This window comes from Castor canadensis, chromosome 3 (genome assembly GCF_047511655.1).
Source record: "Castor canadensis chromosome 3, mCasCan1.hap1v2, whole genome shotgun sequence".
Classification (NCBI taxonomy): Eukaryota; Metazoa; Chordata; class Mammalia; order Rodentia; family Castoridae; genus Castor; species Castor canadensis.
This window is the reverse complement of record NC_133388.1, coordinates 9705511-10279421: the sequence shown is the minus strand read 5'-3', so window position 1 is coordinate 10279421 and position 573911 is coordinate 9705511. Positions and strand designations below refer to the sequence as shown.

Genomic DNA, 573911 nt, shown 5'->3' with positions numbered 1-573911 from the left:
AAATAAGTCATTTGGAGGCCACATGTCTCAAAAATGTTAACTCTTCAGAAGTGTTTTCTTTTTTATCAGAAGAATAGAAACCATGAATTATCTACTTCCAAGAAATAAAGCCTTTATTCAGTAAATGCAAACTATGTTAAATAGGTTATGAGTTTAAATGATGGATTGTCAGGGAAAGGGGAAGGAGAGGTAAGAGTGTGAGTGCTAGAGAAAGGCAAGAAAACACTTCTTGGGTCTTTGCACTGACATTGGTCCCTCAACTGATCCTTGGCAGCACTTGCAAAATGGGCTACCCACTCGTCTGTGAGAAATGGAACCTCAGAGTCTCTGCCTCCCCGGGCATCCTGGGGGCTGCTTAGACAAAAATCAGCATCCATTCAAGGGGAAGCAGGATACAGGAGAGGATGTGAATGGTCCTGTCTGTCCTCCCCCAGCCCTTGGAGTCCTCTGATGAACAAGCATCAGATGCAGGAAGAGACCTCTCCAGGAGTCTGAAGAGCTAACCTCATGACCTCCCTGAAGGATGGTGGGCCAATCACTTTCCCTTTGTCAGCCCTGCCACCCTCCTTATTTACAGAAGGATTTACAGTTTCAGGAAAGACTGATAGAGGGTGTGTGCCCCTTACCTTGGATGCTAGTATTTCACAGCAAATCCACCATCCACCTAAGAGCCCTCTTCCAGTCATAGGATGGTTACAACTTGTTAGACTCCAGGGCAGCAGGGAAAATGCCTGCTCTGGCGGTCAGAGTGGGTCACATGCTGAAAAAGCATATTATTAAGCCTGTCTGGAAAAAAGAGGCCTATTTTCCAGGGTCATTGCATAGGTCTTCGATATGCACTAACCAAGAATAACCCCTAGGATCTCTCCAGGTGACCCAAGGCTTGTCCATATTGGTAAATTTTAGGATGCAACAAGGCATCTCTTCTGTAGCGAAGAGACCAATCCTGATCCTAGGAAGAGAAGGACAAATGAGGTTAGGAGGGTTATAGCCTCCTAACCTGCTAACAGGGGCTGCTAACAGGACTGTAGGATATGAAGACACACTTTAAGTTTGAGAACTCTTACATACAGTTCAGGCTTCAAGCTCAAATACTGTAAGAAAAGTGGAGTTGGGACAATCAATCACTAAAGAACTCTGACAGCCGACGGCACAGTGAAGAAGGCCCTTAAGGAGACAGGGAGGGGGATAAGCACATAGAGGCTCAATGGGAACCTGCTAAAATGATGTTCAACTCCAGAAAACCATGTAAATCACAGTTTCTTCACAGATTGAGAAGAAATAAAATAGCCACCCTTCACTACTCTCTTACTGTATGTCAGCTAGTGACAAACCCTGTATATGCTCTTATTTAGACGGTATTTTATTTTAAATAGATTGCTTTTATTTGACGTTACTATGGTGGAGGAGAAAAGGCGGCGTTAGTGTCAATACTGAGAAAGCATAACCAACTACATTTACTTATATGTGTGGAGTGACACTCCGGAGAGTTTGGGGTTTCTAGCCAGCAATGAGGAAGGATCACTAACCTTTAGGAAGCATGGGATTTAAAAACTAAAGAAAACCTGGACAGCTCATGTGATGCTGTGTGTTATTAAATTTTTCACAGGCTCTGGTTTTGGCTTGCCAAATGGGGGCTCCAACTGAGCTGGAAAGGTCCTTCAGATGTCCATATGGCCCCTAGGTTGCGACCCCATTCACGCTTAGGCTCCTTATTAAAAGAGTAAGCTGTCCGTGTGACTTAGATGTTGGGCAGGTGCAGGGGAGGGAAGAAGTGGTGGGAATCCTCTGGGCCACACAAGCCAACCTTGGGGCTCAGTGAAATGCATCCGAAGTGCGGGTGTGCAGCGCTGCGCTCCCCCTCTTACCCCCTCTAGCCCCGCCCCCTGAGTCAGGTTCTTGGTCCCCTATGCTTGCCCTTCCTTCAAGGTGCCAATCCTCTCTGTTGGCTCCGCCCCTTACCGCGCCCCTCCCTCAGAACTCCACCCCTAACTCTTCTCCTTTTAGGTTACGCCCTTGGGTCACGCCCACTACGCAGCCCCACAACACTCGTACTTTTCTCTCCTGGGTCCTCCCCGTCCCTCTGGACGCCCGTGGGTCACGCCCACTGCCCCGCCCCTCAAGGCCCCGTCCCGTTCACTTTCCCTCAACGCTCGGCCCCGCCCTCCGAGGCCCCGCCCCTCGCAGCCTCGGGCTCCGCCCCCTCAGAGGCGCGGACCGTGGAACCCCGCGCCTTTTGTGTGGAGCTTCTCGCCGCGCGCTCTCATTCACCTCCGCGGCAGCGGGCGTGCGCGTGCGCGCTCGCGCAGCTCCTTCGGCGGGCGGAGGAGCGCTCAGCTAAGCGCACACCTTCCATCTCTGTTCGTCGGCTCGGACTTCGCCCGCGCGTGCATCCCGCGGCCGCCGCCCCGAGTCTCAGGCAGAGTCGCGCGCGTTCCCGCCGGCCGGACCCCGCAAGCTCGTCCCCCCTCCCCCACCCCCGACTTCCCGGCCCGTCGGCGGGCTCCCCGGGCACGCGCACGCGCTCGCCCGGGCACGCGCGCCCGCCAAGATGGCAGAGGCCGGGGCCCAGCTGTCAGTCGCCGTTGCCGCAGCCCTTCCCCGCAGCTAGCGGCCCGGACGCTCGCCCAAGAAGATGAACCCCCGCCGCTACCCCCAGCCCAGCCAGACGCGGAGCCGCCGCGCCCGGGGCCGGCTCCCTCGTTAGCGCCCGCGCCCCGCGCCCGCCGCCGCGCCGGGTCGCCCCCCGGCCCCGCGCCCGCCCTGGCAGCGACAATGAGGTGAGACGGCGCGGTGAGGCGGAGCGCGCGGGCCCGGGAGTGTGTGTCGGGGGGGGGTCCAGGGCGGGAGCGGGCGCCCCGCTGAGATTGGGGGGTTCTGGGAGCACGGGAGTGGCCTTGGGGACCGTGGCGGCGTCTGGAAGGCGGGCAGGGTCTTGGGGTGCCGGGTGGGCGGCGTAGCGGCGGGGCGGGCGGGGCGCCTTGGCAGCCGGGGATGTGTGGGGGGGCGCTCAGATGTCCCGGCCGGTGGTGTCCACAGCCATGCCGGCTCGCTTTTAAGTGTGAGGCTCCCCTCGACCCGGAGCTGGTTACCCCCCTTCTTCCCATTCTCTTCCCATCTCCTTTCTTCTTGCACGCCTGCAAAGTGAAAAATCCCAGAACGTGCCACTCATTGATTTGTCACCCAGCCCGGTGGTGATCAGGTTTAGAAATAACACTGCCAGCCCCTGAAGCCCAGGTGCCCTCTACACCCATCCTTCCTCTCCAGAGGTAACCATGCCCTAGCCTTTTGGGGACAAGTACTTGTGGGGTTTTTTTGGTTTTTTGTTTTTTTCTGTGCAACTTTGCCTTCTAAACACCTATTGCATATAAACTCCAGATTAATTTTGCCTGGTTTGTGAACTTTATATAAATGAGATGATACCATATATGATATTTTGGGTCTGGCTTCTTTAATTTAACATATTTTTGAGAGTCATCCATTCTGTTTGTTGATTTTCATTGATCTGCTGTACTTCGTAGGATAAATACATCACAACAAGTTATACTGTTGGTAGACATTTGAGTTGTAGTTTTGGGCTATTATGCTGTTATGAATATGTGTGTCTCCTGGAACATTTCTAGCAGTAGAATTTTTAGGTCAAAATATATATGCTATGCATATCTTCAACTTTTTTTTAATGAAGGTATTGGGGGTTTGAACTCAGGGCCTCATGCTTGCTAGGCAGGTGCTCTACCACTTGAGCCACGCTGCAGCCCTATCTTCAGCTTTAAAAGTGATTGTGCCAGGTTACACTCCCACCAACAAGTATGTAGGGTTCTTATTGCTGCACATCCTTGACTACGCTCCATGTTGTCTGTCTTAAATTTTAGTCATTCTGGTGCATGGCAAGTGGTTTTTAATTTACAGTTTCCTGTTGGCTAATAAAGCAAATCTTCTTTTCATGTTAATTTGGTATCCTCTTTTATAAAGTGCCCAGTTTTCCTTTGGGGTTTGTTGTCTTTTTCTTATTAATTTGTAGGGCTTCTGTGGCAAAATAAAAAAGTTTCATATAACATCTTCTGGAAACCTTCTTGTTTTGTCTTTCACATTAAGATATATAGTCCACCTGGAATTCATTTTTGTGTGATAATTGACAAGGGATTCAATTTTGTTTCTCTCCAGCACCATTTATTCAGCACTATTTATCAGAAAGATCTTTTCCCTAGAGCTCTGCAGTGCCACTTTTGTCATCTTCCAGTCTTCCATTTGGGGTCATTTTCTTTTCTGTTGGAAAAATACCCTTTTGTTCTTTTTAGTACAGGTTCTGTTGGCAACAAATGCTTAGTGTTTGTTTGAAAATGTCATTTATCCTTCATTTTCTCTGTTTTGCAAACAGTCTTGAGATATAATTAACATGCCATAAAATTTATTCATTTAAAGGCTGGGGGCTTAGCTCAAGTAGCAGAGCACTTGCAAGCAAGAGGCCTGGGGTTCAATCCCCAGTACTGAGTACTGCCAAAAAAAAAAAAAGAAAAGGATTTTGACTATTCACAGAATTGTGCAACCATTGGCACAATCTAATCTTGTCACTCTGTTGTTCCTTTGAAAGTAGTGGGTTTTTTTTTCCCCTCTAGCTGCTTTTAAGATATTCTTTTCAATAATTTTCCTATGCTATCTTGTATGGATTTCTTTTTATTGTAATCAGAGTTCTTAGGCCTTCTTGAATCTGTGGCTTCATGTCTTTCATTAATTGTAGACATCATCTGCCATTAGCACTTCAACTATTGCTTCTTCAGCATTTTCCCTTCCCTTTCCTTTTGGGACTATAATTATATCTTAGACTACTTTATGTAACTTCTGTGTCTCTTAACCCTTAGTGTTTTCTGTGTTTATTGCTCTCTTCTTCATTTTGGAGATCGTCTCATTTATCTTTCTTCTACTGTACATAATTGACTGTTAAAACTATCTATTGAATTTAAAAATTCAGTTTTTTAATTTTTACTTTCCATTTGGCTTTCTTTTATACTTCTTAGTTATCTGTCAAAATTATCAATCTTATCTTTTATTACCTTGAACATGCACAATTATCTTAAAGTCTGTTTGATTATGGCAATATCTGAGACATTTCCATGGTCTGTTTCTGTTGATTTTCATTCATACTGTCTTGTCTTATGTGCCTAGTGGTTTTTCTTTTTTCGATATGTGCTAGCCAGCAAATTTGCAAAACTCTTTGTAGAAATAATTTGAGGCATAAGATGCTGTTTTTCTCTTCCACGGATAATTAACATTTGCTTTTGTCAGGCAAGTGGAGGCACTTAAAATCTGGGATCCCTTCAGTCCACTTTGAGGGATTCAGATGTTTCTAAGCTGAGCTTCAGTCTTTGTGAGACCAAGCCTGTTCTGCTCAGCCTTTTTCCTAGTGCTTACCTTTTCAGCAGCACTTCTACTCCCCCTACTAACACCAAGTAGTAGCACTCCCTTCAGAATGCAGAAAGCTCTTAGGGAAGTTACCTTCCCAGCCTTGGACATCCCCCGCCCCCATACCGTCAAGCAAATATTCATTATCTCTTGTCTCTAGCTTTTCTAGTTCTCTTTAGCTAGAGGATTCTTCTGCTTTGCTTAGGTCCACAGTTACTGTAAATAAAAGTCTCTGAGTTTCAGGGGCTGTTTGAATCAGTAGTCAGTTCTGGAGATTTATGCTACCAGGTTATGGAAGCTATGGAGAATAATAACATCTGTTTGCTTGTGTTATGTCCTAACTATATTAGATTGTCAGTTTCTTAAATGCTCTTGGATAATTTTAGGACTAAATCTTTGACTCTTCCTAATATATAATTAATTGAAAAAAATGGTTGTCAGATGAGGTAACTTATAAAGCTAAGTTTGTTTTTTTTTTTTTCCGGTGGCAGGTGTAGAGGGGTAGATGCTTTTTTCTCTTCTTCTGTTCTTCATTTATTTCTCCTGTCTTGATTTCCTTAATTGTTTGTTTGATAAACCCTTTTGCCTGGTGAGGTAGCTCACATTTGTAATCCCAGCTGCTCAGGAGGCAGAGATCGGGAGGATCTCATTTTGAGGCTAGTCCAGGCAAAAAGTTGGCAAGACCCCCATCTCAGAAAACAAAAACAAAAAAACTGAGCTGGTAGCACATACCTGTTATCCCAGCTATTTGTGGAGGCTTAAATAGGAGGATCTTGGTTCAGGCTGGCCCTGGGAGGGGAAAAACCTCTACTTGTGGGGTAACTAAAGCAAAAAGGGCTGCAGAAGTGGCTCAAGCAGTAGAGCTCCTGCCTGGCAAACTGTAGGCCCTGAGTTTAAACCCTAGTAGTCCTAGAAAAAAAAAATCACCCTTTATCTGATCCTCTTGAAAAGAACAGTTTCTTTTTGACCAACAATAACATAATAGCATTCCCAGATCTTGTTCTTTTGGATCAGATAAAAAGGCATCAATGTAGAAATGAAAGTTCTTACTTAAATGATTATTTCAGTATGAGTCGTTCATTTTACTTTTTCCCCTTTGTAAGTCACTTATTTTTACACAAATTTTTAAAAACACTGTTAACAGTCTCACTTGGTTTTTTGTTGAGACTGCTTATAGTTAAGGATCTATACATATATATTGTACCTGGAGTGTTTGGCTTTTGCAAATGGTAAATGATTCCAGTAGATGTTGTTTCTGTTGTCAGCTATTGACTTGATTTGGTTATTTGCAATTATGGGAAAACATAATTGCAGATTAGGAAAACATTTTCCTAATCTGCCTTTTATCTTTTCTCTGGTCTCACACCACAATAATCAACACAAAAGAACGAACTGCAGTGGTGCACCTCTGTAGTCTTAGCTATTGGGGAGGCTGAGGCAGGAGGATTGCTTGAGCCCAGGAGTTTGAAGACAGCCTGGGCAACACAGCAAGACTCTATCTCTAAAACAAAACAAAAGAAACACAGAATCCGGGCACAGATGGCTCCCGGGTATCTGTAATCCTAGCTACTCAGGAGGCAGAGATCTGGAGGATCACAGTTTGAAGTCAAAATAGTTCATGAGACCCATCACAAAAAAGGGCTGGTGGAGGCTCAAGCAATAAGAGCACCTGCCTTGCAAGTGTGAGGCCCTGAGTTCAAACCCCAGTACTGCCAAAAAAAAAAAAAAAATCCACAGAAGACTTCTGTGACCTCAAAAGTTATGGGATTTCTCTCCACCAGCAAGTAATGAGTTCTGTGGGAATGGCCACCAGCTGAGTATTCTGATACTATTTATGTCATATTCCATAGGTTAAGGGCTCAGTCCCCAAGACTGTTTCCTGCCCCCTCCAAATAGTCTCCAAACCTAAAAGATTTATAGAAATTTACTAGGTCCACTTCTGTACCTACTTAAAAGACCACCCACACATGTCCAATATGCAATATATTCCTCTGCTTATATAGTTTAGTCATTTATCTTATGGGAACAATCTCTTCTGTGAACATTTTCCTAATCTGCCTTTTATCTTTTAAAGATACATAAAAGTTTAATTTTTTTATGTTATTAAATTCTGTCTTTGTTTTTCACCACTTCTTACATTTAGGATTGCATAGATTTAGAAATTTGCTTATTTTTTTTCTGTTCTGTAATATAAGAATCTTTAAAAATCTGTTTTTCAAGTTGTCCAGAATATGAAGTGAAGACTAAAATTATGTTTTTCTTCAAAATTGATGGTCAGCTAATGTAATAATGGAAATCTTAATAACACCAGGGTGGTTAGCTCTAAAAGAAGGTTCCTTTCCCTCCCTCAACCACAATGTGAGAGCAGGAGCATGCCAAAAAAAAAAAAAAAATTGATGGTCAGATACTTGATGGTGTCAGTAATTTCTATGGCAGAGATATCAGCAACGTTTTCTAGATTGGATGGTAGTGCAAACATCTCCCAAAATCCAGAGGGGCGTGATTGCAACAGGTAATGGCTGAATGAGCAAGGATCACCTCTAATCCTCAGAAAGTTTACCTGCCCCTGCCCTGGCCAGCCTTGCATGTGTAAGGGATGATCAGACTAGCGTATCGGCAGGTCTGGTTATGTGCTACAAAACCATCTCATCTGGACCAAAGGTCTTTTATCGGTCTCAGAATTACACAGAATACAGTGTGAGATTCACAGGCACAAGTGGTCCACATTTACCACCCTTAGCCTCCCCTGCCTACCTACCACTCTTGTCTCCAAGTATGATTCTGAGCCTACTACTGTAGATCAGGGTAGAAGTGCATTTCTAGATGTCTTTGGAAGTCACATTAAGGCTGGTAGAGTTGCTCAAGTGGCAGAGTGACTGCCTAAAAACCTTAGGCCCTTAGTTCAAAACCCCAGTACTGCCAAAAAAAAAAAAAAAAAGACTTGTGGGTGTGTGTGTATCTTTCTAGGTTCTCTTCTGCTCTGTCTGCCTGTTTTGGGACTGGTGCCATGTATATTACCTTGGGGACTATGATTTTAATTTGAGTAACATCATTCTTTTATTGAGCTAATATCACTGTCTGGGCATGTATCTCAGTGGTAAAGTGCTGACATAGCATGGGAGAGGCCCTAGGTTCCATCCCCAGCCACTGCAATAAATGAATAAATAACCAACCAACCAAATCAGAGACTCACAAAATCACTTTGAATTTTGCTAGTTTGGTGTTTTGTTTGAATTTAATCTCTAAATTTTTTTTGTTTATCTAGTTATATAAACATAAGACATTTAAATTTAGTTTTGTAATACATATATATATATATATATATACATATATGTATATAAAAGCTCATGAAAATCAATTGAATCATTATTAAGGATTTCTTTCCCTGTAAAGGGAATCTGTCTATGCCACAAGTTTGAGAAACCTTGCAGTAGACCATATGCTTGATGAACAGCCTGAGTTGTTAAATGAATAATGAATAATAAGTGTTATAGGAAGAACATGGTAACTTAGAACAGAGCACTTCAGCCAGTGATGTCGGGGTCTTGGGGTCCCCTCCTCAAACAAAGGAATTTCTCCTTTCCTAGCATAAAAGGAGAAGCTGTCTATGAAAGCCATTTTCTGGTGATATTTTTTTTCCTACCTTTAATTAAAAAAATAACATTTTTTCCTGATTTAAATGTAGCATATGTTAAATGTGGGGAATTTGGAAACAGAGGACATAAAGAAGACAACAAAAATCAGCACTGAACCTGTTGTTTACAGATAATCTTGTTAAACATGTGGTATAGTTTCTTTATCTTTTTCATGTGTAAATAACATTTTTACAGAATTGATATAGTGAACCATATATGTGTGTTGGGCATTTTACATATATTTTACATGTAACATGTATTTCCCCTTTGTTGAATATTCTTTGGAAACTTTTGAAATAGCTATATCATAGCTATATCGTTTGATATACCAAAATGTATTTACCAATACCCCAGTTTTAAGGCAGCTTGTTTTTATTTTTTTCATCATTGTAAGTAACACTGATAAATATGTGTGTGTATCTTTGATTATTTCCTTAAGATAAATTAGCAAATGGTATTACTGGGACCAGAGGATATAAACAGTTTAAAGGCTATCTTAACATATTACCAGAATGTTAATTTTAGACAAAGAAGAGAGAAAGAGATAATGAAAGGAAGTTTAGTATGGAAGTTTAACTTGGAGGTTCACCTCCTAAAAAGCAAAGGGAGAACTAGGAAAGAAATTGGGAGAAGTCAGTGGAGTAAGAGAGGAAAGAAGAGAAAAGCAGTTCTGTGCTTGGAATGTTGTAGTTCTATCTGTTCACCATTGGAGGGAACCTGGTTTCCAGTTCCCCGATAGCTGTTGTCTATGAAGATGGACTGTCTTTGTCTTTAGGTTTGTGTGAGATTTTTTTTTTTTGGTAGCACTGGGGTTTGAACTCAGAGCCTTGTACTTATACTCAGAGTACTAGGCAGGCACTCTACCACTTGAGCCAGGGCAGTTATGTATGTATGTGAGTGGATTTAAAATTTTTTTTGTTTAGATTTTTAAATTTTGAGTTTAATTTACTCCCTGCATTCTAAGAAGCCTGGATTTAAAGTCAGACAGACGTGGATTTTGCCCTTGAGCTGCCCAGCTCACTGAGTGGAGCAAATTATTTAACTTTTATGATCTTCCATTTTTCTGAAATACAAATGAGGACAATCCTACTTCCATTCCAGGGTTTTTGTGAGATCAAATGAGAATACATGAAAAGTTCTTAGCTTATGATGTTTAATAAAAGTTAGTTATTTATCTGTACCACCATCCTAATTTGTTCTGTCTGGGAGGAAGACAAACCCTGGGAAATTTGAGATAATTCTGATTTCAAATGTTCTGTCCTTATGTCAGTTCACTATATAACTTTTTTCCATATATGGTAAGTTTTTTTGTTGTTTAGAAACCACAGTTGCTATTGATGCTTCAACTTCTAAAAAAGGTTAAGGAACATTATCTACAAAAGTCAGAAAATAGAACTATTAAAATAAAGCAGGAGACATTTTATTTTCGGTAAAGATAATTGTTCCAGAAACTTAGGTGAAGAAGTAGTTACTGTAGTTTAGCACATTTAGCTGTGAAACTCACAGAAGCCATGGCCAGAAGGGAAACATGAGCCAGTTGTGTGCCTCTTGTTATGGAGTAAAACAGAAACATGCTTTTTTGTAGCTCTGAACAACTTTTCTATGGATCTTTAAGAGTCAATGAACAACTGACCTTACAAGAGCTTGATTTTGACAGCGTCTTACACACCAGTCCTTTGCTTTGTGATATAGATATCTGCCCTGGGCCTCATGTTTAAAAGTTCAGCCATCCTTAAACAAACTGGGTCCTGCCAGCCACACTGCATCTTCTGTGGAGCTGTGTTCATTGCTCTGATCATATCTTCTGTGTTCTCTCTCAAAGAATCCATAAGCAAAAAGATCTGGGGAGCTAAGTCACACAGTTGGTCAAAGTCTAGCCAACTTCCTTTTCTTTTTCATCTTGCTTACTTCTTAGCCTTCACATCTTAGTTTAAATGTCTTTTGCCCTATTGCTTAGCTGAGAGCCCTGCCCTGTTAATTGCCTCTGTTTCCTCTTCAGTAACTGTTTCTAATTACTTAAGTTTTTTGTCCCATAGTATGAGTTCATAAAGGCGGGAATTATCTCTTTTTTGATCTCTGTTGGATCCCTAGAGACTACCACTATGCCTGGCACTTGTTAGATGCTTAATAAACATTGATGCTGACATCTGTCACTTAAGTGGATAGTTTACTATGGCATTTACTCTAGCATGGCATGGGTCCTTCTACACATGGCATTCTAGAAAGTTATCCTCAACTGATACCCAAGATGAACAGCTTCAGTGTACTTAGTGAATTAATGCATTGCTGGGGTCACAGCACCTTGTTTCCATGTTGCTGCTATGAACATGATTTATTTGATGATGTGTGGGTGGAAGTTTTTTTGTTATTTCTTTATAGGGATATTGTCCTTTGTAAGGACTGTAATCCTCACCATCCCTGATGCTCCTCAAACTTTAATGTGTGGGAAAATTGCTGGGAGCAGGGGTATGTGTGTGCATGTCCTTACGATGTGGAGATCCCAGGCCCTATCCCAAGGGAGGGAAGAAGAGATGGATACCCTTCCCCTCTCTTTCTTACTCAACAGACTGTATCTTAAAACTATTTTAGATTTGAAGAAAAATTAGGCATATAAGACAGAGAGTTCCCATATACTCCCCCAATCACAGTTTCCACTATTGTTAACATCTTATATTAGTAAGATACATTACCAGTTTCCTTTGTTTTTACCTGATGTCCTTTTTCTGTTCCAGGGTGTCCCTCCCAACACCAAATTGCTTTAGTTGTCATATTTCCTTGGGCTCCTCTTGACAGCCAGAGTTTCTTTGACTTTCCTTATTTTTGATGACTTATATTGACCTTGATCACCTGGCTGAGGTAGTGTTTGTTAAGGTTCTTTACTGATAAGTGACTTTTCTTCCCTTTCATACTGTACTCTGTTGAAGGAAGTCATTATACATGTAAGGAATAGGGAGTTGTACTAGCCTGATAAATGTTTTTTAAATGCTAATAATTACGTATTTATTTTCATGTACCTTAGAGAAAATCAGCTCATCAGGTCCAGCTGTGTTTCCTAGAAGGCTATGTCTGAGACTGAGGCTTACGTGAAGGTTTTTGGATGGAAGTGCTACTGCTGGAAGCAGGAATGAGGAAAGAGGAGGGAGTTAGGGAAAGAGAAGGGTTAGTACTAGTATTTTTTATGGACTAGGTCAACCCTGTAAGCCAACCAGTTACCCTGTTCCACAGGCCTTGACATCTGGGAGAAAGGAAGAAGCAAACATGTACATTAATTCATGTTCTGTTTGTCAAAGAGAGGTCCCACAGGGTATTGACTATTTGAACCTAGTGGTATTTATTAGTGGGTAACAAGAGGACTGCTATGGCATCTCACTGGGGCAGCAGCAGATAACCCATGAGTAGATTCTTGTAAGTATTTGCTTATTGTTACTAAGTAAAGAGTATACATATCACATTGCTTTTAGGTCTTTCATTCATTGCTTCTCAGTTTTCAATCATAGCCAGAAAGTTTTATTCCACTCCTGGATTGAGGTCAGCCATTTTTAAAATGTTTTTTTCTTTTTTCAAACATTTAAATTTCTGGTCCATTTAGAATTCTATACAGGATTTGAGAGATGTATTCAGTTTTACTCTTTCTTATCTGATTACTCCATTATCTCAGTACCACATCTTAAAAAGTCCATTTGTACCACTGTTTCAAGATGCTGTCGTTGTCACATATAATTATTGGATTGATTTCTGAATTTTCTATTCTGTTATATTGATCTGTGTTTATTTCATGTAATACCTCACTTTTAAATAAAGAGGCTTTCTAATTTATTTTAATATTTGTTAGGGTTAGAATTTCTCATTGCGCCAGTGAACTGTTTTCAAAGAAAAAAGATTAAGTGAATAATAGCACTGATGTTAAACAGACATGACAAAAAATCATGAATGAACCAAAGTTTGGGAAACAGTGTTTTAACACTGTGAAACAAAACCAGAATAATGGGTGATTCAGGTAATCCTGTAATCCTAGTATTTATCTGTAATCCTAGCACTTGATAGGCAGAGGCAGGAAAATCAAGAATTTGGGCCCAGGTTGGGCTACATAGTGAGTTCCAGGCCAGCCTGAGCTACATAGCAAGATCCTGTCTTAAAAAAAAAAATTAGAAAAGATCATTTCTTATCTCAACTTGTGTTGTCCTATTTTGTGAAATCTATCCCAACTCCTACTCAATACTGGAAAAATACATGGTAATGAGCCTTAGACTTTTAGAAAGATAATTGGACTATGTTGAAATCACAATCTGTGTTCTATTCATTCTACCGTGGAATGGGACAAGAGAAGGAGGCAAAGGAGCATAAAACTAAATACCACACTCTGATCCTAGGAGTTTATAGTTATTCTCATTCATATTCTCTCCTTTCCTCTCTTCTTTTTTTTTTAATTTTTATTTTTTTATTAATCATATGTGCATACAATGCTTGGGTCATTTCTCCCCCTTGCTCCCACCCCCACCCTTACCACCCACACCGCCCCCTCTCTCTCCCCCCCACCCCACCGATACTCAGCAGAAACTATTTTGCCCTTATCTCTAATTTTGTTGAAGAGAGAGTATAAGCAATAATAGGAAGGAACAAGGGTTTTTGCTAGTTGAGATAAGGATAGCTGTAACAGGGAGTTGACTCACATTGATTTCCTGTGCATGTGTGTTACCTTCTAGGTTAATTCTTTTTGATCTAACCTTTTCTCTAGTTTCTTGGCCCCTTCTCCTATTGGCCTCAGTTGCTTTTATGGTATCTGCTTTATTTTCTTTGCGTTGAGGGCAACAAATGCTAGCTAATTTTTTAGGTGTCTTATCTATCCTCATATCTCCCTTGTGTGCACTCGCTTTTATCTTGTGATCAAAGTTCAATCCCCTTGTTGTGTTTGCCCTTGATCTAATGTCCACATATGAGGGAGAACATACAATTTTTGGTCTTTTGGGCCAGGCTAACCTCGCTCAGGATGATGTTCTCCAATTCCATCCATTTACCAGCGAAATGATAACATTTCGTTCTTCTTCATGGCTGCATAAAATTCCATTGTGTATAGATACAACATTTTTTTGATCCATTCATCAGTAGTGGGGCATCTTGGCAGTTTCCATAACTTGGCTATTGTGAATAGTGCTGCAATAAACATGGGTGTGCAAGTGCCTTCTCTGGAGTAACCTGTGTCACAGTCTTTTGGTATATCCCCAAGAGTGGTATTGCTGGATCAAATGGTAGATCAATGTTTAGCTTTTTAAGTAGCCTCCAAATTTTTTTCCAAGGTGGTTGTACTAGTTTACATTCCCACCAACAGTGAAAGAGGGTTCCTTTTTCCCCCGCATCCTCACCAACACCTGTTGGTGGTGTTGCTAATGATGGCTATTCTAACAGGGGTGAGGTGGAATCAGAGTGTGGTTTTAATTTGCATTTCCTTTATTGCTAGAGATGGTGAGCATTTTTCATGTGTTTTTTGGCCATTTGAATTTCTTCTTTTGAGAAAGTTCTGTTTAGTTCACTTGCCCATTTCTTTATTGGTTCATTAGTTTTGGGAGAATTTAGTTTTTTAAGTTCCCTATATATTCTGGTTATCAGTCCTTTGTCTGATGTATAGGTGGCAGATATTTTCTCCCACTCTGTGGGTGTTCTCTTCAGTTTAGAGACCATTTCTTTCGATGAGCAGAAGCTTTTTAGTTTTATGAAGTCCCATTTATCTATGCTATCTCTTAGTTGCTGTGCTGCTGGGGTTCCATTGAGAAAGTTCTTACCTATACCTACTAACTCCAGAGTATTTCCTACTCTTTCCTGTATCAACTTTAGAGTTTGTGGTCTGATATTAAGATCCTTGATCCATTTTGAGTTAATGTTGGTATAGGGTGATATACCTGGATCTAGTTTCAGTTTTTTGCAGACTACTAACCGTTTTCCTAGCAGTTTTTGTTGAAGAGGCTTTTTCTCCATCGTATATTTTTAGCGCCTTTGTCAAAGACAAGTTGGTTATAGTTTTGTGGCTTCATATCTGGGTCCTCTGTTCTGTTCCACTGGTCTCCATGTCTGTTTTTGTGCCAGTACCATGCTGTTTTTATTGTTATTGCTTTGTAATATAGTTTGAAGTCAGGTATTGTGATACCTCCTGCATTGTTCTTTTGACTGAGTATTGCCTTGGCTATTTGTGGCCTCTTGTGTTTCCATATAAATTTAATGGTAGATTTTTCGATCTCTTTAATGAATGTCATTGGACTTTTGATGGGAATTGCATTAAACATGTAGATTACTTTTGGGAGTATAGACATTTTTACTATGTTGATTCTATCAATCCTATCAATCCATGATCATGGGAGATCTTTCCACTTTCTATAGTCTTTCTCAGTCTCTTTCTTCAGAAGTTTATAGTTTTCCTTGTAGAGGTCATTACATCTTTTGTTAGGTTTACACCTAGGTATTTGATTTTTTTTGAGGCTATTGTAATGGAATTGTTTTCATATATTCTTTTTCAGTTTGTTCATTATTAGTGTAGAAATGCTAATGATTTTTCTATGTTGATTTTGTATCCTGCTACCTTGCTGTAGCTATTGATGGTGTCTAGGAGCTTCTGAGTAGAGTTTTTTGGGTCTTTAAGGTATAGCATCATGTCGTCTGCAAATAGGGATATTTTGACAGTTTCTTTACCTATTTGTATTCCTTTTATTCCTTCTTCTTGCCTAATTGCTCTGGCTAGGAATTCCAGTACTATGTTGAATAGGAGTGGAGATAGTGGGCATCCTTGTCTGGCTCCTGATTTTAGAGGGAATGGTTTCAGTTTTTCTCTGTTAAGTATAATGCTGGCTGTAGGTCTGTCATATATAGCTTTTATAATGTTGAGGTACTTTCCTTCTATTCCTAGTTTTCTTAGAGCTTTTATCATGAAATGGTGTTGGATCTTATCAAAGGCGTTTTCTTCATGTATTGAGATGATCAAGTGGTGTTTGTCTTTGTTTCTGTTAATGTGGTTTATTATGTTTATTGATTTTTCGTACGTTGAATCACCCCTGCATTCCTGGGATGAAGCCTACTTGGTCGTGGTGAATGATCTTTTTGATGTGTTGTTGAATTTGGTTTGCCATTATTTTATTGAGGATTTTTGCATCAATGTTCATTAAGGAGATTGGCCTATAGTACTCCTTTTTGGAGGTGTCTTTGCCTGGTTTTGGGATAAGTGTAATATTGGCTTCATAAAATGTGTTAGGCAGTTTTCCTTCTCTTTCTATTTCGCGGAACAGTTTAAGGAGGGTTGGTATCAGTTCTTCTTTAAAGGTCTGATAGAATTCAGCAGAGAATCCATCAGGTCCTGGACTTTTCTTTTTTGGGGAGACCCTTGATTGCTGCTTCAATTTCATTTTGTGTTATAGATCCATTCAGGTGATTAATGTCCTCTTGGTTCAGTTTTGAATGATCATATGAATCTAGAAATCTGTCCATTTCTTTAAGATTTTCAAATTTCTTTGAATGTAGGTTCTCAAAGTAGTCTCTGATGGTTTCCTGGACTTCCATGGTGTTTATTGTTATCGCCCCTTTTGCATTCCTGATTCTACTAATTTGGGTTTTTTTCTCTCCTCATTTTAGTCAGGTTTGCCAGGGGTCTGTCGATCTTGTTTATTTTTTCAAAGAACCAACTTTTGTTTCATTAATTCCTTGTATGGTTTTTTTGGTTTCTATTTTGAGGACCTTTCTTTTCCTGAGCATGGAACTGCTGAAGTCTGTTAGCAATTTAGATTCTCACTAGGCATAGTGATACCTGTCTGTAAGCCCAGTTCTTAGGAGGCTGAGGCAGGAAAATTGTGAATTCAAGGCCAGCCTGGGCTACATATGGAGTTCAAGACCAGCTTGGGCTATATAGTGAGATCCTCTCTCCAAAAAAAATAAAATCAAAGCAAATAAACAAATATTCATGCAACTTAGATTCTCTAACTTTGTCTTAAACACAGGAAGATGTTGAGCTTGGCACGAAAGAAACCCTGTATTTAAAACAGAAACACCATACTTTGGAGCCTGTATACCCATAGATCAAAAACAAATGTATCCACTGGCACTGCTTCCTGTACCAGCTGAGATTTCTAACTGAGCAGCTTCAGGGGCCTGTTTGTAAATACTTCCTTTCCTGGTAGGGAGGAAATTGCTCTCCTTGGTTTGTTTCACCAAACAAGATAGAACTGTAAGCAACAGATTGATCAGATAGAGTCCCAAATAGAGGAGCAATACTAGAGAGAGACCAGCTGGTTCCTTCACAAGATTAGAGAGTGATGTGCTTCTGCGTATGAAGTCTGTGGGTGATGAGGCAGCCTGACTGTGAATTACACAAATGGTCTTGACTCATCTGATATTTATTGAGTTCACTGGGTTGATTCCTGGGCCGGGAGTAGAGGATATCCTCTATACATGTAGCTCAGTCCCAAGGAGATAGAGCACAGGTACCTCAAATTCAGTATGTCTAAAACTGGACCCACTACATTTATAAGCAATTGGTTTTCAACAAGGGTGCCAAGACAATTCAATGAGAAAACAAGCTTTTCAATAAATATTGGGACAACGGAATATACACATACAAAAGAATGAAGTTGGACCCCTTACCTCAAACCATACACAAAAATGAACGCAAAGTAGATTATAAACTTAAATGTAACAGCGAGAACTTTAGAACTCTTACAGAAGAAAATTTTTGAGTAAATTTTTGTGACTTTGGGTTATATAATAGTTTGTTAGAAATGATACCAAAAGCACCAAGTAAAAAAAACTAGGACTGAGGGATATAGCTCAATGGTAGAGCATCTTGCCTAGCATACATGAAGCCTTGAGTTGGATCCCCAATACTGAAAAAAAAAAGATAACTTGAGTTTCATCCGTATTAAAAAATTATGCTGTAAATGATATCAAGAAAATGATAAAGATAATAATGGGAGAAGATATTTGTAAATCATATATCTGATAAGGGATTTATCTCTAAAATCTATAAAGAACTCTTACTACTTGCTGTGGTCTGGAAAGTCTTTGGCATCCCAAATTCATATGTTGAAATCCTAAGCCACAAGGTGATGTTTTGAGTGGGTGGGGCCTTTGGGATGTAATTAGGTCCGGAGGGTAGACCTCTCATGTATGGGATTAGTGGCTCTACAGAAGATGTCTGAGGGAATTTGCACAGAATTTGTGTATCATGTGAGGACACAAAAAAGAGACTCCAACTATTAGGAGCAGGCCCTCACCAGATATTAAATTTGCCTGTGCCTTGAGCCTGGACTTCCTGCCTCCAGAACTGTGAGAAATAAATGCCATCAGTTTATGGAGTTTTTTTATAGCATACCAACTGGACTAAGATACAACTCAATAATAAAAAGACAACCCACTATTAAAATTAGCAAATAAGCTGGGCACTGGTGGCTCATGCCTGTAATTCTAGCTACTCAGGAGGCAGAGATCAGGAGAATTGTGGTTCAAAACCAATCCAGACAAATACTTTGAGAGACCCTATCTCTAAAAAACCCATCACAAAAAAGGGTTGGCAGAGTGACTCAAGCAAGCATCTGCCTACCGAGCATGAGGCTGAGTTCAAACCCCAGTGCTGCCAAAAAAAAAAAAAAAAAAAATTAGCAAATAATTTGAATAGATGTAGATAACCTTTATACCTCAGGTATGCAGTTAGGTGGATAAATGTCACAGGTTCAAACCCTCATACATTACTGGGAGAGTATAAGATGGTGTAGCCACTTTGGAAAACAGCTTGGCAGTTCTTCAGAATGTTAGACATAGAGTTATCACATGACCTAGCACTTCCAATCCTGGGCATATACCCAATAAAAACTAAAACATGCATTCCCATAAAATTTACATATGAATGTTCAGAACATTTTTCTTAATAGCCTAAAAGTAGAAGCATCCTGAATGTCTGTGAGCTCATGAACAGATAAATATAATATGGTAATATCCATACAGTGAAATAAGAAAGGAGTGACATACCAAATACTAATATAATACAAATGAACCTTAAAAACATGCTAAATGAAAGATGACAGTCACAGAAGACCACATATTGTATGATTCCACTTACAAAATAGGCAAATCCATAGAGACCGATAGTAATGAGTGGTTGCTTTGAGCCAGGAATTGGGGGTGTTGGTGTAAGGATAGGGAGTGATTGCTAATAAGTATGGGGTTTCTCTTGGGTATGGCAAAAGAATTCTAGGGTTAAATTGTGGTAATGACTGTGCATATGCTAAAATCATTGTATACCTTAAGTGAATGAACTTAGTGGAGTAAAAAAATAAAGATTAAAAAAAATAATAAATTCCTGCTTTCCTTCCTTGGCTTTTCTTTTTCCAGAATCCCCATTTTCAGAGGCATGAACTTTGTGATCCAAAATAGAAACCTAGAGGTTTGATGAAGTTACTCAGTTCCCTCCCACCACATTCATGTGGACATATCATTTTTATTTCTTTCTCCTTAAAGTCTCTTCTGTCTGTCCCTGTCTTTCTAGCACCATGAAACTGACCTAAGTCAGGCCTTCATCATTATTAATATGCCATAACTATGACCAACTTTTGTTGTTCTTTTTTTTTTTTTGGTGGTGGAACTAGGGTTTGGTTACAGTTGCAATTTTTTTTGTGGTCCTGGGGCTTGAACTCAAGTCCTCGAAGTTGCTAGGCAGGCACTCTATCGCTTGAGCCACTCTGCCAGCCCAGGACTGGGGGGTTTGAACTCAGGGCTTCATGCTTGCAAAGCAGGTGCTCTACCGCTTGAGCCATCCCCCCAACCCCTATTCTTCTTAAAATGTCTCCACTAAGCATTCTTAAATTACTAATACTCAAATTTGAGTTAACAATTTCTTCCTAAATTTTTTCAGGATATTTCTTTGTTTTTCCAGATAACAATGACTCCTTAACATAGAATGTAAACTTGCATGAGCTGGCCTCTCAGCCTCTAGAGATTAACCTCTGTTTTCATTGTCATTAGGAACCCATCCTCACATGTTATTTATAAATCTTTTACTTTGTGTATGATATTCCTCTTAATTTTAGTGAGACATGTTAAGTGATCAACAGTCACATGTGGCTGGTAGCTACCATGTAGGATGGCTCAGGTTGTAGAACATTTCCATCATTACTGAAAGTTATTTTGGACAATGCTGGTCTAGATTAGCACTTGCATAGTAAGCACTCAGTAAATATTTGTTGACTGACTGAATATAATTATAGGTATTATCTATGACAGGCATCACCTAACTTCTGCTTTTATACTTTCAGAGTAAAGTGTTCCATGGACTATGAGGCAATTTATTGAATTATTAAACCAGCTCAAGTTATCTCCTTCTTCTGTTTATACTTGGTTGGTATTGGCTTCTCTGAAATTTCTACTGAGACAATCCGTTTTACATAATCCAAAATAGCACCCAAGAATTAGAATATGACAGTCATTTCCCCCAAGTTGATTCTGCCCTAAGCTAAACACTTTGCTCACATGGGCCTCATGCAACATGGTCAACAAGCTCCAATTTGTTGCTGGTTCTTACAAATTGTTAAATCCAGGTATGATATGACCAAGTGCAGAATACAGAGTTATATCACCTCTGTTTCTGATACCTACATTTCAGTTTGTGCATTCCCAATTATTAAAAGAGTTAGTATCCATGCCATCCAAGGCCCACCCTAGGTCGACCCCCAAAAAGTGAGATCCTATCCAAAACGTAACTAAAACAAAGAAGGGCCAAGGATGTGACTCAGGTGGTAGAAGGCTTCCACAGCAAGAGCAAAACCCTCAGTTCAAACTTTTTGGAGATACCCTCCAAAAAGCATCTAGCACAAAGTTCAACAACTAGCACTACATGCACAAAAATTATTCATTGAATATATATTGATAAACTTAAATCTTTTAAACTTTTTTTGGTAGAGAGTATCTTCTGTCATTGAGTTTGTGATCAAGTAAATCCTAATCATTCTTAATTGAGATTATTTCTGGCTTCCCTACTGTTAAGGCACCTTTTTTCTCCCCATATATCTTAAAGTATAAAAAATACTTGATCATTGTACAAAATTTAAAGAATAAGGATCAGCAAGAATAAGAGAAGTACTCACGATCACAGCATCTAGAGAAAGTTATTGTTAACTTTGTACTGTGTTTTTTTCATTTCCTGTGGTCACATGCAAAAATTGTATAGCATGGATTGGTACTATGCATACAGTTTTGTAACCTTTTTATTTACCAATGCATCATGTTTAATGGTATGTTGTGTCATTTGCCTTAATTTTAAGCATTTTACTATGAAAACTTTAAATTCAGAAAGATTCGATGAATTACCCAATAAACAACTATACGTTCACCACCATTTAACCATAGTGACTGTTACTTCTCTGTATCTCTATCCTTTTATCTACCTACCTATTGATCATATTTCTTTTTATAAAAGTTTAATTTTTAACAACTATAGTACTTCACTATTGCAGGTACATGGATCACTCAGCCAAACTTCATCTTTGGATATTTACTTTCCATCTGTATCATGGTGGTTTGTTTTCTTATTGTTGAGTTTTGAGATTTCATTACATATTTTGGATGCAGGGCCTATCAGATATATGATTTGCAATGTTTTCTCATAGTATGTAGCTTGCCTTTTCACTTTCTGAATGGGGTCTTGAAGATTATATTTGTACTTTTGGTTGGGTTTGTGTGTGTGTGTGACAGGGTCTTGCTCTGTAATCCACACTGGCCTCAAACCTGTGATTCTCCTGCCTCAGCCTCCCAAGCACTGGAATTACAGGAATATACTGCCATCCCCAGCTTGTTTTGTAGTTTGGTGAAGTCCAGTTTGCCAATATTTTCTTCTGTGGAGCATGCTTTGCTTAATCCCTGATCAGGAAGATTTTCTTATGTTTTCTTCCGAAAGGTTTATAGTTTCAACTCTTAGTCTCTGATTCATTTTGAATAATTCTTGTATATGATGTGAGGTAAAGGTCTCAAGTTCTTGTTTTTTTTTTTTGGTAAGGGATTTCCAATGATTTCAGCACCATTTGATGAAAAGACTATCCTTTCCCCTGTTGAACTATCTTGGCATTCTGTTGAAAATCATTTGACCAATCCATTTGTTTGTTTTTTGCTACAGCATAGGCTAAATCTCTCATTTTTATTTTATTCTGTTTTGCCTCTGTTCCTGATAGCTTCACTTATAGTAAGCATTTTAAAAGAAGTCTACTTCTTGTGGTGGATCAATTCTTAATTGTTGATGGTAAATGACATAATATAAGAGAGTGTAAAGAATCAGGAAAATACAGGTAGGAGGGAACCTTGTTTCTCTTCCATTGTTCCAGCAGAGGTTGGTTATTTGCCTAGGAAAATAAATGACAACTATATGTATTTAATCAGTGAAACTTTCACAAGAACAGTTGAATAAATACTTTAAGTGTGAAAGAAACATCCCTGATATATACTTGGATATCAACAAAGCTCAGAAAATTTACTTAAGACTAAATGTTTTTCTAGTGTTTTCTCACTCTTGCTCTTTTTGACAGTACTAGAGTTTAAACTCAGCGCCTTTCTTCATTGTGCACTCTTAGTTCCCTTGTATCACTTCATGATGTACTCAAGGGTTTTCTGGATTTTATGTTCTGTTCCACTGGTCTGTATGTCTGTTTTTATTCAGTACCACACCCTCTTGATTATTGTTGCTTTGTACTGTTTTTAAATCAGAAAGTATGGACCTCCAACTTTTTCTTTTTCATCGTTGTTTTGGCTGTTCAGAGTCCCTTGAGATTCCATATAAATTTTGGATTGTTTTTCTATTTCTCTAAAAAAAAAGAAAAATGCCGTGGAGATTTTGTTTTGTTTTGGAGGTAATGGAGTTTGAACTGAGGTCCTTGAGCTTTTCAGGCAGGGTGCTTTGCCACTTGAGCCACACTCCAGCCTTTTCTGCTTTGGTTATTTTTCTAATATGGTCTTTGCATTTATGCTCAGGCCAGTCTGGAGTTGGTTCTCCTATTTATTTCCCTCTTGGCTGAAATGACAGGTGTGCTCCACTATGTCCAGTTATTGGCTGAGATGCGGTTTCACTAACTTTTTGCTCAGGTTGACCTTAAACTGTGATCTTCCTAATCTCTGCCTTCCAAGTGGCTGGGAGTACAGATGTGAGCTGCTGCCACCTGGCTTTTGTTTTGTTTTGAGATGGTGTCTCTTTGTATTGCCCAGGCTGTCTCAAACTTGGGCTCAGGTGATCCTCCTGCCTCAACCTCCTGAGTTGCAGGGAGTACAGGCATGTGTCATCGTACCTGCACCATTGGGATTTTGATAGGGTTTGCATTAAACTTGTACATTATTTTGCGTATATAGACAGATTAACAATAGTAAATCTTATAATCCACAAACAGATGTCTTTCCATTTATTTGTACCTTCTTTGATTTCTTTTAGCAGTCCTTTGTTATTTTCATTATACAACAAATTTAACTTCCTTGGTTAAATTTATTTCTAAAATTTTATCCTTTGTGATGCTATAGTAATGAGATTACTTAATTTCTTAATTTCCTTTTTGGTCATTGTTAGTATATAGAAATGGAACTGATTTTGTGTGTTTTTATATCTTATAGCTTTGCTAATATAGTTTATTAGTTTTATTAAGTTTTTATTTTTTGGTAGATTCTTTAGGGTTACCTATATATAGGATCCTGCAGTATGCAAATAGATATAGTTTTACATCTTCTTTTGCAATTTGAATTCCTAATTTTCTTTCCTAACTATTCTGACCAGCACTTTAATTACTATGTGGAATATAAGAGTTAATGTCATAAACCAGCTGGCTGGGGTCTTTCTGTTCTGTCCAGATAGAAATTGTGGGGAAGCAAGGAGAAGTTCCTTCAGTTATTCCTAGTCCTTAGCAAGCAATAGGAGTGAATGACAGCAGTTAGCAGTGGTCGGTCCTGGGCCTTTGACAGTTAGAGTGGTAGTACTGGGTTCCAGCTAGGGCAGCAGCAGAGGGCCTTGGGGATCAGCTGGAAGCCTGAAGTGTTAGATCTTTTACTCCTCCAGCCAGGACCTACAGCATGAGGTGTCTCTCTGCTGAGGATCCTGTTCAACCATGTCAATTTTCACTTTCAGTTGCCACTGCTTGCCCTAATCTGCTGTCTGCCCTTTGCTGCTTTCTCCTCCATTGCCAAGGCCTAATTAGCTTCTGAGGCAAGCCCCTGCTCCTGCTGCTGTGGGCAGTTGCTGATGTTTCTGCCACCATGTGAGGCCCTTGCTCCATCTCTTGCTGGGATGTCTCTGGCTGCCCTACCAGTGTCCTCACCTCTGCTACAGGCCCTGATGTCATTCCTGTGATGGCTTCCATGGGAACCACTTCTTGACATTGTTGCTACTCTGCTTGTGCTGCTGCTGCTGCTGTTCTTGTCTTCTTTGTGTTACCAGCTCAGCCACTGTACTAATGATGAGAATCAAAAGTAGGCAAGGCAGACCATTCAATACAAGTCTTTATTGGACCTGCTATTGCAACACCAGGGGGAAGCATAGTAGGGTTTCTTCTGGCTTGTTCACAAAATAAGCTGAGTAGCCTGTTTATATAGACAGAAGGGGTTGTGATAAGGATGTTTGCACCAATCATAGCATAGTCCCTGTCATCAGTCATGACAGTCTTTTATGCAAATGAAAGACTATTTGCACAAGTCACAGGTCTTTCCCTGAGCCACCAGAGGACAGAAGTACTTGGTCCTCATTGGCCTGGGTGGAAATGGCTTCAGGTTCATCTATAATTCACTGATGCTTGTGTGGTAGCAAAAGTTTGGTGCAGGCTACTTGCTGGGGCAGGCTTTCAGGAGCTGGAGTCATGCTTTGGGTTCAGAACTGACAGTGCTGGCATGAGGACAGTCCAGCTGCCTGGCTAGTAGTCTTTTCAGTCAAGTCAGCTAGGTCCCAGGGGAAGGGGATAACAGGTGTCAATTAAGAAGTCAGCCTTCCCCAGGCTCTAACATCTCAGCATATTTAAAAGAAAAATAAACTTTCAAAAGGGTGCTTATAACAAAGGCTTATCAGTGATGTGCTTAAATGTGTTTAACAGTGCTCTAACAATGCATAACTCCTGCCTCGGTGCTAGGTGCTATGCCTGAGGAAGAGGTGAGACCCTACCTTCTGTTTCAGTGAGAGTGGGTCTAGTTCTTGACCTTAAGGGGAAAGCTTTTAGTCTTTCACCATGGTGGATGATGTTAGCTATCGCTTTTCGTATATTGCTTTTACTACATTGATATAGTTTCCTCTATTTCTAGTTTATTGAGTATTGCTAATCATGAAAGTTATTGAATTTTGTCATGTGCTTTCTTTTTTTTTTAACCAACTGAGATGATCATGTAGCTTTTTATCCTCCATTCTATGAATGTGGTATATTATATTCATTAATTTTTGAATGTTGAACCATCCTTACATTCTAAATGTACATTTATTCTTATGATATAAGTCGTAATTTTTAAATCAGTCTGCTGGTATTCTGTTGAGTTCTTTTTCATCAGTAATCACCATAGGTATTGGTTTGTTTTCTTGTGTTTTTGTCTGGTTTGGGTATTAGAATAATACTGGCCTCATAGAATGAATTCGGGAATGTTCCGTAATCTTTAGTTCTTTTGAAGAGTTTGGGAGTGTTATTAATGCTACATTGTTGTTGTCACTACAGTTCTCCAGTGAAGCCATTTGTTCTGGGCTTTTGTTTGTTGGGAAGTTTTTTATTACTGCTTTAATCTCCTTATTAATTATGGATCTTGTTCAAATTTTTAGTTTTTTCATGAGTTAGCTTGGTAGATTATATGTTTCTAGGAATTTATCTGTTCCCTCTAGGTTATCCAACTTTTTAGTCTATTATCGTTCATAGTATTCTCTATTTCTGTGATCAGTTACAATATCCCCTTTAATTTATAATTGTAGTTATTTGAATCTTTTTTTATTCTCACTAAGAGTTTGTCAATTTTGAACTTAAAAAAAAAACAACCCAAATTCTTGGTTTCATTGATTTTGTTTTGTTTAGTTCTTTGAGATAAGATCTTGCTGCATATCCCAGATTGTCTTTGAAGACCCTCCTGCTCCCCGCCCCCAAGTACAGGGATTATAGATGTGCACCCCCACACCTGGCTGGTTTCATTGATTTTTTTTTAAAGATTGTTCTCTGTTTCATTTATCTCTGCTCTAATCTTACATTCATCTACTAACTCTTGTTTTAGTTTGATCTTTTTCTGGCGTCAAAGTGCAAAGTTCTTTGCACCTTTGAGGTACAAGGTTAGATTATTGATTTGAGATTTTTTTTTTCTTTTTGCAATACTGTGGTTTGAACTCAGGGTTTCATGTTTTCTAGGCCAAGGCCCCAGCCTTTTTTTTTTTCTTTGCTTTAGATATTTTTCAGATAGGGTCTTCTGTTTTTACCCATGGCTGACCTTAGACTACAGTCCATCCACTTATACCTCCCTCATAGCTGGGACCACAGGTCTGTATCACCATGTCCAGCTTGTTTGTTAAGTTGGGGTCTCAATAACTTTTTGCTCTAGTTTGCCTCAATCACTTTTTGCTCTAGTTTGCCTCAATCCACAATCCTCCCAGTCTCTGTCTCCCGAGTAACTGGGATTACAGTCATATACTGCCATACCTGGTGATATATTCTTTTTAATATAAGCATATTGCTATAAACTTCCTTCTTAAGACTGAATTTTCAGCATCTCACAAATTTTGGTATATTGAATTGTAATTTTCACTTGTCTTCAGATATTTTCTCACTTCCGTTATGATTTCTTTTTTGGCTGAATCATTTAAGAGTTGTTTAATGTCCACATATATGTGGATTTTACTGTTTTCTTTCTGCTGTTGATTTCTAATTTCATTCCGTTATGTTGGGAGGAGATATTTTGTACGATTTTAGTGTTCTTAAAACTTTTTTTTTTTATGTCCTAACATGTGGTCTATCTTGGGGAATGTTGTGTGTAATTTGTCATGTAAGACAGGTTCACTTGTACTTGTTTACCAACTTGTCTGAGTCCACTTCATTAGACTTAGACATACACACACATTACACGAACCAGGTTTATCGGCAGCAAAGGACAGCAGAAGCTTAGGATTCATTGAGAACCAATGTCTCGGGCTGAGAAAAGCTGCCTGAGGCAGATGGAATTTTGTCTTTGTGTGCTCCACTTGCACTGAAGTTGAGGACCCAGAAAGCAGCATACCTTGGGTTTTATAGCCTAGGGTTTTAGGACACATCAGACTAAGCATTGATAAACATCTTGTTGTAGGGGTAGACTAACAGTGCCCAAGCTCTCCTAGCCAGTTCCTCCCTTACTGCAAGATGGTGCATTCCCAGTACACTGTACAGTTATCCTTGAGAACTACAGGTAAGAACAGGAAGACAACTAGGTTAGTCCAAGGCTACTTGGAGAATTGTCCAACTTGCTGTTCTTTGATAGAGTGTTCCATATATATGTCTGTTAGGTCCAGTTGGTCTATAGTATTGTTCAATTTCTCTCTTTCCTTATTGGTCTTCTTTATGGTTAGTTTATGGTACCAAAAGTGGAATCAAAATATTGAGGTCTCCAATCAGTTCTGTTGTTCTGTTAGTGTTTGCTTCATATATTTGGGATCTAATGTTAGGTATATTTATATTTATAATTATTCTGTATTCCTAGTGAATTCATATACTTATCATTACGTAATGCCCTTCTTATGATAGTTTTGACGTATAGTCTGTTTTCTCTGATGTAATTATGGCCACTGTTGCTCTCTTTAGCTTTTTTTCTTTTTTTGTGGGACTGGAGTTTGAACTCAGGACTTCACACTTGCAAAGCAGGCACTATACCTCTTGAGCCACATTTCCTCTTTAGGTTCTTGTTTGTGTGGAATATCTTTTTTTATTATTTCACTTTCAGCCTAAGAATGACTTTAGATCTAAAATGAGTGTTTTGTAGATAGCAGATAGTTGGATCCTTTTTTTTTTAACCCACTCAGCTTTATCTTTTAAATGGAGAATTCAATCCACTTACATTTAAAATAATTACTGATTGGGAAAGATTTACTTACTGTTGGCATTTGGTTAATTGCTTTCTGTGAGTCTTACAACTTTTTTTTTGTCCCTCCTTTCCTCTCTTGCTGCCTTCTTTTGTGTTTTGCTGATTTTTTTTTTGTAGTGACATGTTTTGATTTCTTTCTCATTTCTTTTTATGTATTATCTATAAGTATTTCCTTTGTGGCTACCATTATAAATTCATAAATAAATCTTTAAGTTAAAACAATGTACTTTAAACTGATAACAACTTCAGTTGCATATGAAAACTTCACTCCTTTACATCTCTGTCACCCCCTTTGTATTATTTATGTAACAGATTACCTCTTTTTATTGCCTATCCATTAAAACAGATTTATAGCTACTTTTTATGTTTTGTTTAATTTTGTTTATTGTTATTATTTTGTGGTGATACTGGGAATTGAACTCAGGGCCTCATGCTTGCTAGGCAGTTCTCTACCACTTGAGCCATGTGCCCAGCTGAAGGTGTAGCTTAATCTTAGAGCACCTGTCTAACAAGCACAAGGCTCTGAATTAAAACCCCAGTGCTCCCCTCACCAAAAAAAGAGCATGTATCACCCATTTTGGTTTTTTTCTTTTATATAGGTTCTCATGTTTATCCCCAGGCCAGCCTGGACCATGATCTTCCTATTTATTCTTTCTGTGTAGTTGGGATGACAGCACACACCACCACATTTAGCTATTAGTTGAACTAACTTTTTGCCCAGGCTTATCTTGAATAACTATCCTTCCAATCTGTACCTCCGGAGTAACTGGGATTATAGACGTGAGCTACCAGAGCCTAGCCTATGTATTGGTTTTTAAATTCTATACCATATTTAAAAATATGTATGCATCTACATTACAATACTACAGAATTCTTTGTCTAATTTTCCTTGGGAGTTTTATATATTCATTTGGTTTTATGTTGCCATTTAGTGTCCTTTTCTTTCAACTTGAAGGACTTTGCTTTGCATTTCTTGTACAGCAGGTTTAATGTCATATTTTGTTTATCGGGGAAAGTCTAATTTCCTCTTCACTGAAGAATAGTTTCACTGCATGTAGTATTTTTGGTTAGTAAGGGTTTTTTCCTTTCATCACTTTGAATATGTCATCCTACTTTTTATGCTTTGGTTATTTTGTTGTTTATTATTATTATTATTCTTTTGTTGTGGTGGTGGTACTGGGTACTGGGAGTTGAACTCAGGGCCTCATGCCTGGTAGGCAGGTTTTCTACCACTTGAGCCATCTGCCCAGCTTGAATATGTCATCCTACTCCCTTCTACCCTGCCATGTTATGTTGCAAAATCCTTTGATAATCTTATAGGTGCTTGATTTTATATGATGAGCCTCTTCTTTTGCTGTTTTCAAGATTCTTTGTGACTTTTGACAGTTTGGTTATTATGTGTCTTAATGAGGACTCTTTGGACTTATTCCGGTTGAAGTGTGTTGAGTTTCTTGAATTCGTGTATCAGTTGCTCTCCTCAGATTTGTTAGTTTTATTTCTTCAAATAGACTTCCCCCTTTCCTGTTTCTTCTCTTCATTTTTCTTCATTCTGTTTTCTTTTTTGCCAATCTCCTCTGTCCCCCCACCAACCTGCATTTCCCCCCCTCCCCCTGTTGCCTTTTGCACCAGGGTCTCTCTTTGTAGCCCAGGCTGACTTCTAACTTGTGATCTTGCTGCCTCAGTTTCTGAAGTGCTGGACATGCATCACCATGCCCAGCTTCTTTTCTGCCCTCTGACTCAATAATTTTAAACGTCTTGACATCAAGTTCTTCTGCTTAGTTAAATCTGCTTTTGAATCCCTCGAGTGAATTTTTCAGTTGGTTCTTCTTCATAGTTTTTCTTTGTTGATATTCTCATTTTGTTCACACAGTTTTCCCGATTTCTTTTAGTTGTCTATCTGTATTCTCGTAGTCCATTGAGCATCCATGTGGTGGCTATTTGGAATCCTTTGTTTAGTAATTCATGTATCTGTTTCTGTAAGGTTGACTTCTGGAAATTCAGTCTGTTCCTTTGATTGGGTCATGTTTTCCTGTTTCTTTTTCTTTTTTAAAATTTTTTTGGTGGTATGGGGTGTTGAACTCAGGACCTCACATTTGCTAGACAGAAGCTCTGCCACTTGAGCTTTACCCCGCACCCCTTTTTGCTTTGGTTATTTTTCAGATAGGGTCTCACTTTATGAGTGATCTCTAGGCTTGCCTGGACCACATCCTTCCTATTCACACTTCCTGCATAGCTGGGATGAAGGTGTGTACCACCACACCCAGCTTTTATTGGTTGAGATGGGGTCTCACAATCTTTTTGCCCAGATTGGCCTCAAACTGCTATCCTCTTGATCTTCACCTCCTGATCTCTGCTTCTTGAATAGCTAGGATTACAGGATTGGGACACACTACACCTGGCCTCCTGTTTCTTTTTATGCCTATTATCTTTGTTGGGACTTGGCCATTTGAAAAAAAAAAATGGCCTCTTTTCCCTGTCTGTATAATCTGATTTTGTACAGGGAGAGGCCTTTCCCAGTCATCCTTGCTAGTGATTCTGGAGACCTCTCAAGTATTTTCTGGGGATAGGTCTTTTCTGGGATTGTATGTGTAATCTCCTAGTTAAGGCTTGCCTGTTTCTACTCAGGACCCCCTTCCCTGCTACCCTGCCTGATTGCAGCACTACTGCCTCTCTGATGCTGTGGCAAGCCTTGGTATAGGAGTGGAGTGCCACCTTGTGTCTTTCTGTGGTACTGCATGTTCTCTTGTGCCAGAGCCTGAAGCAGTGAACTTTGTTCTCAGTGGCCCCTGTCCTGGCACTGGTTCCTGTCAGAGTTTAGATTTGAGAACACTTAATGTATGTTTTGCTTTTATTTTTTCCTCTCTAGGAGAAACTGAGATTTGGAAATAATCTCCTCAGATCTCTGGCTGTACTATGGGTGGGGCCATGGCAAGTAAATGTCATGAATTTTTTTGCCAGGCTTCAGTGAAGTTCTTGGCTTTCCCAGGCTGCCTAAATTTCTTGACTATTTTCTGGGTTTCTTTCATAGCAATTAGCCCCTCTGTTATTGTTAACTAGTCCCCATGGCAAAACAGAGTCTGGGGTTTTCTGTTCCACCATCACTCTGACCATAAATTCTCCAGTGCTCTCTGGTGAAGTAAGCTTTCTCTGGGAAATAACTTACTATCTTTCTGTAGTTTGTGAAAAAGTGATAAACTCAGAGCTCAAAAGTGCAGCTTCATAAGAAAACCTGAACTCTATTTCTCTATTAATGTAAATAATACAAACTCATATTTGGTGTACTTTTACATGCTAGACTCTATTCCAACTACTTAGTGTTCATCATATCATTTAATCTTTGCAGTAACCCCAGAGGTAGGTGGCATTATTGCTTTGTTTTTTTATGGGAAGAACCTGAGACACAGAGAGAGATAAAGCAGTTTGCCCATTTGGCTGGAAAATGTGGCTTTAACAGATCCCACATTTGAGAGTCACTGGACTGGAATGCTTAAAATTTCACAGCACAGAAATGACAGATACTTTATTTAATATGCCTAATAGATCTTCTGGATATTCTCCATCTTTGTTATCACATTTGTCTTTTAAAATTGCTTCCAAACCTAACCATCTAAGATTAACTCTTTTGGCATTTCTTGTATGGCTGATATAGATATATGACCACCCATTGAGTATTTCAAGCTTTGAGGGCATTAAGAAGCTGGAAGCAAAGGATAATGTAAATGTTTCATCATCTCAGTTCAGTTCCTTCTGTTCAGCTGTTCTTATGTGAAAGTCAAGGTGGTGGCCAAATGCAGGCTTATCCTTTATGTAGTCATGGTCAAGAGATTGAGGTGTATTTGTTGTTTGTTTGTTTGTGGTACTGGGCTTTGAACTCAGGGCCTTGCATTTGCTAGGCAGGTACTCTACCACTTGAGCCACTCTACCAGCCCTGGTAATTTATGCCAAATGGGCATAAGGTTTATGCTCAGGGACCATTGACCAGAATGAATGATTTTGATTCTGGGAGAGGAATGGATTAGAACAAAGAGGATATGGGGAAGAGGAAGAAGGATAGAGTTGTTAACCAAATGGAGATAGGTTTGAAGTCAGTGTTTTGGGGAACGGGGTGAAGAGAGCATGAGGCTTGGATTCTGGGGAGCTAGATTCTAGCCCTAGTTTTGTGTGACTTCTCTGGTGAATCATTTTCTCTCTTTGAACTTTGTTGTTACTATTTATTTAACAACAAGCTGAGGACGGAACAAGCAGAGAACTGAACTGAACTAAATGATGCCTGTTCAATTTGATGTTCTTTGTTCTATGGATCTAAATCAGGAGGAAAGACCTATATAGGGTGCTGGACAGAACTTAGTGAGACAGTAAATATAAGTATCTCCTTTTCTTGGTTGGTTGTTTTAGGGAGTAGTGATTCTAATGTAAGTAAACTCCACTCTCATTTTCTGGTATCAGCCTCTAGCTCTACTCTTGATTAAGTAAGGCTAAAGTGCAGTTTTTCTCTCCCCTACCTCAGTTTGCCTAAAGAGAAGTACAATATTCAGTCCCTTTCTGTCATCAAGCATGATTGGAAATTCAAGATTTGACTTTGATCAAGTCATTTAACCTCTTGGATCCATAGCTTCCCATCTATAAAATAGGCATTCTAATCCCTGCCTTGCCTACTTTAGTAGGTGGTTTTTTAGTCATAGGAAACACTGTATGAGAAATGCCATCAAAGAATGTTACAAATTTTACATATTGTGTGGAGGGAACCTGGACATGCTGTTTATATAAGGATTTCAACGGATGGTGCCTCAGATAAGTTAGTACTTCCTCTTAAACAGCTGAAGGAAGGGAGGATTGCTATCTTGATCATCAGAACAAAACCAAAGTCACAGCCACCCAGCACTTGTGCCAGCTAGTTTATTTAGTGCCAGGTAGTCAGAACAATGAGCTAACTTGGACTGGGGTTTTTGGGAGGCAAATAATTCCAATCAAATCAAGGCAGGCTTTATTTTTAGGTATATAAAGATCAGACTATACTGGGGAAACCTCATAAAGTTCAGCCAGTCATTACTAATTAATAAAATCTCATGTTTATTAGATTTTAAAGAGTGCCTAAGTTTAGTTTATTAGATCCAAGAGGCTACAAAGTAAACTGACATAAACCCCTGCAATAATCATAGTAAGTCTTCTTTGTTCTGTTACTACACTATGTTTATAATATACAAAGAGCTTTTACATAGTTATCACAGTATCCAGGAAGTAGATAAATATTCTTATTCTATAGATGGGAAAACGGAGACTCAGAGAACACCTTGTCCAATGTAACATACTTTGTTATTGGCAAACCTAGGACTTGGAAGAGAAGAAGAACTAGATTTTATTGAACTTTTTTAGGGGGGAGGTTGGAGGTACAGCACTTGCTAGGCAGAGGCTCTACCACTTGAGCCACTCCACCAGCCCAGATCTTATTGAACTTTTGCTAAATGCAAATTGCTTCAATGTTGACTGTCTCCTCTAGTCCAAGTAATAGTTTTATGAATTGTTCTTATCCATTTTATATTAGACAACTGAGGATCAGATGGGTTAAAAGTAAAGTATTCAGGATTAACATCCAGGAAGTAATGGAGCTGACATTTATATCCTGCTGTGTTTGGTTCTAAAACTCAATACTGCTATACTGTATGGCCTGTCAATTTATTTGTTCCTTCATTTCTTCAAAAAATTTATTACATGCCTGACAATGTTCTAGGTCTAGAATTTTATTCTTAACTTCCTGCTTTTACTTCTTATGGATCTATAATTTGAGATACTGCTTATCGCTTTACTTTAATGCTGTTGGAATAGAGGAATGTGTTCAGTTTATAAGTGTTCTTGTTTATGTGCTGGGAGAAAGTGCACACATATGTATACTTGTATTTACTTATTGAAGTGTTACTGGAACCATACTTGTTCATTGTACAAATTTAGCAATAATAAAAGTATAAAAAATAAAGAACAGTCACCTGACATGTTTTAGAGATAAGTCATCATTAACATTCTGTTAGCTAATATGCTTTCAAACATCTTCTTTTATACAGATATATATACCTAAAAGCATAATACTGAATAGCTGTTTTTACTCATTACTATGTACTTGCTCTGCACTGAGCAGTTTCATGTGCATTTATATGATTTGGTTCTCACAAAAACCCTTGTGAATTACATAACATTGATTAGAAGGAAACTGATATTTAATACATGAAGTAATTTGCCCAAGGTGAAGTAGTGGCAAGGTCTCTGAGTATAAAAATCATGCTTATAACTGTTATGCTTTGTTGCCTAGAATATATATGATATTGCATAAATGAGAATATGTTGGATATGTTTTTCTATAGCTTTTTTGTTTGATTTGTGAGATGCTTATTTTACAAGTCATAGTTATAATCCTCTATGATGTTTTTTACTCAACAATAGTAATGTGTTGTATGTAATGTGCTGTAGTTAATTATAACGTCTGGAACTCTGTTGTATATGTTTCGCTTTTTGCTATTTGAAGTCAGACATGAATGGACGTTTTTGCATCCCTTTGATCTCAACTTACTCTGCAGCAGTTCAGAGTATAGACCCTGTGAGGCAGCCTAAGATTGAGTGGGATTGGCTCTGCCACTTTTCAGCTATGTGATCCTGGGCAAATTTCTTTATCTACCTTAGTTTCTCTCTTGTAAAATGGGAAAAACTTTTTGCTAACTTTTTGCTGCTCCCCCAGAATTAAATCAGCTGATACTTGCGAAGTATGTGGAGAAGTATCTGGAGCATAATAATTGTAGAATAAATGTTAGCCTTTATCTATTGAAAGTGGTGTGTGATAGGGATTCTTCACCAACAGAAGACCTGATAAACATAGTGCTGGGTGCTGTCCTTTGAAGTTCCAGTTCTCTAAGTCTGGAGAGGGGTCTGAGAATATTTACCCTTAACAGACTCCCAGGTGACACTGATAGTAGAGGACCCACTTTTTTATTTATTTTGTTTTATATTGCGGATTGAACCCAGGACCTTGCATATGCAAGACAAGCATTCTATCACTTGAGCTACACTCCCAGCCCTCTTGTTTTTGAGACAGGGTCTCTGTACTACTTTTGTCCATGCTGGCCTTAAACTCACAATTCTCCTGCCTCAGACTCCTGAGCACCTGGGATTAGTGGCCCCCATTTTTAAAAAAATTATTACTGTATTATTAATTGTATGACATTTCCTTGCATGCATATAATATACTTTGATCATATTCATCCCCTGTATTACTCTTCCTTATCCCCTGTCCTCTTACCCCTTTTCCATTCCCCTTCCAACTCCCCAGTATGGACCCCACTTTTGAGAGCCACTGGTGTCAAGGAAAAGCACTTAAGTTAGAAACCAGAGAAATTAGAGATGCTTTCATCTCTGACAGCAGTTGTATGACACTAGGCAAGATGTTGTGTTTTTTTCTTTCCTTGGCTAAAGTGGAGATCAGACTGATGTTTTTCTTAGGTCACTTCCCACATTAATGAAATCTATGAAGCCCTACAAAGTTTATGGTTTTCAAGGTCTGATTCATTCAGTTCTTGCTCAGGCATGTGAAGGCATGCATTCCTTTATTCTCCTTTTCCTTTCTTTGATTTAATCAGTACTTGCTTTGGGGCCTAATGATGAGTTGAAAAGTTTGAGAACGAGGCATAGAAAATAATCACATATTCAGTTTTCTTCACATTCATGAGAATATATCTTTTGAAAAAAACTTCAGTTCCAAATATAGTCAGCCACCTAACAAATCCCAGAGTGGTCTTAATCAAATCGTCCTTAATCCCTGTTAATTTAAACACCATGGTAATAGGTTGGGTGTTGGGATTTTTTTGTAAAAAGGAATGTAAACAACACTACAAGACTGGAGGAGAAGAAATGCAAATAGAACTCTTTGGAAACTAAGAAGCAGTGCTGTTTTGGATGAGGAAAAACACTACCTTGTATGTTTTAGTAGGAAATCAGAAACAGAGAAGGTCTGATTATCAGAAATGAAATGTGAGAAAGAAAAACTAGCTTACTGAGGGAATGAAACATTTATCTAGTGCAGAACTTGTCAAATTACAACTCTGGCATATATTCACGCAATTTCATTATCATGGTATCTGCCTTCCTTTGTTTAACTCCAGCAGTCAGAACATGCTTTAAGTGAAGGTTGTCCTTTTAGTGCTTGTAAATAGGTAGTAAACTTAAGTATTACTACTTTTCTTTTCTTCTTTTTCTTTTTTTTTTTTTTTTAAGACAGGGGTCTCACTATGTAGCACAAGCTGGCTTTGAACTTTGTTTGCATAGCCCAGGTTGGCCTCAAACTGGTCGTCCTCTTACCTCTGCCTCCTGAGTGCACACCCAGCAGACCTTACGTATTCAGAACTTAGGAATTATTACTGTCTTCAGTGGCACTCTAGGTGCCTCAGATCTGTGTGGTCTGATTGTAAGTGTACATATTTATATCTCTCCTTGACTTCTTTACCTTCAAAATAAAAATATCTTGCCTAGTATAGTGGCATGTGCCTGCAGTCCCAGCTACTGGGAAGGCTGAGGTAGGATGATCACTTGAGCCCACAAATTTGAGACCGGGGGCAACATAGTGAGACGCCCCCCCAACTCATCCAAACAAATAAACAAACAAAAATATCTTCATCCTTGCCTTGCTAGTATATACTTGAAATTGTCATCATGTTCTTTCATTTGGTCTCCATTTGTTTTTGTGGGGGTGTGGGGGGAGAGGAGGGGTTTCAACTCAGGGCCTTGTTCCTGGTAGGCAGGTACTATATCACTTGAACCATACCCCTAGCCCTTTTTGCTTTAGTTATTTTTTTAAGTAAGGTTCTCTTGCTTATACTCTAGCTGGCCTGGACCGTGATCTTCCTATTTATGCTTCCTACATAGCTGGGATGAGAGGGGCTTTCCACCATGGCCCGCTTTTATTTGTTGAGAAGGGGTACATACTTTTTGCCCAGATTGGCCTTGAACTGAGATCCTTCCAATCTCTTCCTCCCAAGTTGATAGGATTTACAGGTGTGAGCCACCATGCCCAGCCTGGTCTCCATTTCTAAAGACTCTCACTGGCCTGGTCCCAGAATTTCTGTTCCTTACTTGGTTTCTTAAAAGGCACTTAACCATGCCACAGCCTTTGGAATCCATTTGTTTGTTTATTCATTCATTGTAATTCCATAGGATTTTCACAAGTAAAAGATATGAATGAGGCAGAAGCAAAAATGGGTCAGATGGGAAAGAACTCCTTAGTAACAAGTTCATTGGAATGGATAATAAACCATGATTAGCTATTTTAAATATACTTTAGAAAAGTTACCCAAAAGTTGCAGAAAGGCAAAAAAAAAAAAATTATTGTGTGCCCTTTCAGTATCACTGGAGCATTGTCTCTCACCAAAAGGACATAAACATTCTCAGAGAACGTAATAACTATTTGGCTTACTTTTGATTAGCTTTAGGCTCTATAAAGTTGGATGTTGGGTTGTAGAAGACTGACAAGTTAAAAGTGATTTTTGCCCACATAGAGGTCTAAATTATTTCTCTTTAGTAGAAAAAATAAACCCCAAGGTTACGGTTTTTTTGCTCTTAGGATATTAACCAGTTTTGTATCCAACTTTGCAAGATTATCACAGCATTTCTTTTTCCAATGATGATCTATATATTTCTTGTGTTACCCTTGAAGCAGCTTTACTTTCTTTATGGTTCCTTCATTAATAAGTTAAATTAATCTTTTAGCACATGCATATTGTATTTTTGTGAGTTATTAGACTTTTTCACAGAAATTTATATATATTGGGCATGTTGACTGAGACTATTGCCCTAGAGCTGGTGTTCAGCTTAACTGACTTTGAATCCTTTTGGCTCCACATTCCTGTAGTTCTGGCCAGTTATCTAAATTCTCTTGGTCACTTGGATAGTAAGTCACATTTATGGATCATATAATGATATATGACCTAGATGAAGACATAAAACACCTACCTTATCAAGATCTGGAAGACACAAGATGAAAAGGAATGATTTCTTTTGTTTTTAGTAATAATGCTGTTTTTGACTTGTATAGCACTTAAAGTTTACAAAAACTGGCATACCCATTATTGTATTCAAGCCTCATGATTTCTATGTGAGGGAACAAGGATACACTGACATGCTGAGTGACTTGCTTAAGGGTATTTAGCTGGTAAAGAATGAATCAGGGATCACAGCTCAGCTATTCCCACTCCAAGATAATTCAGAAACTGAATTATAGAACTAAGGTGCAAAAAGATACTGAGAATTGGGATGTAGCTCAGTGGTATATCCCTGCCTAGTGTATGTGATGCCCTGAGTTCCAGCCTGCACTGCCAACAAACAAACAAAACAGAACTTCGAGTCGAAGCAGAAAAAAACAAAAACAAAAACCAACATAATTAGTAAATAGAAAATCCTGTGCCACAGCTTTAGATACCTGGCATCATGATTTGTCATTGTTATCATTTTAGTTTTTTTGATACATGCAGTATGTTACATTTGCATTGCTGTGACAAAACATGTGAGAGAATCAACTTACAAGGCTCACAGTTTCAGACCATGTTCACTTGACGCTATTGCCTGTGGGTCTGTGGGGAGACAAAACATCATGATGTGGAGTGCTTGATGGAGAATGCTGCTTATTACTTCATGGAGGCTGGGAAATGAGAGAGAAGGGGAGGGAGGAAGGGACTGGGGTACCAATATTCCCCTCAAGGGTATGCCCTCATGACCTAACTTCCTTCCACTAGACTCTCACTTCTTGAAGGTTCTATCAACAACTAATAGCACCACAGACCATGACCAAGCCTTCAACGTATGGCCTTTGGGGACAGCTCTGATCTAAACCATGATGTTCTGCCCCTAACCCCAGAGGCTTATGTTCATTTCATTATGCAAATTGCATTTAATCTGTCCAAGAGTTCCCAATATCATAACAGGTCCAACTTTGCTCAAAAGTTCAAAGTCCAGGGTGTCTCTGAGGTTCAAGACAAATTTTTAGCTATGAGTCACTCTAAAAATGAAAAGAACACTACTGCAGGAATGTAAGGGAGGCCACAAGTTCTGTTTCAAAGCAGCTTTGAGCCTGCTAAGTTGGCACCATGAGTAAAGCATACCCTCCTGAGCTAATAAAATTTATGGACAAGAAGTTATCACTGAAATTCAATGGTGGCAGACATGTCCAAGGAATATTGCGGGGATGTGATCCCTTCATGAATCTTGCAATAGATGAATGTGTGGAGACGGTAGCTAGTGGGCAACAGAGCAATACTGGAATGGTGGTAATGTGAGGAAATAGTACCATCATGTTAGAAGCCTTGGAACAAGTTTAAATTATGACTGTTCAGCAGAGAAATCCACATTCCCTCTCCAAAGGGCCTGTTTCACTATGAAGTAAAAATTGGGTCATGTACATTTTCATACTAAACTTTTGTTAAATAAATGTTTGTAATAGTCAAAAAAATCAAAAGAACAAGTTAGGTACTTCTAAGATACAGTGACACAAGGTAAACATTCCCATTTCCAAAGGGAGAAATAGGTACAGAAAGGTGGGATTAGATCTAAGCAAGACTGAAATCCAGCAGGGAAAGCAGTAAATACTGTAGCTTCATATCTAACATCTGGGAAACATGGTAGTGGAATGTGACTTCCAAAGGCTTGGGCAGTGCCACCCCTATGGCCTTGCTGGCTGTAGCCCACATGGTCTCTCTCTTTGGCTGCCTCTGAGATGTTCCACATTGGTGGCATCTCCAACATCCTGAGGTCTCCACTATAGCTCCAGCTTTGCACATTGCCCTGTCAGGGGTTGTCTGTGGGGACTCTCCTTCTTACGAATTGCCTGGCTTTTTTGGCTTTCTTTTGAAATCTGGGTGGAAGCCTCCATAACTCCTGAATTCTTCCACATCTGCAAAACCTGCATCAAATGGGAAATAGTAGAGTCTGCCATCAGCCTGAGCTATACCTGGGCCCACCAAAACCATGTTTGCTGCATTCTATAGGTGCCCAGACTGCTAACACAGAGAAACAAATCTGTTGTCCTGGTGTGAAGTATTTGTGATACTAAGGATCAAACCTATGGCTTTTTTTTTTTTTTTTTGAGAGAGAGAGTCTCATCACTACATAGTCCAGGCAAAGTCCTTCTGCCTTTGCCTCCCAAGTACTGAGATCGCAAACATACGCTACCATGCCTGGTTCATGGCTTCTTTTTTAATGGCACTAATCTTTTTAACAACCACACCCTCCTTGGTTGCAACTTTAAATGCACTCCTTTTCAAGCTAAAGTACAAGTTTTTCAAATCTTTCCACTCTGTTTTCTGCTCCTGATTCTCACTATAAAACAGTCAGCAATTCCCTGAATTCTGTGCTGCCTTGAAATATCCTCTGCCAGCTTAATTTTTCCATCCACTTTAAACACAGCCTCCCACAGAGTCTCAGGGCATAGACAGAATGTAGACAAGTTCTTTGCCAGAATGTTATACAAATGACCTCTAGTCCAATTCCCAAAGTCCTTATTTCCTTTTGAAACCTCATCAGCACAGCATTTGCTGTCCACATTCCTATCCTGATCTGGCGTTCTGAACTCCTACCAGAATTGACAATTAAGTTCTGATTATAGAGTCTTAGGCTTTCTCTAATCTGTTTCTCTAAACTTTTCCATGTTACTCCTGCAAACTAATTCCAAAAGCTTCTGAATCATATCATCAGGTATAGTTACAATAGTGATTCCTCTTCTGGTACCAGTTTTCTTTGTCACCTTTCCATCACTGTGACAGAAGTGCCTGAGATAATCAACTTATAAGGAGGAAGGATTTATTTTGGCTCACAGTTTCAGAGGTTTCAGTCCATGGTTAAGTGGCTAACTGGCTTTGGGCTAGATGCAGCACAGTACATCATGGTAGAAGCACATGACTGCTCATATCATGGATGCTAGGAAGAAAAGAAAAAAAAGAGGAGGGGGAAGCAGGCCAGTGCCCTTTAAGAGCACATCCCAGAGTGACCTGACTTCTTTCCAGCAGGCTCCACCTCCTAAAGGTGCCACCACTTCCTAATATCACCATGGGCTGGTGACCAGCCTTAAGTATATGCACCTTTGGGATGCACTTAAGACCCAGACCATAACATGGGCTCTGTTCCTAACTGTTGGAAAGACCTGAATCATGTCTTTAGCTTCTTTGACTTCCTTCCCCTCTCAGGAATAGAGCAGCAGTACTAGCCTCATAGCAGGTGTCAAGTAAATGTTTCCTGATTGGTTATATATATCATGTAGAGCAGATTGTGTGTGTGAGTGTGAGTGTGATTTTATCTTCTTGATTCTCCCTCTGTTCCTAGAAGGATTTTATTACGTCATGGTGACACTGGAGCATCTATAATTGGTCACTTAAAAGGATAATCCTTCTTATTATTTTATGCTTGCACTAAAAAGAGGACTGTTGACTTAATCCAGTTTCATCTTCTTATGAAATCTCTTAAGTCTACAAACCTCTGATTAACTCACCAGATGAATAATGCTGTGTGCCAGGCCATGGGACAGAATGATAAAGATGAGACATGGTCCTTCCTTTCTTGGGGCTTATACTTCCTTTGGCTTATGGTGCTAGTGGTATTCTTAGTTTTTCTAGGAATATTTAGAAATATCTCCAGTCTTCATTAGTAATCTAAGAACCACTTGAAACAATTGAATTATGAGAAAGAATATCTCTAGCATATGTCTGAAATTAAGCTTCTGTCTTCTCTGCTACTGGGAACTGAGTCTAGACTCTATTATCTCTTATCTGAACTTCTGCACTAGCTTATAACTGGGCTCCCTGCTTCCATTTTCCTTTTAAAAAAGAAAATCAGATCACATCCACTCCCCCACTTCATATACACACACTTCCCATTGGTTTCCATGGCTGGGAAAGCCCTATATACTTTGCTGTATTCTTGGCCACTCTCCTCCTTACCTTGTCTATTGCACACATATCATGTGAGCATGCCAAGCTCTTCCCTTCCTCTCATGATCTTTTCCCCTCTGTTTGCACAACTGGACCCTTGTCATTCAAACCTCAGCCTGAATGTCAGTTCCTATTCTAAATTTGCTATCCTCCACTCACTCTTGTACATTGCCTATTTTATAATCTTTTTTCTTATTCATTTATCACCCGACTTCCTCACTAGAACATAACCACTGAAGCTGGGGATGGTGGCACATGTGTATGATCTCAGCACTTGGGAGGCTAAGACAGGGGATCCTGAGTTTGAGGCCAGCGCACGCTGTGTGGTGAGTCCCTGACTCAAAAAAAGAAAGAAAGAAAAAAGAATGTAATAATTGAAACTGTACACTTGAGTTTGTTCACTGATTTCTCTGTAGTACCTAGAATACTGTCCAGAACAAAGTAGACCTTTGTGTGTTTGTTGAGTGAATAAAGGATAATTTTAAATAAGTCTATAAGAGTATTTATTTGATGGAAGAGATCGTTGTAGACTGAAATGCAGAAATTATTACCAATAAACTCCTATTTTTGAACAGTGGTAAATTTAAAAATATATTCTACTTGTGTGTATTTATAGTAAAATGGTTCTTTTTGGTAATTTAAACAGATTTCTCAAAATAGAGATAGGAGATGATTTTATTTAAAACTTTATCACTGTAGAAGTTCAGTTGAACTATATTATTTGGGGAAAGATAGTTTAGTGTGAAGAAGTCACACATTTCTGATCAATTCAAGGGTTTAAAAAATTTTTTTCGAATGGTTAATTCAACTGGAATCCAAGGACGTTCAATGAATTCAAAACATTTTACACCAAAGACCTCCTATATATGTTTAGGAATGTTCTATGCCCCTGAAAGCTCAGATAGGACTAAAAACAAGGGTTAGTCGCTATTTCAAAATAGGAGAATTTTGGGCCCAAATTTATAATGTATTTCTCTTGAAGGTATATTCACATAGCAAGCATGCTGTTTTTTCTTGGATTGGGTGTATATTTCTGGGGATGAAGACTGATGTGTGATGGGGGTTATGGAAAGCTAAACTACTCAGGCTTCCCCTTCCATCTCCTCCATTCCTGTACCCAGTGGCTCCCATCCAGTCAGAAACCTGAGACATATATTGGACCACATTATCAGCATAAGACAATATGTGAGGTCTTTTTAAAATAGTGATTTCATAATAATTCCAGAGTTCTGGAGACCAGTATAGGCTGGTTTTGGTCAAGAGGAGAACTCAGTGGGACTTGGAATCATATCTATTAGCTACCATTGATTGTGGCACTGTGTGCCAGGCATTTCATCTCTGCAGCATCCTCACAAAATATGTGTTGTCTCCTCCCTTTAGTATGAAGAGACTGAGGCTTAGTCTGGTAAGAATTTGCTCCTGACTTCTCAAGTGGCTAGCAGTAGATCTGGAGTCAGAACACTTTCTTTCCATAACCAGTTAGGGAGGGAAGGCAGAAAGCATTGGGATTGGGGGATAAAGGAGAGCCGGAAGTGAATTTACATGGATTAGGGGCTAGCTCAGTGAGGAGATCACCTGACCACACTAGAGGGTACAGGTTGGTAAATGTGGAAGGTGGAGAGCACAGGATAGTCAGATTGTGGAGGAACTCAATGCTTAGCTAGAGAGGTGAGATTTTATTTTATAGACAGTGGAAAGGAACTATTGGGTTTTGAACTGGGTTGGTAACTGTGCACAGGCAGGGAGTGAGAAAGACAGGGAAGTGAGTAGGGTCTTAATTGGGGTGGCAGAAGTGAGACTAGCAAGAAGCCGGCTTCTGAGGATACTAGCAAGTACTTCTCATTACCACTCAGTCCCTTAGTCACAAGAAATACTTGGTTAGGCCATGAGAAGAGAATAGTATTTTTAGTCTTGACCATTACTGATTTCCATTTATGTCTCCTATTTCATCTCTACACAGCTCAGTAGTGAATGTGCATATCCATAAATGTCAGAATCACATTCTTCTTATACTTGATTGGCACACCAGACTGTGTTCATATGCTCAGTTCTTATTTTGTGGTATGTACATCATGGCTGTGTGCCTACAATCTAAGGAAATAGTTGCCAGGTCAAACCACAGGATATCAGAATCTGAAACTGTCCAAAGAAACTGTAATGAAATTGAGTACTAACAAATCAGAAATTCACTTTCTTGGAAAATTGCTACTTCATGTGAGAAGACATGTTGTTTGCAAAACTAAAGGGCATGTTATACCAAGGACACTTGTTTAAAATGTTCTCATTTAGCTTTTGCAAATTGTCAGGGACCCAGTGACATTTCCTATTAATGATTGTGTTTGTATCTAGCATTTTATATTTCTTCCTCTAGAGAAACTCTGGTAGCTTGTATGTCCCATGGCTGCAGAAGAATTTTCTGCCTTGACAACAGGGACTGCTCAGAAGCTTTTAGTCTTAAGAATGAGACTAGTAAGAGGAAAGGAATCCAGATTAACTAAGGCTGTGGGGGTTAGGGGAGGTTTGATAATTTGTAGCACAGAAAGCACCACAGAAAATCAGCTCTGACAGGGACTGCCAGAGCCATGTAGGCCAGGGGTCTTCAAGGCTGAGCCTAGGCCTGTCCCTCAGGAAAAAGGGGAAGCCTCACAGCAGGGACTATAGGACTCTTACCCCTTCTTCAGCCAGAACCTTTCTACTTTTATCAGGTTTTATATTAGGGCTGCAATGGAAGTGTTATTTTAAAAACAAACTGCTAAAAAATTAATAGCTGCCTCTTCTGGTACAAAGTGGGAAAAAAAGTCCCAGAGTAGGAACTTGCATTGTCTGAGCCTTGGGTCCTTGGTAGATGACCTGGAATGACTTTTAAATTTTTTTTCTGGCACTGGGCATCATGCTTACTAGACAGGCACTCTTACTTCTTGAGCCAATCCACCAACACCTCCTTCCCTTTTTTCTTTAACATCGTGTAGTCACAGAAGTGCCCTTTTAGGCTCTATTCTGGAGAAGATTGGAGCTATTAGAACTCTTGGACCTCACTTTGGTTTCCTATTTCTGACACTTTGGTGTGAGTAATAATCCAGGATCTACCTAGCCATTAAGGATACTCCTCTTCCCATTTGGGTCCCAATGCCATATCAACTTAGGTTTCTACCCCTTACTTCCTGTGCATTTAAGACAATTTTTTAGCCTTTAGAAACAAATTGCCTGGCCATAAACTCTGGGAATTAACCAGGCCAGCTGGATAAAATAGTCCAAATGTATGGCAGTATCCCAGCCCTTGGTGCTGACAGTTCAGTCAATAAGTCTTCTACTGAAGGCATCCTGAGCCAGTTGAATCAGTGGTGTTGGGACGAACAGTAGGACATGTTGGAGTTTGACCAACCAACATCTAAATCATTGTTCCTCCACTTACACCTATTCAGTGTTGGACAAGTTAGTTGACCACATTGTCCCTTGTTTCTTTATTAGTTAATTAGGGAATCTTACAAAATTATATCTAAAATAAACTTGGTCTCGTTATTGGCTTAAGACGATAATTTTGAGTCACTGGCAGAAAACAGGTGCAGGATCCAGAGGTCCTCCATCCCACTAAGCTTCTGCCACAAGTGCACACATTTTTTTCCTTGTCATTATTTTCTAAATAATACAATATAACAAGTATTTACATAGCATTTACATTGTTATTACATAATGTTGGGTATTAATAGATAAACTTATGGAAGATAAAGTACATGGGAAAGTGTGTGTGGATATATGTAAACAGTATGCTATTTTTTATAAGTGACTTGAGCATCTGCAGATTTTGGCATCCATGGGGGGACCCAATCTCCCACAGATACAGAGGGACAATATTTATATGAGAATCACAGGGTGGAAATATTTGCCCCTTCCCCCTAAATTAAATGAACAGACAGATCACTTCTGAAAAGAGGTAGCCTCTCCATGAAGAAGAGCCATGGAATAGTCAGAGTTGTCCAGTGAGAGACTGTCCTGTGGGATGATAAAGATGACAAAGAATGTTTATTTAATTTTGTATGCTTTATAAGAACTTTGACGTTCCTGCCTTACTGGCTCCTTACAGCAATCCCAGGAGAGATGCATAGGCAGTATCCATATTACTGCAGCTTTACCTGTGGGGACAGTAAGGCTCAGAGAATTTAAGTAGCTTGTCAGCAATCAAAGAGTTAGTTAGTGGTAGATCTGGGATTTAAAACCAGGTTTTTTAATGATTCAGAATATCCTGTGTTTTTTGTTATAACTTGATTCTGTCAAGAAGCCACCATTACCAAAGGGTCTCAGGCAAAGACTTGTGAGAAATATTGTGGAAGGCATTCCTGATTAGCTTAGTTGATGGCTATATGGTTTGAGGGCCCAGGGGATTCCCCCAAATCTCTCTCACTTGTCAGTCTGCCCCATTTGGCCTTTATCACTGCATTTCTCTTAGTCAACCTCTGGACTCTCACTTCTCTGTGAGACAGAGATAATCACATGAAGATCATCGCCTTCATCGCAGACACCTTCATGATACCTATTCTAGATTGCTTTCTCTATATACAAAGCAGAGGCAAAAGGAAGTTCTTTCAGCAAACCCTTTTTGAATAATTCCTTTTAGTCAAGCTCTGTGCCAGGCACTGGCAATACAAAATGAATTTCATGTGAACACCACACTCTTAGGAACACCCAGGTGTATAGGAGAGGCAGGCAGAATACCATAATGCCAGGCAGTCCACAGCAGAGGAGAGAGCCAGTAACTGAGCTGGGATCAATAGTCCAGGCTCCTGGAGAGGCAGCAGCTGAGGCAACTGCATGGCAGCATATGTAGGGAGCAATAAAAACCTAGCCTATGTGCACCATGGACCCCACAAAGGAGGTTCTACCACAGTTAGGGAGCTATGAATGTCTGGCTGAATTTGGGGCTTTCTGAAGAGTTTTAATTGAAGAAGGAATTGGAGAAATAAGATGTTTTATGCCAGGCTGAGGTGTTTTTACTTAGCCTTGTGGACACCGAGGAACTAGTTTAGGGTTAAAACGGGGACATCAAAATCAGATTTGGAAAATTTGCTTTGGCAGATTTTGAAGGAAGAAAGGGATAAGGAAGTTCAGTTACTGACCCAAAAGTCTGGAAATGCTGAAGGCAAGAACTAAGTAGTGCCTGAAGGGAGGAGGGTCTGCCTCAAGGGACCTTTCACAAGTAGAATCACAATTAAACAACTGATTATATTTGCAAAAAAGTCGAGTGACTCATGTTTTTATTTGAGATTGTTCTCCCTAATTTTATAAAGATTTGCCACCCACATGCTGAAGATCCTCCTTCAAGGCAGGTATCAGAAAACAGACTCAGTTTACTGGCCAGATCTTGTCAGACTAGATTTACACACTGGTAAACATTTCCCTTTTTTGGCTGACATTTCATTTCCTTTTTCTTAACTTTTGTTCTGAAATTATTACTGTATTTTTGTACTTTAAGGAATTGATGAAAGGCTGGTGCATGCTGTGCACTTAATAAATGAATAATGAAATAAATTAGGTCACTAATCACAGTGGAGCTACAAGGTCATATTAGCCATGGCAAAATGGTGAACATAAATTGTGACTACGATTCTGGGGTAGCTTATATAGCCATACTAAAACAGTATGTGGTAGTGGATGGTACAATATTGGTTCAGAAGAATTTTTCAGTAATCTGGCTGGTGTGAAACGTAGCCTGGTTATCACTATACGCTGTGTTCATTTACAACATGGGTCATGCCTGATTTGTAGCAGCAAAAGCCACAGGAAGATGAGGTAATTAGCAGATCACATTGGAACAGGTTGCATTCTTATTCCTTTAAACCTTCTCCTCCCACCCCCAACCTATGCTATTCTAGTGGAGGACGGGATGTGTTACGTGATTTACCCAGGATCCCAGGCATGCCTTGGGTTCGACTTATTTCTCTAGACTAATCCAGCTTCCAGCCTAGAGCCTAAACACACACTGCATTAATCAGACTTGCTGGAATGATCACATGGTTTTCTAGCTGCCTCCTCTGTTAGCTGCCGCTTGTCAGCAGCTGGCGGAGCTGGAGGCTGCAGGCCCCTGTCTGCAGAAAGCCTTTTACTTCAGAATATTGGGGGGTGTGGAAACCCCGCCTCTTTTTTCTGCACTTTGCACCATCTGACTGACTAAATGATTGTCCTCGGTACCAAAAAGGCTACCATACAATCTAAGGAAATTGTCTCTGACTAGGTCATGTTTGCATTTGAAGAATTCAGGTATGTTCAGATTTTCTGTATCAGTCTGCTGCTGGGTTTTTGTTCTCGCTAGGTTTTTGCTGTGTAATGACAGCTTAGGTTCTGGCTGATTCTCACACATAAAAAAAGCGTTCTTGGCTACATTTGGTGAGGTTTATCCCAGTCACGGGGGATGGAAGTGCAGAGGTGGTGCGGGTCAGGGGTGTTTACTGCATGCAAAAGTGAAGCATGGATAATTGGTTTGATCATGTATGAATTTGTTGAGGACCCCACCTTGTGCCTTATTTGAGCTGCTCCTGCTGGTGTGGAGTTATGAATACAGAATAGCAACTGTTTTTGCAGAATGAGTCTCTTGCTATCTTTTGTTTTGCTTCCTTTGTCAAACTCATACATTTTGTTGCTCTTTTTAAAAATGTGAATTGTACTGATGGAAGTGAAAATTTCTGCAAGTCTATCTGCAGAGTTAAGATTTGATTTGGCTCTGCTTTTTCTCACTATTGTTAATGGTAATCAGTGTCTGGGCTGCTTTCTGAGAAGTGCCCAAAAAATGTTTTGTTAACAGGGTCCTTCTTAGCTTTCGTAAGCTTTGCAGCTGGTGTAATTATTAATGCTCCAAATTAGATCTTTTGTGAATCTTATTCCTTCTGCTTCCTCCATCTCTTCTCCTGGAAGCTGTCCCTCTGTTGGAAGGGACGTTCCAACAGAGATAGTTTCTAAGAAATGAAAATAAAGGAGGTGGAATGGGAAGGCAGTAAGATCATTCTTGTGCCTATTTCCACCACTTTGGAGAATATGGACGAGAGTAAATATGTCTGAGTCTGTTTCTGACCTCTTAGAGCTTCTCTTTTTTCAACTGCAATTTCTGTGTATTTTAGAACCGAGCATAAATACTATATTGATAGGCAAAGAGAGTGATTGTGTGGACCTCGCTCTGCCTTGAAAGTCCTTTTTTGTTCCCTCCAAATGTTACTGTAACAGACTTTGAAATAATCAAAGAGGGACCATCTTTTATTATTTGTAAGAGAAAACTAGAGACCTCTGAGCCAATCAAGAGATTACATGGAGAGGATCATTAGATTTCCATGAAGAAAAGTAAAGCTATAAAGCTTGTCCCCGCCCTTTTCTGTAAACTTGATGCTTTGGATTCAGGAAGTTATTCTTTGTTTCAGTGCATGTCTCCAAATTATTTCTATTAGAATAAGCTTGTGAAAAGGCACTTCCTTCCATGTGTCGCCATGCCCTGGTGACATGGGGCCTGTGCCCTTACAGAGTGACCAAACTCACTGTTTTAGGATAGCTCCATTAGATAACTAACAAGAACCCATGCCCTTAGGGAATGAATCAGGAGTCCTGGGTTCTAGGCTGGGTTTCAAAAGTAGCTTTTGGTATCCTTGTAAGTGTTCTAGGAGAGTCCTATAAATTGTACAGAGGAGCACAGTTGTGATGCTCATATTTTATTGTTAGCATTTACCCACTTATTGTTAGCCTTAGCTTTCCCCTTGAACAGAGCTTGGAGTCCTTTATTATATTTCACAGTTAGGGAAGAAGGATATGTATTAACAAACCCATTTCCATTGTGGTAGACTTTTGGCCTAAAAGTCAAGAGCTGAGTCTGATGGGGTTGAGTTAAAGGCCATTTCATTGATTAACTGAGAAAATGGGGACATTATTATGGAAAGTAGACCAGAAATGGGAGGTCTGTTATCTCTTATTTCTATACCCCCTGCCCAAACTGGCCTAAAGAATTTTGCTGGATAAGATTGCATTTTGTAATTGTTACATGGTACCAGACAAATGGGTTTGTGTATATGGGAGCCAGGTGATTATTGTGGGCACGTTAGGTGTCATAAAGGAGTGTAGCTTTTCAACTTAGTTCTGGATGGTTCTCAAGTTTAGCATGTAGCTACTGTCTGGAGAGTTTATTAAACTCAGATTGCAGGGCCCCACTCCCAGAGTTTCTGATGTGATAGATTTGCAGTGGAGGTAGAGAATCTAAGTTTCTAATAAGCTCCCAGGCAATTTTGTTGCTACAGGTCTGGGTGCTAGACTTTGAGAACCATTGGCGTAGGAAAAGCAGAGATTGACTGTCATGAAGATGAGTTCAAGGCAAAGGCAGGGTGCAGATACAGGTATAAAAGAAATCAGGAGCAGAATAAGCAGCAAAAGTGCAGTGATCCCTTGGCATCTGCAGGTGCTTAGTTCTAGGAACCCACTGAGGATACCAAAATCTGCAGCTGTTCAAATTCCTTATAAAAAATGATGTAGTATTTGTATGTAACCTATGCATATCCTATGTATATCTTTAGATGATTTATAGTGCCTAATATAGTGTAAATGCTACATAGGTAGTTGTTATACTTTATTGTTTAGAGAATGGTGATAAGGAAAAAAGCGGATGTATGCAGTTTTTTTTTTCCCCCTGTGTCTTTTTGAGGTTGGTTGAACCTATGAATAACCAATAATACAAGTAGGTGGATCAGAACCTGGCATGAAGGAGGAGGTTAAACTATGGCCTACTCAGACACATAGCTCTTCTTCCTGGGGAGATCTTGCAGAGAATCAGAGAACTTGGTTTATAATCTTGGTGCTGCCTTGTATTACCTTTGTGGGCTTGGTAAGTCCCTTGATCTTTCTTAATGTCCATTTTCTCAACTGAAAAATAGGGATAATGATATTTTCCAAGGCAATCTATAACACTGCTAGAATTAAATGGGATAACCTAAATTTTATAAATTACAGAAATCCTTTCTATAGGAACATAAAGGAGAAGAGGACTGTCTGGGGGAAATTCCATCAGGTTGTCCACACAAGCCTCATGTGCACACACATTCTTCCATGTACACTCCAACATTGAGGGCACAAGGGCCACACTCATTTTAAAAAAGAAGCCTTATACCAACACACAATGTTCATATGCCATTATTCCTTATTAAATGATGAATTCCTTGAGAGCTTTTGTGGATCCTGTCTGCTTTAACTTCATTTCCTTAGTGCTTAAAAACTCCTTAAGTAATTTGCCTAAAGTCACCTAGGAGTTAGGAGAGGTCTGATCAATTTCAGTTCAGTCCATTTTTCTCAGACACTGTGTGCCTAAGGTCCTAGCAGTCAGCACAACTTTTCAGAGTCTCTCCTGGGAGCCCCAGAGCCTGTCACAGTGCCTGACATATGCTCTGTGGTTGTAGGATGGGAAGAGAACAGAGGAGGTGCTGAGGATCCTCTAGGGTAGTGCAGACTGACCCTCCTCTTACATCCCATGTCCAAGCGGTGCTTGAGACAGTGTGATGGACAGTTGATGCCTGTCCACTGTGATTGCATTCTGTAGATCTTACTGAAGTAGGAGCTCTTGGAGATCAGGGGTTATCTGATCACCTTTTCTCACCACCTACTGATAGCATGGTGTCAGCTCTAGGAGGTAGTATTGAATGTCTGCTAACTAACAGAATTTGAATCAAACAAGTCACAGTCCCTAAATGTGAGGAACTTATAATCTCTCTCTCTCTATGAACCCCCAGAACCTTAGAATTTACAACCACAGGGAGATTTAAGAGGCAACAATAGAAACATCTGATTGGAGGAAATAGGCAGAGTGGGGAGATTAGAGAGAGAAAAAGAGCAAGGAACAGAGAAGGACAAACTTCATTGACTTGACAGTTTTATTAGTGTCTGTTTGACTAACCATAAGCAAAATGCTATTTTCAGAAACAATTTAGCTGTTAAGATGGCAAAGCAGAAACTATCAGTAGCCTCCATTATTAAATATGTGTTACAGTTATTGGTAAGTTTTACATAAAGAGAAGCAATGTTGTGCATCTGAAGTCCAAAGACTTAGCTTCAACTCTTATAGTGGAGACATGAAAACCGTGACCATGGATAAATTATTTCTCTCAGCCTTAGTTAACTGTATTACCAAAAAAGAGAGAATATTTTGAGGCTAATATACGTGAAAGACGTGTATAAAACAAAAACACTGCTATGTTTGCGTTTTGTATTTTGGGATCAGGGGAAACCTAATCCATTAATGTTTAGCTGTTACAGGTAATGTTATAAAACAGGCCTTGGTACCATCTCCCCCTTCCCTTTGCATAGTGTAATAGTATTCTTTTCTGTTACAAACAAAATAAAACTAAGAACAAAGAACATAATTGGATTCATTATCTAAAGGAATGAAGTCTGAGTTCCAGAACATTCTAGAATACAACCTGGGGTCAGTATGATTCTTTCTAATGACTTAGGTTAGTTCCAGAAGTATCTCCAACTGTGTAGGTTCTGAAAATTCTGGGTCTAACTTTATGGAGGTGGGAAGGTGGGAGGACCTTTTTGCTATTAGGATAGCCATTCATTCAACAAACATTTCCTGAACAGCTACTGAATATAATGCATGGTCGAAAATGCAAATACAACCAGCCCTCAGGAACTTATTGTCCTCAAGAGCTGCTGAACAAACAGATCAAAAGTATGGGGTGGGGAAGCCAAAGGCAAGTCTACCACCAGGGAGATCGGGGGAGAGCAGTATGTGAAGTACTGGACTGGAGATGTTAGGATGTTAAGGAGATGTTCAGGAGGAGGTTCTCCTGATAAAAACTGAGAACAGATTTTTCTCATCCTTCTCAGGGCGTGACACTAGTCCATGTTGTCTTTTCCTGTGGCAAGTGACTTCTCTCTGCCCTGACGTTCACTGCTTTGCAGAGGCAAACAGTTTTACCATTAGAGCATAAGTAGTAGTCATCAGAAATACTGCTAGATTTTTTTAATGCTAGCACCTTTACTTTTCCACTATTCTTGTTGTCTTGAATAAGTTATTTAAGTTAGTTGTGCTTTAGTTTACCTATTAGTGAAATGAGGGTATAACTACTTTGAGAGTTATTGTGCTTAAATGAGATTACTTACATAAAGCATTTAGTAAAGGGCCTGGAATTTAGTAAATACTCAATAAATTAATTTCTTTAATTTACCAAAAGCAGCAGAGCATTTCCTTAGACCCTTGTCCTGTGTTAGAAATTTATAAGATCCGCAAGCCAGGTGCTAATGGCTCATGCCTGTAATCCCAACTACTGAGGAAGCACAGTGATCAGGAGAATGGAGATCTGAAGCCAACACAGAGCCAGGAAAAAGGCTGACACATTATAAGGTTAGAGCATTTCTAATCTCCCCATTTCCCTTAGTGTTCAGATTCAGAATGCTAGAAATCAGTTCTTGGAAGATAATCATGTTTGCTACTGAAATGTTTATGACACAGCGAACCAAACATAGTGTGACTAATCAGAGAGTTTGGATCATGGCTTGGTTGGGATGCAGATTCACTGATCTACAAGATTAATTAAGTTGCTTGCAGCTAACAAATGGATTATAGCACTTTCTGGTCATGATAATGAGCCCATCACCAAGTGTTGAGATTCTCCCCAGTCCCCTCAAAAGGTCTGAATCTGCAGTAGGCCCTGCAAACTCATGCTATGGACTCATACTTAGTCTACAACCCGTCCTTTGTGTCATCTCTCATTCTCTCCAGAACCTGGCATAATGAGTAAATATCCATTGAACTAATTTGGGCTGCACTGTACAGGTGTGATATATGAGATCTCTTCTTTTGGAGTGAGAGGAAAGTTAATTACAGTGAGAAGTCAGTGATGTAAACCCTTCCAACAAGAAGAAACTGTTAAAAGCCAGGCACTCATGGTTAATGTCTACAATGCTAGCTACGTGATAGGCTAAGATCCTGAGGATCCTGTCAAGGTCAACTTGGGCAGGGAATTTGCCAGACCCCATCTCCACCCACCAAGAGCTGTTCACAGTGGCATACACCCATCATCCCAAGCTACACAGGAGGCTAATTTTGGGAGGATCATGATTCCAGACCAGCCTGGCAAAAAACTTTGCAAGACCCTGTCTCAACAGAAAAGAAGGAAAAAAATAAAATAAAAAAAGCTAGGTGTAGTGGTGCTTCTCTGTCATCCCAGCTGTGGTAGGAAGCTTAAAAAATAGGATCAGAGTTCAGGCAAGCCTGGGCAAAAAGCAAGACCCTATTTCCAAAATAGCCAGAGCAAAAAGGGCTGGAGGTGTGACTCAGGTGGTAGAGTGCCTGCCTCGTAAGCACAAAGCTCTAAGTTCAAACCCTAGTACTGCCAAAATAATAAATAACAAGAGCTATTGTGGCAGTGATGGGATACTTTATGTGGTGCTTCTCTTAGACAGCAGAAAGAGCTAATAAAGGACTTTCAAGAGTGATCTTCAACTTTGAATCCTGTGTAGTGGTTCTTAACTGAGAGGGCCTATAGAAATCTAAATGCAGATGCCCCTCAAAACCTCCTGGGTCCAGACATATAAGGTGGAATCCAGGCATGCGTACTTTTAAAGCCTCCATTGATGATTCTGTTGTACTCCTTTAGTTAGAAGTTATGAGAAATACCAAAGTTTGGGAACCTAGAAGCCCTAGGTTCTGATGATACTATGTTACTTTACACAAATCATTTAACTGGACTTAGTTTTGAAAAATAGAAATATTTTACTTGCAGAGATGTGGCTCAGAGAGTAGAGTGGCATGTATAAGCTTTGTAAAGTCAAGAGCACCGGAAAATGAAAGGCTGTATTACATGCTTTTGAATTCAACTGCACCTCCTAAGGCACATTGAACCCAGGTTGTGTTAAATGTATGGCCTGTACAGACTACAGGATTGGGTCTAGAACTCATGATGATTCCTGATCTTGGACTTAGTGATTGTATCACCTATCATTTAGATCTCAGAAATTCATTTGGTACTCATTTACAAAGCAAGAAGAGTTGCTTTCACTCTAGTCTGCCTGTTTCGAGCCTGACATGAATGCCAAGGCATTCCATGTGCTTTCTTTGAGATTAGCTTACCCTCCGTCTCATCAGCACAAATACTGAAAGAGAGAAAAGAGCACTACTCTCACTTGTTATGGAAGCCCTGGAGAAAAATATGAAAACTTGGAGCTCTTTCACCTTTAAGGCCTCTTGGCCGTGCATGCACAGACTGCAGGCCAGGGACACCAGGAAAAAGAACCAGGAGCAGGAAGGAGCAGGAACCCTCTTGGAGGGCTCCCCTGCCTGATTTTTCAGAAGTTGAGGCTCTGTTGACTCATTTTTTTTTCTGTATTCAGGAAATCAGATAGCTGTGTATTAACTCGAGATGAGACCCTCTTGAGGGAGATGAGGAGGTGGATAAAAGTATCTGATAAAGATGCATTTTTATGAGCAGGACAAGAAAACTTTAAACTACGATTTAAAGAAGAATTTTTACTCGGTGGTGAAATTCCTTTTCTTGGAAAGAAGATTTATTCATAGTCAAAGACACCTTGAAGCACTTCCAATCCATGGAATAAAGACTGTGTACTTTATTATTCTCTAGCTTATTGAAGAGTGAGGCAAGTAGTGATTCTTAAGGAAAAAGAAAGTAGACACGTTTCCTGGACTTCTTGGTTGAGGCATTCATTGTTATCAGATCCCTGGTTATCAGCTTCAAAGAAAGGTGAGAAAGAGAGGAATAGATGCTGGTACTTTGGGGTTACCTGTCTCAAGTTGTAATACAGAATTCTGTGCATTGCCAGTATACACCTTTCATTTTCTGGCTACCCTTGAAGCTTAGCTGTCAGGAAGTTTAGCTTTTTCTGGTTCCCAAAACTGCTTAAAAGCCAGGCATTGGTAGTGTGTCTCTAATCCCAGCATTCAGGAGACTGAGGCAGGAGGATCCCAAGTTCAAGGCTAGCCTGGGCTACAGAGTGAGACCCTATCTCAAAAAACAAACAAAACAAAACAAAACAAACCCTCAAAAGTGCTTTAGTCATGAATCTGCACATGCTGCTTTGCTCTGTCTCTAAATCTTTTTTTTTTTTTTCTTTTTCTGATTTTGAAGTCCTCCAAAATTCAGCCCTGTGTGTGCACTTTTCCTTCAGGAGACATTTTCCAGCCTCTGTACATGTATATTTTGCCTTTTTTCTGAATTCCCATACAACACTTGGGATATAGAACATATTAAATCTAATATTTGTTTCTATCTTATTTTCTTAACCAGATTGAAAGGTCCTTGAAGGCAAGAACAGCATTTGATACATTTGCATTCCATGCCACAGTTGGACAGAACCGGATATATCTTGGCTTCACAGCGCTTTTTATTTACTCACTTTTATTCCTTTCTCTTTTTTTTTTAACCTCCATGTGCCAGTCTTTGTTATAGAAGGAGAGATGGTAGGAAAGGCAACAGTTGATGCCTTTTCCATGTTTGTTCATTTCTAAGCAAGAAGGCCTTTAGAATTTTGATGGAGATACTGAATTTAGTGAGCAAGACCTGTTTGTGGATGGGCAGAATCTGTCCAGTGAGATCAGCAGGAACATGTACACAAGCTGCATGATAGATTTTCAGAGCTGTAGGTTTCAGTTGTCTATGGGGAGGTGGGAGAGGAAAAGAGAATGATAGTGGATAATACTGAAACACAATCTGTGTTTGAAGATAGTAAAATGTAAAGCACTGTTAAGCTGTTGAATAATAGGGGTGCAGGGCAATAGAGAAAGAATAAGTAATAGTGGGAATTAATCTGATTAAAGTATGATATATATGTGTGTGAAATACCAAGGCAAAACCCCTTGAACAATCGGTATACACAGAAGAAAATGAAGGACAGGAAAGTAAAATGGTCCTGTCTGGGGAGTGGGTACCAGTGGGTGTGGGAAGGGTAAATAGAAAGGTGAAGGAGGGTGAATATGGTGTATGTGCTTTGTATAGGTGTATGAAATTCTGTTGAAATTCTTCTAAGGGGGTGGGGAATAAGGATAAGGGGGGATGATAGAGTGAATCCAATTAAGATGTATTTTAAGCACATGCATAAATGTCACAGTGAATCCCCCCGTACAACTATTATATGCTGGTAAAAAAAAGAATTGAGTTGTGAAAATGCATGTGACATATAAAAGTCCTTACATATTTAAATGTAGTTTCTGATTCTTCTATATTCACATTCAAATAAGATGGCATGTGCAGATATATCCACTGTATTCCTGAGACTTATGTTATTACATCTAATTTTTACAATGATCCCATGAATGATGCTCAAAAGCACCAATTCCAGGTACCTAAAGTTCAGAAAGCTCAAATCACTGCTTAAGTGGCAAAGGTGGACTTTGGATCTGTCTTCTAACTTAAAAAAAAAAAAAGGAAAATCTATTAGGTGTTATAACAGTCTTTGTTTTGTTAAATAAATGAATCTTTCGCATTTATTGAACCTTGTCTGTGATCAGTTATTAGGCCTTTTGTATATATAAACATGTACTTTGTCCTCCTAAGAACCTTGTGAAGTAGCTGCTCTTAGTGTCATATCTACTTCCTAGATGAAGAATCCAGGCATATGCTGGTTGAGTTGGTGTTCGAACCCAGACCATCTTGGCTCTGGAACCTGTGCTTTGGACTACAGTCATAGCCCTTTCCAGGAGGCTTCAGGGGAAAAAAGTTATATGGTCAGTTTGAGAAAAATTGTAAGCCCTACTCCACTCAAAAAAGAGTAGCATGAAGGCTGTCAGAAGTCTTGCAGAAGGTAGGATTTTGCTTCCTGGATTTCCCACATATGTTTCATGAAAGAACTTTTTGTTCTTAACACTTAATTTTGAGTTTATGCTCTGGAGAGCACGGCTAAAGTGAAAGGAAGATGTGGGCCTGGGAATCAGAAAAGTGCCTAAATGGAAGTCTCATTTGGATGTGAGTTCAGGTGCCAACAATAGGTTATGTAATTCGGGGTAAATCACTTGTTCTTTTTTTTTTTTTTGGCAGTACTGAGATTTGAACTCAGCTCCATGCTTGCTAGGCAGGTGCTCTCCCATTTGAGCCACTCCTCCAGTCCCACTTGTTCTTTTATTAGGGGTTATAAATCATTTTATTCTTGTCTTATCTGTAATATAGGGTTGTTGTGAGGCAAAGTATGATTATATATTCAAGACTGCTTTGTAAACAGAAAAGCTCAAAGTTTTTTTTTTTTTAATTGCTATTTACCGATTATTTCTGTCCTATTATCTAGCATAGCATCTACCAGCTATTAAGGACTGGAGACATGGCCCAGCACTTGCCAGCATGTGTGAGGCCCTGGCTTCCATCTCCAGCACTGCAAAAAAACAACCACCACCAACAAAAAAAGGACAATTTAGAAGTTGGATGAATTAATGAATTTTGACTTCTGTTTCTCTAGTTTTATGGAACATTTTTTAAATGAGACTTTGTTGGTTACGTTTTCTTTCTAGATTATGTTTTGCTGGTTTTTATATTTTTGGAGTTTATAGTAAAGTCACTCAATTAGAAAATCAGAAATCATGGTTTTCTCATTCACTTTATTGTACCCCACTTTGGATTGCTAAACCAGTTTATTTTGTGGTTTTTTTGTTTTTTTGACATAAACCTGGCAGAAAGAATGTTTTTTTTTTTTTGCATCATTCTAAAATGCTAAATTTCATTCAATAGTGTTAGTATTGGGGTGTTTTTTTTTTTTTCATTTGGTTTTTACTTGGTTTGTTTGATTTGGTTTTCTGCTTTTTAAAAAGAAATTTCTAATGTATCACCTGATTGACATAATACTCTAGACATTTCCATGAAAAAGTCTAGCTCTTATTAAGAACTGTCAGGAAATTTGTTGCTGTTGTGCCTACCAGTGCAATTCTTGCAGATAGGGAAAGTGCTAAGATTTCTAAGTACATTATATACCTTTGTTAATTAAGTCATTTGCTTTTTATCTCATGGCCAAAGAGACGGATGTGAGTTTGAGATTTTTCCAATAGGTAAGGTATTACACAAGGAAGAAATTTTTATAAAAAGACTTTCAAATAGTATTTTAGCATACCCATTTGTCTGCTGGAATAAAATTGTTGTTTCTGGAAAGATACTGGGCTTTGCTAACAGCACTTCGGAGAGGAGGAGCTGGGTAGAGGGGCACTGGCATTCTCCATTGTATAGTAATCCAACATTGTCTTGTGGCTCATGAGAACCTAACTTCTCATCCCCACTTCAGGGGTGGCACATGACCCAGGCCTGGCCAGGCCAAAATTCAATCCCTTGACTATGGTGACTGGTTGAGGAACAGGTTTGTCATCTAAGAATCCTTTCTGGGACTTTGACTAGAGCTATTAGGAAAGATGCTCTTTTTTTTCTGAGCTCAAGAACTGTCAGGATCATGAAAGCCTCAAGTCATCGATAGCACTCTTTCCTGCCATGTAGGGATGACGAACCCAATACAAAAAGAAAGCAGAGTTCAGTTATGGCCAGAGAGTTCTCATGGCAACCAGGCAGTTAGCCTCACATAAACCAGACTTAATCTGTAAACTTTTTTTTCCATTATATCAAGTAATAATATCAAGTAATAAATTGCATTTTTTTCCTCATTAGTATCTGTCACTTACAATGTAGAGAATGAAAAACTGTGAGGGAAGTAAAAAGCAAACTAAAACTTGCACCATTTTTACCTCTAGAGGAGGTAACCATCGTAGTCATCTTCAAAGTGTTCATTCTGTCTAGATGCTTAACAGAGGCCTCTGGTACTCTGAGGCACTGGTATGGACTGAATTACGTCCCAACCCCCAGTTCATAGATTGAAGCCCTGATCCTCAGTGTGACTATGCTTAGAGAAAGGGCCTTTAAGGAGATCACTGAGGTTAAGCAAGTTTGTAAGGATGTGGCTCTATTCCAACAGGAGGAGAAAAAGAAAAAAAAGATACCAGGATGCTTGTGCACAGAGAAAAGGCTGTGTGAGGGTGCAAAGAAGATAATCATTTTCCTCCCAGGGAAAGAGGCACCCTGAGAAACTGTCACGTCATGATGTGAGACCACCCTCATGTCATGTCTACAAAGTATAGCATCAATATAGAAAGCTACAGATGTGAATTTTCCACCCTTTTCAAGGAAAATCTTTCTAACAGTGACTTTTCCCTCAGTGTCCAAGTAGAGTTGATCTTCCTTCTCTCACACTAGAAATAACATACATCTACCTCTGTTTCTACACACACCCTTTGGCTACTATCTTTGTCAGCCCCCAAAGCAAGATGATGAGCTACCAGAAGGAGCTTGTTTCAGTAATTCTAGGCTTGGCTGGTGCCCAGCATGTGTGCCAAGTCCTCAGTGTGTTTTGAAAGTAAGTATACAAATAAGATAAAGAACATTAGAACAGCAGCAACAACAACAAAACCAAACTCTTTAGTTTGGATATCTCTTGGCTCAGATCTCTGTGAATCACATTTTAGGACACAGTATTTACTTTTCCCTTCCCTGAAGCAGATGTGTCAAGTCCCCTGAGGTACTTCAAATGGGTAAGAAGAAAGAGAAGTAATATTTACTGTGTCCTTGACTGGATGTACAGTATATGAATGTACTTCCTTTATTCAGAGCTGGACATTAGGACTACAGGTGGGTATAGCTTCTGTTTATTTAGGCAAGATCTGTATTTACAGAATATAATTAATTAATACTACACTTAGCTAGTTAGAAATTAATTGCAGTTGTGGAAACAAATCTGAAAGGCTTTAGAACTTGGTCGTGGTCAGCAGACTAGCACAGAGCCAGGACTAGAACTCTAGTCTTCCAGTTCCTATTCTGTGGCTTTTCTTCCCTTACCCCATAATGGAGAGAAAGTGCAGACAATGGGAAGACCCATTCAGGGGAAGATGCCATGGATATAGAGCTGGAGGCAGCAGGAGGATGTGGCAGTGACCAGCTCTGTCAGTTTAATAGAGCCCCCCCTGGCCATACCCTATAGGATTAAAAGAAAAAGAAGAAATTAAAATTTGGGAAGTTGAGGTAAGTGGAGAGAATTACTAAGCATGAAAAAAGCTCATGTCCTTGTCTGAGCAGACTTCCTAACTCTATTGGGCTATTATAAATGCCCTGACCAGCTTATCAAAGAGCAGGAGCCATGTTTAATGCTACAGGCAAGGTGGACTCTCGCCTCATCTTGTTTTTTTTGTTTTCAGTGCTGGGAACCGAACTCAGGGCTTTGCACTTGCTAGGCAAGCTCTCTGCCACTGAACTAAATCCTCAGCCCCTCATCTTTTTCTTAATGTCCCTGGAGTCTGGACCACCAAGGTTCTTAGTCCCAAATCAGGCAGGGCTGAGCCCTGCTTACATTGCACTTGTCCCTTAAACTTTTTTCTTTTTAATAAACTAGTTTCATTAATTGGAGAATTATAAACTTTTCATAATCAAAAGCTCAAGTAGAATAATGCTGAAACTTCATAGATCCTTAAACTCTTAGCAGACACCATAGCTTGGGTGAGAAACTGCCTGTGATGGTCTCAGGTACAACTTAAGACCCTGTGTACCCTGAGTTTTACCGTGTGTGTGTTGCTCTAAAGAGAAAATATAGCTATGACTACCCTCAAGAATTAGAAATTAAGTGGCAAGTTTGGATTATTGGTTACCTTATGACTTCTGTTGGGTCTTATTAAGTATTTCCTACCTCTCCCAAAGTAGATGCATTCCTCAAGGAAGGACTATTTTCCTCTAGTTATGCCCTTTGGGCACAGGACTGGCTACCTGCAGAGAAGAGTGGCCATAGAGTCAGGGACCCTATAGATGACAAACATTTTTAAAACATGGTTCCTCATTGTCATTATTTTCTTCATGGTTTTCTTTTAAGTATTGGAGCAGAGAGAAGGTAGAGTGTGGCTACTAATCTGCTGCTTAGAAAATTGTCATCATGACAGAACAAAACAACCTGAACGCAATTTACCCCCCCCTCCAACACACACACATAAATCTTTTTTAGGTCTTCCAGTTCTTTCACTTTTACATTTCCTTGGTCTGTACCAAAGGAATTACATATTAAGTAGTCAAACACCTTCCCTGGGCTGCTAGAGAGAGCAAGAGGAAAGGTTTCTCAATTGTACTTCTCTGTTTAGCACTGTATTACCTTCAAGGCATATGTTTTCAATTTGTTTGGTCCCTAGTAGCTCATGAAAGTCATTCAACTATTCTATGCTTCAGTTTCTTCTTTCAAATGAGAATGATACTGTAGGCATAGAAGAACAAATGAAATAGTGGACTGTAGTAATACATAAAATATAACACCATAAATTCATGCTGTTGCTATTGCATTAGTATATTAATACACAGTATGCAGAAATATGTGTTCAAAAACAGTTACATTGTTGTTGGTACAATATGACTATTGTTAATGGTAAAAGGTCCCTTGTTCTTTACTCCCAGCCTAGGAAAATAATCAGTTTTGAAAGGATAGATCTCGGTTTGTAGATTGGAGAGGCTGTTTTAAAAGATACTTTTTTGTTTGTTTGAGACAGGGTCTCCCTATATAGTCCAGGCCAGCAGAACAGTCTCAAGCAAAGTGTGGCCTGGTTGATCATTGTCTCAGTCCTGGCTTTGTGATGAGTTCCAGAGAAGTTATCACTGTCATCACTTGAGGGGAGCAGTCTGAGTAGTCTGGTTCCCACGAGATGATTACTCCCGCTCCAAGGTGCAGCCTCATCATTTTAGGTAATTGTCTTCATTTGGGTGGTAGTTTGTCCTGCAAGGCTCTGCTGTTCTTTCCTTGGGGGTAGTTTCAGTCTCATGTCATAGTGATATTATCCATCAGTCCTGTCTTTCCTGGAGCCCAAGTTGATTGCAGGAGAGACTCAGAGTAAGGGACGCAGAGGAAAAATGGAGGCAGGGATGCAAGTTTTAGTTAACGTTTGGACATTTGCAGGCCCAAGTGAAGAATCAGTGCTTTTTAGCAAAAGCAACTTCAGAGTACCTGTTTCGTTTCCACATTTTAAGTGCTCAGTAGTTACATGTGTCTTGAGGCTGCAGAATTGAAGGGCTCTAGACCATGAACTGAGAAATAGAAAGTAACTAAGACAGAGACTCTGGTACATTGTTACATTCAGTATAGGGATTTAAAAGCTGGGCCAAACAGAATTTTTGGATTTATATGGTATTCCTTGCTGTGTATTAGATTGGTATTGATATTAGCAGTCTCAGCTGTGAGTTGCTTCTGTCTGGAGCACAGGAGATGGTCCTTTTTCTAGCTCCTTCCTGTGTGGGTTCTAGGACCTCCGTCCAGGCTGAGCAGACCATGGCAGTGCTGCAGTAGCAGTCATGGGGCTCAGTCATGTTCATATTGTCTTTTTGTTGGGAAGGACTCTTTGGAGGTCAGGTGCTACTTACTACTGCAATCCCCTGAAAAAGTAGAACATGCTTAAGCTACAACACCACTTAAAATTTTGAGGCTTTTTGGATCATGAAGCCCATCTGAGTAAGAAGCCCTTGTTCTGTAACAGTATAACACAGTATGTTAGTGAGAAAAGGGACTTAGGGACTCACAGTACTCATGTATGTGCACAGAATAGTTGTGAAAGAAGGGAAGTGACAGTAGTTGCCTCAAAGAAACTAGGATAAAAAGGAGATATTTCATTCTCTTTTTAAATATTTACATTTTCATGGCATGCAACATTTGTTAAGGCAGAGGTTTTGGCTTCACAATAACACCAACAATAAAACCTGCTCCAGAATTACATGTTAAAACTGTCCATAAAACTTCAACCAAAGACTGTAGGAAAACAAACACAGATTGGACTCTGTGTGGATACTGGGGAAAGGCAGATGAGTAAGACTTGGTGCTTGGCCTCTGAGAGCCCACAGCATAAAGACAGACCCAGAGAAAAAAATGGTAGTACTAAATGTGATCTGGACATTTCCACAGACATACTTGGTATGCTGGTAGGTAGTGCCCAAGCCCAGATTTCCTACAGAAGACCAAATCCAAATTGAGTCCTCACACCTCAGTAGGAGTTAGTCAAGATAGGGATGACCTTGCTGCCTGAGTGGACAGAGAGAGACAGCATGGAGTATGCTAGGTGATGTCCTGTCAGTGAGACTTAGGTGTAAGGATTGAGGCGGGTCTGCAGGATGGGTGTGTGTGTGTGGCATGGGCATCTTTACACCACTTTCAACCTGGGGACAGCTCAAGAGTTGCATATGGGTAAGAGACATTGCCAGATTTGCATATTATCTGGATTATTCTTAGAACTTTGGAGATGAATTCGAAGGAGATACAATGAGAGGTTAGGAAACTGTGAAATTAGTTCAGCTGAGAGCTGCTAAGATCTGCCCTGGGTTTGTACGTGGCAATTAATTGGATGTAGACCATGAAGGATCAGGAAGATATTTCCAGATGCCTGTTAAGTAAGTTGTGGTAACATTACTTAAAACAAAAAAATACTGGAGGAAAATCTAGGCATAGTGACAAAAGAGGAAGTAGATAAATAAGGCCAGTGAGTTGAGTGCTGTCACAGGGGTGGTGAGTCTCTGTTTAGTCCAAGGTGCCTGTGAATTCTGCCTAACAACAGATATAGCTAACCAGCATGGGGAAGGGCAGTCCAAAGTGGGAGACCACAGACATGGGCTAAGTTTGGTCAACCTGGAGGCAGGACTCAGCCCAAGTAGGCTTTGGGGTTGTCTGAGCAGCAGCTCTTTTCCCTATTTACAGGGACACAGGCCCAGAGACCTCATTTGTCAGAGGCCCCTAGAAGACTAATGGGAGAGGCTGTTACCCAAGTCTCATGATTCCAAGGTCAGTGTCTTTCCTTTGGGCCACAAAATGAATGTCTTCTAAGCTTGAGATTGTTACTGGAAAAATGATCCTGAAAATTACCGTGGTTCTTGCATTCGGCAAGACACAAAGATTTAGTAAAAGTAACAGTAAAATTTATTAGGAGAGGAACAGTGGTGAGAAAAGAGAGAGAAGCATTTCCTGTTTCCCATGCAGGAAATGGGAGCAGAGACTCAAAATGGTGGCCCTCCGACTCCTGGTTTTATACTGGAGAGCTGGGGGGAAATACACATGGTCAAAGATAATGGGTCTGGGTGGCTGGTGACAAAACAAGGAGGGGTTACCCTCCCAAATCACACCCAGTCATACCTACAACCCACCCAAGTCAGAGAGATAAAAGGTGTGCTTTAGAACTTCCCTTTCCTAGATGATTGTTTCTCCACCATCCAAGGATCCTTGCAGCTCCTTAACATCTCAAAGAGGAAAGCAGAAGCAGGTAGCTCCTCTTTGTCTCTCTGTTCCTGTAACTTTAGCATCTTAAAAATGGGAGAGGGCTAGCTGTTTTGGCTGTCCTTGTTCCAGTGTCAGAGTTTGGTCCTTTAACTATTTATTAAACTAGTATGATTTCCCTATCTCCTCTTGTGGGCACTGCAACCTATCAAGATTTTAAGGAAAATGCTAACTTGAGCCATACCCCAGCCCTTTTTTTGCTTTAGTTAGTTTTAAATATGGTCCTACTTTTTTGTCCAGGCCAGCCTGGACTATGATCCTAGTTACATCTGCTATGTAGCTGGGATGACAGGTATGTATCACCATGACTAGTTTAATGGTTGAAATTACTCAACCTAGCTGACTTTCCCCGGGCTGTCCTTGAACTGAGATGTTCCTAATCTCCATACCTGAGTGGCTAGAATTACAGCTGTGAACCACCTTGCTTGCCCCTGCACTAAAGTTTTAATTGATAGTTACCATCCCACCTGTCAGGTATTGAAAATCTTTTGTTAAATAAAAATAGCCCTTCCATTCTCCCTTTATAGTAAACTGTGGCTACTAGGTCTGTTATCTCCTTGTCAGTCCTATGACAGAAAAAGGACAGATGAGCCAGGAGCAGTGGTTCATGCCTCTAATCCTACTTATTTGGGAGGTGGTGATCGGGCAATCAGGAAGATAAAAGCTGGGCATGGTGGTGTGTGCCTGTATGTGAAGCATAAATAGGAGGATTACAGTCCAAGCCAGCCTGCGCATAAACTCAATAGCCTGTTGAAAAAAATACCTAACACCATGTTGTCAGGGGTTGGGGAGAGGGAGGGATGAATAGGCAGAGCACAGAGGCTTTTTTAAAAAAGTAATTTTATTATCTTTAGAGTAATTTTAGGTTCATGCAAACTTGAGAGGCAGGTAAAATTTCCCATATCCCCCTCCACAGCTTTCCCCATTTCTAACACCCCCCCACCAGAATGTACAGTTGTTACAATCAATGAGCCTACACGGATTCCATTATTTACTCTTGAAGTTGTACACCTAAGTGTCTATTAGTTTGGGTAAATATGTACTGACATACTTGTATTGATCATCATAGCATGGGATAGGCTGTGTATGTTGGGGGAGTAGGAGTATGTTAGAAATTAGTACCTCCATCTCAATTTTACTATGAACCTAGAACTGCTTTTAAAAAAAAAAGTTCTTTTTAAAAGAGAGAGAAACTAAAATTGGGTGGAAAGAGAGGTTAGGTAATACCAGCACAAATTTCTAGAGCTAAATGCCATGTAAGAGCTAGAATTTATGAACTCTTGATCTGGCAAATTCAGAAGCTGAATCTAGACACTGTCTAATAGGTGACCTCTGAAGGTGACTTCTCTGAAGTGCCAGGCAGAGAAGGCAAAGCTCAGTGGGTTTACATGTCTGCTGTTAGTGTAGAATGCTTTGAGTGACGTGTCAAAAACAAATACACAAATTCATAGATTCTAGGCCAAGATGATAGGATTATAAAACAAACAAACAAAAAAAACCCCTTTTTTTAAAACCATGCAGTCTACTATTAGCTGGATCCAGACTAATTACATTGTAATCAATGTAATCAGTGGAAGTTGAAAGCTTCCCCCAAATGAGGAAATAACTATCGGGTGGTAGTAGTTGCTTATAGGATGCACACACACGTTTGTGTGGAATATAATTCCACCTCACCGCTAAAAGAGCCTCAGTATATATTCAAGTGAGAATGAGGTTATGAGGATAACTTTGACTGACTTTTGATGGAGAAAAGTGTAACTCTTGGAAAGGTTTATACTTAAACACCATGTTCTTTCTCTACAGTTGCTTCTGACACCAGTGAGTTCTTTGGCTGAGAAATGCATATCTCTGTGCCCAAGGAAATTGGCATTAATGTAAATGGCTGCTAGCATTATTAATAAACTCCTTTCACAAGCATCTCTGACAAGTGAAATGTTCTATTTTTCAGGACTCTTCCCCATTCATTGTTTTCTTTAATCTTCATAACTGAGTAGGAACAAAAAAAAGATGACTCAGGCAGTGGAGGCAGTCCCCTTGTTGAAATTGATGATCCTGGTCAAAAGATTTCGGTCTTTGTGCTCTGGTGAGGAAGAATCCAAGCAGAAAATGTGAATGTAGTGAGGAAAATAACAGAGTTTTTATTATAGGAAAGAGGGAATGGGATTGCAGGTATGGCCTCTGCCGGGTGGAATGGATGTGCCCTGTGCAAGAAAAAAAGAGAGAATTTTATTTTTGGTCATTTTTGTATCATCCTTAACTTGGAGGTGGGGAGAAAACCTGCATCTCTCCTGTCTCAAGTGGCCTTCAGGCCAGGAGGATCTGGGCGGACTCATGCATACACCTATGCTAATTCTCAGGTACCCTAAGTCCATGCAGGAGGAAATTCCCACTCTCTCTAACTTATCAACAGATTTGCTATTGAAGTGGAGCTCTGGGGGCTCAGAGGGGGTAGGAGAGAGTAGGAGTGACTGAAGTGCTCTAAATCAGGCTGTACAGTTTTTAAAAGTCCTGACTATCTCTAACTCCTAGTCTGCCTAACTCCTAGACTGCCTCACCCTTGTTTCCAAGATGAGGAAAGTCAGGCCCAGAAAGGCAAGCAGTTTACCTGTGGTCCTACAACAGGTTTAAATTGTACCCTGATTCCAACTGCCACATCCATTTGTGATGGCTGCCACTGCCCATGGCCACCTCAGCACATGTCAGTGCACACTTCATGAAAGTTAATGGAACTACTGACTAACAAATTTCATTAAAATAGCAAATTTGGACAGATTTTTAAAAGAATTCAGTTTTTTTAACATTAATTCATTAACACAGTCAGTATATTTCCTCACAACTCAGACCAAAAAACTAAACTATCCAGCTGTCTTTCTAGTAACAGATTTTGTTGGCTACACTTGAAAGCAGTATCATTGGCTTTGGAAAAAAAAGAGCATTTTAAAATATAACAGTCTCTGTTTTTAGAGTAGGTAGTACTCTTAAACTGATCTTATGGTCCTGTCACTGTCAGGTGGGATAGAGATGCCAAAGAGGCCAGGTGACTAGCCTGAAGTTACACACCTGATCATGCAAACATGGGAAAACATGAGCCATGTCCAGGCATGCTTTCCAAACCTTCCCTCCCTCCTATACCTCATTTCGTGGAACCTTTTGAGTCTGCACCCTGCCTCTAGTTCATCTGGCATCTCCTGAGTGCACAACAAAGCCCTTTCAGAGGGACTGCTGTTCTGGGCTGTAGGGACTCAAGGTGGGGTGCAGGACTGGTGAAGGGCCCTGTACCCCAGAGAGAAAATTTGCCCTGGAGTCCTGCCCTTCGTAGTACAGCCCTGAGACCGTAGCTAACCATTCTGCTTTTCTACACTTCAGAAATTTAGTACACTTACCTTTGCCCACCCCCCCCCCCACTGGCATGACTGTGGTATGATGCAATTAGACAAAGTGTGTCAAAACAGCTTCTTTAAATGCAGGTCATTATTACAGTGTTAAAGGGTGTTGCATCCTAAGAGTCAGAAATACACTGACAGCCTGCTTCTTTCTTTGCCTCCTCAGTCCTTCCCTCACACTCATTGTTCTAAACCAGGGTGGATTTGAGGATGTCCTGAAGCCTCACTCAGCCCCCTGCCCCAGCTCTTCAGCCTCCTGCACTTTCATTACTTGTCTAGGTGTAGATCCACAGAGATTATAACCTGAAATCTAGCTGAAGTGCTAAGTCACAGACCTACCACTAATTTGCTTTGCTTTGGGGATGGTTGCTTCTATTCTGTGGACATCAGTTTCCTTTACAGTTGGCTTTCTCCACCTCAGCATAGTTGCCATTTGGAGTCTTGTAATTCTTTGTTGTAAGGATCATCCTGTCTGTTGTGGAATGTTTAGCAGCTTCTCTGGCCTTTACCCACTAGATGCCAATAGCAGCCCCCTCCTCTGTTGAGAGATTAAGAATCAGTAACAAAACAGTTAAGGTAGGGAAGGGTTCAGTCAGTAGCTGAGAGAGTCACATGATAAAACAAGGGAAAAAGTCAGTCAGAATGTTTCTCACTCATGTTTCACCATAAAGCAAGTGTTCCAGAACAGAATGACAAGAGGCCGACATATACAGAAGGAGAGGCAAAGGGCTGGAGGAAAAGCAGTTTGAGGACTATTCCCAGAGTTTGAGAACCAACCCCTGCTCAGCCCCATGATTCACTCAGGGCATGGCCATAAAAGGAGCCAATAGAACCTGCATTAGTTCAATACCTGGTTAGCATATGAAATTGGGTAACACCTTACTCCACTGAATAAAAATCCCTGGACCCAGCAAAGTCACTGGCAACCCACTCGGGACCCCTTCCTTCCTACGGAGCTTTCTTTCTTTCACTTAATAAACTTTCCTATTTCTAGGCTCACAACATTCTTCGGCTTGGTGAGACAAGAACCCCAAATGCAAACCCTCCCTCTTACTAAAACACTTAAGCCAGTAAGGTTGAGTAAAAGCTTTGGGTCCTACCCCAATCTCCTGTTTCACTGTTGTGACAAGGAGAAATGCCTTCAGACATCCTGGAAGACAAAATCACCTCCCTTACCCTCCTGAGTCAGAACAACTGACTTATAGGCAATAGGAGTGATAATAAAAATAGTGTCTGCTTTGTGAGATTTTGTTGAGGATTAAATAAGTTATGGAGTGTGCAGTATTTCTAGAAGCCAGTACATAACTCCTACTGCTGCCTTAATCTTCTCTTCTGCTTCATCACTTACTGTCCACACTAATGGAAGGCCCCTCTTTGTGCTCTCACATCACCCTGTCCTTGCTTCCTCATTGTCTTTGCCACACTGTTACATACTTGATTGTCTTCCTAAGGGATAAGATTGCATTTTTACTTCTCTTTATATCCATGATGTTTAGCTTGGAACTTATTATTATTATTAATTATTATGGTACTGGGACTTGAACTCAGGGCCTTCACCTTGAACCACTCTACCAACCCTTTTTGTGATGGGTATTTTCAAGATAGGGTCTCACAAAGTATTTCCCTGGCTGGCTTCAAACCATGATCTTCCCGATCTCTGCCTCCTGAGTAGCTAGGACTACAGGCGGGAGCCACCAGCACCCAGCTGAAACATTATTTAATAAGAACCCAACATAAGTTTATTAGATGAAGAAATCTCTCATATAGGTAGCAGCACTTCTCAGTTTGCAAAGCACTTTTCATATCCATTGTCTCATTTGACTCTCACCAGAACTCTGTCAGGTAGAAAGGACTTGTATTATTCTTCCATTTGATAAGTGAACATGAAGCAGGGTCGATAGATGAGATGACAAGGAAATTAAAAATAATAAATATTAAAAAGGGCTAGACTCAGAAATTAAAACAGAACCAAGAAGTAAAAACTGAAAAATCGGAGCAGAAGTTCTCCCATTACTTTTTCCTTTTAGATGTTAAATTAAAGAATACAGTTAAGAAGTTGCAAACTCTTTCAGTAGGTAGCAAGAAAATTAACAGGCATGCCTGAAAAATGGGAGTCCTAAAACTCATACCTATTGTCCCTGTGTTTTGTTTTGGGTAAACCTAGGCCACTTTGAATAACAACAAGACCCATCCTGGCCATGTTTTGGGTGATAAACCCATCCTAACCACTGTCTGTAATAATTAGGGGTTGCTAGTGTTGCCCCAGCTCAGCACATACAAAACCCTCAGCAAAACCACCATGTTTGAATTTCTCTGCTCCCACCCCTGCATTTCTTTTCCTTTTTCTATCTCCTACTTTATCCAGATTCACTAAAATAAATCCTTGCGAACTTTCACCTTGTGAGACTCTTCATTTGGTGAGACCTCTTGAAGTGCTTTTTATCATGAATCCCAAGTTCTTATAAATTGCATGGAAATTGGGAAGCTTAGAGAACCCCTGTCCCTTCCCTCCTGGTTTTTTTTTTTTTTTTTTTAAACCTTTGGGTTTTCAGTCTTTCAGGCCTGCCATCTCAAGAGGTCTTTACAAAGCAGGGAATCCTCCAATTCAAAGTTTCAACACCTTTGCAATGACAAAATGGAAAAAAAAAAAAAATCAAACAGGTCTCTCCTGAAGAGTTTATTTCTGTTCTGAGCTGCTTTGGGTGATGACCTACTGCTCTAATTAGGCTGGAAATAAGCCTGGCTTCATGAGATCCAGGATGTGGCTGGAAGAAAAAGTTGTCAAGACCACTTAAGATCATCAAGGCCCACAGCAGCCTCAGAGCATTCCAAGAATTCATTGATTCGTTCCACAACTCATTCCACTGATTAACCACAAACACAGACACCCAGGAGAACAGACATTACTGGCTGATTTACTAATCTTCCCAGAGCAAGATAGATCAGAAAAATAAAAACACTGCAGTTTACTGATAGATCCTCTCATGGGCAGTGTGGCCCAGCGGAAAGCTAGCAGACCTGATCTAGTTCCAGCTCTCCCTTTCTCAACATGTGTTTGTTACTAAAGGAGGGAAGGGACATGGGGTCCCTCAACTTCCCAATTTCCACACAATTTAGAGGAACTTGAGATCCACAATGAAAAAGTATTTTAAGGGGGTCTCACAAAAAGGAGAGTCTCACAAGGTGGAAATTTGCAAGGATTTATTTTAGTGAATCAGGATGAAGTAGGAGATAGAATAAAAAAAGGAAAAGAAATGGAGGGGTAGGATCAGAGAAGCTCAAATTTGTTGATTTTGCCAAGGATTTTACATGTCCTGAGCTGAGGCAATCCTGACAACTTCAGCTTTTTGTGAGATGGGGGGGTCTCACTAACTTTTTGCCTGGGCTGGACTCCAACCACAATACTACCGATCTCTGCCTCTCGAGTAACTGGGACTACAGGAATGAACCACTGTGCCTGGCCTATGTTTCTTCTTATCAAGTATATTTGGCATTCTGTCAACTGTTTAGATTGAGCTCTTACATTGTACTTGAATTCTGCAAAATCTTCTGTCATTATTTCTCCATATATTTTATCTCTTTTTTCTTTCCTTCAGAAATGCCTTTTACACAGAAACTAATACTTCTGCCTCTGCCTCCCTATGTCTTTTTTCCCTTCCTGATGTGTCTGGGTCAGTTCTTTCACCAGATTGTATGTTTTTTTTTTTTTTTAAACCTCTGCCCATTCTGCCTGTCTTTGAACTCTTTATTTCAGCAATCATAATTTTTTACTCACAAAAAAAATTACTTGGTTCTTCATTAAGAATTCTTCTTAATTCTTTAAGTACCTTCCCGTATCTCTCCAAAGGCAGTTATTGCACCTATTGGAATTTAAAAATCTATTCCTGTGGTAGCGGTTGTTTCATTGTTATCTGTCTTTTAAAGCTTTCTTTTGTGGTCTTTGCGCTCCTCAGAGAGATTGTGCCTTTCCCTTGAGAGTTCATCATTATTTCCTTGGACTGCTCAGTGGCCTTGGCCATGAGTATTACCTGCTCATGCTGCAGATGAGTTTGGCCAGGAATTTTCAGGAGGGAAGTACCTGAGGCAGGCTGCCCCGGTATTGCAGGCTAGGCTCAACTACTGGAATTTGGAAAAACACAAAAATATAGCCAATCTGTCCCCTCTCTGTACAGCTGGTGATTTGTGTGCTTCTTGAGTCCCAATCCTTTCATCAGAGCAGCTTAACAAACATTCTGAACACATATATCAAGAATTGTACCAGAGCAATTAATTATAAAAAGATGACTTTAAACATGATAGTTCCAATCTAGAAGGCCATGAATTCACAGAACTAAATTGGTAATATCGCAAAATATAGAAGTAGCATACAACAGGAGTAATGTTCTGTATCTTATTTGGTCAATACTTCACTGCAAAGTGATGTATAAATTGGGTCTTGGAGGGCAAACCTGAGTTTGACTGCAGATGGGGTGAAAAGTTATTGCAGGGGGTGAGCTCAACAGTGAGTATGCATCAGGGTGTGTGCAAGAAAACAAATCCATTCCTTTCTTCTCTTATATGATGATGATGATGTATCTGAAGAAAGATTATAGCAGTGTCCTCACAAACACTGAGTCCATGGAAGTCTCAGGTCACAGATATCAGTGAAGAGACATATTGAATTTCTTCTAAGCGCTTGCTCAGGTGACATCAGGATATCTTTATGTGGCCATTTATACTTTTCAGGTTCTGCAACTCAAAGAAGACAGTCTATCATGAGGACAAGTCTCAGACTACAAACAGATGGTCTGGAGTTTGGTTCTTTTAACTGGGTTTGTTGCTCTTCATGTCTTGCCTCTGGGGTAACCAATATATTGAACTTCACAGAACAGACGGACTTAGTCCGGGCCTAGCAGCAAGAGCAGGAACAGAGTTGTGTGAGTGAACAGAGGATAGGTGGTTTTAGCATGTTGTGGCTGACTGTGCTGTTTTACTATAAACCTTATAAGAAATGCCTCCAAGATAAAGTCATTGAAAATACAAGAATCTCCAGCGATTCAACTCCTTTTTTGATTTTTGAAGCTGTAGTTGAGGTTCTAAGTAAGTAATGACAGCATAAATAAAATATCAAACCGAAAAGGACTAGTATAGAATTGCTAATATGATTTCATAATATGTCAGTGATGGTAGCCAATTCCATGTGACCATTTCTCTGTCCCCTTTTCTATACTCCCAGGACATAGGAGCCTTCTACTCAGAATACCCTGCCTTCTTTTTAACATAAATTCTCATTAAATGCTAATTTCATATAAGCAAATTTATTTCCGTATTTCTTAGTCAGACCTTTTTTGTGCTTGCTATGGCTTATATGAGTGTCTCCCAAAGGTCCATGTATTAAAGGCTTGGTCCCCAGAGTGGTGCTATTGGGGAAGTGGTGGAACCTTTCAGAGTGGGGCCTAGTGGGATGTTGTTGGGTCATTGTAGGCATGTCCTTGGGTCATTGTGGGCATGTCCTTCAAGGAGATTGTCAAGTCTCTCATTCTCTCTCTGCTTTCTATCTTGAGATGTAAGTGTTTTGTTCTGCCATGTGCTTCTGCCATGATGTGTCGCCCTCACCAGCGGCCCAAAGCATGGGCTGCCCAATCTTAGGCTGGAACCTCCAGAATCATGAGCTAAATCACCAGAACCAGATCTCTTCAATAGTAACCTGATTCAGTTATTTCATTATAGTGATACAAAACTGACTAATTAATGCTCCAACACCCCATTGAGCAAGGTTAAAAAAAAAAGAGAGAGATTAGTCTGTTTACAGAAAAATAATTTTAAGATCTACAAAAGTAAGATGATTTCCCTAATTCACACAACCAGTCTTTTAACTAGATCTCCTAAGAGTCTTTTAGTATAACTCCCTGGTTTGTTGTTAGTGTACTCCTCTTTCTGTAGAAGTCAAAGCACAAGGAAAGTACCTCTTTAATTCGAGTCAATATTGTTGTTTTTTATTGAGTATTTACTATTTTGAAGAGCCAGAGCCAAATGCCTTAAGATTTAATCTCTTGTATAACATCTTGCTGCCTTTCTTCTTCATTCATTCATTCATTCATTCATGTATTCACTGATGCATGTTCATTTATACAATCACCACTTTCTCTATACCTATTTACGTCCTAAGTAGTGTACTGGTATTGAGCTCAGTTCATGTTATTATAAGGTCCTTCCTTAAATAGGACACATTTATTCCTCACTAAATTGTTTCTTAAGTGCCAACAGCTCCTATCCTATTTTCCCAACATTTTCTGTACCTTGACATGATTGATTGGGGACCCATCAGTCATGGTTCTTATTAAGGCCATTCCTTTCAGTAAACAGATGAGAAAGCCACGGTTGAGAGTGGGAAACAATGCCCAAGGACCTACAGCATAAAGCATGGGCTAGCATCCACACCTCATGGTACTCTGATTAGAAGTCTTTCCAGTTTTTTGATTCTTCTTATAATTCTACTTAAGTGCATTATTGAAGCTAGATGCTCTAGTGAAAAGAATACCTCCCAAAGGGTTCACTCTACTACCTGCTTAGTGAAACCAGTAAAAGTCAGTAGTAACATGTGAAAAACCAAGGAAGTGAGGGATGAAACTGAAAGGCACTTTCACACAGTGAAGATGTTTACACTTAGACCAACATCTTCATGAAATGGGGAAAAAATATCATTTGGTATTTAAATAACCATAAATGACTTCTGCTTCTGACCATGACAGAGTAGTGGTAATGATTACTCTCTTGACAAAAACAGTTTTGAAAATGAACCGAGCATGTGAAAGCAACTAAATATATGAAGGGTACTGAAACTCATACTTGCCATTTTTAGGTATTTTTAAGAGAAGAAAAACCACGATAAGACCCACCATAGTCCAGGCTTTTGCCTATGTTCACTTTCTGGTCAGCACAGAGTGGTATTGCTTAAGCTGAAAGATGATCTTAATGAGCTCAGGAAGCAGATATTAGAATTACAGGCTACTGAAATAATTGGACTTTGCAAAGAACCAGAGAAGAGGAAGCTCTGTGGTAGGGCCAAAGACAGCAGAATTCTATATAAGGATTCATTTGGAGTTGCTAAGGCCTAGCTATGCATGTATAGGGCAAGATTCTCCAAAAGGTCTAGCAGAGATTGCCCACTGTAGGGCTAAGTGCTGAATGCTGGATGCCACAGGTCATGCAGTGTTGCAAGATGTTAGAGATCCAGCTCGATCTGAATGAAGAGACCTCATGGAGCACCAGCTAGTTGCAGTTGATACCCCAGAGCAGCCACACTTAAGATTAGGACTGTGCCTAGGGTGAGGGGACCACATCCTAGGGCTAAGTTCAAAATGGAACTCGAATTGAAGAAAGATTTAGATACTGGGGATGTAGCTCAATGGTAGAGTGCTTGCTTAGCATGTGCAAGGCCCTAGGTCTCATCCCTAACACCACAAAAATAAGGAAGGGAGGGAGAGTAAAAGAGGGGAGAGGAGCAGAAGGTTGGGAGAGGAGGGGAAGGAAGGAAAGAGGGGAAAGGGAAGGGGGGAGGGAAGGAAGGAAAGGAGGGAGGGAGGGATGAAGGAAGGAAGAGAGGAAGGAAGGATTGGTTTAAGCCAAGCTTTAATAGCACCAAAAGGATCTGCCAATAATCTGCTTGCCTGAACAAACTTAATATCTTTAAAGTATACAACTTAATTATCTGCAATGTATCGTAACAGTGTCCACCATTATTATAAGTTAATAGATATATAAACAACCAGAAATGCTCAAGGGGAAACCTGGGATGACCCTGAAGTTAGAGTGAGCAGGCAAGTATTTCAAAGTAGCTGTAATAAATATGGTCAAGTACTTCATGGAAAAGATGGATAAAATAAGTAAACAAGTAGGAAATTTCAACAGAGAAGTGGGAATAACAGTTATCACATTAGATTATATGATGAGTTGGAGACTTGGAAACAGATCGATAGAAATCATCTAATCTGAGAAATGGGAAAATATCAATGACTGGTCACATAATACCAAGAAATCTACATGTGTGTAACTGGAGTGCCAAAGGGAGAGAAGAAAAAGAATGAGACAGAAGAAAAATATTTGAATGACAGAATTGTTATTTGATGCCAACCCAGGTAAAAATTAGTGAGACCCTGTCTCAACAAATGGCTGGGCCCAATGGAGTGCACATGTCATTCCAGCTACATAGAGAAGCACAAATAGGAGGATCGTGGTCCAGGCTGGCCTGAGCATAAATCAAGATCCTATCTCAAAAATAAAACCTGAGATACCAAAGTGAAACTCCTTTGGAATATCAGTATACACAAAAATTAAAGGACAGAGGGTAAGACAGGTGTTTTCTGGGGGTGCATAATGAAAGGGTTAATGAATATGAATATGGTGGATATATTTCATACTCGTGTATGAAAACAGAAGATTGAAATTGTTCTAAGAAAGGGAGAAGGAGGAAAGAGGGGAATGATGGAGGGGGATAAATCTAAGATATATTGTAGGTACATTATGTAAATATCACAGTGTATCCCCCTGCACAACTATTATATGCTAATAAAAAAGTGGAGAAAAAAAGAAATAATGACAAAATATTCTAAATTTGGTTAAAGAGAAAAAAAAAACAAAAAACCTCAACTTACATAGCCAAGAATCTCAGTGATCCCCTAGCAAGAAGAATACAGGGAAGACGATACCTAAGCCCATTAGTCACACTACTGAAAACCAAAGAAAAAGAAAATATTTAAAACAGCCAAAGGAGAAAAGCTGTATTACATACATTATATATAAGTGATGGCTGGCTTCTCATCAGGCGCAGAGGCCAGAAGACAATGAAGTATATTTAAAGTACTGAAAGAAATCTCAGTTCTCTATGTAGAAAAGTACCTTCAGGCATGAAAAAAAAATATTTTTTTCAAATAAAAGAAAACTAAATTTATTTCCATCATACTTGCTATATAAGAAATGCTAAAGGAAATTCCTCAGGTTAAACAAAAATGATACCAGGAAATTCAGATGATCAGGAAGGATGAAGAGTACCAGAAAAGAGAAATGTATGGGTGTATATAAAGGACATTTATTTATTTATTTATTTATTTGGAAGTACTGGGATTTAAACTCAAGGCCTTGCACTTGCTAGGCAGGCACTCTTCCACTTGAGCCATCCCACAGATTCCAAAGGACATTCCTCCTTAAGAATATTTATAGTATGTTTATATTATAATATTAATATACATTTATTACATATTAATATATATTTATCATATATATCCATCTGAAACAAAAGTATGTAACATTGTATTTGAGTATGTAATACTAATGGTGGCTATAGTATAAAACGTGAGTAGAGAATGAAATTAATGTAGTTTTAAAGTTCTTACATTTATGTGAAGTGGTTAAGATATAAAATTAAGGATGTATATTGTAATCCCTAGAAAGACCTCCAGAAAATAGAGGTATAGTTTAAAAGTCAATAGATAAATTCAAATGGAATTCTAAAAAGTATTTAGTTTACCTAAAAGAATGCAAGAAGGGTGGAACAGGGGAATCAAAAACAGATGAGGCAAAGAGAAAAATAGCACAAAGTAGACCTATATCAAAATATGTCAATATATTACATATAAATGGGCTAAATACTATAATTAAGAAATAGAAGGGCTGAGAGCCTGGTCAAGTGGTATAGCGCCTGACTAGCATGCAGGAGGCCCTGAGTTCAAATCCCAGTACCAAAAAAAAGAAAGAAATAGAGATTGTCTGACTGGAAGAAAATGCAAAATTAATCATATTCTGTCTATACTATATACTTTTTAAATACAAAGATACAGGTAGATGGAAAGAAAAAGATGTGTAGTAGACAGACTAATGCAACACCCTTCCCTAGTCCTCAGAACCTGCGAATACATTAACTCATTGGACCAAAAGGATCTTGAGAAGGGGCAGTTATCCTGGATTATCTAGTGGGCCCAGTATAATCCCTTGAGTCCTTTAAAAATGGAGAATTTGTCCAGGTTATGGTCAGAAGGAAAGGTTACTTACGAAAGAAGGGTCAGATTGATGCACTGGATGCTTTGCAAATGGAAGAGCCACAGACCTAGGAATGCAGGTAGTATGTAGGAGCTGGAAAAGGAGAGGAAATGATTCTTCTCTAGAGTCTCCAGAAGGAAGGACAGCACTTCCCACCATTTTATTTTATTTTTTTTAGTTTTTATTTTTTTATTATTCACATGTACATACAATGCTTGGGTCATTTCTCCCCCCTGCCCCCACCCCCTCCCTTACCACCCGCTCCACCCCCTCCCTCTCCCACCCACCCCTCAGTATCCAGCAGAAACTATTTTGCCCTTATCTCTAATTTGGTTGAAGAGAGAGTATAAGCAATAACAGGAAGGAACAAGGGTTTTTGCTGGTTGAGATAAGGATAGCTATACAGGGAGTTGACTCACATTAATTTCCTGTGCATGTGTATTACCTTCTAGATTAATTCTTTTTGATCTAACCTCTTCTCTAGTTCCTGGTCCCCTTCTCCTATTGGCCTCGGTTGCTTTTAAGGAATCTGCTTTAGATTCTCTGCGTTGAGGGCAACAAATGCTAGCTAATTTTTTAGGTGTCTTACCTATCCTCATATCTCACACAAGGGAGATATGAGGATAGGTAAGACACCTAAAAAAAGTGTGATCACTTTTATCCTGTGACAAAGTCCAATCCCATTGTTGTGTTTGCTCTTGATCTAATGTCCGCATATGAGGGAGAACATACAATTTTTGGTCTTTTGGGCCAGGCTAACCTCACTCAGAATGATGTTCTCCAATTCCATCCATTTACCAGCAAATGATAACATTTTGTTCTTCTTCATGGCTGCATAAAATTCCATTGTGTATAGACACCACATTTTCTTGATCCATTCATCAGTAGTGGGGCATCTTGGTTGTTTCCATAACTTGGCTATTGTGAATAGTGCTGCAATAAACATGGGTGTGCAGGTGCCTCTGGAGTAACCTGTGTCACAGTCTTTTGGGTATATCCCCAAGAGTGGTATTGCTGGATCAAATGGTAGATCAATGTTTAACTTTTTAAGTAGCCTCCAAATTTTTTTCCAGAGTAGTTGTACTAGTCTACATTCCCACCAGCAGTGTAAGAGGGTTCATTTTTCCCCGCATCCTCGCCAACACCTGTTGTTGTTGGTGTTGCTAATGATGGCTATTCTAACAGGGGTGAGGTAGAATCTTAGTGTGGTTTTAATTTGCATTTCCTTTATTGCTAGAGATGGTGAGCATTTTTTCATGTGTTTTTTGGCCATTTGAATTTCTTCTTTTGAGAAAGTTCTGTTTAGTTCCCTTGCCCATTTCTTTATTGGTTCATTAGTTTTGGGAGAATTTAGTTTTTTAAGTTCCCTATATATTCTGGTTATCAGTCCTTTGTCTGATGTATAGGTGGCAGATATTTTCTCCCACTCTGTGGGTGTTCTCTTCAGTTTAGAGACCATTTCTTTCGATGAGCAGAAGCTTTTTAGTTTTATGAAGTCCCATTTATCTATGCTATCTCTTAGTTGCTGTGCTGCTGGGGTTCCATTGAGAAAGTTCTTACCTATACCTACTAACTCCAGAGTATTTCCTACTCTTTCCTGTATCAACTTTAGAGTTTGTGGTCTGATATTAAGATCCTTGATCCATTTTGAGTTAATGTTGGTATAGGGTGATATACCTGGATCTAGTTTCAGTTTTTTGCAGACTACTAACCGTTTTCCTAGCAGTTTTTGTTGAAGAGGCTTTTTCTCCATCGTATATTTTTAGCGCCTTTGTCAAAGACAAGTTGGTTATAGTTTTGTGGCTTCATATCTGGGTCCTCTGTTCTGTTCCACTGGTCTCCATGTCTGTTTTTGTGCCAGTACCATGCTGTTTTTATTGTTATTGCTTTGTAATATAGTTTGAAGTCAGGTATTGTGATACCTCCTGCATTGTTCTTTTGACTGAGTATTGCCTTGGCTATTTGTGGCCTCTTGTGTTTCCATATAAATTTAATGGTAGATTTTTCGATCTCTTTAATGAATGTCATTGGACTTTTGATGGGAATTGCATTAAACATGTAGATTACTTTTGGGAGTATAGACATTTTTACTATGTTGATTCTATCAATCCTATCAATCCATGATCATGGGAGATCTTTCCACTTTCTATAGTCTTTCTCAGTCTCTTTCTTCAGAAGTTTATAGTTTTCCTTGTAGAGGTCATTACATCTTTTGTTAGGTTTACACCTAGGTATTTGATTTTTTTTGAGGCTATTGTAATGGAATTGTTTTCATATATTCTTTTTCAGTTTGTTCATTATTAGTGTAGAAATGCTAATGATTTTTCTATGTTGATTTTGTATCCTGCTACCTTGCTGTAGCTATTGATGGTGTCTAGGAGCTTCTGAGTAGAGTTTTTTGGGTCTTTAAGGTATAGCATCATGTCGTCTGCAAATAGGGATATTTTGACAGTTTCTTTACCTATTTGTATTCCTTTTATTCCTTCTTCTTGCCTAATTGCTCTGGCTAGGAATTCCAGTACTATGTTGAATAGGAGTGGAGATAGTGGGCATCCTTGTCTGGCTCCTGATTTTAGAGGGAATGGTTTCAGTTTTTCTCTGTTAAGTATAATGCTGGCTGTAGGTCTGTCATATATAGCTTTTATAATGTTGAGGTACTTTCCTTCTATTCCTAGTTTTCTTAGAGCTTTTATCATGAAATGGTGTTGGATCTTATCAAAGGCTTTTTCTGCATCTATTGAGATGATCAAGTGGTTTTTGTCTTTGCTTCTGTTAATGTGGTTTATTATGTTTATTGATTTTCGTATGTTGAACCACCCCTGCATCCCTGGGATGAAGCCTACTTGGTCGTGGTGAATGATCTTTTTGATGTGTTGTTGAATTCGCTTTGCCATTATTTTATTGAGGATTTTTGCATCAATGTTCATTAAGGAGATTGGACTATAGTTCTCCTTTTTGGAGGTGTCTTTGCCTGGTTTTGGGATAAGTGTAATACTTGCTTCATAAAATGTGTTAGGCAGTTTTCCTTCCCTTTCTATTTCACGGAACAGTTTAAGGAGGGTTGGTGTCCGTTCTTCTTTAAAGGTCTGATAGAATTCAGCAGAGAATCCATCAGGTCCTGGACTTTTCTTTTTGGGGAGACTCTTAATTGCTGCTTCAATTTCATTTTGTGTTATAGATCTATTCAGGTGATTAATATCCTCTTGGTTCAGTTTTGGATGATCATATGTATCTAGAAATCTGTCCATTTCTTTAAGATTTTCAAATTTATTTGAATATAGGTTCTCAAAGTAGTCTCTGATGATTTCCTGGACTTCCATGGTGTTTGTTGTTATCTCCCCTTTTGCATTCCTGATTCTACTAATTTGGGTTTTTTTCTCTCCTCATTTTAGTCAGGTTTGCCAGGGGTCTGTCGATCTTGTTTATTTTTTCAAAGAACCAACTTTTTGTGTCATTAATTCTTTGTATTTTTTTTTTGGTTCCTATTTCATTGATTTCAGCTCTTATTTTTATTATTTCTCTCCTTCTCTTTGTTTTGGGATTTGCTTGTTCTTGTTTTTCTAGAAGTTTGAGATGTATCATTAGGTCATTGATTTGGGATCTTTCAGTCTTTTTATTATATGCACTCATAGCTATAAACTTTCCTCTCAGGACTGCCTTTGCTGTGTCCCATAGTTTCCGGTAGATTGCGTTTTCATTTTCATTGACTTCCAGGAACTTTTTAATTTCCTCTTTTATTTCATTAATGACCCATTGTTCATTAAGTAATGAGTTATTCAGTTTCCAGCTGTTTGCATGTTTTTTACTTCCCACCATTTTAATTTACCCCAATGAGACCCTGGGAGATTTCTGAACTATTTTTGTCTTACAAAATTGTAAGATAATAAAAATATATTATTATATAGAAGTTCATTTGTGGTAATTTGTTATAGTAGTATTCAAAAAAATATAGAATGGAAAATTTATCAGATAAGAGCTTCAAAATTTATGAAATAAAAGTTAAATCACCATCATAGTTGCTGATTTTAAGACTTTTCTCTCAGCAGATGATAGGACAATTAGACAAAAACAATAAAAATAGCATGGACACAGAAGTTCTACACAATACTATTAATCTTCATCTAATTGATATTTTTAGAATACTGCACACTCAGTTTCAGAATATACATTCTAGACCGGTGGTGTGGCTCAAGTTGTAGTGCATGTCCTCTGCAAGCCTAAAGCTCTGAGTAATACCCCAGTTATACCCAAAAAAAAAAAAAAAATCCTCAGAATACTCATTCTTTCCTTGTGATCATGGTACAATTCAACAAGGTAGAGTACATGCTAAGCTGTAGAACAAGTCTCTGTAAGTGTAAAAGGATGGCATTCAGACCAGGAAACACACAAGGAGTTATACTCAATATGTGCTCTGACCACAGTAGAATTAAATGAGAAATAGTAACAGAGTAGGGAAACACCAAATATTTTGAAATTAAACAAAATTAAATAACAAAACTTCTAAGTAATCCATGGATAAAAGGATAAAAAATCACAAGGGAAAATACCAAATACTTTGAGAAGCAAAAAATAAAAAACAACAGGATGTCAAAATTATGGTTTAGCTGACAATGCTTAACAGGAAATGTATATCATTAAAAGCCTTTTGAAATGCATTTTTCATATTCAAGGCACATTCGCCTCTCCAGTTAGAATGGATCTTTCTTTTGTACTGTACTTTGCACAGCTATTTCTCACTATTTCAATAATAACATCTGTTCAATAATTAGCATCTATTTGCTAACATATCGTGTCTCTCTCTCTCTCTCTCTCTCTCTCCCTCTGACTCCCTGTCTCTATTCAGGGACTCACCATGTAGCCCATGCTAGCTTTCAACTTGGAATCTCCTGCCTCCATCTCCTGAATGCTGGGATTACAAGTGTGCATCACCATGCCCAATCAGTCTCTCCCTTACTAAGCTGTAAAAGCTCTTTAAGGACAATTCTTGCCACCTTTTCAATTTTTTGTCTCTGATTTCTAGTACAGTACATGACTTTTAGTGGGTTTTCAATAAATTTTGAAGGAAGGATTAGGGATGGATCTTAACTTCATGAGAATAGACAGAATTATTAACCCCATTTTACAGTTGAGGAAATAGACACTGGGCTATTTCCTCGACAGCCAAGTCCCTTGTGTTCCTTAAATATTTCCTTCAAGCTCTAAATACCTACTGAAATATCACCATTAGAGAGTGGTGTCTGCCCAGTAGAAACACAGATTTTACTCCAGAGTCAAATATTCAGCCTTTACCAGTTATTAGAACATATGGTCCTATATTCTCTGGAAGATCAGCCAGGACTCTGGTTTGTTCTCACAGCCTTCTCATGGGAGCCTATAGGAAGTCATCTGTGCTGACCCTGCACTTTCTGTACCAAATTAAAACCTAGGCCAGACCCCTTAGATGGCTTTGACCTAGACAAGACAGTAGAGCTGCTAATCACTGGTGGAGCAGCACCTCAGCCTTTCCCTACCTCCAGCCCTCATCCGCCCTTCCAGGAAGCTCTTAGAAGCTTGAGGTTGCTACTCTTGGGGGTTTCAGAACTGTTCCTGGCTCTTAGCCACCCACACTAGTGGGGCCCTGCCCTGTTAGCTTCTTATTTCTCTATTTTCTACCTAGGTTTCAGTTTTTAACTTGGGTTTGTTTCCCCTTTGTCTCTGGTTCAGCTTCCTTTTCCTGTTTGGTTTTAAGTAGAGTCTAAAAATCAAGTTGGGGCCTTCAGAGGGTCTGTGGAACTCTGATCTTCGCAGCGTGGTGAGAGCACAGGACTCAGGGTTCTCTGTGCTGAAGCCTTTCAGCCATGGCCCCAGGGTGAGTACTGGGACCCATAAGGGAACAATGAGATGTCTGGAGGAAACCTAGATATTAATGGTGAAGGGGACATAGCAATCATCCCAGGTCCCCTTGTAATACCAGTCAGTGATTGGGAAATTCAGGACCAGAGGGCAAGGGACTTACCCATGGTCACACAGAAAGTTAGTGACCTCACTCTCCATCTTCTGGTCTTTCCATTCTCAGGCCTCTGTCTCTTGATGCCTATGACCTTGAATGGCTTCTGAGCTGAAAGTACATATTTAGAAGTTGATCACCTGCCTTGAGGGTTAGGGAGGGGGTTCTGAACTCTCCAGGGGGACTGCTGTTTGACTCAGAGGTGTGGTTGGTGAGTCCTGGTTCTTCTCTTGGGAATGGTCTAAGACAGTTTTTTTCCTCTGAGTATGGGCAAGGGGGTGGGGGGAGAACTGAAGTTCCTCTTACCGTAGAGACTCCTGTGAGCCCTAACAGCAAGAATCCTGCCTTGTGTGAGAGATTTGCGACCTTAGTCCATCGGTCCTATAGACCCTGCACCAGCTGGTATGCAAACTGTTTTGTGTGCTCTTTCTAAAGGTGAGTCCCCTGCCCTGTGACTCTGTGAAACATTATAAGTGACAGCACAGAGTTGTATCCTCTGGGCTTTGGGACTTTTAGTCAATTAACTCATTACAACTGTGTCTTAGCATAAAATAATAATCTCTAGCTTTAAAAATTATTTGTTTGCAAAGTTCTGTTTTCCAATATTCTTTGAGTCTTACCCCTCTTGGGTGACTGAGGAAGGTATCTTATGGTTGAGGTTGCTTAGGCTCTGAAAAACTGTTGGGCTTGCCCAAGGCCACCTACCTGGTTGAAGAGGGACTAGAAGTGGAACTCAGCCAGAGCACTTCCTTTCCCAGGACACCACCCAGGCTCTTTAGGCACATTTTGCATTGAGTTACTGAATTTGACATGACAGCAAGTAAAACCTGCCCAGCAGTCCTGGGCAGCAAGACAAGCATAGGTATCGCCTCCTAGTGCAGTCTCTGCCAAACTGCTGAAATCACTGCCCCCGGGCCCAGAGTCCATCCAGGGAAAAACGCCAGTTTTGTTGTTTTGGTTTTTGGTGGCTGTATTCCTGTTTCTTTGCAGCCAGTTTTCTGTCATTCTAGCAATTTTCTTTTAGCTTGAGATTTGTTGGTGGAGCTGTGGAAAAACAATGCTATTTCAAAGGCATGTTATTTTCAGTGGTAAATTACATCAGGAAAAGTTTAGGCAGGGGCTGAAGATTTAATTCAAATGGTAGAGCACTTGCCTAGCGTGCAAGGTCCTGGGTTCAGTCTGTAGCACCACAAAGTTTAGGCAGCTTACTGTCAGTTACTAAGGGCAGAATACAGTATCGGAAGTAAATGAGGATGAAACACAGCAATTTTTTAAAGGTCTTTTAAAATTTAGAAATCTGAGAAGTCTGCATCTGGAAAGGACGTTGGAGACCAGCTATACTTTGTCATCCAGGTTAGAGCTTCAAGTCTCTTACCTACTGCTTTAGCCAGAATAACTCTGCTTTGCCTTTTTATGTATTCCCTTGTATTTTATTAAGGAAAAAGACCTTTGTATTGTTGAGGGTGATGATGATTTTGAAGTCTTAAGAGGTGGAACACAACTTGTCCATGGTAAGTGGGTTAGTGGCTGAACTAAGACAAAAGCCTGGGTTCCTGGTGCCTCCCTTCTACATAGGCTGTTTGCACTTGTCCATGCAAAAAGCCCATGACCTGACACCATGGTGAATGTCCCAGGGGAACATTGTCCACAGAGCTGTAGCACAGCAGCCTCAGGAGCAGCACACTTTCTGTGTTGGGAATATATTGATGTCTGAATTCCCAAGTGACTGTGGTACCCACTGTGTGGCTACAGAGGGCTTCCTCTCATGGAAATGCATCTTATCAGCCCTGGCTTGGGCCAGCCATCAATAAGCACCTAATCAAGGATTGAGAGCTAGAATTCTGTTGAGCATATGGCAGTACACAGAATGCTGTCACTGACACTGTTTCATTTCATCCCACAGTAGTCCTGAAAGGAGCAAATGTAGGTGGGAAGGGAGCTTCCCGTCACCCTCCACAGTTTTGGTAACTGAGCCTCTGAAATAAACTGATAGTAGACCGATTAGCAGAAGAAAATGAGAGAAAGATTTATTATCATGTACAGGGGTACACTGCCCAGGGGAACTTAAAGGTTTCTATGTCATCTTCCTAAGGAAGAGGGATATGTAGGCAACCTAGGGAGAATAAATGATTCCAGAAAGAATGGGTGCCAGCCTGCCTGGACAAGTGTGAGAGTCCATTGTCACCTTCTTGTGGTGTTTTGAATGCCCCTGATGGGAATTCAGGCAGGGTTGTCAATGACAGTTGGATTCTATGGAAAGGATCCACTTTTAATGGACAATGGAGAGTCAGGGAGAACCCCTCTTATGTATCTGTTTCCCTACAGTTGCAAGTCACCTACATACCAGTGTGTCATGTTGAGGGATGATATTGCTTAGACTTCTTCCCAAATATTGTTCACAAGGTATTTCTGTTTTATAGAGGAATAAACCAAGACAAAGAAGGAGAAAGGAACTTGGCAAGAAGTGTAGCCATTGAGTGATAGATCTGGCCTTGTGATTGCAGATCCTGTGCTTTCTCAGAGTAAGAGCTGGCCTTTGTCCTCAGGCCTGCAGAACTGGGGAGACAGCACTCAGAAAAGAGAGAAGACACCCAGGGTGAGAACTGTGCAACACAGACAGCAAGAAGTATAGGCAGGAAGAGCAGTGAGAGCTGAGAAGTCTATGGCTATCAGGAAAGATTTCAAGGAGGTAGTGTGCTCTCAGGTGAATTTTGATGGACAGGGAGGATTTTTTTTCAAAAGCAACTGAGCAGGGGTCTTAGTCAGCCAAGGGCTGCTCTCAGTGTAAGGGATACAGAAGTGAGCCAGATGGGCAGTCTTGTCCTCAGAGCATGCTGGGGGGTGAGGGGGGTAAGGGGAAGGAGGGGCACAAAGTTAAGACATCATAAACTAGCTACAGAAAGATCAAATAGAGCACTGGGTCAGAGAATGACTGCCACTGCCTTAGCTGTCCCTTAGTGGGAACATTCTCTTTGAGACCCCAGTGGTGACATGAGGCAGCTATGTAAACTCTGGAGATGAAAACATTGGGGGAGCAAAAAGAGGTGGCTTGTGTACTGAGATGGAAGTGATTTGATGAGCTCAAGGGTCAGAGAAAGAATATGAAGGGTGATGCAACATGAGTACGGGAAAAGTGGAAAGAGATAAGGGCCTTATCAAATAAAGCCCCAGCCATGCTGAGAAATTTGGATTTTATTCATAGAATTATGGGACGCCTCAGAGGATGCTAAGCAAAGGAGAAGACAACTGAGAGAAGCCCTAGAAGGATCACTCTGGCCACTGTGTGGGTAATGGTCAGCAGTGTGACAAGAATGGAGGCAGGAAGACTTTTGGGAGGCTGCCCCAACCAGACAAGTTGGAGGTAGTAGTGGGCAGACCTGCAGTGGAGTAGTGGTGAGGTGGAGAGAGGTAGCCAGATGCAGGAAGGACTTATGAGGGAGCCTGCAGAACTTCCTGATGGATGCAGTGTGGCTGTGAGGAAAGCACATGAGTCTGATGTGACTCAGGTGAGTGGTGTTTCCTTTTGCCACTAGGAGCAAGACTTGATTTGGGCAGCTGGAGAGCTGACTGGAGGAACCCAGGGGGTTTTTGGCCCTGTACAGACCAGGTCCCCAGTAAATGTCAACTGCACAAGACTGACTTAAGCAGGAACTAGATAATATCACAGTGTAGCCACAGAAGACAGAATACGAATGAATAGATTGACTTGCCAGCCTCTCCAGGGATGAGCCAGTTAATTTCAACCCCTTCCCTAGTCTCCCTACTGCCTTTTGTGCTTTGGGCTTTTTTCTGAAGCACTTGTCACCTTCTAACATAATATATAACTTACTTATCTGTTATTTATGTTTGTTAATTATTTGTTAACAGTCTCCACTTCTCTAGAATTTAAGTTCTAGAAGGCAGGGACTTTTGTCTGTTTGGTTCATTGGTGCATCACCAAAGCCTAAGACATTAATGCAAATACACATTAGTGCCTTGCTGAATATAGTTAATTCTTTTGGTATGTGGTTCTGGAGCTGCTGGACTACCACACTTGGTACTCACTGGAGCTTCTGATATCCCATGTTAGAGAAGAGGCCAGAGAACCAGACATGTCGCTTGCTCTTGGGTGGTGACAGAACCACAACTCCCTGTGCAGTCAATAGTTGACTCCAGGGCACAGTCATCTCCACTGTTTCCACCAGCCTGCAGATCTTGCAGATGTGAAGATGTAAGAAATAGCACAGTCTGGATCACTCACAGTCTGAGTCCCTGGTGTTTTCTTTGAGGTGTGGTCTGTCTCAGAAGCTTGTGACTGAACAAGCCCTCAGATCACAGTTCCCTAGAACTGTTCTCACTTGAAGAGCTTCTGAAACTCTGCCTTCCTCCATCCCAAAGGATCTGATGAGCCCCTCATTAAGAAATACTCCAACACTGCTATAAAGATCTGGGTCATTATCACAAGAGTGTTAGGTTCCTTGGGTGCCAGGCAGAAAACAGTTGAGAACTAGCCAAGCCCAGTGGCTCGCCTTGGTGACTGGTTTCACAGAGGAGAAAAGTACAACAGCTACCCTTTTGTAAATGCAAAAGGGTACATGTTGTATGTACTCTTTATCCTCTGAGGTGTTGAATTTTGTTTCCCTTCTCCCCCCAGCAGCAGGCAGCAAGTTAAGGTTCTTGCTGCAGGTCACACCAGTATCATTTGGCAGAGCTGGGATTTAAGTCAGGCCTCTCTTGTTTTCAGAATCTGTCCTCTCAGCTGTAGCTTTTCAAAGGAACTTGCCTGAAATTGCAGTCAGTATTAGAATCGGGGTCCTCTATTCTCTCTTTACAGCTTTGCATTCCATGCTGTTACTACCTAAGAGACAAGAGACCTCCTGCTCTTTTGTAGGTAGCACCTTTTGCAATCCCTCTCAACGGTCTGTTTATTCCAGACTTCCCCTACCAGCCTAGAGTTCTTCGAGAACAGAACACTTGTGTTACTCATTTCTGTCTGTCCATGCGTCACAGTATGCAGTTACTCCAATGTTCATTGATTTGAGTCAAGTGGCTGCACTGAGAATCAGGTATGTTAGCCAGCGTGGAGCCAGGCTGTCATTTACAGGCTATTAATTTACCCTTGGAACTGAGCATACTGCCCCAGTCCTTGGCCCACTTATCTCAAGGATATGCAGAAACCTATTCCACTTCCACACGTGATCAAAGTCGCAGGCTCTAGAGACACAGAGTTCAAGACACAGGCACATATCAGAATTTATTAATGTTTCTGAGGTATGAGAAGCCATGAGAGAATGTGGGAAGTGGGTGTGAGACAGATTCAATCTAAGAATTTTAGACTGTCAACAGTTAGGGGGTGGGGGCAGGGGGGAGAAATGACCCAAGACTTGTATGCACATATGAATAATAAAATAAAATAGACTGTCAACAGTTGATGGAGAAGTGGAGACAGTGCCTGTAGGACAGTGGTCTCATAGGAGAAAAGGCAAACATCTTGATTGCCCATGACATGGCAGTCTGATCCTCGAGCTGCTTGAATGGAAGAAAAGATGTCTGGGCTTACCATGGAATTTAGACTTCATTTGCCCAAAGCCTTTCTTTATTTCTAACACTCACAAAAATGAGACTCAGTCAATGTTTTAAGTTTCTGCATCTTACTATATGCAGATCTAATTCACTGTCTTCGTTGCTATTGTATAGCAGTTCTCTAAATTTGGTCAGGAGATTGACCTTTTTAGGATTCTGAGTCAAAATTGTATGATGATACTAAGATATTTTTTGCCTTTTTCACTCTTGTATCATAAGTGCACAGTGGAACTTTCCACACTACATGACATGCATTAACACTGTTACTGTGACAGCTAATGAAATGTATACTTGTGTAGTCTTATGTTTTAAAAAACTATTTTAATTTCAAATATGGCTTATTAACCAACTTCATATTACTACAAAAATGCTTTTAAAGACAAGTATCTTATAAATAAAAGGTTCATTTAGTTCACAGTTATGGAGGTTCCTGTCCAAGATAGAGCAGCCCCATTACTCTGGGCATCTGGCAAAGGTGGCACATCATGGTGTGAGGGCAAGGTGGAGCAAATCTTTCACAGCCTGAGCTAGGAATCAAAAAAAGACTTAAAGAGGAAGAGATTGGGATCCCAAAATCCCTTGAGGGCAGGCCCCAAATGACCTGTGGATCTCCCACTAGGCTCTACCTCTCAGGTTCTTCCACCTCCCAGTAGTGCCACCCTAGGAGACCAAGCCTTTAACGTTTGGGCCTTTGAAGGACACTCATCTAAACCAAAGCAATGATAAATATATACTTAATCTACATAAGCAGAAGCTTTTGGGCATCCTCATTAATTTTTATGAATTATAGAGGCATTGTGAGATCAAAACTGTTTGAGAACCTCATCATAAAATAATTGTGTAGCTATACTATGAATAGCATGTAAAATTTGTAAATACTATATTCCGGATGGTGGTTCCCACTGGCAAGGAAGAGGGACACTGAGACCTAGAAAGGGGGTGTAGGACTTCCCTTCAACTGAACAGCTTTATGATATGACTTCACATTTCCTAGACTGAGTGGTAGAATTGCAGGAACCTACTTCTCATAGGCTAAAGGAGTATTTCAGAATAAACATTTTAAGTCTAGTATATAACATGAAACTTGCTTCAAACCTGTTCCCATTAAGAAAAAATGTCACGCTATAGATGATTTACAAATTACCAAGGGCAAAGTGTGCCTTTCTGTGAGAGATCCGGTGACCACCCACTTGACCAACCCAATCAAAAATAGTCTAACCAGATGCTGGTGGCTCATACCTGTAATCCTAGGAGGCAGATCTCAGGAGGCAGAGATCAGGAGGATCATAATTCAAAGCCAGACTGGGCAAATAGTCTGTGAGATCCTATCTCAAAAAAAAAAAAAAATCATAAAAACGGGCTGGTGGAGTGGCTCAAGGTGTAGGCCCTGAGTTCAAGCCCTGGTACCACAAAAAACAAAACAAAACAAAACAACCAGCCTAATGTTATGTGGCACTCAATGTGATGGAATAGGCACTCACCATCACCAGTGTAGTGTTTTTTCTGAATCTAATCACATGGAAACAACCCAGAATAGGGATGGCCTGTAAGATGAGGCCTGAATTCTTCACCATACCACCCAATATCAGTGAAAAACAAAAAACTAGCCTAACATTCCAGCTTTAAAAAGATATAAGCAGATAGCACAACTGCATGAACGGCATGAATAGATGCTGGGTCCAAAAATACCAAAAACATTTTTGGGAAAAACAACTAGTATAGACTCTATTAAACTTATTAGGAAATTATTGATTCTCTTTGGTGAAATAATGGTGCTTAAAGTTATAAATTGAAGTGTATTTTATTTTATTTTGCTTTGTGTTGGGGATCAAATCCAGGGGCTCACACATATTAGGCAAGCACTATACCACTGAGTCACATCCCCAACTGGAATGTCCTGTTTTTAAGGAAATGCACGTTCAAGAACCTGGGGCTGAAGTATCATATCTCCAGCTTACTTTCAAATAACTCAGGAAAAAAAGACCCAAAAAATGGCATAATGTTAATTATGGACAAATTTAGATGAAAGAGACAAGTGTGTACATTGTACATTTCTGATTTGAAAGTTTTCAAACTGAAAGATTAGAAGGAAAGCAGCTTCAAAATAACAAGAAAGCATTGAAGTTGGGGATTTTCTGCATTATTAAGTAGAGCAGGAAAGCCCATTGTGCCCCAGAATGTAGGTCTGTGGTCACACCTAAGCACTTCCACATGTCAGCCAGGGGTGGAGGTTGGCAAGACACTGTCCTTCCCAAGGTCTATCTCCACTATCTAAAACAGGTTGCTTCAAGATATTTGTCAGTTCTGACACTGCTGTGATTCCAGGTGTGTTTCTTAGTAACTCAATTGGGACATGCTGTGGATTTTCTAGCTCCCTGGTAGAAAGTGATGAGGCCCTGGGATGGTAACTGAGGCAGAGCCACCCCACAACACCTCCAGCCTCCATGCTATACCAACACTCTTCTTTGTGCCTCAAGTGGTTCATTTCCTCATCTTGAAAAGCCTTGCTTCTCTGTCATGGCAGCCTCCCTGGGATCTCTTGGGCAGAATTAAGTTTGCCCTCCTCTCACCCAGGTGGCACCTTGCACAAGAATACAGCACTTATAGCCATGTGGACTCTGCATGCACACATGTCCTCCATTTGGGGACAGAGATCATCCAGAAGATGGCTGATTGCCTTTTAAGTACAAAGCATGGGAATATATTTGGTACATAGTCAGTAAACAAACATCAGGATGTTTGTTTGCTGGGGTTTTTTGTTTTGTTTTTTTATTGTCAGGTGTTTTCTTTGGTTTTTATTTGTTTTGTGGTTCTGGAGACTGAACCCAGCAAACTTAAAAGTAAACATTTATTCAGATACTTACTAAGCAATCACTAGGTCTCGGTGACTGGGGCTGCAGAGATGAACAAAACATTTTAAAAACAAGCAAAAGCCTGTCTTGTGGAGCTTATACTCTGTTTGGGGAGAGAGAAACAGTGCTTCAAGACAGTAGCAAGTATGGCCAGAGTAATGAAGAGAAGTTAAGCTACATGGGGGTAGCATGAGGGCCTACATGGGTGTCAGCATGCTGTTTAGTGGGCGACAGTGCAAGGTGGGGCTCAGGATCCAGCATAGAGATTCCCCACATTGAGGCTTGGAGTTATCTACCATCCCTGCAGTGGACCTCCACAACACGCCCAGTGAACCTGGGATGTTACACAAAGACAGTACCCAACAGCCAGAGGCCCTATTGAGGAACTCCCTTGTTTTTCTCATTGGAGTTGAAAGAACAAGAGGTAATGATGCCTGCACATGTGCACACAGAAGGTTGCTTTACCCTGACTCTACCTGAAGGCTCACAAATTGCAGATTTGCCATTTATTTGAGCCAACCTTTTCCTTTTTAAGGTGGCATTAATCATGTATGTAATCGACTCTCCCATTTATTTTCTCAGTCTTATTTGATCTCTATCAAATTTAAAAGATAGTTTTCAAAGCTCATTATCTTACAAAGCTTTGACCTCACTCCCTGAGGTGGCGTGGTTATGTACTCTCTTAACTTCCCTCCACTGTCTCTGTGTGTGACAGCATTATAAATTAACTGTGTCTAGGCCTTGCCTTCTGATACCAGCCAATAAAACTAATGTTTTCTTGGCTCCTCTCCTTGGAAAAGAGAGTGGTCAGAATAGGATCATTCTGGAGAGGAGCCGAACTAGTGCTGTGCTGCAGGAGCCTACAGAAAAGTTGGAAACAGGATGCTGGGAGGAAGAGAAAGAGGACAAGTCCGAGACCTTGGAGGAGGCAGCAGGTGGGAGCAAAACAGTTGGAACATGTGAGGGTGGACGCTGAGGGGGCTGGAAGGAGAGGCCACCAGAAGGGGTCCTGGTCAGTGCTCTTTCTCTCCAAGTGTGATTTAATGTGAAGTAGTAGTAAATGTAATAATGACCTCATGGTGATCGTTTTGATCACCCACAAAATCATACAGGCTTGACCTGCAAGGGTTCTACAGAACTAGCCAATGATGTGCTTCCAAGTGAGACTAGAATTCAGCAAAGGGTTCTGGTGGCTCGTGACTGTAATCCAAGCTATTTGGGAGGCTGAGATCAGAAGAATCACGGTTTAAGGTCAGCCTGGGCAAGTAGTTTGTGAGACCTTTATCTCCAAAATAACCAGAGCAAAGTGGACTGGAACTGTGGACCAAGCAGCAGAGCTCCTGCTTTGCAAGTGTGAAGCCCTGAGTTCAAACCTCTATCTCATCAAAAAAAAAAAAAAGGAAAGACTCCTGTTTCCTTTCTCGGTGACTCCTTGTCTTGAGGTTTGTCAAGTGAACAGCAGCTCAGCTCTGACCTAGAGCTGCCCAGATAGGCTGCTATGAGCCCCTATATTCTCAGTGGAAGCTGCCTTGCTCCTAGCAAAGGAGCTTCCTTACTGATAGGCTCAGCCACTTTTAGAGTTCACTTAAATGGCTTATATGTTAAAAATAAACAAGTCACACAGCCTCAGAGTCTGAGTCTGTTTCCACTTGGTTGAAAATACTTATCTCCAGGTGCCTGTTCTCTACTTACTAATTGCTCTGCCAGATCCTGGGCTCAGCCTGCTAAATCCAAGGCTTCAGACTATATCCAGAGGATAAGGGGAGGTCTGATGACTCACATGTGGCCTGCCCTCAAGACACTCATAACCTTTAGGAGACAGAGATGCTCTAAATAGCTTTCATGAAAACTCAAAAGTGATCAGAAACACACAGAACCTTGGATGGCTCTGGGGCAGAGATACACCTGCTGAACACAGGGACGGGACTGCTTCACATGCAGTGACTCAAGACATGCATTGTGTTAATCGCTATAGAAAATATACTCACATTCTTAATTAGTTGTGATTTATAGATGAGAACTCCTCCCACAGGACCTGGTATTTTCCTTCCTCTAGAACTCTCCTGTACCCGTTTTGCAATTGTCTTTGGGGCAAACACGCCCTCATTTTAGTAGTTGTTAAATGAATAGGAGTGAATGCACAGGTGAATTCTTTTTTTTTATTCATTTATTCACATGTGCATACATTGTTTGTGTCATTTCTCCCCCTTGTCCCCCACCCCTACCTATCCCTCCGTCCCGCCTTCACTTCCAGGCAGAACCTGTTCTGCCTTTATCTCTAATTTTGTTGAAGAGAAGACATAAGCATAATAAGAAAGACAAAGCATTTTTGCTAGTTAAGGATAGCTATACAGAGAGATTCCTAGCATTGCTTCCACGTACAAATGTTTACAACCCAAGTTGCTTCATCTCTAACTGATCTTTATACTGGTGCCTGATCCCCTTCTCGTGTTGCCCTCTGTCGCTTTAAGGTTTCTGTATTAGTTCCTCTGGAGTGGGGACATCAAACGCTTTCATGTTTTGGGTTTACTACCTATCCACATACCTCCCATATGTGCTCTCCCGTTGTCATGTGACCCAAGTCCAACAACATTGCTGTGTTTGCCCTAGATCTAAAGTCCGCATATGAGGGAGAACATACAATTTTTGGTCTTCTGAGCCTGGCTAACCTCACTCAGAATGATGTTTTCCAGTTCCATCCATTTACTTGCAAATGATAAGATTTCATTCTTCTTCATGGCTGAATAAAATTCCATTGTGTTTAAATACCACATTTTCTTGATCCATTTGTCAGTATTGGGGCATCTTGGTTGTTTCCATAACTTGGCTATTGTGAATAGCGCTGCAATAAACATGGGTGTGCAGGTGCCCTTGGAGTAACCTGTGTTGCATTCCTTGGGTATATCCCCAGAAGTGGGATTTCTGGATCATATGGCAGATCTGTGTTTAGATTTTTAAGAAGCCTCCAAATTTTTTTCCAGAGTGGTTGCACTTGCTTGCATTCCCACCAGCAGTGTAAGAGGGTTCCTTTTTCTCCACATCCTCGCCAACACCTGTTGTTGTTGGTGTTGCTAATGATGGCTATTCTAACAAGGGTGAGGTAGAATCTTAGTGTGGTTTTAATTTGCATTTCCTTTATGGCTAGAGATGGTGAGCATTTTTTCATGTGTTTTTTGGCCATTTGAATTTCTTCTTTTGAGAAAGTTCTGTTTAGTTCAGTTGCCCATATCTTTATTGGTTCATTGATTTTGGGAGAGTTTAGTTTCTTAAGTTCCCTATATATTCTGGTTATCAGTCCTTTGTCTGATGTATAGCTGGCAAATATTTTCTCCTACTCTGTGGGTAGTCTCTTCAGTTTAGAGACCATTTCTTTTGTTGTGCAGAAGCTTTTTAATTTTATGAAGTCCCATTTGTCCATTCTTTCTCTTAGTTGCTGGGCTGCTGGGGTTCTATTGAGGAAGTCCTTGCCTATACCTATTGCTTCCAGAGTGTTTCCTGCTCCTTCCTGTACTAACTTCAGAGTTTTGGATCTGATAGTAAGGTCCTTGATCCATTTTGAGTTGATACTAGTACAAGGTGATAGACATGGATCTAGTTTCAGTTTCTTGCAGATGAATAACCACTTTTCCCAGCAACATTTGTTGAAGAGGCTGTCTTTTTCTCCATCGTATATTTTTGGCACCTTTGTCAAAAATAAGGTGAGTATAGTTGTGTGGTTTCATTTCCGGGTCCTCTATTCTGTTCCACTGGTCTTCATATCTGTTTTTGTGCCAGTACCATGCTGTTTTTGTTGCTATTGCTTTGTAATATAGTTTGAAGTCGGGTATTGTGATACCTCCAGCATTGCTCTTTTTGCTGAGTATTGGCTATTTGCTTTCTCTTTGTGTTTCTAAATAAACTTTAGGGTAGATTTCCAATCTCTGTGATGAAAGTCATTGGAATTTTGATGGGAATTGCATTAAACATGTAGATTGCTTTTGGTAGTATAGCCATTTTTACTATGTTGATTCTACCAATCCATGAGCATGGGAGATCTTTCCATCTTCTGTAGTCTTCCTCGATCTCTTTCTTCAGGGATTTGTAGTTCTCCTTGTAGAGGTCATTCACATCCTTTGTTAAGTTTACGCCTAGGTATTTGATTTTTTTGAGGCTATCGTGAATGGAATTGTTTCCATATATTCCTTCTCAGTTTGTTCGTTGTTGGTGTACAGAAAAGCTAATGATTTCTGTAAGTTGATTTTGTATCCTGCCACCTTGCTATAGCTCTTTATGGTGTCTAGGAATTTTGGGGTAGAGTTTTTTGGGTCTTTAAGGTATAGGATCATATCGTCTGCAAATAGGGATATTTTGACAGTTTCTTTACCTATTTGTATTCCTTTTATTTCTTCTTCTTGCCTCATTGCTCTGGCTTGCACATGTGTTTTCTGAAGGCAATGATGCTTTACCTGAGCTTTAAGAAAAGGTAAGATTCAAAACTCTGAATGTAATAAGGAGAAAGCATCTGACAAAATAACTTTCTTCCTGAATAATACCAGCAAAGGCATTTTAATTGCCATGAATTTCAGGGGGATGCTTTTGCTGCCAGTCCCAGCTTTACTACTTACTAGCTGTGGTTGAACTCACTTTCCTCACTGAAATGTACCAGGTAGGGTGTGGGCCACATCAGTTCATTGAAAACAAGGAAGGAAGTTCTCAGGACCTGCCTAGGGGTCTGCCCTGTTGTTGGGGACCTCCAAAGATAAATGTGTGGCAAGGGAACTATACCTGAAATCCTTTTGATCAATATATTGGGGAGCCTATCTGGAGGAAATAGCATTTGTCAATTATCAGAGGGACCTAAAGTAAGACAGCTGTGGCAATATTGTTTAGGAAGGGCTGTTAGGGTGGTCAGCACAGAATATGGTAATTGGTCACAGGGGAGGACCATCTAGCTCAGCCTAGGGTTTCAAGGAAGGTTTTCTAAAAGAGATAACATACATCTGAATTACTTATGGGTTAGTAGGAATTACTGACCCATTTTAGCAGAAGAACAGCATGAGCTAGAGCAGAGAGGTTGTGGAGACCAGGATCTGTAGGAGTCATGAGTATTTCCACAAGACTAAGTTCAGGATGTGGGTCAGCTGTGGGCAGGTAGGCAAGGCCAGAATGTGAAGACTTCTAAGGACCTTCCCAGGAACTGACTAGTGCCTGCATTATTCAGGCTATGCTTTCATGCCGATGTGTAGTAAGTCTTAACTCTCCAAACAATCTTTGGAGAAGGTAAGAAAATAAAAAGGAGAGGTATGACAGATAAAGGAAAGATGAGATACAGATAAGGAGATGATGAGGAACAGAGAAGTTAGGTAACTTGTCTGAGATCATAATAGCTAGTAAGTGGCAGAATTCCCAGTGGGAGAAGAGGCACAGTCAGCTTTGATGAAGGACTCTCCTGTGATCTTGTGAAAGGTGTATTGATGGTCATGAGACTTGAATTCAGAAGCAAGAGGAGCAGCCAGAAGGCTATTGTGGTGATCTAGATGATAAATAACATAGGGTAGGATTCTGGTGACAAGAAAGGAGAGAAAATAACAAACCCAAAAGATACTTAAGAAGTCTAACAACTGGCCTGTTGGCCATAGAGCTCTAGGTACAAAGAAGTATCTAAAGTGACTTTCAGGGCTGTGGGAGGGCTCAAGCAGTGGAGCACCTGCCTAGCAAGCATGAGGCCCTGAGTTCAAATCTCAGTACCACCAAAAAAAAAAAGAATAAATTAAATAAAAGAAACTTTCAGGTTTCAGATACAGCCTTGGAGAGATGCTCTTGCCATTCCCTGAAATACAGAACATGAAAAGAAGACTTTCTGTTTGAGAATGTTGAATTTTGAGGTAGCTAAGGTACATCCAGTAGTTGGAAAGTGTGGTTCAATAGCTTAGATGGAAGGTCAGGATCAGATTCATCTAATTCGGTGTCAACATCAAATAGGTTTGTCAACACATTGGTGATCATGTATAAAAGTAGCCCATGAAGAGATTTGAAAATCAGTGATCCTCAAAGTTTACTTCATGAACTGTTTGCATTAGAATCAGCAAAAGTATGTGTTATAAAGAGACCCAGGCCCCACCTGAGACTCACACTGAATCAGACTCTCCTTCCTAAAGGATCTGAGAGTTTATATTGTAATTAACACTTTACCTTATTCTTAAAGTGCACACAGTTTTGAGAAAAGGAAGGGAAATGCTAAGCAGTTCACATGTGAGAAACACCAATTTTTAAGGTGACTTTAAAATTGGTTTTGGAGCAGGGAGCCATTTGAGAACACAGTAAATGCCTATCTGTAGAAGATTACACATATGCCTTTACAAATGATTTCAGAGAATTCTTAGCCTCTTCAAGCCTTTCCTTGATCCCAGCTTAAAAACCCTATCCTAAGAGGTAAATAGAAAAAACTATAAAGGAGGCTGAAAAGGAATCATCTGACAGATAAATGGAGAGCCAGAAAAGTATAAAGTCTGGGAGTCAGTTAGGAGAGAGAATGTCATCAGCAGTGTTTGATTCACCATCAGGGCCAAGTAACTGGAGTTGGTTCAGTGTATCATTAGGGACAGAAGCCAGGTCCAGAAGGGGCTTGCAACTACCTTCCCCTGTGTGCCTGAGACTATACCAGTTTCAGTGCAGAATGCCCTATCTCTCTGGAAGCTACCCATTCATGGGCAAATGCTAGTTTTCCCAGTCCTGTTGGAGAGATGAATTGAGCCCCCAAGATAGAGTGGGATGAGCTGCTCTATCTGAAGCAAATCCCCAAGTCAGGGCATTGAAGCTGAGCAGGAACACTGTCAGTATGGGAGAGAGGTAGACATTGATCCTGTTCTTTCCAGTAAAAGATCCAAGCAGCAAAGAATGTGGCTCTAGGCAGACCCTCCAGGGGAGCAGAGGGTAGCCTGTATTCTCCCAGCGGCCTCAGGATTTAGTATGGTCAGCCTCCTCGGAGAGGAGTGGGTCTGTACCCCTGGGCTTGGGCAGAGCCAAGATGCACCTTTAAAGGCAACAGACTGCCTCAGTAGCCTCCCTTTGTACAATAGGTCACCCTCAGAGATGGGGTTTCCTGACTCTCCCGATCCAGCCACTGGTGAGATGAGAACACCAATGGTAATCTGTGACAGATGCTGTTAGTTGGCAGCTGCTGTCTCTGTGAGAATAAGTGGAGTAGGATTGTATTGAATAAGTGGAGTTGGCACACAATTTTTTTTATTGTTATTCATATGTGCATACAAGGCTTGGGTCATTTCTCCCCCTTGCCCCCACCCCCTCCCTTACCACCCACTCCGGCCCCTCCCTCTCCCCCCCACCCCCTCGATACCCAGCAGAAACTATTTTGCCCTTATCTCTAATTTTGTTGAAGAGAGAGTATAAGCAATAATAGGAAGGAACAAGGGTTTTTGCTGGTTGAGATAAGGATAGCTATACAGGGCATTGACTCACATTGATTTCCTGTGCGTGTGTGTTACCTTCTAGGTTAATTCTTCTTGATCTCACCTTTTCTCTAGTTCCTGGTCCCCTTTTCCTATTGGCCTCAGTTGCTTTTAAGGTATCTGTTGGCACACAATTATAAATATACTTTTCTCCCCCACGGTCCTAGAGTCATTTGTTCAACAGTTACCAGTATTTATAACATCATATAGAATTTAAGCATAAGTTTACCACAGGGAAAACAACAAAGTCTGTACCTTCAAAGAGCTCACAGTCTAGAGGGGCAGATCCTGAGCAGTAGGACAAATTGAGAAGTGCTGTGGTAGAGCACAAGTGGGCATGTGTGGCAGGAACTAGGCTCTTCTAAGAAGAACCGAGTCCTTCATGTTTCTTAAGCTTAGCCATGAACTCACATTTCCAGTGAGCCTTATAGTCAGCCCGCCTCCATTTACCCTTACTTTATGAATTTACTCTCTTCAAGCTTTTGTAGCACATGCCTTGGAAAGCCTGAAAGATGTCCATAGGCAGGAAGGGATGCTATATCAGTTGTGCACAGGAAAAAACAGGATGCAATGGAGTATCGGGTGAGTCCATGAGAAATTTGAAAACCTTGTTCTTGGTCATACATAAGTGATGGAGTGAGAGTTGGACAACTGGTGAAGCATGAAGCCTGTACTTTTTCAGAAGGATCAGCCAGCAAGAGATCAAGCCTGGCTTTAGGCTGCCATCACCATGGGGTGTACGCTGTGGGAATTTTCCCCTGTATATTAATTTTTATCTCCAAATGCATCAGTGAATTCTTTGTTGAAACCACAAAGATCCATGATCAGTTTTCACAGTCATGTGCAGGAAGTGTGCGGTGTGCTTTATTACCTTTGAGAGCTATTTCAACAGATATTCAAAAGTGGTCTATGGTACATGGTCCAAAAAAGTTAACTGCCCAACTGACAATAAGACAGAGAACTTGCCTTCTCTCTTCTTCCCTACCACACGTGGGCTGGTGCTAGGCAGGAGGAAGAGTTAGTGAGTACTCACCACTTACCTGAGAGACCTCTGAGGTCAGAGGAGGTTCCTGAAGTACAGATGAGGTACACCAGAGTCACATGGCATTTCTCCTCTAACCTAACAAAAGTGCAGTCTGAAGCCTTCTTTAGAGTTTGTGTCTCAAAACCCCTTGTAGAGAAATTAGAGGCTCAAATATTTTTATAGGATTACAAATATTTTACAGAAGGCCAAGATGACAGTAGAACTTTGCTGATTATTTTAAAAGATCCTTCTCCCAACTCTAGTTGTCCCTGCTGCTCAGAACAACCTATAAGTTCCCAGGTAAAAAAGCCTGTTTGACCCGTAGTTTAGCACCATGCACAACAAATCAAACCATGTATTTTGACCGATACCCTCGCCCCAACACACATATAACACACACATCTATTGATTATTACAATCACATTTTTAAAAGCCTGTAAGAGATCAAGACTTCATAAGAATCAGCCTTACCTTTTTCTCTAGCTTCAGGATGAGGTTTCTCTTGGTTTTATTTTGTTACATTGCCATAGAGGGACCTTGTGCATGCTAGGCAAGTGCTCTGCCACTGAACTGCATCCCTAGCCCATGTGGATGGTTTTCATCAGATGCTATGGGAGGCAGTGGGAGCTCTGAGGCCATGTCCACACAGGCCTAAATTTCAATAGGCCCTGTTGGGAAGGAAGTAGAAATAGTCTCTTTTATTTAGTAAAGAAAATCTTGTATGAATGTGTTTTAAAAGTAGCCCATATTTCCATTTATTCAGCAAATAATATTTTAAAAAAGAATCTATCAAATTATATTTCCTCAAAGGATAGCTGACTTGGACACAATGAGTTTATGATCCAGTGGAGTGTGTGTATAGTACAGAATTTGAGCATTCATCCAAGTGAAGATGTTGAGAAGACAGTTGAACAGGTAGAGTTCAGAGGTGGTGACAACTAGATAGTGGTTGAGATTTTATTAAAACAAAAAAAAGTTCCAAAAGAATAATAAGCCTAAGTTAACAAGGCTAATCATAAGTAGAATAAATGTGTATTTTCTTACATTTAGGTTTTGTAAATGGCAGTAAAATAAGCAGAAACATACAAGTACTATTCAAGTAGGGGGCAGGGAAAACTCAGGGTTTTTGGTTAACCATAAGTTTAATTTTAACCTAGTGTTAAAAACAACAGCAAATAATAATAATAATAACAACAATAATAATAATAAAAAGGAACCTGTGGCTATAATTGCAATAACAACAACAAAAAAAAGCCATTGGTGTTGAAGCATCTGGTAGGTGGCAATCCAGAACAAAGTGCTTTATTTATATCATCTCTGTTGACATGCATGATACCCCCAAGTATACTGAACCCCCACTGGGGTTCAGCTTCCTGTGTACCATGTGATTCTTACCTCTGCCTCTGTCTGAGCTGCCTATCTCCTGCACCTCAAATCCCACATCTACTTCCTGAATTCATCTAGTGGTTGAATACCTTCATTTTTAACTCCCCATCTTCAGAAAGTCTCCCCTGGCTTCCCTGGGAAGGTAAGGTTTGTAATTACTTGCCTGACTCCCTGACTAGCTATAAGCTCCCTGTAGGTAGGGATTGGCCTCCTTGTCTCTGTTTCTTGATTAAATGGTTTTTTTCTTTTTTTTTTTTTTAGTACTTTATTTTTTTTTTCATTTTTCTTTTATTATTCATATGTGCATACAAGGCTCGGTTCATTTCTCCCCCCTGCCCCCACCCCCTCCCTTACCACACACTCCGCCCCCTCCCACTCCCCCCCCTCAATACCCAGCAGAAACTATTTTGCCCTTATCTCTAATTTTGTTGTAGAAAGAGTATAAGCAATAATAGGAAGGAACAAGGGGTTTTGCTGGTTGAGATAACAGCAAGGGGTTTTGTTTGTTTGTTTTGAATGGGTTTTTTGTTTGTTTGGGGTTTTTTTTGGCAGTGCTGGGGTTTAAACTCAGGGCCCCATGCTTGCTACTACTTGAGCCATGCCTCCAGCCCTTTTCTGCTTTTAGTTATTTTTCAAGTTGGGTCTTGTGTTTTTGCCTGAGTCCAGCCTCAGATCACAGTCATCCTACCTGTGGTCTCCTGTGGAGTTGGGGACACAAGCACAGGCAGCCATACTCATCTTACTGGTTGAAATGAGGTCTCACTAACTTTTTGCCCAGGTTAGCCTTGAGCTATGATCCTCCCAGTCTTTGCCTCTAAGTATCTGGGATTGTAGACCTGAGCCACTGTGCCCAGCCAGTTAAATGTTCCTTGACTCACTGGCATCAGTGTTTGTCAGACTAAGGCTAAGATATTGTGTCCAATTTTTCAGACACAAGGAGAGAATGTGACAAATTGGGGACTGGATAGAGGAGAGTTATGGGATGGCAAAGGGACTGGTAGCTTTGTCATAGAATAATGGATGGAAGCACCATGATGTGCCTTTGGTTGTCCAGTGGATAGTCACAAGCTGTCCAGAACATCCTCTGTGATTGGAGAAGAGTGAGTGGAATATCACTCAGAACATGGAGGCTTGTCTAAATGAAAGCCGTTTGACAACCAGCAGGATGCTTTGAAGAGTAATATGTTCAGTTCCCTGTTGTTCAAAAGCTCAATGTACAATTGTCAGGGCTGCTTTACTAGACTTAAGGCAGGATTAGATGAGATCATCCAGGGTTCTTTTCTGCTCTGAGAGTCTCTGTCAGCATCTGCTAGGTATCTGCTGTGTGCCAGATTCTAGAGCACAGCAGAGAATGGAACAAGTGTGTTCCTGTCCTTGTGGAAACTGTACTGTAGCAGTGCTTCATTTTGAGTCTTCCAAGAAGCAAACACCAAGACCATTCAGCGAATTAACATGTAAAAGATTTATTGGGAAATCTTGGTGGAAGGTGAAGGGAGTAGGAGGAGGCAGGGAGAATCTGAAGTCTCGATGCAGAGGACAAGGAGGAGGAGCAGAAGCATCTCACAGTGTAATGCAGCTCTGAGAAAGTCTGGGCCAGGCTACTGATAGTCCCTATGCCAAAACTTCCCCTAAGGAAGTTTTGCTTCCCATATTGGACAGGCATGGATTGGCACTGATACCCCTACCGTGTTCAGTCAGTGGCTGGGAGTGGCCTGGGAAACACACAGCCTCTGTGCACATGCTGGCCACTTTTGGTCTGCTCTGCTTCCATAATGGGCTCTCCTGAAGGAGGTTGAAGGTCACGCTTCCATAGCTGCCCATGGACTTTAGAAAGCATTGCCCTTGCCCTATCACATAGTGTCTTCCTGGACATGGTCCTCCCAGAATCATTACAAGGGCTTCATGTTCACATGCCAGTAAGTGATGGAGCTGGGATTCCAATTCAGATCCTTGTGATATAATAATATCTTGCTTTGCTTTGTTGACTGATATCATGCTGTCTCTGTCTCTGTCTCTCTCTCTCTCTCTCTCTCTCTCTCTCTCTCGTACTGGTGTTTGAACTCCAGACCTTACACTTGCTAGGCAGGTGTTTTATAACTTGAGCCATTCCAGGAATCCCTTACCATGCTGTATCTCAGTATTCCTCCAGCTCCTGAGAACTATCTGGAACACACATCAACTTGCCCATTGTCACAGTGAGCAACTGAGTATATCATTTAAGAGTAAACAACAAAACTTAACCCATAACTCAATTTATGATTAGTTTATATTGGGATGAGACTATGACTTGAACCAAGGCCTGACTGATTCTGTGCAGTTTACTCTGATTTCTACTAAAGTTCATGACAGACTTAGCCAGGGGAGGAGCAAGTCCTCCTAAGCTGCTTTCTTAAAAGATACAGTATTCTGGGCTCTGAAACACAGAAACCTACCTACTGTCCTTTAAGTGTCCATGCGATGAGTGACGTGCCATGCAGAAGAAAGATGCAGCACACTGCAAACCACAGCCCTTGCTTGCAGTTCGTTCCTAGTACGGCTTTAGCCATCCTGAGCCCTCAGCACCAGGCTTGGGAGGCTGGCTGATAACAGGCTGCCCTAGACGACTTAGCCCCAGGGCAAGAGCCAAGTGGGTCATGGCAAGATTGAGACCTAGCACTGGCACTTCACAGTCATAATTATGCATGGGAATTCCTCTCAAGTAAAAAGGGAAAGGCCCTCGTCAGGGTACTCTACCCAGCAGTACTGTTAGGATGGTAAGAGGCTACACACTGCATCATCCACGATATTCGCGCAACAGAGGAGGTCCTAAGGAAGCTCAGCCCTCTGCGGTGCTTAGGAACTAACTACATTGGCCAAGTTTAGGTCTCCAAATCACTGAGAACTAAGTTTATAAAAACCACTATTTCTTGCTGGGCGCCCGTGGCTCACACCTGTAATCCTAGCTACTCAGGAGGCAGAGATCAGGAGGATCACAGTTTGAAGCCAGCCTGGGCAAATAGTTTGTGAGAATCTATCTCGAAAAACCCTTCACAGAAAAGGGCAGGTGGAGTGACTCAAGGTGTAGGCCCTGAGTTCAAATTCTAGTACCGCAAAAAAAAAAAAACCCAAAACACTATTTCTGTCACCCAGGAGCCACAGAGCAGGGTATAGGGATCTAGGAATCTAATCCAAGTATTTTGGTTCCCTGCCATCTTTGTTTTGGTTTTTGTTTGTTTGTTTGTTTGTTTGTGGGACTAGGGTTTGAACTCCTGGCCTTGTGTTTGCCAGGCAAGTGGTCTACCACTTGAGCCAAACCCCCAGGCATTTTTGCTTTAGATATTTCTCAAATTGGATATCGTATTTATGTTCTGGCCACCCTGGACTGCTATTCTCCTATTTATGTTTCCCACATAGCTGGGATGATGGGCACGTGCCACTCCACCCAGCTTTCATTGATTGAGATGGGGTGTCAAGAACTTTTTTGCTCCAGCTGGGATTGAACTACAATCCTCACAATCTCCAAAATCTTCACAAGCTCCACCTCTAGAGTGATGGATCATGATCCACCCCACACCTGGAAATTCCCTGCCTTTTTAAATATGGTAACATGAACATAATGTGGTTTTTTCTTGACTGCTTGACTTCGTTATTATTATTATCTATTATTGTACATACTTAGCTTTTGTATTATTGCTCTCAAATAGTTGGGTTTTAATCTTGTTTGTAGCTCATCATTGTCTTTATACGGCCTCCCTTTATGATAACTGCTGCTCTCCATTCTTGTCTATGTGTCTACCTTTAATAACCACATCTGACCTTTTTCAATTTGGAAATCCTAATATACTAGAGACTGAGACTATGTTTAAAATTATTGGGTTTATATGTAAATGGAGAGCCAGCAGGCTCTGAAAGACAGCCTCTAAATATGATTGCAGGCCTTTTAGTGTATTAGTTTTAAGTGATGACATTTTGCCTCTCCAGGAGCTACTGCTTCCCTAATTTTCTGTTGTATTCTTAACAGAGGAGGTTGCTTTGCTAGGTAAATGTCTTTAACAAAGTGAAATGAAGCCATCTGTGTATTTTGATGTATTGCTGCTCTGTTCTTAGATCATCTAACCACTTCATTGTGTGCATAGCCTATCTGATGCTACCCTGTCGTGTATCATAATGCCATAAATTGAGCATTTTTGTTAAAAGCTGCAAAAAATATTCTTCATATGGTGTGCTCTAGAGTAGGACAGAACTGGTTGGAAACCCCAAATTTCATCACTGACTGCCTATGTGAACTTGTGTAAATCTTTGCCAGGTTCTAAGCCATTGTTTTCTCATTTATAAAATGGGGGTGACAAATTGTGCTTTAATGCACTGGTTTATTTACCACAGTACCTACAGTATTGTAGATAATTGTCAAATTATAATAATTCCTGTGTCATTCAAGTGTCTTTAGCAAAGCTGAGTGTCTTTTCTCATTTACTCACAGTTTTGGCACAGAACCTCCTCCCCACTCTTCATGGTTATTGGAGAATAAAATTCTTCACCTCACTGGGCAGCCCTACTATAGACAGTTGGAAGATTTGGTAGTTAGAGAACTTCTTTATGTCCAGCAGCCTGTTTTTTGGCCTATGATTTAGAGAAGGGTAGAGTCAGCTCCCATCCACCATAGCTGACACTGAAGTTTTTTTCTCTATATATAGCGAACAAAGTATCTGCCAAGCCCGGGCTTCCGTGATGGTCTACGATGACACCAGTAAGAAATGGGTACCAATCAAGCCTGGCCAGCAGGGATTCAGCCGAATCAACATCTACCACAACACTGCCAGCAACACCTTCAGAGTCGTTGGAGTCAAGCTACAGGATCAGCAGGTGAGTCACCGATCACATCCCTGTATTGTTCACCTCCCCACATGTGTTTGGGGAAAAGAAGAGGTCAATATTTGGAATCAGAGATCCGAATCCAGATTCTGACTCTGTTGCCTCATACTCCAAGGTATGAGACCATAAGTAAACTGTCTTTTCTGAACTTCAAGTTTTCACATTGATCATGTGGAGACAATAATCTAATCCTGCCTACTTCACTGTGTTATTGTCAGGTTATAACAAAATAAAAGATGTGAATATCTTTGAAAAATATAGTACACAGATGTTTTAGTCTTATTCCCCATTTACATATCCATAGATAAGATTGCTATTTAGATTTTTGGTTAGCCAGGTATGGTGGCACATGTCTGTAATCCTAACATTAGGATTGTGAGTTCAAAACCAGCCTTGGCTACTTGTATATATTTATTTATCAACCACCTAAATCTTACTTTGGAAAGACTTTCAAGATGATTTGAGAACTAGTTTTATTCCTCTTCCTTATAGTACATCATAGACAGATCAGATGAGGTAGTTAGTACACCTGACAAATACCTGTGCAGATTACAAGGTAGTAAACCTTGTCTGCCCATGTCACAAATGTCTACACACATAACTAAGGCAAAGTAGTCTGACATGACACAGACTAAAATTGAGACATGAAGAAACAGGCTGTCTGCTCAACCACAGTGACCTTAGTGAGTACCTCAGTGCTCTCCTCCGTGCTCTGAGGAGAAGTTAACGTATCTGAGGTTTCAGTGTTCATGGGGAAAAAAAAAAAGCTCCTTAAACCATGTCTTCTGGCAGCTCTGTGGTCAAGCTTTGGTAAAGATAAGCAGCAGGTTACCTGTTGTCTCTGAAAGCATGAGCTTGATAGCAGTTAGAAAAGAGAGAACAGAAACTGTGGGTTCTGTTTTTGTGTGTTGCCTATTAACTGGGTTTCTGCTTTGACCAAAATAGCCCTATTAAGTTTCACATTCCATGGCTAAAGTATCATCCCCATTTCAGAGCTCCTGATAAAAGACACTGTCTAACCCTGAACTCTTAATACCTCCAGAGCCATCCCTTTCCTTTATTGACGAGCCTTAATGGTCTGAGGTTTTTCTAGAAACTTTCTAAGCTGTTTTCCTGTTCTTCTGATTAACTGGATATAGATCTCCCTTTTACAGGCACACTTGTGCCACACATTGCAGGATATATAGTTTCCTTGACCCCAATTATGGTGACAACCAAAAACATCTCACAAAAACACCTCATGGGCAGTGGAGGTCGAGGTAGAATCAGCATGGTTGAGACCCTTTGACATAAGGTCCATTAACTAGTTCCATTCCTGAATTGTGCGTTTTCTGTAATTGATTGCTTCTACTGTGACAAATTTTCCATTCCCTCTTGGTTGCCCTTGAAACTCGAGAACTATAAGCTCAATAAACCTCTTTTCTTTACAAATCTATCTTGTGTCAGGAATTTTGTTATAGTAACGAAAAAGGACTAATAGCAGTGTGTTGCACTATGAGCCCATGAGGCTTGATGATAAGATTCTGAGAAGCACATTATCTATCATCAGGCATAAATTTGGATGAGATGATGCCTCAAAAGTTTTTACCAACATGTAGATTTCGTAGTTTTTAAGTCCAAGGAAATACATAGAGTCAGGAAGATAGTTCTCCACCATTAAGCTTCTTTTTTTTTTTTAAGTACCCTTGCATATTTTTACTCAGAGGCTCAAAAACAACTTAGGTGGTATCTGGAGTTGCAAGGGCTTCCTCTAAAAGCTAGGAAAGGCACTTCTATTTATTCCTACACTCCCCAAAATAAAACATGTGCAAACATTATGATTATGGGCTCCTATTCAAAAAGAACAACATTTTGAAATAAGCTTATCCTTCAAAGGTGTCCAGATTAAGACCTCATGTCTCAAAGGTAAGCTGTTTGACTCCAAAAGTATCAAGATCAGTACTGTCAAGTCTCAGAAAATAGTTTTTTTAAACCTGATTATAAGAGGTTAAAAGTAAAAGATTTTAAAAGAGATAAACCTTATAAACTCCAACCAAAAAGAAATGCATATGGCTACACCAATATCAGATAGGCAATGATGAAACTGCCATATCCAAAGGCGGACATGGAGTAATGCAGATGTCCGCTGTGTTCTCTGACTGGTTGTAAGCACGGGAAACAAAGGAAGAGAACTACTAGATAGGTGTTGAGATTTTTGCTTTCAGCCAGTGAGCTCCATCTGGCAGTTCATGAGTATTGTCACCTCATGCAGATAGTCAAGTGACAGCTAGTCATATGTCATCTGCACATGTATCCAAAACACACTTCATTGGACTTTCCATCTTTAGAAGGTGATTTAGAAATACCTTTTCAAGTAGTAAAAGCAAATTTTAAAATGGTCATGGCCATCTTGCAGTTGTGCTTATTTGAATATATCCTGTAGAAATATATCCTCACAAGGCTATTCCAGTGCAACATTATTTATATTATTATCTTCATTTTACAGATAAGAAAACTGATGTAACTTGTCCAAAGTTGCTCAGCCAAAAAAGCAATAAAACCAGGATTTTAGTCCAGAACTCTTTGATTCAAAACCTTCTGCTTATTCCTTATATTTAGTACCAAATACAGAATAGTTGTAGACTGTTTGTCGTGTGTGTAGGTAACAGGTGATGGCACTTGCTGGGCAGCCTTTGGACTCCAGGTGTAAATAGAACAGAAGTGGCAGGCCCAAGAGTATGCACACAGATACCCATGTAAGCAAAGAACCCAGGGAATTTACAGAATAGTGATGTGTCCTCTTGAGAGGTGCCACTGTACTCTCCAGTCTAATGTCCTAACACCTTTCTCAGGCAAAGTCAATCCATGAGACTTCAGAGGTTAGAGATAGGACTGGAGGGAATTTAGGGAAGAAGGATTTCAATTCATTCTACTGGCAGTAAGAAGCAGCACAGAATCCTATGCTGTAGACTTGGCCTCTAAATCCAGTTCTACCATTAATTTACTGTGTAATTTTGGACAAGTCACTCATTCTCTCTGGGTCCCAATTTTCCAGCTATAAAAAGAGAGGATTAAATTGGATAATCCCTAAGGTCCTTTTAAGTTCCCTTCAGTGATCCTGCTAGCCATACTTTTCATACTCTGGATAGGCACTAGCCTCCTCCCAATTCCCATCACCCCTCAAGCCCCCTCTAAGAATGTCATCAGCCAGAAAATTCTAACCCTCAGTTTCCCAAAACATTCCCTCAAATAACTGGAGACAGTAGTCTTGATACAGCAGTCTTCTTTTCTCTTGATTTGTTATCTCTCATCCATTCTTTTTATTTTTGAATTAGAATACATTCATAAATACAAGGGGGTTTCATTGTATAATTAATAATTCCATATACTCATACAGTATACTTTGAACAAGTTTACCCCCTCCATTGTGTTCCCATTGAAATATCTTTTCAAATGGTATTTGGTGAGTTTCATTATGCTGTCTTCATATGTATATATGCAGAGTACTTTGATCCTCCTCACTCCTCAGTATCCTTTCCCCCTCCCTCTCTCCCACTGATCCCCCCCTTTTAAATCTGCCCTTACACAGTCCCTCATTTACTTTCATGTCCCATTATTAACATCATCATCATCATTTTAGGTGTAGGTTTCACAAATAAGCAAGAACATCGAAGATTTGCCCTTTTGAGCTTGTTTTATCTCACCTCAGCATGACGATATCCAGTTCCATCCATTTTCCTGCAAATGACATAACTTCATTTTTCTTTATGGCTGAGTAATATTCCATGTATATATACCCTATTTTCTTTATCCATTCATCAGTCGTTAAGCACCTTGCCTGAGTTTACTTTTTGGCTCTTGTGAAGAGAGCTACAATAAATGTGGATATATGCAGGTATCTCTCTTGTATGTTGATTTACACTCCTTCATATACATGCCCAGAAATGGTATGGCAGAGTCATAAGGTCAGACTATTTCTGGGTTTTTGAGGAATCTTCATCCTCATTTCCATAGTTGTTGCACAAGTTTACATTCCAACCAACAGTATATGAGGGTTCCTTTATCCCCACATCACTGCTAGCATTTGTTGTTACTTGCTTTCTTGATGGTTGCCAATCTGACTGGGGTGAGATGGAATCTTAGTATAGTTTAGTGTGCATTTCCTTTATTGCTAAGGATGTTAAACGCTTCTTTGTGTGTTTATTAGCCATTTGTATTTCTTCTGAGAACTGTCTGTTCAATTCACTTGTCCATTTATTAATTGTATTATTTGTTCTTTTGCTCTAGGATTTTTTAAAGCTCTTTGAATTTTCTGAATATTAATCCCTTATCTGTTGAATAGCTGGCAAAGATTTTCTCATATTCTGTGGGATACCTCTTGATTCTGGTAATTTTTTTTTCTCTCAATGTATAGAAACATTTTAATTTGATGCAGTTCATTTGTCATTTCTTGCTCTTATTTCCTGGGTACTTGAAGTCCTATTCAGGAAGCCTGTGTATTCTAGAGTTTTCTCTATTCTTTTTTTCCTGAGTAGTTTCAGCTTTAGGTCTTCATGTGGCTACCTTTTATCTCAAATAAACATAAATGTCATATTGGTTTTTTTCTCTTTTCTCTTCTGCAAAATCAGAGAACAGGAGGCAGTCCTGTCTAAGGGGGAAGGTTGGCACCCATGGGAGGGGGAAGGTGGTGAGGAAAGGGGGAAGGAAGGTGAATATAGTGCAAAAAATGTACACACATGCATGTAATTGCAATAATGATACCACTTGTAACTATTCCATGAATTGGGGAGAGGGAGTTAAAAGGGAGCGGTGGAAGGGGTGAGTTCAAGTAAGATGTAGTTGATACATTGTAAGAACCTTTATAAATGCCACAATGTACCCCTACCCAGCATAACAGTAAAGGAAAAAAAAGATCTTTGACTCATCTTAAGAGTTGATTTTTGAACAGGGTGAGAGATAAGGATCTGGTTTCAGTCTTCTGCATATAGATAGCCAGTTTTCCCAGCACCATTTGTTAAAGAGGCTGTTTTCTCCTGTGTATGTTTTTTTGCTCCTTTGTCAAAGATCAGATGTCTGATGTCTGAAGATAGGTGGTTTTATTTCTAGGTCTTCTATTCTGTCCCATTGGTCTTCATGTCTTTTTTTGTGCCAGAACCATGCTGCTTTTGTTACTATGGCTCTGTAGTATAATTTGAAGTCTAGTATTGTGATATCTCCAGCATTGCTCTTTTTGGTCATGATTACTTATGCTGTTTGGGGTCTTTTATGCTTCCATATGAATTTTAGGATTGATTTTTCTATTTTTGTGAAAAATGACATTAGGGTTTTGGTGGGCATTATATTCAATCTGTAGATTGCTTTTGGTAGAATAGCCATTTTCATGATATTAATTCTGTCAGTCCATGAATATGGGAGGTCTTTCTGTCTTCTGGTGTCTTCTTCAGTATCTTTCTTCAAGGTTTTATAGTTTTCACTGTTGAGATCTTTCACCTCCTTGGCTATTGCGAATGGGATCATTTTCCTAATTTCTTTCTCAGCCTGTTCATTGTTGACATACAGAAAAGATTTTTTTTTGGGTTTTGGGTTTTGGGTTTTTTTGGTGATACTGGGGTTTGAAGTCGGGGCTTCATGCTTGTGAGGCAGACACTCTACTGCCTACGCCATGCCTCCAGCCCTACCAATTTCTGTGTGTTGATTTTATATCCTGCTGCTTTGTTGAAAGAATTTATCAGATCTAAGAGGTTTTTTGGTGGAATCTTTAGGGTCTTTTAAATATAGAATCATATCATCTAGAAATAATTTGACTTCTTCCTTCCCTATTTGAATCTCTTTTATTTCTTTCCCTTGCCATATTGCTCTGGATAGGAATTTCAGTATTATATTGAATAAGAATAGGGAGAGTGGACACCCTTGTCTTTCCTGACTTTAGAGACCATGATTTCAGTTTTTCCTCACTTAGTATGATATTAGCTGTAGGCTTCCCATATATAACGTTTATTATGCTGAGGCATATTCCTTCTACTCCTAGTTTCTTCAGAACTTTTATCATAAAAGGCTATTGAATTTTGTTGAAGGTTTTTTCTTCATCAATTGAGAGGATCATGTGAGTTTTGGCTTTGATTTTGTTTATTTCATCCATTCTTGATATAATGCGGTTTCCAGGCCATCTCCTATTGAAAACATTTCTTTTAGCATGCTCCAGTTTGTTAATTTCTACCAAAAGTACAGAAAATAAAAAGAAAAAAACAGAACACAGAACTTTTGACATGAACTTCCTAGGGCAGAATGGAACATGTTCTTATCTCCCTCATTCTGGTCACTATGGTACTATTAATGTGTCCTCTACTGTGTGTGTGTGTGTGTGTGTGTATGTGTGTATGGCACTGTGGTTTGAACTCAGGGCCTCCCATTTGCTAAGCACTTTCTACCACTTGAGCCATTCCACCAGCCCTTTTTTTCCAGTGGGTTTTTTTGAGATAGGGTCTTGAGAACTATTTTCCCTGAGGCTGGCTTCAAACCCCAGTCCTCCTGATCTCTGCTTCCTGAGTGGATAGGATTACAGGTGTGAGCCAGCAGTGCCCAGCATGTCCTGTAATCTTAAGAGCTGTTTTAACTACCTCACTTTTCAGGAGAAAAACTCTAGCCCTTTTTCTTATGACCTAACTAAACTTAATCATCCCCAGCTCAGTTCTTTTGGTTTAAGTAGTGTATGCATGTGAATCTGTATTCCTAGTGCAGAGTGAGCCAGGCAGGAACCTGTGAGTAGATGTGGACCAAAATAGCTGCCTGTCACAATGTAGCAATTCAGTTACAACAGACTGCATTTCTTTAGCTGATCTGGTGTGTATACACTGTGGCTAGGTCAGTTAAGGAAGACCCAACCCACATGGCATCTGACAACATGGAATAATGCTGTTCTGGAGTTGTCCACATTTGCTATCCTGTGGCTTTACCTTATCCAGCAGCACAGCAGAGAGCAGTATGCCAGACGCCTCGTCTTAGTGCCCAGCCAACTAGCAGGGTATCTTAGCCATGTCCCTATGAATCCAAGGGTCTCCTCCTGAGCTCACTTTGATGATGGAGGGACAGTAGAGAGAGTTCTCCCCAACCTCAGCACACAGAGTCCTGGCACCTCAAAGTCAAGCGAGAACTGAGAACATCTTACACCACCTTTTCCATCGTATCCTTCACAGCTGGCCACCCAGCCTCATTCAGACTCTACCTGCAATCTTCATCTTTAGGGACCTTAACACGTCCCACTTAACATTTCCTGATAACCTGCTCTGTGCCAGGACCTATGTGAGGTACTTCACAAAAATAATCTCAATGCTATGGTGTCACACCACAGCCATGTCATGTTCTTCCCACTTCACAGACAAGAAGAGCGTTAAGGAGTAGATTCCATGACGTTAGATCATGTGACTCTGAACTAGAGGGTTAGAAAAGCAGAATGGTGGCTCCAGCCCACATTCTTCTCCAGACCTCCACTGCCATCACTGAGCACCACTTACTAAATAGAGTTCTAAAGCACTTAAAATCATTCTCTTTCAAAGGTCTAAAATAGCAGAAGTTTAGAGACCACACAGACCTGCTGTTGACTATCTGCTGTGAGCCCCTGAATGTCTTGTCTTTCCCTGATGGACCTGGCATGCTCTTGGCAGTCAGTTGATGCTGACTGATTGATTAATTGATTGATTAATAAAGGTATTAATTATATAGTATGTTTGTATAGAACATTAACTTTTTCAAGTTATCCTTTTAACTAATAGCTCATTTATTAATGCATTCTAAATACTAGACACTGTGCAGAGAGCTATGGAGACAGAGACATGAATTACAAAGACTATTGCCTTTAAGGAGCTTTATATCTAAAAGCTATAAAGTGTAGGTAAGATATGTATCATGATATGATGCTAACAGGAACTCCATGAGGTTATTTGAGGCAGTATTTTTATCCCCATTTTATCATTGGAGAAACTGAGCCCCAGAGAAGTGCAGTGACCACCTTGAGGAGAAGCCTGAACCAGAACCCAGGAAACCTGACTCCCAGCTCAGGCTTCTCATCTGGTTGTGCCTACACAGCATTATTAGTTAAATGAAATAACAAGTTTTCATACTCCACTCTTCTACAGACTATGATCTGAAAATATGCCTGATCATGCCTTCCCCTTCTGCCTAGGGGATACAGTGTCCTTGCCCCATCACAGCTCCCTCCAGCTCACTTACATTTTATTTATTTACAAATGTTTCTCTCTTTTCTTCTCCAGGTTGTAATCAATTATTCAATTGTGAAAGGGCTGAAGTACAATCAGGCCACACCAACCTTCCACCAGTGGCGAGATGCCCGCCAGGTCTACGGCTTAAACTTTGCAAGTAAGGAAGAGGCGACCACGTTCTCCAATGCAATGCTGTTTGCCCTGAACATCATGAACTCCCAAGAAGGAGGTGAGCAGGCCTTTGCCTTGGCCTGATAACAAGACCCTCTTATCTTCTTCCTGTGCTTCTGGTTTCCTAGCACTGCCACTTCTCTGAGTAATGTTATATAGGTAACATTAATTACTATTAATTAATGTTAATTAAATTATTTACTAACTATAATGTGTTAGACAGACAGCAGGTTTAGTATCTCCAAACCTAGAGCTAAGTAACAGTGTGAAGGAAGGAGAAACAAGTGACTTTTTGCCATTTGTGAGATATAGGTCTGCACTGACACACTCCTAAAGCTGTATTTCCAGATCAGTTTTACGTTGGCCATCCTGCTTCCATGTCTAACACATGTTTGACAGAATTGAGGGAACAATCAACAATTTATTCTTAAATTCAATTATTCATGTTTAACAAACATTAACTAAATACTTAGCACAAAGAACTGGCTAGGCAAGATATATAAGAAGTGAATGCAGTTCTGCCCCTCAAGGCACTTTAGAATTTTGGAGCACACAGATTCATGACTAACTATAATGTGTTGCAATAAGTGTTCTAGTAAAGATATGTGTGAGGTACTTGAGGAACACAGGCAAGGAAACAGGTAATCCTGCCCATCTGCGTCACCAGGGAAGGCTTTGACAATAATGGTAGCATTTGAGGTGGAGGCCCTGTGGGGTGAGGACTGCATGAGGCAGAGGTACTAGTGGGCATCGCAGACAGAAGAGCTGCATTTGAAGAAGTGGATGCTGGGAAAGAGCAGCATGTCTGGGGCCTTGGGTGCAGGTCAAAAGGAAGCTGGAAATGAAACTAGAAGGACTGAATGACTGTTAGATGTGGAATGGGCCTGATGCTAGACAGTGGGAATAAGGCTAAAAAAATTTTTTTGAGCAGACAGTTAAAGCAAAAAAGCAAAACTGCCTCTGGCTTTTATTGAACATTTGTGACAATAGCTTTAGAGGAAGGACTAAGACTTTGCCATTGTGGGTGTCTTAACTGCCTCAGACAGTGCTGCAGTTGGCAAGGTCTTACTTTGGTAGAGTATGATGGCTACAGACCAGCCTTGGGAATGACACTGCTCAGTTTGAGTTCTGGTTCTGCCCCATTCTAGCTAAGGACCTCTCAGGCAACTTAGCCTTTCTATGCCTTGATATCTTTATCTATAAATGGGGATATATCAGATTGCTTTTGCATTTAAATGAGATAGAAGTCACAGTGTTTAGCAGGCTGCCTGGCACACTATCATCATTCAGTATTTATTGGTATTATTGCTGCCATTATTGCTGCTCCTGCTACTACCAGAACAGAGGAGGGAAGTGGGGACACACTGTGCTCAAGGGGCTGGAGGGAGGTGGTCCTTAAAAATCTATTGAGTATGACAGATTGCAGTGCTGGAGTCCAGCTTAAACCCTGGGAGAGTGCTAGTGAGCTGAAAAAGACCATGTTTTGAGTGAGCTCCCATAGAGAGGCAGTACTTGTAGAGTGCTTTCCTGTCATGACAAGGGCTCACATTGTGAAGATTTTCTGCCTAGAATTTCGGCTTCTCACCCACAGAAGTATTGGGTGATGTGTGCAAGGCCTAAAACATTCTAGGCACCCCAAAAATATTTATTGAAAATACTGTTTTCCATCCAAGAGTCGAGCTTCATGGGAAGTGAGCTAAGTTTCATGGTTCTGCTCTGATCTCACTGCCCCTGGGATGTGGGGGTTATTTTGTCTGTACAAAAAAGGTTTAGTCAGATATCTAACACTTTGTAAACAAGTACTTAAATAAAAACTTTGTTTCATTAAATTCACCTTCATCTCCTTAGTTAATCTAGCCCTGATTTTCAGGTAAGACAGCCATGGCCTATCATGAGGAAATAATTTACCAGTGTCAGATCATAAGTCAGATTCCCACCCTGGGCCTCCTACGTCCTCTATGTATTGAATGAATGTCTTTGTTGGGGTGGGATGGGAGTGGCCAGCTGTTTTGGATGTGTGAATACAACATGAGTGTGGCCTGATTTGAAACAATCTTTAGAAGCAGCAGTTGCCAATCCTGGTTTAGTTGGCAGTGACCTCCTTTCACAGATGGAAGATCCTGGGGCCACTGAGGACTAAACTGTTTTCTTCAGCTGAGATATAAACCTACCTGCAATACCACACACAAATCTAAGCATGCAGCTTAAAGTTTTTTACCTAAGTATATCCTCAGTACCCACCACCAGATCTGATTTCAAAAAACAAAACAAACAAACAAACAAAAATAGAAGGCTCAAGCAACCACAAAGTCCACTTCCATAAGCAGAGTTGTTTTGACAATTTTTGAACTTCATGTGATCATTCAGTGTGTAAGTTATGTAGATCATATAGTTGTTTGTAACATGGGATCTTGAGTCCCACTCTCTAAAGTTGTGGAGGATTCAGGGCCCAAGGTGTGCCTAGTACCTCATTAAACACTCACACTCACATACACATGCATGGGCCTGTTGACCCAGGACTCTTAATCTTATTCTACAGTAGAAATGGGTACAGTGAAATGGTGTTTTTGCTGCCCATGGAAGACATACTCAGGCATTTGGCACTTGAAAGATGATTTTCTGATATTTTTACGTGGTACCCACGTGTTCTGTCTTCTTGCAGCAGTAGGTTTGGATATTCACTCTTCAACATTAGTCCTAACCTGGGGAACCAGAAGTCAATTTAACAGATTAAAAATATAAATGAAGTTACAGTCATGGAGTCTGGTGGTTCCAATTCTCTGGGAGGAGGAAAGAGTATAAGAGCTATCTTAGGGTTTCTTGGGTTCCAGACAGGGTCCTGGGTCCATGAATTATGTCAGACATTTAATCTCTGGCTTACTGAGGCTTTTTTCTACAGAAGTTGATGTCTAGAGGTTGTGTAGGGCAGCAGGGGGCTATCTTTCTAATGCTGGGTTCTCTTCTGAGATGGAAAGCACTCCATGTGTGGGGTGGCTCGGGGTGGGGGGGACTCCATTGTGAAACAGAATGCTGCAGCCTAGCTGTGGGGAAGCTGTATGGGTCCACTGCTGATCTCTTTACAGTGTGCCCCATAGAGCATGTGTCCCAAGGATAATTGCATAGGCTCAGAAAGGAACTTCTGTGCCCTAGTGGATGTTAAAGATGGTTAGAGTAATAAGAATCTAGGCTTTCTCCTCCAGGCCTGGCCTTTTGCTTTTCACCAGGTTACTTCTCCATCTGTCCCTTCCCTGCTGTTCTTAAGGGACAGCTCCACCATCCAAGAAGCATAGTGAGGTGAGGGCCTAGCAGCCCCACAGCAGCACCTTATTGGACAAAGGAAATACTTCTTTAAACTCTAAAGTACTTAAAATTTAGCTTTCATTTCCAGTAGGCAAACAGGCCAGCTACTGTGACACATTTATTCAGATGTGGGCCTGGGGTCCAAAAAAGGAATATGTATGTCAGAATCTTCAGTGGATTTCAGACCCAAATTTAGAGCTTCTGGTTTGAAAGTCAGTGTTTTTTTTTTTTATAATTTCACACCTCCAAGGGTCAGGGGAAGATGGATAAGCCGTGAGCCCTGGCATCTTCTCACTTTGGGGATCAGGGCTTGGATGGGACAGTGAGCATGGTTCATGGCAGGGTTTCTGCATCTCACAGGAGAATGACCAAGGACACAGGCTTCAAGATCAGTGGTCTGCCTAGTTGTTGCCTCTTGTACTTGCTGATACCACCTCCAGAAAGCCCTTACTTAGATGCCGTCTGCCCACATTGTCAGTGGGAGCACTCCTTCATCTAGTCAAAGCCTGCTAGACGCTAGCAGCTGCTGTCCCACACCCAGCCCAGCTCAGTTTCCCTCCCCGCCTCCAATTTACTGTCTTAGCAGGTATCAGTTCATGGTTTAGGAACCTTATAAAGACTAGTCTTCTATACTTTAATATGATTTAGCCACTGATTCCCTCCCTTTCTATATGGCCTCTAACAGATCACTTCTCTGTGGCCCTTAGTTTCTCCATTCTTGAAAGAGTGGGTTTTGACTTGATCTAGATCTCTACAAGTCTTTCCTGCTTACGGTTTATAGTTTTAAGTACGTTATTTAGACTGGAGTGAATTTTAGTTAACTGCAAACATTGCCATTATCATCATTGCTAGGAGGAAACAAAATCCTGTGAAGAAACTAGAACAGCTTAAGGCCCTGCTTTATCTAGGGAAAAATACCTGAAATTCTGTAACCCAGAGCTAATTGTTACTAACGCTATCTTTCCAGATACTTTTGTGTTCATACATGAATGAGTGTTCCCCAAACATATTCTATATGTACCATCCTATAATCTACTGTGACATAAGAAATACATATCTGGGTCTGGCCTCTGCCCTGGTTCCTGACTCAGAGCTTCTAAAACCCCTGTAACTTCCTGAGTGATAGGAACTTCTTTTATTATAATACCTTATCTTTATCTTAGCTTCCACTTCCTATTAAAAGAGCTCCTAAGACCCTGAGAATTCTTGGAGCAGTAAGAGTGCCTTTTTAGGACTAGGGGTGTAACTGAGTGGTAGAGCCCATGCCTAGCATGTGTGAAGCCTGGGTTTAATCCTCAGGACCACAAAAAAAGAGGGTCTTTTGTAAGTTAGTGAGATGACTGGTGGCTGGAAACTCTAAATACCTGTAGAAATCAGCCCACACCCTGGCCTTGGGGAAGGAAGAGAGGCTGGGGATTGGGTCAATCACCAAGGGCCAGTATGTAATCATGCCTACCTTATGGAACCTTCTTAAGAACCTAAACAAAGGGGGTCAGAGAGTTTCTGAGTTAGGGGACACAGCCATGTGCCTGGAGAGTGATGCACCCCATTCTGCAGGGACAGAAGTCCTGCTCTGGAGGCCCTTCTATAACTTACCCTGTGACCTCCATCTGGCTGTTTGCCTGTCCTTTATAATAAGCATGGTTTCTGCCTGAGTTATGTGAATTATGGTGAATTGTCAAGTCTAAGAAGGAGTTGTGAGAGCCCCAATTTATAGCCAAGTCAGGAAGCATGAGTAACCTGGGGACCCATTGCTTGGGATTGCTTTCTTGGGGACAGGAGGGAGTCTTAAGAGACTGAACCCTTGACCTGCGGGTCTGCATAAACTCTGAGTAATTAGTGTCAAAATTGAGTTAAATTATAGGATATTCCAACGAACAGATACCTAAACAACGAAGGACAAGAATGAAAAACAGGTCACGCTAAGGGGAGGGCATTAACCGGAGGGAGGGTAAAAAAAAGGGAAGAACGGAGGGGGTGAATTTAGCTAAGGTATATTGTGAACACTTTTGCAAATGTCACAGTGTACCCTCAGCACAACAATAATATAATAAAAAAAAAAAGAAAAAAATTATGGGATACCCAGTTGGCATCCCCAGAAAATTGGAGAATTGCTTGGGCCCACATGCCATGTGTCAGAAGGTCCCGGCACTATAGTTTTCTTGTCTTTCCCTGTCAAGAAGTATGGGCCTGCCACCATTCATATGGCCAGAGTGCATCATGATATAGGCAACCTTCTGCTTTTTTTTTTTTTTTTTTTTTTTCTGAGATGGGATCTCACTATATTGCCTAGGCTGGCTTTGAACTCCGGGCTCAAGCAATTCTGCCTCAGTCTCTCAAGTAGCTGAGACTACAGGCATGTACCATACCACCCAGCTTAGCTTTCTACTTTTAAACATGTTGGTTGTTCCCATTTTTCACAATTACCTACTGTCTTAGAAAGCATTCTTGTATTTTTATTCATATGTATCTTTGTGTGTTTGTCTAGTAATTTCCTTCAGCATATTTCTGAATCAAACAATTACACTTTTGTTTTTTGAGACAGGGTCTTACTTTGTAGCACAGGCTGGCCTTGAACTTGAGATCCCCCTGCCTCAGCCTCCTAAGTGTTGTTACAGGCTACAGACATGTGCCACCATGCCCAGAATTATATACACTTTCAAATGTCTTGCCAAATACCTTCCACAATGAATATCCTAATTTATACTCTGTCCAGCACAAGTGACACCTGCCTTTATCAACAGCAGGAGTTTGTGCTCCCATTCATCTCCGTAAACACAAGAGAAGGAAAAACATATTTTAGTTTGATTTTTTTGTTTACTAATAAGGATGAAGTTTTTCATATAGTAATTGATAATTTCTTTTTTTTTTTTCATTGTTCTTAGCAATAGCTCTGATGGTGTGCAGCCAGTGTGGAGGAATGTAAACTCCTTGCACCTGTAGTCACATCGACACTATTTCTAACTCCCAAAGTTTGCACATCCTCTGATGGTAAAAGGACATTCTATTTCCTTTGGCAAATGAATGGAGGCAGTTGAGCATCACGTGTGTGTTCCACCCTATGACAGGGAGTAAAATACTTCCCTTACCAAGAGTGCTGTGAAATAGCACCTCCATGTCTCCATGGAAGGAGTTGTTGTTACCACCTGTGCTCATATGCACAACCATATAAGAAATTACTAGCTTCCATTCACTTTCAGGTCCTGGGTCTTTCCTCCCACTAGAGGAACTGCTTTCTCATGTAGTGTCCAGCATCATGTTGGCAGGCACAGAGTGATGCCTTGCTGCTCCTGCTCTGGCTTCTAAGAGAGATGTTATCTGGGATAAGGGAATCAGGGAGGCCTTCAAGTTAAAAGATCTGGCTTCTACTTGGAGCACCAGAGAGGAGATGGGGAGCCCCCACCTATTTCTCTCCTCTCCTCTGAGGGCATGTCTAGCCAGAGTGTTTCTCTACTGCCTGATGATCCTGACACCCACCCCACTACTGTTTCCTACTATAAAAAATGGACAAAAGCCAGAGAGGCAGAATTCCCTGGGGTTTGAGAGGTTGTCATTTTAAATTATCCTACAGATTTTTCTTTTAATGTGTTAGCATTTAATGAACCTCCCTCCCTGTGTGACTTCAAACCACCAGGACATAGTCATTTCCCCTCTCCCCCCTCCACACCTTTAGTCTTCTCAGCTCTTCTGCTAAAGAATTTGGCCTTTGTGATGATGGGCTGCTTAGGGACCTTTCCCTTTCCCAGAACTGTATAGTAGCCCAATCACACTGCATCAATAATGGGGGCCACTCCAGTCTTTTTGTTGGCGGCATTTATCAGTGTCTGCTCACTGACCAATGCTCACAATTTATCAGGGTTGACAGGTAGAAGCTCTGGTTCCTATTTAAATGGTAATGCCTCATTCCAACTTTCCCAAAGTAACCTAGATAATACTTGTCAAAGTTGATTCTCTGGTGATGTATGCCACCAGCATTACCCTAGCTTCCTGGGTGCTCCCAGAGCTTGCCGATGCAGCTGTGTCCATGGCTCACTTGGCCTGAAGTTTCCAGGTATTCCTCAATCTGAATGGCATGTCAGCAGCCAAGACAAAAAAGCTCCTAGAGATATTTTTGAAAAGAAAAAGGATACTTAACACTAAAGTATTAAGAAGGGCACAGAGAGAACTTTGTGTGTTTGTTTCTGAAGAATGTCCAGGTGATTAGATAAGAGCACATAGCCAAGGATAAGTCTAGAAAAGGCAGAGTCCCATATGAATTGGATGCTAAGCTTTCTTAGATCTTGTTCCCTCCCTGGAATGTATTCTGACCATCTCTGCTTATCACAATCCTCCCAGTCCTCCAGTTCCAGTTTGATGCTCTTCAACATGATGCTGTGCCTCATCACCCCAGCTTCTTTTGGTTTTTTGTTGTTGCTGTTGTTGTTTTGTGGGACTGGGGTTTGAACTCAGGGCTTCATGTTTGCAAAGCAAGCACTATACCACTTGAGCCACGTATCCAGTCCATCCCAGCTTCTTATCTCCTTTAGCCTCCTTTGACACATACATGGCTTCTGCCTCTTTATTCCCTTTGTCATTTTGCTTGCTTGTACTGTTAATTTTCCTCCCTCCCTGGGCACCACTTACTCTGGGAGGACTTCCACTCTGGTCAGGATGAGGTACCCCTTCTCTGTGCTCCCTGTGCTTCCCTGTCTCAATAACTACCTGGTAATGTTAAGGCCTGGCCAACCTGCTCACTGTTGGATGCCAGCACCCGTTCCAGTGCTTGACACACCTACAGTGCCCAAACAAATGTTGAGTATTGAGTATGTGAATATGTGCTCTTGAGAACAGGAGTACATGAAGTCCATCTTTGCATTCTTCAAAGGCTAGGGTCCAGTGCCCTGCACTCAGTAGATCAGTAGTGTGTGTGTGTACATATATGTGTGTATATTTGTGTACATGTGTGTATGTATGTACTTATTTTGACAAGTTACTTGAGTTCTCTGTACTCCAGTCTCCTGACCTGTAAGACAGGCATGTTAGCAATAGTAGCATGCTTCATAAGTTGTTCTGAGGATTAACTGTGACCATCCCAATACAGTGCTAAGATCATTCCTGCACACAGTAAGTACTCAATAAATACTATTTTGAAAACCCATCATGACCTTTCCAGTGGTAGGGGGCTGGGAACAAGAGCAGAGTTGTCCATTCTGCATTCTGTGACTGAGAGGACATTGCTTTTGGCTCCCCCTGTGTGTTATGGCTCTTGTTTAAATCTACTTCCTTTTCTTTCGAGTAATAAGCTATCCCTTTTCATTATGGATCAGATCCCTGGTTCTAGCCATTACTTAAAATCCTTTTTGACTAATTGGTTATTAACATGAAAAATACTGTTTGAAAGCATGAGTTATCTCATGGGCCATACATCCTAATTGGTGAAGTTGGCCTCTTGGTTTATTGGTGAACATCCTGAGGAATCTGGTCCTCTCTACACTGGCCTAAGGGCCTCAGTGCTGAAACATGCCCTGCTTCCCACAACCCCTCAGCCCACCCCTCTTGTCCTCACCCAAATTTTTCACATTTTTCATGGGTATCTTTTTAAACCTTGCAAAGTTCCCATCATGATGAGGATGAGGTAGTTAGAAATATAAACAACAGCAATAATAGTGATACTCATTTGACACTTTCAGAAGTCTGGCTGCCTGGCTGAGAAAGGGTTCCAGAATGAGTCCATCTAATAATATAAAGTCAGTTTCCCTCATTGAGCTGCACTGACAAATCAGTTCAAAGATGGACAGGATCCTAGACTATGTAATCATTTCTCACACACACACACATACACACACCCTTTTCTTTGACCTTTGGAGCTACTTCTCCAAAGGTCAAAGGTTGAGGGGGAGAAAAGGGACCATCCTCATCAAAAGTGCCACTGGGCTTCAGAGAGTTCAGCATTGCTCCACTCCTGCCAGCACCAGTGTCAAGCCCTGCTGCCATTTTGTTGCCTCCTGTTGGGCAGCCATAGCCAGTGCCCTCAGCCCCTGTGCATTCACTACACTGTGGTGTTTCCTTCAGATACCTCTTTGGTGTCGGTATCCCCTCAGGTTCCTAGGCCTGTGGGTAGCAGGTTTGTGCCATCTCTAACACTGCTGCCTCTCAGAAGGAAGTGCAGGGGAAAAAACACAGCAGGTGCTCAGGAAATGCATGATAAGTCTTCTTCACTTTCTAAAATTCAGCAAGCCTCCAGGTACAAGGACCCAGGTTCTGTTCTCCTGGACTGAGACTTAGGAGGCTAGTTCTAGTCCCAGCTCTACCATTCACTGGCTATGTGACTTCAGTCAGAAATGTTGAATGCTGATTGTCCTCTACAGTCTTTTTACCAGGCTAGATGCCCTTTGTGGAGCCAGCTGAGCTGCCTTCTGCTCAGGGGACTCAGAGACCATGGAATTGAGAGAAGCCAGGAGACCTGGTGGTAGGCCTGGCAGTGCCACTTACATATGTGGAATTCAGATAAGTTACATCCCTTTCCTGGGCCTTGGTTTCTTCAGCTGTAAAGTGGGGATGGCTATCCATGACATGTCTGCCTCACAGCATGGGAATCCAAAGACATGATAAATGCAGAGGGGTTCTAAAGCACACAGCATGGCACAGGCATGAAGGACTGGGGTGCTGAGTAGTAGAGCTCATAGTAACAACAGCTTGGCAGTCCATGTGAGTAAGGAAAATGCCTCCCCTGCCAGTGTCGGGTTCCTGGAAAAGTTGGCCCTCCATGCACTTGAGTTAGTGAGAAGAACCCAGTCCAGAAGTTGGGAGTTGAGGTTTTTGTCCTGATTCCACTACTGCCTTGAATGTGGCTCCAGGTATATTTTATCTTCTCTGACATTCTAGACCCTGAAATGTCAGGGTCAGCCTAGCCAAGGAGTATTCCATGAGATACCATGGAAATAGAAAGGTATTTGATGATGCACCAGACTCACTGCAACATGTAGGTCAGTCCTGCATATCAAGAATTAGTTTGCATGTTCCACCAAATACATGTAAGTGGAAAGCTTATTTTTAATTTTCTGAGCCAGAACTTAACTCCATTTTAAGGAAAAGCACTGATTTTTTAACTGGTTTTAGTATGTGCTGAATTTTCTAAGAATGCAGTTATTACATACATCAAAAGAAAATTATACTTGATTTTGTTTGTAATTTTATATCAATAGTTGTTTTCTGTTTTGGAAAGCCTATCTCCAGTATTGTCACTTGTGGTATTTTACTCATCTAGAGGGCTGTTAACAAATCCATTTGTGGCAGCAGCCTTCCCAGGGAGTCTGTGGGCAAGTGCAAGCAGCTGACTTCTGGACTCCTGTTGTAGGTGTGTCTGACCTTTACACATTCAAGGGATGCTTTATTATAGATTACTTCTCTGTCTCTCTATAGAACACTTAAAAAATTATATGGATTTTTTTTCTAATTTATGTAGGGAGGTTACATAATCCCTGAATTTCATTTCAGGATAATATAGCGAATATTATAAAAGGTTTGTTGTGAAAAGAGGCATTCAGGTCAGGAGATCTGAGAACGACTGGACTGATGTTCTATAAAGTCAGAGGTCTTGTTTCTTTTTGCACCATGTCTGCTCTTATTTGATCACCACTTAACACTTCCTCATCTGGGAAAACTGAGCCCCAGAGAGAGGAAGCAAGGACTAGGCACAGACCACTTACTGACTTGACTCAGTCAGGAAGAGGAATTGGGATGACAACATGGCTACTTCTCTAGACAGCAGGGTATTGTAGAAGCAATATAGCATACTGGGAAGAATGCATATTTGGCAGTCAGGCTGCCTTGGATCCAAATTTCTACTTTACTACTTGGGCCCTGACAAGTCATGCATCTGTAAATGGACATAATGCCATGCTCTAGTAGTGGATTGCATGACATGATTCCTACATAAGATGCTTAGTGCCTGAGAGATGTCCTTAAGGGCTTCTTCCTGACCCTGCTCCACTCTCTGTCCCCAGATGCAGTGTATTTATGTTAAACCACTTTATGTTTTCTCAGAACTTAATCACAGCCATCAGCTCCCATACTAGGAGAGCAGGGTCCCAAGGTGATGAAACTTGGCATTATGAATTTTTGAGAAACTCTTCTCCCTCAAAGCTTTTTCTGGTGTAGATGGCAGATATCCGGCCCAGGTGACATGAAACCCAGTTTACATTTTGCAGATGACAAAAGTAAGACCTGGTGAGTGGGGACACACACAGGATCACATGATGAGTCAAGGGCCACATCCAAGGCAATCTAGTTTCAAAATAACCATTCCTTCCTAAAAGATCATTTTCTCTTGGGGCCTAGGACCAGGGTGGGACTTTAGGAAGCAGGCACATGGGAAGCAAGGCTTAGGACTTCAGACACCTAGATTTTGTTCATCTTTTCCTTTTGGTTCTTACTAAGGAAATCTAGTCACATTTTCCCTGTAGGTATGGGGCCCATGAACACCTCTGGAGCAAGGAGTCTTTCTCCAAAACTTTAGAACTCCTCCTCTTGGAGCATTGGAGCCTCTCAGAAACATATGATTCACAATGTCAGGGCCTCTGTGACAGCCCTGACTGTGCAGGACACCAGTTGTCTTGCTGGATGGTAGTTGAGTTCATAGGGTAGCAGTCAGGAGCAACCCTACCTTTGCTGACAGGCTATTGATGACAGGCTACCTGACCTTGGGCAAGACTTTTCTTTGAACCTTGGTTTTCTGAAATAAGATCATGAGGGAGTGCCCTTGTGCCCAGAAAAGCATGGCACTAGTGACCAGTTCTGAAAACACACAGGACAGAATGGCTGTTACAAGTTAACAACTCAGTGTGTCCAGGCTTATTGTAGGAGTACGTATGTATTTCCTTTAAAAACTATACGCACAACATGAATCAGCTACCATGAACCACTGCATTGGAAAGCCTCAGGATGCTAGGCCTAATTTGGAGGTCTGGATAGGGGTAAAACAGAAGCATAAATAGTCAAAGGCAAGTTTGTTTTCGGGTTTGGGGTTGGACGTGGTATTGCAAACTGGCTATTTTGAGGCATTCAAGGAGTCCAGCAGCTACTCTAGAGCCCCCCGCCCCCGACCCTTGATACAACCAGAATAGTTCTGCTTTGCCAGTTTTATGTAGTAGGACTCTGAGAAAAGAAGAAAAACTCTGTCTTACTAAATGGAAATCCACACTAGGTGGATTAAAACAAGATAGGGTACTTGTCTTCATAGCCTCTTTGAACACAATGATATGTCCTTTTCTTTGCATTTTTTTTTTTTTGGTGGTAGTGGGGTTTGAACTCAGGACTTTGGGTTTGCTAGGCAGGCGCTCTACTACTTGAGCCACACTTCCAGCCCAATCACTGGAAACTTTAAGGTACAGGTGATAAATGTCCTTATTTTTCCAAACCCACTGTCTTCAATTACTGCCAGTGACCCATTGGCTGCCACATGAGCAGAGCATGGGAAACAGCCCAGGAAGGGGACTTCTAGACAGACCTTTAGTGAAGAGTAGACCCAGTTCTATTTCCTCACTTAAGGGGATGAGAAACATTGCTAAATGTTTCTTGTACTTAGGCTGAATTTTACTTCTCATAAACCTCTTTTTGTTGAAAATTACCAACCTTTTTCTCCTAGAGAAAAAGAAATACTGAACTGTCATCTCCCTGGCTGTGAGGCTGTTGGCACTTTCTTCCACTGGATATGCCTTCTGGTCTTGGGAAGGGAAGGTCACAGACTGCCCCAGGCTTCCTCCACCTCCTGCCTCCTCTCAACTGCCCTCTGGCAGTTCTGAAAACAACACATGTCTGTTTTCTGACCCACCTCTATTCTCACAGGAATATGATGCTTACAGATTCATAGACTGCTGGAGCAGGCAGGTCATTTGTACTTTTCATGCCAACAGTTAAGCAAGCCACCTGTCACTTTGCTCGGGCTGTCCTGTGCCTCTCTCACTTTCCCCCACACTTTCACATTTCTACCCATCCCTTCAGCATGTTGTTCCCATGACACGATTATTCATTCACTCCCTCCCCTGCACTCCCACGGTGCTTTATTTTTGCCTCTATCCTAACAGTGAGCACCACTTGGCACATCTTATCACACCTAGTGAGTGAATTTAATCAGTTTGGAAATTCAGGAAGTGTCCTTTTTATCTCTACAACCTCAGAAAACAGCTGCAGTGTTAACAGGCTTGGGGAGCAAACCAAGATCTGGGGACATGCTGGGCCTGGAGCTCATCTTCTGACCCTCAGCCTAAACCTAACTCAACATTGAGCATCTTAGACTGTCTGGTGAGGAGTGTGCACTGGATTGAGTCCTGGGATACCTCTGCCATGTCAGTGTCTCCTGTTGTCACTACCTCAGCCCCATATGCTCACTATTGCTCCCCTGAAGTGTTAGACCAGTTCTAACTAGTCAGTCTTAACTTCCTCCTTCCATCTGGCCTCCTTACTAGTGCTTTTGACATGGACCATCTATAAGCTTCTTTGCCTGGGCCCTGCCTTCACTCATATTTGGTTCATGCCCTGGGAGTACCAGTGTTGTCACCCATCAGCAAGCTGCACTGGCAGTTCTAGCACCTGTCTCCTGGCCCCTTGTCTGCTGCTTGTCCTATGTGTTGCTGTATCTATGAGATTTTCCCAGATACACAGGAGCCTCTGGTGCCCGTTCCCTGCTGTGTACACACTGATGGTGTCCAATTGGCCTGGACCCTTGGTTGACTGTGAGCTTCTAGGGGCAGGTGCCTTGCTTTCCTAAAGAGAGACCGATGCGTGAGTATGTATGGTACACAAGCCTGTTCAATCCCGTGTCATGGTGTGGGCCTCACATACCAGGTGCTCACTACTCTTGCAGCCTCCTCACTCTTCTCTGCAGACCAAGATGGAGTTCTTGACCCAGCAGCACTGCTCTCCAGACAACCTGTGACACTGGGCTCAAGGTGAGGGGTGCTATCTGTGATTGAGGGACATGGTCAATGGAATTGTCTCACACAGAAATCGCACCCGTCACCTTGGCCTGCTAAGCTCCACCCTGGATGGAGGACACACCTCCCCTGCCAGCAACCCTGTTGAAGGACCTTCAGCTGTTTGTGTGAATGCTTCAGAAGGAGATTCGGATGTGAAGCCAGACAGATCTGGATTCAGGCACCAGTTGTGCCAAGAGTGTGCCCTGGGACAAATCACTTAGCCTTTCCCAAGACTCTCCATTTGTAAAATGGGTTATGATACCTACCTCACAGGGATGTTGTGAGGAGAGCATGAAACAGTGTTTGTAAAAATTCTGTCACTTAAAAATTACCATGGCAACTTGAAGTTACTCTTTAAAAATCTCTGCTGAAATAACCATTAATGTGCGCTCCTGTGGTGGTGCCATCCACACTGAGGGAGACAGGATAGCAGGGAGCACTCTGAAGGAAGCAGGACTGGGGTCCACAGTGAGGACCTGATAGTGGGTGGTTAGAGTACACAGATCTGGGTGGCTTGGGAATTCACATCAAAGTCTGAGGAGACTATCTGCCTGGCTTTTGGGATGTCCCTCTGTACATAGACAATACCACATTTCCTCGTTGGGGCTCTGATTTCTGAATAGCCCACCAGTAACCTGCTGCTGACATTGTTCTCCTTTAAAAAGCTGTTGGCTCATTTGCAGCTTACACCCTAGAGAAGAAAGTCCACCAGCCCCAGGCTTATCTCTCTAACACTAAGATACATTTGGAGCTTTTAGCCCTCCATAGATGTAGCCTAGACCTCACATGGCCACATCAGGCTGTGAGATAGTGAGCAGTCATTATGGAGTGCTGCTTCTCAGGAAATAATACTGGTGGAGCTCAGTGAACAGTCAGCCAAAGTGAGCCACCTGTGGTCAACACAGTTGATTGATAGAGGGGCACAGACTGGAGGCAAGGGAGCATATGCTGTGCATGTACCTGCTCCACATCTGTCACATGTGAAAACAAATGTGAAACCTAGAGGAAGCCATTTCCCCCATGTTGAGCCTTAGTTTCCTCATCTTTAAAATGGACATAAATAACTACCTCACAAAATTGTTGTGAAACTCAACTTTGGTACAATAGATAGGAATGTGACCTGTAAACTGTAAAGCACCATGAAAATACAAATTTTGTTGTTCTTGGAGCCCCCAGTTCCAAGGCACTGTCCTAGGATCTCACCCCTCAGTACATTTTTGGTGCAACATCTCCAGGGCTAAGTCACATACTGCTTATAGAAGGAGCAAGCCCCCCCTTTCCACACACCAATGTAGAGGGTGTTTCAGCTCCCTGGATCTCTACAACATTCCCCTAAGATTGTCAGGAAGCATTAGGAAATGTTGTCTCCATTTTAAGGATAAAGAGACAAAGGCTCCAGGCAGTTAATTAACTTGTTCAAGGCCACACTAGTGATGATGGATAGACCCCAGCCTAAACCCAGGTCTCTAGATTCCCAATCTAGGTCTCTGCCCATAAGACCAGACTGCCTCTCTAAAGAGAGCCCACTTAGCCAGTAGCTTGCATGTTCTTCGAACCATAAAACAATTTGATCAGAGGTAAATTATAGACATTTAACCTGGCCTGTCCATAGATACCCAGTCTTCTAAAGTGAGTAAAGAATTCATGAATGCCCACTTGCTTTTTTACTCACACAGTGCATTTAATCTCTTTCCTAAAGACTGATAATTTCACAATAGCCTTCTGCCAATTTAGTTCATAAAGGATAAGAACCAACTCAAATAGCCATCACCAGGGAGAGAGAGCCAAGTGCTGAACTTGGGATACAACTTTCAGTTTCTAGAGTGAACAGGATATGCACCAGAGGCCCTGCCACTACCTGCTTGTCTGCTGCCCACATTCAAATATATGTTCATTCATTCAACAAATAAGTGAGTTTTTACAATAGCCACCTACTCGATTTGCCTGCTTCCACACTTAACCCACTCATCTCCACACAGCAAGCAGATAGATTTTTCCAGCTCTAGTCAGATCAGTCCGTGCTCCTCTCTTCAGGACTTTAGTCTTATTCAAAATGAAAACCACTTCTGTTGAGCGCTGTAATTCTCAGCTGCTTGGGAGGCAAAGATCAGGAAGATCTTAGTTTGAGGCCAGCCTGGACAAAAAGTTAAAAAGACTCCATCTCAACAAAAAAAGCTGGATGAGGTAGTGCACATTGGTCATCACAGCTTCATGGGAGGCAAAGGTAGGAGGATCATGGTCCAGGCTGACCCCAGGCCAAAAACACAGGATCCTGACTGAAAAATAACTAAAGCAAAAAGAGGCTTAAGTTGTAGAGTGCCTGCCTAGCAAGCTTGAGGTCCTGAGTTCAAACCCCAGTACTACCAAAAAGAAAGAAAAGAAAAGAAAATGAAGTCCATTTCCTTACCAGAGCCTGTATGACCCTACATATTCTGGCCCTAGATGCCTTTCTGAGTTTGCTTCTACCTTGCCCACTTCATTCTAGACACGCTAGTCTCACCACTCCCCAGACATGCCAAGCAGGTCCTGACTTGGGGCTTATATACCTACCGTCCTTTCTGCTTAGGATGTCCTTTTATCCAAATAAATTCATAGCTCCTTCCCTCTGCTGAAACATCATCTAATCAGAGTTAGCCTATCTTAATTAGGTAGGACTGCACACATGCTATCAAAATTCTGTCACTTCTGGTGTTTTTGTATTTGTTTTCTTTTTTGGCTGTGTCTTTACTATTGCCTGTCTCTTGTCTCTAGATTTTAAGGGGAGCAGTTTGTACCCATGCCTGAATCCCCAGTGTCTAGCACAGTACTGTTTGTTTGGTGAATGAGTGAACAGCATCTGTGAACTACTAGCATCTTTGGGCTTTGCAACAGTTGGCACACAAAAATGATTAAGACATGGTCCCTGCATTCACAGCCAGGTGGAGAAGAGAGACTTGTGGATACAAGTGTTACATGCTGTGATAAAGGAAAGTATAGGGTTTGTGGCATCCTAGAACATAGGCTGAGGTAAGGGAGCAGGTCACTAGGAGAGTCTTAGGAGTGCGCATGTATAATAGTCAGTTTTTCTGTCACCGTGACAAAATACCTGAGAAAAAGATTTATTTTGGCTCACAGTTTCAGAGGTTTCAGTCCATGATCATTTAGCTCCATGTTTCTGGGCATGAGATGTGGAAGAGCATGGCAGATAAAATTTGCTCACTGTATAACGGTCAGGAAGCAAGAAAGAGAAAGATAGGGTCTGGGGACAAGATATACCCTTCAGGGCTGAAGGCTTGGCTCAAGTGGTAGAGCACCTGCTTTGTAAGCATGAAGCCCTGAGTTCAAACTCCAGTCCCACAAAAAAAAATTATATATACATAAATACATTATATTTTATATATATATGTGTGTATGGATAGATAGATAGATAGTTATACACATATGTATATCCTTCATAGGCACACCCCCAGTGACACACTTTCTCCAACTAGGTCTCACCTCCTAATAGCCCATACAGGTATGAATTTATCAATGGATTAATCCATTAATAAAGTTAGAGCCTTTATGATCCACTTACCTCTCAACCAAGCCTTTTGGGGAGATACTTCATAACCACACCATAACAGCATGCCTCATCTGGGTCTTAAAGGATGGATACACGTTTGTCAGTTAAAGAATATTGCAGAGAGGAAACAAAATCTGCAAAGGCACATTGACATGTTTGAGCCTAGAGCACTACCGAGCCTGGTGCATGTGAGAGATTAAAGGGGGAGGTGTGAGGAATAGGCAGGGCCAGCCCTGGAAAGGCAGGCTCAAATATAATATTCTAGGGTTTAGACTTTAGCCTGGAATCTCAAGGAAGGTCGAATTGTACTTGATGATAGAGCCAGTATTTAAATTCAGTTCTCAGTGGCTTTTGAGTCTACATGCTCAGAGAAGTGCCTCACAGGTAGTACTCAATAAGTGGTGGGTGCTGCAGTGCTTGTTGCCATCATCCCAGTACTTCTTTCTAGGCCCTGTGGTGGGAAAAATTAAGTCCCCGGGAGGGACAGTAAAAAGCTAGCCCAAGGGCACAAGACCCAGTAGAATAGATCTATTGATCTGTAGGGAGGGATTGAGCTGGGCAGGGTAGTGTAAGCTCCATGCATGGAGGAAGTAAAGGTCCAGGCTTCAGATGCTTCTCCTAGGCAGCAGACAGGAACTGAGACAGGTTCCTTTGAAGTCCATTGTGGTCCTTTACAAATTCATATATATTTTGCATATTTGTAGTCTGCTCCAAGGAAGTACAGAGGGAATAATGTGTCCCCATAAGGGAAGACTCCAGGGAGGTTTCTGTGGTTGGCTGCCTTATCCAAGTAGGATCACTTTCAGGAAAAGAGAGAGAGAAGAGGCAGTGAGGGGACTAGTCCAGACAGTTGGAGTTTAGAAGTCCTCATATCCCAAAGTGAGGATTTCCCATGTGAACTAGTAGAAACCACAGTAGTTCCCTGGCCAAGCAGTGGCAGGGAAGAGCTATGCATTCTGATATTTAATGTGTAAGCACAGGTTCAAAAGAATAAACCTGAGGCAGAGAGACCAGTTGGAAGCTGTTGGAAATGCCTCCCAGCTTGTGACTTGAATCTAGGCTAGACAAGATACACCTAAGACACAGTTTTCAGGAGAGCATTTTATAGAGGCTAAGAGCAGGAGAAATCAAAGTCAGCATGGGGAAATGAGCCCTGCCTTTGGGAGCAGGTACTAACTTGGGTTTTCCGTACAGAGTTCAGGAATGGCCCACACAGTGTGTTTGTGTCCTACTCCAGGTGTTAGGGTACAGAGAAGGATGAGTAGATGGTGTAAACCAAAACTCACAATACTGATAGCAAACACTGACTTAGGCCTCATGCAGAATCCTACATGGAAAAGAGGGAGCAAACTAACACTGCTACCTAAGGAATGATGGAAGGTTTCATAGGGCAGACAGCTATGTACCCAGGCTTTATGGGTACCAGGATTTTGCCAGTCAGGGGCACATAGACCAGTCTTCCACACAGAAGGCACAGCATGACAGCAGTGGCATGGCTGAAAGTACAGCAGTGTTGCCCTATAATGGCAGGGAGCCCAGGTCACTGGAAGAGAGGAATGCTTGCTGGTAGATTGGAGGGTTGATCTCACACACACCTTGGAGTTGGTCTGTCTCAGGAAGAAAGCAGGTGTGGAACAGGTTAGGAGAGAAAACAGATGTGATAGTGAGGAGAGGAAGACCAAGAACCAGGAGGCCTGTGAAGGGTGGTGAAAAGCAGGTAGCAAAGCTACATAGTACCCAGGAATTCATTTGCCTAGCCATCTGTTCCTTCTGCCTGCACACCTAACCCAGTCCCATCTCACTGCCCTCAGGGTAAGAAGAGAGCCATGGTGGGAGGACCCTTCTGGTACCTGGTGTCCCTGAAGCCTGTGGGCTGAGTACCTACAGGGGGTCTGGAATCAGGTAGCCAGGAGGATTCTGATAGGTTAGCTGGGAAGCTTCATTAAAGATTGACGGGTGAAGCCCATTTGACGCTGGGACGCAGTATCTGTTACCACTGTGCCAGCCAGGCAGCTGAGGAAGAGAAGGTAAGTGGTAGGATGCAGAGGTACCTCATGGACTGTGCCGAGGAGCTCTGCCCACCATGGTCAGCAGGGAGTGGACCTTCCACTGCTTCTGCTTCTGCCACTGTGCCTGCACCTTGCTTTGCAGAGTGACCTGTAGGTGACAGAATGCCTCTCTCCCTCTCCCTCCCTCTCCGTCCTGCTCCTCTGGCCTCTCCTCGCACTCCCATCTGGTGGGGCCGTGGGTAGGGCGGGGGAAGGGGCTCAGGATCTTGGGAGAATGTCTCTCACTGCTGACAGCATGGTTTCCATTGGGTCCTTGCAGAAGTGGTGGGGTTGAGGCACCAGCTGCAACTGGTATCGGGAGGCCTGGGCAACTGCACAGCTCGCTGGAGGCACCAGTCACCTCAGGCAAGTTGCTCACCCTTTTGGAGCTAAGCCTCAGTTTCCCCACCTATAAAGTGGAGCTTGTAAGCCCTATCCTAAACTGTTGAGCAGGTTAATCACCAAAAGTGGTATGAAAATGCTTTGTAAGACATAAAGGCATGGCAGCTTGTTGTAGCTTATTCTGTTTGAGATTCATTTCAAGATTTATTTTATGTCCTTAAATGAGCTTATTAGGAAAGGAAAAAAAGACTTTACCAAGAAAACTCACCTGAGGAGGCAACTTGAGTGGGACCAAGCCTATGGGTTAGGGTGCTCCAGCCTGGGAGCCAGAAACTGAGTTCTTGCCTTGAGCTGCCCCCAATGTGGGTGTGACCTTAAGCAAACCACCACCTTGTCCCTGGACCTCAGAATCCCTCCATGCAAGGAGAAGGTGGGAGCCAGGGAAGAAGTGCTCCTCACTGGCACCCAGAGTGGCACCAGGTTTCAAGCATCATTGTCATAATGAGAAGAGGACCTTTCCTATCTGTCATATCATTTTTGGAGCATAATTACTAGGGCCTTTGCCCCATGTGGCTTGGGCATCTCCCCTTTCTGAAGTAGTCTCTACATTCGCAAAAGGTGCCCTTCTACTTGCAGGGCTTTCGCAGCCTCAATTCTCAGGTCTAGTCATATCTGTCAGTCAACAAGGAGCTAAGTTCTAACTGCCCAGCCCAGGACCAGGGCTCAGGAATGAGGATCTATTGCTGGAGTTCAAGGGGGCATCAAGTCAGCTAGTACTGGTAATCCGAATAAAAATGTAAAAGCCCCATGATTGGCCTAAATTTATATAGTAAGGACTAAGCAGAAAAAACTGGAAAATTCACACATGTTTCCTTTAAGGAGCAACTAAACCAACATTAAAATGCAGAGAGGGGCAGTCTCCAATAATGGGAGATAGAGGCACTATCTCCTTTGCTTTCTAAACACAGAGGTGAGGCTGTTTGTTTAGCCAAGACTGAACATGAGTATGCTATGAGGGGGACAGAGCCCTGGGCTGGGAAACATTTGTCCTGGGCATTGGTCCCAGCTCTGCCACCAATTCCTGTGTGGCTTTGGCCAGGTGACTATAAGGATAGTAGTCAAACCAGGACTTAAACTCTTCTGATCCCAAGCAGGCAGTTGCCTGCCTGGCAGTAGGAATAGTACCCAGGAGGAAGGGCCTTAAATACAAGAGGGGAGGCCATGCTGGGGGCCATGTCCCAGAAGGCTCCACCCAGTCTCCATCCAAAATGGAGAGACTGCCTGGAAAGAAGCAAAGGAGTTAGCCTTTTCTAAGGAGAGAGAGAGAAGAAGGGGAGGGAAACTCAGGAGAGCTTGGGACTTAGCCGAGCTCAGACCAGGTGGCTCTCGTTTGCTGGCCAGAAATTCCATCAAGCATCACTGAGCAGGTTCTGGATCCTTTGTCTCTGGCACCCCTGGGATCTCAGGTTCCATCTTTTCAGGAGGTCAGGGGATGCTTTTCCTATAGAGATAAGCTAGAAACTTAGCCTGCCCCTCTCTCCCAGAGGAGCTACTATGTCACAGCCTCTTCATTGTGGGGGTGAACAGACAGAAGGCCTTCCCTAGAAGCAGGTGTCAGCCTTGCCTCAGCTGCCTACCTTGGGCTTATATAAATTAACATGCAACACACTCAACAGGAGCACTATGATCTTGCAGGGGATGGAGTCACAGAGGAGTTGTCTTCCCTAGGGATTCTTGGGCATTTATTTATTCTCAAAGCTAGTGCATGTACACCTACATAATTTGGAAAATCAAAAAAAGAAAATCCCACAATCCCAAGATAGCCACTGTTAACATTTCGGTAAGTTTCCTTCTTTGTTCTTTGAGTTCTAGAGATTAGGAGCGGAATGATCCTTCTCACTTTATAGGAAACAGGCCCAGAGAGGGAAGGGACTTCCTACAGCACCTAGTGGCAGAACTCCAGCAAAGATCACTAGAAAGGGACCAGGCATGGTGGCTCAGGCCTATGATCCCAGCACTTGGGAAGCTGAGGCAACACCATATGAGTTTGAGGCCTACCTGGGCCACATAGTGAGGCCCTGTCTCAAAAAACAAACAAAAAAGATTACCTTGAAGGGGATTTCTGTTAACATAATAAGAGCACAGCCAGGGATAGGAAGGGGCCAGAAGGCTGGGATTAGGGCCAGTAGGAGGACCAGAAGGAAATAGAGCATAGTTCCCCACTGCCCCTCTGTGAGGCTGACAGCCCTGGAGGCAGCCCTGGCTAGATGGATGTCAGCCATTAGGATGATGGTATCCTGCATTGGAATCCTTATGTCAAAAACAGGTGCTATAAAAGCCCTTGGAAAAGGTGCAATAAAAGTAGTAAGTATGTTACCAAGCCAGGCCTGTTTACCTGCCATGCAATATGCCAATCACTGCAATGATGGGTTTTGAAAGAAAAAAAAAAAAGAAAGAATTTATTCAGAAGGTAGCCAAGTGTGGAGATGGAAGAGCAGGTCTCAAATATACCTCCCCAAGGATAGGACTTGAGGACATTTATAGGATATAAAAGCATGGTAACTTAAGATGTTGGGAAAGGGAAAGGTGGAATCATTGGCAGTATGTACATGCATAATCTTCATAACTCTTCATAGGACACATTTTTAGGAAATGGTGACACAACTGAGTGTGGTAGTGCACACCTGTGATTCCAGCATTCAGGAGGATCATGAGTTCAAGGCTGGGCTAAATAGCAAGACCATATCTCAAAGGAAGGGAAAATGATGGAGTTTTCAGTCCTCTGACATCAGAAGGTCACACATGATACTTGCATAGGCCAGTGAAAGGGTTGGTGGTTTCAACAAAAGTGGCCTTCAAGTCCCTGAAAAGTAACTGTGGCAACTATGATCATGAACCACATGTCAAAGGTGTTATGTACAACAAAGCCAGTAGGGCACTAATAATGTATTGCTCAGTTGCATGTCCTCTGAAATTAGTGATTTTTTAAAGTCAACTGAAAGTAACTAAAAAGCAAAAGAAGCTTGATGGTTTATTCAGGGTTTCCCTCAGTTTCAAGTGTAAGCTCACTCCACTTCAGAGCAGCCTCTAAAGGGCACATGGTGATCACTAATGTCCTTGCTTAGGTAGAAAGATAGGTGTTATCTGCCTAAAGCCCCAATGAGTACAAGCTCTGATGCTACCCTACCCAGTGCTCACCTCACTCTCTTAAGAGGGGCATGACCTCCTGGCTCCACTCCCTCCTCCAATCACACAGATTCTGCCGTAGGTCCTTCAGCTCTACCCCTCCAACCAGCCTCCTCGCCTCTCCTCACCATCACTCCTTTTCCAGTGGGTTCATGCCTAGGCCCCGGCCCCACTTCACTCTCTCCTCTTTGTTTATTTTCTCCAGTGGTCTGTACTTTTTGACCCAAAAAGATAAGAGGACCTCCCTCTGAGTCATCATCATGTTTGGGAGGAGTTTTTTGGTGGAACTTGGACCTCTGAGACAGCAAGAAGTAAGCTCATTCCCAAGAAGCATCATGGTTTAGTGGGACTTGTAGCTGACAAGCATGGATTCGAGTTTCAGCTTGGTACTCAGCCTCTGTGCCCTGGCAGCTCTTCATGTTTAGAGAAGAGGTCAGTCTGGAGACAGGTCTCAGTCTATCCCTTCTCCCCCAGCCCTCTGCCTGGCTTACTGCCAGGAGGTTTGCCTTGCTGCCTTGGGCCAAATTTGTAAGACACCAGTATGCACAGCTACTCTGCTTTTCCTGGTGTTTATCCACCTTAAGTTTCCCTTTCACTTTTTTATTTGTTTGTAATACAAATAAGCTCTTCGTATTGACTTTGGGAAAACTTGTCTAAGGTGAGGGAGAGAAGGATGAGACTTGTCTTAGTTGGTATCTCCCATGGATGGGCCAGGTTATCAGCTTCCAAATTTGACAAGCTTGGGACACTGGCCAGCATCATTAACTCCATGGCTTCAGGCAAATTCCCTCACTTCTCAGAGCCACCACTGTCCATGGGAAAGAGAAGTGCCTTTGGACAGCCCCTGAAGACCAGCTGGGACCAAGGCATGTAGTTACACAGACAGGTTCATTCTGACCCAGCAGAAAGGCCAACCAAAGTACTTTTTTTTTTTTTTCCATTGAAATTGACGTCATTGTCTCTCTACTTCCTTGTCCTTTTTTTTTTTTTTTTTTAATCACTCTTACATTTACTCACCTGTGTATGCATTGTTTGGGCCATTTGCCCCCGCCACGCCCCGCTTTAAAGTACTTTAAATAACTAACATTTCACAACACCAAGTGCCTTTTGTTTATGTAATTCATGTTTCCTTCTAGCAACTTTGTGAATAGTAATTCATATTTTGTTGGTATTAGTATCCCACTTTATAGATAAGGATGCAGGCAGATTGCTGAGGAGCACACAAATGTTGAGGAGAGCTCTGGCCAGGTCATCTCACTCCTACCACTAGGCCCCTCCTAGGAACAAGGCAGTTAAAATGTGATCCTCAGACAAGTTCACACCATTACAAATGACTTCAGATGTCAACACATAGCTGTATGCAGAACCAGAGCAAAGACTAGGTCAGCAGCCCTGTCTCTCCATCTGGGTCCCAAGACCTCTAGTCAGCACAAAGTACCTGGTGCTGGCAGGGAATAGTTAGAACTGTCCACTGATTGACCTTCTCTCTGAATAAGTGTGAATGTGAAAGATTCCTTCTTTCTTAGTTTTTGTGTTGCTCTAACAGAACACTTGAAACTAGGTAATTTATAACGAACAGAAATTTACTGGCTCTTTGTTCAGTAGTCTGGGAGTTCCAAAATCAGGGGTCTAGCATCTGGTGAGGAACTTTTGCAGAAGGGCAACAGAGTTATCAAGAGGGGGCTGAACTCACCCTTTTATGATGGCACCAGTTCTACCCATGAGAGCGGAGTCCTCATGGCCTTAACATCTCTTAACAGTCCCACTTCTTAATTCTGTTACAATGACAGTTGAATTTCAACAGAGTTTTCAATAGACATTCAAACCATAGCACCTTCTTAGTCTATATTTTCATCAAGGCCAGTTCAACCCAGCTCCTTCACTTGGGATCTTCCTCCAGGGTTAGTGATCATGAATTTCCTCAATGCTTCTAATTCAATCAGTAAAATTTACCAGTGTCCTATGTGAGTGAGACCCTGAACTGAGAGACGTGCTCTCTACCCTGGAGAAGGTCAGGGTCTGGCCTGGAAGAAAAGACAGCTCCCAGATAACTGATGTGAGTGAAGAAGCTGGGAGTTTCATGAGAGAGGCACATGGGTGTGTGAAAATGAGGAGAAGGGACTTGGCAGGCCTCATCGCAGAGGTGACTATGAGGTGGGCCTGGAAGCCTTGGCAGGAGAAGAAGGTGTCCCGGGTGGATTGTGTAGTCCCCAGAACACAAGGATGTGGGAAGCACCTTGGAGTCTGGCTAAGTGGGCAGGTACGAGAGTTCAACTGTGGCAGTATGGCCAGGAGAGAAGGGCTGCAGTGGGGCTGAAGCCAAGTCTAAAGATCCTTGTATCTTATTTAAGTGTACTTGAACCTGACTGCAAGGATTGGGTCTGTTTTCCAGAGGTCTTATGGACTGTAGTGTCCATGTAGAGGGCGAGAAGGAGAAAGGATCAGAGACAAAGTCTTATTAGTAGACTGGCATGGGTCCAGGAAAGAGACACTGAGGTATCCAGTGTGGATGGAGAGATGCTTCTGTGGGTAGCAGACACAGTACCAATAAGACTGCTAAGCTATGGAAGATGGAGCAGGAGGATAAGGGCTTCCTCCCCTCTCCCTTTCCCTCTCCCTCTCCATGGATCCTGCATGGTCCTATCTCAGCTCAGGTGAGAGTGGGAGTCATCCTCCACTTTGGCCTCTAATCACATCCCACAGGGAAGTCATCTGCACCAGCTCAGCACCAAAACAGTTGGGCATCTGATTACTAGCTACCTGAGAGCTTTCCTGTGTACAGCTGCTTCTGCCTAAGGAGCAGCACCTTCGATGAAGAGGCATCTAGAAGTGGGCTGTTCTCCAGGATTCCCAAGGAACCAGTGACCATTCTTCAGGAATGAGCCTCCTCCCTGACCTTTGTCTGAGACTCTGCCATGGGGCAGCTGGACCAATGGGTGAACAGGGCCAGGAGTCAGGAGACAGTCGAGAAGGTGGAGAGCCATATCCAAGCAAGTGCTATCTTTTCCTGCTATTCAGCTAAATTTGAAGTATACTTTAAGTGTAGTACTGGGTCTGGGAGGAGATGGGACTCCTGTTGGCCTTCCCCCACCCATGAGGAGCAGGTTGGCTGAAAGTGTTAGGAAGAAGTTCAGGCCAGCCAGCAGAATGAAGAAGCTAAAGCACATGACCACAGACAACTACTGTGTGGGCCACTGGTTGCCATCTGGTGTCCTGAAAGGGGACAGAAATAGTCATAATGACCAGACCAGGCCAGCAGACCCAGAGATCTTGCAGCAGCCAGGGGAGCCCTGGCACGCAAGGACTCAGTCCTAGGACAGGGTCCAAGTCTCAGACCAGGGTCTACACAGGTCTCCAGGACAGGGACTCAGCCCCCATGAAAAGGACAAAGTGCAGACTCAGAAGTGGACTCAGTTGTCTGAGCTAGAGCCCAAGGCCTGGGGCTGAGGTTGGGCAGGAGGCAGGAATTCCTTTTCACTGTGAGGACCATCCAAGGGCATCTGGAAGTTCTTCTGGTGGCATGTGAGTCTACCTCCTTCATTCTTCAAGGCAGTCTCAATCTGACACCACAGGAAGACTGAATTTAAGAAAGGGACATTTTGCAGGTACTTTGTGTCTTGCTCTGCCACTTGTATATAAGACCTTGTACAAGTCACCTACCTTTCTGGGACTAGTTTCTCAGCTGTTCCAAGTCCTCATGGGTGCTTTCCTAACAGTTTTGAGAGTTAGAACAGTTGTGAGAAATTGCAATGTAGATTAAATGGAGAAAAGTGCCTGGACATTGCTCTAGTAGGGTTCACATATTTTTTCTGTTTCCTGAGAATAAGAAGAGAAGGACCGCTAAGACCCTGGGCCTCTGGGAAGATGGAGGCAAGAAATTTCCCCCATGTTGTTGTTGGGATTGTAGCCTGCATGTTGCTCTTAGCTCATGCAAGGGTGGAAACAAAGCCACTTGCCCAGAGTTCCTCTCCCAGTCACTGTGACTCTGTGGTTCCTAAGAGACACCTGAGCTGGCAAAGATAAGGAACAACCAGCTCCTTCTCAGGTTGGGGCTGAAGCCTAGATTTCATTTTAAATGTGTCACAGGGTGCCCTGACACAGGCTCCCAAAACCAACCCTCCTGTGAACACAGTTTGACAGCGGGTCCTGAGCAAGTGTGATCTGGTAGGCTGTCTGGTAACCCAGAACAAAGGGAGGGATGGCAGGACCCTGCTCCTTCCCACCCTCAGCTCCAGACTCTTAATGTGAGTAGTAGGGGGCAGCAAAGCATGAGACTGAAGCATTCCCCCACCCACCCATTCAGACCTGAATTCTCCTAACTCTGGCTCTGACTCTTGCCAGCTGTAGGTGTCAGTCTTGTGCTCAAAAAGTGGAAAAAAAGCAGACCTATCTGATTTGACTATTCTATGTCCACTGGTGATTTTAGGACAGTTAAGGCGTTGTGGGGACAGTGGCAAATGAAGAGGGAGAAACAGCAAGTGTCGTTTGAAGGGAAAGAGATGGTAGAGCACCTGCCTATCTATCAAGCATGAGGTTCGAACCCTGAGTTCAAACCCCAGTACCACCACCAAAAAAAAACAAAAAAAAGTGTGAAGGGAAGGAGCAGAGTATCAACAGCTAAAAGTTTGGATCTTGTTCATGACTCAGAGGGAGGAGCCCCAAGAAGGAGCAAGAGAAGGGCTGATCAAGAGGCCAAGGTGGGGCCAGTTGTTGCACAGGTATGAGAGCCCACTGTTAAAGGAAAATTAGGGGTATCTCTTCTGTGGCTAGGAGGGGATGATAGTGAGGTGCAGTTCTGGTTATTTGCCAGGGTCTTTCTTCCCTCTGCTGACTGCTCCTCTCTGTGTTTCTCTGCCCCACAGGCCCCTCCACTCAGCGTCAGGTGCAGAATGGCCCCTCTCCTGAGGAGATGGACATCCAGAGAAGGTAACCCTGCCTCCCGCAGCAGTCACCCTGACAACTTCCCCAGTAGTTTCAGGTGCATCCTTCAGTGAGTCAGGACACTGTACAGCTCAGGCCAGCACTTTGTGGCACATTCTATGGACAGAGGCAACAAGCCAGACCAGAAAGGATGAGAGAGCTGATACAGGCAGCACCTCCTGAAAGTGGAGACCTTAGGATCCATGGGGATCCTAAGTATTTTACAGAGTACCTGGACCTTAGTTATGCAGTCCTTGTGATGCAGCTGAAGGTGAGCCATCATACTGATCAGCCATTTAATTTAACCTTTCCAAGTGCCTTAAGAGGTAGCTATGATGAGAAGGAAGTAGCCTGTGAGGGAGGCAGTTATGGGCTGTGGCTCAAGGGCTGTAGGATGGGAGTGATTCTACTCGTGACAGCAAGGATCACACAAGAAGTTTGCTGGCTCCTATGGAGCATCCTCTCCAACATCTTATTGCCAGGAAATACACCCAAACCCAGGTGTGCCATCTCTGTGCCTAGTGGTCTGCTTCTGACAGGCCACAGCTCAGGTCTGTGCAAACTTGTTGAGGGAGGCAAGGCCCAGCCCAGGCCTCTGGGACATGGCATACAGCTCTAGATATGTGAGCAGGTGCCAGTAGCTCCCTGGACAGGAGTCAGGAAGCTGGCACCTTCCCCCCACTAGTTGGCATGAGACTCCCCCCAAGATTTCCTCTTCCCGGGCCTCTCCCAGATGCCCTAGGGTGAACGATCCCTGAGTCTTCTGTCTTTGACATGGTATGTCATGACCCTAGACAAGCTATTGCTCTTGCCCTCAGTTTCCTCATTTCAAAATGATGCCACCCTTACTCTGCCTATCTTGAGCGTATAAGATACTATGGACGTACACTTCCTAGTGTGCTTGCTTGCTTCCTACTCAATTCACAGGTATTTATTGATCTGCAGACCTGACTTCTAGCCTCTCAGGACTATAGCCCTATGCAATTTAGGAAGGTGTTTGCTCACTGGGTCTCATTTTAATCCTTATCCTAACTCTTAGGGGTTGTTACTAGTATTACCTTTTCCCAGATGAACTAACTGAAGCTCAGAATAGAAATGGTCCACCACCAGTCAGCAGGGGGCTGGAGCAGAACAGGGCCAGCAGTCAAATCTGAATCAAGCTGCAGCTCCCTGCCAGGTCCCAGGATGCCTCCACCTAGAGGAGGGCAAGAAGGAGTGAGCCCCCAGTCAAGGGAAGCAAAAATACAGAGGAGATGGCTGCTACATTAGGTCATTCAGTTAAACATCCACAACACTGCCTTATCTTAACCCAAGGCCCAAGCCAAATTAAAGAGGAGATGGGCTGCAGAGAGCATGTCCTCAGACCAGAGCACCCCTTGGTGGTCATGCTGTGAGCCGTAGGAATCCACCACCAGAGGCAGCAACAAATCTCACTACCAGTCATTTCAGACTTTCAGATGGAAGAGACCCAGGAGAGAGAGTGACTTACCTGGGGCCACATAGTGAGTCAGCAACTCCAAGCACAGATAACCTTCTGTTTTCATGCAAACATTATCATAACTTCAGACCTAATTTATTGTTTTTTCAGTTCTAGGATGGAAACCAAGGCCTTGTGCATGCTAGGCAAGCACTCTACCACTGCACTGCATTCCCAGTCCAAGCCCTCTTGGTTCATGAGCTCTCTTCCTGGAGAGAGTCACATACTTATCCTCCACACAGCACTCACTGAACACTTGTCACATGCCACAGACACATGAGCTTGCTTTAGACCAAGGCTGCAGGTCCATAGCCGATAGACCCACACTGCCCCGACCCTTCCCCACCATGGCAGATACAACTTGCTTCCATCACCTCCCCCACTGAGCCAGAACTGGCCTCAGAGCACACAACTCTGTTCTTCAGTAGCACATATTTGGAGTTTGCTCCACCCTAGTTGCAACCTTGCTGCCACCCTAGATGATTCCATAAGGCCCCTCCTTTGTCACCATCTCAGTCACTGGATTCAGTGGGTGTGTTTGTGGGTCACTGTCCTACTCAACCGGCCTTTGGCGAGTACCCTGAGGTGCTCTGCAATAAGAAACTAGGATATTAGCTCCCACTGCTCTGCAGGATCAATTCCCCTCCAAAGGGGCCTCGCCTATGACGGCTCTGTTGTAGAGAGGATGAGGCACATGGCCTTTGTGTTCATTTCTCCTGAAAACCAACAGTACCTAAAACTTGTCCCAGGGAGCTCAGCCAGGTGCACTAAGAACAGGCATTCTCAAGACTGGATCTTTTGAGGCCACAGGCCCCTAAAGCCAGATGAGCAACCAACAGGGAAGAAGCTTGATCAGTGTCAGTGAGTGAAATCGAGCCAGCCAGAGGGTCACCAGATTTCGGTGCAGTCCTCCCTGCTCAATGTGCCAGAGCTCAGGAGACTGCTGACCCTCCCCTACTTTCGTAATTGAACCCAACGTGCCCCTCAACGTTACGTGGAGGCAGCCAGTGCAGTGGCTCCCAGGGAGTATGAAGAAACTGACTATGAAGCCTGGGCTTTCGGGCCCAGAGTGCATTGTTCTGGGTGCAGAGAGGTCAGGCCGCCTGCTGTGGTTGCTTTTCAGACAAGTGATGGAGCAACAGCAGCAGCACCGCCAAGAGTCTCTGGAGAGAAGAACCTCAGCCACAGGTGAGAGCCCTCCGAGGCTGCCTCCCATGCTCAGGCCAGGTGCAGCCCCTCTACTCAGATGAGATCCAGTGCTACAGCAGACCCTCTAAGGAGCTGCTAATCACATAAGTCTAGAGTGTGACCATCACTTAGGACAGAGAAGGGAACAAGAAAACTGGAACAGAGGTTTAGAGGGCTCACTCAATTTAGTCTTGTTCCTACCCACAAGCCTTCTAGACTTTCCATCACTCCTTTCCCAAGTGGACACACAGGGAGCACCTCCTGTCTATCAGGCACCATCCTGAGGGCTGGGAACACACCATGGACAAAGTCAGACAGCCCTGCTCCCTGGAAGTCCACTCTCCAACCAAGGAGACACATGAACCAATGCTTACCCTAACATGAAATGCACACTGTGGCAAAGCTAAGTGCAGGGTGCTCAGTCAGGACTGCCCAGAGCAGCTGCTTCCAAGATTCAGCCCTGAGTGCACTCCAAAGGAAGGGCATGTACCATTCATTGATAGGTATAGGACTTTCTCAATGCCAAGTGCTTTCAAATCCTGATCCTGTTTAGTTTGTCCAAATGCCTTCTGAAGTAAGCAGGTGAACATTTTCCTGTTTTGCTGATGAGAAAACTGAGCCCTACTAGTCTCTGAGTGCTGCACAGAGACTGATGACACCCTCTCACTTGTTGCTACACCTCTTTGCCACTACCCATGCCCACCACCCATTCTTGATGAGGTCTAGTTCTGTCATCATGTTAGCCCTTCCTATCACTTATGCTACATAGCTCTAGTGAAGCCTCAGTATACCCTGCACCTCCCTCCCATTCCCACTGTAGCACACTGGCCTCTCTTTTCTGATTCAGCATCCTTGACTCCTTCCTCACCCTTGCTTCCCCTTACCTAACGTGATACCTACTCTCCTGTCCAGTCCCAGCTCCATAAGCAGTCTTCCAAAGCTTTCAGCTGGGTGGAGACCCGCTTCAGGCATCATAGCACCATGTGCCTGTTCTTGGTAGCACTTGTCAGCTTGCCACAGTCACCATTCGTCAATAGCCTGTGTGATTTGGTTCTCCTAGTGCCTCACACAGTGCCTGGCACAGAGCAATATCAGGTGGAGGGCAGCTTAATGGCAGCATGGTGTGCCCAGCACCCAGCATTGCTCCCTCACCCATGTCCTCAGTCAGCCCTGGCACCCACAGTAACCTTTCACAGTCTCCAAGGATACCCACGGGCAGAAGTTGGAGACCAACTCCGGTCGAGGCCTAGGATGGTACTCAATATTTAGTCTAACAAAGAAAAAAAAGCATTTGTGCCACCAGAGAGCTTCCTCTCTGGGAAAAAGGAGCAAGAGAAAATTCACTAAGCTCAAGGAATGTTAAATACATATGTAATGGTATGGGTTCAGCCAGGCCTCAGGTGCTAAAGAGACCAGAACAGGCTATAACTGCAACAAGGCCAAGTTCATCCCATGGGAGCTTCCTGGAAGAGGCAAACCTTGGTCTTATCCTCATCCCTCTAAGGTACAGACTGCTGTCTGTCCTTCCTTCCAAGGACCTAAGATGAGACCAGTAGGCTAGGTGCCAGTTGGGTACTGGAGACTGACTGCTCCCTCACATTGCATTTCAGGACCCATCCTCCCACCGGGGCATCCCTCATCTACAGCCAGCGCCCCTCTCTCATGTAGTGGGCCTCCGCCCCCTCCCCCACCCCCGGTCCCACCTCCACCCGCAGGAGCCACCCCCCCTCCCCCGCCCCCTCTGCCAGCCGGAGGAGCCCAGGGAGCCAGCCATGACGAGAGCTCTGCATCAGGACTGGCTGCCGCCCTGGCTGGGGCCAAGCTGAGGAGAGTACAGCGGGTAAGAGTCCTGGGTGCCTCGGGTGGGCTAGTGCCTCACTCATCTGCAGAGCCTCTGCACCCTGCCCTCAGCTGCCATCTGGGAATGCCAGGCACAGGGCTGCCCCCAGACTAGCCGGTCCTCTGTCAGTTGTTATTAAAGAAGAAAACGGTGGGGCAGCTTTGTAAATTACCAGGCACTTTAGTTGCATAAACTTGCTATTGGTTCTCACATTAGCCTTCATAAGTGGGGCACACATACCTTCTTCTTTATAGATGAGGAAACTGAGGCACAGGGAGTTTAAACAGCTTATTCAAGTCATGCAGTTCATAAATTGCAATTTGGACTCAAACCCCAGATCTTCTGAGTCTTAAGTCCTTTACTTTTCCCACTAGTCCAAGCTGTCTCATGGAAGTCACTTCCACGTACTCACCTTTTCTTCCCCATCCCTTGCACATGTGCCCTGGTATGAGGCTGAGCGTGGCTGTGTTCATAAGAGTGCTTCTGATACAGATCACTGGCTTGAAGTTTGGATCCCTCCCACAGAATTGTGCCTCCTTCCTCTTTATGTCCCAGCTGACCTTGGCAAGGTCCTATGAGTATCTGTTATTTTTATGCCCCGAGCCATCCCTGTGCCTCTCCCAGGTTTTCTGATCTGTGGGGCTGGGAATGTTGAACTAGATGCCCCACTCCTTAGGTCTTGTAGCACTGTCATCATGGGATTCATACATGCGTCATTCATACATGCGTCTCCTGGGAGAGGGGCTGCTGCTCCTGCCACTGTTCCAGTCTGAGATATGCATCCTTTACCCTCAGCCAGAAGATGCATCTGGAGGCTCCAGTCCCAGCGGGACCTCAAAGTCTGATGCCAACCGCGCAAGCAGTGGGGGTGGTGGAGGAGGCCTCATGGAGGAGATGAACAAACTGCTGGCCAAAAGGTGGGTCTTGTGACTCCCCGGACTCAGAGTGACTGTCAAGAAGTAGTTGTCCCTCAGCATCACACAAAAAATCCTTTCTGGGCCCCAGAATCCTTTGTCACTGGGTTTAGCCAAACAGGTGAGACTGTTCCTTAAGTTTTCCCCTCTCAAGGAGTCAGTCTGAGATCTGAAGCCAGGAAGAGTTCTCTAAATTCTAAAGCTCTCTTCATTTTAGTTTGACAAGTATTTATTAAAGCCTTTGCCACATACCAACCCTTTCCTAAGCAGGGCTGCATCTGGCAGTTATTTCAGGGATACGTTCAGAGGACCCCGGAGGGAAAGAGGGACTGCCCTGCACATGGAATCTAGCAAAAATAAGAATGAGTCCCAGAGCTCTCTGGTGAATGTGGGAGGAAGGTGCCCACCCCTCAGGGCTCATTGTGGAGGATGCAGAGAAGGAATTGTAGAGTGTCAAGAGCCAAGAGGATGCCACTCCTGAGACATGGGAAGAGAATAATTGCTTCTGTCACGGTTGGCTCTGAGCCTGGTACCCAGTCACCCACTTCTGCAGCCACACCCAAGGCCATCAGCTTTGTTACTATGGCTCTTTTGTTCCCCAGCTGAAACCTGAGCAGGTGGAGAGATCATGCAGCTCTTTTTCAGAAGGGATGCAAAGCTTGGGTTTTATTTTAAGTGTGGCCTAACACCAAGAATGTGCTTACTAAGACAGTGGCACCAGAGGGGACAGAAGGAGGTCTTATATCAGATCATTCCCTGTCGTCTGAAAAAAGCCAGGTGCAGATAAGCAACGGCTGGGGCTCTGTTCCCTCAGTGCCCCATTTGCCTTCTCCCTCTCCTGGTCCTCCTGGATGCCTTCCAGTCAGGCCAACCTGAGGAGAATTCTTTGTGCCTGGGCCTCCACAGTGTTGTCCTAATTCATCTTATTAAATTCAGGAGGCTCTGTGAGGATAAAATGAGGAGACAGAGGCCCACAAGTATAGGCAACTGGTCTGGTGCTTCATGGCAGGGTCAGAGCCTGAGTTCTTCACACATATCAAGGACTGCCTGGAAGGCCACAAGTGTCAGGGAACAACAAGGTGATCCAAAGCACTGGCCTTTCCCAAACCGCCACTGGGCCCGGGCAGACATTAATCAACAAGACAGGAGACAGACTTAAGCAGCTTTCACATAACAGTAAGTCACATCTTGCAGGGGCTACTATGGCTACAAAAAGGCAGGTCCAGCTCCCTGAGGAAGAGACCCTGGAGGGCCTTACAAAGGAGGCTCCATAAGCACTCTGCCTAGAAGAATGTGGACTGAGGCTGGAAGAGAGTTCATACCCTGAAGGAAGAACAGTAGAGGAATGGTTGGTATTCAAGCACCTGGGAAGGCTGAGAAGCCCACTGTGTAAAGATTAGGGAGTTGGTGGGCCAGGGCTAAAGCTAGAAGAGAGCACCTAACTATACATAGCTGTGGCTTTTATCTCAGAATACTCAAATGAATAGGAATAGAATCTCATGAGAGTAGAAAATATTTTTAAAAAAGAAAATATTAGTGCCTCCCTTGAGTCCAGAGCTAAACACCTCCCTTGTGTATGAAGCCACTGTGTTACCAGCTTGTCCTACATGATATAGCCCAAACTGAAACAGTACTGCTGTCTGTGAGAACAGGAAAAGGCTAATGCTGCCAGGGCCAGTAAGACACCAAATTCTGGTGGGAGAGTTAAGACCCTGTGCTTTGCACAACCCAGCAAGGATCAGTCAAGTTGCTCTTTAAAATGCACCTTGATGACAAATACTGGTTGGAGTCAGCCATGAGGGTGACCTGACAGACATTTCTTTTAATGAAGGTCCTTGTAGATTTTGTCTTTGCCGCTTAGGGAGACAGTTATCATTGAAGTATAGAGGGAACATGAACATTTATGAGAGCTGGTGTGTTGCCCTTTCACAACGGTTTATCCCATTAAATCTCCACATGTGTAGAATGGCTTGGTCTGTGTTCTTTGTTTGGTTTTTCAGTGTGGGGGTAGAACCCAGAGCCTCACGCATGCTAAGCTGACCTTGCCACTGAGCCATATCCCTAGCACAGTCTGCTGTGTATTTTTAGGGGATGGCAAATGAGCTTCTGGGGAGAATAAGTTGTAAGGGGCAAAATGATAGGGTAAAGCACTAAGGAAACTGCTGTAGTCCACAATGGTGGCTGGCATTAGGGGCTGAAAGAAAAGATAAAAAGACAGACTGGAAATAAAGTTCAAGGTAGAATTGACTGGGATTGCTGTTACAAGAAGTTGATATAAAGGACAATTCCTGGATTTCTGGGCTGAATGACCAGGTGGGTAGACCCATCCTTCTGAGATGAGGAGGCTACTGTGTGAGCACTGCCACTGACCAGTGTCAGACAAACAGACCTTCACCATACCCCATGCCCACTTTGTTCTTGGTGAACTGCTCGCCTCATGTTATGAAAATCAAATGTTCTGGTGGCTTCACAGAGTTAAAACCCACAAGAGCAAACCTTTGGGAAATATTGAGGGTCTGTTTGTATAGATGAGGGAGGTAGCCAGATATAGGTGACCAGAAAGTGTGAGAAAGATTGTAAAGTATATGAAAAGAGAATGTATACCTGTGGGAATGCACGAGTTGAGTATAGGGCACCTCTGAAGCTCTTCTGGGCATTTTTAGGTTCTTGGTGGTGGTCCAGACTGGAAGGGTATACTGAGTTAACTGTGTTCCAAGACAGAGGGCTTTAGAGTGACAGAAGAAAGTGTCTTCTTCCTATGAGATTCTGGGGTCAGCTTGCCCCAGCTAGCCAGCCTGCAGCAGAAGCCTCCCACATTCCTGACCAGAGAGAGAGACAGATTGCAGGCAGAGAGGTGCCCAACTATCTCATGTGGCAACCCTTCCGTGTCCTGGAAGTATAGCTGTCTCTTGACCAAACCCTGGCCCTTGCAAGACTTGAGAAGGGTACACCCAGCTCCTCCACCCTTGGATGCTATGGCTATTGCCAACTGAGCTGAACAGAGATAGGGACATCCCAAACCTCTCCCTTCTACCTAGTCCAGTTTTGAGTCTAGGTCTTGGGTGAGCACAGAAGGCCTGAGAACTCACCTAGGTGTGGCTCCTGAGCAGCTGGGTACCTAGCCAAGTGGTCCCTCCACATAAACAGACAGCCCTCCCATAATACATCTGGGGACTGGGTGGGTCCTGCCTGGAGGCATTCCAGGGTCAGCGTGAAAATCTTAGGAAGCTGATTTGTGTCTTTTTTCTTTCCCCGTGTTTAGGAGAAAAGCAGCATCCCAAACAGACAAGCCTACTGACAGAAAGGAAGATGAAAGCCAAACGGTAGGCACCAGCCCCACCTGCCTACTCCCTTGGTCTTGCCTCCAATATAAGCAAATCTACCAGGAAGGCCTTTGGGACACCGGAGTATACATGGTTTGGACATATGCATGGTGTTACTTCACTGGCCGACTTAACAGGGGAGGGGCAGAAAGGCCTCTTGGGCACAGGTTCAGACAGACCTGATACCCTAAGCATTCTCTTGACCAGACCATACTCCACCATCAGAGCTGCAGCCCCACTGAGGAGATAGATGCAAGCAGAAAGGTCTTAGCCCCCCAGGAGTGCTGTGAGAGTATTGGGTGGAGGGTCCTGACAAATGCCAGGCCTGTGCTCAGTGTGGAGACAAGTAGTGAGCAAACATGGCCCTTCACAGGCTCATGTTTTGACAAAGGTGGACTGCTTAGCATGTAGCCAGCCATAATAAATGTTATTACTGTTGAATTGTTCACATTCATTTTTTGAGTACCAGTACAGATTCCTTGAAAGAATGTGGCAGACAGACATGGCAGATACATGCCATGTTTTGTGAACCCCATAGCACTATATTGCATGCCAGGGATCCAGAGATCCCTGAAATACAGCCTCTGCCCTTGAAGAATTCACAGTCTATTAGGAGAGGCAGAAGGAAAATGACCAACAGGGTTGTGGGAGTCCAGAATGAGGTCCTTGAATGCATTCCAGAAACCCCAGGAGACTCCATGTCCATGATGAGCCGGAGTTTGCAGGTGAGGCAGGAGTGGTGTGTACTGGCAAGGAGAGTGACAGCAGCATGGACAAAGGCACAGGATGGGTGGGGGTGGGAGCACCAGCCTAGGCCTAGGACTGGGGAAAGCTGGTGGAGGTGAGGCTTAACACAGGCACCCTGGCCTATGCCTGCCTCACGCAAGCTTCCCAGCATTGAGTGGGTTCAGCAGAGGGGTCACAAGGTCAGGTCTCATCTTTAGATACCTCATTTGGGAAGCAACACTGATGAACTTGTGTGCTGGCTGGGAATAGACAGTCTCACAGAACCACACCACAGTAAGAAATCTGGGAGATGAGACAGCACAAGTAGGGCCTGGACTGGGCAAGGTTCTGGGGGTCGGAAGGAAGCTCCACTGCTCCGCCTGCAGCCTCTCCCTTCTGCGCTGTCCTCAGATCTCTGTGAACTCACCACTGGAATTTGGGGGTTTCATTCTTTAATGATATGTATTTTCTTGCTAATTATAAAAGTAAAATGTATTTGTTGAGAACATTTGGGAAACAGGTTTGATAAGTGACCTTGAGGCAAAGGAATCCTGCCCTGGCCCAAGCAACCTTCCTGAGAGACTAATGGAAGAATTTTTTTCCCCCCATTTTAGGAAGATCCTAGCATCTCCCCATCCCCAGGGACCCGAACCACCAGCCAGCCACCTAACTCCTCAGGTAAGAGGGCACCTCAAGGTCTTAGAGCAGGACAGAAGGACTCAGGAGAAGTTCATGTGATCCAAGCACCTCACTTTACACATGTGCAGAGAGGGCCAGGCCTGCAAAAATCCCACTCCTGAGAGTACCCACACCTCCCCTAGGAACCCAAATGGGTTCAGCTGAGAAGAAGCACAGAAAATGCTTGAGCAAGCTAGACATGATGGTACCAGCTATTAGGCCAGCTCTCTTCCCCCAGGACCCTGCTCCCAACCAAGGGAAGCCCTTGCCTAATAGCACTGAGCCATGCTGAAGGCTACATCTATGGCTCAGGCGTGGGTGGGACTAGGGCTCTTAGAAGGAACATCTTTTTGTTTTGTTTTTTTTTTCCTGAGGTGCTGGGATTAAACCCAGAGCCTCACATATGTAGGCAAGTAAGCTACCACTTGGTCATACCCCTGCCCCAAAAGGAAAAATTTAATGTCAGAATTTGTAATGCCAGAACTTAATGACTGGCATTATAAAGATCACAATCAGTCTTGTTCTACTAGAAACACAGCCCTTGACCTTGCCCCAGTCCCACCAGTGAGCTGTGGTAGAGGGGATGTGATTAGGACAAGGCTATGAGGCTTAGCAGTAGGAAGAAGGGTGTTCAGTCATTCAACAAGTGCCTGTTTAGTGTCTCATTCTCATGCCAGACACTGATGAGGAAAAGGCAGAGGGGGCCAGGTCACCCCACCTGGGCAGACAGAGCTCGTGCCAGCTATTTGCATATCTCATAAGGTCATGGCCATATACCAGTATACATGTTGGCGTGTCCACCTCCCTTATGAGATGCATGCTTGTGTCCGCTCCTAAGACTCTGCCTGGGGTGTGATTTACAAAGATCCACAGATTCTTGACCAATGTCACTTCCCTTGTTTGCTTCGTGTAGCAGCCATTGAGTAGGTTAAGTGATTTCCCAGGCTAGGAGTTTGAGGCTTCCCATAATGAAGTTTTTGCTTGAGGCCACACATCTGGAGTTTGGCTGCAGGCCCAGTGCACATCCCACCAGGTGGCTTTGGGAAACCTGCCTCAGACTTGAGGTTGGTCTGCAGGCCTCCTCACTACCCCTAGGAATTTTGTCTTCTGCCTCTGTTCCTGCAAAGTCAGTGAATTCATTCAGTTCAACACATCTCTTGTAGAATAAATTGTAATCTAATTCAGATTGAGCATCCCTAATCCCAAAATCCAAAATGCTTCAAAATCTGAAAATTTTTTGCAAGTTTCAGATAAAGTGTATGCAAATACTTCAAAATTCGAAAAACCCTGAAATCTGAAACACTCCTAGTTTCAAACATTTCAGATAAGGGATACCTAGCCTGGACTACTTAACATAGAAAAGAGGAAACAGCTTCGAAGCCCAGGATAGCATGTGGGGAAGACTGATAGTCAATCAACAGCAACTGCAAATGAGATCCCAGAGGGCCTGGCTACCCCAGAAAAAGTGGGAACACAGACTGCAGTATGTGTCAGAGAGGTCTCCTGCCTGCCCACCCAGCACTGGAGTCACTGGTTCCCTACACCTGGACTGTGCTCTGTGGAGAGAGATCCAGCTGTAGTCAGAAGGCATAAAGTCTAGTCACAAATCAAGGGAATAGGAGCCTGAGTCCTGCAGTGGGGAAGATAGGGTGACTTCAGGACCATCACCCCTTAAGGGGTGCCCTGGGCCAAGGGCACTGACAATCAGGAGCCAGGTTGCAGCTCCACTCTAAGCAGACCTCCTCCTGGGGCTCTGCACCCTCACCCCAGGTGGGGTTCCTGTGGGGGTGTTTGGGGGCTGGGTTAGCCACCAGGTGCTCTGAGCTCTGCAACTCTTCATGAAATGAAATGAATTAACAGAGGCCAGTCGGAAGCCCTGGGAGCGGAGCAGCTCAGTGGAGAAGCCTGTGTCCTCGCTGCTATCCAGGTGAGCTGCACTGGGAAGGCCTGAGTGGTGACCTGGCGGGCTGAGGCTGGCTTTAGTGCACAGGTTCATGTGTCTGTTTCATTCCATTGCCGTAGAACCCCGTCTGTGGCAAAGAGCCCTGAAGCTAAGAGTCCCCTTCAGTCGCAGCCTCACTCTAGGTACCGAACAACCCTCCTGCTCACATGTCTCCCAGATCTAGGGTCTCTTCTGTCCTCTACCCTTCACTAACCCACCCCTCCAACCCTGTCTCATGTCCTGCCATTAACAGCTTGCTGTGGGAAGGGCGGTGTGCTCTCATCTGGGAAAGATGGTACTGGAGGGCCTTCATGGTCATTTAGGCCACTCCTTCTTCTCCTCCCTGAGAAGGAGAGGCAAGGTCCAGGAGGGGAGTGGCTGCCAGGCAGGGAGTGGAGCTGAGAGCAAAGGTGAGGTCGGTCAGCGCCTACCACACAGGGCAGTTGTGGGGACAGTTGCACCCCTCAGCCCAGCTAGTCCTGGGCCTGTTCAGCATCTCGCCTCTGCTGTCTGATCTCAGACCGCTTTGTCTGCTTGCAGCACATCCAGCCAGTCTCCCCATAGATACACTGACCATGTTTCTCAAACCAAAAGCATGTGGGACAATACAGTAGAACATTTAGAACTAAGCTTGCCCAAAAAGTCAGAGACAAACAGCCCCATAGTAACCAAAGGCCAAGGGTGACTGAATTATATTCAAGGTCTCCAAAATCCACCAAGAAATGTCTCCACTGCCCACCACAAATTGAAGGAAGCAGCTCTTGTCACAGTAGGTGGCATTGGAAACCAGTCTTTCAGAGTGAAGCCAGGTGTTTGTTTAACAGAATACTCGAGCCTGGCCTTGGAAGGCAAGACCATGATCAACGCTGGTGGTCAGCCAGGCTGTGTACTGGAGACTGCCCCTGTCCACAAGGAGCTCTGTTGTAAACCACATAGCTATGGTTCCTGAGGGGCTCTGGAAAAGACACAGACAGCTGCCATGTGGTGGGGGTAGAGAAAGGAGTTGGACAGACATGTAGATGAGGGGCAGGGGCTTGGGGTACAGCCTCTAAGCTGAGGAGATAGGATGTGCCAAGGCCCTGAACTGTAACCACCCAGCAAGTTCGAAGAACAAGCCAGTGTAATTGAAGAGGGGTGGGAAACAGGAAGGGTGGTTTTGAGGATTGGCTGGAGGTTGGCATTCGTATTCTGGATACAGGGTCCCCACGGAGAGCCTGAGCACAGGCCCAGCCAGGATGAGTGCTTGGAGAGGCTTCCCCTGGTTCTAAAGGGGAAGGCGACAGAGCAGGACAGAGCCAAGAGAGGCAGGGCCCAGCCTGAAGCAGAGCTGGCCTTGCCTACTAGTAGATTTAGATAGGCTGCCATGTTCTTGGCCCTCACTGGGCAGGAGTGTTGTCATGGTCATTCCCACTTGGAAGGAGGTCTCGTTCCAGCCCCGAGAAAGATTCAGGTGCGTAATGACAATCCCTGTCCTGCATACTGTGGCTTCTAAAGGCCATGCCTGCTTGTCATGGTGCAACCATCAGGTGCAGTGAGAGAGCTGAGGCCTGGACAGGTGGGACAGATGCCCTGCTAGCAGTTACTGCTGAAGCAGGTCCTGCAGCCCACAGCAAAGACCTGCAGGACTTCTGGCTGGGCGCATTTGCTCACCAGGACCCAGAACTCTGGACAGACCTGTTCAAGACCACACTTGGCATCTTTCTCGAGTTTTCTAGGAGGGTGCAGAGCACTTAATTTTTCATCTGTACTCTCCTAGCTGCCAAGAGCATTGGGCATTACTTTTACCAGCTGGAGCTAATCTGGGCTGTGATCCCTCAGCAGCCAAATTGGCTCTGCCAGGTGGATATTTGTATGCTACTGTTATACCGATTCTTCACCTGACTCGGGCCACATTCATTTTGCTGGAATCACAAGCTTCAACAGCCTTTATTTCCACATGATCCAAACCATGTGTCTGCCTTCAGCACCTCCATTGTTTTCTGAAAGACCCAATTAGATGAGTATTGTGCCAAGGTTTTCCAGGGAAGATGCCTGTTCAAGAGGCATGAAATTCAAGTCACTTGATCTTAGTTCAAAGTACAGCCCATGAAAACCGCCTCAAAAGAGCAAACCCACATACCAAGACAGGTCGAGGGGGTGAAGCACTAGCTACTTGCTTGGTTTGGGAGGGGAATGGCATCTCCAAGGCAGGGCTATATGCAGTAGCAAGATGTGCCTAGTGCCCCAAGTTGCTGGTTTTTGTCAAGCCTCAGTTTGGCCAGGAATGCAAGCGTCACGCCAAGGAGTAGATTATTACTACCAGCTCTCTCCAGGGAGGCAGTGAGAGCTCAGAATGCTGTCTGGAGCTGCTCTCTGCCTAAGGGCTCTCAAATCAGAAAACAGCTCCTGTTGGCCCCCATTGTCCTGACTCTTGGGCTGGGAAATGTGGTCGTGGTATCCATGGGGACTTCTGAGAACAGGGCACTCACTTCCCTGTCAAGTGACCTAAGAGTGGTCCTAAATCAAAATCATTAGAAAGACCAGAGGGGACAGGCAGTCCTCTGCCCCTGAGAAGGAGGTCTCTGGCACCCCAGGACTTCCCCAGATTGGGGTGCCTACAGGCCCTGCTACCCACCTTTCCACACCTGCCATTCCTCTCCCAGGGTGAAGCCTGCTGGGAGTGTGAACGATGTGGTCCTGGATGCCTTAGATTTGGACCGGATGAAACAGGTGAGTGTGTCCTTCCCTCAGGCCAGGAGCACCCAGCAGGCCAGCTCTGGTCAGTGGAGCCAGACAGTCCCAATGGGACCCACACTTGGATTGTACAAAGTCAGGCAGGGAGCCTACCAATGGAGGAAAGGGGATGCTTGAGCATATCATTTGTCCCCAACCCCACCATCACCAGAACAAAAGTGTACCTTCACATTTCTGCGCATCCCTGCAGCCTGCCTCTGGACCATGCCCATGGGTAGCCTCAGTCTTAGTAGAGTTGACCTTTGGGTCAAGGAGGTGCTGAGGGCTGCAGGGCTGGGTGAGGGTGAGGCCCCACTGCACACATGCCTCCTGAAACCAGTCCCTCCCCCATGGTTGTTCCTTCACCCTGAGGCTCTGCCCAGCAGGAGATCCTGGAGGAGGTGGTCCGTGAGCTCCACAAGGTGAAAGAGGAGATCATCGATGGTGAGTGGGGCCACACTGGGTAGGGACACTGCCCCGGGTTGTGCCAAATGGTAGAGGAGCCTGAGAAAACACAGGGCTGCCACCTGTAGCAAGGCAGGGGAGGCAGCACCAGGGTGGGACCTTGGCCATACAGCCTGGGGTTTGAGCCAAGGCCCATTGCTGTACCCAAGAGGGCTCAATCACTTCCCAGCAGAGCCCACACCACCCTCCCCAATCTCTGGCTGTGGAAACTGAGGCTCAGAAAAGCCAAGTGATTTTCCTAAGAATGCAACACCTCCCCGGTAGTGTGCCCTGAGCCTGAGTTTCCCCACACAACAGCTTCCTCAAGAAGGGACCACTGGGTATGGTCCCAAGTTTCTGCTCCTTACTTCATGATCTGTTCATTTCTGATCTGCCACCTCCTATCACTGGTGTTGGGTCTGTGATGGGGCTGCTGCCTTCTTGGGAGTACCTGAGCTCCTTTACAGCCTGTGTGTTCCTGAGCTGGGAAGCAGACATGGTACTCCCCCCAAAAGAGCCTCTAGCTCCAGAGAGTAGGGCTGTGTCCCATGTATCACATCCGTCCTTCCGGTCCCACCAGGGCCTTTGAGGGAGCTGGCTCAGATCTGCAGCCAGAGGAAAGGGAGGTTTGGGCAGGGCTAGCTCAGCAGGGGATACAGCAGCAAAGTGCAGCCCATGCCCATCCCCCACCAGGGAATGTAATCTCACACACTGCATCTGGCTCATCAGCAACAACCATGACGTAAAGGGGTGCAGGCTGACAGCAGACTTCCAGAGAGGAGAGGGTCTCCATGGGATCCTGCTGGGAGCTGGACACACACACACACACACCAGCGAGGCCACAACACTAAGTTCCTGTACACCCACACACAAGCGAGGCCACAACACTAAGTTCCTGTGTACACACACACACACACACAAGCGAGGCCACAACACTAAGTTCCTGTGTGTACACACACACACACACACACACACACACACACAAGCGAGGCCACAACACTAAGTTCCTGTGTGTACACACACACACACACACACAAGCGAGGCCACAACACTATGTTCCTGTCTGTCCAGTTGACCTAAATGCCTGGGCTGGGAGATACAGAGTTAGTGAATGAAAAGAGTGAGACAGTTGGAGCCACAAAGGCAGGCATTGAAACTAGCTATGAATTTAGGGTTATTTCTGTGTCCCTCCCCTCCCCACCCCAGCTGGTCCTCAAGGCCAGAAGCTGGGCCACCAACCAGTCTGTCTGAGGAAGCTATCTGGGAGAGGCAGGGCTATGGTGGAGCCACAGGTCCCCTGGCCCTAGTCACCACTTGCAGCTGTGGTGCAGGTACCTAGGAACCCACCTCACCGCCAGCTGGGAGCCCATAGGAGAGCATCTAAGCCCCCAAAAAAACCCTTTCTTGATAGTGTCCTATCCTTCAACCTTCCCCTGGCTGGGGACTCCAGCCCCAAGACGTCTGTTGGGGGACTGGAACTAGAGGGGTAGCCCCAGAGGCTTGGGGAGAGTGGGAGGCACTAAGCGGGAGGAGGAAACACCAAGATCTGGGGGAAAGACTAAGAGTAGAGTAGGCAGGAAAAGAAAGAAGAGTCTAAGGAGGGGTCAGGAGAGAAGGCCTTGCCTTTCCCCTGGAGAATAGAGTCAGGTCAGGAATCAGCAGGGACTCCTGCTACTGACACATAGTAAAGCCTGGCCTCCACTCTGGCAGGGGAGAGGCTCACAGGTTCTCCAGACAGACCTGGACACCTACCTGATTAGAACCTACAAAGCACAGGGGAGCCTGGTACACCCCTCCCCCCCACACACACACACATCCACAGCAGCTCTGAGACCACAGACAAACCCCCAGCCTCTCCAGATCCCACCAGCTACTCAGACAGGGAGGTGGTAGCAGGGATTGCGGGAGAAGTGGCTCACAGGGTTCTGCCAAAGCTGTCACATGAGTAGGCCTCTATAGCCTGTACTCCCGTGTGCAGTCTCTCTCAACCTGGGGCAAGGGTTCTTCCTAGAGCCCAAGCTGGGAAAAAGACACCAGGCATGGAGGGTCTGGTTCTTCACTGTGCCTGAGCATCCCTCTCCTGTCCTGCTCTCAGCCATCAGACAGGAGCTGAGTGGGATCAGTACCACATAAGGCGGCCACCAGTCACGGAGAACAGCGAGGAGCCCTGCAGCCCCAGGCCTCCAGCACAGCAGAGAGTACGCACTGAAGCTGGGACGTGCTTCATTTAAAAGTCCCAACCTGTGATAAAATATTAAATGAGGAAACAAAGTTCAACTCCTGGATTTTTTTTAGATTCTACCTGACACAGAACACCAGGTCTATTCTTTTTTTGTATTTTATATTTGCTTATTTAAGTGTACATTTCTTTTGGTTTATAGAGAAGACACCCCCGAATCACCTGCTTCATTAGAGGGTTTCAAGTTTTCTCCTAGGTGACGCTGTTAGCACCTTAGCTGGCAGTGAGCAGCCAGGCATGGCGTGCCTTTCCACGCCAAATGCACCTGTCCGAATGCAGCTCTGCCCCAGCAGTCATGGTGTTAACAGTCTGTCCACGCAGTGCGTGTTCTGTCCATACAGTAATAAACCGCTTACTGTCCACACATGGGCTCTGCCTCTATCTCACTTGCGCAGGCTCCTGGTTGCCATGGTGGGGACGCTGCACACCAGAGTAGGAAGGACTAGGAGCAAGATGAGTCTCTTCCCAAGACCCAGGAGGGTGAGCTGGGCAGCTCCATTGTCTTGTGACTGGACCTCAGGTCCTGCCCATAGGGAGCCCTAGGTCAGTGGACCCCAAGTATAGCATACTCCCTGGACCATCACAGACCCCATGAGCATTCTGACTGGCGGGGCTGCAGAGTGGACGTGTGCTTGTGGAAGAATTTGGTGCTAGAACTCTGGAAGATGGCAGGGAAATGAAGGCAGCCTTGCCCTCCACTCTATCCACACAGACTCCTGTATCCTCCATAGAGGACCCTAGACTGTGAAGGGCAGCCCCCAGGCCACCTAGGGGACAGACTCAACACTTGTTTCTCATCCTGGCCACGGGGAGGGCCTGACCCTTGGCTCCAGGACGGCTGTCCTTGTGACTAAGAGCTCCAGCCAATGGTGGCCTTAATACCCCTGTGAGCATTCTCAGGCTGTCCTGTGACCTCTCAGTGCCCACCGTGCATCAGCCACCTCAAGCCAGGGAGGAAGAGGTGAGGTACCAGGCTCTGGGCCTGGTCCGGCTGATTACAAGGGGTAACCACCATTCTCTGGCCCAGCCCTTGGCATACTTTATCTTGTTGGGTGTTCCCATTAACCCAAACAACAGGAATGGGATTGTTCTGCAACAGACTGCACACCCCTGAGGGCCACTTTGCTGTGACCCTCACCCTCCCCAGGTCCAAGAAGTCTGGGGCTCCTAGCCCTGCCCCACCCTCTTCCATGGCACCCTTCTCAGCACAATCCAATGAGAGTGATCCTCAGAGGAACTCTTGATCCCGGGGCTGGCCCATGGCACTGTCTTCAGGGAAGGGCACTGATGGACTCAAGGAGCTTGAGCCACAGCCCCAAGGGCAGGGGAGGCAGCTGCACTCTCGGGGGCCAGCCCATGTGCCACCTGCCCCAGCTTAAAGTCCTCCTGTCTCAGAAAGGAGCCCAAGGCTCCTCCCCACATCATCTGAGCTATGACACCATTCAGGGACACCAGTGCCTGGCACCACATGAGGCTACTCCCAGGCATGACGCAAGGGCTATAGCACCTCCTCCTTTAGGCCTTTCCTCTCCAGGGTCAGTAGACAGCCCTCCTGGCCCACTGCCACCTTTGGCCAGCCCTGTACCTCAACCCCAGTCCCAGGGGTGTGGTGGGAGCTACAAGGCTGATCCACTCCCACTCCTTCCTGACCTCACCCAACACCCTGCTGCTGCCTGCCTACTCTGAACACCAGGACCCACCCTGGTATCAACCAAAGGCTATCTCCCTAGGTCTCAGCTTTGCCATCAGTGCCCTTCAGACAGGACAGAGACACATGTCCCTACTTCATGTAGACACCAAGTCCGTTGCCAAGCCTGTCTCCTGAGCTGTAGTTCACCTGTGTAGCACCTATCTATTTAGCCATCCATCTGACCAGGGGACCTGTTGTCTTCAGGGTTAGTGGGGAAATAGAGTCTGAATCTCTATGGGATCAAGGATGCTCCTGCAGGATGGAGGGCCTGCAGTGGAGCAGGAATTACACAGGCCCAGGAGAGCTGGGGGCAGCTGGGAAGGGGTTCTGCAGAGTTCCACCAGCGTGGAAGGAGCCAGGGCTCCCCAGCTGCTACTGAGACTTCTCAGGCAGAGGGGCCTTCTGCTCTCCATGCCCCAGAAGGTCACCATCCACCATGGCAGAGCCATCCAGGAAGAGTGCCCAAGCAGCAGACAGTGCCCAAGCATTGGATGCCATCCTTCCCAAGGGCCTGAGTGAATGGGCACAACAAAGGATTGACTGGGAGGAGCAACACAAGCCTTGGACTCTACCTGCCTGGGTTTGGGGCCTGGTTCTCCGGGGACCCAGGGTTGGGCTAAGACCACCCCTTCAAAGCATAATGCACAGGCCCGTGAAGGTGAGTGTTGAATTTAGCCTGGGACATGAAAACACCGAAACAGCTCCATGGAGATCATGGGCACAGAGCACAGGTCACAGTCAGGTGGAACTAGGCCTCACTCCGTAAGGCCCAGAAAGGTTCAGGTGAGTCTGTGTGTGCAGATACGGCTGCTTCAGGCTGCCGCTTGTGTCCACTGTTAACTGGGCAGAGCTGCTGAGGGCAATTCCCAGGACTCAGCCTGCGGAGCAGCAGCCAGGGTGCAGGAACCAATGCAGCCAAACCAGTTCTAGGGCATGACAAAGGGGTAGGGGCTACAGCAGGGGGCAGGGCAGCAGGATAGGAGGCACCAGGGCTGACCCCTCTGGACTGAGGGCAGGCAGCCTCATAGGCGGTCCTCCGCCAGCTTGCACACCCGCTTCACCCTGGCGTAGGGTCCCATCGAGTCCTCAAACACAAAATCCCAGAGCACCTTCACCCATGAGTGGTGCTGCGGCAGGTGGTCGTAGTACTCAGGCGCAATCTTCCGCACCTGTGGAGAAGGGAGCTGGGATCAAGGGCTGCTCCTCGGCCAGTACTCTGCCGGGACTGCTGCACACCTATCATGAGCACATAAGTACGCAAACATTCACACATACAGTACACGAACATTCACACATGCATGCATGTGCACCGTCATCTCCTAGATAATGGCATCCAGCTGGGCCCACCTGGCCACCACTGCCCCTTAGGTTCCCTGAAGCTGCTGCTGGGGAGTGTGTGGGGGAGGGAGTACAGGCTCCAAGTGCCCTGCCACAACTAGACATGGAAGAGTTAAAAGCTCACTACACCCTAGAACCCACCAACTTGCTCATCCAGGAGACCAAGGGGGATGTGCACCCACTTGCAGAGTTCTGAGGCACAGCCCAGTCTGCACCCCACTGAGCCTCATCTCACAGCCTTGCCCCTCAACCCTCTCCATCACCTTTCTCCAACCTGCTAGCCTCTTGGTCTTGGCTCCCATTGGCCTCATACCCACACACTTCCTCTCTCCTAGCCTTTGTTCCTGCCTGCCTCCTCCAGGAAGTGCTCCTGCCTCAGCACCTGTAACTGGGCCACCACCAGCCACCCTGTACTCCTGTCAGGAATACCCTGTCTAATCTCCAGAACACTTAAAGGGCACAGGAACCCCACTTCACTGTTGAGGACAGCAGTCAGAGGTGGATGGCCTTTCTGCTCCAGCTAACAGCTGGCGCTCCTGATGGCTTCAGACTCTCGCTCTACACTGCACTTAAAGCACATCCACTTTTAGAGCCTCTGCCCTCTCCTCTGTCGAGTGGGGAGGTTTGGTGACATGAAGCCAGCACAGGGGCCTTGGCCCTGTTGACAGGAGAGGATGGTGGCCACACAGCCCAAACCAGCACAAACACATACGTACCTAGACAAGAATTCACACATACACACACACATGTACAAAGGTTCCCACATGCACACCCAGGAGCACACTCGGGGCCCCTGAACCACCTGCCCTCAGCTCCTCCCACCCCCTTGCTGGGTCATCTCAACTGTCTTAACAACCAGGTGCCATCCATATGCCAGGAGAGGCAGCCTGGCTGGGTCATGTCTGAGGGGCTCCTCCACTCCTTTTCTGCCCCTTTTCTCCTCTCTCAGTTACAAACTCCAGCTCTCAAGGCGACCCAAGGCAGAGATACATCTCAGCCATCCCGATAGCTCAAGCTAGACCTCTTAGGTTGCAAAGGCAAGGCTCACTCTGTCCTGACTGATCAGTTCTAGACCAGGAGAGGGCCCCTATCAAGTCATAGGGCTGTGACAAGAAATGAGCAGCGACAGGGGGTCAGGAAACAAGAAAGAGAGAATCTCATGCAATATCACTAATGCAGAAAGGGAAACAGGGACAGAGAGCAGGCAGCCTGCCCAAGGACACATAGCCAGAAACTGTCATTGCAGGGATCGTGCAGTGGCTCATTAAACCAAACACCCTAAAACCAGCGCTCTCAGACTCCACCTCCGTGACTGTCTCCTTATTCTCCAGCCCAGCCAGGCACTTGCGTGGGTCACTCCCATTGGGGCCACAAGTGACAGTGGCCATACCTTGAGCAGGGCAAAAAGGAAAAAGCAGCCTGGGCGCTGCCTAGGGCCCTTCCCATGGCTCCCAGCCTCTTCACACCCTCCATGCAGCTCTCAGCCACCCCGGCCCTGCCCACGCCGGGCACATACCAGGGGCAAGTTGCAGCCTGGGATACTGGGAAAGTCATGGTGCTCCATGTGGTAGCCTACGTTGAAGGTGATCCAGTTGAGGGGCCCATAGTAGGAGTAAGTCTCGTGGCCCTTCATGAACATGTAGTGTTCGGCCACAAAGTGGCCTGAGATGGGATGCAGGCCCAGGCCCAAGAAGGAGCTGGCCAGAAGGTAGGCCACAGGTTTGATTCCCCAGAGAGCATAGATGGTGGCATCGACTGCCAGCTGCACCAGGGCATTGAGCACCTCCATGCGGGTCATGGCTTTGGGGTTCACGCAGAGTGGCCTCAGTGAGTAGAACAAGGGCTGCAGCACCAGCCAGAGCACCTTGCGGGCCGGCGTGCAGAAGAGCCAGCCCTCGAAGCGCGAGGGTATGTCCACATCCAGGCCATCGCCGCCCAGATAGCGGTGGTGGTCCACGTGATACTTCTTGAAGGAGGAGGCGTAGGGCACACCCACAGGCAGATTGGCGAAGATGGCAAACCAGCGGTTGCGCATAGCGCAGCTTGTGCCAAAGGCGGTGTTGTGTGAGATGTCGTGGATGGCCAGTGTCAACGAGTGGTTCACGCAGCCGCCAAAGGCGTAGGCCCAGAACAAGAGCCAGCGCCATGAAAGTTCACGCGCCAGCCAGCAGGCTAGCAGCTGTACCAGCACCATCCCAGTCACTGTCCACTTGAGGTGTGGGTCCGGCCGCATCAGGGCCTTAAGGGCCGGGTACTTGGCTGCAGGAAAGACAAGGGGAGCCAAATGAGGTGGTGCTCACTGCTTGGGTCTCTTCCTGCCTTCCATCTGCCATCTTCCCTCTGTCCCTTCCTCCTTCTAAAACAGGCTAGTAATGGAAAAACAAAACAAAATGCCATGGGACTCAACCCTCCTCAACAAAGAGGGTTGAATCCATGCTGGGCTCTTCCTTGCTTCCCTCCAATGCTGTCCTTGGCCATCTCCTCCTTCTGGTCATTTTACTGGACAATGGCGCATGCCCAGTAAAGAGAACTCTGTCCTCAATCTGACCTCTCAGATAAAGCCCTCTATGCCCCCATGTTCTGTAACAGGACCTTGTCAATCACACGTTACCCTAGTCCCCTCTGCAAAGCCTTCCCAGATTTTTCTCACCGCTTGCACTTACAGCCTAGAAATTGTGCATTAGACAAAGATCAGCACTCCTGGGCCATCTGGCCAGGGCCCACCGCAGCCTCCTGGTATATCCTTCTGCTCACTTTCTTTTCTCTTTCAATAAAACCTTGCAGCTTCTTCGCAATCTGTGTCTCTGTCCAATTCTTTGTTTGTGTGATGCAGGGACCTGAAATCTTCTCAACCAGGGTTTTCTGGGTGGTCTTACCCAGAAACACTTCCACCCATCTTCAGTGACCAGGAAGTCATTCAGCTATTTTCCAGAACCATCCCACACCCTCAAGGGCCTCCAAGAGGGACAAGACTTGACCCACCTCCTGGGGACATCTGGGAGACTTTCCAGATTTTTTTTTTGGTGGGGGGGAGAATTGCCATCAGTGCAAATTAAAAGCCACTGTCACCACAAGACATAGAAACAATGACTTGATGCCAGAAACCAAAGCAGCCATAAAGCTCTGAGCTGCCTGGCCCTGACAGAGCCCTGCTGAACACACGTGCCCATGCTGTGCACAGCTGGAGCCTCAGAAACAGCCCAAGAGGTGACAGGGACTTGTTACCCCTAAACTCATCAAGCACCTGGGGTGGCCAGGGGTGAGGAACACAGACATCTATGCTTTATCTCAAGTGTTTCAGTCCCTAAAACAAACAAGACCAGCAGGAAATTTTAAAAAAAATGTTGAACGCCCTTCTCTTCAGTGGTGGATGTTTGTTTTGGTATCTTTTGTACTTTTTCGCATTTTGTTTTACAAACAATGCAAGGGGCAGTTGGCCAAGCTGGGGAGGGAGGGCCTTCCAAGCTAAGCAGAGCAGAACGGGGCAGCCACTGGTGCCTGGGTGGGGTTGGGTGGAACAGCTGTGCCTTCTAGAAGCTCCTCTGAGGAGGAGCTGGCAGGTTGGCACAAACCGTAGGTCTGCATCCAGGGGCAGGTCATCACAAATGCAGAGTGACAGGAACCCTGCCCCTGGCAAAAGGAAACAGACCAGAATGCAGTTTATCCGTATCATGGAACAGAATTCATTCTCTTAAAAAAAAACAGAGTCATGCGGCAGCCGGTGCCTGCAACAGCGCAGATGAACCTCAAAGATGGATGCTTGGTGAAAGGAGCCATTTACCAAAGGATGTGTCTAGTGTGATGCCACTTACCTAGGACTCCAGAGGAGACAGATTCAGGACAGCAAGAAAGTGGCTAAGAGGCCACCAGGGGGCTGGGAATGGGTTTCTGTTCAGAAGTAAAGTTTTACATACAGTAGCAATGGCTACACCACATTGTGACTGTTACTAATGTCGCCAGACTGCACACTTAAAAATAAAGTATTTTTATGTTTTATATGTTTCATCACAATAAAAACAAGTTACTCAGGAGGCAGAGGCAGGAAGATCCTTGATTCCAGGATTATGTGACCATCCTGAGCAGCATAGGGAGACGCCATCTCAAGAACAAGTTTTAAAACTCCCAGCTTCAGGGTATATGACCGAGGTTCCAAGGCCCTGAGGCTGAGCTCACTGTGAGGGTTCAGGAGTGGCCTTTGGTGGCAAGGCTAAGGGCAGGATGCCAAAGGCCACCAGCAGAGGCCCCAGTGGAGTAAAGGCATTTCTGAGACAGGCTGGTTTAGAGATAATGGTGATTGAACATCCGGTGATTAATTGGTGTTCATGTGGCACTGCCCACATTGCTTAATGGCGCCTAAGCACCTGGGTGAGCCAGGCTGGGGGAGTAGCCTCCAGCCAGGCCCCAAGCTGTCCCCTAGGCAGGCTGAGGATGACAGAAACACAGGGTCAAAGATGTCCATTCTCAAGATGGAGAGGATGATTTGGTACCTGCATTGAGCCAAATGGCAAGTCCCACAGATGTCCTCATCCTAGCCAAAAACCCGTGCCTGCCTTAGGTAAGAGGGCAGAGAGATTCAGACTGCGGGTGGCACCGAGGCTACGGCTACCAATCGGGGAGTCTGAGATGAGGAGCCTCCCTAGATCTTTACAGGACTGCTGGAGAGGAGGTGCCAAAGCTGTGGCATGAGACAGGCTGGTCCTGCCATGGCCGGAATGGACCCTAGAGCAAGGGACTGAGGGAAGAGCGCGGCCCCTCCAGAAGCTGGGAAAGACGAGAAAATGAATTCTCCCCTGGAGTCTCCAGAGGGGACACAGCCCTCCTGACACACTGACTTCAGCACAGTGAGAATGAGACACGTGTCAGGCTTTGACCTCCAGAATTGCAGGAAAATAAACAAGCTTCTACAGGAAGTGACACGGTCCATGGCCAGCGAACCTCCATAGCTGCCCCCTACCCAGTGCTTGGACAGAAGCCAGTCAGGCTCAGTCTGCCCTCCAAGTGCCCCACTGCCCACCAGCCCTGGCAGGTGGATGAGCCAGCATGGTATCCCCCCACTTTACTCCCCAAGCTTAGCAAGGGCATGACTCCAGGCAGGAGTGTCCAGAGGACACAGAGGCAGGCCACACACTAGCCTTCCACTCAAGAGAGAAAGATGGCCCTGCTGCCCACCAGGGAGGTGGATAGAGGTGGGATAAAAGTCACCCCAGCTTGTTCCTGCCCCAACAGGAGCCAAGGTCCACAGGGACACCTCAAAGGGAGTAACTCAGTGTTACCTGGACAGACAGGTGCTTCCAGTGGAGGCCTGGGGACCAAGGGTGGGGGATCCAAAGGCCATGACCATATGAGCAGGAGGGAAGAAAGAAATGTGGTTGTGATAGTCAAGGTGAGAAGGACAGCCAGCAGCCACGCCCCTCAGGAAGGTCCCAGACCCAGCACAGGACCAGGGAAATCACACGCAAAGGTCCTGTACCTGTGCACACCTGGATGTCAGGCTGGGCCAGTGAGCTCCACCAGCCTCCCTCTCACCCAGGGGTGGCCCCTGAGCACCAGCCTTGCCCTTCGGACTCCCCAGAGCAGAACAGCAGCCAGCCCCTCCTCTGCCCGCGTTCTCATGGGGACCCACCAGCTCAAGGCCACTGCTGCTACAGGGCAGGCAGATTCTACTTCCCTTTGGAAGGAGGCCAAGCCTTGGGACAAGAGGGTGAGGCTGGCCACACCTGCATCAGGTGAGCCCCAGGCAGGAGAGATCCAGAGCAGCAGGGTCCAGGCCCCAATCATAGATCCAGCTAGCACGTCCACGACACTCCGTCCCCCGAGAGACAAGAGCAGTGACAGAACCCAGCAGCCACAACCTTGGGCAGTAGACCTTGGTATCCCCATCTGATGAAGAGAAATAAAAGTCCTGCCTATGAGGTGGGATGTGGGGAATGAGGACACACTTGGATGTCCCCCCCTTGCCACCTTCAAGGAGCCCAGTGCCCGTCCTCATTTGCCTAGCAGTCCCCAAGGACTCAGCTTTCCCTAGAGCCCCGGTCAACACTCCTTCACCTCAGACGTCCTCCCAGGGCCCGCAAGAGGAGAGACAGACCATGTGCAAGGACACCCCTCCTGCTCCCTATGGCTACCTCTTCCACACCCACTCCACAGGGGGCCACAGTGCTACTGAAATCTTGGGGGCAGCCACTGGGCCCGCTCATCCAACAGGCACTTCCTTAAGTCCCCTCTCAGTGATATTGACAGTGTCCAGACTGGCAGGAGGCCTTGCTCTGGTAAGGTCCCCACAGGGCCTGCGGTGCCACAGCCCAGCCCTTCACCCAGGATGACGACAGGTTGGCTCATCCTGGCTCCTCCACTGACCATCCTGCCTCCCCATATGGGAAACGATAACATGTACACAGCCCTCGGAACTGTAGGGAGGCCAGGTAAGGGCCTGAGCCCAGAAGCAGATCTTGATAAGCACGAGCTGTCACTGGTGTTACAATATCAAGGTTTCTATCTGAGGCTACCATCTGAGAAGTGGGGCTGCTCTGGACCCACCTGGGGCCCAGCCCAACACCACCTGGGAACAGGGTCAAGCTGACCTGCCAGTCAATGAACAGTGGTCCTGAAGAGACGCAACCCTTCCTCACAGAAACCTCACGGAGAGTATTCACTGCTTTTAATGCAAGGGCTTGGAGGTCCCAGGGAGAGCAGCTCCCTGGGGATCATCCCAGGGAGACATTTGAGGACCATGGGTCATGCAGACCGCAGCATGGGAGAAGCCAGGCTGAGGTCACTTTGGGGGCCATTGGCAATTGGTAGGAAATGAAGGTGTGGCTTGAAGGTGTACAGGTGCTGGGGGTCAGTGAGGATCAGAGACAGGAATATAGGACAGGTACCCACTGAACTGGGCAACGCTGTGGGAGTCTCGGCAGGAGCCATTCTGGCCCAGCCCAAGGCAAGATGGCAGAAGGTTTGAGGCGGTAAGGGTGGATACAGCAGGAGTGGGCACAGAGTAAGGAGAATTGGCTGTTTGGTTGCATGGGACGGGGAAGGAGACTGGAATGACATGACAGAGAAGTCAAGGGGTCCTGGCCTGACAGCAGAGAGCCTCTTCAGGGCTCAAGGGAAGGGGGACACCAGTAGGTAGGTCTGGGGAAGGGAGTTCCTGGGCTTCATGGCCTGGGCTCCATCTCCTCTGGGCCCCAGGAGGAGTGAGAAGTCTGAAGATGAGGAAGGAACACTCTTGCTGCCACAGCCATCAGAAATCACAGGTCAGTATGGGCTGAGCTCTGCCCTGTTGTGGGCACCCTGCTAACCTCAAGTGTGACCCTGAATGTGCTGGCCTCTAGCCCAGATGGAGCTGCATGCATGCCTGGAGGGCTCTCTGCTCCACTGGGAGGCCTGGATCTCAGCCTGGACAGCCACCTGGAACCAAAGACAAACAGAGCATGCAAATGGTTTCCAGGCAGAGGCCCCAGGTGGGGCCAAAGGCAGCCAGGCAGCTTGCCATGAACAACAGCCATTGCCAGAAATTCACTTTGTCCAGGCAAGACACAGAAAGGACGCCTCAAAAGTCCAGGAAGGGCAATGGCATAAGACTTGAACTCAGGACTCCAGCTCCAGACCTGCACCATACCAAGCCAGGCCTTCAAGCCTTCTAACTCTGTCATCAAGTACCAGATACCAAACATCTGATGCACACTCATTCAAGCTTCACTACCCCACCCAGGAGGTGACCATATCCTCAGCAGGTGTGACAACACACTAATTTTCACTGGCCCCTCCAGAGAGGAGAAGAGGGTGCCGCTCTGCTACTGGAGCAAAGTACCCGGAGACTGCTGTGTGTCCCCAGGCAAACCCTTGTCCCTCTCTGAGCCTGCCCCCATCTCTAAGGTGTTGGCCCTGGCAGCCCCCTAGGCTAGGGGCACTTGGAGGGGGGGTCTTCCCTGAGCACATGGCCACTGGGGGGAAAGGGAGAAGGCAGCTGAAGTACAGAAGGCCTGGCTCCCACAGAGTGTCTGTTGGCACATGCCAGCAGACTCATTCATAAGGACATAGGCAAAGCAGGCTGGGCCTGTGGAAGGGAGGTCAGCCTGAGCCAATGACCCCAGCGCATGGAACAGTCTCATCACCTTTTTCTCCAATGGATACCTGGCTTTGCCCAGAATCCTCCTGACAAGTCAACTGTGCCACGGAGCATAGGGGCATATGGCAGAATCAGGCACTGGGCAAGGGGGCTAAAGCCCTTTGAACTCCATGGGCAGCAGAAGGGCCCAGTCCTCACATCACTCTCCCCGTCCCAGCTGCAGGCCACTCTCCCTGTCCCTAGAGACGGATGGTGATGAAGTCACTTCTCTGTCTCCTGCAGGGCTTCCACCAGTGAGCCATAGGCCTCTTATTACTTCCATTCTGGACTCTGCTAGCCCCCAGGACTAGCTGCCCCCCAAATAAGACTGGATTCTCCTACTACTTTCCCAGGGAGGCCAAGTGCCATTACAAGACAGTTATTTGCTGGCTACAGGGCAGTGACCCTATCTTTACCATCATCACCCAAGTGCTCCCAGCCACCTCTGCTGCTGACCTGCTTCCCACCTCCTGCCACCAAGCTGCTCAGTGCTGATGATGCCACCCGGTGGCCACAGCAGGAAGTGCTTAGATGAGCACCTTGGGGCTGCTTCCAGCCCTTGGCCTCCTGCAGCTGAGTGACTTGACCTCTGACCAGCCTCTTCTCACCAAGGCATGCAAAGCTCTCTTAATCCCCGCCTCCCCACATGACTTCCTCCAGCTCTCTCCCACCTGGGCTCTGAGCCAAAAGACAAGCCTAGCTCTGTCCAGTCCATGTGGGAGGCACTTTGGGGACCCAGTTTGGGACCTGAGTCAACACAGAAAATGTAAACAGTGGCCCAAAGTGCCTTGAGGATACTGCGTTTGCCTCCTCACCAGCCACTTGCTAAACCTGCTTTTCATCTCACTGAAAAATGGTGCTGAAGGTCCGTGAGGATCCCTGCTGATGGCAGAGATGGAAGGGCTCCAGTCTGGGGCCTAGGGAGCTGCAGTGTGAGACAGGCGCCTAGGGTGTCCCAGCTAGAGACTGCCAAGAGAGGGACACCCAACACTGAACTTGCCCCCTGGGAACTTTGGGGAGCTGGGAGAGAGGAATGACCTGAGGTTTTAAGGGCTCTCTCTGAGGGGATGGAAACATTCTAAAATCAGGTTACCTAACTTACTGAAACGCACCGGACTGTGCCCTTAAACCGAGTGGATTACATGGCATGTTAATTACACCACAATAAAGCTGTTAAAAATTAAAAAGGGAACAAGGAGTTAGGATCAGCCAGGTGCAGCCACACACCAGAATGGAGGCCAGAACAAATGAGACGAAGGGACCAGTGAGCTTTGACGGCAGGAAGTGACCCTCACCTGCCCAAGTCTGGCACTACTGGTGGGAGGGAAACCTGCCAGTGCTGGTTGGGAAGGGTCTGTTGTCCCAAGGTTTTGCTTGAGCCCTGAGGGGCCTGAGTAGGGGCACCAGGCATGGTGGAGGGCACCCCAGAGTTGAGTGAGGGAGTCAGACACCTGAAGCGCCACACACTGCAGAGCTACAACCAGGGACAAAGATAAAGGGTGCTGTGTCCTGAGGGGGGGCAAAGATAAGAAGCTTAAAGGGGGAGGGGCGGTTGCACATTTAGGCTGAGACAAAGGATGCACAGAAGGTCAGTAGATAGAGTCCAAGGAAACAGAGTTCTAGCGGAGGGGCTGGGGGTGCAGCTCAGTGGTACAGCATTTGCCTAGCATATGTGAGACCTGGAGTTCCATCCCCAGCAATGAAAAAATAAAGAATTCTAGCACAGAGAATAATGCTTAAAAACCAGGAAGTAGGAAGCTGGTGGGACCACCAATTGTGTAGAGCCAGGGCAAAAGCAAGACAAAGGGAAAGAGCCAGGGCCCTACTGGGGGCACCCGGTAGGCCAGAGGAGAGACCAGGTTTTAGCCAGGGGGTCCTCGGGCTCTGGCGGAGGAAGGCAGACAGGATAACAGTGCCAGGAGCAGCCCTCGAGGTCCCTGTCACCTGTGCTGCTGGACCCCTGCACAGCACAGTCTTTCCTGGACAGCTGTTCCTCTTACTCTGGTTGCCAGGCTGCCCAACACTGCTGCAGCCCACTGACCCCAGCATCCCCAGTCCCCTAGGGCAGTCCCACCCTGGGCAGGAGAGCAGGTAACCTCCTGGCTGGTAACAATGCCCACAAATTTCCCTTGTAGCTCCAGCCAGTTCTGCTCTGGGTTTTCCCCCGCCCTCCCACCAAGAGAGGAGTCGAATCCAGGCCTTTCCTAAGCAAACAATCCAACAATGCCCTAAGATCTACTTCCTGGTTTTCCTCTGATTTGAACTTTTTTTTTTTTGAACAGTGTGCACCCTGCTTTCATGACTTTTTTTTAAAAAAGCAAACAAAATTACAAAGCTATTTGTTTTCAAAGAAACAAACTCAACCCTGTTCCCCCATCTGGCTCTATGAGACCTTGGTCCTGCCAGCTCTGCTCATTCAATACAGGGAGTCTTGGCCCTGACCAGGGAGACATGGTTCTTAGTGGCTGCCATGGGACCCTATTTTCCCAGGATGCTGGTCCCCTTTGGAGGTGTCCCTGACTCAGGCAGGAGCTGGAGCTGGACTTTGGCCCCATTCATAGAGCACATGGAGCCAGCCCTTTGCAAGGACTTACTTCCTGGGACCTGATTCTGAGATTAGGATCTTAACTGAACATCTGTTGGCCTTGGGAGCTTGGCATGGAGAGCTGGGTGGGGTACGAGTTGGCCTCACCGCCCATCTGTGGCCTCTGTGCTGTGTGGCCCTGGAAAACTTGCTTCTACTACCTGATCCCACTCTGCTGCCTCTTCCAAAAGCACAGTGTAGTTATACATGGGGTTTCTGTGCTCAGAGAGTCTGCAGGCCCATCTGCAAGACAAGAGTGCTGCTGACATTCATTTCGTCCTGGGCTGACTCTTTTACCTTGCCTGATTGTCTGCTTCCTTCTCTGTGCACTGACTCACCACATCGCTCATGAGTGACACGTCACAGCCCCACAGTGAATCTTTAACCACTTCTCCAGAGACCACAGTTTGAGCGTTGGAGCCAGGGAGGGAAAACTCAGAGGAGGGGGACCCTCACCAATTAGGGGCTTCCTGGAGGAAGTGGAACTGAACCAAACAGGGCAAGACTGAGCACCAGAGTCAGGTGGAACAGGGAGGAAGCAAGGAAAGAGCAGGCACACATGCCTGGAAGGAAGAATGCTGGGTACATCCCAACTTCACTGCCCTGTGGCAGGAAGATATGGCATACCATGGAAGGGGGGCGCCCTGGAAAGCTGGCCCGCCCAAGCCTGGTCAGTGATGCCTCCTTCCCTCAATGTCTTCTGATATTTTCCATCAAGAAGCTTGAGTTGGTTCCAGGGCCCTTGGTTTCTCTTTTGAAAGAGATTCTTCTGCTGGGCGTGGGCCCCACACCTGTAATCCCAGCACTGAGAGATGGAGGCAGGAGAACCACCAGCTCAAGGCTAGTCTGAGCTACACAGAGAGTTCCAGGTGAGTCCCAGCTATATAGGAAGACCTTGTCTTCAAGAGAGAGAAGGGGGAGGAGAAGAAAAGAAAAGAAATTCTTCTGCATATACCAGAGTCCCTGGCACCTCACTGGGCACCCTCCAATCTATCCAAGCTCCGACCTCATTCTCACACCCCTCTGCCAGGCAGATGACTAGGCCCATTCTGAAGACTGGGAAATCGAGGTGCACCAGAGAGTCTGGATCCCTCCATGCCTGAGCTCCTGTATGCAGGGACTCTGGCAGCTATGTGTCTTTCAGCCTTCACCTGGGGCCAGCCATCCAATGAGAGTTCTATGAGGAGAAGCTGGGGGACAACCAGGGGAGAGACAGTCCCTGCTCCAGCCTTAGCCCTACCAGGGGCAGTGGCCAAGGTGCCTGGTGGGTGGGAGGGAGACCCAAGGTCCCTGCCTTCCCCCAGGAAGTTCACAGGTGTAAGGGAGGATGGGTTACAGCTCCTTTCAGAGAAGAAAACCACAGAAGTCACAAACCCAGCCCGAGCCTACAAGTGCAGCGAGGCCAGTCAGGTGAACCACATGTCTGAAAGATGGATGGATATTTCCATAGTTTGGGGACAGATCAGGGCGATACCAAAGAGAAAAACACTAAAGGAAAAGACCAATGGACCTAACTAAATTTAAAACATGTAGAAGCTTCTGTGAGAGCAAAAAACAAGCTATAAACAGGGAAGACACCTGTGACATTCGACAGACACAGGGTTAAAAACCTCCAATCCAAAGGGCTTTAACAAGCAAAAAACCCAACCCCAAATTAAAATGGGCAACTAAAATTTGGAATCAATCATCAAATAAATTGAAATTAAACTTAAGAGGAAAGAGTATCGTTTCGCCAATCTGATTGATGAAACATCAGAAAAACGCAAATTTGAGCCACGCCCGGCGTTGGCAAGAATGGAAACCCGGCTCAGCGCGGAGGCACCGCGGGCCGCAGCTGCGGGCTGTGGCGTCTAATGTTTGCAGGTGTGAGTCGGTCAACCCCGAATCCCGCGACACCTGTGTGCGGTGGGAAGCGGCCGCTGGCATGAACGAGGGGAAAGCCGCAGGATGGGGACCACGCAGGTGGCAAGGATCTCGCAGAGTACCAAAAGACAAAGAGGAGTGGCCACAGAGTATTAAGCTACCTGTGAGCACAGACAGGTTTCTTTGGTACAATCTTTGGGTCTTTGGGAATTCTGGCTCTTTTGGGGAGGTGGAGGGTTCCAACCGCCCTAAACTCCAGGATTCTTGGTGGGTTTGGCTGTGTCGCCCGCCGGCCGCGGGACCCAAGGAGATCTGCACACAGCAGGCGCCCACTGGTTGCCAGCGAGGAACCCGCGGCGTAGCGCTCCTCTCGCGTAGCACACACGCCGCGTCCCCGGGGGCCACCGCCGCACCCCGCGTCCCGGCAGTGGCTGTGCGACACCAGGCTCGGGTCCATCGGCCTCAGGAGTCCGAGGCAGAGACCCGAAAGGAGCTGCAGGCCGGGGCGGGGACGCTGAGGAAGGGAGCGGCACTCGGAGCCTCCCGGGAGACAGGACCAGGCCACCCGGCGGGCATCGGCTGGCGCACGCCCCGACTTTAGCCACGCCACGGGTGGCGCCCACCCGGGTGGGAGCCCGCGCCCCGCGCTCACCGAGCATCTCCTTGCGCCGCTGCGTGTGCGGCTGGTCGGTGTAGACCCACTCGAAGTCGGTACGACCCGCGCGGTTGCCCATGGTGCGGACTCTGTGGCCTGTCCGGAGCGCTCGCACCGGCTGACTGCTCACCTGTCGCCGCACCCGCGCCGCGCGTGGCTGGTTTGGGTCTCGGGGGCGGGGCCGCCCGAGGGGGCGGGGCCGGGGCGGGACCAGGTGCTCCCGATGGGCGGGGCCGCCCGAGGGGGCGGGGGAGGGGCGGGGCCAGGTGCTCCCGAGGGGCGGGGCCGCCTGTGGCCTCGCAGAGCCCTGGGCTCCTGGACCTGAGGCACGTCATGGTGGCCCGTAGAGCCTCGGTTGAGAAATGGGGCTGTGCGTGCACCCTGGCAGGACTCCGAGGGCCGCGCCGAGAGTCCCTGGATACTTCATTGCGTGGCGACGCCCGCTGCCACCCACAGGCCACGAGCCCGAGGTGCTCACTGTGGCATCACCGCCCAGCTTGCCCGGAACGAGTCGTCGGGCCTCGTCACTGAGCGCCAGTTTTCCCTGTGGCCCAGACCCCCTTGGCTTTTGGACCTCTGTGAATCTGGCAGCCTCTGCCCACGGAGGAGTGACGAGTAACCTCACCCAACTGTCGGGGGAGGAGGGGACGGGGAAGAGGAGGGATAAATGGATGCACCAAACAGAAGGAGCACAGAGATGCAGCGCTACCGCCCCTACTGGCCCCTTTCACCCCAAAACGCAGACCCCACCTTCATAGAACTTCAGGTCCCCCGAGAGACACAGGTAGAGAAGTAATTCAGGGTGATCTGTGCTGTGACACAAGACACGCCCCAGAGCAGCTAGGATCCAGTAGCGGGAACTTTTGCCCTGGGCCTTGTAGGATGAGTAGGAATTCAAAAACTTGAAAAAGAGAAGGCCTGGGCGGTACAGGGAACAGCTGATGCCAAGGCTCAGAGGCAAGGAAGAACCTGTGGTTGTGACATTCTGGAAATGATGAGGCAGGTTTTGGGGGTGGAGAATAGGGCTCCTCATCTTCACCTCCTCTGCTTCTCTGGAGCCTTAGAAAGTGGACTTGGTGGACCTAAAGACCAAGGCCTGGCTTCTGCTGGAACTGCCTGGCACTGCCTGGCACTGACAGGACAGGCACAGGTCTGGCACCTAGCTGTGGTGAGCTACCCGCCTGGAAATCCATGGCCCAGAGGCAAAGCACCCCTGGGCTGAGGCAGCCAGTGAGTGCCAGCCCCAAGCCAGGTGTGGGAAGGGGTAGGCACAAAAGCCAGCTTCCCCATCTGCCAGGGAGACGCTCAGAACCGGGTGCTGTCAACCACTGCAGCACACTGCCCGAGTCTGTAGGCCTCACACCTCCAGAGACAGGAAGCTCGCTGCCCTAGTCCCAACCAGAAGGGTCCTCAGAAGCCACTCTACCAGCTGCCACTTTACAGCTGGGGAAACTGAGGCCCAGAGACAAGGGCCTTGACTGAGGCACACAGGTCTAAGTCCCAAAACTGGAACAGGACCCTGGCCCTCACCTTTGGCGTTCCCCGAACGTTGAGCTCCATAAGCGGCCATCTTGACACTGGTATCTGGGTCCCAGCTTACCTTCTGGCACAGCACCATGCCTGCCAGCTCCCTCTGCCCCAGGATGAGGGTTCAGAAAGCCACCACTGTTACCTATCACTTCTCTGGAGGACACCAACCCCATACTCTCATTTCACGGGTGAGGAAACAGACACGAAGACAAATGAGGCAAAGTATATGAGAGTGGGTTATAAGTTCAGGATGCAGAACTCCCAATCTCCTGTCCTTGCCAAGTAACCTGCAAGTCCCTGAGGTCAACTGGAACCATAGAAACTCAGTGCCACCATGGGGGAACTTGCCCCAACCTGTACTGGGTCCTAGGAACAAACGAAAAGACATACCTTTGTAATGTGCTGTCTGAAATGGGATCCTGCAACAGAAAAATGCCACTGGATAAAAACCAAGGCAATCAAATAAATGAATGGATATTTGTTCATTAATTGTAACAAATGCAGCCTGGCACAGTGGTATGTGCCTGTAATTCAGGCGTTCAGGAAGCTAAGACAGGAGAATCAAGAGTTCCATGACAGCCTCAGTTATGTAGCAAAACCCTGTCTTAAAATGAAAAAAAAAAAAAAAAAGCCAGGTGCTGGTGGCTCACGTCTGTAATCCCAGCTACTCAGAAGGCAGTGATCAAGAGGATGGTGGTTCAAAGCCAGCCTGGTCAAATAGTTCACGAGATGCTATCTTGAAAAACCCATCACAAAAAAGGCTGGTGGAGTGGTTCAAGATGTAAAAGCAACTACTTAGCAAGTGTGCGACCCTGAGTTCAAAAACCCTGGTACTACAAAAAAAGGGAAAAAAAATGTGACAAATGTACCATAATATCATAAGACATTAAAATAAAGGCAACGGAGTTTAGGACATATGTTGAACTTTATATGCTGTTTTCATAATTTTTCTGTAAATCTAAAACTTCTTTAAAATAAAACTTATTTTTAAATTATTTATAAGTAAAGCTTTGGTTGTTTTGAATATATATGTGTATCTGCCATTGTATAGTGCCTAATGACATTTGGTCAATGACAGACTGCATATGGGGCAGTGGTCCTATAGGATCAGAACAGGGTTCCTATGGCTGAGCGAGATCACAGCACAGTTGTGGTGATACTGATGCAACGGACCTACCAGTCATACAAAAGCACTGACTGTACAGTTATATTGATGCTAAAAATACTATTTTATACAATACAGCATTTATACTATGCTGTAGTTTTTAAGTGTTATTTTCCACTGTGTTCCTTCTACTTATAAAAAAATTTTACTGGGGTGTAGCTCAGTGGTAGGGTACTTGCCTGGCATGCTTGAGACCCTAGACTCGAGCACTGCAAGAAAACCACGTCTGGTGACTGCCGAGGCTCTGGATGACCTCTTCTCTTTGCCTTATCTCATGGTGCTCAGTTTTTTTTTTTAACTTTATTAGGATATATTGGTTATAATGGGGGCAATTCCAACTAGACTTATAGTGTACATTATTTACATTGCCCCGTCTTTCCCCCTCGCCCCCCGCCTGCCCCACTTAAAGCAATTGCAAGAGGTTTCTTTGTTCTGTTTCATGTAAGTATATGAAGTCCATCCACCATATACCCTCACCTTAATCTCCTTCATTCCCCCTCCCCCTCCCACTTATACCCCCTCACACACACTGTACCCATTTTACAGTCCTCTATTTCATTATCAATATTTAAGTTCAAAAGGGTCTCTCAATGTACCCCTCTGTGAGTGTACTTTACTTTGGTCGTTCAGCCCCTTCCATTTCTCTCCCTTACCCCTTTACCTCCTGCCCCCATTATTCAACAGCTTTCAATATGTTAGCGTGTTCAGTTTTGCCCATTATGGGCCTAGGAGCTTCAGGCTGCACCATCTATGTTTGTGTGCGTGCCCTCTCCCATGTTTTCACAATGACTAAATCACCTAACCACCTGTCCCTGTTGTTAGGTGACACATGACTGTATACATATTGTAAGTCCCTGACAGGTTGACAAACAGGGATTCTTGTAGCCTGGAAACAGACAGGAAGTCCACTATGACCAGTCACTCTCCATTGAGTCCTTCCACACCCCCATGGCCCCTGGCCTGGGCTGGACCCGCTGGCTCCGAGGAGGAACCTGACTGTGGCCCTCTCTGTCATAGTACCTGGCGTCTGGTGTCAGCAGCTGCTGGGAGGTGGTCTCAGATGCAGTGTCTGCTCCCATAGCAAAAGGTTGAGTCCTGCCCTTCACTCACTCCCTCACTGGCAGAAGACAGACCAGAATACACTCCAGATAGCCTTTCCTGCCCTCCCAAGTCAGCAAACAGCAGCCAGACAGCCAGGATGGAGTGTGGGCAAACACAGAAGTCACCCCACCAAATAAAGGCAGCCAGTCCAGGCAGTAGCATAGAGGATCATTTTCCTGGAAGACAGTGTGGGAGAAAGCAGAATCACATGGAGGGAGGACTAATATGTCCCAAGAGACAAAGGACTGAGTATGGGGGTGTGGCTCAGTGGTGGAGCACTTGCCCAATGTGCTCAAGGTCCTGGATCCCACCCCCAGCACCAAAAAAATAAATACATAAATAAAAGCAACAACCTTCTATTGAAAAGGAACCCATGAGAGAAGAGATCAGGGGCAGCTTCAGAACGTCAACATTGGTCTAACAAGATCTCTGGAACAGACAGAGAGAACAGAGGAGAGGCATCATGTACCCCTGCACTGTCTTGTTTTCCTAGTGGAAGTCATCTCACTGTCATTCTAGTTATAATCAGCTATATGTAATTACGGCTATCCCTATCTGAAATAAACTAGTGTAGCATGTATTTATTTATAATCATGCATTGCCTAACCATGGGGGCAGACTCTGAGAAATGCATCCTTGGACAGTTTCCTCGTTGTGTGCACATCATAGCGTGTACTCACACAAGCCTGGATGATATGGGACAGTCCCTGCAGGTGGCCTCCTGATGCAATCATGAGATGCCTTAAACATGAGATGTACTTGAAGTGGCTTCCAGGATAATGTCATTACTGTTTCACAGTAAACTTTGTTACATGGTTAATGATCCAATGTGCACTTTGCATAAGTGTATTTTATACTTCAGTATAACGAGCGACACAACAGTTTTGCTCACGATCATGGGTGTCTTGCCTTTTCCTGCAACATTACAACAGCTGCGTTCTCAGCTTCATGATTTTATGGGACCACCTTCATAGATGTGGGTCTGTCTGTGACTAAAATGTCATTATATGGTGTGTGACTGTGTTTGCTGACCGTGGGTCCCCTCCCCTAGACGGATCAACCCTGCTAGCTCTAATACCTAGAACAATTTCTGGCAAAGAAGATACTCTTAATGATAGTTTGCTAATAAAAGAATGAATGAGTCATGTTGAGTGAGTAGTAGAGAAGGATTTCTCAAAACAGAAGTGTCTTCAGATGGAAAAATCTCAAGGGTGTCAACAACACGAAAACATGTTTGCACCACTTTGAAAACTCTTCAGCAAAATATCCATCTTATCTAGGAATTTCACTCCTGGGTCTATACCCAAGAGAAATGAACACATAGACACTGAAAGACATGGGTAACGGAGGCTGGGAAGAGCCAAAGCTGAGATAAAGCCAATGTCTGGCTGCAGGAACGTGGGTGGACAGCTGGCGGTCTTTCCATGTGTAGCAATAAAAACAATTGATGGCAGACACAGCAATGAGTGCCTGTGGTTCCAACTACTGGAGAGGCTCAGACAGGAGGATCACTTGAACCCAGGAGTTCAGGGCCTGCCTGGGCAACGTACAACGTAGTGAGACTCTTGTCAAGAAAACCAAAACCAAACCAAAACAAAAAAAAAAAAACCCAGAGTGGAGGCATGGCTCAAGGGGTAGAGCACCTGCTTTGCAAGTACAAAGCCTTGAGTTCAAAGCCCAATCCCACAAAAAAAAAAAAAAAAAAATGAATTCAGGCCAGGCACTGGTGGCTTACAACTGTAATCCTAGCTATTTGGGAGGCTAAAATCCGGAAGATCCAGGTCTGAAACCAGTCCAGGCAAATAGTTCAAGAGACCCCATTTCCAAAATGACCAGAGCAAAACCAAACTGGATGTGTGGCTCAAGTGGTAAGAGCACCTGCTTTGCAAGCATGAAGCCCTAAGTTAAAAACCCCAGTCCCATTAAAAACAACAAACCCCAAATAAAATAACAAAAGTCTTAATTACTCCTACCCACACCAGCATGGTGTATTAATTGTGTTCTATTACTCTCTGTACTTCTGATGCTTTCACATCTCAGAGCTAAGCAAATTCTTTTCAGCTGCAAATTAACCAATACAGAGCCTACACCCTACCACCTCCTCCACCAGCATCTCACACTCAGGGCCAATATCCTGTGCCCTAATCATGCCAGAACCCCCACCCTCTATGTTTCAGAAACCCCAGGAAATGCTCCTGCTGGGGTTTTTGCCTCAAATCCTCTACCTGCCTCGGCCCTCTAGCCACCTGGTGCTTCCATCTGTGGCCTTTGATGTGGTGAGCCCTCCTCCTAGGAACTGGGCTGTGTACTACTTTTGTACCCACATGGCTCTCCTTGACCTCCTGGCCTCCTTGCAGCTGAGAGTAACAATTCTCATTGAATATGATTGTTTCAGTGCAATCCCAGCAGGAGCAGAGTGGTTTGGCCTCAGGCTGGAATGACAGGCAGTTCAACTGCTCTTGGCTCTGGGAAGGCACTGCAACCCTGCTCCAGCTGCTGTTGGCACACTCGCTAGCCCCACTCCCTCTCGGAGCCAAAAGCCATGTCTTCATCTGAGCGATTGCTGATCTAGGCTCCGGGGTGAGTCACTACATTTACAAAGGCTCCTGGGAGGGGAAGAAGGTGTACGACCCCTTCCCAAGTGTGGTGAGCCACCCCCCATCAGAGACCAGGTAGCATCACTTGCAGTAGGCAAACCAAGTCACTATCTCCACCATTTCCCTGGTTTCCACCCTGCCTCATGTCATGGAGGGAAGAGAGTTCTTCACCCTTTGGACAGCAGGGCAAGAGCTCCACCAGCCAGGGCCTGTAGCCCCAGACCCAGTGGAGTCTGAAGCAACACACTGTAGGGTCAGAGGCACAGGTCCAAGGAAAGAGGAAAGGGGGTGAGGACAGTTCATCTGTGTTGGGGTGGACAGTAAGGGTAGCCATGTTAGGACCAGACTCCCTCCCCCCAGCAGGTAGGTTACTCGGAACTCCCCACCCAACCACAAAGACTGACAAAGAAAAGGTTGTTAACATTTATCTCCAGGTGGGCGCCAAGGACAGTTGAGCAAGTTGTGCCCTAACCACAACTTATCTTGTTCAGTTGCCCAGCAACAGCCTTTTTTTTTTTTTTTTTACTTAGCACCTTGCGAGTATTTATTTTTTTTTTTTCATTTTTCTTTTATTATTCATATGTGCATACAAGGATTGGTTCATTTCTCCCCCCTGCCCCCACCCCCTCCCTTACCACCCACTCCACCCCCTCCCTCTCCCCCCCCCCAATACCCAGCAGAAACTATTTTGCCCTTATTTCTAACCTTGTTGTAGAGAGAGTATAAGCAATAATAGGAAGGAACAAGGGTTTTTGCTGGTTGAGATAAGGATAGCTATACAGGGCATTGACTCACATTGATTTCCTGTGCGTGGGTGTTACCTTCTAGGTTAATTCTTTTTGATCTAACCTTTTCTTTAGTACCTGTTCCCCTTCTCCTATTGGCCTCAGTTGCTTTGAGGTATCTGCTTTAGTTTCTCTCCGTTAAGGGCAACAAATGCTAGCTAGTTTTTTAGGTGTCTTACCTATCCTCATCCCTCCCTTGTGTGCTCTCGCTTTTATCTTGTGCTCAGAGTCCAATCCCATTGTTGTGTTTGCCCTTGATCTAATGTCCACATATGAGGGAGAACATACAATTTTTGGTCTTTTGGGCCAGGCTAACCTCACTCAGAATGATGTTCTCCAATTCCATCCATTTACCAGCGAATGATAACATTTCGTTCTTCTTCATGGCTGCATAAAATTCCATTGTGTATAGATACCACATTTTCTTAATCCATTTGTCAGTGGTGGGACATCTTGGCCAGCAACAGGCTTCTTAATGACCCACAAGAAAATGTTCCTATCCCATTGACCTTCCTGGTACTTTTCCACCGAATCCCCCATCACTACCCCAAGCCTGTACGTGGCAGCAATCTCTGGCTGTCTTGCTGGAGACCCCTCCGTGGGTTCTCTTTCCCAAATAAAGCTTGTGCAGATGTTGAGCTGCCTCCTGCCTAGCTTTCCATGCTCCTCTTCAGTCTAACAATATGTACCCCAAGTAGGGCCTGAGGGGTCCTTGCTCACTCAGAAGAGCCCATGCCTCATGATGGCAAACCTCGGCATGCCTTTCCCTGTCCCCCAGGAATATTGATAAGGGGCTGGGTGGGCATCGGTGGAAAAATATATGCCTATTATGCATGAAGTTCCCTACTCAGCACCAGAAACTTTTAAAAAATACCTCTAAAAAGTACAGATCAGCTGGTGGCTCATGCCTGTAATCCTGGCTACTTGGGAGGCTGAGAGCTGGAGGATTGAGATTCAAGGCCAGCCCAGGCAAATAGTTTGACAGATTCCCCATCTCCAAAATCAGCAGAGCAGAAATGGACTGGAGATGTGGCTCAAGCAGGAGAGCCCCTGATTTGCAAGGACAAAGCCCTGAGTTCAAACCCTAGTTCCATCAAAGATAAAAATTAAAAAAAAAAAAAAAAAAAAAAAAAAAAACACAGATCAGGCCACTGTGGCTGTCCGAGGAATGGCTCCAGACTCCTCAGTGGTCAGGTAGGACACCAAGAAGGTAGGAAGGCCATAGGACTGTATCTGATAAACATCTAAAAGGAAAATAGTAAGGACAGGAGATAGGAAAAAAAGGAAAATTTTATTCACTCCAACGTACAAGCCATTCTAACAGTTTGTTTAAACAAGAAAAAAAGGGGGGAGGTTGGTGGAATGGCTCAAGTGGTAAGAGTGTCTGTCTAGCAAGTGTGAGGCCCTAAGTTCAAAACCCAGTGTCACACAAACAAACAAGGAAAAGAAGAAAGAAGGAATAGAGAGAAAAGAAGGGGGGGGGTCAATACAGCTGCCAACAGGCTGTCCTGGGAGAGGCCCTGCCCCTCTCTTAACACGACAAAAAGAGGTTGGAGGAAAAGAAGGAAAAAGACATCCTCCATACAGTGGGAGAAAAGAAAAAGTAAGTGATACATAAATGCGAGCTGGGGTTATAATTCAGTGGAAGAGAACTTGCCTAGCAAGCCAAGGCCCTGGGTTTGATCCCCACCACCACAAAAAAACATACTTATACATATGTGAAAATATAACATGTCATGTATCTTAATCTATAAATAAAAGATATGTTCTATATGTATCAATTAAAACAAAGACTCATAATTTGATTCTATTAGAAATCTAAAATGTATATACTAAAAGTTACATAACAGACTATATATAACAAATATGTAACACAATTTATATACAGAAATGGTTTTCATAACAAAAAGATTCAAAGGTCACTGACTAGCTTTTGTGCCTTTACAACACAGGTTCCAAATTAATGTTAGCATTTGCTGAAATGCACCATACTTCAAAACTTCATGGACATTATCCCTGCTGGAGTTCATGTTGTAGTTATACCTGGGAATCCCACTAAACTGAAACATTTTACCTCCATTATAATCTTAGGGAAGTAATTTGGTGTAAAAATAGAGGGAAAGAGACAAGCTTCACTGTAACAGCAGCCTTGCCTACTTTTCCCATTGTCATCGTACCATGCTGTCAAAAATCACACGTTGAACATAGAAACCCTAACACAATGTATGAGAAATTTAAGTGAAAGTCTTGGGCACTTACAAATTGGTGGTAAAGTGGGACTCCCAGTTGAAATAGCTAATGGTGTCCAACGTAAGTTGAAACAGGGCGCTTGGGCTGACAATGTAGTTCACTGGCAGAGCTCTTTGCCTAGTTTGTGCAAGGCCTGGGGTTCCATCCCCAGTACCTCAAAAGAAAAAAACAAAAGAAGGACAATTATCCTCATTGCCTCTCCATTTAACAGTCCAATTTGTCTGGCTATAACCCTGGGAAAAATGAAAGCCTTCCACTGCCTTCTGGCTGTGGTCCTGCCCCAATATCCGGTATTATTAAAATTCTACCTCTACCCACTCGCAGTCAGGAGATATTTGCTCTTCCTGATTGGCTGATATACTCTACCCAAGCCCAGCTTCACCAGCCTCCCAAGCACAGTGTGTCTTCACCTCCAACGGGACACCATGCACTGTTTCCAGACTACCACATGGCCTCAAGGGCAGGCTCATCTCTGCACCCACCTTCCTCCAGGGCCACAGGCACACTGATCTGATCCTCCCTCCCTGACATCCATCGTGTATGCCCACTAAGTATGTGCAAGTCCAGTGTCTCTCCGCTCTCTTTGTGGCCCCGTCCCCGCATGTTCCTCACTGACAAACTGAACTCAATCCCACGGGTGCTCTTCCTCTAAACTGACCCAGCTTAATCTGGGCTCCTTGCAAGAGAAGGCTCTGAATCTGTCCCAATTATGCCTACCAGGCACTCCCATTAGCACTCAGCACTGGAGAGAGAGGCTTGGGCAACCTCTGGCCCTGACCCTGCCACTGCTGTCTCTGGACCACTTAGGACAGCTAGCAGTTGTCCAAGGATTTTAGATGCAAGAAATTGCCCCTACTGGCCTTGCCATGCAGCATGAAAACAAAATTGCTGCTTACCTTCTAGGCACTCCTAGAAACAGAGGTCCCCCTAGACCCTGTGCCTGTGACTGTCCACACTCACGAGCTATGCACTGAGCCCTGTGAAAGGCAGGATAGAGCCAAGCCTGGGCCTTCTGACATGTTCCATACATGGGGGGTGGCCACCCCTGTCTTTACTCCGTTGCCAGAGGCCCTGGTGTTAGGACGTCCCCCTCTTCCTGGCCACTGCCCTCAGGGAGCCCATGGCATTAACTGAGTGAACACCAACACCCTGCCAACTAGCCTAAGAATGCTACAACTCAATGGAATGTGGCTCCTTCCTTCTCTCAGTCAGGACATCTTGGTACAAGAGAGGACCCCAGGATTGACATGATTGGCCAAACCTCAGGCAGGCACCTCAGCACTGGATGTGCTGTCCTCACACAAACTACTGGAAGCATTGCCTGGTAGGTGCTCCTCCAGGTACTGCAGCTGTCTTGCCTCAGACACACAAAATAAAGTTCAAAAGTATACACATCTCTAGGTGTCCTGAGGCTGTACCAGAACCTTCTACCTATCCCCTGGGTGTTACAGGTGCCAATGATAGCAAGCAAGGCAGGCGTTTAGTTCTCAGAACACAAGATGCTGGTTTCTGGGAAAAGGCTTCCAATGGGACTTTCATCTCCCCTAAAGTCCTGGAAGCTGGTTTAATTGAGAGACATAATTATCTCCTCAAACTCCAGTCCAACCAATCACCCTTGAAGGGGCCTCCATCTTGTCCTCAGGTCTTAATTGCTCTTAATTAAAGGCCCTTTTGCCAAGTCACACCTTAGCCCAGTCACATCAGGTTTTAAAAACGTTCCCATTGCTGCCATTTCTTTTTTTTTCTTTCTTCCTTTTTTTTTTTTTTTTTGGTACTGGGGTTTAAACTAAGAGCTGACACCTTGAGCCACTCTACCAGCCCTTTATTGTGATTTTTTTTTCCGAGATAGGGTCTCAAGAACCATTTGCCTGGGTTGACTTCAAACTGTGATCCTCCTGATCTCTGCCTCCTGAATAGCCAGGATTGCAGGTGTGAGCCACTGGTGCCTGGTACCATTTCTTGTATTTAAAGGAGTGTGTGTCTCACCTACATCTCTATAAAGACTCATTCAGTACATATCTTTATAAATTTATAGGGCCCATAAGGGCTGGAGGCCAGGGCAAGGGCACATGCTTTCCTGGGACCCCTAAACCATAGATTGTCCCAGAGGCCAGGTGGCTACTCGTCTGATCTAGAACTTATTTGACCCTAACCTTGAGCACACACACACACACAGACACACACACACACTGAAGAAAAGCCTGTTGAGTGCCACTTCACACCTTCCTGATGGCTGCTGGTCTCACTGCTCTTGATCAGGGAGTTTTGTTGGCTTATGGAGGTGGCAAGCCGCAGGGGCCCAGCTCTCATGTACACCATTGTTTCAACCAGGCACAGCAAATGCTGAGGGCCACAGACCACTGAGCATGGCTCTATAACTTGGAGACCTTGCCAGCTTGCCCGTCACTAACCAAACCAACAACTGAGGCAAAGGGCCCACAGGAAGTGAACAAATTAAAGAGTAGCATCTTGGGATACCATGGAGCCAGAGCAAGGCTCACAGCAACTGGGGTAGGTCCACTTAGAAAGAGTGTCCCAGTCTCAGCCCAGACAATACTACCTTGGTGCAGGAGCCAAGACTGCCTTAGGGGACATAGCCCCAACCCAGGGCCCCGCCACTGGAGACCTTTGCTCTAACAGCAGTGCCCTGGCAGCTCCCCTGAGGCAGACTGAGCACCAACAAGTACTACTCTTCTGCCTTTGATGTTAGGGATTCTGCAGCATTTCCTGAGCTCAATCTGTCATGATCCCAGGACATCCCTTACTCTCTGCCAAGCAGACACCCTAGCCTCAAGCCTAAAGGGAAATCTGATCCAAGTAGAACTCTGTGCACTGGGCCAAGAATTCCCAGAACTTATTGTTATCCCCAGGATGCCCCTGGCTTCCTCTTCATCAATGTCTCACCCCATGGAAAGATGCCCACCCACTCCCCAGTGCTACCTGATGGCTCCCACTTAGGCTTCTAGCACCACCCCATCCATGGCCCAAACATGGCTACTACAAGTAACTGTGTTCACAAGTTTCTTCTTGTTGTGACAAAATACCTGAGAAAACTTAAGGAGGGAATGATTTATTTTGGCCCACAGGTTTCAGTCCATGGTCAGCTGGCTCCATTGCTGTGGACCTGAGGCGAGGCAGAGAACATCACGGTGGAGAGGGCGTGATGGAGCAGAGATGTTCACTTCAGGGCAGCCAGGAAGCAGAGCAAGACACAGAGGGGTGGGGGACACAATCAAAGCCAAGCCCCCAGTGATCACCTCCTCCAATGAGGCCCCGCCTCCTAAGTCTCCACCACATCCCAGGAATACCAGCAAACTATGAACTGCACCCCAATGGATTGACCCCACTGCCTCCACTGACCTCACAATCCAAGTACATCCAAAAGGCCCCACTGGCTGGCAACCAGGCCTTTAATACATGAGACTTCAGGGGACATTTCAGATTCAAACTATGGCAAGCACTGTTCCCCTCAGTTACACACAGGTGCCACTACCCCATACATATGTTTTACTAATCTGTGAGTTCACCACCCCCAATATGACTGTGGCACCTGCCACCATGATGGAAACACATCAAGATATAATGTCTATATGTGGGAAACCTACATACATTTTTAACATGCTTGACAATTCCACCAAGAGATTGCCAGAGACCTGAAAAGTTTGGATCTCTTTTCTTGGGTGATCCACGAACCTGGGAACTTATGCATAGCCAGCATACATGGACTCCTTAAACTTCCACTTACATGTCTCCTTTCTACTCTCCTTCTAAAGGGCTTTATAAGTTTAGGGCAACTTATCCAAATTAAGACTCTGAAATGTTCTTGGGCTCTGGGGCTAGGTTATGTCACCAGTTCAAGCCCCAGGATGAGTTAACTAAGCTCAGGCTTAGCATAATGAAGACTCAGCCAGATGTGCGGTGGCAGAGCCTCCCTTCCCACTTGTCCCAGTCAGTCCAGTCAGGATCCAACCTCACAGGGCAGATTCCTGGGCCCAGCAGCTCACAAAGACACATTCTGAAGCTCCAATCTCTGTGAGGTGCAACCAGTGGGGCTGGTCCATGGACAGAGGATGCTGGTAGGGGCTGAGATGTGACAGCAGGCCCAGAACCTGCTCAGCTTCCTCCCACTGACATAGGGGTATAGAGTTTTTGGTTGAACATGACTGTATTCTTAGGGGATAATCCATGTTTGTGGCCACACATGTCTGGGAGCCATAAAGACCTCAGGGATCTCTACCTTCTCCTCTCCCTACTTTGTCCTCAGACCCAGGGCATCTTCCTGGGCCATACGCCTTGCCCTCAACCCCAGAGCACCCCATCAGCACTGCCCAAACTGCCTGGGCGTGTGTCATTGACCATGAGGCTTTAGCTATGCACACCTCACCCCAGCAACCTCCATGGGACCACCCTTATGGGATGGAGGAGGAGCTCATTGAAGGAGGTAGGTCATAGGGCTTACCTGAGTCCCTGTTGATGACATGACAGAGAGGGATGATCTGGAGCTAGAGTTTATGACAGTTCTTACAGCCAAACCTGTAAAAATAAAGTGTTCAGAGGCTTTTCACTGGAGCTGGGTCTACATAGTCCTCTAACCACCATCTTTCTATTGTCAAAGTGTGCCCAGGTGGCTGTGTGAGTGCCCGCATGTGTGTATGAATGTATCTTGGTGTTGCATAAATGGGGTGTGTACCTGTCTATGTCTTTGAACACACCTAAGATGTGAGTTAATGTTTTTTTGAAAGCCTGAAGGGTGCTCTTAAAACTGATTATTTGGGGGTGGGAGTCTGGGGCAGGATTTTTGTTTTAAAGCTTCTACACTGTTTGGGTTTTACAAGTGTAAATTACTGAAGGCATAAAGGGTATCTAATTTTTTTTCTAATTAGTAGACTCCTATCAACCAGCATCTCTGAGGCTCTTCCACCAGCCCTACCCCCCAGCAGCCTTGGGGTAATTCTGTAGGCCTGGAGATTTTTACCTGGAGGTTTTGGAGCAGGACAAGGGTCCTTTCCCTGGGAGACCAAGCTATGGGGTGTCTTCTGCATCTCACTTCCTGAGCGCACACCCCCGACCTCAGGGACAGGATGTGGAGTCAGATGGCAGGTGGAGATACAGAGGCAGATGGGGAGCAAGTCTCTGCCCTGGGTGGACCAGGGAGCACAGGGGCAGAGCTTGGTGGGAAGGCTGCAGCCACTCCCTCAGCCAGGACCTCAGGTTAGTGCCAGGGGCATATATAAATAAACCAAACACAACAGCTACCAAGTCTGGCAAGGCCAGTCTATGCCCTGATTCCCAGCTTCCAGGGACTTTTCAATAGTGGATGAGACTCAGCTGTCCCCCTAGTATAAAAATATGTAACACATCAACCAGGACTCACTGTTAATTAATCACTTGCCATGTGCCAGGCTTTGGGAGAGAGGGAGGCAAGCCTGTTATTATTAACACAATTAACATATTAAAAATAACAACGATGTTGGGCGAAAGAAGCCAGGTCCAAAAGAGCACATAGTGCATGATTCAGTTTCCTTAAAGTAGCAAAAAACAAGCAAAACTCATCTATGGTGGTCCTTGGAGGGACTTTTGCTGCGTGATTTCCCCTAACTCGACTGCATGGTGGGCATCTGAAGAAACTCATCTGGTTGCTCACTTATAGCTTGGCACTTTAATGTAAATAAAATACACCAATGAGCTAATATGATAATACATACCACCAGTACTAATTACAGGTCACTGTCTTCCAGTCTCTTCCTTGTAGGCAAGCTGGATTTCTCCACTGCTGTGTCTGAGAGCTGAGCTCAGGGCAGCCTCCACCTCCCACCTAGGGGTGTGTAATCATCACTATCCCCAGTTTGCAACCATGGAAACAGCAGTTCAGTTGACCCTAGGTTTTTGTTTAACTCCAAAGCTCTTCCCAGAAAGCTCTTTGGCTGTCCTAACTCTAGCCTAGAAGCTTATATCTAGGACTGGAGGCAAAGGCACAAGTCAGTACAGAGAGGCCTGAGCTGCCAGCGGTGCAAGCATACTAGGTGCCATGGTCAGGCTGTGAAGCAGCCACAGAAGAGAGGGCTGAGGCACTCCAGAAGCAGGTGATGTTGAGACTGAGCCTTAGAAAATGGGTAGGATCTAGACTAGTCACGGCTGGTGGAGTGGCTCAAGTGGAAAGAGTGCCTGCTTAGCAAGCATGAGGCCCTGAGTTCAAGCCCCAGAGCCACAGGAGAAAAAAAAAAAAAAAAAAGAGTAAACCAGAGATCTAGACCAGTGAAAACTGGAGGGAGGGTGACTTCATAGGTTGAAGAAACAGCAAAGCAAGGGTGGGAGGGAGGAACCCACAAGGTGTTGTACAAGTAGGAGTGCCCTGGTTGGGATGGAGTCCGGGAGACTGATCAGGAAGGGCGTGATTGCAGCCACATGTTGGCAATAGCAAGGCCAGGTTCTTTTGGGAACTCTGGGATTCTGGGACTAGTATTCAGCTAGGTTCAGCGATGCCAGATTCACAACAGGGGCTGAAAAAGAAACTGGCATAACAGATCTGGCGTCATCCACCTAAGCAGACAGCCTTGTGATTCCTGGAACCCAGGGTGACACAGCTTGAGATTCCCCACCCAGGTGACTCCCACAGAGACACAAAGTTGGGCAAAGATGTCAGAAACTTCCTCCAGGAACTCACAGAGTTTGAGGATGCTCTTGGGTGGTTTGAGCAGCTGACGCAGGAACACAGGGTCAAGAGGGAAGAAAATCATGAGGTTCTGAATTTCATCTCAAGTATGGCCACTGTTAGCTCTCTGCAGAGACAGTGGGCTGGGACAGAGCTTCACTTGTATTCAAGCAGCTGCTACTTCATCAATGGAGCACCTTAAAATGGATAATATCTTAACACCGGCAAGGTGGAGCATAGCTATAATCCCAGCACTCAGGAGCCTGAAGTAGAAGAATTGTGAGTTCAAGGCTAGTCTGGACTACACAGTGAGACCCAGTCACACCACAAAATAAATAACAAGGAAAGGAGGATATTTTATCTTAGACACAGGACATATGATATATATCTACAACTCTATATGTGATGTGGAATTAGTGTATTTTACCATCACATTTCATTTAAAACTATATTGTGGTAAGGATAGTGGTGGGAAGGGAGGGAAGGAAGGCGTAATAATACAAACATAAGTGTCATGATTACTCACAGTTGAGAGTCAGCAGATACTCTTTAGAGAAATAAAGGATTAAGTAACACAAAATTACAAAAACCACAAGTACAAAAATAAAGTCTCCAGAGTATCAAAATACATGCACCATAATTAAGCAAATATTTTACAACCTAAAAAAATAGAAAGTATAAGGGAAGATCACCTCATTGAGATGAAGATAGACTTGTCACATCAGTATATGCAAATTGGTGAAGAGAAATGGCTGTCAGATGGCTCTCATTCAACTGGGAGCTGGAGGCAAAAGACACTCCCAAACAGGAAGATTGAGAATGAGGGAAAAGAAAAGGATGGTGCAGGGTGATAGGCAAATGTGCACAAACAGAAAGCAGAGGTCAAATTCAAGGAAAATATTAGACAAGGCCAACATAAGCAATTGGTAATCAGAATAAAAGTCACAATCTACAATGTATCAAATTGTACACATTAAAATTTAAGCACCAAATGCTACAGAATCTGCAATCAGCAAAAGAAATGTAAGGAGGAAGAACTGAAAACACTCAATAGTAGGAAATTTTAATTAACTTCTCAAAGATCATGTGGACAAAAAATTAAGTAAGGATAGAGAAGACTGAATAATAAAATTAGAACTAGATTTAATTCATTTATATAAAACTCTCTACCATAAAAACAGAGTACACATTTGCAGATGGACAACAGTCATAAACCATTTCTTTAAAATCCAAATTATTATTATTTATTTATTTTTGGTTTGAACTCAGGGCCTCACACAGGCACTCTACCACTTGAGCTACTCCATCAGCCCTTCTTTGTGTAGGGTATTTTCAAGATAGGGTCTCACAAACCATTTGCCTTGGCTGGCCTCTAACTGTGATCCTCCTGATCTCTGTAATCCTAGCTAGGATTACAGGTATGAGCCACCTGCACTTGGCGTAAAATCCAGATTTTTTAAAAATAAAAATTCTAAAAATTAGATTCAAAATACACTACATTTTCCAATCATGAGGCAAACCAAATCAGAAACTAGTAATAGCCAGGTACCAGTGGCTCACTCACACCTGTAATCCTAGCTACTGAGAAGACAATCAAGAGTATCAGTGGTTCAAAGCCAGCTGGGGCACACAATTCACAAGACCCTATCTCGAAAATACCTACCACAAAAAAGAGCTGGCAGAGGGGCTCGAGTGGTAGCATTGAGACCGAGTTCAAACTTCAGTACTCCCCCCACCCAAAAAAAGAAGCCTAATAACAAAAGCAAAAACACTAAGACTTTACTTCCATTATAACCTGAGCTGCCAAAAAATGGGAGAAATGATACCATCTCCCCTTAATTCATTTCCCTCACAGCCCCCCACCCCAGAACTCAGGTGAATGGGAAAGGGGGAAGGTGGTAAGGACCTAAATTTTAAAACTCTTAAATTACTCTTGGGTCAGCTAGGAAATCAAGTTGAAATTTCAGAATATCTAGAAAACAACAATTGGAAACATTGTACATCTGAACCTAAGGTGAACAGCTAAAGCAGTACTTACAGGCAAATTCATAGCTTTGCTTATATTAATAAGGGTAAATGAAAATTAGTAGCTAGCTGGATAAGGGTAAAGAAACAAAACAATGGAAATAGAGGAAATAAATGTGTAAAATTATGGCTTTAGTAAAGAAGTAAATAGAATTAATCAAAAAGTTAAAATAGAGAAAAATGAACTAAAACATAAATCACTAAATGATCAAGAAAAATGAACTAAAACATAAATCACTAAATAAAATGATAAAGGGGGAGGACAGATTTTTCGTGCCTTTTAAAGGTGCCACTCTAGAGGGGGAAAACAGCCATAACCAAGATAAATCCGTAAGGTCCAATTTCGTGTCTTGTGCTTTTGGCAAAGCCCTTGTGACACCAAAATCTTCTCGTGAGATTGGGGCCTGCTGCGCTCACTAGGGTGAGCTTTGTTTGCTCAGCCATACAGTTCCTGATTCACGTGAGTTGCCTCGTGAATCCATGAAAACGACCAGTGAGAGTACAGAGAAGCTTTTTAAGAAAAAGGACAAAACTACCACGTGAGGCAGGGAGGGGTCCCCAGCAGGATGCATGCAAATTTTGGTTCTGGGGATTTTTTAACCTCTTTGCTCCTGGGATTAGCCCATTTTCAATGATAATTAGGTGTGCAGAAAGCAGCATTCTGGTTGGCTGTGCCCACAATCTTCTGATCAGACATGGTCTCACCTGTTCTCATGTAGGTCCTTCCCAGCTCCCCCTTTCCCACTCACCTGAGTTCTGGGGTGGGGGGTTGTGAGGGAAATGAGCTAAGGGGAGATAGTGTCATTTCTCCCATTTGTTGGCAGCTCAGGTTATAATGGGTTTCCTGGGGGCCCTTGTTCCTAACTACACCTGCCTGATTTCAGCTAACTAGTCTGTTTTCTCACTTGCTCTCAGGGCCCTTGGCCCCTCCAGTGCCTTGGGGAGATTGTTTGTCGCTTTGTTCAGTGCAATTCCTTACATTTGATGCGGAGTTGCACACATTTTAAGGAGCTGAGCACTGGATGCAAATGACACCTCTTCCCATGCTTACTAAGGAACATCCTCTTGCCCAAGGGGCCATTGCCCTTGCAGGGGCTTCCCAGCTCTGCAGCTCCTGCCAGTCAGCTGAAGGTGTGGATGGGAGGTGGACAAGCCATGTTGGTGGCCTTAACCTGATGAAAGGCTTTACCACCATGCCTGATGGCTGCCAATCAGCTGTAGCCCTGTAAGGGCAACAATGACAGAGGTGACTCCATTTTGGATGAGAGAGGCAGTTTTAAAGCAGACGTCTAAAGAGGTGTGGGAAACAATAGACTTCTCAGAGAAATAACAAGCCTCTCACCAAAGTGCAAGATGCAGCTGCACAAAGTGGGGAGTGGCCCCAGGGCCAGGATGAGTTGAGCAAATTTCCAAGGCCAGGACTAGCTGACCACACCCTCCTGTAATGTCCAGTTCGATAAGGAAAGGAACAGACAGGTGGTCGGATGTAATAAAAAGCTGACTAGGCGCCAACCAATCACAAATACAGAATGGTTGGACCTAAGGCAGCTAATGCCCTATGTCATCTCCTAGACTTCAGCCACTGATTGTGTGAAAATCAACTCAAGTTAGGTCTTTTCTATTAAAGGAGGTAATGTAGAGCTATCACTGTGTAGATGCCAGCTAACCTCCCCAAATTGCTGTCTACATGTTTTGTGAAACATTGCTTGACCTTGTAAGGTTCTTGCAGTCAAAGAGCTGTTTTATCACCAGATATCCTAATCACAAACTGCTTAAAGATGAATATTGCCCAAAAGAATTTTTTTGTTCTCCCTGCTTCAAGGTCCCCCTTACCCCACGTGCCCCTTTTCTAAGTAACCAGTTGCAGATTGTGAACCCAAACCCGCCCATTAGGGTGAAGGACAGAGCGAGATTAAAACTGAGCTGACTCCACTCTCAGTGTGTTCTGCCCATCAGACTCTGGACTGTGGGTGCACCCTTCGGCACAAGTAAAACTTTCTTTTCTGCCTTGCTGAGCGACTCCCGCGTGTTTCTTTGATCAATGTCTGGGAATGGGATTTCTAACGCTTGGCTCAGGGTGCTTTGCTACCCTTTCAGTGAACTTTTTTTCTTGTTTTACTCTTAACTCCTGGTCCAGCGTCAACTATTCCGGGACATGAACCTGGGGAACAATCCGGCATCAGCCCTGGCTGGGGAGGAGGTCCTTGCTCAGTCCCTGCACTCCGGAAGAGGCGTCCCCAAGTGTCCGCGCTTCAAGGCGGGGAGTGGGGGAAGGGGCAGGGCGCCAAGGGGCGCGGAGCGCGGACGTCTGCACCCGCGGCGCTTCGCGGAGGAGGCGACACGCGCGTCGAGGTCAAGGAGTCACACGGTGCGGGGAGGGACAGTAACGCTGTTAACTCCAGCGTCCCCGCTGGACACCGGACCTCGGAGACCCGAAGCGAAGCTGGGCAGAGCGGTGTGGGCCAGTAACAACGCACGGGACTACACAAGAAGCGGTCACCGCCTGGTGACGCCGGGCCTCGGCGGACACATGAGTCCCGGGAAGTCCGTCAGGACAAAGTCGGCTGCCCGCCCGGCCTTTCCGAGCGCGACCCGGCGACTACCCTGTGCCGCCCCCTGCGGGACGCTCGCTCCTGCGCTGGGCGACGTGCGGGGGGGGGGGAGGGAGGGCGGAGCTCCGGAACCAGCGAGCCCACCGCGCGTAGGTATTGGGTGTCCCGCGTCATGGGCTCAACTTCGGGCCAATCAGAGAGTGAGGCGGGCCTTGCTGCGAGCCGTGGGCGGGGCCGTAGGACTGACTACTCCTGGGGTTTGCGGAAGACCCAGGCCGCTCCGCTTCTTGCACCCCGGTCCAAGCGTCCGCGGCTGTTGCTGTTATCTCCCTTCTATCACTCGGCGGCCTAGCGATGTTTTGGGGAACAAAGAATCCTTACTAGGCCCTGATGATCTGTTGCATCCCCTCCAGCCACGCGGTCCTGCCACATGCCTCTCCTACCCTACTTTTCCACAAGCTGTGCCTCCCACCCCCCCACATCCCTGTCCCGCCTTTGCTCCAGAGCTCCTTCGGGGCTTTTTTCAGAACCTGTGCACCAGCTCCTTGCTCTGGGCTGCTCTCTCTTGCTTGTCTACACCACTGACTTTTTCATCTCTATCCCCCTACCAAGCAGAGGGCCTGGAATGCAGTAGACACTTAACACCTGTTTGTGGATATGAACCGAGGAAAAGGATGACGGCTTAGGAACTATAATAGCGCTCACTGACACTCTGGAGGCCCTGACACTGGGAGATCCTGGGAGGGAGGAACTTGGACCCCATTTCCTGAGGAGCCAGTGGAGGTTCCTAGAGGCTGTTGACTGGCCTGGGTCCCTAGGCTGGCCTGGGGGTCTGGAGGCACCCTCATGCCAGACAGCCTGGATCCCAGGGCTCTGGTGAGGAAAATGGATGGGCAGGCTTCTGGAAGAGAGAGTCAAGGCAGGGCTCCTGGCCAGGTTGGGAAAGATAGGGGACAACAGAGGGGACTGCAGGTGAGCACCTGAGCCAGCCACAACATTCCCTGTAGCCCTCAGTTCCAGGGTCAAAGGGATCAGAAAGCATGTCAAAGCCCAGCTCTCCCCTAAGCCCCTCCTCTCCTCAGCTGCCATGCCTGATTCTCTCTCCCCATCTGTTCTCCAGCCACACTGACCCACCACCTTCCCAGAACAGGGCACCTGGGTTTTAGCACTGCTAACTCTACCCCCTCTTTTCCCAACCCCCACCAACCCCACTCCACCCAGTAGACCAGTCCTTACTTTCCAGACTCCCTGACCTGCTCGGCAGTAGCCCCACTACTGCCTTGGAGCCATCAGGTGCTGGCCCTCTGCTTGACACCTTCATTCTTGGAAACCAGCTCATCTCTGGGCTTGCAAAATAGTGCAGTCCTCCTTAGGGGGCATTCTGTTAGGCCTTTTGGTTTCCTAAGTGGTTAAAGTTAACATCTTCCACAGGCCTTCTTTCAGCAGCATCTGATAGTCTTTAGACCAAGACTGGAGGCTGGTCCCCTGCCTGCACAGTACTTCCCCCCACCCCCACCCCCACCCCCGCCCAGCATCAGGTCAGGGGCTGAGCAGGCCTGCAAGGTTCTTAGTCTCAAACTTGAGCCCAAACAGGCTTAGCTCTGTATCCTGTATGACCTTGGACAAGTTACTTCACCTGTCTGAGACTCTAGTTTTATTTTTTTTAACTTTAATTTTTCTTTTCAATAAAATTAGTAATAGGTGCACATTTTTTAATTTTGGTTTTGGTGCTGGGGATTGAACCCAGGGCCCTCTGTACCTTAGCATTTTACCACTGAGCAATATACCCCCAGCTCCAGACACACTTTTTTTTTTTTTTTTGGTGGGACTGGGGTTGCAACTCAGGGCTTCATGCTTGCAAAGCAGGCACTTTACCACTTGAGCCATGCCTCCAGCTCCACACTCACACTTTTTTTAAGAGACAATGTTTTGTCATAGAGTCTACACTGGTCTTAAACTTGAGATCCTCCTGCCTCAGCCTCCAGAGTGATGCGATTCCAGGCATGTGCCACCACACTTAGCTCAGGTACATTTTTTTTTTTTTTTTTGGTAGTTAGGTCTTGGACTCAGGGACTCCCACTTGCTAGGCAAATTACCACTTGAGTCACGCCTTCAAACCTTTTTTTTTACTTTAGTTATTTTTCAGACATGGGTCTCTCATGCTTTTGCATGAGATAAGATCTTACTGCTTCCACCTTCTGAGAAGCTGCAATTCCAGGTGGTGCCACCATGCCTGGCAGGTATACATTTTTAATGGCAAATAGAACTACAAAGCTTGTAAATGAAAAACAGCAGTCCCTGTTCCACTTTGCCCACTCTGAGTCCCTCCCACCTCCCACCCCCAATGGCATCCATCTTGCATTGTTCTAGATGTTTCTTCTGGTTCTCTTCTCACACAGACACACCCAGAACCTCACCACCCAAGGCTTATACTAACAGCAGTTATTTACATGAGATGGTATCCACTGCCCACTGCTGAAAGATGAGTTCTCTGCTGCTCTGCCTAAACACCCACACACAGTCCCTGACCTAGTCCCTCCGGACTGATTTTAGTTATCAGTAACATGTATTGTCTCCTCAGGCCTCTTGTAAGGAAGCAAGGACCTCTGGATAGAGGAACACTTGGTCCAGTGCCAGGCATGAACAGGTGCTCCAAAATGCAACCATTCAGTGACACAATATCCACTGAATGGCTTAAACTTATGTTTAGAATTTTGCCTTAGCAGTCTCAAACATAAATAAAAATAAAATAAGGAGTCTGACAAACCCTCAGGGACCCACCACCACTACAACAATCATCAACCCCCAGGCCTATAGTTAGCACTGATTTTATAACCTCTTTAATTTTCTTCTTCCACTATCTCTTTCTAATACAAGCAAAAATGTTTGGATTTCCCTACCTCCTTTTACTTATTTATTTATTTTGTGGTAGGACTGAGGTTTGAACTCGGGGCTTTACACTTGCAAAGCAAGCACTCTATTGCTTGGGTCATACCTCCAGTCTATTTTGCTCTGGTTATTTTTTGGAGATGGAGTCTCCTGAACTATTTGCCCCAGCTGGCCTCAAACCATGATCCTCCCGATCTCAGTTTCCCAAGTATCCATTGGTGCCTGGATCCCCTGGCCCTTTTTAGATAAATGATGACATAATATATACAAGAATCAAGTGTTTCTTAAGTACACTTTACAAAAATGATTATAAATACAGCATACTTTTATTGCAGTTGGGTGCACACACACACACACACCTGATCACCCCACCACCCAACTCTATTTGGGGCCATACTGTAGGAGCACATGGAAATCCAGAGATGTAGATATTGTTCCACACTTTATTTATTTTATTTGTGATACTGGAGTTTGAACTCAGGGCCTTGGGCTTGTGAGGCCGGTGCTCTACCACTTGAGCTATACCACCAGCTCTTTTTGTTTGTAGTTGTTTTTATTGTTTGTAGTTGTTTTTAATAGGGTCTTGCTTTTATGCCTGGGCAGCCGGGACCAAGATTCTCCTATTTATGTGCCCTACATAACTGGGATGACAGATGTATGCCACCATACCCAGCTTTTTATTGAGGTGGGGGTTTCGCTGTTTGCTCTGGCTGGCCTCCTGATCTCTGTGTCCTGAGTAGGTAGGATTACAGGTGTAAGCTATTGTTCCCGGCTTAGTATTTTTAAAGCTTTGGACTCAAGTTTCTTCAAATGAATATCACTTCATTCTAAGTTGTGTAATTTGTGCATTCTGTCTGCCCAGCTGCACACCCAATTTAGAACCAGGTTGTTTTGCTCATGAGTTTGTTTTTAAATAAGTTTTATTTGAGATATAATTCACATGCTGTAAAATTCACCCTTTTAAAGTACATAAATGAGGTTTTGGTTTGATTGTTTTTTGTTTTTGAAATGGAATCTCTCTCTGTTACCCAGCTGGCCTCAAACTCCTAAACTCAAGTGATCCTCCCACTTCAGCCTCCTGAGTAGCTGGGACTATGCTATGAGTTTTTGCCACAGGAAGTTAGAAGGATGTATCCCTGCCTTCAGCACCCTGGATTGCAGGGTGAATTCCAAATGTCATCACCAACATGCAAATCAATTGCAACACTGAACACCTGTGCCAAGGAAGCCTGTGAGTGAAGGATACCCTGGGTTGATGTTTCAGGAACCCTGCTGGGTGACACATGGTGAACAGCCTGGTACCCTCTCAGAGTTCTTCTGACACCAGACGGGTGGGTTTCCCATGTCCACCAGTACAGTGAGTGTCCCATAACTTAATTCCATCCTGAGCTGTCTACCAGGGGTCAGACCCCATAAACTAAGGACTCTGCACCACCAGACTGCTCCCATTATAAGTCCAGGCCTCCTGCAGTTCAGCCAATCCGCAGTAAACCGGGCCTCCCATGATCACCTCTTAAAGATCCACTAGCGTGGCTCCCAGGACTCTGGAAACACTTGACCTACAGTTCCCTGTTCATTATGAAGGCCACCATAAAAGGACATAGATAAGCAGCCAGATGAAGAGGTCCACAGGCAAGGTCTGGAAGGATCCCAAGATCAGTGGCTCTATCCATGTGGAGAACAGCCAGTCTGGAAATTCATGAAGTCACGCTGTTCAGTTTTCATAGAGCTAGAGACCAAGCTCTATGATCACTTGGAGTTCCAGGTGATTGGCCCGCAAGGGGAATACCGAGTGGCCCCGCCGTAAGCCACCTCATTAGCATAAATCCAGGTGTGATTAAAAGGAGTTAGGAATGTCAAAAGACTCTCCTGTCGCTCTGAAAATGCCTAGGCTTTTGAGGAGTTCCAGCCTAGAACAGGTGATAAGACCAAACACAGTCCTAGGAGCCTGTGCGGGAGCCAGAATCTCAGAATGGTGAAGTATTTGCATGGAACCTACACACACCTTCTCTGTACTTCACCTCTAAACGACTTATACAACCTAATATGCTGTAAATGCTTGTAAGTTGTTAAACTGTGTTGTTAGGAAAGAATGACAAGAAAAAAGTTTGTACGTGTTCAGTACACATGCAATTGTTTTTAAAAATATCTTCTGTCTACACTTGGTTGAATCCAGGAGTTTAACCCTGAAGTCAGCTGAACTCCATTTTTTTTTTTTTTTAAGTATATGTGTTCGTGGTGCTGGGGATCAAACCTAGGACCTTGCACATGCTAGGCAAGTTCTTTACCTCTGAGCTATGTCCCCAGCCCTTAGTTTCTGAGACAAGATCTTGCTATGTAGCCCAGTCTGGCCTAGAACTCTCCATCCTCCTGACTCTGCCTCCTGAGTGCTAGGATTACAGGTATGCACCACCACACCTGGTTTATGTATGTATTTTTCTTACTGTTTAGACTATCTCTGGAGGGGGTATGAAACTGCAAAGACTGGTCACTTTTGGAAAGAGGAATTGGTGGCTGGGGAGTTGTTGGGAGGGGACAAGAGGTTTTTGTATCATGTAAGTACATTACTTACTGTTTTTATTTTTTCTCTTTATAAGAAAATTATTTGATAGTACCTTGGGCCCAGATTTTGGAATCATGCCAGGCCTCCTACCCAGGTGCTGCTCTTCTTCCCCACCTCTGATCTGATGCCAGCCCTGGGGTGGAGACTCAGTGAGGAGCTCTCCCGGCCACCTGTGAGCCCTGGCAATGCTGGCCTGTCAAGCAGGAACTTGCACATGTAGTGATTCTCCACTGTCCCTGGGCGCTTGTAATTGCCCCAACCTGGTATTCAGCCTCTTTCAAGAAGCTCATGACCTGGGTGGCCTCCTCAGGGCAGAGTTGGACTCATCTGCTTTTCTGCCAGCCCCAGGACTGCAGGGGGAGCTCAGAACTGTCTCCTGGATAAAGGAAAGAGTAAATGAACAAAGGAAAAGATGAATGAATGAAAGAATGGACACAGAGAAAGTTCTGGTCACCAGGTCACTTAGGAGAGATGCCACATTTCCAGTACATGGCTTAGACAGAGAATGATGCTTTCAGGAGAAGAGTAGCAAAACACAGGGTGGGGCAATCGACAGCACTGGCCTTCATCCCAAATGGGGCTCAGAGAGGTTCCAAGAGTGCATATGGGCACCCAGCAGGAAGCTGCCCCTGAGAGGAGAAAGGAACCAAAGCTCTCCAGCTCAGCCCTGCCCCATGTACTCTCATTCTTTTGGGGTTCCTCCAGTTGCTTTCCTAAGGCTTTTAAGAAAATAATGTATCTATTTGTGTCCTGTCTCATTCAAAAAAGAATTTGAGGCAGCTTACAGTAAAAATGAAAATAAAGACGGAGGTATAGCTCATCATAAAGCACTTGCTAGCACAGTGAGGCCCTAGGTTCTATCCCTGGCACTGCAAAAATGAAAAAGTAAATAAAGGTGGAGGAGTGAGACAAGTATCCAAGAATGCAGGTCAGAATATCCTGTACAAGTGCCAAAGATTGAAGGGAGAGGAATTTGACATTTGACATGAAACTTCCTGGTGGCCTCCACCCCCATCACTACCCTTCAGAACCCAGCATCCTGGAGCCGGTGTCCAAGAACCTACTCAGGATCCTCCTGAAGCAGCCAGCTCCGTGTGGTTCCCTCCATAGAGCTGCATCTGCCTGGGTAGAAGATGCCTGTGGCCCACTTCCTGGATTGCAGGCGACCGGGTTTCTGGGGCTGTGCTATGGGGGTCACCTCAGGCCCTTGCACTGTGTTCTACTGCTCGGACGCTCCTGTGCACTTGCGATTCCTACAGACCCTCACATCACCTTGGCCTGGGGGAGGCCCCTCGTGGAAGGCAGGCTGTAAATGCTCCCTGAAGACCAGTGTGGCTAGGGACTGGCCAGAACCCTGCCTCCTGTAACCACTGTCCAGCTGGGACAACGAGCCGCGCCTCCCCACAGGTGTGTGCTGAAGCCTGGGTCGCAGAAGTGGTGGGACAGGGTCAGCCGCTGCTTCTCCCCCTCCAGCCTCATCCCGGGGGCCCAGTGCTTAGGATGGCCGGGGAGGCGGGGACGGGAGCGCCAGGCCCAGTCGCTTCTGCTGACGCTGGACATTTGTGGAGCAGCGACTGATTTCTCACGGTCTGGAGGCTATGAAGATGCGCGCAGCCTCTGGCTGCCACAGCCCGTGGCACAGGCGGACCCGCGCGGCGCTCGGCGTGGGAACCCGCGCCGCCTGCGCACTGCGCGCTGCGCGGACGACCTTCCCCGTCCGCAGGTCCCGCAGGCGCGGTGCGGAGCCGAGGAGCCCGCGCACGGCCAGACGCAGCGGCTGGCGCCCCGCGGTGGAGGCGGCCGGCATAGGCCCGCAAGCTCGCGGCTTCCTGCCCTCAGCCCCCACCCAGCTAGGGTGTCGGGTCGCGGGACAAAAAGAAGCCAGGCCTCCAGACTTCTCTGCGGTCTTGTCCCCAGGCACGGCTAAAAAACGCAGGTAGCGCAGGTGAGATGTGCTATAGACAGGAGCCAGACAATTCGTGTTCCCAAAGCAAAACACGTAGAGAGACTAAGGGAGCGGCTCGGGCCCCCTAACTGGGACACTAGTCTGGACCCATTATATTAAGAAGAGGGGGGGAAGAGAGGAGAAAGGAAAGTTTGAGAGGCTCTGAGGCTGCTGAATTAAAATTCAGACCCCAGAATTTCCTTAGCCTTGTAAGCTTTGTTTGGCCTTGCTGCTCTGTGCCTGTTTCCTTATTTGAATACACCTATTCTGATAGGTTTCTGCATGCGATTTTAAAGCTGGGAGGCAATGGAGCAATACATTTAACAGTGGGGAACTGAACCATTTAACTTTGGTTTTGTATGCTTGTCTGTCCAGTGAAAGCTGCATTGTTTCTTGCTTGCTGGAGAGCTGGAGATGACAGGGACCTGCCTGTCAGTTTTATTTATTCATTATCTATTATTTATTTATTTATGGTTCTGGGAATGAGCCCAGGGTATGCTAGGCAGGCCTAGCTCAGATGCATGTTAGTTCCTGCCTGTCTTAGCACTGAGCATGGGACAGGCTGGTGCTCTGGTGCATTTGTTGACTGAATAAGTGTGTGATGTAGACATATGCCCATCCTCTTGAAACACTCATTTAAGTAGGGAGTAATTTTAATTCTGCCCAAAGTAATTTTGATAATATGCAGAAACAGCTATAGGAGGGAGGGGACCAGCAGCCAGAGGAAAGGTAGCAGGCATCCTGGAAGATGTAGTCTCCATAGCAGGAGGGGTCTGGATGGGACCAAAGCCCCAAGGCAAGAGGTCCAGATGGACCTCCCATTTAGAAGGTTCAGCAGAAGGGAGGTGGGCAGGTAGTTGAGCCATGGCTGAGAGCCCTGAGCACTTGGATTTTATTTGCAGACAGTAGGGACCGGTGGACATTCTGAGCAGGAGAATGCTGGGATGGAAGTGGAGCTTCTGGAGAACCAGTGGGGGAGGAGGCAGAGCAGTAGGCTGTTGGGGTGCAAGGTGGTCCAGCTAGCTGTAAGTGGAGTATCTGGGAAGAGCAGAAGAAAGGCAAGCTGATCAGGAGTCCTTCTCTCCCCCAGCAAGGTTCACCTGTGCGTTCAAATATGCATGCATATGTACAGCAAAGATTCCCATTCTGAACATAGAAAGAGGAAACTGCCCAGCTCATTCTATGGGGTGATCATAACCTTGAACTAAAGCCTAGTAAGGAAAATGTGAAAAAGAGAAAGTGCAGGCAATCTCATCATGAAAAATAGATGCAAAAATCCTGCATAAACTGCATCTGGCCAAATAGAAAGAGGATACAACACAATGAAGCTGGGTTTTTCCCAGGAGTATAGGGTCTGTCCAGCATTGGAAAACACACCACAATCTATCACCTTAACAGAAAAAAGTAGGTGGCCTCCCATCCTCTCTCTCTCTGACTGCAGGAGAAAATTTAAGAGCTAGTTAGGTGCTGGTGGCTTATGTCTGTAATCCTCACTACTTGGGAGACTGAGATAGGGAGGATGAAGGTTCAAGGCCAACCCACTGAGACTCCATAGCAAAATGGACAGCAGGCATGGCTCAAGCAGTAGAGTGCCTGCTTTGCAAATGTGAAGTCCTGGGATCAAACCCCAGTACCACCAAAAACAACAATAACAAAAAAAAATTCAAGAGCAAAATAGAATGGAAGGAGCTTCCTTGCCCTGACAAAACTAGCTAAAAAACCCCAGAACAAACATCCAGTAGAGTGGTGGACCACAGACAGCTTTCTCTGTGAGAATGGGAACATGACAAAGATGCTTCCAGTATGGCTTAAGTGGGCCTAAAGAACCTGGCCAGGGCAGTAAGGCAAGGAGAAAAAAAAGGGAGGAGGACTGGTATATAAAGATGTGAAAGGAAAAGTCAAAACTGCCACTATTTAGAGTGGTAGAGCCTTTGCCTGGCATATGTAAGAGGGCCTGGACCCATCCCCAGTAACACACACACACACATTGGTAGGTAATGAGTTAAAGCAGTTGTGGAAATGCTCCCTTGCCTTCCCCCACGACCACTCTCCTGACAATAAGCCAGCACAAGAAAAACAAAAGCTATTAACTGTCACATCGAAGGCCCTGACTTCTTCACTGCAGGATGGAGGGACGAGTCCTGGGCCCTCCCTCCAAAGCCTTTTTGGAGGAACTGAGATTTGAATTCAGGGCTTCAAGTTGCTAGGCAGGCACTCTACCACTTGAGCCATACTCCCAGTCTTTCCTCAACTTTTCTGGAAAGAAGCACCCAGTGGGCCTGGTACACTGGAGGCCAGGTCCATGGTCGCGTTCTTCCCAGCCTTTTGCCCATGTTCTGTCTCCTGTACTGCTGCTGGGCCACCAGCTATCCCTGGCCTTCTGTTGGACCAGCTCCTAATTCCGAGCCTAGCCCTGAGTGGGTCCCCAGAGTGTCACTGCCCAGCAAACCCCTGTGCCAGCTGTAACACACCAGAGTGGCAGAAGAACCTATCCACATAGTAAATGTTCACACAACCTGCCAGGCCTGGCTAGAGCCTGGTTTTCCCAACCAGACTGAGCACTGGCTGGCTCTGGCAACACACAGGATAAGAGACCCTGCCCCTTAGCGTGGCTCATAAGCTTCCCTGCAGGTTGATGACTGACCTTCCAACTAATGACTTCTTCTATGAGGTCAGCCATCAGCCTCCCCACCTAAGAGGCTCATCTTGCTGTATGCTCCTTGGGCCACAGGGTCCACACCCTGATCCCAAGCACACATGTGAAGGTGTCTCCACAGAAGGTCTAAGTGACCAGGTGGACTGGCCAGGAGAGGAGTACAGAATCAGCAAGTGCCCATGGTGTGAGTGCTGCTATGGGAGCCAGGCTCCAGCCCAGCAGTGGCCCAGCAGGTGCTTCTCCAACAGCTGGGACAGACCTTTTCTTTGCTGCCTTGGGTGTCAGGCTTATGGCTTCTGGACTCTAGGACTTACACAAGCAGCCCTGGGTTCTCAGGCCTTCAGCCCTAGACTGAGAGTTACACTACAGCTTTCCTGGTTCTGAGGCCTTTGGACTTGGGCTGAGCCATGCCTCCAGCATCCCGGGGACGCCTCAGTCACCATGATAACATGGCGAATCCCCTCCTATGTCTACCCACATCTCCTACTGGTCCTGTCTCTGGGGAGTCCTGACCACAATGCCAACAAGGAGGAAGGACAGTCCCCACTCTGTCCCATAGTTCCTTCTACTATGAGGCCAGCACTTAACATGCAGCAGTGAAAGCAAAGAACGTGAGTTCTGGGCAGGGGTGTGGCAGGCAGGCACTGGGGAAGTCAAAAGGGCCCTGGTCAAAGTACCAGCAGTTCCAGGGCTCAAACAGCTCCACTAGCTTTGCCCTGACCCAGGTCTTCTGCTGCATTTCTGTCACAGGCAGAAGGCAAAGCCCAAGCAGGCTGGAAGCCATGCAAGCCTAGGCTGCTGGGCCCATTCTTTGCCATGTGGCATCAATTTCTTTTTTGCTATATGCTCTTTGTCCCAGTTAACTACCAGTGTCATTAGCACACGTTATGGGTCATTTTAAAGGCAGACAGTGTGTCTGATGCTGACAGAACAATCACCTGGCAGTCACCTCCGGGGAAGGAATTGGCCTCATCTGCCTCACTGAGCTCTCCAGGCAGCACATTGGAAGGGAACAGCCCTGACTGCTTTCACAACCTGCAGCAGGCTGACAGATCTGAGTCACTACCTGTGAAGAAGGCCTATAAATTTGCCCTGTCAGGACAGAGGCAGCCCTTCCTTACTGGAGTGGGGTTTGTGGGATCAGAACCTTGTGACACCAACCAGCAACTCAGTTTCACATTGGAAGGCTACCAGTTAGCCTTTGCAGGTCAGTAAGAGGCCTAATTTCGAGCAGGAAGTGGCCGCAACAGCCTAGTTCCACCCCTCCCTAAGGGGGACTGTGGTGCACAGGGACCTGAGAAGACACAGGTCAGAGAGTAGCTGTTTAGGAGGGAGCAGGGATGCAGGGAGGCTTCACATGAGGAGACTCATGCTAAGGCCCCAAGTGAGGGTGTCTGAGTGAAGGGCTACTGGTAGAGTCAACAGCTTGTGGCACAGTTGAGGGGGAGCTGGGAAGAGGAGCAACAGGTGGCCTGTGGGGGTGCAGGAAGGGGAATGCCGCAGGGCCTCCACCTTCCCTCCACCCTGTCAATTGTTTTCTCTTCTGTGAAACACATTTGTGGGGATTTTGAGCAGGGAATTCTATGAGCTGTATGGTAGTTCCCTGGGTTGTGGGGTGAGCGAGGGGCAGAGTGGAGGGAAGGGGCAGGCCAGGGCATGCCACCAAGAGGAGCATGGGAAGCCAGCTGCACTTTGTGCTATAAACTCTTAAGAGCTATTGCAGGGCACCAGGAGCTGAAGCAGTCACTGGATGGGCTGGGGATTCAGGAGTGGCTGACCTATGGGAAAAAGCCCAAGCCAGGAAAGTGGGGATCTGGAACCTGCCAGTTGCACTGGCAAGTTTCAGAATGTGCAGCTGCTCAGTACCCAGGGAAATCAACCCAACCAGGGCTGTGACCACCTCCTCCTGCACCCAGGAAACAGAAGGCACTCCATGAACTTGCTTACCGGAAAACAATAGGAAGGCTAATGCCTTACTTCATTCTCCAAAACTGGCTATCTCTTTGGTGGGAGTCAGTTCATGCCCAGAATCTCAGGGATTGGCAGGGGGAGTGAGGGGGGCCTCAGAAATAGTTCTCATCCTCCCAAGATCTATTCCCTCCTCCCTTCCCCAGAAAAGGAGTGGAACCAAGGACTAGTCACAGGGATGGGGGAAAGGGACCTGGCTTGTTCAGGCAGTAGGAGGACAAAGGCCATCCCTAGTCTGGTCCAGTGGTGGGGAAAGGGAGGACAGGTGAGTAGGTTCAGCTCAAGGTCAGGGCAGAGCTCCAAAGGAGCTGGATTTCCCCAGCCTTGGGTGAGAGCTGTTCTATATAAGATCTATGCAAAGAAGAAAAAACTTGGCTGGAATGTTCCTAGGGGGTAAAGATCCAAAGCACAACCTATCTACCTGGCTCTATTAATAACATTTAAAGCCAAGGACAAAGAACACATGTGAAATCTATACATTAACACTTTGCTAGGAGGGAGGAGGGAAGTAAAGCAGGGTGGGGAAGGATGGAAGATATATGGGGAGAGGACAAGAAAAGATGGCAAACTTGGAAAGATTAGGAGTTGGGAGGGACAAGATGCAAAAGAAGGTAAGAGGGAGAAGAAAAGAGTGCTGAAGAGGAAAAAAGGGAGAGAACTCCTGGGCCGCACAGCTATAGTCAAACAAAGCCCATGAGATAAGAGGAGAGATTTGGTCCTTCTCCTGCAAATAAGAACTCTGTTGAGCTTACTGTAAAGATATACACACTTCCGGAAGCTCTAAGTCACTGTAGCAGCTGGAAGAGCCTACATGCAGTTCTCACTCTGCTCCTTCATGACCCAGGTGTGAGCTGCCCAGCCTGGCTTCTTTGCCTCAGAACGATGAACTCTTATTGAACACACGTGCTGGGAGTTCCAGTTAAGTTTCATCTCTCATTCTTTATTCTCTGCCATGCCTTGCCTAAGGTAATAGTAATAGTTTGTCAGTGTGTCCCTCCTGAACCTTTCTTCAGGCTCACATATGAACAAAGACAGACATGTGTGTGTGCTCAGCACAGTTCAAAGCCTGAAGCTGCCTGTAACACACTCTGGGAGAATTAAGTGACTCAAGAGGACAGGGTCAGGTAGTGCTAGAAGGCTGGGAGGGCAGCATCTGATGTGAAAGTTGAAGGAACAAGTGTCTTAGGAAGACCTCCCAGAGAGCAGGCAGGGCAAGGAGGGAGGAGGCACCTTTGGGCTTTGGTCCATAACATGGAGTGACTCCAAGATAGACACCTGGCAGAAGAACTGTGGCTGATGGAAGGCTTTTGAGTGGAGGAAAATGGGGGCCACAGAGCTTACTTAAGATGACCAGAACTTGTCAGGGTGAAGGGATGGACCAGGGCAGAAGCTCTTGCAGTTCACCAGATGACTTGAGTGGAGTGCCTAGGTGTCAAGGGGCTATACATAAGCAGTTCAGGAGTCCCTTGACTTCCACCCTGGCAGTCAATTGTACACACCAGATTGCCTCTGGACACTTGCGCCTCCAGCGTCTGCATCCTTCCCATCTTAAGAGGCTCAGGAAAAGGGGCTGATACCCAGGAACCTGCTTACCACAGAGCACCAGCAGAGGGCTGCCACTTGCTTTTTTGGTCTCCTGCATTTTGGAAGGGGGGGCACATGTGGGCAAACCAGACTGATCACTCCTTTTTTTTTTTTTTTTCTTATCACTCCTTTACAATACAGTGAAGAAAGGCCCAGGGCTATGTCAGCAGTGACTCGTCACGGAATAGTTTCAGAGGTGAACAAGGCCACCTCTGGCCTTGTCTAATGTTTCAGATAAGAAGACACAGGGGGTGGGAAGTTCTAGAACTTACTCTTTAGCTATGAGGGAAGCAAGGAAATAGAAGTAGATAGAGCACTTTAATTCAGTTAACCGCAAAAGTCAAGTCAGGCACTTCACTGTGTGATTAGGTTTAAATAGGAACCAGCTTCCAGTTTGTAACTTTTCCTTCTCTGTAATATTTCCTTCTCAATGTTATAGTTGACTAAAGTAGTCAAAAGACCCGATACAAAATGAGAAATGGGAGAAAACAAAACAAATTCAAAGTAGACACATTGTCTTCCACAGCTTTCTTCCTTTTCTTATCATAAAACACAAGTAAGTCAGGTGCAGGGGCTCATGCCTATAATCCCAGCTACATGATAGGCAGGGTCCTGATTCCACCCCAAATGGGAAAAAAGTTAGTGAAACCCCATCACAACAACAAAAACCCTGGGTGTGGTAGTGCACCTGTCATCCCAGCTCTAAGGAAAGATAAGTAGGAGGATTACTGACTCAGGCAAAAATAACCAAAGTGAAAAGGGCTGGGGGCACTGGCTCTAATAGTAAAGTATCTGCCTAGCAAGTGGGAAGCTCTGAGTTCAAACCCCAATACTGCTAAAACACATAGACTTAAAAACATGTATTTGCACATCGATGTTCACAGCAGAACCATTCACAATAGCTAAAGCATGGAAACAATTGTGTCCACTGATGAATAAAGCAGAATGTGGCTTATGCACAAATAGAATATTATTCAGTCTTAAAAAGGAAGGAAATTCTGACACCTGCTATAACACAGAGAACTGTGAGGACATGATGCCAAGTGATCTAAGTCAGTTACAAAAAACCAAATGTTATATGGTCCTGTTTACTCAATAAATGAGGTCCCTAGAATAGTCAAAACCAGACAGAAAGTAGAATGGTGGTTGCCAGGGGCTGAGAGAAATGAAAAGGGGGAGTTATTGTTCAATGGGTAGAGTTCAGAGTTTTTCTTTCTTTCTTTCTTTTTTTTTTTTTTTGCAGCACTGGGCCTTGAACTCAGGGCCTCACTCTCGCTAGGCAGGTGCTCTTATTGCTTAAGTCACTCCAGGGGTTATCCTTTTCGTGTGATGGTTTGTTTTTGAGATAGGGTCTCAGAAACTACTTGCCCAGGACTGGCTTCAAATCATGATCCTCCTGATCTTTGCCTCCAGAGTAACTAGGATTACAGGCGTGAGCCATTGGTGCCCAGCTAATTCAATTTTTTTGTTCTTCTTTCGGTTTTGGTTGTTTGAGACAGGGTCTCTGTAGGCATCCCAGGCTAGCCTTGAGCTCACAATCCTCCTCAGCTTCTGAGGGATTAAGGCCTGCACCACCATGCCAGCTTTATATTTCCAGTTTTACAAGAAAAGAGTTCTGGTGATGGAGAGTGGTCATGGCTACACAATAAATGAACGTGCTTAGCACCATTTAAAAATGGTTAAGATGGAAGTTTTGTTAGGTGGATTTTATCACCATAAATTTTTTAAATGCCTGTTTGAAGGGTAGGCATAGTGTAATGCCAACTAAGCAAAAGGTATAGGTAAGAAGACCACACTCCAAGGCCAATCCTGTACAGACAGGAGACCCTATCTGAAAAATAACTGAAGCAAACAAGGACTAGGAACATGGTTCAAGTAATAGAGCACCTTCTTATTAAGCTTGAGGCTCTGAGTTCAAACCCCAGTACCACACATACACAAAATCACATGTTTGATACAGTACTCACAAAAGTTAAAAAAAAAAAAATTCCAAATCTTTTTTTTGGAGGTACTGGGGTTTGAACTGAGGGCCTCAAGCTTGCTAGGTAGGCGTTCTACACTTGAAACACTCAGCCAGCCCTTTTTTTGTATTGGGTATTTCCCAGATTGGGTCTTGACAATTTGCCTGGGCTGACCTCAAACTGTGATCCTTGTGATCTCTGCCTCCCCAGTAGCTAGGATTATAGGCATGAGCCACCAGCACCCGACCCCAAATCTTAAATTTCCAGAAGCAAACTACACTGTTTTAAATGTTTTTTTTCGGTGGTACATGGGTTTGAACTCAGGGTTTCATACTTTCAAAACAGGTGCTCTATCGCTTCAGCTACACCTCCAGCCCAGTTTTACACATATTTACTTCCCAATTTTTTCCTATACCTTTCAAAACCAAGCTGAGATTATATTATATACACAAGTGTCCTACATTTTTGCTTAATCATAATACTTTTTAGGTCACCAGGCTCTTACAAAACCTATAGTTTTTTAATATTCCACAGGGATACAACATAAAGTTTTCAAGAAGAAACATTTTAGACATACAGAAGAGTAATGACCCCTTGGCTCCTCATGCGTTCTCAGTTCCAGGAGGGACTTTCTGACTGGGTAATGTGTGTCAGTTTGGGTCAGGGGTAGGTGCTGGAAAGCTGCTGACACTGCAACAATAGCTTACACAGGAAGCCCAGTGGCAGAAGTGAATTCAGGCTCCACAGCACCTGATAAATGACTCATAGCTCTTAGCCTTTTCCTGACAGCCATTGGGTAGCTGCTACAGCTCTAAGCATCACAGAGTGTCTGGGCAGGAAGGAAGAGGGGCTGTCTTCTGCTGAGGTTTTGTCTTTCTTTGGTTTTGGTGCTAAAGGCTGAACCAGGGGCTCATACTGAGTTGCTCCTACAGTCTGGTTTTATCTTTTCATTAGGGAAGAAAAGCTTCTAATCACATCCTGTCCCTTTGCGTTTCACTGGTCAGGTTGGGTCACATCCTCCTTTACTCCTCAAACCCACCTCTGGCTAAAGGCATTAAGATTACCTTGACTAGCAGGTCTGATTCACACCTCCAGCTAAGGTAGATCCTTCCCCCACCTAAGAGATCACAAGATTTCTACCCTCAGGCTAGGGGTGTAGCTTAGTGGTAGAGTACATACCTAGCATCTTGAGGCCCTGAATTCCATCCCCAGCACTACCAAAAAATAAAAAAAGATTTCTACCCTTTACCTGAAAGGGAAAAAGGGGCTCTGTAAGGAGGGAATATTGTTTGTTGGGTAAGGACAAAGGGACAGCCATAGGGACCTCACATTTTTCTAAGCAAATGCTCACATATACTGGTGTTAGTCACTTTGCATTGCTATGACAAAATACCTAAGAAAATAGGAGGGCTGGGAGTGAGGCTCAGTTGGTAGAGGATCCTGCCTATCAAGAGGCAAGAACTTGAGTTCAAACCTATCACAAACAACAACAACAACAACAAAACCCTTAAGAGAGGAGTAAGGATTTACTGTGGTCATGGCTCCAGCCCATGGTCACTTAGCTCTACTGTTTCTAGGCCCATGTGTGATGAGGCAGGACATCATGGTGAGGAGCATGTGGTAAAGCCAAGTGGCTCACCTTACAGCAGACAGAGAGAGGGAGAGGGAGAGGCTGGGGGGAAGGTCAGGGACAAGTTACACCTTCAAAGACACCACTCCCCCATCACATTCCACCTCCTAATAACCCATTCAGCATGAACTCATCAGTGGATTAAGCCACTGATGAGGTTAGTGACCCATGATCCAATTACTTCTCAATATCATCACTGGCTTGGGACCAAGCCTTCAACACATGAGCCTTTTGTGGGGACAGTCCGTATCTAAATACACACATACATGCATTTAGCATACACACACATGCTACATACAGTAGTATATTCAACCACTTTCACTAGGTTGCTTTTAGAAGGTATTTATGATATATGATTGCTATAATTTGGGTCTGAAAGGTAACCCAAAGATGCATGAGTTAAAGGATTAGTCCCTAGTTTGGTGCTATTGGAAGGTGGGCCCTAGTGGGAGGTCTTCTGCTCTCTTCCCCTCCCTCTCTGGTTCCCTGCAGCTTGGTCTATTACCCATATTCCACACCATGATGTGTTACCTCATCACATCTCCAAAAGAATGGCGCTACATGGACTCTGTAACTCTAAGACTAAATAAACCAATAAACCAATAAATCTTTTGTCTCTATGAGCTGATTATCTCAAGAATTTGTCAAGTAACAGCTGACTAATATAATTAACACAAGTTTAAAAGTATCCCAGAAACTGTCTTACCAGACCACACATCTAACTGTTCCTAAATCATGCGATGCAGTTGACAGCATCTAGAATTCAAGGCTGTGCCAGCGGCACGGGTTCATGTTTGTGCTGGTAACAATGCCTAGAAAATGGTAAGGGCTACATGAGAGTTAGCTGCTATACAATTAAGCTGGTAGGAAAACAAATATGATGGATAACAGTCAACACCTCCCCCACCTCAGGAGGTTCCTAGGACAGATCTGTCTAGTAAGATTTACTTATTAATTATGGAATACATTGAATGTTAAATTTGGATCCTAAGAAACAACCATTCAAATATAGGATGGAGAAATGTGATTTAAAAGCTATACAGGTGTGAAGGCAAGTAGTAGCTAATTTGTAACACTAATTTTTTTTTCTTCTCCAATGCTGGGGTGGAACCATGCTAAGCTCCTAGTTTGCAACCCTGAACACTGAAAGAGATGAGCACAATGAATCTTGACAACATGAACTAACTACTGGTCACACTACCTAATGCAGGTAGAAGCCAAAATTGTAATAGTTTTGTTCTCTCATCTAGTAAGCTTTGCATCTAGAGCTCAATGATTTGAAAGCAAAAAAAAAAGGGATGAGAAGAGTCAAGGGAAATTACTACTGAATGGTTAGATGTGTGAGTAAGCTGAAACATCCCTGTCTACCTACAGCAAAGCTAGGAGTATAGTTCAGTGATAGTGCTTGCCTTGCATGTGTAAGACCCTGAGTTCCATTTCCCCTACCAAGAGAAAAGAAAAAGCATTTATTTACAGGAAACAGCTTTTATATAGAGTTCCTCTTGGTCATAGTTGGTAGCTGTGACAGAAGTTTACTCGTAAGACTTTTACTTTAGGAGAGCTGGATGGAAGACTATGGCAGCTTCAACTGAGCAGGTCAAAACAGGATTATCTTCCCAAAGCACAGTCCTGAAACTTCAAGGATTTCCCCAGCAATAACTACCTTTGGAATATGTTTTTGAGAAAGTGATTAGAAACAGACATCATTTTCACATAGTCTGGGGCAAGCCATTCTTCATTTTCCTTTTATAAAGTAATTCCAAGCTAATGATTTTTCATGGTGTTTGAAATGAACTTCTGAGAACTGCATCTAATTTCCACATATTTTATTTGCTAACAAGTGTGGAAGTTTCTATCACTCAAAAGATCTTTGATTGTTTTTTTTTTTTTTTTTTTTTTGGAGATACTGGATTTGAAATTAAGGCTTTAAGGCTTTCTGCTTGCTAGGCAGGTACTCTACTGCTTAAGCCATACCTCCAAGCCTAAAAGTATAGGCCAGGCTGCTCTTGAACTCATGGTTACCTCACTGGTTACCAGCATGTGCCAACACGACAGGCTCAAAAGATATTAAGGACAAGTAAGTTCAGAGCTTCCAAAAGGTCTGATTCCTTTCAGACTCTGGCAACACGGTTAGTCTTAGTGGTGAAGTACTTTCACACCCTCATCAAACCCCACACCTGTAATTACAGCTACTCAGGAGGCGGAATCAGGAGGATCCCAAGTCTAGGACTGCACAGGGAAAGGTGGTGGAGAAATCCCATCTGAAAAACAAAACTTAAAAGAAGAGATAGGGGCATGACTCAGGTGGTAGAATGCTTGCCTGGCACGCACAAGACCCTGAGTTCAATCCCCAGGACAGGGGTGGCTGGAGTAGGAGGGTGTTTCCCTTAACACTTAGTATGTTCCAGGCCCAGCGCTCAGAACCATGGAGATCTACAAAAAGAACCTGGCATCAAGAGTCAAGCCTACCATCCTAGCTTCTTGTAAGGCAGAGATTGGGAGAATCATGATTCAAGGCCAGTCCAGGTAAAAGTTCACTAGACACCATTTCAACCAGTAAAAGAAGCATGTGTCTGTCATTTCAGCTACTCAGGAAGCATAAATAGATGAAATGTAGTCCAGGCTGGCCTGGGCATAAAGCAAGACCCCATCTCAAAAATATCAAAGCATAGGCTGGTGGAGTGGCTCAAGTGGTATGTTCAACTCCCAGTACCACCACCAAAAAAAAAAAAGAGAAGAAACACCCCTGCCCTCAGAAGCTAACTGTCTCAGTTCCAATAAGATAAGGCCCCACATGTCCAGAATTGGGCTGTGGTAACAAGTGGTAAGCAAGACACTGTCCTCAATCAAGAATCTGTGGTTCTGTAAGAAAACAGAAACATCAATTGGCAAGTATAATGTAAGCACAACTGTAGCACTTTGGACAGAGTGCTATGGAAATACTCTTTCAAGAAAAGCTACCTGGAAATGTCATCTGAGCTGTCTTGGGAGGGGAGAGTTGAAGGAAATGGAAAAGGCTGTGTAGACAAGGGTATGCACTATCTGCAGGCAGCAGAAGGATAAGCAATGAGGCTGGAGGCCTTGTTCACGTTTTGCTAAGGAGCTGGTCTATCCTGAAGTCCTTGGAAGGCCCAGATAAGCTTGACCAGGAGAGCAAATGGTCATGCATTAATGCTAGAAAAATTTAGGTCTTGGAGGTAGATTGGAAGTAGGTGGAGAAGCTGGTTGGCAAATGTTTAGGTGAGAGAGAGAGTCAGAGCTGCATGAGGACAGTAACAGCAGAAATGGACAAGAGTTGGGTTTGGGAAAAATTTAGGAGATAACCATACCAGGATTTGGTTACTCATGGGGAATTTGGGAAAGAAAGGAGTAAAAGATGGCTTCCAGATTTTGGTCATGGGCAAGTGGGCATGAGTGGAAAAAGGAACCACTGACAGGAAAGAGGTTCAAGGCAGAGGGAAAGGGAGGCTGAGGTAAGGCACACCCAGTGCGAGATGCCTGGGGACATAAGTAGAGTGCTAGAGAACAGTGGGACATGTGCTTAGAACTGGGGATAGCCCAGACTAGACAGAGGTTTGGGAATGGTCAGCATGCACATGGCATGCTGATCCTGAGTGGATCAGATGACCTAGGAGAGCATGCAGAACAAGGAGAAGACACAAGTGAGAATGGAGACGAGCCGAGGTGGGAATATCAGGGATAGAGCAGCACTTGGTGTCAGGTACAAGGGAGGACATGACACGAACTGGCTGACAGTGTGTCTCACAGACTGACAAGAGACCATAGAGACTGGGATCTCAGGAACCTTACCTGGGAACGAAGTGAGGCAACAAGACACTGATCAACAGAAATCTTGTTTTTCTGAGAAAATTAACCTGAAGGAAACCACCAGTAGCAAGGGAAAAGAGGCAGGTCCCCAAGAGAAGGTAAGTGACAGTGGGGGAATATGAATGAATGAGGGGCTAGAGTGCATGAACACAGGTAGAATGTGGGGTTAGCTGGAGCAGCATTATGGCTTGAAAAAGGCTAATTCATGGGGGAAATGGGTACAACTGGCATTTAAAAAGATGAAATCTGATCCTTCCATACATATATACATATACATGTGTATGTGCGGGTGTGTGTATATATATATATATATATAGTTTTTTTTTTTAAGATGGGGATTTCACCTATGTGCCTGGGTTGGCCTCAACTTACAATTTTATGGGCTCAACCTCCTGGGTGCTGGGATTACAGGTGTGTACCACCACACTAGGCTCTCCAATTTTCTTGAAGTAGGAATCCATGGAATTGGGCTACCCAAGGGAACTGGGAAGATGGACACAACAGATTTGTTAAGAACTTGCAGGAATGTAATCTGGAGAATTTGCTGAGCAAAATGGTGGAGGGAGGTAAGGTAGGACAAGGAAAAGTGAATTTCCTTTTTCTTTCTTTTCTGTGGTGCCTGACACATGCTAGGCAACTGGTCTTCCACTGAACCCCACCCCCACCCCCAAACAATCTGTAAGTGTCAGCAAACACTTAGTTGGAGGCATGACTAAGCTATGGCAAAAATCTACATACAGGAGCATGTTTCTTCCAGCAGATCCCAGGATTCCAGAAGTAGAGAGACAGAGGTAGGTTGATCCAAGGATGCATGATCAGAAGCTGAGGATGTTGGTGATTACCAGGGATTTCTAGTCTAGGAAAGAAAGAGAGGGATTATAGAGTCTTGGGCCAAAATAAAAGGAGAGCAGGGAGAAAGTATGAGAAATGAGGACGACAGGCTGTTAGGCGTTTGAGATTCTGGATATTATGCTGCTCTTTTATCTCCTAATTGCCTTCCAAAGGCTCCGCTCCTAAACACCATAATCAGTTTAAGTTTCCACCCTCTTACTAACACAATGGGGACCAATTTTTTTATCTTTTTTATTAGCATATGTTAATTGTATAGAAAGCTTCCATTGTGATTTCCATGCATGTATATAATGTATTTGATCAAATTCACCCTCTATTACTTTCTTAACCCCTCCCTCCTTTTAAAACAATTTTTAGCAGTTTTCATTATTCTATTCTCATACATGTGTATGAAGTACTTAGATCATATCCCTCCTCCCCCCTTCTGCTGGTTCCCTGCCCCAAACAGTTCCCCCCATTTTGCACTCATTCTTTTTTTTTTTTTTTTTAGGTCTAGATTCTACATGTGAGAGAGAACATACAGTGTTTGTCTTTCTCAGTCTGGCTTATTTCACTTAACATGATGATCTCTATCCATTTTCCTACAGGCAACATAATTTCATTCTTTATGGCTGATTAATACTTTGCTGTATATATACACCACATTTTCTTAATCCATCAGTTGATGGAAACCTAGGATCAAGATATGGTAGCTGAAAGAGTTGAAAATGACGGTAGCTGGAGTTGTAAAGGTCAAGTATGAAGAGGCTGCGATGACTAAACAGCTTAGGTGAGACAGAAGACTATAGATGGAACACCAGGCCTTCAATGACATAGGAGGGCCTTTTGTATGACTTGGTCTGAAAAATCACTAGGAAAAGAGTCAGGCACTCCATAAGTGCATTCTGACCATAATGGTGATGCAATTTAAGCAAAAGTAGTGCACAGACGCTTCTAGTCCACTCTGCAGGTAGTAAAGAGTATGACATAATTTTGTTTTTGAGATGATGTCTTGCTGTGTTGCACAGGCTAACTCCTAGGCTTGAGCAAATCTGTTGCCTTAACTTTCCAAGAAGCTGGGACTAATAGTAGGCCACTATGCCTGGCTTCAAAATTATGAATATAAAAGTCTTTCCTTTTCACCCCCATCCTTTAATTTCCATGTTTAAAACCGTACAAGACACAGAAAGGAAAGAACTGTAGGATGGGTAGCAATTCCATACTAGTATGTGGTTCATGAGATGTAGAAGAGAGACTGATGTGCCTCCCTCTTTCCTTGTCTCACAACTCTGGACTGTTTCCTTGTGTCACCTGTTGAACTCTACCAATGACAATGACCTCATGAAGTCCTCTTGGATTTGCCCTCTCCAGCTAAAGCACATCTGTAACCCAAGGGAAAAATAAATACCAGTAAGACTCTAGCAGCTCAATCTTAAGATATAGAAACACTTCCACAAGAAGTCTAATGCTGAGAAGCTGATCGACACAAAAAACTGTAATGCAAGTCATTTATTCCCTTTTTAATATATAGAAATCTACCTAGCTCAGAGAGATTAAAAATTTATCACTGATACAGTTGTATCTCTTAAACTCTTGTCCACATGCATTAGACCCCAATTTGCCACTGCTCAAAGGCAAAGCACAGACACCAAGCTGGACAGGTGGGCAGGAGCCAGCTCACCCAGAATAAGGCTGGGAAGGAAATGGAACCAGTCTAGGAACATACCAACACGCTGCCTTGTAATACCTCTGTGTACATTCAATTTCACTTCTGATTTTCAGAAGGCTGGCATTATAATTCCTGTTTTATAAGAGGACATAAAAAAACTGAAAAGTTATAAGCCTTTTCTAATGGTCACACAGATGATAAATGACAGAATCAGGTCCTGGCCCCAAATTTTTATGACTCCACAGCCCGCTCTTCCACTTACTGGTTTTGTGGCCAAGTACCTCTTGCAGCTGCTCTATCTTTCAAGGCTTGGAACGCCAAAATGATCTTTTTTTTTTTTTTTTTTTGGTGGTGGTGGTGGTGATGGGACGTAGGGTCTTGCACATGCTAAGCACCACAACTGAGCTACCTCCCCAACCTGATTCTCATTACTAACCCTCAAGTTCAGGTGGGAACACTGAACAGGAATGCCTCATGAAAAATGAATAAAAATTTAAAAGTAGGACTTGATGTTAGTAACCAACTGCTGAGAGAACCTCAGCTGTTCTTTGTGACAGTTTCAGTGAAATAGTTTGTTAATTTTATTTATTTATTTAATTTTCAGTATTGGGGTTTGAACTCAGGACCTACACCTTGAGCCACTCCACCAGCCCTTTCTGTAGTGGATTTTTTTCGAGATCGGGTCTTCCAAACTACTTACCCAGGTTGGCTTCAAACTTGGCCGGGTGCCAGTGGCTCACCTGTAATTCTACTGCTTGGGAGATCTCAACGCCCCACCTCCAAAAATAACCAAAGCAATATGGACTGGAGGTGTTGCTCAAGTGGTACAGCACCTGCTTTGTAAACACAAAGTCCTGAGTTCAAACCCCAATCCCACCAAAAAAAATTACAAACTAATCAAATAGCTTATTTTATTTTTCACATAGAAGTCAATACTTTTAAAGGCTGTTTTGCAGCCAAATACTAGGTTAGGCACTTAATGTCCTCTTCAACTTTCAGGTCACAGCTAAAATGTTCCTTCCTCATGGAGGTCTTTACCTTACCAGACTAGGACTGATCCTCAGTCTTCTAACTGTTCATTTCTTCCTAGGACTTCTACAACTAAAAACTAGGTTAAGTACTTGCCTGTTAGCAGCCAATCTCCCCTCTGGCCTGCAGATTCCATGAAGACACACATGCCCATCTTGTTCACTACTGTACCTATACACTGGGCCTTGTGTGCAAGGCCCACTTACTTAGTGCTGGGCTCACTTACTCCCTATCAGAGTTACTGCCCACTCTCAAGAGAGAATGAGCTAATTCCCCTCCACATGAGCTCTTCCCACTCTACCATGCTAACTACCTCACACACAAATACATGTATAAGTTAACTCCCTGTAATTCTACATTGAGACAGCTGTGCAATCTTGTGTGGATACAAAAACTACTGTGAATTAAGGAATTTTCTACTCATTCTGTTCAACTGCACATTCCATATTCATTGGAATGGACAGACACAAATTTAGCTTTCTGGAGGGACACTGTACTAATGAAGTAGAGAAAAAAAAGGAAGCTAATTTATGACTAAAGATTTCAACTTTCCTTGTATCTGTTGGTAACAACCAGATTCATGCACCATGATAAACCACTCAGCCTAACAGAATTTGATGAAAGCCTTATAGTTTGATAGACATAATGTGGAAACTCACTATTAACAGGCGCAGTTAGGGTTCTTCACCCCAACTTAGACGCACTGATGGGAGGGAAGAAGCATCCTGTTAGCAGCCCAGGTTTCAAAGACGTCGCAACAAAACAAACAGACAAAAACCCTTATACTTTAGACACCTCTCTAAAACACACACCTATAGTTTTCCATGCAACTCCTATGGATCCAAACTAGGGATGATACTTTAAATGCAAACGTATTTTTCATCCGGATTTTTCTAACATTTCAATGGAAACCAGGGACAGATCTGAAGTAGAACAGGAGTCTCCTTCCTAAACTTACTTTGCAGGAGTCAGCTCCGTCACTACCTTCACTACCTTGCTAAGTGACCCGGAACTCATCTCCTCTCAGCTGGTTTCCTTGTCAGCAAAATGGAGAAAATGAACTAGATGCCCTGCCTAGCTCTAAAAATTTGAGTACCAACTTCCTACTTTAAGTACATACAAAAGAACTAGACATTAAGACTAATGAAAAATCAATTTTATGAGGCAGTCAAATTAGTTTGTGGTAAGGGGAAATTAGTATGAATTCATCGCTTGAATCAATCCCAATCTGTTAGAAGTAGAAATATGGTAGAATCAGATTTAATGGTCAGCCTTCCAGTTATCAATGAAGGACACAGTGGGGATGTAGTTCAGTGGTACAGTGCTTCTTAGCATGCATGAGGCCCTGGGTTCAATCCCCAGCCTTGCAAAATAAAAATAAATACAGGAGAACAGAGTTCTGAACAAAGCACAGACAAAAAGGAATCGGGCATCTCTTGACCGACATCCTTTACTCTTCTGTCCACTCCCACCCTCCAGCCATTTCACACTCATGCCTTCTTAAACCACAGGCTGTGAAATCCAAGTATGAGCATTTAATGGAAGCTTCAGAAAAAGGACCTTTGAGAAATGACACTAATTTCAGAGACATCAAAGGAACTGTTGCCTAACAGTCCACAACTTTGTCCTACTGTTGTCCTGGTCAGGTAGCCAAAGGACACCTTCTTCTCAGGATATCACCACATCTTCTCCACCATCAACAAGTTATGATTTTTTTCAGAGACTCTAAAAGGCTCTATGCAATTATCATACTTCCAATATTCTCCTTTTTTCTCTAGCTTGTGACATTGACTTTCCCAGTGAGAAACTTTGTAGAAAGTTGGAGCTTCTGAAATAGGTGAATGATGAAGAATTGGTTAAATGCCATCACACAGAACTCTCCTGTCTCAGTGCTTTGAACCTTATCTTGCTAAATGAGCCAAAAATCAAGTAATTAAGGCACTGAGCTGTTGACAGACAAGCCGAAGCTTTTGCTCAGATAGTTGGGAGGGAAACAGCATGTAAGTGCTGGCCTAAAAAATACCATTTAAATTGTGACAATAATAATTTCTCTTGGAACCAAAACACAAGGACTTCAAAGCTGGGTGTGGTGGTATACTCCTGTCATCCCAGCATCTGAGAGCAGAGGCAGAAAGATCACCAGTAAGAACACCCTGGGCTACACATAGCAAGATCCTGTCTCAAACCACCCGCCTCCTCCCCCCAAAAAAATTCTCCAGGAGTTCAGAGGAAACTCATTGCCCCAATGCAGTCTACCTAGACAGAACAGAGTAACAGCGGTGAAATTATCCTCACATGCAAAGTTATTTCCCCATCAACTACTACAGAGTGGGGAAGGTGAAATTAAAAAGCATTAAGTCACATAAAAATCCTCCAACTGTTTTTCACTTATGAAATATTTATGCAGTTTATAAGCTCTGAAGCCAGAAATTACTTAATTCAAGATTTGATTTGCCAAACTGTGTGGGTGCAGCACTCCAAAGGGGATTACTCAGGTTTTAAAACCCATTAGAGAAAATGATCTGATTTTTCACTCCTTACACTAATATGCTCAAAAATCAAGTTCATGTGTTCAATCCCCAGTACCACAAAAAAGAAAATTAATCTTAACTCCAATGCTGTTTAGAAGTAAGTAGAGACTAAATTGGTGAAATCACTAAAGTGATCGTTTTATTAGAATGCACAAACATTCCCCGCTTGTCTTAAGAAGCTGGGTCTAACATTGATACATTATGTGTTTAGAAAAACCAAGGGTCTCTACATGAACATGATTCCAACAGACAAGTTCCACAAATGGACAAGGGCTTTAAATCTTCAAAACGAGCACAGCAAGACACACCTTCCTAAGTTTTCAATTTTTCATGATTTTCTTAAGAAAATAAGGAGATCTTTATTTGTATTGTTTTAAACTGTCACGTCGAGCAAAAGGATAAATAAGAGCTAAACCACGGGGGCGGGGGAAAGGGGGGAGAAATGACCCCAACATGGTATGCACATATGAATAAAAGAAAAAAAAAAGAGCTAAGTCACTTTGCTGCAATACACCTATTCAAGACGGCTTTTAACTTGCTGCCGATTCCTACCGGGAAAGCTTAGGCTCTGTTGTAGCTGTAATATACAACACGGGGGAAAAAAAAAAGGCGGGGGGAGTTAATGAGGCAAATGCAAACGGTGGGCAAGAAGAGCACTTATGAAAGTGAAAACTAGGTGAAGACAGTGGCAAGGGAAACTGCCTGGACAGCGAAGAAAAGAAAGCTAGAAAGAAAAATTTCAGAGAATTATGAAGTAGCAGAATCCCACAACTAGAGCCGCTAAGACCATGCCGTTCTAAGACCCACGGGAAAACAGGTACTAACGGTTCCGTCTCAGGTTTCCGCGGGTCGCAAAAGAATAACGGACATCCTGCCAACGGTGGACCCCGGCTCCGCGCGCCGCTTCCGCCGGCCCGCAGCCGCCACCCACCCGCGCGGGGGACAGGGTACCCGAGGCGAGAATGTGGGACGCGCGGCAGGCCTTGTTCTCGCCGCCCGTCTTTGTCCACTTGGCTCTCTACTCACCCCGCCGCCAAAGCTCGCCAGAAGCCAGACGCCAAAACGAAACACCGCCCGACGCAAAAAAAAACCCCAGAAAACAAAAAACAAAGCACAGGTGTTTCTCGTCAAAGATTTTATTAGGGCGACGGGGTCGCCACGCGCGCGCCTGTCGCTCCCCGCGCACTCCTCGGTCAACCCACCAGCCCCCAACCCCGCGCCAGATGCCAACCCCCGTGCGCCGGGGCCGCGAGGACCGCTCACCGGCTTTCCAGGGTAGAGACTACAGCGGCGACGCCCCGCTCCCAAGAGTGGCCTTGGCCCCAGGCGGCAGTTTTATCTCGGGTGCACCGCAGAGGGCGAGTGGGGGGGCGCGCGACGCGGAGCGCCGGGCGGCGTCGGTAGTGGCGCCGCGTTGACGTCACGCGCCCCGGCCCAGGCAGCGCGCGTGGGGGCGCCCCGCCCCCTGTCCCAGCGGCCCCCAATCCGGGAGGAACCCGGGAGAGAGGGCGGGGCTATAGCCAAGAGTGGGGCAGTTCGATTGGCAGAGAGGGAGGAGCGAGGGTGCGAGCTAGCGAGTGGGAACGAGGCGGGGCGGGCCGAGGCCAGCACGGAAGTCTCGCGAGGCCGAGCCCGAGTGGAGTGTGGCGGCGGTGGCGGCGGCGAGATCTTGGCTTGGGTTGAGGAGTTGGTATTTGTGTGGAAGGAGGCGGAGGCGCAGGAGGAAGAGGGAAGCGGAGCGCCGGCCCGGAGGGCGGGAGGAGGCGCGGCCAGGGCGGGCGGCCGAGGCGAGCCAGGCGGGGAGCGGGACGAGCAGCGGCCGAGCGAGCGCGGGGCGCACCGAGCGAGGGAGGCGGGGAAGCCCCGCCGCCGCCGCCGCCGCCGCGGCCGCCGCGCCCGCCCCTTCCCCCGCCGCCCGCCCCCTCTCCCCCCGCCCGCTCGCCGCCTTCCTCCCTCTGCCTTCCTTCCCCACGGCCGGCCGCCTCCTCGCCCGCCCGCCCGCAGCCCAGGAGCCGAGGCCGCCGCGGCCGTGGCGGCGGAGCCCTCAGCCATGGCCTCGGGCGACACCCTCTACATCGCCACGGACGGCTCGGAGATGCCGGCCGAGATCGTGGAGCTGCACGAGATCGAGGTGGAGACCATCCCGGTGGAGACCATCGAGACCACGGTGGTGGGCGAGGAGGAGGACGACGACGACGACGACGAGGACGGCGGCGGCGGCGACCACGGCGGCGGGGGCGGCCACGGGCACGCCGGCCACCACCATCACCACCACCACCACCCGCCCATGATCGCGCTGCAGCCGCTCGTCACCGACGACCCGACCCAGGTGCACCACCACCAGGAGGTGATCCTGGTGCAGACGCGCGAGGAGGTGGTGGGCGGCGACGACTCGGACGGGCTGCGCGCTGAGGACGGCTTCGAGGACCAGATCCTCATCCCGGTGCCCGCGCCGGCCGGCGGCGACGACGACTACATCGAGCAGACGCTGGTCACCGTGGCGGCGGCCGGCAAGAGCGGGGGCGGCGGCGGGTCGTCGTCGGGCGGCGGCCGCGTCAAGAAGGGCGGCGGCAAGAAGAGCGGCAAGAAGAGTTACCTGGGCGGCGGGGCCGGCGCGGCGGGCGGCGGCGGCGCCGACCCGGGCAACAAGAAGTGGGAGCAGAAGCAGGTGCAGATCAAGACCCTGGAGGGCGAGTTCTCGGTCACCATGTGGTCCTCAGGTGAGCGCCGGCCGCGCGCCGTGGCCCGGGATGTTTTTGTTTTGAAGGGAAGCCATGTTTTATGTGTGTGATGGGCGCCGCCATCTTCTCCGCCCGGGCAAGTATGGCGGCCCCAAAAGATGGCGGCGGCGGGGGCGGCGGGCCGCGAAGATGGCGGCGGCGGGGGAGGGGCGGCGCCGCCCGGCTAGGCCGCAATGGCGTAGTTTAGCGAGGGGAAGCGGGCGGGCGGTGGCGGGGGAGGGGCCGGCGTGCTGCCCCGCCCGCCCGCGCCAACGGACGCGCCGCCGGCCTGTTCGGGCGCCGCCCCGCGCCGGGTCCGAGCGGACGCGGCGGGCGTTGGCGGCGCGGGCTTGGCGGGTCCGGACCCGCGCCGTTCCCCCGCCGTCCTCTGGGGGGCGTCGCGGCCCGCCCCGCCCGGCTTGCCGGGACGCGCAGCGGCTCCCCGAGGACCTTCCATTCCAGGAGGGGGCGGCGCCGGCCCGGCCCCCTCCCACCCGCCGCGCGCCGCCGGACCCTGCCCCGCGGTCACGCTGCCCCGGGCCGTCGCCGCTGCGGGGCGGGACTTGGGCTGCGCGTAGGGCTTGCGTGTGCGGGCTCCACGGCGGTTGGAGCCCGACCCCGCGCCGCCGCCCGCTCCTCGCCGCTCGGCCCCGCGCGGAGGCTGGGGGAAGCATGGGCCTGTGAAGCGTAGGCCTTCACGTTTGGGGAAGTTTTTAAGTATTCGGCTCTCTGCTGATAGATTAGGCTGGTTTGCTCAGCTGTGCAAGTTTGCCACGAAACTAATAAAATGGGGTAGTTTAAAAACTTAAGTCTCTATGCTTTTTATTTCATAGAAAGCGATCCTTGTTTTCCCCGTGGAAAAATTCCTAATGAGCGGGTTGTTTCGTATGTTTGGTTTACTGTTGTAATGCCTTTTAATGAAAGTCAGGAAAAAAAAAACAGGGCAAAAGAGTCTTATTTGCAAGTGTAAAGTCTTTGTTTTCACTTTAGAACTATCAAAGGGTTGTTATTGACTGTTGGCTTTGTTGTGTCAGTATCCTATTACTACGTTCACATGCTACCTAACCACCTTGCTGGAATACTGACTGGAGAATGATTCTTCTTCGCTAGTCGTAGTTAGTCTTAACACCTGTGATGATTAAATTTGATAGTTTAACAGGTAGTCTCCTCCATTTTTCACACATTTAATAAATTCTCAAGATTGTATGGAGCCTCAGTGTGTCCTTTGATTTTTAAAAGATTGTTTAAAATTCAGAAATGAATGAAATGGAATATGAGAGGCTGGATTGAAAAGCTGGTCTGGTTGTGTCTGTGTGAGATGACGAAAGCTGGACATACCTGTCATTGGGAGGACTGAGCAAAGGGATCCAAGGTACTACCGAGACCTAAGAGGAAGTGCTATCAGGCGCTGCTGTTGTTGGAACTCTTGGCGGTTTGGTAGTTGTGTTTACAGAATGCCAGATTTCATACTATACTTACCATGTTCATTAGCGGCTGCACACTGATTGTGTTGGAACTAAAAGCCATTGTTCTCCATTAATAGGAATGGAATAAGGCAGGGAGTTTGGGTTATTGATGAAGTTGCCAAATTAAAGCTACTATTTCAGTGGCGGTACCTTAGGTAAAGGTCATTAACCACATAAAACTAAACTTATCTCCTGTATGGTCCTGTTGGTTTTACAGTAATTTAGAAAAACCAGCATAGTTTTCATGTTTTGCATTTGATCTTAACAAATTGGTAACCTGCTGTTTTGAGACCTGGAAGATTTAGTAGATAGTATTGCTTGATGAACTGGTGTGTGTGGAGGCGGCCAGGTAGGGAAGAAAGTGAGGGTCCTGACTAATGTAGGTTAATTCACAAAGCCAGCATTTAGTCATTTTTTTTCCCCCTGTGCAAGTGGCTGCTTACAAGGATACACAGTTTTTGGTTACTTTAATGTCTATTTCGTGAAAGCCTTAGTTGTGTAGTGTTAAAGAGTACTCTCCAGAAAAGTGGTTATAAATATTTGATGGCAATAAACGTAGGGTGGCCTATCTGTACAGACATGTTTTGTGGTGAATTATACTCCTTCCTTGTCCTTGTGGCTTGCAGTTATTACTAAAGAGAATCTAAGTAGTTTGTGGTCAACTATGCATGGCCCAAGTTCAAATTATGAAAATAATCTTCAGAGCTGAAATGGGATGCTGAACGCTAAGTGAAGAAGTCATAGCAGGTTAATTGTTGATGTGGTAGGCAGTGTGTTAACTGCTTTATTCTTGATTTCATTTGATCCTAAGCATAAGAGTTATAACTGAACCACAGTTCACAGAATCAATCCATTAGATTGGAATAAGCTGTGAAGCCACAGGTTTGCATAGAAAGACCCAAGCTTGTGCTACCTAAAATCCTTATAAAAATAATTGTAGGATAGTCTAAAGGCAGTAGTTACTTGTTGGCACTACTTGGAGTTTTTTGTAGGAAGGAAAAAACACTAAAAGGTTAGTGGGAGTCAGCATGTTTTTAGAAACCAAGTATTTGAATTTTGTGGGTCTCTTTGCTTATACACCATCTACCTGAGCTGCTCAGAGTGACAGTGTTCTGCATTGGTGGCATGTTTTGAATGGAGCAGCAAGTTCTACATCACCAGGTTGTGCAACCTTCACCACTACCTAATTCCAAAACGTCTCATTTCCAAAAGAAACTGGATGCCTTTTAGCAGTTGCTCCCCATTTCCCCTCCTCTCAGTCACTTGCAACTACCAATCTACTTTCTGTCTCTGGATTTGCTTGTTCCAGGTATTTGTGGTGGTACTAGGACTTGAACCTAGGGCCTCAAAATGCTTTAGACTAGAGCTATACCTGCAGCTGTTGCAGACATTTGATACAAATAGAATCATACAATAATGTGGCCTTTTGTGTCTGGATTAGCATGTTCTCATCCATGTGGCAGCATGTACTTCATCTGTTTTTATGACTGAATAATTACATGGGTAGGTAATTAAGCAGGGTCTACTTATTTTTGCGGGTGAGAAAATTAAAATCTCCTTAATCCGAACATGTTTCAATATTTAACTATAGTTTGTGTTTTGATTTTTTTTTTCCCCCTGGAAGTTCTAGAGTTTTAAGTCAAGTTTTCACGCTTGCGAGGCAAGTACCTACTACTTGAGCCCTGTCTCCAGTCCTTTTTGCTCTGGTGGTTTTGTAAGTAGGATACCATCCACCACACCGAGCTTTTTTTCCCATTGAAAACTTTTTTCCAAACTTTCCAAACTTTTTTGCCCGAGCTGGCCTGGAACTGTGATCTTCTCAATCTCAACCTTCTAAGTAGCTAGGCTTACAGACTTGATCCACCTGGGCCCAGTCTTTGAATATGTTTACTTTGGATTTTTTTTCTTACATATAAATAATGGATAATTCAACATTGACAGATTTAGGGCTCAGTGTTAATTTTTCTCTAGATGTTCATCACTATAAGAGTGACTTTGTATTTTATAGAGCTAATTATAAACTGAAGTCCCTTAACTAAACCATTGGGTTAAGTAGGAAAATTAATAATAAAAGCTGAACATTTAAAATTTTTGGTTTTGAGAGAAACCTGGGTGGCTTTAAAATCTAGAGATTTCATGTGATCAGAAATTGTGACCTTTAAGGCTGTTGATTAATTATCTCAGGCTAGGCTTGATAGAGGAGTGCTTTGGGTTGGGGTGAGCAAAATCTATAAGACCTGAAAACTACTGATATTAAAGATCTATAAATTGAAAGGAAATTAAAGTGTATTAAATTTTTTTTCAGTAGTATTCATTCAGAAAATTCAGATTTGCCAGGTGACCATTTGACATTCCCCAGTGGGTTTGTTTTTTGTTTTTGTTTTTAATTTAACTCAGGACCTTGTGCTTGCTAGGCAGGTGCCCTTACCACTTCTGCCACTCTGCCAGTCCCTCAGTGGGATTTTTATCTCCTCACTTACCTTGATATTTATCACTAAGTAGAGATGCCATAATCGAGAATTTCCATGGAGCCAAGCCAAAAAAGGCCTCCAAAGTAATCATGTCAATCACATGACCTACATAGGGCAGACTCAGTCTTAGATCCTGAGTCCTACCCTGGAAGCCTCTTGTACTATAAAAGCCTCTTGTGCTATTAGACTCTCACCTATAGGTTATTAACCTTTCCTTTTCCTGACCAGTAGTCAGAAAAGAAAACTCCTTACTAGGAAAGGGGCTTTTGGAAGAGAGTAAATTAAAAAACAACTATAAGCAGCTCTGCCCACTCCTTAATGGCTACTTAAAAGGTATTTCTCTTTGTTTTGTTTGTTTTTGAACGCGTCTTAGCAAATTCAACCTCTTAAAGCACAAATTTAGGACTCATAACAGGTTTAGCAAAAATTATTACAATGAGCATTTCTTAAGATACCTTTTGTTCAATTCTTAATTAGGGTGACCCGTTTTCTCGTTTTCTTACTATTTCCAAGTAGCTACAATAGGCAAAAGTAGAAGTTTCGTCATTTCAAAGCTGAGTATTTAGTAGTATGTTGTGTCCTATAGTTTTATCAAGGAAATACTCAAACCAAATTGTAGGGAAATCTTGAAAGTTAGTTGACTTTTGTATAGGCTTACCATCTTCGTAGTGGACTTTACATATTCCTAGTTGGCATATCTTGTGTTAGAAGGGCCCCTTGTGGATATTTTGTTGTTGTTTGTTTGTTTGTTTTTTCCAGAGAGAGGCAGTACTGGGGATTGAATGAATTCAAGGCAAGCATTCTCTCAGTGAGGTTACATCTCTAGCCCTGTGATTAATTTTCAGTAACAGAGGTGGTTTCAGGAAATCACACTAGTAGAAACATATTCTGGAGGGCCCTGGCCAAAGTATATGACCTTGGCATGTCTTGTCTTTGACCTTGGCATTTTTGTAAAGTGAGTTGTTGAAGTAGGGGGATCCCTAAAGTCACTTTTCAATGTTTTTTTTTTCCCCCTTGAACCTAGAGCCTGGTAAATGTTAAACCTGCATGCTTTACCACTGAGCTGTACTCTAGCCCCTATTTTCAATCTTTTTTTTTTTCCCCCTCATGTCAGAAGGGTAATGTGCCCACGACGTAACAAGATTTGAGGGTGGCACATGTCATGCAGAGGCGTGAACACCCAGTCATCACGGTTATGAACCAAAAAAGGATCTCCCATTTTCAATCTTTATAGCAAAGAAAGTTTACTCCTTTACAAATTACTATGTTTAGTAGGAAAGGCTACTCAGTTTTTCTTTTTGAGTGTTGGGGAAGAAACCAGGCTCTCATGAATACTAAGTAAGAGCTCTACCATTAAGCTGCAGCACCTACACTCTTGAATAAAATTCTCAGTGACTGTGTGGTTATTTATAAGTGGTTAAACTTCATCGAAGATTCAAATTTTCTGTGTTCTTTACTTGATCACTGTCTTTTTTTTTTTTTTAAGCTCAATATTAGAGCCATTAGGCCCTAGCGATTACCTTACAGATTATCTAGTCCTAATTTCAGAGGTATAAAATGTATAAGGAAAAATCTACTAGATTCAATGAAATGAATAATTTGAGCATGGCTGTTATATGTGAATTAAGATTTACCTCAGAGATCATACTTTGGGAGGGGCTGTTTTTGGTGCTGGGGATGGAACCTAGGCAGCAAAATGTCCCTAACACTGAACTACATTTCCAGCCCTACTTAAGATTTTTGAGTCATATGATTTATGATTAACATATTGTGGTAGGTTGAGTAATAGCTCCAAAGAGACCTAGATCCTAATTCCTGAAACCTGTGAATGTTTATTTATAGGTGTGATTAGACTAAGGCTCTTGAGGTGAGGAGAGGATCCTAGATTATCCAGGTTGAGTCCTAAATGTAATCATACTAGTGTCCTTGTAATCAGCAGAGGGGGACTGATTGCAGAATCAGAAGTAGGAGGAGTGATGGTCATAGAAGGGTCAGGAGCTAAGGAGTGTAGGCAGCCTTCAGCAGCTAGGAAAGGCAAGGGGACAGGTTCTCCCTGGGAGCCTCCAGAAGGAACCCACACAATGGCTTGAGCTCACATGAATTCTCTATCCTGATCTCCAGAACTGTAAGAGAACAAATTTGTGTTTTAAGCCACCAAATCAGTGTTGGTTTTTGATAGTGGCAACAAGAAACTAGTACTAGTTTCCCCGGTGTACTTCAGCCTGCAGGTACCAGCAAAGCTATAGTCATTACCAAGCAGCCTGAGACCTGCTGTTGGAGGGAGGGGCAGTGGAATAAAGGTTTGTTTGCATGCTTTACTCAATTTTCCAGAGGTAATAGTTGGCATTTAACATGCTGTCATGGTTATAAAATAGGTAGTATTTTTACTGTTTAATAGGCAAGAAAACCAAGCAAGGCTAAGAGTGGCAGGAATGAAAGGCCTATGGAAGAAAGAAGTGTCAGTCTGGGTGTTGGAAAGTATATTGGATGATGAGAGGTGTATGATGAGAGGAGGCAGAAGGGGAAAGTTGTATTTATTAAGTTTTTTTTTTTTTTATTCAGCTGAATACCACTGCGACAGAACTTGTTAGGTTGGAATGAGGACAGAGGAGATTCCATTTTTTTTATTTCTGGACCAGTAGAATGCTCCTAACTTTTCCAGGCAATTTCTTAGTTATGTCTTACTGGCTGTAGATTATTTTGAGTCTCTTGCTTTACCTCTCAGACAAGACTGGGAAGGAAGCTGAATAGCCAGGAGACTGATGGGCCAGGAGCTTGTTTATGTATCTTTTTGATCTTTTGGGTAGTATCATATGCCGAAAAAGAGAATGTTTTATGTATGAATGAATGGATTTTCCTGCCCCATTTACAGATGGTGTTTACAGATAGATTTTGTATCTCCACATCTTCCATCTGCTCTGGTTGCTTAAGGTCATTTGCTGTTGCACTGGAATCATCAAATCCACAGTTTTGCCTTGAAGTTCCTAACAGGAGTCAGGGTGTTTAGCCCCCTTAGCACTCCTTTGAATCATCCACTTGCATTCTCAGCTTTTTCCAAATAGAAATTGCAAGCTTTGCCCTTAATTTGCCGTGCTCAGTTGTGTTCTGGTAATTACACTCATAAACTTAAGTTGCACTGGTTATAGAAACCTATTTCAGTGAACCTTTTAATCAGTTAGCCCTGCCCTCCAAGGAAACTTCAGCAAGGAAAATCTATGACACACAATACATTTTATAGAAGATTTAGATCCTTTGCTTCCTGAACATATTTTACCCAAATGTGTATTCACTATTAATCCATTGTAGTCAACAGGAATCAAGAGTGTATTTGACATTCAAAGTGGATCAGCTAACACTCTTTTCTGTACAACTCATGTTTTTTTCAAAGACCAGATCCTGATACTGAGGGACAGAGGCAGACAGATCATGAGTTCGAGGACAAACTAGGCTACATAGCAAGACTCTTGTCTCAAAAAAGAAAAAAAAAAGTCTTCTGGGTATTTTGAGACAAGATCCTCCTGCCTTTGCCTCCTGAGTGCTAGGATTACAAGTATTTACTACAATACCCTATTAAGTGAAAATTGTTATTGAACTTTGTATACATTATTATACTTGGGGCAGGGAGGCGGTAATATTGGAGATTGAACTGGGCCTTTGTGCATGCTAAGCAAGCACCGTCATGGTAATACATCCCAGCCTTTCACTAAACATTGTGGGTTTTTTGTTTTTGTTTTTTGGTGATGCTGAGGATTGAACTGAAGCGTTCTACCACGTGGGCCATATCCCCAGATCTTTTACTTTTAGTTTGTTTTTCAGATAGGGTCTCACACTTCCTTGGACCATGCTCCTCCTCCTTCCTCCTGAGAATCCAGGATTGCAGGCATGTACCACCATACCTGGTCCCAGAGCTACAATCTCTTGTCACTTCTAGCAGTCTTCATAATTTGTTGAATTTTTTTTTGTTTTCTTACAGTTTGTTGTATAGTTGATTGATACTTTTCACAGTTATTACTGTGCATTGATCTTTAAAGAGCTTTCCAATTAACTCCAATGTACATTGCTCTACTTATTAAGGAATAATTCATAAACACATGATAATATGTAGCTTAAATATTATATATTATGAAGACATACAGTAACCACAGCGATTATTTCAACCGTAGATCAACAAAAGGTATTTGTAGGAAGAATACTCTGTCACTGGCATTGTTTAGAAGTAGGTGTATGGTGATAATGGAAAAAAAAATGTTCTTCAGACAAACTGTTTTTGCTGTATACCACTTTGACTTGGTGTGTCACCAAGTAAAATTTTTGTTAGAGCTTCTTGTCTTCCTCATTCTTCCAGTTTTGTTTCTGAGCCCTGTCTCTCTGTTCTCTTTCAGTAGATACTCTTCTGTATTTCTGTGGCTATAATTGTAGTCTGTATGCCAGTGATCCCTGTATTAATCTCTCCAACCCAGATTTCTTTTTACCTTCCCTCATACATGCTTATTTGTTGCCTCCTGGGTGGGTTGTCCATTTGAAGTTGCACAGGAATCTCAAACCAAAGAGGAGCTCTAGACCTGCACATGACACCACCATCCTCCAAGAGATGCAAGCAAGAATGTACTCCTCCCCACTCACCTGACTCAGAATAAATCTGTAATCTGTTTAAAACACCTGCTGAAAATTTGTTATTTGGTAAAAAATCCCATTGCCAAATCATCTCACTGTCAGAAATTGTTTCATATAGAAAAATCATACCATTGCTTAATCATGTTTTCTCTTAAGTAAAATCCCATCCTGTAGATCTAGTATCAGAAAATTTTTTTGTAAGAGGCCAGACAGTAATAGATTTTGTGGGTTACATGTTCTTTTTTACAGCTAATTAGTTCCCTGTGCCCTTGTATTAGTAAAGCAATCCTAGATCATCCATAAACAAATGAGCGGTCTATGTTTCAATAAAACTTTGTTCACAAAAGTAGAGGACATATTTGCACATGAAGATACATGAATCATTCACAATAACTAAAAGGTAGAAACAAGTCAAGTTGCCTTGAACAAATGAATGGATAAACAAAATGTGACATATACACAGGAGTACTATTTGGTTATGAAAATATTGACATGAGTTACAGCAGATGGACCTGGAAAATATTACGCTTAGTGAAATAAATCAAATGGGGCAAACGGTGTATGATTCTACTTACAAGTACTTAGAATAGACAAATTCATATATATAGAAAGTAGATTAACGCTTAGCAGGGGTTGGAGGCAAAGAGGGAATTACTGTTCAGTGGGTAGAGTTTTTGTTGAGCCAGAAGAAAAAGGTTTGTAATAGAGATGGTGGTGATGATTATTCAGCAGTGTCAATGTATATAATGGCACTAAATCCATACTTAAAAATGGTAGATGTTCTGTTCTTCTATATTTGACCACACCTTAAAAAGAAAGGATAAGAAACCATGGAAAATGGATAATAGGCTGGATTTGCCCTGTTGGCTATTGCCAACCATTTTTTGTTTGTTTTTGCAGTGCTGCAGATCAAACTCCAGGCCCTGCACATACTAGGAAACCTCTATCACTGAACTACATCCTTAGCCCTTGGTTTTTTGAGACAGTGTCGCTATTGTAGCCCAGGCTGGCCTTGAATTCATGATCCTTGAGCCTCCCTCCTGGGTGCTGGGATTACAAGTATGTACCACCATGGTCGGCCTACTTGCTAACACTTGATAAAAGTCAGAAAGTCTTGTCAGCCTCTATTGTAAGCTTACTTTTTTTTTTTTTTTTTTTTTGGTGCTGGGGGTTTTGAACCCAGGGCTCTACCACTTGAGCAACTCCGTGTGTGTGTGTGTGTGTGTGTGTGTGTGTGTGTGTGTGTGTGTGTGTGTGTTTTTGTGTTTTTGTGTTTTTGGGTATTTTCAAGGTAGAGTCTCAAACTATTTTGCCTGGGGCTGGCTTTGAGCCCTGATCCTCTTTATCTCTGTCTCCTGAGTAGCTACGATTATAAGCATAAACCATCAGTACCCAGTCATTGTGTGTGTGTGTGTGTGTGTGTGTTCTAATTCTTACTTTAGTTAATTATTTGCAGCGTGGGGGTTAAACCCAGGGCCTTGTTCATGCCAGGCAGATGCTCTGCCATTGAGCTTTATCCCTAGCCCTTGTGTTCTCATTCTTAATCATCTTGGTGACTGTCCTCCAGGTTCTTGATACTCTTTGTGAGTGGTGGGTGGGGTGCGGTTCTTGAGTGTTGTAATAAGAACTGAGGCTCAACAAGTGTTTTCTGGGGGTGAGTCTCTGGGTTCCACCCCCAGTACTGCAAATAAAAATTGGGGGGAAGGAAAGAAAAGATGTTTCCTCATTCGATTGTCTCACTGAGTGGAAGCGGTGAGGGCAGAGACGTCCTCAGTGGACTAAATGTTGTGTGCCCTTTAACCGAAATCCTAGCCCCCTATGTGATGGGTTACAAGGTAGGACCTTTGAGAAGTGATTCGAGTCTTGATGGTAGAGCCCTAGTGAATGGGATTGGTGCCTTTATAGAAAACTCAAGGACTGGCAGTGAGGCTCAAGTGGTGGAGTCCCTTCTTACCAAGAGTTCAAACCCCAATAGGGCAAAAATAAAATAAAAAGATACAGTCTTAAAAATTTTAAATTTATTTATTGTTATAATTATCATTTGCAATACTGGAGTTTGAAATCAGGACTTCTTGCTTGTTAGGAACTCTACCACTTGAGCCACTCTGCCAGCCCAAGAATGAACTGAGCTGGGCACCAGTGGATCATGCCTGTGATCCCAGCTACTCAGGAGGGTAGAGATTGCAAGAGTTGAGATTTGAGGCCAGTCCTGGCAAAAAAGTGGGATCACAGCTATGCCAGATAGAATTGTTGTCTAACCCTCACCCCCACCAGCAAAATTGTGAAACCGTATCTGAAAAAATAACTGAAAAAGACTTCAGAGCACTCTTGAGCCCTCTGTGTGAGGGTGCAGAGTGAAGGTAGCCATCTACAAGCCAGCGAGTGGGCCACCAGCAAGAACGAAGACATGCTGCTAGACCCCTGATCTTGGACTTCTGAACTGTGAGAAGGAAATGTAGAAGCCATACAGTCAATGGTATTTTTGTTTGTGGCTGCTAAACTGGAGTGATACCTTTTGTCAGTACCTTATACAGGGTAGTATGACTCCCGGCTTTATTGTCATTCTTTTTTTTTTTTCCCCAGTATTGGGTTTGAACTTAGGGTTTAGTTCTTGCTAGGCAGGTGTTCCAGTATTTGGGCCACACCTTCTGCCCTGCTGTCAATTCTTATATCAGAAATATAAACTGTCCTAGACACGTGTGCGTTCACGTGCGCGCACACACACACACACACACACACACACACACACAGTCTAGTCTGTACACTTGAAAGTTCTGTTGCAGTTGTGCCTAAGTTAGGTTGAAAGTAGTCCTAAGGAGAATGACATGAATCAGTCTGGCGGAGGCCTAGCTTTGTAATTGATGGTCAGTTCTGTTGACCATCCATATTTTTTTAGGCCCCCTCATCCATCCATAGGTGGATATTCTTCATCTGTATGTGGATGATAACCTGGGGCATATCATCTGTAGTGTTCTTCCTTGTTCCCAAGAAGAGGCAGCCAAGCTTCACAATTAATGCATATGCGTCTCAAGTTTAGAACTCAAGAGTTCTTGTGTGATGCTAAGTAGTAACCCTGAGCAAATCACTGGACTTGCGCTTCCGTTTTCTCCACAGTAAGATCAAGTTGATAATTCAGCTGTTTCATACGGGAATGTGTGCAGTGATTGAAGTAATGCGTCCATATATACAATAAAATGTCACCTGCTGTGATTGCCTGAATTTTGTTTTGTTTTGTTTTGGGGTTTTTGGGTTTTTTTGGTGGGACTGGGGTTTAAATTCAGGGCTGCTTGCAAAGTGGTCACTGTACTGTTTGAGCCACATGTCTAGTCCAGTCTGATTTTTTTTTTTTTTTAAGTAACCAGGATGAAGAGTGGTGAAAGGGAGGAAAGAGAAGGGCATTTAAAGTTTTAAATGATTTCTCCCTTTTATGTCTTTTCATATATCCTCGATTAGATGTAGTTTTTTGTTTTGTTTTTTTGTAGTACCATCAATTGTAGGTTTTGATGACTTTTTTTAGGTTGGGTCTTACAAGGTTTTTTTTGTTTTTTTTGTAGTACTGGGGCTTGAACTCAGTCTCATGCTTGCTAGGCAGGTGCTCTACCACTTGAACCACTCTGCCAGCCCTTTTTTGTGTTGAATATTTTCGAGATAGGGTCTCACAAACTATTTGCTTAGGCTGGCCTCGAACCACAATCCTCCTGTTCTCTGTCTCCTGAGTAGCTAGAAGTACAGGTGTGATTTTTAACACTGGTGGAAAGGTAATAAGAGTTGAGTAAGCCATTTTACATTTTGGAAGATCTTGTTCTTGCTCTTTGTGAAACAATTTAGTGGAGAGGCAGAAAATTTCAGCCTTCAAAATTATGGGGCACCTTTTTTGCTTTAGGCATCCAAGTGATAGACTGTTTGGCCCCTGGGCACTTCCGCTCTAGCTTAAGGCAAACAACAAAAATTCAAAGTAGAAATAACTTAATCTCTCATTCTTATCAGGAAGTAATGTAGGAGTCCTGAGCAAAGGTAAGAATATGAGGTTGGAATGATGGAATTAGTCCTTGGAGGTGTGAACTAGGTTCTGGGGGAGCTGAGTTTAGAGAGAGGAGAGAAAAGCAACTTGGGCTTATTGAATGCCTCCTATCAGGTACTTGCAAATTAGCCTAGGAGAAAAACAGACTTGATGGGATAGAGGGCATGCACAAAAGAGGATGGAAAGCAAGACTGGATATGTTAACATGGGACCAGGCAGCATAGGACCCAGTAGTTCAAATTGAAGGGCTTGCACCAAAGGTGAAGTAAACGGTCAACAGAATTAGGTGTCTGTTACATAGATTGATTATAGGGCATCAGCATTGCTTTTACACCTGTTGGATTTGAGAGGATGGTAAGACAGGTAAACATATATTTTTTGAATACATACTTACCGAGGGCCAAGTATGTACAGACTTTGAATAAGGCTCTCTTGCGAAACTTGGGGATCAAAACTGACCAACTTGGCGCTTTCTAGTGGGAGAGGCAAAAGTGAACCTCACAGCTATAATTGCCCTTGGATTTAGTGGAGAATGCAGAGTAAAGGCCATGAGGTGACAGAAGAGCTGTGCTACACTGGAAGAAGGAGCTAGGGGAGACTAAAGGACCTGGAATTGGAGGCTCATTATGAAGTGCAAACTGGGATGTCACAGTTCATCCAGTGGCATCCAGTTGGTAGTTAACAGGAATTCTTGTGGTGAGTAAAAGGCAGAACTCTGAGACAAGAAGCAGTTAGAGGAGTAGGGTGATCCTGGAAAGTGGTGATGAGGTGCTAATAGGAGGCTGTTCCTGATCCATAGGGTTTGGCATTAAGGATTTTGGCAATTACAAGCAGAAACAGTAGTTCACAAGATGGAGAATGAAGAGCAAGTGGTTTAGAAATTGAGGTGGTAGCGACCCAGTTTGAAAAGGTAGCAGTTTTTATACTCCTTTAAATGTATTTATTCAGCTAAGATGATTAATCTCATGATGTGTTTCAGATGAAAAAAAAGATATTGACCATGAAACAGTGGTTGAAGAACAGATCATTGGAGAGAACTCGCCTCCTGATTATTCAGAGTATATGACAGGCAAGAAACTCCCTCCTGGGGGGATACCTGGCATTGATCTCTCAGATCCTAAGCAACTAGCAGAATTTGCTAGGTAAGTTATAAGAACTTTCCTTTCTTTTCGTTATAGAAAGTGATTGAGTCTTGCCAGCTGTGGGGTTTTTTTTTTTTTTGGTGCCTACATCACAATGGTGGTTTGTATTCTTTCTCTAGGGATACTTCTAAAACAAAAGCAGCTAGTTTTATTTTTAGTAATAACTATGCTATTAATGTGAGTGGCAGCAATTTAAGTCATTGCAGACATTAAGATCAGGCAGATACTCTAATTCTAAAACAGGAATTGCTTGGTAGTAAATAAAATTGTACATTACTTGTTTCAAGGTGGGTGTCCTCATACTGCCTCCTGACCTCTTTGTCTGCATTTTAAGTTTGGGTGTGTTGCACTCTACCCTGGTCTATCCTAGATCCCCCCCAGCCCCCCCAGCTGATTTTACCAGTTCATATTTCGACCTGTCTTTAGTTAAGCTCCCAGTGTTGTGTTGAACTGGCATGACAGGAAGAGATCAGGTATTTATGGCCCCTGACCCCTGTGACTGTCCTGTGATGAGCAGTCAAATTGATGATTGTTTGTTTTGCCTAAAATAGGCTGGGTTCCTACAAAAGCCTCTGTGACTTTTTGTATTATTTTACTTTATAGCACAGTTTGATAGTTTTTACAAGGACATAGGAAAAACCACAGAGATGTAAATTTTTATATAAAATAGAATCAATAAAATACACTATGGAGTAGAAGCCCTCATTGTTCCCTTACCTGAGCTTAAATGGAGCCTGGCACAACCCAAGAAAATTAGGCAAGAACAGAATCAGGGAGGAAGATCCCTTTGTGGTCCTGTAACTGCTGAGGAAAAAGTGGAGCATCTTTCTTCTTTCTCTTGAGCAGTAGAGGGAAGAACTGGAGTGCTCAGTTTCCTCTGCCAGTTGGACCACAAGTCTCCAAATCCTGCTGTGTTGTTTTTTTTGGTGTGTGTGCGCGTGCGTGTGTGTGTGTGAGAGAGAGAGAGATTGGGTTTGAACTCAGGACTTCACGCTTGTGAAGAAAGTACTCTACAGCTTGAACCACATCTCCAGTCCATTTTGCTCTGGTTATTTGTTTTAAAGATGGGCTTTCATGAGCTATTTGCCTGGGCTGGCCTCTAACCTCATCCTCCCAATCTCAGTCTCCCAAGTAGTAAATAGTTAGGATTATAGGCACAGGCCAACAAACTCTGGCCCCACTGTGTTTCATAAAGGAGATTTTTACCCCTTTCTCCCCACCAGCGAAACAGTAGCTGCACATAATGTATTTCTAACTTATCATAGCTTAGCAAAGTTAAGACTCAATGCTTTTGTTAATAGAATTGCATTTCAGTTTTTATTGCCATTAATATTTCAAATGCAATTATGTCAATCATATTTACTCCCCCCCCCAAAAAAAAACCTTGCACATAAAAATTGAATCTGTAGAACATACAGTTGTCAGTGAAGTTACAGGAATACTGAGCCAGTGCAGTATTGTTTGTTTCTGAAGTCAGCTAGCTCTTTCTTGTATGCTCAGAATTGAGTGAAGACATATGGAACAGAAGAATCAAAGTGTTGTGGAGGTTATGGTATCTGATAGTCTTGATGGGGTTTCCATCCATGGTAGGGCCTTTGTGCGAGAAATGTCTTTAACAATAGAAAGTACAGACGCTATGTATAGTTGTGTAGTTGTGTCTGGGAATTTGGGTACTTAAGGGAAATAATTAGAGTTAAGGTAAATTGGAACCAAATCATTAAGGTCTATGAATACTGGGCCACAGCATGTGGACTTTTTCTTGTGTGCAGTTGGCAGCTTCTAAAGGCTTTTGAGCCGTGAGAGGGTTGGGAGTTGAGAGCTTTAGTTAGAGACAATTACTTTGCAGCAAGATCCAGACGGATTGGTGCAGGCTCCCGAGAACATGGGTAAAAGAAAGGCCTCAGCTAGAATGGTGGCAGAAAAGAAATGTGTAAAAATTACAAGAAATGGTAGGAAAGATTTAGAAGCACATTAGCTAATAGACAGTTCTGGTTTGGTTTGTTGGTGCTAATAAAAAGTCCAGGCTGGACTTGAGGTGGTGGTCATCTTATGAAGGCAGGCTGAAAGCATGAACATGGTAAGTAGGTTCTGAGGAAGAAGGTTTGGGGAAGAGAAGACCCAGCATACAATCTGGGGGAAACCCTTGTATTTGGAGAGCAAGACGAAGTAGTGAGAGGAGAAGGGTCATTCTGATGAGTACACTCGGGAAGTACAGCATCCAACAGCCAGTTTCCCAGGCCCAAGAGAGGAAGGAATAGAATCGTACATGGAGAAGTAATCTCAGTGGCAAGGCAGAGGGCTGAAGAAAGGCTTTAGGAGAGGGACCCTAGTGTTCACCTTCCCTGGAGAATTGGAGGAAAAAGAGAATTGCTTCCTGTTCCCACCCCCACTCATCTGAACAGCAAACCCAGGGCACCTGGGTCTGTTGGGAAGAGACCTGGCTTCTCTGCATCAGTATTGCCTTAGAACTTACTCTTAGGAAGGGGGCTCCCCATGAAGACTGGGGCCTAGGTACCACATAGCCATCCATTTGTTTTATGTATATCTTGTGGTATTGGGGTTTGAATTCAGGCCTCATGTGTTTACTAGACAGGCACTCTACCACTTGAGCCATTCCACCATCCCCACATTTGTGACATTTCAAAACATGAAGGAACCTTGGAACTTTAAAGCTGGGCTGGGGATGTGGCCCAAGTGGAAAGTGCTTGACTACCAAGTACAAGACCTAAGTTCAAGCCTAGTATAACACACACACACCCCGGCCCTTACACACCCCCCAGCCCTTACACTTCTAGGGGGAAAGTCCATCTGCAGAAGAATGGTAGACCTGAATGATATGATTCCAATAGACAATTAGAAGATAATCAGTGTTTTTAGAGGAACAATTGCTGGAAATGCCAGAAGTGTTTTTAAGTTTAAAAAAAAAAAATGTATCATGCTAGGGATGGAAACCAGGGCCTCAGGCCTGCTTGGCAGTTGCTCTACAATTGAGCTACAGCTCCAGTCCATAAATATAAAGTTCTTGATCTAGTGAAGCTCTCAGTCAAATACAAGGCAATTTAAAGGATTTGTTTTGTATTGCATCTACTTCCTGAGGCAATTACTTGAGGATACAGTTCAGCAGAATGAGGGTAGACATGAGAAAGAACACTTCCTATGCAGAAACCCAGGAGGACGGCTGTGTTGCAGGCAAGGAAACGTAGTTCCTTTAGAATAGGAAGTTGGCTAGCAAGAGTGCTCAGGAAAGTCACTTATGCTCAGTAGTGCATACAATGAGTAAGACATATGGTAAAAGTAAAGAATCTCAAAAAGGGCAAGGCAATCAGCAAAACTATAAAGGGGTGAGGAGTGGCGCTTAAAAAACAAGAAGCCATGGCCTAAAACTGGGGCATAATTGTGGCTGTATTTAAAAAGAACTCATTGCCCCTTACTTTAGGAAAGTGCTCTCCTTGGTACTGGTACTTGAGGCTACTGTGTTGGACTTGTAGAGCCAGAAGTATGGTGCAGCACACGGTAACAATATTTATATAATCATACTGTGATAGTGAGCAGTGTTTATATTCTTTTATAATCAGTCTTAAAAGATTTCATTTTATGTCTAGAGTAGGGTGACATCTTGCTCATCTTGACACAGTGTGTAAAAGGTATAGGTTTGGCCACTAAGATGAATTGAGGTTGGACTCAACTTATCCCTGTTCTCATGTCAACCTAGATACATCTCTTAATTATTAGACAGTGGTTGTAAAGGGAAATGTTTAAGACTGGGTACCCTGTTTGAGTATACAAAGACCTAAATGTGTGTAGCAGTTGAATAGTTTCTTCTAAAATTGGTGACTGGAGTTGAAGAGACAAGTTTTGGACTGTTGGGGGCCAGACTGCATTTTCTGTACTGAACTTGTTCTTCTGACCTCCCTTCCACTCTGTGACTGGAGTCACAGAGTTAGAGCCTTGAGCTCTAAGCTTATGGCAGAGCATTGGCTGCTTTTCCTTCTCCTCCAGGTCTTGGGGTAAATAGACTTGAAATTAACCAAAGATTGTTCCTGGCTCCTGCCACATTCCACATAGACTGCTTATTAGCATATCAAGTTACATATTCCAGTGGGCATATAACAAGAAATGAGGACATTGATTTGAAAGTCCCAGCCTCGGAGAGGTGAGATCATGGGGGACTTTATTCTTTCCTGAGATGGCTGTTTAGTAAATGTTTGAAAAAATAATTGTGGGTGGGATCTGCCAAATTCTGTTTCCTGATTAAATGGACAGCCAGTGTATTTCATTAATTCATGTTAGCCATGTTCTGGTCTAAGCCAGGCATGCTTCTAGAATTCAGGAGGGTGAGGCAGGAGTATCACAAGTTTGAAGCCAGTCTGAGCAACATAGTGAGACTGCCTCAAAGAAAAAAGAAAAAAGGAAGGCTGAAGATGTGACTTAAGTGGTAGAGCACCTGCCTAACAAGTGCGAAGCTGGGAGTTCAAACCCCAGTACTACCAAAATAAATAAACAGGGGAAAGGAGGGAGGGAAAAGAAAACCTTTGGTCTAGAAAGGTGAGCATAAAGAGTAGTAAAGCCAACCCCAAGATGTTTTTATTTTAGGTTGGTTGGTTTTGTTTTTTTTTTTTTTAAATCACTACCTACCCTGAGACTCTTAAAATGTAAAGATAAAACGTGACAATAGAGATGAAAATACCTTAAAACTTTTCCAATATTACATGAATATGTATTGTCTACTTAAGACCTAAGTTAAGGGCTCAGAGGTGTGGCTCAAGTGATAACAGTGCTTGCCTATCGAGCATGGGGCCCTGTATTCAAGCCCCAGTGCCACCAAAAAAAAGACGTGTCATTGAACAAATTTGTTGTGGTTGTTCAAGACAACACTATCTTTGCACAAAGAAGGGAGGTAAATAGTGAATAGTGCTTACAGAGGGTAGCTGAAATTGCCCAGGAGCTTGTGCTACTGGCACAAGGCCTATATGATTCTTCTGGTCAAAGCTTTTCTGCAGGAAAGAGGCTTATTTTCATTAGAAAATTTTCAACAGACTGAAACTTGTTGTCTCTGCTCCAGAACTGTTCATCTCCTTCCAGGACATTTACAGGTTTACATTAGTTGGAACTTTTGGTTTGTCCATTGCTCTGCTGAAATTGTGCCAGGAAGTTCTGCAAGCATGAGTTCTGAAGTCCCAGAATTTATATGTTCCTTCCACAGGTGTCAGAATGAGATACTGTAAACCCAGCAGTCCTGTCACATGGGAGCATAGTCTCTGTTTTTACTGGAACAGGACACTGCCGTTGGGTGCCTGGCTTCTCTATATAACTTGTAATACACTGAGGGGTTGCCTTTCTGCTTGTGCCGTTCTTTCTTCAGTCCCTCAGTCCTTTGTTGAAGGAGTAGTTTATAACATCAAAACCTTCTGATATCTTTAAAGAATGAATTCAATTTGCCGGGTATAGTGGTAGATGGCTGTTTTTCCAGTACTCTAGGGCTGAGTAAGAGGTTTGAAAGTTCAAGGCTAGCCTGAGCTACATGGTACAAACAAAAGAATGAACTCATTTTAAACTATGCCCATGGAACACTTAGCCAATGGTAATAATAGCTGTTGTTAATGTGTGTCATTGTTTAATCCTTGCAGCTTTAAAGTAGGGAGCGTTATAGTATACTTGTTTACAGTGTAAGAAACAGAGGCTGAGAAATTGTAGTTTGCTCAAGGTCATGCATCTAGTAGAAGTCAGCCCCAAGACACATCCATCTTGTCTCGTTTGTAATGCCTGTGCTGTCGTCCTCATTGTTTCTGGGTCTGTAAAGTATCAGTCAGTGAATGAAAATCCCCTCTAGTTATTTCTGAATAGTTGGGAGAGTCTTGAAGATATTCGAAGCAGTAGTGTATGATTTTAGTCTTTACTTGAAAACTTTAAAATCTTAAGTGTGCTTTATTTATTTAGTTTTTGAAAACTAACCGCTCTATGGCAAGGAACGATGTGTGAGGCTGTAGTTAAATCTTTCATTAACTCTGAGTCCAAGAATATTTGTCCAAATGTATTTTAAGTTCCCATTCTAAAGTTAATTACACTGCTAAATACTAGCGTACATTTTTGAAAATGACATTTAAGAAAAACTGCCTCTGGGTATAGTGGCACACACTTGTAATTCTAGCAGTCTGGAGGATGAGGCAGGAGGTTCAGGAATTCACGGCCAGCCTGAGGTGCCTAGAAAGACCCTGTCTTACCAAAAAGAAAAAAAGGAACTATCACTTCAAAAAACAAAGTTGGGCAAATGGGACTAATCTCTTACTCCTGTGCATATTTGAAATTTTCCATGTCAAAAATACTTTCAAAGATTAAATTCTGGGAATAAATCCACCCTCTTTTAGGTGTGTGTTCTACTCTACAAATTTGGACAAGCACAATCATGTAGCCATTGCTACAGTTCACATATTAAAGCATTTTAATGGAATAGTCAATGAACAGACTCTCTTAATTGAGAAGATTGGAGCTTGATTCTTTATGTCTTCTAATACTTCGGAAGTGTAAACCTTTTGTGAGTTACTTCTTCACAGTGATCTAACTTCCAGGTGGCACAGCGACACAAAACTCCTGTCCTTCCTAGTCTGTGAACTCAGACCAAAAACTCCAGAATGTATTGGTATTTAAGACAATGAAGGCTATTTCAGAGCCCTGTACACAGCAGGTGCTTAAGAAATATTTGCTAACTGATGTGGTAACAATTCAGTAAAAAGAAAGAATGAGTATCTACAGGATTGGGTGGGGGAGGATACACACTGAGAATGTTTGAGAATTTAAAGTAGAGATACAGATAGTCTTGAACAAACTCCATGGAGATAATAGCTCCCAAACATGTTGTTCCTCCTGTATGTTTAGGTCAAACTTCCTGAGTCAGATTTTGTAGTGGAAGAAGGATCAGGTAACTTCTTTCCCAGATCAAGGCTGAAGAATGATATTGTTAAGGCCTTTGTTAACTAAGAGGTGACCGGTAATCTTTTCTAGTAAAAGGGTGGTGGTAAAAACTAACTCCTATTTAATAAAATATTGTTTAACAATAACAATATGAACATCAGAGGGGTATGAGATGGTAGAACTTGGGACAAAAGAAAATCTGTTTTAGAGATTTAAGTCTTTTAGCTTTTCTAAAAACTCTTTAATTTCTTACCCCTCTACCATATACAGATTTATAGGGTTCTTTAAGGTTTTGCCAAAAAAAAAAAAAAAATTGGTTCAGTGGAAGTAGCTGGTGTGGGTAAGTTACCAAATCAGCAAGCTATCTGCAGAGCTTCCTGCAGGGCTCTCCCAGATTGCCTATGGTACCAGGGCTTTTGTGACACAGCTTTCAAACCCTCCACCAGAAGCAGGGCCAGAAATTGCTGCCATTTAAATTCTTTGAAGACTATGATCTCCCACTCCCTGCAACCATAAGTGATAAAATAAAAATGAAAGTCTGTGAGTATGTGTTGCTCCCACCTGTCTACTAGTCCCTCGGAAGTAGTGGGTGTTGATGGTTTGCATGGCTTGCTTTAAAAGAGAATTTTTACATACATGGATATAAATAATTCTGTTTAAAGGACTATTCTCTCCATGTTTTAAAAATGACATGTCGTAAAGATCATTTGTATCAGTATGAAATGGACCCATTTTGTGTGTGTGTGAAATAGTTGACTCTCCCATACCCATTGTTCCCTTTCCATGAGGTACTGTTGTCATTGCAACAGCTGCTTTTGGGTACCTTGTCCTGCCTACCACTAGGAGGCTGGTGTGTGGCTGTCTGGGCTGTTGATCTTTGTAGTATTTTTGAGAGTTTAGAGGAAAGAGCAGGTATTGGAACCACACAGGTCAGAGAGCAGTTCTCAGCTGCAGCAGCTTATTAGCAGGAAGACCACAGACAGCAGCATGGCCTTTCAAAGGGCCTCACAGTCCTCAGTGCTGAACGAGTTTGTCCCATCCTTTCTCCTTTGTGCAAGCATATATGAGCTTAGTGTTGGTACCTATAAGGAGAGTATTTCAGGGACTATTTGATTTATACCAGTTGAGTGTACCCACTCCTACAAATCTGTCTGTCTCTCTTTCTCTCTCTCTCTCTTTTTTTTTTTTTTGGATAAGAATGAAGCCAAGAAAAATTAAAGAAGATGATGCTCCAAGAACAATAGCTTGCCCTCATAAAGTAAGTAATGCTAGGGGGAAAGTGTTCATTAAACTGTTACTGGAACTGTAGCGAGTTTATGAAATTTGCACTTTAATTTCCACTTTCATAATAGAGACAAATAAGGGACTACATACAGTCTTTGGTTTCTAAATTCCGGAGATTTAAGTTTGGTTATTTAGGAAAGGACACTTAAAATCTATTAAGTGGGGCTACTGTAGGGAGCCGATATTTTTATTGACTATATTATTTTAGGATTTTCTTTTGGGATCATTAATAAGTCTATCTGAAAACATTGGCTTGTGTTTCAACCATGAACCTTTATGAGAATATAGGCTTACAACTATAATTTGGAAGTTATTTTAGATGTTGCTAAAGTAAGCCAAATAAAGACTTTATAATTTCCTTTACAGTTATCTTATTTGCCCTGTTAATCATATTATTGGAAGGGTGCCTAATTGTTTTCAAATGTAGTTAAGTCTCTCAAAATACAAGGATAACCTGGAAAGTATGTTCAGGTATTGATTGAGATCTGTTTCCAAACTTAATTGACTGTAAAACCAACAAAAATAAAATTACCACATAGATGAAGAGAAACAAAGGGGCAAAATTATCAATGGGATAAAGTATTCCTAAAAAGTCAACAGTTGGAGAAGAATAAATTTAGTTCTGAAGTCACCTCTGAAGATGGTGCATTTGTGTTTTTGTAATTCTTTTTTAATGTTCTTAAATACAGAGATTTCAAAATACAAAATTATTTTCATTGGAACCAAAAGTAAACATTTGAAAACAGTTATGCCTTCAGTGCTCGTTATCTCTTTAGCTTCTTTGTATACTTCTTTTCCAATTAAGTTTGTTTTTTCAATTCCATTTTCTAAATGGAAGGTGAACTTAGAGGTCAAGGTGAAAAAACTGGCTTTCCCCTCCCTTTTGCCTGTAAAGCTGTCTGGTGGTGACCTGTGCTGTCCTTCTGTCATGCTGTCTCACCATTTCCCCACTCACTCCATCATGGGCAACAACTGCAGAAGAAATTGTTGAGGACATGCTGCTCTCGGGCACCACACATCCATCTGCCTTCCCCGCGCTGGTACCGCTTTGCCTGCCTCTTCCTTTTCCCAGTGTCTCACCAAATAAATTTCTTCTGTAGTTGCCATTCCTTGGAGACCCTCTTTCTTCTTTCTCTGTCAAGAAGGGGAAAGAGGCAAAGAGAGAAGAGGGAACAGTAGGCGATGGAGAATGACAGCCCATTGTTGCAGCACAGAATATGGGGCCCACCAAAGGTAGTGGTGGACTACCGTCATTTTAACTCCGTTTATTTCTCAGTGCTTCTGTTACTTCATCTGGGGGACATAGCTGGGTGAGGCGGCTGTGGTGTAACTGGAAGCCGGGGTGCTGGGTTCTACTCCCAGCTTGGCTACTACTAGTAGTGTGACCTTGGGCAAGTCTACTTCAAGATGTCTCTAAGCCTCAGTTTCCTCATCTGTAAAACACGGGTTTACAGTAAATGACAAGGCCTTTCTCAGCTGTCTGTTTTTTGTCTTAAATTATTTAATGTTCTGCTGTAATGCTAAAGTGGAGTTAAAATGGGGGGTTGGGGAGGTGGTTTTGTTCTAACATATGTCAGTAAAGGCTGTTACGCGATTGAGGCGTTTCTTGCCGTTTGCAGTGTGAACCACTAAGCTGCTTTCTCTGTTTTAAGGGCTGCACAAAGATGTTCAGGGATAACTCTGCTATGAGGAAGCATCTGCACACCCACGGTCCCAGAGTCCACGTCTGTGCAGAATGTGGCAAAGCTTTCGTTGAGAGCTCAAAGCTAAAACGACACCAACTGGTTCATACTGGAGAGAAGCCCTTTCAGGTAGAGCCAGTTCCCTCTCCCCTCCACACTGCCTTGCTGTCCCCACATTTCAGGCTAGGCATGCTAGGCCGTTTGGTGATGGTGCAGGAGGGGCAGCCAGCGCATGGGGCTCTTCTCTCGCTCCTGATGCGACACTTAAAGGGGCTGCTTAGGCTCCTGGTTCCCATGTGCAACCTGGGTGATGCAGGATAGGGGGCGGGGCACATGGTGTTTATGGAGCACACTTGAAGAGGGAGAGAAATGGGATTGCAAAAGCAAGCCTGTACTAAATTTCTAGCATGCTCACAGTGGGATGGAAGCCATTCATTTTTGGTAGTCAGTGGTATATTAAATTACTAATTGACAGAATTTCTAAAATTTTATTGTATGATAGTAAGTAGAGTTAATATTTTGTCTTGTTTTCATAAGCCCATAAATAGGTGAATGAACTGGCAATGAACCTGGTGATCCTAATACGGTTCTTTTTGATAATTAACACCAAAAGACTTCTGATCATTTGCATTTTGCTGTTGGGAGTATTTACAGAAGTTACAAGGGCCTAAACCTGACAGTGATTGCCGTTCTTGCCAAGTGTTTCTCTTAAATTGTATTTATACTGTTGGTGAGAGCTAGTCATGGCTTTTAGGATTTTGCAGCATGCAGAGTTGGAAATCCTACTAATTCTACATTAGTATCTAGAAAGTTCTGCCAAGACAGGAGGAAATGTGTTTGGTAAAAAAAATGAGCTGTTTTCCACCAAAGCAGTGAGCTGCTGACTCCCAGGGTCTGGTCACAGTTTCTGAGTGGGTTGATGTCTGGTCTTTCCTCGACAGTGCACATTTGAAGGCTGCGGGAAACGCTTTTCACTGGACTTCAATTTGCGTACACATGTGCGAATCCATACCGGAGACAGGCCCTATGTGTGCCCCTTCGATGGTTGTAATAAGAAGTTTGCTCAGTCAACTAACCTGAAATCTCACATCTTAACACATGCTAAAGCCAAAAACAACCAGTGAAAAGAAGAGAGAAGACCCTTCTCGGCCACGGGAAGCATCTTCAGGAGTGTCATTGGGAATACATACGCCTCTCCTTTGTATATTATTTCTAGGAAGAATTTTAAAAATGAATCCTACACACCTAAGGGACATGTTTTGATAAAGTAGTAAAAATTAAAAAAAAAAAACTTTAATAAGATGACATTGCTAAGATGCTCTATCTTGCTCTGTAATCTCGTTTCAAAAACACGGTGTTTTTGTAAAGTGTGGTCCCAACAGGAGGACAATTCATGAACTTCGCATCAAAAGACAATTCTTTATACAACAGTGCTAAAAATGGGACTTCTTTTCACATTCTTATAAACATGGAGCTCACCTGTTGCTTACAATTTTTTAATTTTGTATTTTCAAGTGTGCATATTGTACACTTTTTGGGGATATGCTTAGTAATGCTATGTGTGATTCTTCTGGAGGTTGATAACTTTGCTTGCAGTAGATTTTCTTTAAAAGAATGGGCAGTTACATGCATACTTCAAAAGTATTTTCTTGTACAAAAAAAGTTATATAGGTTTTGTTTGCTATCTTAATTTTGGTTGTATTCTTTGATGTTAACACATTTTGTATAATTGTATCGTATAGCTGTATGGAATCATGTAGTATCAAATATTAGATGTGATTTAATAGTGTTAATCAATTTAAACCCATTTTAGTCACTTTTTTTTTTCCAAAAAATACTGCCAGATGCTGATGTTCAGTGTAATTTCTTCGCCTGTTCAGTTACAGAAAGTGGTGCTCAGTTGTAGAATGTATTGTACCTTTTAACACCTGATGTGTACATCCCGTGTAACAGAAAGGGGCAACAATAAAACAGCAGTCCTAAAGAAAGAATATGGCAGAAAAAGATATGTAAGCACAGTCTTATTTTCTTTTGTTGTCCAAAATACTTAAAATTCTTGAGCCTCCCAGAAATTGGAAGCTAAATAAAGCAACTCAAGTTTCCTTTATTTTGCACTCAGTTACAGTGACTTGTGACTAAAGCGATGCATGGGTATGTCAATACTTCCTGCACACCCTAGATTCTGAAAAGTAGACATCCCAAGTTAAGGAGCTACCTCAGAGTATCCCAGACTGGCCTGTGGTGATAGGCTTGCATTTGTATCCCAGTGAAGGGGGGGAATGGCACCTTTGTGCAGGGCCCAATGCCTTCTGATGGTAAGGTGCTAACTGGCAGCGGACATGCCCAAGGAAAACCAGGCCTTTCTTTCCACTGCTCAGGCTGCCTTCAAAGGCAGTCCCAGTGGGTTCTTGACTTGTCCAACAGGGAACATGGCTGTTGGCATTTGGTGTGAGAGCCTTTGTTCTTCCGTCTAGTGGAGTCTATTAAATGCTAGCAGATGTGGCAGTTGAGTGCCAGTTGCTTGATTTCATGCTTCTGAACGGACACTGAGTACAGCTTGGCAAGGTGATTAGATTACTAGAGAATTGTACTCAATGAGTACTTGACATCTCACGTTGCAACCTCTTAAATGTATACTTTTTTAATTTTACTTAGGATCAAATATCAGACTTGTTGAAATATTTTATAAGCTGTCATGATACAGCAAAATCCCATTTATTCAAAATGCAAACATACTGTGTGTCTTTCTGTGCTGAATGCTTGACTCTGCAAAGTAAATGACAAACTAGCTATTATTTATTTATAAAGTGACCAAGACACCATCAAGTCAGACATGTAGCCCTATTTCTTACAGCTTCTCACCAGGAGGATTGGTGACCTAGTAACAGTGACCCTGTGGCTCTGTGGGATTTTGAAGTGCCTTCTGAATCATAAGTGAAAAATTTTAACTCCACACACTTTGTTTTTATTTGTTCAGAATCTTGTTTCCATTGAGTAGTTTGACAGAACTGAGTTAATCAGAAGACCCAGCTGTCCTCTGGATAAGCCAGGCTTTACTGTATCTGGCAGCCAGGAGAGAGGTAAGGCCATGGTGGAGGGCCCCTTGAAACTGACTGCCCTCTTGTGATTCTTCACTAGACCTGGGCAGAGCCTTCCACTGGTGCTCTTGTAAGTGCCCATGCCTTTCCTCCCCGCAATCGGGCTGAGCAGTGCCTGTATGGCTATTCTGAAATGCCACTCCAGTCAGTAGCTGTTTGAGAGGTCCAGAGCCACACCACCTTCACCCAGCATTATGCTGTACTCCAACCTGGCCCTGGCGATGTCCTCAGGACCCTTGCCCAAGGCCCCACAGCAGAGCAGACCTGTGCTGGGGGGAAGTCCCTCCAGCAGCCCCAAGAGCCATGCTATGACCCACAGGAGCTAGGCTCCTGTGTGGAATGAGGTCCCTCTTCCTCTGTGCCTTGATGCCTTGGGGATGCCCTTGGTCATCTCTTCCCTCTCTGTCTCTCCTTGCCCCTCTCTCCATTCTCATGTCTTCTCTGAGTCAGTAGAGTTAACTTCTATAAGGAGCTGAACTTGGGGATCCCATACAAGATCCTTGTAGACATAGCACTCTGAATTTACAACAGTGTAAGAAACTAATAAGTGAGCAACAATGTAAAGAATAGAGGCAGTTCTCATTGGGTTTGACTTAAACCCAATTTGCTTGTTAGAATTTATAATTTTGTTAAAGGTGTAATTTACTAAAATTTGAAATGGTGTTCTAACAGTGAGTCCATTGTCTTGAGAATTAATCTGATTTATACGTAATACCGACATATTTTCTTACATTCAAGCATAGATAAATGCATGTTTCTAGCATATGTAATATAAAAACTCCAGAGGATAAGTTTACACTTAACAAGATGTTGTTTTCTATTTTTGAATTTATTATTTCCCCCTTTGGTAGTGGGTGGGGGCATGATATTTGTATAAAGAATTGTCACATTTATTTTCCAAGGTGACACTGAGCTCATGCTGTTGTTTTCATGCAGTGTTTGTGTGCTTTCTCTAGACTCAAGGCTTGAGGAGTTGAGGAAAATCCATTTTTTCCCCCCTGTTTGATTTTCACACACAATTTCTTCTAAATGTCATTCATTTTGTTAAAGAGCAAGGGGACTGGAGGTGTGGCTCAAGTAGTAGAGCGACTGCCTAGCAATCATGAAACCCTGGGTTCAAACTCTAGTATGGCCAAAAAGAAAAGAGTAAAAGACCTGTAAGAGAATGGCGTGTTCAGTGCCTGCCCGTTTTGAAGCAAAGTTCCAGTTTATTTCTTCAGAGAAGAGAATCTTACACAGAAGCCTGCGTGGTCTGCCTGAGTGGGCCTGTAGATGTTTGCCTGGGCTTTTGCTGCCCCCACCTTTCCACTCTCCGTAGCAGGGCTCACCTGTAATAAATAATGTACCTCAGATCAGTCTCCAGCTAGAGTTTGTCCACAGCCCAGGAAAACTTGGCCCTCTGGAACAAGTTTTAGACTCGGAAACCTGGAGATTTCACCCACCTGTACTACAGGCAGACAGTTGATCACTTTCTGACTTCTCAGTGAGCTGGAATTAGCATGGATCAGGAAGTCTTTGGTGTTGCTTTTTTGTGTTCTCTTATTTGGCTTACAGCCAGAGGGATCCCAGAGGTCAGAAGAGCGGAGTTGCTCACCAGCAAAGCCAAAGGCTTCCTCTCGTCCTGGCTGGCTGCTGAAGCCAGCTTCTTGCCTGGCACTGCCCTTGGAGCCCTGGCTACAAGGAATCCATCTGACTTGTTGGCCCTTTGTCCTTGCTCCCTTGCATTAGTGTGAATGGAGCATCTCTTCCTATTTTGGGCCCAGCATGACCTGGCAGGTGCATTCCACCCAAACTCTCAACTCCAGAGGAACTTGCAGTTGGCTCTCACCCTGTACCTCATAGCCTGCTCTTTGACCTACAGGGCAGAAGGCACTCATTGCCTCCAGAATCATTCTTGCCCCAGCAGCATTTGACCTGATGGCTGGCTAGGTTTCATTCACTATTCACTCCAAACTAATGACATTACACCTATCTTGTTCAAATGCTTTGGTTGTCTAAGCATGTTTTGAGTGCAGGCCCTTTAGATGAGAGGCTTCTTGGCATCCTCCCCAAGCCTGAGTGGTCAGCGTGGTGCCGGGAAGAGCTTTCAGCTGGGGCAACATCGACTTGGTGGGAGGAGTGGGTAGCAGATGTGTGTCAGTTCCTTTATAAAAACTGTAAGGGACCACTGAAAAAATACTGGCATTAGCTCTCCAGGTGAATCGGACCTCCCACAAAGGGCCCAAGAAGGTGTGAGAGCTGCCACATGGAGGTCTTTGGCCAGGCTGGAGCCCCACCCACCATGTTACTGGCCAGCATTCTGGAAGTCTGCAGAGGGTGCCTGTGGTGGTACCACATTCATCTGAAGCACAGTGCTTGGTTTTCCACAAGTGGCACGTTTGATCCTTAAGGACTCTCAGGCAGCCTAAGAAACAGTATGGGGGCGTTGGGGAGGGCAGCTGGCTGTGCTGGATTGTTTGCTGCCCTGCCTGTCTGCATGCATCCTGAAGGAGAGAAGGCATCGCTACTGAACGGAGTCAGACCTCTTTATTCTACAATGCCAGCAACTTATCTACAAATGGCGAGGAAACTTCTGTCGTATTTACTTTCTGCTAACTGGCTCAAGGACTTAGCATTGCGTCTCATGTACATCTTCTCTTAAGTGTTCTTTGCTGTTTCTGGAATTGTCCTTGGTTTTTCCTTAGCTCATAGGTCATAGACACAGAAATAATTAGAGTATTTAAGGCATCTGCATCAAGCATCAGAAAATCGATAACTCAGTTTGAAGCACCAAGCATGTGTAACATGGCTCTATAAAGTATAATAAACACATAATGTTAAGCTTTTTAATGCCTATGGTTCTTGCTTGTTTCTCATTGCACATTCAGCCTAGAGGTGAACTTTCATCTGGTCTGAGGGTTCCAGATTCCCAGGGACAGATCCTGTTGCTTCCCTTCTCAGGAAAGGAAATGCCTGGGATTCAGTCACACTAGCAAGAAATGCCCCCTTAATGTGACCCTTCCACTCCCAGATGGGGCTATCAGGCCAGAGGGAGTTTTAACACATGCCTCCCCCAGTTTCCAGAAAGCATAGCCAAGTGAAATTCCTGGGTAGCTGGGCTTGTGATCCTTAGTTTCAGCCCTGGATGCTCCAGAGCCAGAAAGAAAAGCTTACGAGCTGGGACGGATTCATAAAGCTTGGTAACAGACTGAGAGCTTCTTAGGATTTGCCAGAAACAAGATGCAGAGCAGCATTTTCCCGCCTCACGGGGCCTTGGAGTCTGGAACCAAGACATGTTGCTTTTCTCCAGTGCTGTGACTTCCGGTTTTTTGCTTTGTTTTTAGTTTTGTTGGTGGTTACTGGAGTTTGAACTCAAGGGCCTTGCACTTGCTAGGCAGATGCTCTACTGCTTGAGCCATGCCCTAACGCCCACCCCCTCTTCTTCTCATGATAGATGGGGTTGCTAGCAGAATGTTGCTGAGATGGCAAGTCCTCTGCCCTTGCAAAACCAGGGCTGCTAAGTGAGGCCCACAGTAGGTTCAGCCCAGGAGCAGCCACGGTGCAGGCATCTGTAGATTGCAGATGAAGTGCCTAAGCCTTTGGGGCTGCCCTCCATAGGGACCCCCTAGATAAAGATGAACTAGCCCTTCATGGGCACAGGCCCAATTCTCCACCTGGCTACAACATTTGCTGAGAATCTGACTACCTAGGGCCATGCTAGGTCCTGTCATTTCATCTATTCTAAGACATGAATTTAGGAGACTCATGTGAGTGAAGAAACCGGCCCAGAAGCTTACTTGGAAAAAGCTCAGGCAGCAGCCGGTGTTGAAAATCCAGGCTTTCTGGTTCCCCCTGCACTCTACTTGCTTCTGGCCCCTTGGCCTGACTTCATTTCTAGCGCCCTTTCTTTGTAGATAGAGCACAGCACCCTCCCTGAGACCAGCCTGGTACCTCTGCTGTGTGTACCTCCTGGCCTTCCTGCCCAGCTGCTCCCCTCTGCTCCTGCTGAGCACTTGTCTTCATCCTGGGTCTCAGCACTCCATCCAAACCTGCAGTGGCTCCTCATTTCCTACTGAAAAAGTTCCATTCTCACCCTTCAAAGTTCAGCCCCAGCTGGGGCCTATTTTCTGGCCCCTTGAGTTCACTGCACTATTGTAACCTGGCAGGAGTTGCCAGGTTCACGCATTCATTCCACACACCCTTCCTGAGCAGAGTCGCGTGTCATCATTAATGCCCGCTTCAGGCGCTAATGCATCACAACTAGTAGAAGCTTGATGAAAGACAATGGAGTTAAGAGCGAGGGACAAAAGCAGAACAAGGGGCTAGGAAGGAACAGGAAGCAGAACAGGATTTGGGCAGGCGGCCTGCGGGGTGTGCGCCTGGCTTTCCCTCCAGGAACCCTGCCACGTACCAGACCGTCCTGGGCTGGGGCCTCCACGGCCAGGCGGCTCCTCCTTGCCCCATGTCCTTTGCATGCACTGCTCCTATCCTCCCGCACCGTGAAGCTCTCCAAGGCCACCCAGACCGCCAAAGGCCGTCGGGGCTGCGCTTCCGCATGCGGCCGCGGGAGGGCACTATGGGTGGCGGGTGTGCGCGTGCGCGCGGCGACCCGGCTCCTGCCCTCCGCCTATCAGCCACGCGGCCAGGGGTCCATCCCTTCCGCCGCCCGCGACCCTAAATGCGCCCCGCAGGGTGGGCTGTGAGCCGGAAGTCTGGGCAAGACGGGGCCCGGCTGGGAGCGCGCCGGCCTGGCAGTTCAGGCCTGGGGACCCGGGGAGCTTGGCGTCACCCCAAGTAGGGTCGGTCTCACCTGAGGCAGCGGCCCCGTGGCCTGGGCCAGCCCTCGAGGATCCAGGTAGAAGAGGCAGCTCTGTGAAGCCCATGTAGGGGGGCACATTCCAGGAGGGCCCTTCTGAAAGGGAGACCCTGTGCACCCCCAGACCAGTGGGAGCCGGGAGCCAGGCTGCCCTGGAGTTAAAATCTGGTGTTGGCAGGGTTGGGGGAGGGAGGAGAGACAGGATGAGGCCCAGTGCCTCCAAGCACTGCCTTTTATGTCTCCCTCTCTGCTGGGGTTTGGGTGTGATTGGAACTCCTAAGGTTCATGTGTTACTACAGGCCTGGTCCGCAGGGCAGCAGTGGAGGTGGTGGAACCTTTAAGAGGCCTAGTTGGGGCTGGGTAGGTCATGGGGGTGCTGCCCTGGTAGGGATGTAGTTCTCATGGGACCCCAGTTCTCTCGAGTAGGTTTTACAAAGCAAGGCTACCCCATGCATTTGGCCCCTTCTGCAGGGGCCATTTCCCTTCCCTCCTCTGTACCACATAGTCCTGAAGCCAAGGAGCCCTCGCCAGAGGCCAAACAGACCTTGGACTTTTCAGCCTCCAATTTGTGAACTAAATAAACCTCTTATTTTTCTTAATGTATCCTGTCTCAGGTATTTTGTTTTTCATAGCACCAGTAAATGGATGGAAACACCTTCATAACAGAATAGTGGGTGGAGATCCTCCACTGTCATACCTGGGAAATACTGATGTCCACTCCCCAGGCCACATTCCAGCCCCTCTCCAGATTTACCAGTCAAGGTTTGTGCCCCCCTCCCTCCCCAGCCAATCACTTCTTCCTTGTCTGCACCCTGACAATGACCTTACTTCACAGTTTTGCCTTCCCTAGCCCCTCTCTGTACTTGCCAGGTGAAGCCCAGCTTTGGCTGTGCACAGCAGCCTCTGTACCTTCCTTCCCTTTCATTCATTTATTCATTCAAGACAGAACAAATACTGTCACCATATCAAACAGAGATCGTCATGTTTGTTTGTGTTCACTTCCATCCTGGTCCCTGCTGTGAAGAATGTCTCCATCCAGGTGGACATTCAGGCTGAAACTCTTGAACTTGTTTGTTCATTCAGACTTTGTGGAGCATCATTACAGCTGAGTGGTGTCAGAGGGCATGGCTTGAAAGTGTCTTTTTAAAGCAAGGTGGCCACGGAGAAGTGGAGCTGGAGGAGAGTGAGGCTGAGCAGGGGGCACCTAGGCATTGGGCCACCCTGTGAAGCTACTGGCTCTTCTATGGGAATGCCCTAGTCAAGATGGACAAAGCCCAGCTAGGCCTTCCCTGGTGCCTGGAAGTGAACTCTAGACCCAGCCCACTCCGTGGGCAGATGGGTGCCATGAGGTCCAGGGTGAGACCGGCAAGTACACAGCCTGGAGCCTGACCCTGTCCCCAGCCTTTGAATGCCCCGTGTCTTGTGCTTGAACTGTCACTCTACAGTGTCTAGAGATGGGCAAGCCACAGAGCGTGCCTGTCAGCTGCCTGGGAACCTAGGGGACCCACTCAGGCCAACTCTGGTCTGGACACTCCTGCCACAGCAATGATGACTGTATAGTGAGGGTAGTGAGTTCTGGTCCCAGCTTCAAACGGGGCTTCCTCCATTGACACCTTCCTGTACAATGGGAATATGGCAGTGACCTTATAGGGATATTAAGCCACTGTCCCTACAGTCACAAAATCTTTCCAGCATGGGGGCTTGTGTGGGGTCACAAGTGGTTTTTTTTTTTAAACAAGGTCGTACTGTGTACCCCAGTCTGGCCTCAAACTCACTCTGTAGCTCAGGCTGACCTCAAACTTGAGATCTTCCTGCCTCCATGTCTCCCAAATATAGGTGTGTGCCGCCACACCTGTCCCACGGTGCTTTTCATTTCATGAGAAACAACTCACTGAAGGCTCAGGCTAGGGAAAAGCATGGCAGGAGGCTCCACTCCATGCACTTGAAGGCCAGAGGAATCTGTGTGTGGGCTCCTTACACTGGGACAGGGGTCAGCCTGTAGACAGAACAAGCTTCTCACCTGGGAGAAATTAAGAAAATGTCTCTCAGGTTCAGACTCAGTTTCCCCCCAGTTGCTTTGTGGGTGGGCGGATGAGGGTGCAGCTTGGCCTGAATCCTCCTGGGGCCTTCAGCTCTAGCCTTCGGTGGGCCCAGCCTTGCTGGCTGCCCTTCTAGGTTTGGAGTCTCCTAGTCCCCTCCCAGAGGCAGCCACTGCTGCTATGCCCCTCATATCCCTCTCCCTGAGGGGCCAATGAAGGAGCTGCAAAGAAGGTTCCCGCTCTTGCTAAGGTCTGAGACTGGCTCCTGCCACATGAGAACCATGTATCTCCGGGGTTTGATTTCTAGCACCTGGAGCAGTCACATGACTGCCCTGGAGCACTCAGTTCCTGGCCTTTGACTAACACCCCCAGGTAGCCCCTGGGCCTCTGTCCTTACTTTGGGTCCACTTGCCTCACAACTTCCTGTAGTTTTTTTTTTTTTTTTTTTTTTTGTTGTTGTTATAATAGGGCTTGAACACAAGGCCTACACCTTGAGCCACTCCACTACCTCTTTTTTTGCGAAGGGTTTTTTTGAGACAGGGTCAAGCAAACTATTTGCCCAGGCTGGCCTCGAACCTTGATCCTCCTGACCTCTGCCTCCTGAGTAGCTAGGATTACAGGTGTGAGCTACCGGCACCCAGCTTCTGTAGTATCTTTAAAGCAAAAACCAACCCCTGTCACTTCATGGGTAAAAGCTGCCAATGGCCACCAAATGCAATAAAATAACCCCCCAGCTCTGCACCACATGATCTGTTTGGCTGCATATGACAGAGAAGCCAGGGAACAGTGTGTCAGGCAAGGGGGCTATCACTGGCCTTCTGCAAGCCACCAAGTCCAGTCTCCTTGTTTCAGTGGGAAGAGAGCAGGGTCAGGGGGGTCAGAGGTGAAGGGATGTGCCCGGAACATTTCTCTGTTTTACAAGGCTTTCTCAGAAACCCCACAGTCACTTAAGTTCATCTCAGCAGCCTGCCTCTAGCTACCTCAGGGACACGTGACCAACTCTAGCCGCAGCGGAGTCGAGAAGGTGAGTTGCTTGTTTGCATTTTTCTCTTTGGAGACAAGGTCTTGCTGGGTAGCCCAGGCTGGCCTTGAACTCATGATCCTCCAGCCTCAGTCTCCTGAATGCTAGAATTAGAGGCATGTGGCCACTTTGCCCAGCTTTAGATTGGGATTCTATTAGAAAAGAAGGGCAGGATGGATGTGAAGTTGGTCTAAGGAAGTTCTGTCAAGGCACTGCTGGGTGGCCCTCTCTACCTTTACTGGCCTCGCTGTTCTCCTGGTCCCTGCGGCAGGCCACACTGCCCTTCTCCTGCCCTGGACTACATCCACTCGGTCAGCTATAGCCTCACTGGCCCCCAGGCTCAGCCAGCTGCAGCTTTTCCTCTAAGATTCAGCTCAGACACTTCTTAGTGACTCTCAGATCCAACTAGACAAGGAAATTCAGGAGCCCAGTGGAATGAAACTGTTAAGATCATGGCCAATTCACACACCCTGGTAAGGACTGACTCCTGGTTGAATTTTAAGAGGTACCGAAGTCTTAACCCCAGACACCTGTGACTGACCTTATTTGGAAACAAGGTCTTTGACGATGTTTTTATGAGATCAGGATGAGTAGGGTGAGCCTTTAACTCAATTCGTGACTGTTATCCTCAGAAAAAAAGACAAAGACCCAATCCCCAGCCCCAGAAGGCCCTGTGTGGCAAAGGCAGCAACTGGAGTTAGATATCTGTAAGCCAAGGGCACCAGGGGGTGTGTCAGCCACCACTCAAAGTGGGGAGAGCGAAGAAGTTTGTCCCTCAGAACCTTTATGTGGAAACAACCCGGACACCTGGGTTTTGAACTCTAGAACTGTGAGGGAAGAGCCTGTTTTCTTAGCCACACAGTTTGTGGGATTTGTTACCACAGCCCTAGGGACCTAACCCACTCCCCAAGATGTCAGTTAAGTGATAAAAGCAGAGAACAGGGTTGGTGGATTGGCTCAAGTGGTAGAGCGCCTGCCTAGCAAGTGTGAGTAAAAACCCCAATACCATAAAAAAAAAAAAAAAAGTACCACACACACACACACACACACAAAATGCAGGGAACAGCACAGCGAGAACCTCGGCCATGCTTGGTGGGGCACAGCTGTTCTCATATGCTGGGACAGACATGTCCAGATGAGCTGAGATGGCCCAGGAACTAGAGGTGAACTTGCCCCAGAGCCTGTCTCAGGGAGGTTTCCTCCTCACTGCTCAGCCTCAGTTGTGTGCAGTTTGTTCTTTAAAAGCCTTCATACAGGACTAGGAGTGTGGCTCAAGTGGTATAGCACTGAGTTCAAACCCAAGAACCGCAAAAGAAAACCCAGGAAAACAAAAACAAACAAACAAAAACCCAACTTCATAGTACTTATTCCTATAAGTTTAAATCAGGGACAAAATAAAATGTAAAATAAATTAAAACACCACTGCTCCCTTCACCCTGGGTTTGTGGGTGACGTTTAGTGGTCACCTGTTGAGGTGGAAGTGAGGGACCCTGCTTTGTAGCATTTGCCGATTTCTCCATGTTTTGCTCCTGTCATGGCCAATTTTGAGCTACCAATATGAATTCATGGAACTGGGTTGCAGCAGAGTGCACCCCCAAGTCACTTTGTCACATCCTTCCCCACTCAGAGGGCTTGTTTTGTCCCACAGGGACATGAGCCCTAAGCACTTGAAGCAGCCCTGGAATCAGCACCTCATGAAATAGTCCTGCTCAGATCAGGTTATAGGAAGGGTCATGCTGGAACCTTTCCAGAGAGCCCTGGTGTGGAGAGATCAAGAGTGACGGGGACCTTGAGGACACTGTGGCCACAAGCCCTACTCAGGATGCCCCTTCAAGATGTAGCCACTTAGACTCACAGAAAGGAAGGCTCTGTCCAAGGCCACTCGGCTGGGAGAGAGCCAGGGAAGGGCCTTCTGCACTTGCCAGCCAGGGATCCTCCCTCGGTTTCTTTTACAAGAAAGAGGCCAGGGGGACCCCAAGAGTCAGCAGCCACCCCTTTCTGGCCTCCTGCCCAAAAAACTGGGCCTCTAGGGCTGACCTCACAGGCTGGCACTGAGGACTAAAGGGGTGCTTTCAGTGCCGGCTGAGGTGGAGCAGAGCTGGGCAGGGAGGCAGGGAGACTGCCTTTGGCAAACCAGCAGGCCTCTTCCTGGAAGCTGACTCTCCTTGGCTGAGTAGAGCCTGGTCATGCACTAGCAGTCCGGGAGATGAACAGCTCCACTCAGACCCTCCCTCCTTGGGGGCCCCTGACATTCTCCACCCCAGTATCCCCGCTATGTCCCCACCACAAGCCTCCCACTGCTGGGATGATGGCATCCAAGAGATACCTACTAAAATGCTTGCCTAGCATGCATGAGGTCCTTAGTTCAAATCCCAGTGCCACAAAAAAAAAAAAAAAAGAGATACCTACTAAAGGGATGGGATTCAGCCTCGCGTGCTTGTGGCTTTATGTCACACAGTGCTCCAGTCCCACCCTGGAGATGAGGAAGACAGTCGCTCAGGTTACCCTTGACCTCCCCCAGGGCACAGACCACAGAGCCACGAGTCTCACAGGAAGGCCAAATGAAGTCCCTGGCACAATGCGCAGAGGAGCCAACTCACTCACTCAGAAACAATGAAGACTTTATTTCCAGAAATGACCCTGGGGTGCACAGAGCTGGAGTCTTATCTTTGCTAGGCACAAGCTGCCTCCTGAGAGTGCTTGTCACATTCCTCAGTTTGGAGGGGCCCAATCTGTGTCCTCACAGGAACATTAGGCACTAGGGAGACCAGAATACCTGGAGAGACACTATTGCTGGGGATCAGAGAAGTAGACCTTTGGCTTGGTGATCCAAGCTCTTCAGCCTGTGGATACCACACTGCTCTCTCCTGAGCCGCACAGGAAGGCCAAATGAAGTCCCTGGCACAATGCGCAGAGGAGCCAACTCACTCACTCAGAAACAATGAAGACTTTATTTCCAGAAATGACCCTGGGGTGCACAGAGCTGGAGTCTTATCTTTGCTAGGCACAAGCTGCCTCCTGAGAGTGCTTGTCACATTCCTCAGTTTGGAGGGGCCCAATCTGTGTCCTCACAGGAACATTAGGCACTAGGGAGACCAGAATACCTGGAGAGACACTATTGCTGGGGATCAGAGAAGTAGACCTTTGGCTTGGTGATCCAAGCTCTTCAGCCTGTGGATACCACACTGCTCTCTCCTGAGCCGTTGGCTGGTGGGAGTGACCCAGACATCAGCTAACCCCTTTTACAGAACAGTAGCCTGAGGCCCAGGTGAAAGGACTTCTCCTTGTCACAGCCATATCACAACTTACTTCACTGTGGTGTCCTCATCCTACTGACCTGTCTGCTCCCTCACCCAGGGGCCTGGGTTACTCTGCAGTGGGAGGTGAACAGCTGGGTGCACAGGTAGAGGACTTTATTCTGTTCCACCAGGAGTGCTCCAAGAGACCCTTTGTCACTAAAAAGACAAGAGAGGTGGCCAAGGTCTCCCTGGAGCTCTGGCAAGTAGAAGATCTGGGGAGCTGGCCAGTCCCTGGGAGCCTGTTGGTGGCTCATCAGAGACCCCTTGGAGGCAGAGAGTGGGAGGCTAAACTGGAGTGTCTGGCTGTTTGGAGGAGATCCTGAGTGACAGTTCCAGGCACAGAGCACTGGTAAGCCAGTGCTGGGCTGCAGGGGTATTGCCCCTGACGTTTATGACTTCCTGACTGTATGCGAGTCCCCATTTCACAGTTGATTAACAAAGTTCCCAGCCGAGGGCACCCTCTGGTGAGCAGGAAGATCTGCTAAGGGGCCGCTTTACCTCTTTGTCTGTTTCAGCAAAGCCACCCTGGGGAGGGAGGGTGAAGACAACCATCACAGACTAGATGGCTGGGCCAGGGCTGGCCGCGGGGCAGTGGACGTAGCCTCACCCTCTGATCGGTTGTCTTCGCCCCGTGTATAGGTGAGCACCACTGTCACGGTGGCGAAGGTGGCAGCATTGACCGGGAAGGCACGCAGCAGGGTGGAGGCCAGTCCACGCGTAAACACACGCCAGCCCTCTGCCTGGTAGCTCTGGTGTGCGCAGTCAAGGATGCCTCGGTAGCGCGGGGCACCCTGTAGCCCGTCAGCCTGTAGCCGTGACTTGACCACATCTACTGGGTAGGTGGACAGCCAGGACATGATGCCTGACGTGCCTCCTGCCAGTAGCAGTTTGGGCACCAGTAGCCGGTCCCCTGGTTCGCAGCCCAGGGCGCGTGTCAACACGTCATAGGTGAGGAAGTAGACCCCGAAGCTGGGTGTCTCCCGCAGCAGCGTGGACACCATGCCACGGTTGATCCCGCGCAGACCCTCCTGCTGGTAGATCTGAGCCAGGCAGTCCAGGGAGCCCTTGTAGGTGCGCACGGAGCCCGTGTCCTGCAGCTGCAGCCGCGTCTTGGCCAACTCCATGGGGCAGCAGATGACACACTGGATGGCACCTGCTGCAGCGCCTGCCAGAAACTGGTTGAGCGGGGAGTCGCAGCCCAGGGCTCTGAGGGTGTTGCCCTGTACCCCAAACACCAGTGCGTTGATGAAGGTGAGCCCCATGAGGGGTGAGCCCAGGCCTTTGTACAGGCCCAGCACCTGTGGGGACAGATATGCCATCAGGGTTGGCAGGGCACTGGCTGCCTAGCTCATCTCCCCAGCCCTCTTTGCAGCAGGGGCAGCCCCAGCCCACCCCAGCTGCTCATGAGGACCAAGCAGATTCTCATCAGAACAGTCCTTAATCTGAAAGGCCCAGGCAGTCACCACTCCACACTTCCCAAGCCCTGATTCCCTTCAGTCACCCAGGATCTTTTCTGGCACCCTGGCCTGCAAGTGGTGGCATCCCAGAGGCCCAAGGCCACTCACACTCTCCTGCTTGATGATGGACTGGAAGCAGTGCAGCGTCCCACGGTACTGGGGCTTCTCCACGCTCTGCACCTGCAGCCGCACCTGCAAGGACCGGCCCAGTGAGAGGCAATGGGTGTGGCCACAGCACCCAGTTCCCCTGGCCTGGTGCACACGAGGCAGGGAGTCGAGTAGTTTTGGGGATTCTATGGAGGGGCTGGTTTGGGTGTTTGTGGGCAAATAGCTACAAGCATGGCTAGCTGCAGATGGACTAGGAGGTCCCCAAGATCCCAGACAAATTGAGTGGAGCCTCATCTTCACCACACAGCACAGTGCATTACAGTAGGGAATTACAACAGGGCCAACCTGTTGTTTGGGTGACATCTGTCATCCCACTGAATCGCTAATGTCCCAAACCATGGCTGAGGCCAAAAAGCCTTGCCACTTGGTGTCCTATCACTGACTTTCCTCATCGGGGCAGGCAGTGGGGCAACAGGTGTCAGCAGCAATGGGTCACAGCTCCACTCCGGCCTGATTCCTGCCAGAAGTTCCTTGTGAGAGCTGTGACTGTGAGTCAACAACAGAGACAGAATGACTGACAGTCTTCCTGGAGACCCACAGCAGCAACTCTGGGGCCAGAGACACGGATCAGGCCCTCTCGTGTGTCAAAGGGCTCTTTGTTGATGAGAGCCTATCTCTGCTGTTGAAACACAGGCTCTGCAGTTGCACAGTGGGAGGGATACTCTCTGAACTTGACTCCGAGCCACTGGGATGGTGGAAACTAGGTCAAATCACATCCTCAGGAGCTGATTCCCTTGGCTCAGACTCCAAAATGATTGTTACTGCAGCCAGGGCACAGGGTGAGCACTCTCTGTGCCTGCAGCACGGGAGCTGGGGCCTTGCCCTCATTCTCCCTGGGCATTGGAGCCCCCAGTGAGGTGGACTCAGTTCCAACATGGGAAGACCAAAGCTCAGAGGTGCTCTGTAACATGGCCAACGCTGTCAACGCTGTCTTCTCCAGAGGCAGGGGTGGCTGTTGGTGGAGGTGAGGGCAGGTGGGGGTGCTGCTGGGGAATGCTCTCATGGGGAACAGCCAAGCAGTCCCTGGAACCTTGTCCAATTCTCTCCACCAGAGCGGTGGACTCCCACTGGGGAATGTAGTCACACAAAAGTGTTATTAGGAAAAAAATGTTCCATCTCTGCCCAAGGGACCGCCACAGAGTAACCACTGCTGAGGAGCTGCTGGCCACAGGTGTGCCTGGTAGCAGCTCCCCTCAGCACTTCATAACTTGGCCATCCAGCTCTGCCAGTACTTGACAGGGAGAAGGGGATTTTCAGAGGAGAAAAGCAAAACCCCTCATTGGGCCTTAATCAGATACTAACACCATGAGCCCAGCTTGGGCCAAGTCTCTGTGACATGAGGTTTCTCTCTCCCTTCAAAGTCCTGGGGCCTCTACTGGGACACTTCTATCCTCCTGCAGCCCAGCTCTGGCACTAAGAGGGCTGCTGGCATAACTGCTGTGAAGTGGAGCTGTCCCTTCCATGGTCACGCTTTGAATGGCATCTTTAACTCTCTGCATAGCACAGACAATGTTGAGTGCCCAGGTCCAGGCAGCTCAGATGTCAGGCTTAGCCCAACTGGACTCCTCCAACAGGCAGAGCCTGGACCTGTAAGGAACCCCCACTGCCTGGGAGTCTGGGGGACCATGTATGGGGTGAAACGTGCCCTGTAATGCCTAGAGTTGAGGCTCTTAACGTCTTGGGATGACATCTGAGGATGGATGGAAAGCATGAATCCCTGGGAACGTGACTGTTTACACACAGGGCTGGGAGACGCCCACACAAAGATCCCCTCTCCCCCATATCCACAAGGGGCCAACTCTTCTACACCAGCCCAAATGGAGCCCCCAGCCCAGGACCTATGAGGCCAGTTTGCCTCATGCCCTCCCTGCCCCTGCCAGGCGTGGGAACTCTGAAGGGGGGGTGTGGGTGTGGGCGAGGACCAGGAAGAGGATCACCTGGTCTGTACTCACTAGAGCTCCCAGGTGAGGCTTCCGCGCATCTGCAACAAAGTTGCACTTTGCTACTGACAGGTGGCCCCTAGCTCAGGACAGCAAAGCGTTAAAGAACACAAATGTCAACATCACATGCAGGCGCCCAGCCCTTGGCTGGCCCGCCCACCCAGTGATGGTCAGTTAGTCCTTGTCAAGGTGACTGCTCCCTGATGGCATGTCCCTGATTACTGCGATGCCTGGTGAGGTTAGACACAGAATGCTACCTTCCTACAGAACTTCATGGGAAGGGGGTGTGCCTGAGGACAATGGCTGTGGTTCTGGATGTGACAGAGGAAAACCAAATCTGGTACTTTCAGGCTCAAGGGCTTAGAGGAATAAACTCTGAAAATTCCACTCATGGGAAAGCATGGTGGCCAGGAACCATGGGCATCCCCCAAATATATTCCAAAGTACAGTGTCAGTTATATGAAGGGGACTCATGGCCTCAGGGATGAGGACAGTGGACACCTTGGAAACTGGAGAGAGAGAGGATGTAGGTGTGAGGGTTCCAGGGGCAGACCATCTTGGTCTTCTCCAGGTAGGGGTCACCCAGGTGTGTGCTTGTGATGACACACACATGTGAACACTTAGGATCTGTGACAGGGTCCAACTGGCCTTGGAATAGAAACCTCCTATCTACACCTCCTATATAGCTGAGGCTATAGAATGTCCCACCATGTGTGGCTTGTTCTTTGAAATAGGGTCTAACTTTTCTCCCATCTTGAACTGCAATCTCCTATCTCTGCCTCTCAAGTAGTTGGTATTACTGTCATAAGCTACCTCACCAGGCTGTTGCTAGGATTTTTTGTTGTTGTGTTTCCTTTTTCTTGAGACAGAGTGTCACTGTATAGCTCAGGTTGGCCTGGAACTTATGATCCTCCTAACTCATCCTCCCTAGTGCTGAGATTACAGGCATGAGCCAACATGCCTGGCTAAAGACATGCTCTCCAATGCAGGTTAAATTTCAATTAAAAGCAAAAACTGAGGGCTGGGGATATAGCTTAGCGGTAGAGTGCTTGCTTAGCATGAGCAAAGCCCTGGGTTCCATCCCTAGCACCACAAGAAAACAAAACAAAAAAGGATGGTATCACTCATTCAGCAGACTAAGCTAGAACATAGACACAGATACACAGTGAGAGAAAGAGAGAGAGAGAGTAACTGCAGCAATATGGAGTGAATCCATTCCTGCCAAAAGCAAGGAGTGTGTAAGACCTATGCATGTTGCTGTTTTTCAGCAGACATCACTCACAGGGTTGGAGAAAGGCCATAGGAAGCATGACATTTTTCTTTTTAGTTCGTGTATTCATTATGGTTATCTATTTTTTTTACAACCTGTATGACTTTTGTAATACAAAGTCAAAAAGAAATGTGTATATACGTGATGACTAAAACACATTTAAAAGATATCCTGGGCTGGTGGAGTGGCTCAAGTGCTAAGAGCACCTGCCTAGCCCCAAGTTCAAACCCCAGCACCACCAAAAAAAAAAAAGAAAGAAAGATGCCTCATGCTAGGCATTGTAGTACATGCCGGTAACTAGCACTGAGGAGGCTGAAGTGGGAAAATCAAGAGTTCAAGGCCAGCCTGGCTAAACAGTGAGACCCATCAAACCAAACAAAACAAAATGAGACTTAGAGCCTTGGAGCCTGGATTCTGAAGGCAATACACAAACTGGAAAACGGAAACCTGGGGATGAAATGATTGACTTTTGTATTTCCCAGGTTTCTTTTGCTGAGAATGTTTAACTTTGACACTGGTAGACAGTAAAAACAAGGCCATTGGTGACAAAGTGAACTGGGTGAATGGACATCAGATACGCCCAAAGTCACAGCAGGTGGCAGTGGGTGGGGACAGAGGGACAGGTTTCCTTCCCTTCATAATAAATAGCTTGGCTTTTAAAGGCAGGTTTGCCCAAATGAGATGCCAGCGGCCATGGGGTACGTGTGTGGTGTGGGGGAAGGCATGAATGGATTATTCTCAAAGGCCACCCCCTAGGTGTGGAAGTGGAGGCGGTGGAGAGGCATCAGCACATGAATAACTGCAGGGGTGCAGCCATGGGGGCAGCAGCCCAGAGGAGCTGGAGACACCAGGACAAAAGTGCTTGCCAGTCTGAGTGGGCCTGGTGGGAGCCTGCAGAACCTGGCCAAGCCCTGCCAAGTCAGCTCAGAGAGGCCCGACCTCCAGAGCTAGATGGAGGAAGTAAGTCCAAGGCTCTTGGCTGCACACAGCTGTGAAACACATGACCACAAGATACAAACACAGTGCAAGGAGGATACTGCCAGGCTGTCCTGGACTGCTCCAGTCTGTGGGCAGCATCATAGGGGGCCTGGCCAGGCAGAGCGTTGGCATGGCAGGTGGCCTCGTGGACAGACACTGCCAGGGCCTCACCCTGTACAAGGAACTCAGGGACCACAGCTTGCCAAGAAAGCCTGCCCTTCAGCCTGCTCCCCAGATCTGCCTGCTGTAGTGATTTGTGCCTTCCATAACTTGCAATAATCTGACACAAGCTATTCTGGTGAGCACCAGGCACCACCAGGAGCCTTGACAATCTCATTCAACCCCTCATTTTGCAGATGAGAACATCTGGGCCCAGAGACCCAGGGACTGGTGCAAGGTCAGGCAGTAAACCAGCTGGCAGTGGAGGCCTGGACCAGGGACAGAACTTTTTAAGGTCAAAGCCAGTGCAAAAGGCCAGGCCCTCATACCTGTGCTGGAGGAAATCCTAGCCCTGAATTAATGAGCTATTTTCTTTGCCAATAAACACCTGGTTCACTGAATAAAAAGGAGACAGGAAGTCCACCTTAACCCAGCTCAGGATGACGTGTCTTGCCTCCAGCTCTGCCCTCACCAATGTAGTAAAAAGAGCCAAGTTCAGGGTGTGTAGCAAATACAGAAGGTCTGGCTCACAGCCTGTCCTGGGTCCTGGGAAATGGCATGGAAGGGTCCTGATGTGGGTAGCTTGAGCACAGAAAACCCTAGCCAAAGGGGAAAACTTATGTGGGAACCTCCTCCTGGAGGATGTGGATCTCTTGGTTTCTGTTGTGTGTCTGAGAAGCTGTAACTCCAGTTTATAGAGGTGTGGGACATATGGAGGAGGAACTGGCTAACTGAGCATGTGCCCCAGGGCCTTGTTCCCAAAATCCAGGCCCCAAGACAGGGGTGTTCCTTAGGTCCGTGGCCAGATACCTTGCAGGTACATACCAGGATTCAGGAACAGTCCCTGCTCCAAGAGGATCATGTTAGGGGAAATGCCTTTGCTGGCCAAGCCTGAGAATGAACTTGGTTGTGAACCCAACATGCAGTTCAGCCCCAGCTGGGAGCTGTAGGAACAAGCCCAGTCGAGTCAACTCAGTTCAATGGAAAAGCAGCTGCCCACCTGGGCATCCGGGAGATGCTCTCATTCTACCTTTACTCTAAAAATCTGGGGCAAGACCTTGAATTTGACCCTGAGGCAGTCTCCAACATCTGCACCTAAGCAAGGGATTGAGAATAAAACATTGACAAGAGACTCACCTTGACGGTGTCAAAGGGGTGTCCCACAAGCACACCTGCAACACCTGCAGGGAGAAAAGACACTTATGACCAAAAGCCTTGGAACCTTGCAGGGAGCTGGGCAGCTGGGGTTCTGCCAAGGAGGATTGGGCAGTGGGAAAGGGACCTGCTGGGTCCTGGGCACATCCCAGGAGTTCCTATAATCCTCCATCTGGTGACCCAAGGTCAAGCCCAGCTCCATGCTGTGTGTCTTTGCTTACCCTGCAGTGAGCTGCAGGTCATGTGTGTAACAGCCATCAGTTGACCCCTAGGAGGCTTCGCACACAGTTTCTGGGATGTTCCATTGCTCTAAACACCTCCTGGCATGAGCAGGAGGCTCCAGGGACTTTAGAATTGGGGGTTAGCCCATTAGCAGATGTGAATTTTCCCTCTGCTACTTATCAGCAGGGCAAGCTCACAAGGGTCTCAGTGTCTGAGCCTCTCTTCACCTGTGAAGATGGTATGGCTTCTGCCTTCCCACTTATATGCCTTCCCCAGGGCAGCCATGAAGATTAATGACCCCTAGGAAACGATGAACCCAGGACCTTAAGCCATTTTCCAGTGGGGGCCGCCTCAAACCCAGGGAGGTGGCTTGGAATTTTGCAGTCACGCATAAGTTATTCATCAGTTCAGAGCTCCACTGAGAGCCGGGCGCCGGTGGCTCACACCTGTAATCCTAACTACCCAGGACGCAGAGATCAGGAGGTTGGCCGTTCCAAGCCAGACCGGGCAAATAGTCCAAGAGACCCTATCTCAAAAAAACCCATCACCAAAAAAAAGGGCTGGCAGAGCTACACATCAGACAAAGGACTGATAACCAAAATATATAGGGAACTTAAAAAACTAAATTCTCCCAAAACTAATGAACCAATAAAGAAATGGGCAAGTGAACTAAATTTCTTCTTCTCAAAAGAAGAAATTCAAATGGCCAAAAAACACGTGAAAAATGCTCACCATCTCTAGCAATAAAGAAAATGTAAATTAAAACCACACTAAGATTCCACTTCACCCCTGTTAGAATAGCCATCATTAGCAACACCAACAACAACAGGTGTTGGCGAGGATGTGGGGAAAAGGAACCCTCTTACACTGCTGGTGGGAATGTAAACTCGTACAACCACTCTGGAAAAAAAATTGGAGGCTACTTAAAAAGCTAAACATTGATCTACCATTTGATCCAGCAATACCACTCTTGGGGATATACCCAAAAGACTGTGACACAGGTTACTCCAGAGGCACCTGCACAACCATGTTTATTGCGGCACTATTCACAATAGACAAGTTATGGAAACAGCCAAGATGCCCCACTACTGACGAATGGATCAAGAAAATGTGGTATTTATACACAATGGAATTTTATGCAGCCATGAAGAAGAACGAAATGTTATCATTCGCTGGTAAATGGATGGAATTGGAGAACATCATTCTGAGTGAGGTTAGCCTGGTCCAAAAGACCAAAAATTGTATGTTCTCCCTCATATGCGGACATTAGATCAAGGGCAAACACAACAAGGGGACTGAACTTTAATCACAAGATAAAAGCGAGAGCACACAAGGGAGGGGTGAGGATAGGTAAGACACCTAATAAATTAGCTAGCATTTGTTGCCCTCAACACAGAGAATCTAAAGCAGATAACCTTAAAAGCAACCGAGGCCAATAGGAGAAGGGGACCAGGAACTAGAGAAAAGGTTAGATCAAAAAGAATTAACCTAGAAGGTAACACACATGCACAGGAAATCAATGTGAGTCAATGCCCTGTATAGCTATCCTTATCTCAACCAGCAAAAACCCTTGTTCCTTCCTATTATTGCTTATACTCTCCTTCAACAAAATTAGAGATAAGGGCAAAATAGTTTCTGCTGGGTATCGAGGGGGTGGGTAGGAGAGGGAGGGGGCGGAGTGGGTGGTAAGGGAGGGGGTGGGGGCAGGGGGGAGAAATGACCCAAGCATTGTATGCACATATAATAAAACAATAAAAATTAAAAAAAAAAAAAAAAGGGCTGGCAGAGTGGCTCAAGGTGTAGGCCCTGAGTTCAAACCCCAGTACTGCAAAAATAAATAAATAAATAAAAAGTTCTCAGAGTCCTGCAGGCCATGTAGGTCATAAACTTCTCTGTGAATCTCCACTGTACGGCAGACTAATCACCCCATTTCACAGAAGCAGAAAACTGAGGCTCAGTGAAGCTTAAGTAACTGGTACTCCCACGAATCCTCCCAGAACTTCATGCACACATCTGTGCTCAGCATGGGGCACACATTCTAGCATGCAGGAGGCCCTAGTTTTGATCTCTAGGACTGAAAAAAACATCTCTTATTGCTAGCAGTGTTTATGAATAATAAAAACGACTAGTATTTGTTGGGTAGCAAACAGTGACATTACAATCTGCTGAACATTGCTCTAACCTTCCTACTTATTTTTCTGAAAAAGGACTATTGGCTCACTCTTCAGATGAGGAAACTGAGGCACAGAGAAATAATGCATCCATAGCATCCAGGGAGTAAGTGATGAAGCTAGAATTGGATGGAGCCCCTCTGGCCCTGTGCTCTCTTCCTCAACCACTCATGTCTCCCATGGGCTGGAGCCTGGGTCAGTTGATGCCCACACGTGCCCTGCAGACTGTACCTTCTTCACATCCTGTCTTCTTTCTTCACCCTGCTTCATGCTTTCGTTCTTAAACAGACTTTGGTATTGCCTTTGCCAGCCCTGCTTTCTTTGTTGGTTACACATGCCTGATAGTTTTGTTTCCACTCCCCACCCTCTTCTCCTCCTCCCACTTGGTACTGGGGATTGAACTCTGCCTCACGTTCACTAGGCAAGTGCTCTACTATTGAACCCTCAGTCTTTTTGCTTTTAGTTTGTTTTTCAAATAGAGTCTCAAGCATTTCCCTGGGCCAGCCTGACGTTATGCTCCTGCCTCCACAGTACCTGGGATTACAGGCCTGCACCACCACACCTGGCCTGAGTTTTGTCCAACTCTTAATTTTGAACCATTTCTTATTACTTTTAGATGTTTCTTGCAAACTACCTACAGCTGGTCTCAGATTTCACTGAACAACAGAGAGCTGACAGTTTGCCATCTAATTTTATGTGAATGACTTATTCCTTTTCCTTTCCACATTTTTGCAGGTTCAGGCAACTTATTATTTCTGCTTTTTAATTTCCTAAATTCAGCAAAGCCTTTTCTTCTTATTTCTACCACTCCTAATTATTTCATAGAAATAAGGCAAGCATCTTCCACCCCCTCAGGCTCTCTGCCCACTGTGGCCCCACGCCAGTAAGAATCACCCCAAGAAGGCTCCCACCCTGCCACCTTCCACTGACCTTCACCTATAAAGTAGGAGACTCAAAGTTTCTGGTCACTCACTCTCCTTCCATCTTGTGCTCTCTGCTCTGATCACCCATCTTTTATTTGATTGGGGTCTTCTCCATTATTCCCCTCAGCTATAACTAACACAGGGGGAAATGCCCTCTTCCCAAACCTCTGCAAGATACATTTCTTTTCTCAGCCAGGGAGCAGCCTCATGCTTTGCTTAGAGTTCCTGGGTGCAGGCCAGGGAGGGTCTGCAGAGTCCCTTTTTTTTTTTTGGCTTCCAGTGCTGATGAGAAATCTGCTACCAATGCATTCCTTTGTCGAGAATGTACTTACTCTGTCTGTCAGGAGGCCAATGCATTCCTTTGTCGAGAATGTACTTACTCTGTCTGTCAGGAGGCCTCTGAGATTTTATCTGTGGATTTCTGAAATGTCACCAGGGGATGCCAAGGGTGTCTTTTTCTTTAAACTCCACCAACCCATGCCTCTTCTGGGCAAGGAAAATTTCCACTATTTATTCATTGGCTCCCTCCTTTCCTTCCAGAGTCCCTTGCTTTCTACTAAGCCTTCTTTTCCTTCCTGACTTCAATCTGTATTTCTGTTCTTTGGATACCATTGTGTTTCTTCTCTCTGAAACCCAACCTCTTTTTTTATGTCATGTTTAGAATTTTCTGGGGATTTTTTGTTTTGTTTTGTGGTGCTAGGGATTGAACCCAGAACCGCATGCAACACTGTCACTGAGCTACAACTCCAGCACTATTTCTGAATTTGCAGATCCTAGTTCCAGAGCCTCTTTTCTTGAGCTTTATCTGCATTTCCTTGGAATTTGGAAACCCAGCACCCATACTTCAAGTGTACCACTTGGCCTTCCTTCTTCACCTGCTGGGGGACCTTCTGGTTCCTTAAGGCCAGGCCCAACTGCAGAGTTCCCTTCCTCTGGGGAGGGGTCATGTTTCTGGCCCCTGACTTGCTCAGGCATCAGCAATGCCACCTCTGGGACAGAGATGTATGAGGTGAAGAGGAGAAAGCCCCTTACCTCCTCCACCCCAGTCCACACAAGTGCTCTAAGCGCTAACATCAGCATTCCTACTTTCTCCCTCACCTGTTTCCCTGCCCTCAGGGCTGGGAGGTGGGCTGAGTCCCTTCATCCAGAACATGCCCACCACAGGAACAAAGTAGGAGAGGGGCCTGCCCCAACAGGCCTCTAGTCCTGCAGAACCTTACCCTTTTAACCTCACAGTCCCCCAAGAGCCTGGAAGCCCTGCCTCACCATCTGCCTGAGAGAGCCGTCAAGTCTACAGTCACACCAGAAGCCAATGCCTCCTGCCAGAGGCAATCCCCACTCCAACATCCTTCTTCACCCTGGAGGCACCTGACAGCAGAGATGGGAGGAGGCAGCAGGATGACAGATCTTTCCTACCGCACAGACACTGCCCCTCCTCTTGTCCAAGCCCCATCCAAAGCCCACAGTCTATGGTGGCCTCAAGATTTGAGACACAGGCATTCCACCATTCTATTAGGCAAGGGCCTGAAGCTGTCAACCTGTCAATCGAGGTGCCTGCTCTGCCTCCCAGAGAAGTTAAATGCAGGATGCATACCAAGGCAATAAAGCACCCCCATAGGACATCTTCTTTCCTGGGAAATCTGAATTAGGAGTCGCCAAAGAGAAGTGTCACTATTGTCCTATCCTGAACCTCCAGGTTGTGGAGAGCCCCAACCAGAAAGGCCCAGTCAGGGAGCCTCAGGGGGCCAGATCCCAAAGTGTGTATACCACCTGGCTATGCTCTGTACAGCCTCTCTGGGTGGGACTGGCTAAATGAGGGAGGATGCCAGGGAGAAGGCAAACCTGAGACACACCCAGGTCACTGTGGGTGGATCTCCAGTGGCCCTGCCCCTTCAAGGAGCACAGGATAATTTTGCACTAGGCTCTCCACTTCTCTGGATTTAGGTTTCTCCTCAATGGATGAGCACAAGAGAGACTCCTCATATGACTCCCACCCTCATCTACTGGAAATGCTTAGTGGCCCCTTCCCTGCCCCCTTTCCCCCTCCCCCCGCCCCCTGCACCACCATGCACAACTTTGATGTAGGTGGGCACTACACACCCTGGGTGTGCACAGACCAGAGCTTGGGAGGTACCCTGGTCTTATCCCCAGCCCTGGGGCAGTAGGCATGGACATGACCTCCCCCAGGTGGATCCAGTAAGGATGGGCAAAAGGGCATTCCAGGCAAGGAGGGCCTACCTGAGCCAGAGCACAAGGAGTGATTGAACTTATATCTAGGGGATTGTGGGTGGCCTGGCTTTAGGATGACTATGTCTATGCCTCCCCGCCCCCCACAAACACCTGCACAGACTAGGCTATAACTGGCCCTGAGCAAAGAATTCATACTCCCCAGCAGATTGCTCAACCCCCACCCCGCTGCCCACCTGCTTCAGTGGATAGAGAAGAGCTGGGAAACAGGCAAGAATGAGGTGGGGTAGCTAAAGCAGGATTCACAGAGGCCCCCTCCTGGCACCCAGTGTTTGGAGAAAACCCCCACCAAACTTACAGAAAGCTCTGGCCTTCATCTCTCTCCCACAGCTTCCCCTTAGGATAACAGACTGGGAAGTTCCTACATGCTTTCAGCAAAAATGCTGCCCCTGTACAAGCATCCAGGCCAACCAACCACCCTGGGACAGAAGGAAGCAGCACAGATCAACCACCAGGGGCCACACCAGTGTTAGATGCTCTTCCTCCAGGGCCTTCTCCTCTGGCCAATCGCTGAGGGCTGTATGAGAGCCAAACACAAGCAAAGGAAGAGGAGAGAACAAGGGCAGGTGGGGCAGGTGGTTGAGGACAGAAGCAGAGACCTCAGAACTGGACAGGGCCTTGGGATAACTAGCCAGCCCTCTCTGCCAGGGAGGGAGGATGGCTAAACCAGGCTATTAATACCTGTTGAATAAATTGACCCATAAGATAAAAGCAGAGAAACTACAGGTCAACAGGTAAGTGCGTTGTCCCGAGTCAGGTCACAGGCAGACCCGGCCAGCACACCAGCACACCGACTGGGGCTCTCTCGGGTCACAGGCGGGGGAGAAACCCCAGTGCCACACTGACTTGCCCATGCAGCGCGTCAGCCCACTCCGCCACCGGGTGGACAGCGGCCCGCTCGCCCACAGCAGCTCACAGAACCGCGTAGAGAGGCAGGGAGTGGCGGGGTGCCAAAGCGTGACTCGGCGCTTGGGGTCAGGCCACCCGCTAGGAGGTCGCCCGGTGGCCCCAGCTCCGCCCAGGCGCTGCGGGGAGGGAAATCGAGTCAGTCCCTGACTCACAGTGGGGGAAGGGATCCCGTTTCAATGGAGATGCGCAGGGGACGTCAGCGTCCGCAGGCCTCGCGCCGGCATCCTTCCGGCTGTCCTGCCTCCGCTAAGCCACTGAACTACCCGGAACTCCAGACCTCCCGTCCCAGCGTGTCCGGAAGGACAGAAAGACACCTGCCCACGAAACCGCAGGAGACCAGAGCATTTGTCCCCATGTTACGGACCGGGAGACCTCAGCAAGAGGGCGGGGCACTGGGCAGGCAAACTGGCCCCGCATCCCGGCGTCCCGGGCCCCACGCGCGCCTCCTTACCCCCTGCGCATCCAGCCAGGAAGTCGAGCGCCATGGCTCGGCCCCGGTGAGACTCCCCTGCTCCTCTTTCTCCTCCGGTCCCCGGCCCGCTGGTTGCCGTCGGGGCCCTCGGCGTGCTGCGCTGGAGCTAGGGCCTGGCTGCCACCTCCTCTCGCGAAACCCGGGCGGCCGGAACCGGGATCTACGGCTTGGTGGAGACTCTTTAGCCCGTGGTCTTCCCGGCTGTCCGACCCGCTTGCTGCCTGCGGTCCCTCACCTCGGGCCGCGGGCCCCGCCTAGCCAGGCCGCAGCTCCGCGGGTGCAGAGCGCAGCCAATGGGCGCGCGAGGCGCGGACAACACCCCGAGCGCCGCGTGCCGCCGCCGCGCTTCATTGGCCAGGCGCGCCCGGTGGGAGGGGCGGGGAACGTGGCGGGCGGGCGGGCGGGCGGGCGGGAGGTGGGGGGACGTCGGGTGCCTCAGACAAAGAATGTGCTTCTTGCGCCCGCCCGCCCTGCGCCGGGGAGAGGAAGCACGATCCGCGCAGCGGCGGAGTGGCAGGGCCTGGCCGGGGGGCGCCCTCGGCCGGTAGGGCCCGAGAAACTCCCTAATGTGCGCCGGGCAGTTGTGCGGGATGGCTTGCGCTCTGGCTTGACCCTAGGATCCCAGACTTGGATTTGGATGCTACTCTGCCTCTGAACCTCCGCGTCCTCACCTGTATAGTGGGGACACAGCTGCGAGAACAGACGTGGATCGCGGGGACCCTCCACGGCCTGCAGGCTCAAACATAGCTAGCTGTGAAAGTCCTCGGTCCGCGGCCAGTAGCCTCCCGGGAGGAGCTTTCGCCGCTCCCTCAGGCGTGCTCACCTGGAGGTGGCTTCCGGCCTGTTTGGCGAACAAGCAGAGATCTGAGGGTCTGAGCGCGCCTGGGCTCTTAACCATGGGGCCCGAGGCTGGCTTTTGGATAGAGAGGAACGAACTTGGAAACAGAAGGGGGACATAGGGCCAGGCCTTTGGGGTCCGCATGTTCCACCAGACTGCAGGTTCCCGGGAGCCGCGGAAGGTTGTGGAGCGAGGAAATTTCCAGGACAGGGATGAGAACTGCAGAGCCGAACAGGCCACAGAGCGGTGGGTCTATCAGCTGCAGCCGGGTTGCAGCGTGGCCAAAGGGAGGATGGATCTGCGATGCGCACGTGCGCCAGAGTTGGAGCTCGTTTGGCTGTAGGTCACCGTGGGTAGCTGTGCAGCGTGGGGCAGCCAGGGTGGGGTAGGGTGACAGCCGAATCTAAAGCGGCCCCCCAGTAGTCCCCGACATTCACAGTGGCAAGAGACCCCTTTGGTCCTTGGTGTGGGTCCCAGTTTGCGGCTCTCCACTCTTCCCCTCCTCCCCTCCCCTCCATTCCCCTGGTGTCAGGGGGTCGGGAGCTGACCTGGACCAGGCACTTTCTCCTTCCCAGTGAGAGTCAGGTAACAACAGCCTGAGGCCTGCCAAGCCTCCTTTATGACTGTGCATTGTTAATTGCTGAACTCCGGTTGGGAATGCAAGGATGTGCTCTGCAGGAGGGGCAGGCTTAAAGGTTGTGTGCACTTGATACTAGGGACACATGTGGTGTCAGTGAAGCCTGGTGGTACCAGGGACCTCAGTGCTCATGTGTGGTCGCATTTAACCTTCGAATCTCAATCCAACGCAGAGACCCAAACCCAGGACTGCTGACTCCTAGTCCAGTGCTTGTGAAGGCTGGGGGGCCCTGAGCTAGGGGTCTGGAGGCCTGCGTTTGAATGTCACCAGCCTGTGAGCCTGCTGACACCTCCACAGGCAGAGGAGGGGAGTAGAAGAGTTGTTAGTATGACCAGACAACAGAGGGGTGGGAGAAGTCCAGACAGGGCAGAAGATGGCTGGGGCTACTCCCAGCTGGAGCCCATCTGAGGCCCTGTATCTGGAGACTTAGCCCTGGGAATACATGGTAGGGTTGGAAGTGTGGTTCAGGTGGTAGAGCGCTAGCAAGTGTGAGGTTCTGGGTTCATACCCCAGTACAGCCAAAAAAAAGGAAAGAGAAGACATGGTGTCCCCTGGGTCACTTGAAGGCTCAGGTGGCAAGGCACAAATCCCTGAATGTCACATGCATCCCTTTGAGGATATGAGGGAAGAATCAAGTGCATTGACAGGGTAACTAAGTCAGGAAGGTATTTGAAAACATTTGGTTTCAAAACAGGACATCCTGTTTTGTTTTTCTTTTGGGGGAATGGGGAGTGAGGGACAGGATTTCTCTATGCAGCCCAGGCTGGCCTGAAACTCTCAATCCTCCTGCCTCAGCCTGCAAGAATCCAGCGAAGGAAGGTGAGACCCTGCGGGTCTGAGAAGGGAGTGTGCAGGCCTCCAGTTGTACACCTTGCAGGAAGGGCTTAGGTAGGGGCAGTTATGGGGAGCTGGTGTTCAGCCAGAGACCTGTTGGGTCTGGAAACAAAGGTCAGTATGTGAGGGATGTAGGAGGCAGCCTGAGATGGGTCTAGGAACTGTCACTTCCATCTGGATGTGCTTGGGTGGAATGGGCGAGGAGGGGGACACTGAGGTGGGAGGGGCCATTGCACAAATCACACCTCCCTAGAATCCCCTGCTGCCCTGAGAGTTCTTCACTCAGACCTGTGTTGCCATGTGCCTGGTACTGGGGACACGACAGGCCCAAGTCCTTATTCTCCATGATAGTTGGGAAGAGACCGGAAAGAAGTACCTGAAAGTAAATGAGTATATCATGGCCACAGCCTGTGTTACCACATTGTTTTTCATTTCCTGAGGGTAAAATTACAGCAAGGAGTGTATTCCATAAGGTCCGTAGGGTCCCAGGGAGACTGCCCTGCAGGGGCCTGTCTAGCCCTGCAGACCCCAGCCTTTAAGGAGGAAAAGAGCCCCAAGGCCAGAGCAGTAGGACCATCATGGGGACAAGCCAGACAACTGGGAAGTGTGGTTTTACTTTGCCATTTCTCCCTCTCTCCTTCCCTCCCTCTCTCCCTTCCTTTCCTAATGGTGGTACTGGAACTCAGGACCGCATGCTTGCTAGGCAGGTACTTTACTACTTGAACCATATGCCTAGTCGTGTTCTCCCCCTCACTTTTTTTTTTTTTTTTTTTTTTTTTGGTTTAAATTGTTTTCAGATAGAGTCTTGTGTTTTTGTCCTGGCCAGCCTGGACCATGATCCACCTTTTCACACCTCCTGTGTAGCTGGGATGACAGGCACATAACACCATGCCCAGCTTTATTGGTTGAGCAAATTGGCCTTGAAATTTTCTTCTCCTGATCTCTACCTCCTGAGTAGCTGGAATTATAGGTATGAGCCAACATACCTGGCTTATAAATTCTCACATAAGGCAGGTCTAGTATGAAAACAGAATTATTAGCAGGCAAAAAGGAAAGCAAGTTACTGGTTCTCCCCATCCTGGAATCTGTTCAACTGAATGATGAGTGGGACTGTCATTTGGCTTCTGTTTCACTTGAAGTAAAACCCTAACTGCCATGAGCCTCTAAGGCTCAAAGTGACCTGGCTGCAACTTCACACTTTACCTTCCACCCCTCACATGCCCTGCTCCAGTTCACATTCCTACCTTAGGGCCTTTGCGTGGCTGCTCCCTTGATCTGGGCAGCTCTCCCCTCCACCCCGAGCCTTGCCTATATGGCTGTTTCCTGAACTTGGATTCTTGCTCAGTTCTCATCTCCTCAAAAGGCTTGGGTGATCCTCTGATTTGAGTGTTTTTATCCCTCCAGTTTATGTGCTAAAATCTTATCCCTCAAGGTGATAGCCCTTCTTTAGGGACACTTGTCCTGTAAAAGAGAGGCAATTGTTCCAATTTTTTTAAACTTATTTTTAGAAGTAAAAACATCATGGACAGGCCAGGGAGGAGGAGCCAAGGAGATGCAGGACAGAGGCCTGACTCCAGGAGTCAGGGTCCCTCCGAACCCAGCTGGCACCTTGGTGAGGGGATGCTGGGTGCTGGCCTGTCCAGCTGTGTGGCCTTGGCCAAGGGCGTCTCCCTCCAAACCCGTGTGGTGGGAGTCAGCTGAGGTTCCTATGTGGCTGATATCTCCTAGAGAGACAGCTGAGAAGACAGATTCCCAGTCGCAGACTTCAGGGCTCAGCCCGGGAGCAGGTGGGCGAGCCTACCTGTAAGTCAGCCTCTTGACAGTGCCTCCAAGGAATCTCCTGGCTGCGATCTGTGGGTCCTCTGCCTCTGGTCATGTGTAACATGGGCTGGGAAAGCAGCTGGGGGTGAGACAGTGCAAGGGAAGTGGAACAGGAACAGTATCCAACCCTGCTGCTGTCCCTCTGATGCAAGATACGCTGGTGTTGCAGGAACTGGAAGATGAGAGTTTATGTAATAAACCAGAAGTACTGACGGTTTTCTAAGTGTGTTGCCAGCTATCTGGACTCACCAGCCTCAAAGCTGGGCCACGTGTGTGTTTCCTTACTTCCACTGGTTTCCCCTTGGCTCACCCTCAGGTGAGATGCTGGCCTCCTGGTCTGCTCGGTGCCATTCGGAATGCACTTGGCCTTCTAGGGGATCAAGAAGCCAGAGGAAGGCCAGGGTCAGGAGATGCCCAGAAACCCAAGACGGGGATTGGTATAAATAGTCATAGCAAATGCTTCTGGAATAAAAATAGAGCAGGAGGGAGCCTGCCAGGGGCGCCCCAGAACCAGAAGGCCAGGGGGCTCCCCAGTAGTGGTCAGATCAACTGGTGAGGATACGAAGTGCCAAGATGCTGTGCATGCTGCCCGTTTGGCCCCTCCTGTGATGCCCGGCCTGCATGGAGCCCTCTGGGCTCCCACTGGCACAGTAACAGCCAGGTAAGCAGGCCAGCGTTAGCCTGTGGTCAGTGCAAGCAGGCTCGGAAGGCAGTGGCCAGATGGGGGCAGTGTGCTGACTGGCCTGGGGCTAGTGTATGGTAGGTCAATTGGATTTGGCACCATGGGGAGACAGGAGTAGGTGGGAAATGGAGGAAGAGCTGGCAGGGAAGACACCATGTACTGAGCACGGGATGTGGGGTAGGAGAGCCCCAGGAGCACTCCCAGACTTGGGGAGAAAGCACTCAGGAGAAGCTGCTCAGGATGTTGAAACCAGGAGCCCTTGAGTGTTGCCTGGAATGAGACTACATGTTCCACAGTCTCTGGCAGGAGGGATGGGCCTCAGGAGCCACCTCTGTTCCATGGTTTCTCCTGTCTTCTTGCCAGGCACAAGCCAGTACCCAGCAGTCTCCCAAGGCAGTGGAGAGGGAGGACAGCTATCCTCTCCTGAAGCCACACTCCCCCCACCCCACTCCATGGAATCCCTACAGCATACCCAAACACAAAGAATCTGTGACTCATGCAGACAGTACAAAGAACTGGCTGGGAGCCAGGTCTACCTTCAAGGTGTAACCCCTGCATGGGGCTTTGCTGACCAAATGGAGGGTAGCATGCAGCTCCTCTGTGGCCCTAAGTCTGAGCCACTGAGGAGCTTTTCTTGCTTCTCAGAGGTGACCTATACCAGGCTGTTCCTCCCTCAGTCTGGCTTCTCAACTTCACCTGCCACTGCCCACCAGCCACATGGTCTTCCCTTGGCTGGACTGTGCCTGCACCAATGATGTACCTGCAAACTCAGCTTGTGTGTCCCAAGCCCTCCTCAGTCCCAGCCAGCCTTTCTACCTCCCCTCCTTGCTGGTAGTCTCCATGCTGCTGATGCCCACCTAAGCACACACTAATACTGACTGCTGGGAAGGTCCTACTGCCTTTTCCAAGCTGGCTTTCTGGTTCCTTCCTCAGAGCCTCCATGACAGCCTGACCTGGGGTAGGCCTCTGGCCCTTGCAGGAGCTTGCTATCTTTATCTGTTACCTTTCCTGGTTCTTCATGTTGATTTGGAAATATGTCTGCAAAATCTTTGGCACTCCCTCCCTTAAAAGGTGGGGCCTAGGGGATGTGGCTTGGTGATAGAGTGCTTGTCTGGCACACATGAGCCCTTGGGTTCCATCCCCAGAACTGCAAAAATAAATGAATAAATAGAGGTAGAACCCAACTTCCTCCCCTAAAGTGTGGCCCAGACCTAGTGACTTGCCCTTAATGAACAGAGAGGTGGAAATGACAGGGTTGGCTTCAGAGTGGATCCTAAGAGGCATGACTGTGCTTCCTTGCTCTTTGGGGTCCCTGCCTCTGGGATAGTTGGGTACCAAGTTGCGAGGATACTGCAAAGTCCTGTGGAAGGGCCTGTGACCACGGCCCCCAGTCATGGCCTTCAAGTGAATCACCCCGAGTCAGATGACCACAGCCTCCCAAGAGACCCTGGGCCAGAGTCATCTAGCTGGGCTGCTCCTGGAGGCCTGATTTGACACTGAGATGATAAAGTTTGATGTTTGTAAAATACCTTTTTATGGTGCATAGTTAAAGCAAACAACATGGTGGTGTCAGTCAGAAAAACATGTGTCAGTCAGAACAACATGTGTCAGTCAGAAAAAGTCACTAGAGAAGTACATTCATATTCCCACCCGCTCACACAGGGACCTTCTTGAGTTGGCTTTTGGCAAGAGCAATGAAATTACTCACTGTGCAGGAGTTTTTTCTGAACATGAGGTCCTCATGTTCTCCAGATCTCTACGGTTCTGCCACTTTGTACCCTCTCTCTTAAGAGGCAATAGTTAATCAGGCTGGAGCCAGGTGAGGGCTGTGGGCAGGAAAGGGAATGTCTGGGTCCTCTCTGGAGTCCAGCACCCAGTGTGGGACCTGTAATGAAGGTGGACATGGTAATAGAGAGTAGATGACTGAAGTCATTCCCCTAATCAGGTAGGGAGACCGTAGCCCCACTTTGGAGACAGTCTTGTACTCCTCCATCCAGCCTCTTGTATTTTGGATCTGCATGGCCAAGAGGTTGCCTTGTCCAGGTGAGAACCCTGAAGCCCAAGTGGCCTCCATAGCCCCTGCATCCTGTGGATTCCAGAGTTGGAATGCCCCAGGGCCCTGGTGTGCGTGCTGGAGATGCAGCAGCAGGGGGCGCTGTGAGAAGCACTGGGAAGGGCTCAGGCGCCTGGATGGGACAACGCACAAGGCCGGGTAGGGGTGGGATAGGGAGTAGTGGGGAAGCCACCCTGACAGCTGGCTCAGGAACAAGTCACAGTGGGGCTCCGAGATTTGGCTCTGCTGCTCCAAAGTCCTTACCTGCAGCAGGTGGCTGCTGTCATCCTGTTGACAAGTGGGGAATTCAAGGCAAGGAGTGTGCTCGGTCCATCAGCTATTGTCTGTGCCAGAGCTGGGCCTCAGATTCCAGTCCTCCTCTGACATTCCTGTCTAGGCCTCAGTGTCTTTGTAACACTCCAGTGACTGGAGCTGGGGCTATACACCCATGAGCCCAGTGGGCAGGGAAGCAGAAGTGCCAGGCCAGCAGGGATGGGAGTCAGAGGTGAGGGACAATCTGGAGGCCAAGGAAGAGGCACAGGCAGGAGTGGCAGCAGGAAATGCCTTGTGGTAGGCTTTGAAGCTCTGAGGTCTGTCCTAGGGGCCTTCGAGACCCTGGCTCAGGGCCCTGACCCCTCAGCATGTCAGGCTGGGGTGGCTAGGGGTGACCAGGTGGGCTTCATCCCACCCCTATACCTGTCATACTACAGAGACACACTGCACCTCCCAAGTGTGGGTGAGCTGTGGCCAAGCTGGGCATGTGATCTGTAGCTGGCATGATGCTGATCCAAGTGGTGCCCAGGCTCTCATATCCTAGGTACAGGGTTGGTTGGTCCCATTTTAAAGGTAAGGAATAGAGGCTGCAGGGCGTCTGTGGCTTACTTCTATTCCCAGCAGACCTCCAGCCCTTGCCCAGACTCACCAAGGAGCCCCATTTCCCAAAAAGGTTAGAGCTGCTATTTTCTCCAGAGCTGAGCCAGATCCCCAGTGCCCACTCTAGGCTCCTGAGCGAGGGTCCAGTCTTTGGAAATGTCACTGCCCCTCCTCAGCCTCTCCAAACCCTGCCAAAATGACAAAATCCTTTGAGGTGAAAAATAGTTCAGGTAGGCTTGGGCCAGCAGTCTGTCTCCCTCTGGAAGTGAATGCATGAAGCACAGACACCCCAAAAGTGTGCTTAGGAGAGTGCCCTTCAAATACCCTGGAAACAAGCCACATGCATCCCTTACACAATGAAATCACAATGGTCGCACGTAGAGAGTGCCTCATGTGTAGAGTGTTTGTCTGGAGACAGTGCCTTGCTATATAACTCAGGCTGGCCTTGAACTGGAGGTCTTCCTGACTCAGCCTCCAGAGTGCTAAGATTACAGGTGTGCCCCACCACACCTAGATTAATCCATACCAAGCCAAGCCCAGTTCCAAGTGCTTTACGGTTAATGACCCTGTGTCCTCTCAACCATCTGGTGCTGGGTTTTACAGATGAGGGAACTGAGGCCTGGGCAGGTGATAGGATTCATCCAGCTCACTCAGACAGGAACAGAAAAGCAAGGGCGGAGCCCAGACTGCCTGGCTGAAAGCCCCCGGCCATGATGCCTGCTCTACCACACCTTGGGATGCTATAGATGTGCATGAGAAGCAGAGCCCTAGATACCCAGGTGGCAAGGCCACCAAGATAGGGAAAAGAAGCAAGTGGCAAACTGCTATTAGAAAAGGAAATGGTAGAAGCTGGGCATGGTGGTATGTCCCTATAATCCCAGCACTCAGGAGTCTGAGGTGGGAGGACTGAGAATTCCAGACCAGCCTGGGCTTTGTCTCAAAAAACAACAAAAAAGGATAAAGAGAGAAGGAAAGGAAGGAAGGAAAGAAAAAAGGAAAGAAGAAAGGAAGAAGGGAAGGAGGGAAGAAAAGAAAGGAAGGAAGGAAAGAAAGAAAGAAAAGGAAGAAAGAAAGGAGAAGAAAAAAGAAGGCAAAGAAAAGAAAAAAGAAAAAGATCCACCAGAAGGCAGGTTCCTGGTCCTGGATTGTGGGACCTTCATTTCCGGTCTGGCTGTCTCTGGCTAGATGATTTTTCATAACTTGTAGTTACTCCCTTTGCTATATTGTAAAAAATAAAGCTAGCTGAGTACAAGTGGCCTACACCTGTAATCCTAGCTACTTGGGAGGCTGAGATTGGGAGAATAAGGTTCAAGACCAGCCTAGGCAAATTGTTCTTGAGACTCCCATATCCAAAATAACTAGAGAAATATGAACCAGAGGTGTGGCTCAAGTGGTAGACCACCTGCTTTGTAAGCACAAAGCCCTGAGTTCAAACCTCAGTCCCATCAAAAAAAAAAAAGAAAAGAAAACTGCATTGAGAATGTATCACCCGTCTGTGACACCTCAGCTAGAAAGCCCCATGCTGTCCCTTCCAGGAGCCCTTTGCAGCGGTGACATTTGTCACCCAAGGATGGTGGCCCTAGCCAGCTGTAGTGGGGCTGGGCACTGGTAGAGGAGGCTGAAAGTCAGCCTGGATGCCTGTAACAGCAGCCGTGGCCCATGGGAAGGTGGCCCCATCAGATGTCCTCCAGGTTCCACATCGCAAGGTCCACTGCGTGTTGGAAAAATCAAGACTCAGAGAGATCACGCTACTGGCCTAAGGTCACTCAGCTGGGAGAGGCTGATCCCCAAGCCATGCTAGGCTTAAGGCACCTGTCACACATGTACAGGGATTGTGGAGGAGGCTGCCATGTCCCCGCTACCCCTCAGGTCCGGGGGATTGAATGCAGGGCCTCTAGCATGCTAGGCAAGCACTCTACCATGTCCCCAGTCCTCTTTTCTTTCTTTTGAGTCAGGTCCAGCCAAGGGTGAGAGGTGACCCCACGGTTGATGGGGTCCTTTCATGACCACAGTTAATCCCGAAGGAGGCTGGCCCAAGCAGCTGTGTTTTTGGGGGTTTTTTTTGGCGGCACTGGGGTTTGAACTCAGGGCCTCATGCTTGCTACCACTCTGTCATTCTGCCAGCCTGTTTCGTATTTGATATTTTTGAGATAGGGTCTCGTGAACTATTTGCCTGGGCTGGCTTCCCAACTGTGATCCTTCTGATCTCTGTTCCTGACTAGTTGGGATTATGGGCATAAACAACCAGCCCCTGGTACACCTGTGTTCTTGATTACTGTTTTTTTTTTTTTTTTTTTGGTGGTACTGGAGTTTGAGCTCAGGGCTTCTTGCTTGCTGGGCAAGTACTCTACTGCTTGAGCCACAGTTCCAGCCCTTTTTGCTCTGGTTAATTTTGAGATATTTTCCCCCCAGCTGCTCTAGACCGAAGTCCTCCTATTTTAAGCTTCCTGTGTGACACCATGCCCAGCTTTTTCTGTTGATATAGGGTATCATGAACTTTTTTGTCCAAGCTGGCCTGAAGCCATGGTCCTCCTGATCATAGTTTCCCTGCATAACTGGGATAACAGTTTTGAGCCACTGTGCCCAAATTTGCTATTTATTTGCTGCTTTTGTTTTTTTAGTGGGGGTGAAGTGGAACTGGGGTATGAATTCAGGGCTTCACGCTTGTAAAGCAGGACCTCTAGCACTTGAGCCACACCTCCAACCCATTTTGCTCTGGTTATTTTGGAGATAGTGTCTTGTGTGAACTATTTGCCTGGGCTGGCCTCAAACATTAGTCCTCCAGATCTCAGGCATAAGCCAGGAACACCCGGCTTTTTTGCCTATTTTTCTTATGGGCTCTAACAATTCTCATCTACCCATCCCCTAGAGTCAACCATTGTCAAGATTTTCTCCTATTTGTGTCTCACCTCTCCCTCTGTCACCCATTCCTCTATCTATCCACTCTTCTTTCCATCTCTCATCCATCCAATTCATCTTCCCTTGCCTGTCTGTTCATCCTCCCTCCACCTGTCTATCCCTCCCTCTATCCGCTCACTGAACATTCTCAGACAATCTGTCTGCCTAGCCTCTGCAGGGCACTTGTCCTGTGCCAGGTACTGAGGGTATGTAGCACAGCCCTGCCTGCCAGAACTTCACAAACAACCCAAATGATAAGGTGACATGTTTTCTGTTTCTGCCGTAAAGCAGGGGAATGTTTGTTCAGTAGACAAAGGGCAGGTGAAACTCATCCCGTCTCCTCCCACTTTATTTTCCCTCTGGAATCTGGAATCTGGGTCCTCTGACACATGCTAGATTTCCCTTTTTTTTTTTTTTTAATTTTGGTGCTGGGGAATCGAACCTAGAGCCTAAAGAATGCTAGGCAAGTGCTCTACCACTGAACTACATCCCCAGCCCATAGATTTCCCCCCCAACCTTTTTTTTTTTTTTTTGGTGGGACTGGGGTTTGAACTCAGGGCTTTGCGCTTGCAAAACAGGCGCTCTATTGCTTGAGCCATACCTCCAATCTGGATTTCCCTTGTTTACTTGGGTTCTCATCTCCTGCTCTAGCACATTGGACCCACCAGGGCAGGGGATTAATGTGTCCAGTGCTGACATTTGGCATGTACAGGAAGCAGTGTTGGTCGCATACATTGTGGGCAGGCTTCTGTCCAGGAATGATGCAGTCAGCAGGGCAGGTGGATGGTGACAAATGGTCCTGACTATGTTTTAGAGGGTGGGCACATGGAACCCAGTGACTCTCCAGAGGGAGAAAGGTGTCCAGAGAAGCCCTTAGGCTTTTGGCTCCAGTGCCAGAGATGTAATGCATTGGAAAAGTAGGACTAAATGGGTCTCTGTTGTCTCAAGCAGGCAGCATCCTTCAAGCTCCCTCATTACCCAAGGAACCTGAGACTCAGCTGTATTTTTCTGCCCAGAACAGGCCCATCATCTCCTTTCTTCTAGACCCTATGCTTCTAGTAATGCAGTCTTAGTATTAGTAGGAACACGTCTGGAGCCTGCCCTGAGGGCTCGTGGGCATGTGGCTGGGAGTACCCTCACTTCATTATGCACAAGGAGATTGGGGGTGGGAGGACTGCTCACAGTCTCAAACCATGAGAGGCAGAGCTGAGATTTGAATGCAGTAGCTGGGCTCCTAGCCAGACACTGAACTATGTCTCTCTACAAGCCAGGATGGACATCAGGGCTGGCCTTGTACAGGCCATTTCCTGCCCCCTGCCCTCTGCCCTCTGATGTGGCAGCTAGGACTGCCCACTTGCCCAAAAATAGACTGGTGGCAGGGTGGGGGAGTGTCACCTCTTGGTCAGTTCTCAGCCTGTTCAAGGCCAGCTTGCAATGACCCATCAGAGAAAAGGAAAACAAGTGGACACGTGGCTTCCTGCTGCTCTCTTCTGAGGGCCACCTGGACAGAGCTGCTGGACAAAGATGTCAACATCTGCCCCTTCCCCCACTCCACAGCTTTCTGGCCAGTAGCAGCTATTTGGTCCTGAGCCTCTATATTCTCTGCAGGTCATCTCACCAGCTGCAATCTGGGTCATGTGCTGGTGGTGATAGGGGGCTGTGCTGATCTCCTTTTTAAAAAAATTTTACTCATACGTGCATACAATGTTTGGGTCATTTCTCCTCCCTTCCCCCCGCCCCTTCCTTTCCCCCCTCTTCTCCCTCTCCCCCCCTACCCCCACGCTACCCGGCAGAAACTGTTTTGCCCTTATCTCTAATTTTGTTGAAGAGAGAGTATAAGCAATAATAGGAAGGAACAAGGGTTTTTGCTGGTTGAGATAAGGATAGCTATACAGGGAGTTGACTCGAATTAATTTCCTGTGCGTGTGTGTTACCTTCTAGATTAATTCTTTTTGATCTAACCTTTTCTCTAGTTCCTGGTCCCCTTTTCCTATTGGCCTCAGTTGCTTTTAAGGTATCTGCTTTAGTTTCTCTGCATTGAGGGCAACAAATGCTATCTAGTTTTTTGGGTGTTTTACCTATCCTCATACCTTTCTTGTATGCTCTCGCTTTTATCATGTGATCAAAGTCCAATCCCCTTGTTGTGTTTACCCTTGATCTAATGTCCACATATGAGGGAGAACATAAGATTTTTGGTCTTCTGAGCCTGGCTAACCTCACTCAGAGTGACGTTCTCCAGTTCCATCCATTTACCAGCGAATGATAACATTTCGTTCTTCTTCATGGCTGCATAAAATTCCATTGTGTATAGATACCACATTTTCTTAATCCATTCATCAGTAGTTGGGCATCTTGGCCGTCTCCATAACTTGGCTATTGTGAATAGTGCTGCAATAAACATGGGTGTGCAGGTGCCTCTGGAGTAGCCTATGTCACTTTCTTTTGGGAATATCCCCAGGAGTGGGATTACTGGATGTGCTGATCTTCTTCAAAGACCCAGAGGTGATGGCCTCCCAGTCAAGGCGACCCCTGACCTGGCTATGAGAGAAGGTGGCTGGGAATCAGATCCCGCTCCTGCCTTGCGTGGTCTCTGATGAGCCCCGTTTTGGGCCTCCATCTGTAAATGCAGTCTGGTGCTGCCCTGCTTCCTCCTGGGGCTAGAGGTAGCACAGTGGGGGATGCAGGTGAGCAGCAGACTGTCATGCTTGGCCTCTCAGCTTGACCAGAGGCTGTATTTACAGCCTGGTCAGTCTCATCCCACGCAGAGGTCAATCTATATCTGGGGGTGTGCCACCTCCCATGACCTCTCACACACTTGCCTGACACCTGCGTCCTGAAGGCACTGGCACACAAGGGTCCTGGGGGTTGAGCTGGGGAAGTTCAGCTGCAGGATATGTGGGCGTGGGCATTGACCGCCTGCTGCCCAGCCAGACTTTTGGCCACTCATAGGTCCCTGCTTCCTGTCCCCTGCCCCCTCCCACAGGTACATAAGGTCTCAGAGAAGCACAGCAGAGCTGTTGAGGCCACTGGTCCTTGGTGGCAAACACTTCCAGGCAGCCAGATCAGAGTCTCCCTACCTCCCACATTGTCCATGGATTTTGTTGCTGGGGCCATTGGAGGTACTGGGCTGGGGAGCTGGGACAGCGCGCTGCCTGAGCAGTGTGTGTGGAAGCCCTTACGGGTGGTCCGGGCCTGACATGGGCCGTGGAGGCTGGCAAGGAAGGCAGACTCCCGGGTATCATGAAGGGCCTGGGAGGAGGGGGCTGCAGTGCCCTGGGGTTCAGGAGGATACTAAGGGCAGGCTGGGGACCCCTGGCTTGGGAGCATGGGCTGGTTACTGTCAGAACAGGTGGAGACCAGAGCCTGTGTCGGGGGCACAGGAGGCCCCCAGGATATTCAGCCACAGACTGGACAGGACGAAGGAGGGGAGAGGCCTAATGGGAACCCCATTCCTCTGGCTGTGGCCTCGTGGCCTTCCTGACCTCCGGGGTCTTTTGATGCCCAGCCCTCCATGACTGAGATTTTTTTCCATCCTGGGAAGGTGTCTGATCTGACAGGTGGCTCTAACTCTGCCCAGGCTGTGGATCGATGGTCAGGTTGAGGGGCTATTTTAAGCTTGGCACCTTTACCTTCTTTGTCTTGTGAAATAGCAGTGAGTGGTTCTGCATTCTTACGGAACAGCCTGGGGGTCACCAGGGAAGGGCAGCCCTGACTTGGGGGGGGTACCTGGTCCTGGCCCTTCTAGGGATGGCTGGACCCTGCTATGTGTTGGCCCAAGGCTAGCTGCTCCTCTGAACACTAGTGCCCACAGGGAGGCCCAGAGGAGGGCATAACCTTGCCAATGGCCAGGAAAGGCTCTCAGGATGACCTGTTCTCTCCAGAGCCTGCAGGAAGGCTGGGTGAGAGGGCTCTGTGTCTAGCCCTGGGTCACAGGGACTTGGGCATGGGCCTTGTCCTTGAGGGACTCTAGCTCTGGAAGTAGCAGTGGTGTGCAAGGCATAGAAGCAAGGCTGTGTGACAAAGGCTCCAATCATGTTGCCTGGCACAGAGGCAGACTAGAGTTGAGTCAAGGAGGCCTGCAGAGGGGAAGTGATGCTGTGGCAGGGCTTTGGATGGATGAGAAGGACTTTGGTGAGATGCATGTGAGGGTCAAGGAGAGTAATACTACCTGAGCCTCTCAGGTAGACAGTTCTTTGCTTTACACTTCATGTACCCACTTACTCGTTCTTTCACTCATGTGCCCTGGGACACACAGCAAAGAGGGTGAAGCCCATGTGCCTTGTCATCTTCCACAGCCTTCCCATGCCCCAGTCAGCTTTCTATCTATGCAAAATGTTTTAGATAAGTGACTTAGAAAGAGAAAAGGTTTATTTAGCTGGCAGTCCTGGAGGTTCTGGTAGACTAGGTGGCTGTTACTCTGAGCCTCCAGTGTGGAGCCAGGTGGCAATAGTGGGGAGCAGATGGTAGAGTAAATTGCTCCTGTCAGGGCCAGGAAGTGAAAAGGGAAGAGAAAGAGCTGGGATCCCACAGTCATTGCCCAGGGCAGCCCTAGTCACCTAAGGACCTCTCACCAATCCCTGCTTCTCACAGCTTCCACCATCTCCTGATGGCGCCATGCTAGGGACCAGGCCTTTTGGGGTTGCTTGTTCGAACCATAGCAGCCCCTGACTCTGTTGCACACACACCTGTGGTTCCAGGCTGTCTTGGCTCTTCATGCATCCTGGATGCGGTCTAGGCATCTCATAGCAATGGCTGTGCCTCTGCACTGCCCCCACAGCTGGAATGGTGGCTGCAGGCAAGTCCTTCACACGGAGGCTTGAGGGCAAGGTCTACTTGGTTCAGGGATGAGTCAGAGAGGGCAGAAACCAGAAGTTCTCACAAAAGATGACACTAGCTCAGCGGAGGGGAAATCTCTAGCAAGCTGAGAAACTTTTTCTTTTCTTCTTCTTTTTTTTTTAAGTACTGGGGCTTGAACTCAGTGACTACACCTTGAGCCACTTCACCAGCCCTTTTTTGTGATTTTTTTTTTGTTGTTGTTTTTGAGATGGGGTCTCATGATCTATTTGCCTGCGCTGGCTTCAAACCTCGAGCCTCCTGATCTCTGCCTCCTGAGTAGACGGGATTACAGGCGTGAGCCATAGGCCCCAGTTTCTTTATATGCAAACCAAGGGTTGTTCTGGGGACTAGTGAGACCTGGTGCAGACAGGAAGGGCCATGGTGGGATCTGTTCTAATGGCAACTCACTCCGGGGGCCACCATCCTCATAAGACAGGCTTACTGCTGACTAGACCACCTCCTGCTCTTTTCACCGGTGCCTCTGATTTTCCTTACAGGTGTCTGTGGTGTTGCTGTGGGCTACCCTCTGGATACAGTGAAGGTGCGGCAAGGCCTGGCCCCACCCCCACCCCAAGTGCCTGGTTAGCTCACTCTCAGTATATCCTACACCCATCCATGGTTGGACTTTTCTAGAATGCTAATCAGACTTAGCTTTCTCCTGCTCCAACACCTTTAATGGCTCCCAATGGTCCTTGAGTCTATGTCAATCTCTTCTCACTCTGTGTCTTAAGGTTGTCATCTCAAGTAAGGCTTACTGTCCCTGTTCTGCCCACACACCAATAAACCTGTGAAGTCAAGAGGGGGACCCTGTCCTCCAACCCCCTCCATCCCCCAGGGCCCACTGGCCTTGCCCTGAGCCTGGGGCCAGCCCTTCCTAAGCCTGCCTCTCTCTCTCTCCCTCAGGTCAGGATCCAGACAGAGCCAAAGTACACAGGCATCTGGCACTGTATTCGGGACACGTATCGCCAAGAGCGGGTAGGCCTGGGGTCATGGGGAGATAAGCAGGGGATGTTAGGATCTTGGGCCTCAAGCCTGCCTCTCACCAACCAGCCAGGGGATGTGGGTTCCTTAGGGCCTTGGCTCTCTCACCCTCCAAATGGGAACCACTGTGCCCATCTCAGGGATGCCTCTATGGATGAGAGCCTGGGCATCTGGCATACAGAAGGCCCACAGTGAAGTCTCTGTCTCCAATAAGGGTTCTAGAAATGGCACTGGGCTCCTGAAGTTTGAGGGAGAGGCTTGTGTATTGCATTTCTGTCCCTTCTGAGCCAGGCGTCCCATGGAGGAAGTCCTGTATAGTATCATCAAGTTAACTTTCAGGCTCAGAGCCCTGTCCAGAGCAGAGACTTGGGGACATTTACCAAAGGGAACATGAGGCTTGGTGCAAACCAGGTTTAGCTCATGAAAAACAGCACTCATAGCTATCCTACTTCATCATTATTGTCGTTAAATGACTGTCCTGTGTTGAGCTTGACCCTCTGTCTCTTTAATCCTTCACCATGACCTTGCCAGTTGGGTACTGTGACCCCCATTTATAGCTGAGGCTCTGAGGCCTGACTTGGGGAATGACCTGGGGAAGGTGTGTGGCAGGGCATGCAAGTGGACCAGAGGTGGCTTCCGCTAGGCCCAGGACAGCCTCCCCTGGCTGGGCCCCTGACCTGACTCAGGCCCTTTCCACCAGGTGTGGGGCTTCTACCGGGGCCTCTCTCTGCCTGTGTGTACAGTGTCCCTGGTCTCGTCCGTGTCTTTTGGCACCTACCACCACTGCCTCTCGCACATCTGCCGCTTCCGATACGGCAGTGCTGATGCCAAGCCCTCCAAAGCTGACATTACGCTCTCGGGATGTGCCTCTGGCCTTGTCCGTGTGAGTACAGGTTGGCAAGGGGGGCAGGGAGGGCCTCAGAGAGACTGAGGTGTCTGAGTCACTTGCCCCAGCAGGTGGGGAAACTGAGGCTTAGAGGGGGCAGAGTCTGGAGGGAGTGGGGACTGTGGTGAGGAGCCGGCATCCTGCCTGCAGTGCTTAGGTTCCTTCTGCAACACACATATACAGGGCCTCTGCCCTGGGTGGACCCAGTAGAGGCCTGTGAAGAGGTAAAGCAAACAGAGGAACCCTGGTCTGGGGTCTGGGGACCCCAGAAAAGCAGAAAGTTGTCCAATTAGGCAGGCCTTGGGTTGCTCAGGTGCTTGAATTCTTGACTGGCTGGTAGTCCTCATCTATAGCATGGGCGCCAAGATGCCTGAACATCATGGAGTGTTATCATGGACACCCTGCATCCTTCATCCTCAAGTACAGATGGAGCCCCAGCATGGCAGATGGGGATGGGGAGGCCAGAGCAACCAAGGCCTGCCCTCACGGGCGTATCACTAGGTGGGGAGACATGTACAAATGTACAGCCCCTAAACAGAGCCATTTGGAGAGGCATGCTGCTGCAAGGGAAGCCCAGTGACATCTCCGCCACACATGCAGTGCAGAGGTTAATGGCTGATGGGCCTCACCAACCAGGATCAACTCTTTGTTCTGATTCTTGCTAGTTGAGTGCCCTTGACCATGCTAGGGAGCCTCTCTGAGCTTGTCTCCTCATCTGTATGAAGCATAGTAAGGATTATGTGACATCATGGGTGTAAAGACCCCAGCATGAAGCCTGACATGTATACCACCCACACAATGACAGCTGATGCTATTGGCAATATGACCACCTTACGAATAATTATGTTTTTAATTACTAGTAATAGACTGAATTATAGACTACATGTCTCACCAGTTGTCTGTGATGGGAGGTAGTTGCTGAAGAAAGCCTTGGTGTTGGCCTTGGTGGGGCAGAGCCAGCTTTGAATCCTGTACCATTACAGCTGCCCTGCAGCTTCTTGGGGCCTAGGCTCCCCTACACTATCCTGGGCACTAGAAGGCAATGGAGACTCATCCTAGGATGTGTGGGCAGGTTGCAGGCAAGGTTCCACCCTGCTTCCTCTGCCCCAGGTATTCCTGACATCGCCCACTGAGGTGGCTAAGGTTCGTCTGCAGACACAGACACAGATGCAGCAGCGGCGGCGGCCCTCGGCATCGTGGGCTTCAGCTTCTCCCACTGTGTGTCCTGTGCCCCCTGCATGTCTGGTGCCTGCACCAAAGTACCGAGGGCCACTTCACTGTCTGGCTACTGTGGCCCGTGAGGAAGGACTTCGGGGTCTCTACAAGGGCAGCTCAGCACTGCTCCTTCGGGAAGGCCACTCCTTCGCCACCTACTTCCTCTCCTATGCCATCCTCTCTGAGTGGCTCACACCTGCCGGCCACATCCAGCCAGGTGAGCATCCGAGGGTGGGATGGGGGCTAGGAGAGGAGCTCATGCCACACACTGGCACCTGAGTGAGGAGCTGAACCTAGATGTGTGGCCTTCTAGGGCGGGAATCTTATTCTGTCTGTCAAAGTCACCGTGTGGTCTTGGACAGGTCATGTTCCCCTCCCTGGAGCCTGACTGAGGACAGGCAGATAGGCTGAAGCCAGCCGTCAGGGTACTGCAGTCAGGCAATGCGTGGTATCTCTTGCAGATGTTCTGGCTGTGCTGGTGGCCGGAGGCTGTGCAGGGGTCCTGGCCTGGGCTGTGGCCACCCCCATGGATGTGATCAAGTCGCGCCTGCAGGCAGATGGGCAGGGCAAGCAGCGCTACCGAGGCCTTCTGCACTGTGTGGTAGCCAGTGTGCGGGAGGAGGGGCCCAGGGTGCTCTTCAAGGGGCTGACGCTCAACTGCTGCCGTGCCTTCCCTGTCAACATGGTAGTCTTCGTCGCCTACGAGGCTGTGCTGAGGCTCACCAGGGGCCTGCTCACGTAGCAGCCAGCAGTCAACTGCAAGCAGCTTCCAGAGGAGGTTGTAGCAGCTGGAGGAGGCAAAGGGCCATCACAGGACAACAGGATCCTCCCTGCAGTGACTTGGCTGGGGCCTGAGCTTGACCACAAGGTCAAGGGGCCGCCTCGCTATCTGCCCAGAGTTGGCCCTAGGGTCACACGGGCCAGGGAGCCTCAGGGCCTCTTTTGTGAGGGCATGTGTCACATAGAGGCATTTGTCATTGGTCAACTGTTCATTCCTGCTCCTACTGTCTCCTCTCTCCCAGTCTTCAGAGTCCCCATCCATCAGCCTTGTACCCTACTCAGCCTCCAGCTTCACACTGTCTCATTAGAGGTAGGCTCTGCTGGTACCTCCCCACATGCCGAGGGACACTGAGGCTGAGTTGTCTGGCTCCCAGCCTGGTTTGTTCACTGCCAGGACAACATGGCCATGTGGGCTTTGGTCCTGGTAGGGGCCAGGGCTACTGTCCTGCCAGCTGGGGAACTTGTGAGGTTTAGTGTCTACCTTCACTCTGACACATGAAGACCTCTGAAGACTTGGTTGGGAGCTGTTGCCAATAAAACGTTTCTAAGGATGCTTGGTGGTGTTGCTCTGTGGTCTGTGAGGCTGCTGACCTGTTTCTTTGCTCACCATAGGAGACACAGGCCTTGGCCCTGCAGCTAATTCCCTATTGTCAAGCCCTCCCTGGCACCCAGTGTCCCCACTGTGTATATGGGTGTGCTTTGGCCTTGCCCACCCTCGGGCTGGACCTTCTTTGACATTCTGGACTGTGGAGGTCTACTTGTGGCCTGCTGTCTATGCCACCCCATGCCAAAAGCACCACTACCTGAGCAGAAGCTACCCTAGCTGGAGCTGCCACTGCTGAGGGCAGGAGGGAGGGTGCTGGGCTTATACCATAATGTGAGCCAAGAGCTGGGATGGGGAGCAGGCTGTCCACAGGCACACCATGGGGAGGGGCAGCTGGGACTGGCTGTGCTTTTGATGGGCCAGGTGGCTTCCAGTTATGGGCCACCGGGGGCCTGGGCTGGCAGGTCTAGTGTGAGCCCACTGGGTCTGAACAAAGCAGCTCTCTGCAAAAGCTGGCTGTCACCTGCCTCAACTGCATTTGCTCATAGACATTGACCTTGACCCTGTCTTTGTACTGACTGTCTTCCAGGGTCTTGGCTCAATGAAACTTTTGTATTCCTAGAACAAGGCAGACCCTTCTTGGCCCTGCTCCTGTCACGACAGGGTTCTTATAATCACTGGGCCCTTGAGTACTGGATCTTAAGCCCTATGCCCTTGTCTGGGAGGCTCTTCCTCTCCTCTGCCTGGTTAATTCCACCTGCCTGCCTCCTTCAGGAAGCTTTCCCTGTCTTGCCACCTGGATCCTTTGGATACCTGCTCTCATGCAGACTGGTTTTCTGTCTGGTTGCCTGCCTGTCCCCTGCCCCAAGCGTGTGAGCCACCCAAGGACTGTACAGCTTCAGGTCTGGTGCAGTGGAACTCCTGGGTGTGTCATGGATTTGAGAAGCCCTGCATTAGCCCCCTGAAGGTGAAAATGAAGGAAGACTGTGATGAAAACCACAATGAGGGCTTTCAAGATAGGCTGGGAGCCTAGCAGGGAGTAGGACTTGTGTACATCTCCAGCTGCAGCCTAGAGTGCAAACTTCACCTCCACCCTCTGTAGGCACCTGGAAGGACAGATGCTTGCACTATGCCTAGGTCATCTAGGGGATGCACCTGTGTTATGCACACTTTCACCGAGTATATACATTCTTTTCTTTATCCTCTGTTGGCCACGCTACCCTCTCACCTTTGAGTTCTCTTCCGATTTCCACAGGGGCTTGCTTTAAACGACTTTCCTTACCTTGTACTGATTTAAGAGCTTTTTCTCCACAGCTCTCACTTCACATGCCCTGCTCAGAACACTGTTCAGAGCCATCCGTGTCTCCTGAACTGCAATTCCCAGAACCCCCAAGTAAAATCTTTTTAGCTTATGAACTTGAGTTCATCAACAAAGTTCATCCAGTTTAGAGAGTTCAGGATGCTGGGGTGCTCTGTCAAGGGCTGGGAAAAGGGTACCAGCTAATAAATCCATCAATCCCAACCCTGTGATCACTTCTGTCAAAGCCACCAGTGTTCATTCACTTGCTTTGGCCGTGGGAGGCCAGTTACTGGCAGCATTCTTGGCTCAGATGGTCAATGGCTGTAATGGGGAGGAGGTTCCTGGCTCCTGTTCAACTTGATGCTGAGCAGCTGGCTCTGCCCGGGTCCCCACTCTGTCACTCCCCAGGGGAAGTGGCTTATAGGAAAGACCCCTGCACTTACTTTCTCTGGCCCAATGAAACTTTTTTATCCCCAGAATAAGAGGTGGATCCTGTCACATAGGTTTCTTATAGTTGCTGGGCACAAGGTGGCAAGTCTAGCTCCAGCTTTAAAGTGAGAAAGTGAAGGATCTGGGAGAAGAGGCTGGCTGAATCACAGCATGGGGCGAAAGCTGAATCTTCCCATAGGGTTGCCTCCACAAAGTCATGGTGACAGTTAAAATTTCCAGTGGGAGGCGAATGCTGGTCCCACCCAGGTCTCTCATGATTCTGAGACCACTCAGAGTCATGGACCCGGGGGAAGGGCCAGCAGTGTAACCCTGGAGAGCTGTCTGTATGATGTAGCAGGCATGGGCTGGGGGGCCTGAAACATGCCTGTTTCCCACTCTGAAGTGCTGTCCTAGATGGTAAGCTGTTCTGCAGCTGCTCTTGTTCCTGTGTGACAGGTGGCATCAGTCAGAACAAAGGCTGCTCCTCTGAATTTCCCACACTCTGGTAGGGAGTGATAACGGATCTTGGGCTGGTCCCCCAGAGACTGGCTAACCCTGTCCATCCTCATCCAGAAGGGCCATTTCTCTCATGGAGCTTCAAGCAACTACTGGTTTTCAGCAAAATGTGGTGGTGGGTGTGGAGACCTGAAGCCTTCCTCCACCTTGACTGGCATTGACCTTGGGAAAATCACCCAGCCAATGAACCCAGGACTTGGCTGTAAGGCATCACTACTTTTATTTTACAGGGAGGAGATGGAGTTCCCAAGAAGTGGCTACCCCAAAGCTGATGAGGGGACAGGTTGGCCTGTAGGCTCACTCTTCCCTGTCTAGATGCTGTCCACAGATGCTCTGGTTGCGTGTGGAGACCTCACGTGCTGTCCCTCATCTTATCTGCGTAGTTGCACTTGTGATGTGGTACAACAGCGCTACAAGAAGTGACATTAGTTCCCACAACCACAGAGCAGTGAGCAAGGCCAAACCTGTGTGCGTGATGCACCCTAGCAGCGAGCCTCCAAGCCTGAGAGGGTGGGACTGGGCCAGTGGGAGGGGCTGGGAGAGGAGCAGACACACATGTGGGCTTGGATCGCAGCAGGCGAGTGGGGACCTGCAGCAGGCACCTGGGAGTCCAGAACTGGAGCCTTGTTCCCTTAACACTAAGAGTTAGGGCAGTGTTCTGTCACAATGCCACCGTGTGGCCTTGGACAAGTCAAGCTTCACTTTCTGAAGCCTCAGTTTTCCCAGTGACAAAATGAGTTCGGGCTGGTGGAATGAGGCCCTTTTTATTCTGGTTCCATTGCTATGCAGCGGTGCCACTGAACGCCTGTCTTTCCTCTGAAAAACAGAGCATCCAATTGCATTCTTTTCAAGCTGATGGGAAAATCAAACAAATGAGGTGGGAAATCCAGCACCAGGTAGACTGGCAAGGGTAGAAAAATAGAAGGGCAGTTTCCCTGAATGAGTGATGCCTGACATGAATTGACTCTGGGGAGCCTGCTCGCAGTGCTGTTGGATTTTCAGTGCTTTTTCCTCCCCATGTGGCCCACAGAATTAAGGGCACCTTCTGAGGGCCAAGGGGAAAATTATGGGTCTTAGCAGTGGGTGTAACACAGGCTGGGCCTGCAGCAAGGCTGCCACAACCTCATCAGTCTTTCTGGACAGAGACAACAGACAGCAACAGACACACAGACAGGAGCAAAAGAAGTTTATTTTTACCAGTGGGCGGCACAAGGACAGAGCACTCAAGAGTGGACCCTGTGCCTTTGGAGAGAACAGATACTTCAACCAGGGGCTTTCCCTGAGAAATGGCTTCTGTTTTGTCAAGACTACATGTGGTACGTGATTAAATGTGGCCCGCCCACAGGTAAAACGCCAGGGCCAGGAGGACTCCACCCGAGCTTTTCTCTAGCTATATCCACTGGCCTGGGACAGCCAGGGCACTGCTCTGTGCTGACTTCCACTTCAGTCAAGTGTCAAAACAAAAGCATCTGCAAAGGCAACAGACCATCCTTAGCATCTTACAGAGGGTGTGTGGGGAGCCACTGGATTGTGCATGGTGGAGTGAGGGTATTTGGCAAAAAGTTAGTACGGTAAGGGCAAAGCGCATGATTCCTGGAGTGGATGGCATGCATGCATGGTCTGGAGTTTAGTTAAGTCAACTGGAAAGTTTCACCCACAAGACTCAGGCTAATAAACCTGCCCAAACTCTACCCATGTCCAATGGTAAAAGCAGCTTTAAAGTTGGGTGGTCTCTCTCTCTCTCTCTCTCTCTCTCTGTTGTGGTGCTGGGGATAGAACCCAGGGCCTTATGCATGCTAAGAAGTTGCTCTACCACTGGCCTACATATCCAGCCCAAAGCTGGGTGATTTTCTTAGTAAAGCAAAATTATCAGTTTTAGGTATCAATTTTTTTTTTTTTGGGGAAGGGCCTAAAACACATCTTTTGCCCATTATACTTCCCCACATCAACTATTCATAACACTTTTTAGTTTTATAATAATGACATTTTGATTCCACATATGTATACATACAACATATTTTTTTGAAACAGGATCTTTGCAGGTAGCCCAGGCTGGTCTGGAACTCTGGCTCTTCCTGTCTCTGTCTCCCTAAGTGCTGGGGTTACAGGGAGGTAACATCACATCTCACTTAGAACACATTTCTTTACAGAGTACATTTTGGAAGTATATTTGGAACCTAGGCTGTTCTCAGATGGACAGTCTTCTGTGGGCCACAGAGGATCCACAGCCTGGGCTCTTTGTGGGAGAGACTCACAGCTGGATTTTCTATCTGACCATGCAACCCTAGCAGCACCGATTGCCCACAGCATTTGTCCACAAAACAGGAAGGATAGACTTTACAGGAAGAAACAGTATCTAGAACACACAAAGGGTTTATAGACCAGTCCAAGAATTACCATGTGACAGAAGCCTAAAGGGATTTTGATTTGATGGGGCTAGGATTACGGATAAACTTTATATGCAACTTTATATGCAAATAGAAAACAAGCGTTACTGAAAGTGGAAGGACAGCTGCCGAGGAGTCATGAACTCCTTCACCATCTCATCAGTGACTTCCTTGCGCCGGGCCTGGTGCTCAGCTATCAGGGGCTGCAGGACATCTATGAGAGTCTTCTTGAGCTCACCAGTGAGCATGGCTCCGCTGGTGTAATCCTGCCAGGAAGGAGCAAGGTACCATGAAAAGTGGGTCTGCATGCCCCAGTTGGAACTCCAGCTCAGCCCCTGCCACCTGTAGACAGGCATGGGTGGCCCTCACAATGTGGGCTGTTGTTACCATCGTGACAGTAATGTGTACTTTTCTTAAAATGGCTAAAACCTGGCTATGACCGTTAGCTGTGGCTTGCCCTGTCCTAGTAAAAGGGCCAGTGGGGACATAATACCCACCCCACCCAAGCACAATGAGCACACAACTGTCCCTCCTAGCCTTGCTGGCTCCTGTGAAATCTCTGTTTTTTATTATGATTGTAAACGTAATACCCACTCCCTAAAGAGAAGTAATAAAGGTCTAAGCCACAAGGCAGTAGCAAGGTAAAGAAAACTCACCTGCAGTTCAACAGCCAGAGGTGGATGACAACCACTTGCATCTGGCATATTTTCTTTTGGGTTTCCTTCCCCTGTGTGTTTTATTAAGTATAGCTGGCCACTCACTGCATTTTTAATTTTGTATCTTTCACTATCTGACACATATGTTCCTGTGTCCCTAAAACTCTTAAATAGTTTACATGTGCGTAATAATCCACTCCAACGAATTGCTTTTTTTTGAGGTACAGGGGTCTGAATTCAGGGCCTTACGTGTGCAAGACAGGCACTCTACCACTTGAGCCATACCCTCAGCCTTTTGCTTTAGCTATTTTTTGTGCTGGCAGAGTTGGCTCAAGTGGTAGAGAGCTGGCTTTGAAAGCATGAGGCCCCGAGTTCAAACCAAAGTACCAACAAAAACAAAAACAAGTTATTTTTCGATAGGGTATCCTTTTTGACCCCTGGCCTGGCAAACTATGATCCTCCTATTTATGCCTCCCGCTTAACTGGGATGATAGGTGTGTTCTACCACACCCAGCTTTTTTGCTGAGATGGGTTCTCACAAACTTTTTGCCTGAGTTGGTCTCAAATTTCTGTCCTTCCAATCTCTGCCTCCCAAGTGCTGAGATTACAGGTGTGTACCTATAGCTCTACTTGTAACATTTCTAATCTAACATTTCCTCTATTGCAGTGTGTTTTGAACTTTTTGCAATTACCATTTTCAATGCTTTTTTGTGGAAAGCCTTTTCTTATTCTGAATTGTTTCCTTGGAAGAGTCCAAGAAATGGAAAATCTGAGGCTAACCTGAGACTTTTTCAGGCTTTGTTCCCAAGGCCAAGCTGCCATGCTTGGGGACACTCACAACAGCGTCTTCAGGTGTCTGGCTCATAGCCACTGAAATACGCCCTGCTAATTTCCTAGGTGAAATTAGCTGGGTGTCAAAGACACCAACTGGCTGGTTGTCTTTGTTTTGACTTACATTTCTCTCTTTCTGTGCTGGTACTAAATAAATAGCAGTCTGTATGTTCCCTTTCCTGAGCTGTCTGTTCACTGGGTTCTCAGAACATGGTTAAAAACATAAGTGACCTTATTCGGTCTCTTTGTTTTCTTTTTGAGACTGGGTCTTCCCATGCTGCCCAGGCAGGCCTCAAACTTCTGGGCACAAGAGACCTCCTGCCTCAGCCTCCTGAGTAGCTGGGGCCACAAGAGTACAACATGGTACCTGGTTCCTGTTCCTAAAGCCAGGCAACTGAGGAAACTGAGGAAGCTGGACAAACACTAAGGCTGGGGTGGCCTGCCTGCGGCTCCTGTCTTACCTTTCTGATCTGCTCAAGCTTGTCGTCATCCTCCAGGAAGAAGGTCAGGTACATGAAAGACACATCCACATCACAGTTGCCCCCAAATTGCCTGTGCTCCTCCACAGTGTCTCTCCCTCCAGAAAATGCATGCTTGTTGACCTGTGCAACACAGAAAGTTTCTTTAGACTGCCATCCTACACCTGGATGTTGGCCAGGGGCCCAAGTGGTGGAAGTCAAGTCAGTGACTGACCTTGGATTCAGGACCAGAGTGAAGCTGAGACTCCAGATGGTGGGAGGGCCCTCAACTGCTCCTTCCCACCAGGTCTGGTCCAAGCAGCAGTGGGGCTCATGGTGGAGGAGGACCAGGCAGGAGGAGGGCAGATTAGTGCTGAAGCCCCCATTCCCCAAATTTTAAAGAGAACAGCTGGGAAATCTAAGCCCTGATGGGGCAGAAATTTGAGGAGATGTCCTGAAGTGTTCTTAGAGGATGAGCTTTGGAAAAAGGATTAGGGTACTGTTACCCTTCAGAGTACTCAGCTGACCAGGGAGGGGCCCAGGCAGTGCTTTATTCACAGATGTCAAAAAAACAGCACTCAATCCCAACAAGATGAGCAAAGAGACCTGAGAACACTGCTAGAGAAGGGGAGCAAAACCAAACAAATAGGCAGGAAGGGCCCATCGGCAAGTTTTCATTTTGTTGGTTTCTGAGTTTTAGGTGCTGAACTAAAACTCAGAAACCAACAAAATGGAGCCAGGCATGGTGCCTATGCACCTGTGGTCCCACCACTCTGGAGGCTGAAGTGGGAAGGTTGCTTGAGCCCAGAAGTTCCAGACTTAGCTGAAGAACATAGTGAGACCCCATGTCTCAAAACAAACAAAAGAATAAATAAAAATAGAAACTACAAAATGGGTTTTAGGAACCACTGAAGATAATCTTGGGGGAAATTATGGCCAAGAGGTAGAAAAAAAAAAGCCTGAAAGGATAGACAAAAATCCTTTTTCCCCTCTTAATAATGCAAGAGAATTTCATTGTGATAATCCCATCCATGCGTTCACCCTCCACTCTGTTCCCATCTCCACTCCTTTGCCCCTTCTCAAACAGTAGCTGGTGGGTTTTATTGCTCTGTCTTCATAGGACAGAGGTAGCACACTTCCATCCTTTCCCTCTCAGCGCCCTTTCTTTTCCCTCTCCCCTTCCTGCTGGCCACCCTAGTCTCCCATATGCGTTCAGGTGCCATCATGTATGTGTGGGCTCCACAAAGGAGCGAGAACAGTAGTATTTGGCCTTTGAGCTTGGCTTCTCTTGCTGAGCACGGTCATCTCCAGTTCCACTCTAGTGAAACTTTTCCTTATGGTTGAGTATTATGTCATGGGACATATATGATTCTTCATTCATTCATTGGTTATTGGGCACCTTGGCTGTTTCCACAGTTTGGCTGTTGTGAAGGCAGCTGCAAAAACCATGCATATGCAGATGTCTCTCTCTCTCTCTTTTTTGTGGTATTGGAGTTTGAACTCAGGGCCTGGCAACTTGCCAGGCATGGGCTTTACCACTTGAGTCACTCTGTCAGTCCTTTTTTGGGTTGGGTATTTTTGACAGAGGGGCTTGAGAACAACGTTGCCTGGGCTGGCCTCAAACCTCAGTCCTCCTAATCTCTGCCTCCCAAGTAGCTAGAATTATAGGTGTGAGCCACCAATGCCTGCCACAGGTATCTCTCTTGTATATTGATTTGCACTCCTTCGGATATATGGCAAAAAGTGGTATGGCAGGGTCATAAGGTAGGTTTTAGTTTTTTGAGAAACTGCTTCTTTGATGAACAGAAACTTTTCAATTTGTTGCAGTCTCATTGATCAATTCTTGCTCTTATTTCCTGGGCAACTGGAGTGCTATTCAGAAAATAATTAATGCCTCTGTCTTCCAGAGTTTTCCCTATTTTTCCCATAATAGTTTCAGTGTGTCAGCTCTTACATTAAGATCTCTGATCCATCTGTAGTTGATTTTTTTGTGCAGGGTGAGAGATAGTTTCAGTCTTCTGCAAGTACATAGCCAGTTTTCGCAGCAGGACAGATAAAGTTCTTTCCACATTCTTTCAATGAATATTTGAGAAACCCACTACTTACAAATATCACTTTTTTTTTTTTTTAATGGGGAAAAGGGTGGACAGAGTTAACACATTGAGTTGATTCATTTGGGAAGCCTTCCTGAGCCAATTACTAAGTGGCTATCTTGGATCTCCTGAAGTAGCAGAGGAATAGTAGGGGCAAAGTCAAAAGGAACTGGCTCCCTTTTGGGGCAATGCTTAGCATCATGTCAGATGGAGCTGAAGCTGAGCTGCTGGGGCAAGGCCCCAGGGCAAAATGTGGCTGGGGTTGTGTGGAGTAATGGGGGCTGAAAGATTGAAGACTACAAGTGATAGTTTATCTTCACTGTCCTTAAAAACAAAGCTATGAGCTGAGTGCCAATGGCTCATTCCCGTAATCCTAGCTACTTGGGAGGCTGAAACAGGGAGGATTGAGGTTTGAAGTTAGCCCAGGGAAATAGTTCACAAGATACCATCTCCAAAATAACTGGAGCTAGACTGGAGGTGTGGCTCAGGTGGTGAGCACCTGTTTTTCAAGTGTGAAGCCCTGAGTTCAAACCCCAGTCGCACAAAACAAAACAAAACAAAACAAAAAAAACCCCAGCGGGGCACCGGTAGCTGAAGCCTATAATCCTAGCTACTCCGGAGGCAGAGAGCAGGAGGATTGCAGTTCAAAGGAAGTGTGGGCAAATAGTTTGTGAGACCCTATCTTGAAAAAAGCCTTCACAAAAAAAGGGCTGGTGGAGTGGCTCAAGGTGAAGGACAGGAGTTCAATCCCCAGTACCGAAAAACAAACAAAACCTCCCCAAACCCCAAAACAAAACAAAGCTATGCCAGAGGCCCTGGGTTCAACTCCCAGCATCCCCCGACCAAAAGAAGTTATTATAAAGAAAAGATGGAGGGGGTGAATTCAAGTATGATATATTTGATATATTGTAAGAACGTTTGTAAATGCCACAATGTACCCCTACCCAGCACAATAAAAAAAAAAATCATTTGTGCAAACTACAAAAACTGGAAAATAGCAAACAAATGTCAGAAGAAAAAAACCACCAAGTACTGGACTCTCTTGGAGTCTAAGTGCCCTTGGGGCAAATGCTGGTGTGTGATGGAGGCACCAGGGGGTCATACTCCTAGGCCCAGCTGGGCTGAGACTGGGAAGCTGCAGTGTTGAGGGAGACTAAGGACATCTGAGGGCCTTTCATGGGATGGTAAAAGGGACTGGGGTATGGCTCAGCAGCAGAGCGTCTGACCTGCCTAGCACGGGAAGGCTCTGGATTCATTCCACCCCCAGTATTGTAAAAACAAACAAAAGGGGTCAAAGGATCCAGGCAGTTTCCTGCCCTTGTCTGAGAAATGAGGACAAGTTTCCAGCACAGTGCCAGGATGCACAGGTGTAGCCATCAACTGCATGGCCCCTCACGTACAGAGGTGCTGCAAATGGTGGCTGTGACAGCTATGACAAATGTCCCTCCCACTCCCACGCAACACAGAGAACTCTGTATTGCTTTCCTCTTTAACCAGTGCAGAAAGTGAGGCCCAGCATGTCAAGAACCTGCTTCCTGTGGCAGGAGTGGTGGGGCCCAGCAGACTTCCTGGCATGCCTGGCTTCTAGTGGAGCTAAAGCACTAGCACTGGCCAGGTCCCATGTGAGTTGCCCATTCCATCACCCAGCCCTTGGGCCTCTGCTGGTTCTGAGGAAATGAAAATGCCCAGAGCCATTAAACAACTTCTCAGAAACACACAGATGACTTCCCTGCTGGTACTTCCCGCCCCACTTCTTTACTCTATGCTCTGGAAGTTTCAGCCAAAAGTGAAAGGGAAAGAAAAATCCATGATTACACCAGCTTCCAAGTGAGGGGGAGGGTTAGCAGAGGCCACTTCCTAAGGTTTGGATATGAAAGGTCCTTCATTGTCAACCAGAAACTTCACGGGACTTTCCAGAGGGCACTCAGATGGCTTCACCATATGCCTTAGACTCAGTTCCCTGTACTCCACTGTAATCTTCCAAGTTGCAAGCATATACTTGGGTCCAAAGGAGATGTCAGTGGTTATAAGGCTTTAAGTAACTATAAGGGGTTATGCACATGCTATCAGCTTAGCCCTGAGCCACAGAACTGGTGCCATGAAAAATAAGGAAGAACAAACTAATCTCTATTTTTAGCTTTTCTAGTGACTTGTGAATATTTATCAAGTGCCTAAGGCACACAGGGTGGGGCACAGCTGGACAAGACCATCCTGTTAGTGGGTCTCCACAAGATAGCGGCCCCAGTAAGGGCTGCTCCTGCTAGAGAGCAGGACTTGGATTTCTGGTGGTGCAAACTGGGCCATGTAACGATCCTCTCAGTCTTATGGTTCTCACCTTCAGAAGGAATAGTACCACTAGCTCCAGGCAGAATGAAGACCAGAAGACAATCAAGGCAAGTGGCTTGATGCCTGGTGCTAAGAAATAGAGGCAAATCTTTTCTATTGCTTGATAACATCTTCATTAATTATGACTTGTTGTGACTTTGCTTTTAGAACAAGGTGTTAAGAAAGGCGGAAAAGAAAAAAATCAAAAAAACGAAACAACTGCCCCACCTCCTCAACCCCTCAGATTTTTACTATAATGAAAGGGAACAATAAAATACACAAACAAACAACCCCCCTTCCAATTTACCCGCTATCTGGAAACAGGTCAGACTGCTTCAATTTATGCAGGAGACAGATGTTGGTTATAGAATTTGGCATTGCTGTGTTGCCGATGCCAAAAGGACCAGAACAACAGAGAATGTGTGTGTGTGTGTGTGTGTGTGTATTGTTTGCCTTTCTATTCCCACTGTGGCCCCTGGCCAGGGTGCTGCTCACCTTGGTCTTGATCTGCTTGGCCGTGTCAGTGAGGAAGATGGAGGAGTTGGGGTCACTGGCACTCATCTTGGTCTGGGCCCCCTGCAGAGCAGGGAAGAAGGTCGAGTGCAGCAGAGCTGGCTTAGGATATCCAATCCTGGGGGCGACATCCCTTGTCATCCTAAAGTAAGGGTCCTGTGGGGAGAGGGCTTGGATGAGGATGTTGAACAAACGCAGCCTTTGGCTAACGAGCAGCCCCAGAGATCTTCGTGGGAGACTCTTGGACTTCTGCTAGTTTCAAGAGATGGGCTCATTCTTCCTCCAACACTCAACCCTACCTCCCAGTAAAGAGTCAGAGAAACCTGCAGCCAGTCCCTGGCTCACAGAACTTCTGACCTGGTCAATGGCACAGGGGATGAGGCACTGGATGTCTGTCCTGTCTCGGAAGATCTGTGGGAATGAGTTGCTGAAGGAAGGAGCAGCTTGGACGGCAGGAAAACTGATCTTCCCTGAAAGTGAGGGGGAACATTTTCATACATGAGGCCACCTGCTGTTCTGGTTAATTAACCCAGTTAAAGGATTAAGCAAGAATAGGTTTTCTCCCCATTGTAAAAGTAATAATCATTAAAGAAAATCTGAAAAATATAGAAAAGTAGAGAATAAGAAATTAGCAGCCCAATTTGTGTCTCTTTCCATCTGTTTCCTCTCTACATTTTCCACTATGAGCTTTGGTTGTAATCATACCATATCTAATGTTTTCCTGGTCCTTTTCACTTTAATATTTACCAATGTTGTCATTAAGTATGTTCTTTCCTGCCAGCTTATCTATGTTATTGAACCATTCTCTAGCCATTGGACAGTTAGGTTGCTCCCCATCATGGTTTTTTTTTCCCCTTTGGCTTTATTTTTTTGTGATACTGTGGTTTGAACTTAGGGTCTCGTGTTGCTCTATAACTTGAGCCACACCTCCAGCCCTTTTTTGGGTTGTTTCTTGCAACAGGGTCTCACTCTGTCTTTAAACTTGCAATCCTCCTGCCTCAGCCTCTTAAGTGTTGGTATTACAGGTGTGTACCACTGTGCCTGGCTTATTTCTGATCTGCTAAAGCCCTTTCATCTATAAAACCAACTTCTGCTCAGTTCACCTAAACACTCATTCTGTGATGAAATGTTGCCTGATTTTAGAGTCAAAAAGAAAAGTCAATTAACATGGTTCAACTAATTGTTGAATTTTGTTCTTTTTCTATCCACTTCAGAAAGAGATACCATCTCCAGGGGTCTTATCTTTCTGTGGGGAGACGAGGCAGGAGTCTGCCATGGCCACCGGTGCTACTATCAAGGGTTCAGTGCAGTGGTGGCCATTTCTAGGACCTCATGTCAGGCTCTGTGCTCAGGGCCCTGCAGGAGCTCAGCACTTGTCACAGCTCTGTGGGGAGGCTCCTCTCGCCCATCTTACCAATGTGCAGGCTCAGGCTCACACCATTTACCTGGCTTGCTAAGGCTGGCATATAGCAAGTAAATGGCTGAGCCAGTACTCACACCTGGGTCTCAGAGTCAGCCTACTTAATCACTCAACACAGCCTTCTCTGTGGTATGGTCCTACTATGTTTTCAAAAGCACAGGGTTCATGTTCCAATTACTGGAGTGAATCTGACCAAACCATTTTAGAAAAGTAGAGGGAAGAGGGGATAAGGCTCAGACACAAGCCTCAAGGAGGTACGAGCCTACTAAGGCTACTGCATCTGAAAGTCAGGGGCAGGTAAAGGAGAGGGATGCAAACTTGTGCACACAGCAGGCAAACATTGTGTGCATCAATGGTGGCAGGGCTGCAGAAGAGCCACGGAAGGAGAGCGAGGTGGGGGGTAGGAAGGGCTCTGGAGGCCGGTCAGTCTAATCCCTTACGGGCTCCTTCAAGCAAGTGGCAAGCCCAGCTTGCCCTCCTGCATCTCCCTTGGGCTGCAACAAACCTCACAGTGACTGGGGTTGCACCAAATCAGCCTTACCTTTCTCTTTCTTCCATACCTTACAGTGAGTGACTAAGGGTAGGGGCAAGTCTTGCTTCCTGAAATATGGTTTCCTACAGTCCAGAGAAGTGGCTGAATGCTATACTAGCCCTTAATATTTCAGAGAAAACCCATCTTGGTGTCTTATTTAAATAGATAAACTGTAAATGTTAACATCTCAGAGACAGCTGAAGTCCTAGGAGCAGATATTTTAAAGACCAGATATGTGGGCTGGAGGTGGCTCAGTGGTAGAGTGCTTGTCTAGCATTTGTGAGGCCCTGGGTTCTATCTCTAGCAGCTGCCCCACAGTAAGTTGCCCAACTACTTTAGCCTAGGCTTTGTTGCCACCACCCTGAGACTCTTACAAGTGCCTGTTCTCCTCTGAGCTTTGCTCACCTTGCTGAGAAAAAGGGGTTCAGAGCAGCAGCCAACTCTTACCAATGCAATCGCTGTCAGTAAAACCGAAAATGCCTTTCACTTGGTTGAAGGTGACATGCTTCTGAATCTTCACCACATTCTTATAGAAGCCTGGGCTCCTCCTGCAGAGACAGGAAGAGTCAAATCTGTGCTGGGGGAGTGGTGTCTAAGGAGAACAAGGTAGCAGTCATTAAAACTGGATGTAGTCAAGTATAGTAGTGCATACCTATAATTCCAGCTATTTGAGAGGTGGAGATCAGAAGGATCATATTTTGAGGCAAGTCTGGGCAAAAAGTTAGTGTGACCCTATCTTAACCAAGAAGCTGAGCATGGTGGTATGCCTGTAATCCAAGCCAGATGGGAGGTATAGGGAGAAAGAAAACTGGTCCCTGGCAAAAATTCAAGACCCTATCTGAAAATAACTACCACTCCCCCCACCCCCCAGCAAAAGAAAAAAAAAAAGCACATGCCAGCACTAGGGACCACACTTGGTTAACACATGTGCAGCTTCAGGAAGGTGTGGAGAAGCCATCTGTAAGCAGGTACCTACAGCAGCCACAGCTTTATCTATGAAGCCAGCATGAAGACATACAAATAAGGGCAGAACAGAGCCAGATTCAGAGCTCTAGGGGTTGACATGAGTGTGGATCTTGCTGGATCAGCAGCTCAGTGTAGTGTGGAGCGTAAGGGCAGGAGCCCCATGGGCTTCTGTGGAGACAGTATGGTGGAGACATGTCCATCTGGAGGTTAGGTGGAGTGTACCACAGGGACTGACAGGTGCAGGACAAAGGAGAGTTGCCTCAGTGCAGATGGTCCTCCAGTATCTGGCTACCGCTCTATGTCACTGCAGGGCACCCTGCCCTACAGGACTGACACTGTGCTGGTCTAAACAACACGATTCTCTTCTAGATGGTGAGGGGTGTGGAAATGAGCCCAGAACTGTTGCTACTTGAGGGAACTGGGCCCAAGACAAGCAAACACAGAGGGGCAGAAGCTGTGCAGCTTTTTATCCAGTCCCTCGACTGCTATCCTCAGCAGCTCTTTCTCCAACCCTACCAGGTGTCAGAAACATAGGAAGAATGCCTGCCTGGGAAACAGAAGTCCCTGAGTTCAAACCCCAATATTGCCCTATATATATATAAAATCTTTACTCTGTGCTCATAAAGAAAGAGGAAGTTCTTATTGGGCCAAGACAGAGGATGGCCACATGCTGAAAATACCAGGGACACTTGGGAAACAGGTGTCACAAATGCAATGTTCAGAATGTGTTGAAAGAGGGGCTGATCACAGGTTAGTCTCTTCATGTGAACAATTCAAGAGTTCACTGCCCCATCAGTGTGTACCTGTCTTTATGAACTTATTATAGTCAGTTGCTCTTGTCCAGTCACTGACATTTAAGCTCAGTGAGGAAGAACTTGGCCTTGCTCCTTTTGTTTACAGACCCAGGAGAGCCCTGGAGAGCAAAGATGAAGGAACTATGGGTTTATCACCAGATGGGACAGGGTGAGGACAAGTGCCGGGAACAGAGTTGAGGGTCTACATCTGGCTGTGGGGATGGAAAGTGCCCAGGAAAAGGGGTTGCTTAACCCTGTGCTTGAAGGAACAGTGATGGAGTTGGCCATGTTGGGGTACGGTGGGCTCAGAGGAGGGGACAGGAATTCTGGGCAAAGCACAGCATTTACAAAGGTGAAGTATATGGAACTGAAAATTGTTCCATGTAGCTGGAGTTGGCAGTGACGCTGGACAGGAACACAGGGACCAAATGAGAACAGCTTATGTACAAAGTAAAAAGGGAGAGTGTACTTCATCGTATGATGAAGGAGCACTGGGAAAAGCATGAGAGTGGAAGATAAGATCAGACATGTGCTTTCAGAAGACCAGGGGCTGTGGGGTGTGGGGGGGTAAGGACAAGAGGGACTGAATGTGGGTGGAAAGAGGCTTCACAGAAACTACAGAAGCTGGGTACAAGGGTGAGCACCTTTAGCCCCAGCTTCTCAGGAGGCTGAGGCAGGAGGATTGTTTGAATCCAGGAGATAAGAGGCCAGCCTGGGAAACACAGTGGGACCCCCAGCTCAAAAACCAAAAATACCAGTTACTGCGCCATGTCAGCAGCTTTGCTATAATCCATGGCATGTCTGTGCTGAGGTTCAAGCATTTGAATCAGATTACTTAAGAAATGAGGTGAGAATGATGAAGTGAATTGCCATGAAAGTGATAAGAACAATGACAAGGCCACTAAACAGAGGTGCCAGAACTTGAACTCAGATTCATTTTCCTTCCTTCAAGGATACGATAGAGCCTCTATACTCATATGGCAGAAATAAGAGACAGGATTTTAAGAAAACTGTAATAAGTAAAATTAGAAAATCGTTTTCCTAGCTGATAATAAAGCCAGATTTCCTATCATAGCATCTATTGTTCCCAGTGGATACAAAGCTGCTACTCAGTTGCAAGTTCTTATAAAAGTGAACATTCCTAGGTCGGGGTGGTTCATACCTATAATTCTAATTATGAGGGAGGTGTGAACAAGAGGATAAAGGTCCACGCTGGCTCAGGCAAAAATGTGAGACTCTATTAGAAAATGAACTAAAGCTTAAAAAAAAAAAAACGGCTGGGAATGGGTGTCGGTAGCTCACACATGTAATCCTAGCAACTTGGGAGGCTGAGACTAGGACTGTGCTTAGGCGCCAGCCCAGCCCAGGCACACAATGACACTCCAATCTCAATCAATAGTTAAGACTCACTGGTGCTCACCTGTCATCCCCAAGCTACGGGGGAAGCATAAAATAGGAGAACTGCAGTCACTCTATCTCCAGAATAATTAGAACAAAGAGGGATGGAGGTGTGGCTCAAGCAGTATGGTACCTGCCTAGCAAGTACAAACCCTTGAGTTTAAACCCTGGTACCACAAAAAAAAAAAAAAAAAAAAAAGGGTAGGGGGTGTGGCTCAAGTGTGCAGTAGAGCACCTGCTTAGCAAGCTTGAGCCATACATAAGTCAGTACCACCAAAACCAAAACAAACAAAAAAGGGAACATTCTGGGAGAAATGTAAGCACCAAGCTAGTTTGTACTTACATGGCCCTTGTGGTATTCCTCACACCTGCCTGGGCCTGGCGATTGCTATGAGAAAACATGGAAGGCCCTGAGCTCAGAGCATGGCCCACAGTAGATGGAGCCTCAACCTGCCGAATCAGTTCCTGTGAGGGAGATCTTGTCTTCAGTGCTCAAGACTTTTTCCCTTTGCAGTGCTGGGGAACGAACCTGGGCCTTACACATACATGTGTTTACCACTGAGCTACATCCTTCAAGAAATATTTGCTCAGCAAGGTCTTACTATGTAGCCTAAGCTGTCCTTGAACTTGCGATCTGCCTTGGATTACAGGTGTACACCACCATACCCAGCTTTAACAGCATTCTTTCTATGATAACTGACCAGTCTTCTTTTCTTTTGAGATGGGAATCTTGACATGTGGCTCCTCGAACTAGAGGTTCTCCTGCCTCAGCCTCCTAAGTAGCTGAGTTTACAGGTGTATACCACCATGCCTGGCTCCAAAGTCTTATTTATTTATTTAACATTTCTTGGTAATCATTTGGGATGAAGCCAAGGATTTTCAGAATGAAATATGTTGAACTATTAAGTGACTGATTTAAGAAACTAGACTGTGAGGGAACTGTTTAGCCAGTGAGTCTTTCCTCTGTAAGGAAAACGTTACATTGAAAATGAGAAAGGCATTAGAACTCTGTAGACTGGCTATCAATAGACAGAAACAACAATGCAGAAATACTTTCCTGTCACAGCTGAGGAGGACAATCTCAGATGCCACCTGACATGCTTGGGTGCATATTTGAAATTTTTGAATTATAAAGGGAATGGTTGCATCTGACATTACTTAATCCTTTCTATGCATACATATCACTTTCTTATTGGGAAATAAAATCAATAAACATGATCATAACATTTAATGAAAGAAGAAAAATATTTACTAGATCTTAAAGCCTGTTTTGGACATTTCAGGTTTCACTGTGGTCACAATGACATGATGTCTGCACTTACTTACTCAAAAGGCAGTTAGGTGTTTCCTCCTTACCCCATGTATTCAAGGTCAGAGAAGATGAAAGTTTTATTGATGTCAAAGCCACAGGCAATGATGTCCTTAGCATTTTCCATGGTGTAGCTGTATGCCTGATCTAGAGTCAGGTCCTTCCACAGGTACTTCTCATCATCAGACATCTGGACAACCAAGGGCACGTTGAATACATCCTGGAGCCACCTAAGGGACAGGGGAGAATGAGGGCACATTGAACATATTGTGCAGACACATAAGGAATACTTGAGAACATAGGACATGCTGAACACATTCTGTGGCATCTACAGAGAAAGTAGGACATAGCAAGCATATTCTGTGGTCACCTAAGAGTCACAGGAGTAGGGCAGGGAAGGGCAATTGTTCCTGTGGAAGAATGCCACTTTGCATGTGAACACACATGCTTGCCCACAAAAATCTCATGATTTTACCACGCCCGAAGTGTCACTATCGATAATGATACACTCTACCAGCACATCTGACTAGGAAGCCTGTTGCTAGGCTTTGTGCCAGTAGACTTCACACTTTAGTTTGGAGACTTTCCTTAACTTTCTGAGAGTCATTCCACCCACCTGGAAGATATGACATCAGGTCTACATTCACACGGACGAAGAGCAGTGGGAGGAGTAAGCAGGTCTGGCTGACTCCAACATGGTGCTCCCCATAAACCTGATCCTCTGAAGGAGCCCAGGAACAAACAGAGTGAACAGAGGCTATAAAGGTGCCAGTGCCCTGACATCCTGGCTGCTTGGCAAACAGGAATAGCCTTGTCTGTCCAGTTCTATAGATGGCCTATAAATGCTACTCATGATTCACTAGGAAAGTGACAACAGTCACATGATGCAGTACTTACTTTGTGAAAATAAATGGGATGAGATGACCTACATGCATTGCTTCAGAAGATGGGCCCCTGCCTGTGTACAGATAAAATGGTTTCTTATTTTCATAGGCATCGAGAACTTGATTCATATCCCTAATGGAAAAAAGAGAAAAGGAAATAATGTGATTTTCTGTAAAACATATCAAAGCACTAAAGCTCATTTGGAAATGAAAAATAAAGATAGAAACAAAACAACTCAGATAATAACTAGAGTTTGTTATCTTTGACGATTACGGTATAAAAATGGCAAGAAACTCTATTGGAATGGTTTCTCCTGTGAGTGATTGTTTTAAAAGGATAGGACATACAGGCTTGGAATTATGGGTTTAAAAGATGGATATGGTTGGGTGGCCTCTGGGATTCTTCTGGAATTCCTCTAATGATGAATGTGAATATCCCAATATATTGCTTTAGACACCTCCCTAGGGGACACCAGGCCAACACCACGCAATCCTTGTTTAGATTCATCAAGTCCTGAGACTCTAGAGACCCAGCTCAGGAAAACTGTAGGGTTCCACGCAGGCCTGACTTGAGGACAAGAAGTAATGTCCCTGGGAGTTCATGGTAAAGTCCCTAGTGCGGATCTGACTCAGATGACCTCAGCCAGCTTGGGACTCAGGGTTCTCATCTGTGAGACATCCTGGAGCTGTCCTTCCTCCAGAAAGACTGGGGTACACAGAACATGCACATGAGGGTCCTCCCTCCTTGCTAGTTGTGCATCAGTATCACTTGGCAGGGCTGCTTCCCCGCTTGGGCCTCTGTCTGGAGACCCAGAGATCTGAGGTGATTTGTATTTTTTTGGGGAAGGATCTTGGTACACAGCCCAGGCTGGCCTCCAACTAATCCTTCTACCTCAGTCTCCCTTAGTGCTGGGATTACAGACATGCACTACCACACCCAGGTGAACTTGCACATTTAATAAGCTTCCCAAGGGAATCTAATATTTAGCAAGGTGTGAAATCAACCAATACTCCTGGGTGTTAATGCTCTTTGTTTCTGGTGAAGTGTTCCAAATAAGAGAGGAAGAGCCATTTTCCCCAGAGTCTGATAACAGTATTTTAACAGTACCTTTTCCCATACCCTAAGCCAAGGTCACAGTGCTAGTCTCTGGCATTGGGTTTTGTGCTTAGTTTTTTTCTTTTTCTGTTTGATTTTGAGACAGGGTCTTGCTATATTTCCCAGGCTGGCCTTGAACTACTGATTCTCTTGCCTCATCCTCCAGAGTAGCTAGGAGCACCACCATGTGCTTGTTGCACTTAGTTTTGAATACTGCTTTTAAAATAAGGAAAATTCTTTGGTTTTCACAATTCACCAAATTAAGCTTTTATGGGTTTACAGAAAAGAGGAAAAATGTAAGGTGGGTGTGGTAGCTCATGCTTGTAATCCTAGCTACCAGGAGGTGGAGATTGAGAGGGGATTATGGTTTGAGGCCAGGCTGGGCAAAAAGTTCCTGAGCTCCCATCTGAACCGATAAAACCTGGGCATGGTGGCATGAACTTGTCATCCCAGCTACATGGGAAGTATAAATAGGAGGATAGTAGTCCAGGCAGGCCTGGGCAAAACTGTGAGATCCTGTTTGAAAAATGCTAAAGCAAAAAGGGCTGGGAGCGTGGCTCAAGTGGTAGAGCACCTGTCTAACATCACAAGGCCCTGAGTTCAAACCTCAGTACTGCTCAAATTAAAAAAAAAAAAAAAAAAAAAGAGAGGAAAATGCAGATGTCACAAGATGCTTTTCTGTGGTCACAGGTAGCATCTGAGAAGTCACTAGGGCCAGGCCATGGGGCAAGGAGCAAGGGGCTCCTGCAGTGTGCAGGAGACTTCCATCAGGGCCTCACCTCACTCAGAGGAGAGGAACCCGTCAGCTGCTCAGCTTTGCAGCTTGACAGGGCTGGTAGGTCTCATTTAACACCTGGTTTCCCTGATGACAACAATAAGTAGAGGGGCATTTTCAAATATGAGAAAGAGCAAATGTCTCCAGTCCTATTCCTCCCCGACTCAAGAGCCTACAGAATTGTACTCCGAAGGAAACAAAGTCACAAGGGCAATGAGAACCATAAAATATTAAGATACAAAGTTTAATAACAAAATGGCAAATCTTGAGCTAACATGGTCAAGGGTAAAATAGAGTGAGAGAGAAATAGTTATTCTTAGGAATGTTGTAAGAAGGGACGTGGCTACTGTTAGGGGATATTATGAATACTTGCATGACAAGGAATTAGGTAACCTTGATGAAATAGGCAAATTCCTAGAGAAACCACTGAAACTGACTCAAGAAGATACACAAAAACTGAATGGATCTTTAACAACCAAAACGACTGAATTAGTAATAAAAAACAAAAATAAACAAACAAACAAAAAACAAAAAAATACTTCCCACAAAGGAAAGTCCAAGGAGCTGGATGTGGTGACCCAGGCATCTGAGTTCAGCACTCAGAAGGGTGAACCTGGCTGGTGGAGTGGCTCAAGTGGTAGACTGCCTGCCTAGCAAGCGTGGACCCTTGAGCAGGATGATTGTGAGTTCAAGCTCAGCCTAGGCTATATAGTGAGGCCCTGTCTCAAAAAAAAAAAAACCTGAAGAGGGACTACTTTCTAACTTATTCTGTAGGCCTCTATTGTCCTAATACCAAAACCAGACCAAGATATAAAAATAAAACTATAGATGTATAGCCCTTATGAATATAGACATAAAAATCCTCAGTAACTCACAAATCAAACCCAGTAATATGTAAAAAAGATTATATACCACAATCAAGTGGGATTTGTCCCAGGAATGCAAGGTTGATTCAATATTCAAAAACTGGTAAATGTGATACATCCTATTAGTAAGGGGACAAAATCCACATGATCATATCAATAGGAAATAGAAAAATCATTTGATAACTCCAATGTCCTTTAAAAAAAAACACTCGACAAACTCGGAGAAAAGATGCAAGCTTGGTTAACATGATGAAGGCCATTTACAGAACACCAGAGCTAACATACTCAATGGTAACAGACTAAGGGCTTTCTCCCTATGATTGGGGATGAGACAAGGATGCATACTTTTACCATTACTATTCAATACTATACTGCAAGTTCTAGCCAGAACATTTAGGCAAGAAAAAGAAACCCAAACTGGAAAGAAATAGGTAAACTATCTTTATTCACAGGTGACATAATCCTTGTATATTGAAAATCATCTAGAATCCACATACAAAAAAAGAAAATAAAAAGAAAAAGTAAAGAAAAGAAATATTAGGACTAATACATAAATTCAGCAATGTTTCGATATATAAGGTCAGAAAATCAGTTGTATATTTCTATATAGTAGCAATGGACAAATTGGAAATAAAATTAAGAAAAATACCACTTATCATAGCATCAAAATCATAAAATCTTCAGAATAATCTAATCAAAGAACCATAGGACTTTTACATTGAAAACTATAAAACATCCCTGAAGAAAATAAAAGATGTGGGTCAGTGAAAAGACATCCCATGTGCATGGATTGGAAGACCTAGTATTTTATGATGGCAATACTCTCCAAACAGATTCAGGGCAATCTCTATCAAAATCCCCAGCTGCCTTAATTCATATGGGAATGCAAGAGGCCCAGAATACCAAAATAATCATGAAAAAGAACAAAGCTGGAAAACTCAAATTTTCTAACTTCAAAATTTTCTTTAAAGCTACAGTAATCAAGGCCTTGTGGTGCTAGCATAAGGAAAGATACACAGATCAGTGGAACAGAACTGACAGTCTAGAACTAAGCTCTCAAATACATGTACAAAGCCAGGCTTTAGTGGCTCACACCTGTAATCCTAGCTACTTGGGAGGCTGAGATCAGGAAGATCAAGGTTCGAGGCCAGCCACGGCAAATAGATCGTGAGACCCTATCTCCAAAATAGTCAAAGCAAAACAGATTGGGGATGTGGCTCAAGTGATAGAGTTCCTGTTTTGCAAGCACAAAGCTCTGAGTTCAAATCCCAGTCCCACCAAAAACCAACCAACCAACCAAACAAAAAAACGTTCAGAAGATTTCCTACAATGATGTCAAGAAAATTCAATAAGTGAAGAATAGTTTTTTTTAGAAAATGGTGCTGGGACAACTGAATATCCACATGCAAATGAAGAATGAAGTTGGAGCCCTGCTTCACAGACACAGACACACACAATCAAAAAGTACCACAGTCCTAAATGTAAGAGCTAAAACCATGAAATGCTCAGAAGAAAGCACAGGTGTAGCTCTTCATGACCTTGAATTTGGCTAAAGAATCAAAGAAAAATAAACTGGCTTCATCACAATTAAAAACTTTTGTACTTCAAAGGTCATTATCAATAGAAAAAAAAAAGTAAAAAGACAACTTATATGATGGGAACAAATATTTGCAAGTCTTCTATTGATAAAAAACTATTATTCAGAATACATAAAGACCTATTGTAACTCTAAAAATACCCAATTAAAAATGCAAAAGGATTTAAATAGACATTTTTTTTTTCAGTACTGGGGCTTGAACTTAGGGCCTACATCTTGACCCACTCCACCAGCCCTATTTTTTGTGAAGGGTTTTTTTGAGATAGGGTCTCATGAACTGTTTGCCCGAGCTGGTTTTGAACCACGATCCTCCTGATCTCTGCCTCCTGAGTAGCTAGGATTACAAGTGTGAGCAATAAACACCTTATTAAGGAAGATACAAAAATAGCCAATAAGCACATGAAAAGATGCTTAACATCATTGGTCACTACAATGATGAAATACAAACCACAAAACCACAGTGGGATACTGCTCAGACCTATTAGGATGGCTATGAAACAACAACATGGAAAATAACAAGTGTTGGTAGGTGTTGGTTAGGATGTGGAGAAACTGAGCCTGTGTATATTGCTGGTGGGAATGTAGAACAATACAGTCCCTATGGAAAAGTTTTGCCACTTTCTCAAAAAGTTAAATATAAGTTGTCATATGAGCCATCAATTCCACTCCCAGGTATACGCTCAAGAGAACTAAGAATATATGTCTACCCAAAAGCCTATACATTGTACAGAATGTTCAGAGCAGCATAAATGCTTTTTCTTTGGTTAAAAAAGTGAAAATAATCCAAATGTCCACCAACTGATGAATGGATAAAGTTATGGGGTATATCCATTTAAACAAACATTATTTGACATACAAAGGAATGAAGTACAAATGATCCCTGACTTAACGATGCAAAAGTGTACCCATATAATCATTCCATTCTTCACTTTTAGTTCAATATTCAACAGTTTATTATAAAACAGGTATTGTATCAGGTGATGTTGCCCTACTATAGGCTACTCTAAGTGTTCTGAGCTTATTTAAGGTATGCTAAACACGTAAAACATGAAGTAAAATGGACTAGCCAGGTGTGGTGGTGCACACCTGTAATCCTAGTCACTTGGCAGGAGAAGTTTGAGGCCAGTCTAGGCCACATAGTGAGACTGTTTCAACACTCCCCTTCCCCCCCGCAAAAGGATTTATTGGAACGTAACTCCATGGCAAGTTGAGGAGAAGCTGTACTGACCATGCTACAACATGGAGGAACCTTGAAACCATGCTAAATAGAAGAAGCCACAACAAGGGCACATAGTCTATGATCCCATTTATATGAAATTCCCAGAATAGGCCAATCCATAGAGATAGAAAGCAGATGAGTGGTTGCCAGCAGGTAGAGAAGGAAGAAATGGGGAGTGACCGCTAATGGGTAAGGGTTTCTTTTTTGGGTGATAAAAATGTTCTAGCAATAGATAATCATGATGGTTCTACAACACTGTGAATATATTAAAACTCACCAAATTAAATCTCAATTAAGGAAACACTGATTATATACTGCCTAGAGGCAGGGTTGAGCAGGGCCGGAGTTCTCTGCAGATAGAAAGTGAAGCGTTTGTACAGAATGTGGAATTCTGTCCTGGGTCTTCTTCTGTGACCATAAAGTACAAGCAGGACAGAACATGCTGACCTTGGGTCATGAACTCATGGTCAGAGCTTAGAAAACGGGCCTGCTAACCCCAGGATATGTGGGAGGGAGAGGCAGAAACTCTTGGATCTTGCCCATATGTTTTTGATGTTATCTGCACAGAATTTATGATCTGAGGCAAGGATACTCTGTTCTATGTACTTCTGTCAGTTTCTTTTTTTATCATTCATGGGCAGACTGGTACCACAGGAGGAACAGGGAAGTTTACTGTTTATTGCATGGGAAATACCGAACTTGGACATATGAATCTCTTATTTTCATGACGTTTTATAATTTATAGCATATAATTTGGCATGGATCAGTCTCATCTCCTAGGAATTAACCTCTATTTTGTGAGGTGGGTAGTTTACAAATGAACAACGTAAAGGCCTGAGGGTGAAGGGATAGCATGGTCCCACAAGAACTACTGATAGCACAGAGGGTGGGCCCCAGGTTTCTGACAACTGGGTTCCACTTTGACCATGGCACCAGGCAGCATGGGAGAAGAGTATCTCATGACTTTGTGAACGCAAAGGACCCTGACCTGTGTGAGAAGAAGATGCCTCTGCGCAGGAAGCGGTGTGGTCTCTGGCCGATGGCTCTCTCTATTCGGTTTATCAGCTCTTTGTCAATTTTACTGCTTCCAAATTGTACTGGAAAAAAAATTGGGAAACAGAAGACATGGAGTTCTTAGGCAGCAGGAGGCTTAGTGACCAGATATGACTGAAATGAAGGGGAAAAAGCTAGTGATCCATGCACAATCTTCATGACCCCAAATCTCTTTAGGCCTCTGGTTGCTGGTCCTTCTCCTCACACAAAGTAAAAGGTCCTTTGTATTAAAACAACAGCTGAGCTCATGATCAGCAAAACAGGGAACAAATTATAGAACAAAGCATGGTTGGGCTGAGATTGGATTCTGATGGGAAAAATACCTAGAAACTAGTCTGGATGGAAACTTCTTGCAAGCACATACATGCAGACATGTACACACACGTGGGTACATATAGCTGCTTAGTAAGGTACAGCTTGTATTTATTGACAACCATGACTTTACACATTCCTTAATTGTTGAAATGAATTCATGTCTGTTCTCAGGAGATTTTCCCTCATCGATGGTCTATACTTACATTATGGAAAATAGCTTTGACATAGATAAAAACTTATCTTTCTTTTTCTTTTTTCTCCCTTCTTCCTGGTGGTATTGGGGTTTGAACTTGCACTTGCTAGGCAGGCACTGTACCACTTAAGCCCCACCTCCAGCCCCAGTTGTTTCTTCTTTGATGATTGTCAATGATCTGAGTATTGGCTCTCAAAGGAATGAACAGGAAGACCTTTGAGGAAGGCCGTGACAGTGAGGACTTGCCAGCAAAGATGCCCATTTCATTAGACCTTTCCCAAGTTCCGCATTGCTCAAAAAAAGGGAAAAGCCTATCTACTTTAGACTATTATTTTGAAATAAGCTATCTACTACAGATTATTATTTTGAAATGAGTTTTATATGGTTATTTAATTTAAAAACAATCCTTTGGAAATATAATGCACAAACCAAGGGTTTTAGGATCTAATTTTTTCTTGGTATTGAGACTTCACTTTACTTATGATTAATTAAAAAATTTAAAATATCACATATAATCAAAGGAAATGAAATCAGTGTATTCAAGAAATACCTGCATTTCTGTTTGCTGCAGAGCTATTCACAATAGCCAAGAAAAGGAATCAACCTATGTTTCCATGAACAGATGAATGCATAAAGAAAATATGGTATATATACACAAGGGAATAGCACTCAGTCATAAAAGAATGGAATACTGTCATTTGTGACAACATAAATAAACATTGAGGACAAGTTAAATAAGCAGGGCACAGAAGAACAAACACTGCATGATCTTATCATATGTGGGATCTAAAAAAGTTGATCTCATAAGAGAGTAGAATATTGGCTATCAAAGGTTGGGGGAGGGCAGGCAGAGGGAAAGAAGAGGTTGGTTAATAGGTCCAAAGTTACAGTGAGACAGGAAGAATAAGTTCTTGTGTCTGAATATGCAGTAGGGTGAACACAGTCAATAATAATGTGCTACATATTTCAAAATGCTAGAGGAGAAGATACTGAATGTTCTCATCAAAAAGAAATGGTAAATGTTTGAAGCAATGAGCATTCTAATGTATACATGTACAGAAGGTAACACTGTACCCCATAGGTATGCATAATTATTGTGTGCCAATTAAAAATAAAATTAAAAAACATAAAAAAATTCTTGCAAACACTTAAATTTGTAAACATTGATGGAATCCACTCAATGGAGTGACTTTTAGATGTTGAGACTGTTCTTGGGGAAGAAAGAGGAGGTCGTACCAATGAGCTTGTCATAGTCGATGCCTTTTGCACTGCTTGTCCGTACTGTCCATGGGTCCACAAAATCCTCACTGGCTTCTGTGGCATCTGGGTCACTACTACTCACAGTTGATGGGTTTCCTGGAGGACAGTCAGCCTTGTAATCCTCCCCCATTGCAGCTTTGTAGCTCATTTTTAGTGACAACAACATCTTTACCGCACAATCAATTTCATCCTGAACAAAAGAAACAGAGGTGAAAGACAAAAATACCAATAACAGCTAATGTTTGCAGAATGCCTGTTTCATAGCAGGCACTGTGCTAAGAGTTTTCACACACACTATCTGGTGTGGGTTCCACAATCCTCCAAGGTGGGCATCACTGTTGGTCCTCTTCCTGTTGAGGAACCTGAGACCCAGGGACATGGAAGACTTTGCCCTTGGACACATAGAGTCAGAGCACAAACACATTCTACTTTTACCTGTTATTCTAATGTTACAGATTACTACCACAAACATGAGACAGTTGTAGTGACACAGAACACAGTGCCACTTATAAGGTTAATGAACTAAAGATTTCTCAAACACTACCGATGCCAGAGAACATCCATGCACTGAATTCTACACTGGGACTTGTTTTTTCATCCCACACAGGTTGAATATTTATGGAAACTTATCAATAATGCCACCAAGGATAGTAATGGTAATTCAAATATGTATCATATCAACAGATAAAAGCAAGGAAAAAAAATAAAGATAAAGGCTCTCTGGAGGGATTCTCTGGGAAATGGTTACATCACTATATTTTGAAGTCTATCGAGCTATCTCAAGTGTTTGCATCTTTATTGTTTTAAAATAGAAAACATATCCTTGGGTACTCTGGAAATCAATCAAAAACCCTTCTCTTTTAGAAGCCCACATTGGCCACCCCAGAAGCTTGGTGTTTAAAAGAGCAGGCTTAATTAAGCCGATTAGTTACACTATGCTCTAAAGTTCTAGTCTGGTAATTGTCTTATCTGGATTAGGTCACAAATATACACAGTCCAATTTGCTTGCCAAGGGAAATACAAACATTTCCATTTAAAGTTTATGCAGAATGTACTACACAGTGGGCTTCCTAGGGGAGAACTACTACAACACCAACCTTATTCAATATTCCGTGAGGCACGCACCCAGGCCACAAAGGACTGTGATTCTGGAATGGATGGTCTGCACTACAAACTACAAAATTATCTGGAACTGTCATCAAAGTGAGTTTGAACTGTGGAATCAATAACCCCATGGATATAATGGATACATGTATACATGGATAAGCTGTTTGCTCATGTTAGATAGGTATGTTCTATTCATCTTGTTTCTGTAGGGCCTAGGCTGTGTTTACAATAAAATAAATATTTAGCAAGTATAAACTATCGAATTATCTATGGGAAGACTAGCTTTGCTTTGAAGTATACTTAGTCAATATCTTTTCATCACTAGCTGTGTTGACAGTTCATACTCTATCTGCTCTAATTCTACTTGCAACTAGGAGGCTCTGTAAAGTTCAAGCATTTAACCAATGCCCCTGTTCAAGGACCATCTGTAATCTTGAACTAGATTGAAGTAGGCAAGCAGACTTGCCTTGTCTGCTTTCTTATTTTCAATCTAACATGGACTAGAACACTGAAAAGCTGACGTTCTCATGAAAAAGACTACATATATATATAACATCTCATATTTTTTTTATTCGTTTATTCATATGTGTATACATTGTTTGGGCCATTTCTCCCACTTTTCCCCTCCTTCTCCCCCGCAACCCCTCTTGCTTCCAGGCAGAAACTGTTCTGCCCTTATCTCTAATTTTGTTGAAGAGAAAGTAAAAGCAATAATAAGAAAGACAAAGAGTTTTTGCTAGCTGAGATAAGGATAGTTATACAGAGATTCCTAGCATTGCTTCCATGTACAAATGTGTTACATCCCAAGTTGATTCATCTCTAACTGACCTTTTTACTAGTTCCTGATCCCCTTCTCATATTGACCTCTGTTGCTTTAAGGTTTTTGTATTAGTTCCTCTGCAGTGGGGACATCAAATACTATCATGTTTTGGGTTTCTTACCTATCCCCATACCTCTCGTGTGTGTTCTCCCCTTATCATGTGACCCAAGTTCAAACACATTGCTCTATTTACCCTAGATCTAAAGTCCGAATATGAGGGAGAACATACGATTTTTGGTCTTCTGAGCCTGGCTAACCTCACTCAGAATGATGTTCTCTAGTTCCATTCATTTACTTGTGAATAATAAGATTTCATTCTTCTTCATGGCTGAGTAAAATTCCATTGTGTATAAATACCGTATTTTCTTAATCCATTTGTCAGTAATGGGGCATCTTGGCAATTTCCATAACTTGGCTATTGTGAATAGCGCTGCAATAAACATGGGTGTGCAAATGCCTCTGGAGTAACCTGTGTCGCATTCCTTTGCGTATATCCCCAGGAGTGGTATTGCTGGATCATATGGCAGATCTATGTCTAGATTTTTAAGAAGCCTCCAATTTTTTTTCCAGAGTGGTTGCACTAGTTTGCATGAGTATGAGGGTTCCTTTTTCCCCACATCCACACAAAGACCTGTTGTTAGTGGTGTTTTTAATGATGGCTATTCTAACAGGGGTGAGGTGGAATGTTAGTGTGGTTTTAACTTGCATTTCCTTTAACATCTCATATTATATATAGTCAAACACAGCTGAACCATCCAGAGGGGCAGAGGCTAAAGGGTATGAGGATGGTTTCCCGGTGTTGTTGCGTAGCTATGGATGAAAGTTCATTCAGCTGCCTGCTTGTGATCGCCGTGCTTCTCTGTACGCATGATGTATTCACTCTGTGAACCAGTGCCATTTTTTCTATCCTATTCAAACTGTTCACATCTCTGCCACTGTCTCTCTTCCCTACCCCCAGATTCTGACCTATTTTCTGAAGGCACCCCCTGCTTTTGTGAGCTGTTGTTACTGAAAGACAGGATCTTATGGAAAGAACCTCGAGGACCATGACCTTGATGAAGGGCAGCAGACGGCTGAGGAGATGTCATTGAGTTGCCCTGACGTACTGTCACTCTCAATGTAGCTCAGCTATTGTGTTAAAAGTTAGTTTCTAAGACATCAAGTGCTGCTATTATATGCACATTTTAAGGTTAGATACAAGATTACTTCTGAACTTTTCATCATTTAACTCTGGTTTCATTGTGTAACCTCTGATCTCACTACTGTGTGTTCACTGAGTGCAGTAGTCATAGAATATACTTGAAAGACTTATTTTAAATTGTATCAAGATTTGCTTCTTAGTGGGGCATGATGCCTGTAATCCCAGCACTAGGGAGGATGAGTAGGAAGATCCAGAGTTATAGGCCAGCCTGAGTTACATAGGGAGATCCCATCACAAAAAAAAAAAAAAAAAAAAAAAAGACTGGGGGTGTGGCTCAAGTGGTAGAGCAATTGCCTAGTAAATATAAGGCCCTGAGTTAAAAAAAAAGAAAATTACTAACTAAAAACACTTACTAAATGTTATTCAAATGCTAAATGAACAAAAATACCATTGTTAGCTTCCCAAAATAGTAGCATAATAGAATAAATCAACATATGGGTCCTTTATTTTAGATTTTTGTTTATGAGAGCAACTTACCCCAATCCACTGAACCTTACCTGGTAAGTAAATCTCCTGTAAATAATCATTTTTTTGACATTACTTTCTTTCAGTACTACTTATTTTTTTTAAATATAATTGTTTATTTCTCAGAGATGAAGGAATGGTATTGCACCCATGACACCAGAGCAGGGTGGGAAAAAGAAAGGAAAGGAACATACAGTGGTCAAACCAGTTCTTGGGAATTAAAAATGAAAGGAGAAATGAAAGACAATAGGAGAGTTAAAAGTTGAGGAACTATCCCTGAAAGAAGAACCAAAAGAAAAAGAAATGAAAAGTAGAAGTGAAAACATAAGAAAACCAGAGAACTAGTTTCTGATTAAAGTCTATAGACAGAGAAAGAGAAAATGCAGAAGGGGTCAAAGAAACAATGGATTTCTGAGAATTAAAGGTCAAGAGTCTCTAGTTTGCTGAGAGCTTTGAGCCCATCTAGGAATTTCAGAACACTACAACAGACCTTGCAGCTTCCAGAGAACAAAAAGGCATCTGACTTCTTCCCAGCAAGTCTGCAGGCCCCTCAATGACCATGGAGCCAGAGCCTCAGAATTACAAGGGAAAGTCACTTTGGAGGGAAGAGAGAATTCCATACTTAGCCTAGTTATATTTTTTTAAATTGTTAGGTTAAAAAAAAATTCAGACATGCAGAGCTCAAAAAATCATTTCCATTGCAGTAATTTTTTCAGAAACCATTACACCTGTTTAGCCAAGAAAGAGTAAAGAGGAATAGGACATAAGATCAGGAAATGGGGGACTCAACAGACAGAGGCAAAAGGAACCTTGGGCCAAGATGGGCAGTGTGGGAGGCAAGAGTCACCAGTCCAAAAGGAAGCTGGCAGAGGTCCTGGGAGAGACCTCCCCTAAAAGATAACTCAATAGATTAATTGATGTATGTTGAGGGCAGAGCCTGAGCTAGTCCTGCGCATGTTCTGAGAAATGTGTCATTAGGTGACTTTGTTGTTGTGCAAACAACAGAATGCACACTTAAACAAACCTAGATGGTACAGGTCCATCACTTGATGTAGCCTCTTGATGCAATCAAGTCATTTGGTAAACATGGTATGTAGGAGGCTGTGCACACTGTTTTACTGTAAACTTATTTATTTTTTTAAATAAGTAGGAGTACATCCTGAAATGACAATTAAAAAGTACAGTAAAAATATAAACCAGGGCTGGGGATGTAGCTCAGTGGTAGAGCACTTGCTTAGCATGTACCAGGCACTGGGTTCCATCTCCAATACCACTACCAAAGCAAAAACAAAAATTCACAACAAAATAGCCAAAATCAAACCAAACCAAAAGACTATAAACTAGTAACATGGTGGTTATTATCACAATCAAGTATTATGTGCTGTACATATTGTATGTGCTATCCTTTTTTATGACTGGCAGTATAGTAGGTGTGTCCATCAGCACACGTGTGTAATGCATTCCATTACAAGGTTACAGTGGTGACTGTGTCATTAGGTGATAAGAAACTTTTAGTTCTATGGAACCACCATTGTATATGTGAACGGTCTTTAAGTGCAATATTGTTAAGCGGTGCATGACTGTGCATTATCATTTGTACATAAAAAGGTAGGCAAACAGAAATTAAGACAAATATTAACTCCAGAGAAAACAAAGCTGGGCAGGGAAGGACAAATACTCATACTCATACTTGATGGTTCAGGTGTCTACATGTTTACATAGCATGATAATATTGCTACTAATAATGACCTAACTAGAAACACAACCAGTATACAGTGGGAGACTGGAAGGACAGGAAGTGTTTGAAAGTATGAATTCTGAAATTTATGCCCCAAACTTGAATATCAACAAGAAGGAAGGAAAAAAGCATATTTAGAGGTATGGGGAGTACACACCTAAAGAATCAGCTAAAAGAACTGAAAATATTTGTGTCTGGGAACAGGAAATGGGGAAGGATGGGCTGGAGGGCTGTGGTATAGACCACCCTCCATATCTGTGGGTTCTGTATCCTAGGGTTCACCAACTTCAGATTGAAAATACTTGGAAAAAATGCATCTCTACTGGACATGTATAGACTTTTGTTATTATCACATAAACTTTATAGTATAGCAGCTCCTTATATAGAATTTACCTTTGAGTAAGTATTATAATATAGAGATGACTTAAAAGTATAGAGAAGTATGTACGTGTATAGGTTATATGTAAACACTATGGTGTGTGTGTGTGTTTGAGACAGGGTCTTACTATGTGGCTGAGACTGGCCTAGAACTCGCTATGTAGCCCAGGATGGCCTTGAACTTGCCATCTTCCTAGTTCAGTCTCTTGAGTGCTAGGATTACAGATGTGCACCACCACATTGGGCTACAACACTGTTTTAGGAGGATTTTTTTTTTTTTTTTTTTTTTTAGAGGCACTGGGGTTTGAACTCAGGGCCTCATGCTTGGTTGGCAGGTGCTCCACTGCCAAGCCACTCCACCAGCCTCTAGCTGTTTTAAATAAGAGACTTGGGTACTGATGGATTTTAGTATCCTTGGGGGTCCTGGGACCAATTCCCTGGGGGTACCAAGGGATTACTGCATTTCACAAAGGCTTTCAGAACAATGGCTTTTTAGACTACAGGCATGATAATGATGACAATATAATTTAAAATTATAACCAAAGTGTGTGTGTGTATAACCCATAAAAACAAAACAAAACCAAAAAAAAAAAAAAAGAAAAAAAATTATAAAAATACCACCTTTGGTCATTGAAGGAGCAGACTCTTCTAAAACAACTTAACCCTATAGATGTGGGAGACTCAGATTACATGTGTTGTAAAGCCCAACAAAACCACCTACTTTTGATGCCTTTTTAGCTTTAAGGGACTTCACGAGTGCCCCCTGAGCAGCTATGCTGTTGAACAGTTCCAGAGGAGAGGTACAGGGCTCGCCATTGGCCACGTCTGACATCTTCCAGGTTCACAGCTGACTAGGGTGTGGAGCACTTGTTCTGCAGTCAACACAACTCTGTGAAGAAAAAGAAACTGGGGTGGGGGAGGATGAGATTAGTAGATAATTGCAGCTATTTTTTTTTTTCCTCTAATCCTTTTTTCAGGTTGTGAGTTATAGTACAGGAAATGGATAATATGACATAAAAGAAGAACAAGTGCTGCTGGTGAGGACTAAAGTAGTTGCTATGACATACTTACTTGTGATCAGCAAAGGAGGACCCTCTGAGTGAAGACTAAGTTTGATGCCCCATCCTTACCCACTGCCCATAGCAAAGGAGGGACTTGTGTTTACTTAGGAAAGAAGTACCAGTGAAGTCTATGTTCACTAGAGCTAAAAACATTTGGCAAACTACTGTTTGTTCTTTATCTTAGCTGCTTTGGGGACAAATTCTCAGGCCTTTGCAGCCATAACCAATGTACCACTGCTAAGCAAATGGCTTCTAATTGGACAGCTGCTCTGGTCTCAGGCTTAGTGAGCTCTGTGAAGAGAACAGAACTTACCTGTGCTGGGTTCCAAATGAGGTAACCTGCAGCCTACCCATTCCATATGCTGTCTTACTTGACTACAAACCTTTGAGGAACACATGTCTGAGCCTTCTATCAGGCATTGTTTTCTATTAACCTTGAAAAAGGTTCCTTCTTAAGTCAGTCAATTCCCTTTTCTCAGTGTCAGTTTCCTAATCTATAAAATAGCATCACTGAGAAAGAAAAATAGAGGGGACGAACCAATTCAGGTTATAATACATATATACATAGAAATGTCACAATGAAACTCCCTGTATAGTTATCTTAAACAAAATGTCTTTTTTAAAAAAAACGGAGAACAGGAAAGTAAAACAAGTCCTTCTGGGGGGTTGGTACCATTGGGAAGTGGGAGGATATAAAGACAGTGAATGTAGTGGAAATATTATGTACTTATGTATGGAAATGGAAAAATGAGAGTTGCTGAAACCATTGCAGGAATGGGGTAGGGGGTTAAAGGAGAATGATGTGGGGGTAAATTTAAATATGTATACTGTAAGAACTTTTGTAAATGTCACAATGTACCCCCAGTACAATAATATGATAATAAAAAATAAAATACTAAAAAAATTAATATCACCAAGAACTTTTTCCACATGTTAAGGACTATTACAAGAAGAAATCAGTAAAAAATGACATGGGAGCACTTTGTAAACTGTAAAGCAAGATGCAAACACAGTGTGAGTCTTGTTACTGCCCTGGGTTTTGTTTCTAAGGTTCCAGAGCTCCACTGACCTCCAGCTTCATCTTAATTTGCTGCAACACCTTGAAAGAGAGAGTGGTGATAAAGCAGCAGCTTATGGTCAAGCCCCTAATTCTGAGTACTTCCACCCTGGTATTGTTGTAAGCATCTTATATACACCAATGTACTTGAGCCTTACCAGAATCCTGTGTGATGGATTTGTTCTCTCATCTCACAGATGAGAAACAGAGGGTTACAAAGCTTGTCCAACACACACAGAGATGGACTACGAACTCAAGCAGTAGTCTCAACCACTGTCCTACAAACTACTTAACTCTCTGAGTTGAACATACAAATTTGAGGTGTAATTTATTTTTAACTTGTTCAATTTGTTTAAAAAGATGTATGAATTTTAACATCAATCTTTAAGACAAAAATTAGTCTTATTTATGACACAAATTAAAATCCCACCTTAACCAAATACATAAATTTGATTTTATCAACATTAAGAAAGTCTCTCCAAAATCTTCTAGGTTGCTTACAATAAAATATATTTTTTACAAAATGATTTTAACTGTATAGAGAAAAATACTAAAGGACAAAGAAAAATACTACTGCTAGTATGATAATAAAGAATTAAACCTAGTTGAAAATTTCTGTCAGTGAAAGTAAAAGGAAGAACATGCTACTTGAATTCTTTGAAAGGAGGATATGTACCAGCATTTTGTTAATGAATGATATCAATCTTCATATAACTCAATGAAATCATAATACTGAAACCAGGATGGGACAGCAGCCAGTTTCTTTTATTACTTGCTGAGAATCACCATAATTCCCAGAAAGGGAACGCTGGTGAGATAACTGACTGGGGTAACAAGGTGTTCCTAGCATAGGGAGGCCCATAAAAAAAGAGGAATGCAGAAGTACCTTTTTCTTAGTGCCAGAGAGGAAAAATAACTCAGGCTCCCATTTATGTCCCAGCTATAAGCAGATGAAATTAGTCATTATTCATTTCTCTCTGGGGATGTTTGTTGGGGACCAGGCATGGACCCTGGACTGGGAAATAATGGAGATTGCAGAGCCTCTCCATAGTAGGAGTTTGCAAAACCTCTCTTACTATATTTTTCCCAGTACCTGGTGTCTTGACCTTTGTTCCCGCATCTCCTTGAAGAAAACAACCTGCTGTGTCCACATACCAGCCCCCTGATGAAAAACTAGATAAAGTAACAGAACTATTTGGAAACTCCCGGATGCCAGATTAATCAGTACCTTAGATAAGGTGTCTTGAGTGCCTTGGTGATTCCAGAACTGACGTGTTGTAATTAAGCTTCCATAGCCTTAGGAAAATTAGCCCACCAGACCTCATTTCTTTTACCTTAGATCAAAGAATTGTTGAAGCTTGATTTTTACCTGAGTCTTTTCCTTGTACTGACCTATAAAATAAACTCTGGCTCAGGTAGGCGCTCACGTTTCCCACCAGGAACGTGTAGCCCTCCTGATCCCAGTTTTCTGTGTTATGCTTACACCTGTGTGTTCTTTTATTTCTCATTCCCTGTCGCTTCTAGTCAGGTTCACGCAGCATACCCATGCAGGTTGTGGGCAGATGTTTGTCCGTATCAGATAACAAAGAAAGCAATACAAAATAATCCAACCACGAATGATCCAGAATCAAGCTCAAACCCCAAATACTGACCTGAGTCCAGCCCCCCTCTCCCTGCCCCCAGACTGTACATGCTTTCTGTAGCAGACAGAAGGCTGATGGCTCAAGGAACCCAGCCCACCCTTCTGAGTTCCAGGAAGTCAAGGCCATGGGCTGTCAGAATTCCAGCTGTTCCTGCTGCCTGAAATATCTTACCCTCCTTTGCCAGGACACTGATGAATATCTTTCTAACTCAAATCTCAACTCTTCACAGCCTTTCTTGACCCCTGCACCTCTGGGTCCATCTTCTGTGATCTCCCAGCATTTCCTTCATAAATTTATTAGTATCTGGTATACAGTTTTCAACAAATCTTTACTGAATGCATGAATTGCAGAAGTCACTTAGTCCAACATTTTCCTCTTATAATGTCTTTATAAGTATCTGTTCTAGGTAAAGGTTGATTTCCCTGTCTGGACTTTAGTCAGCTTTTTATTTAATGTCCTGATACTATGTTGAGCCTTCTGAGATCTGGGGAGAGCCATGTTTCCTGGAGCCTTCCAGGTCATGTACCCTAGTTCATTGCTAACATCTGCAATGTTAGCACAGGAGGATGGTGCCTCCTTCTGTACTTCCCTTAATTCTGCCCTTCCAAAAATGTGGGATCCTGCATGGACAGCTATAGATAGTGGCAGTAAGATCAAATTGAATAGGATCCGAATTAAGTATTGATCAAAATTACCTTAAAAAATTCCTAGGAAAAGTGTCAGGCAGAATAGAATAACTGAGTCAGCTTGGGATAGCCAGTCTCCTCCCAATGCAACCAAACCAGTAACTGTTTCTTTGATACAGGATAGGCTAGAGGAGCTGGGCCTGTATTCAGGCTCCATGTTGCAGAGACAAATATGCATCTTTAAATATCAGAATCTCATTTTAGAAGAGAAATGTGGGAAGTAAATCAGCCTGAGGGAGTAGCAGATGATGCTCCCATGATCACAAGACTCACACTCAGCTTGCTGGAGTTACCACACTAGATACAACTTGTGTGTATGATGCAACTTCTTGAGTAAGTGCTGAAGGAGTGGTCTGAGACAAGAGGAACAGAACTACCACCTCCTTCATTTTATGATGCATTTCTCCACTTACCCATTTAGTGTGTGAATGGCTTCCTTTCTCCCCCACCTAGTCAACATCCACCTTACTTATTAGCTAACTTTCAGTTAATTTTATAAATTGAAAAAAGTTAAAATTTAATTGTTTAACTTCAGAGCTTTTCAGCCTGGAGTTTAGAACCTCTGAAAGACATCAAAGTTTGCATGTGCACTGGGTGTATATGGTTTTAGGTAGAGTATCAATTTTTATTACCCTTTCAAAGGGGTCTGAAATACCCAAAGTTTAAGGACCACTGTCTTATGGGTGTAGCACATTAACTCCAAATGGGGAGTTGAGTCTTTGATAAGGAAAGTCTTTTGATACAACATGGAAGGAGAAAATAAAGTTACAAACATGAAGTATCTATTAAGTTCTTTAAACCAAGGCATTAGGAACATAAACAGACAAACTACCTACTTCATACCAGACCTCTGAGGAAAAAGCTGCAAGAGTTCTTACACTCCCAAGTCCTCTCTTTCAGGACCTTTAATCTTATGCTCATTTGGAAAGGTCCCATTGTTCTGGATGAGCATAACAGGCACTTAAAGAAATGATACAGTAAGGGCAGAAGGAATGGAAAGAAGAATGACTGGGCTGAAGTGAAATCATCACAGATAAGATATACTAAACTGTAATCTGGAAAAGAGTGACATCAAAATAGCTAATTTAGACCTGATTGGAAGAGCAGGTGGCCCAAGAAAGTCTCTGAATGCCCAGGAGGTGGAAATGTGGCCTCAGAGTGTGGGTTTTGGACTAATGAATTCCGAAAGGACCAAGAAAAGAAGACCTCTTAGGAGAAAACTTTTTGTTCCTGGTAGGCAAGGGTTCTACCAACTGAGCTACATTTCCAGCCCCATGAACATTATTTTAAAAGGAAAGGAAACTGAGTTACATGAAGTCAGGCATTAGCTACTTTTGGGCATCACAATAAGGATGTCAACATGTTCAGATGCTATTTAAGAAGGCAGCATCACTGAAAGATATGATAGCTGACATGAAGGTGCTGAAAAGCAAGCTCTGAACCAAGCAGGCAATTCCCTACCCACTATCTCCACTCCCTATGGAAACAGGAAGCATGAGAGTACTAAAACAACTAAAAACAAGCTCTAAGCCTGGCAAAGATGGCAAAACATACCCTGGTTGTGAGAGACACCGCAGAGGTGGCCACTGGTCACACTGGGCAGTTGAGCAGCTGAGAATGGCCAGCCTAGATGGGGGTGGTCTTTAATACTCTTCTCTTTCTTTCAGTTTCCTTTTTTAGAAAAGGAAATTCAGGTTATAATATCTTTCCTGTCTTATCCCGCCCCTTCAACCCGTGCACGTAGGAGTTTCTTAGAAATCACACAGATTCTCGAAACAATTCAGCCTCTTGACCAGCCTCCTTGATGAGCCTGTCCAATCAGAGGCGGGTTGGCTGCGGGCTCTGGATGAGATCAGTGAAACCTTCAAAACAACAAAGCGATTTATCTGTAGTTGCATCAGCACCCCTTCACTAGGTTGATCGCCACATAACTGCCCTGCCCTCTGCCTGTTCCCCACCCTCAACACCATTGCAACTGTGCTCAGGTGTAGTCACGGGGTAGGGGGCAGACAGCCTGTAAATTCCCTGCGGCTGCTGTGCTCTGAGGCGCCGCAGTGTAGTGGAAAGCTCGAGTTCGGGGGTCAGAGAACCCTGGGTTTCAATCCCAGCTTGGGCATCTTCTTGCTTTGCAAGGCACATTACTTCCCTGCCTCGTTTTCCTCACTTGTGAAATAGGCATAAAGAGGATTCCTAACACTACCTGGATGAGACTCCCCTTGACACTACAGGCAATGCCCCTGGCGCATAGCAAGCACCAAGCAACAGTGGGGGCCCCCTCTTCTCGAGAAAGGGGAAGAGACTGGAGACGACGAAGGGTCGGTGCTGGCAGGGGTGGTAGACATGCCAGTCGGCGGCGCTCGGAGAAGGGCGAGATGGGCAGTGGCAGCCTTCGCGACCCATCAGGACAGCGAGCCGGCTCTAAGGAGGGCATCCCGAACCCAGGCATGCGGGCACTCCCCAGAAGGCCAGTGCTCCGGGAGCCGCCCTAGCGTCCCTCCCTAGCTTTCATCGCCCGGGTTGCCCTCCCCTCACTTACCTGGCCCTACCAGGCCAGTGAGCGCTGCCGGCTCAGCCACGGGTTACCTCCTGGGCGTCCCTGGAAACGCCGTCCGGCCGGAACTACTTCCGGATTTAACGCGGTATCATTGGCTGTTCGTGCGAGGGTGGGGCGGAGCCAGTCTTTGATTGGCTGGAAGCACGGTGTCGCGGCGGAACGCGACTCGGCGGCGGAGTGCAGATCGGACCACCTAGGGAAGTACCGAGCGCTTCCGGTGCGTGTGGTGAGCTGCGGGTCCCTGGGCGGGAGGGTGTTGGGTTCATGCCGCGTCCAGCGCGCTCCTCGCCTCTCATCGCGGGTCTTTCATCACTGCTAGCCTTTCTTTCGGTTTTGGTTCCTTCCAAAAGCGCTGTGCTCCGAACCATCCTTACCTCTTACTACTGACAGCGCCACTAACTTCTGTTCATCCTTCAAAACCCATCTCTGGTCGTATCTCCGTTGTCTGTGGCCTCTGGGATCCTGGAGGATGTGTTTAGTTTCTGTCCACATTTGACCCAACATAGGGCCTGACACAGAGTGGGTTATCTGAAAATGTTTGTTGTATGGGAATATTCCGATTTTACTTCATCTGCACCCCTTAGCACCATCTATTTCACAAATAGGACTAGACTTCGGGGATCTTCGAGCAGTGAACAAACTTACAAAAATGGCTTGCCCTCGTGGAGCTGACTTGTTGGTGTCCCCGTAGACTCTTCTCCAACGCTGGTACCTTTTTCCCTATCTGGCTGCCGCGGTCTTGGTTGAACCACGCCCCCTATTAAAAATTTCTTCTTTCATCGTAGAAACAAAAGGCAGCAGTCACCTCCTAAATTGTGTTATTCCCGTAAGTTCCCAATCTTCTCCATTTTTGTCTTGTTTTCTTGAACCATCCTGACTCCTCTCATCTGGTGGTGTTGGTTCTATTCAGTATTCAGTGCGGGGCAACCCCTCTGCTCCTTCTCTTCGTCTTCGGTTTGAGGCCTGCATTAGCTCCCCTGTGTGGCTCTGTAGCCCAGGCCCAGCTGCCCTCACTCTCCTCTGCTTCACTTTTCTTTCTTCTTCTTTTTCTTTTTTTTTTTTTTTTCAGTACTGGGGCTTGAACTCAGGGCCTACACTTTATGCCATTCCACCAGCCCTTTTTGTATTAGGTATTTTTGAGATAGGGACTCGTGAACTATTTGCCCAGGCTGGCTTTGAACTGTGAACCTCCTGATCTCTGCCTCCGGAGTGGCTAGGATTATAGGTGTGAGCCACCATGGCCCGGCTACTTTTTCTCTTTTGAGTTTTCCCTTCCTGACATCGTCTGGCTCACTTATCTGGGGTCTGTCTTTCCCCCTGCATGTGAATTTGGTGAGCACAGGACATCATTTAGCTTCTCCCACTGTGGCAGAGTCTCTGGTGCCCAGTGTGTAGAGCTCGGTGAGGAGCTAATGCACTGGCAATGTTTGTTGAATGAGTGATGACAGGTATGGAACGGAGTGTGTCAGGAGTCCTGTTGTCCACTCTCGTGTTCATTCAGAGCTTGCTGCTTTGACTTGTTAGAGAGTAGAGTCAACAGGCCACACTGCTCTCTGATTTTCCTCCGTAGGCCTCTCCTGGGAGTGGACCACTGGTGACAACTACACAGGTGAGAATCCATCCTCATGGCCAAGCACAAGCATCCTGGTGGGTGCCCCTTGACAGGAAGGAGTTGTGGTGGGTGCGCCTGGGCCATGAGTTGAGACTGGCCCCAGGACCTGGCTGAGTATTTAGGTACCAAATCATTCATATTCCATTAGTCTATAATTAGTCCACCATGTTGAATTAGTTCCATTTGAGGGCTGGCTGGTTTTGGAAGTCTTATTTCGATGATAACTTTGCATGTGGGTGTTCGTACCTACCTGGATTACCTCCTAGCAGGAGCACCATTATAGGAGGAGGCTAACTACAGACATTTATTTACTATAACCTGGCTTGTATGACAGAAGCTTGTTAAGCAAATGGTGCCATTTGAGGGAAAGGTGTGGAAGGAGTTGAGTAACTGATTCCAAGGGACATTGAAATCCAGCATCTAGCTAGGTGTGGTGGTGCACAGGTGTAATCTCTATACTCAGGAGGCCCAGGGCAGGAAGATCCTGAGTTTGAGGCCAGCATATAGGAGAGCCTTTCTCCCTCCCTCTCCCCTCAGAAAAAAAGGAATTCTGCCTGGGAAGCAGAAAAGGTCTGTCCCTTCCTCCCCCATTTCTCCCTACTTTGTCCTTTTATACTAAAATAAATCCTTGTGAAAACTTAAAAAAAAAAAAAAGTTGGTCCTTGATCTGGACTTGCTGTGCTCTTCCACTTCGCCCTCTGCTGGCCGTGGTGTGCCTAACAGCCTTGTTTTCCCCCTGCTTCTGCTTGCTAATAGCACAGAATTAAAATGTTGTATTCCAAGTCAGGCACTGGTGGCTCAGCCCTGTAATCCTGGCTATTCAGGAGGCAGAGATCAGGAGGATCGAAGTTTAAAGCCAGCCTGGGCAAATAGTTTGCTAGGCCCTATCTCAAGAAAAACCCATCACCAAAAAAGGGCTGGTGGAGTTACTCAAGGTGTAGGTCCTGAGTTCAAACCCCAGTACTGCAAAAAACAAAAATAAAAACAAAAACAAAACTCCCCAAAACAAAGTAAAATGTTGAATTCCAGACCAAAGCACTTCTTACAGAGAACTAGTTGGTATCAACTTATTCGGAATTTCAGGAAGACTTTTTAAAAAGAAGAAGTTCAGTGCTGTGTGAATCTGTGTGTTGGGGTCTGCATGGGCAGATTTGGATCACACAGTCAGGTTTGCTCCTGGCACACTTGTGTGGATTGATATCCTAGGACCTGATTCAGTCTTGTGTTGTTGTGAGTCTGTCTTTCCCACTGGTTCTAGGCAGAGAATAAAGGGAAGGACTAGCGTGGCACGCTTCTCCACATGGAGAATTGGGATGCTTTCTGTTTCATTATTTTCAGACCTCACCTCGTTCATGTTATGAATGCATGCTCCTCTTACCTGTTGCTAAACAAACAGTGCTGCAGGCCTTCCGTGGACATTTATTGCCGTCATACGTATGTCTAGCAAATATACTGGGAGGAGCTCTGGAGTGGGGTGGCTGGGATAGAAACTGCCGGTGTTTGAAGTTGTATCTGTATTGCCTCCCACAGGCAGCTTTGCCATCCCAAGCCTGTCTGGCATCACGTATCCATTTAGTTAGGTCTTCTTTTATGTTTTTCAATAACATTTTTCATTTTCTTCTCACTTTTTTTGTAGATTTGTTCATAGTCTTCATTTTTTTTACTTTATTTTTTATTATCATTATTGTGTTGGGGATACATTGTGACATTTACAAAAGTTCTTGCAATATGTCATAGTTGAAGTCACCCACTCCATCATTCTCCTTTATCCCCCTCACTCCATTCCTGGAATCATTTCAACGGATCCCACTTTTCCATCTTCATATATGAGTACGTAATATTTCCGCCACAAACATGCTTTCTTTAATATCCTCCCCTGCTACTGGGACTAACCCTCCAGGCGGGACCTGTTTTACCTTCCTATTCTCTGTTTTTAAAAAAAACATTTTTGCTTGTTTAAAATAGCTATGTAAGGTGTTTCATTTTGACATTTTCATGTATAGCTGTATTATAACCTGAATTTGTTCATCCCCTCTATTTTTCTCCTTTCTACCTTAGTCCCCTTCTTATGGTAATTTCAACTGGTTTAAAAATTCTATATTCATTCATGTATAGAAAGTACATCAACCTTATTCACTTTCTTAACTTCCTTCTTTCACCCTCCCTCTCCCATTAGTTAGTGACCTCCTGTTAGCATAACTGGTATTTGTATTGGGTCTGCATTCCACATATAAGAGAAAACGTGGCCTTTAGCGTTTTGAACCTGGCTAACTTCATTTACGATTATGTTCTCCAGTTCCATTCATTTACCTGCAAATGACAAAATTTCATTCTTCTTTTTACGGCTGAATAAAATTCCATTGTATATAAATACCATATTTTCTTAATCCATTCATCAGTTGTAGTACATCCTGGTTGTTTCAATAGCTTAGCTATTGTGAATAATGCTACGGTAGACATGGGTGTTTATTGTTACCTGTATAGTCTTCATTTTAAAATTACTCCCTCTAACTAATTATGCCTGGTGTATAGGAAAGTCTTTATTTTAAAAATTATTTAAAAATTTATATGTTATGTAGTTTAAATTAGGATAAACATACTTATCTCCTCAAACATTTATCATTTCTTTATGTTGAAAACATTCAAAATCCTTTTAGCTTTTTGAAAAAAGCCCTTATTTTTTGTGTTTATTCTTGTGGTATTTGACATCTTGGATTTTTGAAGTGATATGTTTTCTTTTAACTACATAAATATTCTCCCTTGTGCAGTTGCTGATGGCTGACTTTTTTAGTCTCAGGTAGTTTGCCTTCGTTGGCAGCAAGAACCGTGTCCCCCATGACTTCGCTGGTGGCATATGATGATTCCGACTCAGAGGCTGAGACTGAGCCTGCTGGAAGTGTGAATACTGGTGGTCAGATGACAGACATTTCTCGTGTGGCCAGACCTCTTGGGCTGGGTTTTGTACCTGGTGCTGTGGATGTGACAAAAGAGGGGGCACAGCTCACAGACCTTGTTCCTTGTGCAGACCTCAGGGAACGGCGTCTCCCACTGGTTCAGCTCTGGAAAAGTGACCCGGGATCCTGCCCTAGCCAGAGGCTGCAGTGGCCCTGGAAGGAGCCTGAAGTCACCTTCCCCATCAGCGAGCCTCCTCGCCCTTCTCTGTGGATAAGCCGTGCTCCGGCCGACCATGTACCCCTGGCAGCTGCCTGTTTAAAACAAGTGAAACCCTCCTTGTGTTCTCCCAAGTCATCTTTCCCCATTCAGCATAAATCTGAAACCACATGTAGAAATGTTGGCTCTTTCCAGAGGAAAAGGGGTGAGGACTGTGTGGTTCCATATACCCCGAAGAGACTGAGGCAGCTACAAGCCTTGAGTGCAGAGACAGGTGAGGGTACAAATCTGGAGCCTCAGGGCCCCCCTGAAAAGTGCACCCCAGCCCCTCTCTGTGTGGCCCCCACAGTGTCTGAGGTGATCCAGCCACATTTGAACAGTCAGTACAGGGAGACCAAGGTTCCCAGGAAAGTGCTCTTCCACCTGCGAGGCCACAGGGGCCCTGTCAACAGCATCCAGTGGTGTCCAGTCTTTTCTAAGAGCCACATGCTTCTCTCCACTTCTATGGATAAGACCTTCAAGGTAAGATTATCATGACAACTTCTGTTTTCAGATGCTCTTGGGGCTAAACTCCTGGAATGTTACATTTGTCAGAGTTAGGTAGAGGGTGGTCCCAGGCTGGGTATTTATTTCTGGAAGTTTCTGTAATTTTCTTTGTTACATCTAAGAAGGGATTCTCTGTGGTCAGCCCTGGATTATTGGTCCTTCCTGCTCTATCCCTTTGTTGATACTGCCTTGCCCAGGGCACCAGAGCATTAAATCAATTTAATAAATTATGGTAAGACCAGATGATAAAATCTTATTTTACTTTATAATAATATTGTATTATTTTATCATCTGATTATGCCACATTTTATTTACCCATGCCCCCTTTGTTTTTTTTTTTAATTTTTATTTTTTTATTATTCATATGTGCATACAATGCTTGGGTCATTTCTCCCCCCTGCCCCCACCCCCTCCCTTACCATCCACACCGCCCCCTCCCTCTCCCCCCTACCCCCTCGATACCTGGCAGAAACTATTTTGCCCTTATCTCTAATTTTGTTGAAGAGAGAGTATAAGCAATAATAGGAAGGACCAAGGGTTTTCGCTAGTTGAGATAAGGATAGCTATACAGGGAGTTGACTCACATTGATTTCCTGTGCATGTGTGTTATCTTCTAGGTTAATTCTTTTTAATCTAACCTTTTCTCTAGTTCCTGATCCCCTTCTCCTATTGGCCTCAGTTGCTTTTAAGGTATCTGCTTTAGTTTCTCTGCGTTAAGGGCAACAAATGCTAGCTAATTTTTTAGGTGTCTTACCTATCCTCATATCTCCCTTGTGTGCACTCGGTTTTATCTTGTGATCAAAGTTCAATCTCCTTGTTGTGTTTGCCCTTGATCTAATGTCTGCATATGAGGGAGAACATACGATTTTTGGTCTTTTGGGCCAGGCTAACCTCACTCAGAATGATGTTCTCCAATTCCATCCATTTACCAGTGAATGATAACATTTCATTCTTCATGCCATGCCCCCTTTGTTAGTCATTAAATGGTTTCTAAATAAATAATGCTGCAATAGACATACTGCTACAGAATTTTTATTCACTCACTTGTCCTTGATACTTCTTTATGGTGGGTTCCTAGAGGCAGGCGTCCTGGGATTAACTGTAGGCTCGTGACTTTACTGAAGAGTGGTGGGGTAGAAGAATCCCCTCTCATCATGTGCTCACCAGCACTGAGTATTATCTCTTTTTCAACTTTTGATGATATAGTATGAGCAAAACTCAGGTTTTGATATGATCAAAACTCTGGCTTTAGGGTAAAAAAGGAGAAATGTTTGTTTGCATTTGACATCAGTGGAATTAGACGTTTGTTTTCAAGAAATGTAATGTTACTAAGTTTAAGTGCAGCTTGTGACTTACTTACGGCAGCAAAGTAAGTAAAGCAGAGGTTGGGGCAGCTCAGGTTTGTAGAACAGAGAAGCTAAAAGGAGGCAAACACCAGGATTTATTGAGTGGCCCCATGTCACCTGCTCTCCACCTGCTGATCTACAACCTCCTTGAAAGAATGTGGCTTCAAACGCAGCTTGCTGTGGAGTAGCTGGTCACTTGCCCAAGCTGTCTTCCCTCTGAGTCTGGTGTCTTAACTGTAAAGGGCATAATCATACCTGTGCCATGTGATTACTTGAGAAAAATACTTTCAAAAAGCATCTGGTGCAGAGCTGGTGCCCCATAGGTGTTCAGTAACTGTTGGCATCCTCCCCTTCCTTTCCTCAGAATTCTGCAACCAACCTATCCAAATCCTTTTATCTGTAAGTTACATTTTCATGTCCAGTCTCTCCCCTCCCCACATCCACTCATGGACTGTCCACTGTTGGACGTGGAACTTGTCTCTGTTGCATGTGAGCCCTGGGAAAAAGGCCAGATTCCTTTCTTTGTCCCTCAGTAAGCCGGTGGTGGCAGTGAGCACAGGCCAGCAGGAGGCAGAGGTGGCTTGCCACGGACATAATACCTTCCATTTAATGGCACTGCCCCCTGGAGAGGTGAAGGTGGTAAGTGGATCAGGTGTGTCCTTGTGGATGCTTACTTACCCATCTACTGGTACCTCCTGTCTCCCAGGGGGGAGGGGGAAGACCTGGAGCCCTGTGGGGACTGGTCTCTACCTAGTGCTGTGGTAAAGTGCTAGCAGAGCCAAATAGCTCAAGTCACTTTTGCCGGAAAATTTTGGTTTCCTAAATAGATGTGTCCCCATCATGATTTTTAACAGCATGTGTAAGTGGAACATTGATTTCTGGGTGTTGTAGAACAGATGAAAATGCCAAGCCTACTCCACCTTACTCCCCAAAATCTATTCCTGCCCCAAAGGACTAGAAACTAGAGCAACTAACTATTCTTGACAACTCGTGACTAGAAGAGGGTGCAGTCAGCAGAGCTTGGAATTGCAGGAAACCTTGCTCCCGGGAGGTTCCCTGAGACCTGGGTTTAGGACTGTGTTTAGGGTGATGTTGCTGTGCTTGTCTGTCCCTAGGAGGTATGTTGCTGGATGCTGCTGCTAGCATGGGGCTCCTGGGGCTGCCAGGCAGCTTCCGGGGAGCCTGAACACCCTGCTGTCTAGGCCTCAGGGTAAAGCCCCAGGGGTGGCACTGGAGGTGCCCCAGAGGGGTTGTGGGGTTGGGTCAGTACTGATCTGGCTGCTAGGATCAGTGTCTCCTGATCCTCTTCTTACTGAAGTGTCTTGAAAATCAAGGTTTTTATAAGTGACAAATGCAAATAGTGGGTTAGGGCCTTCTCTGCTTTAAGATGTTTACTATAGTTCTCAGTGATTGGGTTATTTGGCAAACTGGTTTTGGGCAGGTTGACTTTTAGAAACTTTTTCAGTGTGAAGAATGTGTGACAGGGATCCAAGGAGCCAGGATGGGAAGATGGATTGGGGACTAGAGGAAGCTGGGGAGGGAAGTCCTGGCCAAGTCTGAGGATGTACTGGGCCCACAGGTTCGTATGTGGCCTGGCTAGGCAGTGGCGTGCTTCTCTCTCCCTGGTGTCAGAGATGGGGCTAAAGTAACAAACTGAGCCTCAGTTTATGTGTGAAGTGGAGATAATTATGTGTGTCTTACTGGGCTTTCTTGAACATCAGCCAATGCTGGATATGAATTACCTGGAGGGCTCCTGGCATGTGACTGGCACTCAGCATGGCTGGGGGTCTTGCTATCCCCAGGAGTTTTCCCCCTTCCCTGCTGGGCAGCTGCGGAGTGCTTATTCTACCTAAGTAGCTTGATAGATTGTAAGCTTCCTGAGCATGGGAAGCATGCCAGATATGTTCTCATATTCTCTGTAGCATCTGGCACAAAATTTTATACATGTTAAGTGATCAGTAAAGATTTTAAAACATTTGCTGGGTTTCATTGCTGGGCTTTGGAAAAGGACTTTTTTTTTTCAGTTTTATTTTTGAATTAGCATACATTAATGATATGAGGGGATTTCACTGTACATGTGTACAGTGTACCTTGAACAAGTTCACCCCTCCATTATGCTTCCACGTCCCCTCCCTCAAGCCCCCATTTTCCAAGTGTTTGGTAGGTTTCATTGCGTTGTCCTCATATGCAGCAGCATACTGTGTCCTCTTTACCCTCTGTATCCTTCCTCTTCCCCCTCCTGCCGATTCCCTTCACACAGTACCCCATTTGCATTCACGTCCCATTATCATCCTCACCATCATTTTATGTGTAGGTTCCACAAATGAGTGAGAACATGGGATATTTGGTCTTTTGAGCTTGGCTTATCTTGTTCAGTATGATGCTCTTCAGTAAGGATGGTTTTGTGTGCATAAATCCTACTTGCCACTAGGGGGCACAGTAAGACTTACTATGACCCACTCATCCAAGCTTCTAGAATGTGGAAGAATCCTTGACTGAAGGTAGCATTTACTGAGAGATGATTTCCTCTCTGATCAGGAGAAAAACAACCCAGCCCATGTGATGAATCTACAGAACGTGGAGTGCCAGTTCTTTCATCTCCTTAAAGCATAGCTTTGGAATTCATAAATTTCAATTGGGCACATTACAGTGGAAAGAGACTTACTTTAATATGTTCTAAATGTTCTGGGAGCTGTAAAATATGCTTATATTAGTTTTGAAAAATTTACAGGCAGAGCAATTAAGTAAAATAAAACAGTGACTCATAATTCTGCACCGCTGCTCTGTTTTCTTTCCCGATGATCCCTTCCTGCCCTCGCCTGTGAGCTGAGTGTTTTTTTTCATCACTGTAATCCCAGCACGGATACCCTTTTATACACTCTTTTCATTTCCCAGCAAACTCTCTGGGCTTTACATGTTTGAACACTCACTGAATGTAAAGGTAGAATTCAGACTTTGATGCCTTTTTTGAAGGAAAAAAACCAAATGTGGTCTGCTTTACCCAAACACAGCCTGCCCTGCTTGTCTGCTCTCTGCCAGGCACTCCAGGGAATTCCTGGCGGCCCCAACATGCTTTCTGCTCCAGAGACCTGCAGACCACGCATGGAAACTGGAGTTCTTATGCAGGAATGTCTTTAAATCAAGTGTATGATTAGGTTTTGTTTATTTGCTTTAAAAAATAATTTGCTATAGATTTTTTTCAACAAATTTCCTTAAAATACTTTTTTTCCTATTATTTTATTAGCATATAATAGTTGTATAGGAGGATACATTGTGATATTTACATATGTGTATATCTTCCTTAAAATTCCTTCCTCCCTCCCTTCCTTCCTTTTTTTTTTTTTTTATTTAAGACAAGGTCTCACTCTATAGCCCAGACTGGCCTTGAACATACAATCCTGCTTTAACCTTCCCAGTCAAGTACTGGGATTACAGGCCTGTACCAGCAGGGTTGGAAAAACACTTAAAAAAAAACCAAACCAAAAAAAAAAACCCTTTTCATTTTTTATTGTGAATGTGGTGAATGCTTATTATGAAAAATAGGAATCACTGATAACCCCACCCTGTCAACACCTCACCCCTCATCACTCTGAAGGCCGAAGGCTGTCTTGGCCCAGGCTGCTGTGTTCCTATGTATTTGTGTGTTTGGGCTTATTGTATGGTGAGCAAATTTGAATTCTGTCTTCCACCAAACCTGTATTCTAGAATGTAAGGGGAGTGCTTTTTTTTTTTTAAACCTTGTTAAAGCTTTTGGTGCTGGTGTGTGGCTTAGTCTGAGGGCATTGGCCTTGTATGCACAAGGCTCAGATTTCAGCTCCATCTCTGGCACTAAAAACAAAACAAAACAAAAAACTAAAACACTTTCCTCAGATGTTTTTCTCTTTCAGATTCCAAACTTTATCTCTTCCGTGTTGTTTCCTATAGCTTCCTGCTTTCATTTGTTAAGTAATCAGTACTGCAGTGAGCAGCCTACACATAAAGATTGTCTTTTTGCTGCTTAGTGTGGTAAAGATGGACTTTGATTTCCACCCAGGCTTTAGCTAAAGCCTGTGTGTGGTGAGTGGAACCTGAATAGATTGGTAGACATTCAGTGCCATTCTGTATTGCTGGCTTGGTAGCTGTGTGACCTTGGGAAAAGCACTTAGCTTCTCTCATCCCCCAGTTCCTCACTGGTAAAATGGGGATGATGGCCACCAATTAGGGTTGTTGCTGTGGATATGGAAAGAGATAACTCTGTCCCTAACAAAAGGGGCTGCAAAAAAGTGTCTCTGTTCCTCTATACTTCCATTGACTGATTAAACAAAGATTATAGAGCCCTTTAGTACTGCCCCCACCAAAAAACCCTAAAACAAATGAAACATGACGGTAGAAAAGAGAAATTACCCAGAATTCTGCAACTTAATGTAATTTTTGTATTTGTGAATCTTTTCACAGTCCATCTTTGTACACAGACTTTTAAAGGGTTTCATTCTCAGAGTTCCTGAGATAAACACTTGTAACATTTACAGAGTTTTTGGGATTGTTGGTACTGAGCCATCCACAAACTCCTTTTGCGTGCTGCTGTCCAACATTCAAGGTTGGTGCTGAGGGCTGGGTCTACCCCTGGGATCCCCCTGCTTGTTGCTCTGATTGACTATGTGATGGAAGACAAATGCATGGTTTTGGGCAGAGTCTGAGCCACTGGACCATGCTGGGGAAGCAGACTCACTGCCAAGGTGATGCTGGGTGCACCTGAAGGAAAGGACTTTGTGTTGGAGTCTGATGACCTGGGCTAGGGCCTCCCAGTATGCCTCTCAGCTCTGTGGCCACTGACTGGGGCACAGATGAGAGGATCGAGAGCTAGCCAGTGCCCAGTGTGCATGGGCACTGTTCCAAATGTGCACGCTGGGCACCATTCCAAATGCTCCATCCCCTCTTTACCACAGAGGGCAAGGGGGTTGTTCACAGTCACACAGCAGGGCAATGGTGGAGGCAAGAGGGAAGCTGGTACTGCAGGGGACAGGAGAGCATGCCCCCTTCTCCCAAGTGGGGCCTGGGCTTCATCCCAGTTCAATTCTGGTGGTTCTGTTAAGGGGCATGAGGAACAGAGACAAATTCCATGGTGGTTTGGATTTGCATTTTTATATATTTCAGGATCCTGCTGATTTATCATTGTTAGCGGATTTGATTATATTAGGGTATCTTCGATGCGCTTTGTAGAAAGTGATATATTTCACATTCAAAGACAAGGAATTTATGGATCTAAGTGCCAGAGGGAGAGTTTCGTTCAGTTTTGAAAGAATTATTCTTGATGGATTTTACAAAATGCGATTGAGAAATGATTTGGGGCGTGGAGTGAGGAGTCGTGGGGCGTTATGTAGATGATGGGCAATTTATTCCAGGCACGAAGCAGATCCTCTGGAAATGAGAGGCACAGCTGGGAAGGAGGTTTAGATGTGGTGGTGGGCGTTTGGTATTTGGGGACTGAATGATTAACAGTGCATCGAGGGTAATTAGGTGAAGGCGAGAATGGTGTGTGTGTGTGTGTGTGTGTGTGTGTGTGTGTGTGTGTGTGTGTGTGTGTGTGTGTGTGTGTGTGTGTGTAGAGAGAGTGAGCTCACACATGCACACCAGCGCGTACAGGGATGGTGAGATTCTACCTTCATTTGACAGAGGCTCAGAGAGAAGACGCCATTGCCCCAGGGCACACAGTCCTGGACACCAGGAGTGCTTCTTTCCTTTCCCACCTTCCAGGGAAAGTTGAGAGTTATCCCAGAGGTGGCTTAGGTTTAGGCTGGTTGACAGCCAGGCTGCTGAGCCTCTGGGAAGAGCTGTGAGCTTTTGCGCTGGAACCTTCTCTTTGTGGGAGATGAAGTGTTTTTGACACTTCTCTTCCCTCATGTGAAAGCCGAGATGATTTTGAAACCAACACACGAGACACTTCCCAGTTCCCGTTGCCTGACAAGTTTGTGCCTTACAGAACAAACCTTGAGTTGAAGAGGCGTCGGAAGCGGGCAGTGTGGCAGAGCCAGCTGTGCCTTCTCCTTAAGAACTTCATTCTGTTGAATTTGGGCGGTTTGGAACACCAAGGGCAGGGTGTCCAGCTTGCCCCACAGATGCCAGCCAGAAACAAGGGTGGTGTGAAGGTGCAGGCTCTGTCCTTAGGGAGCAAGCCTCATCCAATCTCATACTGTGTCATTAAGAGGAGAATAGAGCAATTTGGAAAAATGCTTTTAATGTAATTGAAAAATGCAGATTGCAAAATTGGCACACTTAGGAGTTGAGACAGTCTAGTAAATTATTTCTTGCTGCTTTTAAAACTTGGACACAGTAGACTCTTGAGAGCTTGTTTGGAGGTTCTAGCAGGGGAGCGCAGCTACTCGTATACCCTTGACCGAAGAACGGTCCTCCTCTATCGGGGATGGTTGTCCTCTTCGACCGAGCGCGCAGCTTCGGGAGGGACGCACATGGAGCGGTGAGGGAGGAAGGGGACACCCGCCTAGCCAGCCAGATCAGCCGAATCAACCCTGGCGATCAATGGGGTGACAGATGTCGCAGCCAGATTGCCCTCACATCCAACACACAGTAGACTCTTAAAGGCTCCTGTCTTGTGCCCAGTGGTGGCAAGGTCCTTTTTCTTTTTCAAAAATGAGTTGTTTTATATTTAATTTGTTTTATTATAAAAATGGTAAAATTTTGTAAAAATATGCAAGAAAAGTGGCAGAAATGAAAAGATTAACCCTTGATCCTCCACTTTAGCATGATGCCTGTGAACATTTTGCAAATCCCATTTCCTTCTTATCTCCCTTCCCTAATTGCTAGATTTTTTTCCCTGTAAATGAAGAGAGGGTTACTAGCCTCACCCTTAATGCTATCTCCTAGCTTCTGCTCTTCTTTCTGTTGTCCTTTCTTCCTGATGGATGGACAGATGGTTCTCACATGGCTGTCCCTCACTGGGGGAGTGGAGCAGTGTAGGGTTAAGGGCACCGAGTTGCAGTCAGTGTGGTGGGAACAGCCATGGTTGTCAGACCAGGATCAGAAGCCAGACTCCGCTTAGCCTTCCCTTCAACAAGCTTCCAGAAGTTTCTTTACTTGACAGAGGACAAAAGAGCATGTGCTTCAGTCCTCCATCCAGAGCACTGTGATCCAGGCCCATGTGCAGGGAGGACCCAGCAGGCTTTAGAAACCCGAACCAAGTGGCAGATATCTTTGCGCTGTCAGGGCCAGGAGCTCTCCTAGCCTGTCTTCTGTGGTCCTTGTCCCCTGAGAAATCGGACTCACCTAGACCATGGCTGTAACTGGCCAGAATCATTGACTTTAGGAGTCCTATTAATGGATGTTCTAAATGTCCCTGGATTGTGCTGCTGTAAGTTTCTTCCCTTTCTCTCTCATTTTCTACTTTGCCTTTCTGTGAAATTTCCTCCACTTAGCTTTTAATCCTTTTTTTGGATTTCATACCTATACTTTTAATTAAAAACTTAAAGGATAGCTTAAATTCAGAAAGCTATTGTTCTACTACATTTTTAAGTTCCAAGAGCTGCTACTTATTTTCTGAATGTCCTATTTTGAGGCAGACATCAGGAAGATTGCAGATTGAAGCCAGCCAGGGCAAATAGTTCATGAGATTATCTCGAAAATACCCATCAAAAGAAAGGGCTAGTGGAGTTAAAAAAAAAAAAAAAAGGTGTATCTTTTCTATTGTATATTTACATGGTCCTTGCTTAGCTGTCTTATTTCTTTGGAAGTTTTTCCTCTTTCTTTACAGCTTCTGTGGTCTTTTAAGTTTTGGTGTCTGTGTTCCACATTAGAGATTTTCTACTGTTCATTTGAATTTAGGAGGGAGGTTCGTTAAAGCTGACCACTGCATGTGTGTGTCTGTACTGGGCTCATCCACAATGAGTTTGCCTGAGGGTTGGTGAGTCCCCCACATGTGACTGTCCTATGTATTTTTTCTTATCCTGGTCAGTTTCTTAGGAGGAGCCCTCCTGGTCCCTGGGTGGACTTTCATCCTGCTGCAGCCTCCTTGCATCTGAGCTGGGAAGGGGGGGCATTTCAGTATTTGATGTGCACACTCCCTCCTATCCTGCACCTTGGGTTTTTTCACTAACGTCACCAGCACATCTCTTCCTCCTTGACCCCAGATCGACGTCATTCCTTCCCGTGGCTACGCAGTGTTCCTTTATGGCTCACACATCTTTTATGTGCAGACGTGACTGCCTCTTCTTGCCCTCCATGGCAGCAGAATTATGACTTTTTTAAACGTCTGCTAATTTAATGGTATCTTGTTTGAGGACCAGATGAGTTCATTTACGGACAGCTCTTTTAGACCTGGGCCCGGCACCTCGTGAATGCTAAATAAGCGCCTGTCATTGTGGTTCCTGTCCATTAATCTCCTGCCGTCTTAGCATTCCTCTTCTCTAGGCAATTTACATACTAACAGTGTTGACCCCTCATCATATTCCACCTCCACCCTTCCCCTAGTGTATTGACTGTGAGTTTTGGTATCTCATTATTATTATTATTTTTTTTAGCAGAGAAAACCTAGCATCTTTTGTAGTCAGGTTACAGACCTTCCCCTCTGTAATCGTCCTATGGCTTTAGACCATGGCCTGTCCACCTGCACCCTGAAATCTGATAAATGGTCACCTATATTTGACCTTCATCTAGCAGTGATTAGCTTGAGCCAGTTTCAATTCTCGTCATTGGGTCTGAGGCAGGCCGTGTGCCACCGTGATGAATGTGCACTGGGTGCCAGGGATCGATCGGCATATTAAGGAGCCATGCTGCTGTCCCCAGCAGCCCTGCTTCGTGATGCTCCCCCACACTGACGCTGGCTACTAATGATTTCAAATGACCTTTCTATCTGGCTTATTCCGCAGGGCACGGGTGCACCATGGCTTCCCAAACCTTCCCTCAAAAAAGAAATGTTGTTTTTGACCATAAAAGAAAAACATGCTTACTACAGAAAAAACAGAAAGGTATAAATAAGAAAAAAAATCGCCCATTGTCTCTCCACCCAGAGGCAATGACTGTAGACTTTGTGGTATATTTCCATCCAGTCTTAAATATAATTCAACATGGTTGAGCTCTAACTATACTTATAATTTTCGCACCCCCTCTTCCACTGCAGCAGCAGCTTTTAATGTCGTAATTTATTGTAGTGGTTTTCAGTGTGGTCTGCAATCCCCGGGGGTCCTGCAGACCCTTCCAGAGGGTCAAAACTATTTTCATAATAACACCTAGAAGTTATTTGCCTTTTTCACTCTCATTCTCTCATGAGTGTAGATGGAGTTTTCCAGAGGCAATGGGATGTGTGCTATTGCAATGATTAAACACAGAAGCAGATATAAGGACCCAGCTGTCTTGTATTAAGCCAGACAGTAAGGAGATCTGCCAAAATGTAAACAATGTCTCTCACTGATTTTCTTTCTGTCTTAGAAAGCCTAGTTATTTTTATAAGAAATAAGTTATTTATTTATGTTAACATGTGGTAGGCTTATTACTGTTACTTTCATGTAAGTTAATAAATATTTTTAAATGTCCTCAGTGTTCATTTCTGAAGTGCTAAATATCTATAGCTGCAGTGCACATGCCCAATAACTCTTTGGGGGTCCTCAGTCATTTTAGATGGTATAGAAGCAACTAAAAGACTTGACAAATACAGTTCTGTTTACTTCTGCAATCCCATTTTGGGGTGCGGGAAGGGGGATATAATTAATGTCTTGGTAGAAATGGCATCACATCCCAGCTCTGGGGCAAGTAGCTTCTGCCCCAGCCATGTCTCTGCCTTCTTCTGCTTGGTTAGATTTCCAAGCTGAGGGACAAAAAGCATGATCCTGGATGCTCAGGTCCCCCATTGGTTCCTCTACTCCTTTCCCCAGACCCTTTCCTCCTTCTTTGTGAAGGTGATTTAACAGCATTTCAAGATGATGGGGGGGGGGGAATCTCCCAGCTCCAGCATATACTAAAATTGTGATTATTCTTGTGCCCCCACCTTCTCAATTTCTGTGGGCTGTGCTTTTTTTCACAGAGCGCATACAGGATTCTACAGCCTGCATTTCCCACTTAACATTCTCCCCCAGTCTTGCCCACTGCTCTGCCACCAGCCGCCTCTGTGTCTTTGGAGGGCCGTCAATTTTCACTGGCTCCACGATGCTCTATTGAGTTGATTAACTGTAATTTACTTAGCCGCCCTTGGACACTTAGGTTGGTTCTAATTTTTGCTATTATAGATAATGCTGAAGTGGTTATCTTCATGCATGAAACCCTTTTCTTTTGGATTATTTCTTTCAGATTGATTCCCAGAAGTGGGACTGCTGGGTCAAAGGGTTGTACATTTTCATGGGTCCAGATATGTCTCCTGTCAGATTGCTTTCCAAAAGGATTATACCAATTTGCACTGCCACCGCAAAGCCTTCGTAATAACTAACTATTTTGCTTAACTATCATGCCTAGAATTTTCCCTTGGAGCCCAGAGGGGGCAAAGGCCCTTATCTAAGTGAGCGCAATCTGTAATTATTTAGACTAACACCAAAATTGCTTTCAGAACATTTTTAACCTGCTGGGTTTAGAATTCTGATTCGTATACATGCTAGTATTAAAAGTTTCACAAGTAGTAATTTCTCTTTCCCTCCTCACAGTGTGTTTACACAGCCCAATAACCGTAGGGAAATGAGAGAGCTTTTATAAACACAAGTGGTCTCTTTCTGAACTAGTTGAAGTGTTATTTTGAAAGGCACAAAAACACAAATTAAAACACATATTCATTGTGCTGTTTGGTTAGGAAAGTTGTTTGTTTTCGTCCTGGCCTCTTTTCATGTTCCTTCACTCTCATCCAAGTGTGTTCTGAAACATGCTGGTACCTTGGCACCTTGCCATGGTGCTGTTGGCTGGGGCATGACGGCTGTCATCAGGTGCTAGTAGGGCTGTTAGGGGTAGGGGACTTGGACAGACTCCGGCTGGTTTCCACGGCAGCAGGAACTATGGGGGAAGGTACAGTGAGGAAGAGTTTTCAAGCACCCCAACTAGACATCTTGGGGAGTGGGCTATTAGAAAGGGGGTATTGTCCCTGGCTTGATGGGGTGGAGTACAGGTTTTGCTGGCGGGTAGAAACTCAGATGGCTCAAAGGTCCCTGGGGTATGGTGTGTGCCCCCAGTCAGGGCCTAGTGGTGTCTTGGTGGCTTGGAGCTGCTCTGAGCCAGCCCTGCTGGGCCCTGAAATGTGGCATGGGCCCCTGCTCAGCCCTGTGTCGGCTGCATGCTGCATATTCAAATGAGAGCCAGGCCGCCCCTCCCTAATTTCTCTGAGCTTCTGCATTCTCATCTGTGAACTAATTGCCTCACAGGGCTGGATCAGCCAGGGTTAGATGTGGGAAACCACTTTGTAAACTATAAAGCCTTTACAAATGGAAGGTATTATCCAGAACTCTGAGCCTGGGTTTGTTCTGTAATTGCCTCCTAAGCCACGCTCCTGAGCGTGTGGGGCTTGCAATCCAATTTGCCACTGCTGCCAGGACTGGTTGATGGATCATCCGGTGTGCACCCATCAGCTGTGGCGGACTCCAAAGGGCCTCTAGGCACGGCTGCCTGTTTTCTAGCTTAGCAGCATGACGTTGGAGGTGGAGGTTGATGTGCTGGGCCTAGGGAACAGCTCAGTTTATGATCCTCTGGAAGTATCCGCCAGTCAGACTTCTGGACGTGCTGCCTTGTGGCTCATGAATTCCTTGGGCCTTGCTTTAGGTGGCTGGTTGTGGTGTGGTCGGAAACGGCCCTTGACAGTGGCATTGGGAGACCTGGTTTGTCCACTTCCTCTTTCATTTGGTCATCCATCTGTCCATCCACCCATTGATTGAACAAGGGAAACTGTGGAAGACTCTTAGGAAAGTACCAGGCCTGTGGTGGGCACCCCCTAATGTCACCTGGCTGTAGCAGCACCTTCATGCCCATTTTACAGATGAGAAAACTGAGGACCAGTGGGACATTGAAGGACATGTAGATCCTAAGCAGAGAGCTGGCATTTGAAGTCAGCCCTTCCTGCCTCTGCATTCTGGGATTGTTCTAGGTATCTCCCTGCTTTGGAGTGCCAAAGTATAGTCATGGACTATGGGAAGGCCCTTAATCCTTTGGTTAATCAAGTCAGCTGTACAGGCCTCTACTGTAGGTTCTGTGATGACAGGAGCTTGTTCTTTCCCTTGCTATGTCCAGTTCCTAGATGAGAGCTGGGCATTAGTAGGTGCTTAAAAGACATTTGTGAATAAACAACACCTGCTCAGTCTCCCCTACTTTCATGGTCCCCTTGAGCCTCAGATATGGAGAATCTCTGGGGGTTTCAACCACACTCCCTGGCCCATTCCTCACCTCCAGTTCATGTGGGCAGTGTCCCTGTAGGGGGTGGTGTGTTAAATGTGTCCAAGGCCAGAGCCTTGGAAACTGCTGGGAGCTAAATCAGAGCAATGATTGCGCCGCATCTGTTGAAATGTTGGTGTTTATGCTCCCAGGTAATAGTTTTGAGCCAGTGCTTGCAGCTTGTGTGTTTGTTTATTACTTATTTATAAATCATAAATCCAGAAAGGCTTTGAGTAAGCTTACAATAAAAGATACGAACACAGTAAAGCTGTTAAAACAAAGCAGACTATTAAAGCCACCCGAAAAGGAGAAGGCAGCGTGTAAATCAACTTCAGGGCCATCCTGGCTGCCCGACTGGCGCCTGCCCTCACTCTTGTGTGCACTGCAGCCCAGGGCAGGAGGTACAGGGCTGCCCAGTTCCTGCTGCACAAAGCAGCCAACACCAGTGGCCTGACGAGGGGACATGGGCTCAGAGGAGAGGCCCTGAGCACTTTCTGGGGCTGTGCATTGACTGCCCTGGGATGAGATGAGGAGTGGGTGGTGATCTCCATGGGAGGCAGCCATGGAAGGGGGGCGCTGCATGCAGATCCCTGACTGAATCCCTGGACTATTTTTTTCTGTGCCTTAGTTTCTTTCTTGCCAAATTGCAAAAATAATACTTAACACAAAGGACCCTCGCGAGGGTAAATGCGGTGTTTGGCCAGGCACCTGGTCCTTCAACGTGTTTTTGTCATTCATCTGACCTGTGATTCTCCTGGTCAGTGTTGTACCAGGCTAACAGTACAAGTCCTTCACTCAAGCCCTTAAGTTCAGAGGAGGTGCAGAGGGTGGCAGGATGGGTGTCCCTGCGTGCCCCCGGCTCTGTTCACACTGACCTTGCCCAGTGTGGTTTGTTCATTATTGCTTAAGAACACTTACGGAGTTGGAAGCAAAGGGAACATACTTTTTAATTATTTCTCTGCTTGTCTCCAGCAATGCTGTTGTCAAGGAAACCAAAACCTTGAAAAGCTTTTCAGCTTCCTGGTCGGAAGAGGATACTTGTACAGTGCTTATGTTGTCTGTGGGAATGGACCTGTCGTTCTGTGACAAAATCTGTTTCTTCTACAGGGGCTTGCTTCCTTCGCTTCCCACAAATAGAGTCTTTCTGACCTTTTCACAGAAGATGGAAGGTTGTTACTGGCATTTTCTCTTTGGAAAGAATCACCCGCATTCTTGACTCATAGTATTTCATTCATCCAGTGTCTGTTGGGAGACTGGGTGCTGGGATGGGAGTGGGATACGGAGATGAAGGCGGGCGTCACAGCCCGCCTTGAGAGGAAGCAGCAGCAGGGGGCAGATCATGATAGTGCAGCATCGTGACTGCATCGTGACTGTGCTAGAGGGTGGAGGTTAAGATGCTCTGGGGCATAAAAAACAGCCTTGAGGGGAGGCTGGGTCAGGGTGTCACAGAGACTGAGTAGACATGCAGCAAGGTCATGGAAGGGCATTCTGGGCAGAGGGAACAGACTATGCAAGGACCTGGAGGCATGGTAGAGTGCATGGCCATCAGCAAACTGCAAGGCAGTCGGATTAGCCTGTGGGTTGGACACATAAAACCCAGAAGGAAGGGAGTCTGGAGAGACTTGTGAGGCTGGAGCTCAGGATTGGGGAAGGTGAAGAGATTGTACTGTGCAGTCTTCAAAGCTGTCCTATTTCTGTGGACAGAGCTCTTGCTCCTTGATTGCGTGGAGGCATACCACTCCTGTGTTCTAGCTTCAGAGGGAAGGGATGCTGCTAGCTTGCTTTGAGTTTAATAATTCACTTTGGCTGCAGGAGTAAGGCTTTCACTGTAGTGTTTCAGCCAGCATTCCAGTAAAACTTTATGATAGTTAAGCCCTGTCAAGGGCACTGGTTTTATATGAAAAAGATAAATCATTGTTAGAAAAGCAGGAGTTTTAGTTTCAAACAGCCCTTGTTACTTTTCTTATAAAACTTTGAAAATTAATTTCAGATTTATAGAAGAGTTGTAAAAATAATACAGAGTTCCCATGTACACTCACCCAACTTTTCTTCATGTTGACATCTTACATAACCTTACATAACTATGAAGCTAACAGTACAACTCTGCTAACCACACTGTAGACTTTATTGGATTGCATAGTTTCTCTACTAATGTCATTTCTGTTTCAGAGTGTGGTTCAGGGACCCATGTTGCATGTAGAGTGCTCTTGTTATTTAATTATTGTTTTGGGGGTGTGAGGGAGGAACAGACCGGAGCTTGTCCTGGCCACTGATACTGAGTTCCCTGTGCCATGGCAACCCCCCACCTGGCCCTGGTTGATGTCCTACACCCAGAGCTGGGATGCTACAGCCAGGCTCAGACTTGGATGTCTTTGCTTGTTAAATCATGAACAAAATTAGCGGGTTTGCTCATTGACAAGACTGAGATAGCTCTTGTACAAAGTGCTGGTTGTGCCTCATCCTTAATGGTAGCTGTTTACCCATTGCAGGTCTCTCATTCCTTTTCTTTTTCTTCTTTTCCTTCTGGATTTCACCCAGCCAGCCTCTTGGGCTAATGTTGACATTAGTGAGAGTTTGGATTTAGACCACTTACCACATTGACGTTTTTCCACAGCTTTCCTGTGGTTTATCGGATAATTGAGTGTGTCTTGAGGCAGCAACTGAGAGTTGAAATGCGCTGCCTTTAATGAGTGAAACTAGAGCATTCTTTGCATACAGATAGCTGCACATCTGTAGGTGATTTTCCCCTGACCCAAGTCCTGCCTATGCTGTTTCTTCCCATTCCCTTCCTTCTCTCACATTCCTCCTTTTTTTCCCTCTCATACTTCCTCTTGTGTCTTTTTCTTTACTTAATTTTTGCTTGCCCTGGCCCTTCACGCTCGCCTGCCTCCGCCTGCCCCCCTTTGCTCTTCCTTCTTTCCAGCCCTGCTTCCCCCCTCCCTTGCCAGTTCCCTTCTTCTATTCCTTTCCCAGCAACAGGCCAGTGAAGCTGTTGCCATGGAAACGAAGCCTAGCAGAACCCCTGCTCTGCCTCCGGATGATTCTAACAGTGACGCAGATCATATTGACTTCTAGAACCAGCTGAGTCCTGGCCTGTGGCCTCTGGAGGCCCTTCATCTTTTAAAGGCCAAACTGATGCTACAGCTCATAGTTCTGTTCAGTGGATGGTCATTTTTCATTTGGAAACTTCAACATTTGAGAAATCCGCCTCCCTGTTGCTCCAGAAGACAGGTTGCAATGTGTGTAAAAGAGACTCACCTGAACTCACTTACATCAAGTGAGGGAAATGTCAAGCAGAGGGAAGGACTGCAGGCTGCACAGTACACAGTTACATGTAGGGAAGGGTTCCTTCCACACCTTGACTGAGTTACTGGGATGAAGGAGGGAATTGCTGTTAAGGCAAGGGGCAGAGAGTCTATTTGGGCCTTACAAAACTTCAGATACTTAGTTTCATTCAAGAAATGTTTAAGGAGGGCTTGCCTTTTCCAAGTCTGGTGCCAGGGGCCTGGGAGGGCACAAAGCCTAGTTCTTCCTCTCCAGGAGTCTGTACTTGGTAGTAGGGCTGCTGTGTGTGTGTGTACTCATGGCTGCAGTGACATTCCTTGGTTATTTGTCACTGTGATTCAGTGAGGCCAGCTGTTGTCCATCCTGTCTGTGCTTTAACTGGGCTTTGTGGTCCTCTTGGAGTGCGGTTGGCTCCTGGTGCTCAGTGGAGCTGGTTTGCGGCAGTAGCAGCCGTGTTTGATCTGGTTTTGACACTGGCCCAGCTTGTTGGCATTAGCAAGGATTTGGAGTCCTGCCATTCAGCCAACACCAGCTAATAGCCCAGCAGGGAAGAGTTAGTCCATGGATTATATTTAAGTTAGTCCTTATTCCCAAAGGTAACTTTGTTTAATAAAAACCTTAAGCCTCTATTACTGTGCTTGTGGGTATTCTGGCTCTAGGGTGTACAAATAAGACTTAAAAATTCAAACATTATTTATAGAAATGCAAAAACATTTTCATTAATAGACAGCGTGATAAAAAGCACAAGGCACTTTGTGTCTGTGCCTGAATGGTCTTTCTTCACTTGGGTCTTTTTATTTTCACAATCACTTGGAGTGTATTTAAATATCACCCTTTGAATAGTGAATTCTCAAGGGAGGAAGCTTTGGTGTGTGACTAACTTTATAACTACCCACAATATTTCCCTGCAGTTGCTGTGACTTAAGTTGATAATGGACCCACACAGCAGTCACTAATGGTGATAATCTGGGAGTGTTTTGTTATTGTTTTTATTTTAGAAGAAAGGTTTGAAATTAGCATAGTAAATCTCTGTGGGATCTTTGCAAATAAAAGAATATTCATGTTAAAAAACAACTTTTAGGAAAGATGTATGGTAATGAATAAAACATCAGTGATGAAAATAAGCGTGTTTAATTATTCAACTAGAAGTAGTAATTTAAACTAATTATTGCTTGCGGATTTCATAATTCAGTTTTTGTCTTCCAATAATATTTCCTCTGGGCCTCTGGGGTGCGTCAGTGGCTGCTCCCCCGTTCCTGGGGCAGCGAGGCCTCCTCTGCCACTAGTGAGCACGTGTGGGTCTGCTCTGATCCCGTATCTGCTGGGCCACCATGGGCCCTCAGTCCACAGCAGTCTACCTGCTCACTACCTCGTTAAGCATTGCCTTGTTAATCACTTCCTTCTTTGGTTGACTCAGGCTCAGACCAGTCCTGCCCATTGAGTTCCAAGTGTCGTGGGGACTAGTGCCCTCCCTCCCTGCAGTGCCTTAGGCTTCCCTGGCACAGGTGACCCTGAGGGGCCTGCTTACCTCCCCACCTTGCCTTTTAGGGCTGCCCCAAGTAGGGTCTCTGGGAGGCATTTCCTCATCCCCCTGCTGGAATCCATTTTTTTCTCCCCATAGTTTTGTACCAGCAGGTTCTATGATTCTGCCCCCTAGCTCCCCCTTTTAAAAAATTTGTTTGTATTTTTCACTTGGAGGCTTCTTCTTTTCTTTCTGGTTCTAGAGGAAAATCACGATCTCCTAGTGGAATGGAAAAGTACTAGAACATATGGAAGCAGGGGCGATCTGTCACCTGTAACTCGCTGCCCAGCCCCTCAGTCCCCTTTCTGTAGTTCAACTTGTTCTGTCTGCAGGGCTCCTCATTTTTTCCTTGGAGTTCCAGAGCTTGGGTATCATTTGTGGCATGGACACCTGAAAAGACTCAGTCTCACTTTCCTTCGTGCACCTCCTGGAGTACAACTGGCATTAGTAGGTGCTGATGAAGAAGGAGTAAGTGCTGCAAGTACTTTTGCTCAATCATGTGAGGCTTTTAAAACCCAGTTATTACTGCTACTTCTGTGAATGCCCATAATGGCGCAGGAGGTTTCTGAGCCTCTCTTTATTGCACAAATGCCTCCTGGAACAGATCTTGACAATTCAGGTGAATTATTATTCTACTCCTCAGAAGGTAAAGGGAAAGCTTTCTATTTGTGACTTCTTCTTCCCAAGTGCCCTCTGTCAAAAGGTAGTGACATGTGACAGCTTTTATTACCTCGGTATAATCATGCATCATTCCATCTCGATCCCAAAAGCTTTCCATCTGTCATGTTGGAAGGACACCTTTATTTAAGACACTTTCCCCGCTTTCCTTTGTTATTACTTACTCCTAAAAAACAACCTCCTGACTTCATAGCCATGATCTGGGTGAGGAATGACTCATTTCTTTTCAAGATTATTGCCGAGGACAGGAACGAGGCAGGTGGCATACGGGGGACGGATGGAATGATGAGCTAGCTGCCAAGGGCCAGAGGTCCACTCTGAGTCACCAGCTGAGGTCCTGGGCAGGTCCGGCAGTGTGTGGGCATTAGTCTCCTCACTTAAGAACTTGGAGGTTGGACTGTGATCTCTGAGGCTCTTTTCCACTGAGTAGTTTTGTGATCTCCAAACTAGCTATAGTGCAGTGAGGTGATGAAAGGATTACAGGTGGCCCCCGAATCCTTCCTGCCGAGTAGTTGGAATGAGCATTCACGATTCTGAATCAATTTTCTCTCCATGTGATCTCCAGAGGAAGTCATTAAGCAAGCAGAGAAAAAGTTCCTAACAGCTTGTGACCACTGTACAGTAGAGCCACAGTCCTGCCATAAAATGTTATGGGTCCAGGAAAATGAGTAGCATGGTGCTGGGGACTGCCATGTGTCTGGGGAGAGGAGGGCTGAGTTGCCCAGGCCATCCACCTATCACCAAGATTTTTGTCTTACTCAGTGCCAAGTGTGCCTCCACATTAATTTGTCTGTGCAATCTGTGTTTTCATGGTTTGTTTTTACATCTCATTTGGATCTTTAAACATCAGCTCTAACATTGATGTTATGAATAATTTTTAAATCAAACTGTTATATGAGCCCGTGTGCTTTGTTTTCCTTGACATTTTACTGAGGTACATACCAATCTTGTCTTTCTTTCTTTCTTTCTTTCTTTTTTTTTTTTAACTAGGGTTTGAACTCAGGGCCTACACCTTGAGTCAGTCCTTTTTGTGAAGGGTTTTTTCGAGACAGGGTTTTGTGAACTAATTGCCCAGGGCTGGACTTGAACCATGATCTTCCTGATCTCTGCCTTCTAAGTAGCTAGGATTACAGGTATGAGCCACCGGTGCCTGGCTTGTCTTTCTTTCTTAAAGTTAAGCATTTTTTTTTTAATGCCATGAGGATGAGACCTACATAGTCAGCAGAGCTAAGAGGATGCCCTTTGGTCGTGAAGGGTCGGTCTGTCCCTCTCTGAGGAATTGGCAGCTAAGTCTTCTTACTCTTATGACCCTGTCTTGCCTACCTTCCATATTAGAAGTCCCAATAAATTGTTGTCAGTGAATTAAAATTTCTTGCACAGATTGTATCTGATCCCTCTTGTTTGATTATAAGCTTCTGCAAGGGAAAATTATTCTTCCTTATTATTTTTTTAAAACTTAATTTTAAGAATAGAAATTCATGAATTTGGTACAAAATTCAAAAGAAACAAAAGGTTATACAGAAAAAAAAATGCTGCCTCCCATAAGGTTCCCTGCCTAGGTTCTGGAGAGGCCATGCCTGCCTCTTTTCATGTCTTGGGGTGGACTCTTTTTTTCTGCGGAACACAGAGCTGACCTGAGCCATGTTGAGTTTGGGTGTCTGACTGTCTTTCCTGCCAAAATACATGTATGTGGCCAAGTGTCAGGCAGCAAACTGGAGGTGATGGACTTTGGATTTATGGGATCAGTAGGACTCCTGGGAAGGAGCTGCTCTTTCTAGCCTAGGCCTGAGGAGACCCTGCCTCTCCCAGCTATCCCACAAGCAGTGGGGCTGGCACTGCTTAGTCTATAGTGCTGTCATATGTGATCAGCAAAGTGGCAGTCCTGAGCGGTGCCAGGAGGTTGGCACAGGTGTTGCAACTCCTGGTTCCTTTCCTGTGCTTAAAATTGACGATGGAAAATGAATATGTATCATTTTGAAATGATAATGTAAAATCAATGTGGAGGTGTGATTCCATTAATAGATTGCTGATTAACTCAACTTTTTAGGAGCCCATTTGTTGCCCAGAGTGAAGTTGGCTAGAATGAGGCAGAATTAGAATGGCAAGCCTACTCTTCTAATTGAAACGCACATAAAGTGCTTGGCCCTCAGACTTCCATCGAGATGATTGCAGCGATCAATATTCCAGTTTGCTTGGCTGGCAGCTTCCAGGGATAAGGATGGATGATGGACCTAGGGAAGCACTGCCAAACTGAGCATTAAGTTAATTCCCACTTGCCAGTTTCTGGCTTGCCTGATGGAGTGCCTTGAGTAGAATGAGGCTGTGCTGGTACAAGCTCTATCTGGCTGGCTCTCTGAGGTTCACTTTTGATAGCAATGAGAACTCACATTTGCCATGCTCCCACCATGTGCCAGCACAGAACTAGGCATCATCCACATGTGATCCATCCTCCCCAATTCTCTGAGATGTCAACGACACACCCATCCTGCACACAAGGACCTGGATGCTCAGAGGGCCTAGAGGGCTCAGTGCTAGAAGGTGGCAGAGCTGAGACTAGAGTTCAGGACCTCTGGCTTCCAAAGCCTGTTTTCTCCACTATCCTCTTCTGCCCAAGAGTGAGTCAGATGTTTGGAGCCTGGATTCTTCTTTTCCTGGAGAATCAGTAGACAGTGAGGGCTGGTCCACAAGAGCTGGGTTTACCAATGACAGGGCAGTTTCTCACACTGTTTTCACCTTGCCTCTGTCATGGGAGGCATGGTGTACTCCCTTCTAGTGTTTCTGGCTGGGAAACAGTGGCTTCTCCTGCAGGAGTTAGACAGGGAGGGCCCAGGCTTAAGCTTTTGGGGTAGCAGGTCTGCAGGACCCTTTGGGGAATTGCAGATGCATCTTTATCTCTGCAGTGCCTCCTCTCAGGAAAAGGGTCTGCTGGGGGCTTGAGGCTCCAGGGGACTCACTATGTGCAAGCATTCCACTCCAGATTGGCCTGCTGACTGGGAGAAGCTGATCTTGGCCCAGTTGCCAGGGCAAGATCTTGACTCTAAAAGAGACAAGAATATACTCATACCTCCTCTGTCCTGTTTCATGCTCTGTCCTGTTCCAAGGGGCATCCCTTGTAGCTATGACCTGGTTGGGACCTTCCCTCCTCTGAATGACTATGGCCATTCCTTCCTTGTTCCATTGTCTGATTTCGGCATTGGTGTGCTTGGGCCACTTCTCTTGACCCTCCTGACTTGTGTTTTTATGCTCACCTTCCCTTTTCTGTGCTGTCAGAATCTGTCTGACCTCTTGCCACTTGTGCTTTTTAATTGTGGAAGGTGGCAGCTGCCCTATCTTAGAGGGACTGTGGTGTCCTGGTTGGGGTCAAGGGTGGAGGGACTGGAAAGGGAGGCTGGGTTTGCTGGAGGATCAGTAACTCTGCCATACAACCTCACCATTAGCTTGTTTGAAACCTTGCCATGTCTTGGTTTTCAGTTGGGGAAAGTGAAGAGTTTTCTTTGGGAACTTGTGCATGGCAGCCTGTAGTAACAGAGGACCTTGTTCAAGGGTGGGAATGGAGTTGATCATGGAGAGGCGGTGGGTTTCTGTTGTGCAGATTGGTGTGACAGTCACCCTCTCTAGGCAGCATGCTCCCAGTAATCCAGGCTTTGAGGTACTTTGGCTTTGAATGCTTTTAGTGAAGGACTGATGGCGATGCTTAAGAGAGGATGCTACTGAGGAAATCCACCCGGATGTAACTCTCTGTAAATTGACCATTTGGAGTTAGGGCTTGGAAGTGCATAGACTTTTGAATTTCTCAGGTGCTTAGATGGAGCATGGATTGATTATAAAGTCTGCTTCCTGACAGGGTAGCTGGGTGTAGCTCAAAGATGACGGTGGGCTTGCCTTTAGAGAGGTCAGCTGAACTGTGAAAGGATGGGTGATGTTTAAGGGCACAGGCTCTCCCAAGGCTTAGTGGCCTTAGCTCATGCCTGACATGTGGAGGGTGGAGAAGGGTTGTCCTCTGGGCATGAGTATGAGTCCCAGTACTGAGACCTGGAGCAATTGACTTTGGATGCCAGGTGGACTGTTGAATGTCCGTGGTGTGGGCTTGATTGAGGAGCCAGGGCAAATGGGTTCTCTGTTTTTGCCATACTCAGAAGAGGTGTGTGCAGAAACTCAATTGATGCCACAAGAATAGTCAGAGCATCTGCTGTGAACTAAGCATTCATCATGTGCTAGGATCTTTACATGGATAACCATGGTTTCACAGAGTCCTTTTAGGCATCTCTTCTTCATTTTTCAGTTGAAGGAAGTGGCAGAGCTGTTATCCATGCTACCCAGCTTCACAGATTCCCTCCCTGAGCATCTTCAGAACTGATTTCTTTGCACATGCCCAGCCCCAGAACTCTAGATTGTGAGTTCATTAAGGCCAGGGCCAAATTGTATACTTCCTGTGCACCCTTCTTTCCTCAGAGCAAGTGCTGGACAGACACTTGGGTTGTGAGTGAATGAATGAAGGAGACACTATGGAGGCAGAGAAAGAAAGTGCAGGCCCAGGAAAACTCAAGTTACTTGGTGGTGGTAAATATGTAGATCCCTCCTCCTTTTTGTGATTCAAAATTATTGTCAGGGAAGAGAGGTGCAGGGGTGGAAAGGAGTCTGCCAGCTCAGTCAACTTCAGGCTGTGTTGCTTGTGGAGGAGGGGTGTGGAGTGGCCCAAGTCGAGCATAGAAGACAAAGTTTGCTGAAGTCCTTCCAAGGGAAGATTGATGCTCAAGCTGAGCCTGCAGTTAACATCTTAGTAGCAACTAGAGAGTTTCTGAGAGATTAGGTAATGATATAGACTGAATGCTCAGACATTTAATTTGCATTGTGTCCTATATCCCTGAAAAGTTGCTTTCAGATTTTTAATGATATGCTCACATTTTGGGGGGTAATTGTCCTCCTTTGTCATTAACCCCCCTGTTTACTCTAAGGCTTAGAGTTCAGGAGGCTCTGAGGAAGAGCTTTTAACTCAAAGCCCCATCCAGTCTTCCCAGCTCAGGTGAGATGGGAATTGGGAAACAGCCAGCTGAGATAAGCAAAACTGACCTCTGGGTGGTGGTCTGGCCTGCTGTAAAATGGGGTTCGTAGTAGTGGGCAGGGGTCACTGGATGGCTTTAGGCTCTGCCTGTCTTCTTTCCTGGTGTAAGCTGGTACATTCTCAGGGCAGCTGCTGCTGGTGCTGCTTGTTACATGCAAATCAAAGAAAATCTTCAGACCACAAATCCCCCGAGAGCTCAGAGTGTGCTCTTTTTGCCTGCTTTGGAGGCAGCTTTCCTTTGAAGCATACAATTATTAACAGCAGGGACCACAGTTTCACACTTTAGTACCCAAACAGGCCCTGAAGCCCAGCCTTGCTAAGTTGTGTCTGGGTTTCAGAGGTTGGAGCAGGGTTGGAGATATGGCTAGTCCCTTTTCTGAGAGTATGTGGTGCCAAGTGTATGGGCCTTTGCAGAAAAATAAATCAAGATGGGCCACAGGAAGGACCTTGGCTCCAATCCTGATGTGGGAAAGGACCCTTGAGCTGGTCCTGGGAGTAGGAAAGGGGCAGATAGCCACGGGGTTTTATTAACCCCGACTTTGCATAGCTCTGCCACTACTCCCCTCTTCCTTATAAATTCTCAATATTTGGATATAAATGTAATTAAAATTTAGGAGCTTAGGAGCACCCCTGTTTATTGAAAACTGTCTTATTTTGCATACTGCATATTGAATTTCAATATTGCTTAGCCTTGAGCAACACATGTCAGGTGTTGTGGAAGAAAGCCAGGATGCAGAATGGTCATGTTCTCTATGGAAGGCCCCAGGGCCCATCAGGGACTAAATGGAGCCCTCCTCACCTGCTTGGTGCTGTCTCTTTCCCCTCTAGCCTCCCTCACCTCCTCCGCCTGTCTCTAACGCTGGAGGTGAACTGGTGGGTTATGAATATTTACGCAGGCTTTATAAGACTCAGTGACGCAGCTGAGAGCCATGAAGCGTTTGGTGACTCATCAGACCTTTTCCAAACACTTGTGATATTTTGCTCCTCTGAAGGGACGAAAGTAATTACCAGTTAATGATAGCAGATGACGCCAGAAGAGAACGCAGACTTGCCTGGCTTGTCTTTTCTGGGCCTCGGGTGTTTTTGTTTTTGTTTTTGTTTTTTTAATCTATGTGAATGTGAATGATTTTCCCTTTAATAATGTTTGTTTTCTTCTCATTTGAAATAATGTCTGCTCATTGTAGAAAACACATGAATGCATTAAATAGGAAATAAAATGCATGAATTGTTTTTCCATTACAGTCTTATTAAGAATGTTTTACTTGTGCAAAGGAAATTTGGAGCACTGAACTTATTTTTTTGGAGGGCTTGTTGAAATAATGAGATCAGAGGTTTGCAGGCTGTGCTTCGGGGTCCCCATGGGCTTCATGGAAATATGCAGGGACTGCCTCAGGGAAGGATGAGCTGGAGGGCTTTAGAACAGCTCTGAACCAGCTCTGCCCACCTATCTCATGACTGGGTTTCTCATGACCACCTTTGAGCAATGGTTGTATGACCTGTCAAGTTGGAGACCCAGTGATTCAGCCCAGCCTCTCATTTCACAAGTGGATGGGGCCCAAGACACTGAGATGTGGCTAGTCCAAGGTGACATGGTGGCTTCATGCTTTGCCTTTTAAAATATGAGTCAGTTAGAAATGCTAAAATTTAGCTTGAATGTCGTTGCCGCAAGTTATGTCACTATGCAGAGACCCCCAGGAAGGTATTCGAGAACCTCAAAAGGGCTTGCAATTGAGGGCAGGGAGACTTCAGAGCATCTGGCACTTGAAAAGATGAAAAGTAAAAGCCCCATCACTGTTGTTAGGTGGATAAAGGAGGAGAAATTGCTCTGGGTGATCCCTCGTTGTATGAATAATGAGAAGAAATTAAGTAAAGGCCACGTTTCCTGACACTGATGTATTAGAACATGGAGTAACTTTCTACAGGAAATTGGAACAGGGATCCCTTGAAATTGGATTTGAGGCTGTGAATAGCAAACCTGCATTGGCCCTGTGTGTCTTGATGCAAGTTAAGTAAGCAGTTTCCTGGGTAAGAGTTAAGTACGTTAGGGAGACAGGTTAATGTTGAGGCCAACGTGGTGCAAGTTAATAAATTGCCTCTACCGCATATTATCTGGAAAGACGCAGAAGAGTAATCTGCTTCCTGCGGAGCTGCTCCAGATTCCGCATACTTATTTTATTAGATTTTTGGCTCAATACATTTGTTCCCTCTCACTGGTTTTGTTGATAATAATTACCCTCCCCCTTCCATCTCTCTATGGATCTCTCTTGATTTTAATTGTTTGCAGTAGCCATAAAAGCTTGCCATTTTAGAAAACAAGTGTTTTAAAATAAGAGCACCCTGGGCCAGCACCCTTTTGAGTTTCCAGAAAGAGATAGTTAAAGCTCCCGTTTCAAGTGGTTTTAGGGCTGGCAGCCACTGGGGTCAGAAAGAGGCAAGAGCTCCCTTCACCCTGTGTGTGAGGCTGCACCATGGCTCAGGAGCTGCTTGGGAGCCTCCTTCCTGGGGTTGGGTCTAGCTCAGGTATCTGGAGTGAGGGTGTGCATCAGGGCCTCCCAGGGGAGGTGAGAACATTGGTAATGGCAACCACCATGCACGGAGGCCTGGCTGTACCCTGCAAGTGCTTGCAGTACCAGGCTCACAACCTCATAATTTATTCCTTAACAAGGTGCTTCTCAATTGCAAAGTTAAACTTACTGGGAGATAGGGAGAACCCATAGGGAAGATTGCATGCAAGCCTAACCTAGACACCTGAGGAGGACCTGAGATGCTCAGGGAGGAGCAGGGCACTCACTGCAGAGGGAACAGCACAGGGTAAAGCTCAGAAGAGGTTGGGGGTGAGGTGGGATGCAAGGCAGGGTTTGTTCTCACACTGTCCCCTGTATAAGGGGTGTTTCCTTTATGTTTGGGTCTTAAGAATTTTTCTCAAATTGCCATATATGCTGATTTTGTACCATGAAGTTTAAGCAGATCTTTTGGTACTTTGTTGGTAGGTAGCTTGATTTGTTTCAATTGTTTACCCATCAGACAGGTCTCCAGTAACTCACCCAGTGGAAAATCAGTTCTTGAAGGCCATGCTGCGGTGTGATTTACTGAACCCTGGTTTCTTGTTCTCTGATGTTGGGTGACTCCCCTGGCATCCATAAAGTAGAGAGGATAGTAAAGGGGCTCAGTTGTCCTTAGTTATGACACCCTTACTGTCACGGTCATGTTTTTCTGTAGTAGACTGTTGGCCAAAACAATTTCCTAGTCCTCTCTATTAAGGAGGACCAAGTAATGTAAGAAATATTTTTGTTGCAGCATCTTTGCCCCTATCAGCTCACAAACACAGCCACCCTCATTTCCTGTTCCACGCTGACTTTCAGCTCATACTTGCCTGCCACCACAGCACTAAAAACCCAGCCCAGCAATGCTATAACGTCATTGAAAGAAATGCAGAAGGATGTGATGGGGAGTTCAAGGTTGCAGCTTGGCAAAGGGCTACGTGCCATCTACCAGATGTTGCTGTGTTTCCCTTAAGAAGCTAAAATGTCCCTGGGCCCCCGTGTGAGTTTGCTGGGGTGCCCTGGGGTGACTCGGTGTACAGTTTGGGAATTGCAATGATAGTGTTTACTTGTGTGGTTTCATGAAGATCTAATGAAATGAGCCTTGGAGAGTGCTCAGGGGGATCAAGGGCCTGTGGTCCTGAGGGTTCCTCAAGCAAGTCTGAGCAGCAGGTTCTGGGAGGGAGAGGTGCATACAGCTGCTTCATGAGATGGCCTTGAAAAATAGAGAGGTTCTACATTTGTTGTGATAGATGATTTTAAATATGCTCATGTATCTAAGTTACTAAATTAGACATAGATATGTTTAATTATTTCTTCAACATGTCTACCAGTGTAAGTATTGAAGTGCATGGTTTTCTTTGTTTTTTTCTAATCTCATTAGGAAAATGGCGGTGGGGGGAGGTGTCTCTGTGGTTTGCCTAATATTTGGGATATTAGCCAAGAAGAGAAGAGGTTCACATTATAGGCAGGGCCTGCATTGCCACATAAGATATCAAAGCCTTAGCATTTTATTCAGAATGAGGTGAAAAGGTAGTTTATAACTAAAAAGAAGGTAAATGAACTTTATAAGGGTGTGATTTATATACAGTAAAATGTGCCCATTTTTTCAGAGTACTGTTGGATGAGTTTTGAAAAATCTATATACTTGTGTAACCATTACCCAATCAGGATGCAGAACATTTCCATGGCCCCAGAATGTTGCTAGTGTCCGTTATCAGTCAGCCTCCCTCCTCCCACCCCTAACCCCAGCCCACACACATCTGCTGTCTGTCATTGTAGATTAGCTTGGCCTGTTTTAGAATTTCATATAAGCGGAGTCATGCAGCACATAGTCTTCTGTGTCTGGCTTCTTACGCTTAGCACAGTGTTTTTGAGACTCATCCATAGTGTTCAGTGCATTCCTTTTTTTGCTGAATAGTGTTCCACTGCATAAAAATGCCATTATTCCATTGGAGGTTTGGTTTGTTTCCAGTTTGGAACTGTGTATGAACATTTGTGTGGACATGTTTCCTTTTCTCTTAGGTACATTTTTAGAAGTGGAACTGCAGGTCATATGGTAGTTGTATGTTAAATTTGTAAGAAATTAGTTATTTTGGGCAGGGGAGTGATTCTGCTTTATTTACATCTGTAAAAGTCCCCTTTGCTTCTGGATGGAGGACTGATCATGAGGGCTGGACTAGAGCAGGAAGAGCAGTGAGGGCAGTGGTAGGTGCCAGGCAAGGGAGGCCTCTGTCTGGATAGGGGCTTGTGGAAGGAGCTGGTTTTGAGGGGTGGTTTGGGGGTAGGATGACTGAGACTTGGTAATGAATTGAGTGATGTTGGGAGTCAGAATAAGATGACACTTGCTGTGATTTGGATATGATTTGTCCCCCAAAGATTCATGTGCTGGAATCTTGGTTCTCAATTTGTGATGTTGAAGTTGTGGGGCCTTCAAGAGAGGGGGCCGAGTGGAATGTGGTGGGTTGTGGGAGCACAGCCCTCAAGGTGAATAATGCTGGTCTCACAGGAATGAGTGATTTTCTACAAGAATGGGTTGTTATGAAAAGCCTCTCCCCAGCCTCTGGTTTCCTGTCTCACCATGTGATCTTTCCTTGCATGCACTCCCACTGTGATGCCATCTATCAAGTTGTACCATAGCCAGAAGATCCTCCCCAGAGCCAAGAAAATGCTGGCACCATGCTCTTGGATCAACAAAACTGAGCTAAACAAACATCTTTTCTATATATGTAAGCCAGCTTCAGGTATTTTGTTATAGCAACACAAAAGTAGACTAAGACAGCACTACTTATAGAAATGGGAAGATGCAGGAAAATTTGAGCATGCTCTGAAGCTCCCTTTTGTTCTGCCCAGTAAGACTGGCAAATTAATGCTAGTTTTATTTCTAAACAAACAAGAGAAAGAGGAAATTCCTCAGATGAGCAGCAGTGGTATAAAGGTGCTTATGTGTGGAGAGGTAGACAAGCATGCTGGTTATGTGTATGTGGTACCTGTTGGGAGACAATCCTCCTCAGGTCTTACTTTCTGCACAATATTCTGATCAAAGGCAGGGACAGCTAATTTGCTGTGGCCTGTCTTTTCAAGGATGTTTTGTATAGCAAGCAGCTTGGAAAATGGAGCTGGAGTCTCTGTCTGGAGCAGATTTATGTACATTCCAGGATTAAAAAAGACTGTCTCTCTTTGGAGCAGGGTTAGGCAGCCTCTTATAGAAGATTGGGCCTCCCAGCGTCAAGATCCCTTTCTACAATGCATCCCATGGTGTGTTCAGTCAACACCTGGCCTTCATTGCACCACCTGTGGGAGCTGGGCCTTGGGAAGCCCATGCAGCAATGTTTCTCTGGCTGCTACTATTGTGGCAAGTAATAAACCAGTGTGTATGAACCTCTGGCAGTCTAACTTGCTAGCTTGCTAGCGGGAGGATGGTTCAACCCCCACACAGTTCCTGATGGTACTTCTGGGTTACCCAGTACAGCTGACTGTGTCATTTCCTCCTTCTTGCCCTGATGCTTTCCTTCCTGCCTTCTGTATTGCTGTGAACATCTTGATGAGCATCTGTCTACCAGGTGGCAGGCTCAGGGTCAGGAGACAGAATGGTGAATGAGACAAGTGTACCCTGGCCTTTGCAGAGCAAGCACATACAGTGTAGCCTTTTATGCCCAGTTTGTTACCAAGTTGTGTCTTATTCACTTATCATCTTCCTGAGTCCTTCTTGTTCCTCAGTGTGGTTTGTTTCCTCTATGTATAGGAAATACACTTTCATGTTGTTGCCAGAGTAACTGCCACTGAAGTGCCTGGTGTGGTGCCTGGCAAGTAGCAGGTGGCACATGGTGACTACTATAGCTGTTATGCCTGTTGTGGACTGTTGTAAGTTCAGGTTGTCTTCGGTGCCAGGCCTCATGTAGACACCAGCTCAGAGGGGACCAGCCACACCTAGAGGAATTTCTTAGCAGGACCATTCACACAGACCACATGCTTTGCATACTTGACAGTCTCCCAGTTACCAGTGAGCTTGGAGACCAATATTTCAGGCCTGCAGAGAGCAGATGAGGCACAGGGCTACCGATGGGGCCAGTGGTGGGGCCAGGCTCCTAACCACGACTCAGAAGGTCTCCCCTGGAGGCCCTGAGCAGCCAAGCTCCTTTCTTCAGCCACCCCTCTCTGGTTTGTGCTCCCTATCTGCACAGGTGCCCGTGAGCCTCTTCTCCTTCTGAAGAGGAAAGCTGCCTGAGCAGTTCCTCCTCTCACGGGTGGGGGCGCTAGAGACCGAGCCTTTTCCTGGCTGTCTTGCCAGGAGCTTGCCTGTACGGATTGCTTCACCTTGATGCTGCCGGATTTGGCTGGAGACAGGCACTGAGCCAAGTGCGTTTCCACCTAAATTCTCCTCAATACAATGACCCTGAGTTGTTTCTGGCCCTGCTGTCCATCTTCCTTCACCTCTTCATGGACAGCTTGTCATGGTGACCTGCTCCCCATGCTCCAGCTCCCCTGTGTAGACCTGTAGATTTGTTCAGAGGTCATTCTTGATTTCCTATGTCTTACTTTCACACTGCACATGATTTTGTACATTACATACACAATGACACCCCAGCGATGGCCTTTCTGATTTTCACACAGTTATTAAAAATGAAAAATTTGAGCTATGGCAACTTAGTATGATCTGCCAGTCTCAGCCCTCAAGGGCAACAGGTAGAGTCTACACTGAGGTGAATTATGGGGCAGTGGTAGAGAGACTGCACTTGGCCCTACTTGCTGCAGGAGGGACCTGGGATTGGGCCACAGTGATAGGGCAGGGTTGAGGATGGTCACCACACCACGATTCACTGAATCTCATTGTCTCTCCTGTGCTTTCTCACATGGGATTCTGGCCTTGAAATGCTGTCCTCGAGAATGTTCTCTTTCTGTTTTCCTCAGGGGTGTCTCTCTGGCCTGCAGAGGCCTTGTCTCCTCCCTGTCTCCTTCCCCCTCTCTTCTGCTGCTGCCTGCGCTATAATGTGTTAGCCTTCTCGGGGAGTCTTCAAATTAAGTTTTTAGAATTGTCACAAGAACTGTTGGAAAACAGAAAGGCTATTTCATGGGAAGATGGTGACCTCATTAACTATAATTAGGCAATTCACAGAGGTTTTGAATATAGTCCGGCATCTCCCTTGTCCAAATGGGAGAAAAGTCTATGGTAATGTCTTTGGAGATATAATAGTCTTTAACACATTAACAGTTTAATTTCTTCTGGAAGATTTGGCAGCCTGATGTTTTCATTTAGAAGCCAAAATATATTTTTACAGTCATCCACATTAATATCAAAATTATAATTCTGAGCAAGCAATTCAGTTACTGATATCAAGCATTGTTTCTATACCTGGAGGAAGACCACAGGTAGGAGGCAGCCCTCACATTTCACAAACGGGCTAACACTATGAACCCATGCAGTTCGTGTCCCTGGTGCAGGCTCTGTGATGAAGGCCAGGGATGTAGCCAGGTGTAGTGGTTTATGCTTATAAAATCAGCTTACTGGAAAGGCAGAAGCAGGAGACTTAAGAGTTTAAGATAAGTCCTGGCAAAGGTAGTGGCAAGACCTTGTCTCAAAAATGAAGTAAGCTGGGTGCCAGTGGCTCAGCCCGGTAATCCTAGATACTCAGGAGGCAGAGATCAGGAGGACGTTTGAAGCCAGTCCGAGCAAATAGGTTGTGGACCCTATCATGAAAAAACCCATCTCAAAAAAGGGCTGGTAGAGTGGCTCAGTGTGTAGGCCTTGAGTTCAAGCCCAAGTGGTAGGGTACTTGCTTGCCTAGCATGCGCAAGGCCCTGGGCTCATTCTGCAGCATGGAAGATGTGGTAGGGAGGCAGGGATGTAAGTGCTCTGCCTCTCCTCTCCTGTTAATCCTCTGAGAACATGCATATTTAAAATCAATGGGAAATTTTTTCTGAAGGATTTTTGCATATGCCAGCCCATGCTCTAAAATTTCTCCTGAATTCTTTACATCTGTTACCCTGTTGCCTTGTGATTGTGAGAATAGACCTGAGAATGAATGGTACCTGCAGGGCCTGCCTGGTGGCCAGTCTGAAGTCGTGGCTGCAGCTCCCCCAAGGAGCTGTCTCCCATCCCCAGATTCCTTTTGTTGCCCAGATCTGTAAGGCCGGAGCCTTGGAGCTGCCTCGACAGTCCCTATCTGCACCCAGTGTCAGACCTCCACTGCCTGCTTTGCTGGCTTGGGCATTCAGGCCACATCAAGTAACTTCCAGCTTTTGACTTTCACTTGTGAACATATTTTCTATAGTTCCATAGTGATTTTCATCCATCATTTTGGGTTCTGTTTTCAAAGCTTACTATCTGCCCCTCCTTTTACAGCTTTTAACATAGTCATCTTCCTTCCTGTGGCTGTACCACAATTTGTTAAATTGCATCCCTTGTGCCAAATGTTGGCATTTTTGTTCTAGCAGATTTTTTATTGTTGTTTTATAGGCAGTGTTGCAATGATCATCTTTAGATACATAATATTTAGCTTCTGCACAGTTATTTTCTTAGGCTTGATTCCTAGGGCTAGAATTAACTAGGCAAGGCTAAGAACAGCTTTTTTAAAAATTCAAACTTTTCTTATTATAGTAGTAACTGGAAAATAGGAAAAGGTAGAAAAAGGAAAATAAGGATGACCATTAGTCCCCAGACAGTGTTCGTCACCATGTCTACCAGGAGTGTACTCCCCTGAAAACAACAGGAACTCAACATGAGTGGCTACAGCAGGTCGGGGCTTATTTGTCTGGGAACCAGGAAGTTTGAGGGACAGTCGAGGGCTGGTCCCCAGCTGAAGCCAGGCTATTGGAGAGCCTGGCATTCGGTATCTTCCTGTCTCAGTGTCCTGCTGCAGCTGGCTTTTTTCCACCTGTGCCTTCCTCTCCTCAGTCTTGCTCCCTTGGCAGCTTCCTTCCTGCTGCTCTGAAGCCTTTCCCCCATTTGCCTGGATGAGTCTTTATTCCTGCTTGCTTTTGGTTCACAAACAGAAGATCTCCTAATTTGGGCCATTATAATGAGATATTTACTTATTTTTTTCCTACATATCCATCACCTGCAACTGCCATGTTGGTGACATCCCATTTGACCAAAGCAGAAAATTTAACTGTGTCCCAACAGAGAAGTGGAAGAGAGCATGCCTTGGGACTAGGAAGGAGCCCATCTTTCTTTTTGATAGGATTGTCTTTCATCCTTGTGTTTCAAGTCTACAAAGTCCCCAGGGTTAGAAAATACCCTTTACTCTCTGCTTGGTTCCTGTGAGCCAGAGAAGGGGGTGGAATCTTCCTGGGATTAGAGGGCCCGCTTGTCAGTCTTGCAAAGAGGAGTTTATTGAGCACCTATTTCATGCAGTGGAAGATTGTGAGCTACAGTCTTGGACTTCAGGAAGCTCACAGAAGAGGGGAGGAAACAGGCAGACATCCTTTAACCTGTTGCACCATTCTTCTCAGGTAAACTGAGTTGGGCTTGGCTGAGTAGAAATGAGTGATTTGTGACCTACTTTAATCTGAAGAAAAGATAAAAAATAAAATGACACTCACATATACCAGGTTTTACAGTTACTAGCATTTTGCCATATTTATGTTGGGCCCCTTTTTTATCTTATGAGGAATAAAATAGCTAAAGCTAATGGTATAGCTAAAGCTTCTATGGCAGTGGCCACTGAAAATGTTTTTGAATATTTCTTACATGTGTTTATCCATAAACAATATATAATATTGTTTTTACATTGTAAATATTTATAAAAATGCCATCACACTCTATGTTCTTTATGTTCTTTTTCAATTGAAAAACATTCAACATGATGTTTTTTGCTACCTAGCCATCCATCCAGCTGGTTCATTCATTTTTAATTGCTGTGTAGCATTCCACTGCGAATAAACAAGAGTTTACTTACTTACCCCCCTTGTAGGGAAGGTTCAGTTTTTACACTTTATCTCTTACAAACAATATTGTGCTCCAGTTATCGATTGCTATATATTAAACCACCTTGAAATGTAGTAGCTTGAAATAGCAATGTATATTATGCTTGCAAATCTGCAGTCTAGGCTGGTGGACCAGCTCATCTCTGCTCTACTTGACCGCATATTGGGTGGTCCCAAGGCTGGAGCTGGAGTCATCTGCAGACTTGTTCACCTGGGTGTCTGATGAGGGCTGCTGGCTGTGCTCGGATCCTAGCTGTGCCTCTCTCCTGAGCACTACCATGGCCTCTCTATGTGGCCTGGTCTTCTTTACCATGTGGTAGCTGGGTTCTAGGGGTCAGTTTCTAAAAAGAGAGACCCAGGCTGAGCCTGAATTGCCTTTCGACCTAGTCTCAGAAGTCAGGCTGTGTTCTGTCCTTCAGAAACAAGTCACAAAGTCTTGCTTCCATTCAGGGCCAAGTGGACAAGAGTCACAGGTTTGGCAGACCTGTTTTAAAACACCACCCTTAGGTGCACCGCCTTGTACACCCCCATGAGAGTTTCTCTGGCTTGGACCCCTCATGCTGGACGATAGGTCTTGATATGTATGCTTCTTTGGAGCTGACTAGATGTTACTAGGTTACTCTCCTGCATGCTTTTCCCTTTGACACCCACCAGTGTACTGAAAGCTCCCCTGCTTTCACACTCTCCAGCTCTTGCTGTTAGGGATTTTGATTTTTGCCCTTCTGGTGGATGTGAAGCGGATCTTGTTGTTTTAATTTGTCTGCCCACTGGTGAGACCAAGCCCTGAGCTGCCTTGTGGGAATGGCATTGTGTTCCCTTTCCCAGCTGGCTGCCCTAAAGGAGACAGAAACGTCAAAGTGCTATTTTATGTCTTATGATGTCAATTTTTCAAGTGAGAAGTACGAGTATCCCACAGAGTTTATTGCAAACTATTATGAAGAACCTTGGAGTTACTCTATTGGTATGACTCATTTATGAAAAAAGTAGGATTCCAGTAACTGCAGGCTGTATTTGAAATGTGATAGATTTTTGTTTAATCTCTCACCTCCCTGTAATTTGCCCAATTTAAAAATGCCCTGAAGCTTGCTTTCTCCTGTCTGGGAGCCCTGTTCTTACTATGCATTACCACCATAATAGAAATAAGAAATGGTGCCAATATGTGCCTCTCTTCAAGTTCTTGCTGTCTCTGTGGCCATTTAATTACTTCAGGTACCCATTTTCCCTGCTCTCGTTTTCTCTGCCATTCTGATGTTTGTGTGTAGCTTCTAGAGGAACTGGGGGTCAGTAGGCCCTGGTTTGTGGGTTCACTTAGGCCTTCCTTCCTGCCTCACTGCATTCGGTTGCTAAGACACACCTTGTTTAAATGATGCTGTGAGGTCAGGGGAAGTCCGTAACTGTAGATTCTGGCATGAAGCCTGGCATGAAGGAGAGGGGAGTGTTCAGGAAATACACATTGATAAATAATTCAGAATCTCGGTTCTTCTGATGATCAATCAGACCTTCTGGCTTCTCTTAGAAACATCTGGAAATAGCCACATCTGACCAAGAGTTCTGTGATGAATTCTTAAGCTTTCCTTGAAAAATGAGCTTTTGGCTACTTTTTAATTTAACCTGGTTCCATCTGAGTACTCTGAACATTGCTGGCGGCTTGCTATAGAACATTATCTGCTCCGCCTGCCTCCTAAGGGGCATCTGCTTCTCATTTGTGCTGAGACCCTGAGCCCAGGCTATGGAAATGAGAGGAGACCACCTGCTGAGTGGCAGCCCTCTGCCGGCTCAGGAGTGCCTCTGCCGCCACAGTGGCCACACCTGGTGATCAGTGTTCATTAAGGGGCAGCTTTTCCAGGTTGTGCAGTGCAGTGTGTGCTGTGACCATCACTGCAGCCCTTTCCAGAGCTTGTGGCAGGGCACAGGCCACTCCAGGGACTGCAGGTGGAGCAACCACTGGGATAAGCTCCATTCTGGTCCTGGGGAGGCTGACGACTTCATTTGCCTTGAGGAACAGGGAAAGAGCCGACTATGCCACCGGCTGTGTCTTAGGGTTCTTCCTGGACCAACCAGAGTTGGTTTAAACAAGGAGTTAATTTCCTGTTGTTTTAAAGGGAAGGTGGATTTGGGGTCTGTTCATTGCTCATTTGTGGAACCACCACAAATTGGCCTGGGTGTGTGGGGTGAGGTTCCCAGGTTGGTGGGGTGAGGCTCAGTGCAGATAGCCATGTTTCATAGCCTTGAGGCTGTCACACCACATACTAGATGCCAACAAGTCTCCAGGGACTTAGCTTCCATTTCTGAAACAGACTTTTCATAGCCTGATGGTTGGTATCTCTCCTGCCCAAAAGTCATAGCACCTGTTACCTTAATTAAGTCTAGACTTTGTTTGCATATTGAGAATTAGCAGGGCTCTTTTCTATTAGAGACCTGCTCACTGACCCCAGAGCTTTTTGTACAATGAGGAACAAAATGGTACCATGTTGGGGCCTTGCAGCAGGCCCTGCACCAGTGTGACTTGCCCATGCTTAGCCAAAGGCCCTAACCTGCTGTGGGGTCCCAAGGGCCAGGACGCTGCTACCTGCCTGGTTTTTGGGCTAGAGCATCCTGGGCCTAGGGATCTGGAGCCAGGTTTTGGTAGAAGCCCCTCATGGCCCAGTTTCTTGATTTCCTAGTTGGTAGGATTTGGGGATTGGGCTGGCATCAGGATTCCTTGCAGTGATAGCAGCTGTCACCACCTAGGCAGTACCTGCTGTGGATCTGGATCTGGCTCTGCCAGGTACCTCAGTCTTACAGAGTGAGGGTTTGATCATTCCATTGCACTGATAGGGAAACTGAGGCTCAGGGAGGCCATACCTTTCCCAGCACACATATACTCCTCCTGTCCTGTTCTTCCGGGTATGTGATGCCACCTCTTGCTCCATGTGTGGGACCTGTCAGTAACACACACACCTGTGGCCTCTCCAGAGAGACTTGGGACTGTCTGCTTCTGTCTTTGCCCATGCCTGCCATCCAGGCCTTCTCTTTCTGGCCAGGGTAAGTGCACCAGCCTCAGAAATGTCTTCTCTGCCTTCCCCTCATCCTTAGGCAGCCAGAAGTTTTCTAAAAAATGTACCCTTGGAGTATCCCTTACTGGCCTCAGAGCCCAAATGGCTCAGGGTCAAGTTTGCACTCTTTGAGGTGGTCTTGGGAGGCTGTTCTCTAGCCACTTCCCTTAGTGTTCACATTCTGTCACCCCAGAAGCCTGAACAGTGACTATCTTTAGCACCCAGTGCCAGGAGGTGCATAGCAGGTGTTTGAGCATAGCTGAACGTAGGATTTGGATCTACGTGTCTGTTAAGTTTCCTGAGCCTCCGCTCTTCCCACCCCTTCTCATTGAGTACTAAACAAGTTTGACAAGGGCAGATACTCAGGCCAAAGCCTGCTCATGTATTTTATGTAAACGTCCCTGGCAGCGCAGCTCTCCCACATACAAAACCCATTAGGCAGTGCTGTCGCATGCCATGATGGTGGGCAAGGTCTCATGTTGATGCAGACTCAGCTGGCTGTTTTTGAAGGCCCTGTCACGTTTTTGTTTTGAAGGAGTTCTCGAAAATGACAGGCTTCATTTCAAAGGTCTTTGTTAATCTAATAGTGTTCCCTGGCTGAAATATGTGAACCGTTTAATCAAAGCTCTTGCATTTGATGAACTAGGGACAGAATTAAAACAATTTCAGCTTCATTTCAGGCATAGACATGCAGCCAGAGGAATCACATGGTGAAGCTGACCCCTAAACATGTGCCAAGGGGCACTCAGATGGGTAGGAGTATACCCCAGTCCCTCCAAGGATTCCTTTTTGACATTCTACCCAAAATCAGATTTGTATGAGCACAAAATGAGTGCAAGGCTATTTTCAGCACAGCACCATGGTGAATATGCATTTCACATCTTTGGGTAGGATGGTTTAAAAAATTAATAGATACATCCTTTATTTTTCTCTCTATGAGCTAAGGCTTGGAATTAATTTTTTCTGGCCCACTAACTCTTGTGGCTAAAAGTACAGATTAAGTTTCTAGAAGAATCCATCACCAAATTATCGAAAAGTTGGTATAGAGAAGATAATGGACTCTATGTTGGGTTATGTCCATGGGGTTGTTGTTTTATGCAATTACAGTTTTCTTTATTTTTCTTCTTTTGTGTTTTGGGAAATCAACCTGAGAATGGGCTTCAAATGGAAGAGTTATTGGCTATTTTTCCCAAATGGGATTGCCCTTCCAAAGAACAGTGGGCATCTATTTGACAAGTTACAAATCTGTGCTCTAAGTTCTCTGAAGAAAGCATGAATCTTAGACAATGGTTCTGTGGCGCCTGTATTTCAACCAGGCATGTAGAGCTGTCAGAAGTCAATAAAGTCCTTAGATGCCTGCTTGTACCCAGCCAGCATTTGTTAGATGTTCTCTGTGGACTCTACTCAGGACTGGAAGGTAGATTAGAGCTCTGCAGCTTCCCTGGTCCATAGCTTCCTAAAGCATGATCTTTCTAACCCTGCTCTTTAGACCCACTTGTCTTGCTGTCCACGAAAAGGAAGAGCCCTTAGTACCCCTTTATTAGGAACCTGCTAGGGACTGGGCATTGCCAGACAGTAGGGCACAGAGAAAGGAATGATATCCCCTGTCTTGGTGATGGTGCCTGCCATGAGTGCTGCCCTGGCCTGTTGTCAATGACCCAAGCCCTAGGAGACCCTTCCCTGTGCCTACCACCTGTTGTGGCTGCTTCTGTAGTGCAGTTGTTGAACTTGTCAGCAGAGAGTTACAAACACCAGCTGATCACTCAGGGGCTTGCCTAAACCCTTCTGAGGCTCTCCTTGGCCTCCAGAATACAGCCCTGATTCTACAGTGTGTCTCTGAGGCCTCTGGAGCCTATTCCTGCCACCTCCTAGCCCTCCTGATACCCCTCTGCCCCTCCACTCTTGCCTTGACTGGGACTTCACTGTGCCTTTCCCTCTGCTGGGGCATTCCTTCCTCTTCCTCTCTTCGCAGCTTCATCTGAATAACCCCTGCTCATCCTTCCTGACCCTGAGAGACACACTTTGCCCAGGAAGCCCACAGTTCCCTGAGGCTGCTGTGGGCACCTTCCTTTCCCATGTGTCCCCTGCCCCCTATGCTCCTTCTGCACAGCACTGTGTTGCCTCTTAGTTCACTTCCCATGACCTGTGAAGTGGGGATGTATGGGTCTTGCTTGGTCTTGCTCACTGTGGTATCCCAGTGGTCAGATAGGTGGCACACAGTAGGCACATGGCAAAAATTTGTGGATTATGGGGCCAGTCTCTCTGTTCTGAGCAGGTGGCAGTGTGTTAATGGTGGTTGTTGGGATAGATTGGAGGAGGCCTGTGAGGGTGGTTGTTTGACAGGGTCCCAGGCATTGCTTTTTTTTTTGACTAGACTGGTCCTGTTACTCAATATTCTTGCCTATTGTTGGAAGGGAAAGTAGCCTGTTTGAAGGAACACTTGGGTATCTGGGGTGCTGCTGTTGTGAGAGGAACAACTTCTGGCAGGGGGGCTGGGCCAGGTGGGGTGTTGCTGGGCACTCTGACTACCTGCTGACTGCAGGTAGGGACACTGAGGCTGGGCGGGGCAAGCTGAACCATGGCCTCTGACTCCCAGTACAGCACTACACCCCATCAGCCGTCCCCGCCCCTGTTTCCCTAGGGCACTTGGAGTCAGGATGATTTCTCTGCCTTGGAAGCCAGCTGTTTCCTTGACCTGACTCTGCTGTCTTGGCTCTGGTGCTCCTTCAACTGAGTAGGAAGTTCTTCCTCACAAGATCCAGAATTTTTCCTTCCCTTTCCATTCTTTCCCTTGCCTGTTCCGCCGAAGCTGGCATGATGTCACTGTTCCCCTTAGAACACTCACCCACGAGCACTTTTCCCTTCTGAGGAAACATTTTGTGGGCCCTCAAGGTGTCGAAGCCACCGGTTCATGTGAGCAAAGGGTCTACAACTCTGAGCCTCAGAGAAGAAGCCAAGGCTATCTCAGGTCTCCCCTGCTTCCAAATAGTGGGGTAGCCCAGGAGGTGGGCAGCTCTGCAGAGCAGAAGGATGTGGGTGACAGTGCTTGGTACCATCCCTATCCCTTCTCATGTGTGCAACCAGGCAGGTGAGAGGATAGGGTCCAGATCCTATCTGGGCTACTGACTAGTGGACTACAAGCATCTTGGGCCCCAGATTCTCTCTCTGGGGGCTAGACCCTGAGTATCAAGTGCTTTGGCCCATGCTGATCACTCAGAGGTCTCAGTAGTAGTGGCCCTGCAGGGTTGCTGTCTATGCTGACTCTCTGTTTGTCCCCATGCTGCCCAGGACAGTCCTTGGGCCTCGCTGGCTAAGGTCACCTTGCTTTGCTATTTCTTCCTCTGAGGTGCCCTACTGAGAGCTGCCTCTATGAGGAGTCATTGCTCTCTGTCTTTCCTCAGACATATTTTTTTCAAAATCTGACACCTCTCAAAAGTTCTGTACCTTCACTTTTATTCTTTGAATAGAACTTTAATTTAGTTGCACATTCATATTTAAAATCTCATAAGAATTAATTTCATTATACTAGTTTGTTTTGCTTCTTACCTTTCACAAAGCAATATCATCGAGCTTCCTCTTGCGTCTTTGGCATCAGCGTCATCATTATCCCCCGAGCCACTCTGACTCATCTAATGCAGTTTTCTCGAGCGTGTCAGCTTTACTTCACGTAAGCCGTTTCAGATCCTGCCCTTGGTGAGTCAGTGCACGCGGCTGTCACTGGGAAGTTTTCACCTGGCCTCAGGCACGTATTTGTGAAACTTTGGGGTTTTTGTCCCTTGGGTTTTGGCCTGGGGCTGCAGAGTAGGACCTGCTTGGACTCTGCTCTCAGAAGGGCTGAGTGATACTGTGCTCTGTGGATGGTGCTCAGTTCCACCTTGAATGACTCTGGCCTCAGTGTGTCACCAGCTTACTTTCCTGTGGGACATGGGTAGCTCAGCAGAGGCTCGCTTGCCATTCTGGAGAGTGTGGCATACTCCCAACCCCATAGGGCTAACAGGAAAAAGATTTATGTATAAGCACGTGTGTGAACTGGAGAGAAGGAAAGAGGAGAAGGAGTTCCCTCTCTAGTCTCAAGGGCTTACGTGGCTCTGGATACACGCCTGTGCCTCTTACATGACAGTCCTCTATTTGTCCAGAGGCCTTTATAAACCAGGTCCCAGTGGATTGAGGGAGGCCTAGGCCTCCACATACAACTTCTGAGAGTTCCAGAAAGTTAAGTATTCAGCCCAGCCCTTGGTTGATATATGTAAAACTGCTTCTCTTAGACTGCTCTGGCTGCCTTAAAAGAATTCCATAGATTGGGTGGCACAACAGAAAATTTGTTTTTTCACAGTTCTGGAGACTGGTAGTGCAAGATCAAGGTGGCAGCAGGGTTGGTGTCTGATGAGGGGCCTCCCCTTGAGTTGCAGACAACCACTTGTTCACTGTGTGTTCACACAGCCTTTCCTTGGTTTGTGTGTGCTGGGGGAAGCGGAAGGCACACACACTCCTGATGTCTGTTCAGAAGGACACTAATCCTATTGGATAGGGGCCCACCCTTATGACCTCATTTAACCTTAATTAATTCTTCAGAGGCTCCATCTCCAAATGTAGCCACACTGGGGAATTAGGGCTTCAACACAGGAATTTGGGAAAGACACAATCCATAACATATCTGAGACATTGCCTTGCATATAGCAGATGCTCCATGAATGTGTGTTGTGTGTGAATCTGAGAGGTTTCAGAAAAATGAAATGGTCCCAGAAGCTCAAGCCAAATCCTAAAGACCAAGAGAGCCCTGGGGAATAAAGGGTGTTCTAGCGTCTTGAGCTTGGCTAACTAGCTCTGGGTGATATGTTAGATTCAGGCCATCCTTCCATTGGAGCCATCATCTCCAGTGCTCCTGGTCTCTGACCTCCAGAGCCCCTTTGGAAATGGAGAAATTGTGAGTTTTGGCCAAGGTATGGTACTTTGTGGGGTGGGGGGGGCAATACACTGTGAAGGCCAAATCCTATCTATTTATTGATAGTAGTATCTTTTTTGGAGTAATTAGCTCCATGAAAATAAGGTATTTGGCTCCTTTTCTACTTCTAGCATGTTAAACAATGTCTGGCACAAAGTTGTTCACCCACTGGGTGTAGGTTGGTTTAATGGAAAGAATGGATAGTCCTGATGCTGTGCACAATGCCGGATGTAGTAACAACCTCATGGCTTACACTAGGAGGACTGCCGCTTTTGCATATGAGGACATTGAAGCCCAGAGGGACTTGGTTGCTTGTTCTAGATGACCCAAGGAGTCAGGGGAGGGGACTCTGAGGAGTCTCAGGAGGTCACGTGGGGTGGACCACAGACCAGCTTGCTCCTTTCTCCCCCACCTGGTGGCCTGTACCTTTCTGGCTGGTGGCAGGGGTCTGAGAGGTGCCCACTCCCCTCCTTGTGGGACTTTTTATCCACCAACTTTTAAAGTGTCTGAGACGCTCCCTGACCTCAGCTTGCAGGGACAAACCTACAAGTAGAAGGGCTTCCCTCTGGCCTGGTCTTGGGTTTCCCTGTGGCCAGCCTTCTCTGAGTATTTCCTGAGAGAATCAATATACAGACACATTAACCACACTTATAGATTTAAATCGGTGCTGTTTCTGCTCAGCTAGTTAGCCTGTCACTCTCTTTGGCCCCTGGCATTCATTATTAGGTGCGTTCTGATTTTATTAGTGTGGCTAATTAATGCACGGCATTAAAATATCGACATGAATTGATTTGGGTATCTGTGTCCTTGGAGCTTCAGTTAGTAAAATAACTTTTGATAAGACTAGTGCGTTTAGAACATTTAGACTTAATTATATTTTCTAAAGGATTTTTCTAGAATCATGTAACTGCCTGGCAAGGTACTTCAATTCCCTAGTTAACTGAAAGAAATTGGTTTTTCGTTTGGTTTTGCTTAATACGAATTAGAAGTAATATACATTTGATAAAGGCAGTTAAAGGATTATTTATAAAGTCTCCCTCTTTATATGTTAGGAAAAAATCCATAAGGCTGAATTAATTTTGAGGATGGTGTGAGGAGAATGACAGTTGGAGAGCTGTTTGGCCCAGAGAATTAGGAGTGCTTTTCTGTTCCTGACTTCCTTTGCAATTCTTCCTCAAAGATGTGCACTTTTCTTCTTTGAGTTTCTTTGAGCACAGTCAATGTGTTACATGGGTGCATCCCAATTTCAGCATCAGCAAGTCGTAAATTATGACAGGGTTGAACACCGGAGGAAAACTCAGGTGTTTCATTCTCATCTCTCTCACTTAGGTTAGGAAGTCTGCCAAAGCTAGCAATTTGAAAAGAAAGAAATGAAAATGAAAAGAAAAAGAAAGGAAAGTATCTTGCAGAAACATGCACCATAAAAGTGTAGTAAGTCAGTGGTTATTATCCCACTTGTAAGAGTCAACTCCTCTCATTATTATTTTTAGAAAGCTTACTGTCACAATGCCTGACTCTTTCAAATGTGTAGCCTGTCAAAGGAGGCCTTACAAATAATTCCACCAAATTTACCAGTCTACAAGAATCATCCTCTTCTTTCTTCCTCTTTTAAAAAATGTTGACCTATTTCAGACTTACAGAAAAGCTGAAAGAATACTGCAAAGAATTCTCAGACACCCTTTACCTAGATTCTCTAAATGTGAGTAACTTCACTTTATACCATGTATGTATATATACAGACACATATGTATTATTTGTATGAATTCACACACATATTTTCTGAATCACTTAAGAGTAAGACTGATGATTCTTTAATCCTAAATAATCCAGTGTGAGTTACCTCAAACAAGAAATTCTCTTCCATAACCACAGTGCAGTTTTCAACATTGAAATACTATTGTCTAATCTGCTGTACACACTTTATTGAGATTTTTGCCAACTGTCCCAAGAATGTCCTTTATAGCAAAAGTGATCTCACGATCTTGTGTTACTCTCATTGTCATATCTTTTTAGTCTTCTTTAGTTCATAACGTCAATATATTTAAAGAGTTCAAGCCAGTTATTTCACTTTGGGTCTGTCTGGTGTTTCCTTGTGATCAGGCTCTGACCGTGCACTTTTGGGCAGGAATATCATGAGTGCTGTTGTGTCCCCTTAGTACATCCTGGCAGGAGGCACATTGATGGCAATGTTGACTTTGGCTACTTAGTCAAGAGGGCATCTGCCAGGCTTTTGCAGTGTAGTTATTATTTTCCTTTTGCAGTTAATAAGTATCATGTGGAGAGACACTTTGAAACTATATAAATATCTTGTTATTTCCTAAACTTTTATCCATTGGTTTTGGCATCTATTGGTGATTATTACCTAAATCAGTCCTACTGAATATGCTTGTCCAAAGATGATTTCTGATCCTGTCATTTCTTCCTAACTGAAAAGAGTTTTTTCTTCCTTCCTTCATTCCTTCATTCCTTTGTTCCTTCCTTCTTTCCTTCCTTCCTTCCTTCCTTCCTTCCTTCCTTCCTCCCTCCCTCCCTCCTTTCTTCCCTCCCTCCTTCTCTTCTTCCCTTCCTTTTTCTTTCCTTCTTAAACAGGGACTCACTATATAGCCCAGACTAGCTTTGCTTGATCTCATGATCTTCCTTCCTCTGCCTCCTGAGTATTGGGATTACAGGTGTGCACCACCATGCCTGGGTAAAGAGTTTTTCTTTCTTCCATTAATCTATTCCTTTTGTATCTATGTGGACTTATGGATTCTTGATTTAAAAATAAATTCTATCCATTTTTCTCATTTGGCTAATGGCAGTCTCTTCTATTAACTCAGGTGTCCATTTGAGATATCTCCATTGTTCTTTGGACATGTCCTTTTTGGTGCCACAGGTATGCCAGACTCACCTGTTCTTTCCTGCTCCAGTTCTTGAATCATCCATGTCCAAGGAGCCCTGGTTCTTTTGAGTGGAGAAAGGCATTTAGAAACCAAGATTTGGGTGTTAGTGGTGCTTATCACTACTGGGGTGCATTGCTTCTCAGAAGGTAGACTTAGGCAGTAGATGTCTGCATGTGCATGCTCACATACATGTACACACATGCACACCTCCCTGAAGTTCTTTCCATCTATGCAAACTCACGAGTTCACACTCATGTCTCTAGCTCCAGTCCTGTACTTCATTGTCCACCCTGCCCTTTTTCATTTCCGTATTTGTAACTTTGTACTCCAATATTGTGAAAGTTGACTTCCATTTTCACAATGTATTTACAGATTCTCTCATTTCTATGATGTCAAAAAGTAAATTCAGAGTTGTTACCTGTGCAAAGAAAGAAGTCTACTAGTTAGAAGTCAGTATTGGAGTTCTTTTTGGCTTTAGCCTAGGGGCACATAGTCCATTTAAAGTTTCAAATGTTCCTTGAGTTAGTTCTCCCTCACCCCCTTTCTGTGTGATTATGTTATTCATTTGAAATACAGTTTGGCTCATTTGTTTCTGTTTGTATTCTGTTTTAAAACTTCCCCAATAGTATGGATTTTCCCCTCTCTCCTCTGTCCCTACTAACACTTCCCATTAAGGCTCGTACAAAAAGTTCTATTCAGAGAGGTGTCTCCCTTTTCTGCCCCATTTTCTTAATTCCGTCCACCCAGCTCCTGCTCCTGTCCCGCAGGTAGCCAGGCCCCTTAGTCTTTTTTGCCTTTTCCTTCCATGTTTCTTTTTGCTCAAGTAGATAGTCTCATTTTCCCTTCTTCATTAAAGGGAACATTATAGGTCCTCTTCTGCAGCTTTTCTTTTTTCACTTAACAATATGTCCAATCAGGCCATTCCAGTTCTCAGAGCTCCTTGCATCCTTTCTTGTGGCTGCAGCGTCACCCATTGTTCACCTCCATTTTGGCTATTATTTCGGTGCTTGAGAACTGTACTGTGTATCTCTAAGTGCCAAAAATAGCACAGATAATAGAGTCCCTTCTCATCTTTTTTCCGCCTGACTTTAGAAGAGTGACAGTGTGCTTGGAGGGGAAACTGAGGCTCAGAGTACTAACATGGCCATATACTACACAGACACAGGTTGTGTCCTAGAGTTTGAGGTGAGGGTGTGAGAGCCAGGGCTCAGACTCGGAACGAGGGTGTACTTATCCCCTACTGTTGGGGTTCATTACATGCCTGAGATGCCAAGAGCACCCTGGGTGCCATGCAAAAAGATCTTGGAAGAGAAGGATAACCCAGGAGAGCATTTGAGATGTTCCCCGTTTGACATGTTCTCCTTCTAAACATTCTGTCTCTGTATATACATATTTTATAGTAGATAAAATGTATCAGTACAATGGTAAATATGTACTTAGATTTAAAAAAAAAAATAGTGATCTGTGATCACGGTAGTTTGGAGATCACTGAAAGAGGTGTTTCCCCAGCTGGCTTGGAATGCAAGAACCCTGGCCTGGATTTGCATCTACAGAGGAGGGCTGGTGATCCTAGCTACCCAGCTCCATGGGGCAACAAGGCATGCATGCATTCAGGATGGCTCCTTCAATAAGGAGGAGAGTCTGGATCTCAGGGAACAGCTTCCAGTCCAGATAGGGACCCCTGTGGCTGAAAGGCAGATAGACTTCTTAGGGAAGAGTATGGTGCAGTGGGTCATCTAGACAGGGCATGTGAATCAGCTGTGGAGGTCAGACAAGACTTCCAGGGAGAAGTGAGTGACCCATAAGTGCAAGTGTGAGTCTTGAGTGACACCTGAGTGCAAGAGTGAGTCTTCTGGGGGGTTTGGAGAAGAGGAAGCCTACCTGCAGGAGGCCATGGAAGACATGATCATGAGCAAATCAGAATCTCTCTGGGCCTCAGTTACCTTCCCTCTAAAGGGAGCAGTGGTACTGCCATCTCTGGGTATACTTCATCTGCTCAGAGGCCATGTGCAGGCATCACAGGTTTTGCCTCTTCTGTCTAGCCATGTGTTCTTGGAATGAGTTGTGTTTGAGCCTTGCTGAGTGACTTGCTGGTGCTCCTGTTCTTACTTCTCCCACTGCTGGGCATGACCTGGAAGTTCAGAGAGAAGTGCTTGTGGATAACATGTGGTGAGTCGGATGAGGCTGCTGCTCAGGGCTGACTGCCCAGACTGGGCCCTTCTTTCCACCACAGGCCATGTGCTTGTCTTACTCAGAGTTCTCTCATACTTGAGAAAGGGGTTCTGTTTGCTTTTATGTTTCTTTAATGCTTTTTGGAATTCATTTCCTTTGTTTATTTTACAGCAGTATAATTTGCAGTGAAATAGTTTTACATTGAGCTCACATGTTCTAATGGCATCTTAATGGTGTCTCTATGGATTTTCAGCCAGGTACTTTTGTCATCCTAACATCCCTGTGAAATGGCAGTATGTGGAAGCGTGGCCATGATTGTAACCTGGGCTTTCCTACAGGCTGGCCAAGCAGCCTTGGAGTCAGCTGTGCATTATTTCTTGCGTGTATAGGCCTCAGCACCCTGGGGACAAGGGGAAATCATTTCTCCATGGGTCTGGGTTTCATGCCATGTCATGGGTCTTTCAGAGGTGGTTTTCTATCTAGCAGCCCCTGGTGGGACATCCTGTATGCAAAAGAACAAGCTGAGTTTCTTCTTTCAAGCCTGTGCAGCTGAGGAGGGGACATGCCCACCAGAAGTGAAAGTGCTGGCACTCAGAGGGCCTCGGCTTGCTAGGATGGGCCTGCTTTCAGTTGTCCTCGTGCCACAGCATATGCCGAGCCATCTGTTTTGCCTTCTTGTTGTGGAGAATGTGGCACAACAGTTAGAGTCTTGCCTAGTGAAGAACTGGAGGCTTTTCAGCACGAGGGTCAGGTTGTGGCCATGTGGGCCCCTCTAGTGCTTAGTGGTGGGCTGAGCCAGAGCAGGGCTCAGTGCCTGCATGTTGGCATGCTTGGCCAATGTGGCTGCGGCTGGAAGTGATGGTAAGAGAGGGGAGATGAGGCCCTGCATGGGACTTCTCAGTTTTTGCCCACTAGTCAGCCTTGTTCCTGGAGGAGCACTTGGATGATTAGAGCAGATTCCATTTCCTTCCCACCCCCCATCGGCCTCAGTCTCACTCCCTGAGACACTCACAGCCCGGCTGTGAACAACCAGCCCAGTGCCCACTGAGGGCTGAGCCGTACTACCCTTGTGAGTTTCAGCACCCAAGGACTGCTGCTAGTGAGGTAGAAAAAGCCACCCAATGCTAAACTCACCCTGGCTTTGGCCTTTCCTGCCTGTGTGGCCTGGGGCAAGGTGGCCTTGGTTTCCTTATTATGAAATGCAGACCATACCTCCAGGTTGCAGAAGGTGGCTATAGGGATTTGGGATGACACATGTTGGGCATTCACTTGGACACAGTTGCTTTTTTTTTTTTATTACGTACCTTTTATTTTTTTTTAAAATCAGTTTTTTTATTGTTGTGCTGGGAGGGGGTACATCGTGGCATTTACAAAAGTTTTTACAATACATCAAATATATCATACTTGAATTCACCCCCTCCATCGTTCTCCTTTATACCCCCCTTTCCCCATTTCTGGAATAGTTTCAGCAGGTCTCATTTTTCCATTTACATACATGTGTACATAGTATCTTCACCATATTCACCCTCCCACACCTTTTCTCCACCTCTTCCCCCCTCCCACTTGTACCAACCCCCCACTTGCTATTATTATTATGTAAAATTGATACCACTGCTCTGCCACCATGCTCCTACCTCCCCACCCCATGCTCATCCTCATCCATCCCTCAAGTGCCACCCCGTCAGTAAAGATCACAGAGAAGCCACTCGATACATTGTCTGCCAGATGTTCCCAGTCCCCAGAGGGAGCCTGAAGACCCTAGGGGCACCTCCCTCCCTCTCCTTGCTCTCACATCATGGTCCCTCCTGACACACCATTGTTTTCTCAAAAGAAGAAAAGAAATGGTTTGAGCTGGTGAAAGAAATCTCCAGGGCCCTGTTTCACATGATTGTCCCATTTCTAAACTTGAGTTAATAAGAATAAACAAAGTAGTAGGTCGATTTGCACAGGAGACGAATATTATTCTGACGATTATGTAAATATTTATGTGTTCTGGCGTTCTCATTTTGTTACTGGTGTCTAATTTCCGAGTCTCATAATGAAGTGTAATTTGGAGAAGCTTTGCAAAGACAGGCACAGCAGTGAAATAATTTGATTTGTTCAGTAAACTTGGTTTCAGTTATTCCTTTTCATCAGCTGTTTTCAGAGCCCCTTCAAGTTCTTTGTGATTTGACAACAGCTTTCAGCCCAATGAAGATATGACTCTTAAACATTGCCAGGAATTCAGAAGAGGTTTATAATATTGCCACTTAATAAGAAAATGCATTCATTGGCAGGATATAGAATTTATGGGCTTCAAATGGATTTCAGCTTGGAATTTTAGCCCTCTGTGCTCCTGCCATTCTCGGGGCTATGAGTAAGGTTTTTTAATTAAGTCAAATTGAATTGAATGAGCTTTTATTGAACACCCACTCTGTGCCAGACACTGGCTCCTTAACCCTTGTGCTACCCTGATCTGTGGCTGTGGGGAGCCAGGCCAGGCAAGGCCCTGCACGTTATGGCCAAGCCCATGGTCATCTGGCTGGCAAATCCGGGAGTGGGATTTGAAGCTAGATCTGACTCACGCTCTTTCATTCAGAGCTGATTATGGGCAGAGTTGGTCAAGTGGCTTTGCAAGTTATTTTGTTCAGTCTTGTTTAATCTTCTTAACCACCCCATGAAAGTTCATTACATTTTCCCTATTTTACATCTGTGGAAAATAAGGCTCAGAGAGGTGCAGCAATATGTTCAGACTCACACAGCTGGTAAGAGGCAGAACTGGGATTTGAGCTCGGAAATGTTTGGCTCCAAAGCTGGAGCTCCTTCTAGAACTTCTCTAGGGACTTCCACTTCCTCCAGCACCCACCGGGGAAAGTGGCCTGCCACTGGTGACTGGGGCACCATCCTAAGAATGAAGGTGAGGAGCAGTGGGAGGTTGGGGCTAGTCTTCTGATTCCTGGGTTCTTTCCAACTCTGTACTCTAGACAGGTGAATTCTCTCCGTTTCTGACTCTTACTTTACACACTGGTGAATGGGTAGCATGATGTTATTGTGGGTGATGGTTAGGGTGACATTTAGCCTACATGAGGCCCTGGTGGTGTGGCTGGCTTGCAGTGGGCACTCAGGATATGGAGACCATGCCCTTGGAGTCCCTGGCTAGTCAGAGCACATCCATAGCTCCTACCCAGCTTAAAAGCTGCTGTTGCTTCAGCCCCCGGACTCCTGTGCATCACAGAACTGATTGCCAGTGGGGATAGGTGACTCATTTGATGGCGTTTTGTGTGGCGTTGTGTAGTTCAGCCTGGCACAGCACACCCCACCCACAGCAGGTATTTCAAGAGCCATTAGTGTTTGTGAAGGTGATAAAATTGCTGAAATGGAGGGTTGCCATCAAAATAAGAGGCTTTGCCTGTCTTGTGAAGGTGAACTTGCAAACCTAATGACTGTTGGGCCGTCGAACAAGTGTCATCTGGATTTCTCACTAGAGACAGAATTCTCTGGAAGGACAATTGGTGGCTCCCAATTGCCACATGGGGGTGGACAGTTTTTATGTGACAGCGGGTTAGAGTAATTAACAGGGATATCTGAGGACTTATGTTTAGCTTAATCTTTTGCATTGCTGTAGTTTTAAAACCAGTTGTGGAAATAGTTGTAGATTCTTCACACTGTCCATGTTTTCTCTGAAAATAAAAGTGATTTTGAACATTTGAGGGTTTCATAACAAAGATGCGAAAGCATGTGGGAGTGATGGTTGCAGGGCTGGGTGTTCTCAGGTGCTGTGGGAAGGTGGAAGGTTTGCCCAAGAGTCTAGATCTATGTGTCAAGAAAAGAGGACTCAGCCTTAGGAAACAGATGTGGAAATCTGTCACAGATGGCCCTGAAAGCTGTGTGGTCATTTTCAAGCCATTTATTGATGAAGACAGGATGCTTAGTTTAGGCAAGTGTGAGGGTTTCAGAGTGCTTGGAGTGATTCTGGGGTAGAAGGGGTGCTTCCCTTTTCCTTTGCAGCCTGACTCCATTCCTTTCTTCATGCTGAGTGACAGTTACGCTAGGGAGCATTTTCCTCTTGGATGCCTTTGCACCTGGCAATTTGAATGTGCAGGAATTCCTTGATTGCAAAAGACCTGCTCTCAAGATGCAGACAGGCAGCCATGCTCAGGGAGCTCTTCTGCCACGGGCAGCAGGGTGGCGCTAGACACCTGGCTTAGCATCCCTGTGGAGACACTCCAGTTAGTCTGTTCTAAGCTGCTGTTTGCTGGCTTGCAGAATGTATTGTAGAATGGGACCCCCTGGTGAGGTTTTAGGGACCAGGAAAGGGCAGCATGATGCAGGGCATTGGTTCCGTGGGGGTTGTGCTAAGTACTGAGAGACATGGGGTGCAAAGACAGGCTCCTGTCCTGTCCCTGTGAATGGAACCCTACTACCTTGGGCTGTGCCACACTCACAGGCAAGTGTCACCTTTTGGTGGATTTAGAGCCTTAGACCTTGTTTTTATTTCCTTCTCTTATTTAGGAAGAGTCAAAGCAATAATACTAAGGTCAGAATTATTTGGGAGACCCATATTACTTCTGATTATTTATAAAGGGATAGGCCAGGGGGAGGTGACCAACTCGATTAATTTGTCAGCAACACAGCTGGAGGGATGTGTGACAAACAGACCGGGCTGTCATTTGGCCAGAGATTGTCTGTGCTGGGATTGTTCCCCCAGGATAGCCATGATGACAAATGTAATTGACATTTTTTATTAACCCTGAAATGATTAAAGATGCTGCTGCTGAATTTGTGTCAAACTACCCAGTCCCTGGCATTTTGAGCAAGATTCGGTGTGGAGCCAATAAACAGCCTGTGTTTACTTCCTGTTCAGCACTTTAATCAGCCAAGGCAGACAGAGCCCTGCCTGATTTGGTCTTGAAACCAGGCCAGAGAGACAAGACTCTGTTTCCTGACTTAGGTTTCCAGAACATTCTGGCACCAGCATCATGATGGACATACAGGAAGCACTCTGCTAATTTACCCATTTAGTCATCAAATGTTGGCTGAGTTCCTACTATGTGCTAGATCCTTAGGTGTGGGATTGGGGGTTCTTTCCTCCAGGAGTGGTCATGGCAGTGTGTGTATGGGGGGGTTGGGTGGGAGAACTGAGAGATACTCCATGGGAGTAGTTGTGTGATCATGTTGGGGGCAGGACTGGGGCTGCCCTCCTGTCTGCGGGAGGAGTAGGTAACATAGGAGGTGGGTTGATCTTAAATGGAGAGGTCTCCTCACTAGGCAAATCTCACTGCTTTCCTGGCAGAGGCTGGAAATGGGAGGCCAGCAGGGAGCTTGTCTTGGCCCTTTGGAGGGGCTAGGGCTTCACAGAGAAGTATGTAGGGGTGGGGTGGGGGGCGCTTTGCTGTTTCCTAACCTGTCTGCCACAAAAGTTACTGCAGCTCTTGGTCTTGGTCCTCGTCTGTGAAATGGGGACAATCACAGTCTCACCTCTGTCATGGGGCGGTTGTAGGATGACTTGGCATACAGAGCCTGTTCAACAAGCATCCTCCATGGTGGTGGGATAGAGGAAAGGAGGAAGCTTCTTGTGGAGATGCAAAGTCCTAGTGGCAGTGGGACTTTACTATATGTAAGTGCTGGGCTGCGATCCATACATGGACCCTCAGGGCAGTACCTTTATTCTCTTTTTATAGCCGAAAAGCCTTCTCTTGCCCTATTGGAGCATTTGCTTTAGAGAGGCCAAGCTAGAGGCCAAGTGGAGGTGTGACTCAGAGCTTCCTGATGGCCATGCAGGGACCGGAAAGAGGCCATTTTGACCATTTTGGGAACAACCTGAGTTCTCTCAGAGGAGTGGGCTAGGTGTCAGAGGACTTTAGGATGTCACCTGTCACAGTGAGGATGGGCTTGTCACACTTTCCCAGATAGACCCATGAGTCAAGCACTTTGTGAGCACCTGTTTTTTGGCCAGTTATCTGCTAAGGGCACACACATTCACTTGGTCATTAAGCCAGTATTTAGTAAGCACCTACTCCATGTTAGGCAGGCTACTGGGTGCTGGGTAGATGGCAATGAACAAGAGGAGGGGCTCCCAGCCTACAGGGGCTTCCAGGATGGTGGGTTAGAAAAGAAAAAGGAATTGTCTCACATTTAGCAATGGGGATAAGAAACCATTTAACCTGAAATACTGGGTTTATGTTATTATGCTTTTATATGCTAGACTCCCTGAGCCAAACTCAACCACCTCTGCTGCCCCAGCAGCATGGGTTTGAAGGGAGAGTGATCCCTGGGTCTTCCACCTGTTGCTTGGGAGCCTTTCCCGTCAGTTTAATTTCTTTTCTTTCTTAATCTGTGGCTGGCAGGATGTTGCAGGGGCAGTAATTTAATAAAAGTGTGCAGTTTGTAAAGCAGCTGCTATTCTGTGTACTAAGCACATTGCCAGCCTTTTCAGGGAAACCTCCAAGCTGTTCTTGGAACTTAGTGATTTTGCAGGGGCAAAAAAAAAGGTATATTTCATAATGCTTCATCCTTTGGGTTCTGCCGCTAACAGAAGCATAAATGGAGGCCACATCTGAAAGCCATTGCTTTATGTGATTCAGAGAATTAGGACGCAGCAATTACACTGTGCATGGAATTTATGAAAACATTAGTGCCTGACGAGAAGAAAACATCTCAATAAGTTATTTAATTTGGAGTTGCAGGCCTGGATGCTGGTTCCTAATTCAGGCCTCCTGCTCTGCTTCCCAGGGTGCAAGCGTGCTCACTGCTGCCTTTCTCCTTGAGCCCAGACTCCGCTGAGGTGGGGTCCTGTTCTGCTTGTGGGGTGCATTCACACCTGGGGCTGGGTACAGTGGGGCTGGGCTTAAATCTGATCCAGCCATCTAGCCAGCTCCAAGCCTGCCTCTCTCCTCCACTGCACGTAACAACCTTGTTAGGTTTGTAACATGTGGCAGCTGCATGATCTGCTAGATAAGGGACACACATTTAAAAAAATTTACGTGCCACATGCCTTCCCTTTCTTTATTTCTCTTTCCCCTGAACTGACATAAAAAGGAGAGTCACATACAAGCAGATGTCAAAATGACTGCCGCATTGCCTCATCAACTGGAAAAGCCACCAATTGAATTACTCCCGACACCATTTCTGTTTATGACAGATGCAGAGTGGAGGGGGTGGGGCCGTATATTCTCCTGATTTCTGTGATAGCTGAAGCCTTAATTCAAAAACAAATTGAGTCCTTTAGCTGTCACTTGGTTGTTCCCTCCAATCTTTGGGGATAAATATCATTCCTCCTGCCTTATCACTCTTCTCTTTCCTTTTCCCCAAAGCTTTTCTCCCTTGATTTTTTTTCTCTGCCCAGAACTCCACATTCTGCTGATAAAAGCATGCATTATTTAGAGCCTGTCGCCTCTTGAAGTTCTTTAATTACAGAATTAAACCGAAGTAATGACAGTTTAATTTGTTCTCTCATTAATTGGGAGCGCTCCGGGCTGATGTAGAATGAGTGCATTTGGAAGGCACGAGGAATATTTGTTGAATGAGTGGAGCATAAGTAATAATAATTGCTGGTGTTTAGTGCGGGGTGCTGGGTGAGGTGCTCTTTGTGCAAATGTTTATCCTCCTGGCCACCTTGGGCTGTGATATACCTTCTCTGTCCTGCACAGAGGATCTGAGGCTCTGAGAGGTGAACCCACAGAGTGAAGTTGCCTGATTAGCCAGAGGGGAAGTCAGGCTTGTCCCCTGCTGACTAGCCTCATGGCCTCTGTCCTGTCCATGGCCTCAGCGGCCTTTAGGCCACCAGCTGTGGCCTTAGAATTTTGCACAGGTACTATCCACAGTTAGATGCATGTACCAACTGGGGTGTGTCCTAGAGGCACATAGTTGTGTCTGGCTGAATTTTGAACCTGTGAATAGGAAGGGAAAGGAGCCCGTGCTTCACTGAGGCTGATGGCTGTTTTACTACACTGAAGGTGATGGTTTCTCATTTGGGGAGTCTTGGGGAACCTAAGTCATGCCTGTGAGTGCATGAAGGGAGCTTGTCCAAAGAAGGGCAGGATGGACATGTCTAAAGCATGTATTGAAGGGCAGAGTCCAGGTGTCTGGGTCTCTGTCAAGGCCAATGCATGGCAGCTGCCTTTCCAGGACATGCTTGTGTCCAGATGCTATCCTTCTCACACTGGACCTGTGGCCCATTACACTTGGGACTTTGGTGTTTGCCTCCTTTAGTATGTTCTGCGTGCTGTTGCCTTCTCTGGAGGGTTGCATGTGAAGGAGGCAGCAAGACAACCCAGCTTCCCCCTCCTGCAGTCCTGTGTACACTAATGCTGGGTCTTGGCAGCAGGCAGTGAAGGCTGAGAAAGAGGGTGAATAGCAGTAAGCCTTCTGCGGTGCCCCTCTGTTGTTGTGGTGCACCCTCAGTGCCCCCACACTCCTGGCAAGTGATCATGTTAGCCTTGTTTTCTTCTGTTGTGCTCTCTTTCTTGCTTTGGCATGGTCTCAGTATCCCCACATCCCTAGCAAGTGGTTATGTTAGTCCCATATTCTAGCTGTGGGAATGGAGGCTGATGTGCTCCTTGCTGTCACCCTGTGTCTTCCCAAGGCATCCTCTTGCTTACACTGTTTCTGTCCCCTAGCAATCTCAGAGTTCTGTCTTGTGAGTGCTCCTGTGAAGCTTTGGAATTTATTATCAATGCATTTCTCTGCATCAAGGTCTGAAGCATTTAGGATTAGAAGATCCTGTTACACTTTATTATAGTTTGTCATTAATAGTCATGCAAATAAGTCAAGGAATAAAGCAACTTGTATTGTTTTGGATACTGGATTTACATGTTTATTGGAAGAAAAATGATACAAAACTCCTACAAGGTGGTAATAAAAATTGATTCAGAGCCTGTGCTCTGTGGGTCGTTTGTCTATAATGTATGCCATGATGGCTTCCAGAAGAGATTTGAAACCAGTTTAAAGCTTTTTTTTTTAAATAAAGATGAGGAGCAAACTCAGCAGTCATATAGGTGGTGGTAGGGAGTGGAGTGGGGAGGACTTAGCACAGCCATGAGACCAAAAGATGAAGACAAACTAAAGGCTTCCCAGCTGCCAGAGCCCAAACGAGGCCTTGGTGGTTATTGTGGGTTAACAGGAAGCTTCCAGGCACCTTTTTTCTGAACCACCTGGATGCCTGGCTAAGCTGACTTTCCTCTGAGAAAAGGTGGGCACACAGCCTGATGGGGCGCCTCTAAGAGGGTAGGAAGTTGAACAGAAGAACCTTTGTTCCAACTACAGCCTGCTTCCACTGTAGTTGGTTGGAGAGGGTGGGATTCAGAACCAGGTGATCCCCACTCAGTGCTGTGCTTCTGTGATGACATGGGGTGGGCCTGCATGATATTGAGTTAAAACCAGGGATTTTTAGGCCAGTTGTCCTGGTAAGTGAAAAGAAGTTTCCCATGCTGGTTTCAAGCTTCAGGTTAGCTGTGAAGTTTGGTACTTGTGCCAGATTGTGACTCCTTGGATATTTGAGCTCTGTATCCTGCTTTCCTCCTAATGAGGTGGGAAGGGGCAGCTGGGAGGCTGTCACAGTACAGAGGAGAAGGTGATGGCCTGTGAGTTTCTGCTCCCAGGTCCTGAGAGACATTTACAGATGACACAGAGCTGAAGCAAATGCACTATTGACTGATGTAACAACGAATAAATAACACCTGGTAAGCAACACAATACCAGTAATAATTCGTTTCAAAAACAGCAGCTTACAAATTAACTAGCACTTGTGCTATTTCCTCCTTTAAAAAAAAAAGGGATCATGTGTTGTGTGGGAGAGACAGAGACAGGCAGAGCACTGGATAGACAGCTGGGCCTCTGCAGTCAGCACAGGGGCTGATGACCACCCCTCTCTTGTGCCCTCCCTGTGAGTTTGCTGCCATCAGCACAGGCCTGGGTGAAGCCCCCATCCCCCAGCCAAGCTGCTTCTTTTGAGTTAGGTGATGTGGAGTTATTATTATCCCATTACATAATTATTCTTTTTGGTTTTTGGTGATACTGGTGGTTGGACTCAGGGCTTTGTGCTTGCTGACTTCTGAATAGCTGGGATTATAGCTGTGTGCCACCACATCTGGCATCACATAATTATTCTTAATCCTTTACGATCACTTGTTAAACTTTTATAGGAAAAATAATTTTGTGCCCATTGAAGCACTGGAATTATGCAGGCTAATTCAATACTGTTAGAGATATTGGGGGCTCCAATTACAATTGTTCACAATATCATTTGCTAGCGAACGATGCCTGTTCACCCCGAAAGAACCCCAGGCCTGGGCATTAGGGTAGAGTGAACTGGAAACTGTTCAGTTAGTCCTTAGCTGGCCCCTTTAGAACTGATTAGAGTTAAGGATTGCTTCTCAGATATGGACTAGAGACCCATAAATCTCCTCCAGTTTCATTTTTGGACACCAGCCTGGAGCCCATAAGGACTATTGCCGGTGAGTCGGCAGCAGTGCTGGCAGCAGAGGAACTCTCACAGTGCTGGATGTGCTGGGCCCCAGTGGAGAAGGGAGCTTCTATTTGCCAGGTGTCTACAGCTCTTTCTTTATCTGTGAGTTGCCCAGATCAGGAAAGTTGAGAAGACATTCTGCTTGTCTTCAGGAGAGGGTTAGCCTGGGGTGAGGGACTCAGCCTGATACCTCATGCTTGAGAACACTGAGTTTGGTAGTGTTCAATGTGGTAACATGGGGTGGCATCGAGCAGGTTGGGGAAGGCAACAAAAGCTGTGCCTGCAGAATGACATTTCTGTGGCCTAATGACTTTCAAACCCATCTGCAAGAATGAGGAATGTGTTTCCAAGATTCAAGCAATTGGCTCCCTCCTAGCATTCAGCAGGATGTCAAATCCTCTTGCTGTGTGCATGTAGCTGCTGGCACCAGGGAAAATGGTCAAGTGCAAGACCCCTACCATATCTGTGCTCTCTTGTTCTACAATTTGGTAACTGTACTTTTGAAAAAGGAAGTTTTAAAGACCATTGGAAAATGTTAAGTGAAGAAAGCAGAATGCCAAATTGTATATTCTGTGGGATTGCAGGAAAAGCACAGCATGCACAGATGACTGTTGCGCTTGCTTGGGCTGAGCATGAGGATAAGATCCGGCGTGGTCCTCTGCCATCTTTCAGTATATGGTACTAGTTACCCAGGGCCGCGGCAAGTGAGAAGCACATGGATATAGCCACAAGTCCTGGCCTGCTTCTAGCTTGTTTTATGCAACCCTGAACAACCACTTCCTACTTGGAGCCTCAGTCTCTTCATCTGTACAATGTCCTAGTCCCAGACATCTCAGAGGGTGAGAGAGGTCACATGGATGCCCTTACCTGTGTGAGCACCTGCAGGGGTGCAATCTGAGGCATGCAAGAGTGTTAATAAACCATAGCCTTGGAGGTCTGTGTGGGGGTTACCATGAAAATGCATGATGTTTCTTCATGATCAGAAAGCATTACAAATCACATCATAGAGGAAGAAATTATGACTGAGATGGATGCAGGACTGATCACACAGGCTACTCTTTAGTTAGCCTAAGGAGGAAGGAGGCCAGATGGCCACCAGATTCTTATGAGGTGGTGCATCTGCCCTTCCAGAGGGAAGCACGGGGTGCTATGGGAGCATTCATTGGGCCTTTACTGACCTGGGGAAGTCACAAGGGCTTCCAGGAGGAAGGAGCATCTTATCTGAGATGGAAGGAAGATGTGGAACCAACCCTGTGGAGCATGAGGGATGTGCTTCAAGTAGAGAGAAGAGCTGGCGTTTACAAAGAGTATGGCTAGAATGTGGTGTGCAGGAAGTCGGTGAGGAGAGGGGAGGCCAGGCAGGAGAGGGGCCTCCTGTGTCAGCTGAATAGAACTGTGTCAGTTCTATTCATAGTGAGCCCAGGATGTATCAGGCAAAAGCCTACAGCCAGATGCCAGATAAGGTTTCATGGGCAGAGGCTCAAGAAGCACCTTTTTTTTTTTTGAGACAGGGTCTTCCCATGTAGCCCAGGCTAGCTTCAAACTTGCAGTCCTCCTGCCTCAGCCTCCAATGTGCTTGGATTACAAATGTGTGCCATGGTGCCTGGCTTGAGAGAGTACCTCTTCTGGATGGACTTTTGGGGGTGTAGCTGGTACTTATGTTTAGGCACATAGAGAAATCTTGATGGGAGGTGATTGCTTCCATCCTAGCCTCATAGGGAGGGCCAGAGAGAACTGTGACCTGTTGGATCCTGCCCACAGGGCTGCCCTGGAAGGTCTCCTGGGGGAGGAGACAACGAGGGGCTGGCCTGAGGTGGTTGCTATGGCAGCAGGACCTGAGCAATCTCACTTTCTGACAGTAGTCACCTCCATTTTGGGGCCCTGCCCTGGTTGGCTATCATGTAGGGGAGGCTGTCCCAGCTAGTTCTCTGGAGAAACTGAGGTCAGGAGGCCTATTCCCTAGGACATGGTTGTGTGTGACACTAGGATTCCAGAGCCCTGCCAGCCTGAGCCTTGAGAAGGAATTAGACTGGAGGTCATTAAATCCAGAGCCAGCTGTGCTCTGCTACAGACGTGTCTTAGTAGTAGAGTGCATGCTTAGTGTGTGTAAAGCCCTGGGTTAAATCCCTAGCCTCCCCCTGCCAGAGAATTTAGATCATACTCAAGGAGCCCAGCCCCTCACCCCTCCCCAGTAACTGCTAAAGAGTAGCCTCTACACTCCAGACATAGAAAACACAGACAGGGACACTAACTCAGCTTCTAGTGCTGGCCCAGGTGAACATCTGCCATCACTTCCTGGAGTGGTGCCATGACGTGGCCATAGATATGAGACATCTCAGGCTCTGGTTAGCCTCACTTCTTATACAATGTGATCAGAAATATGCCCTACACCCTGCTGTTCCCTCATGTACCGTGGCACCCTGCCTTCTCAACCAGCTGCTTTCCTGCCTCATCTCCACTCTGGTCACCCCTGGATGCAATGATTCTCCTTCCAAACAACACCCAGAGCACCCACAGTTCCCTGACTCATCTGTTGCCACGTAGGTCTCACTGCTCTCTGCCTTCTGAATGCCCTTTTCTCCTGAATTATTCTGGTCTTTCCTGTAGCGGCTGGAATGTCCTGTAAACATGAAAATCTGATTGTCCCTTTTCTCTCTGCTTAAAAAACCCATCAGTAGCCTCTCCTTTTGTACAGAGGGAAAAACTCTCAGTTTCTGCCACCATCTGCTGGACCCTGTGTGCCCTGTGTTTTGCCCACTTGGGTTGCTCTGCCCTTCACCCAGGGTTCTGGCCACACCAGTTACCAGTTCTCCCAGCCTGTGCCACCACAGGCCTTGCCCAGTCCCTCCTGGCTCCCTGCCTCCCCTAAGTTGCCCTTCCTTGGGAGAAGTCTACTTCCTCCCGAGTGGAGATCAAGGTGCATTATTTTCATCTGCTCCTCTTATGGCCTGAATCCAGTTCTGTTCTCCCTTGGCAGTTATCCTAGCTGTGAGATGTTTGTGAGCTGTTCAATATCTTTCTTTTCCACTAGAATCTCAGGAGCTATTTTGTTCTCTAGCCATTTCAGCAGTGAACAAAGTTCTTGACACATAGTGGGCCCTGGGTAAATATCTGTTGACTAAATCTGGTAAGTGAATGAGAGTCACCTAGTTTTTCTAAGCATTTGTTTCTACATCTGTACAATGGAAATAATAACTCCCCAGCAACCTTGGGAGTCTGTGTGAGGACCGCATGCTTACAACTTGGAAACACAGTGCAGAAGCATAAAGGTACTATTTTTGCTACTCATTGTGATCAGGTCGCACCCTTTCCTTTTCTCCTATTGAAGGAAGAAATACTTCTTTGAAAAAAAGAACAGGGGAAAAGCACAGAATGCTTTTACTGTCTGTGTTTAGACCCAGAACATCACCAGGAGAGATGTCATATTTGATCAAGGGCAAATATTTAAAAAATGTCATATTCGCTCAAGGGCATCCACTCATCCATACCATTCATTCATCCAACCCATCCATTTCCCCACCCATTCATTATCTATCCATCTATCCTATCTTTCCATCTAGCTATTATCCATCCACCCACCACCCATTTATTACCCATCTATCTCTCCATTCCATCTACCCACATGTCAACACATCTGTCCATTTTCCTATTTCTCCAACCATCCATCCATAATCCATTTATTTCTTCATTCTTCCAAAAGATGTTTATTGAGCTTTTTCTGTGCTAGATGCTGATCAAGACATTGGCAATATAGAAGTGAGTAAAACAGACAAGGAATAGATAGTGTCCTTACCCTCACAGAGCTTACATTTTAGTTGGAGATACAGATAGCAAGCAAGCAAGTAAAGAAGTTAGGAAGTAATATATGCTTTGAAGAGAAATGGAACTGGCTAAAGATAAAGGCAAGTGATGGCAGCAGTTTTTAGACTGTAGTTGGAGTACATGTGTGAGTAGTGACTTGAGTGAGCCCAGGGGCTTTCTGAGCATTGGAGTTTGAGGGAGAGCAGGTGCTTAGACCCTGAAGTGAAGATGCTTGATGCATGTGAGGAACAGTCAGGAGGCCAGTATGGCTAGAGTAGAGTCAGGGCAGTGACATGGAGTTGATTCTGGGTATGATGGGAAACCACAGGAGAGTTTTCAGCGCAGAGAGATGTAACCTGACTTCTGACTCTGGGGGGAGATAAGGGTGGCTGAGGGAAGACACAAGGGTAGCTTAGGTAGGATGGTAGCAGCAAAGGTGATGAGGTAGTGGGACTTGGGATGTACTTGAAGAAGAGCTGACAGGTGAGGGAGAAAGGGCACAAAGGAGGACTGCAGTGCTTTGGGCAGCCAAGAGTACAGGCTTATGAGGTGTGGGCTGGATCTTAGGGGACCTTGCAGGTGGAGGTAGAATTTTGGGATTAGTAATTAATCCCATAATTGTCAAAGCAGTCTGCCTGGGTCTGATTCCTGTTCTACCTCTCTCAGCATGAAATGGGACAGACAGATAATCTCTCTGCTTCAGTTGTTCATTGGAGCTCATGATACCTACTTCATTGGGTTCTGTTAAGGACTGACTTAATTCTTATAAGTTGCTTAAAAGCTTTCCTTGCACATAGTAACTATTAAATATGTTATTATTGTTACCTGGAGGTGTGAGATTTTGTCTAAGAATAATGCCCAGGATTGTGATGCTTTTGGAAAGGAGACTTGACTACTCCCTAGACTGCTACACTCCCCACTGCTCAACAGGCTCCATCATGGGCTGGGGGACCCTGTGGTTACTACATGGGTCCTCTCCAAGGGAAGACCCAGGGAATAGCCACCCTCTGCAGTGGCCCCAGGGCCTGTTCATGGATTTTAGATGGATGCCCCGCAAGGTCAGCCCTGCCTGGGTTCTAGAGGAGATGCTGGGCAATTGGAGATAGCCTTTTATCGCGGGCCCCAAGACCAAGGATGTGCCCAGACAGCCCCATAGATTGGCCACCAAGTGACCACAGTACCCCCAGGGAACCCACTCACGTCCAGGTCTGCCCCCTGTCTTAGGGAGGCCCTCCTTGGTTCTCTACAGTGATAACCATTGAGCAAAGGCTGAACCAAGCTGAAAGAATAAATGGTTCATTTCCAAACTTTGATACAGAGAAAGGCCATCACTTAGAGGCTGCGACTCCATCATCAGTCTAGCCCTAAATGTTCTGCTAGGCAAGTTCCTTTCTCTCCAAAGAGGTGTCCCAATAACCTCCAGAGCCCCCTCTTCCCACTCTCCATCATTCCTCACCTTCCTCTGTGATGTCTTGCTCTTAATCCTTTTTATGCTAAGAAAACCCTCTTTTGCCCTTTTACATCTTCTGTTGGCATTTAAAACTCCTTCCCTTTGTTCTGACCTTATTGAATAGAGAGAATAATTTCTCAAATTCTCTGTATAATGAATGTTCATGTACTTACAGATTTTGATTGAGTTTCTCCTCAACCTTTACTTTGAGAGAACTTGCATCTGTTGGCATGGAAAACTCTTAGGAAGCACTTAGGATGGTGTAAGATGAAAACGCAGCTTTTACTCTTACTATGTAAGCAAATGTGAGCTCCTTGTCACCCAGCCATCAGCCAGGGTACCCTGCCCTTAGGAATTCAAATAAACTTGGCTAAAACTTCTCTGCCAAGTGTGCTAGAAACCCTGCGGTCTTCCTGGGCTTTTTACAAGTTTTCATGAAGCTAGTGTGGATGAAGGGAGTAGTGTGGAAGGGGTCATTTCCTCAATGCATTCCTAGTTGCATATTCTTGAGCCTGTAGTGGATGAGAACAGTTTGCAGATCACTACTGGCCTTCTTGTTACCTGTGATGCAGCAGCTCACACCCAGAACAAATACTTCTGTCCTTTCACTCTCCTAAATATTCCTTTTAGAATGGATGTGAGGAAGCTGTTTATCGAAGTAATAAGATAGTAGAATATGTGTTCAGCAGGTGTGAGGGAGTAGGTGAAGAGGTGGGGTGAAGTGTTGCTCTCCATTTCTGCAAAGCAAAAGCTGAAAATGGGAAATTAGATATGGCTCCCAGTAATGAAGCCATAGATCTGTCAGACTAACCCTCTCACAGCTAATAACCATAAACTGAGCAACAAGAATAACACCTTGGAGAGCAACAAAATGCAGGCAGAAATTAGACAGAAGTTGACCCGTAGAAGAAGGAAATGCCACTGGGTGAATTTCCTACTTTTATGTTTTTCTTCCTGAGGATAGGTTCAGCCTTTGCCAAGCAGGGCATCTAAAAGTTGGGTAGAAAAACTGCAGTGTTACTGGCTTGAAGAACCAGAGGACAGAGCTTGGGATAACCATAACAGCTAGAAAGTGAGGATGGAAATTTTAGAAAGGAGAAAGAGAGGTAGAGCCATGAATTCTGTATATAAACTCTACCCAAATCTCTGGATGGCTCCAAAAACCCATGCATGGGGCAGATTCTGTGCAGCTCAACCAAGGCTAAGTGATCTGAATAGAAATTTCTGCTACTGTACACAAGGGGAATGGAATTTGAAATTTGAGTAAAGCTACCTATCTCTTTTCCTTTTAAAATCAATATTCTCCAAAGGAACACAACAAAATCCAGAGTTAAAGCAGTATACATTTTGTGATGCCTAGCATTCTGGACATTACATACCCTAAATTACTAGACAAAGTGAGAAACAGAAAGGCAGTCTTTTCCTCGTGATGATCTAGCCATCATAGATATGATCAAGGACACAAAGGAAAATATCATTGCAAATGAATAAAAATATTGGAAATCTCAGTAGAGAAATAAAAATAAGAAAAACAAGTAGAAATTCTAGAACTGAAAAATACAGTATCTGAAATTAAGAATTCATCACTTGGTCTCATAGCGATGGAGATGACAGAATAAAGAGCCTGTGAACTTGGAGATTCATCAGTAGAAACTATTCAGTCTGAAAACAGAAAAAGAATAGGGAAAAAATAACATACCCAGGCACTAGGGATTTGTAGACAGTATCTCAGGATCAATCATGTAAATAGGTGTAGTTCCAGAAGAAGAGGAAAGAGAATGGGAAAAATATTTCAACTATGTAAATAAAACAAATATCAGAAAATTCCTCAAATTTGGTAAAATATATACATAGATTCAAAAGAAGAAACCCCAAACAGGACAAATACAAAGAAAACCACACCTAGGCATGTCATAGTCAAACTTCTGGAAATCAAAATAAAGAGAAACTCTTGGAATCAGCCAGAGAAAGTGAATATCACATGGAGAAGAAGAATAATATGAAAGCCACTGACTTCTCATCAGAAACAGTGGCGTCCAGAGGGAATGGTACTGATAGAAAACTAAAACCATGTCAACCTGTGATTCTGTGTCCCTCAAGACTGAAGGTGAAATAAAGACATTTTGGATAAATGAAAACTAAGTGAGAATTCATCACCAGTAGGTGTGCTTTACAGATATGCTAAAGGAACTTCTTCAGAGTGACAGAAGATGATACCACATAGGAACTTAGATCTTCAGCAAGGAATGAGGACACTGGAGATGATAAATATGTGGAGAAATATAAAAGACTTTTTCATCTTAAAGATAACAAAATACTATTTAAATAAAAATATACTGTTTGTGGGACATACATAAATGTAATATATATAATAACTATAGAGTAAAGGGTGGGGGTTGGTAGTTTCAAGCCCTTTTTATGTGAATCAGTATAATATTAACTATAAGAAGACTGTAGACTATCAAGGATATATATTATAATCCCTGGAACAACCACTAAATAATGTAAAGAGATATACCTAAAAAGCTAGTAGATTAACAAAATGGAATTATGAAAATATTCAGTTATTCAGAAAAAGGCAGTAAAGGAAGAAGAGAGGAATAAAAATAAAGTAAAAGCAAAACGATAGATGTAAATCTGATCATATCAGTAATTACATTAAAAGTAAATGGACTAAATGCTACAATGAAAGGAGATTGTCAGAATGGATTCAAAAGCATTACTACACTGTTCTGCGGAGAAGTGGTGCAACTTCAGTAAGAAAGAAACAAATAGCCTAAAAATAAATAGGTGGAATAAAGAGGTAGTATCTGAATAGTAAGCACAAGAAGATGGGAATTATTTTAATACTAACTAATAAAGTAGACTTTGAGATGAAGGGTATTACCAGAGATAAGACAGGCAATTTAATAGTTCATAATTCACTGGGAAGACAGCAGTCAAATGTGTGTATGCACCTAATAGCAGAGCATACAAACACATTAAAAATTTTCACAGAATTAGAGGGAGAGTAAATCTACAATCATACTTTAAGATATTAACACCCTTCTCTAAGCAATTGTTAGGAAAAATTAGAAAAATCAGTAAAAATAGAAGATCAGAATGATGCAAGCTACCTCAATTGACACTTACAGAACACTATATATAACAAGTGCAGAACACATATGGTTATCATATGCTTGAAATAGTGCTTCACTGAGATAGTCCATAAAGCAAATTTCAGTATTTTAAAAAAAGATTTAAATAATATGCAGCCTAATTTCTGACCACAATGGAGTTAAATTAGTAATAAATAATAAGATATTTATTCTCCCTTTAATTCCATGAAAAATTTTTCTTGATGTTTGGATGTTGTGCTATTAATTGCGGATAAAATAAAACAAAGTTTTGTCTGGCATAAAGATTATAAGGCATGTAAAGAAGTAGAAAAATGTCAGGTGCCGGTGGCTCACACCTATAATCATAGCTACTCAGGAGGCATAAATCAGGAGGGTGGCAGTTTGAAGCCAGCCTGGGCAAATAGTTTGCAAGATACTATCTCAAAAAAGTCCATCACAAAAAAGGGCTGGTAGAGTGGCTTGAGGTGTAGGCACTGGTACTGCAAAAAAAAAAAAAAAAAAAAGAAAGAAAGAAAAAAAGCTGAACCATGATGAGAAGAAAAGCTGATCAGTAGGTACAAATTCAGAAATGGTGCAGAGATACAATTGGTGGGCATGAATGTTAAACCAGCTATTATAAATATACTCTGTATGTGCAACACGATAGAGAAAAGGCATCTGCACATTAAAGAGAGACATGGAAGATACAAAAAGATCAACTTGAACTTCTAGAGATGGAAAGAAGTCTTTAGTGAAAAATATACTGCATAAGATTAATAGCATATTAGAAACTATAAAAGAAAATGTCTGTGAACTTGAACACATAGTTGTAGAAACTATCCAAAATGAAGTGCAAAGAACCAAAAGCTTGAATTGAATATCAGTGAGCTGTGGGACAACTTCAGGTTCACCTAATATACATGGAATGGGAGTCCTCAGAGCAGAAAAAATAGTGAAAAATGGCTGAAAGTTTTCTATTGGACGAAAATCATAACCCCACAAATCCAGGAACCTCAATGAGTCCCTGGCACAAGAAACATGAAGGAAAAAAACACACAAAAGTATATGATGATGAAATTTCCTATAGCCAGCGATAAAGGAGAAAAGTCTTAACAGTAGGAGGAACAAGACGCATTACATACAGAGGAATAAAGATAAGAATGATGCCAAACTTCTTGTTGGAAATAATGCCAGAAGGCAGAGGAACTCAGTTTTAAAGTACTCAGAACAAAAACCAAAACCAAAACCACTGTCAGCCTAAAATTTAACACTGAGTGAATTATCCTTTAAAAAAGGAAGGCAGAATACTTTTTTCTGACATTTAAAAGCTGAAGTGATTCATCACCAGCAAACTTGCATTACAAGAAATGTTAATAAACAGTCCTCGAGGCAGAAGGAAAATGATACCAGATAGAAATCTACATCTGCACAGAGGAGTGATGAGCATGAAATGGTAAACGTGGGGAAATGCAAAGTACCTTTTGTTCTTATTTAAAAATCACTTTCCATGATGATTGACTACTGAAAATGAAAGCATAATGCATTATGCAGTTTGTGACACGTGGAGATGTAAAGTACATGATAAAAGCACAAAAGCTGAGATGGGGGGAGTGGAGTATATTGTTTTATGGTTCTTACTTTATAAGGAAGTGGTGATATTACTTGAAAGTTGACTGTGATAAGTTGAAGATGTAAGCTGTAAACCTTAAAGCAACTAGTAATAAGACAAACAAAAAAGATTTATGGTTATAAGTCTAACAATGGGAAGTAAAATGAAATAACAAAAGAGCCAAAAGAAGACCAAAAAAAAAAAAAAAAAAAGAAGGAAGAAATAATAGCTGGGATAAATAGAAAACAAATGGTAAGATTTAAACCCCAGACTTAGCAATAATAGGTGAAAAGGTCTCACACCCTGTTTAAAAGGCAGATTGCTAGGTTACATAAAAGGGCAGTATTGCAATTATACAGTGCTTAAAAGAAATTCACTTTACAGACACAAAAGTTAAAGTGTAAAAATATAGTAATACAAGAAATCTGGAGGGGCTATATAAATATCAGACAAAGCAGATTTCAGTGCAAAAATATTATAGAATAAAGAGAGTTATAAAAACAAAGGCATCAGTTCATCAAAGGCTATACCTATAGGTGCATAACATTAGGTACACAAGCATAAGGTGCATAAATATTTATACACATATGTAATAAGACAGCTTCAAAATACATGAAGCAAAACTATCAGAGTAGAGTAGAGAAATAATAAAATCCGTAAGTCTAGTTGGAGATTTCAACTTTTTGTCAATAATTGATAGATCACATAAAGAAGACTTGGTTATACAAGACTGGGACAACACTGTCACCAGCGTGGCCTAATTGACATCTGTGGAACACACTATTTCACAGCAGCAGGATGCTGCAAGTGCACACAGAATATCTACCAAGATAGACCATCGTCTAGGCCATAAAACAAGTCTAACAGTAAATTCAGTAAATTCAAAAGGATTGAAACCATTTAAGGTATATTCTCCATGGGGTGGTGGCTAGGGATGTAGCAGTAGAATGCCTGCATAGCAAGTGCAAGGCCCTGAGTTCAAACCCCAGTACTACAAAAAAAAAAAAAAAAAGAGGTATATTCCCTAATTTCAATGGAATTAAGTTAAAAATCAATAATGAAGATCCCTAGAAAGTTCCTCAATATCTGGAAACTGAACAACAAACTTCTAAATAGTGCAAAGGTCGTGCTAGGGCTGTAGCTGAATGGTAGAGTGCTTGCCTAGTATTCATGAGGTCCTGGGTTCCTTTCCCAGTATGGCCAAACCCTTCCCCCACAAATCCTAAACAGCCCCTGGGTCAAAGAAAAAACAGATAGGGCTGCATAAAATTGTTTTGGCTGTGGCCAGAATAGTTGTCAGTTACTAATTTATAGCACCAAATGCTTATGTTAGTAGGGAAGAAATTTTCAAGTCAATGATCACAGCTTCTACCTAAAACATCAGAAAAAGTAGAGCAAATTCAGCCCAAATAAGCAAAAGAAAGGGAAAAAAGGATAAGAGCAGAAATAATTGAGATAGAAAACAGAAAAACAGTAGGGAAAAATCAGTCACGCTGATCTGAAGCTTAAGATCCTCCTGCCTCAGACTCCCAAGTGCTGAGATTACAGACATGCGCCATCACACCTGGCTCAAAAGCTGGTAATTTGAGACAAATGCAGTTATGAACCTTTAGCCAGAATTAGGACTAGAAGAGAAAAGATTCAAATTTCCAATATTAGCAATGATAAAAGTGACTTAATTATAGATCCTACATATATTAAAAGGATACTAAGGTAATGTATGATCAACTTTATGCCAGTGTGCCCTACAATTTAGATAATATAATAAATTCCCTGAAAGATCCAAATAATAAAAACTCACTCAAGAAGAAACAGATAATCTGGAAAGCTTCACATCTATTAAATTATCCCATGAAGACATTCTAGGCCCAATGGCTTCACTAATGAATTCTATGAAACATTTAAGAATAATACCAGTTTGTTATGGGTTGAATTATTCCTAACCCTTTGGCCCCCAAAATTTGAATTTCCAAGTCTCCCAGAACTTTAGAATGCAGCTTTATTTGGAGATGGAGTCAATACAGAAATAATCATATCAAAATAAGGTCATAGGGTGGGCCCTAATTCTGTATGACTGGTGTTCGCATAAGAAAGGTGATCTGGAGAGAGATGCACATAGGAGAATGCCATGTGGTCAAAGAGAGGTGTCTGGAGTAAGTCCTTCTTCCATTGCCCTCAGAGCTATGGAAGCCCTTAGAGGGGACAAATCCTACCGTACCTTGATTTCAGCTTTCCAGTTTCCAGAAATGTGAGACACTAAATGTCTGTTGTTCAAATCATCTAGTTTGGATGGTGTGTTACAGCAATCTTAGGAAACTAGTACATAAATTCTACACTAATTTCTGGAATATCAGAAGAGGAAGGATATTTTTCATCTCTCATTCTCTGAGGTATTTGTTACCCTGATACCAAGCCAAGGAAAGATATTATAAGAGAAAGAAGCATCAGACCAATATCTCTCATAGAAATAGATGCAACTTTTTTTTTTTTTTGCAGTACTGTGGCTTGAACTCAGGGCCTTGCGCTTGCTAGACAGGTGCTCTACCACTTGAGCCACTCTGTCAGCCCCAGGTGCAACATTTTAAAATGAAACTTTATTAAATCAATCCAACTATATATATGTATTGTATTAAGATCAAGTAGGATTTGTCCCAGGAAACCAACCTTATGTTAACATTTGAAGATCAATCGGTGTAATTCCACATTAATGACTGAACTATAATATTAATGATTAACTGTAAAAGAGAAAATGTAGCAATTTCAGTAGACAGATTTCAACAATATCCAACATTCATTCCTGATTTAAAAACTTTCAGCAAATGAGAAATAGAAAAATTCTTCTGTAAACTGATACAGGGCATCTATAGGAACATTAGCTCTAGCATCATACTTAACTGTGTAAAAGACTGACTGGGAGCTGGGGGTGTAGCCCTGTGTTAGGGGTGCTTGCCTACCTTGTGTGAAGTACTGAATTCCATTCCCCAACACCCCCCCCCAAAAAAAAAAGACTAGCTGCCTTGCAAGTCAAGGCAAAGGTGTCTAAGCTCCTTGTATCTATTTAACATTATACTGGAGATTATAGCCAATGCAATAAAGCAGGAAGATATAACTGAAATGGAGGAAGTAAAATTTTTCATTTCCAGATGACATGATCATCTATGTAGAAAATTCTGTGGAATCTACAAAGTAACTTCTAGAACTAAAAAAGCAAGTTAAGGTTGTAGAATTCAAGGTCAGTATACAAAAATTAATTGTATTTCCATGTGTTAGAAATGAGCAGTCTGAAGCTTAAAAACCCATTTATGATATTATCAAAATATGAAATCATTAGGGATACATTTGATAAAAGATATGCAAGGTCTTTTTTCTTATTTTTTTTTGGTATTCTTTTCAATTTTTTTCTTTCATATTTTTTTTTCTTTCTGTTTTGTAAGGTCTTTTTATTTCAAAGCTGCACACAATTGCTTAGAGACATTAAAGAAGACCTAAATAAATAGATATGTCTGGTTTGTGGACTGAATACTCAGTGGTTTTAAGGCGTTTCCTCAGATTGGTCTGTGGATTCAAGGTAGTTCTGACCCTTGAGCACACATCTGCAAAGGATTCCCCAGGTTTTTGCAGGTAGATAGACTGATCCTGTCGCATTGGTGAAGGGTTGGCACTTGCTGTACAGGCTTGTGCTGAGCCGTGTGAGTTTGGGAGTGATCTCTAGAATCATTTTCTGGAGTAACAGGAAGTATGGAGGAGGTCAGGAACCAGGGGTAAATGTAGAGGGTCCCTGAGGCAGGAGCTAGCAGGGTAGAGCCACATGGAAGGCCAAAGCTTCCTCAGAAGTTTGACAGCCATTACCTCCAAGTGGTGGAGTTATGGATAGTCTTGTTTTCTTCTTTGGATTTTTCTGTTTTTGACAAATATTTTTTGAAGAGCACACTTCCTTACTTCTATGGTAACTAGAGAAACAACAATTCGCTAGTTAATTCCTATGGGATTTTGCTTTTTTGCACCTCTGTATAGTTTAAATATTTTACATGGAGATTGTATTTCTTGTATAATCAAAAACCAAAGGCAGACAGGCAGGTAGGCAGGCAGTCAGGCAAGCAGACGGGAAGAATATGACTTGTGGCTGAAGCAACAGGCCCTGTTCCAATCTTAGGACACCTCCAGGGCCATGACAGGGCCATGTCTCTGTGAGCAGGATGTGGAAACCATACACACAGGGCACACACCAGTGATTGCACCACATTTTACTGGTCATGTTCTTTTCAAATCTGTTACTTCAGTTGAATACATAGAACGACTCTGGTTAATACATCGAGTCATCTCAGAACATTTGACAGAGACTCAACTCCTTAATTCTATGAAGACAGTTTGGGATCTCTAATTACTTCATTGAAAAAAGGCAGACACTTCAGGCTGCCGCAGTGTTTGGGAATTAATCTTTAAAGCCTGACAGTGAACATTAAATTCAATTAGGGAAAGCTATTGGCAAAGATTCCTCTTTCCTTCGCCCTGGGTACTTTGAGCAGTGGCTGACTGGTTTGCATTGATTATGATTTCTCTTGCAGTCTAGATGTCAGCCAGGAAAGCCACGTATGCATTCTCACCTGCAAGGGGCTATCACGTGTACAGGTTGCCACATTTCTTTATGCCTGGCCCATTCAGGAAGCTCCTGCTTAAGAGCTCAAATGTGCCTAGTTGCTGCTTTTGGCCTTGGCAACATAGAGTTCAAGTTTTTTCCTTTTTGTCATTTCTACCATGAATCCCCCATCTCCTCCTGGCCTCTTCCTCCTCCCTTCTGTCCTCTTCTCTCTGTTCTTCCCTTCCTTCTCATCTCCTTCTTTGTTCCTTCTTCACTCTACCTGCTGCTGTGTCCTGCTTCCATCCCTTCCTCTTTCTCACCCTCTTTTCTCTTCATTCTCTCCCTCCTCATTAATTTAACAACTTTCTTTCAAATTATGAAATATTTATATGTGTATGTTGTATTCAAAAGTTCAGCAAGTAACATTACAGACCCCTGTATCCACTGGCATTGTTAAATCCAGGGGTCTGTTCCTAATTGTTATAGGCCCACCAGCCGTGTTGGATACATTGGCTAGTCTCTTCTGAAGACGCTCCCTCCTCTTGACTTGCAGGGTACCCTCCCTGACTTTTCTCCTACCTCACTGGAATCTTCTTCTTAGACTCCTTTTCTACTTTCTCCTTCTCCTCCCCTACTCCTAGTCTGTGAACATGGGGCCCCAGGGCTGAGGCTGTGGCCTCCTTTCTGTATTAGTTCTGATGGAGATCTCAGCCAGCTCCTGGCCAAGACACTATCTTTATGACCATGCTACCGTGTACTTGATGGCCTGCTTCTGTCATTCAAAATTGAGTTCCTGGCTTCTGCCCATCCAGCTTGCTCCTCCCATAGTCAACCCTTCTGTGCAACTCCTTCCCTCTTGCTGCTCAGGCCCAACACTTGAGTGTTGTCCTGATCATTTCTCTTGCCCTCATATCCCACCTTCTTCAGTCCAAGGGATTCCTATTGACTCTGTCCTCCACTGCCTCTGCTGGTCCCAGCCATCCTCCACTGCCCTGGGTTCTTGCAGTGCCTTCTCGCCTCCCTGAGTCTCACTGTGTTTCCCAACCTAACTCTCCTCCCCGTATGCCAGCCAAAGGTCCTGTTAGAACCCAGCCCACTCCCCATCTCCCACCTGTGGAGATCTGGATGTTCTGACTACTTGTGACTTTCCAATCTCATTTCTTACTGTCCCGACCCTGTGCACCTCTCTAGTTACAATGACCTTGCTGCTGCTTGGCAGTGCAAAATATCCTCCTGTACCTGCTTTGAAGGCTCTTCTCCTCAATTTCTACATAGCTTCCCCTGACCTCAGGTCTTCCAAGAGAGGTTTGACATGGCCACCCTAGCCACCATTTCAGCCCCTTCCCCTGACCGTATAACCTCCTGTCTTGTTTACCATTTACTTATTTGGTGGGACTAGGGTTTGAATTCAGTGCTTTGCACTTATAAAGCAGGCACTATACAACTTGAGCTATGCCTTCAGTCCCTTTTGCGCTGGTTATTTTGGAGATGGGGGTGGGTGGTCTCTTGAACTTTTTGTCCTGGCTGGCCTTGAACCGTGATCCTCCCGATCTCTGCTTCTCAAGTAGGTAGGATTATAAGAATGAGCCACCGGCACCCAGCTTCTTGTTTACCTTTTAAAACTTCAGTCTTTATCACTATCAAAACCACTGTAGATTCTGCTTGTCTGTTTACTAGAACGTCACCTCTTTGAAGGTAGTGGGTTTGATCCTAGCTGTTTTCTGTTGAACAATTGTGAAGTAGTAGGTACTTTGGAAATATTTGTTGAGTAAGTGAAAGAGCTTCCCAGATAAAAGCGTTTGGTATCTTTGCTTCTGAGCATCTTCCCTCTCCCTCCCACCTGCCTCTTGCTCTCCCTAGCAGAGGTACTGCTCATTGTTCATAGCTTCCTTCCTCCCACCCTATCCCTCTCCCTCCAGTCCCAGGAGTGATGACCATCCCTGTGAATGTTGTTTTTATAGTCTTACTATGAATGCATGAATAGATGAGATAGATTTTGTGTGTATGTTTTTAAAAATTGTGGCAAAATACAATATAAATTTTATGTCTGAAGCCATTTTTAGGCATACAGTTCAGTGGCTTTAAGCACATTTACCTTGTACAATTATCATCACCATCCACCTCCAGAACTCTCATCTTGCAAAACTGAAACTTTATCCCCTTAACAACTCTTTGCTTCCTGGGGGTAGTTTTAACTATCCAGGGTTTACCTCATGAAGTGAAGACATACAGTATTTGTCCTTTTGTGACTGGCTTATTTTAGTCTGCATAATGTCCTCAGGGCTCCTCCATATTGTAGCAGGTGTCAGGATTTCCTTCCTTTTTAAGACTGAATCCTGTTCCACCCTATGGATAAACCATATTTTGTTTTTCTGTTCATCTGTCTGTGGACACTTGGGTTGCTTTCAGCTTTTAGCTATTGTAAATAATGCTGGTATGATCATGGGTGCGATTGTGCTTATCTCTTCCAGACCCTGAATTTAGTTTTTGGGTACATATCCAGAAGTGGGATTGCTGGATCATATGGTAATTAATTCTATGTTTAAGTTTCTGAGGAATCTCCATGTTGTTTTTCTATCTTACATTGCTACCAGCAGTACACAAGAGTTCCAATTTCTCTGAATCCTTGCCAACACTTGTTATTTTCTGTTCTTTTGATAGTAGCCAACCTAGTGAGTAGGATGTGGTAGTTTGTGTTTTTAAAAATAAAATGCCATCATACTTGGCACATATAGCTTGCCTTATGTGTTCAGTGTTAATTTCTTACCGTCCAGCCATGTTAACCCTGAAAGTCTAGTGAATTCATTTTACTTTAGTTTTTCTATTAACATGATACATGTATATGGTTTTGAAGAAATAGTTGTTCTCTGCTCTCTGCTGCCCTTCCATCAATTCTCACTTCACTTTGAAGTCTTTTGGCTATTTCTACTGTTATTTCTGTACGTGTTTTTAAATGTAACTACTGCTATTTTTTTTTTTTCATTTTTCAGTTTGAGACCTAGCTATTGACCCCGGCACAGAAGAAAGAATCTGAGCGCTCTTAAACATTCTTTGGAGGCTCCTCTTGACCACTGGTTGTCTTAAGCTCATTCATTTACGTGTTCCCAGGAAGCCTATTCTCAGAACTCCTATCCTTTGCATTTTGAGAATCTTTAGGACTTGGCAGGTGGAGTTTTCTCATCTTTAATGGGAAGGTTACCCCTATGATCAGGTTTATGGAGGTGTGTGGTGTGCTTTGTTTGGGATTTTTCTCTTATTAAGAAGAAAGAAGCTTGGTTTTCCTGGTGCAGTTAAGAGGAGCTCAGAGAATCCCACTTTTCACAAATGGTGACCACTGGCTAAGGGGAGAGTACTATAAGAGGAGGGGTAGGGTAAAAAAGGAAGTAAAAGGTGAATATGGTTGAGGTACTTTTTATACAAAAGTGAATATAGAATTTTTAGACTTGTTGAAATCACTGTAAGAAGGAGTTCCTTGCATGGTTGGAAATACAGGTGCGCATGGCTCAGTCTTAAAGAAAGCCCATGAATATAGCCTGGCATTGTGCAGTGACCCCTACAGCACAGATAGCAGAATGCAGGTGGGACCCAAGCAGGACTGTGAGTGTGGCTGTGGCCACAGGTAGGAAGCAGTTATGAAGAGCACAAGTGTTCTTAACCCCAGAACAAGCAAGCCTGCACAGTTTTGCAAGGAAAGGCATAACATCTAGATGTTTTGATGGTGAAATAAATGTACTCCAGTTCCACCATGCACCCCCCCTTGCTCCATGCAAGGGTCTGAGCTGAGCCAGGGGATCAGGCCTTGTTACAATGTCTGGTGCTGTCTGTCTGCATTTCCCTTGTAGGTATGGAATGCTGTAGACTCAGGCTGCTGCTTACAGACCTACTCCCTACACAGCGAGGCTGTTCGGGCGGCACGGTGGTCTCCCTGTGGCCGGCGCGTCCTCAGTGGTGGCTTTGACTTCGCCCTGCACCTAACAGACCTCGAAACAGGTGCGTTCTGCTGTGTCATTGCTCTGAGGTGTGCTGGCAGCTCTCTCACTTGGGGTCTCTGGAGGGTCCCTGACCACAAGCTACATGTGGTTCCATGGCTAGGGAGACTGTTTCAGGACAACCTTCTTGGGTGTCTCCAGACCACTTGCTTGCTGGACGGAACTACAGCTCCTCACAGAGCTTTAGAGACAGGCCTCTGCCAGCCAGCATAGAGGACAGAGCCAAGGTTGTCTCAGCTCCACGCTGCAGGGCTGGATAAAGAGGTGGCTTTTTAATCAACTTCTGACGTGCAATCTGTACTGAAATATATTTAACTTTATCATGGTGTCCTTTAGTTGGAATCAGTTAGAATTCTTGTCAATTCCTTGATGTTGGGAAGGTATAAGGACTGGTTCCAGCCCCTGAGGGAAGTCTTCACCTGAGTGTGTATAATGGCCACATGAGAAGGCAACATGGGCTGAATAGATTCACATTGGGCAGATCCTTGGGGGCCCTTGAGCAGCTGGTGAAGGAGGGAGGGATCAGTGGATGAGCTTTCCCTTCCCTGAGTCTCCTGCCCAGCTTGGGCTCCACCTCAGTCACTTTCATGCTAGGTTCCACATATAGAGCCAGGAATAAGGGTCTGTTCATACCAGTTCCAGTGTGCTTCTCCAGAGCACACTGACCAGCCTCCTGTGTGCCTGGCCCAGCAGTGGCCTGCTGGCCCATGGTGGTAGCTCGAGGGCTGCCGCTTGCAGTATCTGGAAAGAGGAGATGATAACTCTGGGTACAATCCCCTGCATTGCCTTCCCAGCAGTTCCAGGGAGGTGCAGGGAAGAAGTGCACAAGGGGTCACAGTTTACTGTGGGCTTTGTATCCACCTCAAGTGTCCTCCTCTCCTCTGGGCCACCAAGGCAGCCTGCAGCTCCTGTGAGCCCCATGCACACTCAGGACAGGGTGATGGAACTGATGTCACTGGGCCCAGGCTGGTACCTCAGGCTTTGCATACAGCATGTTGAATTCTTAACTGTGGCTGCTGGCAGCAGTTATTTCCATAATTGGTGAGGAGACTGAGATTCAGGGAGCAAAGTTCCTGCCCAGAGCCTCCCAGCATGCATGGCTGGCAGGGCTGGAGACTTGTGTGCAACTGTGGGCTCTGTGCCCTTCCCTCATTTCCAAATGGATGGTACATCCCTCTCAGGGGGTGTTTCCCTGACCATCTGTGGTCTTTTTGACCTTCAGCCCTGTGTGGTCACCATGGCTTGAGTACTTTTGGTGCCACATCAGTTGGGCTGATGATGACAACAGCATTCTCTGGTTATTGAATACCTGCTGTGGGTCAGTCACTGTCTATAGCCTCACACACCTGACTGGGGGCACAAGCCAGATAGTAACAGAGCCAGGATGCAAAGCCTGCTGCCTGACCATTCACTGCTGCCCATGTGTTCCCAGCCTTGCATGGTATGTAAGAAAGCTGAATGAGGTCCTGTGCCCACCCTGGAGAATCTCACATGCAGTGCAGAGATAATCTCAGGGTGCCATGATGGAGCAAGACATCAGAACTATGAAAATGTTGAGTATAGGAAATCAAGAAAGATTTCCAGGAGGAAGTAAAACCTGAGCTGAGCCAGGAGCAGATAGACAGAGGATCAGGGTGAAGGAGGCATGTTGGAGGGGAAGGAAGCAGATTCTTAGATGGGACCATGAGGACCCAGCTATCACAGGAACATGGTTCCATGTGACATGTGGGAACCAGAGCTGTGTGTCATGTGGTACAAGAAGCCTAGAGGTGAGTCTGGAGAGTGTGGAAGGCCACAGCCTTCATGAGCACACATGGGTGCTACACTGCCCATACAGTATCAGAGGCCTCACACACACTTGCATCATTACTTTATAGATGAGGGTGAGTGATGCTATCCAAGCACGTCAGATGCATTAGATGACATGAGTGGATTTGGCGTGGCTCTTCATCATTACCTACTTCCTCAACCAGGATATGTTATACAAACACATGCCACTGTTGGTGTATATGAGTATGTGCAGGTGTCATGGGGGGTTCTAACATCTTTAGCCATTAGAAGGCTCCCTTGTCTGGCAGGTTAGGGTCTGCCACAGCAGGTAGCAGTAAGGGCTACTGCTTATTCTGGAGCAAGAATGAATTATGATTTGGTCTGTGCTCTGAGCAGATGTTATTGGTCCCATGTGATATATAGCCTGAGGGAGTGTTGGAGGAATAGGAGGAGGCAGGGTACTGTGGACACGTGTGGCAGAACTGTGGCTGGAGGGCTACATGCCTGGCCAGGCCAGTGAACCCCAGGGCTCTGGGTGCAGGGTGGCACCATGGGAAGGACGTGGCCCTTTCCCTGGGTGCTGCCATCCAGTAGCCAGGTGGTTGAGGAATTCTTACGCTACATTAAAAGAATGATGTCACCACTGGGCTCATCTGTTGAAGGCCTGGTTTCATTCACTCAAGTTGTTACTTACTGTGTACTCATGGTGTGTAGTACTTGATGCTGGGGCTACAGTGGAGAGCAAACTAGATGTCCTTCATCCCCAGGGAGGGCATGACTGAGGGGTTTAGACTGCAGTCTTGGGAAAGGCCTCCTTCTCCAAGAGCAGGCCTCTCCTGAGGGTGGCTGTCAGTTTCTATCTCCTTGTTAGCATGGGAGCTCCTTGAGGATGGGCCCATCCTAGTGGTCTCTGTTTCCATCACCAGCCAGAACTGGCCCTTGCTGAGCCCTCCTGCCCCAGGTGTGAAGCCCCCAGGGGCTGCTGGGGTAGAGCAACCCCTTCCCCGTGTCTTCCACCCCATCTTGGCACACTCTGCCTTCTGCCCAGATTTTGCTTCATGCTTTCTTCACCTGGGACTGGGGGTGGTGGGGGGTGGGGGTGGGGAGGTTCACACAGCCCCGGTGGCTTTAGTCCTGGTTTGACTTGTCCTTTCTCCTCACCAAGTCTGATCTCCCATTTACTTGATCTGCCTTTTTCCGCCTGTGGTGATTTGGCTTTTTCATTTCAATCTAATTAGAGCTCCCTGCCAGGAGACAGCAATGCAGGGCGTTCTCACCACAGTGCTTTGGGAATTAGTCACTCAGTGCCCATTGTCATTAATGGGAATTTGGCGCCAAGGCCATTTATCCTGGTGTCCTCAATCAATACAGTTAAAAATCTGCGGATTCTAAAATGTCAATACCCTGCCTGAAATATGGAGGGCCAGAAACATTTTATCTCGTTAATTTATAGTTCTGACGGGCTGTTGGCTTATGGAACAACCATGAATCAACACTTAATAAAATCTGCTCACAGATTAATTATTTGTGGCGCTCCTGTTTCCGTCTGTAATCTTCCTAACAAATGTCTCTGGTGCATTAGGCTGAGGTGGCCTCAGGAAACACTGGCAGATGCCACGGCGGCCCTAAGTGTCACTGGCTTTGTGAGTGACCTGTCCTGCATACCAAGTCAGTCAGTCTCCTTAAAATGCCCCAAAGCTTGTTTGAGACTAAGCAGTCCTGGTGGTGTTTTTGGCAGACTTCAGCCCCCTCAGTTGACCAGTCTGACTGTTAAGACCACTGCAATGTATGGTACTGGCACCACACTGTGTGTTTCTTGACTGCTTTTCTTGTGCATGGGTCACCAGTCCTGATGTGCACCCAGCTCATCAGGCCATCTGGGCAGCTCTGGATGGGATAGAAGGGGCATGGATGGGCTGCAAATTGGGGCTCTTTCCTTCTCCCGCCCCCACTCTGAGTTGATCAGGTGGGATGCTCCTCTGCCTTTGTTTCTTCACCATGCCAGGCTGGGGGCAGGGCTGTGCCATGTGCAGAGCTGCTTTGCAGAATTCCTGGTACACGATAAGCCCTGAGTAAAGTGCCCTTCCCTCCTCTACACTGCCCCACAAAGCCTTTGTTCCCATTGTGTTGCTCAGGGAGCCCCAGTTGTTGGGCTGTTTCACCAAACAGAGCCACTTTAGGGAATTGGTTCCAAAAGCCTTCCATGGCTGATTGGCATGGGGCTGGGGCAGAATATGAAGAAGCCTTGGGTAATCAAGGGGTCTCCCCAGGTCTCCTCTGGTGGTGGGTGCAATGTCCTCCTGGCGACAGGATGGCATGTGTCCTATATTTGGGGTGTGGATGGGCATGCAAGCCCTTTCCAAAACTCCAGGAACTCAACGCTGGGGAAGTCTGCCCTCCTCTGCCCGGGATGCCTACTGCCCACAGCTCTGTAGCTCCTGCCTCTGACTGACTCCTCCTGCTCAGGATGTCTCTGTGTTTTTGCTAGTGTCATAGAGTATGGAAACAAGTAGCCAGCTGGGACAGGACCCTAAATTACTACTCCCCTTGTTTTCCCTGAAGTGTCTTTTGGTGCCACCCTCAATTCTGCATCATAATCAGGGCTTCCCTCACAGAGAGGGAGAATGGCCAACTGTCTAAACCCTCACTATGGGTCCTGGGCTGTGTGGCCAGGTCTTGCACATCACCTGGCTCACATCAAGCAAAGGTGCTAGACCTTTGCTTATGTGATGTGTTAGTCTCCCACTAGCCTGCAAGGGCAGTGTTTTCAGCCCCATTTCATGGATGTAGAAACTGAGGCTTAGAGTACTTAGTGACATTCTTCAGGCCACTCAGCCAGTGCTGCCACTGGCTATATCCAGTTTGGGCCCATGTGACTAGTAGAGGTTTCTTGATGGACATGAGATCAGCCAAGCCTGGGTGTTCTCACTGGGCAGTGGCTTGCCATGTGCAAAAGATGACTGGGGCCTCTGGGGAGGGAGTTGTGCCAGGCTGAGCCTGATCCTTCTGATTAAGTGAGTACTGAAGGATGCTTCTTGAGCGCAGGACAGCTACACTCCAGTAGGAAAATGTAAGCCCCCAATGGTTTCAGAGTACTTGATATAGGAGGGGTGAAAAGTGTCCAAATGAAGGCCTAGGGGAGATCCTCAGGGTACCAGGGGGCTCATGGGCTATGGAGGAGGGGCAGCAAGGGAGGCTCCTTGTCTGGCTAAGACTTTGAGGTGGTGCACCTCTCACTACTGCTGCCCAGGGTCTGGTCCTCTGTTCTTAGACTTCCAGCACCGTAGTACCCCTCTGGTGGACTTTGTTAGCCATCTCTCAGGTGCCCCTAGAGACTGAGAAGGAAGCACGCAGTGTGCTTGTTGTATTGTGAGTCTTGGCTAACTGGCATGCTTTCAGAGTTCTGAATTCTTCTTGTCCATTTGCTCCTTTAGGCCCAGTGCTTGTGGCTACTAGATCTAGAAATGAGGTTCAGAGGACTACATAGCCTCCTCTGTCCAGTGGGCAGGTGTTCTACCACCATCACTCATGCAAAGGGACCTATCCTCCTCCCTACTCCTTTGGAGGTCTTTTGCAAACACCCTCACTTTCCCCTCCATCTCTAATGGAAGTTCTCTGAACACTCCTTCACACTGGCTACATTCTGGGGAAGGTCTGCTTCTTGAGACCATGCCCCCAGTCTGTATCCTTCCACCTACATTTTGACACACTTCATTTCTCTTTCCCTCTGGAGGGTGTTTCTCTACCTTGTTTCATCCCTTTCTTCCCATACAACTTTGGAGGGAAAAACTACCTTAGGTATCGATGTTCAATTAGGTGTTATTAAACCTTGTAAAAACACCAGTGGCAGCTTCTCCCTGTCACTTCAGAAAGGGAAGTCCCTGTACTTCCATAAACCTCTATCCTTGCCTAGAATGCTCTTGCCAGCCCTCTGCATAAAGAAGGTGGCACCCAGGCCACAGCATTATTTTATTTGTTGCTGTTGTCACACAGTGATAATGTTGCATATGTGTGTGGGTGTATAGCTATCATCAGTTAGTGATCAGCACTCTTTTGAGATAAGTCCACCTTTGTTGTCTTACCTTGGAGCCTAAACACGGTCTCAGCACATTTGCTGTCTAAATGGTGAGTTATGAGTTCTAGAAAACTAACTCACATGTAAGCCACTCCTTTTTTTTTTTTTTCCTTTTTCCAATTTTGAAAAACTCAGTCTTGTCCAGATAATTAAGAGTGGTGATTGAACTTGTGATAAAAGACATGATTACAACTACCACTGTTTCTCCTGAGAGCATGGTGATTGCTACCATCACCACTGTCTATTTGGCTGTTGTCTATTTGGGGCTCACTTTTAGGCACATTGTCTTTTATTCTTACTACCACTTCTGAAGGTGAGGATGCCAGGCTGTAAGAGGAATGCTGGTAGACTCAGAGCCCCCAGCTCAGGGGGTATGCAGATATAGGCCGATCTGGCTCTCAGCCTGGGCCTCTGCCCATCTTGCCAAGATGGCTCTTGTTCCTGATATATAGAGTTTGATCTGAAAGTTAGTAAGCTTCTTTTCTCGTTAACTTTGAGTCAGGATGGTTAAATTTACAGCTGGCTGAATACTTCCCAGAGGATGAGTGTAACGATATTGATTTTAGCGAAATGAGTCATATGCCTGCTGCCTGGGAACACAGGCTCAATTACCACGAGCCAACAACATAAGCTTTCCCTTGTCAACATTTTTCCTACATGTTCGTGAGCCTGTGGATGTGAACAAAGAGCTAAGGAGAAGGAAAGGTCATGGCAGATGTGGAGGTGTGGTGCAGAGAGTGGAGCTCTGAGATCAGACAAGTCCAGTCTGTGTCTCAGCAGGGCCACTCATGTGGCCCTGAACGGTCTCTCACCTCATTGAGCTTCCATTTTCCCAACTGGAGACGTGGGTTAATCTCCACCACCACCTCGGGTTGTGATATGACAGGTACGAGCTCCAAGCAGGCCTGGAGGGACAGGCTTATCTTAAGTGTCCATTTTTCCTCAGTTACTTGGCTAGAGTGTACTCCCGTAGAGGAAGGCACAAGTGTCGCCTCTCTTTCCTAGAGACAAGCATTTGGATTTCCTTTGATTTGAACTACCAGTTATGTGCCCAGAACGGGGCTGGGAGCCAGACATGCCGAGTAGAAAGGAGGCCTTTAGGGTCCTGGAGCCTGGACACATGGGAGGTCAGCTCGGGAATTTGATGCCTCTACCTGAGAGATGAAGAGGGTCTATACCAGGGGACTGATCACAGTGACACTTGTGAGGTGGTGCAAGTGGGAGCGATGGTGTTAGGAAACTCCTTGAGTTTTCAATATGTTTTTGCTTTAATGGTCATTTATTCATTTTGGTACTGGGTATTGAGCTGAGCCCTAACCCAGCCAGGTAAGTTATTTTTTATTTGTATCACTATTGGTTCAAGGCCGAAAGAAGTAATTTTTCTTAACTCCAAGAAGATCTGAACAGTTTTATACTGGTTGAGCTCATTATATCTGGATCAATAAAGCCAAGTGCCATTGGGTTAAATATTTTAAAGCTCAGTTTCCTATAAGAATGCAGTGTATAAACAGAATTCTCTATAACAGACAAACAAGCTAGATAGTCACAAGGTTAAAGGTTTTGTAACAACTAAACAGTGTGCTTGAAGAAGCCTGCCTAGGAGGGGAGATGATAAACAAACCATGGATCTGTGGAGAGGAAGAGAAGAGGAAGGCCTTCGCCTCCAGCATGGCTAATGATTTGGTGGTCAAGGTATTTCACTGATAAATATTTTCCATGTCTCTTTAGCAAATGCACAGGCCAGCCCAGGGTATCGTATTCTCCGATCCTCACGACAAAAGCTCAACAGTCATTAGTCTCTCAGGGTTCCTGCTGTTAAAACCCTGTATCCCTTGGCTTTAGCTTTTAATTTAACCAAGGATGAATTCAATAAGTTGGGGTTTAATTTTTCAAACGATAATAGCTCCCTTTTGTGGCTGACTCCACAGAGTGCTTTATGTGCCACTTAGTGTTCAGTCCTCATGACTGCATGAGACGTAGCAACAGGGGGACTAGCCCAAGGTCCCTCCACTGGAAGTGACAGAGCTAGGGTGGGACCTGGGTCTCTGTGACTCAACTAATTAGCTGTCTCTCACCTTCTGCCTCAAACATTGTGTCAGATGATGACAACTGTGGTCCTGATTCCTGTTTGAGATCCTTGTACTTAGCAGACTTTTCCCTACGTGTTTTTCATTAGGTATCTAGAAGCTTATTAAAAATTTAATTTTTTTTTTTAGTTTTGGACTCCTATAATAAAGAAAACCAGTAAAGGCCTATATATTAAAAGTAGGAAAAATACATACTATAGACTCTCTCTCTCTCTTTTTTTTTTTTTTCGGTTCTTTATTTTTTTTTTAATTTTTGTTTTATTCATATGTGCATACAATGTTTGGGTCATTTCTCCCTGCTTCCCCCCACCCCCTTCCTTACTTCCCCCCTCTCTCCCTTACCCCCCTTTACCCCTTGCTACCCGGCAGAAACTATTTTGCCCTTATCTCTAATTTTGTTGAAGAGAGAGTATAAGCAATAATAGGAAGAAACAAGGGTTTTTACTAGTTGAGATAAGGATAGCTATACAGGGACTTGACTCACATTGATTTCCTGTGCATGTGTGTTACCTTCTAAGTTAATTCTTCTCGAACTAACCTTTTCTCTAGTTCCTGGTCCCCTTCTCCTGTTGACCTCAGTTGTTTTAAAGTATCTGCTTTAGTTTCTCTATAGCCTCTCTTTTAAATGGAAAATTTTAGTCCTTAAAAGACAGATTCTCAACCTCTTTAGGGGTTGAGGAAAAATAACAGAAATAAAGTGGTTTTTTTTTTTTAATGCAGAAAACTTACCTTTTAGTAACTCAACTTTTCCTCTCCTCTTTTTTTCCCTATTGCTGACAAGGCTGTATCACTGTACTTTTTGAAAAACATAATGGATAATTCACTGCCGTTTCTGAAATCAAATATATGGCTATATGCTCTGGTCCAAGAAATAAGGAAAACATTTTCTCTAGGCAAACAAGAGTTTGTCTTTCCTTCAGATTTAAGAGTTGGCAGCAAATTCGAAGTGAGCAGGGGGTTGGCCTGCCCCAGCCCCTTGCATTTCAAGGACTTTGTGCTCTCTTTTTCCACCAAGAGATGCCATACTAGTCACTCCCTCAGCCTTTCTGTGGTCCCCTAGCCACTCGGCTGGAGTGAGTATCCTGAATGAGGACTTGTAACCGCCACAAGAGCTGCCCAAGTTAGGCATGTGGAGATCCAGGGGAGACTACCCACTGCCCCCAACTCCTAGGTGACATTTGCCAACCAGGCACATCATGGTTGGTTTCTAATCACCAACTGTAGCTTAAGAGGCAAGGAAGAGCAGAAATTGGAGAAATACCAGGATTTCCAAGTAGATCAACTCACTGGGAAGTGTTATTTTATTTACCTGAGGGTACTGTTGAGGGTAGTGTTGGCCCAGGAGGGAGGGGCACCAGCCCCAAGGCACCAAGCTGAATCTGTTCAGCTCCCTGATGCCTTTTAAAAAATTATTTGTTATCGTCACATCAAGAAGATTTCAAGATGGCGGCTAGAGGGAGGAAGCAGAAAGCATGCCTCCTAAAGTAAAATCTTGGAGAGATGCTAGCAATACACCTTACAGGAAAAACCACTGAGAAGAGGCAAAACTTTGACTCCTCCACACCTCCAGCCTGCGCAGAGCATCTCCACTTCACATTAAACGGAGAAACCAGAAGGGCCCCTGCGCCACTGAGTGCCCAGACGGCTTGGGAAGATGCAGACCACAGGTGAGCTAAGTGGTATGTGGTACTCCCACAGACAACCCTGGGCCAGATCAGCATAGCCCCCTGGACAGACCGACCCCCACCCAGGGAAAAAAGAAAAAAAACTGAATAATAAGCAATAATAACAAAAAAGACACATAGCAAAGAAGGCGGGGCACCCTAAGCACCGAGGTGGGGGGGGAGGGGAAATCACTCACAACAAGCCGGCTGGAGAAGGCAGGAGCACCGGCACATGCCCAGCAATCAGGAGTAAAAGTGGCAGTGGGAGGAAAACTCCACAGGAGAGGAGGGAAGACCCACTTCCTATGTGAACTATAAATAAACACGCAGGCCTGAGAAAGCTGGTGCAGTGTCACCTCCCCCAGTGTGTTTGGAAAGGGGAAAGCTTGTGGCAGTGGCTCACGCACAGGAGAACTCTGAGTAAACAAAGCCTGTGGGGCCAGGTGAATGTTAAGCTCACCCCAGAGATCTGCATAAATAACGCCTCCAGCTACAGCAGGCTGACATCAGCAGGCAGGCGAGCCACAGCCGCAGATAGCCATTCACAGTCCTGTCTCCAGACTCTTTTTTTTTCCTCTCTTCCTTTGATGAGACAACAACCAAACTACACCTGCATGCTGAAAAACTTACTGAAACTGTATTGCATTTGAACTTGGGACACTTTGTGGTGTTTTTTTGTTTGTTTGTTTTCTGTTGTTTTGGTTTTTTTTTTTTTTTGGTTTTTTTCCCCTTTGATGAGACAATGACAGAACTACTTCTGAGGCACCATATCCAGGATTGGAGGCTGAAAGACTAACACCAAAATTATTGAGACTGAAACTTTATTGCATTTGAACTTGGAGATTTTTTTTTCATTTATTTATTTATTATTTTTTTTTTCAATCCTCTCTCTGTCTCTCTAATGCCTGTTCAGTTTACTGTTGATTAGTACACTATCTCTACCTGTTTATATCTTTGAAACTTTTTGTTTGTTTTGTTTTTTCTACTTCTTTGTTTATTTGTTTTTCCCTTTTTCTTTAACTTCTTTGCTTTCCATCTCCTCTCATCCTTCCATTCTAAATATCACCATTGTTATTATTACAAGCTAGAAAATACTTAATTGCACACAGTACAGGGACAATAACAACACCAAGGGCAATGATGGGAAGACAGAAAAAACAGGGAAACCAGCTTCTCCACAGCAAAAACTTAGTACAGGAACCAGAGGGAAATGAAGAAAACAGATACTCAGATCCAGACTCCAACAAAATGAAGATAAACTATGCCAAAGAACCCAATGAAGCCCACAAGAATAATCTAAAAGAAGAAATACTACAGGTAATCAATGAGAATTTTATAGAGATGATACTGAATATGGTTAACCAAAATGTACAGGAGACACTCAAGAAATTCCAAGACAACAAAAATAGAGAATTTGAAAAAGCAAAAGAAGAAATAAAAGAAACCATAGAAGCACGGTATAAACACCAAAGTGAAACAAAGAACACGATTAACAAAGAAATAAATGAACTCAGGGCAAAATAGACAACATTAAAGAGGAAAACACCCAGGATACGGAAAACCTCAGAAAAAAGAATGAAACAGAATTGCAAAACATAATGAAGACCAATCCAGCAGAATAGAACAAACAGAAGACAGAATCTCAGAACTTGAAGATGAAATGGTAATTAAAGGAAAAGCCGAAGAACTACTAGTTAAACAGCTCAAGACCTGTGAAAAGAAAATGCAAGAACTCACTGACTCCATCAAAAGACCAAACCTGAGAATCATGGGTATTGAAGAAGGAGAAGAGGTGCAAGCAAAGGGAATGCATAATATATTCAACAAAATAATAACAGAAAATTTCCCAAATCTAGAGAAATCTATTCCCATACAGATACAAGATGCCTCCAGAACACCAAACAGACCAGATCAAAATAGATCAACCCCACGGCATATTATCATTAAAACAACAAATACAGAGACCTGAGAAAGAATACTGAAGAATACTGAAGGCTGTAAGAGAGAAAAAACAAATAACATACGAAGGTAAACCAATCAAAACCACAGCAGACTTCTCAACAGAAACATTAAAAGCAAGAAGAGCTTGGGATGAGTTCTTCCGGGCACTGAATGAAAATAACTTCAACCCCAGGATACTCTACCTAGCAAAACTATCATTCAAAATAGATGGAGCAATAAAAGTCTTCCATGATAAGCAGAAACTAAAACAATATGTGACCACAAAGCCACCACTACAAAAGATTCTTCAAGGGATTGTACACACAGAAAGTGAAACCCAACATAACCATGAAAGGGCAGGCAGCACCAAACTACAGGAAAAGAAAAAGCAAGAAAGTAGAGAGTAACCTCAACTTAAGTACACACAATCAAACCTTCAAACAACTAAGACAACTAAATGACAGGAATCACCACATACCTATCAGTACTAACACTTAACGTTAATGGACTTAATTCCCCCATTAAAAGGCACTGTTTGACGAAATGGATTAAAAAGGAAGATCCAACAATTTGTTGCTTACAGGAGACCCATCTCACCGACAGAAATAAGCGTAGGCTTAGGATGAAAGGCTGGAAGAAGATTTACCAAGCCAATGGCCCCCGAAAACAGGCAGGAGTAGCAATACTTATCTCTGACAAAGTAGACTTCAAACCTACATTGATCAAATGAGATAAAGAAGGACATTACTAATAAAAGGGGAAATAGACCAAAAGGAAATAAAATTATCAACTTATATGCACCCAATGTCAATGTACCCAATTTCATCAGCATACCCTGAAGGACCTAAAAGCATATGTTAACTCCAACACAGTGGCCATGGGAGACTTTAACATCCCATTATCATCAATAGATACATCATCCAAACACAAAATCATTAAAGAAATCCTAGATCTAAAATATGCAATAGATCAAATGGACCTACTTGATGTCTACAGGAGCATTTGATCCAACTTCTACACAGTATACATTCTTCTCAGCAGCCCATGGAACCTTCTCCAAAGTAGATCATATCCTAGGGCACAAAGCAAGCCTCAGCAAATATAAGAAAATAGAAATTATACCATGCATTCTATCTGAACACAATGCAGTAAAACTAGAACTCAACAACAAAAGTAAAGACAAAAAACATGCAAACAGCTGGAAACTGAATAACTCATTCCTTAATGAACAATGGGTCATTGATGAAATAAAAGAGGAAATTAAAAAGTTCCTGGAAGTCAATGAAAATGAAAATACAACCTACTGGAACCTATGGGACACAGCAAAGGTAGTCCTGATAGGAAAGTTTATAGCCATGAGTGCATATATTAAAAAGACTGAAAGATCCCAAATCAATGACCTAATGATACATCTCAAACTCCTAGAAACACAAGAAAAAGCAAATCCCAAAACAAATAGAAGGAGAGAAATAATAAAAATAAGAGCTGAAATCAATGAAATAGAAACCTAAAAAACCCATACAAAGAATTAATGAAACAAAAAGTTGGTTCTTTGAAAAAATAAACAAGATCGACAGACCCCTGGCAAACCTGACTACAATGAGGAGAGAAAAAACCCAAATTAGTAGAATCAGGAATGCAAAAGGGGAGATAACAACAAACACCATGGAAGTCCAGGAAATCATCAGAGACTACTTTGAGAACCTATATTCAAATAAATTTGAAAATCTTGAAGAAATGGACAGATTTCTAGATACATATGATCATCCAAAACTGAACCAAGAGGATATTAATCACCTGAATAAGATCTATAACACAAAATGAAATTGAAGCAGCAATTAAGAGTCTCCCCAAAAAGAAAAGTCCAGGACCTGATGGATTCTCTGCTGAATTCTATCAGACCTTTAAAGAAGAACTGACACCAACCCTCCTTAAACTGTTCCATGAAATAGAAAGGGAAGGAAAACTGCCTAACACATTTTATGAAGCCAGTATTACACTTGTCCCAAAACCAGGCAAAGACACCTCCAAAAAGGAGAACTATAGGCCAATCTCCTTAATGAACATTGATGCAAAAATCGTCAACAAAATAATGGCAAACCGAATTCAACAACACATCAAAAAGATTATTCACCACGACCAAGTAGGCTTCATCCCAGGAATGCGGGGGTGGTTCAACATATGAAAATCAATAAACGTAATAAACCACATTAACAGAAGCAAAGACAAAAACCACTTGATCATCTCAATAGATGCAGAAAAAGCCTTTGATAAGATCCAACACCATTTCATGATAAAAGCTCTAAGAAAACTAGGAATAGAAGGAAAGTACCTCAACATTATAAAAGCTATATATGACAAACCTACAGCCAGCATTATACTTAATGGAGAAAAACTGAAACCATTTCATCTAAAATCAGGAACTAGACAAGGATGCCCACTATCTCCACTCCTATTCAACATAGTACTGGAATTCCTAGCCAGAGCAATTAGGCAAGAAGAAGGAATAAAAGGAATACAAATAGGTAAAGAAACTGTCAAAATATCCCTGTTTGCAGATGACATGATCCTATACCTTAAAGACCAAAAAAACTCTACTCAGAAGCTTCTAGACATCATCAATAGCTATAGCAAGGTAGCAGGATATAAAATCAACATAGAAAACTCATTAGCATTTCTATACACTAACAATGAGCAAACTGAAAACGAATGTATGAAAACAATTCCATTTACAATAGCCTCAAAAAAAATCAAATACCTAGGTGCAAGCCTAACAAAAGATGTGAAAGACCTCTACAAGGAAAACTATACAATTCTGAAGAAAGAGACTGAGGAAGACTATAGAAAGTGGAGAGATCTCCCATGCTCATGGATTGGTAGAATCAATATAGTAAAAATGTCGATACTCCCCAAAGTAATCTACATGTTTAATGCAATTCCCATCAAAATTCCAATGATATTCATTAAAGAGATCGAAAAATCTACCGTGAAATTTATATGGAAACACAAGAGGCCACGAATAGCCAAGGCAATACTCAGTCAAAAGAACAATGCAGGAGGTATCACAATACCTGACTTCAAACTATATTACAAAGCAATAACAATAAAAACAGAATGGTACTGGCACAAAAACAGACACGAAGACCAGTGGAACAGAATAGAGGATCCAGATATGAAGCCACACAACTATAACCAACTTGTCTTTGACAAAGGTGCTAAAAATACATGATGGAGAAAAGACAGCCTCTTCAACAAAAACTGCTGGGAAAACTAGTTAGCAGTCTGCAAAAAACTGAAAGTAGGTCCATGCATATCACCCTATACCAATATTAACTCAAAATGGATCAAGGATCTTAATATCAGACCCCACACTCTAAAGTTGGTTCAGGAGTGAGTAGGAAATACTTGGAGTTAGTAGGTTAGGTAAGTACTTTCTCAGTGGAACCCCAGCAGCACAGCAACTAAGAGAGAGCATAGATAAATGGGACTTCATAAAACTAAAAAGCTTCTGCTCAAGAAAAGAAATGGTCTCTAAACTGAAGAGAACACCCACTGAGTGGGAGAAAATATTTGCCAGCTACACATAAGACAAAGGACTGATAACCAGAATATATAGGGAATTTAAAAAAACTAAATTCTCCCAAAATTAATGAACCAATAAAGAAATGGGCAACTGAACTAAACAGAACTTTCTCAAAAGAAGAAATTCAAATGGCCAGAAAACACATGAAAAAATGCTCACCATCTCTAGCCATAAAGGAAATGCAAATTAAAACCACACTAAGATTCCACCTCACCCCTGTTAGAATAGCCATCATTAGCAACACCACCAACAACAGGTGTTGGCGAGGATGCGGGGGAAAAGGAACCCTCTTACACTGTTGGTGGGAATGTAAACTAGTACAACCACTCTGGAAAAGAATTTGGAGGCTACTTAAAAAGCTAGACATTGATCTACCATTTGATCCAGCAATACCACTCTTGGGGATATACCCAAAAGACTGTGACACAGGTTACTCCAGAGGCACCTGCACACCCATGTTTATTGCGGCACTATTCACAATAGCCAAGTTATGGAAGCAGCCAAGATGCCCCAGCACTGACGAATGGATTAAGAAAATGTGGTATCTATACACAATGGAATTTTATGCAGCCGTGAAGAAGAACGAAATGTTATCATTCGCTGGTAAATGGATGGAATTGGAGAACATCATTCTGAGTGAGGTTAGCCTGGCCCAAAAGACCAAAAATCGTATGTTCTCTCTCATATGCGGACTTAGATCAAGGGCAACACAAGGAGGGGATTGGACTTTGATCACATGATAAAGAGAGAGCACACAAGGGAGGTATGAGGATAGGTAAGACACCTAAAAAATTAGCTAGCATTTGTTGCCCTCAACGCAGAGAAACTAAAGCAGATACTTTAAAGCAACTGAGGCCAATAGGAGATGGGGACCAGGAACTAGAGAAAAGGTGAGATCAAAAAGAATTAACCTAGAAGGTAACACACACGCACAGGAAATTAATGTGAGTCAGCTCCCTGTATAGCTATCCTTATCTCAACTAGCAAAAACCCTTGTTCCTTCCTATTATTGCTTATACTCTCTCTTCAACCAAATTAGAGATAAGGGCAAAATAGTTTCTGCCGGGTAGCCAGGGGGTGGGGGGGAGAGGAAGGGGGGCGGTAAGGGATGGAGTGGGGGCAGGGGGGAGAAATTACCCAAACATTGTATGCACATATCAATAATGAAAAAAATTGTTAAAAAGCAACATAAAAATATTGGTATAATCTTAAGTTATCTTACAACCCTAAGCACTCTTCTTGATGGCTGTCTTCCCATTCTTGTCCCTATTGATTCCTATTTCCTGGTCTTGTAATTCTAGAATAGGTGTCGAGCATTGCCTATCTTGCTGCATGCCTGAGGGCTTTGTGTAGCTTAAAGAGGTGTAAATAGTTCATTCAGAAAAAGTCAGGTATTCTCCAAATTTCCTGTGGTGAATGTGACTGCCAATGGTAGACCCCTAGAAGAGAGAAGGAGAAAAAAGTCAACACACTTTCACCTCTAGATAAAAGTGACACTGTCAAAGTTTGGGAGCAACTACTTCCCCAAAAATTTGTACTGTGACTGGGTGTGGCGGTACACAGCTCTAATCCCAGTACTCAGGAGGCTGAGACAGGAGGATCAAGAGTTCCAGGCCAATCTGGATTACATAGAGAGAGCTGTCATAAACACACACACAATATGCTGTGGCGAGAACAGTCAGGAAACAGGTATGTTTTGGTGCTGACAAGTTGAAGCCAGGGCCTCGGGCATGCTACCACATACTCTACCACCGATCTGTACCCCACTCCCCGAAAGAAGATGCTTTTAATTGTCCTCATGGTTTTGATGTAAGTGTTGCCTGTTAAAAACTTTAATACCCTTAGCCTGGGATCAGTGTTTTTTCTAATCTGTTTTAAAATTCTTTGAATGAAACTTTCAGTGTATTTTGGGCTAGGTTGTTAAGAACATGAGAATACAGTAATAACACCTTCAGGTTACTTACAGGAGCCGTTATTTGACTTAGGGGAATGGGCTTTACTAGCATACTGTTCACTGGTGGGCAGAAGTGTTCAATGGAATCATCTTGCATCCAAATCATACATATGGGTCAACATTGACCGTGTTCAGTGGGTGAACTGGACCATAGCCAATGACATTTGAACCACTGGGTCACAAAAACTCCCCTGCATTTAAGTAAATGAGAGTATATTCAATTCTGTTACTCAGTAAAAATGTAAACTTACTGTTTTTAATTGTTTCAGTAAATGCATTTAGTAAAAAACTTTAAAATAGGAAGGGGACTAAAGTAGAAAGGAGAATGGAAGGGATGAAACAATTTGGGTTATAATATGTATATACATGGAAATGTCATAATGAAACTCCTTACATAAAAATGTCTTTTTTCAATAAAAAAGGTAAAGCAGATCCTGTCTGGGGGTTGGTACCAGTGGAAGGGGGGAGAATATAAGGAAAGGGTGAAGGAGGGCGAATATGGTGGAACTATTTTGTTCTCATGTATGAAAATGGAAAAATGAGACCTGTTGAAACTAACTATTCTAAGAATGGGAGGGGATAAAGAATGATGGAGGGGTGAATTTAACTAAGATATATTGTAAGCACTTATGTAAATGTCACAATGTACCCCCAGTGCAACAATTATATGATAATAAAATAAATAAAATACATATATATTTTAAAACATTGGTTTATTTTATCCTTGCCCCACCCTTTATGTTGTCCTCCTTTTGGCATTTAAGAGTGTTTCTAACATAATGGTGCACTGGCCCATGCTGTAGCTTCTCAACAAATATGCTTGTGTTGCTGTTGTCTGCTAAAGGGTTTTCCTGAGTAGGGTGCAGTAGGACAGGTTGGAGACTGTGGTTCCAGGCAGTCGGATCAGTGACGTATCCTACTAAGATTCTCATGAGCACTGAATGATGACTTTCATTTCCTTACTGGGTGAAATGGCCAGGCACTTAGTTCAGGACATGGGGATTACAGCACAGGGAGCAGGAAGACCTTCAGGGAGGGCTTTCTGCATAGAATGAGCAAACACATTTTCCTAAGGCTTAGAAAAGGACTTGATTCTTGAGATTTTGGTGTCTCATCTATCTCCTTGGCCCCAAGCTTCTTGTGTCCCTGTGTTGCTACTGCCTTGGTCCAGCACAGGAATCTTGTGAGTCAAAGGCAGCTCCCTGCTGGGCTGCGGGAGCCCTTGGGCCACGTGAAAGACAACATCCATGACAGTTGCTGACTGTCGTGGTGGGTGGCAGGCATCATTCCTGGCACGTGAGCCCAGTCATTGGGGACACATGGGGGCAGCATTCAGACTGTCCTGTTTGAGAATGTCTGTCACGGCTGGGTCAGTTTCTGAATGCAGGTTCAGGCACATTAAGTGTGACAGGAGAGAATTACAGTCAGTGCTATAATCAGGGATACTGAAGCAGGCATGGGCAGTGAGGTGGCACTAGCTTTGACCTGCAGTGCGTATGAGACACTTCTGAGATTCGTGTAGCTCACCTGTAAAAGACTGTAGTGACAGCTCCGTCTCCACACCATGTGTGTCTGTACAGCACACACAAGGACTGGACAATAGTTTATGACACATGCAAAAATGACTGGGACTATGAGTCCTACAGTGTCAGTATGAGCCCTAGAGGTTCATGCCCAATGACCATTCTGTGGTTGGGGTTGCTGTCAGGGCCACTCTCATTTACCACCCAGAATGTCAGACCACCTCCACTTGCTGTGCTCTGTCAAAACCGTCATCCATTATTATAAGGGCCTGATTGTAAGATGGCTGATCCTAAACAAAATCTCCTGGGAGAAAGTCTGCTTTTTAGCCTTTAGACTCCCAGATGAGTAGCCTCCTTTTTTAATTGTACAACCTGGAAATGCTTCTTAATCTCCATGTTTCCAGCTGCGAAGTGGTCTTAGGGTTGGTGTGTGGTTAACTAAGGTAATATGTGTACTGCTTACAGAGCATGTGACAGGTGACATTCAGAGATTTATCTATCCAGCTTAGCCCTGGAGAGTGAGAGTTCAGCTAGTCGGGGTGGGCTGGCCAAGGAATGAAGGCAAATGTTGCCACTACCAGTAGCCTCCATCAGGCCATATGGGGCCCAGATGAGCAGTGTTCACTAACATCTTAGTTTTAAGATATTTCTTTTGTGATCTAAATATCTTCTAATCCTCTCTTTCTCTGTTTGTATTGTAGGAACCCAGCTATTTAGTGGTCGAAGTGACTTTAGAATCACTACCTTGAAATTTCATCCAAAAGAACATAGCATTTTTTTATGTGGAGGCTTCAGCCCTGAAATCAAAGCTTGGGACATAAGGACTGGCAAGGTAACACTCTTCTCTCCAGGCTTGTCTTTCCATGGCCACACTTTCTTGACAATGAGTAATTGGGGATGAGTCAGCATCTGTATATAGGACCTTTGAGATGGAATAATTACCACTGAATATTTAATCAGTGCTAAACATATTTTTTAGATGTTTTGAAAGACCATTCTTGCGTTGTTAGGCTATTTAAAAATAGGTGGGCTGGTGGAGCGACTCAAGAGGTAAGAGCACTTGCCTAACAAGCATGAGGCCCTGAGTTCAAACCCCAGTACCACCAAAAAAAAAAAAAAAATAGGTGCAATTCTATGCAGCATATTACTAAAAATGTTTGTTGAATACCTACTGCATGCAAAAGCTTCCAGATGATACAAAGCCTGGGGTTGCTTAAGGAAATAACATATGTGTGCAGCACCTCTGGTGCAGAGAGGTGCTCATGTGTGCATGCACGTGGGCCTGAGAGGGCTTGCATGAGGGGGTTTCCTAGAGGGCATTCTGTTCCCTTCAGGCCTAAAAGCCAGCTGGGATTGCCCCTCCCAGAGTCTACCACACAGGCTGTTCCCATTGTCCTCACCACTTAGTAGATGGTAACTCCCAGTTGTTCAGGCCCAAATATCCTGGTTAGCCCTATCTCTGCTCTTCCCACAATACCCACACCATAACCACCTGCAAATCCCGTTGTTCCATCTTCCTCCCACTCAGCCACTTCCTTCCATGTCCACTGCTGTAGCTCTAGTCTAAGCTGCCATGTCTCTCACTGGGATAGTTTTAGTAGTTTCCTCTTTGGTCTCTGTATTTCCCCAGTGCCTTCTAGTCTTTCTCAACACAGCAGCCACAATGATTTAAGTCAGATGTGTCACTTCTCTAGTTAGAACTCCCAGGTTCCCATCTCGATCACAGTAAAACCCAATGGCTCTGCAATGGTCTTTATGGCCTAAGTGAGCTCCCCACAGCCCCTTCCCATCATCTCTTCCATGCCTTTCCTAGAACACATAAGAATGTTCTTGCCTCAGGGCCTTTGCATTTGCTGCTCCTCCTAGCTGCCATGTTCTTCTCCCAGTTTTCTTCGAGAGGCTGCCTCCTCCCTCCTGTAGGTCTTTTCTCAAATGCCACTCCAGTGAGGTTTCCCTTTCCCACCATCCTATGATGTTCATTAGTCCCCTCTGCTACCTGTTTCCCTCCATAGCTTTTATCATCAGCTGGCATACTATGGATTTTTCATTCCACTCAAATGTTGTCTCTGAGAGGTCAGGGATTTTTGTCTGTTTTCTGCAGTACCTGGCACATGTAGACATGTAGTGAATCATGTGCTTTGTTGAGTGCAGGAGGCAGACCATCATGCAGAGTGTGCAGATATGAGAGGGAGGAACAGGAGATGTATGTGGGCTTGGCTGGCCATAGGGCTCTGGACAGTGGGATGGGCCTGGGCAGAGATCTTCAGTGTCATGTGTCTTGGCACATGTCTTGGCCTGGATTAGTATGTACACCACAGGAGGTTTGTGAAGAGCAACACTAGGAGCAGGGCTGAAAAGGGGCTCTGTGGTGGCAGTGGTGGTCGTGGAGGAGACAGAGAGGCAGAGGTGCAGGTAAAGCTTATGAGAGGAAGAGGCACAGCCTGCCTACACCTGGAGGCTCCATGACTCTAGCAGGCTGTTTTCAGATTGCCCAGGGCTGAAGGGAGACATAGCCTCTTGACTCCAGAGTACCTCCTGATTCCCTGTCCAACCTGCATGGAAGCTGACTACAGAGGAAGAAAATGCAGAATGTCACACAGTGCCTCCTCCATTTGGTATTTGGGAGTTCTCACCCTCAGTGGCTCTTTCCTGCTGTATCTGTAGCAGCAGAAGGTCCCACCTTGGGGGCATCTCCTGCCCCAGCCTGTGCAGGGGCTGTTCTACCCATTAGGAGTGGGGAGGGTGAGGCAGTGCTTCAACACCCAGATTGTAGATCCACTGCCATGGTTGAGGCTGGCACTTCCAGAAAGGCCCTTCTTGGCTGCAGAAGGGCTGTAGGTTTCTGAGAACAGCCCAAGAGCAGGGACCTTGCTTTGAAGACAGCAAGAAGCTTTGTCCATGGATAAGGTCTTGGCTTAGGGATTGGCAAGTGGTAGCACAGAGTTGTACTCTTTGAAAACATAACAAACAGGTTTCTTTTGCAAATAAACCTGCAGGAATATTTGGAAAAGAGAGGAAGATTACCTGTAAACAAGTGGACACAGTGGAATTTAAGAAATAAGATGCTGCAGCTCTTTATATTTAGTATATAAGTACATGATAAATGGAAGACACCAATTGAGTGTGCTGTGAAAATTAGAAACTCTGTCATCCTGTTGAAGCAGGACCACCTGATTTCCCAGCAACTCCTACCAGCCCACACCCTTAAAGGTGTGTTCTGTGTTTTTAGCTTCAGACCAAACACAAGAAATTACTCACCATGGATGCCATCTGATTTAAGAGTTTGTTAAAAACATCGGATTTTTCTCCCGAGGCAGATGCCAGCTGACGAGCTCTGAAAATGCTGGGGGAGAAGCAGTTAGAAGCAGATGTTGCTGTGCCTGGTGCTGGCATGTTTGTGAATCTCTCCCAAGCTAATAATGTGGGTGAAGGGTTCTGCACAGTGTTTGTTTTTACTTCCTTTTTACCAGCAATCCTCCCAGGCTGGGTCACAGGGAGTAGTGTGGGGGTTCCCATTTGCATCAGGTGGGCTCAGGGGACAATACCATTTCCTGCTTTGACAAGTGCTGTGTTGTCTGGGCTGGACTCTGCAGGAGGCCCAGGGAGGAGAAACACAGGCTGCCTGCCCTCCAGGGCTCCTGGCTGGAGGCTTCTTGCTTCTGAGCCCTGCAGCTCCAGAGGAGTGCATGGCTCTGTCCCTGGTGCTGAAGTCCCCATCCAAGAGTGAACAACTGACCTTTTCTGACTGCTTCAGGGGTAGCAGTGGGCACCGCAGGTGGTAGAGGAGAGACACAGATCTAGCTTATAATCAAGGTGAGCTTCCCTGTCTAACTAGAGTAGAGGAATGCTTCTTATAAAGTGACGTAATCATGATAAAACTGGGGAGTTCAGGGAAAGAGAGCAGGCATAGTCCAGCCAGCCAAAGGTAAATATTAGTGGTGTTTTGATATTTTTCTTGTTCTTTTCCCCTGTGGTTTCTTTTTCAGTATAAAAATAGTTAGGTCTTATTTTTATACAAAAATTTTGCTTTTCACTAGGTTATAAGGGTTTTGCTTGTTATTACAAACTTTTATAAAATTGTCAGTGTCTTAGACCCAGTGCTCAGAACAGTGTCTGGCAGGCACTTGATAGATTTCTATGGACAGAAGGAATCAGATGAATGAATACTTTCATCTATTGAACCATTTACCTACACTGGACAGGTAGGATATTTCAAAAAACTTTCTGCCATTTAAAAAAAGTAGATGCAAGCAGAGAGATCAGGGTGAGCAAACTGCATCTCAAAGGTAAATTCGGCTTGCTACCTGTTTTTGTAAATAAAGTTTTATTGGAACACAGCCATGCTTATTGATTTATGTACCATCTGTGGATGCTCTCATAGTACAGTGGCAGAGTTGAGACCACATGGCCAGCCAATCAAAAAAAAAAAAAAAACAACAACTTGGAATCTGGTTAACCCTTGGTGTAGAGAAACCTAATTCTGTCATCTGTCACCCAGCTGGCTGACAAAGGGGTGCCCCTGTACCTGACCCTCTTCCATGTGTCCATGTGGAGACCATGTGCTCAGAGAATATCTTTTCCTGGTGGTAGAGAAATTCAGTCAGAAGTGTATAGGTCATTTCTTTTGGTATAATCTCTAAGCAAATTATCATAGTTTTTTGTTTTTTTGGTGGTACTGGGGTTTGAACACAGGGCTTCGCACTTGTGAGGCAGGTGCTCTACTGCTTGAGCCATACCTCTAGTCCTTATCACAGTTTACTTTATCATATATTCTGTTATAAGGAACATCTTTGTGTATCTAGCTTTTTCATATTTGGGATTTACTTCCGTAAGCTTGAGTCTAAAAACTCAAGTTGCCAAGTCAAAGTGAGCCAGCATTCTGGAGGTAAGGAATAGGTTTCTGCCATCAGAACTGAGTTTGAGGTCACTGCTGGAGAATGGCAGCAGAGGCTAGGCAGCCTCTGGCTGGGACCTCAGGGTATAGGATCTGATGGATTGTTGAAACAGATAACTTCTTTTTTTAATTTTAATTTTTATTATAATTCATATGTGCATACAATGCTTGGGTCATTTCTCCCCCCTGCCCCCACCCCCTCCCTTACCACCCACTCCGCCCCACCCCCTCAATACCTGGCAGAAACTATTTTGCCCTTATCTCTAATTTGGTTGAAGAGAGAGTATAAGCAATAACAGGAAGGAACAAGGGTTTTTGCTAGTTGAGATAAGGATAGCTATACAGGGAGTTGACTCGCATTAATTTCCTGTGCATGTGTGTTACCTTCTAGGTTAATTCTTTTTGATCTAACCTTTTCTCTAGTTCCTGGTCCCCTTCTCCTATTGGCCTCAGTTGCTTTTAAGGTATCTGTTTTAGTTTCTCTGCATTGAGGGCAACAAATGCTAGCTAATTTTTTAGGTGTCTTAACTATCCTCATATCTCCCTTGTGTGCTCTCGCTTTTATCTTGTGATCAAAGTCCAATCCCCTTGTTGTGTTTGCCCTTGATCTAATGTCCGCATATGAGGGAGGACATACGATTTTTGGTCTTTTGGGCCAGGCTAACCTCACTCAGAATGATGTTCTCCAATTCCATCCATTTACCAGGGAATGATAACATTTCGTTCTTCTTCATGGCTGCATAAAATTCCATTGTGTATAAATACCACATTTTCTTAATCCATTCGTCAGTGGTGGGGCATCTTGGCTGTTTCCATAACTTGGCTATTGTGAATAGTGCCGCAATAAACATGGATGTGCAGGTGCCTCTGGAGTAATCTGTGTCATAGTCTTTTGGGTATATCCCCAAGAGTGGTATTGCTGGATCAAATGGTAGATCAATGTCTAGCTTTTTAAGTAGCCTCCAAATTCTTTTCCAGAGTGGTTGTACTAGTTTACATTCCCACCAACAGTGTAAGAGGGTTCCTTTTTCCCCCGCATCCTCACCAACACCTGTTGTTCGTGGTGTTGCTAATGATGGCTAATCTAACAGGGGTGAGGTGAAATCTTAGTGTGGTTTTAATTTGCATTTCCTTTATGGCTAGAGATGGTGAGCATTTTTTCATGTGTTTTTTGGCCATTTGAATTTCTTCTTTTGAGAAAGTTCTGTTAAGTTCACTTGCCCATTTCTTTATTGGTTCATTAGTTTTGGGAGAATTTAGTTTTTTAAATTCCCTATATATTCTGGTTATCAGTCCTTTGTCTTATGTATAGCTGGCAAATATTTTCTCCCACTCAGTGGGTGTTCTCTTCAGTTTAGAGACCATTTCTTTTGATGAACAGAAGCTTTTTAGCTTTATGAGGTCCCATTTATCTATGCTATCTCTTAGTTGCTGTGCTGCTGGGGTTTCGTTGAGAAAGTTCTTACCTATACCTACTAACTCCAAGTATTTCCTACACGTTCCTGTATCAACTTTAGAGTTTGTGGTCTGATATTAAGATCCTTGATCCATTTTGAGTTAATCTTGGTATAGGGTGATATACATGGATCTAGTTTCAGTTTTTTGCAGACTGCTAACCAGTTTTCCCAGCAGTTTTTGTTGAAGAGGCTGTCTTTTCTCCATCATGTATTTTTAGCACCTTTGTCAAAGACAAGTTGGTTATAGTTGTGTGGCTTCATATCTGGATCCTCTATTCTGTTCCACTGGTCTTCGTGTCTGTTTTTGTGCCAGTACCATTCTGTTTTTATTGTTATTGCTTTGTAATATTGTTTGAAGTCAGGTATTGTGATACCTCCTGCATTGTTCTTTTGACTGAGTATTGCCTTGGCTATTTGTGGCTTCCTGTGTTTCCATATAAATTTCACGGTAGATTTTTCGATCTCTTTAATGAATGTCATTGGAATTTTGATGGGAATTGCATTAAACATGTAGATTACTTTGGGGAGTATCGACATTTTTACTATATTGATTCTACCAATCCATGAGCATGGGAGATCTCTCCACTTTCTATAGTCTTCCTCAGTCTCTTTCTTCAGAATTGTATAGTTTTCCTTGTAGAGGTCTTTCACATCTTTTGTTAGGTTTACACCTAGGTATTTGATTTTTTTTGAGGCTATTGTAAATGGAATTGTTTTCATACATTCATTTTGAGTTTGCTCATTGTTAGTGTATAGAAATGCTAATGATTTTTCTATGTTGATTTTATATCCTGCTACCTTGCTATAGCTATTGATGATGTCTAGAAGCTTCTGAGTAGAGTTTTTTTGGTCTTTAAGGTATAGGATCATGTCATCTGCAAACAGGGATATTTTGACAGTTTCTTTACCTATTTGTATTCCTTTTATTCCTTCTTCTTGCCTAATTGCTCTGTCTAGGAATTCCAGTACTATGTTGAATAGGAGTGGAGATAGTGGGCATCCTTGTCTAGTTCCTGATTTTAGAGGGAATGGTTTCAGTTTTTCTCCATGAAGTATAATGCTGGCTGTAGGTTTGTCATATATAGCTTTTATAATGTTGAGGTACTTTCCTTCTATTCCTAGTTTTCTTAGAGCTTTTATCATGAAATGGTGTTGGATCTTATCAAAGGCTTTTTCTGCATCTATTGAGATGATCAAGTGGTTTTTGTCTTTGCTTCTGTTAATGTGGTTTATTACGTTTATTGATTTTCATATGTTGAACCACCCCCGCATCCCTGGGATGAAGCCTACTTGGTCGTGGTGAATAATCTTTTTGATGTGTTGTTGAATTCGGTTTGCCATTATTTTGTTGACGATTTTTGCATCAGTGTTCATTAAGGAGATTGGCCTATAGTTCTCCTTTTTGGAGGTGCCTTTGCCTGGTTTTGGGACAAGTGTAATACTGGCTTCATAAAATGTGTTAGGCAGTTTTCCTTCCCTTTCTATTTCATGGAACAGTTTAAGGAGGGTTGGTGTCAGTTCTTTTTTAAAGGTCTGATAGAATTCAGCAGAGAATCCATCAGGTCCTGGACTTTTCTTTTTGGGGAGACTCTTAATTGCTGCTTCAATTTCATTTTGTGTTATCGATCTTATTCAGGTGATTAATATCCTCTTGGTTCAGTTTTGGATGATCATATGTATCTAGAAATCTGTCCATTTCTTCAAGATTTTCAAATTTATTTGAATATAGGTTCTCAAAGTAGTCTCTGATGATTTCCTGGACTTCCATGGTGTTTGTTGTTATCTCCCCTTTTGTATTCCTGATTCTACTAATTTGGGTTTTTTCTCTCCTCATTGTAGTCAGGTTTGCCAGGGGTCTGTCGATCTTGTTTATTTTTTCAAAGAACCAACTTTTTGTTTCATTAATTCTTTGTATGGGTTTTTTAGGTTTCTATTTCATTGATTTCAGCTCTTATTTTTATTATTTCTCTCCTATTTGTTTTGGGATTTGCTTGTTCTTGTTTTTCTGGGAGTTTGAGAGAAACAGATAACTTTTAAGCTACATTCTAGTCATTAGATTTTATGATTCCTTAAACTTAGCAAATTGAGAAATGTTAGGATTTTGGACTTCTCCAGTCCAGCCCAATTCATTACAGCAAATGGACTGTTTGGTTTCCCTTTCTTCTTTTCTTGGCTGATCTCTCTGCTTCAGGTTGTATGACTGAAGCAGATCTCATACTGCAAAGTACCTGACTTCATTTCCAGTGTCAGCAGATGTGTTCTGCATCAGCCAGCTAAGCTAAGCTGCTCCAGTGCTGCAGGTACTGCATTTCATGACTCTGATCCTCCCAGTGGTTTGCTCAGACATGAGTGTGGTCTGGAGCCCAGAATGTCTGTAGTCTGGGAGTCCCTCTCTCCAGAAGCCCCTCCAGGCTCTCAGGACCAGGGGCCTGAGCTACAGGCTCACATCCTCCCACTCCCATTCATTCAGCTGGGTGATTTAAGGCAAAAATCATAAGCAACCCTGCTCTAATGCACAGTTTCCTTACTGTTGTGACAAAGGATTATACAGCAGAGTCTCAAACTCAAGAGTATAGGAGCATACTTGGGTTCTCATTCAGATGCAGACTCTATCCCACTAGTTCTGGGATGGTGAGGAAAGCCTGTGTTTCTGGCAGGCTTCAGAAGATATAGCAGAAGGGGGTGTAGGACATGCTTTGAGAAGCCAGTGCTCATAGGGCCTCTGAACTTAGTAGGCCCTTCTTTCTCTTACATGAGCTCATTGGTCTCATTTCAATGGGCCTGAGCTGTCTGTGACCTTTCTCAGTGATAAGCAGTCACTTCTGACCACCTTATATACCAGTAAGTGTCTTCATGTACAGTTATTTGTTTACGGCTGCCATGTGCGAGGGCCTGAGTCCTCTGTAGTTGTCTCTGTCCCAGCATCTCCTGCAAGGCCTGGACCAGAGCAGGTGCTCAGGGTGCCTGGGGGTACCCTGATGTGAACTGATGGACTCCTGACCCTCCTATTGTGTTAGAGCCTTCAGGAACACCCCCCTGCCCCCTGTTCCAGCTTCTGAGCCAATGACCACCCTGGGATCTCCACAGAGGGAGTGGCCCTTTCAACAAATGGGATGTGAAGGCCAGCTGCAATTCATCTGCAGCTGGTCATTTAGAATTGTGCCCACGGGCACGAGAACCTAGGAGATTCTGTGTCAGGTAAGGCACAGTGTGACCCAGGCATTGCAGTTCTCAGCCTCCCAGTGTTTGGTAGATGACAGAGTTCTAGTCTGCCTTGTTTCCTTCTAGTCTGGCAGTACGCTAGCTCTATACCTAGCATGGTGTGAGAGCTATAGAGTTGACAGAGAGGTCTTAGACATGGACCCAATTCTCCAAGTTCCCTAGCACTGTGGGAAACATCCATAGTGGTCCTCTTCAAATTCACTTTAAATGACTAGTGTTTTGAGCCAAAAGTTAGGCTATGTAATAAAAGCGATCCCTACTTTGTATCATGAATCAAATTCATCAAGAAAGCTTATGTAAGCCGGGTGCCGGTGGCTCATGCCTGTAATTCTAGCTACTCAGGAGGTGGAGATCAAGAAGTTTGTAGTTTGAAGCCAGCCTGGGCAAATAGTTTGCGAGACCCTATCCTGAGAAACCCTTCACAAAAATAGGGCTGGTGGAGTGGCTCAAGGTGAAGACTCTTGAGTTCAAGCTCCAGTACAGGAAGGAAAGAAGGAAGGAAGGAAGAGAAAAGAAAACTTAGGCAGAGGCTTAAAAGTCATATTGCATACTTAGCGAATTACCCTTTTGCAAGACTAAACTATGGAACCCAGCCTCAGCAAATTACCTCTCGGAAAAGGCAAGACTGAGCAGAAACTAGAGCAGGTCTGGAAAATCTAGGACGCGTGGCTCCTGAAGCTGGGGAGGCTGGACTCTGGCCCAGTTCCTATGCCTTCCTGTGTGTGGGGTTGACACTGGGCAGGTGGGGCCGACACTGAGCATTCTTTTGATGTCTGCCTCCCGCTCTAACCTGGAGAGAGCCAGCTGGGATGTATCCAGACTTGCTAGTTTTGCTCTGCAGGCCCCCGTTGATCCTCTGAAACTCTGACTCCTACCTGCTCTGGGATTCTCCTGATAAAATCGGCTCTGACAGGCCGGCTCACTTTTGCTCAGTACACCCTGGTGTTGCTTTGACACAAATCATCAATATTTCATGCTTGTTCTACATCTTTTTTTTTTTTTTTTCTTCTAAGTGTTTAAAGGGACACCTTGACTTCTGGTTCTTGAGCTGGTTTCTTGATCTTCTGGAGCTTTGTCCCAGATGCCCTGCAGGCATGTGTCCTACCATGAGGTGACAGTGGAGCAACTGACTTGCCCTTGGCCTGGGTGGCCCTTCAGATCAGCTTCCCTCACTGCAGCCCCTCACTAAAGCTGTAGTGTCCCATACAATGTGACCTTCCTGGGGACAGGTATTTTGCCTCATTTGCTGCTGTATTCCCAGTACCTCGCAGAGTGCTGAGCAGATAGTAGGCCCTGGGGGAGAAAAACTTGCAAGAATGACTAATACTCTAATCAAGACCAATTAAAAAATCCCAAGCAATTAACCCACCCAGTTGAGGTAGAATCTGAGCCACAATTCATTACTGCTTATCACATGCCCCTCCTGTGGGCGTCCTTCCTAGGTGGGAGTTGTTCCCTGGGTTAGAGTTAACAGGAGCTGGCAGGAGCAGTGCTGACCCAGGCTGACCCACCCAGAGCAATAGTCAGAGGTGCCTGGGGACTGCTACCCTGCCCCATCTCAGGTGGCCAAGGCATGGAGAGATTTTGAAAGCCCTCTGGTGATTCTAGTGTACAGCCAGGTTTGGGAACCTCAGCCTTGGCAGCCACAGTGTGCATGCCCAGATGAGAATCCGGGGTGATTTTTCAGGGTTTCTGCCCATGTGGGTGAGTGCATTCTTGCAACTTCTCCCCTTCCCTCTAGCCCCATGGTAGCTCTCTGAAGGACTTGGCCTCGCCCACTTGGCTCTGAGTGCCATCCGTTTCTGTGGCATTGTAGGCAGGTTGCTTATTTGCCCTAATGAGGTTTTGATTACTCTTCATTTGTCTCTTTCATCCGTTTTGTATTAAAATGCCTTTTTATTTGGACTCTTTGTACTTTCTACAGTTCTGACTAAGCTTTGCTGCAAACCAAACTTTTTATGCAAATGAGATGAGGAGACTAAGGGCTTCTGGTTCCAAGAATCCAGCACCTCAGAGACCTGCCCCCAGCTCAGCCCTCCTCTTGAGCTTCTCTCTGCACCCATTTATTTTCTTGGGGTGGGTCAAAAGACTCCTGATTAAAACCACTAAGTGAGCTACTAACCAGTTCGGCATGTGAGACTGATGGGTGCCTCCAGACATTCATCAACACCCATTGCCCTGGGTTGCTTTTGCCTTGAACATGTAGTAGAGGATATCAGAAAATACAAAGTAGGTTCTCTGGGCCTGTAATAATTATGTAAATGCAATGTTTATATAATTCTAATTTGTGAATCCTCTGTCATACATCCTTGCCACTGAAGTAGGTCTGTGCTACAGCCAACACTTCTCTCCTGGAGGTTATTTAAAATGTAAAATTTTAAATATTGATTCACTATTATTTTATTTGGAAACTTATTTTAACCTTATCATAACTGATAGTGTCCAAAAAGTCATGGGCTTGATGCCAAAGTTATTTTTTGTCTTAATATACTTTAAAGTATATGCTTAATAAATTTTTTTTGTAACAGCTTTATTCACATGCCATTCAATTCACTCATTTAAAGTGTACGGTTCGATAGTTCTTAGTATGTTTCCAGTGTAATGCAATCATCATCACAGTCAGTGTAGAATATTTTCATCACTATGAAAAGAAACCTATGTCTTTAGCAGCCCATCCTCTTCCCAGGGGGCCCTGAGAACCACCAATCTACTTTCTGTCTCTATAGATTTGTCTATTATGGGCATTTTATATAAATGGAATCTACAATATGTGACCTTTTATCACTTAATCTTTTCAAGGTTTTTTTTAAACATTGTATCCTATATTAGAACTTCTTTCTTTTCTTTAGTGTTCCAATTTGTTTGTTGTTGTTTTTTTTTTTTTACATTTATCCTGTTTGGTGTTCTCTGAGCTTTCTGGATCTGTCATTTGATACCTGACATTAATTTGGGGGAAATTCTCAGGTTTTAGTTATTGTTTTAAATATTTGGTTCCTTTCCTTTCTCTCTTCCTTCTCTTTCAGGTATTCCCATTTTGTGTGTGTCACATCTTTTGTAGTTGTCCTGCAGCTCTTGAACATTCGGTTCTGGGTTTTTTTCCTTTTTCCTTATCAAAGTTTTGGAGGTTTTCTACTATGTCCTCAATCTCCAAGCTTCTTTCGTCAGCCTTGTCTAGTCTACTGAAAAGCATTCTTCATTTCTGTTTCAGTAACTTTGGTCTCAAGCGTGTGTTTTTGATCCTTTCTTGGAATTTCTACCTGTCTGCTCTCAGTGTCCTTCTGTTGTTACATGCCATTTACTTTAATTGAGTGTTGACATGAAGTGTGAATTCCTGTGTGCTGAGTCTCAGTCAGAATGCAGATGCACTAAAAATATTGCATACAATCACCTTCAGGCTATGTGTATAGGTATAAAGGAAACATAAATGAATCTTGTGTTTGCACTTGGTATCTCGTTTTTCTCATTTACTAGAATATGTAAATATTGTAGTCTGAAAGAATCAGAACTCCAAAAATACTTCTGGTCCCAAGCATTTTAGGTAAAGGATACTCAACCTGTGCTTTGAAATACCCTAGAGCATTCTGTTCTTAAAGAGTCTGTGCTCAGAAGAAACTATTTAACCGGGGTCTAACCTGATGGGGCTTTATCACAGTGTAATTGACCTGGGGAAAAGAGATACCCAATCCCAACTGGCTCCAGCCTTCCATGTGGAAGAAGGAGAACACCCACTTCCAACCCCTCTAGCTTTCTACTTAAGGAAGAAAATACCCAAGCCAGCCTACTCTGGGCATCCTATCCCATCTTAAGGGGAAGGGACGTATGAAGTTTAGTGAGCTCAGGCTCACTAAAAGACAGGCCTAGTCACAGGACTATAGAACACCTCCCCTACACATACCTTATCTATATTACTAGAGTCCTGTTTGCAGCAGTTCTCTTCTCCAAGCATAGCAAAAAAAAAAAAAATTACTTGGCATACTAAAAGGCAAAACACAGTTTGAAGAGACTCAGCAAGCATATGAGATATGAGGGATCTTGAAACAGACTGGGCATTTAAAAACAACCACTAAACTAAGCTGTGTCCTCAGCCCTTTCTCCTCTGTGGGAAGAATGAGAGGATTTTTCTTTAGTCTTCACTGTGAGAACCTGGCAGAGCTTTGTAGAGGTAAAACACTCAGAATATTTTGGGATCCCTAATGACTGGGTCTCCCCCAATTTTTTTTTATCTTTCATACTTGCCCACACTGAAATCCCTGGCACTCCTTCCCATGGTGGTTTTTGCTCTTAAAAAATTGTGGTTCTCTGTAGCTCTCCTGTCTGTGTCTCCAGTTTTGGGGGGACAGCATTTGCCCGCTGACCTCACTTTTCTTATGGATCTCAGAAGTGCTTCAGTTTGTGCAGTTTTTTTTTGGCTGGTACTGTGGTTTTAACTCAGGGCCTTGTGCTTGCAAGGTATCTCTTGAGCCACTCCACCAGCTACCCGTACAGCTTTTCACTTACCGATTTTCTGTTTTGTTTTTTTGAGGGAGGGTCTAATAATCCTCCTACCTCAGCCCCAAGGGCTGGAATTACAGGCATGTGCCACCATGCCTGACCTACTCGTCTTTTTGATTATACTCATCCTAGTGGGTGCAAAATGATATCTTATTGGGGCTTTTTGGATACAGAACTTTTCAGATTATATATTTCTCCATGAGTGAGCTTTGATCATTTGTTTGCTTCAAAGAATTGGCATATTTCCTCTAAATTATGAAATGTGTGTGCAAAAACTTGTTTGTAACATTCCTTTGTTGGCCTCTTGATATCTTTAGAGTCTGTAGTGACATCTCCTCTTTAATTCCTCATAATGATATTTATTTCTTTTCCCCTCTTAGTCATTGTGGCTAGGGATTTATCAGTCTTGGTTACTTCAATGAGATATTGATTCTCTCCATTGTTTTTCTATTTTCAACTCATTGATTTCTGCTCTGATTTTTATTTTCTTCCATCTGATTGCTTTGGGTTCAATTTTCTTGTTTTCTAATTTCTTTCTTTTCTTCCCCCCCGCCTTTTTTGAGACAGGGTTTGCTATGTAGTCCAAACTGCCCTCAAACTCGAGATCCTCCTGCTTCAGCCTCCCAAGTGCTGAGATTACAGGTGTGCACCAGCGCACAGGCTCATTTTTAAACTTATTTTTATGTGTACGTATGTGTGTATGTATCCATGTTTGCACTGAACTCAGGGCCTGTGCTTGCTAAACAAGTGCTTTACTATTTGAGCCACACCCCCAGCCCCTTTATTTTTAGTTTGCTTTTCAGATGGGGTCTCAGGCTCACTTTGCTGAGACTGGCCTTGAATCTCAATCTTTCGAGCTCTGCCTGCAATAGCTGCGATTACAGACATGTTTCCACCACACCCAGCTCATTTTCTAATTTCCTTAGGAGGCAAGTTAGGTCACTTGAAGTCTTCTTTTTGAATATGATCACTTTAATGCTACATTGTTTCTCTAAGCACTCCTTTTCTGTATGCCACAAATTTTGATATGTTGTATTTTTATCTTAATTCAGTGTAAAAATCTACTTTTATTTTGATTTCCTCCTTGACATATGGGTTTAAGTGTGTTATTTAATTTTCATATATGTAGAGTTTTCCAGATATCTTCTATATCTTCTTGTTATTAATTTCTAATTTAATTCTGTTATATTCAGAATACATACTTCTTAGATCTTTTAAATTTGTTAAGGTTACTCTTTCTGCCTAGAGCATGGGACAGTTTGCTGACATTTTGCTGAAGGGTAGAGTGTCTGATGTGTGGTGCTTTGGTCAGCTGGGTTGATGGTGCACCCTTGCTCAATTTTTTCTGTAGCTCTGGAGACCTGCTGTCCCTCACTGGGATGGGAAGATGGGGAGATATGATGATCTTTTCCAGCCTAGTGTCCCCAGACCTTGTGTACTGGCCTGCAGTGGGCATCTTACTTACTGGTCTTGGATAAGTGATCATTCCAGCCTCCATGAACTCATGGATTCTGCAAAGATTTATGACTTTAGGAGAGTTCAGATTTAGAACTGCTGACTTCCTGAACTCTGAGTTCAGCAGTTATCAGATGGTCGATGGCTGTGTGGTTTATCACGTGTGTGAACTGTGTACCCAACAGTGGGCACATGTTCCTGGCGGTGACACCTGGAGGACACTGCTTGGTGCTTCTCAGCAGGTCTGGCAGGAGGACTGAGTGCTGTGCTGGAGCACTGAGAGGAGGTGGAGGGCCATGCTGTAAGGAGGCCGTGAGCGTTTTGCTCACACCACATTCAAAGAGGACGTGAGGGGATAACCTGTTTTCTTTGCCTACTGCACACCCTACATCAAGCAGATTTTTTGGTTATTTGTTTTTGTTTTTTGATGGTACTAGGGTTTGAATTCAGGGCTTTGTGCTTGCTAGGCAGGCACTCTGTTGCTTGAGCTACACCTCCAACCCAGATTTCTTGGTTTTTAATTATAGCTTTGATTTAAAAATTTGTTTCACTATTCAGAGACAGTGCTGAACTTATTGTATATTCTTATAATATAATATAGAGTAATATTAATGTAAACATAGACTTTTACAAAGATGGGATCACATTATCCTGCCCCTTTCTTACTTTAAATTAGCACATATTAATTGTACAAAGGGTTTCATTATGACATTTCCATGTATGCATATAATGTACTTTGATCATATTTACCACCTCTATTACTTTCTTCTCTCCCTCTTTACCCGTGATTTATTTTAAAATTTTAATGAATTTTATTATTATATTTTTATACATGATATAATATTCTTAGATCATATTGACTTAAAATTTTTTAAACAAGGTTTAGTCCTCTCTTTGACCATACTCACTCATTGAGCACTTGCTGAACACCTGCTGTATGTAGGACATCTCCCTGGTTTACAAGACTCAAAGAGGCCTGTCCAGGTGTTGATCCAGGCCAGAAACCTCAGTGGCAACTTTAGGATTACCCACCTCCAAGTCCCTGCACGTAGACATCTGGCAAAGGGCTGGAATCTCCCCTGGTTCCACTGGCCAAGCCGTGCCCCAGGTATGGTGGTCTCCACTGAAGGTGTCTTTTTCTAATATGAACCAGGGCCACATGGGTCAACAACATTCCTATCCCTTCCTCCGTTGTCCATGAGCCAATGAAAGGCCTATGGTGGGGTCCCCCTGTGGCTTGGGGTGCAAGCAGCATTCAGGGGTGGAGGCGCAAGAGGCCGTGGAGACCCAGGTACCACCCACCACTTCAGAATAAAAGCAGGGGTGGGTTGCTCTCTAGAGGGTCATTCTGACCACAGAGGAGCTCATGCTCTTGGCACAGTGTAAAAAGTGAGACACCTACTGAAGTTTAGCCCAGCTGTGGCCTCTGCTGACACTTGGCATCCTTCACTGCAGTCCTTTCACACATATGTATTTACATTTTTACATAATTTCCCCCAGCTTAATATTATATCATTAGCATTTTCCAAATTGTTAGAAAGCTTTTAGATGCTATAATTTTTAATAATTACCCAATATGCTGTAATGCCTTTAACTAGTCCTTTATTGTAGGGTATTTATAACATTTATGGTGTTTTCTTTATTATAACATTGAGGCAAACATCTAATTTCCTAGATGTAGAATTGATTAAAGGGTGTGCATAGGTTTTTAGATCTGGATACCATTACCCATTTCCTTCCAGAAGGGACAGGTGAAGCTGATGTATGCCATTTATGCCCTGGGGGAAGGAGCTCAGGCAGAAATGGGATGGGATGGGATGGGTGGTGAGGGAGCAGGCTGGGGGCAGAGCCCCTGGGAGGCAGGGGGAAGCAGAGCTGGGAGCTAGGGCAGACAGACCAGGGAAGCAGCCTTCCTCCCAGTGCTCCTGTCCTGGGCCTGGAACAGGTCCCAGATGTGAAGTTCATTGTGTTATGGTTTACCCTCTTCACAGTTCTTGCTCATCTACTCAGCCAAGTCCTCAGTATTCAAATGACAGTCAGAATTTATTACATACCCGATGTATATAAAAGTCAGTATTGGAGTCAGGTGAGATGTATGGACTGGAAATCCACAGCTGATGGGGAGGCAGAGCAATCTCTGAGGTGACAGGAGAGGGGCCCAAGTTCTGAGCAAAATCCATGCATTGGGAAGTGGGGTCCTGCGACCTGCTTGGCCTCACTCCCATCCAGAGGATCCCTAGGCCCTGACCCCTGCCCTCTGGGTAGATTGTACACACACACACATGCACACATGCATGCACATGCATGCGTGTGCTTCTGTCTTACCCATCAACTCCCTGCTGTGCTCATGAGTGTGTGGACAGGAGGACCATGGATGGTGGGATGGCTTACTCAGTCTCACCTCTGCCTCTGCTGTGGTTATGTGTGATTCAAGGTTTGATTCAAGGTTTGTTTGGTCCTAGGGGGTCCTCACCCCCAGTTTAGTGGCCTGGGAGGTAGTCCAGCTCATCTCTTTTCCTTCTTCCTCCAGGAAACAGAAAGGTCTCTACTTTCAGGGTGCCATGGCTTTTGGGAGGTAGAAAGGCAGGTGATGGTTACCTGAGGTATGTGGGACAGGGGCCTCCCTGTGGCCTACCCAAGTACATTACACAGTGGCCTTTGTTGGTCACTGTTGACTGTGCCTCATCATAGAGGTAGACCCCTCCTCTCAGAGTCCTAGAGTTGCTGGGCTTGGTGTTTGGGGGATCGTACAGTTTTGATACAGGCTCAGGCAGGTGAGCCCACAACCTCCATCTCTCTGATGCAGAGTTGGGCAGGGCCTCTGTGCATTTCCTGACACAATGCTGCAGTCTGGGGCTGGGCCCACCAGAGCCAGCTACTGGGGGTTGCATTGTTAGGACCCAGTTTTAACTCATGGCCCATTGTGAAGTGAGGAAAACTGATTTTTCACTTGAGATCAGCAACATAAATACACATGTGATTGTTTATTTCTGCTTTTTTCTTTTCCCTCATGTTCTGTATATGTAATTTAAAACTTCAGTCACTATCATGATGGTTTCTCTGCAGGTAAGTTCATAATCAAGTCAAATTTAGCAAGCACTAATTGAGCAGCTACTCTTCACACTGGGCAGCCTGGTCGGGGAGGGATCAGGTACACATGCTGGGTCTGCATATCTGGCATGACAATGGCAATGCTTCTGACTGGCTATGTGATCCTGGGCAGGACACTTACCTCTCTGGACCTCAGTGCCCTCATCTGTACAGTGGGGATAGTAATCTCAACTTGCCCAAGGAGTCATGAGGATTAAGAGAGGTCACATGTAAAGCACCTAGTAGTGTGCATGGCACACAGTGGGTGTTCAAGAAAAGCTGCTTATCCCTATTTTCAGATGGTCACAGCAGGTCATGTTCCCTGTGAACTCCTGATGACTGGCAGTCATGAGCTGTCTTCAGCTTGGCTAACAGTGGAGCCATCTGTCCCTCCCCCAGCCAATGTGGACCTGACCATGATGTCAAAGCACTTGCTTTCAGTGGAAGATGTTCTGCCCAGCACGATGACAGGGGCCCTTGCCAGTGATCAGAAGCTTGAGTATACATGCTCCCATGTCTTTGATTAATTTTTAAAAGGGAGAAGCGAATTAATTATTGCTGAATATGTGTGGGTACTCAGAATGCAGGGAAAGAATGCAACACAGGAACTTAGGTGTCATAGAGGACCCCAGCCCCAGGCACCTAGGAGCTGTTCTGTGAGTCCACATAGGAACTTGGCTAGTGATAGCCTCAAGGGTGGGGGCAGGGAGCCCATCCAGAGGCAGCGGTGGGAATGGAGCAGGCCTCCTGGGCAGTAAGAGAGCCCTGGCTACTGCTTTCTGCATACTCCTTGTCTCCTCTCAGGTCAAGGCCTCATGGCCTCCCGGGTCAGGAGGCCTATCCTTGAGGGCACGCTCTGCTTCTGCCTGGACCCAGTGAAGTGCCATCGGCATGACTGCCACGTGGTTCCCTGGAGGACAGGGAGGCCCTTTCCACTCTGGCCTTTATCCTCCCACTTAGCCCTGGGCAGGTGGCACCATCCTCCTCTGAGCTGTCCAGAGCCCCACCTGTCCGGAAGGGCTGAACTGTGTGATGTGGCCTGTAGGGAGCAGAATCCCAGTCTTCAGCTGGACGGCTCAGCTGAGGCCTTCATGCTGTGAGCAATTGGCTCCCTCCCCAGGGCTGGGGGGACATGCAGGCTGCACCCCCACTGTTGGCTCCTTCCCACCAGTGTCCTGATGTACTCATTAGAGGATCCTCCGAAAACTAGCTGAGTACCTGCTGGGTGGCCAAGTGGCCTTGAGGCTCATCCCCAACACCTTACTGTTGAGGGAGGAAACAGGACGCACAGTGCACCCTGATTAGAAACTTCCGTGGATGGATGATAACAGGCTCATGGAGGAACGAGCTGATGATTCTATTTGGCACATATTGGGGGTGTGGTTCGTAGAGGGTTTTAAAGGATGCATAGGAATTTTCTAGGTAGCAAGTCAAGGTAGAAATGTACAAACTCAAAGAGGAACGAAAGGGCATCACATGTGAAGGAATGAAAGGCAAGGGGTTTGTGTGGATGCAGACCACATGGTATTTGTGTGTGTGTTCATGTGCACACTCCTTCAAAGAAGGGTCAGAAGACACTGGCAGCCTGGAGGTCCAAGCTGGTCAGGGCAGGACCTCCATTCTAGCTATTTTTAGGTTGTGTCCCAGAGCTGAACACTCTAAGGGAGCATTGGAGATGGAAAGACCTCCCCAGGCACACCCAGCTGCCTCCAGTGTTGCTTTACTGTGGTCCCCTGGGAGTCCTACAGCTCCTCAGTCACACCTAAATGCGAAAGGGAAGGTGTCCTCCCCAGCATATGGTTATTAAGGCACACGTCTTTGAGCCTCATTAAGGAGTGTTAAATGCTAATGAATTTAGAGAGGGGAGTCTTGGGGCCTCTGTTTCCTTGGAAACATTTAGAGCAGGTGCTTTATAATGAGCTGTACCTATTTTAAAAGTGAGCCACGAGGGTGCTTTGATAGGCTGGATCTCGGATGCTGATGGGCAAGTGTGAACAAGGCTGGTGGAGGCCAGTGGAGACGCTTTGTGCTCTCTGGAATATTGGTTCTCTGGTGGTTTCTATAGAAACCACTGGCACCTGGGTCGGAGAATTGCTGAGAGCCAGGGTTTCACTTACGCAGCACAGCGTCGGCCCAGCCTCTTAAGACAGCAGATCTTGCAGGCAGGTGGGACTGAGCTCTGGATGGAACAGGACAGACATATGATGCCACATCTGTGATGCATTCATTATGTCTGTTCTGTACCTATTGCTTGAGTTCAGCTGGTCCCCACTTTGCCTATTATTTCAGGCCCAGCTGATAAGAGGAAGAAGGAACGTTTGTGGAGCTAATTCCTCCCCACAGAGCACTTGAAAGAAACTTTTCATTACTGAAAATTTTAAATATATACCAAAGTAGAGAGGTTATTTAATGAACCTCCATGCAAGCAGCGTTCTGTTTCAGCAATTATGAGCTGGTGGCCAACTGTGTTTTATCTGTAATCCCAAGCATTTCCCTGACGGTCTCCAGCCCCCAGGCCCACCACTGGATTTTTTTGAAGCAAATCCCAGACATCATTTCATTTGTAAGTACTTTTGTTTCTTTAAAAGATAAGGACTTCAATATTATTATAATACCATTACCTCGTCTAGCAATTTAGCAGTAATTCCTTAATACCATCAAATATCCAACCTGTGTTCAAATTTCCCTGGTTGCCTCATAATTTGCTTTAAACGGTTGCCTTGTTTCAGTCAGGATCCAAACATTTGGTTGATAAGTCTCTTAAGTCTTGTTTAATCTGGAGGTTTCTCTCCTACTTTGTTTTCCTGTGACTTATTTATTAGGTAATAAACCGGTTGCTTGTCCTCTGTTTTCCTGATTGCATCCCCGTGGTGTCATTTAACACATTGCTCTGTTCCCTGTATGTCTCATGAACTGCTTCATTGTGAGCAGCTTCTGACACTGATGTGCACACAGGTCACCTGGGGAGCTTGTGTTCTGCTCTGTGTCAGCTTTTGGTGTTGGTCCATATTGTGTGCACAGTGATCCCCCTTATCCAAGGTCTTTCTTTGCAGGGTTTCAGTTCCCACAGTCAACTGAGGACCAAAAATATTAAATGGAAAATCCTAGAAATAAACTATTCATGACTGTTAAATTGCCCACCATTCTGAGTAGTGTGGTGAAATATTGCACCAGCCCGCTCCATCCCAGTGGGATTCGAACCATCCTTTTGTCCAGCATATCCACACTATATACGCTGCCCACCCATTAGTCACTTCCTAGTGTCTCAGTTATCAGATTGACTTTTGTGGTATCACAGCGGTCGTACTCATGTAACCATTATTTTACTTAATAATGGCCCCAAAGTGCAATAATAGTGATGTCAACAATTTTGGTATGCCAGAGAGAAGCTGTAAAGTACCTCCCCTAAGTGAAAAGGTGAAAGTTCTCAACCTAATAAGGAAAGGGAAAAAAGTCATCTGCAGAGGTTGCCGAGATACACAGTACAATAAGATATTTTGAGAGAGAGACACATGCAACATTTGAATAACTTTTATTATAGTAGTGTTACAATTGTTCTAGTTTTTATTATTAGTCATTGTTAATCTCCTCCCATGCCTAATTTACAAATTAAATTTTATCATAGGCATGTGTTGTGGTTTGGATGTGATTTGTCCCCAAGAGTTCATGTGATGTAAACTTGTCTTCAGTGTGGTGATGTTGAGAGGGGAAGGGGGCTTTAGGATGTGAGGTCTAGTAGGAAGTTAGGTATTGATGCTCCTGATCTCTCCTCCTGAGTAGCTAGGATTGCAGGCATGAGCCACGGTGCCTGGCTTATTATGTTAAATTTATTCCTCAGTATTTCTTAGGTACTAATAGAAGTAGGTTTTTTTTTTTTCTCTTTTGGCTCTACTGGTGTTTGAACTCAGAGCCTCACACTTGCTAGGCAGGCACTCTTGCCACTTGAGCCACTCCTCCAAGACCTATTTTGTGTAGGTTTTTTTTGAGATAGTGTCTTGCCAACTGTTTGCCTAGGGCTGGCTTCAAATTGTGGTCCTCTTGCTCTCTGCCTCCTGAGTAGTTAGGATTACAGGCGTGAACTGGTGCTCAGTTAGTAGAATTTTATTTTTTATTTAATTTTCCATTTTTTGTTGCTAGAGTATAGAAATTATATTAACTTTTTTTTTACACTGGCTGTGTATCACATGACCTTACTAAAGTCATTTCTTAGTTCTCATAGACTACTTAGGAATCTCCATTTATATGGTCATGTTGTGTGTGACTAATGCAGTTTACAGTATTCTTTCCAGTGTGGGTACAATTATTTCTTTTTCTTGCTATCTTACAATGACTAGAAACTCCAGTGCAATGTCGAAGTGGTGTGAGTGGGTATCCTTATCCTGTTTCTCATCTTATGGGTAAAATAATCTTTTATCACTAAGTATGTTACATGTTAGATTTTTATAGATCTCCCATATCAGGTTAATAAAGTTACCTATATTCTTTGTTTACTGGATATTTTTTATCATATATTGGCATTGAATGTTGTGAAGTGATTTGCCTTATCTGTATATTTTCCTGTATTCTGTTAATATGTTGAATTATATTATTAAAAATATTAAATCATATACATTTCTGAGATAATTCTGAATCAGTTGTGATATATTATCCTTTTTATATATGGTTTGGTTCAAGTTGCTAATAATGTGTTAAGGATTTTATATTTATGAGAATTGTTATCCTATATTTTGGTTTTTCGGTGTCCTCTGTGTAGTTTTGATGTGAGATTAATATTGACATCAAAAAATTGAGTCGAGATGTCTCTCATATTTCTGATGGTTGGGTAGAACTAGTGCTACTTCTTCCTTAACTGTGTGATAAAATGTACCAGTGAAGTCACGGAAGCTCGAGGTTTTTTTGGAGGAAATTTTCTAATTACAAAAAAATTAAAGTATACATAAGGGTATTCGGGTATTCTATTTCTTCTTCACTTGTTTTGTAAGAATTTTTTCATTTTATCTAACTTGTCAGATTTGTTGCCCTACAATTGTTCTCAAGGTTTGTTCATTATCTTTTGGGGGGTTGTAGGGTCTTCATTTGGTCCAATCTGAGTATCACAGGTGTCACTACTCTTCACTCTGAAGAGCTTCATATAAGATTTCTGATAGCACAGATTTTACTAAAAAAAGTCTTCATTTTGCCTTCATTTTTGCCATATCCTTCGTTTTCTTTTTATACTTTTTATGGAGGTACAAGTGGCATACAGTAAACTGCACATATTTGAAGTAAAAAGTTAGATGTATATGTACATATATGTATGTCCATATAGATAATATATATCTCCATGAAACCGTCACCACAATCAAAATAAGTATTATATACATCACCTTCAGATGTTTACCTCTTGAAGTTATCTAGTTTGGGTCTTTAGCATTATTTTGTATGTGGTGCAGGTATGGATGGAGCTTCATGTTTTGACTCTGGGTGCCCAGTAGTCTTGCAAAGTTTGTTGAGAACAATGTCTGTGTCTTTATCCCTCTGTGGAAAACAAACTGGCTAAATATGTGTAGGTCTATTTTTGTGCTGTCTTCTGTTCCATTGATTTTTGTCTGTCTTTGCACTCTTGTTTCTATTATTGTAACCTTATAATGAGTCTTGACATCAGCCAGTATAAGTCCTCCAATTTTGTTCTTTTTCTAAGTTGTTTTGACTACTCTAGGTTTTTTTGCACTTACATTTCAATTTTACAATTACTTTGCCAATTTCTAACAAAATAAAACAAAACCTGCTTGAACTCCAGATGATATTGCATCTGATTTGTAGAGTAATTTGGGACAGAATTGAATTCTTAACAATTTTGAGTCTCTATGAGCATCGTGTGTTTCTCCATTTATTTAAATCTTCTTTAATTTCTGTCACTAATGTTTTGAAGTTTCTATAGTACAGGTCTTTCATATTTTTTTTATCAGATTTGTCCCTGGGTATTTAAACTGTTGATGCTATTATAACCAGTATTTAAAATTTTTGGTTTCTGATTGTTCATTATTAATAGAAAGAGAAAGAATGGTTATTTGAATGTTCCTCTTGAATTCTAGAAACCCTGATAAACTCATTAGTTCTTGGTAGATTCTATTGGATTTCCTATGTAGATGATCATGTCATCTGTGAATAAAGTAAATTTTAGTTTCCTTTTCCAATCTGGATGCCATTTATTTATATACTGACTTACTTATTTTATCTATTTCCTTCCTTCCTCTCTCCCTTTCTCCCTCCATCCTTTCCTCGCTCCCTCCCTCCCTAGCTCAAATTTCTAGAGCAACATTATCTGGAAGTGGTAAGGGGACATCCTTTCCTTATTTCTGATCTTGGAAGGAGGTATTCATTCTTCTTCACAGTTACATATAATGTTAACTCTGTGTTGCTTTGTAGATGTCTGGATCAGTTTGAGGAAACTCCCTTTTGTTCCTAGTATGCTGAGATTTTTAAAATCATGAATTATTGTTGGATTTTTCCTAAAGCCTTTTTTACTTCCATTGAAGTGATCATGTGTTTTTTCTTTCTTAGTCTGTTGATACGGTGAATTTTCTTTAGTTGATTTTCGAATACTAGAACAATCCACATTCATGGGATAAAGTCCACTTGATCATGATATCCCCTTTTTATAATCTGAGATTTTATCAGCTAAAATCATGTTAGCATAATGAAACCCTCCAGACAGTGTTTGAAAAAAAGGGGGAGGAGGGAAGAAGGCTAAAGGAATATAATGGTAGGTGAACTTGTTCAAAGTACATTGTACACATCTGGGGAATTATCGTAATGAAACCCCCTTGTCCTACCAATATATGCTAATTAAAAAATAAATAAAATTGTGTTAGGAATTTTCTAACAGGGTTCACAGGGTTACTAATGTGAACTTGTGATAATTTTGTATGGATTTAGTATCAGTGCAATTCTGGTTTCATAGAATGAATTGAGAAGTATTCCTTTTTCATCAATTTTCTCAAAGAGTTTATGTGAAACTGATACTGTTTTTTCTTTAAATATTTGTGACAATTGACCAGTGAAGCCATTTGTGTCTGAAATTTTCTTTGTGGGAAAGTTTGAAACTTTAAATAAAATTTATTTAGTAAATATAGGGCTATTCCAGTTTTTTTAAATCTGAGTGACCTTTGGTAGTTTTTATCTTTCAAGATACCCATTTCTTCAAAATTGCCTAATTTCTTGGCATAATGGTTTTCACATTATTTTTGTATGTCTGTAGTGGTATCACCTTGTTCTGTTCATGCCTGACATTGATGAATTATGTCTTCTGTCTTTTTTCCCTGATCAGTTTACAAATGTTATAAATCTTTTCAAAGTGTCAGACTTTGGTCTCAGTCATTTTTCTAGGTTTTGTTTTTCAAAAGGCACTAATTTCTTTTCCTGTCATAATGGTTTCCTTTCTCCTGACTAGTATGCAATCTAGTATTATCTTCTTTCTCTAGTTTAAGTGGAAGTTGAGGTCATTGTTGTGAGACTTTTATTTATTTACTGGATGATCAGTGCTGATAATTCCCCCATAGATATTGCATCTCTACTGCATACCTGATGATGCATTATTATATTTTCATTCATTTCAAAATACTTTGCCATTTCCTTTTTGACTTATTCTTGATCATGGATTATTTTAAAGTGTGCTATTTAAACTGCAAATTCTTGAGAATTTTCTGGATAGTTTTGTTGTTTGTTTTTAATTTAATTCCATTGTGGTCACAGAATATACATTGTATATTTGAATCTTTTTAAATTTGTTGAGATTTGATTGGCATTCTAGAATATGGTTTCTTTCTTTTTTTTTTTTGTGGGGGGGGGTACTGGGGTTTGAACTCAGGGCCTCACACTTACAACTTGCTAGGCAGGTGCTCTACAACTTGAGTCATTCCAGTAACCCAATATGGTCTGTCTTGATAAGAGTTCTATGTGCTGTCGTTGGGTGCAGTGATCTGTAAGTATCAAGTATATCAGTTTGGATAATAGAGCTAATTCAAATCTTCTGTATCCTTTCTGATTTTTCTATTTCATAAGAGCAGCTGTGCTATGGTTTGAATGTATATGTTAGAATTAAATCCTAGGTGATATATTAAAAGATGGGGACTACTTGGAAGGCAGAGATCAGGAAGATCTGGGTTCAAGGAAGCCCAGGCAAATAGTTCACAAGACTCCGTCTCAAAAATACCCAGCACAAAAAAAGGGACTGGTGGAGTGGCTCAAGTGGTTGGAGTGCCTGCATAGCAAATGTGAGGCCCTGAGTTCAAAGTCCAGTACCACCAAGAGATAAAGAGAGAGAGAAAGAGGACCTTTGGGGGTAATTAGTCAGTGAAGCTCTGCCCTTATGAATGGGATTATTGTCCTTACAAAAGAGCTGGAGGGAACTAGCTAGGGCCCTTCTACCTTTTCACTTCTGCCATAAAGACACAGCATTTGTCTCTTTTGCCCCTTCTGCTACCTGAAACGCAGCAAGGAGGCTCAGGACTGCACTGGACACCAAATCTGTGGTGCCTTGATTTTGGACTTCCCAAATTCCAGAACTGTGAGAAATAAATTTCTATTGTTTTCCAATTATCCCATCTAAAGTATTTTGTTGTAGCAGCCAGAACTATAACAGGCTGGGTGATATTTGTAGCCATAGGGTGGATCTCTTTCCTTTTTTTAAGTTCTGTTAGTTTTCCTGAATTTATTTTGAAGTTCTGTGATTAGCTACATAAACATTTAGGATTGTTATTCTCTCCTAATGAACTGAATTGACTCTTTTATCATTGTGAAAGACTCTTTTTATCCTTTGTAATATTTTTTACCCTGAAATCCAGTTTGTTGTTGACAGAGACAGTTTTTGATTACTACCAGCATGGCTCATATTTCTAGATTTAATCTACTTGTATCTTTATATTTAAATCAAGTTTCTTTTAGGTAGTATATAGGTAGGTCTTGCTTTCTAATTTTAATTCTATCTAATGGTCTTCTCCTTTGAGTAGGGTATTTATCCTGTCAGTTCTATCAGGTTTTTGCACTGTGTATTTGGGAAATCTGTTGTTAGTTATATATATTTAGAATTGTTATGTCTTCTAGATAAGTTGACATTTTTATCTTTTCATAATATCCCCCTTATTCTTGGCAGCTTGCCTTGTTCTGAAGTCTACTTTGCCTGATATTAATATAGCCACTCTAGTTTTCATTCAATTAGGCTTAATGTGGTATGCTTTTTATCCTTTTACTTATATGATCTCTTACTTATGGCTCTCTCTCTCTCTCTCATTTACAGCTCTTTTTTTAGATGATTCTATTGAATCTTTTCTATTTTTATTTATTTATTTTTGAGATGGGGTCTTACTGTGTGGCCCAGGCTGGCCTCAAATTTCCTGGGCTCACGCAATCCCCCTGCCTCAGCCTCCTTAAGCAAGTGGGCCTACAGACATGTGCCACTGTTCCTAATTTTGTTGCTTTTTAAAAGACTTTGAATCCAATTTGACAGTCTTTTAGTTGGTGGTTTTAAGATAGTTAATGTAATTACTGATATGGTTTGATTTGGGCCTACCATTTTGTTATTTTTCTTTTGACTCTTGTTTTTATTTCTCTGTTCCTCTTTTCCTGACTTCTTTGGATTATTTCAGCATTTTTATTATATCATGGTTTGGATCCGTGTCCCCTAGGGCCATATGGAAAGGCTTGCTTTCCCTTCTCCTTCAGAAACTCCATTGACAAAAATATTCAACCCTCTGTTCATTTTTCCTTCAGATTAGTAACTTGGCAGCAATGAAGATTTGCTTCAGAATTTTTACTTCCCATGCCTACTATGTAGTTTCTTAATTCAGCCAATCCTTTTTATTAACATGAAGAATTAAAAGACCCAAGCAAAAATGAAGTAAAAACCTCATCTTTTACACTGATCTTTCTTCAAAGTTTGATTTCTTTCCTCAAAGTCTTCAGGTAGTTGTTTTTTGAATTTTGTCCAGATATTTCTACTGTAATTTGTAAGGTGGGGCGGGGAGGAAGGGAGAGAAGGCAGGAGAGGAGAGAGGGGAGAGAGAAGAAGAGAGAGTGCTTTGTGGTTTTGGTCCAGTTCAGGTTGGCATTAGACCTTGTTCATTTAAAATTCAGTACTTTTCCTCTCTGGTGCATGCTGAGTAATTGTAATTGCAGTGTTTCCTCTTTTACTCGTGTTTTTGTTTGCAGTGTTTCATCTGCTGTCAATCCTATCTAATGTGTTTTCATCTCAAACATTGCTTATTTCATCTCGGCAAGTTCAATTTGGGTCTTCTGTATGTATTCTTCATGTCTGTACTTACCACAGCTAACCTTTCCTCTACCTTGAACATATGTTCTGGAGTTATAACAACTTTAATGTCCTGGCCTATCATTGGTGTCTCTTCTGATAAGTTTGGCTGGGTTTAGAGACTGTCATCTGAGTGCTGAAGCTGTTCACTGTTTCTGTGGACGGAACTAGGAAATATTTTTGTTGTTAAGACAAAATACATTGTTATTTATACTGATTTTCCAATTCAAATGTAAGATACATAATTTTTCTTTTCCTTCTTTGTTTTTATGTTTTAAATTTCTTTTTCACTGATTTTTGTGTATGTGGAGGGTGGGGGGACTAGGGTTTGAACTCAGGGCTTTGTGCTTGCAAAGCAGGCACTCTACCACTTGAGCTACTCTCCTCCAGTCCATTTTGCTCTGGTCATTTTGGAGATGGGTCCTGCAAGCTGTTGCCTGGGCTGGCCTTGAACTGCAATCATCTCAATCTCAAGTAGCTTTGGATCATAGGTATGAACTTCACTGAAAATTTTTATTTCCATCTACTTTATCACATTTTTGGGGGCGCATTTTAGCATTAGCAATGACTGACTGAAAACAGTTGTAATTTCTTGTGGTTCTTTTTGTCCAAAATGTATATCAAAGTATGATCTACCATCAAATTTCTGATTTTCTATTAATAATGTATATTCAACTAAGGATCAGCCATTCAATTACTATAGTTTAAAGTCTCTTAAAGAAATCCTATTTGTGTGGTTAAGCTACCAAATCAATACATGGTTAATTTCATTTGCTTAATTTTGCTTTCACATTTTAAAAATTGCTTTGTAAGTGAATTTTGTTATATAATTTAATTTAACAAAATATATACATGAGTCTAGAGAAAGAGTTGGCAAACTACAGCTTATGGGGTCAGTCTGGCCTGTGACCTGTTTTTATGTGACCCTTGATCTAGGAATGATTTTTACACTTCTAACCAGTTCTAACACACACACACACACACACACACACACACACACACACACACACACACTGCAACAGTCTGGACCTTTATAGAAAAAAAATCTGTAACCCCTACTCTGGAGTCATATCTAAAAGAAAACAATCAAAGTTCTACCCATGATCCCGTCTCCTCTGTTCTGTTCCCTCCCTTTCTTTAGAAGTGGTCTTTTATTGACTTATTTTTGTTTATGGTTTTTCTATCTTTTTAAAATGTCTGCAAACACACTTTTGTTCCTCATCTCTTATTTACCTACTTTGCACACTTTTTCTCCTACTTGGCATATTTTGGCTAAGCATTGGGTCCCAAAGATTGCCCACGCCAGGGCAGGGAGAGAGGCCTCATTCTTGCCGCTACTCCACAGTGTTCCATTCCATAGTGCAGATGTCCTATGGGGTCTGAACTCAGGGCTTTGCACTTGTGAGGCAGGTGCTTTTATTGCTTGAGCCACACCAGCAACCCTTTTTGCTCTGGTTATTTTGGAAATATGGTCTTATTTTTTGCCCAGGCCACCCTGGACTGTAATCCTCCTATTTTATGCTTCCTTCGGTCACTGGGATGATAGGTGCATGCCACCATGGCTAGACTTTTTCCATTGAGGTAGTTCGTCCAGTTTGGCCCAGAACCACAATCCTCCCAATCTCAGCTTTCCACATAGTTGGGATGACAGGCATGCACCACCACACCCAGCTATTTGTTAAGTTGGGGTCTCATGAATGTTTTTGTACAGGTTGGCCTCAAACCATGATCCTCCCAAATAGCTAGGATTATAAGGTGTGAGTCACCAGCACCTGCTTGCTTCACCAGGCTTTTTTCTGTGGTCACTGGTTGTTCCCAGTTCTCTAATTTCACAAGTAGTGCTGTTGTTTATGGTGCCCTGCTAACATCTTGGGATTTTGCCTGTGTAGCTTTGGTATCAGTTCTTAGAAGTGGGTGCTGGATGATGCATCACTGAGTAACAGTGCACCTGTGGTTTTGCTTGAAGGTACTCAACTCCTTGTCAGGGTTTGTGCAGTTTGCATTTCTTGCAGCAATGAGTTCATGTACAACACCCCCACAGCCAGCCAATGGCGGTACTGTGAGACTGAGATTTTGCTAATTTGATAGGTGAGAAATGGCATCCTGGGTAATTTAAATTGGCATTGCTCTGTTTGAGTACAGTGGAAGGACCCCTTTCTTTTTAATGAGCTCTGTTCTCTTGCCCATTTTTCTGTAGAGCTGTGGTCTTCATCTGCTTTTAGAAGCTTTCTATGTATTACAGAGAGCAACCACATTACCGCTACTGTAAGTTGCAAATATTTCTTCCACTTGTCTTTTTAATTTATCTATTATTTATTTACTTGCTTGTTTTCTACTGTGCAAGAGTGTTTTTTTTTTTTTAACGATTATTTTCATGTAGTCAAGATTACTCATCTTATCTTACTGCTTCTGGCTTTGGAGTTACAGCCAGGAAAGTTTCTCTAAGTCCCAGATTGTAGAGAAATTCAACCATATTTTCTTCTCAGATTTATATGGTTTCTTTTTTTTCAATGTACATTTTTGGGCTTTTTTGTAATATATTGACATGGTCACTATCCTATGTGATTGACCCCTTTTACCTGTGTGCACTTACTTAAACTTTATGAATGGGTCCCATGCTCACACTCCAGTTACCTGTGTGTGTGGACTGCTTGCACCCCAGTACTTGAAGAGACTGATGTGCACATTCTTAGGGAGAAGAAAGCATGGGCCATCTGTACGCAGCCCTGCATTCTGTGAAAGGGGCCCAAGAAAGGCAGCTGTGCCTTCAGATGCATCAGCAGCAGCCCAGAATGGCCAGGATAGCTGGCAGGCAGATTTTTAGAGCCACCAGGTGGTTGTCATCATGCCTGAATATGTCCTGGTTCACCTCGCACTTTCCCCAAGGCCAAGTGCCCGGTTATCTGACATGGGCCCTCGGCTGCCAGAGGAGACCGGGTAAGGCTCCGCTTTCTGATCCAGCTAGTCATGCCTGGGAGTGGTGACTTAAGCCCTGGGATGGGAGGCACCAGCTGTCAGTGTCATCAAGGGTGCTATAAACCCACCAGCTAGCCATGCAAATGGCTCCTCTGCCCTCTCTCTGTGCAAGGAAACAGTGGGAAGGTACATCAGTCATGTGTAGGGACAAGCAGTCCGCAGGCCAGCCCTCCACTAACAGCTGGCTTTCATTGGCAGGGAGCGCCCATAACACGGCTGGTTTCCTGGCCATTTGCTTTTATTATGCTCTAATGAATTGGGCCATTTCCAGACATTCTGAGAAAATGTCCAGAACAATGCCTTTCATTCTCCTCGAGACGTTTGGGAGGCAGGTGCCGTGTTGACAGGGCATGCAGGAGTTCTGCTATGGATGGCCGATGACCCTGGGGCATGTCCCCTCTCTGTGGAGAAGCTGCCTCTGGGCTGTTTCTTAACTCACAAGTAGAAGGGAGGGCCTCCAACTGCCTCCATCCTTTGCTTGATCAGTCCCTGTGAGTCTGCAGGGCCATGGCTGGGGACTGGCATTAAGGCCATATGGAAGCTCACGGCTCTGCTAGGGAGCTGAGAGCTGCCAGGCACAGGTGGGTGCCTGCCAACAGCTGTTCTGTATGGGCTGGTGGGGCTCTGGGGTTGTCCATATCTGTCCACAAGGGAGGACGAGTACCTCAGTGAATGGTACCTGTTGGGCCAGACTTGCTCCTCTCTTGGCATTTGGTGCCCTAGGCATTTCTGAACAACCTGCTTCCATGATGGAGAATGGGGACAGCAGGCATCCAAACCCAGTTTGGCTAAGGGCATTGGAAGCCCTGTGGTGACCCACGGAGAGGGTGGTTTAAGTGAGATGGGATTAGATGAACTTGGGGGACAAGAGGAGCATATGGACCTGAAGCTGGTAAGGACATTGTTCCAGAGCTGTAATGAGAGAACCATGAACCGTGCCTCACCTCCTTTTCTGCCAAGTACTTTCCACATGCTGTCGTGGAACAGCAGTGTTCCTGGGAGCTGGATGTTGTGCAAGCTCAAGAGAACAGATGTTGGGAACTGCAATGATGTGCCACATCCGGGCCCTAGATTCTGTTCCACCTCCAGATCTGGCCAGCAGCACCATCTCAGGAGCAGCACAGCCCCTGGGCTCCTGGCTGCCCTGTGAGACTTGGTGTCCCCTGTGCCCATAGGCTCCTGGTACATGGGAAAGATAGGCAGGCCACAGGCAGCTCCCTTGCTGTGAGCATCAGTGAGGGCAGCCTAGCTGCCCATCCTGTGTTCAGGGCTCAACAGGAATGGCCTCTCTCCTACTCCTTGACTGCTCTTCCCTCTTCAGGGGCCCACCCTGAGGTCACCCTAGCTGAAGGCTGCTTGTAAAGGGATTCAGAGAAGAGCAATCATTTGTTGTCCACCCTTGCACAGGAATTTGCCCCCAGGAACTTAACAGACATAGGAATTGGCTGCGGGAGACTGAGTTGTAGGTCTCAGGGGTGCAGCTTGGATGGGGACAGGTTCCCCTTACCCTGGTTATGTGAAGTTGTATGATACAGATCCCTATGTCTCTCTGAGCTCAGTGAGCCTCTGCTGGAGAGTGGTTCTCAACACCCCCCTCCCTGGTCTAAACTAAATTTATGGAGTGCTGTACATGCTGTGAATTGAATATATATATTTGAAAGAGGATAATGGAAAATAAAAGTTTAAAAGTTTGAAAGGTGTCAATTTTAAAAAATTAAAAAAAAAATTGTCAAGATCGTTTATTTCACCGCTGGCAGAGCCTTGGGACCTGAGAACTGTGTGTAGGCTATAGCCACATGGTGGCGCCCTGGGAGCTGGTAACCCTGTGGGCAGCATGCCCAGCAGGCTGCCAGAGACCTGGCTCTGCTTCCATCACAGCAGGTGGGCACACTGGCCTGGTATTTCAGTATTGCAATTTAATATCATGTCATCTATTAGTTTGTTGAGTGGAGTTGTGAGTCCTAGTCCTGGGTCCCCACCCTACTCTGACCAGGTGTCTTAGAGCAGGAGATAGGTGCAATAACCTGCTCTGAAGAAGCAGAGCAATGCGTGATGCTCCACAGTGGTAGTTTAGGAGTCAGGAGGCTGTGAAACATCGGTTATGATGCTTAGAAAATAAAACATGTCTTTAAAGCTAAAATACGTCCTGTGATTCTGGCTTTATGGTCTGTCTCCAAGAATGCTTGTTCCCTGCATTACTGTCACTCCTCCAGGGACAATAGTCCAGGGCTTTGCGAGCTGTGAATTATGTGACACCTTCAGACCTTTTCACAAAATATGATGCCAGTATTGATGGAAATCACTGTGCTCTTTAGGTGCCCTTGGACAAGGCATGAGCCCTTCCTCAGTGTGCTATCACTAGTACCAGCTGCCTTCAAGGGGCTCCATTTGCCTGGGAAGATGATGGTGCCTCAGTGAACGTGCCCACACGACAACAGGGGTGGGTAGTCATGGCCATTAGGCTGTGTTCACGTCTGGGAGGCATCACAGGAGCTCTCAAGAGAAAAAGATATTGGCCTGGTGGGAAGCAGGAGGGTCCCATGACACAGGGACCTGCCTGTGCTTGGGGCTGCTCAACCAGAGTGTGTGTGACTCAGAATGGCCTTCATTAAACCTGCCCATCCCCTGGGTGCTTGGCAGCTCTCCTTGGCTTTCCTTGGCTGGGCACCTGCCTGTGCTCCTGCAGCTGCCAGTGTGACTATTGCCCACCCTTGCAGGTGGTGAGAGGCTACAAGGCGACCATCCAGCAGACCTTGGACATCCTCTTCCTCCAGGAAGGGTCCGAGTTCCTGAGCAGCACGGATGCTTCCACTCGGGACTCTGCTGACCGCACCATTATCGCCTGGGATTTCCGGAGCTCTGCCAAAATCTCCAACCAGATTTTCCACGTGAGAAAGCCTATTTGGCACTGTTCTTGATTTCTGCCTCAGGGTGCATCCCTGTACCCTTCATCTGCCTGGGATCCTGGGCCACTTCCTGTGGGAGGGGATTCAGTTGCTTGAAGTCTCTGAAAAGGGGGTAGGCAAAGGTGAGGTCCAGGCCTGCTGCACAAATGGAGAGCCTTCTGTAGGGCAACTCTCCTTCTGCTTTCCTGTCCCAGCATAGCCACTGCAGGCATGGATAGCCCCATTCAGATGGATGGGAAAGATGGCCATGCCACCTGAGAGTCCCCATTCTCCCTCTGCCACCACACAGAAGGGATGCCTGATTTTCCCTTTTGCAGTACCTTTGGCAGGGATGCCTGATTTTCCCTTTTGCAGTACCTTTGGCAGGTGACACAGGAATTCAGAGCAGGAGTCCTAAACTTAGAATTTGAAAGCATTTAACCTTTTTGACTTTCAGTTTCCTCATTAGAAAACTGAGGATGATAATATTACTCACCTCATAGAGTACCTTTGAGAATTGTGAGAGAGAGAGAGAGAGAGAGAGAGAGAGAGAGCTCATAAAGGGCATAGCATGGTGCTAGGCATAGGGAGTGCTCCATTATACTTTAACTGTCATCACTACCACCATCACCATCATCATCACCCACCACCACCATCACCGCCACTACCACATTATCACTGTGACCATCACCACCACCACCATTGCCATCAACATCACCACCACCACCACCACCATCACCATCACTGTGACCATCACTACCACCACCATCACTGCCACCACCATCACCACCATTGCCATCATCACCCACCACTATACTGCCACTACCACCACCGTCACCATCACTGTGACCATCACCATCACCACCACCACCGCCACCACCACCATCACCATCATCACTCACCATCACTACCAACACCATCACCATCACCACCATTGCCATGATCACCACCCACCATCACTGTGACCATCACCATCACCGCTACCACCACCACCACTTCATCACCATCACCACCACTACCATGAGTACCACTACTGCCACGATCATCATTTGAGATTTCAAATAAGCCATAACTAATCTTTTTGGTGCCCCCACCCTGAATTTTAAAATATTTATCATGTACATGCATACCTTCTCCCTGACCTCTCCTGTTCTTACAGTGTTCTAGGTAAACCTGAGCAAAGCTACCTGTAGACTTCACTGCAGGCTTTTCCAATGCAACACACTTTGTGGGGTTAAGGGGGCACATCTGGGCACTGAGGGCCTTCTGCCTGAAAGGGCCCAGCAGAGACCCAGTGTGAGGCAGGAATGTTTTGAATAGTTCGCTTCTGTCTTTATCTTCTTGTCTGGTCATTTACTTCCTCACTCACTGGTCCTCTGTTGGTGTGGGCTTCTCCTAGTGTCTCACTGTGTAGGTGGGGAGATGGGCTTGTGTGTTAGTCTTCTATGTGAAACATGACCACAGACTTGGTAGCTTAAAATAATGCAAATTTATATTCTCTCGCAGGTCTAGGGGCTGGAAATTCTTAATAAATGTTACAAATTCTTGGGTCGAAATTAAGGTGTGGGAAGGATGAGATCCCTCTCAAGATGCAGGGAATGAGCTTTCCTGCCTCTCTGGCTGCTGGGGGCTGGTGGCATTCCTTGGATACCTTCAAGGCCAGCATCCTCAGATCTTTCTCTGCTGTATCTCTACATTGCCCTCACTGTGTGTGTCAAGTCTCCCCTGCCTTTGTGTTTTTGGGACATGAGTGCTGGCATCCAGGGCAATGCTATAAGATAATCTCCTCCTTCCCAGGCCCCTAACCCGTTGCTCACCATCTGCGGTAACATGCACAGGCCTTAGGAATCAGGACATGGACATACTTGGGGAGAACCAGCTTTCAGCCCACCACAAGGCTTGCAGGTGGCTACTGGAAACTGAAGAAGGGCAAAGAAATGAGATTCCCCCCTCTAGCCTGCAGGAGGGATACAATCCTGCTGACACTGTGGTTTTACCTCAGTGAAGCCCTTGTCAGACTGCTACCATCTGAGCTGTAGGAGAGTGAATCTGTGTTTTTTAAGCCACTGAGTTTGTGGTCATTTGTTACAGCAGCAACAGGAAACTCATACAGATCCCTCACCAAGGTGTTGGGAGAAGGGTGTGGGGAGAAGGCCCCAAGAGCAGAGTACAAGGTGGCTGTTGGTAGCCAGAAGACCCTCTGTGGTCCTGTTCTTTTGCAGGAGAGGTACACCTGCCCCAGCCTTGCCTTGCACCCGAAGGAGCCTGTGTTCCTGGCACAGACCAATGGCAACTACCTGGCTCTCTTCTCTGCTGTGTGGCCCTACCGGATGAGCAGACGGCGGCGCTATGAAGGGCACAAGGTACCCTGTCCTTATCCCCCAGGTCAAATACTGAGCATTGGCCCCAGAGCCTCCTTCTGGGCAACCCCAAGAATGGAAGTGGGACCCCAGTGTGCATGGACCTCCTGTCAGGGTAGATTCTGCTTCCTCTTTCCCTGGTGACTCTGTGCCATGTCTGGCTAGGGTCTACTCAAGACCCTGGCCACACCTGGTGCCCAGCCACTAGGCAGATAAGCAGTAGCCAGTTCACACAGATAGATCATGGGGTGGGAATAGGAACAGGCCCTTTTCCTGCCTGAGGCCTGCTTTGCTGGGGCAGAAGGGGCTAGGGGCTTGGTGACTGTCCTTTAGGCCAGATTTGCAGCTGTGCTGAAGCTGCTGCAGCCCGATTCCACTGGACCAACCTTGGGACACAGGGCCCATGCCAGGAAGGGGCATGGGCTTTGGCCTCGGGGTCCCTGAGTATGAAGCCCACCCCTGCTCCTTGCCAGCTTGTGTGCCTCACAGGTAACCTCAAAGAGCAGTGTGGCCTGCTCACCCCTGGTGTTGCTCTCTACAGGTGGAAGGCTATGCAGTAGGCTGTGAATGTTCCCCATGTGGTGACCTGCTGGTGACGGGCAGTGCTGATGGCCGGGTCCTGATGTTCAGCTTCCGTACTGCCAGCCGGGCCTGCACGCTGCAGGGGCATACGCAGGCCTGCCTTGGCACCACCTACCACCCCGTGCTACCCTCTGTCCTTGGTACCTGCTCCTGGGGAGGAGACATCAAGATCTGGCACTGATGTCAGCAGGCTGGGGCTCCCTTCTTCGGGGAGGGGGTATGTGCAGAGACTGGCTTCAGACCTGGGCAGAGGCTGCCTCCACCCCCTGCTGAGCCTAAGTTTCCTCTTCTGTGTAATGGGGGCAAGAACCTGTCTCAGGGTATGAGGACTGCTTTAGGGAAAGCACCTGCCATGTGGCTGCTGCTGATATCCAATAAATGTGTGTTCTGCTGTTTCTCATATGACTTTGGCAACAAACGTGTTAGTAGCTTCCCCTGCCTCTTGCTCAACTTCCAGATCTACTGGGGCTCTGCAGACATAGAGGAAGGGGGTGGGGAGGGGGGTACAGTTGATCTGCTAGTTCTGAGAGGGGTATCTCTGAAGACAGTGAGGTTCTGGGTCTTGAGTCTGTCCCTGGGAGCTCTGTGCTGGATGGAGCTCAGCAAGTTCATAGCTCCTTGGCACCTCTTTCCTACCATGCTGTATGGCCAACTGGGTCCCTGCTCTGCCCAAGCCTTGGGGTCCCCAGTGGGCTTTTTGTCCATTGCCAGTCAGATGCCCATGCTGACCACAGCCATGTATCTATCCTAGGAAGGAGCAAAGGTGCCCTGAAGAGCCTGAGTCACTGGTCTGGGAGGAAGCTTGGCTTCCCAGGACTTGGGCAGGCCAGTGCACACTGAACCATTCCATACCTGTAATTGAGGTGGGTGCTCTAAGAGCCCAGGAGCCTACTGATAGGTAAGGGTAGGGACCATAGCACCTCGGATGCCTTCCTGAAGGAGGCCAACCTCAGCTGGTGAGGAGAGCGTCCCTTGCAGGGAAGTCAGTGTGGAAATGCAGAAGATATGAAGAGGAGGCCCATGGGCCATCTCAGGGCACCAGCAACATCCCTCCCAGATTCCAGATCCAGTCCCAGGTCCATGGTCACTGTGGCACCTTCCCCCAGACTCAGTTTACTTATCTGTGAAGTGGGTGGTCAGAAGAGCAGTCTGCAGGTTTGTTGGAGGTCAGAGGGGCAAGGCTCTGGATGTTGAGCACAGCGGGTGCCCAGTCCTTGGAGGGCTGAGTGGCCATGCTTTGTGAGAACATTGATTTCAAAGCATCTAAGGGGCGTTGGGGACCTTCTTGGGCTCCACAGGAGAGGTGTCCCTGGCAGAGGGAAGATCAGGAAAAGGGCCAGAGGCGGGCCTTGTCCCAAGGCCAGATGCTTTTGCCTTCATTCTTGTTTTCTGCCCCATGCCACCTTAGGCCCAGAGCTGTTCACATGGTAGATATTGCTGAGGCAGCAGCAACTTTGTACCTGGCCTAGGGGAGAGGAAGCTAGAGCTGAGCCTGGGGGGCATAGGTAGAGCCAAGGGAAGGAGATTAAGCTGGGTATGTGTAACCCTACGTCCCCTACATCGGGGATGGATGACTGGGCTCTCCAGGCCCATGCAAGCACAGGGCCCCAGTGGCACAGAGTGCTGCTGGGCAGGCCTGGTGAGGGCTTGGGCTGGGGGACCAAGTTCTGTTTTAGGCTGATTTGTTGGAAATAACTGTACTCCGTGTCCAGTGAACCTAGTTTATGACAAAAATGGAAGTACCTAGAGGGGTGGGACACAGTCACTAGCCTGGGCAGGGTGGCCAAGGGAGTCAGGCTGAGTCCACATTGCATAGAACCTGTTGCAGGATGTGAGCATTTTTCTCTCACCTCACTGCCTACTGGCCTCTCACTCATACCTCTGGCCTCTGTCCCTTTTTCCCCCTCCTGTGGCCACAGGCAGCCCAGGTCATCCCCTACCCCTGGCATGCTAGTTGCTGCCTCCTTTGCTTTCCATTGCCTCAGGACCTTTGCACTCACTGCCCTTGTTCCTAGGCCACTGTCCCTCCCTCCTCTCTTACCCTGCACAAATGAGAAGCATCAGGGGGACAGCTCAGCCTCCTTTCCCTCAGAGCACCATGCTCTACCTGGTGCTACCCTGCCCTGGCATACACATGAACATGTAATACAAGTTTCCCAGGTTGGGGTTCTGTATCCTGCTATGTCCCTGGCTGCTGGCACATGAAGGTGTTCCTGTGGACAGGACACAGGCTTGGGAATCAGACAGACCTGCCTCTGCCTTTCATTACTGTGGGACCTTAGGTAAGCTGTTTGGCCACCTGGTGCCTTGATTTCCCCATCTGTGAAAAGAGAGCTGATAGTACCCTCTTCTGGCATTAGTGAAAGTGGGTCTGCACAGTCCTGGTTTCTGTGTGCAGTGGGCACTCAAGACATGTGGTTGGGAGTGCTAATGCTAGTCTGGCCTTTAAAAAACAATTAGCATATATTAGGTACAGTCTGGCCTCCTGATATAAATGTTGAGCCTGTTCAGGCTAAGGCTGGGTTTGAGCTCCATACTCAAGCCTGGCCTCAGGACCCAAGGGTCGGTGGAGGCCTCTCCTGCCCTTTCTGTCTCTGGTGCTCTCCAGGCATTGGCCTTGTCTAGGTTTAGCCTTCCAGCAGGGATGCTGCGGAGAGGAGGTGGGGGCTGCCTCCTTTGTTCCCATTTGACAAGTCCCACAGAAGGTCCTGGATTGGCTGACTTTTGTCATGTGCCCATACTAGACCAAGGGTTCTACACATCTAGACCAGGCATGTGGAAGAGATGATTTGAGAGAGGTAATATGCTCTTCCAAGAATGCAGGGCCCTTATAAGCACTGTCATAAGAGTGTCTCCCAGGTCTAGGCCTGAGCAGGCCCTGAACATGTTCTTCAAATGAATGAGTGATGTTGGAATGGGCCTGGACACAAGGTGTAAGGAGGCCTGCCCTGCTAAGGGCCTCACCCATCTGCCTTTCCCATCCCAGATCCTGAGTTCCAGATACCCCACTTCCCACTTAGCCTCAACCTGTTTCCACCTTCTCTGTGAATGTTTTTGTATTGCATTGTTTGCTGATTGCTGTCCTTGCTGCGGTGGGTTTGTGTCACCACTGGTCAGCTCTGAGCATCAGGCTTTGCAGGGAGCTCTGGGGGCAGGGCTGCAATGACCTCCCTGTCCACCTGGGTTCCTGGCCTCTCCTGCTGGGCACACCCTGGTCACCTGGCATCGTGGGGCACCTGGACCCTGGAGACCAACTCAGATCCCAGGCTATCCCCTGCCAGCATGGGGCTTGGCTTTTCTGAGCCCCAGTTTGCTCATCTATGACATAATGGGCCTGTTGGGACAAGCAGGGGAAAGAACTTTGTGGATTGTGCCCCTGTCAACTCACTTAGGACAGATGCTATACAAATCTCTGCTCCTGAGCTCCATTTCTTTTCTGAGCTGGTGGCCTTGAGCTGACCCAAAGCTCTGACCTGTAGGGCAGGTGGATATCTGGACTTCCCAGGACACCCACTGTATTTGTTTCTTAGCACCTGTCCCCTCCACCCCTCCAACATGGTTTTTCCATGCAGGCCCCCGTGGGAGCCAACTGGCTGCCTACACCTTCCTACTTAGGGCCATCACACTGGGAAGGGCAGGTGTGCTCCGTGCTTTTGTCCATTTCATTTTCCAAATGCCTTCTTCCAAAGAGCATTCACAAACTGACTTTGATCCCTGGCAAGGTGTTAGGGAGTTCACCATTTGCAATTTAAAAACGAGAGTTAAATTTAGAAAATTGGATCAGGAATGAACACAGAGTGTAGGCTCTCCCTCCGCCCACCTGCCTGGGCTTGAGTGCTTACCTTGGCCCCACCTTCAAAATCCCAAACCTGAAATGCCAGATCCAAAGCTGTCGTGGGAGAAGAGCAGCTTCATCTGGAGATGCTCGCACAGGCTGCACGCTGACTGCTGACTTGTACACTAGGTAAGGCCATGACTTTCACCTGAGTGGCACTCATTGCTACCAGGATGGCTTTGATGCTCACTGCCTCTTCAGGGATGCTGGTGGTCCAAGGGCAGAGGGCCTGTGCTCCTTGTTTCACAAGGTCCCTCAGTTCCCATCCCCACCCAGCCATGCTGTCTGTACTGTGGGCCACCAACTGTCCCAATGCCCTGGGAAATGATTAGTGTCCTCAGTCTCATCAGGGAAGCTAGCCAAGAGGGGGCCCCACACTTCCCGAGGTGACAGCAACCTGGTGGCAGAGCCCAGCCTCTCACGATCCCACTGGGAGTTGAGGAGGGACACAGCTGAAAGAGGCAGGATCTGAGCAGGGAGAGGGCAGGCAAGAAGCCCCATCTTGGGTCACCTGGCTGCCTGAGTACTTTGGGACTGCCAGGAGCCACTATCTGGCTATGGTGACAGGTCCAAGTGCAGAACATCCAAAAGGGAAACTAGTGGGTTCAGAGCGGAGCCTTTAGGAGAGCACCTGGGAGCACTACAGTTGGAAACTCCCCAGCTTTCATACACGTGTGCCTTTCTACAGACAGTTCCCCTTTGCTGAGTTACCTGGTGAATTCCTATTCATCCTTCAACACCCAGCATGAGCCTCTCCTGACCCCTTCCACTTTTTCCCTGGAATGGTGAGGACCCTCCCCTCTTTGGATGTGCACAGGTCCCATGTTCTTAAAGTCTTAAGCCTAGTGTCATAGCATCTGCCTCTTTCCACCACCTCTGTATTCCTTATAGACAGAGCCAGGGCCCTGGGGCCAGCAGTGCTGAGGAGATGGTTCCAACAAGGAAGGCAAGAGGAAAGCACCAAGCCCCAGCCCAGAGGATTCTGGGAGGGAAGAGTCGTGGGTCAGAGCTACAAGTGCTTATGAGTCTTTGCATTCTGCGGAGCCACCTTTGAACCAAGGGGAGTGGGGGCCAATCAGCTGCAGTCCCCAGTCAGCTGGGGCAGGGTCCAACAGCCTTTGGTGCTCTGGGAACAAGGCACCTTGGAGCCCTGGCTGAGGCTAGGTTTGGAGGCTAGGATAGGATGTCAGGGCATGAACCTGGGGTAAGGTGGTCCCCAGTTGCAAGGGTTCTCAGGCCTCCATCCTCAGTCTTGCAGAACCCCACAACTACATCTTCATGGGCAGAATAAGCACGTGTCAAAGATAACCAGGCACACAAAGAAACATGGCAACATGAGCAGGACCAAGAACACAGATAGACACTCACTGCCCAAGGGAATACGGGGTGAACTCCAGGGAATAGGAAGTCATAGAGAGGAGCAGAGCACATTTATAAAACAACCAAATTGAACTTCTAGAAATGGAAAGCTAACAGCTAAATTAAATTAAACCAACAAATAAACCTCTAGTGTCTGTTTTTGGCAGTTGGATGAACACGTTAGAAGAGAATCACTGAGTTCGAAGACAGTTGTGCAGGGTAAGGCAACCAGCTAGGGAAACAAAGGAGAAAGCAGCAGAGAGAGGACACAGCTAGAGGGTCTGCCACAGGGCAAGGGCAGTCCCAGAAGGAGAGAAGAGAGGAACGGGTTGAAAAATACTTTCAAAAAATAATAGTCAAGGATTTTCTAGAACCGATGAATTACACTAAACCACAGAGTCCTTTTGAGTCCTACAAGGAGTCCTATACATGAACCTACCTTAGGAAAAATGCAGAAAGCCAAAAGTCAAAGAGGAGACTATAAACAGCTGGAGGAAAGAGACAGCTGACTAAGAAGGGAAGAGCTAAGTGAGCCACACACCAACCAGCCAGGGTGCCCAGGGGAAAGACAGACCTGCTACCATTCTGTCCCCAGCAAAAGCACCTACCCCTAGAGAATGGGGCAAAGACATTTTCAGAAGAAAAACACAGTGCTAGCCAGAGCTAGTAACTCCATTCTAATCTCAACACCTGGGAGGTGTGGGGAAGGGGTGGGGGGAGAACACAAGTTCAAGGTCAGCTTTGGCTACATAGCAAGACCACATCCACATCTCAACAAGAACAAAAAGCTCCACACACCCCAGAGACCCTGCAGACTGCACTAAAGGAAATTCTACTTCAGGCCAGAGCAAAGCGCTGGGCAGAACTCCAGCAGCAGGCAAGAGCTTGGGTGCCTGGCTGGGGTGACGCTGTGTGTAAAGGGAACAAGCCCACCTTGGCTGAGAGCAAGGCCAAGGGAGACCACGGGCTCTTGCCCCTGAGACCTTAGGTAGCGGGGAGAAGAAACAAGCCAAACCCGGATTCTTTCCACTGGTGTCTTTTATTAATGAATGCAAAATACAGTACTAACAGGACAGGCATGCATCACAGATGAAGGGAATGCAGGGCTTGGAGGGGCCTCATATGTCTGAGGTAGAGTAAGGTGGTGTCAGGAGCAGGGGTGGGAGAGGAACGAGCACCGGCAGTACTGGGATGCGGGCCCCACCCGGGAGGCCATGGGAGAGCTCAGGGTGATGTGCTGGCCACAATGTGAGAAAGATTTTTAAAATACTTCCTATGCCCTAACTGGTTTCATTTCCCCTCTTGGCGGACAGAGCCTCAGGAGTCCCTTGCTGCTGAATTGCTGGGTGTCTCCCTCCTTGTAGAGCTTGGTCTCCGCAGGCCACTCCTTTCCCTTGCCTGGGGCATGCCCCTTGCGCCCTCACCGGCAAAACGAAGGAGCTTTGCGTTGGAAACGCCGAGGCTGCCATCCAGGAGCTGGAGGCCAAGTGCGTTAAGAAAGAAAGACCCTTTTTCTCTATAAAAATAGTTTCACTTTATAAAAGGGAGGATGATCACCTCGAGTGGGGAGGGCATCGGAGTGTGAAACGTCTAAGTAGGGGTGCCGTGGTAGTGGCTGGGGCTGGACAGACACACAACGCGGAGAGGGTCCTCCTCTCAGGCTCTACTGGGCTAGGTGTGAGGGGTGCTGGGGAGGAGTGCGTCCTCCTTGGCAGGGGGTTGGGGTAGTACAGTGTCTGGGGAGGGAGTGGCACCTTCTTAGGTGTCAAGTGTTTGGGCCAGGAGTGGGGTGGAGGGCCCGTGGCAGCGGCCTGCTTGGACGCTCAGTTGAGCAAGGTTCCGTAGAGCTGGGCCTTAGTCAGGCTGTCCTTGCGGCTCAGCCCCGAGCTGCCAGTCCGCGGGAAGGCCTGCTGGGGGCTGAGGCGGGCGGCAGGATGCATTTCGGGTGAGGCCTCCATGGAGCTGGGCTCCAAGGAGTCCCTGGAGCCATGCTCAGGCTCAGGGCTGCTGCCAGCCCCGCACAGCTGCACTCCGAGCCTGTCCCCGTCCCCCTCGCTGGGTGCGTAGCCAGGGAGCGGGTCGGCTGAACGGCTGGGGCTGAGGCTCAGGTCGCCAGCGGCCCGCAGGAAGCAGGGCTCGGCCAGGTGGCCCTGGGAGAGGTCGTCACCCTCCGAGAAGCTGTCGGCCTTGTAGGTGGCATAGAGGGGGCTGGTGCGGCCCTCGGCCTTCTTGCCTGGGCTGCCTGCACTGCCACCGTAATAGCGTTCAGAGAAGCTACAGGGTGAGGCACGGCTGACAGTGCCAGCCGGGTAGGAGTAGGCACCAATGTCCTCCACGCTCAGGGGCCGCCACTGCCCTCGAACGTCCTCACTGGCCAGCCGGGTGCTTCCTGGCTTGGCCCGCAGGCTCCACAGGTTTGGGGGCATCAGGGCCTGCTGGGGGCCCGGCGAGGCCGGGAAGCGGAAGGACTCGGCCGGGTACGGAGACACTGTCCGCCCAAACCCTGGGGCCACCTCGGCCTCGAGTGGGGCCGCCACCACAGCTGTGGCCTTGGCAAAGCGTGGGCTGCCGTCGTAGGTGGCAGCGGCGGCAGGCGGCTTGCGGTTGAAGAGCTCGTCGCGGCTGTTCAGGTAGATGGCCTGCTGCGAGGCCGTGAGGGTGCTGGCCTGCGCGTGCTCCTTCTCCTCGGAGGTGGCACTGAAGCTCGAGTAGGAGCTGGATGTGGGCAGCGAGCCCGCATAGCCCGGGAAGGCCTCATGCCGGAAGCCCGCAGGGAAGGCCGCCGCCTCGGCCTCCTCCTCCTCGGCCGTGCTGTCGGTGGAGTTGTGGGCCTGCAGGAAGCCCACGTCGGTCACAGGTGCATCCACGCTTGGCCGCCGATCATGCCGCCGCTCCTCAGGGCAGTAGAGGGCCGTGTCACTGCAGTAGATGTCCCCCTTGTACGGGGGCCGGGGGCCTGGCTTCTCCACCCCATCGCGGAAGGCCAGGTCTCGGGCTGAGGCATCCGACAGACGGGAGGACAGGCTGGTGGGGTCAGGCTTCTCCAGCACCTTGGCGATGACACAGGTGGGGACGCTGTCCGCGTAGGCCGGGTGGCAGAGCGGCGAGGGCAGGCTGCATCCGTGCTTCTCCATGTGCAGACTCACACGCTGCTGGAAGTCCGAGGGCAGCTGGAACCGGGTGAGGAGGAGAAGAGGGTGGGGATGGGGTCACAGTCAGCCCAATGGCCCAGCCCTGCCCCCGAAGCTGTGAACCTTCATCAGCATGACCGACAGGTAGATAGGCAGACAGACAGACAGACGGCAGGGACCTCTTGGATTTCTCACAGCACACTCCATATCCTGGAGTCAGGGCCCAGGATGCTGAACTTAACAAGCTCCTAAGGATGTGGGCGTTGCCAGCACCTGGGGGTCCCTGATCATCTCCGTCCACCCACCCCACTCCGGTGGGGCTGGCACAGCCCAGAGGCAGCAGTCAGCCTGGAGAAGCTGGACCCACTCCCAGTTCCCGCCCACTGAGGGGCTGCAGTGCTGTCTCAGGTCCACGAGGAACACAGGACATCCCACCCCAGTCATGCTGCCCATGTGCTGCTGAACAAGACAGACTCAGAAACAGATGCAACAAAGATTGAGGGGCCAGAACCAGGTGCCCTGTGGTTTCTGCGCACCTGGTGCCATGTGGGAGACGTCCCGCTACTGTTTGATCTATTTTGTGAGTGTCTCAGATGTGGTCAGGCCCGGGGCAAGGGAACATGGATGGGAACATGGATGGGAAATTCACATGTGGGACAGGTGCGGACAGCTTGGTCTGGGTGGGGCCCATAGACCAGCTCTAGAGGCAGTCACAGATGGGCTCTGCTAACTGCTTGCCCTGTGGCCATGGCTAGACCCCTTTTGCTCAAGTCTGTTTCTTGTCTCTGTAACTATGCCCAGACCACAGGGCTGCTGTGAGATGACACAGGGTTGCTCTGCCATGTCACACCCAGGGACACAGAGCAGCCCCCGGAGGAAGCTGTGGGGGAACAGGCAGTCCAAGTGGCCCATGGGGCTCTGGGGAGGTAGGATGCATGTCACCATCACGAAGTCTAGGACCCGCAGGCACGAGCAGGGGCAGGGAGAGGCAAGGGGCTCAGGCTCACCCAGCATCTTCCTCCTCAAGGGTGGGGAGTAGCCTCAGGGTGGGACCGGCCCGAAAGGAGCCCATAGTGGTCCTGGGGCAGGGTGGGCCTGGCTGAGGGTGGGGTCACGTTACCTCGGACACCTTATGGACCCTGCCGTAGGTCTGGCTGCACTGCAGCAGCTGGGCCGCTAGATTGCAGTCCTTCCTATAGAGCTCCTAGAAGACAAGAGAAGGCGTTGGGCGCAGCTCGGCCCTGACCAGGTCCTTGCCTCCATGGCCAGTGCCAAGTGGCCAGCAGGGCAACGGGAGGAGTGGGCAGAGCCAGCTGTGCGGTTAGCAGGATGAGGTCTGACTCCCAGTACCATCCCTCTCTGGGCTCCACTCTTACCACAAAGCAGAGCCTGTCTGACTTGGAGCAGCCAGTGCACCAAAGGGGGTCCTGCCAGGCAGCCCTCCTCTAACCAATGAGCTCCCTGGGGTCCTCCTACAGGGTGGGCAGTGGTGCATCAGTTCTGAGCTCCTCGAGGCCCCCAGCTTGTCCACTGGGTTTGGGTTCCCTGCCCCTTGGCCTCCTACCTGGAGGCCCTCCAAAGAAGACCTGGTAGGAGTGCCAGGCACAAATGCGGGGCAGGGATGGAACCCAGCCCTGCCACCTCCATCTCTCAGACTTGCTGCTCATACCCCATCCTCAGAGCATGGCCTGGCCTTGGGCTGGCTGCTGGGCTGGGCTGGGGTCGGGGCAGATGTGTGATCCCAGGTGCAGGCAGGGATTAGCTCAGCTTCCTGAGCTGAAAACAGATGCAAACAGTAGGACTCAGGGGGTTGCTTGTGCCTTTGGAAATCTCTGTTGCATGTGCCTGTTTTGGGGCTTTTGCTCCTGCCCTGACAGGAGCCAACAGTCAGGCTCTGACCCACAGTAGGGGGCTGCCTGGCATGCCTGTGGCCCACCTGTGTTGCCCATGGGTGTCCTGCCCAGGCTACTGCCATAGCCTTGGCTCAATCAGGACCAGCACCCTGAGCTCACGCCAGGCTGCCCATGCATGGGCACTCCTTCCTGCCCTCCCCAGTCTCCCTCATTTGTCTTCTGCACAGGCTGCATGGTAGAAGGGATCTAGATCCCCTACCCCTTAACGCCTCCCTGGGCCTCCTAGCAACAGCACCATTGGTTTAGAACTGAGAACTGGCTCCCTGTGAGACCCCAGCCGAGCTTCCACTGGCACCAGAGGCCATGAATACTGCCCAGCTGGCCCAGGTCAGTCCTTGGGCTCTCTACTAGCAATAGTAAGTAGCAGGTGACCTTGGAGAGTTTGTCATGCACATGGCCTCCAGAGGGCAGATGCTACTGTGGCTGGACACTGACTGAGGCTCCTGGACTGTGTTTGAGGCTGTGAGGTTTGGCACATCTGGTAGCCTTCCCTAAGGGCCACAATGCTAGTTCAGGGCGGAGTAGAGGATGGAGCACCAGACTCTGAGAATCTGGGTGTAGCTAAAAGAATTCAGTCAAATTCTGGCTCTGCCTCTGAGTGACCACCTAGGTAACTTGGGAAGCTGGCTGGTCACCGTCCCTGCAGAGATGTGCCGGAAGTGGGGCAGCTTACGTAAAGGTCCATTAGGAAAGTTTATGGTCCTGGGCCTCCTGCCAGAGCCACACTCCTGCACTAGTCGTCTGCTTTGGGCCTTTCCTCCCCTTTCTTCCCCTTTTTTGGGAATTGCATCTAGCAGGGGCCTCATGCCTCTCAGCCAGTGACCTCCAAGTCTTCAAATCCTAAGGTCACTTCTCAGTACCCCTTGTCAGTGACCCAGCTGGTGAGCTGGCTGAGGGCCGCACCCTCCCCACGTGACTTTGGGGCCACCACACTTGCCTGGTGTCCCCCCTTGCTGGCCTCTTGGTTCTTCTTGTTAACCTGACTTCTGAGAGTCCCTGCCTCCTGGGGCCCCCCACTTCTCCCCTGTGGTATCCGACTGCCCTCATGACCACTCCTCTGGGTGAGTCATGTGCTTCCTGAACTGAATCCCATCCCTGCCACATCTGCACCTTCCCCACACCTGTCCTCAGCTAGGGAGCAGTGGGCACTGCCTGCTGTTTAGACTCTGAACCCTGCAGCTGGGCCAAATCATTTCTGTCCCTCACACTCCACATCCCAAATTTCTGCCAGAACTCTGTCTTCAAAATACAATCAGACTTGGAGAATTTGCCCTTCTCCCCTGCCACCATCCTGGTTGAGCTGCATCATCTTCCATTTGGACTGCTGCCCAGGCCTCCTCTTTGATCTTCCTGCCCCTGCCCCATCCCTCTATGGTCTGTTCTCATATAGCACAGCAGCCCAGTAAAACTTGAGGTACTCGGAACCCCTCAGTGGTCCTCATTTCACTCAGAATAAAGCCCAGATTCCTGAGAGAAGCCTAGACCTAGGCCTTAGGGCCTGAGACCCCTGCCCCTTGGTTTCCCAGCCTTTGCTGTTCTCTAAGGCGTACTCTTGGCCCTGCGATATTGTTAGCTTGGAAGGAATGGTCCTCCTCCAGATGTCTGTGTGGCTGGCTCCTCCACTTCCTTCAGGTCTTGGCTCAGGCAGCCTTTCCCCAAGACCCCCAGAGAGATTTGCAGACCCTGAATTTTCCTCTGGGCACTTAGCACTCCCCATTTGTGTGGTTGTTTAGTTTACGTCTGTCCTCCTTACGCATATGTAAACTCCATGTGGGAAGGGATTTTTTTTTCTTTTTGCTTGTGTTGTTCTCAGAGCCTAGTAGGATCTGGCAAGGAGCAGATGTTAATTAGTGAATTCATTAATTAGTGGGCTGTCAGGGGTCTGGGGAGAGTAGCTGGGCCATTTCATGGGGCCCTTAAACTCAGGCTGTATGGATGACCACACAGCTCTGATATGACAGGCTGCCTGAAAGAAGGAGTCCTGAGTGCCCAGGCCCCCAGCCTGGGGTCAGGTAGCATGTCTTGCAAGGGATGACATGGTCTCATGTTTCCTAACTCCACGCCTTCTAGCAGAGGGTCTGTCTGGGATGCCCTCGGCAGTGTGGTCCAATGAGGCAGCCCACCTGTCCTTCCCCAGCTGCACCAACAACTCCTTGAAGGCTTTACCACCTCAACTGTCCATCTACCTGTTCCAACTCAGGCTGGCACCTGAGTCAGAACAGGCCTGCCTGCCTGTGCTTCCTGGGAAACCTCCATCAGTGCCCACTGCAGCCCTCTGTGGCCCAAATGCACAAAGCACTCACGTTGTCCTCTGACAGCTTGTCGATGGTCACCTTGGCCTCCAGCAGGTGGCTGTTGAGGGCGACAATCTCATGGCTCAGTGCACGCTTCTCCTCCTCATAGTGCTGACCCTGGGCAATGGGGGACGGCAGAAGGAGTGGTCAGTGGTCAGTGGTCAGCTCCCAGAAGACCAGCCTGAGACCTGATGTTAAAGCTCAGTGGTTGGATTAGGTCTCCATGTGCCTGATAGCTACTGATGATGAGGGGTTCCAAGGCCCCAGGGTGACCTGGATTCAGATTTGACCCCACCACTGACAGGCCAGTAACTGCTCTCCCCCTCCCCCATCCCCAGCCTCTCCCCCACGAGCCTAGGGGCGGCATGATGGGTGGGGAATGGCGTCAATGGCTCACCATGCGGTACAGTTTGTCCTCTAGCTCCTGGTTGACCCTCTGCAACGCCATGTAGTTGCTCTGAATCCTGCAGTAGGAGGCAAGGGGGTCATGCTGTGCATGGCCTGACTTTCCCATAACCCTGGTGACTTTGTGAGTCACCTACTTCCCCAGGTGAATGTGTGTTTCTCTACCCAGAGCTGGAAAGATCTGCTTAAAGCTAACTTGTCAGGGCTCCTCCTAGGCCAGAGTCCAGGATGGGTATTCCTCTCTTTCACCCACACTAGGACCCCCTGAAGGTAACACAGGAAAGCTTGTCATTCACAAGAGATGTCAGGTCCTCGCCAGGGAAACTCCCTTGGATTTAACATACAGGACTTACAAGCCATGCTGTGTGGTTTATGGCTCAATTGCAAGTTAGCAGGGAAAGACTTAATATAATGATAGGTGAATACCAGAGACAGAATAGTGAAAGAAGGGGTGGAGCCAAGTGTTAGGTGCGAATCAGGTGCTTTGTGCTTTTGTTGCCGGTGGCAGAGGGCTTGGGGACAGTGTCCATCCTCTAGACAACCTTTGTATAGTGTTATTGCCCATCTTGCCAATGGGAAACAGACACAAAAAGGTGTGTAAAGCAGTGCCAGAGCTGGGACCTTAACCAAGGCCCGGCTGCATTGCTCAAGCTTCCTTTTTACACAGCTCCATGGTGACATTCAAAAGCCCAGAATGGGGCCATTCAGGGAGGGACAAACAGCCCTGCTGGCAAATCCTCCCTCAGGGTAGCACCAGCTGGCACTCTAAATATTTAAAACAAACTAAACCAACAGCAAAGTTTGTATTCTCTTTAAGACAGGAATGCATGCAATACATTTTAGAAAAATATTCATCTTAAATGTGCAGAAAAAAAATTTTTAGAAAAATGTGGTTTTTAGGAGAGTCTGGTACACCTCGCTCAACATTCAAGGAACAGCCCCTAAACTCAAGCCTCATCTCCAGGGCTAGACATCACTTTTCCAGTAGGGTGGGGGCACCCTAGTGGCCTAGTCAGGGTCTGAGGTGGCCACATCTGTGACCTGCTGCTGCCACAGGGAAAATGAGAGCACGAATGAGCAAGACATAGAGCTGGGTCTCCAGAGGGGATGTGAGAAGAGCCTGACCCAGCTCCGATCCTGGTTCTCAGCACAAAGTCTGACTTTCAAGTCCCCATCCGCCTGGGAGTGAGCAGCTCCCCCCTGATCCAGGGGCTGCGCTCTCACACCTGCTCACCAGGTCCCCCCTCACCTGCGCAGCTTTTCCGTGACCTTTTCCAGCTCCTCCTGCGCGCGGCGCAGCTCGATCTCTAGGTAGTGACGCGTGGAGTCGAACTCGGTCTCCAGCTTCTCCAGCTTGTGCGTGGTGTAGGACAGCCGCTTGCGCAGCTCGCCCTTCTGCTCTTGCAGCGCGCTGCAATGACACGCGGCGGGGGGCGGGGCTGGGGCGCTAAGCGAGGGAAACTGAGGCCCACGCAGGATGGGGCGGGGGCCAGGCCTCAACAAATGCAAGTGCACACACACAAGCATGAGCGCACGCACGTGCACACACACACACACACACACACACACACACACACACCCATTCTCCCAGTGGCGGCAGCATTCAGGACTTAGGGGAACCCAGGAGTCACAGATTCTGGTGCTGCCCCAGTCTGTCCAGGCTCAGCCTCCACCAGTGCCCCTGCCTCAGGGAAATCCCTGAGGCATCACTTGGAGGAGCTACTGATCCCACAACCTTGACAGAAGGTTGGAGCAGCTTGGAGAATCCTGATATATAGCACCTGTGGTCCCCCAGGCCTCGTCACCCATCAGACCCCTGCATGGCACAACAGTGACCAGCGGTGACTTCTGTTAGTGACAGTGTGGGGACACTGAGGCTTGGAGCCGCAGTGCCGTGCCCCTCAATCAGACCTCCCTTCCCACAATCAGCTGTGTGACCTCTCTGGGCCAAGGAGAGAGTCAGTGGTGATGCCCCGTGCCCAGCAGGACCCACCACGGTGGCCAGTGAAGTGGCATGCAGCATTGGATGCTGCCCCAGTCTGCAGCATCTGCAAAGGCTCAGTGTGTTCGAGCCTTCTTCCCCCAGGGAGCCTTTGGAAACCCAGAGAGGCCCCACTCTTCCCCGCAGAATGGGCACCCCCAGAACGCTGAGCCCCACCAGCACACAGTACAGTCCACCCTTCTGAGCCACCCGCCAAGTCACCTTAAATGAAGTTGGGCACTAGGCAGGAGGGGCACGGTGGGAAGCCACACCTCAGGGGGCTGGCTGTGAACTCCCCACGGCAGAGGCCACCTTCTGTGGCTGGGTGGGAGGGAGCAGGGCAGTGATACGTGGGGGATGGGAATTTTGGGTGGGTTTGCTGTGAGGTGGGGGATGTGAGTACCCAGTGCTGACTCCCAACAATGGAGGGGCCGCAGGGGTCATGCCCCAGAGTGGGTAAGAGCCTGGGTAACAGCCTGTGTTCTTGGGACCTCCCTGACTCAAACCCAGTGAGGGGTGTGAAGGGTGGGCAGGCAGGCAGGTGTCTCCCAGTCCCCAAGGCCACAACTATGCACGCCCCTGTCAGAAGCATCCTCAATCCCAGCCCTGTGAGTAAACACATGTGTTAGCATGGGCATGCACCCAGAAAACCTCCATTAAGTATTCTTGGATTGCTGCCCAGATCTGTATTTCTTAAAAAGTAAATTAAAATAAAGAATTGCTTATGTTTTTGAAAACCTCAGAGAAGGGTGGGGCAGGTCTGCCCAAAAGTCAGTCCCTAAAAGAGGATGTGGAGTAACAAGGAAATTCCCCAGGCAAGGCGCCCCACACTGCCCTCGTAGGCCTTGCTGCCAGGTGTCTCTGCTGCCTAGCTCAACCTCTTCCAGGCAGCCTTCCTGGGTTGCCCCACCTTCCAACCTTGTAGCCAGAGTACAGACTGCCCAATGGCCCCCAGCTGTACAGGCTTTTCCTCTCAGTTGTGTGGCAGGCTTCCTGAGCACCCACATCACCCCCACATCACACAGAGATCTCTGCACAGGCACAGTGTCTGGGTTGGGATGGGCAGCAACCTAGAAGTTGGTGATTCCCTGCAGGGGTTCTTGGTCAGAGGACACAGGCAGGGTCTATATTTTTGGGAAGAGGTGAGAGCCTTGGCCATCGCCCATGTGGTCCCCTCAGCCCGAATGACTCCTCACCTCACCTCTCCTCCAGCTGTGCCTGCCACTCACTGGGCCCTCACACCCAGCCCTGCCCCTTTCTAGACCCTACTTTCCATGAGGCGCCCCAGAGCATCACCCTCAGTCACCTACCCTCACTCACGGATTGGACCCTGCCTTTACTGATGGCACTCAGCCCATGACACCCTTTCATTCCCCTTCTGGACCCACCTGGTTCTGGACCTCATAGCGGGAGTAGAACCCCATGGTCCTGCCTAGAGTCTACTGTTCAGACAATGGCAGAACAGACCCACCAATGGTGTAGGCTGGGAAGGGAGTGAGAAAGGGCTCTACGGTGGGCTCTGGGCAAAGCTGGCACCCACCCAAGGGTTACTGGCTCCACAGAGCCTCAGTTTACCCTTGGCCTCCTAGTGGCTTTTCAGACACACTGGATGACTCCCTGTTCCATCAGTCCTCAAATTCTGCACTCACTCCCTGGAAGCCTCTCACAGGCTGGTGCTCGGCCACCTGCTGAACCTGCATCCCTCCCCTCAAGCCCATATGCTTTAGGGGCTCCCCTGTCCTGGGTGTCCCCTCCTTCTGGCACAGTCTCATCTGAAGACCATGCCCTTGCCCAGGATGCTCTTCAAAGCCTGGCTTGCTTCTATACCTCTCCAGTCACGACCAAGGCCAAATCCTCTCTACCCCCAGTCTCACATGGACCCCTCTTAGGCCTCACCTCCACCTGGCCTCTCTTGGGCTCCACCTGATGGCCTCATGCATCTCTCACTCAACCATCCAATGCAGACCATGCCCTCACTCTGTCCTCTACACTCCCCACCTGGGGAGGGCTGCATCCTCCTGGTTCCTCATCCTCACAGCTGGCCACCAAGTCTTGTGGGGGTGCAGCTTCTCAGAGGCTCTGGACAGGGAGGACCCTGCCCAGTGTCCTCCCAGGGCACTAACCTGAGCCCTCCTTAGCTGTGGCCTCTTTCTGTCTGGAAAGCAGGATGGCACACCAAAGGGCTGCTGGTGGTCCCTACTCTGAGTACCAGAACTGCCCGGCACAAAGAGATGATATGGGAGGTGCTGTTTCAGGAGAGTGGGGACGGCCAGGCCACTGGGAACCTGGGAGAAGTTGCAGGACCCTGGGCTCCCAGTGTTGAGGATATGGCCTGACAGGTGAAGTTGTGTGGGGATTCCCCAGCACCTGCAAACAGCCTGTTAACAGAAGCGTGGGGGTGAAGGAGGCTGTAGAGCCACGAGCAGCCAGTGCTGAGATTGCCGCTTGCAGAGGTTCTCCCTTTGGTCTGTGTCCTGATAAATGAAGGCAGGAAGTGACCCACCCTGGCAGTGGGCGTGTCTCAGGTGCCCAAAGGAAGCTCACGGTGCAGAGCAGGATGAGTCTCCCTCCTTCCACAGCCCCTCTGGCCACTCACAGCCCGAGGACAGAGCCAGGTGTGGGGATGACTGGATGTGGGGATGCCAGGATGGGAGACCCTTCCCTTCTCTAAGCCTCCCGTCCGTCTGAGGGAAGTGGACACAGACAAGGGAGAGACGTCTAGGGACAGATGCAGAGACACCGCGGAGTGGGGGCAGGAAGGGGAAACAACAGGTTTATTACCTGTCCCACAGCGAGGGTGAGGACCTGGCCAGGCGGCCCTGCAGGACTCGGGGCTGCCCGAGGCACGAGGGCACCCAGGGGCTGCGCAGCCTGTGGGTAAAGAGGACAGAGCTGCTCAGAATGGGTGGGGGACAGGGCAGAGGCCGTGCCAGGCCTGGTGTAGGGTGCCCAGCCATCACCCTCAGCTGAGAACAAGGGAGATGGGGCACCATTCACCCAGCTGAAGAGCCTCTGGGCTATAGGGTGGCAGAGGTGACAGGCAGGAACCAGAGGAGGGCCTGCTTGTATGCCTACAGCGCTTGTTGATTGCTTTAAAGGGTCTGACCTCACTGGCGGCACCAAGTCCCACCATGGCAGGGTCCCCCGTCACTGGCTGGGATTTATTTCTGGTGTTTGGTCTCCACCTGCAGGCCTGCATCCGCCGTCTTACTTTCAGGGGAAGTGGCAGTCTTCCCATTGCTACCCTAGGTCTACTAAGGCTTGTTCCGTTCCATCACTGGGCCCGTCTGGCTTGGCTCCTGGTGTGCAGACTTACTGGTCAGGGAGGCCATGATGGCTAGCCATACAGAGCTGTAGGTGTGATCTGTGTGCTTGGTGGGGCGAGCTGGGAGATAGTAGGGGTCTGGGGCCCTCTTCATCCTGCCCTGGGACCCCACTCAGCCATCCCTGTGACTGGTCTGGACTAGACAATGGGTGGTGTGAGAAAGGACTCAGGCCTGGCGCCGCCCTGCTGGACAACAGGACACATGCTAGCCTCAATGTATGCTGTGCAGCCAGCACCTTCCTAGAGTTGGCCGGGGCCCAGCTCATGGGCTTGTGCAGACATGTGTCCAGACACGTGCTCAGGGCAGCCTTGCTGCTCCTGGGGGCCAAATCGGGAGACCGGGCTCCTGCTGAGAGAGGCCGATTCACCACCACCAGCTCTGAGGCTGGCCCAGAAACCAGACTTTCAAAGACACTTAAGGACACAGCAGAGGCGCGTGCTGAGAGCGAGTGGCATAATCCCGTTAAAAAGAGTAACTGCCACAGAACATCGGGGAGGGAGAGAAATGCTCATTTGTTACGCCCGGATGGCGGGATGCTGGGGAACTGAAAACATTTGTATACTTTTCTGATTTGTCATATTTTCTACAGATGAAAAATCAGAAAAAAATTTACTAAGGACCAAAGTTTGACACACACACACACACATATACACACACACACAAACAAAACAAAAGGAGAGAGAGAGAGAGAAAAGTCCCCACAAGCATCAGTGTGGTGGACTGAACTGGCAGAAGTCAGGGAGAGCTCTCAGCCTGAGCCCAGTACTGGCTATTGCTTCTGGGAGCCTCAGTTTCCTTGTCTACAAAATGGGACACTGCTCTATTTCCCAAGCTGACTGCGAGGCTCTGGCATGGACTGGGAAGGACTAGGGGAGGGCAGTGGCTTGGCAGAATCCTATCCCAGAAGCCACCTCGGCAAACAATCCCAATGCTGTGGAGTGAGCTGATGGTGGGAACTTCCCTCTGAGTGGCCAGAAACACCCAGTCTCCCTGGGTGGCTTGACGGGGGCCAGCAATGGCCACGGGTGACTTCCTCCCAGCCTTTATTGAGTCCCCAATGCCCTTCCACAGAGGGCCTCCTGGTAGGTGAGCTTTTAGAATTGTGATGCGGCTCAGAGTTGGATGAGGGCTGGAAGCTAGGGGAATCAGGGCCCAAGGAAGGGCTGGGGCTTGTTTGGGCTGTGAGTAGCTGAGGATGTCTGACTCTGGTCATGCAAGGGCATCTATTAGGCACCATTGATAGATAACCCACTCGTGTTGAGCCAGATAACACAAATGGATATTCTCATTGCAATCTGTAGCATGGGGAACACCTCCCCCCAAAAAAGTGGGGCCCAGAGAGGTAAAACCACAGTTCCAACATCATACAGCAACTCTCTAGTAGGAGGAGATGAGAACCAGGCAGGCCCCCTTCCTCAGGCTGCTGGGAAAGAAGAGGGGGAAGAAGTTGGTGCTGCTCAGTGACCTGTGGCATTTGGAGGGGAGCAGAAAGCAGCATGGAAGGGAGGTCAATGCCTCCCACTGGGCCCACCCACCCATTTCTCCCACTGGCTGTCAACAGGAATAGCCACTGCCCCGGCAGGAGATGCTGTGGCAGAGCCACATGCCTAGGTACAACCAGTCTGTCACCCTCAGCTGGTACATGGGACCCTCTTCCCACCCCTGCTGGCAGAAAGATGGACAGAGGCTTGGCGCCCGGCCACCAAGGCTGACTGCCCTGAGACCTGGCCTTGGTAATCCCAGGCCACCAGCATGGACGTGGGTGTCTTCCCTGGGGTAGCAGGTGTGGCCCTGCCCTGCATGTCTTTTAGGAGAGGGGGCGGGTACCTTCTGGGAGCCAGGAGGGCACATGCTACTTTCCTGCTTGCCTGGAATAGACTTCCTCCTGGGGTGTGGACCTTGGGGAACAGCTGAGGGTCATCTGAAAGCAGATGTCTGCCTGCCTCCCTGGGGGACTGCCTGGGGACCAGCCAAACCAGCTTTGAGCAGCTTTAGTGACCAGCACAGGTCCTTGGGGGTTGGAGCACAGTGCAGGGCACTTAAAGCAGCAGACACGGACCAGGTAGCCCTCCAACCTCACAGCAGCCAAAGAAGGGCACCATCACCACCAATCTCAGACAGAGAAGGCCACGGCCACCTGTGGCTGCCCTCTGCCCTGCTCCAGTACTTAAAAAGGGGCGAGGAAGAAGGTTCCAGCCTCACCTGCCACACCCAACACCACACACTTTGCCTGAAGGCTCTTGAGCCAGCCTCTTCCCCCACTGCTGAAAGGAACACCATCCCCATTTCTTCCTGAGTCCCCCAACTATGGTCCTCAAGTCCATGCTCCAAACTAGCCATGCTGTCCCCTCCACAGGGCCTCCCAGCTCTGCAATCCCAGATGCACTGTTCCTTTCTTGGGATGCTCAGTTCAAACACCTCCTCCTCTAGGAAGCCCGTCTGGTCCCTGGCTAGAGGCTCTGGGTCCCTCTCATCATTTTGAACCACCTGTTCTGCAGGAGAGTCATACCCAGGTCTGCACGCCAGCTGCCAGCTGGTCTTCATGGTGATGGGGTGGGGCTGGGCTCCCGAGTCACTGTCCCACAGTTATACAAGGACCAGGGGGTTGCTCCTGCCTGTTGTCCCTGGTGCCCTCTGGGACCCGGCCGCACATCCGCAGGCACAGCTTGTCTTCGCCAATGGTCTCATCTAGGCCTGGGCCCGACAGTCATGCTCCAGCAACACCAAATTGCTTGTCATTCTTCACATGCTGCAGGCACTTTCTCATCTTGGTGACTTTGTCCCTGTGTCCCCTCTGCCAGGATCTCGCTTGTTCCTGCCCCAGGTTAACTCCTCTCCACCCAGAACCTGGAGGGCCCTGAACCCTAGCTTGCCCTTCTCTACCAGGCGGAGGTCAGTGGCTGCTTCCCTGGTCGCCGGTGGTATTGGGACTGAGTCACCATCCTGCTTATCGCCAAGTGCAAAGGTACCCAGGTCTCTTGGTCCCCCACCCCCCAACACACAACTCCAGTCTCCCTCCACTCAGCTAGATGACTCGTTTCTGAACACAAGAAAAAACCACATTCTGCCTTGGTCACAATTCTGCAGCTCCTTGCTGTACCTAGACTAAAAGGCCAACTTCTCACCCCAACCAGGCCCCCTGAGTCCCACCACCACCCCAGCTTCCACCCACGCTGGCTCCACCACCCCTGAACGTGTAACTTTCAAGTCCCCCTGAACTTCCTCCTTCTACCTCAGAGCTTTTGTCTTTCATGTTCCCTGGGCCTGGGCCACTCCTTCCCAGTTGTTCCAAGCCAGTCTCCACCTGAAGGTTGCCTTCTTGGACAATCTACTCCATCTCATCCCAGAGGGAACACTTGTGGCTACCTGGTTACCTGCCCACTGATCTCACTGGTGGGCCTGCCTGTTCACTCTGCACTGCATGAGCTGGCTGGATGCTGCAGGGGTGTGGTCTAGGCCCAAGCTGACCTTGGCTCTAGCTGCAGGTCTGACACATGCTCATATGCAGGACCTCTTTTGGGGCTGGCCAAGTGGGGGTGGCTAGCAAAGGCCCCAAGACCTCCCTGTCCCACTGTAGTTCCAGTGAGGAGCAGCCACCTGCCCCTGGCTTGGGACCTGCCACCAGAACCTGTGTTCATGTTCACGACTGACTACCACCTCCCGGCACCTAGAGCGGGCGGGTAGTCAGGAAGGTTACATCTCTACCTGCTGACACCATCCCCGAGAGACCTAGTCCATCCTCTCCCAGCTAAGCCTCCAGCTGACTCCTTGGGGACGGTGTGCACCTGGAGGCAGAACCGCCTCTGTTCCATGCAGAACCACCTGAACATTCCTAAGAAGGCTTGGTGCCACCATGTCACCCCCGTGTACAGAACCTCAGGGATGGGTGAGCAGAGCTCTCTCCTTAGCCTTAAGTGCCTCCAAGCATTGCTCTAGGCCACCATGTTTCCGCATGTCTCTGTGTCCTCTCAACTCTGGTTGTGGTTTTGCTGATCCCACCCTCTATGCCTCGATGGATCTTTCCTCAAGGGCAGGTGAAGGATAAACAGTCCCCATCTCCAGAGCACCCATCCAGTCCTCTGCACACACCTTTATATCTCGGACAGCTATGCAGGGACCATGTGTGCCCTGCCCCCATTTTCCAGGGGAGGAGACAGGCACAGAGGTAAGGAGCAGGGTCCATCCCAGGTCACATGGCCTGGCTAGGGCTCAGCTCTGGGTCCTAATCTGAAGATGCCAGATCTTAACCCAGTACCCAGCACTGCACACTTTCGCTGCCCCGTGTCCCCCCCCGTGCCCCAAGGGGCACCCCTCTGCCTTCCTGTGAGGTCAGTGGCCAACACAAGTTTGACATGGAGAGACTGAGGTCAAGAGGTCACTGGTGCAAGCGGCCAGTGACTGGTCATGGCCAGCCAGGTATGTGGTCCCTCAGACCTGACGGACCCAGCACCAGCAGGACAGCTGCCATGCCTACCCTGCTCTGTGCAGACACACCTGCCCAGCTCCAGGTAGCTCCTGACTGACCTCTGCAGTCATGACATCGACTACTCAACCTGCATGGAGGCATGATGCCTAGTGTCACGGCAGCCACCAAGCTCTGGTGCAACAGCCCCTAGGGGAAGGGCATGCATGCACCTACGTGTAGGTGTGCTGGCATCCGTGTGTATGTGTACGTTCTCTTGCACATTTGTAGGTATGTGTGCACACATTCATGTGTGTGCTGGGTGATGCCCGTCACAGTGCTGCCCTGGGCCACAGCAGGGGGGTGACCCAGAGAGGGGGTGAGCCCCACTGGGTCCTGATAGAGTGCAGGAATCCATAACTTGATGTTGGCCTTGGTCCCGCCCCCACTACCTGTGGCCAGGCAGGTCCCGGGTGACATGGCTGCTCTAACACTCACTCCTTCCAGAGACAGGACCCAGGAGATGCCACAGAAGATGTTTCATCTCACCTCACTTTGTCAGGTGGCCGCAAATCTGCCCCACTACCCTGTCTCTGCCAAGAGACAACTGCATGCTGAGAGCTGTGGTGAACCCTCATGGGTGGGCAGATCTGGGGTGTCCAGGGCAGCTGTAGACCACAGCCCTGGGCCTTGGCACATGCTTCCCCTCCTGCTGAGGATGTCCCCTGGTCTGGTCTTTGGTTTATTCCATGTACCTCCTCCTGGAAGGCTTCCCTGACCTCTCACCTGGTCGAGAGACTTGCAATGTGAGGGCTTCTCTTTGCGTGCAGGGCTAGGTACAAGATGGTCATGTGCTGGGTGTCTCAGGACAGCTGGCCCTGAGCTCCCAGCAGCCCTTGAGTAGGGCAAGAGAAAGACTGGGACTCTGGCCCCACAGAGGCCAAAGACAGCAGGAGCCCAAGGAAGGAGGGAGGGGGCAGGGCTGCCTAGGACAGCGGGCATCATCCCTGTGTCTACTACATGCCCACCTCTGCAGGTCACAGTTCACCACTGTCCCCACCTGTCTTCATCAGACCTGGATTTTAGACAAAGGCCCCCAGGCCCCTGGTAGCCATACAGCTCAGAGCTTCAGGTGTGAGTCAGGGCCACCACCAGGCCTCCAGACCGTCCCTCAGCTTGGGCTCTGCCTGTTTCTTCCGGCCTGGAGGCCTGCAGAAAGGAGAGGGATAGGAGATGGGAGGGGCTCTGGTGCCGCGCGGGGCAGGGACCATGGGGCTCCACCACTGACCCTAGCATGTGGGACACCCAATCCACACTTGCTGGGACACTGACGAGAGTAAGCAAGGTGGCCACGGGGAGGGCCAGCTCTACCTACAGGTAGGGAGCAATCAGGCCCAGGTGACGCCCCACTGAGCACTCACCAGTGTGGAGCCCTGCAGTAATCCCACTTCTGGCACCCTTTGCTCTCTCCGGCTCCCACCCTCAGAAGCCCCTCGCTGTATCAATGCTAGGGGCGTGCACAAGGACGGGGGTGCTCGCCCCGTCCTTGCTGGCAGCCATGGACAGCATGGCTCCTGCCAAGCCTCCCCACCTCTTTCCCCATGCCACTGATAGGGCAAACTCCACTCTGCTGAGGGCCACCTTTCCCTGCTTCAGAGACTTGGCGCCTGCACCCACACAGATGGCAGGGAAGCACATTCCGAGGTGACAGGCCTCCCTTTCCACACATCGGGCAGACTGACTGGGAGATCCTGCCACCTCCCGCCCCCACGGGCCTGGAAAATAACTTCAGACTTCTCTCTGCTCTGCCTCCTGGCGCGCCTCCTCCCGCCTCACCCGCAGCAATGACCTCGCCCGCTTTTCCAAAGAGAAAATGAAGCCATCCAAGGGGAACCTCCACAGATGCCACCAGCACGTGCCACCTACCAGCATCTGCCACCTCCCGCCTGTTACTACAGACAGAACTAGGGCCCCCGCCTGCCCTCTGCCAGCTCCACACACAGCTGCGACTTGTGTCCCCTCGCTTACAACCATTGGTTTTCCCTTCCCTTCCAGATCTTCTCTCCAGCACTCAAACAGGTGGCTACTTTTCCTATACTGAGAACCCTGACCTTTCCTGACCTCCAGGTACCACCCAGCTCTGCTCCTGGAAATGCTATCTGTCCTCACTATCCCATGTGTCTCCCATCCTGCCAGGTCCATGCCTATAGCTCCTGTCACCTCCAGGCCACCAAATGGATCTTGCTGGTTCCTACTCAGTCCTTGCCTGACCTCTCACCAGTTGCCCCTTCTCAGCCTCCTTCATGGGGTAGGGGGTGCTCCTCATACCCTGATCTATCCTAACATGTCCCAGCATGCCTCGGTGCTGGGCTCCTAGCCTCTCCCCTTCCCTGTGTGCCCACACCCTGTGGTGGCCCCCAACAGCAGATACCATCGCACTGTTGAGAACCCCAAATGTGACTCCCTGACTACAGGCCACATTCTCCTCGCTGCCTCACCTCTGTCTGCCGGGCTTACCAAGCACCTACTCTAGGGGGAGGGGAGCCCAGAGGGCCCTGAGTTTGCTCCAGCCAGAGTCAGTATGCAGGGGAGGATGGGTGGATACGTGACCTCAGGGAGGATGTCACAGTCAATAGCAGCTTCCAAGGGGCTCCCAGTACCTTGCACATCCCTCAGGCCTGGGTCAGAAGGGCTGTGATTTGACACTTTGATCACCACATTCATCACTGGCCACTGAGGAACCCACACTGGCTTCGCTAATTTGGCCACCCCACCAGCCTGCTCTCTGCTGCACAGACCCGGGCAAACTTATTAATTGGATCAGTGGGAGGCCCGTTTTCTCCACTTCTGGCCGTCATAAAGCTGATCAGGAGGGGGGATACTTATCAGTGACCTGGCCTGCTGGGCATGAGTGGCCTGCCCCAGCCTAAGCCCACAGTCAGGGCCATGCTGGGACGCCCAGGGTGCCTACCTCCACCCCAGCCGCACCTACCACCCCCCCCCCCACTTTCTCAAGACAGTCTCCAGGGTGGAACTAATCTTAAAGGAAGAGGTGGCAGCTATGGTGCAGATTTCAGTACCAGCCAGTAGGTGGAGGATGGCACTAGCTGAGAGAGAAGGATGCTTTTCTGAGCCTCAGTTTACCCAGCTGTAACATGAGCACTTGTGACTATCATAACTTCCTTCTAGAAGCAGGGTTGAGGGTCCTCTGAACCTCTCTCCATTCTTACCCCAGATCCGTGAGGGGCCACGAAGGTCCACCATGGACTGGCTGTTCATTCTGCTTAGTGGTGTGGCTATGGAGTGGGCCCAGGCCAGCTGGTGCAGGAGGGGTGGGCAGCTGAGGGTCCTGAGCAGCACCTAGCCCTTGGAGCCTCAGTTTCCCCATGTATAAATGCGAACAGATGCCCTTGAGATATAAGGCTTGTCCTGGGGGCCTGGGAGCAGCTTGGCCCCCCACCCAAGCTGCTCCAGGTTCAGACACCCCCAGCCCTGGCCTGGCCTGGCCTTAGGGTCTTGGGTCCTCCTTCCTGGGTTCCCAGGTGCTGTGTGGCCAGGGTGACCCTCCCCAGATGGCTAGCCCAAACATCACTATTGACCCCACAGCCTGGGCCTCCCTCTTCCTGCCAGACATGGAATACACGTACCACTTGGGCCAGAAAAGCACACACCATCACCTTGCTGGTACCTGTGGATTTGGGGTGTGGGGCCAAGCATGAGGACCTGTCCCAGCCCCCTAGTCACAACCTCACATGTCCCGAACCTGCACCATCTCTGTCTCTACTTCAGGTGAGGAGTTCTAGCCTGCCACAGCTCAGGACAGGTGTCTCAGGGTGGCCTTGACACCTGGCACCCTGACCAGGTGACAAACCGAGAGTCTGTGGGCCCCCTGAATGATGGGGCACGCACTTGGGCTGCTGAGGTCCTGAGCCCATGGTTAATGTAGCAGGGCTGGCCCCTGTCCTTAACGCCCTGTCTCCCTCCCTCACTCAGGTCCTTTCCTTCACAGTGAGAAAAATGTCACTTGCCAGGTGGATGGGGAGCCAGAGCGCCAGCAGGGCAAAGGCTTCTGAGAGAGGCCAGCAGCAGCAGCAGTCCCCTATAGCATCAGCCATGAGCCTGGTTCATGTGAACACTTTATTCTCAGAACAGCCTTCTATCTAAGGTAAGGGCCCATTTTACAGATGTGAAAACTGAGGATCAGAGAGGTCCAGAAATTTACTTTACTGACCACACAGCCAGTAAGTGGTAGACCTTGGTTTCAAACCAGGTTACTTTATCTTCTTAACCACATACTCCATTACGGAGGCTTTGCAGAAGAACAGAAACTCAGCTGTGCTGAAGGGCAAGGCAGAGAAGAGAAGAGAGAACATGATGTTCATATGGTAGGTCCCTTTACAATGTCCTGACCCCCAAGGTCAGGGAGAAATCAAAGTGAGGTAGTCATTCACACCTTAGTGAGAATCACCAGCCCATCGGGCTTCCTCTAGTAGGATCAGGTTGAGAAGTAGGGCAGTCTTGAAAGTTCTCAACTTAGAGAGGGCCTGGTCTGCTAGGTAGCACCTCTTCTAGAGCTGTCAGGTCCCCAACCCTCCATGAGGAGCTTAGAGTATGTGTGCAGCAGGGGTCTACTAAATGAAAGCACCCCTCCCCCACAACCCGGCATGTCTGTACCTCCTCACAGCTGCCCCATCCTTTTCCTTCAGGAACTAAGCACCTAGAGTTGTCTTTAATACCCCCTTTCCCTCACCCTATATCCACCTGTAAGTAGACCCTGCTGGCTAGATTCTTCCATCATCCAGAATCCCACCACCTCCACTAGGACCAGCTGGCCCCTGTGGCACTTACAGCGTCTCTCCCTGCCTTGAACTCCCACCCTCACTCTGCTCTGTCTTTCCAGAAATGCCTTGGTAGGCCAGCTATGCAGAATTGCCCCCATCCCCAGAAGCGCACAGCCCCCCTTGTTTATTTCTGTCCCCACACCCCCTATCATTGTAATACTTATTTATTTAGAAGTCTGTCCTCTCTAGCCAGATGGTTTTGCCCTCTGGTAAATAGTGGTGATAAATAAATAAATATGTGCTGAGTGCATATTTGATCAATGAACAAATTAAAGCAACAGCAACAACCCAGAGGGTCAAGGCCAGAGACTCCTGGGGGAGAAAAGGACCCCCAAGGGCCCAAGGAGGGCAGGCCCAGTGAGGAGGGGCAACTTGGCCTGGGCCTGGGGGTCCTGGTACTGTGCAAGGGACTTGGGGGGGCAGCAGGAAGGGCAGGTTGGCCCTGAGAAGGGGGACACTAGGACAGCTGTGAAGCTACCTGATAATCACCTGACTGTTTCCAGAGCAGGCCCAGTATCCCCCTCTGAATCCCAGTGTGGAGAACAGCATCTAGCCCGGGGAGGACCATGACAAACAGCTCATATGAGTGAATCAGCATACAGGCTAACAGAAGCTGCACAGTCCATGTGCCAAACACTGGAAATAAAAACTGAACATCAAACCACCACAACCAAGTTCAAGTGAACCAAGACATGGCATCAGAAGACAAGACACAGAAAGCTTTTGTCAAAAAGTCAAAGCCTGGGATATTCAACAAAGAACTTCTGTTCATCCAAAAACCTTTTGGAGTGAGAACCAAACAGCTGTGGGAGGGGGGCTTGCCTTGTGCATAACTGGCTATACAGAGTTTTTGCAAACCAAAAAGAAGCCAGACACCTTGGGGAAAGTATGCACAGAAGTCACCAAAAAGGTATTCTGATTAGGTGGGAATCCAGGGACTGAGAGGCCCTGTGCCCACACCTGACATCCCCACTGGCAGATGCTCTGCAGAGCGATTGGCTGTTATCTTCCAAAGCTGGTCACATGCATGCCATGTGCCCTGCAGTTGTGCTCGGGCCACACATCCAGAAATGCAGCCAGTACCCCAGAATAGCTGTGTGAAAATGTCCACAGCAGCACTGCCCAAGTGGTCCAGGCTGGAACTGCCTTGTCTATCAAAAAATGAACAGATTGCAGCTGGTCACAGAGGAACATCTGCCGCTCACCTAGATAGCCAGCCACCGCCAGTCCCGCTACCCACAGACAGAATGCCTTGGTGCAAACACCTGCTAGTCCCAAAGCACAGGTGGATGATTCAAAGTGGTGGGTCCTAGATCAGGCACAGCGAAACGGCAAAGTCTGAGGTATTCTTGTAGGCTCAGTCCACGGAGACAGCAAGGAACTGAATAGCACAGAGTAAGGATCCCAGTGACCTCTGGAGAGGGGTGCTATGTGTGGGTAAGAGTTTTGTGGGACTTCTGGGGTCTGGTAGCATAAAAACTTCTTGACCTGGGTGGTAGTCACCAAGTGGTTGTCTTAATCTGGTTGCTAAACTGTGCAGATATTAATCCGTTTTTCTGCACATCTATCACACAGAAATTATATTCTGGGCCCCCCCCCAAAGGGAAAAGCTCTGGGCTATTCCTAGGCTACCCCAGGCTCCCACCTCCCCATGGGACAGAGGAGCAGGAGCTCAAACAGAACAAGCGGGGCTCCCTAGAGGCTGGGCAGGGCAGGAGGGAAGCAGAGGGCCTGGTGGAGGGAAGGGGTTCACCTGAGCGCCAGAGGTGCCGAGCCAGGCAGGCAGGCACACAAGATAGCCACAAATGCTTGAAGGTCACAGGAAGTTCTTCCAGCAGTAGGAGGCAAGGCAGCTGAGTGGCAATGAACAGGGGCCAGAAGACAGAGGCAGATGCTAGGCCAGGCCATCGGTGAGTCTAGTTGCATACCTACTATGTGCTACTCTGGCCCCTGCCAGGCATCAGGGCCAGCAGATGGAGGGGTCAGCCCTAGGCTCTGCATTCAAGGGTGCCCACATGGGGTGCAGAGGAAGAGGGAGGGTGCTCCAAGTGGCAGAGAGAACCCACCTACTTCCTCTGGAACTCCTGCCTCCCCAAACCCTACACCTTGTACCCTTGGGATGGCACAAAACTCTTACTCATCTTGAACCTCCATTCGGGCATCCCTGCTCCCAGAAATCTTTCCTCAATCTCCTAGGCCAATGGGATGAGCTGGTACATTCTGGAAAGACTGCATCAAATTCTGTCCCACTGTCTTGGGGGATCTACTGTGTGCCTGTGTCCCCTGCTCTGGAGTGCTGAGTGGGTCTCAATGCCCTGCACGGGGCCTAGTGCTGGGGGTGGGGGGTTCTGGGGGAGGGGTAAGAGGGTCATATAAAAGCCTTTCAGTTCCTTGTGTGGACAAGAAGGAAGGGAAGGGCATCCTAGACAGAGTCAGAAAAGGCAGAGAGGCTCAAAGGTAATAACAGTTCTAGAATTCTCAGTGGGACAGTAATCTGGGGAGGAGTCAGACAGATGGGCCAGGGCAGGGAAGACCTCAGCAGTATACTTGCCCACAAACGGGAGCCACAGAGGGCTACACCACCACCAGGTGGCATAGTCCTTTTGGTCATTCAACAAATATTTCCTGGACCCTCTGAGACCAGGCTCCAGCCCAAGGGGGTCAAGGAGAGATGGGTGGGGAAGGCCTGTGCTCTCAGAGCTCACTCCAGATCCAAGCCCCAGCCTGTGACATGTGGGAACCACATTCTTGGGGCTAAGAGGCAGGACTAGGCTTTGGGTTACCCTGCTGGACCCCCAAAACCCCTTTACTTGGCCACTAATGCCTCCCTCTCTTACCCTGCTGGCAGTCTGGAGCTCCCCAGGGATGCTCTGCTTGGGCTCCTGCTGTGCACCAGGCCCCAAGCAGGCACTTCATGCCATCTTCCCAACACCCCTGCTCCCCACCCCACCCCTACCTGCAGGAACACACCCATTTTACAGCTGAGGAAACAGAGTCAGAACTTTGCCAAAGACTGGGTCTGTGGACCCCCAAACGCTGCGTCCATCCCTGTGGGAGGCCGTGTGACTGACTTCCCTTAGACCTCTTGGCCTTTCCTCTCTTGGGCCCTAAATGCAGAACAGAAACCCACAGAGGCAACCCCATACTCACTGGGAGAAAATGGACAGGAAAGATTCTGGAGGCAGCTCTAGCACTCACTGGGCCAGAGGCAAAAGAGGGCGGGACCCTATCCTCCCAAATTCCAGGAGGCTCTGTTGAGTCCTGGCCCCCAAGAGCCCACCAGCTCCAAAAGGTTATGTGGCCCAATTCAGCCCAGGAGCCCAGGTCCTGACCACTGCCACTGGCCTCCTCACCTCAGCCCAGGGGAACCCTCAGCAGTTGGAGCAGTGGTCTACCCACCATCGACTCCCATCAGGCTGGGTCTCTGTCCCCAGTGCCTGGCACAGAGCCTTGCTGGTCATGAGAAGGGAAGAAAAGAGACTCCAGGGCTGGCTTCAGAGCACCCCCATGAATACCACCTATTCCCTCCAGTCCCAGCTGAATTCTGGTAGAGTTCTACTCAGGTCAGGGCGTTGGTGAATCGCAGTCAATGTGGGGAGCCAGGGAGGGTTCTGCTCTGGGGTCAGAAGTCTGGGTTTGAGTCAGAGGTCATTGGTGGGACCACACCCCTCTGGGCTTCATTGCCCCCTCCTGGACCTTGACCATGACAACATGGGCCTGGCAGACTGGTATCAGATTTTGGATCTGAGGTTCCATCATCTAGGAGACTGGACTCCTGCCACCAGCCCTGGCCATGCTGATCCTGGCCCTGTGGCCTCAGTGGCTCAGGAGATGGCAAGCGGGGGCCTCTGCATGAACCCACCTGTCTGTGAGCTCCCAATGGGTATCTCAAGCCACTTGCCACAGCACTGAAAGTCAGGGGAAGGGCTCCGCCCCTCCCCTATAGCCAGGCCTTGCCCTCCTAGGCCAAGCCTGGGTTCTGCTGGCCCTACCCATTAGGGACTGGGCGACTGCCCACAGTCGTCCTTGTGGTGCCAATTTCGGCCTTGAGAGGGAGTGGGGGGAAGGCCAAGAGACCCTCAGGGCCAGGGGAGCAGGTGCTCAAAGCTGGCCCTCAAGGGTCCCGCCTGCTGCCCACACTGCCTCGGCCCAAGCTCCGGAAGGAAAACACGGGTGGGGGGGGTGTGTGGGGGAGGTCCCAAAGTAGGGGTCATGCAGGCCGGGAAAGTCGCTGCGTTGGTCGCGAATATTCAAATCCGGCTGATTCCTGGCCGCCGAAAGGAGTCTGGTGGAGTGCACCCATCAAGCTAAGCTCAAAGTTTAGCTCCTGGAGGGAGGCCGCGGGGGCACTCCCCAGACGCTGTCGCGGGAATCCCCCAAAATGGCTCCAAGACGCCACAGCCGGCCAGCCGCGCGGACTCCATCCCCCCACCCCGCCCCCACCAGGCGGAAACTTAAAAGCTCAGAACCAGGCAACTGACAGCTAGGGGGTGGGGGACTCTGCGTAACCAGCAATTGAAGAGACCCCCGAGGGTCCCAGGGGACTAGCTGGAGTCCACGGCTGGGAGCGAAGGGTCGCGGGGCCCCGGCCCGGGGCGGCCTGGTACTCGGTGGCACCCCCGCCCCCCAACCGCTGCGGCCCAAGCGGGCCGCGAAGCCCCCGGGGGGCTCCCCATTGTCTCGCCGCGCGCACACACGCACCAACACACTCACACTGCCGGCCACCCCGCGGCGGCCCGACCCCAAGGCTGCGCTCTCCGGGGCGACCTCCTCCGCGCCCCGCCCGACCCCGGCCCCCGCGAACCGCGGCGCGGAAGCGCTCCACTCACCTGAGTTTCTCCATGTCTGCGGCAGAGGCCTGCGAGAAACCAAACAAGGGGGTCAGCAGGCAGGAGGCGTGCGCTCCGCGGCCGCGCCGGGCGGAACCGGGCACAGTCGGGCGCGGCGGCGGGGCACCCCGTGTGGCTCGGTCCGTGGGAAGCCCGGTCGCGCGCTCCCCCGACCCGTACCCCCGGCCGTGACTCAGTGGGCGCTTTGGGCCGAGGCCCGAGTAACAGGTGAGCCCGCCCGGGCCGCCGCGCTCCCCGGCACCGAGTTACGCCCCCCGGGGCTAACAGGGGGCCAGCCGCGGACGCGGGATGCTACGGCCCGGGGCGCTCTCGGCCTCGCCCGGAGGAGGGGGACCTTACCCGTCCCGGTTAACTCTCGGTGGCCGCTGCCCCCACCTCACCGTTAACCCTTCCTGCCCTGCGCTCCCTCCCGGAGGAAGCCAAGCCCGGAATCGCAGAACCTCCGAGTCGGAGAATGTTTGAGCCGGGGAACTGGGGCCGGATTGCAGAACCTGACACTCACACAGCCCGTGGGGGGAATGGCTTCTGGAGCTCTGGACTCCTCAATCTGGGACCCCACTGCCCTCCGATTCTGGGGTTCCGGGCCTGGCTTGCCCCTCCCGGGCCCGAGGGATTAACCCGTGCGCTCCTGGCTCGCCGGCGGGGCTCCGTGCCAAGCTTGCGCAGACCCGCCCGCGCGCGGTTTGGAGACCCTCTCTGCCCAGTCCCGCACAGACCGGCATCCCCTCCGCAAGGGGGGCGGACGGACCCACCCGCCGCCGTTAACCCCGTGGGCGCCGGCGAGCATCGTGGACCGCAAGCGGCCCGGGCAGGATCGCACTTCCTGCGCGGAGCGGGGGGCGCGGGGCGCCCGGCAGAGGCCGCCCTGGGGGCTTTCCCTGTCTACCCGTGCTGGGGGGAAAGGGGTCTGAGCCCAGGGACCACGCGACAGACCTGGGAAGACTGATGACTGCCCATCCCGGCCCCTCGCGCCGGGCGCCGCCGCCGCGTCCGCCGGGAGCGCGCTCCGCTCGGTCCGGGCCCCACACCGCCTCCCCCACCACCCCGCCGGGCGAGGGCGCAGCCCAGTCCCGGGGCCTCGGCCACCAACTTCCCGGGTGTCGAACAGGCCTCCCGGGGCTCCCCCGGCCTCAGTTGCTCTCACCTGAAAGCTGGGGGGAGGGGAGACCGGAGGAAGCCGGACCAGGCGCTCGGCTGACCTCTGCACCTGGGGGCTGTGGAGGGGCTTGGGTAGGGGAAGGAACTTCAGGGGGACAGGATTCCCAAGGCACCTGGGAGGCGGCTCCCCTCCCCGAACATTCTAAAAGTTGCCCAAGACCATGATTCCCGACCCCTTGTACAAGCCCTCCTCTTCTAAGAATAGAGTTCGCCAAGAAGAGTTTGCCGCTGGCCAGCAAGTCCCCGACGCCCCTCTTTTCCCCAGGCCCACCTTTCCGGGTCCCCATCACTGCGCTCATCGCATCAGGTCCCAGCATACAGCAGGCGCTCAATAAGCACGGACAATGCATGCCTAGATCCCACGGCACAGGAGCACGGCTTCTCCAGCCTTTCCCCGTTGCTGGCTGTGAGTTCCTGGGCAGGAGCCCCGCGCTCTCACCAGGACACCCCAGCACCCAGCAGGCTTGGCCTCCTCTGAGCCAGCGCGGGGTGGGAGGAGCCGTCCATTGGAGGGTCAGAGCTGAGCCAGGATCAAACCAACCCCCAAATCCAAATGTTCATTTGTCCACCAACGGTTCCCTGCTCATTCAGTAGCTCGGAGTTAAGATCTCCCACCTGGTAGGAGACGGCAAAAAGACAAGCCCTACTCTGCAGGTCTGTGCGTGGAAAAAGACCTCCTCCACTGCCCAGTCCCGAGAGTCCACCCTCAGGGAACAGCAAAGATGACACCAGCGATGCACCTACCACTCCTCACAGGGCCATAGCACCTTCCTTCTGCCCCTCACCAGCTTTACTGTGGAAGCTTCTTCCACACTTCTCAGAATGGGGCAAGGGTGGGAGAAGACAAGGGGCTTGCCTGGGCTCTGCTGGGCCTGGACCCCATTCCCAAGAGGCCCTTTTCACCCCACGGCTGGGAACATCCCTCATGTCTCTCTGGCTGCCTCAATCACCCACAGCGAATGACCTGCCAGGGCGTTTGTCTAGAATTAATAAGAATGTATTAAAATTTTAATTTTAAAAAGCTAGCATTAATTATTTACATTGGATGTTTTAGCTCTTCTAGAAGGCCCATGTGGGAATCCCCCCCCCATTCCCCAGGGACTCAGGAAGAGGCAAAGGAAGCCCCACTGGGCAGCCCTGGTGGCTGGTGTGTGGGCTGGGCAGGATAGAGCAGGAGAGAGAAAGCAACTGACGGCCCTTGCCCGGCACTCTGCCATTCCAGACCCTGGCGCCTGTCTTCGATCCTCTGCTGACTCCTCCAATCCTCTGACCCAGGACTGCGGGCTAACAGGGGCTCTCACCCTTGAAGGCTGCCTCTTCCATGCAGCCCTCCGTGAAGACTCATGGTGCCCTGGAACACTCTGCCTACCTATGTAAAGTATAAATGACACCCCTGTCAGCAGGGCCCTTTTTTGTGGCCAGGATGAATGCAGGCACTCCTAATCCCAGCCATGGCCTCTGAGCAGAGACCTGTTCCCCCCTCTTTATCCTCACATGAGGGGTCCTGCCTGTGCTTGCAGGAGGTTGGGACCCCTGAGGACCCAGGGTGGCATCTGCACAGCTCTACCCAGGGACACTCCCCCTGCCTCCCAGGATGTGGACCAGTCCCATGCACACAGTGCATGGGTCCTCTGCAGACCATAGGCAAAGCACTGTTTCCTCCCAACCACCCTTGAGAAGACAGCCCTGGGCTCTGGACTTGCCTGATGACCTGAACTAGTCTGATCCCCAACTCCTGGGGGCCTCCTTACACAGCACTGGGCTCCAGCTTCCTCTTCCTCATCTCTTCCTTCATCCCAGCCTGAGCACATGGAGGGTAGGGGGGACATAGGCCACTTCTCACTGACTGACTGAAGCCTCCTATGCAGCTCTGTGACCTTGGGAAGACTGAAAACCTCTCAGAGCCTCAAGCCCTCATCTAGGAGGGAGGGATGGAAAATCCTCAAAGGATGCAGTGAGTGACAGGTAGCAGTGCATAAGGGACTGACTGTCCCAGGGAGAGGCAGTAAAGGCTGCAGCCTTTTAGTTACTTACTCGGGGAGGACTTTTCAAGATATTTTACATTTCTCCATGCCTTCTTGCATTCATTCGACAAACACTGACTGTGTGCTGAGCCCATGGTGGGGAAGGGACAATGCACAGACTCACAAGGTTCCCTGTTCTCACAGACTGATGTGCTAATGCAAGGAGGCAGAGTCCACCAGGAAAGCCTGCAAACCTCTCTCCTGTATGGTGGACCCCATGGGGAAAGTACAGAGAAGGATAGGAGCTGAGGTAAGATTCCACACAGGGAGGTCAGGAATGTGGGCAAAACCTGGGCCTGGAGCGCTGGAGTGGGAGGATCCCGGAGGGGTAGGGGTGGTAGCATGCAGGGCCCCAGGGAGCCCAGCAGAGGCTCTTGCCCCTGGCCAGGCAATGGGGACCAAGTGGAAGTGGAAGAGGCGCTGGGGACCTCTAGGCAGCCTCTGGCTAGGCAGCATGGATAAAGATAGCAAGTTTTCTGGCCTGGGCAGTGGGCGAGAGCAGAGGACTGGACCCTGTGTGGAGACATCAAAGGGGGCTGGGGTACTGGGGTCCGCAGTTCAGGGCAGAGTCCAGGAGGTGTGGCTCTGGAAGTGGTCAAGTCAGAGACCCTGGGTGAGGTGGTCAGATGCAGATCATGGAGGGAGAGGGGACCAGGATGGTGTCCTTGGGCTCTGTGAGTCAAGGGGCCTGAGGTGGAGCAGGTGTAAGAGGAGGAACGAGGCAGTGTCCTGGGGGGCCTCCAGGAAGAGAGAGGGGTTGTTGTGTCATTGCTGGTCATAGAAAGCTAAGGACAGAGCACTGAGTTGAGGACAGAGAACTGCTGGCCTTTGGTCCCGCCGCTACCACCCCCCATACTCTCAGGGCCTACCCTGCACACAACAGGGTTATCACAGTGCCCCTAGCCAATGGGGACAGGGACAGCATCTGACCGATGTCACCCAGCTAGTTGGGGACCTGAACACAGGCCCTGGCTTGGGGTTGACATCAAAGAGTCAAAGAATATCCCTATTGGGGTTCCAGAGGAACTGGCTGCAGAGGCGGCCCCATCCCCCAGAGGCTTGTCTGGACCCTGAGAGGCCTTCCCTTGGGCCTCCCTGTGCCCAGCCGTGCACAGCACAGACGGCCAGGTGGTGACTGCAAACTGGCCCCCCGAGCTAAATCTGCTACAGCATGTTTTATTCGGCCTGTGCGAGGTTTCTTTCTTTTTGAAACATTTGAGCCAACATTTCAAACATGGGGAGAGTTTACATTTTAAAATCTGTATTTTTGGCTTCTACTGGAAAATTTGGAAGATCTGGCAACTGCACCACACATCCCACGTGGCAATAGGGAGCTGGGAAGCAGCCTCCCCTCCAGAGGCCTCTAGGAGCCCCACTCAGGAGGGCCAGTCACTACACCCAAGCTACCTGTCCAGGCTGAAGCCAGGAGGGTAAGGAGGCTAGTTCAAGGCAATGCAGCAGGAATGGACACGTTCCCACTGCAGACCCCACAGTGGCATCAGGGACACTGTCACCCCCTTTCTGGGCCATGACCTTGGCTCTTCGCCTCCTGCTTTCTTCTAGACCTTCCTCTACTCAGGAAAGGGCTGGCTTAAGTCACTCACACTGTAGTATGAGTCAGCCTCAGTCCCAAGTCCATGACAGGTAGAGCTCCCAAGAGACGAGCCACACAGGACGGACACAGAGCCCTTCACTCCCAGAAGCAGCTAATAATGGACTTCTAGGCTCCGTCCCTCAAGAGTGGGCTTTTAGACTGATGCCCAGGGGGAGGCCCTCCCACCCCAGTGCCCACTCTGGGCCCCACATGTTCACGAGGCCCTGTGCTGTGTGATAGCCCCAAGAGGCAAGTGCAGGGATCTTGGAACACAGTCCTCTAGGGGCCTGGATGCTGGAGGTTCCCTCAGGGCCCAGGGGTCCCCAGAGCCAAGAGCTAAAGACTGGTGGGGTCCTGGACCATCAAGCCCCTGTGAAGGAGGCTGGGGACCTGCTTGTGTGTGACTATTGCTGCCTCTCCACTGCTGGGGAAACTGAGGCCCAGAACAGTAGGTAGCTGAGGATACACCCACAGCATCTAAGCCCATTAGGAGACCCCCCCACACACAGACAGGAAATGAGTGGGGGGCTCCACAGGACCATGGCGGTCCCTGGAGGCGAGTGATGCTGAGGTGGGGGTGCAGGGGCAGAGGTTCCTTTGCTGGGTCTACTTCTCACTGCCCTGCATCATATGCCTGCTTCCACTCTAAATGTGGGGAGCCCTGGGGTACTGTGCCAAGGCCTGGGTCAGGAGATTAGAGTCAGGGCTGGCTTCCGGACAAAGCCTCTCCCTACATGAGACCACCCTGGGGTGCCGGGCAAGGACACCCCACTAACCCAGCTTGTGCCTGCCCTTACTCCTGGCACACTGTCTTCAGTACCCTGTGAGGACTCTCCTTGGCCGGGGTGACAAAGAGCTTTGGGGCACAGATAGCTGGTGGAGTTGTCCGAGGCTCAAAAATTTAAGGGATAATCACATGAGAGCCTATGGTGAACCCCAAAGGACTCTGCCAGTGGGGATACTGTTATTATTCTTGTTGTTTCCTCATGTGCTCTTGGTCCAGAAATAGTCTGCCAGCCCCAAAGCCAGGACTTTTACTTTAGAGATTCATTCTTTCAGGTTTTACAGTCTCGTCTGTTACAGATATTATGAAAGGAGTGTAATGAGGAAGCTGAGTGGGGGGTCAGCCAGCATTGTGGGGACAGGACTTAGTGCTGGGGGACAGGCTGGGGCTGAGACTCACCCGGCACATGTTGGGAAAGGCAGCTTGGCCTCCCTGTCTGTCACTGCCCATGTAAAGCGCCCTGGCGTCTGAGGCCCGACCTGGCCCCATTCCACCTGTAGCCTCCGTTGTGGCCTCAGAGGGACACTGGGGATTCTGAGCCAGCTCCTTCTCCTCTGGGGCTGTGGCTCCTGCCAGGGACTCCTGGGTCGGGGTCAGGCCTTGCTCTCCCGGAGAGAGTTCTGGGCAGCGGCTTCTGGTGCCCCTGAAGCTCTCCAAGGTCCCAGGGTCCAGCACCCGCACAGTGACCTCATCCAAAAATCTGGAGAACGGCAGCCTGGCCTCCCGCCAGCGGCTCAGGCGCTCCAGGGAGCTGGAGGCAGCTTTGCTACCTGTGCTTGAAGGGCCAAGTGATGTCTGTGTCCTCTCCTGGCTGTGCCCTGCTGCCTGGCTGGGGCAGGACGCTGTGCTCTCCCAGGTCTGGTCTGTGCTGGGGCTTGGCTTGTGGCTGCAGTGGTCCTCCCTGGGTGTCTCCCTGATGGGGGCTTCTGTCCTGGATTCCACCAGGGAGCCCTTGCCACCTGGCCTGGGGCTGGTGAGGTCAGGGCCCTGGGCCTGGGAGCAAGCCCCTGACAGCATCCTCCTCAGCTGGTCCAAGGTCACACTGACCCCCCACACCTCTCTCTCTCTCTATGGGCTGGGATCCTGTGCCCACTCAGGTCAGACCACCTGTCCCTCACTGGCCAGGATGGCCAGCTAATGCCCGCCTACGCATCGACCCAGAGAGAGCATGTGGCAAGTCCTAGTAGCCTCCCGCCCCCAAATTGATTGCCACTAAATGGGAGCTTGAGCTTCAGGGCTTAGAAAGAGCCAGACAAAAGAAGGTCATGTCCCAGACTCAACCTGGGGAACCACAAACAGTGAGCTCTGACAGTATGCAGGCCCAGGCTGGCCTCATCCACATACTCTTGGCACTGTCTCCTCTGCCAGGGGCAGAGCTGGGTGCAGGGGATGGACAGGAAGGTGGCAGACGGTCACAACGCCCCCATGACTGCACACATGGCAAATGAGAACTGCAGCAATCTAGCACATCAGGAGGGTGTGGTGGACCCCACAGCTGTCCACTGTTCTCCTATCCTTCCTTTACAAGAGCCCCCATTATGCTCGGGGATGCAAGATAACCAACTAAAAGACTGCCATTACCAGGCTCCTTTGCAGCTAAGGGGTAGTCAATATAAGCAGAAGTTGTTGAGTCTATCGTCTGAGTAGCTCCTTAAAAGGGATAAGACAGCTTTCCTGTGCCCTTTTTGCTCCCACTGGAACATGGAAGTGTTGGAGCTATGGCACCCATATTGTACCATGAGGAAAACTTGTGACAGAAGCCATGAGTAAATGATAGAGGAACAGAACTACAAAAAGAAACCGTCACACCAGTCCTACACACCCTACTTATGGTACTTCTTTTAACATGAGAAATAACCCTATCCTGTTTAAGCCATAGTTACTTCCTGTCTCTTGCTAGTGGCTATGTACAATTCTTCAAGGACACACATGGAGACAGGGAGCAACAGGGGTTGCCTAGCTGTGAAACACAAGCCTGTGGCACTCACCCCAGGTGCAACTCACCTGGGGGCCAGGGCCTAGCACAGCTCCTGCTGATGCACTTTGTGGGTCCTAGAGTTGAAGGAAGGCTTGCTGTGGCCACTACCACCGTCCCTGGTGCTTGGAGCCCAGCCTAGTCCCTCCCTGCTCTTAGAGCTCTGCTGAAACACGGAATGGCGAGCGCTCAGGGACCCTTGCTTTCTGGGAGCAGGCAGACACCTCTCTGGTTGCCCACAAGACCACTGTGGGCAGGACTCCATGGGCAGCACCACTGTGGAGCCACCCAGAGCCCTGTCCAATCCTGACTTCCTCCTTCCCTCCTCATCACCACCAGATGCCACAATGCATCTCCTGGACACTTGTGATAGCCCACCCTAGGGTCCCTGACTCTGCTGATCCAGATCCATCCAACCCCACACATGATCAGGAAGAGGTTTGAAAACCACAGACCAGGTACATTTTCACACAGCCTGCAGAACCCTGACACAGGCCCAGTGTCTTCTCTTCTGTCTGCTACCCTGCTACCCCAGAGTAGCAGAACATCTGTCCTGTTACTGAATGTACTAAGCTCGGTGTGGCCTCAGGCCTTTGCACATGTTGTTCCTTTTGCCAGGAACATTCTCGTTCTCCTCCCTTCCCCCTCCTTCTCATCACCTAACTCGCATCTAATCTTCAGGGCCTCAGTCCTGTCCTCTGCTGTCCCCAGATTAGATCAGGCACTCCTGCAAGTGTCTAACCTTGTCTCTCTCGTAACATGGTCCCAGGTAGTTATTTGTTCAGTGCCTGTGTCCCACACTAGAATGCAAGCTCCACTGTATTCCGGTTCTCTGCAGAAAGTCTGGAGCTCAGTAGGTGCTCAGTAGAGAGATCCTGAATGGATGGATGGATGAATGGATGGATGGATGAGTGAATGGATGAGTGGATGGATGGAGTGAATGAAAGGAGGGATGGCTGATGGAGTGAACGAATGGATGGATGGATGGACAGATGGATGGAGAGAATGAACAAGTAGATGAATGGATGGATGGATGAACGGGTGGATGGAGTGAATGCATGGATTGTTGAATGGAGTTAATGAATGGATACATGGACGGATGGAGTGAATGGAAGGATGGGTGGATGGCTGAGTGAATGAGCAGATGTATGGATGGAGTGAACACATGGATGGATAGATGGAGTGAACAAATGGATGATGGATGGTGGATGGATGGATGGAGTGAATGACACACAGGTTCGGGCTGTCAGTTCACAATCATCCCAGCCCACTGTGGGCCTACTCAGGCCTGAACAATGGATAGGGACATAGGGAGGGAGCTCAGGTTTTTGGGAAGGCCAGTGTGTCCTCTGTGAACCGTCCTCTCTCTACATCTAGGCAGCCTCTCCCTGTAGCACCTGCCCAGCCCACACAGGAAGGAGACTTGGGAAATGGCAGATCCAAGCTCAGACCCTCCTCTCCAACACAGGCCCTTAAGCAAGCCATGTGCCCTCCTCAGCTGTTGGTACCCAGGCCGTGGGTGGTAGCAGGATGTGGTGTGGGCAGAGCTTGGAACTAGCAGGACCTTAGGGTCTGCTTGCACTGGGACTCTAACTTGCCTGCTGCACTAGTAGGCGAGATCACAGGAGGGCTTTGGGGCCTCTGGCCAGCTGGTCCTCCGAGCCTCTCCCGAGTTTCAGACTGCATCAGACAAGTTTCTGTTGTCATAACAACCACTGGCTCTCAGCCGCCGGCCAGAGGCCCTGAGGATGCTGCTGGCTGTTGCAATTCACAGCCTAGGCCTGCTCGCCTCTCAGCAGCCCCAAAAGGGGCTCCCTAGGTCCTTGACAATAACCCTACTTCCTGAGATCCTCTGAGTGCCACAATCCCATTGGGTGCATGCATGCAAGGTCACTATCCCTGTGAGCAGGTGGACAGACTTCAAGGTGAGGTAGCTTGTCAGAGGCAACTGCTGCAGGCCTAGTTGGGCACTGAAGGTCACACACTTGGTACTCACTCCTCTCTAGGCCCTGTAGCCCTTCTACCTCTGCCTGCCCTACCCTGTCCCCAGGGGCAGAAGGTAGAGAAGAGGGACCGGAGGTTGGCTTGCTGCTCCAGGGGCCCAGGGGCACAGTGAGACCCTGTAGGGTGGGCCATATTGGGCAAGCACCAAAACCAATGAACATCACCTCCCTACCTCCTGTCTCTGCACCAGGAGGATTTGGGGTTCATATGAGCAAGGTAGCAGCACCAGAAATCAAGGGATGAGTGGCCTGAAGCTCCACCCATTCAACCAACCATCCTGTGTACCATCCCCCAAACCATCCATTCATTCACATGTACTTGGTCATGTGTCAGGGTGTCCTTCAGCATGTGCATCTGCTGTCTAGTGACACGCATCACTATCTATCCATCTTCTCATCCCTGCATTCATCCAGCCACCAGGTCAGCTGTTAATTATCCCTGCCACTGCATCCCTACTCCATCCATTGACTGGTGCCAATTTGTATGCCTATCTATGCCCCCATGCCTGTGTCTACACATTTGTCAATGCACATTCACTCACCTATCCAACCACTCTTCCTGTATCCATTCACCCATCCAGTCCTATGTCCATTATCTTATTGACATGTATTGAAGAGTCCTTCCATCTACCCCAGCACTCATTCATTAACTGTATCTATTCATGTGTCCCCCAATTTCCCATGCCTGGTTCATCCATCCCGATCCATACTCCTGAATCCATCCATTCCTCATCCATGGACCCAATGACATCCTTGCATTTATCAATCTCACCAAGTGCATCAGAAATCTATCCTCCTTCCACTCAGTTATCCAGCCATTGATGTTTCCTTCTATCCATCCCTTCCTGTATCTATATCAACTGTTCCATCCGTCCCCCATGCTCTCCTATTTGCCACTTATAGCCACCAAGCTCCCTACCATCCATCCCTTTAGCTTTCTATCCATGCATGAACTGATCTATCCTGCTACGTGTCTGCTATCAACACACCATCATCCACCCACTCACAATCCACCTACATTCTTAACATACGTCCATGTCACTCCTCCACTTTGTGGGCCTCAATCCTGAGGAGCACATACTTTGGGAGAGTCTGTCCTCCCCAGGCAGGGCTAGGGCTGACCATCTCCAACCTCATTTGGTCAGGGCCTGCTGACAGAACACATCATTGCAGTTCCCCAGCCTGGCCCAGAGCTGGGTAGTAGCTGGTCCTACCCTAGGAAGGCCTGGGAAGCTGCTGTCCTTGCCTTAAGCCTCATGGCCTGCTGGGGCTGGTCCCTGCTGAATCACTTTCCACACTAGTGAGGAAGAGAAGCACCAGCCTAACTCCTGTCATACTGGCCAGATCCATGTCTCCCAGCAGACTGTGAACTTTCAAGGTCACATTTCACCTAAGGGACCCAAAGAATGGTGCAGTATGCACTCAGGGAGGCCAGGCTAATGAATATAGAATTTATCCACTGCCTTGTTCACTCACTTACTCATTCACTCACTCATCCTCTCACTGGCTCACTCACTCATCTACTGACTGACTGACTCACACACTCATCCACTGGCTCACTCACTCATCCACTGGCTCACTCACTCTTCCACTGGCTCACTCACTCTTCCACTGGCTCACTCACTCACTCATCCACTAACTTGTTCACTCATTCATTAGCTCACTCACTAGCTCACTCATCCAGTAGCTTGCTTACTCACTCATTCATCCACTCGCTCGCTCACTCATCCACTCGCTCACTCATTTGTTCCTTTAACAACTCAATCAATAGCTCTGGTCAGCTCTTGCACCACAAGGTGCCCACTGGGGCCTGCTCTAGGTCACTCCCTACCTGTTAGAAGCCTATACTGGGCCCTACAGAGGCCCAGCCCTTGCCTGAGGTCACACTGAGAATCAGCAGCAGACCCCTGGCCAGGCTTCTCCACCAGCCTGGTGACCTGCTTGGGGGGTAGGAGAGGGAGCTTAAGGAGGACCCTGAGGGCAATTCTAGACCAGTGAACCTTAGGGTCACTCCAGGCACCAGGGTCTCAGGGAGCCCCACCTCCTTTGAGGAGAGGAGAACCTCTCCCCACCCCCACAGCCATGCCCTTGACCTCCACACTCCACTGACACTGAGCCTCTTCTGGTCCCTGGGCTCACACCTTCTCAGTCCTCCCCTGCAAGCCTCAGGCCATGTTCCTCCAGCCTGTCTCTATCTTTCACCTGCCCACTCCTAATTAGCTGTGGGCCTCATCTCCTGAGGTTTGGGGAATTCTGTGGACTGTCTCCAACAAATGTCACTCCTTTCTATCCATCCATCCATCCATTCATTCTTCAGTATGGTTAAGTACCTGAGTAGGGACACCGCCTCCGAGTGTTGCTATGGAGATGATGCATGATGCTGCTGCCTGGCACATACTAGGTGTTGAATAAATGGCAGCTATTGTGGGTCCAACCTTGTGCCCAAGGGTCTTTGGGGGTTAATGGAAGGTCACTGCCCAGACTGCTTGGGACTCATTTCCATTCCTGCTTGGAAAGTGTCCCAAACCCAGAAAGCACCTTCTATAGGCCAAAGCTCAAGGCAGCCCTGCCTCCCCACTCTGCCTCCCAGCTGCCATCAGCTCCAGGTTTTGTCATGAGAGAACACAGGCTACGGGAGTCTGTACACAGGAGACAATAACTCAGGAGGCTCCTGCTTGCAGTATAGCCGCCCGTCACCGTGTCTGCATCTGCCACTGTGCTTGCTTTTCCATGCCGCCCTGATTACAGTGAGACTTGGGAAAATTAAGGGTTTGCCTTTGCTGCTGCTTCCCCGCCCTGTGTGTCACAGATGCCAGGCAGAGCCACCCCCAACGGCCTCTTGCTCCAGCCACAGGGCCACACAGGCCACCTGGTCAGGCATGCCACAGGGTATAAGAGACTTCCTCCCACACTCCTCCTTGCAATGTGGTCCTGGGGTGTCCTTTCCTCCGCCAGTGGAGGAACTGGGGCCTAGGGAAGGAAAGGGGCCTTTCCATGGCCTCCAGAGATCCAGAACGTTGGGGCCTCTGGTGGAGCCTTATCCCATAGACACATTGTTCTATCCTTGCACCCAAGGTCTTGACCCCTGTCTGCACAGGTGGGCCGACGTTGGCCGCCAGTGCTGCACACCTGCATGACTCCTCAGTCAGCCAGTCCCTGCCCCTGTGCCTTCCCTGCTGTCATCCCCAGGAGATCCCAGAATGTCACCCACGCGGCTCATGCTCCAAAGGAACCTCTCTCGGGCTGGGGTGAGTACAGGCATGGAAGGAAACACCTCTAAACCAAGCAGGAAGCGGAAATGCTGGGGCAGAAATTGCCAGCCAACGCGCTGGGCTCCAGGAGCGGCCCTGGGCCAGCCCCTGCTTCCCCAGCCTCAGTTTCCTCCCTTGTACATGGGGAGCGACAGTGCCGGCCTTGCAGAAACCGCCTGAGATGGAAGTGGCCGGGGACTGTGCGCCCCCGCACTGCACACGCTTTCGGAACCAGCCCGGGTCCAGCCTCCTTCCGGCCCCGCGGCCTTTCTCCCGCCGCCTCCTGAGCCCGGCCCCCTGACGCAGGGAGGGGGAGGCCGGCCGCACCCCAGCCACCTGCCGGGACAGAGGCGGCTCCCGAATCCTCAGGCCTCGCCCAGGGTTCCCACCCCGGCCTCCCTCTCGCCGCAGGGGCGCGCGTGGGGGGGAGGGGGCAAAAAGCCCTCACCGCCCCTTGCGCTCCGGCCGCATGGGGGGCAGGGCAGCACGCGGAGGCCGAGCGTCCCAGCCCCGCCCAGCCCCGCCCGCCCCTCCCGAAAGGCTGTTTCCCGGCGCCCTGGCCGTCAGGCCTACCAGGCGCCCAGCACTAGAGGGGCCCGCGGGCCGGGAGGGGGGAGGGGGCAGCGGCCCCGGGCGCGCGCAGGGACCGCCCCGGCGCGGTGCCCGCCCCGCCCCGCCCCGCCCCCGCGCCCTGCCCTCCCGGCTCGGCTCGCAGGTACTCACCGCCCGGCGGAGCCGGCCCGGCCGCCGGCCGCCTGTCCACATGGTCTCGGGCCCACCGAGCTGTTCGCCGCTGCCACCGCGCCCGGCTCCGCCGCCCCCTCCCCTCCGAGGCCGAGCGCCCGAGCCGGCGCGGCCGGGGCTCCCCACCCGCCCGGCTTCCCGCAGGGAGCGCCCGCCCCCCGCCCCCAGCCCGGCTCCCCGCCAGCCCCGGCCCCGCGCAGCCGCGGCTGCTTCGGCACTTCCCCGCGCCGCGCCGGGCCTCGCGCACGTGGTGGGCGCGGGGCGCACGGGGGCACCCGGAGCCGCGCGGCGCCGGGCGGGAACGGAATGGCGGCAGACCGGGAATGAATGAACCCCACGTGCGTGAATGGTAGCGTGCATGAATGAATGAGTGCGGGGCGTGCTCGCCCATGCAGGAGGGGAACTTGGGGACAAGTGAGTGGACCCTTAAAGCCGGGGAGCACTCGGTACTGACCTGTGCACTTGTTCAGCTATGCATTTGTCCCATCCTTCGTCTTGCATTCGAAACCTGGTGTGTACCAGTCCCGATCGACCCGGCTCATATATATGGTGACCAACGAACCGAGTTCCTGCCCTCAGGGAGCTCACGTTGTACGGAGGAAACTGCAGTTCCCAAGGGTGTGGCCCGCCAAGATGCTCCCCCCCCCTTCCTGGCTCCTGCCCTGCCCTACTCTCCATCACTGCAGGGACCCTCCCTCCTCTCTTCCCTACCTGGCTTGACACACTAGGTCAGGGGAGCCTAACGATGGGGGAGGAGGCTTCCTTCTTTCCAGGGGGGTCTCAGGGAAAGTGACTTCAGGATGGTCACAATGGCTGAGGCTGCATCTGGAGCATCCCCTCTGTGCCCCCAGCAGAGCCCAAGGCTGGCCAGTTCCTGACCCTAGGTGCAGAGTGAGCCATGCTGTTTGCTCCCAAGCACAGGGCAGTTCTGGTGGCCCAAGTTAGACTGGAGCCTCCTCAGAGACCAGCGTGAGGCCTGAGAGCTGGACAAGTCTTCCACCTTGGCCAATCCAGCAGCAGCCAGGATATGAATCCAGGGAAAGGCACAGAGAGCCCCAAAGAATTCTGGGCAAGGGAAAGGAGAAATCATAAAGCACATACCCTCCTTCCTCCATCAGGACCTAGGAGCTCATAGTTCACACACGTTTGTATCATTTCCAAGTGGATGGCAGATTAGAAGATGCTGCCAAAGAATGTCATGTATTATTATATATGTTTTGATTTTTTGTGGCAAAATACAATAACAAAATTTCCCATTCAGTCACCTTAAGCTGCATTTCTGTGACAGTGAGTACATCCACACCACATTGGTGCATGACCATCACCACCACCCATCTTGCATTTTGTGTGCCCTGCACTTTGCAGCTTCCACTCTCTCCTCTAATTAGGGGAGTAGGTTGGTGCATTCAGGCACAGTGACAGTGCTGAGAAGAGGCACTGATGGCAAGGGAAGTGAAAAGAAGGAGACACCAGAGAAAAGAGCCAGCAGCTGATGAGAGCCATTTAGTGTCAGGCAAAGCCCTCCCTTTTCCCCCCCCCGCAGGACCCTGGGACATAGGGCAACAGGTGGAGGGAGGTAAGTGCAGGAGGGGTTCTCCTTCTGGGTCTCAGAGGCCAACTCTTCTGCTTGTAAGTGTAGGGGCTGAGGTCAGCACAGCTGCGCTGGGTGGCTCAGGGCGCTGCTCTCCCAGCCCTGCCAAGGATAGGAGCCCAGCCTATGACTTACTGTGAACTGGTGTCCTGCCCTGGGGGCCTGGATTTCCCCATTCTGGGAGAGGAGGCTCTCTGGCTACCACTCCTGGTCTCTGGGGTCCTGACCCCGTTCAGGTCATGAATAGAAGTAGAGGCAAGACCCCCCTGACCCTCAGAGGCAGTGGGGCCCCAGCCTGCCAGCCTCAATGTCCCTGTACTCTCCAGGTCTGAGGGAACAAATACAGATGTGGGACGTGAGACGGAGTGTCTATGCAGGGGCTCTGCTCACATTTTCTCCCCCTGGGCTGTAGCCTTTCCCCAGAGGCTGGTCCTGCTCAGATGGAGACAGAACGTTTGTCACCCTCCCTGTCTCCTCTACTGCCAACGCGCAGATGGCTGGGGAGCGAGGGAGGGATGGCCGTGGGGGCGGCTCCTGCCTTGCTCAGCCAGCTTGCAGACTCCAACCTGGTCTGCCTAGGAAGGTCTCCAGAGCCTTCCCCTCATGCTGCACCCCACTTCTGTCTCCCACGAGATCTCTCTCCACCCCTGCTCCCCAACCCACCAATGATGGAAAGGAGGGGAGAACTGAGCACTTCGTGGGTCTCCTCAGTTCCTGTACCGAGTCTGTGGGGAAGGTGGCTCCCCTTTTGCGGATGGTAAAACTGAGGCTAAGAGGAGCAAAGTCCCCTTACTGAAGGCTACTTAGCAAGCTGGGGGCTGAGCCAGGATTTGAGCACCCGGGTCAGTCTGGTCCAGTGATCACCCACATCCAAGTCTCACCTCACACAGGACCCAGCCCCAGGTGAAGAAGGGGTCCCAGGGTGCCACCTGCAGAGCCTCACAAGAAAGACAGATCCAGAGAGGCCTCTACAGCCAGAGAAGCAGAAGCCAGGCAGGTGTCCTGGAAGTGGAGGGGCTCTGGGGTAGGAAGAAGGGAAGAAAGTAGCAGGACTCAGGGACGCTGTGCTGGGACTGTATAGACCTTTTCCCCAGGCCCTGTCCCTATGAGGGTTTCTGTTGGGCAGAACACCAGAGAACACCAGCACCCTCCATCTGCTCAGTTATCTCTCCCAGGTCCCCTCTGCAGGACCTTTGCTGGCCTTTCCAGATGTCTGGACCCTGAGGTCCCACAGCAATATGCTGTCTGGGAGGCCAAGCATGAGCAGGATCCTCCCTGAGTTTGCGGGGGACAGCTGCTCCGAGGACCCCCCATGGGACTTTAGTTTGCACATGCTGTTCTTCAGCATGCTGTAACTTTCCCTGTGCTCTCATTCCCTGCCTTCTGCTGTCCTGCAGGTGTCCCCTCCCCCTGGGAAGCCGACCTGGTCCCCGCTGCTGTGTCTGTGTTTGGTTCTGATCTCGGAAGTGCTACCACCCAGAACTTTCCTTCCTTGCTACACTGTGGGCCTACCAAGCATGGTGTCACCCCCAAACCTGCAGTGAAGGATCTAATTCCCAGAGCTGAAACTGCCAACGTAAGTGAGTGACCATGGGAAAGCAGAGGACTGACCCCAGTGTGCTGGGGACCCAGCAGGCAGGACTCCAGGCCTGGGGATCTGCACCAAACAGTATAGAGGAAGAGCCTGCAGGAGCCTGGCACTGCCCCCATGCCCACCATCCCCAGCCCAGAAACTTCATCCCCCCACCCAGGGAGCCCCCATATTGTCCTGCCTGCTCCCCACCTCTCCAAGCTGCTTCATGTCTGCTATCTGGCAGGATCTCAATATTTTTCTCAAGCTCAAGAACCTGCAATGGCTCCCTGCTGCCAGGTACACCCCACATAGGCACTGAGGCCTTCCATGGACTAGCTGGTAGATGCTGAGGTTCCCACACCCCTTGCATTACTTCCAGACTGCTCCTCAGCACCCCATCCACCCATAGACAACTTGGTTTTCATTCATCTCTGCTCAAAACAGAAAGCAGCGCTCCAAGAAAAAAAAGGCTCATGGGATCCCTGGTGGGGGTCAGAGGGGCGAGGACTCATTTGCCTCTGTCCATCCCCATTTCCTGGCCCTAAGAAATACCTGATTTTGCCATTCCATCTTCTCCCAGCAAGACGGTGGCCCCTCACAGGTGTGCCCATGTCCCCCTTCTCTTCTCTTCCACCCAGGACAGCCAGTCAAGGGATGGATGACCTGTGAGTCCTTCTGTCCACATGGCCACTGGACAGACCTTTAGCCTGGACCCCAGGAGACACTGGCTCTGGTTCTGTTCACCCATAGTTGCTGTGGGTAAGACCTTGTACTCTCTGAGCACAGTGTCCTCACCTCACCTGTGGAGCGGGCACCCATCCTGCCCATGTGACTTTGTGAATAACCATTCAGAAAATGCTCACTGTGTGTGGGGTCAGGCTACAGGAAGACACTCTGTCTGGGAAGAATTTGCAGTCTCAGACTTGGGGTCAAATGACTGGGGGAGCCAGTGCCACGGACCTCCGTATGCCAGGCACAGAGCTCCTCATGGGGACGCAAGGTGGCAGCAGGGCTGCGGCCACTGGGACATGAGCAGGCTGCCCTTGTTGAAAATCGGGCCGCTGAGGCGGTCACCAATTTTCCTCACTCCACTGGGCAGGAAAATTATTTCTACCGACTCCGCTGTGTTCCCACCAGTTCTCGTGCATGCACGAGATCTAGCTGGTCGGCTCGGAACAGTGGCTGTAGCCAGCTTCAAAGTCATGTGGGGGCAGGGACGTTCTGCTGTGATGTGGGATTGGAGGGCAGGAGACAGACGTCCTGGCCCAGAATGGTGGACCAAATACTCAGTCACCAAGATCATCCTGAGCCTGCAGAGTGACAGACTTCTTTCCAGCTCCACTTATTGTTTTCTGGGCTCAGACCCCAACCAGGATGATGGATTCTGGGTGTCACACATCACAAGTAAGGGGCCAAAATGGAAGTCCACAGAGTGGCTCCCATGGGCCAGTTTCTACCTGGAGCCTTTCAGGTCTGGGGGCTCAGCTTGCCTTCCAGGGGGCACTGAGGCCAGGAGGTTGGGTGAGCGGTTGGGAAGTAAAGAGGCTGAGATTTGAGCCAAGGTCTGTCTGCCACACGTGTGGGCTCTTTCCCCACAGCCACTGACCTCACCTGCCCATGAACAGAAGCAGCCATGAGAAGGCCCTGGGTGGAGTAGCAATGGAGGTGCCACACAGGAGAGGCCAGGACCAAGCATTTGCCTTGTGGCAGTGCAGACTCAGGGGGACATGACCAGACGCCCCTACCTGCAGGGTGCTGTGGGGTATTGGAGAGGACCACAAGTGAGACCAAGAGCCCAGTGTGCTGCTTCAGAGCCCGTAGGGTGAGATGGGGGCAGGCTGGCACACAAGTAAGGTAACCCTGGCCCTGATTTGCCCAGGTTCCTGTTTTAACATGGGACAGTCCTGGGAAAACCAGAGTAAGCTGGGCATCTTAGGCTCAGAATAAAGAGGAACTTTTGATGGTTCAAGGCAAACGCTTGGACTGGGGGCAGGGAGGGCCTAGCACTAGAGGAAGTCAAGTGTGAAAGAGGGCTCAGTTGTGGAAGCACTTCTGGCCTGTCTGAGGCACGTTCCTGGCTAATCTGCAAGGGCCTGAAAATCCCTGAGTGGCTGGCTGGCTTTAACAGGGGACCACCCTTCCTGGACCCAGTCCTGGAGTCTGCTCCCTCTCAGGACCAGCGTTTCCACATGTCGGGGAACCTCAGGACCCTCTGGATATCTTTCCCATCTTAGACCCCTCATTCCCATCCTCTCTCTGGACAAATAAGCCAGAGGGGCAGAGAGAACCCTGGTGCTGGAGCCTCCCTGGCTTGTGTTCTGAGCTCAGTTGACCTCATTCTTACCCTGGATGGGCCGTTGTCTCCTAAGAGCCTTAGGTTTCATGCCCATCAAGATGGAATTGTAAATGACATCAGAACCAAAATGGAGTCACTTGTGTCAACCCTAATTAAAAAGTGAGGTTAGGAGGGTGTGAAGGAAGGGTTCTCATGCATGATTGCCTGGTTGCAACTGTCACAAAAGACTCAGCCAGGATCACCAGTTTGCCCAGAGGCCACCGAGACCATACACAAAAAGTACTTCCACGAGGAAACTGGCCAGCCATCACCTATTCAACCTTGGACTGCTACTACTGTTATTAAGCCTTGTGGCCAAGGATTATTGTCCTAAAACGTTGGCTGCAGTCCTCCACATTCTGCCTTTAAAGCCTTTTCCTTGCCTCAGCCTCCTCTGTGAGTCCATAGCTTATGTGCATGTGTCCCATGACAGCGTTCAGCTTTTCCCAGGTAGCTATCATATTCTTTGAGAATCTCTGGTTGACAGCATTGTGACCCTTCCTGAACAACTGTTAGGAAGATGAGAGCCAGGTCTGTGACAGCCTTGGTGCAGCCCAGTGTGCTGAGGAGGCCCCAGTAACAGCAATGTTGGGGCACTGGCTACTTGGGAAGCCAGGGGCTCGGAGACCAATTGAGACAGCTGATGTCTAGTCTGAGCAAGAGGACAAGGCTGGCAGGTGCTCCCCACACTCTGGTCAGCCTCCTCTGTTCCTTGGAATTCAGTGCCCAGGGTCATCAGACCTGAGACTGGTCTTGCAGAGGGGTGTTGGTGTCCCCTCTCCATGTTGGCTCTGGGCTTGCTTTGTTGGCAGAGGCCTGGTGCTAGCCCAGAGATGGATGGCATGACCCAGCTGAGCTCATCCAGCCATGGCCAGGGGATGAAGTCCTAGTGAATTGTATTGAAGGAGTTAAAGGGATTCTTTGCTCTCTCTCTCTCTCTGTCTCTGTGTGTGTGTGTGTGTGTGTGTGTGTTTACAGCTTTATTGAGGCGTGATTGACTTCCAGCACACTACTCATATCTGCAGCGTGTAATTGATGAGTTTTGACATGTGTAGACACCGTGAAACTATCGGTGCAATCAAGGTAATGGATATTTCCACCCATTGCAGGCATTTTCTGGTGCTTTTGATAAGCAGTCCTCCTGCACCCCATCCCTAGACAATCAGTGGTCTACCTCCTTCATTACAGATTACTTTCTATGTTCTGGAGTTTTCTGAGTGTACAGCCACAATCCATGTGTTCTGCTGGGGTTGGTCTGGCTTCTTGCACTGAGTGAAGTGATTTTGAGATTCACTCATATTGTTTGTCTCAGTGGCTCGTCATTTTTATTGTAGAGTAATATTCCACTGTAGGAACATGCTGTAATTTTAAAGATCTATTCACCTATTAATGGGCATTTGTTTTTTTCCCACTTTCAGCCATTCTAAGTAGACCTCCTGCTGTGAACATGTGGGTAGGAGTTTGTGCAGACATATTGCTTCCATTTCTCTCAGTGAATACCTGGGAGTGTGGCTGGATCATAGGAAAGCTGCTATGTCTCACTTGTTAATAATAGCCAGACTGTTTTGAAAGGGATTGAAGCATTTACACCCCACCAGCAAAGTACAAGACACTCAGTTGCTGTATGGCTTGGTCAGCACTTGGTACCGTCCTCCTCACTTGGTGTGGCCAGTCTCACTTGGTACAGTCAACCTGTTTAGTTCCAGCCATGTGGTTTTCATTCTCAGTTTCTTAAAGATGGTCAAGGTGAAGAATCTACTTTGGTGAAGTGTCTGTTCAAATCTCTTGCCCATTTTAATTGGGTTTTAGTGTTATTGTCATTCAGTCAAAATGTTCTTTACATATTGTGGACATGGGTTCTTTGTCAGATGTACATTTTAAAATACTCTCTCCCAGTCTTTTGTTTGCTTTTCAGTTTTCTTTAAAATGTCTTAAGGAGAAAAAGGTTTAAATTTAGATAGTCCATTTTGTCAATTTTTCTTGTAGTTAAGATCTTTTTGACTGGGTGCAGTGGCCCATGCCTGTAATCCCAGCTAGTAAGGAAGCAGAGATTGGGAGGACTGAGATTCAAGGCCAGCCCAGGCCAAAACTAGTGAGATCACATTTCAACAAAAAAGCCAGGCATGGTGGCATATACCTGTAATCCCAGCTGTCCAGACATAGGTAGGAGGATCCAGGTCTGAGACTCACCCCAAACAAAAAGCCTGAAACCCTACCTGAAAATGACTAAAACAAAATTGGCTGGGAACATGGTAGAGCACCTACCTACCAAGTGCGAGGTCCCAAGTTCAAAGCCTAGTACCACCAAATTGAGAGAGAGAGAGAAAGAGATTTTTTTCTAACCTATTTGCTACAGAAATCAGTTTACTTTGTGTCTTATAATCTTGCTATTTTCACATAATAGTTCTAGTAGATTTTTTTTGATAAACTTAGAAATATTTTCATAGATGATTGTCTTAGTCTGTTTTCTGTTGCTATAACAAAATACCTGAGTTTGGATAATTTGTAAGGAAAGCCATTTGTTTGGCTCACAGTTCTGGAAGGTAGGAAGTCTAAGAGCATAGGTGCTGGCAGGGGCCTCATGGCATTATACAGAAAGTCAAACAGGTGCATGTTGAAGAGACAAAATTCAAGGGCAGCCTGGCCTTACAACAGCCAACCCACTCTTCTGATAACTAATCCAGTCCTGACAGCGAGAGCTGTGAGGGTTAACCACGTCTCTCAAGGAAGGCGTTTGTCCCTCCTAATGACCAAACCACTCAGAGATTCCATCTTAAGACCCACTGCCATTGCAATAAAATTCCAACGTATGCCTCCCACCACTGCAATGACACACAGTCCTGTGTAAGGCAGTTTTCATTTTTGTATAGAAGCAGTGTGAGAGGACATCCTTGCCTGCTTCCTCATCTCAGGGGACAAGCATCGAGTCCTGTGCTATGAAGTGGAATTTACTATTCAGGCATTCATTCTTTCTAAATCAGCTTGAGAAAATTCCTTTCCGTTCCTAGTTTGCTGAGTCTATTTGAATTTTCCATGAGGAATGGAAGTGGGAGGTTTTAAAAAAATTTATTTTGCATCTATCAAACTGATTGTACGTATTTTTCTCTTGAGTCTGTCAGCATGTTGAATCACACAGATTGATTTTCAAATGTCAAACCAACCTTGCATTGCTGGGATAAACCCTACCCTGACGTGATGTCATTTTTCCCTATGTTTTGTTGGATTCAATTTGCAAACATTTCTTTAACATTTTTGTGTCTGTGTTCAGGAGGAATATCAGTCTGTAGCCTTCTTCTCCCATGAGGTTGCTGTCTAGCTTTGGCACTGGGGTAATGCTGGCTTCAAAAAAAATGCATTGAAGGGCTGGTGGCATAGCTCAGGTGGCAGAGCACCTGACTAGCAAGCGTGAGGCTCTGAGTTCCAACCCCAGTACTGCAAAAAAAATTTTTTGTTGAAAAAAAAATCCTTCCTCTTCTGTCGTTTAGAAGTATTCTTAGAGAATGGCTTCTATTTCTCCATTAAGTGTCTGGTATAATTTGTCAGAAAAGTCATCTGGGTCTGGAATTTTCTTTGTGAAAAATTTAAATTTACAAATGTAATTTCATTAACGTGAGGCTGACTATTCAAGGATCTATTTATTCTCAAGAGAGTATAAATTCCTTCAAAGAATTTTTATGATTCACCTAAGTTGTCAAACTGGTACAAAGTTCAAAATAGTCACTTGTCACTTGTTATCCTTTTAATGTCTGTAGGATCCAGAAAGTTCCGTCTCTCCTCCCCAATTACAATATTGGTAATGTGTGTTTTCTCTTTCTTTTCTCCTGATCAGTAATGGCAGGAGTCTATTTTATTGATTTTTTTAAAGAACCAGCTTTTGGCTAACTGATTTTTCTATCATTTTAGGTTTGCCATTTTATTGATTTCTGCTTTTATCTTTGTAATTTCCTTTCTTACTGCTTACTTTGGAATTTTCTTCTTTTTTTTCTGCTTTCTTAATGTGAAAACCGAGATTATTGATCTGACCTTTCTTCTTTCTAATGAAACCATTTTAGAGCTACTGCGTCCCCTCAAACCATTGTGTTAGTCGCATTGTCGTACGCAAGGTTTTCACTGCATGTATCTAAAAACTGTTCCTAATTTCTCATTGTGATTTCTTCTCTGACTCATGAAGTATGCAGGAGTGTGCTTTTAAGTGTCTGAATGTTTTGTAGTTTATTTTCTAAGCGTATTTTTCTGTTATTGATTTGTAATTCCATTGTGATCAGAGAACAAATTTTATAGGATTTCAATCCTTTAAAATTTATTTTATTTTTTATGTATTTTTATTAACATATTATTGTTGTGCTAGGGGTATATTATGACATTTACAAAAGTTCTCACAATATATCATAGTTGAATTCATCGTTCTCCTTTATCTCCTCTCCCCCCATTCCTGTGATAGTTTCAGCAGGTCTCACTTTTCCATTTTCACATGAGAACATAATATTTCTACCACATTCACCTCCTACACCTTTTCCTTGTACCCTCCCCACTTCCACTAGCACCCACCCCCAGACAGGACCAAGGGAATCCAAGGAATCATTAGGGACTACTTTGGAAACCTATATTCAAATAAATTAGAAAATCTAGAAGAAATGGACAAATTTATAGACACATATGAACCAAATTGAACCAAGACGATATAAATCACCTGACTAGATCTATAATAAACAATGAAATTGAAGCAGCTAAAGAGTCTCCCAGAAAAGAAAAGCCCAGGACCTGACAGCTTCACTGCTGAATTCTACCAGACCTTTAAAGAAGAACTAAAACCAACACTCCTCAAACTTTTTCATGAAATGGAAAGGGAAATAACATGGCTAAGATCATTTTATGAAGCCAGGAGTACACTCATTCCCAAAACAGACAAGGACACAGCAACAACAAAAAAGAGAATTACAGGCTAATCTCTTTAATGAACATGGATGCAAAAGTCCTCAATACAATACTGGCAAACTGAATTCAACAACATACCAAAAAGATCACGCACCAGGATCAAGTCGGTTTTATCCCAGGGATGTAGGGATGGTTCAACATATGCAAATCTTTAAAATTTATCGAGACTTGATTACTTTATCTTGGTAAATGTTTTTTGTTCACTTAAGAAGAATGCATTCTGCTATTCTTGGACAGTGCATTGGATCAATGTCAAGTTCACTGACAGTGTTGTTCAGGTCTTCTGTATCTTACTGCTTTTTACCAATTGACAGAATAGTGTTGAAACATCCAAATAAAATTGTAGATTTGTTTATTTTTCTTTGCAGTGTTTTCCTCATGTATTTGGAAGCTTTCTTATTAGGTGCTTAAACATTTAACTCTTGAAGAATTGATTTATCGTTTCAAAACTTCTCTCTTTCTTTCCGGAAACAATGTTTTCTTAAATTTGTTTTGTCTGGATTTAGTATAGACTCTCTTTCTTTTGATTCTTGCTAATATTGCATGTAATTTTCTGTATTCCATACTTTGCATCTATTCATGCCATCATACTTACAGTGGTGTTCATGAATATGTAGTGGGTTTCGTCGACACTCTATAATTAGGTCTTGTTTTTGAATATGTTCTGCTGTCTCTGCTTTATAATTGATAAGTTCAGATAATTTGTGTTTATTGTGTTGAGTTTAAATTTTATTATCTTATCACTTATTGTCCATTTGGCTCATCTGTTTGTAGCTTCATTTTCCTTCCCTTTTGAATTGATGAATATTGATGGCTCTCTTTCATCCTCCTCATATTTCTTTAGCAGCTGCACTTCTTTGGTGATGTGTGTGTGTGCCTGTGTGTGTGTGTGTGCGTGCGTGTGTGCACATGTGTGTGCATGTGTGCGTGCACATGTGTGTGTGCACGTGCGTGTGTGCATGTCTGTGTGCTCTTGTTGGTTAGAGGTTGCTTTAGGTTTTACATTCTACACCTTTAACTTATCACATTCTACTTTCAGACAATATTATATCACTTCATGAATAATGTAAGAACTTTATCACAATAAACTTCCATTTTCCCCTATCCTAGACTTTGGGCTATTACATTTTATTTCTACAATACTTTTATCGCCTTAAAGAATTAAGTATATTCTAAAGAGACTTTTTTTGTGTTGTTGTTGTTGTTTTGCTTTTGGGAGACAGGGTCTTGCTATGTAGCCCAGGCTGCCCTTGAACTCTTGATCCTCCTGCCTCATCCTCCCAAATGCTAGGGTCACTAGACTTGTCCTCAAGGAAATTTTTTTAAAGCATCCAAAAAGAAAAAAGCCTGCTATATTTACCTGAATGATGGGCATGTCTGTTGCTCTTCCTTCAGAAGTGCAGATTCAGATACACACACTTCTGCTATGGCGTTCCTCCTGCTTGGAGAACCCCCTTAGCATGTCCTGCTGGGTGGCTAGTGATGAATTCCTCTCAGAGTTTGAAGCTCTGAAAAAAACTTTATTCATCTCCATGTTTGAAAGGTTTTGTTGCTGGGTGTTACGCTTTAGGTAAACATTCTTTTCCCTTTCAGTGAAGATGTTGCTTCATTTTCTTCTCTTCGGTGTGGATTGTTTCTGAGTTAGTCAACTATCTGTTGCTAAGAACCCAAGACCACAGACTGGATTAGTGACAAAGAAAAAAGGTTGACCCTGACTTGCAGTCTAGGGTGCAAGATCAAGGGGCAGCCTCTAGTGGTGGCCTTCCTGATGGAAGAGTCCAGAGGTAGCATGGGGCATCACAAGGAGAGAGACAGGAGTGTCCATGTGTCTCTTCTGATTTCTTCTGCTTCTTATGGAGCCACCAGGATTTAACTGCAGGACGCTCCAACCTGGTGACTTTATCTAATCCTACACACTTTCCAAAGGCCCCGCCACTGAGTACCATAATTGGATTGAGTTTCCACCCTCTCGGTATCTCACAATGAGGATTAAATTCCTGTATGTGAGCCCTGGAGGTGGGGCGCTCAAATTCCAGCCATTTCTTATAAGAAGCCGGATGCAACTCTTCTTTGTTTGGACATAACGTATCTATTTACTCCGCTTTTGTGGGTTTTTGGCAACTTGCTTATGATGTAACCTGATGCAGTTTCCTTCCTTTTTTTTCCTATGTAGGCTTCATTGAGATTCTCTGATCTATAATTTAAAATTTGTAATTTTCATCAAATTTAGAAAAATTGTGGTTATTACTCCTCCTAATATTTTTTTCTGTTTTGCTTGCTTTCTTCCCCCACCTCAGTAGAGTCAATTGCACATATGTTAGGTCACTTCATGGCTTACCCACAGCACAATGAGTCTGTTCCTCTGTTTGTTCTTTTTTTGGTCATTTTTCTCCTTTAGGTTTCATTTTGAATAGTTTCAATGGCCACACCTTCGTGTTTGCTAATCTTTCTTTTTGTCATCTTTAATCTGCTCTTGTTCTATCTGAGTTTTTTCCATATCACACATTTTATTGTTTAACTCCGGAAGGTCAATTTGGATCTTTAAAAATATATTCCAGACTAGAGAAAAGGTGCTCACTCTGAGAACTGTACATAAGGAACCTCACCTGAGGAAGTGCAGCTGCACCTGGACCTGATGGGAAGGCAGGCTCCGGGATCTCACACTGATACCATGATGGGAGAAGACTTTGGAGGCCTTTGGAGGGGAAGAGCAAAGGCAACATGTTGGAGGGATGCAAATAATTTGTGGTTGGAGTGTGTAACATGGTGATATCAAAATATATCTGCATATTCTTGATAGACCTTCTTTTGGGAGATGGAGCCTACTCCCTCTCCCTTTGAGTGTGGGCTGGGCCTGGTGACTGGTTTCCAATGACAGGAAGAATGGTATTCACGTCAGACACCAGGTTATAAAAGGCATGGTGGCTTCCTCCTCACGCTTGTGGATGGGCCAGTCTGGGAAGCTGACTCTGGGCCATAAGGAAAGCCCACATGGCAGGGCAATGCTGTGATTATACCAGCTAGGACTGAGCTCCAGTCCCTGTCCAGCCTTTATGGGATCCAGGTTCTTGCTGATGGAGGAGTTCAGGAGATACCACCCCAAATATGCCAGCTAACAGGCTGGTACCTTCAAATGGAGGGCACTTGGGGAGCAGCCAATGCAGGAAGGGGCTTCCTCTGAGTTTCCCTTATCTGACTAAAGATAGACCCTCCAGGGGAAGTCACTGTCATCACTTCCCTCCCCAGGAATCTCATCCCCAGACAGATGAACTTTGCTCAAGCCCAGACCTTGTCATAGACTCTCTCCTGCTCCTCTAAGTGCCCACTCATCTTTCTCAGAAATCCTTTATCTCCCCTTGTAGATCTAGAAGTGTCTAACCTTTGGATCTCACTGATTTGGGGTATTCATTTTTCTCTCCCGTGATGCGCTTATGTACCTAATACATTTGTGATAATAAATATATTTTTTTCTTGTCAGAAAAAAAATAAAATAAAAATATATTCCAGGCTAGGCAAGATGGCTCATGCCTGTAATCCCACCTACTCAGGAGGTGGAGACTGGGAAAAATCATACTTTGAGTCAGCCCTGGCAAATAGCTGGCGAGACCCCCATCTCAACCAATAAAAACCTGCATGGCGTAGTGCACCTGTCATCCCAGCTACTCGGGAGGTGTAAATAGGAGGATCACAGTTGAGGCTGCCCCCAGACATAAAAGAGGAAACCTAGTCAAAAAACAACTAAAGAAAAAATGGCTGAGAGTGTGGCTCAAGTGGTAGAGCACTTGCCTAGCAAGCAGGAAGCACTGAGTTCAATCTCAGGGACTGCCAAAAAAATGTATATATATATATATATATGCATAAGTGTGTATATGTTCCATTTGTTTCCTCTTCATGCTCATGATTTTCTTCATCTTTTAAAATGTATATACCTATCCAACCATCCATTCAACTTGCTCTATGATTCAACTTGCTTCTAGATCTCTTTCTGTTGATCTAGTTTTCTTCTCCTATTGTCATAGTAATTTTTGACTGGATGCCAGGCACTGTAATTTGGCCTTGTTAGGTACTGGAGGTTCTCCTATACCTTTAAATATTTTTTGATTTTGTCCTGTGATGCAGTCAAGCTACTTGGAGACAGCTGGATGCTTCCAAGGCTGACTTCTGAGCTCTGTCTCATCAGCTGTGAGCCCTGAGCTCATTTGACCCACTCCTGAGGCATGGCCCTCGGAGGACTGCACTTTTGTTATGGCAGCTTTCCGTGCAGGATGCACTGCACTCATTCCTCTGCAAGCTCTTCCCCTCCTCCCGTGGCCTTTTCCTGCTCTTTGGAGCTTCCTCATACATAGGCACTGGTCATTTTGTCACTAAAGATTAGAGCCAACCTCTCTGCATATCCCTGAGGCTCTTTCTCTCCATGTGGTTCCCTCCTTTCTTTGATCTCTTGGATTACAGTTGTACTCTGAACACCGTGTTCTCACTTGGAGAGCTGCTGGGCTCAGTTTGGATTTTCCTTCTCAGGACAAAGCCTGGCAACTCTTTTCAGGGCAGTCATGGGGCTCACCTGGTTTGTTTGCCTGTAATTTGAGCTCACCCTGCCAGCTGCCTTTTGTCCAGTGTCTGAAAACATGATGGAAGCAAATGAGACTTTTCAGAAGCAGAACCGACAGCTGGGCACGGCCTCCTCTAGCCCTCTCCCTTTCTTCCTGCCATCTGGAATAAAGATGTGGTAGCTGGCACTCCAGGAACTGTCTTGGATCAGGAGGTCATCTGGAGACAGGAAGGCATATGCGAAGGGTATATGAAAATGTAGATGGTGGAAGGAACCTGGTCTTCGATGTTGTAGAGTAGCTGCCTGTGCTGTGGATGGCTGGCCAGCATCCTAAATTCTTGTACTTAGAAAATGAAGCCTCCCATCCCAGGGTACCCTAACTTCTCTCCCAGGTGTCCACACAGAGAGCTCAAGGATGTGGACACACAGTGGCAAGTGACAGGTCCCTCCCTTCCCTGGCCAGGGTCTGGTGCCAGCCGACAGCGGCTGGCTTTGCTCTGCAGGACACCTTCCCTACTCTGCCCCAGCTCTCTTCCCCACTGTTGCCCCATATCTCCCATTCAGCTTCCCCTCCCAGTCTGGTGACTCCCCTGTGACCATCCCATCCTGCTCTCATTCTGGTCTCACCCAGAATTGGCTTCCTGACCTGCCCTTGCTTCTTGACACCTCCTCTGGCTCTGGACCACTCTAGGCCCGGTGACCTTGTGAGTGCCATGTGTGGTCTGTGGTGATGGCCATAGTACAGGCGATGCTGGGTAGAGGTGCAGCATGGTTATGTGGGTCCTGGGTGGTGCAGAGCAAGGCTGTGGGACTGGCAGTGGTGAGGTGACATGAGGGGCAGGACTGTAAAGTGATCTGACTTCCTTCCACGTCTGCCTGCTGCTGGTGTCCGCTGGTAAGGGTGGTGACCCTGGGTGTGGGGGGGGGTCTTCGCCCTCCCAACACCCTCCTCACACCTGTTTGTTCACCCTTCCTTCTCACCAGAACCCCAATTGCTCTCATCCCCCAGTTGCCAACATTTGGCCACCCGGCCACCAAACCAATTACCAGCAGTGACTGCTCCTACCAGTGGTGGCTCAGGACTTGGGGCAGCCCAGGGACAACCAGCAGGGAAAGGTGTCCTCACACTAACCAGAGACTCACAGGAAAGGCAGCATCTCTTCTTCCCCAAAATGTGCTAATATATGTGGGGGTTTCTGGAACTAAGGGACCCCGTGAAGAGTCCCTTCTTCTCCACACTGATGTCAGGAGAGCCAGAGGACGATGGACCTGAGTTCTAGTGTAGCCACCAAGGTGCCAAAACTGCCTGCCTGGGCCCTGCACGGACAACATATCTCCTTATGGCTGGAAGCGGTCACCCCTCTCCACACACACACTCTGTGACATCAGGTGAGAGTCCTTTGCTGCAGTGCAGGAACAAGGGTCAACACCGATCTGTGCCCAGAGGAGCCCTGGGCTGATGGAAGCAAATCCTGGGTCTGTTCTGGGTGCCTCGATTGTTCCAGAAGGCCTTGTTTTCTCCTTTGGATGGGAGCCACAATGGCAAGAAGCCTGTGCAGCCTGGACAGTCCCCACCAAAGCCCAGGGCACACAGAGGACTTCAATATTATTTGTAATGTTTCTATATTTTGCATTAAAAAGGGAGAGAGTTGAAACAATTGGGACAAAATGCTAGCGATTGTCCTTTCTGTGTGGCGGGCGCACAGCTGTGCATGCTTTGTTCCGCGTACTTTTCTGAGATGAACTGAAGCAGACACTGGGCTGTCCTCACTCCCTCCCTCCCTCCCTCCTGGGCGGTCTGCAGGTCCATTGGTGGAGCGCCAAGTGTCCCCTGCTCTGATTTCAGGACATGTCCTTGGCCTGCCTAGCAGCCCTCTGCGTCCTCATCCTCGTCCTTGCCTCACTGCCAGCTCACGTTCCTCCAGGCCTGCTCTGCGGACACCTGGCTACCCTCCAATCCGTCTCTCCCTGCGCCGGGCCCAGGCCCTGTCACATCCAGGGGCTCCTGAGAAAGGCCTCTGGGGCCAGGAGGTGGGAGATCTGGGACCCTCTAGGGCAGGGCAGGGAGGATGGGACAGAGGGACTGGGGCTTGTTCTTAGCTCTCTTGTGACCCTGTATGTAGAAACAAGGGCATGAGCTAGAAGCCAATGTAATGCGAGCTTCCTGGTTGTTGTGTTTCAAGAGATGTGCACAGCAGGGCCCCAGAGTGCAACCCCAAGCTGTGATGCATGCACAGTGGCAGGGCCCTTGGCTGCCCACTGCCCAGTGGGCCCCTTATGGCATCCTGTGTCCTGGGCCTCTGCAGGTCTTGCTGTGTGTCTCTCTGCCATCATCTTACCCTGGAGTCCTCACCCCTCCTGGGGACTGGCTCTACACAGGGTCTTAGTAGAGGATGACTAAGCCAGGCCAAAATGGCAGGCTAGGGCAAAAGTAGTGGAGGGGCTGGGGCCTTCAGGGTAGGTGGGTGGACAGAGTTGGGTAGGTGTGAGTTTGAGGAGAGGTGAATGCCCTAGGGAGAAGCATGAAGCCAGTTTTTCCCCCTCCGAGGTCTCAGGGAGCTCGAGGGACCAGTGCAAGTCATCTGCTCTTGGCCTCAGGTGTAGCCTTTTGTGAACTGGGTCTGATATTGATGACTGAAGCAGACAGCCTGGGACCTTCCCTGTCCCTCTTCTGAGCAGGTGGACCACCCGACTCTGGACTTTCCTCTGGCTCTGGGCAGTCACCTGGTCTTTGTTTGAGCTTGTCTGAGGCTTTGTGGACACTAGGCACCCATGTGCTGGGCAGCTGAAGCCATGGAAGCCAAACTCTGATGTCCTGGGAGTGCTGTCTTCATCCTGTACTGCCTGTGCCAGCCTGTGTGCAGGTAGATGCTGAACGTGGAAGGCAGTTCCATTATTGGTACCAACAAGAAAAGCCCACAGTGCCCATGTCCATTCACCTCACCAGCATCTCAGGGCTCACACGTGTTAACTGGGATTAGCAAAGTTGGAGGTTTCCATGCTTAGTGAACCCCAGGACTCCTGCCCTGGATTCTGCCCCCACTCTTTTCTCCATCCCCAGCCTCCACTTCCTGCAGTCTCCCAGGCTTTGCAAAGTGATCCACTGTGGGCGCGTCGCTACCTCTGAAATTATACAGATGGAGGGAAGGAGGCCCTGGGTGTCCTTTGCAGGCTGTGTTTACGTGAAGCAGGGCAGCAGCGGGCACTGTGTGTGTGGCCCTCCTTGCTATCCTCACCTTCCCTCTGGGACTGTGGTTATGACCCGAGGCTCCTGCCTTGGCCTCTGTGACCTACATCCTCGAGAAGCTGAACCAAGTGACTTTGCTACGATAAACCTTCCCAAAAAGCTGCCCACCTTCCCAGCCCCCTTTACTCCTGCCCACCCGACCTTGCCTAGAAAGGTCCTGCTTTTTGTGTTTAGTCCTATGTTTTATGGCTCTGTCCTTGGGATTCTAGCATCCAGGAGTGATGCTCCATTTGTTAGGACTCTCAGGTTTCAAAGGACAAAAAAACAAAAACAAAAAAACCCAGTTCCCAGTGACTTCAAAATAAAGGGAATTTATTCGCTCACTTAACTAAAAAGTTTAGAAGCTTCAGGTAAGGTGTGATCTAGCAGTTCAAAAGACCATTAACACAGACCTGGTTGTACTCTGTCTCCCTTCATTCATGGACTCCAAATGATACCCCAGAAGCCTCATGTGCTCCCCTCTTGGGAGTGAAATGCCTGCTCTGACTGCAAACTCATACCCTTAGCTCTCCCCACCCACACCATTCTTGGGCTCAGAGGATCCATTTTAGTAACACCAAACACTTTCTGAGGTTGCTTCCTTTATTGGTTATAACTAGATCCCATGTTCATCTCTGACCACTCACTGTGCAGCGTGCAAGAGCAAGTCGAGTGGCTTAAGACAATCATGGCCCTTCTAGAGTGGGGGTGGAGTCAGTTGTGGAAAATTGAGTCTCGGAGAAAGGAGAGATGACCAATGAGTGTCCTCCAGAGCTGCCTAGCCAGGCAACCAAGGGAGCACCGTGGCAAACCCCTGTCATTTACTGCGTACCTAGGACGCACAGGACCTGCCTGGTGCTCTTGCACGTACAGTCCCATTTAACCCAGCCTGAGAGAGGAGAATTACACCCTCTGCACGCTATCAAGGGAGCCGTGCTCAGGCAGATCAAATGAGCAGCCCAGCCTTGCTGAGAGAAGTGGAGCTGGAGCCGGTGCCTGGACCTGGTTTTCCATTTGCAGCCAGGGCTTACGGAGCATGAGTCAGATCCTCTGAGTCCCTCTGGCCATGGTCCTGGCCTCCTGGAGGGAGGCTACTGTGTCAGCTCCTAGACATGCTGACACTTCTGCCTCTGGGACCTACATCACTTGGTTGAGGGTTTCTTTGGGCACAGGTGTGTGTTTGGCCTTGGAGGACAGGGAAAGTCAGAAGCACTTGGGAGCAAACCCTCAAGCAAAGGGTGTGTGTGTGTGTGTGTGTGTGGTAATACCCAAGGGTCTTTCGCCCCATGTGACCACAGTGGTGACTGGTAATTAACACACCCTTTAAATCCTGCCTCCATCCCATCTCACGTTCTCACTCCTCACATGCTTCCTGGCATCACCTCCCAAAGAAAGCACCAAATCCTTGTCTCAGTAGGTTTCCATAGCCTCACACAGTGTCCTGCCAGGCACACTGTGTACCTGGGGCTGGCTAGGGCTAGTGTGGGAGAAGACAGAGCTGGCCCCAAGTCTAGCTGAGGCTGTACTCTAACCTGGTGCTCAGTGGACATTTTCCTCCATGCCCTACTGATGCCTGAGTTCTTTGTACAACTTCCCCGCCCAGCCCTTTCATTCTGCTTGTACCCCTAGGGCTGGGGACCTCACTACCATCCGGCCACCATTCCATCCACAGATGGTCTTGTCTGCTGGAAATATAGTAGTTACTTCACAAATATTGCACCTTGAAAAGCCACTGAACAAAAACAGTTATTATGATGTCAAATCTCCAATCCAGGAATATTCAGCCAAGTGTGACACAGTCTCTCACAATCTAGTTCAGGGTGGCAGACCAAGGCCAAAGGGCCAAACCCAACCCACAGCCTGTTTGGTCAATTCTGTGAACTGAGAAACGGTTTCCACGTTTTTAAATAGCTGATAAACCCAGCTTGATGGTCACACTTTTAATCCTAGAACTGTAATCTGGAGGCTGAGGCAGTAGGATCTCAAGTTTAAGGCCACCCTGGGCTACATAGAGAGAACTTATCTTAAAAAACAAAACAAACAAAAAACCCCAAAGACAAACAAACGAAACCAAAAATGGCTGGCAACATATAAGAATAATTCTGTATGAAATGTGAAATTCTGTGAAATGCAAAGCCAGTGCCCGGCCGTGCCAATTCATGCATCCATCATCTGTGACTGTTCGAGCACCACAGTGACAGTGACTGTGACAGGGACTGGCCATAAAGCTGAAAATGTTTACTCTCCAGCCCTAATTCACTCTAACCAACCATGTGGCTCCACTTTACAGCTGAGGAAACTGAGTCTCCATGTGATCAGATGTGAGGGTCTTGGTGATCTGGACAGGCAGACTGACCCCAAAGCCCCAGGTCTTCCCTCAGCCTGGCACTCAGACCCTCTGAGAGACAGGTTCTCCTGACCTTGCCCTCCAGGGCCCAGCATCTTGAGTGTGGCCTCCCAGGTGGCTCCTGCACTGACCCACAGGGCGCAATCAGAGGCCCATTGATGTTCTGTGCGGTGCAGGAATGGAGGGCTGCTTCCCGAGCAGCTGGCGAAGGCTCCGAAAGTGGGTCAGGCCTAGAAGGGCGGTGCATCTGCAGCTCTTCTTGAGGCTCATTCATTAATTCCTTCATTCAACATTCACTGAGCAGCTACTCACTGTCAGACCCTGCAGTGGGAACTGAGGACTCAGGCGGGGCTGGCGCCCAGCCCCAGAGGCGTGCACAGTCATATCAGCAGTGTGGTAGAGCTGTGTTCCAGGTGTGGAGGCTGCTCCCACAGGTGCTGATGTTCAGGCCGGCAGGAGGTGGAAAATGACGCAGGCCCCTGACATTTGAGTGACCACTGGAGGGACCACCTGCAGGAGGGAGGTGCACAGGAGGGCTTGCAGGGCAGAGGGAATAGTGTGTGCAAAGGTGTGGAGGTATGGCAGGGAGGGCTGTGACCAGCCCCTGCATGTGTGGGGTTGGGCGCTTGGGCCATCCTAGTGATGAGGCTTCAGGGATGAGATTCTGGGTGCTCTTAAGGGACATGAGAAAAGTCCCGTAACAAACCATGATGATGAAGGGTGACCAGAGGCCAAACCAGGCTTCAGGGACAAAGGGATGGGGAGGGTGAGGGCAAGAACGAGAATGATGGGACTTGGAGGCCAGGTGCAAGTTGTGTGTTGGGGGGCAAGGACTAGGGAGACACTGGCAGGGCTGGAGGCCTCTGGGTGTGCCTGCGAGAGGTGTGAGGGACTTCTAAACCCTAGTCTTTCCCTGGGAGGCAGGGACAGTGGTGTTCAGACCTCTGAAGGCCCTTCCCTAACAGCTACCTACCCCCGGTCACCCACCTAGGAGGACCTTCTGCCCAAGATACTGATGTCCCAGTCTTAGCAGCCTCGGAGAGGCCCTCGTTCCTTGCCTTGATTTTCCGACCCACAGTATCCATGCCTTCCCAAGACCTTACCCCTGGGGACTCTGCAGACTCATGGCCTCCATCTGGCTTTTTTTTTTTTTTTTAAATTTTGATTTTATGTTTTTTCTCCGTTTATTTTATTGTTACATTTACTTACACATGTATACACTGTTTGTGCCCCCTCCCCCCACCTTCTCACCCCCCAGCCCATCTGGCTCTTGATGAAGGCCAAGCACACACCCCATCAGATGACAGCTTGGTGACGAGCCTGGCTTAGCCTTGGCATTGGTTGGGTGAGGGGAGTCAGGTGCTATGCTTCTCCAGGTTAGGGCAACTTTGAAGGGGGCTTTTAACTTCCCTTTGGAAGAGCAGCTGTTCCTAGCCTCATCTGGAAGCCACACACAGTGTCCCTTATTCCTCCCTCCTAAAACCCCTCATGATTTGGGGTGCTGTGTCTCAAGCCTGTAATCCTAGCTACTTATGAGGTGGAGATTGGGAGGAATGAGGCCAGTCCAGGCAAAAAATTCTCAAGACCCCATCCCAACGAATGGGCATAGTGGAGCATGCCTGTCATCCCAGCTATAAGGGGAAGCACAAATAGGATCGTGGTCCAGGCCCACCTGGCATAAAGCAAGCCCCTATCTCAAAAAATAACCAATGTAAAAAGGGCTGGGGTGTGGCTCAAACGGTAGAGCACCTGCCTAGCAAGCATGCGGCCTTGAGTTCAAACCCCGGTAATGAAAAAACAAACAAACAAACAAACAAACAAACCTTTTGTGGCCTTAGCGCTCCCACCTGTGTGTCATTCTTTGTGCCCCTGGTGAAATCCTGTGTTCTCCCAGAAGTGGTTCTCCCAGAAGGCGGGACCCATTAGCCACAGTTCCAGTCTTCTGCCCTATTGTCCACCCCTCATGTGTGCCCAGAGGCTAGCAATGGGGTCATCAGATATCCAGGGCCAAATGGGCTTTGGTGACTAATATATGGAAGATGGAACCCAGTCGAGGACCACATCTGCCCCATTGGCTTCTGGGTCCCATGGCAAGGCCTGGGAAAGAATGAGCCAATGTGCAGCAAGGATAGGTGGGGCAGAGGGGTGTAGAGTGCAGGAAGACATTAGGACCAGGGAGGGGAGTTAGGGGTCCAGTGGAGGTGGGCACTGTTTAGCTGGACTTACTCTGTACTCACTCAGAAGACAGAGTGACAGCCCCTGCCAAGCTCCAGAGGTCCCTCCCATGGCCCTCAGTCTTGAGTGGACTTCCTGGGCCCTCGGGCTGTGGGTGGCAGGCCTAGCTGGAGCAACTCTCTTGGTCACTGGGAGACTTCCTTTAAAGGGTGTCTTATCCCTGGCCCCATTCTCTGCCTCCTGTTCCTCCAGGAGAGCTGCTTTGCCCCGCCATGTGCTCCCCACCCACTATGGGGGCCAGAAGCAATGGAGCCAAGGGAACACTGAGTGAAACCTCTCAAGCTGGGAGCCATAGTAAATACCTTCTCCCTTAGCTGTTCCCTCAGGCATTTGTCACAGTGACAAACATCTGACTCGTGCAAGGTATATACTAGAAGTGGAATTGCTGGACCACAGGGTAATTCTTTGTTGAATTTTTTTGGGGGGTGGATTTGACAAGAGTTTGGGATCATAGTTTAGGAGGGTGTCCACCCATCTAGCAAGTGTAGGACCTAAGAGTGGGTCTCCATGGCGTGGCAGTGGTTTTAAAGTGAACTGTGGTCTCTTTGAGGTATATACCAACCTGAGAATTTGGTTCCCATAGGTCTCTGCAACAGTCAGCTCTCCATAGCTGTGATAAAATACCTAAGTTAAAAAAACATAAAGAAGGAAAGGTTGATTTTGGCTCATGGTTTCAGAGGTTTCAGTTCATGATTCCATGACCCTATGGCTTCTGGGTCCATGGTGAAGCAGCATTTTATGGCAGGGGTGGGGGGAGATAAGATGGAGCAAAGCAGCTCACTTATGGCGCCCAGGAAGCTGAAGGCGGGGTGGTCTTAGGACTGTCCATTCATCTCACAGTGACCTTCCGCTTGGCAGTGCTCTGGCAGGACAGGTTGTTAAATGGGATTTCACTCTGCCGGGCAGAGTTTTGAGAAGGAGCTGCTGATGGTTAGTGGAAGGATGTTCCTATTTTATAAGTTATCTTTATGTTGTTAGAGGGGAGGCACGGATAGACAGATTGCCTACGTGACATAGATCTAGATATACAGAGAGGCATGTCTACCTACCTACCTATCTATCTTCTTTCTTTCTGCCTTTCTTTTTGCCTATCTGTATCTTTTTATGTATGTATCTGCCTATTATCTATCCATCCATCCATCCATCAATCATCTCCCTCTATATCTATCTTTTTATCTATCTTCCTATTATCTATCTATCTCTATCTTTTTATCCATCTGCCTTTTATCTATTTATTGATCTTTCTGTTATCTATCTATCTATCTATGAAGCAGGAGCACTGAGACACTTCCTGTCTTAGGCCAGGACTCCTGGAAAGCAGAGTTCCCTACCTAACCTGCATTGGGATGTCATTCCAGAAAGCAAGAGTGAGAGAAAAGGGAAGAGGTTGTGTGCATGGGGGTTTGGAAGAAGCACAGCCTAGTGTCCCCTGACTGACTTCAGGGAGGCTGCTTGGAAACACCAGTGGGAGGGAGAAGGAATTTCCTACAGGTTCCCTTGTCTCCTTGGTTAAAGTGGCTGGGAAGATCTTAAGTCCTACAGGAGCCTGTAGGAAGAGTAGGCTGGGTGGGCAGGTCCTGTGCGTAGGAGGGGGTGAGGGCTGCTGGGAGCATGTGGGTTCCACAGGCTGCTTGACTTCCTACTGAGCATCCCATGTATTTATTATTATTTTTTATCATTTTTTATTTTTTATTATTTATTATTTAGTATGAGGAAACCCTAAAGGCTTCGGTCCAGAATTGGTAGAGTTAGTTAGAAACAAATAGCACTCCTCCCCCAGAAGGGGGACTGGTAGGATGCCGCATCTGTTTGGGAGCCTTCCTAAAACAACACGTTGAAAAGCTAGACAAGAGTGCTGTTGTGGGAACTGAGAGCGCTTGTAGTATGTGTGCCAGCTTGGGTCCTGTCGGTTCGGCACGTGTGCAGGATCAGAGCCCAGTGTCCCAAGGGGTCACTGCTGGATGGCATGAATGAGGCCTCATTGAGAAGCAGTAGCTGCCCCTCAGTGCTCTGGAGGATGTTTAAGCACAGAAGAGGCTCCAGGCTCTGAATGGGGCACTGATAACTGCGGGCATCTAGTTTGTAATCCACTGGAGTAGACACTCCTTTGTAACAATGCTTGGACTTTGGTTGCATCCCTGCTCTTCTGAAAGAGGAAGGGTCTACCCTGAGGGAAATGGGTGCTCTTCTGCCCTGGGGTGAGGGTGGGAAAAAATGGGGAAGTCAGATTTCCTCTCTGCTTTCCAGAAAGAGGCCGGGAGAAGAAGTGTTACAGTATTTTGGCTTGTGTGACCTTTGTGTAAAGGACATTGAATCCAGAATGGACAGGGACAGCATCTCACTTTCCAGGGCGATTGGACTCTGGGTGCCAGCATAGCAGCCTGAGATTCTGCTCAGCTGTATCCTCCTGCCCCTGAGGAAGGGTGGCAGGAACTGTGGCTCCCCCTAATGGTTGCCTTGTCTGTCTTTGCACCCAGAAATCGGTGGTGAGACAGGGGCAGCCCTGGCCAGCCAGGCCATGGTCTAGAAGCCTAGGACAGTCTCGTTCTCCCTTCTAACCCCTCCCCATTCTGAGAACCCAGGACACCTGCTTATGCTATCAGCATGGCTAGTGAGGCCCAACACGAGGCTGTTTGTGGTCTGTATCGATTGCTCACGGTGCATAAACACACAGCACTGTGGAGACATGGATGTCTGATGATGAGGTGCTAATGCTGCCCCTGCTGGGTGTGGGGTGACAGCTGGTATATGCACCTCACGACCTTTCGGAAAATAAACTCATTCAAAATTCTTAAACATATTGGCCCTGAGGTTTGGGTAAGGAACAGAGGAGACATTTATAGCACTGGAGCTGCAAGGGAAGCTGGGATCTGTTTCCAGCCCCATGAACTCACATGCCAGATGCTTTGCAAGTGTCCTGTGCAATCCCAGGCCAGCTCTGGGGGCCAAGCTTGATTTGCTCAGAATAAAGCGCTTTTCTTTATTTTCTGTGTACCCTCCAGAACATCCCAGAACTGTGTTTAGTTCATTCAGTGCCACCAACAATGACCACCACGGACACCATGATAATGTCATCTGAGACTTGTGGCCTGGGGTGGATAGTGCCATCCCCATTTTCCAGCGATGCCCAGGACCATGGTTACAGTGCCTATTGGTGGCACAACTGTTAGGGAAGCCAGGCTTCCTGGCTTTGCCCAGTGTTTAGAGCAATTTCCAGTGCATCCCAGGAGTCAGGAGAGACTTGATAAACAAGAATATTTTAGATGCTACTGGGAACCAAAAATGGGACTGACAAGGCCCTGCCTCAAGGATCCTGCAGTCTAGTTCAGTCTGTTGTGGGCAGTGGGGCAGAGAGGGTGAAGGTAGGGCATGTCCAAGGGCCTACTGAGGGCCCAGGAGCCAGCCGAAAGGGTTCAAGGTTGGAGTTGCATCCTTCCTGCTGCTTGAGGCAAGGGAAAGGCTGGAGGGAGGGATGGAGAGGAAGAAGCTCTCACGCTTCTGTAGCTGTAGCATCTCTGGGCTTCCAGCCCCCCTCCCACCGCCCTGCATTTAGGGACTGGCTTTCTGTCAGTGCTAATTTTCGCTCTTGCATTCATGTGGAACCTGGAAATTCATTAGCTTAGACATGCGCTCCAGCCCAAGTGCATAAAAAGATTCCTCCTTAGAAAAAGTTGGACCTTTGGCAGAGGGAGGTTGGCAGCTGGAGTCAGGTCTGCAGAGTGGTGATGACGGAAAGGCCTTACTCCAGCAGTCCTACCTGTCTAGCCCTCCGATTCATGCCCACCTCCCAGAGAGAAATAGGACTTCTAAGGCCAATCACCATTTTGCAGATGTCCCTGATTGTGGACCTAATTGATATTTTGGGACCTCAAAGCAGACTTGGAAGAGCCTCAGGCTGTGCAGCTGGAAACCTTACAGTGAGGACATTTGGATGAGGGGGGTGGAGAGTTGAATCGAAGGAGGCCTATTTAAGGGACTCAGGTGGTGACATTTAAACAGGGACCCAAAGTAGGAGCCAGAGTTTCCAGGCAAGGGGCAGAGGAAATAGCGTTCTGTGCAGATGAACAGCCCTTGTAAATACCCTGAATCAGAAAAGAGATTAGGTGAAAGTTAGGGAGACTGGAGCACAGAGAATGCAGGGAGTGTCATAAAGACCCGGATGTGGCAAGGAGCCATTCACCCTGTCCTTGGTGGCCTGATGGGGTGCTTGATCTTTATTCTAAGAGCACAGGGACTGGAAGGGTTTGGACAAGGAGAAGATAGGCCAGGCATCTTCCAGTAAGACCTCCTCTACTACCCTCTCAGCAGGACTGTCTCCCTGCCTCCGCCCCTCCCCCACTGCTGTGCATCTGGCTCCTTGCCACCATCACTGTGGGTAATTGCTGGGTGGGCTGCGTGAGCGCTTTCTCCTCTGCTGAGCCTGTGAGTGAGCCATAATCACAGCTTTTCATTCTCCTCCCCACAGCCCCCCAGACTCCCCCACCATAGCCTTAATTTGGCAGAACCCTGAGAAGACTGAAAAATGATGCAGGGTGCAGACTGGGAGGGTTTTTGGAGGCTACTGAAGAAGGGACAGGCATCAGGACAGCCCTTCCGATAATGTTGATGATAATAATGAGTCAGGCTTTACTGTGTTCAGGCACAATGACATGAATTCAACCTTTACTTCAACCTTATGGGATGGAGGCAATTGTTACCCCATTTTACAGGGCAGAAAATGGAGGCACTGGAAGGCCAAGTAATTTACCCAATGTCACACAGGCTGGAAATTTGTGACACTGCACTGCTGCATATACAGTCTGTTAAACTCTCACTCAACAGACATTCTTCTTTGTACCTGCTTGAACTTGGTTGGAGCTAAGTCCTGATTGTGTTGCCACACCCCCAGTCCCCAGGGAAGCTGCAAGAAGACCCTGTTACCTTACTCTGCTACAATCCCAGCTCATTGGTCCAGGATTACTCACTGCCCTCAGAGTGCAACCAATCCACATAGCTTGGCTTGGCCAGGGAAAAACGAATACACCAATCAGATTCCCTCTTCAGGCTGGGGCCAGGAAAAGGAGGCTGGCAGAAAGGACCAGGTATGGATAAAGCTCAAAGCTTGCAGCTGAAGCCAGACCCAAAAGGAGGGAAGAAAGAGGCTGGCCCACAGAAGTGAGTTGCCACCTTGTACCTAGAATGATTGTCTTCCCACTGCCTTCCAGGCTGGGCTGTCCAGCTTGTCCTTTGTTTTGTGTGGGTCTCCCCTTACCAAAGGTGGGACCAGCAGGATGTGAGGAAGGAACAGTATAGCTCCTTCAAAAGACTCATGTGGCTGGCAGGCGCTGGTTTGACTTTTCTCCTTCCTCTCTCTCCTGTTGGAAGGCGGGGGGGTCATAGGCATACCTGGAAGCATGAGGTCACTTCAGGGACAGATGTCCTTCCCAATATCTGAAAGGAGCCTGGGGCCCCCAGATGTTGAGGTGACCACTCCCCATGAGTACTTATCTTTGAATTGGTTGGTGGCAGTGGAACGCAGCTCCAGCTGAACGCTGTGTCTCATGTCCTTTTACTCATTAGAGTCTGATCCGTATTCCAAACCGTAGTGTCAGGACTCTTGTAAATAGTATACAAGGAAGGGTCTCCTATCTGTTTTCAGGCCTGCATGTGTCACTTAGGGCTGAAATGGAGATGATAATGAGTCCTTCACCAGTGAGTGAGTGATGAAGCTAGCCACACTGGAGATGCTAGGAACCCAGAAACATCTAGGCCATTCCCCGACTTCATGGTCCCCTTGCCTGCCAACCTCAACCCAAAGCTAAATGGCCTGGGATTTTGTTTGGAGGATTTACATAGTTTCACAATTTACTTCCACACTGACCAAGAAAAATCAAACCAGGAAGGCCAATGTTTGGTCAGCTGAAGGATTGACGGCTGTCCAGAGCTGGCAGGTCCCAGTGGGGGATTGATTATCTGCTGCAGGGGTCTTCTGAGCCCTGCTGTGGTGTGTGTGTTGATGGCTGTGATGCCCTGCTGCTTTCCCACGTGGAGACATTCATTGTAGGTCTGAGTGTATCGCTTTTGGCCAAAGGCCTTCTTGGAAATGCAGGAGCCCAGAGACCACCAGGGAGGGAGGAGGCAGGAATTCAGTGCAGGGAAGATTCTCAGACTTTCAGGGGTGATTTAATACCAGCACATGTGGTCAATGCACCTCAGGTTGGTTTAACTGTGAAGTCCACAGGATGGGAACCCTGGTCAGAATGGAGGCTTGTGGGGAGACTGGGGCTGGCAGAAGAGATAGGGCATCGCCCTCCTTTGCACCTGGGTCCTGATCAGCCCCTGCCTTGACCAGGAGAAACCCAAATCAATGTCCACTGAGCCTTGTCTGTGGGTCACTTCCTTCACTGACCCCCCGTGTCTGGTGTGAACAGGCAACACGGGCCAGCTACAGCTCAGCTCACCCCAGCTGAGCTGAGGAAAAGAGAACTCTCAAATAGAAACTATTTTGAGTTAAAGAAAATTAAAGGCACTTGCCTTTTCTTTTGCTCCAAGTTTGTGGCTGCCTTTTCTGCACCCTGGTGATAGTGGTGGGGCTTCCTGGTGAGCCAGGGTCCCTCCTGACTCAGATGCCGTCTCTTCTTTGAAGCCCTTAGGATGTGCCTTCCCAGACTCCTGCTGCTCACATCTTCCACCCGTGCTTCCCTCTGAGCTTGGGTTGCCTTGGTGCTAGGTACCTGTGTTTCTGGGTTGGCTTCCCTCATCATACTGAGTCCCATGTTGGATTCAGTTCTGCATCCCCCCAAACTGCTCATATATAGACCTGTTGAAGCCACCCACATCAGCCACCATGGCTCCCAGGAAGCCCTTGGGTTCCAGCCTCCAAGCCTTTGCTTCAGCTTCTGCCTTGGAGGCTGTCAGTGAGTCTCTGCCTCTTTGCTTGGAAACCATTTTCAAGGCCTGCCTGGGCCCTTTCCTCCTGGACCTTGTGCAGTCGATTCCATGGTACTTTAGCGACCATGTGTGTCCCCACACCTGTCTATGCCTGGGCATAACCCTGTGATCTTACCAGAGGAGAGTGTGAGGGCCTGGTGGCTTGCACCAACCCAGGCCATCACCTCTGGGTTCTATGGTTTCTCAGGCCTGCTGCCTTACACCATAGGGTACTACTGCAAGTGACAAAACCATTCTGTAGGCCAAGAAAATGGCTCCCAGCCACAGGGCATCCTGCCCTCCAAGCTGCAGTTGAAGGCCCTTTTGGTGTGAAGGATTCTGGGAACTGCCCCACTGGCTGTTCTTGCTTTGGCAATAAAAGCAATATGTGGTCTGAATGGAAGAAAAGGCTCATTGTTTCTTGGCCAGCTGAAGCTCTAGCCTCTTGTCACGTCCTACCTTCTCTTTGAAGATCCCAGAACACAAAGTTGTAGCTGCCCCTGTTGGTGACCTCAATGACATAATCATGATGGATCGCAGATGCTCCGGGGCTGGGATGGTGGTGGCAGAGATAATCACACTGATGGCCGTTTGTGAGTCTGCTCAGGTGCCAGGTATCTGCTAGGGCCACCAAGGCCGTCGTGTGCAACCCCAAGGGGTTGGTACCATTATCACATCTGTCTCTCTAACATTGTAACGGAGGCATGGAAGGGTTTTAAAACTTGCCCACTGTCACATGGCAGTGAGTGGGGGACTGAGTGATGAAGAAAAAGTTCAGACTCGGTGTGGCTTTTGAATGCACACTTTTACCATCATGAGTTTTAGTTCCTCCTGCTTCAACCCCAAATGCTGGCTGACTTGGTTTGTGGTAAGGTCTTTTTTGCGGATGACAGCTGCCTTCTTGTATCCTGATATAGGAGGAGGAGAGGAAGGGAGGGGAAAAGACAGAGGGAGGGAGGAAGGGGGCAGAGATTGCTAGCTCTCTGGTCTCTTCTAAGGGTACTGGTTCCATTATAGGGGCTCCATCCTCATGACCTCACCCAACTCTAACTACCTCTGATATAGCCTGGGCTGCTACAGCATCCTCACATAGCTTTTCCTTGACTTTTCCTATAAGGGCACTACTCCCACTCATAAGTGTTCCACCCTCATGACCTAATTCCATCCCAACGGCCCTGTATAGTTTGAGTGATGCTGTTCCTCTAAAGTTCATGTTGAACTGGAACTTCCAGTGCAGCAGGATTAAGAGGTGGGCCTTTGGAGGGTGATTAAATCACAGGGGCTCCACTCTCATAAACAGGACCAGCGCCCTTAGGAAAGAGCCTCAGGTTAAAGGAGCACCCTCATGTACACCTGTCCCTCCTGCCATATGTACACTGTGTCATGTGGCAGAAGGGACAGGATAAAGCACTAAGGTACCATCTTGAAAGTAGAAAGCAGCCCTCACCAGACATCAGTCCTTCAAGGGCTTTGGTTTTGGACTTTCCAACTTCCAGAACCATGAGAAAATACATTTATGTTCTTTATGAATTATTGTCTCAAACATTTTGTTATAGCCATGAAAGTGGACTAAGACAAGCCCCGCCTCCTCACGCTACCACATTGGGTATGAATGTGGAGGGGGGTGCAAACATTCAGTTCATAGCATTCCACCCTGCCCTCCCCAAATCATGTCTTTCTCATAATACAAAATGCATTCATGCCTTCTCCAAAGCCTCAAAAGTCTCTACTTGTTCCAGTGTCTCCTCTAAAGTCTCCAGTATAAAGTCATCGAATTATCATCCATATCAGACACGGGTGAGATAAAAGTTCAATCTATTTAGAGGCAAAATTCCTTTCTAGTGATGGCCCTGTGAAACCACACAGGATATCTATCCCCAAAATATAGTGGTAGTGTTACCGGTGGGTGGTCCAGAAGACCCTGGTCAAGAAGATCTCAGGTCTTGGCCTCCTGAACAAAGAATTGAGTGGAGACAACAGATTACAAGGCAGCAGTAGTTTTAAGAGAGTGAAATCAGGAAAGTACACGCCCCAAGAAAGGGGAACCGGCTGTGAGTGAGGAGGCTTAAGAGCAGACTTGCAGCTCAAGAGCACCTGGTGCCTTAGTTTGGGTACGTATTTATACACTACATGTCATCGATGAGCAAGGGGAAGAGACTTATGTGGCACTTAGAAGTGGCTTTTAGTGATTGACAGATTAACTGCACAGACGAATTCAATAAGGTACAATCCATATTCGTTAGGCTATAATTAGGGACCCTTGTGTGCATGCCCCAGTTTGGGTCCAGATGAAAATGCTATTTCAAAAGGGGTGTTTTGGGGTGGTGCTGGGTGGAGTTTGGTCACCCGTTCTCTATGAGACAATCTGCAAGGAGGCCACCTGTTCCCCATGATTTGGTTTGGGTACTTTTGCAGAATTTCCTGCCTCAAATTCCCTCTGAGAGACAAAATCCCGAAAATCTTTTTTAGGGTTGCTAAGTGATAGGTGGTATTCTTGTTCTGTATCTGCCTCCACTCTGACAAGGGGGCTGCAGACCCTACCTATCAGGGAAATTGCCCTACTTCTTCCCTTCAGGGCTTCCCAGGTTATCTGGTGGCTGAATCTTTGTCTAACATGATCAGGTTTGCTCATAGGGTGTTTGTCTGTTTGCACAGGATTGTAGCCTTGTTGCATCAGAACTTGGACTTTAATGGCTTCAGTCCTAGAAGAAATATAAGCAATTTAAAATGCCTGGACCAAAGCACTAAGAAAATTAAAGCCAAAGGACCTGGAAATGGGAGAAACTCAATGAAAATGCTATTTCCTAATGAAGGAGGTCAGAAGCCAGCTATTGCCCACACCTGCCAGTTTCTTTATCCATGAGCCCTGATGTTTGTCTTGAAGCTGATGAACCATATCAGGAATGCTCCCAGGGGTAGGAGTTCTAGGCGAGGGGCCCATGGCATTGCGAGTGAGAAGTGAAAGAAATAGTCATGACTTATCTTTTAAGCTGAAGCTTTTTGATACGTTCAGAAGGGAAGTTTCAGGTCTTCTTTTTTTGTGGTTCTGGGGTTTGAATTCAGGGCGTACACCTTGAGCCACTCCATCTTTTTCTTTTTTTGTGAAGGGTATTTTCAAGATAGGGGCTCCAGAAATATTTGTCCAGGCTGACCTCAAACTGCAATCCTTCTGATCTCTTCCTCTTGATTAGCCAGGATTACAGGCATGAGCCACCAGCACCCAGCAGTTTCAAGTCTTCTATCAGCTCACAGAGTAAGTGTCCTTAGGCCGTACTTGGTGGAAGAAGGTTCCCCATCAAACACACTTTACCGTGCAAAGATGAATCCAGCTATACATTCCTTGTACTTTGATGGCTATGGGAATGGCCTGGATCACTGGATAGGGACTCTTCCATTTGGGTTAGTCAGTTGGGGTTCCTTCCTCTAGGACTTGATCAATACTTGTTCTCCCAGTTCAATTCCAAGTTCTTCCCCTTTTGTTCGGGCTGATAGAACCTTATTTCCCAACTCCTGGATTGCTTGTTGAAATGTTCCTAATCTATTATATATCTTAGAAGATTGTCAGTTTCAGGATCTTCGACCAAGTCATTGGAGAGAAATGGCCTCCAATAGAGCATTTCAAGGGGGCTCAGATGGATCTTAGCCCTTGGGGTATTGCTAATTCTCAGCAGGGCAATAGGTAGACACTGAATCCATTTTCTGAAGGTCTCTTGGCAAAGCTTTACCAAGGTCTGTTTGACTGATTGGCTCTTTCTACCTTCTAGAGAATTGAGGTCTCCAAGTTGAATGTAGACAACATTTAATTCCCAAGGCCTGAATGACCTCCTGGGTGACCTGTGAAATAAAAGCTGGCCATTATCACTCTGGTGTGTCTGGGATAGGCCAGATCTTAGGGTCATCTCTTTTAGAAGGGCCTTTGCCACCTTGGATGTTTTTTTTGTCCACGTGGGAAAGCCTCAGTCCATCCTTTTAAAGTATCTGTGGGAACTAGCAGACGCTTGTATAACCTTGGCAAGGGGCCTGTGTGTGACCTGCCTGCCACTCCTCTCCCAGGTAAATGCTGTTCTCTGGATTGAGTTAACTGGCAGAGGAATCCTTGCACCAGTATTGTTATAAGATACAAAGAACAGCCTCAGCAAACCTGCCTAGCTTTAGATTTTATCCCATTTTTCACAAACAACCGATTGATAGGACCTTAACTTGCATCTTGGCCCAAGTGGAAAATGTTATGTATAGACTTTATCACCTTCCATTGGGTTGTTTGGAGCAAGATTAACTTATCATCTGTCTACCACCAACCTTCCTGTTTCTGTCCTCCCATCAGAGCACCTCCTTTTTGTCATTGGGAGACTATTTGAGTATATTTCCTCTACAGGCTCCTGTGGAAGGAAGGGTGGCAGGGCAGAGACCAGTGAGACATCTGGAGGCTGCAGAGTTGCCTGTTTAGTCTCTTGGCCCACCTGATTGTTTCCCTGCTGTACCAGGGTTAGAGCTTTCTTATGTCCCCAGCAGTGGATCAATGCCACCTCCTTAAGTAAATGAATAGCTTCTAATAGCTGGAAGGTTTCTGATATGTATAACACAAAAGCTTTTGCCAAGTTGGGAATTCCTAGGGCTGGGGCCTCAGTGAGGTCCTCTGGGGTCCTAATGCCTCCTGAAACATTAGGAATCCTGGAAAATTGTCCATTAGTAAGACCACGCCCGATTTTCCCACTATTTCTTGGCCCAAGGGCAGAGCAGGGCATCCAGGGACTTGAATCTCAATATGGCAAGGCAAGATGGGGACGAAATTTCTAACTCTGTTATTTCCATCAATTCCCTCTACAATTGTGGTCTGGAAGGAAGGCTTTCCCATATTGGTGGGGAGAACAGAGTAAATTGCCTCATATCCAATAGGAATTGAAATTGCTTACTCAAGACACTCAAGGCCACACGAGGCTCCTCATGATTGGTGATGAACTTCTGTGGGAACTGCAGAGAATACCTCAGGCCTCTTCAGTTTGGCCAATGTAGCCACAGTCTTAACTGGCTAGGCCCCTCTCTGGGAGTGGGGAGAAACAAACTTCCAAGTACCAAGAATCCTCTCCTTTCTTTGGAGCAGGTGCAACAAGGGCTAGGAGGTGGCTCCAAGCAATCCTGGCTTCTCAGGATTGCCACTTCTTTTACCCGTGGATACCTTTCAGGTTTTGAGGGCATCCCCAATCAGGGCAGCCATGATTTTGACTTGCCTCTTTTCCTTACTCTGTCCTTTCCTCTCTTCTTTCAGATCACGATGGTTACAGATCAGAAAAGCAGCATGTCTAGGGTGGATTGAGTAATAAAATGCTGGCCCAGGAGGGCTGTTCCCTCTCTGGTGGAGGGATCAATACTGGTATGTTTTCTAAAGCCTATCATAAAATGATACAGGGTTTTCTTTTTCTACCTAAGTAATTCCTCTAACCTTATTATAATTGATGGGTTTAGCAATTCCTGATTTCATGCCCTGGAGGATTGCCTCCACCATGTTAGCTCTCCTTCACATCCCTTCCAGAGTGTTGTAGCTCTCCTTCACATCCCTTCCAGAGTGGTGTAGTCCCATTTAGGCTGATTTTCAGGGAGAGTATCAGCCTCTGGTTGGTGGCCCTGAGGATCCCTGGCAAAAGTCTTATCTGATTCCCTACGGGAGATGGCAAGAATCTGTCCTTTTCTATGGGGGTGCAACAACTGGCCAACAGGAATCAAATATCTTTCCAGAACAAATTGAAAACCAATGTCAGGGTCTGAAACCCATCTGTAAATTTATCTGTGTTCTTAGAATATCTCCCTAGTTTTTCTTTACATTATTGGATATCAGTCACAGAAAAGGGCCCTTGAACCAGAATTTGTCTCTCTTGTCCTGTCACCTCTCACACTGGGAGCAAAGCTTGAGGGGCCTCTGAGTAAGATGTATCACTTCAAATATGTGGAGAAGCTCATGAGCAGTTGAGGTGCAGAGGGAGGATTATGGTGAGGAGGTGGCATTTCCCTTGAGAGAGAGGTACTCCATGTAGCAGGGGATCATCAAAGACATCCACATCCTCCTCAATTGGTTTCTCCATTTGCAGAATGGGGGTCCCTCACAAAGGAAAGAGTTTTGATATAAGGCCATAAAGGCTTGGACATATGGCACTTCTGATCATTTTCCTATCTCTTACGAAACAAATCTAATTGTAGAATAGTATTATAAACTAAGCTGCTATTCTCAAGCCACTTTTCTTTTTTATTTTATTTTATTATTCATATGCGCATACAAGGCTTGGGTCATTTCTCCCCCCTGCCCCCACCTCCTCCCTTACCACCCACTCCACCCCCTCCATCTCCCCTCTACCCCCTCAATACCCGACAGAAACTATTTTGCCCTTATTTCTAATTTTGTTGTAGAGAGAGTATAAGCAATAATAGGAAGGAACAAGGGTTTTTGCTGGTAGAGATAAGGATAGCTATACAGGGAGTTGACTGCCATTAATTTCCTGTGCGTGTGTGTTACCTTCTAGGTTAATTCTTTTTGATCTCACTTTTTCTCTAGTTCCTGGTCCCCTTTTCCTATTGGCCTCAGTTGCTTTTAAGGTATCTGCTTTAGTTTCTCTGCGTTAAGGGCAACAAATGCTAGCTAATTTTTTAGGTGTCTTACCTATCCTCACCCCTCCCTTGTGTGCTCTTGCTTTTATCATGTGCTCAAAGTCCAATCCCATTGTTGTGTTTGCCCTTGATCTAATGTCCACATATGAGGGAGAACATACGATTTTTGGTCTTTTGGGCCAGGCTAACCTCATTCAGAATGATGTTCTCCAATTCCATCCATTTACCAGCGAATGATAACATGTCGTTCTTCATGGCTGCATAAAATTCCATTGTGTATAGCTACCACATTTTCTTGATCCATTTGTCAGTGGTGGGGCATCCTGGCAGTTTCCATAACTTGGCTATTGTGAATAGTGCCGCAATAAACATGGGTGTGCAGGTGCCTCTGGAGTAACCTGTGTCACATTCTTTTGGGTATATCCCCAAGAGTGGTATTGTCAAGCCACTTTTCTTGACTCCCCAGTTGGTATTGGGAGCAGGCTACATAATAGTAGAATACAAGACATTTCTTTTTCAGATTATCAGGGTCAAAATGATCCTCATCATTAAGGATACAGCTGAGGGGAGAATTTGTTGGAGTAGATGCAGTCCCCCCCATTTCAATCTGCACAAAGGAAGTGATGAGACAGGTGTGGGGCTCCAAGAGCTCTTGGGGACTTCCCAGATAGTCCTAGGAGTTCTGGTTGTGATGGGGAGTGGGGATTGACCCCAGTTTTCCCAGAACCAAAACCAGATGTCTTTGGCTCTGGATGGGTGTCAATGCTGCTAATTTCCTTGGCTGCCTCCATAGGCTGTGTCCAGTGCTGGTGGACACAGGGCTGGTAGAGCACCTGCCTAGCAAGTGTGAGGTCCTGAGTTCAAACCCCAGTACCATCAAAAAAAAAAAAGAAAAAGAAAAAAAGAAAAGCAAAGACTTTGTCCGATCATCACCTGTCTGAACCCTGAATGGCGACCTTGGCTTCAGGCATCCAACAAGACCTGGGTCAGGTATGCTTGATGTTACAACATCAAAGAAATGTGCTGGGTAACCAAGACAAATAAGGAAAGTGAAAGTGGAAAGTAAAGAAATCTGGCTCAGTGAAAGTAGGCAGCACAGATGACATTTTGAGTAGTGGGACTACCTCCTGGATGGCTCACCAGAAATGTTACTGGTAAGCAGTCTCAGAAGACCCTGGTCAAGAAGATCTCAGATCCTTGGTGTCCTAAACAAAAAAGTGAGTGGAGACACACAGGTAGCAAAGCAGCAACAAAGTTTTACTGAGGGAATGAAAGTTGGCAAGCAGACTCTGGCGAGGTGGTTTAAGAGCAATATCTGTGGCTCAAGCACACTAGTGCCTTGGTTTGAATGGGTATTTATATACTACAAGGGGTGAGCAGGGGAGGGGGAATTTGGATGGTACTTAGGAGTGACTTTGGAGATTGACAGATTGATTGACTGCTTATGTGAATTCAATGGGATGCAGTCCATATTCATTAGGCTATAATTAGGGGTCCTTGTATGCATGCCCCACTTTGGGAAAATGTTATTTCAAAAGGAGCATTTTGAGGCAGCTCTGGTTGGAGTTAGATACCTGTTCCTTGTGTATCAATCTGCGAGGAGGTCACCTGTTCCCCATGATCTGGTTTGGGTATTTTCCCTGAATTTCCTGCCTCAAATATTTCAGGTGCTATGAGAGAGAGAGAAAAGAGAGAGAGAGAGAGAGAGAGAGAGAGAGAGAGAGAGAGAGAGAGAGAGAGAGAGAGAGAGAGACATGGAAAGGGAGGGAGGGAGAGACAGAGAGACAGAGAGAGAGACAGAGAGAGACAGAGAGAGAGGTCTTTTCTTCTAAAGGCACTAATTCTGTCATGAGGGTTCCACCTACATGATGTCATCTAAATCTAATCTAATTACTGCCCAAAGACAAGTACTAACACATCGAGGATTAGGGTTTCAACATATAATTTTGGGGGGTAAACATTTAGTTCATAGTATCTCTAATATCTGTTTTGCTTTGAACTTTAGAAGGACACAAAAGGTAAGAATGAAAATATCTACATGGTAGCTCTTGCCAATTCACTGTATGGGTAAGAAGGTACACAGAGAGATAAGATGTAAAGTCCAAGGCCTGCTGCCACTTGTATCCTGGGATGCAGCTAGAGTTCTCTACCACAAACTGCTCAGTATGCTACTGGTTTTTAGTAAGGAGTCATAGAGAAGATGTGGCTTGGCCATCTGTCAGTATCAGTTTGCCTCAGAAAACAGGCTAAAAATCTCCCTGGAGCCTTCAGAATTGAGGCTCTACTAATGCAGGAATGGAATGATCAGCCTTCCCTACATGGAAGGAAGAGAAAGGGGAAAGTTGTCATCAATCAGGTAATTTTATGACAGTCAACCAGAAGAGGTCATGGTCTCTGGACAGACTACATTATCAAAGAAGGGTCCCTGAGCTTTTGCCCTCATCCCATCTCCCATGGACCTGTTGATGTGAAATTTGTATCCTGATCCTCAAAGACCCTCAGTGCTCAATGTTCTCTGGCCCTTTTACTACATTCTGGGTCCCTCTAAGAGTCTCCTTTCAACAGTGGTTTGTCATTTGCTGATAAAATGTCCTAGAAGTTTACCTACAGTGAAGGGCCCTGCTGAGGTCTTTGGAATGTTGTCTGATATATTTTGGACAGGGTATCCAGAGGGAGACTCAGGATTATGAAGGCATAGGCAAGAGATCTATTGAGGTGCTTCTAGATGAAACTGGGGAAAGAGGGGAAAAGGACAGAGAAGAAGCCAAGAATATAACAATAGCTATTTCATAGGAGGATTTGATGTAAAGAACCAGTGTGCAATTGGGGAGGTGGCAGAGACATTGTAGAACATGGAGACACACAATGGGCTTATAAAGAAGGGAACTAAACACACAGAATCTCCATCCCATTTCTCAAGACCAACCAAGGGGACTTTGTTTGGTGCGGAAAGGGAAAGCAGGAGGCTCCCAGCAGTCCCCAGTCTCACCACAGACACTTGAGGCATTTACTACTGGACCACCTTGCAGGACAGATGGCATTGTGAGTAGTCTCCTGGCTGGCTCACCAAAAATGTTACAGTGAGTGGTCTCAGAAGATCCTGGTCAAGAAAATCTCAGTTCCTTGGTGTCCTGAACAAAGAATTGAGTGGACACACACAGGTTGCAAAGCAGCAGCAAAGTTTTATTGAGAGAGTGAAAGTAGGCAAGTACATACCCCAAGGAAGGTGTGTGTGTTGGGAGAGTGGGTTCTGATCCCAGTTTGGGGAGCAGCTGGGATTCCATACCACTGTGTTGCTCTGGAGAAAGATCCCAACCCACATTCCACTCCCAGGCTCCTGCTGCAGTACATCAACTTGAGAATCCACCCCTAGGTTCTTGTGAAGCAACCAGGCAGCTGCAATGGCCTAGACCTACCTTGTGCTGTCCCCAGTAGCTGCAATGACCTAGACCTATGTGTCAGCTGGGAGACCATGTGTACTCTTCCACAGGTGAGGAAGCATCTGGATGGCTCACCCTGAGTGACTCAACCTGTAGAATCTGCCAGAAAATACTCAGGTGACCAGGACCATTGTCTTGCTATTCTGGAAGTAACCCAGTGACTTTTGCCATGCATACTCAGCTCTGGGAAGCAGCAAGTCCAGTACCTCTGCATGGCTTGGCCTATTAGGGCTCTGAGGAAGGAGCCAGGTGACCCCACCAACCATCCTCAACCCTGAAATGCATCCAGGCAGCCCTCCCAGAGGGGCTTGGCTCACAGAGACCTAGGAAACAAGACAAGTGGCTCCACCCACAACTTTGAGAAGCAACTGAGCTTTTCTGAGTGTCTTGGTTGCTGAGAAGCAACTGGCTAGTGTTGGCCATCATCCTGTGTCCCCCAAAAGAACTTGAACAGTCTGTTCTCAGAAGCTCAGGCAACTGAGGCCCTGAGAAGCAAATGGTTGACTTGTCCACACAATCTTGGACCTGAGAAGCACTTAGGCAGATCTCCATGGGAGGTTGGCTCCCATGGGTCCTGTGAAATCACCTATGCTTCACTCAGACACTAATGGGTACCCCATCTGGAGCTACTGGTGTGGCCTGGCCCCCACATGCCCTGAGACACTTACAGGCACTCCACTGGATGCCCTGACCCAAAGCTACCTGGCCTACTGCCCATCCATGACCTACAATTAATGAAAGGCATCTCACACCCACAGCTGGGTGCATAGCACCCAGAGCTACCAGTGAACACACCTGGCTAAAGGTCCTGTACTCCAGGTGGTGCTGCATCCCTAAACCCCTGCAGTTTGGGCCACTGAGACACCTGCAAACATTGCCAACATTGATTATAGCTGACAAAGAAACATGGATACTAGGCATCCATCTGGAACTAAAGTCAATATAGCCTATACAATCAGCACTTCAGGACACATTACCAGGAGGATATCTGTTACTACTAAAGCCTTCACATAAAATTGGTAGAACCAAGTTATCCACCAGATGTAGGGGTAGAAGAAGCATGATAAAACAAGGTAACGTGATGCCTCCAAAGGAACACAATAATTCTCTAGCAACAGATGCCAAATAAAAGGAAACTGATGAGTTGCCTGACAAAAATTCAAAATAATGATATTAAGGAAACCTAATGAAATACAAGAGAATACAGACTGAAAATTCAATAAAATTAAAAAGACAATATTTATTCAGTAGAAGGTATAGAGATCATAAAGAAAGAACCAGTCAGAAATCTTGACACAAATAACTCAATTATTGAAATAAAAATACAGATGAGGCCCTCAACTGCAGAATAGAGCAAGGAGAGGGAATAATTCCTTAGTCTGAAGACACAGCTTTTGGAATAACTCAGTCAAATTTTTTAAATAGAAAAAAAATGTTAAGAGAATATAAAAGGTCTTTTCAGCCTCTGGGACACCATTTAGTAAGCAAATATGCACATTATGGATGTTTCAGAATCAGAAGAGAATGGAAAAGGCATAGAAGACCTATTCAATTAAATAATTGCTGGAAACTTTCCAAAGCTTGAAAAAATATGGATATCAAGGTTTAAGAGGATCTAGAAAACGATCAAAGAGATTTTACCAAAATCATTTGAAAAAAATCCTCTCTGAGGCATATTACAAATTGTCAAAAGTAAAAGACAAGGAGAAAATTCTAAAAACAGCAAAAGAAAATGTCAAGTCACATATAAGGGAATCGCTAATAAGACTAACAGCAGAGTTCTCTGCAGAAACCTTGCAGATCAGGAGAAATGAGATGATATATTTACAGTCCAAAAAGAAACAAAGCAATTTCCAGCCAAGAATAGTATATAAAGAGCAATCAGAAATGTCTTTCCAAGACAAAACAAAACACAACAAACAAACAAAACACCAAAAAACAAAAAACAAAACCCAACCCTGAGAAAATTCATCATTACCAGAAATGCTTAACATAGTCCTATGCTAGAAATGGCAAAAGCTACCACTGTTAAAGTACTAAACTCACTAGTAGAACAGATACAAAAAAGAGAAAGAAAATGAAACCCTATCAATATAGAAAACCACCAAACCACAATAATAAACAGTAATTGAGAAAGAAAGGCACAAAGGACATATAACAAAACCAGAAAAAGTAAACAGAATGACAGGAGTATGCATTTATTTTTCAATAGTAACCTTGAATGTAAGTGGATTAAAGTCCCTAATTAAAAGACATAGACTTGAATGTATTGCAAAAAAAAAAAAAAAAAAAAAAAAAAAAGCTAGACCCAAAAGTATGCTGCCTACAGGAAACTCACTTCACCAGTCATGAAACATACAGGCTGAAAGTGAAGGAATGGGAAAAATATATCATGTAAATAGAAATCAAAATCTAGATGGAGTATCCATACTTGCATCAAATAAGATAGACTTAGAATCAAAAACTAAAAAGAAACAGAGACGGTCACAACAAAATGTTAAAAGGATTAATCAACAAGAGGAAATAATGATTATAAATACATATACATGCAATGTTGGAGCACTCAATAATATAAAGGAAACATTAATAAATCTAAAAGGAGAGACAGACTCTCAAACAAAAACAGTTGAGAACTTTCATCAGTGGAGAGATCATTCAGGCAAAAAACCCCAAAGAAACATCAGAGTTAAACTATACTATAAACCAAATGGTTCTAACAGACATTTACAGAATATTTCATCCAATCACTGCAGAATACACATTCTTCTCATGAGCACGTGGAACATTACCCGGGATAAAACATATACTAGGCCACAAAATAAGTTTCAACAAGTTTAAAAAATTGAGGGAGTGGAACAAAATGGCAGAGTGGAAGCTTTCTGAATGAGAAGAGTTGAGGTAGCAAAGAGGAGGCTATATTGAGAGAAGAGCACTGGCAACCACAAAAGAGGGACAGGACAGATAAAAAGCACAGAGAAACAGAAAGGCAAAAGAGTGAATTAGGAAACAGTCTTCAGTTCCTGTCCCAGCTATCCAGTGGAGGAGGAGAGGAAGCTGAAGCCTGCATCATAAGTTATGCTAGGCAGGCTTGGCAACACACTGGCAAAACGATCTGTGGGGAAACCCCAGACCTCACACAGCCTTAAATCCTCTTTGGGGATTTGGTGAAACGTGACTCCTCCTGTATGATGGGCTAGTATCAGACAAGAAAGACATATTTTTCACTCCCCATATCTTGAAGAGCTATAGTGGCATGCCATATTGAAAGAGGGTCTACTGTTTGAGACTGAGCTACTTAGGGAGTTTAAAAACATGGAACAATCATGACTCAGGGGACTTGGGATATTAGGCCAGTGATAGCCTCCAAGAATGGAGATGGGAAAGGGGGTGACATTGACCTTCTGAGATGTTCAAGCAGCTAAGAGCTCAGGCTGTGAAGGGTGTGGCAGTTGGTAAACCCACCCTCCCTGGATCAAATAGCATTGCCTGAGGATCACTGCAGAAACAGACCACCAGGCCCATGACTGGCAGAGTTCTCAGGTTCCAGGAACTGCCAGCTGGCTACAGTTTCAAAACAAGGAACACTTGCAGCTCAGGGAGTCTTGGGATACCTGGTTGCAGTGTCTGGGAGTGAGATGGCCATGAGAATCAATTGTGGAGAGGGAGAGAATCTGAGAAGTTTAAGCAGCTGGGAGCTCAGGCAGTGAAGGGCATGAGGGTTAGTGGCCCTATCCTCAAGCAAGTTCCATTGCTTGAGGATCACAGCAGAAGCAGAGCACCAAGCCCATGACTGAGGGAGTGCTCTGGCTCTAGGAGCTGCCTGATGGCCACAGGTGTTTACTACAAGGCAGGGTCTCAGACTGGGCTCAGGGAGTCTTGGGACTGTCTGTCACACTGTCTGGACAGGAGATAGCACAAAAAAGGTGGCCATAGAGAGGGATGGGGTCCAACATGGATTTCCTGAGAAGTTTAAGCAGTGGGGAGCTTGAGCAGTGAAGGATATGGTGATCTGTGTCCTCACCATCCCCAGAGAGAATAAGACTCACTGCCCAAGGATCACTCTGAACTTTTGATGGAGTCGGTGAGTTCTTGCATTTTCTTTTCACAGGTCTTGAGTTGTTTAATTAATAGTTCTTCAGTTATTCCTTTAATTACCATTTCATCTTTGAGTTCTGAGATTCTGTCTTCTGTTTGTTCTGTTCTGCTGGATTGGCCTTCTGTTTTGCTTTGCAGTTCTGTTTCGTTCTTTTTTCTGAGGTTTTCCATATCCTGGGTGTTTTCCTCTTTAATGTTGTCTATTTTTGTCCTGAGTTCATTTATCCATTTATTAATCGTGTTCTCTGTTTCACTTTTGTGTTTATACAGTGCTTCTATGGTTTCCTTTATTTCTTCTTTTGCTTTTTCAAATTCTCTCTTTTTGTTGTCTTGGAATTTCTTGAGTGTCTCCTGTACATTTTGGTTGACCATATCCAGTATCATCTCTATAAAATTCTCATTGAGTACCTGTAGTATTTCTTCTTTTAGATTATTCCTGTGGGCTTCATTGGGTTCTTTGGCATAGTTTATCTGGATCTGAGTATCTGTTTTCTTCATTTCCCTCTGGTTCCTGTACTAATTTTTTGCTGCGGGGAAGCTGGTTTCCCTGTTTTTTCTGTCTTCCCATCATTGCCCTTCGTGTTGTTATTGTCCCTGTACTGTGTGCAATTAAGTATTTTCTGGCTTGTAATAATAGCACTAGTGATATCTAGAATGGAAGGGTGGGAGGAGATGGAAAGCAAAGAAATTAAAGGAAAAGGGAAAAACAAATAAACAAGTAGAAAAGAAACAAAACAAAGAAACAAACAAAAAAAGTTTCAAAGATATAAACAGGGAGAGACAGTGTACTAATCAACCGTAAGCTGAAAAGGCATTAGAGAGACAGAGAGAGGATTGAAAATAAAAAATAAAAAGAATAAAAATAAGAATAAAAATAAAAAAATAAGTAAATGAAAAAAATATATATTTAAAAAAATAAAATAAGAAATAAAAAAAAAATCTCCAAGTTCAAATGCAATAGTTTCAGTCTTAATAATTTTGGTGTTCATCCCTCAGCCTCCAATCCTGGAGATGGTGCCTCAGTTGTTGTTCTGTAGTTGTCCCATCAAAGGTGAAAAATAAAATAGAACAAAATCGCACAAAGCAAAAAAAAAAAATACAAAAACAACAACAAAGTGTCCCAAGGTCAAATGCAATACAGTTTCAGTAAGTTTTTCAGCATGCAGGTGTAGTTTGGTTGTTGTCTCATCAAAAGTAGGGAGAGAGAAAAAAAAGAGTCTGGAGACAGTTCTGTGAATGACTATCTGAGCTGTTGCTCACCTGCCCACTGCTGTCATCCTGCTGTTGCTGGAGGCGTTATTTATGCAGATCTCTGGGGTGAGCTTAGCACTCCCCTGGCCCCACAGGCTTTGTTTACTCAGAGTTCTCCTGTGCGTGAGCCACTGCTACAGGCTTTCCTCTTTCCAAGCACACTGGGGGAGGTGACACTGCACCTGCTTCTCAGGCCGGCATGTTTATTTACAGCTCACATGGGAGGTGGGTCTTCCCCCTCTCCTGTGGAGTTTTCCTCCCTCTGCCACTCTCACAAGCTTTCTTGCTCCTGGTTGCTGGGCACACACCGCCACTCCCGCCCTGTCCAGCCAGGCCCGGCTTGTTTATTTACAGTTCCGGGAGGGATTCCCCTCCCCCGCTTCAGCACTCAGGGCGCCCCACCCTCTTTGCTACCTGTCTTTATTGTTCTTATTGCTTATTACTCAGTTTCTCTTTTTTCCCTGGGTGGGGGTCGGTCCGTCAGGGGGCTATGCTGATCTGGCCCAGGGTTGTCTGTGGGAGTACCACATACCACTTAGCTCACCTTGTCCATGTCTTCCCAAGCCATCTGGGCATGGGCGTCTGGCGGCAGCCCGGGGTCCCTCCTGGTTTCTCCGTTTAACATGAAGTGGAGATTCTCTGCGGAGGATGGAGGTGTGGAGGGGTCAAAGTTTTGCCTCTTCTCAGTGGCCTTGCCTGCAAGGTGTGTCTCCAGCGTCTCTCCAATTTTTCACTTTAGGAGGCACGCTTTCTGCTTCCTCCCTCTAGCCGCCATCTTGGAATCACCCAAGGATCACTCTGGAAACAGCACCAAGCCTGTTACTGGTGGAATGCTTGGCTCCCAGGAGCAATCTGCTGATTACCCTCAGGCAGGGCTGACAGCTCTGAGCAGATCACATGATTTCTTCTAGCCTCCTCCCTCTCACAGGGTGTTGAGCTGCTAAATGGTATTGAAGGATTAAGACCTGCAGACGGATTGCCCAAGTCCCTCAGTCCTCTACTACCAGTGCAGAACTTAATGCTCTGTTTACACTTTCACTATCTGACACATTCAGGGAACACTCTTAGGTTTGAATGATTGCTGTCCCTGGAGGCACAAGCAGGGGTAGGGAGGGAGGGCTGTGCAGCAAGTGGGAACCTACCTGACCCACAGTTAAACAGCTCCTTGCAGTCAGCAGTAGTTTCCAATATGCAAAGAAGGGAAGCTTCTAAGGTGAATGCAGCACAGAAGTGGATAATGACCCTTGCCTGGCCCTACTTCAACTCACATATAGCACCATCACATACACTAGGAACCACAAGAGACCCAAGCTAGTGGTCCTCTATCTGAGTGGTGTTGAGGATCAGGTCTAGTACATTGAACATGTGGGCAAAACTCAAGTACCCCCAGTCCAGTGGTGAGAAACTTCATTTCATCCTTGCCACTACACAGTCCTACCAGGACATTGAGAATACTACAACTGAAAGACTTGTAGTTTCCAACCAACAACCTGGCCACAGACAAGCAAACCCCAAAAGAAAAACACGAGAATTATAATAAAAACAAAACAAAACAAGGTAACAACTGTACAGTAATGGACACTAACAATAGTGAAGCAGATGAAATCTCAGACAAAGAATTCAAAAGAATGATTGCAAGAGTGATCAATCAAAGTAAAGAACTCACAAATAAACACCTGCACACCCATGTTTATTGTGGCACTATTCACAATAGCCACGTTATGGAAACAGCCAAGATGCCTCACCACCGACGAATGGATTAAGAAAATGTGGTATCTATACACAATGGAATTTTATGCAGCCATGAAGAACGACATGTTATCATTCGCTGGTAAATGGATGGAATTGGAGAACATCATTCTGAATGAGGTTAGCCTGGCCCAAAAGACCAAAAATCGTATGTTCTCCCTCATATGTGGACATTAGATCAAGGGCAAACACAACAATGGGATTGGACTTTGAGCACATGATAAAAGCGAGAGCACACAAGGGAGGGGTGAGGATAGGTAAGACACCTAAAAAATTAGCAAGCATTTGTTGTCCTTAATGCAGAGAAACTAAAGCAGATACCTTAAAAGCAACTGAGGCCAATAGGAGAAGGGGACCAGTAACTAGAGAAAAGTTAGATCAAAAAGAATTAACCTAGAAGGTAACACACATGCACAGGAAATTAATGTGTGTCAACTCCCTGTATAGCTATCCTTATCTCAACCAGCAAAAACACTCATTCCTTCCTATTATTGCTTATACTCTCTCTTCAACAAAATTAGAGATAAGGGCAAAATAGTTTCTGTCGGGTATTGAGGGGGTGGGGGGGAGATGGAGGGGGCAGAGTGGGTGGTAAGGGAGGGGGTGGGGGCAGGGGGGAGAAATGACCCAAGCCTTGTATGTGCATATGAATAATAAAACAATAAAAAAATCAGAAAACAACAACAACAAAAACAAATAAACACCTGAATGAATTCCAAGAGAATATCAACACAAAACAAAAATGGCTAAGTTAAATGAGGAAGAAAATGCAGGCTATGAAAGAGGAATTCTACAATGATATGGAAATCCTGAAAAAACAAATCAAAATTCTGGAAATACAAAACTCAGTAAGTTAAATGAAAGTTGGCAAGTTGAAAGTCTAACCAACAGACTGGATCAAGTTTAACACAGATTATCAGGGCTGGAAGACAAGGTAAAGAAATTGGAACATTCAGACAATTATGAAGAAAATAAAGAAAGTATGAATGGAACATTCGAGGCCTCTGAAACACCATCAAAAGACCAAACCTATAAATCATGGGCATAGAAGAAGAAGAAATACAAGCTAAAGGCATAGAAAACATTCAATAAATCAATAACAGAAAACTCCCCAAATCTTGAAAAAGTCATTCAGGTACAGAAGGATTTTAGGACACCAAACTTCTCTGAGGAATATTACAGTTGAAACATTAAATATACAGAACAAGGAATTATACTGAAATCTGCAAGAGAGAAGCAGCAGTTCACATATAAAGGAAAATCCATCACAATTACAGCAAATTTCTCAACAGAAACTCTAAAACCAAGGAGGACAAAGCATGGAATGATATATTTTAAACCCTGAAAGAAAATAATTGCCAACTAGGTTACTGTATCCATAAAATTATCCTTTATAATTGAAGGAGAAATAAAAACTTTTCATGATAAAGAGAAAGTAAAGGAGTTCATGATCACTAAGCCAGCACTTCAGAAGATACTTAAACAAGTCTAACACAAGAGAAGAAGATAAATACAACCATGAAAATATAGGAAAGAAAAAATCTCACTAGATGAGCAGATAAGCAAATGAGGATTAGGACAGAATCAAATATCACAATATGGCAGAAATTACTACACACCTTTCAATAATAGCTCTGAATGTTAATGATCACAATTGTCCAATCAAAAGATTGGCAGATTAGAGTAAAATCAACTATTTGATGCATACAAGAAACACACCTCACTGGCAAAGGCAAACTCAGGCTTCAACTGAAAGGATAGAAAAAGAAATTCTAAGCAAATGGAGCCTCAAAGTAAGTAGGAGTAGCTATACTCATATCTGACAAAGTCGACTTCAAATCAAAATTAGTCAGAAGAAACAAAGTCATCTCATGTGGATAAAGGAAACAAACTGTGAAGAGGATGTAACAATTGTCAACATATATGCACTGAATTTCAGCATACCCAATTTCATAAAACAAAAAATCCTAGGCAAAAAGCACAGATAGACTGTAATAAATAATAATAATAGTAGGTAACTTCAATATCCTACTCTCACAAATACACTCACTCTCATACAGACAATATACTTAACAGACATCAACAGAATATTTCACATAATAGCTTTAGACTACACATTCATTTCAGCAACCCATGGAACTTTCTCCAAAATAGATATTTTAGAATATAAAGTATTAACAAAGAAAACAAAATTGAAACAACTTCTTGTGTCTTATCACAATGGAATAAAACTAGAAATCAACAGCAAAAAATACAGAAAATATTCAAACACAGGAAAACTGGACATTATACAGTTGAATGATCAGTTGATCAATGAAGAAATAAGGTGGGGGGGGATAAAAAATCCTAGAAAAAAATGAAAATGAAAACACAACTAATCAGAAACCTTGGGACACAGCAAAGGCAGTGCTAAGAGAAAGTTTATAGGTATAAGTGTCTACATAAAAAAATCAGAGATACCTTAAATAAAAATTTAATGATGTACCTCAAACTCTTAGAAAAATAGAAACAAGCCAAATGCAACATTAGTAGGCAGAAAGAAATAAAAATATCAGGGCAAAATTAATGGAGACTAAAAAAATACACAGAATCAGTGAAAAAAGAGTTGGTTCTTGAACAGATTAACAAGATTG

At 46.0% G+C, this 573911-nt stretch overlaps 8 protein-coding genes, 3 long non-coding RNA genes, 1 other non-coding gene and 2 pseudogenes across 37 annotated transcripts; 5 read left to right on the top strand and 9 right to left on the bottom strand.

Moving 5' to 3' along the window:
• The first annotated feature begins 2277 nt into the window (after positions 1-2277).
• On the top strand, positions 2278-162307 carry Evl (Enah/Vasp-like). 4 transcript variants are annotated; one of them, XM_020176223.2, is made up of 14 exons: positions 2278-2780; positions 107622-107790; positions 116046-116223; positions 144403-144466; positions 147061-147125; positions 148736-148965; positions 149761-149882; positions 153142-153202; positions 154543-154606; positions 156467-156533; positions 156629-156691; positions 159191-159257; positions 159647-159704; positions 161800-162307. In XM_020176223.2, exons 1-14 carry the CDS (start codon positions 2776-2778, stop codon positions 161835-161837), a joined length of 1251 nt encoding a protein of 416 aa, XP_020031812.1. In that variant the 5' UTR covers positions 2278-2775; the 3' UTR covers positions 161838-162307. The 4 variants fall into 4 exon arrangements, with proteins under 4 accessions (XP_020031812.1, XP_073923276.1, XP_073923277.1 ...); XM_074067175.1 differs by lacking the exon at positions 2278-2780 and adding an exon at positions 48117-48280; XM_020176222.2 differs by lacking the exon at positions 2278-2780 and adding an exon at positions 84388-84538.
• LOC141421481 (small nuclear ribonucleoprotein G pseudogene) lies at positions 30555-47841 on the top strand (annotated as a pseudogene).
• Positions 66222-86042, bottom strand: LOC141421482 (uncharacterized). Its single transcript, XR_012446034.1, has 4 exons — positions 85382-86042; positions 84686-84787; positions 69016-69214; positions 66222-67494 (listed from the first exon to the last, which is right to left on the bottom strand). It is a non-coding gene; the product is annotated as an uncharacterized lncRNA (long non-coding RNA).
• LOC141421480 (large ribosomal subunit protein uL15 pseudogene) lies at positions 119639-148739 on the bottom strand (annotated as a pseudogene).
• A 1975-nt stretch (positions 162308-164282) lies between the features above and the next one.
• Positions 164283-178337, bottom strand: Degs2 (delta 4-desaturase, sphingolipid 2). Its single transcript, XM_020176213.2, has 3 exons — positions 178178-178337; positions 166488-167230; positions 164283-164802 (listed from the first exon to the last, which is right to left on the bottom strand). The coding sequence occupies exons 1-3, from the start codon at positions 178257-178259 to the stop codon at positions 164656-164658; spliced, it is 972 nt and encodes a 323-aa protein (XP_020031802.1). The 5' UTR covers positions 178260-178337; the 3' UTR covers positions 164283-164655.
• Positions 178338-190649: 12312 nt separating this feature from the next.
• On the bottom strand, positions 190650-192773 carry LOC141421479 (uncharacterized). Its single transcript, XR_012446033.1, has 3 exons — positions 192584-192773; positions 192068-192141; positions 190650-190732 (listed from the first exon to the last, which is right to left on the bottom strand). It is a non-coding gene; the product is annotated as an uncharacterized lncRNA (long non-coding RNA).
• A 13897-nt stretch (positions 192774-206670) lies between these two features.
• On the bottom strand, positions 206671-227781 carry LOC141421478 (uncharacterized). The gene is made up of 3 exons (XR_012446032.1): positions 227185-227781; positions 220600-220717; positions 206671-207272 (listed from the first exon to the last, which is right to left on the bottom strand). It is a non-coding gene; the product is annotated as an uncharacterized lncRNA (long non-coding RNA).
• Positions 227782-227869: 88 nt separating this feature from the next.
• On the top strand, positions 227870-258157 carry Yy1 (YY1 transcription factor). Its single transcript, XM_074067169.1, has 5 exons — positions 227870-228641; positions 242193-242355; positions 250462-250522; positions 252201-252359; positions 253172-258157. The coding sequence occupies exons 1-5, from the start codon at positions 227972-227974 to the stop codon at positions 253352-253354; spliced, it is 1236 nt and encodes a 411-aa protein (XP_073923270.1). The 5' UTR covers positions 227870-227971; the 3' UTR covers positions 253355-258157.
• Positions 233687-233790, bottom strand: LOC141421830 (small nucleolar RNA U13). Its single transcript, XR_012446520.1, has one exon. It is a non-coding gene; the product is annotated as a small nucleolar RNA U13 (small nucleolar RNA).
• A 7630-nt stretch (positions 258158-265787) lies between the features above and the next one.
• On the bottom strand, positions 265788-280824 carry Slc25a29 (solute carrier family 25 member 29). Of its 6 annotated transcripts, none has more exons than XM_074067174.1 (5): positions 280533-280824; positions 273592-273635; positions 270060-270130; positions 268048-268131; positions 265788-267780 (listed from the first exon to the last, which is right to left on the bottom strand). In XM_074067174.1, exon 5 carries the CDS (start codon positions 267742-267744, stop codon positions 267034-267036), a length of 711 nt encoding a protein of 236 aa, XP_073923275.1. In that variant the 5' UTR covers positions 267745-267780; positions 268048-268131; positions 270060-270130; positions 273592-273635; positions 280533-280824; the 3' UTR covers positions 265788-267033. The 6 variants fall into 6 exon arrangements, with proteins under 6 accessions (XP_073923275.1, XP_073923274.1, XP_073923273.1 ...); XM_074067173.1 differs by having other exon boundaries at positions 270060-270126; XM_074067172.1 differs by having other exon boundaries at positions 268048-270130.
• A 226-nt stretch (positions 280825-281050) lies between these two features.
• Slc25a47 (solute carrier family 25 member 47) lies at positions 281051-300438 on the top strand. Of its 2 annotated transcripts, none has more exons than XM_020183549.2 (6): positions 281051-281730; positions 296523-296566; positions 296929-297000; positions 297707-297889; positions 299003-299324; positions 299569-300438. In XM_020183549.2, the coding sequence occupies exons 1-6, from the start codon at positions 281604-281606 to the stop codon at positions 299847-299849; spliced, it is 1029 nt and encodes a 342-aa protein (XP_020039138.1). In that variant the 5' UTR covers positions 281051-281603; the 3' UTR covers positions 299850-300438. The 2 variants fall into 2 exon arrangements, with proteins under 2 accessions (XP_020039138.1, XP_073923269.1); XM_074067168.1 differs by lacking the exon at positions 281051-281730 and adding an exon at positions 294159-294308.
• A 3407-nt stretch (positions 300439-303845) lies between these two features.
• Positions 303846-340412, bottom strand: Wars1 (tryptophanyl-tRNA synthetase 1). Of its 4 annotated transcripts, XM_020183545.2 has the most exons (13): positions 340309-340400; positions 339537-339634; positions 339327-339443; positions 334047-334231; positions 327593-327806; positions 325784-325892; positions 319256-319375; positions 318406-318588; positions 314339-314439; positions 312297-312409; positions 311922-312095; positions 307012-307152; positions 303846-305329 (listed from the first exon to the last, which is right to left on the bottom strand). In XM_020183545.2, exons 4-13 carry the CDS (start codon positions 334155-334157, stop codon positions 305168-305170), a joined length of 1428 nt encoding a protein of 475 aa, XP_020039134.2. In that variant the 5' UTR covers positions 334158-334231; positions 339327-339443; positions 339537-339634; positions 340309-340400; the 3' UTR covers positions 303846-305167. The 4 variants fall into 4 exon arrangements, with proteins under 4 accessions (XP_020039134.2, XP_073923267.1, XP_073923268.1 ...); XM_074067166.1 differs by having other exon boundaries at positions 339327-339634; XM_074067167.1 differs by lacking the exon at positions 339537-339634 and having other exon boundaries at positions 340309-340359.
• Positions 340413-340485: 73 nt separating this feature from the next.
• On the top strand, positions 340486-478978 carry Wdr25 (WD repeat domain 25). Of its 7 annotated transcripts, none has more exons than XM_074067160.1 (8): positions 340525-340543; positions 341897-341935; positions 344730-345571; positions 422133-422280; positions 441578-441708; positions 475467-475637; positions 477857-477997; positions 478536-478978. In XM_074067160.1, the coding sequence occupies exons 3-8, from the start codon at positions 344774-344776 to the stop codon at positions 478755-478757; spliced, it is 1611 nt and encodes a 536-aa protein (XP_073923261.1). In that variant the 5' UTR covers positions 340525-340543; positions 341897-341935; positions 344730-344773; the 3' UTR covers positions 478758-478978. The 7 variants fall into 7 exon arrangements, with proteins under 7 accessions (XP_073923263.1, XP_073923264.1, XP_073923261.1 ...); XM_074067161.1 differs by having other exon boundaries at positions 340536-340552; XM_074067159.1 differs by lacking the exon at positions 340525-340543 and adding an exon at positions 340559-341152.
• A 5818-nt stretch (positions 478979-484796) lies between these two features.
• Begain (brain enriched guanylate kinase associated) lies at positions 484797-524554 on the bottom strand. Of its 8 annotated transcripts, none has more exons than XM_074067151.1 (8): positions 524426-524554; positions 510893-510921; positions 496276-496365; positions 492763-492924; positions 491506-491572; positions 491118-491225; positions 488022-488105; positions 484797-486940 (listed from the first exon to the last, which is right to left on the bottom strand). In XM_074067151.1, the coding sequence occupies exons 1-8, from the start codon at positions 524465-524467 to the stop codon at positions 485594-485596; spliced, it is 1929 nt and encodes a 642-aa protein (XP_073923252.1). In that variant the 5' UTR covers positions 524468-524554; the 3' UTR covers positions 484797-485593. The 8 variants fall into 8 exon arrangements, with proteins under 8 accessions (XP_073923252.1, XP_073923254.1, XP_073923253.1 ...); XM_074067153.1 differs by lacking the exon at positions 524426-524554 and adding an exon at positions 512343-512503; XM_074067152.1 differs by lacking the exon at positions 524426-524554 and adding an exon at positions 511416-511578.
• Between the last annotated feature and the right edge of the window lie 49357 nt (positions 524555-573911).

What these genes read in the sequence shown, in the direction of transcription:
- Wdr25 (XM_074067162.1), top strand. Translation starts at nt 344,774, where the DNA reads ATGACTTCGCTGGTGGCATATGATGATTCCGACTCAGAGGCTGAGACT. An exon ending in CTATGGATAAGACCTTCAAG is followed by an intron (nt 345,572 to 422,132) that starts GTAAGATTATCA and finishes TTTCCCTTGTAG; the next exon opens with GTATGGAATGCTGTAGACTC. An exon ending in CCTAACAGACCTCGAAACAG is followed by an intron (nt 422,281 to 441,577) that starts GTGCGTTCTGCT and finishes TTTGTATTGTAG; the next exon opens with GAACCCAGCTATTTAGTGGT.
- Degs2 (XM_020176213.2), bottom strand. Translation starts at nt 178,259, where the DNA reads ATGGGCAACCGCGCGGGTCGTACCGACTTCGAGTGGGTCTACACCGAC. An exon ending in GCGGCGCAAGGAGATGCTCG is followed by an intron (nt 167,231 to 178,177) that starts GTGAGCGCGGGG and finishes TCTTTCCTGCAG; the next exon opens with CCAAGTACCCGGCCCTTAAG. An exon ending in CAGGCTGCAACTTGCCCCTG is followed by an intron (nt 164,803 to 166,487) that starts GTATGTGCCCGG and finishes CCTTCTCCACAG; the next exon opens with GTGCGGAAGATTGCGCCTGA.
- Evl (XM_074067175.1), top strand. Translation starts at nt 48,258, where the DNA reads ATGTTTGCATTTGAAGAATTCAG. An exon ending in TCAAGCTACAGGATCAGCAG is followed by an intron (nt 107,791 to 116,045) that starts GTGAGTCACCGA and finishes TTTCTTCTCCAG; the next exon opens with GTTGTAATCAATTATTCAAT. An exon ending in CAGTCGCAGCCTCACTCTAG is followed by an intron (nt 156,692 to 159,190) that starts GTACCGAACAAC and finishes TTCCTCTCCCAG; the next exon opens with GGTGAAGCCTGCTGGGAGTG.
- Slc25a47 (XM_020183549.2), top strand. Translation starts at nt 281,604, where the DNA reads ATGAGAACTGCAGAGCCGAACAGGCCACAGAGCGGTGGGTCTATCAGC. An exon ending in ACCCTCTGGATACAGTGAAG is followed by an intron (nt 296,567 to 296,928) that starts GTGCGGCAAGGC and finishes TCTCTCCCTCAG; the next exon opens with GTCAGGATCCAGACAGAGCC. An exon ending in GTGCCTCTGGCCTTGTCCGT is followed by an intron (nt 297,890 to 299,002) that starts GTGAGTACAGGT and finishes CCTCTGCCCCAG; the next exon opens with GTATTCCTGACATCGCCCAC.
- Wars1 (XM_020183547.2), bottom strand. Translation starts at nt 334,157, where the DNA reads ATGTCAGACGTGGCCAATGGCGAGCCCTGTACCTCTCCTCTGGAACTG. An exon ending in CCAAGCAGATCAAGACCAAG is followed by an intron (nt 307,153 to 311,921) that starts GTGAGCAGCACC and finishes TGTGTTGCACAG; the next exon opens with GTCAACAAGCATGCATTTTC. An exon ending in AGCTTGAGCAGATCAGAAAG is followed by an intron (nt 305,330 to 307,011) that starts GTAAGACAGGAG and finishes CCTTCCTGGCAG; the next exon opens with GATTACACCAGCGGAGCCAT.
- Begain (XM_074067151.1), bottom strand. Translation starts at nt 524,467, where the DNA reads ATGTGGACAGGCGGCCGGCGGCCGGGCCGGCTCCGCCGGGCG. An exon ending in CGGGCCGGCTCCGCCGGGCG is followed by an intron (nt 510,922 to 524,425) that starts GTGAGTACCTGC and finishes GGTTTCTCGCAG; the next exon opens with GCCTCTGCCGCAGACATGGA. An exon ending in ACAAGCTGTCAGAGGACAAC is followed by an intron (nt 488,106 to 491,117) that starts GTGAGTGCTTTG and finishes CTTGTCTTCTAG; the next exon opens with GAGCTCTATAGGAAGGACTG.
- Slc25a29 (XM_074067170.1), bottom strand. Translation starts at nt 268,410, where the DNA reads ATGTCACCCAAACAACAGGTTGGCCCTGTTGTAATTCCCTACTGTAAT. An exon ending in CCATCATCAAGCAGGAGAGT is followed by an intron (nt 267,781 to 268,047) that starts GTGAGTGGCCTT and finishes CTGTCCCCACAG; the next exon opens with GTGCTGGGCCTGTACAAAGG.
- Yy1 (XM_074067169.1), top strand. Translation starts at nt 227,972, where the DNA reads ATGGCCTCGGGCGACACCCTCTACATCGCCACGGACGGCTCGGAGATG. An exon ending in CAACTAGCAGAATTTGCTAG is followed by an intron (nt 242,356 to 250,461) that starts GTAAGTTATAAG and finishes TTTTTGGATAAG; the next exon opens with AATGAAGCCAAGAAAAATTA. An exon ending in CTGGAGAGAAGCCCTTTCAG is followed by an intron (nt 252,360 to 253,171) that starts GTAGAGCCAGTT and finishes TTTCCTCGACAG; the next exon opens with TGCACATTTGAAGGCTGCGG.